The 563,627-nt window shown below is 45.1% G+C and overlaps 3 protein-coding genes and 1 non-coding gene across 12 annotated transcripts; 3 read left to right on the forward strand and 1 right to left on the reverse strand.

The window, feature by feature from the left end:
* The first annotated feature begins 17,330 nt into the window (after positions 1-17,330).
* Positions 17,331-17,413, forward strand: trnal-uaa (transfer RNA leucine (anticodon UAA)). The gene has a single exon. It is a non-coding gene; the product is annotated as a tRNA-Leu (tRNA).
* A 71,685-nt stretch (positions 17,414-89,098) lies between these two features.
* lhx8a (LIM homeobox 8a) lies at positions 89,099-139,211 on the forward strand. Of its 4 annotated transcripts, XM_087990249.1 has the most exons (9): positions 89,447-89,498; positions 90,993-91,074; positions 91,179-91,331; positions 94,081-94,202; positions 96,814-97,034; positions 105,786-105,889; positions 117,999-118,094; positions 124,546-124,726; positions 138,718-139,211. In XM_087990249.1, exons 2-9 carry the CDS (start codon positions 91,003-91,005, stop codon positions 138,792-138,794), a joined length of 1,026 nt encoding a protein of 341 aa, XP_087846375.1. In that variant the 5' UTR covers positions 89,447-89,498; positions 90,993-91,002; the 3' UTR covers positions 138,795-139,211. The 4 variants fall into 4 exon arrangements, with proteins under 4 accessions (XP_087846376.1, XP_087846377.1, XP_043554494.1 ...); XM_087990250.1 differs by lacking the exon at positions 90,993-91,074 and having other exon boundaries at positions 89,099-89,498; positions 124,558-124,726; XM_087990251.1 differs by lacking the exon at positions 90,993-91,074 and having other exon boundaries at positions 89,117-89,498; positions 96,814-96,884.
* Positions 139,212-152,812: 13,601 nt separating this feature from the next.
* Positions 152,813-442,812, reverse strand: slc44a5b (solute carrier family 44 member 5b). 5 transcript variants are annotated; one of them, XM_043698570.2, is made up of 24 exons: positions 309,367-310,314; positions 287,578-287,626; positions 272,571-272,644; positions 258,892-258,976; positions 252,266-252,350; positions 249,955-250,083; positions 247,366-247,426; positions 244,114-244,237; positions 241,356-241,388; positions 211,724-211,807; positions 210,091-210,203; positions 204,623-204,754; positions 198,626-198,725; positions 195,700-195,792; positions 194,831-194,918; positions 192,351-192,613; positions 183,933-184,027; positions 179,889-179,992; positions 179,675-179,748; positions 176,286-176,356; positions 175,456-175,544; positions 162,203-162,287; positions 159,429-159,529; positions 152,813-155,108 (listed from the first exon to the last, which is right to left on the reverse strand). In XM_043698570.2, exons 1-24 carry the CDS (start codon positions 309,401-309,403, stop codon positions 155,097-155,099), a joined length of 2,181 nt encoding a protein of 726 aa, XP_043554505.1. In that variant the 5' UTR covers positions 309,404-310,314; the 3' UTR covers positions 152,813-155,096. The 5 variants fall into 5 exon arrangements, with proteins under 5 accessions (XP_043554505.1, XP_043554504.1, XP_043554503.1 ...); XM_043698569.2 differs by lacking the exons at positions 159,429-159,529; positions 309,367-310,314 and adding an exon at positions 442,717-442,812; XM_043698568.2 differs by lacking the exon at positions 159,429-159,529 and having other exon boundaries at positions 309,367-310,313.
* Positions 442,813-495,089: 52,277 nt separating this feature from the next.
* On the forward strand, positions 495,090-550,021 carry acadm (acyl-CoA dehydrogenase medium chain). 2 transcript variants are annotated; one of them, XM_087990349.1, is made up of 12 exons: positions 495,090-495,124; positions 507,503-507,608; positions 511,199-511,296; positions 512,843-512,912; positions 515,869-515,969; positions 519,634-519,714; positions 519,814-519,944; positions 524,109-524,217; positions 526,455-526,595; positions 530,819-530,914; positions 532,070-532,318; positions 549,668-550,021. In XM_087990349.1, the coding sequence occupies exons 1-12, from the start codon at positions 495,107-495,109 to the stop codon at positions 549,737-549,739; spliced, it is 1,272 nt and encodes a 423-aa protein (XP_087846475.1). In that variant the 5' UTR covers positions 495,090-495,106; the 3' UTR covers positions 549,740-550,021. The 2 variants fall into 2 exon arrangements, with proteins under 2 accessions (XP_087846475.1, XP_087846474.1); XM_087990348.1 differs by lacking the exon at positions 495,090-495,124 and adding an exon at positions 504,072-504,119.
* The last annotated feature ends 13,606 nt before the right edge of the window (positions 550,022-563,627 follow it).

Genomic DNA, 563,627 nt, shown 5'->3' on the forward strand with positions numbered 1-563,627 from the left:
TAATGATAGGACCCTGGGGACTGTTGTCAATCAGAGATCCTAGGGGTTCAGGTACATAGTTCCTTGAAAGTGGCATCACAGGTAGATTGGGGGAGGGGGGGTGAAGAAGGCATTTGACAAGCTTTCCTTCATTGGTCAGAGCATTGAGTGCAGGAGTTGGAATGTCATGTTGCAACTTAATAGGACATTGGGTGAGGCCACTTTTGGAGTACTGCATATAGTTCTGGTCGCCTTTCTGTTGGAAGGATATTCTTAAATTGGAAAGTGTGCAGTAAAGATTTACAAGGATGTTGCCAGGACTGGAGGGTTTGAGGTATAAGGAGAGGCTGGACAGGATGGGACCTTTTTTCCCTGGAGCATAGGTTGAGAGGAGAAAGTGAGGTCTGCAGATGCTGGAGATCAGAGCTGAAAATGTGTTGCTGGAAAAGCGCAGCAGGTCAGGCAGCATCCAGGGAACAGGAGAATCGCCGTTTCGGGCATAAGCCCTTCGTCAGGAATCATAGGTTGAGAGGTGACTTTATAAAATCATGAGGGACATAGATTAGGTGAATAGCCAAAGTCTTTTCCTGAGGGTAGGGGAGTTCAGAACTAAAAAGCATAGGTTTAAGGTAAGAGGGGAAAGATTTAAAAGAGACCTAAGGGGCAACTTTTTCATGGTGAGGGTTGTGCACATATGGAACGAACTGCCAGAGAAAGTGTTAAACGAAGTTACACATTTAAAAGATGTTTGAACAAGTACATGGATAGCAAAGGTTTAGAGAGATATGGGCTAAACTCAGGAAAATGGGACTGGTTTAGTTTTGGGAACCCTGAACGAGCTGGATTGAAGTGTCTGATTCCATGGTCTGTGACTCTATTCCATTCCAAGATTCTTCAGAGTAATCACTGTTGTGATGGTGGAGGCGTAAATGACAAAATACACAATGTGAGCTCCCACAAACAGAAGAATTGATGGCCAGATCATCTGTGTCTGCGGTATGAGGCATGGAAAAATGGCTATAAGATCCTGTGTGGCTAGAATTCCAAATGCTCAAGATAATGATCTGAGGAAATATGCCACAACATTTCCCACAACAGCAGCCAGTGGAATTTCAGCTCAAAGAATCTGGAATTGAAAGCTAATCTCAATAATGATATAACCTCGATTGTCATAAAAACCCACATGGTTCACTAATGTCCATTTTGCGACAGATATCTGCCATCCCCACGTGGCTTGGCCAATGTGTGATTCCAGGCTCACAGCAATGCGGTCGACTCTTAACTGGTCCCTGAAATGGCTGAGCAAGCTACTCAGTTCAAGGAAAATTAGGGAGGGGCACTAACTGCTGACTTTGCCGGTAATGCTCACATCCCATGAAAAAAGCAAAAGAAAAAAAACCCATCGACGAGTCAGGTTTGAGGCCCATTCCAGATACTCCACAATGAAGGCTTGTCTAACACTGCAGTGCTGTAGAACTGAAGGGCTGCACTGTTGGAGGTGTGGTTTCCCAGGTGAGAGATTAGACTGAGGTCATGTGTGTTTGCTCAAGTGGATACAATAGAGTCCACTGCCATTGTACAGAAGAAACAGCTGGGGGATTCTACCTTGTGCCCTTAAACCAACATTTATTCTGTTCTTCAGCAAAGTAGACAACCTGGTCATTTACCAAGCGACTGTTTGTGACATCTTGCAAATTGACAGCTGCACATAATACATTATGAAAGTGACTACACTTCACTCTTTTAGAGCACTTTGTAAAGTCCTGAAATCATGTCAGAAAGGCATGGTCACGGTGATCATGGGGGACTTCAATATGCAGATGGACTGGGTAAATAATGTTGCCAGTGGATCCAAAGTAAGGGAATTCATGGAATGGCTTTTTGGAACAGCTTGTGATGGAGCCCACAACGGAGCAGACTATTCTGGACTTAGTGCTCTGTAATGAGTCAGATTTTATAAAAGATCTTATAGTAAGGGAACACTTAGGAGACAGCGATCATAATATGGTAGAGTTCAGTCTGCAGTTTGAAAGAGAGAAGGCAAAATTAGCTGTAGTGGTGTTACAGTTAAATAGAGGTAATTACAGGGGCATGAGAGAGGAAATGACGAAAATCGATTGGAAGTAGAGCCTAGCGGGGAAGACAGTAGAGCAACAATGGTAGGAGTTTCTGGGTGTAATTGAGGACACAATACAGAGGTTCATCCCAAAGAAAAGAGAGGCGGGGTGGGGGGGAATTAGACTGCCATGGCTGACAAAAGAAGTCAGGAAATGTATCAAAGAAAAAGAGAGAGCCTTAAAGTGGCCAAAATCACTGGGAATTCAAAAGGTTGGGAAGGCTACAAAAACAAACAGGATAACAAAGAGAGAGATAAGGAAGGACAGGATCAAATATGAAGGTAGGTGAGCCAGTAATATTAGAAATTATAGTATAAGGTTCTATCAATACATAAGAAACAAACAAGAGGCAAAAGTAGACATTGGGCCACTTCAAATTGATGCAGGAAGGCTAGTACTGGGTGATAAGGAAATAGCTGAATAACTTAATAAGTACTTTGAATCAGTCTTCACAGTGGAAGACATGAGTAATATCCCAATAATTAAGGAGAGTCAGGAAGCAGAGTTTAGTATGCTAGCCATTACAAAGGAGAAAGTACTAGAAAAGCTAAAAGGTCTAAAAATTGATAATATTTACCTCCTCACTCTCCACAGGAGTCATACCGGAGGATTGGAAGGAGGCAAACGTTGTTCCTCTTTTCAAAAAGGGTAATAGGGAAATCCCTGGCAATTACAGACCAGTCAGTCTTACGTCTGTGGTCAGCAAAATTTTGGAAAGAATTCTGAGGGATAGGATTTATGACTATTTGGCCCTTCCTGAAGAAGGGCTTATGCCCGAAACGTCGATTCTCCTGTTCCCTGGATGCTGCCTGACCTGCTGCACTTTTCCAGCAACACATTTTCAGCGACCATTTGGCAAAGCATAGTGTGATTAAAGGCAATCAGCATGGCTTTGTGAGGGACAGATCATGCCTCAAAAATCTTATTGAGTAATTTGAGGAGGTGTCAAGACAGGTTGATGATGGTCGAGCGGTGGATGTGGTGGATATGGACTTCAGCAAGGCATTTGATAGGGTTCCCCATGGTAGGCTCATTCATAAAGTCAGGAAGTATGGGATACAGGGAGATTTGGCTATCTGGATTCAGAATTGGTTCGCTGACAGAAGGCAGAGAGTGGTTGTAGATGGAAAGTATTCTGCCTGGAGGTCAGTGGTGAGTGGGGTCCCGCGGGGCTCTATTCTTGGGCCTCTGCTCTCTGTAGTTTTTATAAATGACTTGGATGAGGAGGTTGAGGGGTGGGTTAGTAAATTTGCAGATGACACTAAGGTTGGAGGTGTCGTTGATAGTATAGAGGGCTACTGCGGCTGCAGAGCGACAGGATTCAGAGCTGGGCTGATAAATGGCAGATGGAGTTCAACCTGGATAAATGCGAAGTGATGCATTTTGGAAGGTCGAACTTGAATGCTGAATATAGGATTAAAAACAGGATTCTTGATAGTGTGGAGGAACAGAGGGATCTGGGTGTGCAAGTACATAGACCCCTCAAAGTTGCCACTTGGGTGGCAACTTTGAGGGGTCTAAGTACTTGCACACCCAGATCCCTCTGTTCCTCCACACTATCAAGAATCCTGTCTTTAATCCTATATTCAGCATTCAAGTTCGACCTTCCAAAATGCATCACTTCGCATTTATCCAGGTTGTTTTGGCTTTCATTAACAGGGGGATCGAGTTTAAGAGCTGTGAGGTCTTACTGCAGTTCTACAAGTCCCTGGTGAGACCACACTTGGAATATTGTGTCCAGTTCTGGTCGCCCTATTATAAGAAAGATACAGAAGCTTTGGAGAGGGTGCAAAGAAGGTTTACCAGGATGCTGCCTGGACTGGAGGGCTTGTCTAATGAAGAAAGGTTGAAGAAGCTCGGACTTTTCTCTCTGGAGAGAAGGAGGAAGAGAGGAGACCTAATTGAGGTGTACAAAATAATGAGAGGAATAGATAGAATCAATAGCCAGAGACTTTTCCCCAGGACAGGATTGACTGGTACGAAAAGTCATAGGTTGAAGATATTAGGAGGAAGGTAAAGAGGAGACGTCAGAGGTAGGTTCTTTATGCAGAGAATTGTGAATGCATGGAATGCGTTGCCAGCTGTGGTGGTGGAAGCAGAGTCTTTGAGGACATTTAAGCGACTGCTGGACTTGCACATGGTTAGCAGTGAGTTGAGGGGTGCGTACGTTAAGTTACTATATTTGACATTAGGATTAAATCTCGGCACAACATCGTGGGCCCAAGGACCTGTTCTGTGCTGTACTTTTCTATGTTCTATGTTCTAAATTCAACATGAGCAAATGCGAGGTCTTGCACTTTGGAAAAAAGAATACAGACATGGACTATTTTCTAAACAGTGAGAAAATTCATACAGCCATAGTACCAAGGGATCTGGGAGTGCTAGTCCAGGATTCTCCAAAGGTTAACTTCTCTAAAGGTTGAGTCTGTGATTAAGAAAGCAAATGTAATGTTGTCATTTATTTCAAGAAGGTTGGAATATAAAAGCAGCGATGTGCTTCTGAGATTTTATAAAGCTCTAGTTAGACCCCATTTAGAATACCGTGTCCAATTTTGGGCCCCACACCTCAGGAAGGACATACTGGCACTGAAGCGTGTCCAGCAGAGATTCACACGGATGATCCCTAGAATGGTAGGCCTAACATACGATGAACGGCTGAGGATCCTGAGATTGTATTCATTAGAGTTTAGAAGGTTGAGGGGAGATCTCATTGAAATTTACAAGATAATGCATGGCTTAGAAAGGATGGATGCTGGGAAGTTGTTTCCATGAGGCGGAGAGACTAGGACCCATGGGCACAGCCTTAGAATTAGAGGGGGTTAATTTAGAATGGAAATGAGGAGCCATTTCTTCAGTCAGAGAGTGGTGGGCCTGTGGAATTCATTGCCACTGAGCGCAGTGAGACTGGGGCGTTAAATGTCTTTGATGCAGAGATTGATAAATTCTTGATCTCACAAGGAATTAAGGGATACGGGAAGAGTGCAGGTAAATGGCGCTGAAATGCCCATCAGCCATGATTGAATGGCGGAGTGGACTCAATGGGCCGAATGGCCTTACTTCCACTCTTATGTCTTGTGGTCTTATCATGTCTGGCTCTATATAAATGCAATTCAGAGCTGTAAAAGATGAAGTCAGGTTGGTAACCAAAGGTTTGTAAAAAAAGTAACTTTTTAGGTACAACTGCCTGACAGGAAAGGAGGGGTTTAAGGAGCAAGTTCAGAGTTTAGGGCCTAGGCAGCTGAAGATACAGTCATCAACAGTGAAGCAATAAAAATGAGGGATGTATAACAGCCTAGAACTTGAGATGTGCAGAAATTTCAGAGTGTTTCAATAAATCATGGAACATTTACAAAAGAGAAGCAGATTTGGATCATGATGCCTGTGCTGGGTGTGGGACTAGAATTGGTTACAGAGAACAGAGAGAGTGTGAAGGTGAGGATGACAGTATCAGAATCATCACCATTCACGTACTGTTTGACCTGGAGTACATGTTTCCAGAATGTAATTTCAGCTGAAACAGGAGAGCATTCCTTTAGCTGAGTGATGGCATCTCAAATATTCAGACCGCTCCTCCCACAATCCACCAAGCTAAACAAGAAACAGCAGTGAATAATAGATGGTCCTGTTAGCAACCAACCTTTGCAGTGTCCGTGATTCCAATCATCAACCATTCGAGATTGTCTTCCAGTCTCAACAAATTAAAGATTCAGTTCTTGGAGAAATGCAGTCAGCAAAAACAGAAACTGCTGACAAAACTCAGCAGGTCTGGCAGAATTTGTGGGGAGGAAGCAGAGTCAATTTCAAGTCCGGCGATTCAGTTCTGATGAAGAGTCACTGAACTTGAAATATTAACTCTACTTTCTCTCCAAAGATGCTGCCAGACCTGCTGAGTTTCAACAGCAGTTTCTGTTTTTATTTCAGATTTCCAGCATCCACAGTTTTCTATTTTAGCAAAATCAGGAAATTATGTTTGTGTTTTACTCACTTTTTTTTGCATCATTCTGTTTATTGGGTACAAATGAATTGTGGGTTCTAAAGGAGGAAGAGGGTAGGGGGAGCAGTCATTAAGCTGGCTGACCCAGAGGGGCAAATATTCAAGCAAGGTTAGCAACAAAAATCATTTGCCTCATTTTTGAAGGAAGAGTTTGTCTAGTTGCCTGTGCTGCATTGTTTCACATCAGCGTTGTTGTTTAGATATGATCTATTAGATGTTCCAGAGACACACTGAAACAATTAGAAACCTCGTGGATGCAGTAGCGCTGTTTCTCCAACAGTGAGAACAGCTTCACACTCCCTGGGGTAAATTTAATGCAGAGATTGATGTGGGTAAGCGGGCTATCATTTTCCCCGTCTGAAGAGTTTTCTTTTGCACACTCCCCAACATGCTACCTAATCCCCACCCCCTCCACCACCCCCTCCCCACTCCCCAATATGTTACATCCCTCCCTACCTCCTCACCAGCCTCAACATGTCACCTCTCCCCATCCCTTTGCCACTCCCCTATGCTATTTATTTTTGACGCCGCATTCTCAGTTTGATTTGACAGCCAGATTACACAAGCAGCCAAACCAATAGCCCCTAGATTGGGGCCCCAAATCACAGGAGGGACCTCTGAACTCCTCCAATTCTGACCACCTACACATTCTCTTTACTTACAAATGAGAACATTCAGGCAGTAGCATTGTTCTCCAGAACCTACCGTGCCCTAACCAAGTTATTCCATTACAGCTACAACTCTGGAATTAAACCAACACTTTGTAAAATTGCCCAGGTATGTCCTGTACTCAAAATGTAGGACAAATCCAAGCCTCCAATTATTGCTCTATCAGTCTACTCTCAGTCATCAGCAAAGTAATGGAAGGTGTCATTGACTGTACTATCAAGCAGCACCAACTAAGGATTATCCTACTCATTAGGGATCAGTTTGGATTTTGTCAGCTACTGGCCTCATTACAGCCTTGTCCAAAGAATCTAAACAACAGAGGTGAGGAGGTGAGAGTGACAGCCCTTGACATCAAGGCCACATAAACCAGGTGTGGCATCAAGGAGCCCGAGTGAAACTGATTCGATGGGAATCAGGGGACAAAATTTTCGCTGGTTGGAGTCATACCTCTCACATAGGAAGATGGTTGTGGCTGTTCGAAATCAGCCATTGCAGCTCCAGGACATCTCTGCAGGAGCTCCTCAGAGTAGTGTCCTAGGCCCAACCATCTTCAGCTGCTTCACCAATGATCTTTCTTCCATTGTAATATAAAGTTTTATTCATTCAAGGGATGTAACTTGGCTGGCTGGGCTAGCATTTATTGCTTGTCCCTAGCTGCTCAACACGACTTTCTCAAGGTCAACTTGTGATGGTCAATAAACTCTGACCCAGTCAGTAATGCCCACATCCCATGAGTGAATTTAGAAAGGGGCCAGAGATGAGAATGTTCAGCATCATTCATGACTCCTCTGATACTGAAGTTTACCATGTCAAAATGCAGCAAAGCCTGTGCGAGGGGTTGGATAGATGAGTTGTTTTGAAGTAGTTTAGAGACGTGTGCACTCCCTCCAACATCTTGACTTAAAATCTGCACATTCCCAACATTGTCTCTCAATGTTTTTGACACCTTGCCTGATGAATATTCTCCATTTTTTCCATTTTTAAGCCAACACCTCTGTGAGTTGATGCAGACATTTGATCTCTTCAGGAATGTTTTGAAAATGTGCTTAAAACAGTTCCACTATCTTTCTGTTAAGGTGACATACCTCCTTATATCTCTCTATCTCCAGCTCTCTGTCTATCCTTCCACCAATATCTACTTAGTATGTCCATCTGTCTCTATTTGTCTGACTAGTTACATACTTAATGTACCAAGTTTCTGGGGCCTTCAAGTGGATTTGTACTTGTCGTTGATTGCTTAGGTGGCTGTGCTATGGATGAAGTTTAATTGGCATGTTCCTATTATTTATTATTTGTGGAAAAATTAAAAACAATTTTACGTTTCACTTTAATAATCCCACCAGGTATTATGAACATTACCAGTTGTCTTTTCAGTGCTTTCATTAATGAGTGGCATTTCTCTACTGATTGAACAGAGACTCCTCAATACTTGACAGTGTTGTGAATTCATGCAGTGCAGCTTATTTTCCACATCATTGACTTTCCAGCAGAGTTTACTGACTCAAGCACCCAGGCTCCCATTTTCATAATAAGTCTTTTAAAAATGCTAATCTCTCTGTTTAATCCAAACCTCTCAACGTGAAAGATTTCCATCCCCCGGAGATTGCTGAAGTAATATATGATGGTTTCCCGCTGTGAGTCAAACACCTGGAACCAAGACGAGATTTCTTTTTGAATCCGTTGCAAGATTTCCATTTCCACCAACCTCCACAATCTACATCGCACATAGGAGCAAGGCTTTCACGGAAAGGACAGAGGGCAAGGTTGGGGAAGGGACATAGGTAACACGGGGGATATGGTAATAGTGACTTTTGGGTTTCTCATGTACCTGTTCTACTTGACAAATGGTTATGAAGGTCTCCTCCCCCTCCTTAAGCACATTATATATATATTCACAGATGATGACAGTTGGAAAATGGAAGATTTGGACAGTTTGTCAGCTGCCAACACACTATGGTGAGATTTATTGGATAAAGTAAGAGTCAAAGGGAACACTGGGTAGTTTGCTTTTTTTTAAACTGACAAAGTAAATAACTTTTGGAAAAAATGTGACAACTCAAAGCTTTTGAAAGTGAGATGAGAGATAATTTTTATAATGTGAATTGCTAAACAAACAGATTTTGAGTTTGGAAGGGGCGTGTCTCTAAAGGTGGCTTTGCAGTTCAGGTTTCATCTTTGTCATAGACTTGGCAGTTGGTCAGTTGTGGAGTCACTAGTAAGGAAACGGTTCTATTTCTCTCAGTCAGCAAACAAGAAGCATTAAAAGGAGATAGCACAATGAAGTACTGTCAGGGTACTTGAGAATGTTCCAGAATCAGAATTTTTAGTCTCCTCAAAAAGAAAAAAACAGGAGCTGGAGTAGGCCATTCAGCCCTTTGAGCCTATTCTGCCATTCATGATGATCATGGCTGATCATCCAACTCAATAGCTGTTTCCACTTTCCCCGATATCCTTTGACCTTTTTAGTCCCAAGTACTATATCCAACTTCTTGTTGAAATCAAATGTTTAGGCCTTGACCGCTTTCTGTGGTAGTGAATGCTAAAGGCTCCCCACTCTCTGGGTGAAAAATTTCTCCCAGCATCAGTCCTAAATACTTTACCCTGTATCCTTAATCGATGACTCCCTTACCAACTGGAATATCCTTCCGGTATATCCCTGTCCATTCCTGTTAGATTTTTAAATTCTGTGAGCTGAATTGTTAACTCAATCTGGAGACTTGGGCCTAACTGATCCTTCTCCTGAACTGAGTGTCTTTTATCACTCTGTGACGAACAGCCATCTGATCTCACATTCAGGAAATTAAAGGACCAATGGGAAATTAATACATTCTATCTTCGACATTTGAACCCTGGACCTTCAGAGGCATTGCTCCCTTTAGTTTTGTATATTTCTTCCCATCCCATAATACTCTGCAGAGCAGTGTCAGCTTGCCCTTTCTGTGCATAAATGTGTGTGTGTGTGTATATACATGTTTGTGTACATGCTTGTGTGTGTATGCATTTTGAAATGAGGGATATAGTTTGGCCTTGCATAATAGCATAGCAGGTAACTGTTAGGTCACCTGCTTAAACAATAAAATAAAACAAGCACTGCAGCTGCTGGAAATCTGAAGCAAACAGGAAGTGATTGAGCACCTCAGCAGAGCATAGAGGTGCAAATTGTTCTCATTGGTGGAAGGGCTGAGAACCAGAGCACATGGATTGAAGGTGATAAGCTCAAGAATCAGTGTGATGTGGGGTAAACCTGCTTTACATATTGAGTGGGTAAGGGCTGGAATACACTGCCTGAGAGTGTGATGGACGCAAGTTCCTTTGGGATTGGATCATTATCCATATGGATTTGCAGGGCAGTGGGGAAAAGGCAGTGGATTGGGATTCACTCATTTGATCTTCAGTAAAGGTAAAGTCATGACTCGTTAGAGGAAGAGAGACAACCATTGACAAGTTTAACTTGAGGGTCACCACATCTCAGACAAGGGTGAGGCTGACAACGATCCTGTGACTATAAGACAGTGAGGGAATTGAAACCACATTATCAATTTCATACTGCACTGCAAATGGCCCATTCAAAACATGTGGCGCTGGAAAAACACAGCCGGTCAGGCAACACATGAGGTGTTCTTCCTCTGGTCATCGGATGGTGTCGGACGACATGGTGTAAACCCATCTGCTAATTTAAACCGGACACACAGAGAAGCTCACCTCATGCCATAATCTGTTAAATTTCAAGAGGTAAAGAACTATCGCAGAGTCATAGAGTCACTGATGTACAGCATGGAAACAGACTCTTTGGTCCAACCCGTCCATGCCGGCCAGATATCCCAACCCGATCTAGTCCTACCTGCCAGCACCCGGCCCATAACCCTCCAAACCCTTCCTATTCATATACCCATCCAAATGCCTTTTAAATGTTGCAATTGTACCAGCCTCCACTACTTCCTCTGGCAGCTCATTCCAGAAGTGGACCCAGCACCAATCCTTGTGGCACTCTACTGTCACAGGCCTCCAGTCTGAAAAACAACCCTCCACCACCACCCTCGGTCTTCTCCTTTGAGCCAGTTCTGTATCCAAATGGCGAGTCCTCCCTGTCTTCCATGAGATCTAATCTTGATAACCAGTCTCCCATGGGGAACCTTGTTGAATGCCTTACTGAAGTCCATATAGATCATATCTACCGCTCTGCCCTCATCAATCCTCTTTGTTACTTCCTCAAAAAACTCAATCAAGTTTGTGAGACATGATTTCCCACGCACAACGCCATGTTGACTATCTCTCATCAGTCCCTGCCTTTCCAAATACATGTACATCCTGTCCCTTCGGATTCCCTCTAACAACTTGCCCAGCACCAACATCAGGCTCACTGGTGTACAGTTCCCTGGCTTGTCCTTACCATCTTTCTTAAACAGTGGCACCACGTTTGCCAACTTCCAGTCTCCCGGCACCTCACATGTGACTATCGATAACACAAATATCTCAGCAAGGGGCCCAGCAACCACTTCCCTAGTTTTCCACAGAGTTCTAGGGTACACCTGACCAGGTCCTGGGGATTTATCCACTTTTATGCGTTTCAAGACATCCAACACTTCCTCCTCTGTAATATGGACATTTTTCACTATTTAAAGTAAAAATTAACAATTTTAATTGTTAAGTCCAACGAAGAATGTTAAAACCAACAACTATTTACAACTTCTTTCTCTTAAACCTATCTTTTGAGTGTAGGTTTGCTCGCTGAGCTACCAGGTTCATTTCCAGACATTTCGTTACCTTACCAGGTAACATCTTCAGTGGGCCTCACGCAAAGCAATGCTGAAATTTTCTGCTTTCTATTTATATATTTGGGTTTCTTTGGGTTGGTGGTGTCATTTCCTGTGGTAATGTTATTTCCTGTGGTGAAGTCACTTCCTGTTCCTTTTCTCAGGGGATGGTAGATGGGCGGAGGGGTTTCCTAGCTATCTTCCCCCCAGCCACACCCACTCCCATTTAGCTCTCAAGCCCTTTGCCCCCCCCCCCCCCTCCACATTCCTGATGAAGAGCTTATGTTCAAAATGTCGACTCTCCTGCTCTTCAGATGTTGCCTGACTGGCTCTGCCTTTTCAGCACCACACGTTTTGACTCTGATCTCCAGCATGTGCAGTCCTTATTTTTTCCTAAATGGTCCATTCAGCCAACTGAGCTAACCAACTCCTGGTACCTGACCTTACAGAAAGCCTGTCATCATAACAAAGAGAACAAAAGAGAAGTACAGCACAGGAACAGGCCCTTCGGCCCTCCAAGCCTGTGCCATCACCATGCCCTAACTAAACTACAGAAAAAACCTTTTGCCCTCATTCGGTCCGTATCCCTCTATTCCTTCCCTATTCATGAAACCATCCAGATGCCTCTCAAATGTCACCAATGCACCTGCTTCCATCACCTCCTTTGTCAGTGTTCCAGGCTTCTACCACTCCCTGCATGAAAAACTTCCTTTGTACCTCTCCCTTAAACTTCCCTCCCTCACCTTGAACCTTCCTTTTTTTTCTGCCTCGTGTTTCTCCTTCTCCTCTCTCAACTGTGTTTATACCATTCCCCTCAACCAACCCCCATGGGAATCTGTTTCGCGTTTATCTCATTCTCTTGATAAAGACGTTTCTCCCAAACCCCTGGTTGGATTAACATTAGGTCTCCCTTGTAATTTTAAATTAGTATGGAGAGTGTGGTGTGGGTGTGGGTGGGGATGGGAGTGGGCTGGAAGAAATGTAAGTGGCTTTGGCTGAAAACTCTTCTCAATCCCCTGCAAGCATAGTCGAACATGTTGTGTTTGCATAGGAGTGAATCAGAGATTTGGAAACCCGCAGTTGACTAGTCAGTGCAATCAGGGGAATGTGCCCCTTCTGCGTTGTCCCACTGTCATAGAGAGCCATAGAGTCATAAAGTCCTACAGCACAGAGACTGGTCCTTCGGCCCAAACTGGTCCATGCCAACCAAAATGTTCATCCATGGTCAAACCCCAGAGTGTGAACATGCTGGCAGCATCTGAGGAGCAGGAGATTCGACATTTCAGACATAAGCCCTTCATCAGGAATAAGACCTCGTTCCTGATGACGGGCTCTAGTCTGAAACATCAATTTTCCTGCTCCTCGGATGATGCCTGACCTGCTGTGCTTTTCCAGCACCACACCCTGGACTCTGATCTCCGGCATCTGCAGTCCTCAATTTCTCCTAGTGTGAATATGCTCTCATCACTTTCATGCTCTCTCATTCTCTCCCTCTCTCTCCTGCTACCTCTCTTGTATCTGTTTCCCAGCTTGTATCAATACTTATTAGTCCCCTCTTGTCTTTCTCTCTGACGTTACCAGTATACTCCTGGAATGATATCTTACAGCACAATAGGATTGAACATAAAGGTAAGGATGCTATCAGAGTTGCTGAGTTTCTCCAGAACTTTGTGTTTTTATTTTAGATTTTCAGCATCTGCGGTACTTTTAGAAAAATATGGATGTCATGCTGGAGTTATTCAGGACATCAGTGAGACCACACCTCAAATAATGTAAAACATCTCAAGTACAATTTTGGTCTCCTTGTTTAAGGAAGGATGCAAATGCAGTGGAGATGGTTCAGACAAGGTTTACTGATTGATGACTAGAATAAGTGAGTTGGCTAAGGACAGACTGGGTGTGTTTCCATTGGGGTTTAGGAGAGTGAGGGGCGACTTGATTGAAGAGTATCAAATCCTGAATGGCCTTCACAAGATGGGGGTGATTCCAAAACAAGGAAGGATTGTCCTTTCAGGACAAAGATGAGGAGAATGAAGATGAAGATGAGGAGTTTTTGTTTTCTTTCAGGGGTTTGTGTTACTTTGGAACTTTCTGCATCAGAATATGGTGGAGATGGGTGTCTTTGAATATTTTTAAGTCAAAGGTCAATCGATTCTTGTTAGTCAAATAACTGAGTGTTATCGGGGGTGGGTGGATGTGTGTTGTCGATGGAACTGAGGAATTTGAGACACAAAGAGATCAACCATAATCTGATAGAATAATGCAGCAGGATTGGGGGGAGATGAACAATTTTCCTGTGCTCCTAGTTTGTACCCTTACATCTGACTTAGAAAATTGAGGAGAGTTTGACAATGTTCAAAGCTTATTTCTCTTTGAAATTTTGTGGTCAAATTTCATTGAATAAAATCTTACTCCTCATGTTGGTTGAATTTTCTCTCTGAAGGAGCACTTTGAGATTCAAGTTCCCCAATACTTTCTTTGTCTGGTGTTAGCTAAGCTCACCTGTGCTAGCAGCATGAATGGTTTCAAGTTTCACTCAATGGACTGTTCATATTCGGAACCCACCTCTACTTAGAGCCGTGAAGTTTTGCACATTGAATATATTCAAGGCTGAATTGGATAGATTCTTGATTGATTGACAAGAAAGTAAAAAGTGTGGAGGGAATAGACAAAAATGTGGAATGGAAGTCACAATCAGATTGTATTTGGGTTGGGATGGACTTGAGGGGCCCAGTGGCCAATCCCTGCTCATAATTTTCTTGTTCATTAGCTTACATGATACCTTTAGTGGCAGAGGCTAACGAGGGAAAGTTTGCAGGCTGGGTCACTGTGGGTGGACATGAGCCTCTGTAGATAAGCAATTTAAGATGCAAAAACATCCCTTGCAGTTGATTGGCTTGCGAATTCCCACCAACAAGCCTTTACTGTAGCAAGTTGCATCTATATAGCACCTTTAATGTAATAAATATCCTATCCCAAGGCCAAATTCAGCACTAACTTAATATACAAATTTGCTGGTAACACTACCGTAGTGGGTCAGATCTCAAACAATAATGAGACAGAGAACACGACGGAGATAGAGAGCTTAGCAGCATGGTGTAAAGATAATAATCTCTCCCTCAATGTCAGCAAAATGAAGGAGCTGGTTATCGACTTCAGGACGTGGAGTGGAGGACACACCCATGTCTGCATCAATGGTGCTGAGGTAGAGATGGTCGAGAGCTTCAGGTTCCTGGAAATAAATGTCACCAACAATCTCTCCTCGTCCATCCACATTGCTGCTACAATCAAGACATCACACCAACACCTCTACTTCCTCAGGAGGCTAAGGATATTCAGCAAACTACAATGACTCTTACCAGTTTTTATAGATGCACCATAGAAAGCATCCTATCCAAATACATCACAGCTTGGTTTGGCAACCACTCTGCCTAAGACAGAGAGTTGTGAATGCAGCCTAGTCCATCACACAAGCCAGCCTTCCTTACAATGATTCTGTCTGTACTTCCCACTGCCATGGGAAAGCAGCAAAATAATCAAAGACCCCTCCCACCCTGGTTATACTCTCTTCCAGCCTCTTCTATCAGGTAGAAGATACAAAATACAAGATACAGTATGCATGTAACAACAGATTCAAGAACAGCTTCTTCCCTGCTGTTTTCAGGCTTATGAATGAATCTCTCATGTATTAGAGTTGGTCTTTCTCTGCACCTTCTCTGTAGCTGTAACATTATATTCTGCATTCTGTTCCTTTACCCTGGTGTACTTATGTAAGGTATGATTTGCCTGGTTTGCACACAAAACAATATTTTTCACTGTATCTCAGTACATGTGACAAATATAAATCAAATCAAATCAAAGGCAATTTACAACAGTATTGTCAGGTAAAATCCGACACTAATCCACAGATGAGAGAATAGGACAGGTGAACAAACATTTGGTCGGCTTGAGGTTTTAAGGAGCATCTTAAAGGAGAAGAGAGAGTTGAATGGTGGATAGGTTTAGGGAGGGAATTCCAGAAGTGAGGGACCAGGTAGCCTGAAGCATATGACTACCAACGGTGAAATCAGGGAAGGGCCAGACATCAAACCTGGAGAGGCACAGAGATCACAGAGATAGGGAGCAGCAACTCCTTAGAAGGATTGAAAAAGTTTGAGAATTTTGAATTGGAGAAGTTGTCAGCCTACATGACAATGTATGTTATTGAGCAAAGTGGTAATGGGGGAATGGACTTGGTGTACATCACAGGACGCAGGCAACACAGTTTTAAATGTGCATTTATTGCCCATCTCTAATTGGCCAGCTAAGAACCAACCATGTTGCAGTGGGTTTAGAGTCATATGTAGGCCAGACCAGATCAGAAAGGCAGTTTCCTTCCCTAAAGATGACAACAACAATCAATAACAATTTCATGGTCATCAGTAGAATCTTAACTCCAAATTTCTATTGAATTCAAATTCCATTATAAGATTCAAATCTCAGTCCCCAGAACATTAAGGTTCAAACCTCAGTCCCCAGAACATTAAGGTTCTGTGGACCTACAATAACGATAATGCCATTAGGCCATCACTTTCCTGTGGTTAAAGAAAATCCACAAGCAGGAGTGGGGCTTGAACCTGTGCAGGCATATATCCATTTAACCTTAAAAAAAATCCAACAGCTTAACCACTCAGCCATCCTGGTCAGGGTGAATAATATTCACTTTTTCCAATACATGTCAAGTACTAAATGCCAATAGTCTGAACAAAGATTACAAATGGGACAAGCAGGGATCAGGAATCAAATAAAATATTTTTCAAACTATCAAGTGCTGTTCAGTTAAGCTAGATTTTTAAACATATCATTAGTGCAAATTATTCTTTGACAGCTCTGTAACAATAATTATTTTGAATTGTCTTACTTTATCATTGCATTTTACAATTATAATTTATTCCTCTTGTCTTTGAAAGACATAAATAAATTTCTACACTTTACAATTTTCAGGACTCAACATTGTGCTCAACAACCTCAGAGCATGAATTTTGCAGTCTATCTTTTTGCAATTTTCTCCCCTTCTCCCCAGTGTCTCATTCCTACTGGCCTGTTGTGAGCAGAGCTGCCCTATTTTCTAATATTCATATTTACCTTAACAATTATTCTGTATCTGCATCCTTCCTTTACGGCCATTCATATTCACTTATTGTGATGCACCAGACACCCTTACTATACAAAGCAAAACAGAAATTGCTGGAAAAGCTCAGCAGGTCTGGCAGCATCTGTGGAGAAAAATCAGAGTTAATGTTTCAGATCCAGTGACTCTTCATCAGAACTCTCACTATCCATCCCACTTGATCCTCCCTCCCTCTTTGTAAATGCATAAAAATTAAATTTTGTAGTTTCCTTCAGTTTGAAAGAAAATTAGACTGAAAATGTCAACTTTGTTTTTCTCTCCAGACTTGCTGAGTTTCTCCAGTAATTTCTGATGAGCACAATGTTGAGTGCTGAAGATTGTCAAGTGTAGAAATAAATATATGTCTTAGCAAGATAAGGGGAAGAAATTGGAAAAAATTGTGATTATAAATTGCGATTATAAAATGCGATTATAAAGTAAGACAACTTTAAATTATTATTGTTACAGAGCTGCTTAAATAATAACTTGCACTAATGATACGTTTAAAATCGGGCTTAAGAGAATAGCACTTGATATTTTGCAGAATTTTTTCTGTGACCCCTGATCTCTGCTTCCCCATTTCTAATCTTCATTCAGACTATGGGCTGACAGTGTTTGGGAATTAAGTGCTTAACATGTGTTGGAAAAAGTAGCAATTGTTTATTGTAACCAGGATGGCCGAGTGGTTAAGGCGTTGGACTTAAGATCCAATGGATGTATGTCTGCGTGGGTTCGAACCCCACTCCTGGTAGGAGAGCTGTTTTTTAAATGGTGATGATATGTGGTATTATCGCTAGATTGTTAATCCAGGGACTCAGATTTGAATCCTGCCGTGGCCAAACGTGGAATTTGAATTCAATAAAAATCTGGAATTAAGATTCTAATGATGACCATGAAACTGCTGTTAAGTTCCCTTTAGGGAAGGAATTTGCTGCTCTTACAGTCTGTCCTATATGTGCTTGATTCCTAATTGCTCTCTGGACAATAAATACTGGCCTAAACAGTGACAGCTAAATCCTGTAAATGAAGAGAAAATGTTCACTGGAGGAGGAGGGTCCACAAATATCCTCATCCTCAATGACAGAAGAGCCCAAACATCAGTGCAAAAGATAAGGCTGAAACATGCATGCCAATTTTCAGCTGTGCTGGCAAGTGGGACTAGATTAATATAGGCTATCTGGTTGGCATAGATAAGTTGGACCAAAGGATCTGCATTCATGCTGTACATCTCCGTGACTGTAAGTGCCAAGTGAATGTTCCATTTCAGCCTCCTCTACAGGTCTCCATCATCACAGATGCTGGGCTTCAGTTGTTTCGATTCACTTCATGCGATACCAAGGAAGGGTTAGAGATACTGGATACTGAAAAGGCTATTGGCCCTGACAACATTCCAGCAATAGGACTGAACATGTGCTCCAGAACTTGCCACTCCTCTATCCAAGCTCTTCCATGACAGTTAAAACACTGGTATCTACTTGACAATGTCCTTTATACAAATCCAACCCGGCCAGTTACTGCCCCATCAGTTCATTATTGGTCATTATTAAAGAAATGGAAAGTGTCACCAACAGAGCTATCAAGCAGCATCTGCTCAGCAATAACCTGCTCAGTGACACCCAGTTTGGGTTCTGCTAGGGCCACTCGGCTCCTGTCCTCATTACAGCCTTTGGTCAAACATAGACAAAAGAGCTGAATTCCAGAGGGGAGGGGAAAGGGACAGCCCTTAACATCAAGGCTACATTCGATCAAGTGTGGCATCAAGGAGCTCTGGCAAAACTGGAATCAATGCGTATCAGGAGACAAACTTTGCAGTGGTTGGAATCATACCTGACACATAGGAAGGTGATTGTGGTTGTCAGTGGTCAGTCATCTCAGCTCCAGGACATCTCTGCAGAAGTTCCTCATGGTCATGTCCTAGGCCAAATCATCTTAAGCAGCTTCACCAATGACATTCTCTCCATCTTAAGGTCAGAACTGGGGATGTTTATTGATGATCATTCAATGTTCAGCACCATTCGCTGCTCCTCAGATATCGAAGCAGTCCATGTTCAGGTGTGATAATATCCCCAGGCTTGGGCTAACAAGTGGCAAGTGACATTTGTGCTACACATATGCAAGTTAATGTCAATCTCCAGTAAGAGACAATCTAGTCACCGTCCCTTGACATTCAATGATGTTACCATCACAGAATCCACCACTATCAACATCCTGGGGGCTTCTCATTGACCAATAAGCTGAGCATAAGTTGAAGAAAACACAGAGGTGGGAGTGGGGTTAAAGTGTGGGGAGACTCATCAGTGTATACCTGGAAACTAGCACTGCATTATAGTGTCTTTACAGCATGGAAAGACATCCTTGGGCCCATCATTTTCATGCTGGTCATCAATATCCATCAATTCAAATCCCATTTTCCAGCACTTGACACACTGCTTGACGATGTCCCTGAGCAGGACAAATCCAACCCGGCCAATTACTGCCCCATCATTTCATTATTGGTCATTATTAAAGAGATGGAAGGTGTCATCAGCAATGCTATCAAGCAGCACCTGCTCAGCAATAACCCGCTCAGTGACGCCCAGTTTGGGTTCTGCTAAGTGTGGGATGATAAACTGGAATGGACGAGGATAGCTGCTTAAGTAAAACCAGGTTCAGAAACAAGAAAGGAAGGTGTCGTAATTGATCCTCTGGCTAAAAGTCTAGGACCAGAGGACATAGTCTCAGAATAAGAGGATACACATTTAAGACAGAGATAATGAGGAATTTCTCTTCTCAGGAGGCAGTGAATCCATGGAATTCTTTACTAGATTACTGGATTACTTACAGTGTGCAAACAGGCCCTTCGGCCCAACAAGTCCACACCAACCCGCCGAAGCACAACCCACCCAGACCCATTCCCCTACATTTACCCCTGCCCCTAATACTACGGGCAATTTAGCACGGCCAATTCACCTGACCTGCACATTTTTTTTGGACTGTGGGAAACCGGAGGGCTATCAAGGCTGAGTCATTAAGTATATTCAGGGTTGAGATGGACAGAGTTTCAACCAAGCATTATGGGGAAAAGCCAGGAAAGTGGAGTTGAGGATATCAGATCAGTCATGACCTCATTGAATTGCAGAGTACACTTGATGGGCTCAATGGACTATTTTTGCTTCTACATGTTATTGTCTTATGAATTAGCCAAACATAAGCATCTTCTTCAAATCTGTATATAATTCTTTCTGGAGTGCCAGTTAGCTCCAGAGACTCAAGGTGCTTGTTTCAAAATAATACCAACAATGAGGGTTGCTTTCTTGTTCCCTGAGAGAGATTTAGGACTTGCCTTTTCACCCAGCACCAGTGAAAAGCAACAGCAAACCAGCAGCGACACTTAGTAATGCTCAGGGTAAGCCTCTGCAGACGATGACCCAAAAACCTGCCTTTCACTAGCGCACTAATGAGTGACTAGTATTTTCTGTTTAATTATGAAATGAGTAAAAGTAACAAAATAGGGATAGGGAAAGGATTTAATCAGTTTTTAGGGGGGTGTGAGTGAAGGGGTAAATGCTGTTAAATCTGTTCATTTCTCACTGGCTTAGTCCACACTAGTCCCTCTCTAAATTTCCATAATCCACAGGTTTAAGGAAAGAGGCATTGGGAATCTGGAACTCCCTGCCTGTAAGGGTGGGAGAGGCAGAAACCCTCATCACGTTGAAGAAGGATTTACAAAGGAAAACAAGCCCATAGACCAAGAGCTGGAAAATGGGATTAGGATAGTCAGGTGGCTGATTTTCACCAGCACAGACTCAATGGGCTGAAGGGTCTTTTTCTCTGTGCTGCCGATCTCTATGATTACTTTCCAATCTCCCCACCCACCTCAAGATATCATCCTGGATTCATGCCCAAACAAGTTTTGTGAAAGAAAAATGATTGCCAGATGACACCAGGGACTAGAAGTAAAACATTTCCCCATTTTACTGAGATAATGCACAAAGGGGGGGTCATGGTACAAAGATTTCAATCACTCTCTAAAGGTGTTCAAATATAATCATCATCTCAGAATGTCATCTATTTAAAGAAACAGTAAACACGTTCACTCCTGAATCAGTAACTATGTATATTTGGATCTTCTGTCTCCACGCTATGGACCAGCAGTGGCAACGGAACAGGGGAAATGGGCATTCCTTACCAACACAGTGTAACATCCCAAACATGCTTGGGAACCATTCAAATGCATCAGTTACTTTATCTGCTTTTGTTTCCATCTCCTGGTCACCCTGGCAACAACATCCCATCCCCCCTCACCTCCACCCACCCCCCCCCCCACCCCCCCCCCCCCCCCACCAACACACACACAACAGCACCCATAAGGGACACTGAAGGGGAAAATGACGGGGTTTTTTTTACCCCATCTGCAAAATCCACTCTGGAATAAACTGTGCAACTTCAATAAAGAAATGCCTGTGTCTTTAGGAGCAACATCCATCTGAAGGCACTTTGAGACAATAAAGCACTTTGGACTCTAGTCACTGCTGTAATGTAGAAACCAGATAAGGTAAGCCCCCTCTAAACAGCAATCTGATTATAATATGGAACTGCAGATGTTGAAGATCTGAAACAAAACCAGAAACTGCTGTGGAAACTCATCAGGTCTGGCAGCATCTGTGGAGAGAAAGCAGAGTTAGCATTTGAGATCCAGTGACCCTTCTTCAGAACTGATAATGATGGTGACTTTTCGTGATGTTGATTGAGGTTAATCAATCGGGGTGGGAAGGCAATATTCCAGATGTTCTTTAAAATAGTGACAAGGGATCTCTACCGCATCCACTGAGACAAGGATGTGGATTGAGAATCTCATTCAAAATACCCTCCTTATGACAGTACTGCACTCCTCAATGTCCTCTGGAGTGTCAATCTTGATGATTGTGCTCAAGTTCTGGAGTCGCTCTAATCCCACAAGTTTCTGACTTAGAGGTTAACATGCCATTCACTGAGCCATGCCAGACTGCATTTGGTCAGTAAAGTGGGATTGCAGACAATAGGCTGAAAGATGGGGCAGTTTCACTTTAGTCATCTACAGGACACCCAGCTGACTTTTACAGAGGTCAGGCAGCCAAATAGGTACCGCCCAAGTATCCAGCCCTTTAAAGAATGATCAGCCCCCAAGACATTCTGCCTAAACAGTGCCCCTGGAGTATTGGCCACTGATGGTACTGCACCTGAATGAAGAAGCTAGCATGCACACTTCATCGCGAGAGGTGAGAGCTGGCATCTGGTGATTGGTGTTTGGTGGGGGCAATGGTCAGGGGGCATTCTGCTCCCTAAGGTCTCCACTTTGGGCCATAGAGTGCCCAATAAGGAGGGCCACGCCTCCCAAGATTTGGTGAAAGTGAGTCATGTTTTACTAATTTGGTGGAAGCAGGTTTCAGGGTCAACCAGGGATGGGAAATAAACCCTTCCGCAGGCAGTGACACCCAAAACTGTGAATGTATCTTTAAAAATAATTTCTTGAAGAAAGAACAAGCAAGATGAATAAAGGGGAAGCTATAGTGGAGTCATGTCAAAGCTCACTACAAAAGATAAATGCCGGTGGAGTAGGGAGTAACGTATTAGTCTGAACAACAGATTACTTCACTAATGGGAAGCAGACAGAAAGATCAATGTTTATTTCATGTTGGTAGCCCATAACTAGTGGAGAGACACAGCATTGTCCTCAATTTTTACAATTTATATTTTTGACTTGGTGAAGAAGCTGAATGTATAATTACTGAATTTGCTGATGAGGCAAAGATAGGTAGGAAATTAAGTTGTGAAGAGGCAATAAAGAGACCAAGTTCAGTGATTGGGCAAAACATTGGTAGATGCGTATGATGTGAGAAAAGGTGATCTTCTCTACTTTAGCAGGAAGAATAGAGAAGCAGCATAGTATTTATAAACTAAAAACATAAAGTGTTGGAGAAACTCAGCCAGTTTGGCAGTATTCATAGAGAGAGAAACAGACTTAACATTTGAGTCCGCAATGACTACACTTTACAAATTCAGATTCTGTCCAAATTTAATCAGTCCAAGTGCAATTCATTTCTTTTCTTTATAAAACATAAATAAAAATCTCTGAAATAGAAGCAGACACTTGACTTAAACTTTTAGACTGGAACTGCAGTCAACTTCTTCCTGAAGTTATTTTACACCTGAGTTTTAATGTACTTGAGCTTAACTGTTCGGGGTTTTATTGCAACACTTTTGTTCTGGAAATAACACCAACTCTTCAATCTCGAGTAACCTTATTCACAATATATCCTCTCCTTCTCAGGGGCACAGGTCTGCATAGCCATCCTATTCCAATGACTTCATAGGATTGTTCTCCTCAAAGTAAAAACTGACACTAGGAAACCTTCCTCTCTAAGCTCTGGCTGTTTCCCTTCAGCTTAAAAATAAAACAAGTTTTAAAAATCTCTAACAAACCTGGAGGTCCCATTATTGACCTTGTTGAGTCACAAAACAATCTGAAATCAACAGAAGTCCATTAGTGGTGCTCAAAACCCTTTCATTCTAAAGCTAGAGTGCATAAACTATATATTTTTTAAATCACCAAAAATACTTACGAATTAATAGTTGATTTTAGACACACAGAAAACCCAATGGTTACAAACTCAAATTCAGAAATCAAGATTATATAAATCCACAGTTGACATTATGTTTTGATTTCCTTAGATTCTAAACAGTTGTGGCTTTCAGTTTTGAATATACACAGTGACTGAACATCCATAGCCCTCAGGAACAGGAAATTCCATAGGTCTCCTCATCTCAGTCCTGAATGACTGACCTGTTATCCTGAGATTACATTGCCTTGTTTGAGATTTACCAGCCAGGAATACAGTTTCTCAGCATCTTTCTTGTCAAGCCTTAGAACAATTGATGTATTTCAGTAAGAGTATTTTTATCCTTCTAAACTTTATAGAATGTGGGCCAATTTTACTCAATCTCTCCTTCTAGGAGATCACTAACGAGCCTGCAGTCAATATAATGAACATTTGTTGCACATCCTTTTAGTTCAGCATACACATTCCTTTGAATGCAGACACAGAGCCTGAATAATATTGTATATTTAGTCTCATCCAAGTCCTGTAAAATTGTCGCAAGACCTCCTTACAATAAAAGCCACAATATCATTAATCCTCCTAATCGCTGTCTGTACTCATATCCACATCTTAACTATTGTATAAGTATACAGACATAAGTGTACAAGTACATCCAAATCCTCCCAAATGCCACCATTTAGTAATCTCTCAGAAATTAAAACGATATTCTAGCTTTCCTTTCTTCCTAGCAGAGAGTCTCACAGTTGTGAATTTGCCACCTTCCTGACCAACTCATTAATTAATTTCTATCCATTTGTATTAACTTTGCATCCTTCTCACCTCTTAACTTTCTCAATAAAGCTGGATGTATTCTTGCTATTTATCCCTCAGTTCATTCCAAAAATGATGCTTTTTAAAATATTTTTCCAAAGCAATTGCAACAAAAATTCCTAGTTCCTACAATTGCAAACTTCACTCATGCTTAAAGGATTTCAAGCTGAGACATCTCCAAAATCAAAATAGAGATTTTGAGGATTATTTGAAGAATATGAAGGGTTTTGAACCAATATGAGAAATTGCTTCCACTATAAGGCAATTGGCCAAAGAACCAGAGGGTGTATGAGGAAAAGGTTTTTTTAATGCAACGATTTAGGAAGGCAAATAAAAATGTTAGCATTGATTTCAAGAGGACTAGAATAAAAGAACAGAATATGCTGCTGAGGCTGTACAAGGCTCTGGTTAGATACATTTGGAATATTGTGAACAGTTTTGGGCCCAGTTTCTAAGGAAGGATGTGCTGCCTTGCAGGAGACCAGAGAAGGTTCACAAGAATGATCCCAATGAAGGGCTTGTCATATGCACAGTCAAAGAGTCAGTACTGAGGGAGTGCCGCACTGTCAGAGGGTCAGTACTGAGGGAGTGCCACATTGTCAGAGGGTCAGTACTGAGGGAATACTGTACTTCGGAGGGTCAGTACTGAGGGAATGCAGCACTCTTTGAGAATAATGGGTTGGTTGGATGAGCCTAGGTTATGGCTCCCTTTCTCTGAAGTAGAATTTGAGCCCATGTGACCATAAGACCATAATACATAGGAGCAGAAATTAGGCCATTCAGCCTATTGAGCCTGCTCCAGCATTCAATCATGGCTGATAAGTTTCTCAACCTCATTCTCCAACTTTCTTCCCATAACCTTTGATCCCCTTGATACTCAAGAACCTATCTATCTCAGTCTTAAAAATACTCAATGACCTGGCCTCCACAGCCTTTTGTGGCAATGAATTCCACAGATTCCCCACTCTCTGGCTGAAGAGGTTTCTCCTCATCTCCATTCTAAAGGCTCTTCCCTTTATTCTAAGGCTGTGCCCTCAGGTCCTAGTCTCTCCTCCAATAAAATCATCTTCCCAATGTCTACTCTGTCCAGGCAGTTCAGTATACTGTAGGTTCCAATTGGATCCCTCATCATCCTTCTAACTCCCATTGAGTATAGACCCAGAATCCTCAAATGTTCGTCATATGTTAAGCTTTTCATTCCTGGGACCATTCTCGTGAACCTCCTCTGAATCTATTCCAGTGCCAGTACATCCTTCCTGAGATATGGGGCCCAAAATTGCACACATTACTCCAAATGTGGTCTTACCAGAGCCTTCTAGAGCTTCAGAGGTACATCCCTGCTTTTATATTCTAGTCCTCTCAAGACGAATGACAACATTGTATTTGGAAGCACTAGCTTTCGGAGTATAAGATCTCCACAGCTACCTGATGAAGGAGCAGTGCTCCGAAAGCTAGTGCTTCCAAATAAACCTGTTGGACTATAACTGGTGTTGTGTGATTTTTAACTTTGCCCACCCCAGTCCAACATCTGCATCTCCAAATCATAATGTTGTATTTGCCTTCCTCACTACTGATTTAAACCACAAGTCTACTGTCACATAAACCTGGACTAGAATTCCTAAATCACTTTGCACTTAAGATTTCTGAATTTTCTCCCCATTTAGAAAATAGTCCATGCCTCTATTCTTCCTACCAAAATGATTAACCTCACACTTTCCCATGTTGTATTTCATCTGACACTTTTTTGCCCACTCTCCTAACCTGTCTAAATCTTTCTGCAGCTTCCCCACCTCCTCATCCTAGAGTTCTGAAGGAGATAGCTGAAGAGATAGTGGAGATCATTCAGGATACCAGAGGACTGCAAAATCCCTAATGTCACCCCCTGTTTAAAAAGCGAGGAAGGCAAATGATGGGAAATTACAGGCTAATTAGCCTGACCTTGGTCGTTGGTAAGATTATGGAATCCATTGTGAAGGATGAGATATCAAAATACTTGGAAGCGCGGATGGGATTCCACCGCACACCTGAGCATCCTCCAGGGACATTTTGCAAGATGTCACCATCTATTTCCCTACAGTCTATATCTTCCATATCCTTTTCCACAGTAAATACTGATGCAAAATACTCATTTAGTATCTCCCCCATTTTCTGCGGCTCCACACAAAGGCCAACTTGCTGATCTTTGAGGGGCCCTATTCTCTTCCTAGTTACCCTTTTGTCCTTAACGTATTTGTAAAAACTCTTTGGATTCTCCTTAGTTCTATTTGCCGAAGCTATCGCATGTCCCCTTTTTGCCCTCCTGATTTCCCTCTTAAGTATACTCCTACCTCCTTTATACTCTTCTAAGGATTCACTCAATCTACCCTGTCTATACCTTATATATGCTTCCTTCTTTTTCATAACCAAACCCTCAATTTCTTTAGTCATCCAGCATTCCCCATACCTACCAGCCTTTCCTTTCACCATAACAGGAATACACTTTCTCTGGATTCTCGTTATCTCATTTCTGAAGGCTTCCCAATATCCAGCTGTCTCTTTACCCATGAACATCTGCCCCCAATCAGCTTTCGAAAGTTCTTGCCTCATACCGTCAAAATTGGCCTTTCTCCAATTTAGAACTTCAAGTTGTAAATCTGGTGTATCCTTTTCCATCATTATTTTAAATTTAACAGAATTATGGTCGCTGGTTCCAAAGTGCTCCCCTACTGACATCTCAGTCACCTGCCCTGCCTTATTTCCCAAGATTAAGTCAAGTTTTGCACCTTCTCTAGTAGGTACATCCACATACTGAATCAAAAGATTGTCTTGTACACACTTAACAAATTCCTCTCCATCTAAACCCTTAACATTATGGCGTCCCAGTCTATGTTTGGAAAGTTAAAATCCCCTACCATAACCACCCTATTATTCTTACAGATAGCTGAGATCTCCTTACAAGTTTGTTTCTCAATTTCCCTCTGACTATTAGGGGGTCTATAATACAATCCCAATAAGGTTATCATCCCTTTCTTATTTCTCAGGTCCACCCAAATAACTTCCCTGGATGTATTTCTGGGAATAGCCTCCCTCAGCACAGCTATAATGCTGTCTCTTATCAAAAATGCCACTCCCCCTTCTCTCTTGCCTCCCTTTCTATCCTTCCTCTAGCATTTGTATCCTAGAACATTAAGCTGCCAGTCCTGCCCATCCCTGAGCCATGTTTCTGTAATTGCTATGATATCTCAGTCCCATGTTCCTAACCATGCCCTGAGTTCATCTGCCTTCCCTGTTAGGCCTCTTGCATTGAAATAAATGCAGTTTAATTTATTAGTCCTACCTTGTCCCTGCCTGCCCTGACTGTTTGACTCGCTTCTGTTCTCAATTGTACCAGTCTCAAATTGATCTCTTTCCTCACTACCTCCCTGGGTCCCACCCCCCCACCTTACTAGTTTAAATCCTCCCAAGCAGTTCTAGCAAATTTCCTGCCAGTATATTAGTCCCCTTCCAATTTAGGTGCAATCCGTCCTTCTTGTACAGGTCACTTCTACACCAAAAGAGATTCCAATGATCCAAAAATGTAAATCCTTCCCCTATACACCAGCTCCTCAGCCATGCATTCATCTGCTCTATCCTCCTATTCCTGCCCTCACTAGCTTGTAGCACCAGGAGTAATCTAAATATTACTACTCTCAAGGACCTCCTTTTTAAATTTCTGCCTAACTCTCTATAATCTCCCTTCAGAATCTCAACCTTTTTCCTTCCTATGTCGTTGGTTCCAATGTGGACAATGACCTTTTGCTGGCCCCTCTCCCCCATGAGAACATTCTGCACCCTCTCTGAGATATCCTTGATCCTGGCATCAGGGAAACAACACATCATTCTGCTTTTTCCTGCTGGCCACAGAAACGTCTGTCTGTACCTCAAACTAGAAAATCCCCTAACACAATTGATCTCCTGGAACCCGACGTACTCCTTGTTGCAGTAGAGCCAGTCTCAATACCAGAAACTTGCCTGTTCGTGCTACGTTCTCCTGAGAATCTATCACCTCCTACATTTTCCAAAAATGCCATCCATCACATACTGTTGCCCTTACAAATGCTTCTAACTGTCTCTCCAACCGATCCATTTGATCTGATAAGATTTGCAGCCAACAGCATTTATGGCAGATATAATCTGCAGTAACCCTTAAACTCTCTTTAAACTCCCACATCTGACAAGAAGTACATATCACTGCAAAGGCCATTTTTGCTCCTTCACAATCTACAGACCCAGAAAATAACAGTCTTATTCGTCCACAAACACTGCCCCAGGTTAAATTAATAGTTATGGCTTATATTTTAAGCTTAATCAAGATATATATCTCCAAAAACTTATAATCAAGAAAGAACCTACTCTACTCACTACTGCAGATTCTCTGTAGGTCTCTAAACAACAATTAGCTTATCTGTTTCTGTGCTGTGAACTTTGCCCAACAGTTCCTCCAAGATCAGTTGTGAATTTGACGGTTTGATAATTTTCCCAGACGCACTCCGATGTCCAGCGATACACAAATTCAAACATCAAAGGCAGTAACTGTGCAGGTTCTCTCTTTCTCTCGTTCTCCTGCAATGACCTCACCATGTGCTTCCTTTGTTTGTTCTTCTCCCTTTTAAAACTGCTGTTGTTTTGACTTTTTTTCCCAAGTTCCAAAACAATGCAACAGCATATAAAACAGTAATTGCTGCTCCTGGAATTCGAGGAAATCACCTCCAGCACCTAAAATACCTCAAAAAAGGAACGGCTATTACAGCCAGAAATTTTTCCCATCCTCCATCTTGGATTCTCTGCAGGTCTTTGATTAGATTAGATTCCCTACAATGTTGAATCAGGCCCTTTGGCTCAACAAGTCCACACTGACCCTCCAAAGAGCAACCCACCCAGGCCCATTCTCCTACATTTACCCCTGACTAATGCACCTAACACTACAGGCATTTAGCATGGCCATTCACCTAACCTACACATCTTTGGACTGTGGGAGGAAACCGGAGCAAACCCACGCAGACACAGGGAGAATGTGCAAACTCCACACAGACAGTTGCCCGAAGCGGGAATTGAACCCAGGTCCCTAGTACTGTGAGGCAGTAGTGCTAACCACTGAGCCCCTCCTCGTGGGTCTGCTCCTGGGCCTGGCCAAACTGGCCATAAACAGGTCCAGACAGCGGGCCGTGGAGAGAGTTATTAGGGTCAACTGCCTGCCCCTCTTCCACGGTTATGTCAGAGCCTGGGTGTCTCTGGAGAAGGAGCACGTGGTGTCCACCAACACCCTGGAGCTATTTAGGGAGAGGTGGGCGCCATAGGGAGTGGAGTGCATTATTTCCCCCTCCAACTCTATTTTGATTTAGTCCCTGCCCTCCCCTTCACTGTTTGATCACACAGCATTGCCCTTTGATGTGAAGGGCACTGCTTGTCACTGGTCACTTGGGTGCTTTCTTTTCTTCCTGGTGGTGGAAATTGAATAAAGATTTGTGCAGCTTGTGTCTTTCATTGTGTCTCACACCTGCACACAGACAAAATGGGTGTGTAAGCACGACTGCAGTTAGGCGAGAGAGAAAAAAAACAGGAGCATCAGAGGTTCTGGTCACAAAGAAGAAATTAAAAAACAAAATCACTATTTCAGTTTGGTTTCAACTACACTGGGTGTTCCTTCCTCTGCCTCTGGGTCCACACTCATTGGAGTTTAGAAGGATGAGATAGAGGATCTAATTGACAAGTAGTGAATACTGAGAGGCCTGGATGGAGTGATCATAGAGAAGATATTTCCACTCGTAGGAGAGACTAGGAACTGAGGGCATACCCTTGGAGTGAAGGGATGACCCTTTAGAACTGAGGTGAGGAGGAATGTCTTCAGCCGGAGGGTGGTGACTCTGTGGAACTCATTACCCCAGAGGGCTGTGGAAGCAAAGTACACTGAAGACAGAGATAGATAGGTTCTTGATTGGTAAGAGAATCAAGGGTTACAGGGAGAAGGCAAAGGTTGAGAAACATATCAGCCATGATAGAATGGTATAGCAGATTTGAAGGGACTAAGTCTTATTGTCTTATGGTGTGAGCAGGAACGCCCTGCCAGAGCAAATAATAGAAATAGAATCAATAGTACCATTCAAAACAGAATGTAACAAATATTTGAAGGGAAGGCATTTGCTTTGGTATGTAGTAAGTGCATTGCGGGCATAATTCTGTTGTTATTTTGGAGAACTGACACAAAGGCAATGGGCAGAATGTCCTTCTTATATGCCTCATGAGAGTGTCTCCTTTAAAAGGTATTACTGAACCAGATGGATTTTTGCAACATTCAGTCGGCTTGTGATCCTGGTTAGCATTTCATTCCAGATTTCTTAAATAATTGAATTGAAATTCCCCAGTTGCCATGGTGGGAATTGAACTAACATCTACCGGAGCATTAGTATGGCCTCTGGATTACTCTCCAGTAACATTACCACTATACTACCATCCGCATATTGCCCTTAATATATTAAACTATCCCAAGACGGTTCACAGACGTGTAAATAGAACAAAGATTGCTACCAAATGTTATGATCTCAGCTGATGTTATTATTGGATAAGTCAGATCTCAGGCTGAATTCTGGCTTGACAGGTTGTATTTTGTTTTGTTTTTAGTTCACAAGTTGGTCTTTCACTGAAGAAAACAAGCACAAATTGCTGCAAATTTGCTTTTACCAATGAAATAGAAGAAAATAAAACTATTTGCATATAACACAATCTGACAGATTTTAACACACATTGTAAAATACAATCCCAGGTATTTCCAATGCCATCACATTACAAAGACCAGACAGAATTCTCTTTTATATCACAACTAGGTATGACTTGACTGCTTCTTTCAGTGGAAGGCATGGTTACTGTGGGACAAAGGAAGTGAGGGATAGACACACGATCAGAGGAAGGAGTGCAGAGATCTCAGTAAATTGGGGAGAGGCATTACATCGGGAGGGGTCAGGCCATGAAGGGACTTGAACACAAGCTTGGAAATTTTGAAGTGAGATGCTGCTAAGTTGGAGGCTAAGATATCTTCTGTTCTTGCTCCACAACCTTTCAATGTCATCTTTTTCATATGTTCTGTTTGAAATGCAATTAAAGTTTCCACCTCAGTAGCTACTTTAGGTGAAAGAATTCCATGATCCAAAGCCCCTTGATTTGAAAATAGTTGTTTTTGCAGCACCACACCAATATTCATTGTGTGATAATCCATGAAGGTTTGGACTGCCTGATTCATGAGCCAGCAGTATATGTTTGTTCGTGTAGATTCAATTCCTGAAAAATGAGATCTGTTTCTTTTTGGACATTATCATTATATCTCAGCCTTAAATGACCCATGTACCCTCCTCCCAGTTCTTTTAATGTTGAAGAGAAAAGGATGAATCAACATTTAGTTAAAAAACAAAACAGGATCCATTAGCTTTCAGGAAATGAAAACCGAACAACATATGTTTTGAACATTATTTCCATGACAAACCAATGTTATGAATTCTGTTTCCCGTTTGATACTGACTATCATTAAGTTGGGTAATTGCATTCCTTCCACTGCTGTCATCAGCCCTCTTCAAGCTTCCTTGCGATTGCATGAGTTGTACCTGGACAAGCTACAAGGGAGACACGCAAAGTCAGTACTTGCTTTTCCGATTTCCATGTCACAGGATATACTTCCCTGTTCCGTTAAACGTGTTTATTGGTGTGTTTTGTAAACATAATGGGCAGCAAAGAAAGAGGCAGGATGCGTCTCATAAGCACGAAATATTCTCTGCAGCCTGAACTTGAGAACATAAGAACTAGGAGCAGGAGTAGGTCATCTGGTCCCATCCAGCCTGCTCCACCACTCAATAAGATCATGGCTGATATTTTTGTGGCCTCAGCTCCACTTACCCACCCTCTCACCGTAACCTGTACTTCCCCCACAATTCAAAACTCTACCTTTGCCTTAAAAACATTCAGTGAGGCAGCCTCAACTGCTTCCCTGGGCATGGAATTCCACAGATTCATAATTCTGGGTAAAAAAGTTCCTCCTCAACTTATTCCTGAATCTGCTCCTCCTTATTTTGATACTATATCTCCTAGTTTGAGTTTCACCAACCAGTGGAAACAACCTCCATGCTTCTATCTTATCTATTCTCTTCATAATCTTATATGTTTTCATAATAACCCCTCATTCTTCTAAATTCTAAGTTCTACTAAATCTATGATAATGAGTGTGTGCTTGTGTGTGTAGTGCTGTCAAATTAGGCTGTGTGCAAACAGAAACCCGTCACTTCACACACTGAGCATGAGAGCTTTAAAGTTCTGTTCGATTGATTGTGTTGTTTGTAACTCTCGGGTGGCAGTACTGTTTGCAACAAGACACGGTGGTCTTTTGTTACATATAATTGTTTTCTGACAGTTGAATATGAGGTAATGACAGAGCAGTTTGTCTCAGTACTGTTCATCGTCAGGTTTCTTTGTTTACATTCTATTTTTAGAGAAAAATGACCATAAGATATAGGAACAGGAGTAGGCCATTCAGCCACTAAAGCCTGCTCCACCATTCAATAAGATCATGATTGATCCGACTTTAATGTCTATTTTCTGCCATTCCTTGATTCCTGACTGATGAAGAATCTATCCATCTCAGCCTGAAATATAGACAAGCGCTCTGCCTCCACAGCTGTCTGTAGTAAGTAGTTCCAAATATTCACAATCCTCTGAGGGAAGAAATTCCTCCTCTTCTCAGTCTTAAATTGGCACCTCTTTATTCTGAAATTGCCCTCTGGTACTAGACTCTCCCATGACAGGAAATATCATCTCAGCAATTACTCTGTCAAGTTCTTTAAGAATCCTTTATGGTTCACTGAGATCACCTCCCATTCTTCTAAACTCTAATGAGTTTTGCCTCACTGGGTGAAATCCTCAACTTGAGATTGGAGGGTTGTGTTCACAGCCCTCTTAATGGGATCAGAGTACAATTCAGTGCACTGTCAGAGGGTCAGTGCTGAGGGAGTGCCACACAGTCAGAGGGTCAGTACTGAGGGAGTGCCACACTGTCAGAGGGTCAGTGCTAAGAGACTGCTACACTGTCAGAGGGTCAGTGCTGAGGGAGTGTCACACTGTCAGAGAGTCAGTGCTGAGGGAGTGCTGCACTGTCAGAGAGTCAGTGCTGAGGGAGTGCTGCACTGTCAAAGGGTCAGTACTGAGACAGTGCCACACTGTCAGAAGTTCAGTTCTGAGGGAGTGCCGCACTGTCGAAGTGTCAGTACTGAGGGAATGCCACACTGTCAGAGGGTCAGTGCTGAGGGAATGCCACACAGTCAGAGGGTCAGTACTGAGGGAGTGCCACACTGTCAGAGGGTCAATGCTAAGGGAGTGCTACACTGTCAGAGGGTCATTGCTGAAGGAGTGTCGTACTGTCAGAGAATCAGTGCTGAGGGAGTGCCGCACTGTCAGAAGTTCAGTTCTGAGGGAGTGCCGCACTGTCGCAGTGTCAGTACTGAGGGAATGCCACACTGTCAGAGGGTCAGTACTGAGGGAGTTCTATACCATCAAAAGGTCAGTACTGAGGCAATGTCACATTATCAGATGGTCAGTACTGAGGGAGTGCTGCACTGTCAGAGGGTCAGTACTGAGTGAGTGTCGCACTGTCAGAGGGTCAGTACTGAGGGAATGGCACACTGTCGGAGTGTGATTAGTGAGGGAGTGCTACACTGTCAGAGGGTCCGTACTGAGGGAGTGCTCTAATCTTAGAGAGTAATGTGCTGATTGGGTGAGCCTAGGTTATGGCTTCCTTTCTCTGAAGTAGAATTTGAACCCAAATTATTTGACTCAGGATAGGAATCTTCCACCTAAGTCTGGTTTATACCTTACAGATCTTTGACTGTGTAGAGACTGGTATGATACAGACTGAAATTGCATTGAGAGGATGACATGAAAATGTTGCTGTGACAGAGAGGCTTCACTGCTCCTCCTGAAAAGGTGAAGCGAGGCTGCAGACAAAGCAGCTGAGATTGAGGAGATTGTATGGATGTGGCATGCAGACTCTGCATTCCAGCATAGGTTGTTACTGACTACCTGGCTCCAACAGTATCTGGCAATGTGTTGACACTAGCACATTGCTCACTGCATTCAACATCACACCAACAAAGAACGGGCAACAATTAACTGTGTCTGACAAATTGTTTATGGCCCCCAGCAATGTTATCTTTGCCAAATATCAGGAGGAACTTACTCTGTCAAAAGATGTTTAGCTTGAGAATGGAATGAGGACTGGAGACACATTCTCTCAGAGAAACAGAGCAACAAAGTAAGGTACTGGAAACAGGTGCAGAAGTTAAAAACACTAAGAACAGCTCTCATTTTTAAAGGACGTTTTTAAACATAAATGTTCATCTTTTTAACCCAGTGCGTCACCATGACAGTTCACATTAATCTTGCTCCCAGGTGTTAACAATTTATATGTTGCTGCATGCAAATTCTCTATGCTCATTTGCCCTGCAATTTTATCAAACTTTGCTGTACATGAATTAATGGATAGTGTACTTCTACATTGATTTCAGATCAAACACATTTCACCAAAGTGACAGCATGAAAACAGACCATTCAGCCCTGCTAGTCCATGTCAGCTGTTTGTGCTCCTTTGGACGTTGCTGCTTCATAAGATTGTTGGGAAACAAAATATTTCAACTAAAGGAAATGAGATTTATTGTCCATCCTCAACTGTCCTGAGAAGTCGTGGTGGTGAGCTGCGTTCTGAAACCATTGCAGTGCTTGCTAAATTATCTAGGAGAAAGTGAGGACTGCAGATATTGGAGATCAGAGTCGAGAGTGTAGTGCTGGAAAAGCACAGCAGGTCAGGCAGCATCCGAGGAGCAGGAGAATCAATGTTTTGGGCATAAGCCCTTCATCAGGAATCCTGATGAAGGGCTTATGCCCAAAACACCGAATCTCCTGCTCCTTGGATGTTGCCTGACCTGCTGTGCTTTTCCAGCACTACACTCTTGACCCTTGCTAAATTATCAGACTGCTAATCCATGTTTCAGCAACGCATGAATTTCCACAAGTTAAATAGAGTGAAGACGGAAGCCATTGCTTTTCTTCCTGAGCTACGGGCTGCATCCCTCTCCCTGGCAACAATTGGAGATGAAGCCTGGATGTCACAATCTTAGTGTCAGGTACAATCCTAAGGTTGGTGAGGCCAGTTCCTAACAACATTGCCTGGCACCACTGTCTCAATTCATCTGCTGCTGAATCCCTCATTCATACTTTTGATACCTCTAGCTGCATTGAAAAACACTCGTTCACTGATCTTGTATATTCTAACCTTCTAAAACCTGAGGATTAAAACTCACCACCCATACCTGAATTTGTACAGATGTCCTGTCCCTATATCATCCTTGTACTCTCTGAAGCACATCACTTCCTGATCTTGCAATGCTTTGATTGTAAATTTCCCAACCTTGTTACCAAATCCTCCATAGCCTCCTCCTTTTCTATATCTGTTTCTATATCTATATCTCATTCCTGAAGAAGGGCCTGTGCCCGAAACGTCGAATCTCCTGTTCCCTGGATGCTGCCTGACCTGCTGTGCTGTTCCAGCAATAAAGTTTCAACTTTGATCTCCAGCATCTGCAGACCTCACTTTCTCCTCCTATATCTGTTTCACACCTACATTTCTCGCCTCCTGTAAATCCCTAACTGTTTTCAATCCAACATTGACAGCTATACCTACAATTACCTGGTCTCCAACTTCTGCAATTCGCCTCCTTGACCCCAGTTTCCTTCTTTATGACACTGCTTGAAAATGTACTTTTTAGGCCAAGCTTTTGATCACTTGACTTGATACTCGTTCAGTTTCAGTGCTATACTCTGTTTTCTAATGAAGTGCCCTGGGATGTTTCATAAGGTTATAGGTACTTTCCTAATCTAAATTGTTGTTCATGTTGATGCTTTTGACTAAGTGCTGCTGTGAGGTCTGAGCAAAGTGTATGAGGGATTCCATGCAGACATGATGGGCCAAATGGCCTCCTTCTACACCATAACAATTATGTGCTACCGCGACACAACAGCATCCTGACAAACACTGATGAAAAGCATTTCTGAAGATGTTTTATCAACCTACTTTAGCTCTTCCAGGGTTCATTATAGAGTTATACAACACAGAAACAGACTCTTTTATCTAACTTGTCCATGCTGATCAAATATCCTAAATCAATCTAGTCCCATTTGTCAGCATTTGGCCCATATCCCTCTAAATCCTTTCTATTCATATATCAATCCAGATGCCTTTTAAATGTTGCAATTGTACCAGCCTCCACCAATTCCTCTGGCAGCACATTCCATACACACACCACCTTCTTCATGAAAAAGTTGGCCCTTAGGTCCCTTTTAAATCTTTCCCCTCTCACCTTAAATCTATGCCAGCAAGTTTTGGACTCCCCTTAAAAGACCTTGGTTATTCACCATGCCCTCATGATTTTATAAACCTTTATAAGGTCAACTGTCAGGTTCTGGCACTCCCGGGAAAATGTCCCAGCCTATCCAGCCCCTCCCTATAACTCAAACCCTCCAGTAACAGTAATATCCTTGTTTATCTTTTCTGCACCCTTTCCAGTTTAATAACATCCTTCCAATAACACGTTGATCAAAATTGTACACAATACTCCAGAAGTGGCCTTACCAATCTACTGTAACATGACATGCCAACACTTGTACTCAATGCTCCGACCAATGTAAGGCAAGTCTGCCAAATGCTTCCTTCACCACCCTGTCTACCTGTGATGCCACTTTCAAGAAAGTGTGTACCTGCACCCCTGGGTCTCTCTGTTCAACAACATTACCCAGGGCCCTATCATTAACTGTGTAAATCCCACCCTGGTTTGTGTGACCAAAATGCAACACCTTGCATTTACCGCAATTAAATTCTATCTGCCATTCCTCAGCCCATTGGCCCAGCTAATCAAGATCTCGTTATGCTCTTAGATAACTTTGTTTCATTGTCCAATATACCACCAGTTTTGGTGTCATCTATACTAACCATGCTTCGTATATGCTCATTTAAATCTTTTATGTAAATGACAAACAACAGTGGACCCAAAACTGATCTTTGTGGCACACTGCTGGTCACAGGCCTCCAGTCTGAACAACAATCACCACTCTGAGTCTCCTAACATCAAGCCAATTTTGTATCCAGTTGGCTAGCTCTCCCTCCATCCCATGTATTCCAACCTTACTAATCAGTCTACCATGCATAACCTTGTTGAAGGTCTTCATGTAGACAACATCTACCATTTTGCCTTCATCTATCTTCTTGGTCACCTCTTCAAAAGACTCAATCAAGTTTGTGAGAATTGGTAATGTATTCCCCCCAGTCATTAATATCAATACTGTCACCCTTCAAGAAGAGTTTTTTGAAATTCATTTGTAGGATGTGGGCATTACATCATTGTCCTGGAGAAATTGGTGGTGAGCTGCCTTCTTGAACCAATGCAATCCACGTGCTGTGGGTTGACCCACAATCTCATTAGGAATAAACTTCCAGGATTTTGACCCAGTGACAGTGAAAGAATGGCAATGTATTTCCAAGTTATTATGGTGAGTGGCTTGGAGGGAAACTTGGAAGTGGTGGTGCCTTGCCCTTGTCCTTCTAGCCGTGAGTGGTCATGGGTTTGGAAGGTGTTCACTAAAGGCCTTTGATGAATTTCTGTAGTGCATCTTGTAGATAGCACACAACACTGCCAGAGTGTCAGTGGTGGAGGGAGTGGATATTTGTGGATATCAGAGTGTGTTATAATTGCTTTCTCAGTCCTCCCTTAGAGAGTTCATTGAACAAGACCTGGCAGAATAAATGGATTTCAGCCACACAGATGTTGTCCAGTTTACTGATTTTGCAGATTTCTCTGAATGATTATAGAACTGCATTCAAGAATGACAATCACACTTGTTTCACACTAACTATTCAGATTTCAACAAATGTTTAACAATTGAAAATAAATGTCTGATATTGTCCTATCACAGAATATTTACATTTAGTTTAATGGAGACTGGTCCTTAGCTTTTGCAGGTAAGAAAACAAGTTGAAAATGTTGTTTAAGAAACGTCTTCAGCTTCCTTAATAGAGGCATACAATATGAAAATAGGGAAATTGTCCAAAACCACAATAAATCACTCATTAAATACCAGCAGGAATATTGTGTCCAATTTTGGACCATACATTTTGGAAAGGATGTTGAGGGTTTGGAGAGGGTGCAGAGGAGATTTACTAGAATGGGCGCAGGGATGACGATCCTCAGTGAATGTGGAGAAACTGGAAACATTGGGATTGTTCTAAGCTTGGAGAACAAAGCTGTGAGCAGAACACATTTTTGACAAAACCCCAATTGTTCGATTAGGAACAAGGTGGAAGTTTATGAGCATCAAAAATGATAAGGAGAATGCAACGTTGTGCTCATGTGATTTTCCCTAACCTTGGGATTGTAAAAATGTCAGATCTTTTTGGGATACTGCTTTTATAGAATCATTGAGCTGGACTGTTTGAAGAGGGAAGAGGGCTTATGCCCGAAACATTGATTCTCCTGTTCCTTGGATGCTGCCTGACCTGCTGCGCTTTTCCAGCAACACATTTTTAGCTCTGATCTCCAGCATCTGCAGTCCTCACTTTCTCCCCGAGGGAAGAGGGCAGTACACTTGTAAGAATGCAGCCTCACTGCCTATCCACAAATCCCTGAGCTATTCCCCCATTTCACTGAGCACAGTGGAAACAACAGCTAGCCCTCGCTTGGGTTAACTGACGGCCCTAAGTGGCCAACTAATGGTCACCTAAGCTTCTCGTCTTGTCCTCACTATTATTTTATGAACAAGGGGGAGGCCAGCAACTTTAGTCAGGCCTGGGGAGATCATCCTCTGAAAGTCCCCGGTGGCCTTCAGAGGCAACCCCCCACATGCTCTTCCCCCTCCCCAGCACCATGTCCTAAATGCTCTTTTAACTCTCCAACCACAGCCCCTCAAACACAGCTCCCCACTCACACATACACAGGGAATTGCCTGTCAGACACTTCTAATACCCTCGGCTTATGCATCAAGTGTAGCTCGCCTACAAAGTGGTATTTAGCAACTTACAGAAATGGGCAAAATGGGGATGAATGCAATAGGCCCTGGTTTATGAAGTAATGTTTTTGAAAGGGTTAATGCTCATGTTACACTGGGCCTGTGTGTGGAAATATGAAGTTCACTCGAGCTTTTGAAGGGAGCAGATGGTTGTGGACCAGTTCCATGCAGTCCTGCTCATTCTACCTGAGCGGTGTCCCTTTAATTACTGCTGTCATGAAAAAGATCTTCTTGATATCTCAGAACAGGCCTCTTGTGTAGCTACTCCATGGTGATGGATCATCCACAGTATTCACTACATAGGTTCATGGCAAAGCGAAGACAGGGGATGATTTTTAAAATCCATTCACAAGGTGTAGGTGTCACTGGCTGAGCCAGCACTTATTGCCTTTCCCTAGTTACCCCTTGAGAAGGTGGTGGTGAGCTGCCCTGTTGAACCACTGCAGTCCATGTACTGTAGGAAAACCCATAATGACACTAGAGACAGAATTCCAGGATTTTGTCCCAGCGACACTGAAGGAATGGTGATATATTTTCAAGTCAGGTTGGTGAGTGGCTTGGAGGGGAACTTACAATTGGGATGCTTCCATGTATCTGTTGCCCTTGTCTTTCTCAATGGAAGTGGTCATGGTTTTCGAAATTCATCTTTGATGAATTTCTGTCGTGCATCTTGTAGATAGTGCATACTCCTGTTACTGAGCATCAGTGGTGGAGATAGTGGATGCTTGTGGATGTGGACAATCAAATGTGCTTCTTTGTCCTGGATGGTGTCAAGCTTCTTGAGTGTTGTTGGAGCTGAACCCATCCAGGCAACTGGGGGGTATTCCATCAAACTCCCGACTTGTGCCTTGTAGATGGTGGAAAAGCCTTGACATGGGTGGTGTCAAGATTCTTACCCAGTAACACAAACTGGTTAGAGGTGGTCAATACAAGGTACCAGGAATGGTCATCTGGGAAACTACGAAAGCTTGTATTGTTTCACCAAAGGAGTGGATTTCCTCATTAAAACAACAGTATATATTACACTTAGAGTAATTATCAGAGCCAGATGTTGGTGAAGTGAGTTGGCCAATGCCAGCAATAATAAACAGAGGATACATATTGAAATCTGTCTCAGTTGCCAGGAGGGAAAATAGTCTATTTTTAGAACCTTTTTAACTATAACAAATGTACTCACTCTGCACCTAACATTTACTGGTGGTTGCCAGATGTATTTTTCTCCTGGTCCTTTTTTTTTGTTTTGGCACAGGCAATATTTTCTTTTTGGGAAATCAAAACAAACTTGTTTCACACTCATCACAGTCTGAACATCTACCTGGACAGAAAGAACAAAAGTTTCATATTATCCATCAGAAACTCAAGAACAAACACAAGTTATAGGTCAATCTCCTTAAATCATGCTATTTTCCCGAATACCAATCATTGCCAGTAATACTCTGCATGTTTATTCACCAATGCAACATTTCTGATGGAGAGTATAAGGCGGGTCAACTCCATACAAGGCAACATTTTTTTAAGTGCAAACTAATAAAACTGGCCGTGTCACTTTTACCATTACAGTGAATCACTGTGTCTATGTTAGAGGATCAAGTCCCAGCACAGAATTTCAGTTTATAATCCAAACTCCTGCTGCAGTGCTGAGAGAACAGATCAGTGGTTAAAAAAAAATGGATTGTCAAAGAGTCGGTAAGGAATGAGTGCTACCCTGTTGCAGGGGCAAAACTGAGGGACACCTGCATTGTTATAGAATTGTATTGGTGGAACATTGTAGTCTCGAGGTGCTTTCTTTCAAATGAATGGAAAAACCCCATAGCACTATCATCAGAAAAAAAAACAGCTGGTTGGGTGAGATGGCGCTGGGGGAGTTCCTTCCATGGGTTTGAATAGTGTATATTAGAACATAGAACAAAGAGTATATAACAGTGCAGCACAGTATAGCACATGCCTTTCAGCCCTTGATATTGTGCTGACTTTTATCCTGCTCTAAGGTCAAACATACCCTTCATTTTACTATCATCCTTGTGCCTATCCAAGAGTCACTTAAATGTCCCTAATGTCTCTGCTCTACTACCGCTGCTGGCAATGCATTTCACGTCCACAACTCTCTGTGTAACTGCTATGTATTGCTTATCCAACACCTGAAGATGTGATCTCACATGTTAACTTCTGTTGGAGCTTGCTCGATCCTAACTGGCAGCCAGGAGCAAGGTGTCTTGCTGCAAGGTTTTGGTCAGCCACACCTAGAATATTATGTTCAGTTTTAGTCTCCTTATCTGAGGAAGGATGTTTCAGCTGTGGAGAGAGTGCACAGCAGATGTACCAGACCGATGGCTGAAACGACGTATGAAGAGAGACTGGATCATTTAGGAGTTTAGAAGAATAAGAGGAGGATCTCATAAAAACCTATAAACTTTACATAGAATCCCTACACTGTGGGAACAGGCCTTTCAGCCCAACAAATCCACCGAACAGTAACCCACCTAGACCCATTCCCCAGATTTACCCTGACTAATGCACCTAACCTGAACATTCTGGGCAATTTAGCTTGACCAATTCACCTAACTTACACATCTTTGGAATGGGGGAGGAAACCCACACAGACACAGAGAGAATGTGCAAACACCACACAGACAGTCGACTGAGGCTAAAATCAAACCCAGGTCCCTGGCGCTGTGAGGCAGCAGTGCTAACCATTGAGGCACAATGCTGCCCCAGGCCTAGATAGGGTAAATGCAGGAATGATGTTCCCAATGACCAGACAGTCCAGAATCAGGGTTCACTGTACAAGGATATGGGGTAGGCCATTTAGGACTGAGAAGAGGAGAGGTTTCTTCACTCAGAGAGCAGCGAGCTTGTGGAATTCTCTGCTAAAGAAACCAGAATGGTTTCAGGGAGTTAGATATAATTCTTAGGGTGAAAAGGACCAAAGGATAGGGAAGAAAGTGGAATCAGGGGACAGAGTTGGAAGATTAGCTATAATCATACTAAATGGCAGAGCAGGCTCAAAGGGCCGAATGGTCTATTCCTGTTCCTGTATTCTATACTAGGCTTCCTATTTAGCCTAATTAATACCAAAAATAAATACTTCATTTGTTTTAAAAGGTTTTGAGATATCCTTAGTCATGAGAAGTTCTATTGAAATGCATGTGATGTTGTTTGAGGTGCAAATATTGGCCAGAAAGTAGAGAGAGCTTACTTGTTCTTCTATTTATTAGACCTGGGATCTTGTGTCCTCCTGAGAGGACATCTCATCTGAAAGAGAGTATGAGGTGCACTGTGCAGGAGACTTTTAATTCAAAGGAAAAATACTCAAGAAGAACAGATTCCAGTTTGTAGAAACAATTACCACCTGAGATGGCAGTGGAAATGGGGGAGGATCATTGAATATCTTTGGAACAGAGTTGGATAGATTCTTGTTAAGGAAGGGGTTCAAAGGTGATTTTGGGTAGATGAGAATGTCGACTTTAAGACAGGACACATTATGAATGGGGAGTGGGCTTGAAGGGCTGTGTAGCCGACCTCTACTCCTATTTTGAATGTACGTTTGCATATTCAAAGTGTAAGTTTAGTACAAATTCAGCCGTCTACTTTTGAACAAGGAGAGCCACATTCAAAGTAGAGCAAGCTCACAGACAGGGCTAGAGTCCTGGAGTATCGATTCTCAGAGGTGAGCCCCCCTGTGGGTATGCTCTACATTCCACAACGTGACACAGAAACACTTCAAATGCTTATTTTTCTTGAAGTTACACCACACGTTCTTTTGTTTGTTCTATGAATACCCACAGCACATCCATTATTCAATGATGAGTTGAGGGATTTTTGCGGTTGGGGTAATCAGGAATAAATTTGGATGAATTTGATATTTGGCATGATGGAATGTTTTGCCTTTGTGCAATCGATACCAAAGTATCTTCAGATGCTTCTGAGCAAGATCAGAGAGCTGTGCAAAGTGTCCAACAAGCTGATCCTGAAAGGTACTACAGATGGGGAGCATATGGAAGTGCTACTTGTAAAGGAGATGTGCACAATTTATATTTAAAATCTGTGATATATGTACGGGTGCTGCATATGTGTGAGATGTGGCCTCTTTCTAATGTCAACAATGTGCTGTCATAGATTGGCTCCTTCATCATAAGCATCTTGCTTACTCAGCTTCATCATCTGTGTGTAACAGTTGGCACTGAAATGTGCACAAAGTGTACAGAGCCAGATGTGAACCAATTCTCAACTTGCATCCCATGTGTCCTACAGATATTCCATCCCTGCACCAACTCCTCACAATGATTGTGACTCTGAACTCCACAATTTCCATAGGCACCTCCATCTCACTCTATCTTCCTCCTGCCTCCTAGCTTCAAAGCATGCACAGAGGCTGAAGTAAAAAATGATATGGACGAAATGGGCAGCGTCGCGACAGGATACAAAATAAGCTGAGGGATAGAAAACAGAATTGTGGTGAATTGCTGCTTGTTGGATAAAAGTAGGTGTTTACCCTTGAGGTGTCCCTTGTCAATCAAAAACCTGTCTCATTCAAACTTGACTATGATCAATAACTCGGCCTCTACTGCCCTTGGGGAAGAGAATTCCAAAAACTAATAATACTCTGATGGAAGAACACCACTTCACCCCACTCACGTCATCTCAGTATTAAGTGGGAGAGCCAGAAAGTACTGGAGAAACTCAGCAAGTCTTTCAGCATGCATAGAGAGAGAAATTAGGCTCACATTCTCAGTCCAGTATGACTCTTATTCAGAATCAGTTCTGTTTCTGCTGAGTTCCTCAAACGCTGTTTGATTTTATTTCCAATATCAGCAGGGTTTTTTTTGCTTTTAGTTAAACAGGTGATCCGGGTTAGTTGATTGATCAATTGATTGGGCAGATATAATGGGACATTCCCGATGAAGGGCTTATGCATGAAATGTCGATTTCCCTGCTCCTCAGATGCTGCCTGACCTGCTGTGCTTTTGCAGCACCACACTCTCGACCCCAGATATAAAGGGGTGACAGGTGAGAATTATCAGACTGAGCAGTTAATAAACTCAACTCACAAAATGGTGCCATGGTTTCTGTCCAGCCAGCTGACTTATTTCTGTTACCCAGAGGCTGCTGTAAGGAAACCAAAGTGACATACTCAGATGGGGAGGCATCAAATTTGATGGCAGAAAGAATGCTGGCATGCCCACAAAATCAAACTCCTTTCAGTGTGTAATAACTAAAAAGACTCTTTTGCCCCCTCCAACAACGCAGTGCTTCCACAGAACCACATGTTATTTTCCACCTCACCACAGTGTCCCATTTCCTGTAAAGATTCCCATTGCATTGATGATTTGCCACTCATACGTCGTCAAGACAACCAAAAAAATATTATTTTGGAAAGACAGTTTGTAATGGAAGGGGCATGAAAGGAGAAAAGGACAAAAAGAAAGATAAACTATGCATCAGTCTGACGCACACATTTTGATTCATCTTGCAAGAGGCATATGTCCAGGATAATACTTTATCTCTGCATTGCAACATCTAAACTGACCAATCTTGTGTGTATGAATGCGTATGATTACTTTGCCAATCCTTCAATCACTCAAGAAGGCTCTTTTAAGAATGCTACTGCAAACAGATGTTGTTTATGCATCCAATTCATGCACATGGCAAAGGGCCAACGATGGATGACAATAAGGATGAGGTAATTTTAATCATACTTGTGTCCTTTGTAACTGGCCAAACCTTTTAACACAATGCTGACTAAAGATAGTTTTAGATGTGCTGTGATCCAATTCCTTGTGTGCTGAATCCAGATTTTGTGTTAAAACCAGAGCATAATTAACCATTCCAACTTTCGTAGATGAGCAGAGATAAAGTCAGTGTACAAAAATGATTAAAAGCTAACGGACACATAAGCAAATAAAAAAGCATAATTTTGTTTTTATTCTTTTGTGGGATGAGGGCATCATTGGCTGGGCCAGCATTTATTCCCATCCAGAGTTGTCCCTGAAAAGACGGTGGTGAGCTGCCTTCTTGAACTGATGTAGTCCATGTTCTGTGGGTTGACCCACAATGACCTAAGGGAGGGAATTCCAGAATTTTGACAAAGCAACAATGAAGGAATGGTGATCTATGTTTAAATCAGGATGGTGAGTGACTTGGATGGGAATTCGCAAGTGGTCGTGTTCTCATGAATCTACAGCACTCATGCTTCGGGATGAAAGTAGTCATGGGTTTGGAAGGTGATGTCTAAGGATCTTTGGTGAATTTCTGCAGTGCATCTTGTACACACTGCTGCTACTGAGCATTGGTGGTGAAGGGAGTGGATGCTTGTGGAGGTAGTGTCAATCAAGCGGGCTGCCGTGTCCACAAATGTATCAAGCTTCTTGAGTGTTGTTAGACCGGCACTAATCCAGACAAGTGGGGAGTATTCCATCACACTCCTGACTTGTAGAGGGTGGACAGGCCTTGGGGAGTCAGGAGGTGAGTTACTCACTGCAATAGTCTCTGACCTGCTCTTATAGTCACTGTATTTATATAGTGAGTCCAGTGAGTTTTTGATTAATGGTAACCCCACAGGATGTTAATAGTGGGGGTTTCTGTGATGCTAACACCATTGAATATTATGGAGTGGTGGTTAGATTCTCTCTTATTGACGGTGACCATCGCTTGGCATTTGTGTGGTGTGAATGATACTTGCCACTTGTTAGTCTAAACCTATTATTGTCCAGATTTTGTTGCACTTGAATCATGGACTGCGTCAATATCTGAAGAGTGGCAAGTGGCGCTGAACATTATGCAATAATTGGCAAGTATCTTCATTTCTGATCTTATGATGGAGGTAAGGTCGTTGATGAAGTGACTGAAGATGGTTCGGTTTAGGACGTTAGCCTGAGGAAATCCTGGTGAGATATTCTAGAGCTGAGATGGCTGACCTTGAACAACCACAACCATCTTCTTATTGCCAGATGTGGCTCCAACCATTGGAGACAATCTAAAACAATTGAATTTCTTTTCACAACCTCAGCATGTTCCAAAGCACACTATAGTTAATTTACTTTGATTTATTTTTGAAATGTAGTCACTGTTGTAACGGAACATCGAACATAGAACAGTACAGCAGAGGAACGGGCCCTTCGGCCCACAACATTGTGCCAAATGTGACACTAAATTAAACTAATCCCTCCTGCCTCCCTTTTGTCTGTATCTCTCATTTTCTTGCACAGTCATGTGCTAATCTAAAAGTCATTTAAACACACCTATCATCTCTATGTCCACTACCACCCCAGCACATTCCAGACTCTGAACACTCTCTATGTAAAAAACTTGGACCTCAGATTTACTTTGGACTTTTCTCCTCTCATCTTAACTGCTTGCCCCTAGTATTAGACATTAACACTGTATAGAAAACATAGCAACCAATTTAGAACATACAACATAGATCATGACAGCGCAGTATGAACCATTTGGCCCTTGATGTTGCACCGACCTATGGAACCAACCTGAAGCCCATCTAATCTAGACTATTCCACTTTCATCCAGATGTTTATCCAATGACCATTTAAATGCCCTTAAAGTTGGCGAGTCTACTACTGTTGCAGGCAGGGTGTTCCATGCCCCTACTATTCTCTGAGTAAAGAAACTACCTCTGACATTTGTCCTATATCTTTCACCCCTCAAATTAAAGCTACGACCCCTCATGCTAGCCATCACCATCTGAGGAAAAAGGCTCTCCCTATCCACTCTATCAAACCCCCTGATGATTTTATATGTCTCAATTAAGTCATCTCTCAACCTACATCCTTCTAACAAAAACAGCCTCAAGTCCCTCAGCCTTTCCTCGTAAGACCTTCCCTCCATACCAAGTAACATCCAAGTAAAGGATGGCTCGGTGGCTCAGTGGTTAGCACTGCTGCCTCACCAGGGTCCCAGGTTCAATTCCAGCCTCGGGCGACTGTCTGTGTGGAGTTTGCACATTCTCCCCGTGTCTGTGTGGGTTTCCTCCAGGTGCTCCGGTTTCCTCCCACATTCCAAAGATGTGCAGGCCAGGCGAATTGGCTATGCTAAATTGTCCATAGTTGTTAGGTGCATTAGTCGGTTACTCTTCGGGAGGGTCAGTGTGGACTTGTTGGGCTGAAAGGCCTGTTTCCACACTGTAGGGAATCTAGATCAAAATTGCCTCTGAACCCTTTCCAAAGCTTCCACATCTTTCCTATAATGCGGTGACCAGAACTGTACGCAATACTCCAAGTGCGGCCGCACCAGAGTTTTGTACAGCTGCAGCATGACCTCATGGTTCTGAAACTCAATCTCTCAACCAAGAAAAGTTAACATACCGTATGCCTTCTTAACAATCCTATCAACCTGGGTGGCAACTTTCAGGGATCTATGTACATGGAGTCTGAGATCTCTCTGTTCATCTATACTACCAAGAATCTTACCATTAGCTCAGTGCTCTTTATTCCTGTTGCTCCTTCCAAAGTGAATCACCTCACACTTTTCCACATTAAACTCCATTTGCCAGCTGTCAGCCCAGCTGTGCAGCTTATCTATGTCCCTCAGCAAACTGCAACATCCTTTGGCACTATCCACAACTCCACCGATCTTAGTGTCATCTGCAAATTTATTAACCCATTCTTCTATGCTCTCATCCAGGTCATTTATAAAAATGACAATCAGCAGTGGACCCAAAACAGATCCTTGCAGTACACCACTAGTAACTGAACTCCAGGATGAACATTTCCCATCAGTCACCATCTTCTGTCTTCTTTCAGCTAGCCAATTTCTGATCCAAACCGCTAAGTCACCCTCAATCCCATGCCTCTGTATTTTGTGCAATAGCCTATTGTGGGGAACCTTATCAAACACCTTACTGAAATCCATGTGCACCACATCAACCACTTTACCTTCATCCAGCTGTTTAGTCACCTTCTCAAAGAACTCAATAAGATTTGTAAGGCACAACCTACCCTTCACAAAACCGTGTTGACTATTCCTGATCAACGTATTCCTCTCTCGATGATTATAAATCCTATCACTTATAACCTTTTCTGACACTTTATCCACAACCGAAGTAAGGCTCACTGGTCTGTAATTACCAGGGTTGTCTCTACTCCCCTTCTTGAACAAGGGAACAACATTTGCTATCCTCCAGCCTTCTGGCACTGTTCCTGTAGACAATAATGACATAAAGATTAAAGTCAAAGGCTCTCCGATATCCTCCCTGGCTTCCCAGAGAATCCTAGGATAAATTCCATCCTGCCCAGGGAACTTATCTATTTTCATACTTTTCAGAATTGCTAACACCGCCTCCTTGTGAACTTCAATCCCGTCTAGTTTAGTAGCCTGTATCTCAGTAAACTCCTCAACAACGTTGTCTTTATCCATTGTGAATACTGACAAAAAGTATTCATTTAGCGCTTCTCCTATCTCATTGGACTCCACGCACAACCTCCCACTACTATCCTTGATTCACGTACAGCAAATTCTTGCAAATAAGAATAAATCAATGACAGACTATACAAACAAGAACGAAAGGCCATTCAGCCCTTCTAGTCTGCTCTGCCATTCAATACGATCATGGCTGATCTGATTTTAATTTCAACTCTACATTCCTGCATACTCCCGATAATCCTTCATCCCTGATGGAATCAGGAATCTATCTACCTCTGCCATTTAAAGGTTTTGCATCCACTGTCTTTGGAAATTCTAAAGATTCACAACCCACTGAATAGACTGGTGCTATTTTCCCTGGAGCATTGGAGGCTAAGGCGTGACCTTATAGAAGTTTATAAAATCATGTTGGGTATGGGTAGGGTGAATAGGCAAGGTCTTTTTCCCTGGGGTGAGTGAGTTTAAACCTAGAGGGCGTAGGTTTAGGGTGAGAGGGGAGAGATTTAAAAGGGATCCAAGGAGAAACTTTTTCACCCAAATGGTGGTGTGTGTATGGAATGGGCTGCCAGAGGAAGTGGTGGAGGCTGGTACAATTACAACATTTAAAAGGGGTCTGGATGGGTATATAAATAGGAAGGGTTTAGAGGCATATGGGCCAAATGTTGGCAAATGGGACTAGATTGATTTAGAATATCTGGTCAGCATGGATGAGTTGGACCAAAGGGTCTGTTTCTCTATGACTGTATATCTCTATGACTGTATCGGTTGTGATCAGGGACTGTCTAATCAGAGGCACAGAGAGACATTTCTGTGGCTGACAATGAGATATCAGAATGGTGTGGTCCCTCCCTGGTTCCAGGATTAAGGATATCTCCGAGAGGGTGCAGAATATTCTCAAAGAGGAGAGGGATCAGCAAGAGGTCATTGTACACATTGGAACTAACGACATAGGAAGAGAAAAGGACAAAGTTCTACGGAGGGAATATAGGACATTAGACAGGAATTTAAAAAGTAGGTCATTGAGGGTAGTAATATCTGGATTATTTCCAGTGCCACAATTTAGTGAGAATAAGAATTGGAGGATAGAGCAGATGAATGCATGCCTGGGGAGCTGGTGTTGGGGAGCAGGATTCACATTTTTGGATCTTTGGAATCTTTTCTGGGGTGGATTGCACCTGAATTGGAAGGGGACTGAAGTACTGGAGGGGAGTGAATGAGTAACTGAGTGAGTGAGTGAGTGAGTGTGAACACCCACGAAGATAGTGAGAAAAGAGATCAGTCTGAGACTAGTGCAGTTGGGAAAAGAGCAAGTCAAACAGTCAGGACAGGTGGGAACAAAGCAAATAACAAAGTAGGACTGATCATTAAACTGCATTTATTTCAATGCATGAGGCCTAACAGATAAGGCAGATGAACTCAGGGCATAGTTGGGAACATGGGACTGGGATATCATACCTAGGAGACAGTGAAGTCTGCAGATGGGAAATCATAGCAATTCCAGAGACATGGCTCAAGGATGATCAAGATTGGCAGCTTAATGGGTTCCAGGGTAGGGATGTTATAGGAAGGATAGAAAGGGGGATAAAAAAGGAAGGGCAATGACAGTTTTGATTAGGGGAAACATTATTGCAGTATTCATGGAGGATATTCCTGGAAGTACATCCAGTAAACCTATTTGGATAGTTCTGAGAAATAAGGAAGGGGTGATCACCTTATTGGAATTGTACTATAGACCTCTCCAATAGACAGCAGGAAATTGAGAAGCAAATTTGTAAAGAGATCTCAGTTATCTGTAAGAATAATAGGGTGGTAATGGTAGGGAATTTTAACTTTCCAAATGTAGACGGATTGCTATAGTGTTAAGAACAAAGAGCAAAGAAAATTTACAGCCCAAGAACAGGCCCTTCAGCCCTCCAAGCCTGAGCCGATCCAATTGTACTGTGTAAACCAGTCGCCCAATTCCTAGGCATCTGTATCCCTCTGCTCCCCACCTACTCATGCATCTATCCAGATGCATCTTAAATGAATCTACCGTGCCTGCCTCTACCACCTCTGCTGGCAATGCGCTCCAGGCGCCCACCACCCTCTGTGTGAAGTACTTGCCGCGTGTATCCCACTTAAACTTTCCACCTCTCACCTTGAAAGCATGACCTCTCATTATGGAATCACTGACCCTGGGAAAAAGCTTGTCTCTATCCACCTGTCTATACCCTTCATGGTTTTGTAAACCTCAATCAGGTCCCCCCTCAATCTCTTTTTTTCTAATGAAAATAAACCTAACCTGCTCAACCTCTCTTCATAGCTAGCACCTTCCATACCAGGCAACATCCTCGTAAACCTTCTCTGCACCCTCTCCAAAGCGTCCACATCCTTTTGGTAATGTGGCGACCAGAACTGTACACAGTATTCTAAATGCGGCTGAACCAACATCCTGTACAATTTTAACATGACTTGCCAGCTCTTATACTCAACACTTCGTCCAATAAAGGCAAGCATACTATATGCCTTCTTGACCACTCTATCCACCTGTGCAGCAATCTTCAGGGTGCAATGGACCTGCACTCCCAGATCTATCTGCCCATCAACTTTTCCCAAGGCTCTTCCGTTCATTGTATAATTCGCTCTAGAATTAGACTTGCCTAAATGCATCACTTCACATTTGTCTGGATTGAAATCCATCTGCCACTTTTCCGTCCAACTCACCAGTCTATCTATATCCTCCTGCATTCTTTGACAGTCCCTTATGCTTTCTGCTACTCCACCACTCTTTGTGGGGTTGAGGGCTCGATTGGAGAGGAATTCATTAAGTGTGTACAAGAAAACTTTCTGATTCAGAATATGGATGTATCAATTAAAGAAGGAGCAAAACCTGACCTTCTCTTGGGAAATGAGGCAACACCTGAGTTCTGAAAATTGTTTATCCTCTGTTACTAACGCATCCACAAGTCGAAGTCTATTTTATTACTGCAGAAGTTTTAAAAGTGCTTATTCAATGATCCCTGTCCCAATTATTAAAAATAACTGAAATAAGGGTGGCATGGTGGCTCAGTAGTTAGCACTGCTGCCTCATAGCACCACGGACCAAGGTTTCATTCCGCCCTCAGGCATGTGTCTGTGTAGAGTTTGCACATTCTTCCTGTGTCTGTGTGGGTTTTCTCCAGGTGCTCCAGTTTCCTCCCACAGTCCAAAAATGTGCAGGTTTAGTGGATTGGCCAGGCTAAATTGCCCATAGAGTGCAGGCTAAGTGGATTAGGGAATGCAGGGTTACAGAGATGGGATGGGGGTGTGTGGGTTGCTCTTTGGAGGGTCAGTGCAGATTGATGGTCTGAATAGCCAGTATCCACACTGTAGGGATTCTATGATTTCTCATCATTTGCATTTTACTTCAGAGTCTGTACAAGTATCAAGACTGTCCAAGCAGGCGCAGGAATTTGTTTTTTTATTTAAATCATGCAAATCTCTTCAGCAAATCAGGGCAGGTCAGTTGTAATGCAATGAGTCAGACTCCTACCTCGTTTGGTAGTATAGCAAGCAGAACAGGGCTGAATCAACTCTGTACAGAACTCAATGACAAATCAAAGAGATGCAAACAAAAAATACACAGCAATAATTGTGATGTTTCTAATAGAAAAGAAGATTGAATGTGACACAAGATCCTGACACAGGAAGTCAGTGGAAAATATGCAGGATGTGAAAATTGCATGCAACAGTTTCTTTTCATACACAAAATATATTTTTGCACAAACCCAAGTAGGGACATTACTGTGCAACAGATTGTATTATCATACTCTCCTTTCCAGAAGCACCTGACAAATTAGGTAAATGTAATTTATCATATTTACAGTTTAAATTCCATGCAGTGACTGTCTTGTGATATTGCATGTCCTGTGTTATTTCTACAACCATCAAAGCAAAGCATCAGATAACACTTGAAAACAGGAAATTACTGCCAAAATCTTTCTGAAAACTCACGAGGTTTGTACATTGATGTTAGTTCTTAGCCTGAGTGTTCAAAAAAGGCAATGGGCAGAAATCTTAACTTTTTGGTATCACACCAACAATAATCTGCATTTATGTCATGCTTTTAATCTAGTATATCATCCCAAGGTGTTTCACTGCAGTGTTATCTGAGCATAATTTGACATTGAACCACGTAAGACATTAAGACAGGTGTCCAAAAGTTTGATTAGGAGTTCAGTTACAAGGAGAGTAATAAAGGAGGAGAGAGGTGAAGAAGGTGAGAGTTTTACGGAGGGAATTCCACAGCTTAGAACCAAAGCAGCTGAAAGCGAGTAAAAGTATTCAAAGATTTATTTTTCTTTATTCATTCATGGGACATGGGCATCACTTGCTAGCCAGCGTTCATTGCTCATTCCTAGATGCCCTTGAGAAGATGGTGGTGAGCTGCCTTCTTGAACTGCTGCAGTCCATGTGCTGCAGGTGGACCCGCAATGACATTAAGAAGTAGTTTCCAGGATTTTGACTGAGTAACATGGACAGAACTGTGATATATTTCCAAGTCAGGATGTTGAGTGGCTTATAGAACCATAGAATCCATACAGCATGGAAGCAGGCTATTCAGCCCATCGATTTCAAGCTGAAAGTACTGGAAGGGGTGTCAATCAAGCAGGTTGTTTTTTTTCTTGGTTGGTGTCAGCATTTGAGTACTGTTAGAGCTGCATGCATCCAAACAAGTGGGGAGTATTCTGTCAGACTCCTGACTTGTGCCTTGTAAAACATTCTTTGGGGAGTTGGGGTGTGTTACTGGCTGCAGTGTTTCTAGCCTCTGACCTGCGCTGGTAGCTACAGTATTCATATGACTAGTCCAGTTCAATTTCTAGTCAAGGGTAACCCCAGATGTTGAATGTGGGAGATTAAGTGATGGTTATGCATTGACTGTCAAAGGGCAATAGTTAGATTGTATCTTATTGGAGATGGGAGATGCATCAGGGGTGGCACGGTGGCACAGTGGTTAGCACTGCTGCCTCACAGCGCCAGAGACCCGGGTTCAATTCCCGCCTCAGGCGACTGACTGTGTGGAGTTTGCACATTCTCCCTGTGTCTGCGTGGGTTTCCTCCGGATGCTCCGGTTTCCTCCCACAGTCCAAAGATGTGCAGGTCAGGTGAATTGGCCTTGCTAAATTGCCCGTAATGTTAGGTGAAGGGGTAAGTGTATGGGTGGGTTGCGCTTCGGCGGGTCGGTGTGGACTTGTTGGGCCGAAGGGCCTGTTTCCACACTGTAGGTAATCTAATCTAAATGGTCATTATCCAGCATTTTTGTGGTGTGAATGTTGCTTAATACTTTTCAGCTCAAGCCTCAATATTGCCCAGATCCGGCTGCATTTGAAAATGGTCTGCATTAATATCTGAGGAGTTGAGAATGATGTTGAATATTGTGCAATAATTCATGAAGAACCCCAATTCTGACTTTAATTTGGAAGGAATATCATTGATGAAGGATTTACAAGAGACCAGCATTGAAGGAGTGGAGTAATCTCAGAGTGTTGCAAGGCCATGGGGAGAAACAGATAGGGTGAACCCATCATGGATGCCCACATCCCATGAGTGAAATAAAACATAAAGAATTTACTTTAAAAATGAAGTAACTCAAAAATGACGGTCGTAATTTTGAAAGTTGAGAAGTTTGGGGTGACACGGTGGCTCAGTGGTTAGCACTGCTGCCTCACAGCAGCAAGGACCTGGGTTCAATTCCACCCCCTCAGGTGACAATCTGTGTGCACATTCTCCCCGTGTCTGCATGGGTTTCCTCCGGTTTCCTCCCGCAGTCCAAAGATGTACAGGTTAGGTGGATTGGTCATGTTAAGTTATTCATAGTGTCCGTAGATAATTAGCCTTGGGAAATGCAGGATGGGGGTGGGTCTGGGTGGGATGCTCTTCGGAGGGCCTGTGTGGACATGATGGGCCAAATGACTTGCTCACACACTGTCGGGGTTCTGTGAAGTTGCACCAGGATGAAGGGTATACCAAACTTTGTACAATACAACAAATGTAATAATCGTATTTTTAATTTAGTTTTGTGAATAAGTCGATCAATGTTAGCATTTGGAAGTTGAACCTCTTAAAGGCTTTTATCGAGCTCAAATGAGGCGGATTTGGTCTAGAACACCCCCCCTCTCCTCTGCACTGAATACCCTAATTATAATGTTAACAATACCCTCTACTACCCCGGTGTAACATTTTTCTCTTTCCCAAAACCAAGCACTCAGTGTCCTTCCTGAGTGAGGATGTGAAACTGTGCTGATCTAGAGTTATTCTGAGCTCTTTTTTTAAAGTCTCTGTTTCTTATTTATTCACAGGATGATTGTGTTGCTGGCTAGGCCAGCATTTATTGCCCATCCCTAATTGCCCAGGGGACAGTTAAGAGTCAACCACATTGCTATGGGTTTTGGGGTCACATGTAGGTCAGACCCACAGCAATGCGGCGGTTTCTTTCCCGAACGGATATTAGTGAACCAGATGTGTTTTTCCCAACAATCGACAATGGATTTGTGGTCATCATTAGACTCCTAATTCCAGATATTTATTGAATTCAAATTCCACCATCTTCCATGAGTGGATTTGAATTTGGGTCCCCAGATTGACAGTCTCTGGATTAACAGTCCAGTAATAATACCACTACACCCTTTGATACTATTTAAACATAGCACATTGGACCATTGTGAAAATAAAATAGAAAAATTTGCATTTCTACAATGCCTTTCAAAAACCCAAATGTCTCAATACTTCACATGCACTGAATTGCTTTTGAAATACTTCACATGCACTGAATTGCTTTTGAAATACAGTCACTTGAAGAGCAGCAATCATTCCCAATGATGGGAGGAGGAATTTCTTCTATCAGAGGGGAGTGAATTTGGAATTCTTTACCACGGAGAGCTATAGAGACTAGGCCATTTGGGATATTTAAGGCTGAGATAGACGGTTTTTTTTAAAAATCAGAAACTAAATCAAAGGTTTTGGAGAAAAGGCAGGAAAATGGAGTTAGTTGTTATCAGGTCATGATCTCACTGAATGGCAGAGCAGATTTAATGGGCTGAATGGGCTACTTATGCTCCCTTTTTGTGGATTGAGGAGCCCAGTATGTTGCTGGCAAAACTGAAGCATTTGCAACCATCACTGCCTCCTCCTGAGTTTCCCAGAATCAAAAATACCCATCTTAAACCAATTCCATTTACTCTTTATGATATAAAAAAATGGTGGAACGTATTAAATTCAACAAAGGTCTTGAGTCTGACAACAACAACAAACTGCATTTTAGCGAGTGTGGCAAGCTCCTGCAAAATGCTGTCAATAGGAATCAGGAATAAACACTTCACTGGTTATTGCAGGTCAGTCATCTCAGTCCAAGGATATCTCTACAGGACTTCCTCATCGTAGTGTCCTCAACCCAGCAAACCTCAGCTGCTTCATCAAGGATCATTCCTCTATAGTAAGGTCAGAGGTTAGAATTTTCACTGATGATTGTACAATATTCAGCACCATTTGCAACTCCTCAGATACTGAAGCAATCCATATCCAAATGCAATACAAACTGGACAACATTCAGATTTGCATCCACAAGTAACATTCATGACACACAAGTATCGGGCAATGATCAGTTCCAACCACAGAGAATCAACTATCTCCCTTTACCACCATTCAAACCCACAAATCAGGACCAACCACATGAACAGTACGCTTTAAAGAGCAAGTCAGAAACTTGGATTCTGCAGCTACCTCACCTCCTGACTCTACAAAACATATTCACTAAAGTCCATTTACAAGGCACCAGTTAAGAATGTGATGGAATTCTCTCCACCTACCTGATGGCGACCAGAACATTTTAAGCCTGTATAGAAAATAGACAATAGACAATAGGTGCAGGAGTAGGCCATTCAGCCCTTCGGGCCTGCACCGCCATTCAATATAATCATGGTTGATCATTCCTAATCAGTATCCTCTTCCTGCCTTATCTCCATAACCCTTGATTCCACTATCTTTGAGAGCTCTATCCAACTCTTTCTTAAATGAATCCAGAGACTGGGCCTCCACTGCCCTCTGGGGCAGAGCATTCCACACAGCCACCACTCTCTGGGTGAAGAAGTTCTCCTCATCTCCGTCCTAAATAGTCTACCCCGTATTTTTAAGCTGTGTCCTCTGGTTCGGCACTCACCCATCAGCGGAAACATGTTTCCTGCTGCCAGAGTGTCCAATCCTTTCATAATCTTATATGTCTCAATCAGATCCCCTCTCAGTTTACTAAACTCAAGGGTATACAAGCCCAGTCGCTTCAGTCTTTCAGTGTAAGGTAATCCTGCCATTCCAGGAATTGACCTCGTGAACCTACGCTGCACTCCCTCAATAACCAGAATGTCTTTCCTCAAATTTGGAGACCAGAACTGCACACAGAACTCCAGGTGTGGTCTCACCAGGGACCTGTACAGCTGCAGAAGCACCTCTTTGCTTAGAACATAGAACATAGAACATAGAAGAATACAGCGCAGTACAGGCCCTTCGGCCCTCGATGTTGCGCCGATCCAAACCCACCTAACCTACACTAGCCCACTATCCTCCATATGCCTATCCAATGCCTGCTTAAATGCCCATAAAGAGGGAGAGTCCACCACTGCTACTGGCAGGGCATTCCATGAACTCACGACTTGCTGAGTAAAGAACCTACCTCTAACATCTGTCCTATACCTACCACCCCTTAATTTAAAGCTATGCCCCCTTGTATTAGCTGACTCCATAGGTGGAAAAAGGTTCTCACTGTCAACCCTATCTAAACCCCTAATCATCTTGTACACCTCAATCAAGTCACCCCTAAACCTTCTTTTCTCCAATGAAAACAACCCCAAGTGCCTCAGCCTTTCCTCATACGATCTTCCTACCATACCAGGCAACATCCTGGTAAACCTCCTCTGCACCCGTTCCAGTGCCTCCACATCCTTCCTATAGTATGGCGATCAAAACTGCACACAATACTCCAGATGCGGCCGCACCAGAGTCTTATACAACTGCATCATGACCTCAGGACTCCGGAACTCAATTCCTCTACCAATAAAAGCCAGTACGCCATATGCCTTCTTCACCGCACTATTTACCGCACTTCTATACTCAATTCCTCTTGTTATGAAGGCCAGCATGCTATTAGCCTTCTTCACGACCTGCTGTACCTGCATGCTTGCCTTCATTGACTGGTGTACAAGAACACCCAAATCTCTCTGTACTGCCCCTTTACCTAAATTGATTCCATTGAGGTAGTAATCTGCCTTCCTGTTCTTGCCACCAAAGTGGATAACCATACATTTATCCACATTAAACTGAGAAAGATGGTCTACAAAAAAGTGTTTTGGATTGGGGTAAGGCAGATTTCATTAAAATAAGGGAGAACCTGATCAAAGTATACTTGGAACAGCTACCTGAGGGTAAATCTACAGCAGAACAATAGGAAGTGTTCAAAGAGTTACTGGAGAGAGTATAGGCCCAGTATGTTCCCCTTAGGGTGAAATGTAGAACCAGGAAGGCCAGAGAATCCCAGATACTGAGGAATATTCAGGATTGGTTAAAAAAAGAAGACAGAAACCTGTATAACAGGTTCACAGGGAGAATAATAACAGAAGCCCCAGAGCAGTATAGGAAGTGCAGGGGCGATTCAAGAAAGCAATTAGGAGAGCAAAGATAGGGCATGAGAAAATGTTAGTGGGCAAGATTAGGGAGAATCACAAGATACTATGAAATATATTAAGGAAAAGAGTAGGGCCAACTAAAGTCCAAGTGGGCAATCTATGCATAAAGCTAGGGGCGGCATGGTGGCACAGTGGTTAGCACTGCCAGAGACCCGGGTTCAATTCCCGCCTCATTCTCCCTGTGTCTGCGTGGGTTTTTCCAGGTGCTCCGGTTTCCTCCCACAGTCCAAAGATGTGCAGGTTAGGTGAATTGGCCATGCTAAATTGCCCATAGTGTTAGGTGAGGGGTAAATGTAGAGGAATGGGTCTGGATGGGTTGCTCTTCGGAGGGTTGGTGTGGACTTGTTGGGCCAAAGGGCCTGTTTCCACACTGTAAGTACTCTAATCTAGAGGACCTTGGTAGAATATTAAATGAGTATTTCACATCTGTCTTTACACGGAAGGAGGAAGATGCAAGAGATGATGGACTGTGAAGTTCTTGAGCAGATTGATATAAGAAACAAAGACATTTTGGAGGTTTTACTGGATTTAAAAGTGGATAAATCTCAGGTCTGGATAAGTTGCATCCCAGGCTGCTGTGGGAGATGAGGAAGGAAATTACAGGGGCCCTGACCCCAAATTTTTAAATCACCTCTGGCCACAGGGGAGGTACCACAGGACTGGAAGCCAGCTAATGTGGTTCCACGTTACAAGAAGGCTGGTAAAGATAAACCAGGGAACCATAGACTGGCAAGTCTAATATCGTGGTGGGAAACTATTGCAGAGTTTAGTGAAAGAAAAAATTAATCTCCATTTAAAGAGGCAAGGTTTGATGGGGGATAGACAGTATGGCTTTGTCACAGGGAGGTTATACCTCACAAATGTAATGGAAGTTTTCAAGGAGGTGACCAAGTGTTTGGATGAGGGTAGGGCAGTTGATATTTTAGTTTATCTGGATTTCAGCAAGGCCTTTGACAAGGTCCCACTTGAGAAACTGATAAAAAAAGGTAAAAGCTCATGGGATCCAGAGTAACTTGGCAGGATGCATCCAAAGCTGGCTTAGTGAGAGAAGACACAGGGTGGAGGTAGGAAGGTGTTTGTGTGACTGGAGCCTGGAGTACAGTGGTGTCCCACAGGTATCAGTGCTGGGACCCTTATTGTTTGTGAACAATGGAGATGAGAATATGAAGGGGGAATGATAACTAAGTTTTCAGATGAAACAGCATTTGGCCAAGTAGTTGAGTGAGGAGGGAGGTGTTAGGTTATAGAAAGTCATAGGTGGATTGATCAGAAGACAAATCAGTACCAGTGGAATTCAACCCTGCCACGTGTGAGGTGACGAATAAGACAAGGGAGTGCTCAATGAATGGCACAACACTAGGAAGCTTAGAGGAACAGACTGATCCTGAGGGTGGCAGGACAGGTTAATACGGGAATTAAGGCATGCAGGATACTTGACTTAATCAGTCCTGGCATAGATTACAAGAGCAGGGAGATTATGTTGGAGCTCTGCATACTTTGGCCACGGCTGCAGTACTTTGTGCAATTCTGATCTCCACATTAAAGGAAAGATGTGACTGCAGTTGAAGGGGTGCAGGGGAGATTCACCAGGATATGGTCTGAGGTAGAGCATTTCAGTGATGAAAAGAGGCTGGGTAAACTCGAGGTGTTTTCTTTGTGGGAGGGAGCTAATAAAAGTGTATAAGATTTTGAGGGGCATGGACAGTGTGAATAGAAAGCAACTGTTCCCCTTGGTTGAAAGGTCAATAAAAAGGGGCATATTTTAAAGTGAAAGGCAGGGGATTTGAGGAGCAATTTATTTCATCCAGAAGGTGGTCAGTTCTGGAATGCATTGACTTGGGAAGGTAGTTCAGGGAGGAAACCACACAACCTTTAAAAAGCTGGATGAGTACTTGATATGTCATAACATTCAAGGCTAGGGGCCTAGTGCGGGGAAGTGGATCATAGTATATGTTTGGTGGTATAAACATAATGGGCCGATGAGCTTTTTCTGTGCTGCATGATTCTGTGATTAGTGCAGTAAAAAACCGACGTTGTGCTTCAGCTGAAGAATCAAGACTTTTGCCTAAAACATTGAACCATCCAATGAATGGTTAAATTTGTCAGAATTAAACAACTCCCAAATGTCCAGTATGACTTCAGCGAGCCATACAGAAATTCAGGCCTGAAAATTTCCTTCAGAAAAACATTACAACAAAACATTCCAACAAAAACTACTCACCCAATAGGAATGAACATAATGACAAAAAAATTCTTGGAAAAATAAATAGAAATGATTTCACAAGATTATGTAGCTCTCATGACTCGGCTGTGTTATAAATAATTGTATAACCGAAGAATTAAAAGAGAGATGGATAACTAAAGGTCTGATCTCAGTTCTCTACACCTGCCAGAAGGTATGGCCTTTAGATTGTTATCTTTGTCCATATGCCTCACCTATCCTTAAACAGCTGCAATCAATAACTAGATCAGATACTAAACTCTTGCTCTGTATATCAGATGGAGGCAGATACATGAACTGAATAGGATACTTTGCCAAGATATGTTTGCACCACCTGATATAATCTGGGGTTGTCTAGTTATTTGGAGTGGGGGTGTAATTCTTCCTGTTAGGTAACATTCAGTGGAAAACTTTTAAAAATATAATTTTGTATAGTTATCAACATGGTTTTAATCCTTTAGGTTTTTCTAATGGGGATTAGGACCTAGAAAAGGAGTGTGTATACCACCACATAGACATCACTACTCTTGGACAAAGGAGAGGATATTGTCTGCTGATTGTTATCCACTAGTTCCTGTTCAAAAGTATCAACATGTGAAAGGAAGTACTGCATTTCAACAGAGCCTTCCACAACCTCAGGATTTACCAAGATGTCTTCAGAAGTAGTCACTGTTATAATATGGGACGCATAGCAACCAATTTGCACACAGTAAGATCCCATAACCAACAATGGTATAATAATCTGATAATCTATTTCAGTGACCATGGTCGAGGGATGTCTATGTGTTTGTGTGGGCCTACGTGTAGTCGTGTGTGTGTGAGCATGTTTTTTCTTTATTCACTCGTGGAACCCCAGTCCAATACCGGCATCTCCACATCCTGGCTTTGAGTCAGTAGGGCTAACCACTGTGCCTTCTTGAACCGCTGCAGCCCATATGCTCTAGATAGACCCACATTTGGGAAGAAATTTCAGGATTTTGACCCAGTGACACCGAAGAAATGTCCTGCTGTTTGTGTACAGGACATACCTGAGAATATTGTTTTGTTTGCCTTCTATAATACATAACATCACCTTTCTCCAGATTAAACTTCATTTGCTACTTTTTCACCCACACAACCCAACCATTGACATTGGTATTCCGTCAACATTCTTTTTGCTATCAACTAACCTACAAATCTTTGAGTCATCTGAAAATTTCTCAATCATGCCTCCCCCATTTAAGTCAAAATCATCAATACATATAACAAATAGCAAGAGATCCAACACTAAGCCCTCAGGAATATCACTGGAAACATCTTTCCATTCACTAAAACATCCATTGGCCATAACTCTTTGTTTGCTGTGACTGAGTCAATTTTGGTTTCAGCTTGGCACATTCCCTTGTACTGCATGGGTGTTAATGTCTCTGCTCAGACTGTGATAGGGACCTTGTCAAATGCCTTATAAAAATCCATATAGACATCTACTGCACTAACCTCATTAATCCTTGTTACTTTCTCAAAAAAATTTAATTAAGTTAGTTTGACATGACTTTCCATTAACAACACCATGCTGATTATCCCTGACTATTCAGTTCTAAAGAAGAACATAGAACATAGAATTGTACAACACAGTACAGGCCCTTCAGCCCTCAATGTTGTGCCAGCCTTTTAACCTACTCTAAGATCAGACTAACCTACATGCTCTTCATTTTACTATCATCCATGTGTCTATTCAAGAGTCGCTTAAATGTCCCTAATGTATCCGACTCTACTACCTCTGCTGGCAGTGCATTCCACACACCCACCACTCTCTGTGTAAAGGACCTACCTCTGACATCTTCTCTAAATGTTCCTCCAATCACCTTCAATTTATGCCCCCTGGTAATAGCAATTTATGCCTTGGGAAAAATTCTCTGGTTATCCTCTCTACCTATACATCTCATCAACTTGTACACATCTTTCCAGTCATTCTGGACTGGAAATGTTGACCCTGCCTCTCTCTCCACAGATGTTGCCAGATCTATATGGACTTCAGTAAGGCGTTCAACAAGGTTTTCCCCATTAGAGAATATTGAAGTTATATTTTTTTAAAAATTAGAACTGTAGTGTTAGCAAGGTTAGATTTCATGGAATACAGGGAGAACTAGCCACTTGGATACAGAGAACTGGCTCAAAGGTAGAAGACAGAGAGTGGTGGTGGAGAGTTCTTTTCCAGACTGGAGGCCTGTGACAAGTGGAGTGCCACAAGGATTGGTGATGGGTCCACGGCTTTTCAACATTTATACAAATGATTTGGATAAGAACAAAGGAGGTATGGTTAGTAAGTTTGCACATAACACCAAAATTGGAGGTGTAGTGGACAGCAAAGAAGGTTACCTCAGATTACAACGATCTTCTTCAGATGGGCCAATGGGTCGAGGAGTGGCAGATGGAGTTTAATTCAGATAAATGCAAGGTACTGCATTTTGGGAAAGCAAATCTTAGCAGGACTTATACACTTAATGGTAATGTCCTGGGGAGCATTGCTGAACAAAGAGACCTTGGAGTTGCTGAAATGAAGAAGGCATTTGATATGCTTTCCTTTATTGGTCAGAGTATTGAGTACAGGAGTTGGGAGGTCATGTTACGGCTGTGCAGGACCTTGGTTAGGCCACTGTTGGAATATTGCATGCAATTCTGGTCTTCCTCCTACTGGAAGGATGTTGTGAAACTTGAAAGGGTTTAGAAAAAATTTACAAGGATGTTGCCAAAGCTGGAGGGTTTGAGCTACTGGGAGAGGATGAATAGGCTGGGGCTGTTTTCCCTGGAGCGTCAGAGGCTGAGGGTGACCTTATAGAGGTTTATAAATTGATGATGGGCCTGGAAAGAGTAAATAAACAAGGTATTTTCCCTGGGGTGGGGGAGTCCAGAACTAGAGGGCATAGGTTTAGGATGACAGGGGAAAAATTTCAAAAGGACTAAAAGGGCAACTTTTTCACTCAGAGGGTGGTGCATGTATGGAATGAGCTGCCAGAGGAAGTGGTGGAGACTGGTACAATTACAACATTTAAAAGGCATCTGGGTTGGTATAAGAATAGGAAGGGTTTAGAGGGATATGGGTCAAGTACTGGCAAATGGGACTAGACTAGGTTAGGATTCTGGTTGGCATGGACAAGTTAGACCAAAGGGTCTGTTTCCATGCTGTACATCTCTATGACTCTGTGACCTGCTGAGTTTCTTCAAAGTTTTCTGTTTTTTTCTGATTAATTCACACTTCTCCAAGTAACAGTCAATTCTATTTCCCAATGTCTTTCTGTAATGTGTTTTGTGGTAGGAAATTTGTTATCATTACATGACCAGCCTTAAATTTCACTCTAGGCCCAGAGCAATATAGTTGATTGTTAATGCCTTCTAGACAATTACATTTGGGTACAGGCAGTGATATTCACTTTCCAAGAATGAAATTAAAAAAACATTTAGGTAAAAACAATGACTGCAGATGCTGGAAGCCAGATTCTGGATTAGTGGTGCTGGAAGAGCACAGCAATTCAGGCAGCATCCGAGGACAGGCAAAATCGACGTTTCGGGCAAAAGCCCTTCATCAGGAATAAAGGCAGAGAGCCTGAAGCATGGAGAGATAAGCTAGAGGAGGGTGGGGGTGGGGAGAAAGTAGCATAGAGTACAATAGGTAGGTGGGGAAGGAGATGAAGGTGATAGATCAGGGAAGAGAGGGTGGAGTGGATAGGTGGAAAAAGAGCTGGGCAGGTCGGACAAGTCCGGACAGGTCGAGTTACTGGAGGTTAGAAACTAGGATGAGGTGGGGGAAGGGGAAATGAGGAAACTGTTGAAATCCACATTGATGCCCTGGGGTTGAAGTGTTCCAAGGCGGAAGATGAGGCGTTCTTCCTCCAGGCATCTGGTGGTAAGGGAGCGGCGGTGGAGGAGGCCCAGCACCTCCATATCCTCGGCAGAGTGGGAGGGGGAGTTGAAATGTTGAGCCACTGGGCGATTTGGTTGATTGATGCGGGTGTCTCTGAGATGTTCCCTAAAGCGCTCTGCTAGGAGGCGTCCAGTCTCCCCAGTGTAGAGGAGACTGCATCGGGAGCAACGGATACAATAGATGATATTAGTGGATGTGCAGGTAAAACTTTGATGGATGTGGAAGGCTCCTTTAGGGCCTTGGATGGAGGTGAGGGAGGAGGTGTGGGCACAGGTTTTACAGTTCCTGCAGTGGCAGGGGAAAGTGCCAGGATGGGAGGGTGGGTTGTAGGGGGGCGTGGACCTGACCAGGTAGTCACGGAGGGAACGGTCTTTGCGGAAGGGCCCCAGCTATGCCTGTCTCTTTGTTGGCTACGTAGAGCAGTTGATCTTCCGTAATTACACCGGCACCACTCCCCACCTCTTCCTCCGCTACATTGATGACTGCATTGGCGCCACCTCGTGCTCCCGCGAGGAGGTTGAGCAATTCATCAACTTCACCAACACATTCCACCCTGACCTTAAATTTACCTGGACCATCTCTGACACCTCCCTCCCCTTCCTGGACCTCTCCATCTCCATCAGTGACGACCGACTTGACACTGACATTTTCTACAAACCCACCGATTCCCACAGCTACCTGGATTACACCTCTTCCCACCCTACCTCTTGCAAAAATGCCATCCCGTATTCCCAATTCCTCCGCCTCCGCCGTATCTGCTCCCAAGAGGAGCGGTTCCACCATAGAACACACCAGATGGCCTCCTTCTTTAGAGACCGCAATTTCCCTTCCCACGTGGTTAAAGATGCCCTCCAACGCATCTCATCCACAGCCCAGTGGCTCAACATTTCAACTCCCCCTCCCACTCTGCCGAGGATATGGAGGTGCTGGGCCTCCTCCACCGCCACTCCCTCACCACCAGACGCCTGGAGGAAGAACGCCTCATCTTCCGCCTCGGAACACTTCAACCCCAGGGCATCAATGTGGATTTCAACAGTTTCCTCATTTCCCCTTCCCCCACCTCATCCTAGTTTCTAACCTCCAGTAACTCGACCTGTCCGGACTTGTCCGACCTGCCCAGCTCCTTTTCCACCTATCCACTCCACCCTCTCTTCCCTGACCTATCACCTTCATCTCCTTCCCCACCTACCTATTGTACTCTATGCCACTCTCTCCCCACCCCCACCCTCCTCTAGCTTATCTCTCCATGCTTCAGGCTCTCTGCCTTTATTCCTGATGAAGGGCTTTTGCCCGAAACGTCGATTTTGCCTGTCCTCGGATGCTGCCTGAATTGCTGTGCTCTTCCAGCACCACTAATCCAGAATTAAAAAAACATTTGAAAGGCGTTCATTTTGAGATATTGTCTAATCAACCTGATTCAGGTATGATTTGGAGATGCCGGTGTTGCACTGGGGTGGACAAAGTTAAAAATCACACAGCACCAGGTTATAGTCCAACAAGTTTATTTGGAAGCACTGGCTTTCAGAGCACCGCTCCTTCATGGACAACAACGCCAAAAGACAAATAAGCCTGATTCAGATATGTTACTGCACTCCTCTGGAACAGGTGGAACATGAAGCCAGACTTCCTAGTTCAGAGGTAGGGGCACTACCCATGCATCATAGGCATTCCAAAGGGCATGTGATTGGCCAATATTTAAGCACACAGTGTTACTTTTGTATTTCTTCACAATTTTTCTACAAAACACTAAATGTTAGCCTGAGAAGGTACATGATGACTTGTACTCATCTGAAAGAAGGCGCTTTCAATAGTTCAATACTCTCTCAATATGCAACTGGGGTATTCGTCTTGATTTTGTGCTCCAGTCCAGGAATGGGACCTGAATGCAAAACTTTTTGAGTCAAAAGTGAGATTCTTACTAACTGAACTCTGTGAAATGTATTATATAATTGCAGGTTTTTCTTTTTTAACCATCCATTTCACTGTCACTACCTTTGGCTCTTTGTCAATATTTGTCTTACCATGCTCCTGTGAAGAGTTTTTGAACTTTTTTTATTATTTTAAAGAATTCAAGATGATGAAAATTGTTGTTGATGGATACAGTAAGAATGCAGATAAGTGGCTCAATCCTAACTGGATGGTGAAATGACTTTTCCATTTATTTTGTTCATCACATTTGCCAAAACAAATCATCTTTACCCAGCTCAAGGAATGCTCCCGAATAAGTGAAGGACCAAGGAAGGCCTTCAAAGACACCCTGAAGGCTTACCTCAAGAAATACAATTTAGACATCAACACCGAGGAGACCCTCAATCAGAATAAAACTAACTTCAAGGAACCTCCTGAACGAAGGCACAGAATTATTTGAGAATTATTTGACAAGAAGAAGTATGAAAAAGAAACCTGAGAAAGAAATGCCAGCAATCTTGAGGCCAAGGACCAATTCCATCTCCTGGAAATGCCAGCCAAGTGTGTGGTGGGAGATGGGGCTCTAGGATTGGGCTCATCAACCACATAATGACTCTGAGGACTCATGACCAGTGACAGAACCTCCTAAACAGACAATCCTATGCATTAGCGAGTGACTGCTAACAGCATCACTTTCGGGGATTTGATTTCTTCTTTATTGACAATTTAGAGTAGAATTTAATATTTTGACATTAAATTTGTACTATTTAACTGCAATGGATATGACATGCTTCAATAACTCTATTAAATAGTGCTGACGAATTTTACATAAAAGCAAATTTATCCCCACCGCTATCTTAATTTCAGTGGTTTTTAATTTTGAAAATCCACAAAGACAAAACAATTTCATGGCAAACCATCATATATATATTAACCATAGTGCTGACCTGGTCCATAGCTATCTGTCAAAGTAAGCTCATTGTTCACCTAATCATGCAGCCATAACTTTGTATTCCTTGCTCTTTTCAACCACCCTATGATCTTTATGGCTTTGTATGTTATGATCTGCTGTACTGCATGCAAAATAAAATTTTCACTGTACTTAAGTACGTGACAACAATAAATCAAATCAAATCAAGTTTCTGTTCATATTGTGTGGGAAACATTCTGGGATTCGGTTTGAACATAGAACATTACAGAGCAGTACAGGCCCTTCGGCCCTCAATGTTGCGCCAACCTGTCATACCAATCTGAAGCCCATCTAACCTACACTATTCCATGTCTGTCCAATGACGACTTAAATGTACTTAAAGTTGGCGAATCTACTACCGTTGCAGGCAAAGCATTCCATACCCTTACTACTCTCTGAGTAAAGAAACTACCTCTGACATCTGTCCTATATCTATCACCCCTCAATTTAAAGCTATGCCCCTTCATGCTCGCATTCACCATATTTGGAAAAAGGCTCTCCTATCCACCCTATCTAACCCTCTGATTATCTTATATATTTCTATTAAGTCACCTCTCAATCTTCTCTCTAACGAAAACAGCCTCAAGTCCCTCAGCCTTTCCTCATAAGACCTTTGGTCGGGAAAGGTATATAATTATTGGGTAGAATTTTCCAGGTCTGGCCATCACTGAGAAAAAGTAGCTCGGGACCTCAATTCGACAGAAGCAAAAAAACCCAGTTTCCCAATGGTGGTTCTAAACTATTGAGTTCTCAGGTGTGTCAGGCCATTTTGATTCATTAGAATGTCATGAATACTCATTAACACACCAACTTATTGAAACTATGTTTGTTTGTGCAATCTTTTCATCACAAAACAGAAAATATGTTTGTTCACAAATCTGGAAAATATGAGGCATGTATCTGATGTGGTAGGCTTCTTCCTCCAAGCTCCAAGATGGCAGCAGCAGAGTAGGTAGCATTCAGGCTCCTTAACCCGAGGCTCATTAATCCATCTGCTTTTTACTCCCCCTTTTCTTCCTGTCTTATTTTCATAAGATCTTAAAGTATTTTTTTCTGAGAAGACAACTTACCTTGGAGCAACTGAGAGCCAGAGCAAAGGAGGCTGGAAGCCTGGAGCAGAGGGGGAACAATTGTTGGACTGGGGTCTGGTATAGGCTGTCAGGCAGCTTGCAAAGCCAGTCAGACTGTATGTGGTAACCCCTGTGCTGAGCTACTGCAATGTAATATTTATCTGACTGTTATGTTTATCCTTTTAACTATATATTATTTCCAACACCAGAGGACGTGGTGGAGGTTGGTACAATTGCAACATTTAAGAGGCATTTGGATGGGTATATGAATAGGAAGGGTTTGGAGGGATATGGGCCAGGTGTTGGCAGGTGGGACTAGATTGGGTTGGGATATCTGGTCGGCATGGACGGGTTGGACCGAAGGGTCAGTTTCCATGATGTACATCTCTATGACTCTATAACATATACTATGAATCTCTGTAACATAATGCAACTTTTTTCTTTCTGTTCCGCTTTATGTATGTAAGATTTATACCCAGGTACTTTGTATCTAAGATAGTGCAATGAGAGGCGACATTGTAAACTTTTAATTGTACTTCTATACTTGAGTACATGTGACAATAAAGAATATTCTAACTGAAAATCTACAAACCTCCTCAATTACTTGGCACCTTCATAACCAAACTGTTTCTTTGTTCAAATGCAGACAGTGTTGAGGGTGAAGCCTAATCAGACAGTAGAGACCTAGTGAGGCAGCCTCGCACTGGTTAGTGACATCAACCCTGTTCAGGGAAGGTAAGTGGGGCTCAACTGAAAAGAGGGGCTCAAATTGTACGGTTGCATATCTATTCCATCCAGGTCTTTGGTGAAAAGCTATCAGATGTGAATGTTCTCCTAGTTCTGATGAAAGCCAGTAAACTGCTGAGTGGACAGATCCTTTTCTATTTTAACCCGGGTATATGTGGGACCCATCACCACTGTTATGCCAGTTATTCTACTTTGGCACCTGCAACAAAGTGACAGACATTGATTGCAAATGAGATACCCAACCTTCTGTTTGACTTGTGGATGTAGGTCTGCTCGTTGAGCTAGAATGTTCATTTTCAGACATTTTGTAACATCATCAGTGAGCCTCTGGATGAAGCACTGGTGGCATGGCCCACTTTCTATTTATGCGTTTAGGATTCCTTGGGTGGATGATGTCATTTCCTGTGGTGACATTATTTTCTGTGCTGACGTCATTTCTTGTTGTTTTTCTCAGGGGATGGTAAATGAGATCCAAGTCAATGTGTTTGTTGATAGAGTTCCATGTGACTTGTTACAACACAGAGACAAACAGCCAAACCAAAGCCAACTTTTCTAACTGTATTCACAACACAGTAAAATTAAAACATTCAAACAGGGAATACAAGAGTTTATTGAAGAAGGAAATCAGGAAGGAGAAATGGGGGCGTGAGGTAGCCTTGGCTGAGAAGATTAGAGTGAACCCAAAGACATTCTTTAAGTATATTAATGGACAAAGAATAACTAGAGAGAGAATAGGGCCTCTCAATGACCAAAGTTGACATGTATGTGTAGAACTGCAGGAGATGGGTAAGTTCTCTCTGTGTTTACCATGGAGAAAGACATGAAGATTTTGGAACTTGGGGAAGTTAGTGGTGATATATTGAGCACAGTACCAAATTATAGTAGAGTAGGTGTTGGATGTATTAGAATGTATGAAGGTAGAGTGATAGAGTCATAGTTTGGTAGAGATGCACAGCAAGGAAACAGACCCTTCGATCCAACTCGTCCATGCTGACCAGATATCCCCAATCCAACCTAGTCCCACCTGCCAGCATGCTGCCCATATCCCTCCAAACCTTTCCTATTCATAAACCCACCCAGATGCCTTTTAAATGTTGCAATTGTACTAGCCTCCACCATTTCCTCTGGCAGCCCCTTCCACACATGCATCACCCATTGCATGAAAAAGTTGCCCTTTAGGTCTCCTTTCCACCCTAAAAACCTTCGCATTAACGTCATCATCCGCCGACATTTCTACCACCTCCAAACGGACCCCACCACCAGGGATATATTTCCCTCTCCACCACTTTCTGCTTTCCGCAAAGACCGTTCCCTCTGTGACTACCTGGTCAGGTCCATGCCCCCCAACAACCCACCATCCTGTCCTGGCACCTTCCCCTGCCACCGCAGGAATTGCAAAACCTGCGCCCACACCTCCTCCCTTACTTCCATCCAAGGCCCCAAAGGATCCTTCCACATCTACCAAAGTTTCACCTGCGCATCCACCAATGTCATTTATTGTATCCGTTACTCGATAATGTGGGGAGACTGGATGCCTTCTTGCAGAGCGCTTCAGGGAACATCTCCATGACACCTGCACCAGTCAACTCCACCGACCCTGTGGCCCAACATTTCAACTCCCCCTCCCACTCTGCCGAGGACATGCAGGTCCTGGGCCACCTCCACCGCCGTTCCCTCACCACCTGACACCTGGAGGAAGAACACCTCATCTTCCGCCTCGGAACACTTCAACCCCAGGGCATCAATGTGCACTTCACCAGTTTCCTCATTTCCCCTCCACCCCACCTTAACCCAGTTCCAACCTTCCAGCTCAGCACTGTCCCCATGACCTGTCCTACCTGTACATCTGAAAATGTGTTGCTGGAAAAGCGCAGCAGGTCAGGCAGCATCCAAGGAACAGGAGAATCGACGTTTCGGGCATAAGCCCTTCTTCAGGAATGAGGAAAGTTTGTCCAGCAGGCTAAGATAAAAGGTAGGGAGGAGGAGGGACTTGGGGGAGGGGCGTCAGAAATGTGATAGGTGGAAAGAGGTCAAGGTGAGGGTGATAGGTCAGACTGGGGTGGGGGCGGAGAGGTCAGGAAGAAGATTGCAGGTTAGGAAGGCGGTGCTGAGTTCCATGGATTTGACTGAGACAAGGTGGGGGGAGGTGAAATGAGGAAATTGGTGAAATCCGAGTTCATCCCTTGTGGTTGGAGGGTTCCTAGGCGGAAGATGAGGCGCTCTTCCTCCAACCGTCGTGTTGTTGTGGTCTGGCGATGGAGGAGTCCAAAGACCTGCATATCCTTGGTGGAGTGGGAGGGGGATGGACTAGATCTCCCTCGTCCATCTTCAGAGTTACTCCCTCGTCCATCTTCAGAGTTACACCCTCAAAAAATTCCAGAAGATTAGTCAAGCATGATTTCCCCTTCATAAATCCATACTGACTCTGACCTATCCTGTTACTACTATCCAGATGTGTCATAATTCCATCCTTTATAATAGACTCCAGCATCTTTCCCACCACTGAGGTCAGACTAATTGGTCTATAATTTCCTATTTTCTCTCTCCCACCTTTCTTAAAAAGTGGTACAACATTAGCTACCCTCGAATCCGCAGGAACTGATCCCGAATCTATCGAACTTTGGAAAATAATCACCAACACATCCACGATTTCTCGAGCCACCTCCTTCAGTAACCTGGGATGTAGACCATCAGGCCCCAGGGACTTATCAACCTTCAGACCTAACAGTCTCTCCAACACCAAATCCTGGCAAATATAAATTCCTTTAAGTTCAGGTCCTTCAGCCACTGTTACCTCAGGGAGATTGCTTGTGGCTTCCCCAGTGAACACAGATCTGAAGTACCAATTCAATTCTTCTGCCATTTCTTGGTTCCCTGTAATATATTCCCCTGTTTCTGTCTTCAAGGGCCCAAGCTGGTAATTTGTGTTGCAGATGTTTCGTCCCCTGTCTAGGTGACATTCTCAGTGCTTGGAAGCCTCCTGTGAAGCGCTTCTGTGGTGTTTCCTCCGGCATTTATAGTGGTTTGTCTCTGTCGCTTCCGGTTGTCAGTTCCAGCTGTCCGCTGCAGTGGCCGATGTGTTTGTTGATAGAATCTGTGGATGAGTGCCATGCCTCTAGGAATTCCCTGGCTGTTCTGTGTTTGGCTTGTCCTATAATAGTAGTGTTGCCCCAGTCGAACTCATGTTGCTTGTCATCCGCATGTGTGGCTACTAAGGATAGCTGGTCGTGTCGTTTCGTGGCTAATTGGTGTTCATCGATACGGATCGTTAGCTGTCTTCCTGTTTGTCCTATGTAGTGTTTTGTGCAGTCCTTGCATGGGATTTTGTACACTACATTGGTTTTGCTCATGCTAGGTATCGGGTCCTTCGTTCTGGTGAGTTGTTGTCTGAGAGTGTCTGTTGGTTTGTGTGCTGTTATAAGTCCTAGTGGTCGTAGTAATCTGGCTGTCAGTTCAGAAATGTTCTTGATGTATGGTAACGTGGCTAGTCCTTTGGGTTGTGACATGTCCTCGTTCCGTTGTCTTTCCCTTCGGCATCTGTTGATGAAATTGCGCGGGTATCCGTTTTTGGCGAATACATTGTAGAGGAGTTCTTCTTCCTCTTTTTGCAGTTCTGATGTGCTGCAGTGTGTTGTGGCCCTTTTGAATAGTGTCTTGATGCAACTTCTTTTGTGTGTGTTGAGGTGGTTGCTTTCGTAGTTCAGGACTTGGTCTGTGTGTGTGGCTTTCCTGTATACTTTTGTGGTGAATTCTCCGTTCAGTGTTCTCTGTACCATCACATCTAGGAATGGGAGTTGGTTGTCCTTTTCTTCCCCTCGAGTGAATCGGATTCCTGTGAGTGTGGCGTTGATGATCCGGTGTGTGTTTTCTATTTTTGTATTTTTAATTATTACAAAGGTGTCATCTACATATCTGACCCAGAGTTTGGGTTGAATTTGCGGTAAGACTGTTCTAATCTTTGCATTCCCGCTTCTGCTGAGTCCAGAGATGGGTGAGCCCATGGTGTGCCGTTGATTTGTTCATATATTTCGTTGTTGAATGTGGAGTGTGTTGTGAGGCCCAGTAGCTCCCTGCCTCCATTCCTGATGAAGGGCTTTTGCCCGAAACATCGATTTCCTGCTCCTCGGATGCTGCCTGACCTGCTGTGCTTTTCCAGCACCACTCTGATCTAAACTCTGGTTTCCAGGATCTGCAGTCCTCACTTTTGCCTAGTTGAGTCTATTTGGATTTCAGTAAGGCTTTTGTTAAGGTTCCACATGGTGGGCTGCTCTGGAAGGTTAGATCATAGAGTCACAGAGATGTACAGCATGGAAACAGACCTCTTGGTCCAACCTGTCCATGCTGACCAGATATCCCAACCCAATCTAGTCCCACCTGCCAGCACCCGGCCCATATCCCTCCAAACCTTTCCTATTCATATACCCATCCAAATGCCTCTTAAATGTTGCAATTGTACCAGCCTCCACCACATCCTCTGGCAGCTCATTCCATACATGTACCACCCTCTGCGTGAAAACGTTGCTCCTTAGGTCTCTTTTATATCTTTCCCCTCTCACCCTAAACCTATGTCCTCTAGTTCTGGACTCCCCAACCCCAGAGAAAAGACTTTGTCTATTTATCCTAACCATACCCCTTATAATTTTGTAAACCTCTATAAGGTCACCCCTCAGCCTCCGACGCTCCAGAGAAAACAGCCCCAGCCTATTCAACCTCTCCCTATAGCTCAAATCCTCCAACCCTTGCAACATCCTTGTAAATCTTTTTTGAATCCTTTCAAGTTTCACAACATCTTTCCGATAGGAAGGAGACCAGAATTGCACGCAATATTCCAACAGTGGCCTAACCAATGTCCTGTACAGCCGCAACATGACCTCCCAACTCCTGCACTCATTAATCTGACTAGTAAAGGAAAGCATACCAAATGCCAATTTCACTATCCTATCAACCTGCGACTCCACTTTCAAGGAGCTATGAACCTGCACTCCAAGATCTCTTTGTCCAGCAACACTCCCTAGGACCTTACCATTAAGTGTATAAGTCCTGCTTTCCCAAAATGCAGCACCTCGCATTTATCTGAATTAAACTCCATCTGCCCAACCTCTCAGCCCATTGGCCCATCTGGTCCAGATCCTGTTGTAATCTGAGGTAACCCTCTTCACTGTCCACTACACCTCCAATTTCGGTGTCATCTGCAAACTTATTAACTGTACCTCTTATGCTCGCATCCAAATCATTTATGTAAATGACAAAAAGTAGAGAACCCAGCACCGATCCTTGTGGCACTCCACTAGTCACAGGCCTCCAGTCTGAAAAACAACCCTCCACCACCACCCCATGTCTTCTACCTTTGAACCAGTTCTGTATCCAGATGGCTAGTTCTCCCTGTATTCCATGAGATCTAACCTTGCTCATCAGTCTCCCATGGGGAACATTGTCGAACGCCTTACTGAAGTCCATATAGATCACATCTACTGCTCTGCCCTCATCAATCTCCTTTGTTACTTCTTCAAAAAACTCAATCAAGTTTGTGAGACATGATTTCCCACAATCACATGGAATCCAGGGGAAACTCGCAAATTGGATACACAATTGGCTTGATGGTAGGAGGCAAAAGGTAACAGTGGAAGGATTCTTGTTGGACTAGAGCCTAGTGACTAGTGGAATGCCTCAGGAGTCGGTGCTGGGCCCATTGCTGTTTGTTATTTATATCAATGATTTGTACGAGAATGTACAAGGCATGATTAGTAAGTTTGCAGATGACACTAAAATAGACAGTATTGTGGACAGTGAGGAAGGTTCTCAGAGACTGCAGCAGGACCTTGATCAGTTGGGGAAGTGGCCTGAGAAATGGCAAATGGAGTTTAATATAGATAAGTGTGAGGTCTTGCATTTTGGAAAGCCAAATCAAGGTAGGAGTTTCATGGTGAATAGTAGGGCCTTAAGGAGTGTAGTGGAACAGAGGGACCTTGGAGCTCACGTTCACAGTTCTCTGAAAGTGGAGTCACAGGTAGACAGGGTAGTGAAGAAGGCTTTTGGCACACTGATCTTCATCAGTCAGGGCACTGAATATAGAAGTTGGGAAATTATGTTGCAGTTGTTCAGGATATTGGCAAGGCCGCACTTGGAGTTTTGTGTTCAGTTTTGGTCACCTTGCTATAGGAAGAATGTTATTAAACTGGAAAGAGTGCAAAAGAAATTTACAAGGACGTTATCTGGACTTAATGGCCTGAGTTATAGGGAGAGGTTGGACAACAGAAGACTTTTTCCTTTCGAGCATACAAGAATGAGGGGGATCTTATAGAAGTGTATAAGATCATTGAGAGGCATGGATAGGGTGAGTTCATTCAGTCCTTTCCCCAGGTTTGAGGAATCGAGGACTACAGGGCATCAATTTAAGGTTAAAGGGGAAAGAATAAAAGGGAACCTGACAGGCATTTTTTTAACACAAGTGATGGTACGCACATAGAATGAGCTGCCAACAGAAGTGGTTAAGGTGGATACATTAGCAACATTGAAAAGGCATTTGGACAAATACATGGATAAGAAAAGTTTAGAAGGATATGGGCCAAATGCAGGGAAATGGGTTTAGCATTGATGGACATTTTGCTCGGCATGGACCAGTTTGGGGCAAAGGGCCTGTCTCTGTGCTGTATGACTATATGACTCTATGACACTCTCAAACTTGACCCGAATGGTTTCTAACCAGATCCAGACTTCATGAATAATCATTTCCAGGCAACGGTTTGTAGCTTAACCAAAAAGATTTAGCAGTTTGTTAACAATGTTTGAGGGGATACCCGTGGCAAGTATTTCACACAGAGGGTGGTGGGAGTCTGGAACGCGTTGTCAGCAGAGGTGGTAGAGGCAGGCACGGTAGATTCATTTAAGATGCGTCTGGACAGATGCATGAGTAGGTGGGGAGCAGAGGGATATAGATGCTTAGGAATTGGGCAGCAGGTTTAGACAATAGATTTGGATCAGCTCAGGCTTGGAGGGCCGAAGGGCCTGTTCCTGGGCTGTAAATTCTCTTTGCACTTTGTAACAATTCAGAGTTTTGTAGCATTGTCAAAAACTGTCCATTCAACTAGATTGCAAGACAGATCATCTTTTCAAACTTGCACAATGCCTTGAATTCATGATCAACTCCTGAAACATGATGACTGGACAGTTCCCCTTGACTCAGAGGGATAGAGATCCTTAGGAATTGACCGATAAGTTTAGACAGTACATTTGGATCAGCACAAGCTTGGAGGGCTAAAGGGCCTGTTCCTGGGCTCTAAATTTTCTTTGTTCTTTGCTCTTTGTATGTAGTAACTTTAGCAGAGCAAAATTTAACAAAGTAATTTATTTGGAATATATTATAAACCCAAAACATTTGTTTTCATCTCCATTCACACAATGGCAAACAGAGAGAAGGACAAACAAACAAACACAGTTAAGGGATAAACAAAAGAAAGTAACAAAACTGGTCAGATTCCTTAAGTTGTTTTCATAATGCATAGATGATGGTTTCTTGGTTGATTTTCTCAGAATCTCAGTCAGGATCACATTTATAGTTCACTCAGGTACAGGCAGTAATACTTATAATTTAGGTTTCTATTGTCCAACTATCCAAGAGCTGCTCATGGGAGGTTAGCCATGGAACTTTCAAATCTTCATGCTGGATCATCAATAGCTAGATTACCTTTCTCAAAAAAACACAGACCAAAACCCAATTCAAACACTGATCACTGCCTGACAGACTGACTATCTACTTCACAAGGTCCAAGTTACCATTCAATATCTGCCATCTGCTTTGAGCATAAGGAATATTCCAGATTTGCTGGAACCTATTCCCAGGTTATCATTATTTGCCAATTTCTGCTAATTGTTTAAACATAACATTCTTCCTCAGTGACAAATAGTCTGCAGAACCTATTAATCAGGAAACAACCTGCAATTAACTTCCACGTCCGTCCTCACAAATAAACAAAAGATTGTTTTGGTCTGTTTTCTTTTTAACAGAAGCTGTTAGGCACCATTCAAAAGTCTTCTTTAACTCTCAATTCCTATTTCACACCTCCAAACCAAAATAAAACTAATGAAAAATCAGCGAAGGCTCTAACACACTGGATCTACCTGCAGCACGCGGACCGCAGCAGTCTAAGAAGACAGCTCACCACCGAATAGGATGGGTAAGAAATGTTGGCCAGCCAATGATGCCCACGTCCCACCAGAGAATAAGCATTAAAGTATCCCCCTGTAATCTAACACCTTCTTCCCCACTGTTAACACCTGCGCCATAATGTTGTGGGAAAACTGTCCTGATCTGAGCACAAGTCCCTCTGCTTTTACCTTCCCTTCATACCTAATCTCAACAAAACTAAGTCTTCCCATTATAACTTATGGTTCAGACAGAGGCCATTTAACCCACCATAGCTGTGCTGTCTCTTTGCAAGAGCAATAACATCAGCCCCATATCCCACATTTCTGGTAAGATCTGCAAATTTACATGCATCACAGCGTTAGTGTTAAAGTGATGTGCAAATGAAACAAGGGTGATGTGTGGGAGAAACAACACTATCTCACCCATTGTGTAGTTAGTGTCTGGAATTGAATTGAATTTATTGTTACGTGTAACGAGGCACAGTGTTTGTCTTTGTCTTGCAGGCAATACAGGCAGATCACAGAATAAAGTAGCATTGATAAGTAAATAATAGGTAAACAGCGGCAAAAACAAAAACACAGATACAGGTGAATGTTAAGAGTTTGTGAGTCCATTCAGTAGTCTAACAACAGTAGAGTAGATTCTGGATCAGTGGTGCTGGAAGAGCACAGCAATTCAGGCAGCATCCGACGAGCAGCAAAATCGACGTTTCGGGCAAAAGCCCTTCATCAGGAATAAAGGCAGAGAGCCTGAAGCGTGGAGAGATAAGCTAGAGGAGGGTGGGGGTGGGGAGAAAGTAGCATAGTTTGCTACTTTCTCGACTTTTGTTTCACGACATGGTTGAAGAGCTTCAGGGCAGAGGAAATGACCTGGGAGTTGCAGTGGGAGAGGGACTCCCTGTGATTCTTGTAGAGAGAGGAGGAAAACTTCTTCAAGGCAGGCATCCTTGCAAGAGGATTCGCAGTAGGGTTAAAATCAACGAGGTAAAAACAATGACTGCAGATGCTGGAAACCAGATTCTGGATCAGTGGTGCTGGAAGAGCACAGCAGTTCAGGCAGCATCCGACGAGCAGCAAAATCGACGTTTCGGGCAAAAGCCCTTCATCAGGAATAAAGGCAGAGAGCCTGAAGCGTGGAGAGATAAGCTAGAGGAGGGTGGGGGTGGGGAGAAAGTAGCATAGAGTACCGAGTTTGTTTCACGACATGGTTGAAGAACAACAGTAGAGTAGAAACTGTTTCAAACCCAGCTGGTGCATGTATTCAGGCTTCTGTACCTTCTCTATATTGGGGAGACAGGCCGCCTACTTGCGGAACGGTTCAGAGAACATCTCTGGGACACCCGGACCAACCAACCCAACCACCCCATGGCTCAACACTTCAACTCCCCCTCCCACTCCACCAAGGACATGCAGGTCCTTGGACTCCTCCATTGCCAGACCATAGCAACACGACGGTTGGAGGAAGAGTGCCTCATCTTCCGCCTAGGAACCCTCCAACCACAAGGGATGAACTCAGATTTCTCCAGTTTCCTCATTTCCCCTCCCCCCACCTTGTCTCAGTCAAATCCATGGAACTCAACACCACCTTCCTAACCTGCAATCTTCTTCCTGACCTCTCCGCCCCCACCCCACTCCGGCCTATCACCCTCACCTTGACCTCTTGCCACCTATCGCATTTCCAACGCCCCTCCCCCAAGTCCCTCCTCCCTACCTTTTATCTTAGCCTGCTGGGCACACTTTCCTCATTCCTGAAGAAGGGCTTATGCCCGAAACGTTGATTCTCCTTTTCCTTGGATGCTGCCTGACCTGCTACGCTTTTCCAGCAACACATTTTCAGCTCTGATCTCCAGCATCTGCAGACCTCACTTTTTCCCTTCTGTACCTTCTCCCCAATGTAGAAAAACATTGCCAGGGTGGGATGGATCTTTGAGAATGCTGGCAGCCTTTCCTTGACAGTGGGCCTGATAGATGGATTCTATAGATGGGAGGTTGGCCTTTGTGATTGTCCGGGCCGAGTTCACCACTCTCTGTAAACTGTCTCTAATCTAGAATCGAGACAGGGAGTGGCACGGTGGTACAGTGGTTAGCACTGCTACCTCAAAGCACCAGGGACTCGGGTTCAATTTAAGACACTTCAGAGGTCAGTGTGGACTTGTTGGGCTGAAGGGCCTGTTTCTACACTGCAGGGATTCTAAGAATGCTCTGATGGTGCACCTATAAAAGTTGGCAAGAGTATTCGCCATCATGCCAAATTCCCTCAGCTACCTGAGGAAGAAGAAATGTTGTTGGGCCTTTGTAACCAGTGCATCCACATGAAGAGTCCAAGAAAGCTTGTTGTGGATGATCACTCCCAGGAGCTTGACACTCTCCAATGTAGTGTCTCAAAATATAGTCGAGGTTGTTTTTTTTAAATTCCTTCTCAGGATGGCTAAGCAGAATTTATTGGCCATTCCTAATTGCCCAGAGGGAGTCAGCACTGAGATTCAATGGAGACATTCCAGAGGGAATTGGATGATCAGGGACGATGGGCCGAATTGCCTTCTTCTGCACTTTGAAAATGCAGTGATTTTGTGAATTAGCTTTCCTGAATTATTACTTGGCAACATTTCAATCAATTAACAATTAACAGTAACTATACTATTCTCATCCTTCTCTGAAAAAATACACCCCAAAGTGGTAACATGGGAAACTGGATTACCCTCACCTGGACATCCATGTGGAAGGAGGCGGGAAGAGATCAGAAGAGCTCCCCAATCCTTTTACAGCCGATTGCCCCGGGGCTATCTGAGAGAGAGGGCAGAGGACAGGCTCACTGTGCCCGAGGTGGACAGTGAGGCTTCCCCTACCCTTACCTCAAACAAGGTCAACATCTCCCTCCACACTTCCACCCCCCCCCCCCCCTCACCTTACCCCCGCTCCCTGTCCGAGCTACAGCAGCTGGCTCGAGCACCGCGCGCTCCCTCCGGCCCCACTGACCCTCCCGCGCGCTCTCTCTGACCACACTGACCCTCCCGCGCGCTCTCTCCGGCCACACTGACCCTCCCACGCGCTCCCTCCGGCCACACTGACCCTCCCGCGCGCTCTCTCCGGCCACACTGACCCTCCCGCGCGCTCCCTCCGGCCACACTGACCCTCCCACGCGCTCCCTCCGGCCACACTGACCCTCCCGCGCGCTCTTTCCGGCCACACTGACCCTCCCGCGCGCTCCCTCCGGCCACACTGACCCTCCCACGCGCTCCCTCCGGCCACACTGACCCTCCCGCGCGCTCCCTCCGGCCACACTGGTCCCGCCCTTTCCCGCCCCACCCCCGCGCGCGCCTCCACTCCGGAGAAAGCCTCAAGGACAAGGGGCTAAAATGTCTCAGTGCCCACGGCCGGAGAGCCCGTTGGTGAATGGCCTGGGGTAGGTATTTCCCACCAGCCTGTGTCTCAGGGAGGTTCCCAGGGAGAATTCTGATTTCATCCACGGTTGACCATTCAGGGTTGGGACATTGCAGCGGCCGGCACATTATTCAGACAATAGCTTGGCACAACGCAGTCTGGAAACCACTGGTGATATTGGCAGACCCATGAGCAGGTGGCCAAAGCTTACCCTGCTTTAAGACGTGAACTACAGGCAAAAGCTCAGGTGAAATAACTTCAGTGACAACTGCTACAAATGCTGGTCAGAAACTACAATGCAGGAGTACAGACCTGTTTCACTGCCATTGGACTCTCTCTCCATGTTCTCACTTCCAACCCCAACCGCCTCCAGATTCAAGGAAATCAACTTCCACCACGTCTAGTGAACACACTAAAACTACATTGTAATTTTTGTTCTTTCTCAGAGTCTAGGTATCTCAACATTCTCAATTTACATTATATTCACTTTCATATTCTTTACAGTTAAATAGCGAAACGCACAGAAGTTTGAGAAGCAGAGACCGCAGTATTGGCTGAGGACCAAGCAGATGAAGTGATACACAGTGTCACCATTGATCAGTGAGTGAAATAATCTTGTGACATGTCTACATAGGAATTTATAATGTAAAACGTTGCCAAAGGAGTATAGATATAAGAATCATAGAATCAAGGATGTACAGCATGGAAACCGACTCTGTGGTCTAACTCGTCCTTGCCAACCAGATATCCTAAATTAATCTAGTTCCATTTGCCAGCACTTGGCCCATATCCCTCTAAACCTTCCTAATAACACACCCATCCAGATGTCTTTTAAACGTTGTAATTATACCAGCCTCCACCACTTCCTCTGGCAGCTCCTTCCAGACACGCACTACCTTCTGCGAGAAAGTATTGTCTCTCAGGTCCCGTTTAAATCTTTCCCCTCTCACTTTAAACCTATGCCTTCTCGTTTTGCACTGCCCCACCCTGGGAAATTTGAAGATGATTATAGCTGCTGGTAATAACAATTACAGTTTTAATCAAACCACAATTTTATTAACTATGACGCAAATATGCCTTAAAACAATAAGTCAAAGATGCAGATTAAATTGTTGTTGAAACAGATGTGAAGGTATAAAACAATGTTATTTTCATTTTTCATAAGATTGTCACACTTGTTTATTATTTACTTTGGAGGCCAGCACATCATTTTTTTTTCAGACAAGACCTTAATAATATCCTTCACAGACAAAAAAAAATCAACTCAAACCGACAAACAAGTGAAGAAAAACATTATATTTGACTGGGAAAGAAAAAAAAAACATTTTCTCCCCCTACAATTGATTCAGAAGGGTTGGCTGTGAAAACAGAACATTGCAATGATGAATGAAAAATGTGGGTGAGAAAATGAGGATAGAACAAATGTAGAGAAAAAAAGTAAGAAATGATACATTATATAAGTGAAGACTGTCATTACATCTCCCAGAGACATCGCAAAATGCTTTGCATACAATGAGATACTTTGAAGTCAGTGACTTGTTTTGTCAGCACAAATGGCAGAGATTTTGTGGACAAGGTGCTGCAACAGTGGAGATGAATGGCTGATTAACTGATGTAATTTGAGTTTTGAACTCTGTTACATTTATAAAAAACACACTTCTTGCTTTTGGTTGATAAGCCTTTGATATGAAACAATTGTCTAATGTAAGAAGCAGCTAGGACATGTTGGTGAGCAGGAATCCTTGCTATCATTGTACAAAAGCTCTGAATCAGTCAAAGGTTAGTCAGAAGTCCCTTAGCTTATTTGAACAGCCCAAAACTGGTTGGCACCATGGCTTTGTACATGATTACAATCTAACCCATCCAGCCATTTCAACATAATCATTGGTTTTCATATTCATGAGAAAAAAATTGGCATTTTTGCATCATCCTTTTCTGACATTTCAAACAATGATCCAGGAATGTGTTTGTATATCACAATCTCTTACTTCCATAAGAAAACAGTTATGAAAATGTGATCTTCAACAGCAACTTTAATCATCTCAGGACATCAAACTAGAGAAATGTCATCATTTTATAGTGTATCAGAAGCTGTAGCTATTTGTCCCTGGCAAGATCCCATAAACACTAACCTAATTTATGTTTATCATGATGATTCAATGGTGCATACTGCCAAGGATTTGGACAGTGTGGCACTCCCTCAGCACTGACCCTCCGACAGTGCAGCACTCCCTCAGTACTGACCCTCTGATAGTGCAGCACTCTCTCAGCACTGACCCTCCGACAGTGCAGCACTCCCTCAGTACTGACCCTCTGATAGTGAAGCACTCTCTCAGCACTGACCTTCTGACAGTGCAGCACTCCCTCAGCACTGACCCTCTGACAGTGCAGCACTCCCTCAGCACTGACCCTCCGACAGTGCAGCACTCCCTCAGCACTGACCCTCCGATAGTGCAGCACTCCCTCAGCACCGACCCTGCGACAGTGCAGCACTCCCTCAGCACTGACCCTCTGACAGTGCAGCACTCCCTCAGCACTGACCCTCTGACAGTGCAGCACTTCTTTAGCACTGACCCTCCGACAATGCAGCACTCCCTCAGCACTGACCCTCCGACAGTGCAGCACTCCCTCAGTACTGACCCTCTGATAGTGCAGCACTCTCTCAGCACTGACCTTCTGACAGTGCAGCACTCCCTCAGCACTGACCCTCCGACAGTGCAGCACTCCCTCAGCACTGACCCTCCGATAGTGCAGCACTCCCTCAGCACCGACCCTGCGACAGTGCAGCACTCCCTCAGCACTGACCCTCTGACAGTGCAGCACTCCCTCAGCACTGACCCTCTGACAGTGCAGCACTCCCTCAGCACTGACCCTCCGACAATGCAGCACTCCCTCAGCACTGACCCTCCGATAGTGCAGCACTCCCTCAGCACCGACCCTGCGACAGTGCAGCACTCCCTCAGCACTGACCCTCCGACAATGCAGCACTCCCTCAGCACTGACCCTCCGATAGTGCAGCACTCCCTCAGCACTGACCCTGCGACGGTGCAGCTTGGATTAAATACTCCTGTGAAGTGGGTCATCTGCCGAGAGCCGGCTGTTGGAGGGGGTATTGCCCTGTTCTGCCTCAGGACTGTCTGCTTGAACCACATGCGGGTATCTGCGCGGTCCTGAGGTTTAGTTCAGCTTTTCTCCTTTCTCATCCGCGCATATGATCCCCGGGATTTTATTCTTGAAGTAATTGGAACTTTAAACAAGAACAGAATAAAGCCATCCATTAACTCCTGGATGAATATTTGTTTGATTTCCTACTCAGATATATGCCTTTCGTCTGAATGACGCTCTATATAGGTTTCAGGAAAGACGTTAAACCCAAAGCCCATTATATTCATCTTTCTAACTGTGCGTTTGGACACACACACATCACAGTGTCTGGCCGGAGGCGTGCTGCACACAGCTCGGGCACATTTTCCCTACATCAGTTCAGACACTCGTGAGTAAGAGGACGGTGCAAACATTTTTGTTCCATCGTGCAGGCTTAATTTGGGACTTTCTTTTGTGGTGGGGAGTTCAATCTGTTTCTCTGCTTGTCATGTAGAAAATGCGAAGAATAAAGGACAAGGATTGAACCCTTTGGTTAATCCCAGCCTGTCCCCATCTTCCAACATGGACACTCTCCCTCCCAAGTCTCTTTTCCACCAATTCTTCATTTAAAAAATAACAAAATCGGTTCAGAAGTTGTTGCTCACATATTCCGGTTTTAGACCGATTCCTCATTTCTTTGTTTTTAGAAGGTTCGACCCCTGGTCTCCGTGTTTCATTCAGTTCCTACTGTATTCAGTATCCATCCTCCAAAAAAACCCAGAAAGAATCTGAAACAAATACAGAAATTGCTGGGGGAAAAAACCTCAACAGGTCTGGCAGCATCTGTGTAGAGTGAAACAGAGTTAATGTTTCAGGTTCAACCACTCTTCTTCACTAACCATCCTGCAACGTTTGTCAATATTAGTGTATTTTGATTTGAGTTATTGTAGTCACATGTACCTAAGTACAGTGAAAAGTTTTGTTTGCGAGCAGAACAGGCAGATCATGGCAAACAAGGACATATCAAACATAGGGTGCTTAGACAGAGCGATGATGAGGAGGCGTTGGACTGGGGTGGACAAAGTTAAAAATCACACACCAGGTTAGAGTCCAACAGGTCTATTTGGAAGTACAGATTAGACTAGCTACCTGAGGAAGGAGCAGCGATTCGAAAGCTTGTCATTCCAAATAAATCTGTTGGAATACAACCTGGTGTTGTGTGATTTTTAACCGAGACAGAGCGAGGTATACAGGTTACATTCCACAGGAGATGCACACAACAAGATCGACATTTTTTATAAAGTACTGCTACATCTCAACGAAAGGGAAAATAAAGAGAATACCTAATATCTATTTTTTTTATTATAAAATTCACAGAAAATGATGGAGACACTCAGGAGAGGCAAAAAGAGTTAGCGTTCCGATTCCGAAATGTTAACACTGTTTCAGTCTGTCTCTCCACTGATGCCGCCAGACCTGCCGAGTTTCACCAGCATTTGCTAGTTTTATCATGTTGCTGGCTACACGGAGCAGACTGGCTGTAGCGCTTCCCGACCCAGACACACTCACTTTCCACGTTTCAGTGACACGGTATCAAATTTAACATTGTACCGTGAGAAATTAGAGCATGAAATTTAACTAGCCACAGTTGCTATTACATTTTAGATGTGATTCTCCTCAGCATTTACAGTATCAGTCGATGATCTAGACGGGAAAGTTATCGAGTTAATCCAAGTTAGTTTAAGGGGGAGAAAGGAATAAATGGGAGAGGGTACAACAGCGAATTTAGTTTTCTGAGCTCTGAAAATAGAGCTTTATTTTAGAGGAGAAACAGAGTGATAAAACGTTTAATGCATGGATTTAAAGAGAAGAATTTTTCAAAGAAAAAGCAAACGGAGAAAATTGGTAAATAGTTCTATCATTGGTCCGTCTAATCCCTAACAAACTGTGGGAGAAATCTATTAGAGCAAATCGTCCAACTGGGAAGGGGGTGTATGTTGGAAATACTTAAAATAAATGATACTATCTTCAATTGTAAATATGCTGCAGACCGCAGTTGGCAGATGATGAGATCGTCTAACCTTATTAATTCACTGATTTTTTTTTTGTAAATTACTGCATTTAATCCAAAACTTGCTCTCACTAATTTGTTGTGAAGTAAAACTCACGGCATAGTATCCCACAATAAAACAGAGAAGTATCTTTATTTAAACAATAACAGCGCTTAAAGACTGATGATACACTCAGGTTGCCAGCAAAAATAAATCACTTGCATCATTTATAAATGGAGAATTTAAATTAGGATTTCCAATATTAACATAATAGATCTACTCGAGGCTAAAGCTTCATTAGATCCATGTTTTCAAGCTGCAATTCATAATCAGCTGAGTAACTGCTGCATTCCCTCCATTTTAGAATATTAAAAGTCGGACGAAATATTTACGGAATTCTGAACGACAAATGGCATTTTTAAGAGTTTCATTTCAGTTCCCCCGAACGCGTTTCTGGGTCAGTTCATCTCTTTTCTATCGAATGTAGCGGCAGGGTCTTTGTCCGTCTCAGGCATTTGGTCAGAAATAATATTTAGTTTCTTTTAAAATGAAGGAGCGTGCAGCCTTCACCCTCCAAATAAAATCTTCCAATGTCAACGACTTTTTCTTTAAAAATATACAAATGAGAAAAGGCTACAGTGTCGGATATCGTTCGATATAAATCAGACAGCAAAGAATACACTGAGATTATAATCAGACACGGCGCGAGCGAGAAAAATAACATAGCGAAACCATTTACATTAAAAATAATAAACTTCACAGCATTCCCTTAACTACAATCTGCAAAGATTAAATACTTGTATTCCTATCATCTCCAAAGGAGCTTCTTTTGCAAATCAGTTCTTAACAAATGACACCCTTTTAAAATGAACAGATATTTTAAAGTGTAAATCTGCCTTCTCCTCAAACTGCAGCATCCAGTAAGACAGAGCGTGTACTGGCGAGACAAGCGCCAAACGTTACTTGCCGTTTTATACATCAATCTATAGATTCAGAACAAACTGGACCGCGTACAATTATTCCAAGTTTGTTCAAATATCTGCCCCTCGGCCCATTTTGATTTATAGGAATGTGTTGTTGTCTCCTCTCCCAAATACACGGCATCAATCTCCCCCAAAATCGCCCCTAAAACTCACCTAGAGATACATTTACGGAATCTTTAATCGGGATAGCCCAGGAGTTGGTAAAGGATATCGCCAATTTGCAAAAACAAATGTTTGTTATCGGAGAATACTCGGTTAAAAGTTAGTTCAGAGGTTGCAATGAAAGTTACGGAACTCCGGTAATTTTACATTTAAATGAAAGGTTAAGTGAGAGCTATATTTCTGTGCAATAAGCGCGTTTGTAAGGCTGGATGAAGGCTCTTGAGTCCTGTTTCGATGCATCTCTGTGCAGTAAAGTATTAATTCCACCTTCACTCCGGTTCCTGGGTGTAATTCGTAATCATTGCCGTCGATAAAGCTCTTTCCTCTCTGTGAAATATTTCAATAAATTTAAACACCGATAATTCCCCTCCGAAAATAAAACAGATTACCAATGATGGGCCTTTGTGTGAGCGGAATGCCTCCTTTCCCCTCATCAGCCTCAGCCAGCTGGCTGCCTTATTCCGCTCTTCACTGACACTAATTACACCGAGGGACTAGTACAAATTAACACAATCATTGTTCCTTTATACTTTCTTCAACCTAAATTGTTTCTGAAACGTGGATTTTTTCTCTCTCTCTCCCCCAGTACAGTAACGTGAATAGTTAAAACTCAAATCCTGATTGATTTTCTCTCGTAGCGAAAATGTAAACTTGGTCCCTGACTGGGGTGGGTGTGTTATTAGAAAGATCGAGATTCAAACAGGTCTAGCTGTGCTCCCTCAGTCTGAAATGTCTGGAAAAGGAGGTTCAGCCTGAAATGTACAATTCCCTGAATATGTTGTCGCTCTTATCTAAAACCACAAAGAAATTCTGCCACCAACGGTGTAGCACCAGGGAGGACATTCGGCCAGTTTTCCCTGTGCTGAATCGCTTTCCGAACTCAATAGGGGCCAATTCCCTTCTGAAGGTTCACATCTCAATCTACGTCCATAGCCCCACATTCCAAAACAAAAACAATCCTCTTTTTATCTAAATGTGCTCTGGGTTGCAGACACCTGTCAATAGAAATAGTTTACGTCCGTCTCCTCTATCAGACAATTGACTATTATTCCCAACACATTTCGAAGAGAAAGTTGTGCTTATCATTGAACTATGACAATTTATTTCAACTGCCTTTAAAGTGATATATTAATAGAGTCCAGTTCAGACTGCAATGTAAGTCGCAAACCGATGGGATGAAGGTGTCAGTGTTGGTAATTATTGCCCACCCCTCATTGCCACTGAACTGAGTGATTTACTGGGCATTTAGAGGACAGACAAGAATCAACCACTTCGTCGTCAGCCTGGAGTCACATGTAGGCCAGACCGGGCATGGATAGCAGATTTCCTTCCCTGATAGACATTAGTGAACCGGCTAGGTATTTACTACAATCGATCACTGTTCATAGACACCAATTACCTCAACAATATTTTCTGTTCCAGTTTTGTGAATTGAATTTAAGATTAGAATTGGCAGCGGGGGAGGAGGTGTGGTGTGGGTTTGGGAGAAGGGTTTAGCCCACATCCTCTGAATTGAGTTCAATGTCATTGCCACCCCCTACCCTCTACAGAGCCCCTCTATCTTCAAACTGATCACTGCCTGGGGGCTGAACTCATCATTGAAGGATATAACACTTGTCAGACCAAGGTCACCTCTCATTTCGGGGACAATGAGACGCCCCACCTGTTCTAGGTTGACCCGGAACGGTTCACAGAACCACCGTTTGGCTCCAGACGGAACATTTATTTGTTTATGTTCGTTTTAAAACTGTTAAATTGTAGGGAAGGAGTAAATCTCTTGGTCCCAAAGTTTCTGATCCATCATTAAACCCATCCAGGTGTGAACGAAGAGAACTAAAAAAATAAACCAGATGTTTAAATAGTTGGACGAGGGTTGAGCAAATAATTGTCTTCATCAGGAATTGCCAACTTAAAGTGAAAGTCTCATAATTTGTCATAATTGGCATCCAGTTCCTCGTGGGCATAATTTGAAACAGCCAGAATTAAAATATTATTAATATGGTTCAGATGTTTCAGTTTCATTGATGGAAAGTTATTAACAATCAGTCAAGTCACACAAATGTATACCTTAGAGGAAACAACACTTTCTCTTCTTCCCCCGCCCCCTCCTCATTTTGGAAGAGAAACCTAGCGAAAAGGAGCGGTGATGATATGGCGTGCAAGGATTCTCAATGTTTGTATCTGGCCTCATTGCCTTGTAAAGGCTGCGGGGACGTAACCTGAATCCGTGTTTAGATTTCAATTCGACTCATGTAGCTGATGAGAGATAAGGCTTCATGAGATAATGCTGGCTGAGGGGGTTGGCCAAGACTACTTGTGTGTGTATAGTCTGAAGCCTTGCATGTTCGAAGGGCTGTACTAGGTTGGAGAGGTGTGGCTGGTGAAAAATAAACTTTTTTTTCCCCCTTTGAGTAAAGTTCAATCTGCCGAGGTAACCTCTTTGTTTGTCAGTTAAAAGACAGACTAGGGAAGAATTGAGCAGAAGGTTTCAGATCGGAGGCAATAGCCTCCCTCCTGAAATAAGGGAGGGTTGTTGTGAGTCTGTCTATGCTGTACGCTAGGAACACGGATTCTGAATGCCATGTACTGGAAGAGCTCGCAGCTGCTGGTGTGTCGCATGGAAAGCGAAGAGAAGTACACGGCTGGTGTGTGTCTCCTGAAGGTGAGTGTCTCCCTTTCTACCTTAGCCACTTATCGGGGCTTAACCCTCAGCACAACAACGAGGCGGGATGTATTCCCCCGCTGATAGACACTATTTTGTACAGTAACTTGGAATAAATTTCATCTGTTAATTTCCAGAAACTATCTGGGCGCTGTAATGGGACCATACTGATTTGAGGAGGAGCGGATTAAACCGAGACTAAGATTCGGGTCGAAGGGGTATAATGATTGGGAGTGGGTTACCGACTCACGATTCCGTCCTATAGTGACTAACGTAGAAATATGATAGGTCTTTAATGGCGCTAACTGTTCATATCCCTCTATCAAGTCTGTGTTCGGGGCCAGTCTGGCATAGTCAAAGTTATAAAGAGGCCCTTTGGCCCGTCGCGTCTGTACCGGTCAAAAACAATCCTCTAACAATTCCAATTTCCAGTCCTTGACTCCCACAGCTTTATCCCAGCAACGCTAATATATATGTGAATACTCCCGAAATGTTAGCAGTTCCGCCTCAATCACCCTCAAGGTGGCGGGTTCCAGACTCAACTCTTGGGGGGGGGGGGAAAGAACCGAAATCTTCACTATTTCTTCCTAGCCCAAGTCCCAATCCCCTATCCCTTATCCCTTGCAGCGGTGGGAGGGGGTAACTAACCCCGCAATGTTGTGTAAAATGAATTTGGGTGGGGAATGAGGTATTGACTCCCTTCCAGGGTTGTTATTTAGTCGTTGTTCATTGAGAATGACGCGGGGGGGGGGAAGAGAGGTGGTTGTGAAATCCTCCAACTCCCACCTACCCACAGAGTCCACCACCCCCTTAAACTCTCGACTGGTTGGGAGCGTTAATTCAACTCATGAGCAATCGCTCGTGTTTATTTTGTGGGGAGGAGAGACGAGTAGATTTGGTTTAAATCTGTAACCAGGCAGAGCTGACCTTCCCTCGGGATGGTTAACTGGAATCACCTGCACCAGGAATTGTTCTTTTCTCCTCTCCCACCCCCCCCCCCCCCCCCGTATAAATTGCCCAATTGAACAAATCTGGCGGGCTCCGTCATTATCGTTCAAGTGCCCTTATTAAACCTCTTCACCTCGAGATTGCCCTTTCAAAGGCATTTAGAAAGAACAAGGAGTGCTTTAATTGAAATTTTTAACAAAAATCAATTTTCCCTTTTTTTTCCCCCTCATTTGACCGGCGTTAGGAACTGATGGGTATAAATGAGGAGCTTTGTGTAACTTAAAGAGAAACGGAGTTGACACTTGAGCAGACCAGCCTCTGCTACTGGACTGAATACTAAAGATTCTTGTTTTGTCCAGAATCGGGGGTATTTGCTCTCCAAATCACGCACTTTTTAAATGATTCACGAGCGTTGTTAGGGTGAGGAGTGAGGGGTGGGGGCGGGAGAGTGGCTAATTTTGAAATGGGGCGCGATAAATGTTCTTAGAGTTCCTTACGTGCTACAATGTGCTAGAAGCTATCTCCAAATCTTTGCTCTTTTTCCAGTTTAAAAACCATGTCGGACGACCCTGAATCCACTTCCTCCAACTCTTTTGAAAGGATTTGGAAACGGAGTACTTGCAGTCTGGTACCTAACCACTAACCCCAATCTCCTCCCGTCATTCACATATTTGAGACTCACTTGCACTGGGAGGGGGCTAACTGTCCATTTTTGTCTTTTTTTTACTGTAGACTAACTCTGAGCGGGTGGTTAAGGACGAATCCAGTTCCCCAGCTCCCTCGGCCTCGCCATCCCTATCTCCACAATCGATGATCTCTTCCAGGTCGTGCAGAAATATCTGCAGCAGCTGCGGCTTGGAAATAGTGGACCGATACCTCCTGAAGGTGAGGAAACACCGCTGACGCGCCCCACCCCCTCCCTCTTTTTAAAAAAAAAACACATACCGGTCTAATTGATCACTGCCAATTGTTTTGGGAATAATTCTGAGGCAGAATGGTCTTTGCCACCAAGAGACTAGCTATAGAACGTGCAGGATTGTAAAGTTGGACCTAACCGTACTGAGAGGGAACACTTTCCGAAATTGCTGAAAATGCTCAGGTCTAGCAGCATCTAAGGGTCATCGGAGCCGAAACGTTTACTCTGGAGTTTTCTTCAGATGCTGTCAGACCTGAGCTCTTTCAGCGACTTCTGTTTTTGTTGCTGATTTACAATTTACTTCGGTTTTTATTGAGTTGGAATAGATAACCGTCTAGTCCAGGAAAGTGGGGCGAATGCAGGTGGGAAATTGTTGGCGGTATAGACTCCAAAGGACTCCTCTGTCCCGCGTGAACAGCAGCCGACTGGAAAGTTGTTTTCCCTCGATTTATCTGCTCGATTTATCCGGGTGTTATTTTTGAACCCTATTTAAATCTATTTGAGGGTCAGAGTGGCCCTGTCCCCCCCTCTGCGTACCAGGAGTGTGGGATTAATCTTCCGTTCAGGGTTCCCAATGTCCTCCAATCCTTACACCGAGAGACCAAATGTCGCGCTTTCTCAGATTAAACCTCATCCGCTTCCTAGCGGAGGCAGGATTCCGTGGCACCTTTGTGAGGAGTTCTGACCACGAGTTACCCAGCAACAGCCTCTGACCAGCTCCATGCCCTGGCTAGGAGTTTGGTTTGAGCAAATTTGGTTACCGCTTTTCCCCACCACGACAGGAGAAACCCCAGAACGTGAAAGACACGACTGTTTCGAATTCCCCTTTTTACCAGGTTTCCTGCCTGGCAAACTGCTCCCTAAGCAACAGTTCGAATACTTGAGGCTTCGTGTTTTAAAAGTGCTATTTAAATGCAAGCTGTTAAAGGTCAGTTCGTGTCTGCAATGTTTTGAACGACCGATCATTAAATCCGGTGTTTTCCTTTTTTAAACTACATCTGGTCACTGTTAAAACTTTCAACCTTCTCCCTCTATTGAACAGTCCTTAGTTTAGGATTGGACCCTGTGTATGTCCTTTCACCGACAAGAAATTAACTAAACGTCTTTTACAATCGACAAGTCTTCACAAGATTTATTTTTAAAGACTGCAGCTGTAGTTCTTCTACAACAGGCAGATTCCCTGAATTCAGAGCCCACCATCAGTGGGGAAATATGTGACCCTATTTTAGAAATCCAACTAACGCCAAGTACGGCAGGAAATGCCGATTGTTTGAACGTAAAAGGGAGTTGGTCCCCAAAGCACTGACCTAACTGCCCTTGTAGTTGTCACAAAGTGATAGAGCGGTTTGAGCTCTCTATGGGGCTAATTTGTAATGTGGTGGTAACCCACAGCCCTGGACCATTTTCCAATTTGGAAAGAATTTTTGTCCCATGTCTTTACCCCCTCCCCCCCACCTCCCCACCTCCCCAACACACACACACACACACCTTGTTTCATCCATTTTAATATTTGTTTTCCAAATCCCTTGGGATGTTATTGGCTTGACTGCCGTCTCAGGTAGGACTTTCCGGATCACTGCAACTCGCTTTTAGAGCTCACATATTCCAATCCTTTCCGGCAATGTTAAACCTACCTGTAGAAACCTTTTTTTAAACTAAAACGCTTCTGATCGCAAAGTGCGTCGGGATATCCTGGAGCCGGGAGCAGGCGCCATCCAAATGTTTTTCGCAATTGAAGTGACTCGAACGGGGGAAGGTAACAAAAACTGCCCCTCAGACAGAACATTCCAGGTTTGCTTATCGCCTCAATCTCGTTTGTACAAGTTTGAAATACTTGTCCCGCTCCCTAATTGCCCTTGGACCGAGTGGCTTGTTCGGGGCCACTTCAGGGGGGCAGCTGAGGCAAACCACGTTGCTGTGGGTCTGGAGTCTATGCAAGCCAGTCTGGGTAAGGATGGCAAATCCCCCGCTTGAAGGTGAGGTTTTACTAGTAACATTGCCATGGTTATCATCTACAGTCGACATTATTGCCTGAATTAACTTAATGTTAAAATTGCACCCATGCTTTCCCCCATCCAGTGAATTAGTCAGTGTCTCCAGTATTTAATTGTCCCATGGGATGGGCGAGGGAGGGGGCGTCTCTGGCTAGAACAGCATTTAGAGAGGGCTTAAGAGTCACATTTTGGCCAGACCAGGTAAGGATGGCAGATTTCATTCCCTAACGGGCATTATTAAAGCAGATGGGTTTTTACAAACAATAGGCAATAGTTTCGTGGTCTTCATGAGGCAATGAATTCAATAAAAATCTGGAATTGAATTTCTGCCATGGGGATTCAGACCCAAGTCTTGGGAATATTACCTGTGTCTCTGGATTAATACTGGTGATAACACCACGTGGTCATCTCTCTCTTCACCCCCCCCCCCCCCCCCCCCCCGAGTTCAGTAACACTTTCCTCCTCCCCTGTCAATCTGGGGCTGGCTGGTAGCTCACGTTCTGGATTAGTGGTTTTGGAAGAGCACAGCATGATGGGCTTTTGCCCGAAACGTCGATTTCTCTGCTCCTTGGATGCTGCCTGAACTGCTGTGCTCTTCCAGCACCACTAATCCCGAATCTGGTTTCCAGCATCTGCAGTCATTGTTTTTACCTGGTAGCTCACGTGTTGATGTTTCCCGGTTGTGTGAGGTTGCTAATGGAGGCTATGTTCTCTACCTGTGCAGGTGAATGAACTATGTTGGCATGTCCGATGTTTGGCCTGTAGTGTGTGCAAAACCTCCCTGGGCCGACACACCAGCTGCTACATCAAGGATCACGAAATATTTTGCAAACTGGATTATTTCAGGTACTGATCATAGATGACAGAATTTCTGAAGATTCCTATGGGTCAGCCTAGGGTTGGGTTTAGTGTTGAGGGGTGGAGGGGATTTACATTAACATTTTCCAACTGTCTCCCATTACTCGGTCTCTCTGCGCCACCACCCTCCCCCCAAAACATTATTTGGTCAGTCACGAATATCGGGGGGTGGGGTGGACTCAGCCAAATCTTTCAGATCTCAACTTGCAAAGCACCTCAATATGGTGGCAGTGGGACGTTCTTGATTAGAGTGGTGCTGGAAAAGCAAAGCAGTTCAGTCAGCATCCGAGGAGCAGTAAAATCGACATTTCGGGCAAAAACCCTTCATCAGGAATACAGGCAGAGAGCCTGAAGGGTGGAGAGATAAGTGAGAGGAGGGTGGGGGTGGGGAGAAAGTAGCAGAGGTTTCCAGCATCTGCAGTCATTGTTTTTACCTAGTGGGATGTTCTTGTCCACCCTAATTTTAAAACCGGGACATTAGCCAAATGTATCTGAATTATTGTTGGGTGAAGGCCATTCAGTCCACGTTTAGTCTTTTTTAAAGACTCTAGCTTAGCCCCAATCTCCTGTCTTTCCCCATATCCTTATACACTTTCCATTTTAATCATCCAGTTCCTCCATTGAACCAGTCCAACAGGTTTCCAGGTAGTGCATTCCAGAGCCAATGTAATGGTGTGCCAGCTTTCTTTTGTTTACTGCTTTTGCAGAACACTAAAAATGGTGTCCTCCCCTTGACCAGCAGGAGCAAGTTCACCCAATCCATTCTAACCTTAAGCGTTAGAAATCTCCTCTAACCTTCTCCCTAGTTATACTTCAAAACAGAAGTTTCTCACTCTGGGGCGATTTATAAACATCTTCTGTACACTCCAGATTTACATTCTTAGTGGAGAACACCAATGTATGCCATTGTCCTAGCTAAGTTTATCCAAACAACCTCCTATGTTCTACACTATTAAGAAGCCTGAATTATTGTTTATTGTCCTGACTCCTTTTAATGTCTTGTATGTATCCACCCCACACCCTGTCAGAATTATTTTGTATTGTCTCTCCAGTTATTTCTACCAGTGCATCACCTCACTTCCAACACGTGGAAATATCTGACCACTCCTTCGATGTATTACTATCCTTTTGAAAATTTGTACTGTTCTTAGTTTGCAATTTTTGTCTGTAGGCTTTGAAATTTATCCTCTACACACCAAGCTCTGCTCGCCAATACATCAAGAAAGCTTGGGGTGCTAACAAAGATCCTAACCAAACTTGCTACAAATCCACCAGCATGGAAAATATCCTTTTAACTGTTTCCTATCCCTTAGCCAATTTTGTATCCACTATGCTAGTGGCACTTCTACTCCATGACCTGTATTTTCCTTGCGTCTTGTAGTATTGTTTGAATGTTTTTTGAAAATCATATGCCACAAGTCTTGATCTTATCAATACATATTGCTTCAAAAAAGCTCAAAGCTGTTAGATTGTTTTCCTTAAATCCATGCTGACTTCTTTTAAAATCAATTCCTGTTTCTACATGCCTATTTTATCTTAATAATAGAAATGGGCAAAGACATTAATATATGGAATCAGCCTGGATCTCGATGGTAGAGCAGGCTGGAGGTTAAATGGTTCTTTATTTGATATCCCTCCAATTTAATTGCTTTTAAAGTTGTGCAAGTGTGATCAAATAGTGGGTACCTTGTGAATGGATTGTGCTTATCTCCTGTCAGCTGCTTGGCTGTGCACAAGTTCCATTGCCAACATTGTTCCAATGGGTCATGTGTAAATGAACAATTAGAATTAAAGCTGCTCATCTTGGTAACACCCTCCAGAAAGTCAGAATTTTACACTTTCTGTACCGGACACTATGGCATAGTGTTTTGCTGTTCAGGTGCCAGCTTTCACTGCATATTCAAACACCTTCTCTACCATCTTGAGACTGCTATAAATCCATAGAATCCCTACAGTGTGGGGACAGTCCATTCTGTCCACCAAGTCCACACTGACCCTTTCAAAAGGATCCCACCCCAACCAATTTCCTTACCCTTTCCCTGTAACACTACATTTCCCATGGTTAGCACATCTAACTTAAGCATCCCTGGATACTATGGGCCATTTACATACACAGTTCACCTAAAGTGCACATCTTTGGGCTGTGGGAGGAAACTGGAGCAGCTGGTGGGAAATCCACACTGGCATGGAGAGAATGTGTAAATTCCATGCATTTGCTTAAGTGGAATCCAATCCCAAGTCCTTGATACTGAGGCAGTAGTACTAACCACTGCTAAATGATCCATGTTAATATTTCAGAAGTGAGTGGCTCTCCCAGTGTCTTGTGCTAATGATTATTTTGGCATATCAGCAAAACAGTTTACCTGCTTTTGTTAGTGGGATCCTACTATGCGCAACTTATTTTCTGTATGTCTGTCATGACCATGCTTATGATCTGTCATAATACGTTGACACATCCTAAAGGTCATGAAAGGTGCTACACAAATGTTCTTTCTCTGTTTAATTTTATCCTGAAGCAATTGAATATTTTTGGGAGAAAACAGCAGTGAGATAAATTGCTGCTCTGTAACCTCCACCCAAAATGATTTTGTTTCACCAGGCGTTATGGGACCCGTTGCTCTCGCTGTGGCAGGCACATCCATTCGACAGACTGGGTCCGCAGGGCCAAGGGTAATGTCTATCACCTGGCATGCTTTGCCTGTTTCTCCTGCAAGAGGCAGCTGTCCACTGGGGAGGAGTTTGCTTTGGTGGAAGAGAAGGTCCTCTGTCGGATACACTATGACTGTATGTTGGACAACCTCAAAAGGGCAGCTGAAAATGGTAACTTTTTCTGACAGTGGAGTTGAGGATATATTGGGTGTTAATAAGTGATGCAGTTGCTGAATCTGGCTGGGAGGTGGCAAATGACCTTCAGTCTCTGCTCATCCTTCCCAAATGATAACTTTGGCTAAGGTTGGTCATTCTGATTAGTACACTGGCCAATCAGAGAGCAAAGTTCTCATCTATTTGGATGGTGGTTGATTCAGTCAAAATGAATTCTCTTGCCTCCTTTACGCTGTTTATTCAGCCTTCCTGCCTTTTTTCTTCCAAGTTGCTCACGATACTCCTGTCCATCTTAATTTCTAGAAACTCTAGGGCAATTCTGATTTGTGACCCAAATAGTTAAGAGGAATATTGAAAACAATGGTAGCATTTTATAAAATAAAAGGCAGATGTTGAAGATCTGAAATTGCTGGAGAAACATGGCAAGTCTGGCCATGTCTACAGAAAGAAAGCAGAGTTAATATTTTGTAGTGACTCTTCCAACTTCAGTTGGTGAGCACAGAAGTGATCTGCAAGAGTGGCTCCAGGGATGAGAAGCTTCAATTGATGATTGATCAGAGAAGTTGGGACTCTTCTCCTTGGTGAGAAGAAAGCTGAGAGGACATTTTAAGTTTTCAACATTATTAGCTAGCTGGAAAAGGGAATAGGGAGAAGCTGTTTCCATTTGCAAAAGGAATAAGAATGTGACTGAGTAGATTTTAAAGGGATGTGCAAATGAGGCAAGGGTGATTGGAGCAACTTTCATTGAGTTGTTTAGGAATGAAAGCAATATGCCTCCATTATGTTTGTAGGCAGTTTGATTTAAGACATTAGTTTTAAATGGTAATGCCCAGGGCCTAAGGGGTAGAAATAGGAAAGTAAGGGGGCTTGTCTGAGGAAGGGAAGATCTAGCATGGGATAATACAGCGAGGTTAGACAAAGCTAGTGACAATCATGATGGGGCCAAATGTTATAAGGATTGTTGTGACAAATAGTTATCCCTTTAATGCCAAAATACTGTGGACCTGATTGCATTAATGTACTGGAGGCTGGTGTATTTCCTTCTTGACAAAAGTGACTACACTTCAAAACACAGTCCTTGCCTGCAAATTACTTTTGGGTAGCTGAAGTTATGCAAATGCAATCCTCTTGTAAATTTGGGATGTCGGTGCTACTAGCAATGACAATCATTGTCCTTGAAAGTGAGTGAATACTCTCCTGAACTGCAGTCTATGGTGAGTGATTGTGGATAATCCAGAACTTGGATCCAATAGTTAACTTTGGAAAGTCAACTAGATTCTGGACATGTTCCATCAGATTGGAAGCTATTAAATACAACTAGTAGAATGGTTGAAGGAAAACCAGCAGGATTAGTTAGTGTGATCGTCTTCATGGAGAAGATCGTAGTATCTTTGAGGATTCAAGGAGAAACTGAAGGTAATTGGAAAGAGTCAGCATAATTGTGCAGGGGAGCTAATATTCCCCAGTTTATGGGGTTCTTTGAAGGAGTAATGTGATGGAGATAAAGGGAAGTCATGAATGTTGGATTTCCAGAAGCTATTTAATAAGGTGTCACAAGATTGTGCCAAGTAGGGAGCTGATATGTAGTGGATAGCATCTGGTTTGGTAGATCTCTCTGGCAGAGAACGCAGGTCTTTTGGCAACTTGGGGTGGATTACTACAGGGGCTTTAACCTTTCCCAAGGTGTATCAGTTACTTGGATGATGGGAGCTAAGGCATCATAGCTAAATTGGGTGGGGGCAAATGATTGCACACTGATTTGGGAAAATGTGAAATTATTCATTACGTAGAATAAATTTTAAAATTGTTTAACTGGAGAATAAGCAGATTTTAAAGTCGAGGCTTGCTGGTGTCACTCAATTGATTTTTAAAAATTCCCTCATTGGCACTGATGACTGTTCCTTGTCTGAGAAGGTGGGGGTGAGCTGCCTTCCTGAACTGCTGCAGTCCATGTACTGTAAGTTGACCGACCATGCCATGAGGGAAGGAATTCCAGGATTTTGACCCAGCAACAGTGAAGGAGCAGGGATATCAGATCTTTGAATTTCTGGAGTGCATCTTGTAGATAGCAGCAGGTACAGCTGAGTGGATGTTTATGGATGTGGTGTCAATCAAGTGGGTTGCTTTGGTCCAGGATAGTATCAAGCTGCTTATGGTGTTGGAGCTACACCCATCTAGGTAAGTGGAGTATTCATTACAACTTTATGCCAGTAAAGTAAATAATTAAGGCTAACTAAGTGACATTTTTTATTTTCAGAATTGAACATGATTGAAGTACAGCTTTGCTCTGTACAAAATGTTGGGATTGTATCTGGAATATTGTGTATGCTTTAGTCTCCTCCTTCCTATTGAAGGATGGATGTACATGTGGCTCGAGGTTTACTAGACTTTGATACCTTGAATGAGCAGCAATCCTAAGGAAAAGTTGGAAAAGCTGGACTTTTCCACTGGTATTTAGAATGAGGAATGACTTGATGTGAAATGAACCAAGTCTACTTGGTCAATTTCAGGATGTAGAAAGAGAGGATTGTTACTTTGAACACTGCCTCATGGTGGGATCCTGGGATATTCAGATTGAGGCAGATTGATTTCCTTATCCAACAAGGAAGCTAGGTTCTGGATATGGGGCTTTTGTGATGCAGTGGTAGTGTATGTACCTCAGGTAGGAGGCTAGGTTCAAGACCTAGCGGCTCCAGTGTCAACGCCCCCCCATTCAGATGATGCTAGGTTATAGTCCAACAGATTTATTTGAAATCTCAAGTTTTTAGTGTTACCCTTCAAGTAACTTAAACAGACAAAGGGGCAAGGTTTTGAAAGTTTGTGATTTCAAATAAACCTGTTTGGACTACAATCTGGTGTCATCTGACTTGTGACCTTGTCCACTCCTGTCCAACACTGGCATCTCCATGGTCAAAACATGTCTGAAGCTCTGGGTAGATGGGAATGCGGACTTCAAAATGCATAACTTAGCATCTGCGGTCTTGTTGAATGAGTGGCAGACAAGTTCAAGGGGTCTAATGGTTTACTGCTTAAATCACTTTCATATGGAAGGGGCATTGTGCCAACCTTATGTTGGAAACTTTGGAAATTAGTGACCATCCTTTGCCTTGATTGTTCAGGGTCATGATTTCAAGGTAGTATTAAAGCCTTGGGAAGTTGCAGTGTTCTTTCTAAATCCTGCAACCACCAGTGTTCCATTGCTGAATGGATGCAAATCAACTGGGTGACTTTGTCCTGGATAGTTTCTCAGCTGGTGGAACTGCAGGAAAATGTAGGCTATTCCTCAAATAGTGGACCGACTACAGAATCAAAGTTGAATGTTCACTGCAGAATACATTGCCTCTGATGTAAGCTTGTAACTGCAGCATGTCCGTGGCTGATCTAATAAAGTTGGCTAACATTAGAGAGAGAGAGAGAGAGAGAGAGAGAGAGAGAGTGTGTGTTGCCGAGGAAGCATCCAAGGAGCAAACGCATCAACATTTCGGGCATGAGCCTTACATCAGGAAAATTCCCGAAACGTTGATTCTCCTGCTCATCGAATGCTACCTGACCTGCTGTGCTTTCCCAGCAACACACTCTCTCAACCAACATTAAGCCCAAGAATGTTGATGTAATTAATTTCCTACTCACTGAGTCTTGTATGAAAAATAGCTTCTAAACACCAGCTGTTATAACAGTGATTTCTAAAACTCTTCAGGTACTAGTTGAGAAAATATGGACTGTTAATCTTGTATCATGTGTTCTAGCTATAATGTTTTCCAGTTGTCACCACGTTGGTCTAAATATTAATGGAACCTTTACAAGGTTCTTCACAATCCTTGATTAGTCTTCATATGGCTAGTGTTAATCTTCAGTTTGAAGGGTGAGAATTTTTCCCTTTCTCTCTTCCATACACGTGTTAATTGCAACCTGCTTTAAGATATGCCTCACTGGGAATATCTTGCTATTTCCGGAACCCTGCTATTTCTGGAGTCATAACACCAGTTGAAGATTTTGGGATGTACGCAGAATTCATAAATTTCTCTGTTGTTTAGTCCCAGGCTGACAAAGCATGAAATTTGTTTTCTGAAGTAAACAATTACTGCAAATAGATTCTAGATCTAGAAACATTCTGAACTACCAACTTTACAGATTAAAACTTTAACCTTCTCAAATTATCCCTGGGAAGTAAAAGCATGGGTGTTATGGATAAAGATAAAGACCAGGAAAGCAATTCATTGGTCTCATTCACAGGATTGGCTGAGGTGATTCTTGTGTTTTCTCAATTTTCCTCTGAATACTTCCACTGACTTTGTAGGCGGTGCAGGGTAGCTGGTTCATCCTTGTAAATGTCTCCAGCTCATTCACTAAAAGTCAGTTTGGAGCAACTGTTGAAAGGAAAAGTAAACTGATTTTCTTGCTTAAGTGGCTTTTGTGTAGAGAACAAGACAACTCCTGAGGCTATCAAGATCGAATGGCTTCTCTGCCACCGCTCCAAGCTGTTGAGCTACCTGGGAGCTAATCAGTTGTTGCTAGGTGGAAGGCCTTTGTCATTGACCACTGGTCATGAGCCAACAGACCAATCAGTTCTTTGTTGCTGACTGAATTTCCATTTATAATGCCCTTGGCTCAGACTTGCCTGCTAGCTTTCTCTGCTTGTTCTTGAGCCAGCTGTTGTGTCCCCACATTTGCAGTGGGGAGTATCTTGTTACTTGCTTTCAAAAGGCTGTGATCTCTTGATCTTTTTTTCCATTTGTCCAAAACCTAAATACTGAAAAATCAGTCATGAAGTGAATGTTGGGGCAGAGAGAGAATGTAGAGTAGCTCTCAGCCACTTAAGAATATTTGTAGAAAAGTAGTGCTTGTATAAATGGATCCAGTTGTGATGAAAGTTGAGGTTTATCGCTTTCGTATGAATTTTAAACTAGTGTCATGATCCCATGTGATATTAATGGGCACTTCAGTTGTCAGCCTTAAATCTCAATTGTAGATCACTTTATTAGTTTTAAAGAAGTCATCTTTCACTGAAGCATAAATATGCAGTGTTACTGACTTGGTTTGGCAATAAAAAATCTGTGCATTTTTTTTGCATAATCTTAAAGATTTGGAAGTGCCTAGTAAAATACAAGCCCTACAATCCTGTCCGTTCCAAAAGCTCTCCTTTACAACACTCCATGAATCTCTCTCTCCTACACTTGTAGGGCTTAATTAACCTGGTTTAAGTTCCCAATTTTTATTTAATAGTTCCTTCCTGGACCCTTTTACAATTAAAGTATAGACTTTCTCAGCAAATTATTCCACAATTGTAACACAAAATCTCTCATCCAGAACTTTTTAAACTGTTTACGCAATCACTATAAATACTAGCTCTTTGTCAGGAACAACTTTTATATATCCAGCTTCAACCAAGACATTTTGGTAAAACTGCCAAACTGACCCTCAAAAAAGCAGCTTCCTGAGCTATGGGATTTTCCCCTTTTTTTGAAAGTCAAACTAGCCTTCTAAACTGAGAACTTAATGCACTGCTTACTCTACTCACTCTTAAAATGTTCTGAAATCAAATCGTCACTATACACCAAGAATCAACCTTGCAAAAGTGCTTAACTTGGACTAAAAGCCACATACCACTTACTTAAACCAAAACTCTTGGATGTTAATGTCAAATGCTTTAAATTGCAAGTTGCAGATGTTGGTTGCTATTGATGAGCAGGCATATGGTGTTAGTTTTTAGCTTGATGGAGAGATTGAGTTTCAGAGACATGAGGTTATGTTGCAGCTGTACAAAACTCTGGTGTAGCCGCACTTGAAGTATTGCATACAGTTCTGGTTGCTGCATTATAGGAAGGATGTGGAAGCTTTGGAAAGGGTGTGGAGGAAATTTACTAGGATGTTGCCTGGTATGGTGTTGAGGAAAGGCTGAGGGACTTGAAGCTGTTTTTGTTAGGGGTGAAGGTTGAGATGACTTTAGAGACTTATAATCTAATCAGCGGGTTAGATAGGGTGGACAGTGAGCCTTTTTTCTTGAATGTTGATGACTAGCATGAGGGGTGACAGATATAGGACAGATGTCAGAGGTAGTTTCTTTACTGAGTAGTAGGGGGTGTGGAACGCCTTGCCTACTTCCAAATTTAAGGGCATTGAAATGGTCATTGGATAAACCTATAGATGAGAATAGAATAGTGTAGGTTAGATGGGCTTCAGATTGGTTTCACAGGTCAATGCAACATCAAGGGCCTGTACTACACTGTAATGCTCTGTTTTATTGTGCAGAACAATGGTTTAGAGGTCAAACATGTGACTAATCTTGTGATGAAAGATTTGATGCTGTGGCTTTTATGACTGGGACCGAACATTGAAAAGCATTAGATTGCCTTTGGTTTAGAGTAATGAAGGATTGGATTTTGTTTTAGCTCAAATTCAATGTAAAACTTAAGGCAACTTTGGAAGAGATCTGACCAGGGTCGGAAGCGAATATCTGTTCTCTCGTAGAGAAGTGTAGGACAGTTGAGGAAAGTTCATTTAAAAGTTTAGTTTGTGAAACTTCCATAAGTGTTACCTAATCTGTTTCTAAATATGTTAAGCTTTCAGTTTTGACTATTCATAAGACTTTATTGTTTACAGGACAATGGATAAGCAGTTAGATCAAATTTGAATAATTTCTCTGGATTTACTGAAGTGATTGCTTTGGGAAATGAGGTTTCATACTGTTCTAATATTTAGTTTGTTTTTCCTTTTTGTAGTAACTGGTTGTTAAAAGAAATTAAGCTTCACGTGCCTGTGAATAACCAAGTTAAATATTTTATGATCCATCAAATCATAATCCATTCTGACTCAAACAAGTCTGATGTAATTGGGTCATAATGAGACTGGGGAAAGCACAATGGGAAGATGTTTGTCTTGGATGTTTTCTAATAGTTCCATATTTTGTGAATCTTTAGTCAGAATGTATTGAGCTTCTGAAGCTGTAACTGAGGAGTTAATTGCTTATTTTCCCTCTTTTAAAAGAGTAGAATGTTTCCTCGATGAGAAGTTTGTTAAAGTTTGAATGAGATGAGGAAGCAGAAATCTGGTAAATAGAATGAGAAGGCATTCACTTTAGCTTCAAGATTCAAATGTTTTAGTTCGACTGACTGCAGAGTTCAAAGGGATTTAAGTGTTTTAGTGTGAGTAGTCAGTGCTGGTATAGCATGTAATCAGACCGTTGGGATGTTACCTTTTGTAAGAGGAATGAACATAATGTTAATGTCTTAGATATATAGGGCATCAGTAAGGCTAAATCTCTCTAGTTTGGTCATCTTTAAGGATGTGTGTATATATACACTGGTTGAAGTTTTAGTAGATATATGTAATGAGCAGGAGGTAAGGTGGTGAAGATGGGATTTTAGTGGGATGATTTGACAAAAGGGTATATGATTCTAAATCTCCTTGGGCAAGGTGGAAAGTTTTTATTGTGCTTGAGTCTGGATCTCTGTGCCACCCTTCCAGGATACAGGAGATTAGGGAATGAAGGGCTTTGGAATTCTCCGCATGCAGAGGTGGAGGCAGGTTCAGTGTTAAGTTTAGATGCTAGAATCAAAGCTGTTGGGCTAGGCCATCTTAGCAGGCAAAAGTGAGGACTGCAGATGCTAAGTTCTATTCCTGATGAAGGGCTTTTGCCCAAAACATAGATTTTCCTGCTCCTTGAATGCTGCCAGACCTGTGCTTTTCCAGCACCACTCTGATCTCGACCATCTTAGCAATCTAACCAGCTACAATCTTGTGGTGGAGCTGACTGAAGGGCCAAATAGTCTACCTCCGCTTCAAACTTGCATAGTTTTCATGTTTAAAGTGAAGGTTTAACAAGTATTTGATTCTGTTCAAAATTTTCATTTGCTGATATTTATCAGGATAATACAAAAGCAATTGTTCTTTCTTGGGTTCATGATGCTGCCAACAGAGTTTTTTTTCCTTTGGACTAAAGGTGAAGTAAAAGAAGTTGGTTCTCATTAGTTAGTGTGTGCAGAGGCAAATCGTGAATATTAAATTCCCATGGCGTATCTATGAAATCTGTCAACTTAAATGGAAATTCAATAACTTCTGGAGAGTTAACTTAGGTTTTCATAGCACAAAATTTATCTTATTGCGATTTAATAAACTTCATTCTCCTCCAGATAAATGAAGGTACACCATAGAGCTTTGTAATATGAATGCAAGCATGATTGAAAGTCTTTAACAGACCATTTTTAGTAATTAGTTTACGATCAAATTACAGTGAGACTTCCTTTCCTGCAGCAATGTGGATGCAATGTTATACCAACATTAAAGGATTTGGTGTAGCAGACACTGAGCAGAGGTAGAGGGAATTTTGGAGAATGAGCGGTTACATCATCACAGTATGGCCTTCTACAGGCTGAAACATAGCAATATATTTTTGATTTTGGGTTTGAAAGAGCTGGAGGCTTGCTCCCACAGAGTGGAGACTAAGCAGCGTGGGTCTTTGACAGTACAGGAGCCTGGAAGTTACCACACACGACTTTCTCCCTGTAGCTGGCAGAAATTTTGCTTGGGGCCACATACTGATAAAGCTGTCTGTGCTGAACTAAATCAAGAAGAAAGACGGGTAAACTGGGAGAGTGTGATGCCATTGTGTAATTGCTGTGAATAATTCACTTGAAGGAGACTTGTGGCTCAGATTATTTGATCTGGAATAGTTGTGTGTGGAGAGGGAGGTGGATCTCTTGTATTGACTATTTTTCACATGCACTCTTGATTGCAACTATATTCTTATAGGGAACGGAGTGACCATGGAAGGAGCACTACCAACCGAGCAGGATGTCATTCAACCCAAACCAACAAAACGAGCACGGACCAGCTTCACAGCTGATCAGCTCCAGGTAATGAACGTTCCACTTCAAGTATTGATCCTGGCCCTACCTCTGATTATTTTATTGAATGAATTTTTTTATTTGTTTCTTGCAACACAAGAGGCCTCAAGAGTAGACCAGTTACTTTAGTTTGAAGGTTTGAGTTATACTCTTTCAAATCCTGGATGCCAATTGTCAGCATCAGAATTTGTTTGGATCTGGTCACTAGTTTGGCAAGGGTTGTTAGAATTCTGGGTCAATGGTTTTGTTTGTTTACTGAGTCAAGGGAAACTGTCCAGTTGTCATGTTTCAGGAGTTGATCACTAGTTCAAGGCATTGTGCAAGTTTGAGAAGATGATCTGTCTTTCAGTCTAGTTGAATGGACAATTTCTGAGAATAGACAATAGGTGCAGGAGTATGCCATTCAGCCCTTTGAGCCTGACCGCCATTCTATATGATCATGGCTGATCATCCTTAATCAGTATCCTCTTCCTGCCTTCTCTCCATAACCCTTGATTCCACAATCCTTGAGAGCTCTATCCAACTCTTTCTTAAATGAATCCAGAGACTGGGCCTCCACTGCCCTCTGGGGTAGAGCATTCCACACAGCCACCACTCTCTGGGTGAAGAAGTTTCTCCTCATCTCTATCCTCAATGGTCTACCCCGTATTTTTAAGCTGTGTCCTCTGGTTCGGCACTCGCCCATCAGCGGAAATATGTTACAAGTGGAGTTCCGCAGGGATCAGTTCTGGGTCCTCTGCTGTTTGTAATTTTTATTAATGACTTGGAAGAGGGAGTCGAAGGCTGGGTCAGTAAATTTGCAGATGATACGAAGATTGGTGGAGTTGTGGATAGTGAGGAGGGCTGTTGTCGTATGCAAAGGGACTTAGATATGATGCAGAGCTGGGCTGATGAGTGGCAGATGGAGTTCAACCCTGCCAAGTGTGAGGTTGTCCATTTTGGAAAGACAAATAAGAATGCGGAATACAGGGTTAACGGTAGGGTTCTTAGTGAGGTGGAGGAACAGAGGGATCTTGGGGTCTATGTTCATAGATCTTTGAAAGTTGCCACTCAGGTGGATAGAGCTTGTAAGAAGGCCTATGGTGTATTAGCGTTCATTAGCAGAGGGATTGAATTCGAGAGTCATGAAGTGATGTTGCAACTGTACAGGACTTTGGTTAGGCCACATTTGGAGTACTGTGTGCAGTTCTGGTCGCCTCACTTTAGGAAAGATGTGGAAGCTTTGGAGAAGGTGCAGAGAAGATTTACCAGGATGTTGCCTGGAATGAAGAATAGGTCGTACGAGGATAGGTTGAGAGTGCTAGGCCTTTTCTCGTTGGAACGGCGAAGGATGAGGGGTGACTTGATAGAGGTTTATAAGATGATCAGAGGAATAGATAGAGTAGACATTCAAACTTTTTCCCCGGGTACAACAGTGTGTTACAAGGGGACATCAATTTAAGGTGAAGGGTGGAAGGTATAGGGGAGATGTCAGGGGTGGGCTCTTTATCCAGAGAGTGGTGGGGGCATGGAATGCGCTGCCTGAGGGAGTGGTAGAGTCAGAATCTTTGGCGACCTTTAAGCAGCAATTAGATAGGTACATGGATGGGTGCTTAAGCTAGGACAAATGTTCGGCACAACATCGTGGGCCGAAGGGCCTGTTCTGTGCTGTATTGTTCTATGTTTCCTGCTGCCAGAGTGTCCAATCCTTTCATAATCTTATGTCTCAATCAGATGCCCTCACAGCCTTCTAAAATCAAGGGTATACAAGCCCAGTTGCTTCAGTCTTTCAGTGTAAGGTAATCCTACCATTCCAGGAATTGACCTCGTGAACCTACGCTGCACTCCCTCAATAGCCAGAATGTCTTTCCTCAAATTTGGAGACCAGAACTGCACACAGTATTCCAGGTGTGGTCTCACCAGGGCCCTGTACAGCTGCAGAAGCACCTCTTTGCTTCTATACTCAATCCCTCTTGTTATGAAGACCAGCATGCTATTAGCCTTCTCCACTACCTCCTGTACCTGCATGCTTGCCTTCATTGACTGGTGTACAAGAACACCCAGATCTCTCTGTACTGCCCCTTTGCCTAAATTGATTCCATTGAGGTAGTAATCTGCCTTCCTGTTCTTGCCACCAAAGTGGATAACCATACATTTATCCACATTAAACTGCATCTGCCATGCATCTGCCCACTCACCTAACTTGTCCAGGTCACCCTGTAATCTCCTAACATCCTCATCACATTTCACCCTGCCACCCAGCTTTGTATCATCAGCAAATTTGCTAATGTTAGTGCTGATACCATCTTCTATATCATTAACATATAATGTAAAAAGCTGCAGTCCCAGCACGGATCCCTGCGGTACCCCACTGGTCACTGCCTGCCATTCTGAAATGGAGCCATTTATCGCTACCCTTTGTTTCCTATCAGCCAACCAATTTTCAGTCCAATCTAGTACTTTGCCCCCAATACCATGCGCCCTAATTTTACTCACTAACCTCCTGTGTGGGACGTTATCAAAAGCTTTCTGAAAGACCAGGTACACTACATCTACTGGATCTCCCTCCTCCATCTTCAGAGTTACATCCTCAAAAAATTCCAGAAGATTAGTCAAGCATGATTTCCCCTTCATAAATCCATGCTGACTCTGTCCTATCCTGTTACTACTGTCCAGATATGCCGTAATTTCATCCTTTATAATAGACTGCAGCATCTTTCCCACCACTGAGATCCAACTAATTGGTCTATAATTTCCTGCTTTCTCTCTCCCACCTTTCTTAAAAAGTGGTATAACATTAGCCACCCTCCAATCCTCAGGAACCGACCCCGAATCTATCGAACTCTGGAAAATAATCACCAACGCATCCACGATTTCTCGAGCCACCTCCTTCAGTACCCTGGGATGTAGACCATCAGGCCCCGGAGACTTATCCACCTTCAGACCTAACGGTCTCTCCAACACCAAATCCTGGCAAATATAAATTCCCTTAAGTTCAGGTCCTTCAGCCACTGTTACCTCAGGGAGATTGCTTGTGGCTTCCCCAGTGAGCACAGATCTGAAGTACTCATTTAATTCTTCTGCCATTTCTTTGTTCCGCGTAATATATTTCCCTGCTTCTGTCTTCAAGGGCCCAATTTTAGTCCTAACCATTTTTTTTGCCTTGCACATACTTAAAAAAGCTTTTACTATCCTCCTTTATATTATTGGCCAGTTTACCTTCGTACCTCATTTTTCCTCTGCGTATTTCCTTCTTTGTAATCCTCTGTTGCTCTTTAAAAGCTTCCCAGTCCTCTGTTTTCCCACTTATCTTTGCTATGTTATACTTTTTCTCTTTTAACTTTATGTTTCTTAACTTCCCTCGTCAGCCACGGCCGCCCATGCCTCCTCCTAGGATCTTCCTTTTTGGAATGAACTGATCCTGCAACTTGTGCATTATGCACAGAAATATCCGCCATTGTTCCTCCACGGTCATCCCTGCTAAGGTATTGCACCATTGAACTTTGGCCAGCTCCTCCCTCATAGCTCCATAGTTCCCTTTATTCAACAGTAGTACTGTCACTTCTGACTGTACCCTCTCCCTCTCAAATTGCAGATTGAAGCTTAATGTATTATGGTCACTACTTCCCAATGGCTCCTTCACTTCGAGGTCTCTGACCAATTCTGGTTCGTTGCACAATACCCGATCCAGAATTGCCTTCCCCCTGGTCGACTCTAGCACCAGCTGCTCTAAGAATCCATCTCTGAGGCACTCCACAAAGCCTCTTTCTTGAGGTCCAATACCATCCTGATTCTCCCAGTCTACCTGCATGTTAAAATCCCCCATAACTGTAGTAACATCTTTGCGACTGGCCAATTTCAGCTCCTGATTCAACTTGCATCTGACATCCAGACTACTGTTTGGGGGCCTGTAGATGATTCCCAAGAGGGTCTTTTTACCCTTAGTATTTCGCAGCTCTATCCACACTGACTCTACGTCCCCTGACTCTATGTCCCCCTGCACAAGGGACTGAATATCCTCCCTTGCCAACAAGGCCACCCCACCCCCTCTGTCCGTCAGTCTGTCCTTACGATAGCACGTGTAGCCTTCAATATTCATTTCCCAGGTCCTGTCTGCTTGAAGCCACGTCTCAGTTATCCCCACAATATCGTATCTGCCAATTTCCAAAAGGGGGGGAGGGGGACAAACTCCTCCATCTGATGCCTAATGCTTCGTGCATTCATGTATAGTATTTTTAATTTGTTATTGCTCTCGCCTTTCCCATCAACCCCTATTTCACTCAACCTTACAGCATGATGCCTTTCTGAATTTTCTGCCTCATTGGTACAGTTGTCTTTCTTGACTTCTCTTGTTCTAACTTTCCCTTCAATTTCCTTTTTAAACATCCAGTTTGTCCCCTACCCCCCGCTACTTAGTTTAAATGTAGCGGTGTTGCAGTAGAAACCCTGCCTGCCAGAATGCTGGTCCCTAACCTATTAAGGTGCAAGCCGTCTCTCTTGTAGAATTTATGTTTACCACAAAATATACCCCAGTGATCCAAGAACTTAAATCCTTGCTTCCTGCACCAGTTCCCCAACCACCCATTCAAGTCCATTATCTCCCTGTTTCTGGCCACACCAGCCCGAGAAACTGGGAGCAAACCGGAGATAACCACCTTGGACGTCCTGCTTTTCAGCCACCTTCCTAGTTCTCCGAAGTCCCGCTGTAGTATGTTCCTCCTCTTCTTCCCGACATCATTTGTGCCGACATGTACCACTTCACCCTCGTCCTTGAGGATTTCCTACACTCTGTCCACGATGTCTTTCACCCTGGCACCAGGAAGGCGCACACCATCCTTAAATCCCGTCTGCTGCCACTAAAACCACAGTCAGTTCCTCTCACGATGGAGTCCCCTAGCACCACGCCTCTGTGCGATGTCCGACTCTTCCGCTCTGCCTCTGCGCCAACGTTTGGTTGACAGACCTGGCCACCTTGTGAACTGGCAGTGTCATCAGTCTCTACTGTTTCCAAAAGCTTCAACTTGTTCCTGACAGATACTTCCCCCGGGATCTCTTGCACCTGTCTCCTCTCTGCCTTCCTCATCGTCTGCTCTCTTCTGCTCTCTTCTGGGCATGATTGGTGTAATAACCTCGCTGAAGGTCTTGTCCAGAAAGATCTCGTTCTCTCGGATGAGCCTAAGGTCCTCGACAATGCCACAAAACTCTAAATTGTTACTTTTTGGGTTCAGTCATCCCTTTCATGCAGTCTTTTTAATTGACACTTTAAAGCACTATATTTCAATTGCAAGCTAGGTGTCTATATCATTTGAAAACACCTTGTTTCCAAGCTACAGTATGTAATATGGGGTGTTCTTCTATACAGGAGAAAGTGAGGACTGCAGATGCTGGATACCAGCATTGAAAAGTGCAGCAGGCCTGGCAACATCCGAGGAGCAGGAGCCTTCCTGAAGAAGGCCTTATGCCCGAAACGTCGATTCTCCTGCTCCTCGGATGCTGCCTGTCCTTCCATACAGGTCACTATAAGCAAGTATACGGGTGAGGGGAAATAAGATGTCGGCCTTCATAGTGAGAGGGTTAGTAGGAGCAGGGATGTCTTGCTGTAACTATAGAGGATATTGGAAACACCACACCTGGAGTATTGTGGCCTTGGCAGCTTTATCTGAAGAAGAATGTACTGGTTAGAGGGTATACAGCAACGATCTTTTCCAGATTGATGGCAGAGATGTACAAGGAGAGACTGGATTACTTGGGACTATCTTCACAGAAGAGTGAGGGGGATCTTTTGGAATTGTACAGACATCTAATGGGACTTGATGAGGTAAATGCTGGAAGGATGTTCCTGATAACCAGAGTTCAGGATAAAGTTACATTCTAAGATATAGAGTAGGCCACTTAAGATGGAGGAGAAATGTCTTCACCCAGAGTGAGCCTGTGGAATTCTTACCCCGAAACAGTTGAGGCCAAAATCCTTTCAAGAGTTAGATATGGTTCTGAGAACTGAAGGGATCAAAAGGTATGAGGAGAAAGCAATACAATACTGAGTAGGATGATCAGCCTAATGCTCCTGTTTGCTATGTTTTGAATATCATAGCCTATGACACTGGAAATGGCTCTTTCATATTTGGCCTGTCATCGTTTGCTCTCACCCAAGAGGATTTGAGTTCACTGTTAATGTGTGAAAGATTTCCCCTCCAGTGTTCTATTGGAGTGGTCTTGTTGATTTTCACTGCTTCAGTGGCCTGGAAGTAGTATTTGAACCCACTACTTCCTGGCTCATTTGGGATACTACTAAAGTTACAGCTACCATTTTATGTAAAAGGGGAAAGCACATGTAAAGAAAAATATTAGCAAACTGACAGCTGCCTAGAGCAACAAAAGTCTAATAATAATAAAGCCGCTTTGTTTGTGTAATAGCAATGTTTAACCAGGTGGGGAGAGAAAGGGGAAGGCAGTATGTCATATCCAACTGAATTTTAATGGCTTGAGGATCAAAATGTAGTGGAATGACTAATACTTTGACTTTCAGGGATGTAGGGAAGATGAGTGAAGGATGGAAAGCAGTAAAAAGATTAATTTCAATAACTTTTGGAATATTGTGCAATTCTGGCCTCCCTCTATCTTGAAGGATGTTGTGAAACTTGAAAGGGTTCAGAAAAGATTTACAAGGATGTTGCCAGGGTTTGAGCTTTGGGGAGAGGCTGAATAGGCTGGGGCTGTTTTCCCTAGAGCATTGGAGGCTGAGGGGTGATGTCATAGAGGTTTACAAAAACATGTAAGGCACAGATAGGATAAATAAGATGGGAATCCCAAACTAGAGGGCATAGGTTTACGGTGAGGGGAAAGATATAAAAGAGACCGAAGGGGCAACTTTTATGCAGAGGGTGGCTCCTGTGTAGGATGAGCTGCCAGAGGAAGTGGTGGAGGCTAGTACAATTGCAACATTTTAAAAGGCATCTGGGTGGGTATATTAATAGGAAGTGTTTGGAGAGATATGGGCCAAATGTTGGCAAATGGGACTAGATTTGGTTAGGATATCTAGTCAGGATGGCTGTGTTGGACCAAAGGGTCGATTTGTGCTGTACGTCTGACTCAGTTTAATAGAGGATTGGACATCAGGTAGTATTTCTAGGCTGAAATAAGCTAGCAAGGAAATTGAGGGAGTTGGCTTCCTTTAGTTATGCTACTGAAGGTAATACTGCCATCTGGAATTACTCTTGGATCTAGCAACACTAATTGTCGATTAGATTAGATTACTTAGTGTGGAAACAGGCCCTTCGGCCCAACAAGTCCACACCGCCCCGCCGAAGCGCAACCCACCCATACCCCTACATTTACCCCTTACCTAACACTACGGGCAATTTTTAGCATGGCCAATTCACCTGACCTGCACATCTTTGGACTGTGGGAGGAAACCGGAGCACCCGGAGGAAACCCACAATGTGCAAACTCCACACAGTCAGTCGCCTGAGGCGGGAATTGAACCCGGGTGTCAGGCGCTGTGAGGCAGCAGTGCTAACCACTGTGCCACTGTGCCGCCCGCATCACTTATGGGATGTGTCACAGGCTGGCCCACTGTTTATTGCACTTGAGATGAATATGGTGAGCTTCAAAACATCTCCACATTCACTCTTAAACCTCTTTAGAATTCAAAGTTTCAGTGAGATCCTTTTTCTAAACTGTGTACAGGCCCAGAATCTTAACTGCTCACAGGACACATGGGATCATTCTTGTAAATCACCTGGATCACCTCCAACACCAGTATATCCCTTAAATATGGGATCAAATACTGTTCAGTAGCCCTCTTGAAATGAATGTTTACATTGTATTTGCTATCCTAATTACCAATTGAACCTTTATCTTAACTGAGAATCCTGAAAAACACTGAAAAGACCTTTTTATAATTCTGATTTCTAAAGCCTTCCCCTCCTTAGAAAATAGTCTATGCTTTGATTCTTCCTACTCAAGAGCGTAACTTCACAATTTCGACATTATATTCTATCTGCCTTTTTGCTCACTCTCCTAACTTGTCCAAGTCCTTCTGCAGCCTCCCTGCTTCCTCAACAGTATCTGTCCCTCCACCTAACTATCATTTGCAAACTTAGCAACAATGTCCTCTGTTACTCCATCCAGATTAATATGTGAATAGCTATGGTCCCAACACTCACTTGTGAATCTCCAATAGTGACTGGCTGCCATCCTGAAAAAGGCCCCTTTTATCCCCACTCCCTACCTTCTGCCAGTCCTCTCACCATAAATTGTCCCTAAAGCAATGGGCTTTTGTTTTTTAGCAGTCTATGTAGCAGTTTAACAAAGACCTTGAGGAAATTCAAATACATCAAACACTTGCTCGTTTTTTGTCTAACTTGCTCATTACGTCAGAAGTCTAACCGATTTCAAGCATGCCCCCTGAATCATGGATTTTGAAACCTTAGCAACAGCTATGGTCAGGCTAACTGATCTATAGTTTCCAGTCTTCTGACTCTTCCATTTTAAACAGGTGATATATTAAACATTTTTTGTCCTTTTTTAGGACCCTCCCTGAAAGATACCTCCATAATCTCGTCAGCTATCATCTTGAACTCTAGGTTGTGGTCCATCCAATCTGAGATTTATGCACCTTCAGACTTTTCTAGCTTCCCAAGCACACCCAGTGATGGCCATTACACTCTGTCCTGAATCTCTTGAAGCTCTAAGCCACAGTTGCCTCATCCACTTCTTAGTATGTTTCATCTTCCTTAACAAATTTCTGCTGTGTCTCCCGAATTATCCTAAAAAAACTCCTGCCATTGCTGTGCCACCTTCTTTCCAGCTAGGCTTCCCTTCCAATCAACTCTGGCTTGCTTCTCCCTCAGGTCTTTATTCTGTCAGTCATAGTCCTACAGCATGGATACAGGACCTTCTTTGGCCCAAACTAGTCCATGCCGACCAAAATGTCCATCCACTCTAACGCCAATTCCCTGCACTTGGCCCATGTCCTTCTGAACCTTTTCTATCCGTGTACTTTTCCAAATGCTTTTTAAATGTTAATGGACCCACCTCAACCATTTCTGCTGGTGGTTGATGCTGTATGCATACCACCCAGTGTTTTTCTCTTGTTTTTTTAAAGCCCCTCTGGTTCCCTTTTCTATCTAACCTTAAGCTGATGCCCTCTAGTTTTCTATTTCCCCAGTCCTGGGTAAAAGACGGAGTACATTCACCCTATCTATGCCTCTCATGATCTTATACACCTCTATAAGGTGCCCCCTCAATCTCCTATGCTCTAAAGGAAAATGTCCTAGCTTGTCCAGTCTCTCCCTATAGCTCAGAGCATCGAGTCCAGGCAACATCCTTGTAAATTTCTTCTGCACTTTTTTCCCAGTTTAGTAACCACCTTCCTCTAACAAGGTGACCAAATACTGTTACATCTGATTTCAGCTTCTTTATCTGAAACTGCAGGGTGAATTTATTCATTATGGTCACTGCTCTCAGGGTTTTCTTCACCTTAAGATCCCTAATCCCGTCTGTCTCTATACATCACAACTCAGAGCTGCCTGGTCCCTAATGGGTTCTAACACAACTGCTACAGAAAACCATCATAGAAATTCTGTGAATTTCTTTTTCTTGGGATCCACTGCTACCCTGATTGTTCCCAGTACATCTGCATATCGATGTCCCCCATGGTTATTGCAATGCGAAGCACTATCTCCTGATTTTCTTCCCCAGTACTGACTACAGAGAGGCCTATACACAACTCCCATCAGGTTTTTTTCTTCACAGTTCCTCAACTCTGCCCACAGATTTGTCTTCTGACCTTATAATCATTTGCTACTGACTTAATTTCTTACTAACTAGGCAACCCTGCCCCATCTGCCTGTCCTTTTTCCAATAGACATGTATATCCTTGGATATTTAGTACCCAGGCCTGATTCCCTTGCAGCCATGTTTGATACCCACATCATATCGGTGCTATAAGCTCTCAACCTTTTGATATACTGTATGCATTAGGGACAATTAGTCAGTCTTTTTTTGACTGCCTTCCCACCCCCTCTGCAACCCCCACACCCATCTCCATCAGTACACAGATAAGGGGACCATTAAAGTTAAATTCTTGACCCTTTTCCCAACTATTAATTGTTATGGAAATTTTAAGAGTCCCTCCTGAACCCTCTCCTGCCCCCTCCTTTTCCTATAACATTCCATGCAACTGAACCCACCCCTCTACCCTCCGATCTTTAAATGCCTCTCCGCAGCCCTGGTCTATCCTAGTTGGATTCTGGTCTCAGCAAAATACAGGTGGAGCCGATCCCATCTGAACAAATCCCTGCTAATGGTGACACTGCCAATTGTCTTGACTGCATGAAAAGCTTTTACAAGCTCTGTACTGCCACCACCAAGCAACTGCTTGGTATTTAATTTTGGATGTACCCAGTTGGACAAAAGTGGAAATGTATTATTTGACAGAAAGGATTAACAGTCAGGAACGGGGTAGGAAGCTGCTGGTGTCTTCCATCATGACTGATGCTAAATACCTATTCATTCCTCTACCATTTTACCATTTGCTCCCCGTTCCCACTTCTCCAGCCATCTTTTCCAGCAGTCCAATGTCCACCACTTCTTGAACATTTTGATATTAAAACTCTTGCAATTTCTTACTACTAGCTAACACCTTCATTTTAATCCTGCCCTTTTTTTTTAGTTATCCTCTGGCTTCCTACTAATCTTCACCAAACTCTATGCTTTTATACTGTCTCTGCCTGCCTTCCCTTGTTGGCCACAGTTGCCTCATCCACTCATCAGCTTAAGGTTAGATAGAAAAGGGAACTGGAGGGGCTTTTCAAAAGAAAAGAAAAACACTGGGTGGTATGCATACAGAATGAGCCACCAGCAGAAATGGTTGAGGTGGGTCCATTAGCATTTAAAAGGCATTTGGAGTAGGAAGAATCATTGAGCTAACTCTGACTGAAACTTCTTCAGACTGTGTAGCATAACCCCAACGCCAACACCTCAGCCCAGATATTTGAGTCACATTCACTAAGGTTAGAGCTGGCAATAAGTTTTGGAATTCTGCCACCTGAAATCTTTTATTTTTAAAAAACCTGCAAATATTGAATGAACACTGTCTTGTTTTCTTATGGATTCTTGCAGCCTTAATTTAAAAAAAAATCATTCACAAATATGGGCATCAGCTGCACTAATTTATTTCACTTGAGCAAATTGTGAACCAGCAATCAGTGAGTTGCTAGGCTATTTCAGAGGACAGTTAAGGATCTGTTGATGTGGGGCCATGGTTTATTACCTGTAGTTCAAACCAGGTAACTCTTGAAGATCTCAACCCCTTGAGATTGAATCAATGGATGTTTGGCAAATTGGTAGCTTCATGGTCAGTTATTGAACATCAATTTGTATTTTCCCCCTCATTGTTTGTCCCTTTTTAAACCTTCCCCCAACCTTTCAGTATGAACATGGCTGGTCTCATCTTGTAGAATCCTTACAGCTGTCCAAGCTTTTGACAAGAAGTCTCCTGTGACCTAGGGCAGATATTCTTCTTTTGAAAGCAAAATTGAACCTGATCATCTGGTCACATTCTTGACTACTTGTGGGAGGTTGTGCAGATTGGCTACATGTCCTGTAGTACATCTGACTGTATACTTGCAAAGTACGTCATTGACCGTGAAATACTCTGAAATAGTTTATGACCAGTGCTATATAAATGGTCTGGGTAAGGATGGAAATCTCTTAAAGTCCTGTGACTGAAGTTGAAAGAAAAATGTTACATTGGTACTATTCTAGAAGGCCAAGATTTTCTTGGATTGAAAGCTGTTTTTCCAAAATAACAACTGGAAAAGCTCAGTGGGTCTGGCAGCATGGATGGAGAAAGAAGCAGAGATGACAGCTTGATAGCTTTTTCATTTAGAATTGGGAAATGTTTGTAGGAACTAATGTAAATGTGCCATCCATCTCTGGCTTTTTCCAGTTCTGCTAACAATTAATCAACCAGGAACATCAATGTAACCCTCCACAAATGCTGCCAAACCTGCTGAGTTTTCAAAATTCTTGTTTCAGATTTCTAGCATCTTCTGCCTGCAACATTCCCAAATCTATTAAAAGTAGATGCTAGTTATTAAAATTGTTCAGCAATTTACAGTTCATTGTTTTGCAGATAATGCAAGCTCAGTTTTCACAAGACAACAATCCAGATGCACAAACGCTGCAGAAACTTGCAGACAGAACTGGTTTAAGCAGACGTGTGATACAGGTGAGACCTTTGTCAAAGCTTAATTTTCAGCTACGTTGACTGTTGTGCGATCACTTTATTCACTGGATACCACTGGCCAGATTGCTCTTTCACCCCATGGTGAACTGCTATAATCTACTTCAGGAATGTAACCCCCACAAATTCATTAGGGAGGGAATTCCAGTATTTTTGTCCAGTGACAGTTCTATTCCAAGTCAGGATGGTGAGTGGCTTGGGGAAACTTGCAAGGGCTGATGTTCCTTCCATCTGGAAGGACAAGGGTAGCAGATAGAAGTGGACATGGGTTTAGAAAGTGCTGTTTGAAGATCTTTGAATTTCTGTCGTGTATCTTATAGATAGCAGTATGAACTAAGTGTTGTTGAAGGGAGTGGATGCTTCTGGATGTGGTGTTAATCAAGTGGGCTGCTCTCCCCTGTATTCTAGGAGAAAGTAAGAACTGGAAATCAGAAGAATGTGGTGCTGGAAAAGCACAGCAGGTCAGGCAGCATCCGTGGAGCAGGAGAATCGATGTTTTGGGAATAAGCCCTTCATCAGGAATCCTGATGAAGGGCTTATGCCTGAAACTGGGATTCTCCTGCTCCATGGATGCTGCCTGACCACTTTTCCACTACCACATTCTTGACTGTCTTGGATGTTGTCAAGCTTGTGTTGACTGAATGCAGCTCCAACAAGCAGAATATTGTCTCACTCCTGATTGTATTGTGGACGGTAGAAAGGCCTTAAGTTGGGAGGGGAGTTATTTTCAGAATTCCTAACCATTTAATATGGCTGGTTCAGTTTCTGTTTCTTGTCAATTCTGTCTCCCCAGATGTTGTTGTGTTCAACAATGGAACAAATGTTGAGGTTAGATACTAACTTTAAAATTTAATCCACTTGAATTCCTGGCTTTCTCTAGAACCTCATTCTCGTGAATTCTTCAAAATTTATTCAAACACTTCTGTGCTAGCTCTGTTGACAGCATTGACCTGAGTTGATTAAGCTTTGGTATTCCATTTCTTTCTGGGATCTTCACAGCATCCAGCCTGTTTGCTGCAAAAGTTTAATTTTTCAGATGGTGTATTGGTTCAGCACTATGTGCACACGCACACGTGATGGAAGCATGGTGGTTAGCATTACCTCCGTGCCAGGGACCTGGGTTTGATTCCAGCCTCAGGTGACTGTGGCATTCACACTTCTTCCTGTCCGCGATGGCTTCCTCTGCTCCAGTTTCTTCCCACTGTCCTAAGATGTGCAGGTTAGGTTGATTGGCCATAGTAAATTACACCGTAGTGTGCAAGTTAACTATAGTCGATGTAGAGGTTAGGTTGGATACTCTTCAGAGGGAGTGTGCCAATTTGTTGAACTCTTGAATAGCCTCTCCCTGAACTTGGGGATTCTATTATCCAGCATGCTAACTTTGAAGTGCAGTGGAGTTCCCATTAATGTCTATGGATAGTAATTAATCCTCAACCAACTACTGATGGTCCTGTCTAATGAGTGAACACTAGCTAAGAAGCTCATGCTGATGGGTATAAAAGATATCTTATAGAGGAGCATTCTCTCTTCAGTAAGGTCATTTAATCAAAATTTAAAATGATCTGGTTGTCTTGCTTGTGGGAGCTTGCTTAATGCTTTCAGAAATTGAGGTTGTCAGGCAGTTAAAACCAATATTTTAAAAGTTGCCTGTCGCCAACTTATTTTAGTAATCTTTCCTAAACCTTTCATTGTATCTATAGCCTTGCAACCATACGTGGCCTCCTTTTCAACGTTTCACTCAGTTATATATTGTGCACATCAAGCCTAGCATCAGTTTGCGCCAACAAGGGTATTACCCACTCTGCAGATGTTGAATTTGTATTTTAACATTCTCAATCATTCAAGTACCAGATCCTGTCAATAAAAGGCTGATGGAAGCTGCTATTTTCTGTTTGTTACTATATTTATAGTTTGTACCTCCCCATGTTTGCATGTTGTGCTCTTTGACCTCCATTGACACTTGATCTGTCAACACCCTTTTAAAAAGTTCTGATTCTTCACTTTTCAAGTGCATTTATGGTATCCGTGTCACCCACACCCTGCCTGCCACCACCCTACATTCATACCCTTTTCTAATTTGCACTCCTGACTTTTGGTTTCTTGCAACCTTTTAAGGTAGTAGTACCTATGTCTGCCTGGATTTAACTTCTGGAATCCCCTCCATAAGCTACTCCACTTGTATGCTCTTTTATCTGTTTGACTAAGCATTTGTAACAAAGTCTTGTGACTCTCGTATTGAAACCCTTTTTTGTTTAATAATGGCTGCTCCGAAGCATCATGAAAGAAATGTTTTTCCCAAAGTCCATAAAACTTCACTTTTGCCAAAATCTTTTACTCATTAATAGAACATAGAACATAGAACATAGAACAATACAGCACAGAACAGGCCCTTCGGCCCACGATGTTGTGCCGAACTTCTAACCTAGATTAAGTACCCATCCATGTACCTATCCAAATGCCGCTTAAAGGTCGCCAATGACTCCGACTCTACCACTCCCACGGGCAGCGCATTCCATGCCCCCACCATTCTCTGGGTAAAGAACCCACCCCTGACATCTCCCCTATACCTTCCACCCTTCACCTTAAATTTATGTCCCCTTGTAACACTCTGTTGTACCCGGGGAAAAAGTTTCTGACTGTCTACTCTATCTATTCCTCTGATCATCTTATAAACCTCTATCAAGTCACCCCTCATCCTTCGCCGTTCCAACGAGAAAAGGCCGAGAACTCTCAACCTATCCTCGTACGACTTCCTCTCCATTCCAGGCAACATCCTGGTAAATCTTCTCTGCACCCTCTCCAAAGCTTCCACATCTTTCCTAAAGTGAGGCGACCAGAACTGCACACAGTACTCCAACTGTGGCCTAACCAAAGTCCTGTACAGCTGCAACATCACTTCACGACTCTTGAATTCAATCCCTCTGCTAATGAACGATAATACTCCATAGACCTTCTTACAAACTCTATCCACCTGAGTGGCAACCTTCAAAGATCTATGTACATAGACCCCAAGATCCCTCTGTTCCTCCACCTGACTAAGAACCCTACCATTAACCCTGTATTCCGCATTCTTATTTGTTCTTCCAAAATGGACAACCTCACACTTGGCAGGGTTGAACTCCATCTGCCACTCCTCAGCCCAGCTCTGCATCATATCTAAGTCCCTCTGCAGCTGACAACAGCCCTCCTCACTGTCCACAACTCCCCCTATCTTCGTATCATCTGCAAATTTACTGACCCACCCTTTGACTCCCTCATCTAAGTCATTAATAAAAATTACAAACAGCAGAGGACCCAGAACTGATCCCTGCGGAACTCCACTTGTAACTGGGCTCCAGGCTGAATATTTACCATCTACCACCACTCTCTGCCTTCGACCGGTTAGCCGGTTTTCTATCCAATTGGCCAAATTTCCCTCTATCCCATGCCTCCTGACTTTCCGCATAAGCCTACCATGGGGAACCTTATCAAATGCCTTACTAAAATCCATGTACACTACATCCACATGCTTGGTCACCTCCTCGAAGAATTCAATAAGACTTGTAAGGCAAGACCTACCCTTCACAAATCCGTGCTGGCTGTCCCTAATCAAGCAGTGTCTTTCCAGATACTCATAAATCCTATCCCTCAGTACCCTTTCCATTACTTTGCCTACCACAGAAGTAAGACTAACAGGCCTGTAATTCCCGGGGTTATCCCTATTCCCTTTTTTGAACAGGGGCACAACATTCGCTACTCTCCAGTCCCCTGGTACCACCCCCGTTGCCAGTGAAGACGAGAAGATCATTGCCAACGGTACTGCAATTTCCTCTCTTGCTTCCCACATAATCCTAGGATATATCCCGTCAGGCCCGGGGGACTTGTCTATCCTCAAGTTGTTCAAAATGTCCAACACATCTTCCTTCCTAACAGGTATCTCTTCTAGCTTACCAGTCCATTTCACATTCTCCTCTTCTACAATACGGTCCCTCTCGTTCGTAAATACTGAAGAGAAGTACTTGTTCAAGACCTCTCCTATCTCTTCCGACTCAATACACAGTCTCCCACTACTGTCCTTGATCGGCCCTACCCTCGTTCTCGTCATTCTCAGGTTTCTCACATACGCATAAAATGCCTTGGGGTTATCCTTGATCCTATCCGCCAACGATTTTTCATGCCCTCTCTTAGCTCTCCTAATCCCTTTCTTCAGGTCCCTTCTGGCTATCCTGTATCCCTCCACTGCTCTGTCTGAATCCTGTTTCCTCAACCTTATGTAAGCCTCCTTCTTCCTCTTTACCAGACATTCAACCTCTCTCGTCAACCAAGGCTCCCTCACACGACCATTTCTTTCCTGCCTGATAGGTACATACATATCATGGACACGTCGTATCTGCTCTTTGAAAAAGTTCCACATTTCCACCACATCCTTCCCTGACAGCCTATGCTCCCAACGTATGCTCCTCAAATCCTGCCTTACAGCATCGTAATTTCCCTTCCCCCAATTATAAAATCTACCTTGTTGTGCGCACCTATCTCTCTCCATAACCAAGGTGAAAGTCACAGAATTGTGGTCACCATCACCAAAATATTCACCCACTAACAAGCCCACCACTTGTCCCGGTTCATTACCGAGTACCAAATCCAATATGGCCTCCCCTCTAGTTGGACAATCTACATACTGCGTTAGAAAAGCTTCCTGGACACACTGCACAAACACCGCCCCATCCAATCTACTTGATCTAAAGAGCTTCCAATCAATATTTGGGAAGTTGAAGTCGCCCATGACTACGACCCTGTGGCTTCTGCACCTTTCCAAAATCTGTTTCCCAATCTGTTTCTCCACATCTCTGCTGCTATTGGGGGGCCTATAGTAAACACCCAACAAGGTGACTGCACCTTTCCTATTTCTGACTTCAGCCCATACTACCTCCAGAGGCAGATCCCCCTCAAACTTCCTTTCTGCAGCCGTTATACCATTTCTAATTAGCAATGCCACCCCCCCTCCTTTTTTCCCACCCTCCCTAATCTTACTGAAACACCTGTAACCAGGAACCTCCAACAGCCATTCCTGTCCCACATCTATCCACGTTTCCGTGATGGCCACAACATCGTAGTCCCAGGTACCGATCCACGCCTTAAGTTCACCCACCTTATTTCTGATACTCCTTGCGTTGAAGTATACGCACTTGAGCCCGTCTCTGTGTCCGCAAGTAGTCCCTGTCAGTGCTACCTTCTCCACAGCCTCCCTACAGTCTTGGGCATTAATGTAAAGTAACTACCTGTTTACCATCTGTAACTTGTTCCCACATTTAAGCAGGTAGTTTGAGAGGATAAGACTGAAGCAGCCACAGGTGGTGAATGGCTGGAGTGGTACAGGAGAGGAGGGAGGGTCTTTTGATTTCTTGGGCTGTTTCTTGAGATGGGAAGTATACAGGCCAGGCAAGTTGTAATCTAGCACCAGTGTCCTCAGTGGATGGATTCCTAATGCTGTGGGGGGAAATACATTTGTAGGGAGTGAGAATCTGAATGTGACATTAACAAAATGTGTGGGGAGAATTTGGAAGTCGCTTGTAACACTAAGGAAACTTTGCCCTGTCTGCTGTTATTCTGAATCACTCTAAGTTTGACACCTGTTTGAAATGGCCATGGTCTCCAATTGCAAAAGGGAAAGTTAAACGTTAAAACTGGATCACCTGAGGCAAACAATGTACTGCAATTGACACTAGGCAATGCCCAGTCAAATTTGCAAAGGCTCCTTTACTAACACCTGGAAACAAATTGCTCCCAGAAAAATTGAGCATTGTGCAACAAGCTGTCCCAGTCATCCATTTTACTGTTCTGCAGTATTCCATAAGTGCCAGAGGGAGAAGATAATGCCCTTGGGAGTCTTCAATATTGAATCCAGAGCGCATGAAGTTTCTAATGGTATCTGATCATAGGACCTGCCATTGGCCACCTATGCGGAAGTGAGGACTGCAGATGCTGGAGATCAGAGCCTAGATTAGTGGTGCTGGAAAAGCTCAGCAGGTCAGGCAGCATCCGAGGAGCAGGAAAATCATTTTGGATAAAAGCCCTCCATCTATAACAGTCAGTTGAAGAAATCCATTCTTTTCTTTCCTTTCCTCCTCTCCACCACTCCCCTGCATCTCTTTCTCCCCACCACCACAATGAACATGTAGAAGTATTGAGGGTGGCAAAAGCACAATGTGCTCTAGGAGCGGGGTTTGTTCATCAAGAAATCTGAATACAGCTAGGGAGAGAATCAATTGAAGGGAACAAATTCTGCACTGCTACCAATCTATGAAGACTTAGTGGTGGGAGTGACCAATGCACAATTCTCCAGCGGATCATCCCTTCTGAAAATTTGTGTATTTAGTTTTTCTTTGAATGCAAGCCAATCCTAAAAATGACACTGCTCCTCTTGTTTTGTGCTGTAATTGTAAATTGATATTTACAGGTTTGGTTTCAGAACTGTAGAGCACGTCACAAAAAGCATGTGAGTCCAAACCGCCTGTCATCTACCCCAGTGACCATGCAACAGGAGAGGCGCTCTCCCCAAATGCTGGATGAAATGACCTACTCTGCATATGTAGCACCAGATGGACAGATGTTGACTGCCTTACACACCTACATGGAATGTAAGTTGAATAGAAATTCTGTTCCAATACCTGAACCAATTTCAAATTTTGATTACAATTAAAGTTGTAATGTTCACTCTAGCTGAGTCATTACCTATCGATGGGTAACTTACCATTATTCTGGGGCGTGTTGTTGTGTTTTTCCATAAAGGCATGGACATATACTTTTGTTCTCTGTAAGTTGTGCCCTGTAGAAGGAAGACTGTCCTCCAGAAGACCATGTGACAGATGCAGAGCCATTCAGCCCATTTGAGTCTGCTCTCTCATTCAGTAAGATTATAGCTGATCTGAATCTTTGACGCCCTTTTCCCATAACCTTTGATTCTGAGGTTTTCAATCTCAGCCTTGAAAGACCTCTGCAGTAAAAATTCAACAGATCGTCAATCCTCAAATTCCTCATCTTTCAGAAATTACTTTGTCCTCCCACAAGGCAAAACCCTGTCAAATCCTCAAAGAATCTTGTATGCTTCAATGTCTGTTTGATATCCAGATGTTTCATTATCTGGCTAGGTAACATCATCACTGGCGACCTCCAATTGAAGCGAAGCTGTTATCTCCTGCTTTCTATTTGTTTGTCCTGGATGGGGTTCCTGAGGTTTATGGTGAGGTCATTTCCTGTTCATTTTCTGAGGGGTTTTTAGATTGTTTTTTACCTCTAGATACCATGACTGCAGATGCTGGAAACCATCTTCTGGATTAGTGGTGCTGGAAGAGCACAGCAGTTCAGGCAGCATCCAAGGAGCAGCGAAATCAATGTTTCACTGCTCCTTTGGATGCTGCCTGAACTGCTGTGCTCTTCCAGCACCACTAATCCAGAAGATGGTATCTAGATCTGTGTTTGTTTATGGTGTTTGTGGTTGGAGTGCCAGGCCTCTAGGAATTCTCTGGCATGTCTTTGAATAGCCTGTCCCAGTTGAAATAGTGGCTAAGCAAAGACATGCTAGAAAATTCCTAGAGACCTGGCACTCCAACCACATTGCCATAAACAAACACACAGATCTAGATGCCATCTATCAACCCCCTCAGAAAACTAACAGGAAATGACACCACAAACCCCAGGAACCCCATCCAGGACAAACATATAAATAGAAAGCAGGAGACAACAGCTTCGCTTCACTTGGAGGTCGCCACTGATGTTACCTAGCCAGGTAACAAAACGTCTGGATATCAAACCTACAGCTCAGCGAGCAAACCTACACCCCTAAACTTTATATATTCCAGCTATGGTCTGACTAGTGCTTGTAGAGTTTAGCAAAGCTATCTACTTTTAAAGACCAGTATTCCATTTGCTTTTGCCTTTCCAATTAGCTACTGAACTTGTTAGCTTTTTATGATACATGGAAAAGGACTCCTACATTCAGCTTTCAGCAGACTTGCACCATTTGAAATAATATTCAGTTCCTCTTCCAATCAAAGTACCTAACCTCACTACCACCTGCCCACCTGATTTTTCTATTCATCTTCCTGGTTTTTACCCACTCCCCTAACCCCTCCATATTCCTCTCCAGACTCTCATCCTCCCCACTTGTCTTGCCAACTGTTGTCATCCACAATCTCCACTTTGGTACATTCACTTATCCAAGTCAATACATTTTGTAAATAATTGTGACCCAGCACTGACCCTGTGTCACTCCATTAGTTACAGATTGCCAGTTTGAAAATGTCCCCCTTATTGCCAATTGTTAACTATTAGCTGGCTAATCGTTTATCCATGCTAATAGACTACCTCCTACACTGTGGGCTCTGTCGTAGTTATCAAAAATCTACTGAAAATTCAAATCTATTGCTTCCTCATCTACCTATCTTCAGTCTAGTTAACTTGTCAGACTTGATTTTCATCTTGATGCATGTTGATTTGACCAAATATTTTTAAATGCTCTACTATTTTTGTCCTTTTGACCCTAACATCTGTTATTAAGAAAATATTAATCTAATTGGCCTATGGTTTTTTTTGCTACTGCCTTTTTCAAAGTTTAAGATGTTGCATTGGCATTTTTCTAGTCCTGTAGAATTTTCTGAATTCTGAAGGTTCTTGGACAGTTATGAGCAGTGTTTACGTTATTTCTGTTGCTGCTTCCTTGTAAAATCCTAAGTCAAATCCCATCAGGTCCAGGAACCTGTCTGTCTTGAGTTCCATTAGTTTCTCTAGCACTTTTTTTCCCCCTCTGGTGATAGCTATTGTCTTTATTTCCCCTTGTACTCCTTGGTTATGAATACTTTTGGAAAGCTCTTAATGACTGCAAAACATTTATTCAATGACGTTTCCATTCCCTATTATTCAGCCAGCTTTGCACTCAAAAAGGCCTGTTCACTTTTCCCTCTCTCTCTTCTATTGTATTTAAAGAAGCTTTTATCCATTTTTATATTACTTGCTGGTTTGTCCTTTTTTTTTTCAATCAGTTGGTTTTTAAAATTTCTCAATCCTCTTATTTACTAATCTTTGTCATGTTATGTGTTTCTTTCAATTTAATATTACCCCTAACTTAACCAGGGTCAGTTTATCCCCTTCCTAGTCTCCTTCCTCAGCTATACCTTATGAGCTATTACTTAAGTGCCTGTCTTTGTTCCTCAACTGTCCTTTCTGCTAACTCCTTTCCCAGTCTCCTCCAGCCACTCAACTGACCAATTTATTATTCTTTTGCCCCTTGAATATTTTATTAATTGTGGTTGCTGTTTTCTATTGTGAAGTTTGGCTCTTGTACCTCTTCATGTTACAGGCTTAGTTGTAACAATTGTCAGAAAGGTAACCCTTCTATGTTTTCTCTCCTTTTTTATTCATCACCTCTCCTACATTGTTTACCTATAGCTTTGTAGTTGTAGTCAAAGAAAAATCAAAAACCCACAAATTTATCTTTTATGAACGGTTATGAATTCTAAGTCCAAAACCTTCCCTCTGCTTCCAGCCCTACACCAATTTTTTTAGAATAGTTACAATCCGTACAGTGTGGAAACAGGCCTTTTGTCCAACAAGTCCACTCCAACCCTTAGAGTAACTGACCCAGACCTAATCCCCTACCCCATACTCTACATTCCCCTGATTATTGCACTAATGTACACATTCCTGAACACTGGACAATTTTTAGCATGGCCAACTCACCTAACCCGCACATCTGTGGACTGTGGGAGGAAACCTACACAGATAAGGAGAGATGTGCAAACTCCACACAGTTGGGCAAGACTGGAATTGAACCCAGGTCCCTGGTGCCGAGGCAGCAGTGCTAACCACTGACCTACTATGCTGTCTAGTCTAAGATCTCTTTGCGTTTCCCAACTGTGATTTTTCTGTACTGGCTACATTCAGTACTTTCACTTTTCCACCTTCTAGAAGACCACAAGACAGGAGCAGAATCAGACCATTTGACCCATCCAGTCTGCTCTGCCATTCAATTTCTCAATTGTTCTCCTACCTTCTCCCCATAAGCCTTGAGGCCCTTACTAATCAAGTATTGATCGATCTATCCCTATCTAAAATATTGTATTGACATGGATAGAGAACTGGCAGACAGGAAGCAGGGAGTTGGAATAATGGGTCCTTTTTCAGAGTGGCAGGCAGTGATGAGTTGGTACCATAGGATGCAGTGCTGGGATCCTAGCTGTTCACAAAATATATTAACATTTTTGGGTGAAGGAATTGAATGTCTTATTTCCAAATTTGCAGATGATGGACTGCCATTCAGCTTTGTTGTGAGGAGGATGCTAAGAATCTGCAGGGTGACTTGGACAGACTAGCAATATAACATGGATAAATGTGAGGTTATCCAATTTGGTCACAAACTGGAAAACAGAAATTTATCTATCTGGCAGTTTAGGAAAAAGTAAGGTGCAACAAGACTTGGGTGTCATAGTGGAACAATCGCTGAAGGATGGCAGGCAGTGAGGAAAGCTAATGGCACGCTGGCCTTCAGTGAGAGGATGAGAGTATTGGAGTAAGGGGGCCTTGGTGAGACCACATCTTGAGTATTGTGTGTAGTTTTGGTCTCCTAGTCTGAGGAAGGACATCCTTTGTTATTAAGGGAATCCAGCAAAGGTTCAACACTGATTCCTGGGATGGCAGAACGGACATGAAAAACTGGAACAACGGGGTTTGTATTTGCTGGAATATAGAATACTGGGGATCTCTTAAAACCACAATCTTGATGTCACTGGACTGGCTGTGGGAAGAATGTGCTCAATATTGGGGAATTCCAGAACTGGGGTCAAGTCCAGGAATAAGGGGTAAGCCATTAAAGACTGAGATGAAGAATTTCTTCAGAGTTGTGAACCTGTGTAATTCTCTCCCACAGAAAGCTGTTGGAGCCAGTTAATTTGATAGATTCAAGAGGGAGCTGGACGTGGCCCTTGTGGTTAAAGGGATCAAGGGGAATAGGGAGAGGGTGGGAATGGGATACTGAGATTACATGCTCAGCCATGATTGTATTGAATGGTGGTGCAGACTAGAAGGGCTCAATGGCCTATTCCACTGTTTTGATTTTAGGACTCCACAGTCTTCCATGTCAGAGTTCCATAGAGACCCCACTCTCCGAGGAAACACTACCTCAGTTCTAAAAGTTTGACCCTTCAATACGTCTGCAGGTCTTCGTGTCTCCTACTAGAAATACCATCTCCATGTTCTATCCTGGCATCTCCATGTTCTATAAGTTTCAACCACATCATGCCCCTCACCCCACCTGTCTGGGTCTGTACTTGGAATTTAGAGTCCTCAAACCCTTCACTGCTGCCATCCTGAAAAATACCACTTTATTTTCCCCCCCTCTGCCTTGAGTCAGTCAGTCAACCCTTGATCTATGCCAGTCCCTTGCTCCTGACACCATTGGCTCTAGCTTATTTAGTAGCCTCCTTGTCAATGGCCTAGATCATGTCTAAGGCTCTTCTTTGTCTAACTTGCTCACTTACCTCAGAATTCTAACAGATTTGTCAGATGTAACCTCCCTTTGAAGTTGTGCAGACTCAGCCCTGTTTTACCATGCACATCCAGGTATTTTATAATCTTGTCCTTTTAATGGGTTGTCAAATCTTGCCAATGGCTGAGGTCAGGCTAACCAGCCTATAATTTCCTAACTTCTGCCTTCCTCCCTTTTAAATAGGGGTATTACACTATCCATTTTTCAGTCCCCTTGGACCCTCCAAGTCCAGGAATTCCTGAAGATCATGATTTCTATCTTCAGAACCCTGAGGTGTCCTCTCTCTAGTCCAGGTGATTTATCCACCTTGAGACCTGTCAGCTTCCCCAGCACCTTCTCTATAATGATCACCACACTCTCCTGATTCTTGACGTTCTAGTATCTTCCTCTGCAAAAATTGATGCAAAGTATCATTCTGTCATTTTTGTTCCCCATTACTATTCTCCAGCCTCATTTTTTTCAGTGGGCCAATGTCCACCTTTTTTTAGAGAACTCTCTTTTTTTGAAGAATGCAAGAGTAGTTTTTATTACTAGTTAATTTTTATTTCATTTTTTATCCTCTGGATTTTAAAGTCTTCCCCCTAATTTTCACCAGACTTCTCTTTGTCAGCTGCAGTTGCTCAGCCTCTGTAGTATGTTTCTTCCTTGGGATGAATTTCTGACCAGCTGCTTGTCTTTTGTTCCCTTTACTCAATTGTAATACCGTTACATGTGGTTCTAACTCCTTCCCCTCAAACTGCAGGGTGCATTCTATCATCATTATGGTCACTGCTCCCTGGGAGTTCCTTCACCTTAAGCTCCCTAATCAAGTTCAACTATATTTCAGAGGTACAGGAAAGTTTTTAATCATAATCAGCTGTTCCTACCGTTTGTCACTTCAGTAGCTGCTCTGAGTTCTGATTACTCAAGGTGAGTTCCTTGAATGATCAGAATTCAGCTTCATTCTTGGTATCTACTCCTAACTGTTGGATTGCAGGTTATTGAATTTATAAGCAAGTTGATTACAGGTTTGCCCAGGCTGCTGCTTCAAATTTCCAAACTCTTGCCTGCATCCTTCAGGAACAAACTTGTGCACCCCCAGAATATCCTTTTTTTGAACAGGGCATTAGTCTAAGCTACGTGACAGTGGTGGATAACTTTCACATGCTCTGCCTATTAACTTGCTCCACAGAGGCAGTGTCCAGTTTTTCTAAATTTTCAGGCTACCTTTCCTCAAATAATTTGAGATTTGGAATTTTGGTTGGGGCTATATAAATTAAACAGTTCCTTACTGGACTTTGGGAAATTCCTTGCTGTAATCTAATCACAATCATCCACCTTGAAGGCTTCCTTTTTAATCTGTGGACAAAGCTTAAAAAATCTCACAACACCAGGTTATAGTCCAGCAGCTTTATTTGGAAGTACAAGCTTTTGGAGCACTGCTCTTTCAGGTAGCTACCCACCTAAAAATACCAACACCTCCATATTATTTTTAAACTGTAGCCTTGTAAGCTGGCACTCTTCCTCCTTTTTTGCAATTCAAGTTCCAGCCATTTTCTTTTTGTCTCCCTCCACTTCTTATCTTTTAAGTACAGGCAATCAGAAATCATTTTTAACTTGAAAGGGAGTACTGATGCTGAAGGGGGTTCAGAGGAGTTTCACTAGGTTGGTTGCAGAGTTGAAGATCTGCTTAAGAGGAGAGATTGCATAGACTGGGACTATATTCTTACTTAAAGGAATGGGGGGTGGGGGTGGGAAATAGTCATAGAGATGTACAGCATGGAAACACCCTTCGGTCTGACCTGTCCATGCTGACCAGATGTCCCACCTGCCAGCACCTGGCCCATATCCCTCCAAACCCTTCCTATTCATATACCCATCCAAATGCCTCTTAAATGTTGCAATTGTACCAGCCTCCACCACATCCTCTGGCAGCTCATTCCATATACTTACCACCCTCCGTGAAAAAATTGCCCCTTAGGTCTCTTTTATATCTTTCCCTTCTCGCCCTAAACTTATGCCCTTCTAGTTCTGGACTCCCCAACCCCAGGGAAAAGACTTTGCCTATTTATCCTATCCATACCCCTCATAATTTTGTAAACCTCTAAGGTCACCCCTCAGCCTCCGACACTCCAGGGAAAACAGCCCCAGCCTGTTCAGCCTCTCCCTGTAGCTCAGATCTTCTAAGCCTGGCAACATCCTTGTAAATCTCTTCTGAACCCTTTTAAGTTTTGCAACATCTTTCCGATAGGAAGGAGACCAGAACTGCATGCAATATTCCAACAGTGGCCTAACCAATGTCCTGCACAGCCGCAACATGACCTCCCAACTCCTGTACTCGATACTCAGACCAATAAAGCAAAGCATACCAAACGCCGCCTTCACTATCCTATCAACCTGCGACTTCACTTTCAAGGAGCTATGAACCTGCACTCTAAGGTCTTTGTTCAGCAACACTCTCTAGGGCCTTACCATTAAGTGTATAAGTCCTGCTAAGATTTGCTTTCCCAAAATGTAGCACCTCTCATTTATCTGAATTAAACTCCATCTGCCACTTCTCAGCCTATTGGCCCATCTGATCAAGATCCTGTTGTAATCTGAGGTAACCCTCTTCGCTGTCCACTACACCTCCAATTTTGGTGTCATCTGCAAACTGTACCTCTTATGCTCGCATCCAAAGCATTTATGTAAATGACAAAAAGTAGAGGGCCCAACACCGATCCTCTGAGGTGGGGGTTGTGAGATAGCCTCAAAAGGGAGCAGGTTTAGGACTAAGTTGAGGAACATCTTCACCCAAAGGATTGTGAATCTGTAGAATTTCTTACCTAGTGAAGCATTGAGGCTACCGTGTTGAATGTTTTCATGCAAAGAGTTTTGAACAATAAAGAAGATTAGATTACATTACATTACAGTGTAGAAACAGGCCCTTCGGCCCAACAAGTCCACACCAACCCGCTGAAGCGAAACCCACCCATACCCCTACCTTTACCCCTTACCTAACACTACGGGCAATTTAGCATGGCCAATTCACCTGACCCTGCACATCTTTTGGACTGTGGGAGGAAACCGGAGCACCCGGAGGAAACCCACGCAGACACGGGGAGAACGTGCAAACTCCACACAGTCAGTCGCCTGAGGCGGGAATTGAACCCGGGTCTCAGGCGCTGTGAGGCAGCAGTGCTAACCACTGTGCCACCGTGCCGCCCACTTTAGGGAATGGGTGGGCAAATGGCATCGAGTCCATAGATCAACCACAACCTCATTGGTGGAGTAGGCTTAACAGGTCAGATGGTCTCCTATTTTTGTTCTTGTATTCCAATTTCAAGCTGCTTTAACTGTTTGCAATCATTGGCAAGCTGGAGAATTCGGTGTTCAGCACCATTCATGACTCATACTGAAGCAGTATGTGCTCAAATGAACAAGACCAGGACAATATGATACGAAAGTCGGAGGAGTTGTTGATAGTGAGGAAGGATGTGGCAGGTTACAGCAGGATATAGAGAAGCTGCAGAGCTGGGCAGAAAGGTGGCAAATGGAATTCAATGTAGCTAAGTGTGAGGTGATTCACTTTGGGAAGAATAACAAAAAGATGGGGTACTGGGCTAATGGTCGGATACTTGGTAGTGTGGATGAGCAGAGGGATCTTGGTGTCCATGTACACAGATCTCTGAAAGTTGCCACCCAGGTAAATAGTGCGGTGAGGAAGGCATATGGCGTACTGGCTTTTATTGGTAGAGGAATTGAGTTCCGGAGTCCTGAGGTCATGATGCAATTGTATAAGACTCTGGTGCGGCCGCATCTGGAATATTGTGTGCAGTTTTGGTCGCCATACTATAGGAAGGACGTGGAGGCACTGGAACGGGTGCAGAGGAGGTTTACCAGGATGTTGCCTGGTATGGAAGGAAGATCGTATGAGGAAAGACTGAGACACTTGGGGCTGTTTTCATTAGAGAAAAGAAGGTTTAGGGGTGACTTGATTGAGGTGTACAAGATGATTAGGGGGTTAGATAGGGTTGACAGTGTGAACCTTTTCCCGCGTATGGAGTCGGGTATTACAAGGGGGCATAGCTTTAAATTAAGGGGGGGTAGATATAGGACTGAAGTTAGGTGTAGGTTCTTCACTCAGCGAGTCGTAAGTTCATGGAATGCCCTGCCAGTAGCAGTGGTGGACTCTCCCTCTTTACGGGCATTTAAGCGGGCATTGGATAGGTATATGGAGGATAGTGGGTTAGTATAGGTTAGGTGGGCTTGGATCGGCGCAACATCGAGGGCCAAAGGGCCTGTACTGCGCTGTATTCTTCTATGTTCTATGTTCTAATATCCAGGCTTGGTCAACATGTGGCAATTAACATTCATGCCACACAAATGTCAGACAATGACCATTACAAATAAGAGTCACTCTAACTACCACCCCTTGACATTCAACAGTATAACCATCGCTCAATCCTCCACTGTCAACATCTTTGGGGTTCCTATTGACCAGAAATTCAAGTGGACTTGCCACATATACACAGTGGCTACAAGAGCAGGTCAGAGACTGGGAATGCTGCAGCAAGTAACTCACCACCTGACGCCCCAAAGTCTATCCACCATCTACCTGGCACATGTCAGGAGTGTGATGGAATACTCCCCACTTGCCTGGATGGGCGCAGCTCCAACAACACTAGAGAAGCTCAAACCATCCAGGGCAAAACATCCCACTTGATTGTCACCACATCTACAAATATTTGATCCCTTTGCCAGCACTCAGTAGTAGCAGCAGTGTGTACTATCTACAAGATGCTCTGCAGAAATACATTAAACATTCTCAGACACACCTTCCAAACATGGGAGCACCACCACCTGCAAGTTTCTCTCCCAAGTCACTCACCACCCTGACTTGGAAATGTACCACTGATGCTTCAGTCATTGGGTCAAAATCCTGGAATTCCCTCCCTACCGGCATTGTAGGTCAACCCACAGCAAGTGGACTGCAGCGATTCAAGGCGGCAGCTCACTCCCACCTCAAGGGCAAATAGAGATGAGCTATCAATGCTAGCCAACCAGCAATGCCCAAGTCCCACACTGGAATTTTTAAAAAAAAAAACTCCAGTGAGTCTTCCATAAGATATAGGAACAGAAATAGGCCATTCAGCCCATTGTCTGCTGCTCCATTCAGTGAGGTCGTGACTGATTTAGAGTCCTCAATTCCACATTTTCCCAATAACACTTTATTCCCTTACCAGTTGTTCGCCGAACTGGAAATTTGTGTTGCAGACATTTCATCCCCTGTCTAGGGGACATCCTTGGTGCTTGGGAGCCTCCTGTGAAGAATATTATTATATTATAATGTAAATGCCGGAGGAAACAACACAGAAGCGCTTCACAGGAGGCTCCCAAGCACTTATATAGGGGATGAGACATCTGCAACACACATTCCCAGCTCGGCGAACAGAACCACAACAACGAGCACCCGAGCTACAAATCCTCTCTCAAACTTTGAATTCCCTTACCAGTTAAGGTCTCTGCCTTCAGTATACTTGACCGGCCACTGCAGTAAAGAATTCCACAGTCTAATGGCCCTCCAATTCCCCTCGAATGATCTTAAATGGGTGACCCCATATTCTGGGATACTCCTTCTGGTCCTGGACACTCCTCCCAAGGGGAAAAACACTCAAGTCCCCTAGGAATCGTGGTTCCCGCATTGTATACCTCCCCCTACTAGTATTTCCACATATCCCCAAATGTGCTAATATTGATTTATCTCTGTCCTAACTTTCACAAGTTCAGCCTTGCTGCCTTGAACTAATCTTTACATATATAAAAGCAGTTGGGTCTGTTACTTTAGCTACTTCTAATATTTAACTATACAATAAATCTAGCATCTGTCCTCTGTGCTTCATGAATCAGTAGATGGCTCAATGTCCACATCTTGGGTTAGTGATCCAGAAACCCAGTCTTAAGGATGTTTGAATATCACTACAGCATATAGAGAATTTGAATTCAATAAAATTTGGTCTAAAACCTTCCTGGTTCACTGATTTCCTTTTTCAGGAAGATCTGTGTAACTCAAGACCCACAGCAATGGGGATGATGTGTCACTGCCCTCTGGGCAACTAAAGACCATGCATTATATGCTGGTCTAGCCAGTGACAGGAGTGAAATAATTTTTAAACTTGCGTCAGGTACAATCTCCGTATTACCTACTTTTCAAAGATCTTTTGACCATGAATCTGAAACTCTAATCCCTAGTGACAATGTGCTGGAAATTTGAGTCTATTACATGAGTTTTCACAAATGTGAAATATAACCAGTTCAGTTTCTGGGAATGTATCAGTGTGACCACTAAGAAATCGCTCACCAGGTATCATTTTAATTTGGCTTCTAATTATTAATACAAGCTTAAATTCAAACACTCCAACTAATTGTCAGCTGACTGCTTTTTAGGAAGATCATAGGTGGAAAATAGTCAAAAGGTACAATCTGTGGGTCAAAGTTCAAACCAATAGGGGTGAAATGAGGTGACTTCAGTTGCTGATTAATCACATTGGCTGCCAAATTGAAGATTGCCACCTAAAGTCAGTTGGACTTAGTTCTTGTCTTGAAACTGAACTCTTTTGTCTTGTTTCACCTTAAATGAATGTTTTTTTTTGCAAGTCTAATCTCCCTTCAGTTGAATGGCAAACTGGTACTAGCATCCAATCCAAATCTTGTTGCTGGGCAGTATCTTTGTACAAGCATCAGGCACCTTTGTAAAAGGTATCAAACCCAGTTCTAGTAAAAGGACACTGTCCATACTAATATAAATTTTGTTTCCCAGTAAAATGTCTGTATGCTTGTATTTGGCAGAACAGAGGAGTGATTTATTTTGTAATTAAAGGGAACCAGTTATTGTTCATTTACTGACACCACCCTCCTACATGTGGGCAACTACAGGGTGTTAGGTCTAGTATGGGGAGTCACCGCATGAAGTTCAAGCAGGAAGTTTTGGCTAAGATGTTGCTCACTAGTTCGTAACCAGTTACAGCTTGCAATAGTATAAGAATTTAAATTTTCAGAGGTTGGGTCACTAAATTAAGGCCAATGCACCATCCAATGCTTCTGGCTAAGGGTTCTTTTAAAATGCAGTGACTCCAAGTTTCAAGAGACTACAAAATTGGGTCACTCAGCAATTCATTCCACCAGTATTTCTCAATATTGAGATCAGAAGTATATCTTATCTGTTAAGGCGGCCAGGATACAGTTTCACTCTGGTGAGTGAGGCAGGTATTATCCTGGAATTGTTCCCTCTGCCCTGGGACCTCTTTTGAACATCTACCTGAGGGGACTGGTTTTAAAAAAAAAAAAATCTGCTTAAGTTTGGCCTCCCTGCCTCTGGGCCTGAAGTTTTGGGTTTGAGCCTAATTTTCCCTTGAGGTATTATGATAACTAAATATATCCTTTTTCTAGTTGTTTAAAGCAATTGAACATTTTTGCTAGCAACCCTGTTATTTACTGCCTTTCCTCAAACTTCTTGGGATTAGATTCACTTCAGCCCTAGAGACTTGCCCCTCCTAAGCATGCCAATCCACTGAATCCCTTCTCTGACTCTGCTAATTTTAAGTATCATCAGTCTTCCTGATTTCTATACCCATATTATCACCCTCTCTCTAGTGACTGCTCTAAGTATCTCTTTAGAACCCTACCTATCTCCTCTGGCTCCATGTGCAACTTGCCATTGTGGTCCTTCAGTGTCCCGACTGTTTCCCTCGTTATCCTTACTTTACCTGTCATTATTCTTACCACCGTTTTTGCTCAAATAACACTTTTCTTGTCCCCTTCACATTGTGCTTTCCAGGGTTTTTGTTGTTTTTAAGCTTTCACTATCTGCCATAAGCCTCCATCTTTTTTATCTAATGCTGTATACTCCGCAATCTGGGTTCAAATGTTTTGGTCCCACTTTCACCTTTTTATTGAAATGTGGCTCTTTACTGTCCTTTTCTTCCTTGTGTCCCACAGTTCTGACAAACTTCACTATTTTAAAAAAAAACTGGCCAAATTATACCAATCCTAGTAAATTTGGACTTCTCCGTTTAGAACTTTGATTTCAGGCTCATCTTTGTCATGTTCTATAACAATCTTTTAATGGAATTGTGATTGCTGTCAGCAAAAGTAATCTCCACTAATATGTCGACCACTTGTGCACCTTCATTATCTAAAATAATCTGGGACTGCCCCCTCCTTTTGGAGAGCTTTCTACATAATCAGCTTAAAGCTCTGCTGGATGCATCAAGAATTCTGCACTCTCTTAAACCCCTCATTCTGGCTACCCCAGTTGGAAGTTGAATTGCCCTGTTAATGCTACTCCTATTACTTTTCATTCTTCTGAAATTTGCCTACATAGCTTCTCTTTAGGGAGCCTGTAGTACACTCCCAGAAACTGAATTGCTCCTGCTTGGTTTTTAAGTTCTACCCATGTAGCTTCGTATGGGGAACCTTCTAAGATGTCATCCCTCCTCCTGTAGTCCATTCCTGACCAAAATTTGTGACACTTTGTTTTACCTCACTCTTTCACCTAAAGACCCTGTATTTTGGAATGCTGCCCTGCTAAACTCTGCCCTCACCTCCACCATATGCAATACCATGTAATTTATGCCCTCAACGCATCTGCTTTATTCACCTGACTCCTTGCATTAAAATAAATACCATTCAACTTTGCCAAGTGCACTCTTGCCTTAATTTGTCTATAATTTTTATGCCGATCTGGCTCACTTGTTGTCTTTGTTTATCTTGCCCTGTTAAGGATTCTGTCTAGATCCCACCCCCTACCAAGTTAACTTCATCCCTCCCTGACATTACCAGCTAACCACCCCACAAGGATGCTGGTCCCATTCCAGTTCGGGTGCAACCCATCCATCTTGTACAAGTCCCTCTGTTCCTAGAAATCTAAAGCCTTCCCTCCTCCGTCTCTAGTCACATTCATCTGGACTAACCACCTATTTCTATACACGCTTGCACATGGCACTGGAAGTGATCCAGAGGGTTGTATAATATGAGCACCACCTACAGAAACTGTTTGTTCCTTTTATTTTAGTTGAAGCTTGTAAATATTTTGTCTTCAAAGCTAAACTCCCTTCCCTCTTTCTCTCGTAGCTCATTCACCAACATCACTGGGACTTCAACCTCTTCCATCTCGATCAATGGCACAGCTTCCTCTTGGCCATGCTTGACTTCCCTTCAGTGATTTGATTTTTGCTGAATATTCAGGTTGGAAGACAAATGCAAAGTGCGTTAAATCTACGGCATTTCACTCTGCTTTTGGAGTGTTGCAGATGAAAAACTTTTTTTTTCCTGACCTTTTCCTATTTATTGGCATCTAGTGGAGCACTTTTTGTTTCTTTGATTCTGGTTGGATTGCTAATGTACCAAATGTTTACAAGTTTGTAGTGTAAATGTAATGTTAGTTTAATTGGTAAGTTATTGTTGAATATATTGAGTGTTTGCAAACAGTGTTTTATACAGTTTAACTTCCTTTATTCAAGGAAAGAAATTTGCGTAAGAAGTCCTGTTATCTCTCCATTCTAGTTTCTGATGCACCAATGTTGGATTCTGGACTATATTAAAAAATAAAAAATGTTTGTTACTGATGCCTCTGTTTCAATTACTGACTATATCATTAACCTGAAGTGTACTGATTATATTTGTGTGCATGCTATCCTGTGAGTAAAGTAATAGCTGTCAAGTTTCTAACTTAATCCAGGAGAAAAATGTCTTTGGCTGTTTAGAAGTTTTGAAGCCTAGGTCCTGCCAATTGTGTTGTAAATGCTTTATTTATTCCAATAGTGTTTCTGCTCTGTGAGAGCTGCTTTAAGAAAGTAAAACTAGACCCAATCTTATTGGAGAAGCATGAGCCAAATGGCCTATCCTACTTACCTTGACCCACCTACCCTAAACATGTTTCATTCAATTTTCCTGTTGAGTATTTGGCTGCTGTTACCTGAAAAGCCAACAGTAAATCCTCACTTTAGTAAAGCCAGTTTTCACTGGATCTTGTTGAGTAGAGAGTTGGTTTTCTGTAGATGTTTCTTGCCCAAGAAAAAAGTGTACAAGTTGGCATAATGTATCATGTGCCACTTTTGTAGCTGAAAGAACTTTCAGAATATACTGCTTGCAAACACAGCTCTTCACTATGTAGGTACTGTACATGTGACAATCAAATTGATTAATCAAATGCTGAATGATTTCAGGACTGTGGTTCCTTCAGAAGCCAATCTGTATCTTTCACTCCCACTCCCAGACTGAGCTGGGAGCCAAATGTTCAGTGGATTGTTGGGTTAGCATCATTCTGAAAGATCAGAATGACAGTGAGGAATGACTTTGCGTCTGAAGATAGATAGACTCATGGGTGGAAGTTAAAAGCAAAGGGAAGACATTCGTAGGAATGGTCTAAAGGCCCCCTAACAGTAGCTATACAGTGGGACAATAAATCAGGGGATGAAGGTATAACCAATGCAGGCCATTAATCATATGAGGACTTTGACTTGCTGTAGATTGACCGGAAGCCATGACTAAAAATTCACTTGTGTATTTGGAGCCATCTATACAGTCGTAGAGATGTACAGCATGGAAACAGACCCTTTGGTCCAACCTGTCCAGGCTGACCAGATATCCCAAACCCCTCTAATCCCACCTGCCAGCACCTGGCCCATATCCCTCCAAATCCTTCCTATTCATATACCCATCCAGATGCCTTTTAAATGTTGCAGTTGTACTAGCCTCCACCACTTCCTCTAGCAGCTCATTCCACATGCATACCACTCTCTGCATGAAAAAGTTGTCCCTTGGGTCTTTTTTTTTAATATATCTTTCCCTTAAACCTATGCCCTCTAGTCCCTCTAGTTCTAGGCTCCCACATCCCACTGAAAAGACTGTCTATTTATCCTATCCATGCCCCTCATAATTTTGTAAACATCTATAAGGCCACCCGTTAGCCTCTGGCGCTCCAAGGAAAACAGCCCGAGCCCATTTAGCCTTCCCTATAGCTCAAATCTTCCAACCCTGGCAACATCCATGTAAATCTTTCAAGTTTCACTATCTTTCCAATAGGAAGGAGACCAGAATTGCACACAATATTCCAACAGTGGTCGAATCCATGACCTCCCAACACCTGTACTCAATACTCTGACCAATAAAGGAGAACATAGCAAACGCTGCCTTCACAATCCTATATACTTACGATTCTACTTTCAAGGAGCTATGAGCCTGCACTCTAAGGTCTCTTTGTTCAGCAACACTCTCTAGGGCCTTATCATTAAGTGTATAAGTCCTGCTAAGATTTGCTTTCCCAAAATGCAGCACCTCGCATTTATCTAAATTAAACTCCATCTGCCACTTCAGGCCAGTGGCCTGTTTGGTCAAGATCCCCTTGTAAACTGAGGTAACCTCCTTTGCTGTCCTCTACACCTCCAATTTTGGTGTCATCTACAAACTTGCAAACTATATCTCTTATGCTCGCATCAAAATCATTTCTATAAATGACAAAAAGTGGACCCAGCACTGATCCTTGTGGCACTCCACTGGTCACAGGCCTCCAATCTGAAAACAACTCTCCACCACCACCCTCTGTCTTTTACCTTTTGAGCCAGTTCTGTATCCAAATGGCTAGTTCTCCCTGTATTCCATGAGATCTGACCTTGCTAATCAGTCTCCCATGGGGAACCTTGTCGAACACTACTGAAGTCCCGAAAGATCACGTCCACTGCTCTGCCCTCATCAATCCTCTTTGTTACTTTAGAAAACTCAATCAAGTTTGTGAGATATGATTTCCCATACACAAAGCCATGTTGACTATCCCTAATCAGTCCTTTCCTTTCCAAATACATGTACATCCGTCCCTCAGGATTCCCTCCAATAACTTGCCCACCATTGACGTCCGGCTCACTGGTCTATAGTTCCCTGGCTTGTCCTTACCACCTTTCTTAAACAGTGGCACCATGTTAGCCAACCTCCAGTCTTCTGGCATCTCACCTGTGATGATCGATGATACAAATGTCTCCGTAAGAGGCCCAGCAATCATTTCTCTAGCTTCCCACAGAGTTCTAGGGTACACCTGATCAGGTCCTGGGGATTTATTCACTTATTAGATTAGATTAGATTACAGTGTGGAAACAGGCCCTTTGGCCCAACAAGTCCACACCGACCCGCCGAAGCGCAACCCACCCAGACCCATTCCCCTACATTTACCCCTAACCTAACACTATGGGCAATTTAGCATAGCCAATTCACCTGACCTGCTCATTTTTGGACTGTGGGAGGAAACCGGAGCACCCGGAGGAAACCCACGCAGACACGGGGAGAATGTGCAAACTCCACACAGTCAGTCGCCTGAGGCGGGAATTGAACCCGGGTCTCTGGTGCTGTGAGGCAGCAGTGCTAACCACCGTGTTTCAAGACATCCGGCACTTCCTCCTCTGTAATATGTACGTTTTGCAAGATGTCACCAACTATTTCCCTACATTCTATATCTTCCATGTCCTTTTCCACAGTAAACACTGATGCAAAATACTCCTCCCCCATCTCCTGCACCTTCACACAAAGGCCGCCTTGCTTATCTTTGAGGGGCCCTATACTCTCCCTAGTTACCTTTTTGTCCTTGATGTATTTGTAAAAACCCTTTGAATTCTCCTTAACCCTATTTGCCAAAGCTATCTCATGTCCCCTTTTTGCCGTCCTGATTTCCCTCTTAAGTATACTCCTACTTCCTTTATACTCTTGTAAGGATTCACTCGATCTATCCTGTCTATACCTGACATATGCTTCCTTCTTTTTCTTAACCAAAACCACAATTTCTTTAGTCATCCAGCATTCCCTATACCTACCAGCCTTTCCTTTCACCCGAATGGGAATATACTTTCTCTGGATTCTTGTTATCTAATTTCTGAAGGCTTCCAATTTTCCAGCTGTCCCTTTTACCTGCAAACATCTGCGCCCAATCAGTTTTTGAAAGTTCTTGTCTTATACCGTCAAAATTGGTCTTCCTCCAATTTAGAACTTCAACTTTTAGATCTGGTCTATCCTTTTTCATCGCTATACTAAATCTAACAGGATTATGGTCGCTGGCCCCAAAGTGCTCCCCCACTGACACCTCAATCACCTGCCCTGCCTTATTTCCCAAGAGTAGGTCAAGTTTTGCACCTCCTCTAGTAGGTGCATCCACATACTGAATCAGAAAATTGTCTTGTACACGCTTAACAAATTCCTCTCCATCTAAACCCTTAACACTATGGCAGTCCCAGTCTATGTTTGGAAAGTTAAAATCCCCTACCATAACCACCCTATTATTCTTACAGATAACTGAGATCTCCTTACAAATTTGTTTCTCAATTTCCCTCTGACTATTAGGGGGTCTATAATACAATCCCAATAAGATGGTCATCCCTTTCTTATTTCTCAGTTCCACCCAAATAACTTCCCTGGATGTATTACTGGGAATATCCTCCCTCAGTACAGCTGTAATGCTATCCCTTATCAAAAATGCCACTCTCCCTCCTCTCTCGCCTCCCTTTCTATCCTGCCTGTAGCATTTGTAACCTGGAACATTAAGCTGCCAATCCTGCCCATCCCTGAGCCATGTTTCTGAAATTGCTATGATATCCCAATCCCACGTTCCTTACCATGCCCTGAGTTCATCTGCCTTTCCTGTTAGGCCCCTTGCATTGAAATAAATGCAGTTTAATTTATCAGTTCTACCTTGTTCTCTGCTTTGTCCTTGCCTGCCCTGTTTGATTTGCCTTTGTTCTCAAATGTATCAGTCTCCGATTGCTCTTTCCTCACTATCTCACTGGGTCCCACCGCTGCACCCCCCCCCCCCAGCCACGCATTCATCTGCTCTGTCCTCCTATTCCTGCCCTCACTAGCTCATAGCACTGGGTGTTATCCAGATATTACTACTCTCGAGGACCTTTTTAAATTCCTGCCTAACTCTCTAACCTCCCTTCAGAGTCTCAACCTTTTCCCTTCCTACGTCGTTGGTTCCAATGTGGACAATGACTTCCTGCTGGGCCCTCTTCCCCTTGAGAACATTCTGCACCCTCTCTGCGACATCCTTGATCCTGGCACCAGGGAAGCAACACACCATTCTGATTTTTCACTGCTGCCCACAGACGTGTCTGTCTGTACCTCAGACTAGAGAGTCCCCTAAGACAATCGATTGCTTGGAACCCAACGTACCTCTTTCCTGGAACTAAATGTTTATGAATCCACCAAAGGGTCTGAGTATTTTGGATCTGGTGATGTGCAATGATACAGATTTAATAAACGATGTCAGTAAAACATCCCATCAGGAAACAGTGACTGTAACATGGTAGAATTTGTTATTCAGTTTGAAACGGAGGAACATGGATCAGAAACAACTAAGGTTAAATAAAGCTAATTACAAAAAAAAACAAGAGGTGGCTAGAATGCAGGAGTTGTTTAGCAGCAATGATGGAACAGTCCATGCTCTCTGCGAAGGCTGACCTGTGAGTAGGATACTAGGGAAGAGGGTAAGCCAGCCATAGTGAACCAGAGAGATTAAGGATAGCATCAGATTGAAAAGGAAAGCATCCAATGTTGCTTAAACCAGATTGGGGGAAGTTTGAAAAACCACAAAGACTCCATAAAGTTGTCTGGCCTGATGGAGTGTTAAAGTAAGGATATCTTGTTTAAAAATATACAAAGCATTAGTTGGACCACATCTGGAATCCTGTCAGATTTAGGGCCTCAATGTTTAAATAATCAATGACATTGGAGGCAGTTCAGCGAAGGTTTTGCTAGACTGAAACGGGATATGGAAAAACAATCTAATGAAGAGAGATTGAATTAGTCAGTCCCGTGCTGTAAAAGAATCAATGGTGACCCTGCTAGACCCTGCATTGTGGTGTGGGGTGGGGTGGGGTGAGAGCAAAGGCAGCCTCCTGATGGTCAGAGGTGGTGGTAGCAGCAAGATGTCATCTCAGTGTTCAGGGCCAGTGGCAGCAAAGCTCCTCTGGCGGTAGGGTTTAAGTTGGTGCTGGGGAGGTGACATGACGATGGCTGGATGGGTCTCTTGGCGCAGTGACCTGGCAATGGAGACCATTGAGTGATAGGGATGTACAGCAGAGTGGCCTAACCAATATCCTGTACAGCTGTAACATGACCTCCCAACTCCTATACTCAATACTCTGACCAATAAAGGAATGCATACCAAATGCCTTCTTCACAATCCTATCTACCTGTGACTCTACTTTCAAGGAACTATGAACCTGCACTCCGAGGTCTTTGTGTTCAGCAACACTCCCTAGGACCTTACCATTAAGTATATGAGTCCTGATTTGATTTGGTTTCCCAAAATGCAGCATCTTGCATTTATCTAAATTAAACTCCATCTGCATCTTTTCAGCTCATTAGCCCATCTGATCAAGATCCTGTTGTAATCAGAGGTGACCTGGTTTTGGTGTCACCTGCAAACATACTAACTATACCTCTTATACTCACATCCTTTTGGATGCTGCAGGCCCTGAGTGGGGACTCCTGGTTGTAAGGCCTGTGTGCGTTTAGTACAGGACCCAGCATAGGCAGCAGTGTTGGCGAGGTAGACCCAGTATCAGAGATGGCACCTCAAGAATATTATTCTTGGTTAGTCCACTTTTGGAATATTGTGTGCAATTCTGGTCTCCTTCCTATTGGAAGGATATTGTGAAACTTGAAAGGGTTCAGAAAAAATTTACTAGGATGTTGCCAGGGTAGGAGTGACTGAATAGGCTGGGGTGGTTTTCCCTGGAGCTGAGGGGTGACCTTATAAAGGCTTATAAAATCATGAGGGGCATGGATAGGGTAAATAGACAAAGTCTTTTCCCTGGGGTGGGGGAGTCCAGAACTGGAGGGCATAGGTTTCGGGTGAGAGGGGAAAGATATAAAAGAGACCTAATGGGCAACTTTTTCACACAGAGGGTTGTGTGTATATGGAATGAGCTGCCAGAGGAAGTGGTGGATGCTGGTACATTTAAAAGACATCTTGATGGGTATATGAATAGGAAAGGTTTGGAGAGATATGTGCCAGGTGCTGGCAGGTGGGACTAGATTGGGTTGGGATATCTGGTCAGCATGGACGAGTTGGACTGAAGGGTCTGTTTTCATGCTGTACACCTCTATGTCTCTAATAGTCACGCATGTTGATGGGTCAGGCATGGGTTGAAGCACAGGTATGCAATGTACGCAGGCATGGGGCTCATGGTGGAACAAAGATGGACTGTTTCAGTTAATCTTTTTATTCTTAAGCTATTCAAAATGGTGCAAGATTGTGGTGACATTTGAAGATTCTGTTTGCATTTCAGAGCAAATAATACACTAAAATATAGTGACAATAAATCACTCAATTCATTCTATTCAAAAGTTGTTTCTCCTTTGTGGGAGACTGTAGGACCAGAGGACATAATATGAATAAGGTGTTGCCTAATAAAGACATGAGGAATGTCTTGAGGATAATAAATTTTGTGAATTCTTTATCACAGGGCTGTTAAGATTGTGTTATGGCATATATTCAAGACTGAAAGATTTTTCAATCATTAAAGGAAAGAAGGATTATGAATTGGGAGAATAAGTGGAGTTGATTTTTTGAGAATCCCGTGTGGATGAGGGAAGTTCAGTTATTATAGTTCATGGATTTAACAAAGCTTTTGACAAGGTTCCATATGGGAGACTGAGGGTTAAAGCATATAGAATTGAGTGAAGGTTGGTGAGATACATCAGAAACTAGCTTAGTAATAGGATGCCAAAGGTAGAGACTGGTGTCCAGTGGTGTACCACAAGGATCAGGACTGGGACCCTTATTGTTTGTTACATACAGAAATGGTAACAATGAAAATGTTGGGGAATGTTAAGTAAATTTGCAGTCATTGGTTAGGCCACTTTTGGAATATTGCGTGCAATTCTGGTCTTCCTATTGGAAGGATGTTGTGAAACTTGAAAGGGTTCAGAAAAGATTTACAAGGATGATGCCAGGGTTGGAGGATTTGAGCTATAGGCTGGGGTTGTTTTCCCTGGACTGTCAGAGGCTGAGGGGCATGGATAGGACATGTAGATAAAGTCTTTTCCCTGGGGTTGGGGAGTCCAGAACTAGAGGGCATAGGTTTAGGGTGAGAGGGGAAAGATATAAAAGGGACTTAAGGGGCCACCTTTTCTCACAGAGGGTGGTGCATGTATGGAATGAGGTGCCAGAGGAAGTGGTAGAGGCTGGTTCAATTGCAAAGTTTAAAAGGCATCTGGATGGGTGTATGAATAGGAAGGGTTTGGAGGGATGTGGGCCAAGTGTTGGCAAATAGGACTAGATTGGTGTGGGATATCTGGTTGGCATGGACGGGTTGGACTGAAAGGTTTGTTTACATGGTGTACATCTCTATGACTTTGTGACACCAAGGTTGTTAGAGTGATTAATAGTGACGATGCTATTTGTAGGTTACAGGAAGATATAGATTGTTGGCCAGAAGGGCAGATCAGTGGCAGATAGTATTTAACCCTGATAAATGTGAGGTGATGCATTTTGGAAGAAGAAACAAGATGAGAGTGTATTTAATGAATGGCAGGACACTGGGTAACTCAGAGGAACACTGGGATTATGGGTAATTAGTCACAGATCCCTGAAGTCAGCAGGGCACATGAATAGGATCGTTAAGGCATATGGAACATTCCTTATTCCCAAAGAATAATATCACACCAAGGGCGCTGTTTATGATGACCTGCACAAAAGTTGAGTGAGGATGACGATGAAATAGAGCATCAAGCAATGACTGAACACAGGGAAGCAGGGCCTGAAAATATCAAAATGCTGTACAGGGGAGCAACTTTCTGTGGTGCTGACTTTATATTCTGTTTCAACACACACCTTACTTATGCTTCATTTATTAGTTATTAATTTTCACATAATTTCTATGTGTGATTTAAAAGCTCTTTTATGTACACCCATGGCAAAGTTCTCCATTGTTCCAATGTATGCACATTGGTGTAGAGTGCTGTGCTATGCTGGTCCCAGGTAATATACCAGACAAGTCAGATGCCAAACTGAAACCTGGTTTGGTGGATTTAATTTTAGCGAGGTGATCTCTCACTAAAACAAGTGACAACAAAGACCGTTTATTAATCAAAAAGAATTACTTTAAATGAATGTATGATACACTTAAAGATTTTGAAAGTGAAATACCCAAAGAGATCTCAAAAAGTACCCCTTGTACAGTCCTGACACAGAGAATCCCCTCCTCACACCTCAATATGTTTAATTTCCATTCTGGAAAATCTGAGCTTCATTCTGGAGCTTAAACTTTCTCAGCTTCATATAACCCCTGCAGGGTTTAAGTCCAGTAGATCCAGTCTGGAAGTATCATACACTTTATTTTAATATAATCTAATGCTTTAAAAAAAAACTTTTTAAAAAGTAACACATATAGCTAAAAGATCATTTTGCAGTTTTATTTTGGATAGTTCTACATAGGTTTGTGTGTGAAGTTGCTCCTAAAGAAACCGGAAGTCCAGAAATTTCTAATACATCTTCGAGGACAACTGTTCACCGTGTCTTACCTTCATGCAGAGGGTAGTAGAGGGTGCTGCTGGGGAAATGCTAGAAGCAGATACCATAGCAACTTGTAAGAGTCATTTAGACAGACGTGAATAGATAGGGAATAAGGGATACGCAGGCACATGGGATTTGTTTGAAATGGCATCATGGTCAGCACAGACACAGTGGGCTGAGGGGCCTGTTCCTGTGCTATACTATGTTCTGCCTTCTATTCTGGACATGTTGAATGAGTTAAGCAGCGTGTAATGAAGAGAGAAAGAGATGGCATTTCAGATTGATGCAGTTTTGTCTGGTATGTCTGTTAAATAGGCATGGAGAAGCTCCTGAAGGGAAGATAGAATTAGTTCCTCCAGCCCAGGAGGAGCAAATTACATACTCATTTCAGGAATAGTATCGCCCAATAAGGTTGCAGCAATTCTGCCATTTCTTCCATCAGGTTCCAGATAAACAGTGACACTATGTGGTGAGGAGAGAGAACGTAAGTCTGCTGTGGAGATTGGGAAGCCTGTTTATTTTAAACATGCAAACACATGACCTTCTGACAGTGCGGTACTCCCTCAGCACTGACCCTCTGACAGTGCGGCACTCCCTCAGCACTGACCCTCTGACAGTGCGGCACTCCCTCAGTACTGACCTTCCCACGGTGTGGCACTCCCTCAGCACTGACTCTCTGACAGTGCGGCACTCCCTCAGCACTGACCCTCTGACAGTGCGGCACTCCCTCAGTACTGACCTTCCCACGGTGTGGCACTCCCTCAGCACTGACTCTCTGACAGTGCGGTACTCCCTCAGTACTGACCCTCTGACAGTGTGGCACTCCCTCAGTGCTGACCCTCTGACAGTGCAGTACCCCCTCAGCACCGACCCCCTCACGGTATGGCGCTCCCTCAGTACTGACCATCCTACCACAATAACACTGTGACTGCAGTACCTCCTGATGCTGATTCCCCAACAGTGTGCTTTGCTCCGATGACTCTTCAGTCAAACATTTTGAAATATAAATGGGCACAGGGTGTGTTTTCTGTAAAGCAGTTTCCAAAGAAAGAACAAAGAAAATTTACAGCCCAGGAACAGGCCCTTTGGCCCTCCAAGCCTGAGCCGATCCAAATCTACTGTCTAAACCTGTCACCCAATTCCTAAGCATCTGTATCCCTCTGCTCCCCATCTACTCATGCATCTGTCCAGATGTATCTTAAATTAATCTACCGTGCCTGCCTCTACCACCTCTGCTGGCAACACGTTCCAAATGCCCACCACTCTGTGTGAAGTACTTGCCATGTGTATCCCACTTAAACTTTCCCCCTCTCACCTTGAAAGCGTGACCTGTCATTATTGAATCCTTCACCCTGGGAAAAAGCTTGTCTCTATCCACCCTGTGTATACCCTTCATGATTTTGTAAACCTCAATCAGGTCCCCCCTCAATCTCCTTTTCTCTAATGAAAACAATCCTAACCTACTCAACCTCTCTTCATAGCTAGCACCTTCCATACCAGGCAACATCCTTGTAAACCTTCTATGCACCCTCTCCAAATTGTCCACATCCTTTTGGTAACGTGGCGACCAGAACTGTACACAGTATTCTAAATGCGGCCGAACCAATGTCGTGTACAATTTTAACATGACTTGCCAGCTCTTATACTCAATACCCCGTCCAATGAAGGCAAGCATTCCATACACCTTCTTGACCACTCTATCCACCTGTGCAGCAACCTTCAGGGTACAATGGACCTGCACTCCCAGATCTCTCTGCCCATCAACTTTTCCCAAGGCTCTTCCGTTCATTGTATAATTTGCTCTAGAATTAGACTTCCCAAAATGCATCACCTCACATTTGCCGGGATTGAACTCCATCTGCCACTTCTCCGTCCAACTCTCCAGTTTATCTATATTCTCCTGTATTCTCTGACAGTCCCCTACGCTTTCTGCTACTCCACCAATCTTCATGTCATCTGTAAATTTGCTAATCATATCAACAGTGCCCTCTTCCAGACCATTTATGTATATCACAAACAACAGTGGCCCCAGCACTGACCCCTGTGGAACACCACTGGTCACCTTTTTCCATTTCGAGAAACTCCCGTCAACTACTACTCTCTGTCTCCTGTTGCTCAACCAGTTCTTTATCCACCGAGCTAGAACACCCTGCACACCATGTGACTTCACTTTCTCCATTAGTCTACCATGGGGAACCTTATCCAAACACCTTACTAAAGTTCATGTATATGACATCAACAGCCCTTCCTTCATCATCAACTTGGTCACTTCCTCAAAGAACTCTATTAAGTTGGTAAGGCACGATTTCCCCCGCACAAAACCATGTTGCCTATCACTGATAAGCCCATTATTTTCCAAATATAAATAGATTTTATCCCTCAGTACCTTCTCCAGCAGCTTTCCCACCACCGACATCAGGCTCACTGGTCTGTAGTTACTCAGAATATCCCTACTACCCTTCTTGTACAGGGGGACAACATGGGCAACTTTCCAGTCCTCCGTCACATCACCTGTGTTTAAGGACACTACAAAGGCATCTGTCAGGGCCCCAGCTATTTCCTCTCTCGCCTCCCTCAGTAACCTGGGATAGATTCCATCCGGTCCTGGGGATTTGTCCACCTTAATAGCCTCTAGCATACCCAACACATCTTCCCTACTTATGCCAACGTGATTCAGAGTAATCAAAATTCTATCTCTAATCTCAACATTCATCATGTCCCTCTCCTCAGTAAACACTGATGCAAAGTAATCATTCAGAATCTCACCCATTTTCTCAGGTTCCTCACACAGCCTTCCTTCATTATCCTTGAGTGGACCAATCATTTTTCTAGTTACCCGCTTGCTTCTTATATAAGAATAAAAGGCTTTGGGATTGTCCTTAATTCTGCTCACTAAAGCTATTTCATGGCCATTTTTAGCCCGCTTGGTTCCTTGGTTAAGACTTGTCCTACTCTCCCGATATTCCTCTAGGGCCCGTTCTGTTCTTAGCTGCCTAGACCTTATGTACGCTTTCCTTTTCCTCTTGGCTAGTTGCATGATTTCTCCTGCCATCCACGGTTCACAAATCATGCCTTTCCTATCCTTTGCCTTCAATAGGACATGACTATCCTGCACTGCTGTTCACCTATCTTTGAAAGCCTCCCACATATCAAATGTGGGCTTCCCTTCAAATAGCTGTATCCAATCCACATTTCCCAGCTCCTGCCTAATTTTGATATAATTGGCCTTGGCCCAGTTTAGTACTCTTCCCTTAGGACCACTCTCATCTTCCACTCAGTCATGATCTGATACTGTCTATACAATAGTGGAAGGAGTGGGCATTTAATCTATTAATGAATTCCAAAGTTTAACAAATTGAAGAAGAGTAAGAATCAATTGATGTTGGGTCCAACTGCAATTTGCAGGGTGTAGGTGTTTGGATGTTCTCTATGTGTCTGTGTGGATTTCCTCTGGGTGCTCCAGTTTCCTCCCACAGTTCAAAGACCTGCAGGTTAGGTGCACTAGCCATGGGAAATTGTCCATAGTGTCCAGGGATATGCAGGCTAGGTGGAGTGACCATGGGAAATGTGGTGTTATCGGGTTAGCGTGGGGGTGGTAGGTCTGAGTGAAATGTTCCTTGGAGGATTGGTGTGGACTCGATGGACCGAATGGTCTGCTTCCCGTAGGGGTTCTAGGAAGCTTTGGGAATGTATGTTTCTGTCTGTAATCCTCCTGCACTGGCTTTGATCATCAGAAGGATGGTGAGGGAGAAATGATCCAGAATTTGATTCCTTTCTTGTTTTTCTCTCTCTGAAAAGGGTCTGTGGTGGGGGGAGCTGGGAGCAGGGGGTGATCGGGGGAAGAGAATGGCAGGGTGACCCTGATAAGGTCAGCACATCAGAGCTGTTTCTGCACATATTCCAAAACCCAACACATAACAAACAGACAAGGAGTTATTATCAAAAAAGTTTATTAAATGTAAATATTTCAATGCATCATAATCACTGCTGTTGAATAAAACTCAGCACGGTAAGGAAATTTTATTATTACAGAGCTCTGAGGGACAATACATTGCATCAAATACCAAACATTCAAAGTTAATCACGCAAAATATTTATGGCAAAAATCAGTCAGGTTTCTGCACAGCAGAAGCATCAATTAGATTTTAAAGCTTCAAATTTCCATGCAAATGATTGGTTCGGTATGTAATAACTGTACAAATAAACCGACCTGTTAATGATCTATGTATATATAAAACATTGGTAAGATTTGCAAGTTAGGAGAACTGAGGCATTAAGACCTGAATTTAATCCCTAGTAATGAAGACTGGCTCTATCAGTACATTAGTGCTTTGTGTAAAGATGGCTGTGGAATGAACAGTGAGACAGATCCCTTTCCAGACATAGTCCTGACCTGTTGAATGTATGGAATAGGTATTAATCAGGTGGCTCTTTGCTCTCTCCCTTCTCCACCGACTCGGGTGCACCCAAAGCAAACGCCTCCTTGATTCATGTGAACAGGTAATCGCCAGTGATCACAGTGCATTAAACTCTCTGAACCAATGGTGCCCAGCACTTGTGAGGAGGGACAACAAGAATGGACCAACATCAGAAACCCCACCTCTTCCCCCATGCACACTGAATACACCCATTCACCCAACCCACCACACACACCACCTCCCCCCCCCCCCCCCCCCCCCCGACTCACAACCTTTCTGCCCTGTCTCCCTAATCATTGAGTTTCACTCCCTCTTTCTTCCATTTAATAGGGGAGTGAGGGGTGGTGTTGGCAGAGGGGCCTGTTCCAATAACACACAGTCTTGCACTCATCCCCAGCTCTCACTCTCCCAGAGACACAACCCTAAGAGACTGTCTACCACGTGGACACCAACCGTTAATGGACCATCTCACCAGAAACCACAAAGGGCTGCAGGCCATTTTCCTGGGAATCTCATGGCTAGGGCCTTTAAGGAACAGAGTCGGGATCCACTGATATATTTTTGAAGAAAATAAAATTGCAAGAAAGAATATTTTCTTGTTTGAACTTCTGCCCTCTGGAAGATAACTGAGGCCAGTTATCATCTCAAAACTGAGCTGGATAGTTGTGTTTCGGGTAAAGGGAATGAAGGATTACGTCATCAGGCTGGGCCAATGGAGTTGCAATGTAGATCTACCCTGAGCTGGACCGAGTGGTGAAACAGGCTCCAGGACCTGGCCAATCTGATGTTTCACTCCACAGAAAGTTGGCTCCATTGTGCCAGTTTGGTTTGCTGTGACGTTTCTGTACAGATTGAGCAAGGTTAACTTTGAGAAGCAAGTGAGGACTGCAGATGCTGAGATGCATCAATCCAAAGTCTCCTGTTTCGCCTGAACTCGCTGTAAATCTCCAGTTTGTAAGATGCCCATGTAATATTTCTTGGGAAAATGTAAAATAATGGAAGGAATATATAAATGGACCTATAGATAACATTCTTTGAGTTTAACAGATTACAGATTGACGTTTTGCAGATTACAGGGGATTAAAGTTTTCACTATTAGAGTGGGAATGGACTGGATATTGTGATCATTCCCCAGGGAGTAGGGGACTCCTAGGATGTGGTTCTGTCTGGTGGCTACATCACCTTTGAGAGAGAGAGAGAGAGAGAGAGAGAGAGAGAGAGAGAGAGAGAGAGAGAGAGAGCTGGATTGGTTCCTGACTGGAGCAGGAGTCATTTCATTTGGTCTTTATATATAACCCCTGATCCCTGGGCTCTCTCCTCAGAAAGCTGAAGAAGAGATTTCCTCGTATTTTTATTCCTGGTCCCAGCACCTTCTCTGGTATTTCTGCCTCTGAAGTTTGATGATGAAGGAAGGGTCCTGTCAATGATGCTGTGACTGTACAGATAGTAATGCAATACCATCCTGAGGGTATTAGTCCATAATCTCAGAAAGATAGTGAGATAACACCTGCTGTTTTACAAGTCTGAGGAATGAGAAGTTCCCAGAACATTGGTAGATAGGAAGGACGGAGAAACATCATTACAGTGAGACCATATCATTATCATAGGATAAATGGGAAGAATTTAAAAGGGAAGGTTTGTCAGCAATTCAGGAAGTGCTGGTGGTATATGTCTTTGCTACTGAGAGGTGAGGTCAGATACCTACTTCATACTGAGTGTATATTTTGAAATTGAGTGGATCTTCCACAAGTGAGCAGTTTCCTTTCAACATTGTCACCAATTCCACAAACTTCAAAATCAAGGCTCCTCCACCAATGGGTACTTTCCCCCTTCGGCTGGCTGTGATGTGGGGATAAAGCTATTGAGAAGTTTAATCTCCCCTCTGCAATATATTCTGTTGGTGTTTTTATGTTCAAATCCTATCCGCAAGACTTTAAGGCAAATATTAGTTAACACACACACACTAACAAGGTCATGAGTAAAAATCATACAGGAAGCATTGAATTTTTAAGTGAATTAACTGACACCACGACGGTGTGTAGATATGATGAAACACTGATGCCACGTATGGAGGTTATGTCAGGGATAGGGGCGTAAGCTCGAGACTGGAGCCAGTCCCCTCAGGGAGTACTACCTTCTGTACTCAAACTGATCAACCCTTCTGATTCACACCCAGGATCACTGACTACAACCAGACTCCTCAGAAGAAGAGATTGAAGGTGCTTAGAGGTTTTTATTTTAACCTTCCTTTAAACCTTTCCAAACACAGGAACTTGGTTCTAAGTTACTTGGATATATCAAAGGTTGGACAATGCGCCAGTGAAGTTGCTTGAGGGGCTTACTATGTTAAAGGTTCTATATAAATGCTTGTTGTTGTTGGTGTAGCCTTATTTCTGACGGATGGGAAGTTGAGTCCCTGTGGCGAGTTCAATGTTTGCGCCGCTCATCCTCAGGCCTCACGTTCCTCACGTTCAGAATCTTCATCAATGTTTTACTCATGAAATACGGCCTGGCAGCTGATCCATCATTCCTCTCTAAATCTTCCACTACGGAGAGGAATTACAGGCAGTGATTACAGGCATCTCAGTACCATGTACACATCAATCCAGACGGTGCCAGGTACTATATGATCTCATCACGATCCATTGCAATCTCCATGGAAACTCATCTCCCTGTCATGCGATGGGCCAGTTTAACACAGGTTGGAAATACCATGGAGGGGTGGTGGGGGGCAGCAGAGTCCAGAACAAGGGGCAGAACCTTCACCTGGGAGCCAGGCCATTTGGAGGGGGGGAGGGGTGTGTATGTCAGGAAACACCTCCCCACACGGGGACGGCTATGGAGATATGACAACATTCCTCCCCCACCCTCTAACAATCTGTTGAGGCTGGGAATCCATAGGCTCTTTCCAGCGGAGATTGAGAGTGTTGCTAGTGTGGGGACTCTTGTGGCACAGTGGTATTGTCCCTTCCTCTGAACCAAGAGGCCCAGGCTCATGTCCCACCTGCTCCAGAGGAGAATGTATAATGACATCTCTGACCAGGTGTGTTGGGAAGTGTGGAGGGATGGGCTACTGCAAAGCAAGGCAACGCTGTACAGATGTAATTCAACCAAGAGCCAGCTGAATGGCCTCTTGCTGTTCTGAGATTCTTATCTTTGGCTAACTTCGATCCCGTGACATAAAGTTGGGAATGTATTCCTTTCTAGGTTCCTGTTCTACTGACCACCTCTGCCTTGCTTCATTTGTGCAGTCAGGACAGTGTTGTTTTGCCCTGTGTCAGATACAGTGGAAATTTCAAGAGTCGTCCCATTAGTCCTGCACCCACAACTAGGTAAACATTTTTCCTTTCCCTGTATCCCCCCGGGTCCCCATGTGAAAGTTCTGATGGAATCTGCTCCCACCGCCCTTTCAGGCAGCACCTTCCAGATCTCAACAACTCACTGTAAAACAATCCTCTTCACCTCCCCCTCTGGGGCTTTTCTCCGATTCCCTTCAATCTGTCTCCTTCTGTTCCCTCACCCTCCTGCCCCTGGAAACACAATTTCCTGATTTAATTGATCAAAGCCTCAGTCAAACCTTAGCCTCCTTGGCTCAAAAGTGAGCTTCCCAGGTTCGTTCATTTGAAAAATCAAGTATAACTCATTGTCTCGATAGGAATCATTCTCAGCAATGAACAACTGGACAGTGCAACATAGAGTTTAGATATAAATATAAGCAGCACCATAATCACTGCATTCATACCTCATGTACAAATGCTTTCAGGATTAGCAAATTAACATTTTTTTATGCTTTTTCTTTTCTAATATATTTATTAAAATTGTATCCATCCTAAATAGTAAAAAAAATTACACAAGAGTGTAGCCCTGCACTTTATGTATAAAGGCAAATATATTACAGGTTCATTATTACTGCCTGACCTCCTCCTCATCACACCCAGTGGATAAACTCACTTTCAGTGGTGGGTCTTACTGACTTTTCATCCCCTGCCCCTCAGCTGCAGTATCAACCACATGCCACTTTGCCAACTCCCTCCCAGCTCCTCCCTGTGCTACCTCTCTCCTTCATGGTCCAGATCGGGGGGGTGAATACAGACTGACATTACCCGTGGCTCCAAAGGACACAAATACAATACTCCTCTTGTCTCTTTACTTTCCCTCACTCAGACACTGTGGACCCTCTAAAGGTTAACTGTCTCCCCCTCCTCCCATTAGGAAAGTGCGACGGGGAGAGGAGTTTCAAACTGACACTGCAGCATCTGCTCCACATCCAATTAACCACCGTCTAAGGGAAAGGCAGGACAGACTCGAGGGCCTGAATGGCCTCCTCCTGTGTTCCCCTGATGGTCACATTGACATTTAATGGGGTAGATGTTTGAAGGGAGATGGTTGGCAGTGAGAATGGGCAGTTAATCCAGAGACCTGGATGAAGGGCAAGGGTTCAAATCCACCTCGGCTACCGGTGGAGCTTAACTTCAGCTGATTAAATCTCAAGGTAAATGATTAAATCTCAAGGTAAATGCTCCTCTTTATGACCATGAAATTATCATGGATTGTTGTCAAAACCCATCTGGGTTCACCTCCTGTCCTTTAGGGAAGGAGATCTGCCAACCTTACCTGGTCTGGCCGACACATGACTCCAGACCCACAGCGATGTGACTGACTCTGAACTGCCCTGTGAAACAGTGCCGAGTGAACCACTCAGTGTGAGGCCAGTGAGGGATGGGGAACAGATCCCTGGCATTGTAAGAGATGCCCACATCTCCTGTCAGAGAAATAAAGCCCACCCTCTCCCTCAGGGATGGGACAGGCCTGATGTACCCGGTCAATAAAAAGCTAAGGGTTTGTGTTAACATTCAGCAGAAATGTGCAGGATCATGTCAGGGTTGTAGAGGGAACACGGAGTGGGCAGTCACTGAGCTTTGCCGGTGTGTAACCTCCACAGCTCGGACCAAGAGCAGGAAAGTAGCACTAGCATGATGGATCAAATGGCCTGCACATTGTCAGAATGAGATTCCCTGGTTCCAACTCTTCCTTTTCTGGGTCGGATTGCCTGAGTTTCGATGTTGGGGACATCAATCTCACCAATCACAGGGTCTTTACAACATAAACCATATTTACCCCAGCCCCTGGGCCAACCCAGGCCAGGGATTTCAATGGGAAACCTTTAGTGAGATAGTCAGGACTTCCCAATCCTGGGGACTGACAGCAAACCGATGTGAACCATCCAGAAAGATGCAGTGAACCGGAATTCACACCACAAATTGCTGCTTACCTCGGCACAGTTAGGAAGACCCTGTGTTGGGGTCACTCACTGGGATCACCCTGGTAATTCATGGCCCACGTTCAGGCGAGTTAGCCACAACACAGGGGTCAGCGTCTGAGGGGTGTAACCAGGTTGTAGCTGGGCCATGTTCATAAGGAAACTCCCACATTCTCCTCTATGTGACCAGCAAGTTGAGGATTTAACTCAAGGTCGACCTCTTTTGAGAGTCATATGACCCCCTGGGCTGTAAGCAGCCCCGAGGTCTGGAACCATTGACTGTTCTGTAACAGGGTTATACGGCTTTATGGTCCTCACGAGGCAGTTTAACCCAGATTCAGTGAGGCAAGGCCTCACCCTGTGGACTGCCTGTGGAAGGCTCAAGACCCAGTGAAACAGCCTCCCTTCCCCTCCTCTACCTTCTCCACAGGGCCTGGAATAAACTCTTATTGCATATTAGTGTCTTTTGACTTCATGTACAGTTAGAATTTCCTGTTGTGTGACAGGAACATGGAAGGATCACTGGTTAAAGTCCAGGATTATGTGGGTCACAGCCCTGGATTATTTATAAGGCCAGATATACAATCACTCGCTTGATAGGACAGGGAATCTCACTGGAAACTGAGACATGTTGCTGCAGTTCAATGTCTTGTGTTCATCACAACAAATACAAGAATTTCAAATGAACAGCAGAGAAAGGGGTCCGATTGGTTGTCAAGCTGATCCTGATTGGCCAAGGTGTTGCCATAGATACTTGAACACATTCCGCATCATTTTCCGCTGGTGTGAAATGTGGCACCACGATGGGACAGCACTTACTGATCAATGTGAAGTGTGCTCACAGTTGCACCAATAACCACATTAGGGTTTAATCCTGCAACATGGCTCTTTGATGCTTGTGAAACTGACACACATTCATCCACACGGACCCCTCCTCCACAAAGGAAAAGAACATGTTCAGGATTTGCACTTCTGTTAAACTATCTGGAGGCTGGGGAAGGCTGGATATTCCCCATTTGCTCTCCACAGAAACACCTCAGCCAATGAGAATCAGTGCATCAACTGCTCAGTGATCTTTTCTGCAATATGACTTGCAATGCTTTGACCTTTGCCATTCTGGTATTTGTTCTGGAGAATGCAAGACAAAATGTTTCGACAACATGCTCCAGTTTTCAGTAATATTCAAGGCCAAATATATTCCCCACCAAAAAGTTACAACACTCCCATGTGGTAATTGACCGCGATTTGCACTGAAGTCTGTCAGAAAGCCAGTGGCTGCTGGTCAGCTCTCTGCCTGCCTTTCAGTAAAACATTCCAGGACACAGAATGCACGACACATACGTGTCATTGAGTGTGGTGGCAAAATGCTGTTATTGTCTTAAAATAAAAGTTATTTCTTTTTAAAAACTAGAACTCTACTCGGGGAGTTAAATAGTTACCAGCTCCCGAAACCCGTCTGCTGCGAACTGAAGAAAGGTTTTACATGAGTTGGCTCTTTCTGACAGAGGCTGGGCGCCTGATTACATCATCTATATATTAATCAAAAGACAGCGAGGCAGGGGGTTGAGTACAGCACAAAGCTGGCACTAGCAAACTATCCATTTGCCTTGCGCGGGCTCCACTCGTGACGTCCCAGGATCCTGTGCAGTTCAGGCGACATGAAGTAAGGTTTCTCAGCTGATCCATCATTACGCTCCAAATCTTCACCTGTGTGAGTTAGTGACACGCCAAAGCAGTGGGGGGGGGAGAGAGAGGGAGGGAGCATAAAATAGAGTGAGAGGGAGAGAAATAAAGAGAGAGAGTGAGAGAGAGGCAGAAAGAGAGAGAGAAAGAGAGAAAGAGGCAGAAGGAGATAGACAGAGGGAGGGAGAGACAAAGAGAGATAGAAAGGCAGAGGGAGAGATAGAGAGATAGAGAGATAGGAAGAAAGAGAGAGATAGGGAAAGAGAGTGGTAGAAAGAGACAGAGGGAGAGACAGAGAGAGAGAAATAGAGAAACACAGACAAAGAGAGAAAGATAGATAGACAAGTAGAGATAGAGAGAAAGGCAGACAGACAGATAGAGAGACAGAGAGAAGAAGAAGGCATAGAAAGAGAGAAAAACAGAGTGTAAAGCAAAATTGATCCAAAGACAGAGAGAGAAAGTGAGAAAATAACGACAATTGAAAGAGAGCAGGAGGAAGGAGGATCGGGAAGGGAGGAGGGAAGCAGGATTGGGAAGGGAGGAGGGGATGGAGGATTGGGAAGGGAGGAGGGAAGGAGGATCGGAATGGGAAGAGGGGATGGAGGATCGGGAAGGGAGGAGGGGAAGGAGGATCGGGAAGGGAAGAGGGGATGGAGGATCGGGAAAGGAGGAGGGGAAGGAGGATTGGAAAGGGAGGAGGGGAAGGAGGATCGGGAAGGGAGGAGGGGAAGGAGGATCGGGAAGGGAGGAGGGAATGGAGGATTGGAAAGGGAGGAGGAGAAGGAGGATCGGGAAGGGAGGAGGGGAAGGAGGATCGGGAAGGGAGGAGGGAAGGAGGATCGGGAAGGGAGGAGGGGGATGGAGGATCGGAATGGGAGGAGGGGAAGGAGGATCGGAATGGGAAGAGGGGATGGAGGATCGGGAAAGGAGGAGAGGAAGGAGGATCGGAATGGGAGGAGGGGAAGGAGGATCGGAATGGGAAGAGGGGATGGAGGATCGGGAAAGGAGGAGGGAAGGAGGATCGGAATGGTAACAAGTTAGAAGGCTTTTGGAGCTTTTAAATAAAATGATAAACAAACATGAAGCAAGCAGCTTGTGAAGCTCAGGAATTAATGTTTTAATTAGCTGCATGTTTAGAGAGCTCCGTCAGTAGCAACAGCAAATGCAGCTTCAGCCAAAATGAACGCCAGGGAACCGTGAGCAAACCTACAGCAGCCTCAGCTCAACCTGCCAGGAAACGCAGAGTAGCATCGGGAAGGTTTCTGAACCTCGATACTCAAACTGCATCGTTGGGTCAGTTCCCTCCAGCCATATCGGTTCCTAACGCCATCAGTCAGCCGGATGACGTCAGCTCTTCCTGCAACTTTAGCAACTTTGGAGCTTCCCTGAACACCCGCAAATCAGCTCAAACTGTACACAATGTCAACAGGAGCAAACTATCCACAACAACTAAACATTGAACAACAAGAGGCAAGGCCAATACGTTAAACGAAAAACCAATGGGCTCATTCCCATAGCAACACAATCCTTGGACATTGGGTAACTCAGGAGTAATCCATCACCTGAACCAGGTGATTGTGGTGAGTAAGGTTAATGTTGTTTCGCTCACTCTCTCAGGTGGAAACGGGGGTCAACGTGGAATTCTCTTCCCCAGAAGGTGTTGGAGGCTGAGCATTGACATTTATTCAAGACAAAGTTAGACAGGGGGTTTTTTTTCAAAGTCGAGGGTGTGGGAGGGTTATGGGGTCAGAAGGAAAGTGGAGCAGCCATGACCCTGTTGAAGGGGAGAGCAGGCTGGATAGGCCGAATCTCCTTCTCCTGCCCCTAAGACTCCTGTTCCTCTGCAGTTCCCATTGAGTAATCCTTCTGAGATAGACCCAGCTGATGAACCACTGCCAGTGCCAGCATGTCTCCCCCTTCTGGAGCTCAGAGACAACTGACAAATCAACGACTCAGTTCCTCAACTCATTTCAGACCCTGACTCTGCAGCTTACCTCTCGGTCTGTGCCTCAGTACTCCAGTAGCCCCTGGGAGACTGACCATGATGAAACAGTTCCCTGCTCCTGGCCAGCTCTTGCTCACTGTGGGGATTGGTGGGCACTTAGTGACATTGTGATTGGAGTACCCCAGCGAATGGGAATAATAAATGCCATGTGCTAACCTCCATGCGGTCTCACATTTGGGCCATAGTCCAATAAAACCCCCTCCAGGAGCCCATGCCTGGATTAGCAAAGGTCTATTCAACAAAGGGGGCATCACATTGGAGGTTAGTGCTATCCTTGTTCCACACATGGAGTATTTTGTGGGACTGCTGCTGCAGAATAATCAGGAGGCGTCCTGTTGCTGTCGACACCCTCTCAAACAACAGCACTGAGGCCAGATCTTCAGCACGGATTGTCGCTGAGTAGAGACATTGAACTCCTCACCTTGACCGTCTGTCAGTCACTGAACAAACCCCCTGTGTCTCAGAGGTCAGACCTAACCCTAAACCCTTCATCAGTGCTCAGAAAGCTTGTGATTTCAAATAAAACTGTTGGACTATGAGCTGGTGTTGTGTGACTTCTGACCTTGCCCACCCCAGTCTGACACTGGCCCCTCCACATTAGAGGAAACCAGCAATCCCCACGTAGCTCAGGCTGAACATCAACAACAACTTCACAGATTATCAAAAGCTTTGAGTTTGGGAAGTCTACTCACAGAAACAGAGGAACAATGTATCCACACACATTGCATAGACGCTGAAAAACCCATGTGCAATTAGATAGGATCCGAATATCACCGTCTGCAAATACAAGAACACGTTATACTCACACACTGACAGACCGATCACTGAAGATCACACACAGCTCAACAATCCCACAGAAATAGCAAATTCATTCCAAAAGTCAGAGAGACGGTTAAAACATCTCCAGAATCTCAGTGACACCAAACCCAGAGCACTGTTCACATGTGTAAAATAAAACGGAGGCAATGGACAACATGAAAAATGAACACACAGCTTCTCAGGCCAAAAAGGTTAGTGACCCTCTGACAGTGTGGCACTCCCTCAGCACTGACCCTCTGACAGTGCGGCACTCCCTCAGCACTAACCCTCTGACAGTGCGGCACTCCCTCAGCACTGACCCTCCGACAGTGCGGCACTCCCTCAGCACTGACCCTCCGACAGTGCGGCACTCCCTCAGCACTGACCCTCCGACAGTGCGGCACTCCCTCAGCACTGACCCTCCGACAGTGCGGCACTCCCTCAGCACTGACCCTCTGACAATGCGGCACTCTCTCAGTACTGACCCTCTGACAGTGTGGCACTCCCTCAGCACTGACCCTCCGACAGTGCGGCACTCACTCAGCACTGACCCTCCGACAGTGCGGCACTCCCTCAGCACTGACCCTCCGACAGTGCGGCACTCCCTCAGCACTGACCCTCCGACAGTGCGGCACTCACTCAGCACTGACCCTCCGACAGTGCGGCACTCCCTCAGCATTGACCCTCCGACAGCGCGGCACTCCCTCAGCATTGACCCTCCAACAGTGCGGCACTCACTCAACACTGACCCTCCGACAGTGCGGCACTCCCTCAGCATTGACCCTCCAACAGCGCAGCACTCCCTCAGCACTAACCCTCTGACAATGCGGCACTCTCTCAGTACTGACCCTCTGACAGTGCGGCACTCCCTCAGCACTAACCCTCTGACAGTGCGGCACTCCCTCAGCACTGACCCTCTGACAGTGCGGCACTCCCTCAGCACTGACCCTCTGACAGTGCGGCACTCCCTCAGCATTGACCCTCCGACAGTGCAGCCCTCCCTCAGCACTGACCTTTCGACAGTGCACCACTACCCCAGCCTGATGGTGCTCTGGTTGTAATGACAGCGGGCTGGCTCCCCAGAAGCCTGGAGTAATGTTTGTGGAAATGTATTTGAGTCCCGCCATGACAAAAGATGAAATTTGAATTCAATTAGAAAGGAAATGAAATTGAAGCCAAGTCTTGTTGTACCCCAGGAGAAAGTGAGGACTGCAGATGCTGGAGATCAGAGCTGAAAATGTGTTGCTGGAAAAGCGCAGCAGGTCAGGCAGCATCCAGGGAATAGGAGAATCGACGTTTCGGGCATAACTGAAGAAGGGCTTATGCCCGAAACGTCGATTCTCCTGTTCCCTGGATGCTGCCTGACCTGCTGCGCTGTTCCAGCAACACATTTTCAGTTGTTGTACCCCAGGCTGGGTCTTATAAAAACCCATCTGGTTCATTAATGTCCTTTAGGGAAGGACATTTGTAATCTCACATTATCTGGGCTACAGGTGACTCCTGACTATACGGTTGGGACTGAATGTTAACTGTCCTCTGAAATGGACCGAGTATGCCACTTAGGTGAAAGGATACTTCGGAACATGCAATATATTCTGTCGCTGTGTGACTCCCACAGCTTATGAACAAATAATAGATGTTGTTAAACATGGGAAAATGAGGTGATGCACTTTGAGAATAGAGGAACTGACTATGATGGAAATGGAGAAAGACTGCAGAAAGCTAAACAACAGAGAGATTTGCAAAAATCACAAAAAGGAACAAGCATCCAATTTCAGTGGGGGATAATAGGGAAGGCAAAAAGAATGTGAGTCTTTACTTCAAAGGGAAAGGCTCATCCCAGACTTGGAGGGACTGTCTTATGAGGAGACATTGAGTATGTTGGGCCTGTATTCACTGGAGTTCAGAAGATTCAGAGACAACCTTATTAAAACATGTAAAGTTTTCAGAGATCAAGCCAAGAGGGGATGGGGAAAGGTGTTTCCGCCTGTGGGAGAATCGAGGACCAGGCAGGATAGCCTCAGAATAAGGAATCAGCCATTTAAGACAGAGAGGAGGAATATATTGTCTCTTTGAAGGTAGTGAATCTGTGGAATTCTTGACCACAGGGAGAGGGGGGGGGCTGTCGAGGCTGGGCCATTACATAGCATCAAGGCTGAGCGAGAGAGAGATGTTTTATCAGGAAGGGAATCAAAAGTTATGGGGAAAAGGCAGGAAAGTGGAGTTGAGGATTGCTGTGTGCAGTTCTGGTCACCACATTACAGAAAGGATGTAATTGCTCTGAACAATGTACTGAAAAAAATCAGATCAGCCATGATGTCATGGACCTGATAGGCCTAATGGCCTAGCCTGCTCTGAGCACTAATGGTTTTACAGAGCCCCATGATGACCTTGACCTTGGGTTCATGCTGTTTGACATGTGGCCCCTCTACACTGTTCTGTACCTGTAACATCTTCCTTACTGTCCTGTTTTGGCACCATCACCTTGATCAATTGTTGTGATCTCTCTCCCTTAGTTTGTACAGGTCTGGATTACTTGTTACTTTGGTTAGATCTTTGGCATGTGACTCTTATACCTGTCATGTTATTCCAGCCATTTTTTTTCCACCTAATTTTTAATTTTTTGCAATTATCTCTCTGCCTCATTTAATCGGATTACAGATCATCCCTCTATTTGGTATTCAGTTGTTGACACTTTACTCACACTGTTTGACAGTTAGTTAAAAATCACCCAACACCAGGTTATAGTCCAACAGGTTTATTTGGAAGCACTAGCTTTCAGAGCGCTGCTCCTTCATCAGGGGGCTGTGGAGGATAAGGTCATGGTCACAGAATTTGTAGCCAAAGGAGTCCAGTGTCATTGAAATGTGATACTGTAAGCAATCGAAGATTAAAACCTGCATCTTTTAGAATTGGATATGCAGGTTTCTGTTCTTTGATATTCTTTGGAACTTCTTGTGTGACACAGAAGTTCTTTCAAATTACATTCTCAAGATAGCTCACATTTTTAGATAATATGTTTGAACTCTCTCTGTGGCCCAATGCTATGTCAGACTGACAAACCCTCTGTATAGTTTTACATATCCCATTATAAAAGATGAAAGTTTTAATCTAAGATTGTTTACTGTATCTCATCTCCCTGACACTGGAGTCCTTTGGCTATAAGTTCTGTGTCTTACAATCTTAAACTCTACAACCACTTGATGAAGGAGCAGCGCTCCGAAAGCTAGTGCTTCCAAATAAACCTGTTGGACTATAACCTGGTGTTGTGTGATTTTTAACTTTGTCCACCCCAGTCCAATACAGGGACCTCCACATCGTGTCTGACACTTGATCACCTGCATAGAGTTATTATTCGAAACTCCATTTGTATAATCTTCTGATCTCTCTGCCCTTGATCTTTCTGATTATAAATTCTATGTCTGTGTGCTTCTCTCTCACTTCACCTGACAAAGGCGCTATGCCCCGAAAGCTTTTGACTTCAAATAAACCTGTTGGATTGTAACTGGTGTCATGTGATTTCTGAATTTGAGCTCACAGCTCATGCCATGCTTGTCCAGAACAGCAGAGGGCAGTGTTCTCCACTGTTTGTAAGTGACTAACGGGTGTTTGCAAGTCAGAATTTCACTCACTAAGTGTGACACTGAGCTCTTCACTTAGTTCTTGTCTGTACATCACGCCTGTAGAACTGCACAAACATCTGCTTCTGTAACATAGAAACTAAGAAAATAGGAGCAGGAGTAGGCCACTCAGCCCTTCGAGCCTGCTGCACTATTCAATATGATCACGGTTGATCATCCAACTCAATCCCTTTCCTACTTTCTCCCTTCTACCCTTTGATCTGTTAAGCCCCAAGAACAATATCTAAATCCTTCATGAAAACATTCACTGTTTTGGTCTCAAAGACTATCTGTGGCAGAGAATTCCATATGGAGGACTTCAACAAAGCATTTGACAAATTTCCGCATGGTAGACTGGTTAGCAAAGTGAGATCACTGGGAATCCAGGGGAAGCTAGTCAGTCGGATACAAAATTGGCTCAAAGGTGGTTGGGATTTGGAGGGTGGTGGTGGAGGGTTGTTTTTCAGACTGAAGGCCTGTGACCAGTGGAGTGCCACAAGGATCGGTGTTGGGTCCACTACCTTTCATCATTTATATAAATGAATTGGATCTGAGCACAAGAGGTACAGTTAGTAAGTTTGCAGATGACACCCAAATTGATGATGTAGTGGACAGCGAAGAGGGTTACTTCAGTTTACATCGGGATCTTGATCAATGGGCTGAGGAGTGGCAGATGGAGGTTCATTTAGATAAATTTGGAGAGGCAAATCAGAACAGGATTTATACACTTAATGGTAACGTCCTGGGGAGTATCGTTGAACAGACAGACCGAGAGGTACAGGTTCATAGTTCCTTGAGTCACAGGTAGATGGGGGGGTGAAGAAGGCAGTTGGTATGCTTGCCTTGAGTATAGGAGTTGGGAGGATTATGTTATGGCTTTACAGGACATGGTGACGCCACATTTGGAATATTGCCTTCACTTCTGGTCGCCCTTCTATAGGAAGGATGTTGTTAAACTTCAGACAGTGCAAAAACGATTTACAAGGATATTGTCAGTTTGGGAGGGTTTGAGCTACAAGGAGAGACTGAATAGGCTGGGGCTGTTTTCCCTGGAGCGTCGGAGGCTGAGGGGTGAACATTAAGGGTGTGGATAGGGTGTGCAGCCAAGGTCTTTTTCCCAAGGTAGGGGAGTCCAAAACTAGAGGGCATAGAGTCAGAGAGTCAGAGAGAAGTACAACATAGAACATAGAACATAGAACAATACAGCACAGAACAGGCCCTTTGACCCACGATGTTGTGCCGAACATTTGTCCTAGCTTAAGCACCCATCCATGTACCTATCCAATTGCAGCTTAAAGGTCACCAATGATTCTGATTCTGCCACTCCCATAGGCAGCGCATTCCATGCCCCCACCACTCTCTGGGTAAAGAACCTACCCCTGACATCCCCCCTATACCTTCCACCCTTCAACTTAAATTTATGTCCCCTTGTAACACTCTGTTGTACCCGGGGAAAAAGTCTCTGACTGTCTACTCTATCTATTCCGCTGATCATCTTATAAACCTCTATCAAGTCACCCCTCATCCTTTGCCGTTCCAATGAGAAAAGGCCTAGCACTCTCAACCTATCCTCGTACGACCTATTCTCCATTCCAGGCAACATCCTGGTAAATCTCCTCTGCACCCTCTCCAAAGCTTCCACATCTTTCCTAAAAACAGAAACAGACCGTTCAGTCCAACTCATCCATGCTGACCAGATATCCCAACCCAATCTAGTCCCATTTGCCAGCACCCGGCCCAAATCCCTCAAAACCTTTCCCATTCATATACCCATCCAGATGCCTTTTAAATGTTGCAATTGTACCAGCCTCCACCACTTCCTCTGGAAGCTCATTCCACACCCCTCTGTGTGAAAAAGTTGTCCCATAGGTCACTTTTATATCTTTCCCCTCTCACCCTAAACCTATGCCCTCTAGTTCTGGACTCCCTGACCCCACAGAAAAGACCTTGTCTATTTACCTTATCCATGCTCCTCATGATTTTATAAACCTCTGTAAGGTCACCCCTTAGCTTCAGACGCTCCAGGGAAAACAGCCCCAGCCTGTTCAGCCTCTCCGGAAAGGTCAAACCTCCAACCCTGGCAACATCCTTGTAAATCTTTTCTGAACCCTTTCAAGTTTCACAACATCAGTATGATAGGAAGGAGACCAAAATTGCATACAATATTCCAACAGTGGCCTAACCAATGTCCTGTACAGCCTCAACATGACCTCCCAACTCCTGTACTCAATACTCTGACCAATTAAGGAAAGCATACCAAATGCCTTCTTCACTATCCTATTTACCTGCGACTCCACTTTCAAGGAGCTATGAACCTGCACTCCAAGGTCTCTTTGTTCAGCAACACTCCCTAGGACATTACCATCAAGTGTATAAGTCCTGCTAAGATTTGCTTTCCCAAAATGCAGCACCTTACATTTATCTGAATTAAACTCCATCTGCCACTCCTCAGCCCATTGGCCCATCTGGTCAAGATCCTGTTGTAATCTGAGGTAACCCTCTTCGCTGTCCACTACACCTCCAATTTTGGTGTCATCGGCAAACTTACTAACTGTACCTCTTATGCTCACATCCAAATCATTTATAAAAATGAAAAATAATGGACACAGCACTCAACTGGTCACAGACCTCCAGTCTGAAAAGCAATCTTCCACCACCAAGGAGCTGAGGGATATCTTTTTCACGCAGAGGGTGATGTGTGTATGGAATGAACTGCCAGAGGAAGTGGTGGTAGCTGGTACAATGGCAGCATTGCAAAAGCATCTGGATGGGTATATGAATAGGGTTTGGAGGGATATGGGCCAAAGGGTGGCAAAGGGCACTAAGTCAGTTGAGGATATCTGGTTGGCAAACATGATTTCGACCGAACGGTCTGTTTCTGTGCTGTATCGCTCTATGACTAGACAGTCAACATGGCTTTGAAAGGGTAGGTCAGGTCTGACAAATTTAATTAATTTCTTTGATGATATGACACAGGCAGTGGATGAGGGTAATGCTGTAGATGTTGTACATTTGGACTTTCAGCAAGCATTGGATATGGTACCACATGGTAGGTTGGTTATCAAATTAGAAATGTTTGAGATGATGGGTCCTTCGCTGCCTGGATTAGAAGTTGGCTATAGGATAGGAAACAGAGGGTATGGTTATCTCTCAGATTAGAGACGAGTTGAAAGTGGTGTTCTCCAAGAATCAGTGTTGGGACCGTGACTTTTTCTGATTTATATCAATGATTTGGAGAGGGGTGTTGTGGGCAACATCTCTAAATTTGTAGATGATACTTAAGTCAGGGAGAAGAGTGAACTGTGAGGATGATGCTGGGCAGCTTCAGAGGGACATTGACAAGTTAGCCAAATGGCAGACACCTGGCGGTTGAATTTCAATGCAGAGAAATGTGGGGTAATGCATTTTGGAAGAAGAAACACAGAGACATACAGGCTCAATGCTACAAACTTGAGGGGACCTAGCTTTTGGAACGCTGCTATAAATCCTGTGTCTTCCAATCTTACACTCCACAACCACCTGATGAAGGAGCAGTGCTCCGAAAGCTAGTGCTTCTAATTAAACCTGTTGGACTATAACCTGGTGTTGTATGATTTTTAACTTTGTACACTTTAGTCCAATACCGGCACCTCCAAAACATGAGGAGAGTACAGGAGCAGAGATACCTCAGGGTTCACGTGCATAATTGAAGGTGGCCAGGCAAGTTGAAACGGTTATTAAGAAGGCATATAGGATCCTTGGGTTTATAAATGGGGATATCGACTATAAAAGCAAGGTAGTGATGCTTGCACCTCTACAAATCATTGGTCAGACCACACTTGGAGTATTGTGTATAATTTTGGACATCTTATTGAAGGAAGGATGTTAAAGCCCTGGAGAAAGTTCAAAGGAGATTTACTAGAATGATCCCAGGAATGAGGGCTTTTAGATACAAGGAAAGATTAGAGAGATTGGGTTTATTGTCCTTGAAGCAGGGAAGGTTAAGAGGTGACCTTATTGAGGTGTTCAAAATTATGAACAATTGTGACAGGGTAAGGATATTCTGTTTCTTCTAGTCGGTATGTCAGTAACTAGGGGTCACAATTTCAACATTCTCAACAAGAGAGTTTGCAGGAAATAAGAGAAATTTCTTCATTCAGAGAGTTGTTGGGATTTGGGATGTGCTGCCTGGGAGAGTGGGGGAGTAAATTCCATTGGAGGGTTCAAAAGCGAGCTGGAGATATGTTTGAAAGTGAAGACATTACAGGGTGACGGAGATAGGACTGGAGAGTGGGATGAGCTGGGTAGCTCTTTCAGGAACCAGTGCAGACACGATGGGTCAAATGGCCTCCTTCTTCGCTGTAAAATGCGACAATTCTATAAAAAGAAACGGTGAAAGTTGTTTCGGTTCTGTTCGCCGAGCTGGGAATTTGTGTTGCAGACGTTTCGTCCCCTGTCTAGGTGACAGCCTCAGTGCTTGGGAGCCTCCTGTGAAGTGCTTCTGTGATGTTTCCTCCGGCATTTGTAGTGGTTTGAATCTGCCGCTTCCGGTTGTCAGTTCCAGCTGTCCGTTGCAGTGGTCGGTATGTTGAGTCCAGGTCGATGTGCTTATTGATTGAATCTGTGGATGAGTGCCATGCCTCTAGGAATTCCCTGGCTGTTCTCTGTTTGGCTTGTCCTATAATAGTAGTGTTGTCCCAGTCGAACTCATGTTGCTTGTCATCTGATTGTATGGCGACTAAGGATAGCTGGTCGTGTCGTTTCGTGGCTAGTTGGTGTTCATGGAAGCGGCAGATTCTAACCACTACAAATGCCGGAGGAAACACCACAGAAGCGCTTCACAGGAGGCTCCCAAGCACTGAGGATGTCACCTAGACAGGGGACGAAACGTCTGCAATACAAATTCCCAGCTCGGCGAACAGAACCACAACAATGAGCATCCGAGCTATAAATCTTCTCACAAACGTTGAACAGTGAAAGTGTTCAAAAGAATAAACAATGGGATCTGATCTCATCAGTGTGAGGGAGGCAAAACCATCGGGCTATCAATATCAAACAGTCACCAGGAAATTACATCAGGAATTCAGGAGACACTGCATTCCCCATGATACACACCCATTGCTGCAATGGGAAATAATGAGGATCATGGTAACAGATTGCAGGAGGATAGAGACGGCCTGGTCAGAGTTGGCTGATCAGAGGGAGTTAAGTGTGAGGTGATGCACTTGGACAGGACAAACAATGCAGGGGATTATAGGATAGACAGCAGACCCCCAGGAAACAGTGAAGATCGGGGGACTGTGATATGCATGTCACTGGCCCCTTAGGGTATCACTACAGGAAGATAAAACCCTCAGCACTAACGCTCTGACAGTGGAGTGCTCTCTCAGCACTGAACCTCCGACAGTGTAGCAATCCCTCAGCACTGACCCTCTAACAGTGCGGCACTCCCTCAGCACTGACCCTCTGACAGTGCAGCACTCCCTCAGTACTGACCCTCTGAAAGTGAGGCACTCCCTCAGTACTGACCCCCTGACCGTGCAGCACTCCCTCAGCACTGACCCCCTGACAGTGTGGCACTCCCTCAGCACTGATCCTCTGACAGCGTGGCACTCCTCCAGTACTGACCCTCTGAAAGTGCGGCACTCCCTCAGCACTGACCCTCCAACAGTGCTGCACTCCCTCAGTACTGACCCTCCGACAGTGCAGCACTCCCTCAGTACTGACCCTCTGAAAATGAGACACTCCCTCAGCACTGACCCTCTGACAGTGCAGCACTCCCTCAGCACTGACCCTCTGACAGTGCGGCACTCCCTCAGCACTGACCCCCTGACAGTGCGGCACTCCCTCAGCACTGATCCTCTGACAGCATGGCACTCCCGCAGTACTGACCCTCTGAAAGTGCGACCCTCCATCAGCACTGACCCCCTGACAGTGCGGCACTCCCTCAGCACTGATCCTCTGACAGCATGGCACTCCCGCAGTACTGACCCTCTGAAAGTGCGACCCTCCATCAGCACTGACCCTCTGACAGTGCGACACTCCCTCAGCACTGACCCTCTGACAGTGCGGCCCTCCCTCAGCACTGACCCTCTGACAGTGCGGCACTCCCTCAGCACTGACCCTCTGACAGTGCGGCCCTCCCTCAGCACTTGTCCCTCTGACCGTGAAGCACAGATCCTTATCTGCAAATTTTATTGAACAACTCTGTTCAAGTTATCGATTATCATTACCAGTAACAGAAAGAATTAACCTGTGTTCTTACTGCCCCTTTCACAGAGCACAGATCTGTACTTGGGGCTACGATGTTGTGGCCATTACGGAGACGTGGGTTTCACTAGGGCAGGAATGGTTGCTTGATGTTCCAGGGTTTAGAACGTTTAAAAAGAACAGGGAGGGTGGAAAAAGAGGAGGGGATGTAGTATTGCTAATCAGAGAGTGCATCACAGCTACAGAAACAAAGGTTATTGAGGAAGGTTTGTCTACTGAGTCAGTATGGGTGGGAGTTAGGAACAGCAAGGGAACAGCCACCACATTGGGGGTTTTCTACAGACCACCTAATAGCAGTAGAGAGATTCTGGAAAAATGCAGAAGTAGCAGGGTTGTTGTTATGGGTGACTTCAACTTTCCCAATATCGACTGGAATCTCCTCAGTGCAGATGGTTTGGATGGAGCCGTCTTTGTCAGGTGTGTTCAGGAGGGTTTCCTTACTCAGTATGTAGACAGGCCGACGAGGGGAGAGGCCATTTTGGATTTGGTGCTCGGCAATGAGCCAGGACAGGTGTCAGATCTCGCAGTGGGAGAGCACTTTGTGACAGTGACCATCACTGCCTCACATTTACCATAGCCATGGAGAGGGAAAGGAGCAGTTACCAAGGGAAGATATTTAATTGGGGAAAAGAAAATTATGACGCTATCAGACAGTAGTTGGGAAGTACAGACTGGGAGCAATTGTTCCACAGAAAGGGCACAGCAGACATGTGGAGAGTGTGTAAGGTGCAGTTCTTGTGAGTGATGCACAAATTTGTTCCTCTGAGACAGGTAAGAAGGGGTAAGATTAAGGAACCTTGGATGACGAGAACAGAGGAGCTTCTCAGCAAAAGGAAGAAGGCAGTTTATGTAAGGTGGAGGCAGCAAGGATCTAGCACAGCTTTAGAGGGTTACAGGCTTGCTAGAAAGGAGCTCAGAAATGGACTGAGGAGAGCCAGGAGGGGGCATGAAAAAGGCTTGGCAAGACGGATTAGGGAGAACCCAAAGGCATTTTACTCATACATGAGGAATAAGAGAATGATCAGGGAGAAGGTAGGGCCGGTCAGGGATAGCGGAGAGAACTTGTGTGTGGAGTCTGAGCAGATAGGGGAAGCCCTAAATGAGATTTTTGCTTTGGTTTTCACTGAGGAAAGAGACCTTGTTGTGAATGAGAACTTTGAGGAGCTGGGATACAGGCTTGACCAGATCAAGATTGATGAAGTTGATGTGCTGGAATTTTGGCAAACATTAAGATTGATAAGTCCCCAGGGCCAGACCAGATTTATCCCAGGCTGCTCGGGGAAGCAGGAAAGGAGGTTGCTAAGCCGCTGGCGAAGATCTTTGCTTCCTCACTCTCCACGGGAGTCGTACCTGAGGATTGGAGGGAGGCGAATGTTGTTCCTCTTTTCAAGGAGGGTAATAGGGAAATCCCTGGCAATTACAGACCAGTCAGTCTTACGTCTATGGTCAGCACGGTTTTGGAAAGAATTCTGAGGGATAGGATTTATGACTATTTGGCAAAGCATACCGTAATTAAAGGCAGTCAGCATGGCTTTGTGAGGGACAGGTCATGTCTCACAAATCTTACTGAGTTCTTTGAGAGGTGACGAGACAGGTCAACGAAGGTCGAGCAGTGGATGTGATGTATATGGGCTTCAGCAAGGCATTTGATAGGGTTCCCCATGGTAGGCTCAGGAAGTATGGGATACAGGGAGATTTAGCTATCTGGATTCAGAATTGGCTGGCTGACAGAAGGCAGAGAGTGGTTGTAGATGGAAAGTATTCTGCCTGGAGGACAGTGTTGAGTGGTGTCCCACAGTACTCTGTTCTTGGGCCTCTGCTCTTTGTAGTTTTTATAAATGATTTGGATGAGAAGGCTGAGGGGTGGGTTAGTAAATTTGCAGATGACACAAATGTTGGAGGTGCCGTCGATAGTATCGAGGGCTAGTGCAGGCTGCAGCGCGACGTAGACAGGATGCAGAGCTGGGCTGAAAAATGGCAGATGGAGTTCAACCTGGATAAATGCAAAGTGATGCATTTTGGAAGGTCAAACTCGAATGCTGAATATAGGACTAAAGATGGGATTCTTGGCAGTGTGGAGGAACGGAGGGATCTGGGTGTGCAAGTACATAGACCCCTCAAAGTTGCCACCCAAGTGCATAGGGTTGTTAAGAAAGCATATGGTGTTTTGGCTTTCATTAACAGGGGGGTCGAGTTTAAGAGCCGTGAGGTTTTTCTGCAGCTGTACAAGTCCCTGGTGAGACTACACTTGGAATATTGTGTCCAGTTCTGGTCGCCCTACTATAGGAAAGATAGAGACTTTGGAGAGGGTGCAAAGAAGATTTACCAGGATGCTGCCTGGACTGGAGGGCTTGCCTTACGAAGAAAGGTTGACTAAGCTTGGACTTTTCTCTCTGGAGAGAAGGAGGAAGAGAGGAGACCTGATCGAGGTATACAAGGTAATGAGAGGCATGGATAGAGTCAATAGCCAGAGACTTTTCCCCAGGGCAGGATTGACTGGTATGAGGGGTCATAGTTTGAAGATATTAGGAGGAAGGTATAGAGGAGACGTCAGAGGTAGGTTCTTTACGCAGAGAGTTGTGAACACATGGAATGTGTTGCCAGCAGTGGTGGTGGAAGCAGAGTCATTGGGGACATTTAAGTGACTGCTGGACATGCACATGGAGAGCAGTGAGTTGAGGGGTGCGTAGGTTAGGTTATTTTAGTTTAGATTAGGAATAATCCTTGGCACAACATCGTGGGCCAAATGGCCTGTTCTGTGCTGTACTTTTCTATGTTCTTCTGGCCCTGGATGTATTTGACGTGTCTAACCTGTTCTAATGCAAGAAGCAGGAGCAGCCAATCAGTGAGCAACATGGTCTCTCACACAGCGATGGGCTGATAATCTTTTTTGAGGAATTAATATTAGACTGAGCACACAGGGAGGAGCTGTGTCTGTCCTCTCACACTGAGCAACAAGTGTACTTGGCCATCAGTTGGAGGAAAAGCAGGAGACCTGCCCTTGGATTCTGGAGACCATTCTCTTCTTTATCCGTCAATCAATCTCCAATCCCCAAAAACAGAATATCTGGTCATTCTCATTCCCTGGTCAGTGGGAGCTTGCTGTGCCTCAACTGGCTGGGGGCTCTCCCTCATTATAACAGTGACAAATGCTTTAAACTACTCTGCCTTATTTGCTCTGAAGCAGATATCCTAAGGCACTATTGAAATGCGACTGTTTCTTGAAGTTGCAGTTTTCCAGTGAAGTCACAGGAGAATGAAGGGAGTGAATTACTTACCACCAGAGGGACCCAGTAATAGTTTAATGATGGTGCTTCACCAGCGATGATCGATATCCTTTGTGTAAAGAAGAAAAAAGCCAGCACTCCTGGACACAAAATAAGAATCAGACAAATTCACCGGCTTAAATCTGACAGAAAGGTAATGCAACAACAACCACTTGCGATTACATAGCCCCTCTCAAGATGATTCATGTGAGCGTTACCAGGCAGCATCTGACACTGAGGCACAGCAGGGATCGTGGGACAGGTCAACGGAAGTTCGATGTGAGGAGGAGGCTTTCAGCACCATCGTAAACAGCAAGAAAGAGGCAAAGAGATTCCGGGATGAGATTCGAGAGTTTAGGGCCCACGCAGTGAGGGCAGGGTCAGCAAGGCTGGAGTGATTACCATCAAAGGCTGGAATTGGATCAACACAGAAACATCTTGGAGGATTGTGGGGCTGAGAGACTTTGCATTGTTAATTAATTATGAAGGGACCGCAGAGAGTCAATCAGGAGACAGTGTTTGCAGGGGCAGGAAGGTGAGGGAGCAGAGGGAGAGAGATTGCAGGGAGTCGGGGAGAAACCCCAGACGAGGAGTTGAGGGGGATTATTTTACGCAGTGAGTTGTTGGGATCTGGAAGGTGCTGCCTGAAAGGGCGGTGGGAGCAGATTCAGTGATAACTTTCAAAAGGGAATGAGGAAACACTGGGAAATTAAATGTTTACACAGCCATGGATAAAGAGCGAGGGATGTGATTTTAAGCAAAGAAAGAGTTTCCCTTCACACAGGGGAAAGTTTTTGATGGAGGGAGTTTAGCCGCAGAGCAGATTGAGTCCAAATACTTACCGACACCCCCAACAATCAGCAACTTGCCGAGTAATAAAAGAAAATCCGTCACTTTATCCAACACAGCGACTCTGCCAATGGAAACATAACACCGGATTCATGAGTAAATAAGGAGGAAGACTGACTCACTCTCTGCCCACCCACCCACTCACAGCAGGAGTCTGGGAAACCTCATGTGGGACACCTGAGAGGTTTACAAGGTTATGATGCCCTGGGTTAAAAACCACACAACACCAGGTTATAGTCCACCAAGTTTATTTGGAAGCACTGATGAAGGAGCGTCGCTCCAAAAGCTAGTGTGTTTCCAAATAAACCTGTTGGACTATAACCTGGGGTTGTGTGATTTTTAATTTTGTACACCCCAGTCCAACACCAGCATCTCCAAATCATGACGTTCAGGGACTGTCTTTGCAAGTTTAAGGTTAAACAAATTAGAGTTGGATGGTCTGTGCTGAAATCAGTGTGACCGTAAACCTGATCCCTGATTGTTGAAGATTAAAGGAAGGCCAAGACAGTTTGACTGTGAAGAGGGTGGAAGGCATTTCAGACACATGACAGTGGCCGGGTGTTAACAGCAGAGACTGGGGATCTCCAGGGTTCCGAAAACTGCTGGGAATGTCAAGCAGTAAACTGCTGTGCTTTGAACTGTCCACTTACAAAGACAAACAGGGATTGGGCTGTGAAACAGACAAAACCAGCATTTCACAGGGGCCATGTGAGTCACACTGTCATGGGGAAGGGGACAGAGCAAGCCATCATAAAGATAAAGTTGCAGGCCTTCCTGCAATACCACAGAAAATCAAAGAGAGTGCTTTGGAGCTGCATGGATCTGAGAGACAGACAGAAACACTGAACAGAGGGGGAACAGAACAGAATAAATCTGTGCAGAGTTACAATGAGGCTGGAGGAGTCCACAAACTCCAGCGAGAGGTAGAACCATGGGGAAAGAAAATGCCCAGCGATTTCTGCTTCTGTTTGTCTCAAATCACTAGCTCTGTGCTTGGGAAGATGGATAGGCAATGAACCTTTGGAAGTTTACAGTCACTTTGGATTGATTTTGGACGAATAACATCAAAGAGAGTGTTAACCACACTGGGAATGTATACCTTGGGATGGTACAATATGATGGCATTATTTTCTTAATGTTTTCAGGTATTGGTTAAGATAAATGCCTTGCCTTTCTCTCTGCCTTTAAGGCACTTTCTGAAATCGATCTCTTTGTTCAACCTTTCAGTCCTGTTCAAATCTCTTTTCGTGGCTCAGTGTCAGATTATATTTAATACTCTTCCTGTGAGACAGCTTGACACATTGTGGGATATTAAAGATACCAAAGAAATACAGTACACACTCAACTCATTTCTGCCAATAAATACTCCTGGTGTGCAATGGGGGACAGTGTAAGGGGGAGCATTACTCTATATCTAACCCCGTGCTGTCCCTGTCCTGGGGGTGTTTGATGGGGGGACATTGTAGAGCAAGCTTTACACTCTGTATCTAACCCCATGCAGTCCCTGTCCTGGGAGTGTTTGATAGGGACAGTACTGAGGGAGCTTTACCATGTAACTAACCTCATGCTGACCCTGTCCTGGGAGTGTTTGATGGGGGACAGTGCAGAGGGAGTTTTACTCTGTATCTAACCCCCTGCTGTCCCTGTCCTGGGAGTGTCTGATGGGGACAGTGCAGAGGGAGCTTTACTCTGTATCTAACCCCCTGCTGTCCCTGTCCTGGGAGTGTTTGATGGGGGACAGTGCAGAGGGAGTTTTACTCTGTATCTAACCCCCTGCTGTCCCTGTCCTAGGAGTGTTTGATGGAGGACAGTGCAAAGGGAGCTTTACTCTGTATCTAACCCCATGCTGACCCTGTCCCTGGGAGTGTTTGATGGGGACAGTGCAGAGGCAGCTTTACTCTCAATCTAACCCGGTGCTATTCCTGCCAACGAGCCTCTTCCCCTTCACGTCTGACAATGGGAGTGGAATCTGACACAAGGCTGATGTTGGCCTGGTATACAGCAGGGACATACCCCCTACTCCAGGAAGGAGAGACTGGTCTTGAGGGGGGCAGAGTAGATTCCCCAGAATGATCCTGGAGAGAAAAGGGTTATAAGATGAGGACCGGTGAGATGGAATATTTTTTATTCTTTCCTGAGACATGGCATCACTGGCTGGATCCAGGATTAATTGCCCGTCCCTAGTTGCCCCTTGAGAAGGTGGAGATGAACTGCCTTCTTGAACCGTTGCAGTCCATGTGCTGTAGGTTAACCCACAATGCCCTTAGGGAGGGAATTCCAGGATTCTGACCCAGCAACACTGAAGGAACGGTGATATACTTCCAACTCAGGATGGTGAGTGGCTTGGAGGAACTTGCAGGGGTTGATGTCCCCATGTATCTGCTGTCCTTGTCCTTCCAGATGGATGTGGTTCTGGGTTTGGAAGGTGCTGTCTGAGGACATTTGATGAATTTCTGCAATGCGTCTTGTGGATGGTACACACTGCAGCTACTGAGTGTTGGTGCTGGAGGGAATGGATGCTTGTGGATGTGGTGCCAATCATATGGGGCTGCTTTGTCCTGGATGATGTCAAGCTTCTTGAGTGTTGTTGGAGCTGCCCCCATCCAGGCAAGTGGGGAGTATTCCATCACACTCCTGACTTGTAGATGGTGAAAGTGAGGAATGCAGATGCTGGAGATTAGAGTCAAGAGTGCGGTGCTGGTAACGCATAGCAGGTCAGGCAGCATCTGGGGAGCAGAGGAATTGATGTTTTGGGCATAAGTCCTCCATGTAGATGGTGGACAGGCTTTGCGTAGTCAGGAGGTGAGTTACTCACCATAGTATCCCTAGCCTCTGACCTGCTGTTGTAGCCACTCTGTTTATGTGGTGAGTCTAGGTGACTTTCTGGACAATGGTAACTCCCAAGATGTTGATAGCGCCGATTTTAGTAGTGGCAACATATCAAGGGATAGTGGTCAGATTCTCTCTTATTGTACATGGTCATCATGTGGCGCAAATGTTTCTTGCTATTTGACAGCCCAAACCTGAATATTGTTCAGTCCTTGTTTCATTTGGACACGGACTGCTTCAGTATCTGAGGTGCTGAACATTGTGCAATCATTGGCAAACATCCTGATTTTGATAAGGATTGGGCTTGTGTTTTCTTGAGTATAGAAGATTAAGAGGCGACTTGATCAACGTATTTTAAGGAAGGATTTAAGAGGGTTGATAGTGAGAATTTATTTTCTTTGATATTTATGGGGAAGGGATCCATAATCTCAAAATTGGAGCCAGGCCTTTCTGGGAGTGATGTTGGGAAGCACTTTTCCACGGACAGGGTGATGGAAATCCGGGATTCCAGGGCTTAGTCAGGAGAAAATAACCATTTCTTGACAAGTCTCACCTCACCACATTCCTCATCAGTAAATAGAAGGCATCCTTTGCAGATGTGCAGAAGTTTTTACCATAAATGGCGATCTGAAAGAAGGAAAGTTGTCATATTTCACATTTATATTGTGCCTTTCACAACTTTAGAGTGTGAGCATTCAACACATTGATCACTGACAGTATCAAGTGATACTGAAATTCCCAGGCAGTGAGAATAGGCAGAGACTCACCATTATATAGGCATTTCTGTTGAGAAATTTGATGAATTTTTCCAGACACCAAAAGCAACATTTCAGGCAGCAGAACAGGAACTTGGCAAATTTGTTCTGTGCACCTGAAGGTAAAGCAACAAGCTCCGAATTAATCCATAATCACACAGAAACGTGGGAACACAGGAACGCTGGAACGTGGGAAAGCAGGAATGCAGGAACACAGGAACATGGGAACATGGGAAAGCGGGAACACAAACACGGGAACGGGGGAACACGGGAACACAGGAACAAGAGAAAATGGGAATGCGGGAACGTGGAAATGTGGGAACACAGGAACATGGATACATAGGAACGCAGGAACATGGGAACGCAGGAACATGAGAACGTGGGAAAGCGGGAAAGCGGGAACACAAACACGGGAACAGAGGAACATGGGAATGCAGAAACAAAGGAACGCGGGATCATGGGAACACAGGAACATGAGAAAATGGGAACGCGGGAACGTGGAAATGTGGGAACACAGGAACATGGAAACACAGGAATGCAGGAACATGGATACGTAGGAACATGGGAACACAGGAACGCAGGAACACAGGAACACGGGAACATGGAACAGAAATGTAGGAACACGGGAACACAGGAATGCAGGAACACAGGAACATGGGAACGCAGGAACAGAGGAAAACAGGAACGCGAGAATTTAGGAACGCGAGAAAGCGGGAATGCAGGAACATGGGAACATGGGAATGCGGGAACACAGAAACACGGGAATGCGGGTACACAGGAATGCGGGAACACGGGAATGCAGGAACAAAGGAACACAGGAACATGGGAACACAGGAACATGGGAAAATGGGAACGTGGGAACATGGAAATGTGGGAACACAGGAACACCGAAACATGGGTACACAGGAACACGGGAACGTGGAACACAGAAACATGGGAACACAGGAACACAAACACAGGAATGCAGAAACACAGGAACATGGGAACACGTGAACACAGAACGTGGGAATGCAGAAACATGGGAACATGGGAGTGCAGGAACAAGGGAACACTGGCACGCAGGAACACAGGAATATAGGAACATGGGAACACAAGAATGCAGGAACACAGGAACGCAGAAACATGGGAATGCATGAATGCAGGAACACAGGAATGGAGAGTAGAGGGGAAGGCCATTCAGCCTCTCCTCCTTGTGTCAGCTTCTTGAAAGATCTCCAATCAGTCTCACATTGCTGCACTTTCCCTAAATCCTGCAGCTGTTTTCATGTTAAATATTTATCCAATTCTCTCGTGAAAGTAATCATTGAACAGGATATTTCAGGCAGCACCTTCCAGTTCCTAACAACTCACTGTGTAAAACAATCCCCCTCAACTCTCCCTCTGCGGCTTTTCCCCGATTCCATTCAATCTGTCTCCCTCTGCTCCCTCACCCTCCTGCCCCTGAAAATACTTTCTCCTGATGTACTCGATCAAAACTTCCTCCCAGTACCAATTTACAGGAACAATTTAAACTAATCGCAATATAATACAAGACTCCCACCCCCCCCAAACCAGACACATGACATCACCACCCACTGGACAAAGATTGTCATTACAATGTGACGTGCTTACATAGGAAGCTCCATTATAAATACTGGCAAAGGAACTTACGATGAAGGTACAAAACATAAGGACGAGGTGTAAAGATGTGACATCCAAAGTAAACCCCATCTGTTAACTCAAAACACTGAACCTGTGTAAAATTAACTTTCCTCTCCCTTTAACCCACTTCAAAAGCAGATGACACTGAGTCTGAGACTGAGTAAATTTACAGTTATGCCCACTGAAGATGTCTCAGCATACTGTGGGATCACAGGGGAGTTACACCATGAACATTTCACCTGAGTCAATGTTTCACATTCAACCCCATCTATATCTTACCACACCATCACATCAACTTCTCCCACATCGGACTTCTGCTGCTTCTGTCGTACAGACACCCACACTCTGTGATACACACATCCACACTCTCTGTGATCCACACACCCACACTCTCTGTGATCCACACACCCACACTCTCTGTGATCCACACACCCACACTCTCTGTGATACACACACCCACTCTCTCTGTGATATACACACCCACACTCTCTGTGATACACACACCCACTCTCTCTGTGATCCACATACCCACACTCTCTGTGATCCACACACCCACACTCTCTGTGATCCACACACCCACACTCTCTGTGACACACACACCCACTCTCTCTGTGATACACACACCCACTCCCTCTGTGATACACACACCCACACTCTCTGTGATCCACACACCCACTGTCTCTGTGATACACACACCCACACTCTCTGTGATACACACACCCACACTCTCTGTGATACACACACCCACTCTCTCTGTGATACACACACCCACTCTTCTCTGTGATACACACACCCACTCTCTCTGTGATACACACACCCACACTCTCTGTGATACACACACCCACTCTCTCTGTGATACACACACCCACTCTCTCTGTGATACACACACCCACTCTTCTCTGTGATACACACACCCACTCTCTCTGTGATACACACACCCACACTCTCTGTGATACACACACCCACACTCTCTGTGATACACACACCCACACTCTCTATGATACACACACCCACTCTCTCTGTGATACACACACCCACTCTATCTGTGATACACACACCCACTCTCTCTGTGATACACACACCCACACTCTCTGTGATACACACACCCACACTCTCTGTGATACACACACCCACACTCTCTATGATACACACACCCACTCTCTCTGTGATACACACACCCACTCTCTCTGTGATACACACACCCACTCTCTCTGTGATACACACACCCACTCTCTCTGTGATACACACACCCACACTCTCTGTGATACACACACCCACACTCTCTGTGATACACACACCCACTCTCTCTGTGATACACACACCCACTCTTCTCTGTGATACACACACCCACTCTCTCTGTGATACACACACCCACACTCTCTGTGATACACACACCCACTCTCTCTGTGATACACACACCCACTCTCTCTGTGATACACACACCCACTCTTCTCTGTGATACACACACCCACTCTCTCTGTGACACACACACCCACTCTCTTTGTGATACAGTCACCCACACTCTCTTTGTGATACAGTCACCCACACTCTCTGTGACACAGTCACCCACACTCTCTGTGACACACACACCCACTCTCTTTGTGATACAGGTACCCACACTCTCTGTGATACAGTCACCCACACTCTCTGTGACACAGTCACCCACACTCTCTGTGACACACACACCCACTCTCTCTGTGACACACACACCCACTCTCTTTGTGATACAGTCACCCACACTCTCTTTGTGATACAGTCACCCACACTCTCTGTGACACAGTCACCCACACTCTCTGTGACACACACACCCACTCTCTTTGTGATACAGGTACCCACACTCTCTGTGATACAGTCACCCACACTCTCTGTGACACAGTCACCCACACTCTCTGTGACACAGTCACCCACACTCTCTGTGATACACACACCCACACTCTCTGTGATACAGGTACCCACATTCCCTGTATTACAGACACCCCACTGTCTGCACTGGGTTCCTCTCCTGCCTACTTGGTGATGGTGAAGCTGTGCTAATGTTCCTAGCCTCGTATCCCAGAGACCCAGGTTAATGCTGTGTAAGCCGGTGGGTGGTGGAATTTCAATTCAATTAATAGATTTGGAAATGAAAACGATTCTCTACGTAGGCGACCATGTGACAATTGTGTACAAACCACTCTGGCTCGCTCATGTCCCTTTTGGAAGGAAATCTGCCGTGTGTCATCCTTACCCAGTCTGGCCTATACATGACTCCATACCCACACCAATGTGCCTGCCCCGTGAAACAGCCTGAGTGAGCCACTCAGTTCAAAGGTAATTAGAAATGGACAAAAAAAATTTCAGGGACATCCAGATTCCTTAAAAGAAGGATCAAACAATTCAGAAGTAGCTGCAATTGCGAACTGCTCAGGAACCCACCTTTCAGTTTATTATCCAGGTATTCCAGAATAATGCGGATGAGTTGGATGATGGCTAGTATCAAGGATCCGAATGCCAGTGAGCCTGTGTGGTACCTGTCACAAGGAAACAGGTTCAGAATTAAATTGTTGCACGTCAGACAGCCTGACAACAAACTCCAATATCCTCCTTCTCACTGCTTCCTCCCAGAGTCACAAGCTGCAGAACTCTGTTCCAGATCTTTCAATCCCAAAGTACGTGTCACTTGGTGCAGATGCAGACAATGCTGGAGAAACTCGGCAGGTTGGCTGTGTCTGTGGACAGAAACAGAGCTAACGTTTTGAGCCCAGTGACCCTGCCTCAGAACTGCTACAGAAGGTGTTACCTCATGTCACTCTTTACCGAATGTAACGCTTTCCTTTTTTACGCCTCGCAGCCTTGAAGCTGCTCTCCTTGGTTCAGAGACTCAGGCCTGGGCCTCCGGTCCAGCCCCTAATCCTTCACCCTGCCTCTATTGCCTGGCTTCAAACCTTCACTCTGCTTTCTCAGTCTAATGAATATCAAAGACATGGCCAAGTGTGCTGAGGTCAAGGGTCAGAGCCTGCATGGGGTACAAAACAAAGGGTAGAGGAAAGTTCAAGACCAGGAAAGAAGGTCCCTCTTCCTCCAAATTGACCCGATGAACTCACCTTTTGTCTAGGCCTCCATCATGTTGTGTGGGAGGGAAGCAAGGATGGGGTCAGGGGATTAAAACTACCCTTGACCCACCCTCAACATGCTTCCCTGAAATATCTGAGCACCCCATCCTGTGAAATCATGGTGATCTGTTTCTGATGTTTTGTCACCATGACTAGGTAACACCATCAGTGAGAAGCTCCAGTGAAGCACTGGTGGTATGCCCCGCCTCTCTCTTTATAGGTCTTGGTTTCTTAAGGTGGGTGATGTCATTTCCGGTTCTTTTTTTCAAGGGAAGGTAGATGGGATCTAAATCATGTTGATCTCTCCATTATCACTGGAGCTTTCCTGCCTTGGATCAGGAAGCTCACTGCTAATAGGCTGAGATTGCAAGAGGTTGACCCAACAGCATTGGGGGCATCCTGACAGCTCCCACCACCTTCTCCACGGCAACTGTTTCTCAGGGTAGTGTCCTAGGCCCAACCACCTTCAGCTGCTTCATCAATGACCTTCCCTCCACCACCAGGTTAGCAGTGAGGATGTTCACTGATGATTACACAATGTTCAGCACTCCTCAGATACTGAAGCAGTCCATATTCAACTGCAACAAGATCTGGACAATATCCAGGCTTGGGCTGACAAGTGGCAAATAACTTGTGTGGCAAATTCATGCCACACAAATGCCAGGTAATGACCAACACCAATAAGAGACAATCTAACCCCTTGACATTGAATGGTGTTACCATCACTGAATCCCACACTATCAGCATCCTTGGAGTTATCATTGACCAGAAACTCAGCTGGGTGCTCACCACATAAACACAGTGATGACAAGAGCAGATGAGAGGCTGGCAATTCTGCAGTGAGTAAGTCACCTCCAGATTCCCCAAAGCCTGTCCACCATCTACAAGGCACAAGTCAGGAGTGGGATGGAGTACTCCCCACTTGCCTGGATGGGTTCAGCTCCAACAACACTCAAGAAGCTTGACACCATCCAGGACAACGAGGTAAACCTCCCACTTCCTCCAGACCAAAGGGGTAGCCATGGGCACACATATGGGCCTCTGCTATGCCTGTCTCTTTGTTGGCTACGTAGAACAGTTGATCTTCCGTAATTACACCGGCACCACTCCCCACCTCTTCCTCCGTTACATTGATGACTGCATTGGTGCCACCTCGTGCTCCCGTGAGGAGGTTGAGCAATTCATCAACTTCACCAACACATTCCACCCTGACCTTAAATTTACCTGGACCATCTCTGACACCTCCCTCCCCTTCCTGGACCTCTCCATCTCCATTAGTGACGACCGACTTGACACTGACATTTTTTACAAACCCACCAACTCCCACAGCTACCTGGATTACACCTCTTCCCACCCCATCTCTTGCAAAAATGCCATCCCGTATTCCCAATTCCTCCGCCTCTGCTGTATCTGCTCCCAGGAGGACCAGTTCCACCACAGAACATACCAGATGGCCTCCTTCTTTAGAGACCGCAATTTCCCTTCCCACGTGGTTAAAGATGCCCTCCAACGCATCTCGTCCACATCCCGCACCTCCGCCCTCAGACCCCACCCCTCCAACCGTAACAAGGACAGAACGCCCCTGGTGCTCACGTTCCACCCTACCAATCTTCGCATAAACCAAATCATCCGCTGACATTTCCGTCACCTCCAAAAAGACCCCACCACCAGGGATATATTTCCCTCCCCACCCCTTTCCACCTTCCACAAAGACCGTTCCCTCCGTGACTACCTGGTCAGGTCCACACCCCCCAACGACCCACCCTCCCATCCTGGCACCTTCCCCTGCCACCGCAGGAACTGTAAAACCTGTGCCCACACCTCCTCCCTCACCTCTATCCGAGGCCCTAAAGGAGCCTTCCACATCCATCAAAGTTTTACCTGCACATCCACTCATATCATTTATTGTATCCGTTGCTCCCGATGCGGTCTCCTCTACATTGGGGAGACTGGGCGCCTCCTAGCAGAGTGCTTTAGGGAACATCTCCGAGACACCCGCACCAATCAACCACACCGCCCCGTGGCCCAACATTTCAACTCCCCCTCCCGCTCTGCCAAGGACATGGAGGTCCTGGGCCTCCTTCACCGCTGCTCCCTCACCACCAGACGCCGGGAGGAAGAACGCCTCATCTTCCGCCTCGGAACACTTCAACCCCAGGGCATCAATGTGGACTTCAACAGCTTCCTCATTTCCCCTTCCCCCACCTCATCCTAGTTCCAAACTTCCAGCTCAGCACTGTCCCCATGACTTGTCCGGACTTGTCCGACCTGCCTAGCTCCTTTTCCACCTATCCACTCCACCCTCTCCTCCCTGACCTATCACCCTCATCCCCTCCCCCACTCACCTATTGTATTCCATGCTATTTTCTCCCCACCCCCACCCTCCTCCAGCTTATCTCTCCACGCTTCAGGCTCACTGCCTTTATTCCTGATGAAGGGCTTTTGCCCGAAACGTCGATTTCGCTGCTCGTTGGATGCTGCCTGAACTGCTGTGCTCTTCCAGCACCACTGATCCAGAACCATCCAGGACAAAGCAGCCCACTTGATTGTCACCACATCCACAAGCATCCACTCCCTCCACCACCAAAACTCAGTAGCAGCAGTGTGTACCATTACAAGGTGCTCTTCATAAATTCAGACAACACCTTCCAAACCTACAAGGACAGCAGATACATGGAAAAACCACCACCTGCAAGTTCCCTTCCAAGCCATTCACCATCCTGACTTGGAAATATATCGCCGTTCTGCCACCGTCACTGCGTCAGAATCCTGAAATTCCCTCCCTAAGGGCATTGTGGAGCATATGGACTGCAGCGGTTCAAGAGGGCAGCTCACCCCCGCCTTCTCAAGGGGCAACTAGGGACAGGCAATAAATGCTGGGCTCAGCCAGTGACACCCACATCCTACAAATTAATGAAAAAAAGCTTGACTTTCCTGGGATGGGGAGCATCATCTGTTGGACTGAAGAGATTTGTACTACATTCAACAGCAATTGACACAGTCTCCATCTCAGAGACAAAGACTTTTAGGCTCTGGATCTTTATGAAGTGAGTCTAAATTCAATCAGCTGCTGGGATGGTTTTGGTGGGATTTGAACATATGGCTCATTGAGTTGGGTTAGGGACATTGTCACTCTGCTGCCATCTCCCTGTATCAGTGATGGGTAATAAACACTGGCCTAGCCAGCAATGTCCCACATCCTGTGAATAATTCTTTTAAAAGTCCTGGAAAATGTGTGGGAATTCAAGAGCCCCTGTCAGGCAGCACGGTGGTTAGCACTGCTGCCTCACAATGCAAGGGAACCGGGTTCGATTTCCACCTCGAGTGACTGTCTGTGTGCAGTTTGCACGTTATCCTGCTGTCTGTGTGGGTTCCCTCCCAGAGACGTGCAGGTTAGGTGGATTGGCCATATTAGTTTGCCCATAAGGTGTAGGCTCGGTGGATTAGTCATGGGAAATGCAAGGTACAGTGATGGGGTAGGAAGCTTTTCAGAGAGTCACTGCGACTCGATGGGCTGAATGGCCAATTCCACAATATAGAGATTTTATGATTCTGTCACTGCATCCAGGTACAACCTCCAGGAAGGAATATTTTCTATACTGTGTTTCTGTCAAGAATTTCCAGAAGGCCAATAAGATTTGTATTATTACAAATGCATTTATATAGCACTTTTAATGTAGTAAGGTATTTCACATGAGGGCAAATCTAACAGAAATTTGACACGGGCCTGAAGGAGGTTTCCAGATGGTGTCTAAAATCGAGGACAGACAGTGAGGTTATAAAGGAGCATGTGTAAGGAGGAGAGGGGAATGAGAGGGCATTCTAGGGCTTAGGGCCCAGACAACTAAAGGCCCAGCCTTCAGAGATAGAGGGATTCAAACTGTGGGAGGTCATGAGAGGGAAACGAGACTACAGCAGAGATGTCAGCAGGTGGTGGGGCTGGAGAAGATCATGGGAGGGGAGGGAGGAGGCATGCAGCCTTAAGAGTTTGAAGTTCAAGAATTCTTTACACGACCCCATCAATCTTGTTGGAAAGTATCAATTTTCCTTCATTCAAGGTGATTGACAAATTGAAACAGGAGTGAATGATTCTATTGCAGTTGGATGCCATCAACACCTCCCTGCTGGGGGTTACGGGAGGGTCGATAAATCTGATTAAAAACATTGCTGAAGGTTTTAACAGGAATTCCCAGGTGCGTGTACCCTGTCCATTCAAACAACCCATCACCAAAACCTTTATAAATAATAAACAGAAATAAAAATGAAAGCAATCTAAAGGTATTGATCATTTTCTCCCACTGTTTTTTGATTATTGCAGCATCTAGGGCAATTACAAATAGACGGTCTCCCAATGAAGAGTGAAATGAGGAGAATGTTTTTCTCTCAGATCGTCTGGAGAATTTGGAACTTGTTTCCCTGGTGATGGTGGAGGCAGAGGTAGACAGCTTCCACACTAACACATGAATCCGTGCTTGGTGACAACAGAGCGGATACTGAGGCTGACATCAGCCATGATTTTATGGAATGGTGCAACAGATCTGATGGGCAGAATGGCCTACGTCTGCCTCCTAATTAGTTTGCTTCTCATTAGCTTGTTTATGAGCCATCCTTGTCCCAGAGACTCCAAACAAATCAGGGAGAGGTTGACAATCCGTGAGCAATGAGCTTGCGTACAGGGTTTGATCTGATCGGGGCTGACGGGCTGAAGAATCTCCAAGATAAGAGCCAACTCAGAATGAAGGATCGCTCTGGAGCACTGAACAGTAGAGAAATTCCGTCACTCAAATTGTGGTCAATCTTTGGAATTCTGTACCCCAGGGGGCTGTGGAAGTTCAGCTCCTGAGAATGCTCAAACCAGAAATTAATAGAATCTTGGACACTACGTAATCAAAGGAGATGGGGATACAGGGGGAAAGTGAAATCGATGGTCAGCTGTGGTCTTGTTAAGCAGGGAAGGTGGATAAAGGGGCTGAAGGGCCTGTTTCTGCATCTAGTTCTTTGCTTTTAAGCGTAATTATAATTTACAGGAACTGACTTGGGCCAAGAAAATCACTTACAACAGGGTTAGGTGTTACCATTGACCAGACACTCATCATCTAAATACTGTAGCTACAATAGCAGGTCAGAGGTTAGGAATATTGCAATACAAAACTCTTCTCCTGACTCCCCAAAGCCTGTCCACCATCTACAAGATACAAGTCAGGGGTGTGATGGAGCATTCCCCACTTGCCCTGGTTGAGGGCAGCTCCAACAACAACACTGAAAAACTTGATACCATCCAGGATAAAGCAGCCCACTTGATAGTCACCACATCCACAAGCATCCATTCCCTCACCGCCAACATTCAGTAGCAGCCATGTGTACTGTCCACCAAAGATCCTTGGACAGTGCCCTCCAAACCCATGACCACTTCCATCTCAAAGGGCAAGGGCAGCAGATACATGGGCACAGGGGTAATCCATGGGGAACAGGGGTAATCCATGGGGCACAGGTTTCTGGCACAGAGTGTGCCCCTGTTGCTCAGGGGGGAAGGGGGGAGAGGATCAGAGCATTAGTCACTGGGGACTCCATTGTTAGGAGGACAGATTGAAGATTCTGTAAATCTCCTCTGCACCCTTTCCAAAGCTTTCACATGCTTCCTATAATGCGGTGACCAGAACTAAAAATCACACAACACCAGGTTATAGTCCAACAGGTTTAATTGGAAGCACACTAGCTTTCAGAGCGACGCTCCTTCATCAGGTGATAGTGACTATCAGTCGCTCCGAAAGCTAGTGCTTCCAATTAAACCTGTTAGACTATAACCTGGTGTTGTGTGCTTTTTAACTTTGTACACCCCAGTCCAACACCGGCATCTCCAAATCGTGACCAGAACTGTATGCAATACTCTAAGTGCAGCCGCACCTGAGTTTTGTACAGCTGCCAACATGACTTCATGGCTCCGAAAGTCAATCCCTCTACCAATAAAAGCTAACCCATCATGTGCCTTCTTAACAACCCTATCAACCTGGGTATCAACTTATACGGATCTATGTACCTGGACACCGAGATCACTCTGCGCATCCACACTACCAAGAATCTTACCATTAGCCCAGTATTCTGTATTCCTGTTACTCCTTGCAAAGTGAATCACCTCACAATTTTCCACATTAAACTCCACTTGCCACCTCTCAGCCCAGCTCTGCAGCTTATCTCTGCCCCTCTGTAACCTGCAACATCCTTCAATACTGTCCACAACTTCACCAATCTTAGTGTCATCCACAAATTTACTAACCTATCCTTTTATTTGATTAGATTAGATTAGATTAGATTACTTTACAGTGTGGAAACAGGCCCTTCGGCCCAACAAGTCCACACTGACCCGCCGAAGCGCAAACCACCCATACCCCTACATTTACCTCTTACCTAACACTACGGACAACTTAGCATGGCCAATTCACCTGACCTGCACATCTTTGGACTGTGGGAGGAAACCGGAGCACCCGGAGGAAACCCACGCAGACACGGGGAGAATGTGCAAACTCCACACAGTCGGTCGCCTGAGGCGGGAATTGAACCCGGGTCTCTGGCGCTGTGAGGCAGCAGTGCTAACCACTGTGCCACCGTGCCGCCCACAATTCAGGTCATTTATAAAAATGACAAACAGCAGTGACCCTAAAACAGACCCCTGCGGTACAGCACTAGTAACTGAACTTCAGGATGAACATTTCCCATCAACCACCACCATCTGTCTTCTTACAGCTAGCCAATTTCTGATCCAAACCACTAAATCACCCTCAATCCCATGCCTCTGTATTTTGTGCAATAGCCTATCATGGGGAACCTCATCAAATGCCTTACTGAAATATAGGACAGATATCAGAGGTAGGTTCTTTACTCAGAGCATAGTGGGGGCATGGAATGCCCTGCCTGCAACAGTAGTAGACTCAGCAATGTTAAGGGCATTTAAATGGTCATTGGATAAACATATGGATGAGAATGGAATAGTGTAGGTTAGATAAGCTTCAGATTGGTTTCACAGGTCGGCGCAACATCAAGGGCCCAAGGGCCTGTACTGAGCTGTAATGTTCTATGCTTTAACACCACCCCCTGCAAGTTCCCTTCCAAGCCACTTACCATTCTGTCTTGGAAATATATCACTGTTCGTTCACTGCCACTGGCCAAAATCCTGGAATTCCCTCCCTAAGGGCATTGTGGGTCAATCCACAGCAGATGGATTGCAGCAGTTCAAGAAGGCAGTTCACTGCCACCTTCTCAAGGGGCAACTAGGGACGGGTAATAAATGCTGGCCCAGCCAGTGACACCCATGTCCCATGAATGAACAAAAATAAGTAGATATTTAGGAGGGTGAGGCAATATGCAAAGCAAATCTCACCCTGTTAAGTTGCAAAGGGCTTTGATTTCTCTCTCATCTTTCACAATCTAAACACACCCACAAGTATTTTACAGCCATTGATGCATTTTAAAATGGAGTCCCTGTGTAATGTATACACGCATCGCAGTCATGTTCGCCTGATAAGCTGTGGGTTATGATGTTAGTGAAGGGATAAATACTACCCAGAACACTGGGATAATCCTCACTGCTTTGTTTGTAATAGTGGCTTGGGATCTTTGTGTGTGCACCTGAGATGACAAATAGGCGCTGGCTGTGTATCGCTGGGCTGGCGTGTTTGCTGGATTGTAATAGTTTGTATTTAATTTTAGAAGCTGGCTGTTGAACTGAGGACTTTGATGATCTTACCTCAGGGAACGACCGAACGCAGCAAGCAAAGGGAAGGCTGGTATGTCAGCTGGTTTCTTAAATGCCCAGTAATAGGAAGCGAAGGCACCTGCCAATGTGCACTGCCCCAGCGCAATGGCAAAGTTCACCAGCCACAAAAAGACAAAGAGGTTGCAGATCTGAAGGATGAAGATGTACTTGTGGTAAACACTCTCTCCACCATAGAAAGCGAAGGCACATTGAGCACCTGGGCACAACTTGGTGACATTGCTGGTGTTAAATACCTGTCAGGGAAAGAAAGGTCACAGGTCAGCAGTGTGGGTGGCTGGCTAGGTCAGGACAGTTTTACATAGCTCACTGCCACTGATCCTTCCCCTGACTTTGGCAAAAGCAACATCCTGCAGATGCTGGAAATCTGAAACAAACACAGAGAATGCTGAAGAAACTCAGTAAGCCTGGCAGCGTCTGTGAAGAGAGAAACAGAGTTATCATTTCAAGTGAAGATGACTCTTCTTTGGAAGAGGTGAAGAGGAAGAATTATATCAGGCTCCAAAAGTTAACTCTGTCTCTCTCTTTCTCTCTCCACGGATGGTGCCAGACCTGCACAGCTTCTCTAGCAATTTCTGCTTTTCTTTGCCTTCTGTCTTTGCTTTGCCCTGAACCTATGTAGTGATTACTGGATCCATCACCGTGGAATACCTACACGAGAGGTCTGTTCAGAGATACCAAGAGAGTCAATTCATGACAGTAGTAATTACAGGGACACTGCTCAGGGAGAATGAGCAGGACTGCATGGAGTTGGTCCATATCCATCTGCTCCCTCCAAAAGCTCCACACCCCCCCCACTCTGTGTGTGATGTCAGGAGAATGGATGGAGCCAATGTAATATGAACATTAGCCCTTTCAGAACCATGACCTTATACATCAATCAGGTTACACATCAGGCTTAGAAAATAAGTTTATTCATTTCATTGCCCAATCAGCAAAGCCGATCTGTCCCTAATTGCCCCTGGAGGGGGGGTGTTGCACAGCTCTCTTTCTCTTTAATCTAATGGTAGTGGGTTTGATACAAATGGGTGTCTCACTCAGTCCCCTCAGAGGGCAGTTCTTGGTTTGCCATATTGGCGTGCGACTGAAGTCAGGTACAGCACCTGACCAGCTAAAGGATAGCAGACTTCCCTCTTTAAAGGACATTATTGAACCAGTTGTGTTCCTAAGACAGCTGACTGCTTTCACAGTCATCCCAGACATTTTATGAAACGGAATTCTAATTCTCAAACTGACCTGGGAACTGGGCTCGAGATGATAACACTGCAGTGCCTGACGGAAATTGCTGTGTTTAATCTGGGGCGGGGTGGGGGGGGTTGGTATGAGGGGAATTGTGGACAGGGAATGAAGTTGGGTGCCTCGTTCTAGTGAACTGGCAGCACTTTGGGTATTGTCGTGGGTGCTACCCGGCAGAATGTGGACACGCTTTCTCTTCCTCTTACCCAGGCTAACATCCAACTGGACTAACTGTATGGTGGCCTGCCCATCAGTGTAACACCCAGTGTCACACAAACGTAGTCCACTAGAGAGAGAGAGAGAGAGAGAGAGAGAGGGAGAGAGAGAAGAGGAGGAGGAGGGGTGAGTTTCCTCGGTGATTTATTTATTCTTGTATGCGACATCAATAATGTTCGCAAAGATGCCGACACAAGGAAGACTGCAGAGGTTAAAAGTAAAGATGGTAAAAGAGAGAAACATCATCTGTTTTATGATGGCACAGCAAAACTGGAGGAAATGACTGATGGGCATCTGGGGACAGGTTTCCCTGGAGAGAGCATCAAACTGTGATTTTGTACAGATCTTTAGAATCATTAGGTGTTGGTATTGGTCCAGTATTGAGAGAGGAATAGTCTCCAGTGGCAGAAGTGGAGGAGCCAGATTTAAACTCATTGCCAACATCTCTAGGAGCGGGATGAAGGATTTCTTTTTCCAAGTGAGTTGTTATGATCTGGAAGGTGCTTCCTGAAAGGACGATGGGAGCAGATTCAAGAATAACCTTCAAAAGGGAACCAGAAATGAAGTTCCAAAACATTAAAAACAGGAGCAGGAGTAGGCCATTCGGCCCTTCGAGCCTCCTCCACCGTTCAATAGGATCATGGTCGATCATCCAAGTCAGTCTTGTTTGTGCTTTCTCCCCCTTACCCTTTGATCCCTTCAGTCTGAAGAATTTTAGCCATAAGAACTCCTGAATATGTAGGTAGGTGAAATTGAAAAGCTGGACTCAGTAGGTAGCGGAGACGAAGCTATCAACTTCTCACAAAAACCCACCTGGTTTATTCAGGCCCCATCAAGAGAAAAACCCTGTCACCCCTTACCCGGCCAAGGCAATATGTGACTCCAGTCCCACACTAACATGGTTGACTTTAAATTTGTCTGGAGAGACTCTCATGTTGTATGAACTGGAATCTCGGCCTCGCCCCATCCCGTTCCCAATATGGGACAAACCGATTAATTACCTCAGGATTGCACGTTCTATTTGCATATATACAATGACCCCGATTGGTCATGATTTTGTACACAGCTTCACCGGACGTTGACAGGAATCTGGACAGTTCATGTTAAAAAGTGTATCAATAGTTTTTAATTGTTCATGTCCCAAAATTCTAACAAAACTTTAAAGCATAATACAACTCTGACAGATAAATTCAGCAAAGGATAGAATCTTCCAGCACAGAAAAATGCCATTTAACCCATCATTCCTGTGCTGACCCTTTGACAGATCCAATTATTCTAACTTACCTACTCTTTCCCCACAGAACTGCAAATGTTCCATTTCCTGCATTTTTCCGATTCCCTGTGTGAAAGTTCTGATTGAATCTGCTCCCACCGCCCTTTCAGGCAGCACCTTCCAGATCCCAACAACTCACTGTGTAAAACAGTCCCCCTCATCTCCCCCGTCTGGGGCTTTTCCCCGATCCCCTTCAATCTGTCTCCATCTGCTCCCTCACCCTCCTGCCCCGGAAACACTGTCTCCTGATTTACTCAATCAAACTCTCTCCATGATTTTGAACATCTCGGTTAAACCCCCCAAAACCTCCTCTGCTCTAAGGAGAACAATCCCAGCTTCTCCAATCTCTCTATCGTTCAAGTCCCTGATCCCACCCTGGTATATCTCCTCGGCTTTTTCTCTCTCTGAAATACTCAGAGTTTGCTTGAGCTATTTTAAGAAAAGATGACATCTTTTGCTGCTTCACTTTCTTTGAAACCTGAAACTGTTACCAGACCATTTGAGCTGAGGTTTGACTGTAAGGATCTGAGATTTAGTCTTCAGTGTTTATTACATGATATGAGATCAGTTGCGACATAGTGTATTCTAAAAGGATACATTGCTGTGATAGCCCAATAGGAAATACAGACAGCAAGGAGCAGGAAGGTGATAATTGGGTAGAATAAAGTGGACATGATGTATCCTATGGCCCTGGTGACAAAAACAAACAGTTACAATGTAGAAACTACCACATGACTCAATAGAAATTAGATTGTAATTAAAGTGTTAACATATAAGATTACATTAGACCACATTTGGAGTATTGTGTGCAGTTTCGGTCACCATTCTATCAGAAGCACGTGGAAGCTTTGGGGAAAGTGCAGAGAAGGTTCACCAAGATGTTGCCTGGTCTCGAGGGCATTGACTCTGAGGAAAGGTTAAAAAGACTAGGATTGTTTTCACTGGCTGTGGCTGAAAGGAGACCTGATAAAGGTCCACAACATTATGAGATGTATAGATAGGGTGGATAGTCAGAGCTTTCTCCTCAGGGTTAAAGTTTCAATTACAAGGGGACACAGGTTCAAGGTGAGAGGGAGAATGTTTAAGGGAGATGTGCGAGGGAAGTTTATCACGCCTGGAACACATTGCCAGAGGAAGTGGTAGATGCAGATACATTGGCGACATGTAAGAGGTATCTGGATAATTACATGAGTAGGGAGGGAATAGAGGGATACTGACCGAATAAGGACAGAAGGTTTGTTTTTTAGTTTAGTTTGGGCATGGTGATCAGCACAGGCTTGGAGGGCCGAAGGGCCTGTTCCTGTGCTGGGATTCTCATTTATTCTCTTTGTTTTTGTACATCAATGATTTTAGAATAACATTACATTTACAGCACAGTAGCGGTCCAAGCAGCTTTTCTGGTATTCATTTTCATGAGGCCTCCTGTGTCCTGACCTCATCCTATCCCTAAATCTTTCGTTCATGTCTCCCTCATGTCTTCATGCAGGTAATCTTCCCATAATTCCACATTCTCTTTCATTCTCAACTGGAATTATTTAGTGAGTCTCTTATGTTGATGGATAAATTGACCTGGATTTTTAAATCGATATTCAGAAGTCAAGTCTACTTTTTAGCACAGGTTCAGGTTTGAAATGGCACATTAATTGTGAGGTTCTAATTGCTCGATGGGTTGACACAAGTTTGGAGCTAATTGAGGGACACATTAGGGTATGATGGACAGTGATGTTACAATACACAGCCAGAAGTCACATAACACCAGGTTATAGTCCAACAGGTTTATTTGAAATCACAAGCTTTCTGAGTGCTGCTCCTTTGTCAGTCATTAGCACTTCCCCTGATGAAGCAGCAGCACGCCGAAAGCTTGTGATTTCAAATGAATCTGTTGGACTATAACATGGTGTCATGTGACTTCTGACTTTGTCCACCCCAGTCCAATACCGGCACCTCCACATCACAATACACAGCAGTGTAACACTGGGGTATTGAGAGGGTTATACTAGGATTTAATAAACAGTTAGGATACAGCGGAGGTTCAGTTGGGAGGCTGTTGGTGAACATCAGCTGTCATGGTGGCAGGTACTGAAGGGTAAATGAGTTTAGAGTATGATAGAGTCATATGTTAGGATATCTTGCCTGGGATTGGGTTGTGGGGATTGTAATCAACTATATCTGGAATAAGATTATATTTTAACTCCAAAATTATGTAAATGAGGAATTGTTTCCTTTGGCAATAAGAATGAAAACAAAGCAGCTTATTTAATCAGTGAGAGGTTGCAGAGGGATCTGGGTGTCCTAGTGCATGAATCATAAAGAGTCAGTCCACAGGTACAGCAAGCAATTAGAAAAACTCATAGCATTTTGTCAATTATCACAAGGAAATGTGAATACAAGGTTAGGGTGTTTATGCCTCAGTTATACAGGGCACTGCTGAGTCCACATCTGAAGTACTGTGTACCATCCTGGTCATCGTATTTAATTACAGACAATTTTGGTTCCTTTACCTGAGGAGGCATGTAGTTGTATTGGAGGTAGTTCAGAGGAGGGTCACTGGATTGTTTACAGGGATAGAGGATTTGTCCCTATGAAGAGAGATTGAGCAATTTAGGCTGATACTCTCTAGAGTTTAGAAGAATGAGTGGAAATCTAATCAAGATAATAAAGGGGATTGACAGAGTAGACGTGGAGGAGAAGTTTCCCCATGTCAGGGAATCTAGAATGAGAGGCCATAGCTTTACTGCAAGGGGTCGCAGATTTAAAAGAGAGATGAGGAGGAATTACTTCTCTCAAAGGGCCATGAATCTGTGAAATTCATTCCTCCAGATCACAGTGGATTCTAGGATATTGATTAAATTTAAGGAGGAGACAGACAGATTTTTAATTCATAACAGGTTGAAGGGTTAAGGAGAGCATGCAGGAAAGTGAAGCTGAAGTTGAGGTGAGATTTTGAATGGTGGAGCAGGTCCAAAGGGCTGAATGGCTCCCTCCTGCTCCTAGTTCTTAATTCCTTGATGATGTTATGTAAGTGCCTTGGAAACAGCTCACTCTGAAGCAGTAGGTTGGCTTATGAGGAAAGGCTAGACTTGTGTCCTGCTGGAGATTAGGACAGAACGAGGGGACACTATTGAAACACAAGCTTTTGAGGGGGCCTTGGTGGGTGTATGTGGGGAGGATATTTCCTCTTGTAGGAGAATCTAGAACCAGCGTCACTGTTTAAAAAGAAGGGGTTGTCTAGCTAAGACAGCGAAGAAGAAATGTATATTAATCAGGTCAACCATGATGCTGCTGGATGACAGAATAGGCTCAAGGGGCTGATGTGTTGTCCAGCTCCTACTTTGTATTGAGTTCATTCAGATCGGGTTTGGAAAGAACCTTGTAACCGCACTTCACAAGATTTCAGATATCAGGGGTTGGGGGTGTTAAGCTAGCACACATTGTAACTGGCAATGTTTTTGAGATCATGAAAAACATTCCAGAATAAACCCACACCATCTCAGTTCCTCAAACAATATTAGAGGCCACTTACTTGCTCCCTTCCCTGAGCAGTGCAATTGCAATACAGATTCTTTTCCGTAGGAAAATCAACATCAGAATGATGATCACTTCAATAATGCAGAGAAAGATCACTAGAAAACATCAAAGGCCATGTGTTAAAAAAATACAAAGAACTATAAAAGTATGGATTTGAATAGAGCTGTCACTGAGACTGCAGTTATACTGCAATCCATCTCCCAGGTGAGTGTGCACAAGGATCACAGTGAACATTCATTCTTGGAGGCTAATATTTGGTGTTTGGAGAATTTAACTTTCATATTTACTCTCTGTTATGCTGAAAACACACTGGCAGTTGACTGAGCTCCTGTTACATTGTGGGGTTTGGAAAACTCAGCATCAAATGAGCCTGTTTGGTCAGGGGTCTCACAGCTGGAGATCTGTACACTGTGGAGTAAAGGACCTCAGATCCAGGATCTGACAGCCAGCTGTCTGCCCTATTGCAGTGGCCCCCTCAAGGTTAGCTGTCCCATATGTCTAGTGGAGATGATGGACATCCTCAGGAAATTGTTGACTCCTGTAAAACCTTGGTCATTGGAAGATAATGATCAATCTCCAGGACACTATTGTGCAGCACAGAAGGGAAGTCATGAAATTGATCTTCATTCTCCATGCACACGGGCAACAGCAAATCCCAGCTACAGCCAATACTGCATTTCATTGAAACTCTGATACGTTCTCCTGTAACCACTGCATCATAACGCAATCCTTACAATGCATCATAACTCAACACTCCTGAAACATTGTAGCTCAATTCTCCCAAACTCCCAAAGAACCCTAATGCAAACATGCCATTTTGGTTTCGGATAACCTCTCAGTACACCATAAACACCATAACCCACACAACACACCATAACCCAACACACTGTAACCCAACACCCACTACACACCGTAACCCAACACCCACAATACACCGTAATCCAACACCCACAACACACCGTAACCCAACATCCACAACACACGGTAACCCAACACCCACAATACACCGTAACCCAACACCCACAATACACTGTAACCCAACACCCATAATACACCGTAACCCAACACCCACAACACACCGTAATCCAACACCCACAACACACCGTAACCCAACATCCACAACACACGGTAACCCAACACCCAAAACACACCGTAACCCAACACCCACAATACACTGTAATCCAACACCCACAACACACTGTAACGCAACACACTGTAACCCAACACCCACAACACACCGTAACCCAACACCCACAATACACCGTAACCCAACACCCACAATACACTGTAACCCAACACCCACAATACACGTAACCCAACACCCACAACACACCGTAACCCAACACCCACAATACACCGTAACCCAACACCCACAATACACTGTAACCCAACACCCACAATACACTGTAACCCAACACCCACAACACACCGTAACCCAACTCACTGTAACCCAACACCCACAACACACTGTAACCCAACACCCAAAACACACCGTAACCCAACACCCACAACACACCGTAACCCAACACCCACAATACACCGTAACCCAACACCCACAATACACTGTAACCCAACACCCAAAACACACCGTAACCCAACACCCACAACACACCGTAACCCAACTCACTGTAACCCAACACCCACAACACACTGTAACCCAACACCCACAACACACTGTAACCCAACACCCACAATACACTGTAACCCAACACCCACAATACACCATAACCCAACACCCACAATACACTGTAACCCAACACCCACAACACACCATAACCCAACACCCACAACACACCATATCCCAACACCCACAACACACTGTAACTCAACACCCACAACACACCATAACCCAACTCCCACAATACACTGTAACCCAACATCCACAACACACTGTAACTCAACACCCACAATACACTGTAACCCAACACCCACAATACACCGTAACCCAACACCCACAACACACCGTAACCCAACACCCACAATACACTGTAACCCAACACCCACAACACACCGTAACCCAACACCCACAACACACTGTAACCCAACACCCACAATACACCATAACCCTACACCCACAATACACTGTAACCCAACACCCACAACACACCGTAACCCAACACCCACAACACACCGTATCCCAACACCCACAACACACTGTAACCCAACACCCACAACACACCATAACCCAACTCCCACAATACACTGTAACCCAACACCCACGACACACTGTAACTCAACACCCACAACACACTGTAACCCAACACCCACAACGCACCGTAACCCAACACCCACAACACACCGTAACCCAACACCCACAATACACGTAACCCAACACCCACAATACACCGTAACCCAACAACCACAACACACCGTAACCCAACACCCACAACACACTGTAACTCAACACCCACAACACACTGTAACCCAACACCCAAAACACACTGTAACCCAACACCCACAACACATTGTAGCCCAACACCCACAATACACCATAACCCAACACCCACAATACACTGTAACCCAACACCCACAACACACCGTAACCCAACACCCACAACACACCGTATCCCAACACCCACAACACACTGTAACCCAACACCCACAACGCACCGTAACCCAACACCCACAACACACCGTAACCCAACACCCACAATACACGTAACCCAACACCCACAATACACCATAACCCAACAACCACAACACACCGTAACCCAACACCCACAACACACTGTAACTCAACACCCACAACACACTGTAACCCAACACCCAAAACACACTGTAACCCAACACCCACAACACATTGTAGCCCAACACCCACAATACACCATAACCCAACACCCACAATACACTGTAACCCAACACCCACAACACACCGTAACCCAACACCCACAACACACCGTATCCCAACACCCACAACACACTGTAACCCAACACCCACAACACACCGTAACCCAACACCCACAACACACTGTAACTCAACACCCGCAACACACTGTAACCCAACACCCAAAACACACTGTAACCCAACACCCACAACACACTGTAACCCAACACCCACAATACACTGTAACCCAACACCCACAACACACTGTAACCCAACACCCACAACACACCGTAACCCAACACCCACATCACATTGAAACCCAACACCCACAACAAACCGTAACACAACACCCACATCACGCTGTAACTCACTGCTCCTCACTGTCTGAACTGCTGTGCTTCTCCAGCACCACTAACCCAACACCCACAACACACTGTAACCCAACACCCACAACACACTGTAACCCAACACCCACAACACACCGTAACCCAACACCCACAACACACTGTAACCCAACACCCACAATACACTGTAACCCAACACCCACAATACACTGTAACTCAATACCCACAACGCACCATAACCCAACACCCACAACACACTATAAGCCAACACCCACAACACACCGTAACCCAACACCCACAACACACCGTATCCCAACACCCACAACATACTGTAACCCAACACCCACAGCACACTGTAACCCAACATTCACAACACACCATAATCCAACACCCACAACACACTATAACCCCGCACTCATAGTACACTGTAACCCAACACCCACAGCACACCGTAACCCAACACCCACAACACACTGTAACTCAAAACCCACAACACACTGTAACTCAACACCCACAACACACCGTAACTCAACACCCACAACACACCGTAACCCAACACCCACAATACACTGTAACCCAACACCCACAACACACTGTAACTCAAAACCCACAACACACTGTAACTCAACACCCACAACACACCGTAACTCAACACCCACAACACACCGTAACCCAACACCCACAACACACTGTAACGCAACACCCACAAAAGCACTGTAACCCAATACCCACAACATATTGTAACCCAACAACCACAATATACCATAACCCAACACCCACAACACACTGTAATCCAACACTCACAGTACACTGTAACTCAACACCTACAACACACTGTAACCCAACACCCACAACACACCGTAACCCAACACCCACCTCACACCATACCTCAACATCCACAATACTGTAGCTCAATACCCACAATACACTGTAACCCAACACCCACAACACACTGTAACGAAATACCCATAACACAGTGTAACCAAACACCCACAATACACCCAAATGCAACACCATTCACAATTCAATGTAACTCAATCTTCCCAATCTATCTCCAGAAGCCTCCCAATGTTTTATAAAATAACCCTGGTCATACAATCCCTCAACACATCAAAACTCAATCCTCCCAATATATCACAATATCAGGTGTATCTTTGGATTGTTCATTCTAAATGAATATAGAACAAAGAACATAGAGCAGTACAACACAGTACAGGCCCTTCAACCCTCAATGTTGTGCTGGCCTTTTATCCTACTCTAAGATCAGACTAACCTACATACCCTTCATTTCACTATCATCCATGTGCCTATCCGAGAGTCGCTTAAATGTCCCTAATGTCTCTGACTCTACTATCACCGCTGGCAGTGCATTCCACACACCCACCACTCTCTGTGTAAAGAACTTAGCTCTGACATCTCCCCTAAATGTTTTTCCAATCATCTTAAAATTATACCCTTTCATGACAGCTATGTCCATCCAGGGAAAAAGACTCTGGCTATCCACTTTATCTATGGCTCTTATCATCTTGTACACCTCTATCAAGTCACCTCTCATTCTTCTTTGCTCCAATGAGAAAAGACCTAGCTCCCTCAAACTTTCTTCATAAGACATGCCCTCCAGTCCAGGCAGCATCCTGGTAAATCTCCTCCGTACCCTTTCCAAAGTTTCCACATTTTTTCTATAAAGAGGCAACCAGAACTGAACACAATATTCCAAGTGTGGTCTAACCAGGGTTCTATAGAGCTGCAGCATAACTTCGTGACTCTTAAACTCAATCCCCTGGCGAATAAAAACCAACACACCAAATGCATTCTTAACAATCCTATCAACTTGGGTGGTAACTTTGAGGGATCTATGAATGTGGATCCCAAAATCCCTCTGTTCCTCTTGTCAAACGTCTTGCCAAAATCCATATACACCACATCCACTGCTCTATCTTCATCAATGTGCTTTGTCACATCATCAAAGAACTCAATAAGGCTTGTGAGGCATGACCTGCTCCTCACAAAGACATGCTGACTATCTCTAATCAAACCATGGTTTTCCAAGTAAGACAAAGCCTGTATCTCAGAATCCTCTCCAATAATTTGCCCATCACTGATGTAAGACTGACTGTCTGTAATTCCCAGGATTATCCCTATTCCCTTTCTTGAACAAGGGAATAACATTAGCCACCCTCCAATCATCTGGCACTATTCCAGTGGAGATTGAGCACACAAAGATCATCACCAAAGGCACAGCAATCTCTTCCCTCCCTTCTTTGACCATAAAATATAGGAACATGAGTAGGCGATTCAGCCCCTTAAACCCGCTCTGCCATTCAATAGGATTGTGGTTGGTCTGACATTCTTCACGTCCACTTTCCTGCCCTTTCCCCTAATCCTTGATTCCCCATATGCTCAAGAAACACAATAAAACAGAACCTCGAAATGGACTGCAGCTTAACCCCAGCAATACATCATAACTCAACCTGATCCATATGTCTTAATGTAACTTCCAACACATTGTCATCTAACTCTTCCAATACATCTTAGCCTGTCCTCTAAAGACATTGTAACTCAACCTTCCAGCTGGTCCGAAAGTAACTGAACAATATTACCATAATAAAACACCCCGATATGTTATAACTCAATTTCCCAATACATACTGATGTTTTCTCCCAGCATAGCACAGCTCATCTCTCCAACATCCCACAGTTTAACACCCATTTTGTGTTTTTTACGTAGACCCGTTTCAACTTTCTAATTTTCTCCTAAATGGGAATGACATCACGCTGATGTTAAATCTCACGATGTAAAATCCTGAAAATGATGGAAGACTTACTAAAGGCGAGCCATGTCTGCCTGAGCTGCAGATACACCCTGAAGTCCATTTGGAAACCAATGTCGGAGATTGAGATGTCACTGCCAGGTTTACCCTTCAGACTGCTGTACTCCCAGTAACAGTGCCAGATCCCTAAATCAGGGGGAAAGAGAGGATTAAAACCAATTCATTTATTCAAATCCACGGAACTAAGTGATCTTCTCCTCATCTGCTGACTCTATGGTGATTGGTCGACCACTTATTTTGTGAAGAAGACACCGCTCAGTGACATTCAATGGAAGTACAGAGAGGGTTTGTCCAGAGGGCCCAGTGGTGAAGGTGGGCTGTGTAGAGGCCTGACCTGTCCTGAACCTCTTTAGCAATGACCACTTGATCCAAGCTTTAAATTAATGACAGGGAAAATCACTGAGGGACTCTGAAAGCTCACTATGTATTATAATGGGCAGTAGGTCGCATTCACCCTGCATTGTGCTCACTGAGTAATAGTGGTGCCTGGTCTGACAATGCCTTGATTGTAAAACTCACATACTTGCTTTTCAAATCCTTTTATGGTCTCATCATCACTGTTCCCTCCCCCAGTCTTTCTATGTTCCTCTTGTTTTAGCCTCCTAAGCGTCCTGGATTTGAATTGTACCTCCGCTGGCCAGGCCTCCAGCTGCCTGTGGGCCCTAAACTCTGGAATCCCCACCCGAGACCTCTCTGCCCCTCTCCATCCTCCCTCCCAAAAACTTTAACCAATTTTTAATCAGTTGCTCTAATGTCTTCTTCAACTCTTTCAGGTAAATTTTGTTCTGATCATCACCGTGATAAAGCAAGCTGAGATCCTTTAAATGCCCTTCAGACTGCTGCAGATAAAACATCATTGAGATGCTTCAAGATACAACATAAATGCAAGTTGTTTTAATGTAAGACTATTGTATTCTTAATTGTTGACCAATATTTAATGAACCCAAAATGATAAGATGAGCCGGGCCAATTGCAGCAACTGGACCCTCATCTCATGTACACACTGAAGTAGTGTCTGTGTTGATACATACCTTCTCAAATGGCAACTGGAGACAGGCAAAAAATCCATCAATTTATCCATTTCTTTCTGAAAATATTCATTGAATTTGTTTCCAGCGACCTCAGGCAGTGCATTCCAATCACAAGTCCCTGTGTATGACCTCACGGGAACAGGAGGGGGCTACTGAGCTCCTCGCGACTGTATCCCCCACTCAGTGAGACTGTAGCTGCTCCTGAACTCACCTGGCTCTGTTGCTCTTCATTACATTGTCTGACAAAAATTTAACTCCAAATGACCCGCAATTCCACCCAGTGTCATAACAGATTGTTAGGGTGAGGGTGTTCCACTTTTTAAAAAATTCATTCATGGGATGTGGGCATTGCCAGCTGGTCCAGTATTTATCACCCGTCTCTAGTTGCCCTTGAGAAGGTGGGGTGAGCTGCAGTCCACCTGCTGTGGGTTGACCCACAACGCCCTTGGGGAGGGAATTCCAGGATTTTGACCCAGTGACAGTAAAGAAACAGGGATATATTTCCAAGTCAGGATGGTGAGTGGCTTGGAGGGGAACTTGCAGGGGGTGGTGTTCCCATGTATCTGCTGCCCTTGTCCTTCTAGATGGAAGTGGGCGTGGGTTTGGAAGATGCTGTCTGAGGATGTTTGGTGAATTTCTGCAGTGCATCTTGTAGATAGTACACACTGCTGCTACTGAGCACCGGTGGTGGAGGGAGTGGGTGTTTGTGGATGTGGTGCCAATCAAGCGGCTGCTTTGTCCTGGATGGTATCAAGTTTCTTGAGTGTTATTGGAGCTGCACCCACCTGGTTATCCCATTGCCTTTTCATGCTTTCTGGTCTGGGGGTATTATTGATGGTGGCATGACAGGTCATCGAGTCACAGAGATGTACAACATGGAAACAGACCCATCAGCCCAATTCGTCCATGCTGACCAGATATCTTAATTTAATCTAGTCCCATTTGCCAGCATTTAGCCCATATCCCTCTAAACCCTTCCTATTCATATACCCATCCAAATGCCTTTTAAATGCTGTAATTGTACCAGCTTCCACCACTTCCTCTGGCAGCTCATTCCATACATGCACCACTCTCTGTATAGAAAAGTTACCCCTGAGGTCCCTTTTAAGTCTTTCCCCTCTCACCTTAAACCTATGCCCTCTAGTTCTGGACTTCCCTACCCCAGGAAAAGACCCTGTCTATTTACCCTATCCACACCCTTCATAATTTCATAAACCTCTATAAGGTCACCCCTCAGCCTCCGAAGCTCCAGAGAAAATAGTACCTGACGGCAACAGCTTCACACCGAGGGTGGTGCACGTATAGAACGAGCTGTCAGGGGAAGTGATAGAGGCCGGTACAATTACAACATTTAAAAGGCATTTTGACAGGCAATTGAATAGGAAGGGTTTAGAGGGATATGAGCCAAATGCTGTAAATGGGACTTGATCAGTTTGGGAAACCTGGCCATTATGGGCCGAAGAGCCTGTTTCCGAGTTGTATGATGCTATGATTCTATGGCGTCACTCTGCAAACCAACCAATTACCTCATTGAGCCAACAAAATGAAAATACTCAGGTAGATTTCAGTTAATGACAAGTTCCTAGTTATTGGAAAGTTAGAATGTGAATGTATTGAACTCCAATAAAATTTAACTCAGAAGATTTGATCTGGTGCTGAGAGACAAATAAATGAAGTTGTTAACTCATTCGATTTTCGGCACTTCCTGTGCAATTACATTTGTATAAAGTCGACCATGCCTCAGTGCTTCACAGGAGCGGTTACCAAAGTGTATCTGATAGTAAGTCCCATGAGGAGACGTTAAAGACAGGTGACCAGGAGGTTGGTCGGAAGTGGGTTTTAGGAGGCCCCCATTCAGAGGAGTGTGAGGTGGAGGGGGCGGAGAGATTTAGGGGAGGGAAGTTCAGAGCTAAGGCAGCTGGGGGCTGGGTCGTCGCTAGTGGAGTGATGACAATCAGACAAACACGAGAGAACAGAACTGCAGAGTTTCCAGAGGATACTGACAGGATTCGGGAGGCTGAGGTTTAATTAGGAGGTTGAGAGTTTTGAAGTTGAGACTTCGGTGCTTTGGGAGCTAATGTAGGTCAGGGAGCACAGGGGGTGATGGGTGAACAGGACTCAGTGTGAGCATGTTTAACAGCAATAGGAAGTGCATTGGAAATGCAATATCTTTCTGAGTCAGTGTGAAAATGCAAAGCTCAGTGTGTGTTTATGACTCATGGAATCTATGCTAACATGAACACTGTTCTCCAAGTGATTATTATCATGACTTAAGCTACTGTTGACCAGCTGAACACCAAGGGACACAAAATACGAAAAATGATTTTCCCTGATAGAATCTTTCAGTTCAAAAGGGGGCCATTCGGCCCATTATGTCACCTTGATAATACTTTGTGGAGGCAAATTTCTCCTCGTTTCCCTCGCCTCAGTTATTTGAAATCAGTGACCACTGCTCACTGAGCCACTTTCCTCAGGAAACAGTCTCTCACACTCACTCAAATGAAAGCTTTCATAACTGCAAACATCTCGATTAAACAAGACAGACTGGGGTTATACCCCTTACAGCAGAGGAGACTGAGCGGGGACATGACTGAGTTGGAGAAAATGATGAGGGAGTTAGGCAGGGCCGAGAGGAAGAAACCTTTGCCCACTGGTGGAGGAATCAATGACCAGGTTGAAGGTGAAGGGGCAGCAGAGTCCAAGCAGATGTTACTGCAAACACCAGCTTCACAACAGGCTTCACAATGAGCAGCAAATTCCTTCCTTTCAAAGCACACATCCTGCCTTATAACTCCCTTGGTTTCAAAACAGTTCTTTCTCATTTCAGTCCATGGTTTTAAACAGGACAAGAAGAAAACAAAAGATGCAGTCTTCACAAATTTGGTTCCTATACTGCAACTGTCCTTCAATTGACTGTGAAGCATTGTGAGAGATCTCAAGCCAGTGAAAGGTACAGGATAAAAGTCTATTTCCCATCACCCCATGGGCGTGCTGACTGACACTGGTACAGTGAAAGGTACAGGATAAAAGTCTATTTCCCATCACCCCATGGGCGTGCTGACTGACACTGGTACAGTGAAAGGTACAGGATAAAAGTCTATTTCCCATCACCCCATGGGCGTGCTGACTGACACTGGTACAGTGAAAGGTACAGGATAAAAGTCTATTTCCCATCACCCCATGGGCGTGCTGACTGACACTGGTACAGTGAAAGGTACAGGATAAAAGTCTATTTCCCATCACCCCATGGGCGTGCTGACTGACACTGGTACAGTGAAAAGTACAGGATAAAAGTCTATTTCCCATCACCCCATGGGCGTGCTGACTGACATTGACTTGTGGACCTAATGCAGACAGAGGCTGAACAAGGTGGAGTTGACACTTGGCTCCTGTGCGAGTTCTGACATTTGAGAAGATCAAGGTTGATCTGTTTGTTTTTCAAATTCCCATCGACCCCCAACAACCTTTGATCCCCAACCTGACAAGAATCTATCTGCCTCCATCTTAAAAATATTTAATCACTCACTTCCTGATGCAGAGAGGTCCAAAGGTGCACAATCTTCCAAGGGACAAGAATTGCATTTATCTGCCCTAAAAGGGCATTGCCCCCTGTTCTGGGCTCATCCACAAGAGGAAACAGCCTTCCCACATCCACCTGGTCCAGACCATTCAGGATCTGATACACTTCAGTCAGAGTCACCGCTCACTCTCCTAAACTCCAGTGGGAACCAGCCCAGTCTGTCCAATCATTCCCCATAACCCAACCCACCCATTCCCAGGATCAACTCTGTGAACCTCCATGGGCCAACTTTTCAATTCTCTTACGAGAACAAAAGAGCAGGAAAAGCACAGAGGACCAGGCAGCCTCTTAGAGTGAGGTATGGAGTGAACGTTCCAGATTAAATACTTTCCATCAGAACCCGAAGGGAAATCACAGCATTAGAGTTTTTAAGGCAGTGGAAAGGGTTGGGGGGGGCAGCAATAACAATTGGTTATCAAAGTGATCATGGGTTTGGAAGGTGCTGTCTGAGGATCTTTAGTGAATTTCAGCTCTGCATCTTATAGATAGTACACACTGCTGCTACTGAGCATCGGTGGTGGTGGGAGTGGATGTTTGTGGATGTGGTGCCAACCAAGCAGGGGCTACCATGTCCTGGATGGTGTTGAGCTTCTTGAGTGTTGTTGGAGCTGCCCCCATCCAGGCAAGTGGGGAGTATGCCATCACACTCCTGACTTTTGCCTTGTAGATGGTGGACAGGCTTTGGGGAGTCAGGAGGTGAGTTACTCACTGCAGGATTCCCAGCCTCTCACCTGCATGTAGTGATCTAATATATCAGTCTGAAAGGTGGACACAGTGCACTGTCATTGGCCAATAAACACACAGATATACCCACCGAAACAATGCTGTCACAAAGAGAGAATACTACGTACCATAACCAATCACCGCGATCACAGCGAAAATGACAAACCAGAATAAGACCCCAGCTGTGAAACGGAGCAAGAGGATGAAGATGAGGCTGACGACCATAGCAATGACCAGTCCACTGGAAACAAAAACACATTCAAAATGAGAGCAAGGAGTCCCTCAGTAAAATCCAAACTATTTTCATTGAGCAGAGGAGATTCAAACTTATGTTTATCTAGCATCACCTGACATCACAAAATGCAATACAGCCAATGTACTACTATGGCAACATCAAAGACCAAGTTAATCTGTGCACAGCAAGCTCCCAGTCAGATAGTGATCAGATAATGTATCATTCGTGATGCTGATCGGGGATAAGGATTAATCAAGACAATGGGGAGAAAGAAAGAAATTGCATTTCTGTCATAGCTTTTACAGTCTCAGGACATCCAGGAATACTTTCCAACCAATGTGGTACTTCATGTCGGGACTTTCATACAGCAAGCCCCCACAAACAGCAATGTGATCAGGGCCTGCTGGTGATACTGAACAGCAGTGAAATATAGACCAGTGATGTCCCATGCTCTTCTTCGAGTTGTCAACAGTTCTAGTCCATGTACCTCAGGAAAGAGAGAGAGATATTGGGGGGAGTCCACATAATGTTCACAAGGCTGATACCAAGTATAGAAGGACTGTCTTATGAGGAGAAGTCGAGTAGGTTGGGACAGTACCTGCTGAGGATGAGAAGAATAAGTGGAAACCTTATTGAAACACGCAAGATACTTAGGGGGGACCTGACGGGGTAAATACAAAAAAGGTTGTTGCCTCTTGTGGGAGGGTCTGGGACCAGAGGGCATTATCGCAGAGTAAGGGTCACCCATTTAGGACAGAGATGAGGAGGAATGTTTCTCTCCAAGGTCATGAATCTTGTCAGGGCTGGGTCATTAAGTATATTCAAGACTGCAATAGAGAGATTTTTAATTAGTAAGGGAATGAGGGATCATGAGGAGAAGGCAGGGATGTGGAGTTGAAGATGATTAGATCAGCCATGACCTCACTGAATAGCGGAGCAGACTCAAAGAGCTAGATGGCCTCGTTCTGCTCCAGTGTCTCGTGGTCTTACGGGTGTGTGACTTTAGAATGTTAAGAAGAAGGATATTACCTTCATCAAAAGTATAAATGGGGCCTTGGGTTAATATTTCAGCTGAAAGACAACGTGGTCTGCGCCAAGCTGGAATGATGTGTCCTGTCATTTTTAATACTCCCAATTCCCACACTGTCACTCGATCGTAGCAAAAGACATTAATTCAGATGTCCAATACTCCAGTGGCAAAGCCAAACAAGGACTGAATAATCTCTGACAGCTCTTAAAGTGTGTCAATCTCATAAATACAATGCTGTAAACCTCCCCGGTGTTTAATTGCAGGCAGCTCTCAGTCAGGTCATTCAAGTGTAAACACAGAATGGGCAGACAAATTGATGTCACTGATGAGTTGTATGTTATTCCCAGAGAGTGACATTAGGACAGGATAGAAGGTTGGTGTGAAATTGTCTTGAAAACTGAGAGACTGTAGATCAACTTAGATGAGACAGCACTGATTGTGTTATCAATTCTGAGCAATGTTATAACTATAGGGTGACTCTTTAATCAGCACTTACATTAAGATCCAGTACCAAGAGTTGGTGTAATCTTCAAATATCTTCATCCAAATCTCCCTGGCATCAAGGACATGACTTATTCCTCTGTAATAAATTTGAAACACGTTACATCTTGCACTCAGTCATTTGCAGTTGACCAGTCTGGGTCCTAGTTTAACAAGGCAATCATTGCAGCTTGATGGCAGAACTACAGGTTAATCTCTGTGTTAAAAGCAGGGCATTAGGTAAGGCTGGAGCAGTTACACTACATTACATCACATTCCAGTAAATGACAGTGTTAGCCTTCAGGAGCAGCTCACTTCATAATTCTATGAGGAGTAGATCCAATGGGATTGTCTTAATACAGTTTATGTCATTGAGCTGCAGTTTGCAATGGGATTATTTATGGTGGCTATGAAGTGGAGGTGCTGGTGTACTAAGTCAGAAATCACACAACACCAGGTTACAGTCTAAACAGTTTTATTTGAAATCACAAGCTTTCAGAGCATAGCCCAATCATCAGGGTGAAGGAGCTGACAAAGGAGCAGCACTCCGAAAACTGTGATTTCAAATAAACCTGCTGGACTATAACCTGGTGTCATGTGACATCTAACTTTATTTATGGTGCTCACTCCAACAAGTTAATAAATAACTTGCATTTATATAGCAGATTTGCACAACATCAGCACTCCCCCAAGTACTTTATGACGTTGAAATTTTATTGAGGGGTCATCCCTGTCCCAAAGTAGGAAATGTGGTGGCCGATGTCTGCACAGCAAGATCCCACAGAAGGCAGTGAGCAAATGAGCGCATGAACTGTTTTCTTTAGTGATGCCAGTTGAGGGGGAGGTATCAGAACGACTGGGAGAGCTGCCCTGCTCTCCTTCAGCGTATTGTGAAGGCATATTTTATTTTTCAGAACATGAGCAGCCAGGGCCTTGGTTTAACGGAGAGATGGCAAATAACAATTAGCTGTCAGCAGCCAAGAAGAAACCACAAGAGTTAACCTAGTTGGCGGACAGAGTGGATGTTGGAAAGATGTTTCCATTGGTTGGAGAGACTAGGACCCAAGGGCCCAGCCTTAGAGTAAAGGGAAGATCTTTTAGAATGGAGAGAAGGAAAAACTTCTTCAGCCAGAGAGTGGGGAATCGATGGAATTCACTGTCACAGAAGGCTGTGAAGGCCAGGTCATTGAGTATATTCAAGTCTGAGATAGATAGTTTTATATGCACCAAGGGGATCAAGGGTTAGGGGAAGAAAGCAGGATAATGGGGTTGAGAAACTTATCAGCCATGATTGAATGGCAGAGCAAACTAATTTCTGCTCCTGTGCCTTATGGTCTTATGCAAGTGGTCAGTTCAGATTTCTGAGGGGATCTGGGGAAGTTGTTTTTATCCAAAGGATGGTGGGTATCTAGAACTCACTGCACAATAGGATGTTGGAGACAGAAACCCTCAAGACATTGAAGGGTTTTGAGATGGATGTTTAATGACTGCATATACTTGATGGACCAAAAGGCCTGTTTCAATGTTGCAAAAGCTTTATGAGTCTATCCTTTGGAAAAGGGTTACTGAAGCAGGATGTTTGAGTGGTGCTGCCTGTGAATTAATTAAAACCATCCAGAGAGAAAAGAAGGTTGACAAACTAAAATCCAGCTGAGAAATTTCTATTTGTTGTTAGTCAAGGTGGAGTGTTGAAAGATAGTGTGTTTGCAGATGATTCGTCACGTGAATAAATTGTTGGTTTATAAATAGGAGGAAGGTTTCCCATGTTGGTCTCTGCAGTGATTATAACACAGTCAGCTCGGTGAAGTGCACAGAATCTGAATTCCCTGACTGGGGCAGTTACTCTGGTCCAATCAGGGAGCCCTTGCTGACAGAAACAGGAGTGTCAGAGGTCTGTTCACTCCGCGGGCTCTCTCAGAGGGAGCTGGATCAGTGTCAAGGACTCTCCACGTGTAAACAAATGGTGACTTGGTGACGGGATACCCTCCTGTGTGAAGTTATTTTAGTTTGGATTTGTTTGAAATGCAGTTTTGGTCTCCTTACTTGAGAACAGAGATACTGGCACTGGAGGGGGTGCAGAGGAGATTCACTGGATTGATTCCAGAGTTGAGGGGGTTGGCTTATTAGGAGAGACTGAGTAGACTGGGATTATATTCATTGGAATTCAGAAGATTGGAGGGAATCTTTTCGAAACATATCAGATTATGAAGGGAATAGATAGGATAGAAGTAGATAGGATGTTTCCACTGGTGGGTGAGACTAGGATAAGAGGGCATAGCCTCAAGATTAGCGGGAGCAGGTTTTGGACTAAATTGAGAAGGAATATCTTCACCCAGAGGGTTGTGAATCTCTGGAATTCCATGCCCAGTGAAGTAGTTGACGTTACTTCAGTAACCATTTTTAAAGTTAAGATAGATAATTTTTCAAACAGTAAAGGAATTAAGGGTTATGGTGAGAGGGCGAGTAAGTGGAGCTGAGGCCATGAAAAGATTGCCATGATCTTATTGAATGGCAGAGCAGGCTCGAGGGGCCAGATGGCCTACTCCTGCTCCTAGTTCTGATGTTCTTATGAAGTGCCTTAAGAACTTGGGTTGACAGCCAAAGTGGGATAGATTAAAATTCAATGTGTATGAAATCTTGGACTTTGTTATTGCAGAAGGTATAACAGCCTATAAATAACTAAGTGGTTCTGATGGTCACCAGACCTGAAACATTAACTCTGCTTCTCTTCACATATGAACATAGAACATAGAAGAATACAGCGCAGTACAGGCCCTTTGGCCCTCGATGTTGCGCCGATCCAAGCCCACCTAACCTCTCCTAACCCACTATCCTCCATATACCTATCCAATGCCCGCTTAAATGCCCATAAAGAGGGAGAGTCCACCACTGCTACTGGCAGGGCATTCCATGAACTTACGACTCGCTGAGTGAAGAACCTACCCCTAACTTCAGTCCTATATCTACCCCCCCTTAATTTAAAGCTATGCCCCCTTGTAATACCCGACTCCATACGCGGGAAAAGGTTCACACTGTCAACCCTATCTAACCCCCTAATCATCTTGTACACCTCAATCAAGTCACCCCTAAACCTTCTTTTCTCTAATGAAAACAGCCCCAAGTGTCTCAGTCTTTCCTCATACGATCTTCCTTCCATACCAGGCAACATCCTGGTAAACCTCCTCTGCACCCGTTCCAGTGCCTCCACGTCCTTCCTATAGTATCGCGACCAAAACTGCACACAATATTCCAGATGCGGCCGCACCAGAGTCTTATACAACTGCATCATGACCTCAGGACTCCGGAACTCAATTCCTCTACCAATAAAAGCCAGTACGCCATATGCCTTCCTCACCGCACTATTTACCTGGGTGGCAACTTTCAGAGATCTGTGTACATGGACACCAAGATCCCTCTGCTCATCCACACTACCAAGTATCCGACCATTAGCCCAGTACCCCATCTTTTTGTTATTCTTCCCAAAGTGAATCACCTCACACTTAGCAAAATTGAATTCCATTTGCCACCTTTCTGCCCAGCTCTGCAGCTTCTCTATATCCTGCTGTAACCTGCCACATCCTTCCTCACTGTCAACAACTCCTCCGACTTTCGTATCATCCGCAAACTTGCTCACCCAACCTTCTAACCCCTCTTCCAGGTCATTTATAAAAATGACAAACAGCAATGGTCCCAAAACAGATCCTTGCGGAACACCGCTAGTGACGGCACTCCATGAAGAAACTTTGCCATCAACTACTACCCTCTGTCTTCTTCCATCCAGCCAATTCCTAATCCAAACCTCCAACTCACCCTCAATGCCATATCTCCGTATTTTCTGCAGTAGCCTACCATGGGGAACCTTATCAAACGCCTTACTAAAATCCATATATACCACATCTACCGCTTTCCCCTCATCAACCTCCTTCGTCACCTTTTCAAAGAATTCAATCAGGTTTGTGAGGCACGACCTGCCCTTCACAAAACCACGCTGACTATCCTTGATCACATTATTCCTATCCAGATGTGCATAAATCCTATCCCTTACAATTCTCTCTAAGACTTTGCCCACAACAGAAGTGAGACTCACCGGCCTATAGTTACTAGGGTTATCCCTACTCCCCTTTTTGAACAAGGGAACCACATTTGCTATCCTCCAGTCTTCTGGCACTATTCCTGTAGACAAAGAGGACATAAAAATCAAGGCCAATGGCTCTGCAATCTCCTCCCTTGCTTCCCAGAGAATCCTAGGATAAATGCCATCAGGCCCAGGGGACTTATCTATTTTCACCTTTTCCAGGATTTCCAACACCTCTTCTCTACATACCTCAAAGCCATCCATTCTACTTATTTGTGACTCAGTATTCGCATCGACGACAATGCCCTGTTCCTGAGTAAATACTGAAGAAAAGTATTCATTCAGTGTCTCCCCAATCTCTTCCGCCTCCACACGCAACTTCCCACTACTATCCTTGACTGGACCTATTCCTACCCTAGTCATTCTTTTATTCCTAACATACCTATAGAAAGCCTTAGGGTTTTCCCTAATCCTACCGACTAAGGACCTTTCATGTCCCCTCCTTGCTGCTCTTAGCTCTTTCTTCAGGTCCTTCCTGGCTACCCTATAACTCTCAATCGCCCCAATTGAACCTTCACGTCTCATCTTGAGATAGGCCGCCCTCTTCCATTTAACAAGGGATTCCAATTCCTTATTAAACCACGGCTCCCTCGCACGACCCTTTCCTCCCTGCCTGACAGGTACATAATTATCAAGGACACTCAATAGTTGCTCCTTGAACAAGCTCCACATATCATTTACACTCTTGCCTTGGAGTCTACTTTTCCAAGCCACACATCCTAAGTCATGCCTCACCGCATCATAATTTCCCTGACCCCAGCTATAACTCTTGCCCTGTAGTACACACTTATCCTTCTCCATCACGAGAGTAAAAATCACCGAATTATGGTCACTATCCCCAAAGTGCTCACCTACCTCTAATTCTAACACCTGGCCTGGTTCGTTACCCTGTTCGTTATGCTGTCAGACTTGCTGGGTTTCTCCAGCAATTTCTGTTTTTATGCATATTCTTGTTTCTTATTTGGAAAATTTAAAAGACTGTATCATTTTAATTTGCTGTCTTTCTGGTTATGGACTGAAATGGGAAAGGAATTGTTTTAAAAGCAAGGAGTGTGGAAAGGTGCCCATTTCAAAAGCAAACTAATTGGCACTCATTATAAGTGCTGTTTACACAGCTATTTGTTCAAGCACTAAAAGGTCGGGGGGTGGTGGTGGTGGAGGTTAGTTGCAGATCACATGGAGCCAAGGCGAGTGCACAAAGGGAGATTTGGCTGGGAACAAGTAGCTGATTGGTCTATGGAGTGGGGAGTTATCGATGTCAAAGGCTTTTTCCCTGCCAACAGCTATGTGATTGACTCTCAGGAAGCTGAGTAGCTTCTGCACGTGAATATTTGGGCCCTAAAAGCCACTAGAATAGAAAGGGAAGGAGTTGTCTTTTATTCTGCAGGAAAGCTGATTTAATTCCCCTTCTCAGCTGCTGGAACCAATCAGTCAGAGACTTTTTCAGTTGTGACCCAGCTGCTCTGTACCTCCAGCAAAAATGAGATTACCTGGAGAAGGAAGATCAAAGAGCAGAGGTTCACAACTGAGAAAGTCTCTGACTAATTGGAGAAGGAAAATCAATGAGCCAAAAGGATCATTTCAGTGAAGCCTACGGACAGGGAACTGCTTTCCCAGTCTTTCCCCCTGCCTGTAACACCAGAGTGTTTTTGTGGAGAGGACAAGTATTATGAGGGGACTTGAGTTGTAACTCAGGATTCTGGGTAATCCAAGATGGAGGACAGGAAAGATTTCTGGCTATAACAGCTGCTCCTTTTTTGAAGTATTTTAGGTGTTGGAGGTGATGTCCTCGAATTCCAGGAGCAGCAATTACTGTTTTATATGGTGCTGCATTGTTTTGGAACTTTGGAAAGAAAATGTCAAAACAACAGCAGTTTTAAAAGGGAGAAGAACAGACAAAGGAAGCACATGGTGAGGTCATTGCAGGAGAGAGAGAGAGAGAGAGAGAACCTGCACAGTTGCTGCCTTTGCTGTTTGAATTTGTGTATCGCTGGACATTGGAGTGCATCTGGGAAAATTAACAAACAGTGAAATTCACAACTAATCTTGGAGGAACTGTTGGGTGAAGTTCACAGCACAGAAGGTTTACGAGGATGTTGCCTGATATGGAAGGTGCTAGCTATGAAGAGAGGTTGAGTAGGTTAGGTTTATTTTCATTAGAAAAAAGGAGATTGAGGGGGACCTGATTGAGGTTTACAAAATCATGAAGGGTATAGACAGGGTGGATAGAGATAAGCTTTTTCCCAGGGTGGAGGATTCAATAACGAGAGTCACGCTTTCAAGGTGAGGGGTGGAAAGTTTAAGAGGGATATACGCGACAAGTACTTCACACAGAGGGTGGTGGGTGTTTGGAATGTATTGCCAGCAGAGATAGTAGAGTCAGGCACGGTAGATTCATTTAAGATGCATCTGGACAGATGCATGAGTAGGTGGGGAGCAGAGGGATACAGATGCTTAGGAATTGACCGACAGGTTTAGACAGTACATTTGGATCGGCTCAAGCTTGGAGGGCCGAAGGGCCTGTTCCTGGGCTGTAAATTTTCTTTGTTCTTTCTTTGTAGAATCAGTTAAGTTAATCATTGTTTTAAATGTGGCCTACAGAGAATCTGCAGTAGTGAGTAGAGTGGGTTCTTTCTTAATTATATGTTTTTGGAGATATGTCTCTTGATTAAACTTAAAATATAAGCCATAACTATTCATTTAACCTGGGGCAGTGTTTGTAGAGGAATAAGATGGTGTTATTTTCTGGGTCTGTAGATTGTGAAGGAGCAAAAATGGCCTTCAATAGAGTGAAATGTACTTCTTTTCAGATGTGGGAGTTTAAAGAGAGTTTAAGGGTTACTGCGGATTATATCTGCCATAAATGCTGTTGGCTGCGAATCTTATCAGATCGAATGGATCGGTTGGAAAGACAGTTAGAAGCAATGAGGAATTTACAACAGCAACAGTCTGTGATGGATGGCAGTTATAGGAAGGGGGGGGGGGAAAGTCTCAGATACAGTCAGATAGATGGGTTAACAACAGGAAAGGTAAGAGAGGTAGGCAGCTAATGCAGGAGTCTTTTGTGAATATACCCATTTCAAACAGGTATGCTGTTTTGGAAAATGTAGGGGGTGATGGATTCTCAGGGGAATGTAGCACGAACAGCCAAGTTTCTGGTATTGAGACTGGCTCTAATGCAATGAGGGGTACGTCGGCTTCCAAGAGATCAACTGTGTTAGGGGATTCTCTAGTCTGAGGTACAGACAGACGTTTCTGTGGTCAGCAGCCAAAATGCAGAATGATGTGTTGCTTCCCTGATGCCAGGATCAAGGATGTCTCAGAGAGGGTGCAGAATGTTCTCAAGGGGGAGAGGGGCCAGCAAGAGGTCATTGTCCACATTGGAACCAACGACATAGGAAGGGAAAAGGTTGAGATTCTGAAGGGAGATTACAGAGACTTAGGCAGAAATTTTAAAATGAGGACCTCGAGAGTGGTAATATCTGGATTACTCCCGGTGCTATGAGCTAGTGAGGGCAGGAATGGGAGGATAGAGCATATGAATGCATGGTTGAGGAGCTGATGTATGGGAGAAGGATTCACATTTTTGGATCATTGGAATCTTGTTTGGGGTAGAAGTGACCTGTACAAGAAGGAGGGACGGATTGCACCTAAATTGGAAGGGGACTAATATACTGGCAGGGAAATTTGCTAGAACTGCTTGGGAGGATTTAGACTAGTAAGGTGGGGGGGTAGGACCCAGGGAGATAGTGAGGAAAGAGATCAATCTGAGACTGGCACTGTTGACAACAGAAGCGAGTCCCATTTGAGTGGGAGCAGCGGCCGAGTAAAGGCGAACCCGGGAGACTACAGCTAAGGTAAAACAGTTTGTTTCAAAATTACTTACCTGTAGCGGGCAGCGGTGTTTTTTTTTTCTCTCTTCACAAAAAGAGCGGGAGCAGCAGAGGAAGTGACGGCAAACAGAGGGGCAGCCGGGAAGGAGAACTGTGAGTATAAATACTCACCCTTTAATCACCAACGGTCATTTGAGTGGGAGCAGCAGAAGTGAGGTTGGAGCGCATAGCTGGGCGGGAAGGTAAGTGATTAGTATTTGAGTGGGTGTGTTCTAGACCCCAGGTCCTACTTCCGTAGGGCCTCCCTCCCACCCTCCTCCTCTAACCTAACTTTAAAGTCCACAGGTAAGTGACTCAGTGTTATTGACTCAGTGTTCTTGTTTTTGGAGAAAGTGTACAGTCATGGCAGCGCAGGCGGTGAAATGTTCCTCCTGCAGGATGTTTGAGGTAGGGGTGACCACCGATACTCCTGCCGACTTCGTCTGCAGGAAATGCAGTCAGATCCTGATCCTCACCGAACGAGTTAGGGAACTGGAACTGGAGTTGGATGAACTGAGGATTATTCGAGAGGCTGAGAGGGTGATAGATAGAAGCTACAGGGACATAGTTACGCCGGAGAACAGAGGTAGCTGGGTAACAGTTAGAGGTGGGAAGGGGAAGAAGCAGGCAGTGCAGGGTTCCCCTGTGGTCGTTCCCCTAAAAAATAAGTATACAGCTTTGGAAACTGTTGGGGGGGACAGCGTTGCAGGTGTAAGCTGCAGTGAAGGGGTCTGTGGCTCTGAGACTCAGAAGGGAAAGGGGGAGAGGAGGAGAGCGCTAGTTATAGGGGACTCTCTAGTTAGAGGGACGGACAGGCGGTTCTGTGGACATGGGCGAGACTCACGGATGGTTTGTTGCCTCCCGGGTGCTAGGGTCCGAGACGTCTCAGACCGTGTCTTCAGAATCCTTAAGGGGGAGGGTGTGCAGCCAGAAGTCGTGGTACACATTGGCACCAACGACATAGGTAGGAAGAGGGGTGGGGAGGTCATTCAAGAGCTCAAGGAGTTAGGCTGGAAGCTAAAAGCTAGGACAGAGAGTCGTCATCTCTGGGTTGTTGCCGGTGCCATGTGACAGTGAGGCAAAGAATAGGGAGAGAGTGCAGTTGAACACGTGGCTGCAAGGCTGGTGTAGGAGGGAGGGCTTCAGATATTTGGACAATTGGACTGCATTCTGGGGAAGGTGGGACCTGTACAAGCAGGACGGGTTGCACCTGAACCAGAAGGGCACCAATATCCTGGGGGGGGTAGGTTTGCTAGCATCCTTCGGGGGGGTTTAAACTAATTTGGCAGGGGGATGGGATCCGGACTTGTAGTCCAGCAAGTAAGCTAGCTGTGTGTCAGGATGCCCAAGACTGTAGGGAGGCTGTGGAGAAGGTAGCACTGACAGGGAATACTTGCGGACACAGAGATGGGCTCAAGTGCGTATACTTCAACGCAAGGAGTATCAGAAATAAGGTGGGTGAACTTAAGGCGTGGATCGGTACCTGGGACTACGATGTTGTGGCCATCACGGAAACGTGGATAGAAGAGGGACAGGAATGGCTGTTGGAGGTTCCTGGTTACAGATGTTTCGGTAAGATTAGGGAGGATGGGAAAAAAGGAGGGGGGGTGGCATTGCTAATTAGAAATGGTATAACGGCTGCAGAAAGGAAGTTTGAGGGGGATCTGCCTCTGGAGGTAGTATGGGCTGAAGTCAGAAATAGGAAAGGTGCAGTCACCTTGTTGGGTGTTTACTATAGGCCCCCCAATAGCAGCAGAGATGTGGAGAAACAGATTGGGAAACAGATTTTGGAAAGGTGCAGAAGCCACAGGGTCGTAGTCATGGGCGACTTCAACTTCCCAAATATTGATTGGAAGCTCTTTAGATCAAGTAGATTGGATGGGGCGGTGTTTGTGCAGTGTGTCCAGGAAGCTTTTCTAACGCAGTATGTAGATTGTCCAACCAGAGGGGAGGCCATATTGGATTTGGTACTCGGTAATGAACCGGGACAAGTGGTGGGCTTGTTAGTGGGTGAACATTTTGGTGATGGTGACCACAATTCTGTGACTTTCACCTTGGTTATGGAGAGAGATAGGTGCGCACAACAAGGTAGATTTTATAATTGGGGGAAGGGAAATTACGATGCTGTAAGGCAGGATTTGAGGAGCATACGTTGGGAGCATAGGCTGTCAGGGAAGGATGTGGTGGAAATGTGGAACTTTTTCAAAGAGCAGATACGACGTGTCCATGATATGTATGTACCTATCAGGCAGGAAAGAAATGGTCGTGTGAGGGAGCCTTGGTTGACGAGAGAGGTTGAATGTCTGGTAAAGAGGAAGAAGGAGGCTTACATAAGGTTGAGGAAACAGGATTCAGACAGAGCAGTGGAGGGATACAGGATAGCCAGAAGGGACCTGAAGAAAGGGATTAGGAGAGCTAAGAGAGGGCATGAAAAATCGTTGGCGGATAGGATCAAGGATAACCCCAAGGCCTTTTATGCGTATGTGAGAAACCTGAGAATGACGAGAACGAGGGTAGGTCCGATCAAGGACAGTAGTGGGAGACTGTGTATTGAGTCGGAAGAGATAGGAGAGGTTTGAACAAGTACTTCTCTTCAGTATTTACGAACGAGAGGGACCGTATTGTAGTAGAGGAGAGTGTGAAATGGACTGGTAAGCTAGAAGAGATACCTGTTAGGAAGGAAGATGTGTTGGACATTTTGAACAACTTGAGGATAGACAAGTCCCCCGGGCCTGACGGGATATATCCTAGGATTATGTGGGAAGCAAGAGAGGAAATTCCAGTACCGTTGGCAATGATCTTCTCGTCTTCACTGGCAACGGGGGTGGTACCAGGGGACTGGAGAGTAGCGAATGTTGTGCCCCTGTTCAAAAAAGGGAATAGGGATAACCCCGGGAATTACAGGCCTGTTAGTCTTACTTCTGTGGTAGGCAAAGTAATGGAAAGGGTACTGAGGGATAGGATTTATGAGTATCTGGAAAGTCACTGCTTGATTAGGGACAGCCAGCACGGATTTGTGAAGGGTAGGTCTTGCCTTACAAGTTTTATTGAATTCTTCGAGGAGGTGACCAAGCATGTGGATGAGGGTAGAGCAGTAGATGTAATGTACATGGACTTTAGTAAGGCATTTGATAAGGTTCCCCATGGTAGGCTTATGCGGAAAGTCAGGAGGCATGGGATAGAGGGAAATTTGGCCAATTGGATAGAAAACTGGCTAACCGGTCGAAGGCAGAGAGTGGTGGTAGATGGTAAATATTCAGCCTGGAGCCCAGTTACAAGTGGAGTTCCGCAGGGATCAGTTCTGGGTCCTCTGCTGTTTGTAATTTTTATTAATGACTTAGATGAGGGAGTCGAAGGGTGGGTCAGTAAATTTGCAGATGATACGAAGATAGGTGGAGTTGTGGACAGTGAGGAGGGCTGTTGTCAGCTGCAGAGGGACTTAGATATGATGCAGAGCTGGGCTGAGGAGTGGCAGATGGAGTTCAACCCTGCCAAGTGTGAGGTTGTCCATTTTGGAAGAACAAATAAGAATGCGGAATACAGGGTTAATGGTAGGGTTCTAAGTCAGGTGGAGGAACAGAGGGATCTTGGGGTCTATGTACATAGATCTTTGAAGGTTGCCACTCAGGTGGATAGAGTTTGTAAGAAGGCCTATGGAGTATTATCGTTATCGTTCATTAGCAGAGGGATTGAATTCAAGAGTCGTGAAGTGATGTTGCAGCTGTACAGGACTTTGGTTAGGCCACAGTTGGAGTACTGTGTGCAGTTCTGGTCGCCTCACTTTAGGAAAGATGTGGAAGCTTTGGAGAGGGTGCAGAGAAGATTTACCAGGATGTTGCCTGGAATGGAGAGGAAGTCGTACGAGGATAGGTTGAGAGTTCTCGGCCTTTTCTCGTTGGAACGGCGAAGGATGAGGGGTGACTTGATAGAGGTTTATAAGATGATCAGAGGAATAGATAGAGTAGACAGTCAGAAACTTTTTCCCCGGGTACAACAGAGTGTTACAAGGGGACATAAATTTAAGGTGAAGGGTGGAAGGTATAGGGGAGATGTCAGGGGTGGGTTCTTTACCCAGAGAGTGGTGGGGGCATGGAATGCGCTGCCCGTGGGAGTGGTAGAGTCGGAATCATTGGCGACCTTTAAGCGGCATTTGGATAGGTACATGGATGGGTACTTCATCTAGGTTAGAAGTTCGGCACAACATCGTGGGCCGAAGGGCCTGTTCTGTGCTGTATTGTTCTATGTTCTATGTTCTAAACAGTCAGGGCAGGCAGGGACAAGGTTGGACTAATAAGTTAAACTGCATTTATTTCAATGCAAGGGGCCGAACAGGGAAGGCATGGTTAGGAACATGGGACTGGGATGTCATAGCAATTACAGAAACATGGCTCAGGGATGGCCAGGACTAGCAACTTAATGTTCCAGGATACAAATGCTACAGGAAGAATAGAAAGGGAGGCAAGAGAGGAGGGGGAGTGGCATTTTTGATCAGGGATAGCAATACAGCTGTGCTGAGGGAGGATATTCCTGGGAATACATCCAGGGAAGTTATTTGGGTGGAACTGAGAAATAAGAAAGGGATGATCACCTTACTGGGATTGTATTATAGATCCCCTAATAGTCAGAGGGAAATTGAGAAACAAATTTGTAAGGAGATCTCAGTTATCTGTAAGAATAATAGGGTGGTTATGGTAGGGGATTTTAACTTTCCAAATATCAGCTGGGACTGCCATAGTGTTAAGGGTTTAGATGGGGATGAACTTGTTAAGTGTGTACAAGACAATTTTCTGATTAGATATGGATATGGATATACCTTCTAGAGAAGGTGCAAAACTTGACCTACCCCTGGGAAATTAGATTAGATTACAGTGTAGAAACAGGCCCTTCGGCCCAACAAGTCCACACCGACCTGCCGAAGCGAAACCCACCCATACCCCGACATTTACCCCTTACCTAACACTACGGGCAATTTAGCATGGCCAATTCACCTGACCCTGCACATCTTTGTGATGTGGGAGGAAACCGGAGCACCCGGAGGAGCACCCGGAGGAAACCCACGCAGACACGGGGAGAACGTGCAAACTCCACACAGTCAGTCGCCTGAGGCGGGAATTGAACCCGGGTCTCTGGCGCTGTGAGGCAGCAGTGCTAACCACTGTGCCACCGTGCCGCCCACAAAGGCAGGGCAGATGACTGAGGTATCAGTGGGGGACCACTTTGAGGCCAGCGACCATAATCCTGTTAGATTTAAAATAATGATCGAAAAGGATAGACCAGATCTAAAAGTTGAAGTTCTAAATTGGAGAAAGGCCAGTTTTGATGGTATGAGGCAAGAACTTTCGAAAGCTGATTGGGGGCAGCTGTTCGCAGGTAAACGGACGGCTGGAAAATGGGAAGCCTTCAGAAATGAGATAATAAGAATCCAGAGAAAGTATATCCCTGTTAGAGTGAAAAGAAAGGCTGGTAGATATAAGGAATGCTGGATGACTAAAAACATTGAGGGTTTGGTTAAGAAAAAGAAGGAAACATATGTCAGGTATAGACAGGGTAGATTGAGTGAATCTTTAGAGTATAAAGGAAGTAAGAGTATACTTAAGAGGGAAATCAGGAGGGCAAAAAGGATATATGAGATTGCTTTGGCAAATAGAATTAAGGAGAATCCAAAGAGTTTTTACAAATACATTAAGGACAAAAGGGTAACGAGGGAGAGTATAGGTCCCCTCAAAGATCAGCAAGGCGGCCTTTGTGCGGAGCCGCAGAAAATGGGGGAGATACTAAATGAGTATTTTACATCAGTATTTACTGTGGAAAAGGATATGGAAGATATAGACTGTAGGGAAATAGATGGTGACATCTTGCAAAATGTCCATATTACAGAGGAGGAAGTGCTGGATGTCTTGAAACACATAAAAGTGGATAAATCCCCAGGACCTGATCAGGTGTACCCTAGAACTCTGTGGGAAGCTAGAGAAGTGATTGCTGGGCCTCTTGCTGAGATATTTGTATCAACAATCGTCACAGGTGAGGTGCCAGGAGACTGGAGGTTGGCTAGCGTGATGCCACTGTTTAAGAAATGTGGTAAGGACAAGCCAGGGAACTATAGACCAGTGAGCCTGACCTCAGTGGTGGGCAAGTTTTTGGAGGGAACCCTGAGGGACAGGATGTACATGTATTTGGAAAGGCAAGGATTGATTAGGGATAGTCAACATGGCTTTGTGCGTGGGAAATCATGTCTCACAAACTTGATTGAGTTTTTTGAGGAAATAACAAAGAGGATTGATGAGGGCAGAGTGGTAGATGTGATCTATATGGACTTCAGTAAGGCGTTCAACAAGGTTCCCCATGGGAGACTGGTTAGCAAGGTTAGATCTCACGGAATACAGGGCGAACTATCCATTTGGATACAGAACTGGCTCAAAGGTAGAAGACAGAGGGTGGTGGTGGAGGGTTGTTTTTCAGACTGGAGGCCTGTGACCAGTGGAGTGCCACAAGGATTGGTGCTGGGTCCACTACTTTTTCTCATTTACCTAAATGATTTGGATGTGAGCATAAGAGGTACAGTTAGTAAGTTTGCAGATGACACCAAAATTGAAGGGTGTAGTGGACAGTGAAGAGGGTTACCTCAGATTACAACAGGATCTGGACCAGATGGGCCAATGGGTTGAGAAGTGGCAGTTGGAGTTTAATTCAGATAAATGCGAGGTGCTGCATTTTGGGAAAGCAAATCTTTGCAGGACTTATACACTTAATGGTAAGGTCCTAGGGAGTGCTGCTGAACAAAGAGACCTTGGAGTGCAGGTTCATAGCTCCTTGAAAGTGGAGTTGCAGATAGATAGGATAGTGAAGAAGGCATTTGGTATGCTTTCCTTTATTGGTCAGAGTATTGAGTACAGGAGTTGGGAGGTCATGTTGCGGCTGTGCAGGACACTGGTTAGGCCACTGTTGGAATTGTGCATGCAATTCTGGTCTCCTTCCTATTGGAAAGATGTTGTGAAACTTGAAAGGGTTCAGAAAAGATTTACCAGGATGTTGCCAGGGTTGGAGGATTGGAGCTATAGGGAGAGGCTGAACAGGCTGGAGCTGTTTTCCCTGGAGCGTCAGAGGCTGAGGGGTTTATAGAGGTTTACAAAATTATGAGGGGCATGGATAGGGTAAATTGGCAAGGTCTACTCCCCGGGGTCGGGGAGTCCAAAACTAGAGGGCATAGGTTCAGGGTGAAAGGGGAAAGATATAAAAGAGACCTAAGAGACAACTTTTTCATGCAGCGGGTGGTACATGTATGGAATGAGCTGCCAGAGGAAGTGGTGGAGGCTGGTACAATTGCAACATTTAAGGGGCATTTGGATGGGTATATAAATAGGAAGGGTTTGAAGGGCTGTGGGCTGGGTGCTGGCAGGTGGAACTAGATTGGGGTGGGATATCTGGTCAGCATGGACGAGTTGGACAGAAGGGTCTGTTTCCATGCTATACATCTCTATGACTTATAACTCTAGTAAACGTACATGAAACAGTTCATAATTGATCAGCTGTAGTTAGAATCTACTTATTTGTAATGAATATGATTCTTGTTAAGAAGCCAGGAAGGACCGTGTTTTCGGTCAATCTAGAGTAAATACAAGGAAATTGGGCAAGTTCAAATATTTTTAAAAATCTTTAACTGTTGTGACAGCAATAATGGTGCTAGATTTCTTGTGAATTACCCCAGTGAGTGGTGACAAACTTCAGTAGGAAGCTCCACATCACTTTTACAAATTCATCATCAAGTTTGAGAATCTACAGGAAGATTCTCTCTCAAGACATAAACACAAATTTCCTCAGAACTGCTAATATTTAGGAGTTCTCAACCGTCAAAAATTGGCCGAGAATCTCTAGAACTCTGATGCTATCAAGAATCGAGGTGAAGCTTTGGAAAAGTCTGCATTTTTGAAAATTTACACTTTATTTTACAGGTTTTAAGGTGAGGGGAAAATGAAACTGAGCACTAAGATTATTCCAATCAGAAACTCAACTGGACTCACCAAACAAATACAGCGCCTACAAGAGCAGGTCAAAGGCTGGGAATACTGTGGTGAGTAACTCACCTCCTGACTCCCCAAAGCCGATCCACCATCTACAAGGCACAAGTCAAGAGTGTGATGAAATACTCCCCACTTGCCTGGATGGGTGCAGCTCCAACAACACTCAAGCTTGACACCATCCAGGACAAAGCAGCCCCCACTTGATTGGCACCACATCCTTCCGCCACCGACACTCAGTAGCAGCAGTGTGTACTATCTACAAGATGCACTGCAGAAACTCACCAAAGATCCTCAGACAATGCCTTCCAAACCCACAACCACTTCCATCCAGAAGGACAAGGGCAGCAGATACATGGGAATACCACCCCCTGCACAGTCTCCTCTAAGCCAGTCACCATTCAAACGTGGAATATGTCACCGTTCTTCACTGTCACTGGGTCAGAATCCTGGAATTCCCTGCCTAAGGGCATTGTGGTCTACCTACAGCACATGGACTGTAATGGTTCAAGAAGGCAGCTCACCCCCACTTTCTCAAGGAGCAACTTGGACAGGGCAATACATAGTGGGCCCAGTCAGTGACACCCGCATCCCAGGAGTGAATGAAAAAGGGTAAGGAAACCATCTTTCACATTCCGATTGGCTGGGTGAAAATTATGGAGATGGAGGATGAGCCAATGGGAGGAGAAAAGGGACCAGAACATTCCAGAAGGGAGTTACATGTGACACCTCCAGTCGAGTTGGTAACTGCCCCTCAGTCAGACGAGAGAACTTGGCTGCAACATATCAATGTGAAGCTGAGTCAGTGTGTCTCAAATGATCACAGTGCTGTGATCACATTTCCAGATTAGCTCAGTCATTGACTAATAATCCAGAGAAGATGAGCTTGAATTACTCCAGTGCAGTTTGAGAACAGGACGTTCTCTCAGGAAACATGTTTTTGAAGCTGTCAGAGTCCTGTCCAAACTCTCTGCTCATTCCAGTTAGGGAAGGGACTCTGTCATTTTTGCCCAGTCAGGGTCGATTTATGAATCCAGCCCCTCACCAATGTGGCTGACCCTTTCAGTGAAATTGATCGAAGAAGGCAGTTTGTTGTACTGGACACCAACACACACAGTTCAAGAAAACTGGATTGCCCCCAGCTCCTCGAATTGGGCAAGAGACCTCAGCCTGTCCCAAGACACACACACTGCGAGAACAAACTGAGAAATCAAGTTCACAAAAAGAAAAATCAGCTCATCAGGTCTTCACTACATCTACACCATTCCTTTGGAAATGGTGAAAGATATCCCCCTCCCTATAACCCTGCAGATGATATCCTTCCTACCCTCAGCCCCATCTTGACTCCAGTCCCTCAGCAATGCACTCAGACCTTGTACCATCAATGCAATTTTCTGAATTAAAAGCAGAATTAAAAGAATAACATCTCTCACATTCTCAGTACGCTTTCAGAGCCAATGAGACCTCTGTTGTAGGTGCAGAGGTGTGGCAGCCAGTGTGCACAGCAAGATCCCACAATCAGCAATGTGAGAATCACACATCGTTCTGTCAGACAACAGAGCTACCAATGGAAGTGTGATTCCATTATGAATCATTCCAGCTCTTCATGTCTCTTTGTTGAAAACATTAACGCTTTCCTCCTGATTGTAACCATGACACTGACTCTGCTTTCCCTGTGATGGGTGATGTATTGTGTGAACAGGAATATTGAGACCAGAGGAAAAGCAGCCTGCCCAAGCAGTTTAGTGGTTAAGCACTGAATATTAATCTCCTTACTGGAGAACACTCAAACACTTAAATCAGTCAAATGTTAGTTCGAGCGGTCTGTCTATCACACAAAGCTGGTCACTGTTAGAATTGACAATGAAGTTCAATTCTAAAGCACGCACTATTTACAAAGAATTACACAGAATGTATGGCACTGATCCAAGTCCACCCTGGAGATATAGGACAGCCAAGCTCCCTCCCAGCCTTGTCAACTCACCCTATCTACACATCCCTCAGTGATCCCCTTCACACCCTCTCCCTCACCCCATGGGAACAAGTCCCTTAAATTCCCCCACTCCCTGTGGCCGTCAGTTCCAGATTCCACACCTGCCCCCCACCCCAGTAGTAATGAGTCCCACATTCTGCCCCTCCCTGTAGAAGTGTTTACCACATTCCCCCACCAACATCTGCCCCCCCCAACCCCATGGGAACAAATTCTACATTCCCCCCTCCCTGCGGGAGTCAGTCCCATATTCTGCTCCCCTTCCTGTGGAGGTCAGTCCCACATTCTGAGTACGATAAGGGCCCATGGTGTTAGAGGCAAGGTGCTAGCATGGACAGAAGTCTGGCTGTATGGCAGAAAGCAGAGAGTGGGGATAAAAGGGTCCTTCTCAGGATGGCAGCCGGTGACAAGTGGGAATACAACTTTTCACACTAATGATCTAGATGAAGGAACTGAGGGCATTCTGGCTAAGTTTGTAGATGATACAAAGATAGGTGGAGGGGCAGGTAGCATTGAGGGGGCGGGGAGGCTGCAGAAGGATTCAGACAGGTTAGGAGAGTGGACAAAGAAGTGGCAGATGGAGTACAGCATGGGAAAGTGTGAGGTCATACACTTTGGTAGGAAGGATAGAGGCATGGACTGTTTTCTAAATGGGGAGAAAATTCACAAGTCTGAAGTGCAAAGAGACTTGGGAATTCTAGTCCAGGATTCTGTCAAGGTAAACTTGCAGGTTGAGTCAGTAGTTAGGAAGGCAAATGCAATGATGGCATTTATTTTGAGAGGACTTGAATATAAAAACAGGGATGTACTTCTGAGGCTCTCTAAGGCTCTGGCCAGACCACATTTGGAGTATTGTGTGCAGTTTTGGGCCCCATATCTCAGGAAGGATGTACTGGCCCTGGCACAAGCTCAGAGGAGGTTCACAAGAATGGAACCAGGAATGAAAAGCTTAACATATGAGGAATGTTTGAGGACTCTGGTTCTATACATGATGGAGTTTAGAAGGATGAGGGAGGATCTAATTGAAATATATAGAATATTGAATGGCCTGAACAGAGTGGATGTTGGGAAGATGTTTCTATCGGTCGGAGAGACTAGAACTCGAGGGCACAGCCTTAGAGTAAAGGCTGTGAAGAATGAAGTTAAGGAGAAACCTCTTCAGCCAGAGAGTGGGGATCTATGGAATTCATTGCCACTGAAGGCTGCAGAGACCAGGTCATTGAACATATTTAAGACGGAGATAGATAGGCTCTTGAGTATCAAGGGTAACAGGGAGAAAGTGGGAGAATGGGGATAAAACACTTATCAGCCATGACTGAATCGTGGAACAGACTCGATGGGCTGAATGGCCTAATTTCTGCACTTATGTCTTATGGTCTTATTCACCCCACTCTCGGTGGGAGTGTGTCCTACATTCCCACCCACCCCATCCCTGTGGGAGGGAGTCCCACATTCCCCCCCCCCCCCCATCCCTGGGGGAGTGAATTCCACATCCCCCACCCCCATCCCTGTGGAAGTGACTCCCACATTGCCCCCCACCATGGGAGTGAGTCCTATCCCCTGGTTCCAAATGCCCTTTAGGGAGAGAAATCTCTCACCTTCACCTAGTCTGATCTACATGTGACTCCAGACCCACAGCAATGTGGTTGACTCCTAACTGCCCGAGACAATTAGGGATGGGCCCAGCCAGAGATACCCTCATTCCATAAATGAATAAAAAAGAAAATTCTACACCCACCCTTTCAGGGGGGAGAGGTATCTCCTGTATTCATTACTAGGGACCATTTGATATTGATGGCTCCTAAGTTCCAGTTTTACCTCAGAGCGAGTAACATCTTCTCGATGTTAAATCAGTCAAACCCCTCCATCATGTTAAAGCCGTCTAAAAGGCCAGCCCCTTAGCCTTTGGCTTTCTAGAGGACAGATCCTTAGGATCAAAATTCCTGAGTTATGGAATTGCATCTTCTCTTGCTGGGTTTGGGTGCAGAGGAATAAATAATCTTCTCCTTCCAGAAAAAAAAAACCCTGACCTTCTCCCTGGGGTCACTGCCTGACCTTCTGTCCGTCTACATGGGGATCACTGCCTGACCTTCTCCCTGGGGTCACTGCCTGACCGTCTCCCAGGGGTCACTGCCTGACCTTCTCCATGAGGTCACTGCCTGACCTTCTGTCCGTCTCCATGGGGATCACTGCCTGACCTTGTCCATGGGAATCACTGCCTGACCTTCTGTCCGTCTCCATGGGGATCACTGCCTGACCTTCTCCATGGGGATCACTGCCTGACCTTCTGTCCATCTCCATGGGGATCACTGCCTGACCTTGTCCATGGGGATCACTGCCTGACCTTCTCCATGGGGATCACTGCCTGACCTTCTCCATGGGGTCACTGCCTGACCTTCTGCTTGTGATCACTGGCACTTTGTGTGGTTTTGGCCTTGCCCACTCAGTGCCATTCCCTCCTGAACCTGCTCAGTCCAATCATGGGCAGAGGACAGTAATAAAACCCGGCACTGCAGCCTCTGATTCCACCAGGAGCTGGCCTGGGATCATCATAAATTAAAGATGAATCTGGCAGGTACTGCTGCCAGCAACACCTCACCTAACAACATCACAGGGACATTCACAACCATCTGCTGCTCGCTCTCGCAACATTTCCATTCATCAAGATGTTGCAAGGGTTGGAGGATCTGAGCTACAGGGAGAGGCTGAACAGGCTGGGGCTGTTTTCCCTGGAGCGTCAGAGGCTGAGGGGTGACATTATAGAAGTTTATAAAATCATGAGGGGCATGGTTAGGATAAATAGACAAAGTCTTTTCCCTGGGGTCAGGGAGTCCAAAATTAGAGGGCATAGGTTTAGGGTGAGAAGGGAAAGATATAAAAGAGACCTAAGGGGCAACGTTTTCACACAGAGGGTGGTACGTGTATGGAATGAGCTGCCAGAGGAAGTGGTGGAGGCTGGTACAATTGCAACATTTAAAAGGCATTTGGGTGGGTATATGAATAGGAAGGGTTTGGAGGGATATGGGCCGGGTGCTGGCAGGTGGGACTAGATTGGGTTGGGATATCTGGTCGGCATGGACGGGTTGGGCTGAAGGGTCTGTTTCTGTTCAGTACATCTCTGTGACTCTATAACTCTAATTAATGTACAAAAGTCTGGGATAGCAGAATGAGGTCTGTTTGATTGTCACTCAAAAATAAACACCCAGTCAGGTCACAGGGATCTTTCTAATTGGCTGTCTCGAGGTGGACATGTTGTACAACCAATGGCAAGAGTGTTTGGGGTTTGGGAGCAGGACAGGGGATCATGTGACAAAATCTCCAGGAATACTTCTAACTAAAGTTGGCAAATCACAAGTTTATTCAGATTCATTCACGGGACGTGGATGTCACTGGCTGGCACAGCATTTATTGTCCATCCCTAATTGCCCAGGGGGCAGTTAAGAGTCAACCACGTTGTTGTGGGTCTGGAGTCACACTTAGGCCAGACCGAGTAATTTAGGTAGAGTCCCTCCTCAAAGGACATTAGTGATCCAGATGAGTTTTGATGATAATTGTCAGGGTCACATCACAGAGACCCACTTTATATTACAGATATATTAACTGATCTAATCCTGAGGTGGAATTAGAACTCATGTGTCCCCAGAGCACTGACCTGCATTAACCTCTGTGTTACCAGCTGAGGGACAGTACCCTGTCTGTGCCTAATGGATCCCAACTAGGATCTGCCTCCAATTTGCCTGGGGCCTGAAATTATTCACTGCGATTATAAATGAGTGAAATCGGGGATGAGGAATGAGATACTCATGTTTTCAAATTGACTCTCAGGGACTTGACAAGTAATGTCTAGGAGGGGGCCATTCAGCCCCTTGAGCCTGTTCTGTCATTCAATAAGATCAAAGCTGCTCTGGTAGAAACGACAGATCCATGTTCCTGCCTGGCCCTGAGAATTACTGGTGTCGAAGTTACATATTAGCTGTGATCCTGTTAAATGGTGGAGCTGTCTTTAGGATTTGTACAGTCCACTCCTGCCTCTTTGCTTAATTTTTACTCTTTTATGGGACACAGGTATCTCTGTCAGGGGCAACACGAATTGCCCATCTCTAACTACCCTGGAGACGGTGATGGTGAGTTACCTCCTTGAACCACTGCAGTCCATGGGAGATCAGGACACCCACAGTGCTGTTCATACATTGCTCTGTAGATAGAAGCGTCATGTCACAAAGTGACATCAGCAAATCAAGTGTAAGGGCAGAACGAGCGAGGTCGCCCCTAGTTTCAGAGAGTGGACTGTCTCTGGTCTGCCCCCAGTGCCCCTACATCTTTCCTTAGATAAAGGGCCTGAAACTACAAATTAAAATAAAAACTGCATTAATTAAAATGTCATTAACAGGTACAGAAACAAAATCTAGCTTTTGCAACTCAAGGACCAGGATACACAGGAGAAAGTGAGGCCTGCAGATGCTAGAGATCAGATCCGAGAGTGTGGTGCTGGAAAAGCACAGCAGATCAGGCAGCATCCGAGGAGTAGGAAAATCGACGTCACATTCCTGATGAAGGTCTTATGCTCGAAACATCAATTTTCCTGCTCCTCGATAAGGACTAGGATATAGCAGAGTTCCAGTCACCTTTCTCTTGTAGTTAGGCCACACTGTGGCAGTCACTCCAGGTCCCAGAGGCAGTGCTCTTGGAGTCACTGTGAGTGCGCCCAGATACGACACCTTAGGAAGGATTACTTGTATTCAGTTGGAGGATGTGAATCTTGCTAGTTGTGTTGCTAGTTGCCCCCTTGAGAAGGTGGTGGTGAGCTGCCTTCTTGCAGTCCATGTGCTGTAGGTAGACCCACAATGCCCTTAGGGAGGGAATTCCAGGATTCTGACCCAGCGACAGTGAACGAATGGTGATATATTTCCAAGTCAGGATGGGGAGTGGCTTGGATGGGAACTTGAAGGGGGTGATGTTCCCATGTATCTGCTGCCCTTGACCTTCCTGGGGGTTGACGTCAAGGTCATGGGTTTGGAGGGTGCTGTCTAGTTCAGGGATCAAAGGTTATGTGGAGAAAGTGGAACAGAGACTGACTGGGATGACCAGCCATGATCGTAATGAATGACAGAACAGGCTCAAAGGGTTGAATGGCCTATTCCTGGTCCTGTTTTCTATGTTTCTAAGAGAGGATCTAACCAGCTTTCATTGAATTGAGAGGAGACTGGTGAGGCAGTAACTGGCCGGATTGGATCTGTCCTGTTTTTTATGTGCAGGGCATACCTGAGCAAGTTTCCACATTGTCAGGTAGATGCCAGTGTTGTAACTGCAATGGAACAGCTTTGCTCAGGGAGCAGCAAGTTCTAGAGCACATATCTTCTACACTATTGCTGGAATGTTATCAGGGCCCACAGCCTTTGCAGTATCCAGTGTCTCCAGCCGTTTCTTGACATCACGTGGAGTGAATCGAATTGGCTGAAGACTGGTAAATGTGACACTGGGGACTACTGGAGGAGCCCGAGATGGATCGTCCACTCTGACTGAAGATTGTTGCAAATGCTTCAGCCTTATCCTTTGCACTGATGTGCTGGGCTTTTCCATCATTGAGGATGGGGATGTTTGTGGAACTTCCTCCTCCAGTGAGCTGTTTAATTGTCCACCACCATTCACCACTGCATGTGGAAGGACTGCAGAGCTTAGATCTGATCCATTGGTCGTGGCATCGCTTAGCTCTGTCTATCACTGGCTGTTTATGCTGTTTGGAAGTAGTCCTGTTTGGTGGCTTCACCAAGTTTATACCTCATCTTCAGGTCTGCCTGGTCCTCTCCTGGCATGCCCTCCTACACTCTCCATTGAACCAGAATTGATCCCCTGGCTTGGAACAAAAAATGCTGGAGATCCCAGGAGGTCAGACAGCATCCATGGAGAGACAGCAAGCTAATGTTTACAGTCTCCATGACTCATCCGAGCTGAAGTGAAGTGTGAAGCCTCAGATGCTGATCTCTCTCTTCTATTTGACCAGGGAACCTGTTGTATTGGCATGGCCCATTCCTCAACAATTCATCACTGACCTCAATGAGTACAGAAAGCACTATTTATGCATAGTGGTTGGGGGTGGGGGGTGGGGTTGGGAGTGCTGGGAGAGAAAGAAAGTTGACAGTTCAGGTCAGACACTTAACCTGAACGTCCCCAGCACTGTAACTAAACTACTGCATAAATGCTGTCCTGTCCACACTTCACTTCAGCTTTGACAAGGAGTCATCTCGACTTGAAATGTTAGCTTGCTTTCTCCCTTCCCCCCCCCCCCGCCCCCGGGATCTCCAGCATTCATTGTTTTCAGTTCAGGTTCCAGCATCTGCAGTAATTTGCTCCTTCTCAATCCCCTGGCTTGATGGTAATGGTTGAGTTAGGGATATTCCAGTCCGGGAGGTTACAGATTGTGCTGGAGTACAGTTCTCTTGCTGTTGATGGCCCACAGCGCCTGATGGATGCCCAATCCTCAGTTATCAGATCTGTTCAAAGTCCGTCCCATTTAGCACGGTGATAGTGCCACACAACACAATGGAGGATATCCATGAAGACGGGTCTTTCTCTCTGTAATGACTGTGCGGTCGTCACATCTTTTGACACTATCAATGTCAGATGAATCAGTGACAGGTAGATTGATGAGGATGAGATCAGGTGGATTTCTCTTTGCCATTGGTTAGTCTAGCAGCAACATCTTTGTGGACTCTATCAGCTCGGTCCGTGATTTGGTGGCGGACAATCTCGATGCAGGTTTTGGAACTTGCTCCCACAAATAGCATCAGGTGCTTAACGACCGGTAAACTTTAAACCCGCGGTTGGGGCAGGGTGCGGTTTGGTGTCCACAGGGAGAAAGCAAGGAAGTGGAGATCAATGATGACCTCACTAAATGGAGAAATAGGATTCAGGGACAGGGTGGCTGCATCCTGTACTTCCTTGTTGACCAAGCTGTCAGTACCCTGTGCTAATATCTCCTTATTTTATCTTTCTGTCGATTATTTCTTGGTTTCTGGCTGCTGGGTGATGTTTTACCACTTTAAAGATGCTAAACAAAGGAAGATCCATTGTTGTTTTCAGATTCACAGCCCCAGATGCTGATCTCTCTCTTCTATTTGACCAGGGAACCTGTCGTATTGGCATGGCCCATTCCTCAACAATTCACCACTGACCTCAATGAGTACAGAAAGCAGGTTTCAGATTGTGAGATATTCATTCCTTCTTAACCACTGACACACAGACAGCAGCGATATTAATGATCCTCTTGTTAAACCACCTCAGAGGCTGAGTCCTGGTTACAGGGACTCCGGAAACCATTCTGCAAATTTGCATAAATCAATAATCTTCAATCCTGCCAAGAAGCACAGGATTCTGTCAATACTACCTTAGCTTCCTTGAGAAACTGATGTATTTTTGGAACTGCCATCTGTGAGAGATGGTGAGCCACCTGATCACGAAGCAGTTTGAAATTAGGTCGAGGAATAAATGCTCCTTAAAGCATTTGATTGGGTCAGATCTCAAGCTAACAACAATACCTTACACTCATATAGCACCCTTAACATATGCAGGATAAATAACATAAGCTGCCGTTACTCCAACGACCGCAGTTGGAGTACTGTGAGCAGCTCTGCGCACCTTACCTAAGGAAGGATATATCAGCCTTGGAGGGAATACAATGGAGGTTTACAGGAAAGATTCTGGCTTTCAGGGGATAGGTACGGAGCAAAGGTTACACAAATGAGGCCTGTCTTCTCTAGAACTTGGAAGGTTAGGGGGTGACCTAATTGAAGTCTTCAAGACATTAACAGGAAAAGACAGGGTAAATAAAGATAAACTATTTCCACTGGTTGGGGATTCTCGAACCAGGGGCATTGTCTGAGAATTAGAGCTGGAGCATTCAGGAGAGATGTTAGGAAGCACTTCCACACATGAAGGGTGGGAGAGGTTTATAACTTTCTCTTCCACATACAGCAGTGGATGCTTGAACAATGCTAATTTTCAATCAGAAATAGATATATTTTTGTTAAGCAAAGGTATTAAGCTCCAGCACAAAGACACCATGCGTGGTGCCAATGGACAGGGAGGAAGGATGAGCAAGGGCAGTGAAACCAGGTCTGTCAAAGCATATGGCTTCAGTCTCACCCAGACTGACTCTCTGGATTAATACCATTGGCCATTGCTTATCACTGAATCAATCTGTTCAGAGATGTTCTGACACAGCCTCTGGAGCAGGTGCGACTTGAACCTGGGCCTCCTGGCTCAGAGGCATGGCAACTCCTTTGATTGGGAGAAAGTGAGGATTGCAGATGCTGGAGATCAGAGCTGAAAATGTGTTGCTGGAAAAGCGCAGCAGGTCAGGCAGCATCCAAGGAGCAGGAGAATCGATGTTTTGGGCATGAGCCCTTCTTCAGGAATGAGCAGAATGAAGAAGGGCTCATGCCCGAAACGTCGATTCTCCTGCTCCTTGGATGCTGCCTGACCTGCTGCGCTTTTCCAGCAACACATTTTCAGCAACTCCTTTGAATAACAGGCATGACATTTCCTGCAGCAAGGTACTTTCTTTGTGTTCCGATGTTCCTGTTGACTCAAGTCATTTTGTCAACTTTCAGACTAACAACTATCCCGACCTTCCTGTCACCCATCACGACATCATTCACTCCCACTTTCCCATTGGCAGGGTCCAGCTCAGAAGAACAGACAAGAGGTAGGAGTAGAAACAAGCCGATTGTCCTCTTGAACCTGTTTTATTCTGTAAGATCATAATCCCTCACCTCTCTTACCCAATTTCTGAAGCACTTGGCTGATGTAAATTCAAAGAAACTATTGATAATAATGTGGATATACTTTTGATACACAACTGAAATACTCAATCACTGAAAACCCACAGCTCTCCAGAATTCCAAGGCCTCACCAACTTCAGAGTAAAAACACTTCTGCTCATCTCAGACCAAAGTAGTGGAGCAATTACTCTGAGACTATGACCCTCATTCTCGATGTGAACGCATTGGGACACATCTCTCAGCATTGACCTTGTCAAGCCTCAGGGTCTTAAGAGTGATCCTGACTTGGGAATATATCACCGTTCCTTCAGTTTTGATGGGTCAAAATCCTGGAATTCCCTCCCTAAGAGCATTGTGGGTCAACCAAAGCAAATGGACTGCAGCGGTTCAAGAAGGCAGCTCACCACACCTTCTCAAGGGGCAATTAATATTGGCTTAGCCAGTGATGCCCATGTTCCATGAAGGAAGGTTTTAATGTTAAGATCTATAGCCCAGAAGGAGGCCAATCAACCCATCAAATCCAAACTGGCCCACTGATGAGCAGTGGTCCCTTGAGGAATGGACAGCCAGTGGGTAGGCCTGGTTTAGACACAGTCACCAGCTCTATTCATTTTTACAAAGACAGGCTGCAGCTGGCCAGTCAGAATGAGTGCTTGCCATTAACCCATCGGTATTCCCTCCCACTCCCAGTGCATGACACACTCCATTTTGGATCCAAAGGCATTTCTTGATCATGAAGATGACAATGATCTCCAGGTGAAGGGCACCTTGGTCTCTAACCCAATGAACATAATCTTTGGCACCAAGTTCTCAGTAATAACACACTCTCTAAACGGCTCTTTCAGCCAAAGCAGTCCATGCTCTGCCTGTTCCCAACTTCATCACTCTCCTGCCTCTTCCCTCTTCCTCTCACCGTCTTCTTCAACTCCTTTCCGCCTCACATATTAAAGTTAATTCACCTTCAATATATTCACAATATTCCAACCCACAAACCATGAGAGTGAATCCCACATTCTCCCCACCACATCCGCTCCCTTTGGGGGTGTGTCCCACATTCCCACCCCCGTCCCTGTGGGAGTGAGTCCCACGTTCCCCCCCCCCCCCCCCCCCAACGTGGGAATTTTCCCACATTCCACCCCGACTCTGTGGAAGTGAGTCCCACATTCCCCCACCCCCTGTCTCTATGGGAGTGAGTCCCACATTCCCCCCCCCGGTCCCTGTGGCAGTAAGTCCCACATTCCCACATCCCCCCCCCCCCCCCCCAGTCTCTGTGGGAGTGAGTCCCGCATTCCCCCCCCCTTCTCTGTGAGAGTGAGTCCCACATTCCCCCTCCCAGTCCCTGTGGGAGTTAATCCCACAACCCCCCTCCCACATTCCCCCCGTCCCTGTGGGAGTGAGTCCCACATTCCCCCCCGTCTCTGTGGGAATGAGTCCCACATTCCGCCCCCCCCTCCATCTCTGTGAGAGTGAGTCCCACATTTCCCCCTGTCACTATGGGAATGAGTCGCACATTCCCACCCCCCCGTCCCTGTGGGAATGAGTCCCACATTCCCCCCGTCCCTGTGGCAATGAGTCCCACATTCCCCCCGTCCCTGTGGGAATGAGTCCCACATTCCCCCCCCCATCTCTGTGAGAGTGAGTCCCACATTCCTCCCGTCCCTGTGGGAGTGAGTCCCACATTCCACCCCGTCTCTGTGAGAGTGAGTCCCACATTCCCCCCCTCTTCTCTGTGAGAGTGAGTCCCACATTCCTCCCATCCCTGTGGGAATGAGTCCCACATTCCCCCCCCCCCCCCCATCTCTGTGAGAGTGAGTCCCACACTCCCCCCCGTCTCTGTGGGAATGAGTCCCACATTCCCCCCGTCCCTGTGGGATTGAGTCGCACATTCCTCCCCCCCCACCCCGTCTCTATGGGAGTGAATGCCACATTCCCCCCCGTCTCTGTGGGAATGAGTCCCACATTCCCCCCCATCTCTGTGGGAGTGAGTCCCACATTCCCACATTTCCCCCCCCCCCCCCCCCCGCCAGTCTCTGTGGGAGTGGGTCCCACATTTCCCCCCGTCTCTGTGGGAATGAGTCCCACATTCCCCCCCGTCTCTTTGGGGGTGAGTCCCACATTCCCCCCGTCCCTGTGGGAATGAGTCCCACATTCCACCCCTCCTCTCCCTTTGGGAGTGAGTCTCACATTCCCCCCCCTCGTCTCTGTGGGAATGAGTCCCATATTCTCTCTACTTTCTGGGAGACGGATTCCTGACTGCATTTATTAGGGATTATCTTATACAAAAGGCCCTGAGTTCTGGTCTCCTCCTCTGAAACATCCCTCTCCCTGATGATGACATGAAATCCTTGCAGGAATTGAACCAGCTCTGTCAAGTCACTCCTCAACCTCCTTTTATCTGGAGAACTCAGTCACAGCCCATTCACCCTCTGCTGAAAGGTAGAAACTTTTCAAACCTTTGTACTTAAATATTGTTCCACCTTCTCTGATGTCTCAATATCTTGTTTCGAATATGGTGGTCAGAAGTTTGCACAATATTCCAAGTGTAAACTAAACAAGATTTCGAACAAGTTTCACACAACTTGCTCTGCGGTGTAATTGTATTCCTGTTGGCCTGTTGAGCTTTACTCCCACTGATTTGTTGGCCTGTTGAGCTTTACTCCCATATCCCTCTGATCTTTCACCCCATTTCGACACTGAATTTCGCAAACATATCGGCACTGACCATCACGTCTCTGGTCCATACATTCCAACCAAACTCCAAGATTAACAAACTGAACAGCCAAACAGCTCATGCAGGTTTAACGCACACCAGCTCATTCCAAACTGTTAGGATTACACCAAAAATTATTGCAACACCTCTTGGATCCGTGGCGGATGGTGGTCACCTTGCTGTAAATTTAAAATAAAGACTATTTGTTATCACTGATGAAGAACATATTTATACTCACAGGAATAAATGCAAAACACCAAAGCCTAATGGAGGAGCCTTGGCTTGATTGAAGGAGATAAATCAAAATTACGCTGAGGTTGCAATCACTCCTGGCAACCCAATGTTTTTAATATATCTGTTGTTTCGAGCTGAACATCTGTAACTGTGTCAGGTTGTAATTACACACTCCTGCCATGAGGAGGGGTGGGAGAGTGAACCTAACCATGACATGTTTACATTGACACTTGCAATGAGAAATAGGGGCACAAGATCAGGGAGGGAATACACATTAAGGTTTTATTAATTCATCCTTTGTAGATATTGCACAGTACATAGAGATAGTCTTAATGATCGTGGGTAGTCCTATGTTTTGGTCATGATGTGGAGGTGCCAGTGTTGGACTGGGGTGGACAAAGTTAGAAGTCACACAGTTATAAGACACCAGGTTACAGTCCAACAGATTCATTTGAAATCACAAGCTTTTGGAGCATTGCCCTTTTGTCAGCTGAGTAGATACTATCTACAAACTGAACACCAAGATCAGATTATTACACAGTTCCTGATTTTACTGAAAATATTTATTTTTTAGGACAATTTTTTCAGTCCTGCTTCTCTTGACAGTTGGATATATCATCGCAGAAATCTGAGTCACAAAATTAATGATAGATCACACACTTCACAGAGGATTAATGACTGTGATATAATCTCATCAGTTCACAACTAGCAAATAACAGATGAACCTTTTTAAAATAATAACCAGACATGGCAGATGGTGACAGCTGAAAACCCTCACTCCTGAATGGCTCCGTAGCCCATCACTGCAATATTAACATGAAAGGTCATGGACACACACCTTTACACTGATTCCTGGGGAACAGGGCAATCAGGACAAGTAATGGAAACCAATAGATGCAGCAGAGTGCAATGCCTGATACTCCTTGGAGAATGCACAGTGCACAACAACATGTTTAAAAGGGATAAGCTGCGAAAGAGGTTTGGACATGCTGAAGGTGTAGAGTTTGGGGGAAGGGACTTACAGAGGGAGAGGATGATATAATATTCATTAGAATAGGGGATATAAAAGAATATTAGTGAACAGTGAGTCCAGAACAGATAGTAGACAAAATCCAGAAGAGGTAAAAGACTAATCATAGAACAGATACCAGAATAAATCTAGAGTATACAACATATCCATGCTAGAAAGGGCACCAGAACAATTCTAGAACAGTGTGAATCTTAAATATACAATAGATTCACTCGAGAGTAGTGAGTGAGTAAATCTAGAGCAGAAAGGAAGTGTAAATTTAGAACATACATCAGATTGATCTGAAGACAGGTAACAGAATAATCTCAGAGCATTTATCAGAATGAATCTAAAGCACAAAAGAGAATGGCTCTGGAGTAATGCTAGAGTAAATCTAGAATGGGAAATGAATGATTTAAAACAGGAATCAGAGTCAATCCAGAAGGGTCCTCAGTGGAAATTTAAAGCAGCTTTTAGAATAATTTGAGGATGGGACATCAGGATTTATTGAGAATAGCTAGAATTGAGTCAGAGTAAATTTAAAGGAGATGCCAGGGTAATCTAGTATAGGTGTCAGAGTAAGTATCAGAACATTGTAAAATTAGGTCTCAGCAACAAAGTGAATTCTCAAAGAATGACCCATGTTTCAACTGGCAAAATGGGAAGATTCGCTGAGGTTTCCCACTCTGACACTCTCCTGTTGGTGGAATAACTTTGGGAATACAGGATTGACGAGGCGGGGGGGCAGCATTAGGAGGGAGCATGGTGTTTGTATAGTTCATGCTGCTTCACTCTTGAGGAGCTGCTACCTCTGCCCATCCCAAGTTACTCTTAGAAAATGTATTTTCTTTCCGATTGGTAACAGATTGACTTGATAAGACAGTTAATTACCACCAACCACCTTTGCATTGGGTGATATTCACCCAGATGGGCACAGGAACCACAGTACACCCACTGACTTTTTATGACAATCCAACTTACACGGAGAATGAGTTTCTAATTCCCAGACTGTCTTTGGAACTGATTCTCAGCTCATTGCTTCTGAGCCACATGAACACCTTTGTCTGTCAGCAATTGAGACATTATCAAGCTGGCTATGGGAGACAAAATGGAAACAAAGGCCATTCAGGCAATTCATGGGAAAGCTCAATGGAACAATGAGACAGCTGGTTTATTAAAGGCACAGGTTCTATACAACCCCCTCACAATGGGTATTTTACAACAGGCTGAATGGGAGACTCCAACAAGGGAGATCATAATGTCATAGAACCTTACAACATAGGTTGAGGCCATTTGGACCATCTTCCTGTGACAGCTCTTCAAAATATCTGCCCAATTAATTTCACTCCCTATTCCTGTCCCGTTGGCTGGCAATGCTTTCCTGTTTAAATATTTCCCCGGTTCCCATGTGAAAGTTCTGATTGAATCTGCTCCCACCGCCCTTTCAGGCAGCACCTTCCAGACCCCAACAACTCACTGTGTACAACAATTCCCCTCCCCTCCCCCTGGGGCTTTTCCCCGATTCCCTTCAATCTGTCTCCCTCTGCTCCCTCACCCTCCTGCCCCAGGAAACACTGTCTCCTGATTTACTCCATCAAACTCCCTTGGCGATTTCTCTGCGGTAAGGAGCTGGAAGGTTGCAGTCAGAAGGAGTGACTTACTTTGCTGCGTCTCGCAGATCTGTCACGTTGCGGGTTCTACCCTGGCCGTCTTTGAACGTGGTCTTGTTGGCCACCGTCAGAATTCCATTTTTGGTGGTAAAGTCAGGAAAGCAACGTCGCAGAACTGGTGAGGAAAAGGCAGAAGAAAATCATGAAGGGCTGGCCAGAAATCCTGCCACCCACGCTTAGTGATAAACCCAACAACAGCAACGTCTTTCCAGCTCCCACTGGACCCAATGGCTGAACATTTTCATAGGCATTCGGCCTAAATGGATCATTCTGGGATACAGGGAACTCCCCTCTTCATCTAACTCCATATCACACCCTTTGATTCTTTCATTACGGTCTATCCAGTGTCCCCTTTAAATCTGTCCAAACTATTCACCTCAACTACTCCCCATGGAAGTGAGTTCCTCAATCTACCCGCTGCTTGTGGTAAAGACATTCTTCCTGAATTCCGGACCAGATTCATTACTGATTGTCTCATACCTGTGACCTCTCATTTTAAACTACTCCACACTTTTCTTCAGTCGGCCCTATCAAATCACGTCAAATCAAATCATGTCATTTATCACTCCTGTCCTCAGCCTCTCCCCATGGCAGACCTGTGTATGATCAGATGCCTTCGGTTTAAGGTTAGAGAAGATTGGAGAAAGGATTTTTGACCCAGAGAGTACTGAAAATACACAACGTGCTGCCTGAGAGGGCGGTGGAGGTACAAACCTGGACATTTAAGAAGCACCTGGAGGAGTACTCAAAATACTGGGGAGGAGACGGCTATGGACAAAGTACAGGTAAATAGGATGAGTGTGGTCTGGCGTTTGTTGGTCGGCACAGACATGGTGGGCTGAAGGGCCTGTTTCAATGCTCCATGACCTTTTTCTACTTCTGGAAAAGTGGCCAACAAAACAGCTCAGACAATTAGAGCCTCTCAGGACTGAAACCAGTTGGATAAATCTTTCCTGCCTTATATTTTTATTTTCATTGACCTGTTCAGTGATATGATGACACACGTCTGGAGGAGGTGAGACTGGAACCCTGGTCCATTCCCAATGTGCCATGGGAACCCCCTCTCTCTGGCCTCTCATTCTTTCAAGGGAGGTGGGTGCCGCTGGCAAGATCAGCATTTGTTGCAAATTCCGAATCGCCCTGAACTGAGAGACTTGCTCAGGTATTTCACAGAGCACTGAAGAGTCCACCCCATTTAAAAGACAGATGAGGAGAATTTATTTTCTTGACGTCTGATCGGGAATTGGTGGAATTCACTGCCTCAGCACGTGGTGGATGTCAGGACACCCAGTAAATGGAAGGAGGAGACAGACAGACATTTCATGAGTGACGGTGATGGAGACCGGGCAGGAAGGTGGAATTGAAGCTCAGATGAGATCAGCCATGATCGTATTAAATGGTGGACAGTCTCGAGGGGCTGAATGGCCTCCTCCTGTAGCTAGTTCTGTTAAGTCTTTGTCACTATTTATTCCCCAGTGAACAATTCATTGTTTGATCACTGTTTGTAGAATCTTGCTTTGTGCAGACTGGCTGATTACAATATTCCCAGAATGGGAACAGTCCTCTCAAATCAACTGTAAAGGGCTTTGGGACATGGTGATCTCATCAAAGCTGCTACATAAATTCAAATCTATGTTCTTTAAGATGATGCTGTCTCCTTAACAATCGGCTTGATATCTTTATTAGATTGCTATCCTCTAAACATTATACTTCATACCATCACAGAGTTCCCTACAGTGTGGAAGCAGGTCATTTTGGCCATCAAGTTGACCCTGACCCCAGGAAGAGCATCCCACCCAGACCCAACAACTCCTCCCCCTCCACTCTATCCTTTTAACTCTGCATTTCCCATGGTTAATCCATCTAGCCTACACATCCCTGGGCACTATGGGCAATTTAGCATGGCCAATCCACCTAACCTGCATATCTTTGGATGTGGCAGGAAACCAGAGCACCCAGAGGAAACACAGGAAGAATGTGCAAACGCCACACAGACAGACGCTCGAGGGTGGGATCGAACCCGGATCCCTGGTGCTGAGTGGGAAGTCAGGTTGAGGTTGAATAGGACATCGGTGAGGCTGCTTATAGAGCATAGAACATAGTACAGCATAGCACAGTACATGCCCTTCAACCCACAATGTTGTGCTGAGCATATCTCTTAATCTGAGATCAACCTAACCTACACACCCCTCAATTTAATGCGTCCATGTGCTTGTCCAGCAGTCACTTAAATGTCCCTAATGTCTCTGACTCTACTACCACCACTGGCAGTGCATTCCACACACCCACCACTCTCTGTGTAAATAACTTATCTCTGACATCTCCCCTTTACCTTCCTCCAATCACCTTAAAATTATGATCCTTCATGACAGCCATTTCTGCTCTGGGGAAAAGTCTCCAGCTATCTTCTGGAATTCTGCGCCCAGTTCTGGCCCGCTAGTTAAAGGAAGGATATGATTAAGCTGGAGAGGGTTCAGGAGAGATTTCCCAGAATGTTGCCAGGTATGGATGGTCTGAGTTCTAAAGAAAGGTTGAAGAGGCTGGGACTTTTCTCACTGGAGCGCAGGAGGTTGAGAGGCGACCTGATAAAAGTTTATAAAATATTGAGAGGTAAAGATAGATTCTATGAGAGGTTTTTTTTCCCTAGGATGGGAGATTTGAAGACTAGGGGGCACATTTGTAAGGTGAGAAGAGAGAGACTTAGACAAGACATGAGGGGAAAATTGTTTACACATGTGGAATGAACGTCCTGAGGAAGTGGTGGATGTGGGTACAGTTATAACATTTAAAAGACATTTGGATAAGTACATGAATAGGAAAGGTTTGGTGGGGAATGGGCCAGAGCAGGCAGTGGGATTAGATTAGTCTGGGATTATGTGCAGCACGGACTAGCTGGACCAACGGGTCTGTTTCCGTGCTGTATGACCCTATAACTCTAGTCTTTTTCCCACTGAAGAGCCTGCCAAAGGTAATCGACATATTTCTTCACTGTGTTACGGTCAATTTAGCTCCACAACTTTGCATGGGTTGATCATGCAATCTCCCACTCAGAAAATGGCAGGAATTGTGGGCAGGGGACTTTCATTCAACACATGATTTCTGAACTCATGCCCCATGCAATTGTGGCCTGGATGGTGAACTTGCTTCCTACCAACTCCCTCCCTTGTTCCCTCCCCCACCACTCAGGACAACTAAGTACCAAATCCAGGGCAGTGCTGCATCAAAGGAAGGTATGATACGTACAGGGTCGGCTGGGAACAATCATTGATGGGCAGTCTTCATCTCGAGTCACCTGGGCAGCAGACTATAATAGAAAGGACAACACAAGGAAGGGGTTAACAGGACGTCAAATAAGCACTCAGTCATATCGAGCTGGAGTGTTACTCAAAAAAAGACACATTTTGTTGAAGTTTCTCATCTTGCACTAATCAGGACACTTCACAAGAATACCAGCTCATGGTGATTTTAGACTGCATGAAAGAAGACTGCTGATTGGTTGGCAAGTGGATTCTGGTAGGGACATTGCCATTACAAATGCTTCAGCTTCAATAAACTGTGTCTCTTTTGGCAATAGTCAAGATGGATAATACTTCGTGAAATGGTCATCAGAATGCAGCAAGATCCTGGTACAGACAGAGACAAGAAAGGTCACCTCATTCATCAGTCCAAAAGAGCGCAACATATTACATGGCATTGTCAAGTCATCTAAAATCACAAAAAACACTCCACAAGAGGTACTGTCCTTCAAAGGATTTGCTTGGGTGAAGGGGTTTACACACAGTTCTGTTCTCCAAAGAGGTAAAAATATTTCAGGACAATGATGAAGACATCAGAAAAATGGTCAGAGTAAAGCAGCACTGAGAAGGTTATGACACTGAACAGCCCAGAGCTCTCTCCCGCTGAACAGCGGCAATTGTGAGGAAGCTGACACCAGTTTTGCAAATGTAAAAGTGGTTAAAAAGGGTAAAAATAGCCAAGATGTCTCCAGTTGTGGGGAAGACTACAATGAAGGCATATAAATGGAAGGTGGTCCTGAATAAATCCAACAGTGAGATCAAGAGAAACTGCTTTACCCAGAATGTGGGACACTCACCCCCAGGGAGGGGGCGAGGGGAAATGTGGGAGTCACTCCCACAGGGAGGGGGTGAGGGGGAATATTGTGGACACATTGAGGGGGAAGCTGGATAAACACACGAGGGGGAAAGGAATCAAAGGGTCTGCTGACAGGGGGAGGTGACGAGGGAAGAAACTTTCTCCATTCAACATAAAACACGTCACAGTAGCTGTGACAATGTGAAAGATTTAAGAGCAATCATTCTCTCCATAAAAAGACACAAAGCATTAATAGATCATTAATGTTGGCATTACTGTCGATAAATAATCTACTATTTACCCCTTTGCAGCTTATCAACCTCTTCCAGGTTACACAGACAGAAGGGTGTGATTTTCAACTTTATTCAACAGAGTGCCACACAAATTGGAAGAATTTATGAGGAGAATCACCTTTAAATCTCACCTTGGGACTACTCACTGGGTGGTACATTGATGTTAAAGCTGGCGTTGAACAAACTGCAACTGGGTTAAGGAACATCATTAACAAGCATCTCGTCAAAGAATTCAAATTTGAATTAGAATTAGGCTTTAGTGTTATGTGTACTCAAGTACAGGAGTACAGTGGAAAGTGTACAAAGCCACCATTTCTGGCACCATCTTAGGTACAAAAGTACCCAGGTACAAAACCTTAGGGACAAAAGTAGAACAATAATGAAATGAGCATGTGACTTTGGTGTAAACATTAAGGAGCATCAAACAGAACTTAGCTGCAGCGAGCTGAAGGCCGAGATATTTAAAATAAATAAAGCTATCAAGAGCAGACAAAGGGAGCATCAGTGGAAGGAGGTTGTGAAGTTGGAGTATTAGAAAGATTAATGTGAGGTGCTGTATTCTGAAAAGAAACTGAATCCCGCTGTGGGGTTGGCACTCGCTCCTGTTGGCTGAGAGAGCTGCTTTACCCAACAACTTACCAATCACTCAACCCACCAGGATCAAGTCGCCCCATCCCCAGTGCCTGCTGTTCACCACAAACCGTTAACAAGGGGATCACTGGTCCCGAAACGATAACTCTGATCTCACTCCAGGGTGGAGAGGTCGGTTACTAGGGGGCACAGAATCAACGTGCTTTTGGGGGGTGGGGGGGGGGGGGGTGGTATTTACAAGTGACATGCTGGGGTGGTGAGCGCCTGGAACACACTGCCAGAGGTGATGGTGGAAGCAGACACAATAGCAGCTTTCAAGAAACACCCAGCCAATTACAGGAATAGGAAGGGAATAGAGGGATACAGATCCTGTCAATGAAGACAATTTTAATATGGAAGGGCAAAATGTGTCAGCACAGGCTTGGAGGGCCGAAGGGCCTGTTCCAATGTTGTAATGTTCTTTGTTCTTGTTCTTAGTGCTTTGGGTTTTTTACCTTGAGGTGAAGGGAAAGCAGTGAATGCAATACATCTGAATTTCCAAAAGGTATCCAGTGCCACATGGCAGTTGGTTAGAAATGATTGAGGCTGATGGGATTTTGGCAGAATGGAGTATAAATAGCACACAGAGGATCAGTACAGATGAGAATTTCTCAGGGACTGGTCAAACTGGTTCAAGGTGATTTAATCGATAAGCTGAATGAGGATATGAGGGAGAAAGGAATGGAAGGATGGAATGTCAGGGTGACTCAAAGAGGGAGTGGCAGGATAAACACAAACCAGATGGGTCAAAGTCCTGTTCCAGTTCTGGAGATGCCAAATTAATTCTACCTCCTTTAGTCCACACGATGGGACCCACCTTTCGAGGGGTGTTGTAGCCAGGTTGACAAAACTGACGGTAATATTCCCAGGCGGTTTTGTTCCATCTATAATTATATTTCACATCGATATATCGGGAAAACTGACTCGGACACTTCTCAACGCAAAGCTGGATATAAAAAGACAAATGTATAAATTACAACTTTTAAAATGTTCAATTCCAAACCACTCACAGGAACAAATTACAGATGACCAAAGATGACGGGAAAGGAAATTACAGGAAACAGGCACGCTCCCAAACTTTGTTGCCAGCACTCAGAATGTTCACTTCCGAGCATCCTGGACACAAGGGTCAACTGTGTGCAACAGGGAATAAGGTCATAACTCTCCACTACAAATTCAGCACAGAATGTCCTCCAGGACTGAGGGAGCGCCATACAGTCCAAGGGTCCATACTGAGGGAGTGCCGCACTGTCAGAGGGTCAGTGCTGAGGGAGTGCTGCACTGTCAGAGGGTCAGTACTGAGGGAGTGCTGCACTGTCAGAGGGTCAGTGCTAAGGGAGCACTGCACTGTCAGAGGGTCAGTACTGAGGGAGTGCTGCACTGTCGGAGGGTCAATGCTGAGGGAGCGCTGCACTGTCAGAGGGTCATTGCTGAGGGAGTGCTGCACTGTCGAAGGTTCAATGCTGAGGGAGTGCTGCACTGTCGGAGGGTCAGTGCTGAGGGAGTGCCGCACTGGCAGAGGGTGAGTGCTGAGGGAGTGCTGCACTGTCAGAGGGTCAGTGCTGAGGGAGTGCTGCACTGTCGGAGGGTCAATGCTGAGGGAGTGTCGCACTGTCGGAGGGTCAGTGCTGAGGGAGTGCCTCACTGTTGGACGATCAATGCTGAGAGAGTGCCGCACTGTCGGAGGGTCAGTGCGGAGGGAGTGCCGCATTGTCGGAGGGTCAGTGCTGAGGGAGTGCCGCACTGCGGAGGGTCAGTGCTGAGGGAGGGCCTCACTGTTAGAGGGTCAGTGCTGAGGGAGTGCTGCACTGTCAGAGGGTCAGTGCTGAGGCAGTGCCGCACAGTCAGAGGATCAGTGCTGAGGGAGTGCTGCACTGTCAGAGGGTCAGTGCTGAGGGGGTGCTGCACTATCAGAGGGTCAGTGCTGAGGCAGTGCCGCACAGTCAGAGGGTCAGTGCTGAGGGAATGCCGCACTGTCAGAGGGTCAGTACTGAGGACGTGCCCCACTGTCAGAGGGTCATTGCTGAGGGAGTGCCACACAGAGGATCAGTGCTGAGGGAGTGCCGCACTGTCAGAGGATAAGTGCTGAGGCAGTGCCGCACTGTTGGAGGGTCAGTACTGAGGGTGTGCTGCACTGTCCAAGGGTCAGTGCTGAGGCAGTGCCGCACAGTCATAGGGTCAGTGCTGAGGGTGTACCGCACTGTCAGATGGTCAGTGCTGAGGGAGTGCCGCACTGTCAGAGGGTCAGTACTGAGGACGTGCCCTACTATCAGAGGGTCATTGCTGAGGGAGTGCCGCACAGAGGTCAGTACTGAGGGAGTGCCGCACTGTCAGAGGGTCAGTACTGAGGGAGTGCTGCAATGGGAGGGTCAGTGCTGAGGGAGTGTCGCACTGTCGGAGGGTCAGCGCTGAGGGAGTGCCACACTGTCAGAGGGTCAGTGCTGAAGGAGTGCCGCACTGTCAGAGGGTTAGTGCCGAGGGAGTGTCGCACTGTCAGAGGGTCAGTACTGAGGGAGTGCCACAATGTCAGAGGGTCAGTTCTGAGGGAGTGCCGCAATGGGAGGGTCAGTGCTGAGGGAGTGTCGCACTATCGGAGGGTCAGTGCTGAGGGAGTGGCACACTGTCAGAGGGTCAGTACTGAGGGAGTGCTGCACTATCGGAGGGTAGAACTGAGGGGGTGCTGCACTGTCAGAGGGTCAGTACTGAGGGAGTGCCGCACTGTCAGAGGGTCAGAACTCAGGGAGTGCTGCACTGCCAGAGGGTCAGTGCTAAGGGAGCACTGGACTGTCAGAGGATCAGTACTGAGGGAGTGCCACAGTGTCAGAGGGTCAGTGCTGAGAGAGTGCCGCAATGGGGGGGTCAGTGCTGAGGGAGTGTCGCACTGTCGGAGGGTCAGCGCTGAGGGAGTGCCGCACTGTCGGAGCGTCAGTGCTGAGGGAGTGCCACACTGTCAGAGGGTCAGTGCTGAAAGAGTGCCGCACTGTCAGAGGGTCAGTGCTGAGGGAGAGCCGCACTGTCGGAGGGTCAGTACTGAGGGTGTGCCACACAGTCAGAGGGTCCGTGCTGACAGAGTGCCACACTGTTGGAGGGTCATTACTGAGTTGCACTGCTAGACCCTTGAGTCCTACCTGTTTTGTTGGGCATTGCAGGTTGATGAGAACCGCAGGGCTTGCACACTTCAGGATGTTGAAGTAGAATAAAATGGTCTTGTTCCTGAAAGAGATTGGGGCAAATATCAGGGACACCTTTCCAATTGATGATTGTATAATGGAAGGAAAAGGGTCTGTCAGTGCATTACCAATACCATTAACACTTCAAACCTGGCACATGTAACAAAATCTCATTTGAGCCTGGTCACTAAAGAACCTTGATTTGAATTTCAAATGAGTCAGTTTGCCTCGGGACTAACCTATCTGCTGCCCACAGACTTAGAAAGCAATCTTAATATTTTATTGTTCGTGTTCAATTCCTTCCATCAATCCACCAGCATCCCGTCTACCGCCTCCACCTCTTCCACTCTTCCTCCATTCCCTCCAGCTCACCACTCCACCGCAGCAACACTTCCAGTTTCTGGAATCTCCTGACACCAGCATTCCTTCCTGATCACTTCATCAACCCTCTCCTCTCTGACATCTCCAGTTTTACTCACTGCACCATCAGTGGCCATGCATTCGGCTGTCTGAGCCCTCGGCTACTGCTGAAGGGCCCTCAGCCTCTTCAACTCCCACTGTATCTCTCTCTCTGTCATTCTCTTTCTCGTCTCTCTGACTATGGGTGGCACGGTGGCTCACAGTGCCAGGCCCCTGGGTTTGATTCCATCCTCAAGTGACTATCTGTGTGGAGTTTGCACATTCTCCCCATGTCTGCTTGGGCTTTCTCCTGGTGCTCCAGTTTACTCCCACAATGCAAAGATGTGCAGGTTAGGGTGAATTGGCCATATTAAATTGCCCATAATGTTCAGGGATGTGGAGGTAAAGGGTAGTGGTCAGGGGTAAATTTGGAGTAATAGGGTAGGGGAATGGGTTTGGGTGGGATACTCTTTGGAGGGTTGGTGTGGAATTGCTGGGCCGAAGGGTCTGTTTCCACATTGTAAGGATTCTAATTCTCTCAGTCCCCCTGTCTTTCCTCTTGTTCTCTCATTGCTTTCTTTTGTCTCGCTCTTTCTCTTTCAGTCTATCTCTCCCCCTCTTTCTTCACTCCATCTCTCTGCTCTCGCTGTCTCTGTTGTTCTCTTTTCTTCTCACTCTCTCCTTCCTCTTGCTCTAACTGTTTCCTCTTGATTTCCACCTGAAATCGCTCTTGAAAATGGAATTCTTTGGTTGAGCTTTTCAAAGCCAACCCAGGAAATCTTGGGAGTTTACAGGAATCTGATAATGAAAGACTGGGGAATGAAACAGTAGGAACATTGCAGGGGGCGGTTGGCTGGATTTATAATGGATGGATGATCCCGATGAAGGTGATTGAATTTCCCGAAGAGATGACTCCAGTGCTGGCGATAGTGATGGATGATCTGCAGATAAAAACTTTCTCAAGAGACAGTGTACAAAGCCTGGAGCTCAGGGAACGGAAGGTAAATTAGTGGCATGAATCAGGGCATGTTCCCAAAATGTCAGCATGTGAGTGATATCACAGGGATCCATGATTTGTAAATGATGTGGACGATAAAAAGCACAGATACATCACAAATTTGCCGATGACACAGGGACAGATGACACAGTGAGCACTGAGCACGCTCAGATACATTCCGTCATAGCTCCGGGGCAGACGGGAATAGAACCCGGCCCATAGAGAGGGAGAACCGCCCCCACATCATCAGACCCTGGAGCCAGGACAGGAGTCAGCATCAAATCACAGGACAGTACGGGAGCAAATAGGTTTCAAATGTGACCTCGACCACTGAGAACCGAATTCAGCTCTGTCAGTGGGGCTTTGTAAACGGTGACAAATGAGACACAGTCATGATGAAACAGACTTTGCTGAGAGTTCCAGGTGTACAGATCACAGAAATATCATCAATAGGCACAGGAAATGACCCAAGAGGATGAAGGGATCTGCGCTTGACACCTCGACAGGAAGGTGACACAGGCCACGCCTGCAGCAGAAGCTGACAGACCCCGTGGCAGGAAACCCAGGGACAGCAGATGCTGGACATCAGAGTTTAGATCAGAGTGGTGCTGGAAAAGCACAGCAGGTCAGGGCAAGAGCCCTTCATCGGTCATTCCTGATGAAGGGCTTTTGCCAGAAACGTCGATTTTCCTGCTCCTCGGATGCTGCCTGACCTGCTGTGCTTTTCCAGCACCACTCTAATCTAGGCAGGAACAGCAAAGTAACAGAATTCACCAGAGGCCCAGCCCTGATCCCCTCCTATTGACCTGGGTTGCGGGAGTAAATGCTGCCCCTGTCGGCTACACCCACATCCCATGGTAGAATAAGAACAATGTTATTCCAGCAGTACGGCACAGCACTCCACGTTATACACTGGACACCCGACAACAAGAGAAAAGGTTCGCAATGTCGCAGAAGTCAGCACTTTGTTGGATCATCCCATCACAGCACTGAACTTCCCACAGTGCAAACTTCCCTCAGCACTAACCCTCTCACAGTGCGGCACTCCCTCAGCACTGACCCTCTGACAATGAGGCACTACCTCAGTACTGACCCTCTGACAATGCGGCACTACCTCAGTACTGACCCTCTGACAATGCCGCACTCCCTCAGCACTGACCCTCTGACAATGAGGCACTACCTCAGTACTGACCCTCTGACAATGCCGCACTCCCTCAGCACTGACCCTCTGACAATGCCGCACTCCCTCAGCACTGACCCTCTGACAATGCGGCACTACCTCAGTACTGACCCTCTGACAGTACAGCACTCCCTCAGTACTGACCCTCTGACAGTGCGGCACTCCCTCAGCACTGACCCTCTGACAGTGCGGCACTCCCTCAGTACTGACCCTCTGACAGTACAGCACTCCCTCAGTACTGACCCTCCAGCAGTGCGGTGCTCCCTCAGCACTAACCCTCTGACAGTGCGGCACTCCCTCAGTACTGACCTTCCAGCAGTGTGGCACTCCCTCAGCACTGACTCTCTGACAGTGTGGCACTCCCTCAGCACTGACCCTCAGTGTGGCACTCCCTCAGTACTCACCCTCTGACATTGCAGCACTCCCTCAGTACTGACCCTCTGACAGTGCGGCACTCCCTCAGCACTGACCCTCTGACAGTGCGGTACTCCATCAATACTCACCCTCTGGCAGTGCGGCACTCCCTCAGCACTGACCATCCAACAGTGCGGTACTCCTTCAGTACTGACCCTCCGACAATGCGGCACTCCCTCAGCACTGACCCTCCAACAGTGTGGCACTCCCTTGGTAGTGACCCTCTGACAATGCGGCACTACCTCAGTACTGACCCTCTGACAGTGCGGCACTCCCTCAGCACTGACCCTCTGACAGTGCGGCACTCCCTCAGCACTGACCCTCTGACAGTGCGGCACTCCCTCAGTACTGACCTTCTGACAGTGCGGCACTACCTCAGTACTGACCCTCTGACAGTGCGGCACTACCTCAGTACTGACCCTCTGACATTGCAGCACTCCCTCAGTACTGACCCTCTGACAGTGCGGCACTCCCTCAGCACTGACCCTCTGACAGTGCGGCACTCCCTCAGCACTGACCATCCAACAGTGCGGTACTCCTTCAGTACTGACCCTCCGACAATGCGGCACTCCCTCAGCACTGACCCTCCAACAGTGCGGCACTCCCTTGGTAGTGACCCTCTGACAGTGCAGCACTTCCTCAGTCGTGACACCCTGACAATGTTACACTCTCTCACCTTCAGTGATCTGTGCAGATACGCTTGGAGGTCTCTCCCTGCTGCTAGCCCTCCTGGTATACTCTCAATAATTATCTAGTCCCTTGATTGCCTTGCCCTTGGTGAATGCATTGCCTCACTCTTCTCCAGATTGAATGCCATTGTCATGTTTCCACCCACACTGCGCTTGGGAGTCTCACTGGAAACACCTTTACATCCTCTGAAACTTGCATTGACTAGAATCCTTCATTTCTTGTCACTGAGCCAATTTTGGATCCGACATGTCACGTTCCCCTGTTTCCTTTGGACTTCAAGCTCTCGGACCAGATGTGTCAGGGACCTTGTCAAATTCCGTATTAAAATGTGTGGAGTCAACACCTACTGCACTACCTTCATCAATCCTTGTTCCTTTCTCAAAACATTTAATTAAGTTAGTAAGACATGACCTTCCTTTAACAGCAGCCTACTAACGACCCCTGACTAACCTGTCCATAGTTTATCCTCTCTCTTGTTATTGATTGCAGTCATTTACCCATCACCAAGGCCAGACTGATCAGCCCATCATTATTTGGTCTATCCCTTGCAGTCTTATTGCTTGTCATCCTCCAGTCATCCGGTCCTTCACCTGAATCAAGTAGGAACTGAAAAATGACCCTGACAATATCTGCGATTCACTTCCAGAATAGACTCTGATGTGACTGATCCAGCCGCGGTGATTTATCCACCTTCAAGGAGGTCAGGCCCTCCAGCAGTTCTCTTCACATTATGTTTATTTTATCAAATATTTCATTCTCCTCTTCTTTCATGAGAATGTCTCCAACATCCCTCTCCTAAATTCCTCATTTCACAACATGCCCACAACTTTTGCGTCTGACACACACGTTATTCTGTTCAAATCAGAGAGGCCCAACTCTTCCCTTAGTCACCCTCAAATGCACTGATGAAACATCTTACATTTTCCTTCATTTTACCAGCCTTCTGTTTTATTTGTCTGATTTCCTCATTTCCTTCCTGACGTCAGCCCTCCGTGTTCAATACTCCTCTGTCAGACTTTGTTTGAGATTGCCATCAGCTCTGTTTTCCTAACTGGTCATATACAGTTAGCTTCTGGATAGCAGAGGAGGGGCAGGGGGTGGGTGGGGTGTGGAGGAGGAGGAGGAGTGGTGGGGGTGAGTGGGGAGCTGGGGCGTTTGGAGGGGGGGGCGTGTTCTGGATTTGGCAGTGCCAACCTTTCTCTCTATAAAAAGAATAAACCGTGCTGCATTGTTCCACATCCCTCGAGTTCCTGCCTTACATTGGTCAATTTCCATTAATATTATTTTTAATTATTCATTCACAGGCCAGGCTCACATTTATTGCCCATCCCTAACAGCCCAAAGGACAGCTAAGAGTCAACCACATTGCTGTGGGTGTGGAGTCACATGTAGGCCAGACCAGGTAAGGACAGCAGATTCTTTCCCTAAAGGGCATTAGTAACCCAGACGGGATTTTCTAATAATCAATGGTAGCTTCATGGTTGATCATCAGACTCTTCATTCCAGATGTTTGTTTAACTGAATTCAAATTCCACCATCTGTCATGGTAGCATTCGAATCCAAGTCTCTGGAACATTACCTGGGTCTCTGGATTAACACTCGAGTGAAAATACCTCAAGGTTATCTCCAGTGACCCTTTATGGACCCTTGCTCAGCACAGACCTGAAACGTTCACTCTGATTTCTCTCCACAGATGCTGCCAGACCTGCTGAGCTTTTCCAGCAATTTCTGGTTTTGTTTCTGAATTCCAGCATCTGCAGCTTTTTTGGGGGTTTGTCGTCTTGTTTCCTGAGGGAATGATCCCAGATTTTCTCTGCTCCCCATGTCAGTGTTTCCTGCATCAGCCCCAAAATCATCCAACTTATTCTGGAAAGTTCTGTCCCTTGGACCCATAGAATTATTGAACCATAGATACAGTACAGAAGAGGTTCTTCAGTCGATCGAGTCTCTACCATCAAAATGACACCGCTACATGCACTAGTCCCACACACCCATGCTGGATCCATAGCCTTGGATTTTATGACATATCAAGTGCTGATCCAAGTACTTTTTAAAGTTTCAGGTTACCCACCTCAACTCCCCTCCCAGACAGTGCATTCCAGACCCCGACCATCCTCTGAGTGAAGAAACCTTTCCTCAAATCCCCTCTAAAGCCCCTGCCTTCTATTCATAAAAGGATATCCTGTCATAGCACTCTCTCCCACAAAGGGACATAGATGCCCTTTATTGACTGTATAAAATGACTTTTAACTACTAAGCATTTTGCAAGTAGTAGAAATCGTAGCAATATAGAAACTAGGGGCAGGAAGAGGCCATTTGGCCCATCAAACCTGCTCCCCCATTTCCATACAATCCTGGCTGATCCTCTGATTCCCCTATCTAGCCCTGTGAGCCCGCTCTGTCATTCAACATGATCACGGCTGATCATCCAAATTCTCCCCATACCCTATGATCTCATTAGCCCAAAGAAACATGTCTAATCCTTTCTTGAAAGCATTCAGTGTTTTCGCCTCAGCTGCCCTCTACAGCTGTGAATTCTACAGGCTCCCTACTGGTTCTGGACTCCCCAGGTCACTGGGAATATTTATGGGGAGGCAGGCCTAGTGTGTACTCTCTGTTCTCCAGGTTGGAATCTTGCAGTGCTGGATTCCTTGTGCTGTTCCCTGAAGACAGTACATCACAAACGGAGCTGGGAAGTGGGTCCAACAAACAGATGCAGATGGAATCTGACAGGAATTTTATATGACTGTCGCATCACGCCTGTCTGCCAATGTCCTTCTGACCTGGGTCGACATCCTTTCGTTACTTGGCCATCATATTATCGACTTGAATGAAATCTCTCTGCCCCTCCACCATTCCCACCAACAATTCCCAAATTGCCCAGTGATGGAATTAGTTACTCACTCATTGACAGTCCCCTTCTGTCCACAGAATTGGCCACGGCTATCTGTCGGATACACCACTTTCCTCGGATCTCCATGGACCCAAGCTGAAAACAAAAGAAGTGGAAATGCTTCATTGATATGTCTGCCATTCCCCTCCATCCCACATGAAGCTAACTGACGACAAAGCCTTCAGAGTGTGTCCCTTCTTCAGCCCAGTGACATTAATCACAACTAGCACAAGGCCACATAGTGACCATAGCATCCACCTTCACAACTAAGAAAGGAACAAGGAAGTCTTCAACTCCCTTCCAGCCAAAAAATGGCACTGCCCGAATCTGGTTTCCTCTCCTGCAGCACCGTAATTTCCAAGTGTTATAGTTTGCTCAGGGAGTCCATCTTGCTGCGGCAACATACACCTTTACAAGCACGTGACCACCCAGAGCTAGGGGCAGTGATGGTGGAGGCACCAATGCCCATTATATCTCATGGTTGACCAGAAATGGCTTTGTGCATAGGAACTAATGTCTCTCAAACTTGACTGAGTTTTTTGAAGAAGTAACAAAGAGGATTGATGAAGGCAGAGTGGTAGATGTAATCTATATGGACTTCAGTAAGGCGTTTGACAAGGTTCCCCATGGGAGACTGAATAGCAAGGTCAGATCTCATGGAATAAAGGGAGAACTAGCCATTTGGATACAGAACTGGCTCAAAGGTAGAAGATAGAGGGTGGTGGTGGAGGGTTGTTTTTCAGACTGGAGGCCTGTGACCAGTGGAGTGCCACAAGGATTGGTGCTGGGTCCTCTACTTTTTGTCATTTACGTAAATGATTTGGATGCGGGCATAAAAGGTACAGTTAGTAAGTTTGCTGATGACACCAAAATTGGAGTTGTAGTGGACAGCGAAGAGGGTGACCTCAGAATATAACAGGATCTTGACCAGATGGGCCAATGGGCTGAGAAGTGGCAGATGGAGTTTAATTCAGATAAATGCGAGGTGCTGCATTTTGGGAAAGCAAATCTTAGCAGGACTTATACACTTAATGGTAAGGTCCTAGGGAGTGTTGCTGAATAAAGAGACCTTGGAGTACAGGTTCTTAGCTCCTTGAAAATGAAGTCGCAGGTAGATAGGGTAGCGAAGGAGGCGTTTGGTATGTTTTCCTTTATTGGTCAGAGTATTGAGTACAGCAGTTGGGAGGTCATGTTGCAGCTGTACAGGACATTGGTTAGGCCACTGTTGGAATATTGCATGCAATTCTGGTCTCCTTCCTATTGGAAAGATATTGTGAAACTTGAAAGGGTTCAGAAAAGATTTACAAGGATATTGCCAGGGTTTGGGGATTTGAGCTATAGGGAGAGGCTAAACAGGCTGGGGCTGTTTTCCCTGGAGCGTCGGAGGCTGAGGGGTGACCTTATAGAGGTTTACAAAATTATGAGGGGCACGGATAGGGTAAATAGGCAAAGTCTTTTCCCTGGGGTCAGGGAGTCCAAAACTAGAGGGCATAGGTTTAGGGTGAGAGGGGAAAGATATAAAAGAGATCTAAGAGGCAACCTTTTCACACAAAGGGTGGTACGGGTATGGAATAACCTGCCAGTGGAAGTGGTAGAGGCTGGTACAATTGAAACATTTAAGACTCTCTGACTCTATGACTCTAAATCTCTCCCTCCGTTACCACCCACCGATCGGGAATGTTGGAATGATTTAAGATCAACTGTTTGTGGCCACTTTAGACCTTCTTTCATTATCAGGTCCTGGAGCGGGACTTGGATCTGGATTTTCTGACTCAGAGGCAGGGACGTGGCCCATGATGCCCTCTGCAAGACTCTGTACATTATCAGTGAAGACTGGCATTACCAAGGAAAGGCTAAAGAGCGACCTGATGGAGAACTTTCAGATTAGGAAGGGATTGCAACACAGTAAACGTAGAAAATACATGTTCACAGGGGAGACTAAAGATGTAAGAAAATCACTAATATCCAGTTGGGAATTCAGGAGAAATCTTGATTCAGGGAAATGGGAGAGTGTGGGATTCCCTCCCACAAGGAGAAAGGGGCACTTTTACAATGAGATCTTTTTATATAGCATTTTTTTCTTTGTTTGTGAAATAAAGTTTTGTTCTTTTGTTAGCAGAACATCAGCAGCCTCACCCGAGCGTGAGCAATGATGAACCATCATGTTAATCCAATTACAAAAATATAACACATGGTCTATCAAGCCAGATTTCACTGTGGAACCCAATTTGTCAGGTTTACCATTAGCTGGAATCATCACAACGTGGTCACAGACAGTAGATTTGTCTTGGTGCCTCAGTGATGAGCTTGCAGCTCTGACAGCACATTGGTTTCCCACAAAGGGGGGCGGTGAGCGCCTGGAACACACTGCCAGAGGTGATGGTGGAAGCAGACACAATAGCAGCTTTCAAGAAGCATCTGGACGGATACATGTTTAGGAAGAGCGTGGAGGAACACAGATCCTGTAAGTGAAGACATGGAAGGATAAAATGTGCCAGCACAGGCTTGGAGGGCCGAAGGGCCTGTTCCTGTGCTGTATTGTCACTTGTTCTTTGTTCTTAGCACCTCTCTCGGAGTTTCGCGGGAGCTCAGATATTTCTGCTCATTCGGCTTGAACTTCCAGCTCAAAACTAAAAATGTCCCCATTGTAATCATGTTCCCTGACAAACACTGTACTGTGCCAGTTTGTACTTTGACAACACAATCTCCATGTGATCCCAGTTGTGGTTCAGTGGGCAACACTCCCAGCTCAGATGGTGGTGGCTGCACCTCAGACACTTGTAGACAGATTGGATAAATGGAATTAACTTTATTATCACATGTACTCACATGAGTCAAGTGAAAAGTTTATAAATCGACAAATTACAGCACCATCTTAGATACAGATTGTTCTGGTATAGCATGTTTCATTAACGCAAACTCACTGTAACGGGGTTGTCGAACTGGGGACATTGTTTCTAAAACGTGAACTTCTAAAACGTGTGTTGGCTGTAACGCAATTACATTGCTAACAATTTAAGTGCTATTTCTAAATTGCAATTTTTCTATAATGCAGGGTTGCACAAGAATACAACCATCGCATTATATAAGAGCTGCCTGGACAAAAGTAGCTGAAGAAAAATTCCTTAGGGGAAAACAATAGAAAAGTAAAGAATAAAAAGTTCAGAATAACTGTCTTTCTAACCCAGTCCATCCTGGACCCCAGCTGCAGGTAACTGGAAGACAACCCTGCTCTGGCTCGCTAGCGCCTGCTGCAGGAGGGGTCTGTCCTTGGTGACATTTCTCAAGCAGTGACCCCAGCGAGCACTGCACTATCCCAGTTGCTGGCTTGTGGGTGGAATATTAAGCCTGATCATTCGGTTACTGGCCAAAGGATGAAGCATTGGGGAGTTCTCCCCAGTGTTTTTGGCTCCAATATTGAAATAACATCTAGGCAGATATTTCTGGTCAGTATCCCACTGCTCTGTGGGAAAGGTACTGTATGCAGATCAGTCACTGCCTTTCCGACATTACAGCAGTGACTAACATTGTTTAAGTAGCTCATCAGCTATAAAGGGCTTCAGAAAATGAAGATGTAAGCACCTCACTTTCACTGGTGTCTGTGAGAGTGTGTATGTGTGTGTGTGCCTGTGTGTGAGTGTATGTGTATGTGAGAGAGAGTGTGTGTGTGTGTGAGTGAATGTCTGTGTGTGAGTGTGTGTGTGAGAAAGTGTGTGTGTGTCCATCTGTCTCACTGCATTTCTCTCTATAGCTTTCGCTGCCTGGTTTTTGTTCTCTCTCTCCACACTGTGCATTCATTCTCTCCCTGCAGAAACACATTGGTCATTTGTTGATGAGTCTAATTCTCATTCTGAACTCCTGTTTTATTTTTCTGCTCCCAATAAACAGCTCAATGATTGTGCAGAAATGAGACTGTGATTAAAGTGCTTGTTTTAAAACTGATTTTGCAGCCTGTTCTCCCTTGTATGCTGGCCAATAGTTATCTAAAATAAAAACAGATCATCTGTTTATTATGACAGTGTGGTTCTCGGGAGCGTGCGGTATACAAAGTGACTGACATGATTCCTCTATGTCAAACAGGTTCTACATTTCCAAATTACTGCATGGGTTGCAAAGCACTTTGGGACATGTTAATATTATGAAAGGAGCATTGTCAATGAAAGTTTTTTATCTTTATCAAGATCCATCTATACCTCTCATGATTTTACAAACTATCAGGTCACCTCTCAACCTCCTACACTCCAGTGAAAAAGGTCCCAGCCTATCCAGCCTCTCCTTATAAGTCAAACCCTCCATTCCCAGCAACATCTTGGTAAATCTCCAGCTTAATAGTATTTTGCTTTTCCCATACCCTGTCACCTTCACCGAAAGAAGAAAGAGTGATCGGATGTGGTGATGAAGAGCAAAGCAGAAATTAACCTGAAGGGATGGACAGGAGAATTATTAGCTGGAGAGGTATAAAATGTTGATTGCTGTGCTGGGCAGGCAGTCACTAATGAATATACACTTCGAATATAGAAACCATTAAAGCATGTAGGAGATTATTAACAGGGCTTTTTATGAAATATTTCTGATGTGCATCCATTAGTGACAATGTTCTAAACACTGCTGGAATATTATCTCACTGATTATAAAAGACAGCAAGCATCATTATCCCACTTACTGCTGCACTCTGGACTGCCGGTCCTGTCATTCTCCATTAACACCGTCGGCAGCTCGAATTCTGTGAGACAATTGCTTTATCAGCCACCCGTGGGATTTCGCTTGCCTAGCAGTGACGGGTTGGTGCTGGGTCCAAGATTCACTTCAGAACAGGTTTGTGTCCATGTGACACTCTGGTGCGCAGGTTGAGGGACTGTTCCCAATGATGCTCTGACTGTCATAGAGTCAGATTAGATTACCCACAGTGTGGAACCAGTCCCTTCGGCCCAACATGTCCATGCCAAGCCTCCGAAGAGCAACCCACCCAGACCTATTCCCCTACATTTACCCCTGACTAATGCACCTAACACTATGGGCAATTTAGCATGGCCAATTCACCTAACCTGCACATCTTTGGACTGTGGGAGGAAACCGGAGCACCCGGAGGAAACCCATGCAGACACGGGGAGAATGTGCAAACTCCACACAGACAGTTACCCGAGGCTGGAATTGAACCCGGGTCCCTGGCGCTGTGAGGCAGCAGTGCTAAGCACTGAGCCACCGTGCCGTCAGAGTCACACAGCACGGAAACAGACCATTCGGTCCAACCAGTCCATGCCGACCATAATCTCAAAGTAAACTAGTTCCACCTACCCTGGACAATATCCCTCCAAACCTTTCCTATTCGTGTACCTATCTGAATGTCATTTAAATGCTGTAACCATAGCCACATCCACCATTTCCTCAGGAAGTTCATTCTGCACGTGAAGCACACTCTGTGTAAAAGGAGTTGCCCCTCATGTCCTTTTTAGATCTTTCTCTCTCACCATAAAATGTGCCCTCTAGACTCTAGGGAAAAGACACCTGCCATTCATCTTATCTGTATCCCTCGTGATTTTATAAACCTCTATAAGGTCACCTCTCAACCTCCTACGCTCCAGTGAAAAACATCCCAACCTATCCAGCCTTTCTTTATAACTCAAACCCTCCCATTCCCAGCAACATCCTGGGAAAGCTGTTCGGAACCCTCTCCAGCTTAATAATATTCTTCCTATAACAGGGCGACCGGAACAGGACACGGGGTACCCCAGGAGAAGCCTCGTCAATGTCTTGTACAACATAATGTCCCAACTCCTCTACTCAAAGGTCTGAGCTATGAAGGCTAAATGGCTCAGTGACAGTGCCCAGTGATACTCTGACTGTGAGCCATTATAGACTGAAACATCGGGGATGAGGATAGACTGCAGAAGTTGGGACTGTTCTCTTTGGAGGGAAGAATGCTGAGAGGAGATTTAATAGTGGTTTTCAAAACCATGAGTGGGTTGGATAGAACAGACAGAAAGATAGGAAGTAGAAGCAGAATGAGGCCATTCGACCCTTTGAGCCTGCTCCACCATTCAATACTGTTCCCACTTTCTCCCCATCTCAAACTATATCTAAGTCCTTTTCAAAAATATTCAATGTTTTGACTTCAACTGCTTTCTGTGGCAGAGGATCCCCCAGGAAGTAACTGACCCCACTGGTAAAAAGAAGAAGAACAAGGGGCTCTCGACTTAAAGTGACCTCCAAAAGAAGCAAAGGCCAAGTGAAGAAAGCCATTTTCACACAGTGAGGAAGTAGGGGGTGAATGCACTGCCTGGAAATATGCCGACTCCAACAGATAGAGTTTGCCCCCTGACTCCCACAGATGCCAGTTTCTGCTCAGGCTCCTTGATGCCACACTCGGTCATGTGCGACTTTGATGTCATTGGGCTGTCACTCTCCCCTCCCCTCTGGAATTCAGCTCTTTTGTCCATGTTTGACCCAAGGCTGTAATAGGGTCAGGAGCTGAGTGACCCTGGGGGAATCAAACTGGGCGTCACTGAGCAGGTTATTGCGGAGTAGGTGCTGCTTAATAGCACTGTTGATGAGCCCTTCCATTACTTTACTGATGATCGAGAGTAGACTGATGGAGTGGTAATTGACTGGGTTGGATTTATCCTGCTTTTTAAGTATAGGACATACTTAGGCAATTTTCCACATTGTCGGATAGCTGCCAGTGTTGTAACTGTACTGTTAAAGCTTGGCTGGGGGAGCGGCAAATTCTGGAGCACACGTCCTCAGTACTATTGCTGGAATGTTATCAGGGCCCATTGCCTTTGCAGTATCCAGTGTCTCCAACCATTTCTGGATATCATGTGGTGTGAATCAAATTGGCTGGAGACTGGTATTTGAGATGTTGGGAACCACTGGAGGAGCCCGAGATGGGCCATCCACTCGGAACTTCTGGCTGAAGATTGTTGCGAATGTTTCAGCCTTACCTTTTGCACTGGTGTGCTGGGCTCCTCCATCATTGAGGATGGGAATACTTGTGAAGCCTCCTCCTCCAGTGAGTTGTTTAATTATCCACCATCATTCATGACTGGATGTGGCAGGACTGTAGAGCTTAGGTCTGATCCATTGGTTGTGGGATTGCTTAGCTCTGTCTATCACTTGCTACTTATGCTGTTTGGCAAGTTGTCCTGTTTGGTAGCTTCACCACATCTTCAGATGTGCCTGGTGCTGCTCCTGGCATGCCCTCCTGCACTCTCCATTGAACCAGGGTTGATCCCCTGGCTTGATGGTAATGGGTGAGTGGGGGATATGCCAGGCCATGAGGTTACAGATTGTGCTGGAGTACAGTTCTGTTGCTGTTGTTGGCCCACGCACCTCATGAATGCCCAGTCTTGAGTTGCTAGATCAGTTCGAAGTCTGTCGCATGTAGGATGGTGATAATGCCACACAACACGGTGGAGGGTATTTTCAATAAGAGAGCAAGACTTTGTCTCCACAAGGAATGTACAGTGATCACTCTTACCGATACTGTCAAGGACTGATGCATCTGCAACTGGCAGACTGATAAAGATGAGGTCAAGTCTGTTTTTTCCCTCATGTTGGTTCCCTGGTCAGTAGCACTGCTGCCGAGCCACTCTTGGTGGTAAACATTGAGATCCCGCACCCAGAGTACATTTTACATCCTTGCCATCCTCAGTGCTTCCTTAAAGTGTTGTTCAACATGGAGGAGTCCTCTAGCTTATCTCTCCACGCTTCAGGCTCTCCGCCTTTAATCCTGATGAAGGGCTTTTGCCTGAAACGTCGATTTTACTGCTCCTCGGATGCTGCCTGAACTGTTGTGCTCTTCTAGTACCACTAATCCAGAATCTGGTTTCCAGCATCTACAGTCATTGTTTTTACCATGGAGGAATACCCATTCATCAGCCATGTGAGGGTAATCAACAGGAGGTTTCCTTGCCCATGTTTAACCTGGAGCCATGAGACTTCATGGGGTCTGGAGTCAATGTTGAGAACTCCCAGAGCAACTCCCTCCCGACTGTATCCCATTGTGCTGCCACCTCTGCTGGGTCTGACCTGCTGGTGGGACAGGACATATCCAGGGATGGCGATGGTGGTATCTGGGACATTGTAAGGTCTGACTCTGTGGGTATGACTGTGTCAGGCTGGTGTTTGACTGGTCTGTGAGACAGCTCTCCCAATGTTGGCACTAGCCCCCAGATGCTAGTGAGGAGGACTGTGCTAGGTCAACAGGGCTGTTTCTGCCATTGCCTTTTTCAGTTCCTAGGTCGATGCCAGGTGATCTGACCAGTTTCATTTCTTTGAGACTTTGCAGCAATTGGTACAGCTGAATGGCTTGCTAGGCCATTTCAGAAAGCAGTTGAAAATCAACTACATTATAGTTACATGTAGATCAGACCCAGGTAAGAATGGAGTAGTGGTGCTGGAAGAGCACAGCAGTTCAGGCAGCATCCAAGGAGCTTCGAAATCGACGTTTTGGGCAAAAGCCCTTCATCAGGAATAAAGGCAGTGAGCCTGAAGAGTGGAGAGATAAGCTAGAGGAGGGTGGGGTTGGGGAGGAAGTAGCACCCTGCTCTTCCAGCACCACTAATTCAGAATCTGGTTTCCAGCATCTGCAGTCATTGTTTTTACCAGGTAAGAATGGCAGATTCCCTTCCCTGAAGGAGATTAGTGACCCAGGTTGGTTTTCCCGATAACGAGCAATGATTTCATGGTCATCAGTAGATTCTTAATTCCTGATTTTAAAAAACTGAATTCAAATTCCACCATGGCGGGACTTGAAGCCGGATCCCAGGACATTACCTGAGTTTCTGGATTAATAATCCACTCAGCCATTGCTGCCCCACAGAACTCAGTTTTAATCAGAAAGGTTTCAATTAAAAAATCTTCACACCATCGACCTCTAGATCAGAGTGAGAACTTTCTTACATTTGAGACCAATAGTCAGAGGAACGGAAGTTGGGATGTGAAAGATTAGATTAGATTCCCTACAGTATGGAAACAGGCCCTTCAGCCCAACAAGTCCACACCGACCCTCCGAACAGTAACCCACCCAGTTTCCCCTTGACTAATGCACCTAACACTACGGGCAATTTAGCATGGCCAATCCACTTGACCTGCACATCGTTGGATTGTGGGAGGAAACTGGAGCACCCGGAAAAAACCCACGCAGACACGGGGAGAATGCGCAAACTCCACACAGACAGTCGCCCGAGGCTGGGATCAAACCTGGGACCCTGGTGTGTGAGGCTGCAGTGCTAACCACTGAGCTACAATGCCATCCCTGGAGAATGGATGAAGGAGAAGAGGAGAGGAGAGGAGAGGAAAGAAAGTGGGAGGCAAGAAGAGACCAGGAAAGGGGAGGGAACAGAAAAGGGGAGGGAAGGTCGGAGAGAGGACAGGGGAAGCGCCCAAAAATAGGGTAGGAAGGGAGTGAGGAGAACAGAAGGCATGGAGGAGTGTTTGGAGAGGAGACCAGAGGTGGGCAAAAGGGAGGAGAGAAGAGGTGAGGAAAGAAGAGTTTGGGGTAGATAAAATAGGAATGGAGGGGCACGGAGGAATGAGAAGAGAGCAAAGGAGAGCGATGTGGAGGAAGGGAATCTTGGAGAAGGCTGAACAAGAGTGCGGGGAGAGTATAGGAGGTTTTGTAGATGGTGTTCAGGGAGCCCGAGGGGAGTTGTGGAGGTGGTGTTCGGGATGGGGGGTGTTGGGGAGATGGTATTCGGGGTGGGGGGGGGTGGCAGGTGTGGAGATCGTGTTTGGGGACTGGGGGGTGGGGGGGTAGTTGTGGAGATGGTGTTTGGGGGCTGGGAGGTGGGGGGGAGTTGTGGAGATGGTGTTTGGGGGCTGGGGGGTGAGGTTCTGGAAGCAGTGGAAGAGATGAATTGTCAGAGAAATAGAGCGAAAAGATGAAGTAACTCCATTTTAACTTTGAGAAACCAAACAGCAATTGCTGAGAAAACTCAGCAGGACTGGCAGCATCTGTAAAGATTGGGCAGACAAAAGAATGGGTAATTCAGACCATCAGCCATCATTTCCGCCACCTTCAGCGAGATGCCACCACCACATTCCCCTCCCCTCCCTTCTCCTCAAGAACGCCCAGTGACCCTTTCAGAACTGATGATAGCTGGGAAAAGGGCGGTATCCATGCTGGGGGGGCGGGGGGGTTTGGAGGATCAAACAATTGGTGGAGATGGAGACCAGAGAGAGAGATAGAAACAACAGATGGACTGAGGAGCATGACCTAGGGGAATGAATAGCTGCTAATGGAGTCCACCAGTAACTGACAATGGGTTGTCCCTCTACACCTCCATCCGTCATGACCAGGGCCTCCAAGCCCTCCATTTTTTTCTCTCCCGACGTCCCCAACAGTACCCTTCCACCGACACTCTCATTCGTTTGGCCAAACTGGTCCTCACCCTTAACAATTTCTCCTTCGAATCCTCCCACTTCCTCCAGACCAAAGGGGTAGCCATGGGCACACGTATGGGCCCCAGTCTCTTTGTTGGCTACGTAGAACAGTCCATCTTCCATAATTACACCGGCACCACTCCCCACCTCTTCCTCCGCTACATTGATAACTGCATTGGCGCCACGTCATGCTCCCGCGAGGAGGTTGAGAAATTCATCAACTTCAACACATTCCACCCTGACCTTAAATTTACCTGGACCATCTCTGACACCTCCCTCCCCTTCCTGGACCTCTCCATCTCCATTAATGACCGACTCGACACTGACATTTTTTACAAACCCACCGACTCCCACAGCTACCTGGATTACGCCTCTTCCCACCCTACCTCTTGCAAAAATGCCATCCCGTATTCCCAATTCCTCCGCCTCCGCCGTATCTGCTCCCAGGAGGACCAGTTCCACCACAGAACACACCAGATGGCCTCCTTCTTTAGAGACCACAATTTCCCTTCCCATGTGGTTAAAGATGCCCTCCAACGCATCTCGTCCACATCCCGCACTTCTGCCCTCAGACCCCACTCCTCCAACCGTAACAAGGACAGAACCCTCCTGATGCTCACCTTCCACCCTACCAACCTTCGCATAAACCAAATCATCCGCCGACATTTCCGCCACCTCCAAAAAGACCCCACCACCAAGGATATATTTCCCTTCCCACCCCTTTCCGCCTTCCGCAAAGACCGTTCCCTCTGTGACTACCTGGTCAGGTCCATGCCCCCCCTACAACCCACCCTCCCATCCTGGCATCTTCCCCTGCCACCGCAGGAACTGTAAAACCTGTGCCCACACCTCCTCCCTCACCTCCATCCAAGGCCCTAAAGGAGCCTTCCACATCCATCAAAGTTTTACCTGCACATCCACCAATATCATTTATTGCATCCATTGCTCCCGATGCAGTCTCCTCTACATTGGGTAGACTGGACGCCTCCTAGCAGAGCGCTTTAGGGAACATCTCCGGGACACCCGCACCAATCAACCACACCACCCTGTGGCCCAACATTTCAACTCCCCCTCCCACTCTGCCGAGGACATGGAGGTCCTGGGCCTCCTTCACCGCCGCTCCCTCACCACCAGACGCCTGGAGGAAGAACGCCTCATCTTCCGCCTCAGAACATTTCAACCCCAGGGCATCAATGTGGACTTCAACAGCTTCCTCATTTCCCCTTCCCCCATCTCACCCTAGTTCCAAACTTCCAGCTCAGCACTGTCCCCATGACTTGTCCTACTTGCCTATCTTCTTTTCCACCTATCCACTCCATCCTCCTCCCTGACCTATCACCTTCATCTCCTTCCCCACCTACCTATTGTACTCTATGCTACTCTCTCCCCACCCCCACCCTCCTCTAGCTTAACTCTCCACGCTTCAGGCTCTCTGCCTTTATTCCTGATGAAGGGCTTTTGCCCGAAACGTCGATTTTGCTGCTCCTCGGATGCTGCCTGAACTGTTGTGCTCTTCCAGCACCACTAATCCAAAATCTGGTTTCCAGCATCTGCAGTCATTGTTTTTACCTGTTTGTGGTAGCAGTCCAGGTGATGACACAGCCTGGTGTGTGGGGCTTAGGGTAAGGAGATGGGAACTTGATATTGAGTCCGGAGGGCTGCAGGGTTCCCAAGCTGAAAATGAGATGCTGTTCTTCCAGCTTGTGCTGAGCTTCTCTGGAGCACTGTAGCAAGCCTGAGACAGAGATGTTGGCTAGGGAAGAGAGTGGGGTGTTTAAGTGGTAAGCAACTGGAAGCTCAGGGTTGTTTTCTGTGGGCAGAACATAGGTGTTCTGTGATGTGGTCAGATAATCTGTGCTTCATTTCCCGAGTGTAGAGGAGACCACATTGTGAGCAGCAAATGTATTAGACTAGATTGTGAGAAGCTGAGAATGTGTTGCTGGAAAAGCGCAGCAGGTCAGGCAGCATCCAAAGAACAGGAGAATCGACGTTTCAGGCATAAGCCCTTCTTCAGGAAGCCCTTCTTCCTGAAGAAGGGCTTATGCCCGAAACGTCGATTCTCCTGTTCCTTGGATGCTGCCTGACCTACTGTGCTTTTCCAGCAACACGTTTTCAGCTCTCATCTCCAGCATCTGCAGCCCTCACTTTCTCTCATAGATTGTGAGAAGTGCAGGTAAAGTGCTGCTTCACCTGGAAAGTATGTTTGGGCCCTTGGATACTGAGGAGGGAGGAGGTAGGTGGGCAGGGGAAGGTGCCGTGGGGCTGTGGAGCAGTGTTTGGATGAAGGAAGAGTGAACCAGGTTGTCCTGGAGGGAATGGTCCCTGTGGAAGGCGGAGAAGGGAGGTGAGGGGAATGTGGTGGTGGCATCTCGCTGGAGGTGGCGGAAATAATGGCTGATGATCCTAGTGGCCTATTCTTTTGTCTTCCCAACCTCTTCCTCACTACCATCAACTCTGGAGAAGGGTCACTCAACCCAAAACATCAACTCTGCTTTCTCTCTCTGCAGACACTGCCAGATCTGCTGAGTTTCTCCAGCAATTTCTGTTTTTGTTTCCGATTTTAACATTTGCAGTTCTTTGTTTTCGATTGATTTTAATGTTCACTTGGTTTCTGGTATCACGCAAGCAAACAATTTTATAAAAAATACTTTTTCAGTTAAGTTGATAATCTGTAGAAAGATTGAAATCCATCTCACTTCGACTGAACAATAATGAGCTGAAATGGCAGTGGTTGATTAACCTTTGACCTTTGTAGACAGCCATCAGCTTTAAATCATTGAGCCTTTTTAGACCAGAGTGTGACATTAATTTTCTCTCAACATTATTCATTAATAATTGGCCACAATCGCCCATTATTGATTAAAGCTGAAGAGATGGTGACACAACATGGTCAGCTGTGGATAAAGCCGCCTTTCATTAACTTTTGTCTGTGTCAGGATTTGTTCGTCAATATCCATTGGAGCAAGCTGACAACAAATGAAAAATCAAACCAGGCCAGTTAAGTGACTTTTAGTTACAAGGCTTGGCTTAACCAGGTCTTCTTTCATTGGGAGTCATTACAGGATCAATGGTAACAACAGAACCTGTCAGAATTGATCTCATTCCGATTCATCACTGTACAAAGCAGGCCTATTACTTAACAGGAATGCTCAGGAGCCACCAAGACCTTTCATCTTATTTCCTTTAGACTTTAGAGGTGCCACTACTGTACGCTTTGTCCATGCATTCCCACAACAATCGACATGCTTAAGGAACGAGGGTAAGCAGAAACCGAGCATTTGGGTTTGATGGATTGAAACATACTCACCGACAACTCCCAGAGCAATGTAACCGAGAATCACAGCAATAAACAGCACACAGCATAGGATGTCAGTACAATGCCTAAAGTATGGAGAGAGAGAGAGAAACAGAAGGTACAGTCAAAGCAGCAACAACACAGGATCAGACAATGCCATTATCCCCAGCAACCTCCTCTGCCATTCTATTAGATCACAGCTGATTACTCACCTAACCCTACTTACTCCCATCTTTGCTCTATATTTTTCAGTAATCGTAACCAATAAAAATCTGTTGATCTCACAGGGGCAAGAGTAATCTATTTGATAGCTTCAGCATGTTCCGTTGTCCAATGAGATCATTATTGATCCGTGACTGAACTCTATTTAACTCCAGGTAAACTCGAGTCTTCTTATCCATCCACCCTTTACTGGTCCCAGCATCTGTAATCCCCAATCACAACAAATATCTGGAAAATACAACAACAATGGGTGCTGGAAATCTGAAACTGAAATTGCTGGAAAAAACTCAGCAGTTCTGGCAGCATTTGTGAAGATAGAAACTGAGTTAACATTTCTGTTTCCAAACCTCTGATTCTCTCTACAGATGCTGCCAGACCTGCTGAATTTCTCCAGCAATTTCTGTTTTTGTTTGTTAAAATCCAATTTCAGGCTTGAAAGCCCAATTAACGCCCAATCAGAATACTGCGATGAGTAACTCACCTCTGACTACAGAGAGCTGTGAACACAGATTATTCCATCAGACACACCAACTTTCCATCCATTGGCTCCCTCTACACTTCCCCCAGCCTAAGGAAGGCAGCCAACATCTTCAAAGACCCCTCCCACCCCGGTTATCATCACATCACTGACAACTGAACTCCAGGCTCTGTACCAACCCACAGCACACGGTGGGATCGGAGATATACCGAGGGTGAAGTTCCAGAAGGTGAGTTTATAGGTTATGCTTATTTGGGAGTCACATGAAAAAACATTCATCAAAGTGCGACTATTTCCACCTTAATAACAGCAGCTGGTGCCTCTCCTGTCTCAGCATGCCCTTGTTTTAGTCAGGGTACAGATGGCACTGTGACCATGTCAATGGATGAGTAACCAGAACCCAATCATGTTCTAGGACATGAATCCTGCCATGGTAGCTGGTGACATACAAGTTCAATCACATCTGGAATTAACAGAAAAACGAGTCTAAAGGTAACCGTGAAATTATTATTGCCACACAAACCTATCACAATCACTCATGTCCTTTGTGGAAAGAAATCTGCTGACCTTACCTGGTCTGGCCTACATGTGACTCCAGACCCACAGCAACCTGGTTGACTCTGAACAGTCCCTGCAATAAATGCTGTCCTAGCCAGTGACACGCACAAAACAAAACTATTTCCAAGAGGGTGGTGTTCCCATGTATCTGCTATCTTTGTCCTTCTAGATGGAAGTGATTTTGGGTTTGAAGGTGTTATCTGAGCATCTTTGGTGAATTTCTGCAGTGCATCTTATAGTTAATACACTGCTGCTGCTGAGCATTAGTGGTGGAGGGAGTGGATGTTTGTTTTGTGATTAGAGCGGTGCTGGAAAAGCACAGCAGGTCAAGCAGCATCCGAGGAGCAGGAAAATCGATGTTTCAGGCAGGAGCACTTCATCTTTCACCTTGTAGATGGTGCACAGGTTTGGAGAGTCAGGAGGTAAGTTACTCATCGCAGTATTCCAAACCTCTGACATGCTTTTGTAGTCACAGAGTTTATGTGGTGAGTTCAGTTCAGCTTCTGGTCAATGATAACCCCCAGGATATCAATAGTGGAGGATTCAGTGATGGTAATGGCATTCAGTGATAAGGGCTGGTGATTAGGTTGTCTCTTGTTGGAGACAGACATTGCCTGGGTGTTCTGCGTTGCGAACATAAATTGCCACTTTTGAGCCGAAACATGGATTTGCTGCTGATGCCTGGTTCGGGAAACACCAGGACCTCAGTGTTCCACTTCCAGCCAGTCTCCCACCTTCAGCCTCCCAACTATTTCCCCCTCCCTACTCCCCCCATGACCTTGAGGGGGAATAGCTGCTGGTATCTGACCTTGCATCAGCTTGAATTGCCCTACTCTGACTGACCCGCACTGGCTTCCAGGCATGAGTGTGCCCTTTGCTCTGTAACTTCCCCTACATTGCTGGGAGACCCTGCACCTCTCTAATGTTGGACACTATACCCAATGCTGCTGAATGAGACTAATTGACGTTCCCCCACCAACAGTCCTGAACCATCAGCTCCCAGTTCACTCCCTAAACCTCTCCACCTCTGACCTCACTTCCTGTCTTTAAAATAAAAGACCTGCCTCTTTGATGAAGCACCTGGTCACCTGACCTAACATTCCCTCATATGACACTATGTCACACTTAGAATCACAGAATCCGTGATGAAGCAGGCCAATCAGCCCACTGAGTCTACACTGACCTCCCAAAGAGCATGCCACCCAGACCCACCCCATTACCCTGTATCTCCCACAGCCAATCCACCTAACCCACTCATCTTTGGATTGTCGAGGAAACTCACGCAGACACGGGGAGAATGTGCAAACTCTACTCAGACAGTCACCCGAGGCTGGAATTGAACCCAGGTTACTGGTACTGTGAGGCAGCAGTGCTAACCACTGAGCCACCGTACCACTTCATTGTGAAATGCCCCCAGGAGGTACTCTCGGACATTTATTTTTATACTCAGGGTGCAACATAAATGTAATTGTTGTAGCGCTTTCTTCTGACACATTTTCTTTCTTTGTTAAAAGATGAGCTGCATTTTTAACACTGATTTCTACAAATCATCAGAATTCCCAAATGATAAACAAGCTGAAAGGCTCTGTCAGGGAGAAATCAATAACAGCTTTGATAGGGTCATTACAGATGACACGCTTTTAGATCACAGTAAAACTCCTCTGATTAACCAGCACCAACTCAACAAATCTTAGCTCCTCAATTTCAAATAAACTGATCCTTTGTAAGGCACAGTTTAAGAAATGCCTGTTTTTCAATCTCCCGCCAACCCTGCAGGTTCCTATTTTGTGTAAATTCCAGGCTGACATTTGGTCAAGGCACACTCCCTCTCACAGACAGCAATATTTCAATGCTGTGTCCTTGTTAGATCAACAACAATTTGCATTTCTGTAGCACCTTTCATGTTGCACCTTTTTTAGACCAATAACAGCTTGCATTTCTGTAGCATCTTCAGCCCCAAGGTACATCCCAGGAGGACGATCCCATCTTATTTGCGCTGCAGAGAGACTGGGAGAAGTGGGGCTGGATTTAATACAGCCTCGCAGAATGGGAATGGAATAGGGCCGGTGTCAACTTATTGCTGGAGAGGTTCTGTGTCAGTTCCTGGGAGTGAGAAGCCCACTCTCTGAGTGAACCGGATGTTGGAGGGGGCTGCTGTCAGCAGAGTGTCAATCAGACTCATACACCAGTACATTGACACAGATTAGACCAACAGATGTTGGTTCTAACATCCTTCCTTCCCACACCCCTCACCCCTAGTGACCATCCCCTCTCCCGGGATCTCTGTTCCACCCTCAGTCACCTTTGACCTGGATCCCCTGGGCCTCAGGTGGGTATAGTGCCACTGGCAGAGGTGGCAATGATAAACTGATGACCTCTGCCTGGCAGCTTCCCTGGGCAGGTAGGACATGTATCACCGGAAGAGACACTAACCTCCCTCACAGAACCAATAGGAGTTAGCCATGGTTTCTCCAAAATGTAGATGAACCAATCAGGAGCCTAGCAATATCCTGACAAAAAAAGAATTACAATATAAAGGGAGGCCATTGGACTGGTCAAAAAAGGAGCAATCAATTTTAATCTCATTTCTGAACTCTTCATCTGTTTTCCTGCAAATCCCACAGTTTCCTGGGAAAGTCAAGCACTTTCACAAAGTGGTGAGGCTTTCTGCCTTTACCAGCCTCTCAGACAGTGATTGCAAATCCTTAGGTGTGTAAAGTTGCCAAAATGTGTGATAACCCAAAGGATTGGGAACTGTTTAGAATACAGCAAAGGGAGATTGAAAGGACTGTAGTGAGTTCAACACAAGGATAACAATCTTACAATCATGGAGTTAAAAGCAGAACATAGAATATTGAATAGTACAGGACAGGAATAGGCCCTTTGGCCCATCATGTGCTGACCAAGATGCAAATATAAACTAGTTCCATCTGCCTGCATGTGTTCCATGTCCCTCTATCCTCTGCCTGTTTATGTGTCTGTCTAAAAGCCTCTGAAACATTTCTATCATGTCTGCTTCTCCCACCTCTCCTCGCAGCACCTTCCAGGCACGTACGGCCTCTTGTGTCAAACACTTTCCTCGTACATCTCCTTTAAACTATTCCCCCAACGCCTCTACACTCTCTGGTAGTTGACATTTCCACCCTGGGAAAGAGACTCTAACTATCCACCCTATCCTTGCCTCTCATTATTTTCGACACTTCTATCAGCCCGCCCCTCAGCCTCTGACGCTCAAGTGAAAACAATCCAAGCTGTTCCAATCTCTCCGTCTAGCTAATACACTCCAATCCAGGTAGTGTCTTTGGTAAACCTCTTTTGCAGCCTCTCTGAAGCCTCCATATACTCCCTATAGTTTGGGGACCCGAACTGCACACAATCCTCCAGTTGTGGCCTAACCAATGTCTTAGACAGCTGCAATGTGACATGCCAACTTTTGTACTCAGTGCCCTGACCGATGAAGGCAAGCGTGGTTCAATAAGGTCACCTCTCACTCTTCTAAACTCCAATGAGTACAGGCTCAACCTACTCACTATCTCCTCACAAGAGAGTCACTCCATACCCAGGATCAGCCAAGTGAACCTTCACTGGACTGCCTCCAATGCTGGTATAACAAAGCTCTGAGACACATTGCTGTTAGTCTGGAGCCACGTGTAGACCAGGTAAGAACAGCAGATACCCTTCCTTAAAGGATATTCATGAACCAGCTGGGCTTTTATAACAACATTTGATAGTTTCAACACCATAACCGAGATTGGTTTTAGATTCCAAATTTAAAATTTTAATCCCACCAGCTGTCTTGGTCAGAACATTAACTTGGGGCCAAGGAAATACTGGACCAGTAATTGACCATAAAGTCACAATCAGCTGCTGAAATATACGAAAAAGCTGTAAACATTTATTATATTTCATATTTAAAGACTGACTGAGAAGATCATACAACAGTATTGCATGATAATATCAGACATTATTAAGCAGCTTAATAGTGAAAGCATATTATTAAAAACTAAATTATTCTGCTGGAATGTGTTGAAGATTATTGAAGTGAATCAGTTATATTTGTGTGTGTGAAAACATGGACTAATCCTTAATGGATTTTACGACAATCATTTACTTGTGCTATAGAATCCAGCAACTTTTAATTCGACTTGTGGTTCTGATGAAATCATATATTGATTAAATGAGAAATGGAGCTGGTCAATAACATGCCTACAGGACCGATACATTGGAACACATATTTCACACATCACTCCAATGCAAATTAACAACAAGGGACTGACTATATGGGAAGTCAGAGGTTGCTGAAGACTGACCAATGAACAGGTACAAACTGAAATAAGTGAAATAATAAACAAATAGTTTCCAGCTAGGGGAAGGGGTTTTGGAAGATTCATGGGGATCAGAATCACACAGGGGTCAGCAAAGCAGCAAAATAATACACATACACTCGAGCGCAACTGTACATCCTCAAGGCAAGAATTCTGTGTTGGGAAGTTTGAAAATGTCTGCACTGTCAGAGGGTCAGTACTGAGGGACTGCCACACTGTCAGAGGGTCAGTGCTGAGGGAGGGCCGCACTGTCAGAGGGTCATCACTGAGGGACTGCCACACTGTCAGAGGGTCAGTGCTGAGGGACTGCCACACTGTCAGAGGGTCAGCACTGAGGGAATGCCGCACTGTCAGAGAGTCAGTACTGAGGGACTGCCACACTGTCAGAGGGTCAGCACTGAGGGAAGGCCACACTGTCAGAGGGTCAGTACTGAGGGAGTGCTGCCCTGTTAGAGAGTCAGTACTGAGGGAGTGCCGCACTGTCAGAGGGTCAGTACTTAGGGAGGGTCGCACTGTCAGAGGGTCATCACTGAGGGAGTGTCGCACTGTCAGAGGGTCAGTACTGAGGGAGTGCCACACTGTCAGAGGGTCAGTACTTAGAGAGTGCCGCACTCTCAGAGGGTCAGTAATGAGGGAGTGCTACCCTGTCAGAGGGTCAATACTGAGGGAATGCCGCACTGTTAGAGAGTCAGTACTGAGGGAGTGCCGCACTGTCAGAGGGTCAGTGCTGAGGGAGGGCCGCACTGTCAGAGGGTCAGTACTGAGGGAGTGCCACACTGTCAGAGGGTCAGCACTGAGGGAGTGCCGCACTGTCAGAGAGTCAGTACTGAGGGACTGCCACACTGTCAGAGGGTCAGCACTGAGGGAATGCCGCACTGTCAGAGAGTCAGTACTGAGGGACTGCCACACTGTCAGTGGGTCAGTACTTAGGGAGTGCCGCACTGTCAGAAGGTCAGTATTGCAGGACTGCCGCACTGTCAGAGGGTCAGTGCTGAGGGAATGTCGCACTGTCGGAGTGTCAGTACCGAGGGAGTGTCGCACTGTCAGAGGGTCAGTACTGAGGTAGTGCCGCACTGTCAGAGAGTCAGTACTGAGGGAGTGCTGCATTGTCAGAGGGGCAGTGCTGAGGGAGTGCTGCACTGTCAGAGGATCAGTACTGAGGGAGTGCTGCACTGTCAGAGGGTCAGTACTAAGGGAGTGCTGCACTGTCAGAGGGTCAATACTGAGGGAGAGCAACACTGTTGGAGGGTCAGTATTGAGGGTGCTGGAGTGTCATCATTGTTAAATGGGGTTCTTGACCTGCTTGATGAGTTGGTAATTTTTTAAACTTTCCAGCTCAATGAGGAAGTCAACAGACTCATCCACAACCTGAGCTACAAGTCTTCTCAAAAACTTCGAACATCATTGAATCATAGAATCATACAATACAGCCAAGTCTGTACCACCAGAAGTATACTCCTACCTACACCTTCCTGCCATGTGTCACATCATGTTGCAGCTGTACAGGACATTGCTTAGGCCACTTTTAGAATACTGTGTTCAATTCTGGTCTCCCCACCATTGGAAAGACATTGTGAAACTTGAAAGGGTTTAGAAAAGATTTATAAGCATGTTGCCAGAACTGGAGGATTTGAGCTACAGGGAGAGAGAGGCTGAATAGGCTGGGGCTATTTTCCCTGGAGTGCTGGAGGCTGAGTGGTGACCTTTTTTCCCCGGGGTGGCATAGGTTTAAGGTGAGAGGGAAAAGATTTAGAAAGGACTGGAGTGGTAACTTTTTCACAAAGGGTGGTGCTTGTATGGAATGATCAGTCAGACGAAGTGGTGGAGGCTGGTACAATTTGCACATTTAAAAGACATCTGGATGGGTATATGAATAGCAAGGGTTTAGAGGGTTATGGGCCAAATGCTGGCAAATGGAACTAGATTAATTTAGGAAACTTGGTTGGTACAGATGAGTTGGAACAAATGTTTCCGTGCTGTACATCTCTATGATTCAATGACTCGAGACCTATAGCCTTGAATGTTATGACATCACAAGTGCCCATCTTGTGAGGTTTCCCACCTAAACTGCCCTCCCGGACAGTACCTTCCAGACCCCCACCACCCTTGGGGTGAAAGCATGTTTCCTCAAATCCCCTCTGAACCCCTCCCTTTCATTATCTCATCATGGTCCTTCATTACTGACCCTTCAACCAAGGGGAACTGCTGCTCCCTATCCACCCTGTCCATGCCCCTCATAATTTTACACACAGTTCCCCCTCCTCAGTCTTCTCTGCTCTAAGGTGAACAAGCCAAGCCTTTGTAGTCTCTTCATACCTGAACCATTCCAGTCCCAGTAATATCCGGGTGAGTCTTTTCTCCACCCTCTCAAATCTAACCACTTCCTTCCTTTAGTATCGGTGATTGGAACTGCACACAGTACTGTTGCTGTGGCCTAACTAACCACCATGACATACTGCTCTAATGTAACCTCCCTCCTCTTGTTTTAAACACCTTGTCCTCTAGACGCCTTGTCCATCTTACTGACGTGTCTACACATCTACATAAAGAATCACCTTGACTCAAAACATTAGCTTGCTCTCTCTCCATGGATGCTGTCTGACCTGCTGTGATCTCCAGCATTTGCTGTTTTCAGTACAGAGTCCAGCATCAGTAGTGATCTGTTCCTACTCCATTACCTTGTTGGTCCTCTTAAAATGCATCACCTCACCCTGGCCTGAAAAGGAATTCAAGGTATTTCAGGGAACCAGTCTGCTCAGCAGGAGGCTGTGGTTTAAGCTGCTTCCAAACCAGGACAGCTTGGTTTGAATACTGCAACATATTCGAACTGAGAGTGTTCATGGTTCTCAGAACTGTGGAAGTTCATGTTGGCAAACTTGTAAAGTCATTACATTGTCTGCACAGTCTACTGCAAAGAAACTGTTCAGAGTCAATCAAATAGAATGCTGAAGTGTTGAGCTGGGGGTGTAATTTCCCTGGATTGGAGTCTCTGCAGCAGATAATATTGGAGAACACAGACAGCAGAGAAGGCTGAGGGGAGAGTCTGATCAAGGAGTATAAAGTTCTGAAGGATGTAGACAAGGCAGATTGGGAGATTTTTTTCCCCATAGTTGTGGGATTAGTACAGTTTAAGGGAAGGAGCAGGAAGTTTATAGGGAATCTGAGGAAAAGGCTTTTCATCAAGATGGTGGTGGGAAGCTGGAACTCACTGCTGGAAAGGGTGGAAGAGATGGAAACCCACGCAACATTTGAAGAATTATTTAAATGATCATTTGAACTTCCGAAGCAATCAAGGCTACAGGCCGCTCTTGTGCTGCAGTGGTACTGTCTAGATTAGAGTGGTGCTGGAAAAGCACAGCAGGTCAGGCAGCATCCAAGGAGCAGGAAAATTGATGTTTTGGGCAAAAGCTCTTCATCAGGAATGAAGACAGGGAGTGTCCAGGGTGGAGAGATAAATGGGAGGGGGGTGGGGCTGGGAAGGACATAGCTGGGAGTACAATAGGTGGATGGGGGTGGGGATGAAAGTGATAGGTCGGAGAGGAGGGTGGAGCGGATAGGTGGGAAGGAAGTTTGGCAGGTGTGGCTGTGGTAGCGAGTCTGTTTCAGGACATGGTTGAAGAGCTTCAGGGCAGAGGAGATGACCTTGGGGTTGCAGTGAGAGAGAGACTCACTGAGATTCCTGCAGTGGTAGTGTCCCTACCTCTCAGATAGAGGGCCTAGGTTCAATACCCAGCTGCTCCTGAAATGAGTTATAACAATCTGAGTAGGATGTTCAGAATATCTTCATCAATAGCACGGATGCTAAGGGTGCCTATGGTACAGTGGTAATTTCTCTAACTCTGAACCAGAAGGCCCACGTTCAAGACCCACCTGAGAGGTGTACAGTAACATCTCTGAATGGGTTAATTTGAAAATATTGACAAGGCCATGAGGCACTTGCTGGAAAATGGACTGCAAACAGCGAGGCTCACCTCCCCTGAAAGAATAAAGTGGCTGGAAAGATCTCTGAAAATGTTTGGAGCAGTGTCACGGGATCATTCTCCAGGTGGAAGGCCCTTACTTACTAGCACTGCCCGAAAAGATGGGCAAGACAGAAACCCTCAGATACAACGTCTTGGATCATGACTAATGGACCATGGGTTGATAAGTGGGATAGACTGACTGACCCTTTCTTGGCCAGAATGAGCTGAATGGCTCCCTCTGTGCAACGCATTCCTTTGAATGTGAGATTGTAATTGCTAAATCCCAGAAACATTAGAGGAAATTCTTTCTCAGCCACTGCGGATCTCGCTACGAGAGGGAATGGTTAAAGGAGGTCGCTCAAATGGGACTGCTTGATGTGGAGAGATTGAGTATGTCGGGCCTATAGTCATTAGAGTTCAAAAGAATGAGAGGTGACCTTATTGAAACACATAAATTCATTGGAAACTTGACAGGGTCGATGTGGAGAGGTTGTTTCCCATTATGGGGCCAGAGGGAATTTCTTGATTCATTGAAGGGATGAGGGTGTCGCTGGCTGGATCAGCATTTATTGCCAGAGGGCAGGTAAATGTCAACCACATCGGTGTTGGTCTGGAGTCACATTGTAGGTCAGATCAGGTTTCCTTCCCTAAAGGACATTAGTGAACCAGATGGATTTTCCCCATGACACTTGACAATGGATTACTAGTCAACACTGGCCTCTTAATTCACGATTTTTTATTGAATTCAAAGTCCACTATCAGCCTTGGTGAGATTCAAATCTGGGCCACCAGCAACATTACCCGGGTCTCTGGATTAACAGTCCCGTGGTAATACCGTTAGAACCACTCCTCCTCAAATAATCTCACAATATGGAGTCACACATTTAAGACTGAGATGAGGAGGAATTTCTCTCAGAGGCTAGTCAATCTGTGGAATCCTTTATCTCAGAGGACAGACCAGGCTGGGTCACTAATTACATTCAAGGCTCAGACAGATTTTTAAACTGTCGGGAAACAAGGATTATGGGAAAAAGGCAGGAAAATGTAGGATTACCAAATCAGTCATGACCTCATTGAATGGATACAGTAGACTCAATGGGCTGAATGGCCTACTTCCTGTGTCTTAAGGTCTTGTTATAGTCAGAATTGCTTTGTCATTCAATGTATTTTTCTGCTCACCAGTATACACACTGGGTAAACAGGAATGACATTGAACAGTAATGTGTCTATTAGATCCTATCACTTTGTCCCTGAGAAGCAAATAAAACATTCCAGTTTAAACTGGGTCAGTCATTGAGAGTCGCGGAGTAGGTGCAGAGAGCATGAGGTAAGTGAGAGGTAATTTTTCACAATAAACCTCAATGAACAAACAGCTCTGTAATGCCAAATAATTGAGTCTTTCTGTTTATGATGACTGAGGAGACACTGATTGGAAAACTGAATAAATACATGAGGAAAGATTTATTTCAGCACAGTTTCCTATGATCTGGATAGCAGTGCCTTAAAGGGCAATGGAACCAGATTCAATTATAACTCAGAAGGGAACTGAGAAATCCTGGAAAGGCTAGGTGGGTGGGTAGGGGTGGGGGGGGGGGGGGGGGGGGGGGGTGATTTCACAAGAATATGGGAATTTGAAGTAAATTGGGATTAATTCCAAAGCGCTTTCAAAAAGCCAGCACAGAAATAACAGACTAAATGGCCTCATTGTGTGCTGTGAAAGAATTTAATTCTATGAATATAACAGAAACACAATGCATTTCCTTTCAATTTCATGAGTTGGGCGCTAAGTGCAAGTTTAGTACCTGTTTCTATAAGACCATAACAACGTCGAAGCAGAAATAGGCCATTCGGCCCATCGAGTCTACTCCTCTATTCAATGAGATTGTGGCTGATCAGATATTGCAGTCAATCACATCGCTGTGGGTCTGGAGTCACATGTAGGTCAGACCAGGTAAGGGTGGCAGATTTCCCTCCCAAAAGGACATTACCAGATTCAACAGCACAACTGCATATTCATTGAATTCAAATTTTAGCTGCAGTGCTGGGTTTTAAACTCTTGTCGCTGAGTCACTGAATTGTTATAGCACAGCACAGAAGGAGGCCATTTGGCCCATCATGCCTACACTGATCGATTGCCCAATGCCGATCTGCTGCCTTTTTCCCATATCCTGGACACCATTTCCATAGAAATAATCATCCAATGGGCTTTCAATTGAACCTTCCTTCATCACATTTCCAGGCAGTGTATTCCACAGCCTAATTCATACTGTGTCCTGTCTCCAGAACATTAACCTGAGCCTCCAAAATATCCATCTAATGACATCACCACAATGTGTGATCAGACTGGTTTACTCTTGGGGTTGTTGCCGGGGAGGTTGATGATGCTGATAACTTGCCAGCAGAATTTGAAGAGAGGGCTAAAACAATGGCTTCGGTTTTCCTGAGATTTAATCCGAGCAAAAGCCCTCTCCCTCAGGCAGCACGGAATGCTGCTTGTGACTAGATGGACAAGATGGGAGCAGCTGAGAGCTGGGAAACAGTGTCAGTGGTTACCGGAGGATGGTGTGTAGCCTGCACACCGGCCCAGAATGACAAGAATGCAAAGCTTATGTTTGTCACAGTCACATGGGGAAATGTAAAGTTATAAACTGAAATAACTCCACCGAGGTTGTTATCCTGTCACCAAGTCACCCTTTAGTTACATGTGAATAGCAGCTGACACTGATCCAGCTCCCTCATAGCGTGAACAGAAACACTCCTGTTTATATCTGTCAGCCAGGGCTCCCTGTTTGGACCATGTTAATAGCCCCAGTCAGGGGACTCAGTGTCTATGAAGGCCAGCGAGCTGACCTTGTTCTAATCACTACATCCCTCCCCCTCTCAGACCTGGGATGTAGACCAGTTCTTTATCCTATAGCTTCTCCTGGGTGTTTTCGAATAGGGTCCAATTACTCAGACTCTGCCTTGGATGGGGGAGGCGTGTACTAGACTGTAATCCGCCTATCTTTCCCGGAGTGTCTCGGCCAAAATTCATCTCCAGGCGGTGACGGCATCGAGGCTGCAACATCTGGCGTCTCCATCTTGGACCTGGAGGTTTCTTCGACATTAGGCCGAAGGGGAGAACCCATAGGTTCTGATGGCCTTGCTGGTGTTCAGAGGATCCAGGTATGTTTACACTGCCCCATTTGCAAGGTTTCAGCTTTCATCTGATCCACATGCTTTGTTCATCACCACCTTGCCTTCCTCACCTCGTATCGACCATGCCTTTTTCTGTCCAGGGTCATTTCTATGGTTTCAACATCAAACTTTATCCCCTGAAGTAAAGTGTCTCTCTCACTTACTGGAGTCTTGTATCCAGTATTGGTGTTCCTGATGCCATTTCACCCTCCCCCCAAGTTTAGCAAGATCAGGTTTGGGGTGGCATGGTGGCTCAGTGGTTAGCACTGCTGCCTCACAGCGCCAGGGACCCAGGTTCAATTCCCACCTCAGGCAACTGTCTGTGTGGAGTTTGCATATTCTCACTGTGTCTGTGTGGGTTTCCTCCCACAGTCCAAAGATATGCAGGTTGGGTGAATTGGCCATGCTAAATTGCATACAGTGTTAGGTGCATTAGTGAGGGGTGAATGTAGGGGAATGGGTCTGGGTGGGTTGCTCTTCGGCGGGTCGGTGTGGACTTATTAGGCCGAAGTGCCTGTTTCCACACTGTAGTGAATCTAATCTAATCTTAACCTGGTGTGGAGCCTTCTCCCCATTAGCAGCTCTGCTGGAGCTATACCCTTTAGTTACACGAGGGGTGATCCTACAATCAAACAGGAACAGGGACTGTTTGGCATTGCGTGAAGCTGTAGGCTGTTTCTTTAAGCCCTCGAAGTCTGGACTGCTCTTTCCACCAGACCATTGGACGATGGATGAAATGGAGCTGTCCAAATGTATTGAATGTCATTTGACTTTAGGAAATACTCAACTACCCTGCTGGTAAATGATAGGCCATTATCTGTGACCAACACTTCTGAAAGCTTGTATATTACAAAAGATGCTTCCAAACTTTCCAATCATCATCCTTGCGTTTGATGAAGGTACTCCGAACATGCCCAGCCACTTTGAGTGGGCGTCCACAATGACTAAAGCATTGAGCCTGTGAAATGACCAGCACAGTCGACATGTAACTGAGTCTAGGGTTTACCCACCCATTCCCAATACTGTGGGGGGGGGTTGTTGGCGTAATTTTTGTCCTTATTAGCACTCTGAGCACTGTTCCACCCACACGGCTACATCAGTATCTAATTCTAATCACCAGAAATAACATCATGAAGGCCAGTACCCTGTCACCAAGTGACCCTTCATTTACACTTGACACTGTCCCAGCTCCCTCAGAGTGAACAGAACCTCAGACACTCCTGTTTAAACACTGTCAGCCAGGACTCCCTGATAGGACCAGATTAACAGCCCCAATCAGGGAACTCATATTCTGAGAGCTCCAACTGGCTGACCTCATTCCAATCAGTCCAGTAACGTTAACAAGGACTATTCCTGTACTAACCAGGTGTTCTTTGGATTACAGCTAAAGGCAATGTCAAAGAGACAGGTTTTAAGGAGGACAGAGCAGGAGAGAAGTGAAGAGATTTAGGAATGGAATTCCAAAGCCCAGAGCCAGGATCTGAAGGGAATTCCAGAGCCTGGGACCAGGATCTGAAGGGAATTCCAAAGCCCAGAGCCAAGATCTGAAGGGAATTCCAGAGCCAGGATCTGAAAGGAATTCCAGGGCCCGGGACCAGGATCTGAAGGGAATTCCAGAGCTCAGGGCCAGGATCTGAAGGGAATGCCAAAGCTCAGAGCCAGGGAATTTCCCAGAGCCCAGGGCCAGGATCTGAAGGGAATTCCAAAGCCTAGAGCAAGGATCTGAAGGGAATTCCAAAGCTCAGAGCCAGGGAATTTCCCGGAGCCCAGGGCCAGGATCTGAAGGGAATTCCAAAGCCTAGAGCCAGGATCTGAAGGGAATTCCAGAACCCGGGGCCAGGATCTGAAGGGAATTCCCCGGAGCCCAGGACAGGATTTGAAGGAACGGTACCAAGAGTGGAGTGATTAAAATCAGGGCATGGTCAAGCAGCCTCTGGCCAATAAGAGGACAGCAGAGATCAAGGAGGAACATGGGCTCTCAGAGATTACAGCCCCTGATAGTGGAAGACCCTTTGGGTACATCTGCCACCTCCATCCTCTTTCCCAATGGACATCAACAGCCCAAAGAAAACCACCAGGTAACTGCATGAGAAGGATTTCAAACCAGTGACTGGATTGGCCACAGCCAGACGTGAGCTCGTGCACGTCAGTGAGAGAGAGGAGACAGGGGAACGGGACTTGGTGCTGGGTAGGAGCCCCTGACCAAACACCTACACCATTTCATTAACCTCCCGGACATTTCCGTAAATTCTCTCGTGCTATCGGAATGTTGTGCAGGACAGAAGCAGATCACCAACCTGCTGTGAATTGGTCCCTTGAACGTTGGATCAAATCTCCGAGGCTCTCCTGAAAGAGACAGAAATTAAAACTCACTCACAAAAATCATCTAGCAAAGTCAGAGAATCACACTACACTACTCAGCCCATATGTCTGTGCTGGCATTTTCAAAGATTTATCCAACTCCCACTTCCTTCTATTTTCACAATTCTCTGAAAATTATCCCGTATCAACAATACACCCAATTCCTGATAAGGAGCATCAGAGGATCATCACTAAACAAACAAAAATCCAACAAACTGCAGATGCTATAAATCAGAAACAAAAACAAAAACAGAATGTGCTGGAAAAGCTCAGCAGGTCTGGCAGCATCAGTGGAGAGAAAGCAGAGTAAATGTTTCAGGCCCGGAGACCCTTCTTCAGAGCTGGTCATTATTGCTTTGACCTGGGAACACCTCACCCCCAAGAACCATCCCAAGCTGCAGCAGACACAGGGACCGATTTCAAGGTCATGTGGAGGATAAATGTGACATGCAGAACACAACCTCTGCCAAAATACACAGACCAGATGCTTTGAAATGTCGAGCAAGAGATCAATATTCAGTTTCATTTGTTTTCCTCTGTTCTGATTGTAATTAAGTTATCTGGCATCAATCTGACCATTAAACAGGAGGGCACAGCAAGCGTGGGTCTGATATAAAAAACGTGTGAATTCAAGACAGAAAACCTGATCAGATCTCTCTCTCCCCAGTTGTGTTAATGTAGCACACCCACCAAGACAACCTGCATTTATATAGCACCTTTAATCACATCATGACATGCCAAAGCTTTGTAAAAGCAAAGGAAATGCTTCGTAAATGGACTCACTGTCATAATCTCGAATCCAATTCATGACAAGCAAGCTACCACAAACAGCAATGTGACTCCAAATGGATTCTCAGTTTGAATGATGCTGCCTGAAGGGACCAATACTGTGGAACACACAAGGGAGAACTTGCATGTACGTTTTCCCTCAATACTGACCCTCTGACAGTGCAGCACTCCCTCAGTACTGATCCTCTGACAATGTGGCACTCCCTCAGCACTGACCCTCTGACAGTGCGGCACTCTCTCAGCACTGACCCTCTGACAGTGCAGCACTCCCTCAGCATTGACCCTCTGACAGGGCAGCACTCCCTCAGCACTGACCCTCTGACAGTGCAGCACTCCCTCAGCACTGACCCTCTGACAGGGCAGTACTCCCTCAGCACTGACCCTCTGACAGGGCAGTACTCCCTCAGCACTGACCCTCTGACAGGGCAGTACTCCCTCAGCACTGCATGGAGTGTATGATCTTGACCATGTTCCAGTCATTTGGGGAATTGAACCCAAACTCTTCTGACTTCCCTGAGCTCCAGCCGGTGCTGTGGAATGCAGTTTCACATCTTGTGGTGCGATTGAAACTCTGACATCTCGGCTGGTGTCATCAGGGACAGAGTGATATTCCTGACTACATGCTGTCCCAGAGCGCGGTGTGAGAGAGACCTGCGACTTCTGGTTTTGTTCCTCACCAGGTCATGGTTACATTATGAGGACCTGCGCATAAATGAGACACGTGTTTCCTGGAGTATTGGATGGTGGAAGGATTTAAAAATTAAAAGCTTCAGTAAGATAGATTTGAAGAGACCCTTTCCTCTGGTGGGACATTGCTAGAACAATGGGAGCCAATCTGATATAAACACTAAGAAACTCAGCTGGTCTGGCAACATCTGTGAAGGGTGAAACAGAGTTAAGATTTCAGGTTGAATATGGCCCTTCTTCAGAGTTCAAATTCTGATGAAAGCTGCTTTCTGCAGTTTGACTTTCCTAATGCGAGGAGTGGCTGCATTTCGGGAGTTGAGGAGGGGCTAAGGGCTTAAAGAAACAGTCTATTCTCTTGATTAACCCACACCTCAAGACCTCCTTCTGTCTCCTTGCAATCACATCGAGCAACAAAGCAACAAGGTTTTACTCGAACACTGATAAACCCAAGAGTTGGATTTCATTAGCTATCTTGTTGGGACATGGTGCCGTCATGGTAACATCACTGTGTTATGGATCTTGAAACTCAGCTCTTTCTCTGGGGGCTCGTGTTCAATCTACAGTCCTAAGTATTTGGTGGTAATTAAGAGCCATTAATAAATCTGAAAATTACTGTGAGATGTAGAAGCAGCAGTCGGCTATTCTGCCCATCGAGTCCGCTCTGCCATTCAATGGGATCATGGCTGATCTGATAATCCTTAACTCCACTTCCCCGCCTTTTCCTCATATTAGAAGCTAATCTCTGCAAGGATGAGCATGAAACTTTCATCAATTGTTGCAGTAAATCAACTGGGTCACTCATGTTCTTCGGGGAAGGAAATCTGCCATCCTTACGTGGTCTGGCCTACATGTGACTCTAGACCCACATCAAGGTGGTTGACCCTTAACTGCCCTGTGAAACAGCTGAGCAATCCATTCAGTTTAAGGGAATCTGGGAAGGGGGGGGCAAAATGCTGGCGTTGTCAGCGGTACCTAAATCCCAATGAATATTTAAGAAGAAATTCATTGTGTTACACTGACACAGTGGGTACAGGGGAGGTTAACCGGGACACAACTAGTGATATGAACCTTCGGTAATGAAAGAGAAATTAGGTCTGTCCTCCTTGGAACTGGGATGATGAAGGGTAACTTAGCAGCAGTTTGTAGGAAGAGAAGGAGAGGTTTCAATGGAGGAATAAGTGAAAACGGGTGAGTGGGACACCACATTAAATCATCAATTTCAACCTCATGAACAACAGAAGGGAGAAGAGACAAAATGTTTTTCCTCAGAGTTGTCAGACTTTGGGATTCTCGACCAGAAGAGATACTGGCAGCTGCTTCCGGAAGTAACGGCCAAAGGGACAGTACATTGGTTAGCAATGCTGCCTCACAGTACTAGGGTCCTGGGTTCAATCCCACCCTCTAGATTAGAGTGGTGCTGGGAAAGCACAGCAGGTCAGGCAGCATCAAGGAGCAGGAAAATCGACATTTCAGGCAAAAGCTCTTCATCAGGAAAGACTTTTGCCCAAAATGCCAATTTTCCTGCTCCTCGGATGCTGCCTGACCAGTTGTGCTTTTTCTAGTATGACTCTAATCTAGACTCTGGTTTCCAGCATCTGCAGTCCTTGTTTTTACCTACTCAATCCCACCCTCGGGCAACTGTCTGTGTGGGTTACCTCCCACAGTCCAAAGATGTGCAGGTCAGGGTGAATTGGCCATGCATGCTAAATTGCCCATAGTGTCCGGGGTGTGCAGCCTAGGTGGATAAGCCATGGGAAATGTGGGGTTACGGGGATAGGGGGGATGCCCTTTGGAGGGTTGGTATGCTTCCACACTGTAGGGATTCTATCATTCTGTGAAGGTTGAACATGTTCTTGAACAAACGTACAGTGTTACAAAGGGGAAAAAAAAGGGTTTGGTCAAATGACAAATCTGCGTGCTCTTTCAAAGAACCAGTGTAAACATGAAGGCTGAATGACCTCTCCTGAATGATTGGACAATTTCTGTGAGGGCAGAGTTCTTAAACAAATATATTGAGTACAATTGCGTTAAACAAGTAGCACAGCATGACGGAACACTCCCAGTGATAAACACACCGGCTGCTTCACCTTTATCTGTCGACCCAGAAGCCCTGGCTTGGCTGTACTAACTGTGTTATCGCTTCATTAAAAGCTTCAAAAGAAAGCCCAGCAGTGACCGAGAACAGGGTGTTTACCCACACCATTTGAAAGCAAGGCAAGACTCAGACCTGCCTTCTTCAGAACAAAACATGGATCAGAGAGTTTGCAGATCAAAAAGAACTCCTCTTGTTCTGCTTGCTCACAGTGAAGGGCAAATGTGTCTCTTCCTCGATCTATCAGCACAAGAGGAACCTTCAGAACTCTACAGGCTGGCTTCCATTTTCTCAACCTGTGTTCAAAACACATTTTGAACGGGGGCGACTTGTACAACATAGCTATAGACTGCCTATGAGTCTTCAAGAAAAACATTCTTGGGATATTTCTGCCATAATAAAAGCACAAGAGGAAACTTATGCTCATAGAACATAGAAAGGAGGCCAATCATCCCCTTAAACCTGCTCCACCATTTCAATCATGGCCTTTGGCCAATATAAGGCCATAAGACATAAGAGCAGAAATTAGGGCATTCAGCCCATTGAGTAAACTCTGCCATTCAATCATGGCTAACAAGTTTCTCAACCCCATTTTCCTGCTTTCTCCCCATAACCCTTAGTCCCCTTGATACTCAGGAACCTCTCTCTATCTCAGTCTTAAATATACTCAATAACCTGGCCTCCACAGCCTTCAGTGGCAATGAATTCCATAGATTCACCACTCTCTGGCTGAAGAAGTTTCTCCTTATCTATGTTCTAAAGGGTCTTCCCTTTACTATAATATTGTGCCCTCGGCTCCTAGTCTCTCCTATCAATGGAAACATCTTCCCAACATCTACTCTGTCCAGGCCATTCAGCATGCTGTATATTTCAATCAGATTCCTACCCCCATCCTTCTAAACTCCATCGAATATTGACCCAGAGGCCTCAAACATACCTCACACGTGAAGCCTTTCATTCCTGGGATCACTCTCGTGAACCTGCTCCAGGGCCAGTACGTCCTTCCTGAGGTATGGGGCCTAGAATTGCCCACAATACTCCAAATGTGGTCTGACCACATTCCCTTAATACCTTTGCTTAACAAAGATTTAGCTATTTCAGATTAAAATTACCAACTGATGAAGCATCCATTTCGTTTGTGGAAGAGATTTCCAAACGTCTCCCTCTTTGTGTGTCTAACTGCTTCCTAACATTTCTCCTGGACAGTCTGGCCCTAATTCCCAGATTGTGCCTCTAGTTCTAGAATCTCTAATCAATGGGAATAGTTTATCATCCTTCCTGAGGTCTTTAAAAACGAGACAGTTCATTTTTTTTATTATTTTCTTTGAACATTTCAGTTGATTTATGAGAACAATATCAGGGGTGCAATAAACTTAGCTTGGAAATTTTTTGGAAGTCAGATGTCATGTGAGGTAACCTCTAGGAATGTGTTTAACCCCCATTGGCAACAATGAAGTTCCATGTTATTTCAAAGCACTAGGACAGCACAGTATTTTCAAATTGTTGTACCTCCTTCAGCGACCATTCTGTGTTCTGATTCTGGTTAAAAGTGTCACCTCCCCAAACCCCACCTTCTCGTCTGAATCATTCACAGCAATCCTCACCCTCAGGCTGGAATGGCTGATACCATTCAAATGGACAGAGACCATTCAGCAAATGGACTAAATCTTAGCAGATGGAATATAATGTGCGGGAAAGTGAGTTGATGCACTTTGGCAGGAAGAACAGAGGAGCAGAGTATTATTTAAATGGAGGAAGACTGCAGAAAGCTACAGAATAGAGAGATTTGGTAGCACAAAGAACAAAGAAAACTTACAGCCCAGGAACAGGCCCTTCAGTCCTCCAAACCTGAGCCGATCCAAATCCACTGTCTAAACCTATCACCCAATTCCTAAGCATCTGTATCCCTTTGCTCCCCACTGACTCATGCAGCTGTTCAGATGCACCTTAAATGAATCTACCGTGCCTGCCTCTACCACCTCTGCTGGCAATATGTTCCAGGCACTTGCCACCCTCTGTGTAATGTACTTGCCGCGTGTATTCCCCTTAAATTATTCTCTTCTCACCTTGAAAGTGTGACCTCTCGTTATTGAATCCCTCACCCTGGGAAAAAGCTTGTCTCCATCCACCCTGTCTATACCCTTCATGATTTTGTAAACCTCAATCAGGTCCCCCCTCAATCTCCTTTTTTCTAATGAAAACAAACCTAACCTACTCAACCTCTCTTCATAGCTAGCACCTTCCATACCAGGCAACATCCTCGTAAACCTTCTCTGCACCCTCTCCAAAGCGTCCACATCCTTTTGGTAACGTGGCAACCAGAACTGTACACAGTATTCTAAATGCTGCTGAACCAAAGTCTTGTACAATTTTAACATGGCCTGCCAGGTCTTATACTCAATACCCCATACGATGAAGGGAAGCCTACCATATGCCTTATTGACCACTCTACCCACCTGTGCAGCAACCTTCAGGGTATAATGGACCTGAGCTCCCAGATCTCTCTGCTCATCAACTTTTCCCAAGGCTCTTCCGTTTACTGTATAATTCGCTCTAGAATTAGACTTCCCAAAATGCACCACCTCACATTTGCCTGGATTGAACACTGTAAGTACTTGTCCAAAAATCACAAAAAACTAGCATCTAAATTTACTGGGAAATGGGGAAGGGAAATGAATTGTTGGACTTTATTTTAAAATTTTAAGAATTTTAAAAATTTAACATAAAAATTGAGCAGTTTTGCTAAAACTGTATCAGGCACTAAAGGAATTACAGGTTATGGAGAAAAGGCAGAAAAGTGGAGTTGAGGATGATCAGATCAGCCGTCATCTCACTGAATGGCAGAGCGGACTCGATGGACTGAAAGGTCCACTTCATCTCCTGGGTTTTATGCTGTTGTTCTTAATAACCACTGCAAGCTCTTTTCTCACCTCAAAGTACTAATCATCAAATTAACTATCAGGAAGATTGAAGCCACACTTTTCAGACCCCACTCCAAATTCGGTTCCCCAACAGAAGAAAAACCAAAAGAAATGTGGATGCTGTAAATCAGCAACAAAAATAGAAAACTCAGCAGGTCTGGCAGCATCTGTGGAGAGAAATCAAAGTTAACGTTTCAGGTTTGAGGAAGGGTCACTTAACCCGAAACATTAACTCTGATTTCTCTCTACAAATGCTGCTGATCTGCTGAGCTTTTCCAGCAATTTCTGTTTTCCTTTCTATTCTCCAATAATTGACCCCATCCCCCTTCCTGGCAATAGTCTCAGATTAAGCCAAAAACAAAAACAGACGTTGCTGGAAAAGCCAATCTGTTCACAACTTGGTGCTACATTTGATCCTGAGATAAGCTTCCAAGTTTACATTCACACCATCACCATCTATTTCCATCTCTGCCCCTTTCTCAGTGATTCTGCTGCTGAAACTCTCAATCATGCTTGAGACTAGATTATTCTGATGACCAATGGCTGGGCTCCCACATTCGACCTTCCATAAACTCGGAGTCATCCGAAACTCTGCTACCGATTCCCGTTCCAATAGCGACCCCCTGTGCTTGCTGACCCACACTAGCTCCCAGCCAAGCAACAATCTGATGTTAGAATTACCATCCTTGCTTTCTGATCCATCCATGGCCTTGCCTCTCTCTGTCTCTGGAATCTCCTTCAGCCTCACAGCTCTCAGATATTCTCCCTCCTCTAATTCTGGCCTCCTTTGCATCTTCAGTTGTAATCATTCCACTAGTGGTGGCTATTCCTTGAGTTGCCCAGGTCCAACCCTCTGAAACGAATTCCCTACTTCACCTCCTAGACAGTTCTCAAAACATATCTTTTTAAACACGCCATCTAATACCTCTGAAAAGTGTTATAACCAGGAGAGACAGAAGGAATTGGTTCCTCTGTTATTAACTCCCTCTTGGTCAATTGCAATAAATACTCAGTAGTGAAAGAAAGAGGAATTTTATTCCCTGTTAATCCTGGAAAATTAATAAAACACAACTTCATACACACACACACACACAAATACAGGTAATAAGCTTAAAAGGGAAACTGTCTGCTATAGACAGGGTTACACCATCAAACAGCCCATGGAGTCTCTGAGGTGTTAGATTTTAAACTCATGGCCACTGTCAATTCATTGCTGATTTGTATCTGTAGCAGTTGCAGAATAAATAGGAATTCCGAGTTCCTGATGAATGGTTGTGTTTTCAAGTTGCCTTTTCTCTGGGTATTGGTTTTCCACATGATGAAAGAAACAGACATTTTCAGAGACAGTTCCAGCCCTTGGTGTCACCAATTTATTTTTCCTTCTCTCTGCTTTGCTGTTCATAAAGCAGCTGTTGAAATACAGTCTACTGTGCATTCCAAAGTCTGGCTCCATAGTTTTTACAAGCTGGATAATTCCCAGTATGTGGAATTGTCATAGACATGCGAATGAATACAGTTAAGCAGATTTCTTGGCGCTGTCTCTGTTTCCTGGTTTCATCTTCTTTAAGTAAAAATGCTTATGTATATACAAATGAATTTGTTAATTTACATGGATCTTCCAAACCTTGCATCAGTCTGTGGTCAGGTGAGGACTGCAGCCATTGTAAACCCACTTTAGTCCATGAAAGATCTCAGAAAAATGAAAGCACACCAACATCTCTATTTTCTCAGGAGACTAAGGAAATTCAACATATCCATAGAGACTCTTTACCAACGTTTATAGATGCACTGTAGAAAGCATTCTATCCAGTTGCATCACAGTTACCTTTCATGCTTTTAGGGAGAGGAAGTAGCACAGTGGTAGTGTCACTGAACATATAATCCAGACCTTCAGGCTGATGTTTTGAGGACATGGGTTTGAATCCCACCCATGAGGATGGTGAAATTTGAATTCAATAAAAACTACAATAAAAGAAAGTTTAGCTAATGGCAAACCATGGACCATCTCCCTCCCTAATGTTCTTCAGGGAAGGAAATCTGCCATCCTTACCTGGTCTGGCCTACGTGTGACTCCAGACCCATTGCAATGTGGTTGACTCTGAACTGCCCTCTGGGCAATTAGGGATGGGCATTAAATGCTGAGCTAGCCAGTGATACCCACATCCCGTGAGTGAGTAAAAGAAATTCCATGAATGGCACTATGTAATCACAAGTTGTTGTTGAACAATTGCACACTTGGCTCTGTAGTCACACACTCTGTCCACTCCTGGTGTCCTTCTCCAACTCCTTCACATTGAGCAGGAGCTTGTAATGATCTGGAAGCATTTTACACCATCAAAATGTCCCGATTTGACATTAGCCAGTGAAGGAGACCTTACAGCAACTCACAGATTCTTTAGTTAAGGAGGTCAGATAGAGAGTGTTGTAGAGGAGGAGGAGAAGATTTTACAAAGTTTTTACATCATGAAATCCATAGAACAAAAAGAAAACCTAAAAACAACTCAAATGGGGCCAGAAATCAACCTTAATCAAACAACCTGCACAATCGCAGGGCATTCCAAAGTATTGCACAGCCAACAATGTACTTTGGGAACACATTCACTGCTGAGCTGTTTCTGATCAGTTTCCTTGCACACTGTAACTTCAGTAAATTCCACAATCTCCCCACTGTCTGGGGCAAGATGTTTCTCCTGAATTCATTTGAAAATTAGAATCCGTACAGTGTGGAATCAGGCCCTTCAGCCCAACCAGTCTACACCGACCCTCCAAAGAGTAACCCACCCAGACCTATTCCCCCCTACCCTATATTTACCCCTGACTAATGCACCTAACCTACACATCCATGATTATTGTTGTGGTTCTGTTCACCGAGCTGGCAATTTTTGTTGCAAATGTTTCGTCCCCTGTCTAAGTGACATCCTCAGTGCTTGAGAGCCTCCTCTGAAGCGCTTCTGTGGTGTTTTCTCCGGCATTTATAGTGGCCTGTCCCTGCCGCTTCCGGTTGTCTATAAATGCCGGAGGAAACACCACAGAAGCGCTTCACAGGAGGCTCCCAAGCACTGAGGATGTCACCTAGACAGGGGACGAAACGTCTGCAACACAAATTCCCAGCTCGGCGAACAGAACCACAACAACGAGCACCCGAGCTACAAATCTTCACCCAAACTTTGAACATCCATGATTAATTTAGCATGGCCAACTCACCCATCCTGCACATCTTTGGTCTGTGGGAGGAAACCCACACAGACACGGGGAGAATGTGCAAACTCCACACAGACAGTCGCCCAAGGCTGGAATTGAACCACGGTGCCTGGTGCTGTGAGGCAACATGCTAGCCACTGAGCTACCTTGCCACCCTCATTAGATCCATGGCCCCTGGTTCTGGTCTCCCAGCAAATAGAGATGTCTTCTCCAGCCAATCAAACCCTTTTCATGCCCTCGAGCAGGTCACCCTTGGTTTGAATCTGACTGTGAAGGCTGTGTGGCACTCTCACTGGCCGTTGGTCATTAACTAGATAACGCCTGCAGTTTCCAATCATTCAACACATCCCTCACCCACGCACTACACACCACAGGACTTCAATACATTCCACAGAATGGCAAAAACAAGAGACCCAATCATTGATTTGTGAATACTGCTGATGGCCCCCAAACCTCTCGCAGGAGGCACTGAGAACCATTGCAGTGTGGCCCCACTGCCACACCCTCGGGATTCATTCACTCTGATCTGTGGTGTCATTCCAAACTCCTAATCAAAATATCAGGAAAAGAACTTGCATTTCTGTAGTGCCTCCAACAATTGAGGAGAAACCAAAGCAGTTTATATACAAGGAAATACTTAGTCCCGGTTGTAGTGGAGCAAATCTGGCAGAACAGCAAGCTCCCACAAACAGCAATATAATAAGCACAAGCTCAGGTATTTGTGTAACATTGACTGAGATAAACATTGACCAGAACAGTGGGGAGACGTCTGCAGCATGTGACCTAAATAGTGGTCTAGAGCCTTTTCAATTCACTTCTGACATCAGACAGAGTCACGTTCAATGTCTCGTTTAAAAGATAAAGGAAGGAGTGAAATCAATGTAAGCTGCAGGTGCAATAAACCACTGAACACTGTCTGCCTTTCTCCCCCACACAATCCAGTATCTGCAGTAATTTGCTCCTGCGATAACCTCCAATTGATTGACAAAAACCCAGGAAGGGTATTATGTATTGCTGAATTATCCTGGAGAGCATGTTGCTACTCAAGGACATTGTTATCCCCACAGAATCAAGCACCCTCATTTAATTCTGACAAATATTCCTAATTTATCCTTTGATCATCACCACCTCAGACCTGTCCCCATCTGCACTGTATCTCAGCATTATACAGAAATAGACCTGTCCCCACCACTACTGTAACCCAGTGTTATACAGTGACAGACCGGTCCCCACCAGTACTGTACCCCAGTGTTATACAGTGACAGACCTGTCACCACCAGTACTGTAACCCAGTGTTATACAGTGATAGACCTGTCCCCACCAGTACTGTACCACAGTGTTATACAGTGACAGACCGGTCCCCACCAGTACTGTACCACAGTGTTATACAGTGACAGACCTGTCCCCACCAGTACTGTACCACAGTGTTATACATTGGCAGACCTCTCCCACCAGTACTGTAACCCAGTGTTATACAGTGACAGACCGGTCCCCACCAGTACTGTATCCCAGTGTTATACAGTGACAGACCTGTCCCCACCAGTACCGTACCCCAGTGTTATACAGTGACAGACCGGTCCCCACCAGTACTATACCACAGTGTTATACAGTGACAGACCTGTCCCCACCAGTACTGTATCACAGTGTTATACAGTGACAGACCGGTCCCCACCAGTACTGTATCCCAGTGTTATACAGTGACAGACCTGTCCCCACCACTACCGTACCCAGTGTTATACAGTGACAGACCGGTCCCCACCAGTATTATACCAGTGTTATACAGTGACAGATCTGTCCCCACCAGTACTGTAACCCAGTGTTATACAGTGACAGACCTGTCCCCACCAGTACTGTACCCCAGTGTTATACAGTGACAGACCTGTCCCCACCAGTACTGTACCCCAGTGTTATACAGTGACAGACCGGTCCCCACCAGTACTGTAACCCAGTGTTATACAGTGATAGACCTGTCCCCACCAGTACTGTACCCCAGTGTTATACAGTGACAGACCTGTCCCCACCAGTACTGTACCACAGTGTTATACAGTGACAGATCTGTCCCCACCAGTACTGTACCCCAGTGTTATACAGTGACAGACCTGTCCCCACCAGTACTGTACCCCAGTGTTATACAGTGACAGACCTGTCCCCACCAGTACTGTAACCCAGTGTTATACAGTGACAGACCTGTCCCCACCAGTACTGTACCCCAGTGTTATACAGTGATAGACCTGCCCCCACCAGTACTGTACCCCAGTGTTATACAGTGACAGACCTGCCCCCACCAGTACTGTACCCCAGTGTTATACAGTGACAGACCTGTCCCCACCAGTACTGTACCACAGTGTTATACAGTGACAGACCTGTCCCCACCAGTACTGTACCACAGTGTTATACAGTGACAGACCTGTCCCCACCAGTACTGTACCCAGTGTTATACAGTGACAGACCGGTCCCCACCAGTACTGTACCACAGTGTTATACAGTGATAGACCTGTCCCCACCAGTACTGTACCCCAGTGTTATACAGTGACAGACCTGTCACCACCAGTACTGTACCCCAGTGTTATACAGTGACAGACCTGTCCCCACCAGTACTGTACCCCAGTGTTATACAGTGACAGACCTGTCCCCACCAGTACTGTACCACAGTGTTATACAGTGATAGACCTGTCCCCATCAGTACTGTACCCCAGTGTTATACAGTGACAGACCTGTCCCCACCAGTACTGTACCCCAGTGTTATACAGTGATAGACCTGTCCCTACCAGTCAAAAGTGAGGACTGCAGATGCTGGAGATCAGAGTCGAGATTAGAGTGATGCTGGAAAAGCACAGCAGGTCAGGCAGCATCTGAGGAGCAGGAAAATTAATGTTTCAGGCAAAAGCACCTCATCAGGAAAGCGCTCGCTGATGAAGGGCTTTTGCCCGAAACATCGATTTTCCTGCTCCTCAGATGCTGCCTGACCTGCTCTGCTTTTCCAGCACCACTCTAATCCTATCCCCATCAGTACTGTACCAGAGAAATCATTCTAATGGATTACTCACCAGAGCCAAACTGATGGGCTGAATGTCTCTTGTATGTGCTGAATCTTTACAGCAGATTTTTAAATTTATTTCAGTACCAACTTTTGCTTCAAAGTCCTTTCTGTTAATCGACTCAGGAGGATGTAATACAGTAAGAGTGTTACACTGATATATGTTGTTTTTGGAGGAGGGATGTTATTCCTTACTGATTTGAATTATATTTTTCTGTATAGTGTTCAATGATTTATTTTCTGTTGTTGCTGTCGCTGAACAAAAAGGAACAGCACAGACTGAGAGACAATGGCCAGGAAGCTCAGAGGCTGCGTGTGAACATGCAGCAAGGTCCTGATCAGCTTGTTCTGATGAATGTCCGTATCAATCTCTGAATGGAGTTCATTGCTGTGTGTGTGTCATGGGGCTGAACCGAAACAATATCAACACTGAATATTCAAAACAGCAAATCTCTCCTGTACCTGCCTCGTGAGGTTCCAATCTAATTTAAGCCATGCTGAAAGACACAGAGAGAGAGAGAGAGAGAGTGCGTAAGGGGGTTATATCATGTGGTTATATTATTGAACTGCTAATCCAGTGACTGTTGCGTAGAATTACTCACACTCCACAGTTCACAAACAGGCCATTGGGCCCAACTACACCAGGTTAATGCAGAAACACAGGTCATGGTGTTGGAACATGGGTACGAATCCCATGAGCGCAGTTGGAGGAATTTGAATGTAATTTTTAAAACTCTGGAATTAAGAGTCTAATGGTAGCCAAAACCATTGCCAATTGTCAGAAAAGGCCATCTGGTTCATTAATGTCCTTTAGGGAAGGAAATCTGTCTGGCCTACATGTGACTCCAGACCCACAGAAATGTGTCTCAACTGCCCTCTGGGTAATAAGGAATGAGCAGCAAATGCTGGCCCCAATGTAATACCTGCATCTACGAATGAATGGACGAACAAAGACACACTGCCGTTTCTGGCCCACCATGCTCCCTCACAATCTCCCTCCATCTCCGTCCAGCTCTGCATCATTTGGTTCCTCTGTTTCTCTTGGTCATGTCTCAATCCAAATTCCCCCTTAAATATATTGAGATTGTCCATATTTTCCCCAATCCCTGGGGAGAGAGGTTTCTGCAGAATTGACAATTGGATTCATGTGAAAGGTAACAACAGATTCCCTTGTTCATAACAAGAGGAGTTTGAGTTGCATTGTGAAGCCTGACAATTTGTGTTCAGCTGTAATCAATCTGGGAGATATGTTGGGGGTGAAGCTAGAGCCCCACACGGGATTGTCTTTATAAACCCCTCCTTGGAGGAGGACAGCTGCTGCCCTTTCCCTTAGTCTGGCTCAACACTTGACTCCAGGCCTTTACAAAATGATTGACCCTTTTTGTTCCAAGATGTAATGACACCTTCCTGAAGCAGGTGGGACTTGAACCCAGGCCTTCTGGATCAGAGGTAGGGACACTCCCGCTACACCACAACAGCCCCCAAAAGCAGTTGACTCTTATCTGCCCTCTGAAGGGGAACCATTTCAAACTGACATCTCGCTGACACCTTCTCCACTGGGGCTAGGCAAAAATTGTGGTCCTTGTCAGTGATTGACACACCCTCCCCCCAACACAGATTCTGCATCAAGACCCAAACACAAAGAAGGACAGAAGTGGGCCATTTGGCCCCACAAGCCTGCACCATTTTAGTGACTGGTACAAGGGCCAGGTGGATCTAATTGACTGTAAGACCCCTGATTGGGGTGGTTAGCCAGGGCCAAACAGGGAGCCCTGGCTGACAGAGATGAACAGGAGGGTAATAAGCACTATCGCTGTTAGCCAGTACTGTGGGGAGAAAATAAGAAAAAAAAGAGAAAAAATTCAAAATACACAAGAGTGTCTACCACTGATAGGAGAGCTTTCCTTTTTTGTCTCTCCCCCTTGTTTCAGGTAGACTTTGTTTTGATTTTTTGTTTTATTTTATTGTTTGCTGTGATTGTTTTTTCTAGGTTTTGAGAAAAAAGAAAAATAAATAAACAGGAGTGTAATAAGGACTACTGCTGTGAGACGGTAGTGTGGGGGGAGGGGAGGAAAAATATTTTAAAAATAAAAGAAGGATAAATAGAAAAAGAATTTTAAAAAAATAAATAGGAGTGTTAGAGGCTCTGTTCTCTCTGAAAAAAAGAGAAAAAATAATAAACAGGAATGTCCTCTGCCTTTGGGAGTGGACCAAAACCCCTGTGAGTTAACTGCACCTTTACGACGTACTGTGTTCCTGAGAGTGGGCCTGGTTCTCTATGGATGAGCCAGGCCTCTATAGAGACTGAACACCCGTGTGTGTGCTGTAGGGTGGCATTTGTTGCCTTCAGGAGTGGACTCTACCATTTGGAGTGGACTCCATTTTGGACAATGCACCTCAAAAACTGGAGTAGACTCTGTTCGTGAGAATGGACTCTACATTTAGAAGACTCTATATCTGGTCTCTGTGCACCAGAAAGGACTCTGTGTTTTTTGGTAATTAACTGTGTATTGTGCTGTTGTTGGGTCTATCACCTGCACTGTCTTGCGTGTCCCTGGGTCTGGCAGGCCTTACTGTGAGTTGGGAGGCTCATGGGTCGTCCTAAAGGTTGTCACCCTGAGAGCCGGAGGGTGGGCAGGCCATCCTGTGAACCTGAAGGTTGGTTGGCTGTCCCAAAAGCCAGAGGGTGGGTAGGCCACCCTGATGCCAGTCGCCCTGAGAGCCAGATGGTGGGTTGGCCGTTCTGAGCGCTGTCGTCCTGAGAAGGGGTAATCGGGACGGGCTGTCCTAGAGGTGGTCAAAAGGTGTGCCAGAGCAGCCGAGAGGCAGAAGGCGCGTAGGGGCGTGCTGAGATCCGGACGGCTTGTGGGCTATCCTGCACGCTGTCGTCCCAGGGAAGGGGACGGGCTGTCCTAGAGGTGGCCGGAAGGTGTGCCAGGATATCCCACTTGCCAGACGGCGCATCGGGATGGGTGAGAGCCCAATGGTACGTAGGGGCAGACCGAGAGCCAGAAGGCGGGTAGCCATCCTCAGTGCTGTCACTCCAGGCAGGTACCGGGGCAGGCTGTCCTAGAGGTGGTCGAAAGGTGCTGAGGGTGGTTAGTGAACCCGGAAGGTGGGTAGGCTGTCCTGACCGCTGTCACCCCGGGCGAGTACCGGGGCGGGCTGTCCTAGAGGTGGTCGAAAGGTGCTGAGGGTGGTTAGTGAACCCGGAAGGTGGGTAGGCTGTCCTGACCGCTGTCACCCCGGGCGGGTACCGGGGCGGGCTGTCCTAGAGGTGGTCGAACGGTGTGCCAGGGCGGACCGAGAACTGGATCGAGAGCCGGAAGGTGTGTAGGGGCGAGCTGCCTTAGAGGTCGGAAGGTGGGAGGGACAGGGGCTTGCTGGGTCTGTATTGTATGCACTTTTTTATGTAACTGGATTGTCCTTTTATGTACAAATGTCATTGTCACTGTCTTTTATGTGAAACCAGGATTTGAGGTTTGTCCTCATCTCCCTGTAAACTGGTTGAACGGTAGGGTTTGGGGCCTGGCTTTGCTGCTCCTCTCCCTTGTAAAATTGCTGTTGTATACAGCTGTAAATGTTAACTGTTTTTTGTAATTTGTGTTTTGTAATTTGTTTAATAAGATACTATAAACAGGAGAAAAAAAAATGAACAGGAGGGTAATAAGCACTATCGCTGTTAGCCGGTACTGCGGGGAGAAAATAAGAAAAAGAAGAGAAAAAATTCAAAATAAACAGGAGTGTCTACCACTGATAGGAGGAGAGCTTTCCTTTTTTGTCTCTCCCCCTTGTTTCAGGTAGACTTTGTTTTGATTTTTTGTTTTACTTTATTGTTTGCTGTGATTGTTTTTTCTAGGTTTTGAGAAAAAGAAAAATAAATAAACAGGAGTGTAATAAGGACTACTGCCGTGAGACGGTAGTGTGGGCGGGGGGGGGGGAGGAAAAATATTTTAAAAATGAAAGAAGGATAAATAGAAAAAGAATTTTAAAAAATAAATAGGAGTGTCAGAGGCTCTGTTCTCTCTGAAAAAAGAGAAAAAATAATAAACAGGAACGTCCTCTGCCTTTGGGAGTGGACCAATCCCCCGTGAGTTAACTACACCTTTACGACTGTGTTCCTGTGAGTGGGCCTGGTTCTCTATGGATGGGCCAGGCCTCTATAGAGACTGAACACCTGTGAGTGTGCTGTGGGGTGGGCATTTGTTGCCTTCAGGAGTGGACTCTGCCCTCAGTGGCAGACTCTGTTTTTGGCAATGGTCTCTGCAGTTTGGCGTGGACTCTATTTCTGACAATGCACTTTGTATACTGGAGTGGGCTCTGTCCCTGGGAATGGACTCTACATTTTGAAGAGAACTGTTTATGATAATAGACTCTGTGTACCAGAAAGGACTCTGTTGGGGTCTTGTTGCTTGTTGGGGTTATCACCTGCACTGTCTAGAGTGTCCCTGGGTCTGGAATGCCTTACTGTGAGCTGGGAGGCTCATAGATCCTCCTGAAAGATGTCACCCTGAGAGTTGGAGGGTGGGTAGTCCGTTCAGAGCACTGTCGTCTCGAGAAGGCATAATTGGGACGGGCTGTCCTAGAGTTGGCCGGAAGGTGTGTCAGAGCGGCCGAGAGCCAGAAGGTGTTTTGGGGCAGGCTGAGATCCGGAAGGCTTGTGGGCTACCCTGCACGCTGTCGTCCCAGGGGAAGGGGACGGGCTGGCACAGAGGTGGCCAGGAGGCACAAAGGGCAGTTAGGGAAGCCGAAAGATGGGTAGGCCGTCCTAGCTGCAGTCATCCTGGTGGGGGGGGGGGGGGGGGGGGAAGCAGGATGGGCTATGCTAGAAGTGACCAGAAGGTGTGTCAGGGTGGACCGAGCTGGAAGGGACACAGAGCAGACTGTGAGCCGGAAGGGGCATGGGACAGGCTGCCTTAGAGTGGCCGGAAGGTGGGAGGGATGGGAGGCTTGCTAGGTTGCTGGGGGGGGTCTGTATTCTATGCACTGTTTCTTATCTATATGGACTGCTTTATATGTATTTGTTAATGCTACCGTTTAGTAATGACTGAAAGTGGGATTTGAGGTTTGTCCTCCTTTCCCTGAAAACTGGTTGAACAGTGGGGTTTGGGGCCTGGCTTTGCTACTCCTCTCCCTTGTCGATTGCTGTTTCTCTGAATGAGACCATCAATGTTAACCGTTTGTAAACTCTACTGTTTAATAAAATAATAAAAATTAACAAACAGGAGTATCAGAGAGTGTCCTCCCTCTCGGGACAGGCTCTGAGCTGGCTGGTCACAGTGCATACACTGTGTTGTTAATAAAGAGTGATAGGGTGATGGGATACCCGCCTGTGTGCAGGTATTTCATCCACCATTCAATGTGATCATAGCTGATCAACCAACTCAGTTCCCTGTGCCTATTTTCTCCCCCATTCCCTTTGATGCCTTTGGTCCTAAGAACTCCTTCTTCAAAACATTTAATGTTTTAGCCTTGACCACTTTCTGTGGCAGAGAATTCCCCAGGCTCCCCGATCTCTGAGTGAAGCCATTTCTCCTCATCCCAGACCGAAATGGCCTGACTTGTGTCCTTTGACTGTGAGCCCTGGTTCTGGACTCCCCAGTCATCAGGAACATCCCGGTTGGAGGAACCTTTGTCATTCCCGGGAGTGCCATGGCCAATAAGAGTAAATACCCACCACAAGAGGCACAACAACAACTGGGACACCGACTGCAACAACAACAGACACCCATCGATGGACGGCATCAAATATTCGCATGATCATGTGGCACCGCGCCAGAAAAGGAGATCTGGGGGATAGTTAGGTCAGAGAGAGAGGCTGGAGAAATATCGGGAGAAAGTTCCAGAGTTTAGGATGCAGCCAGCTCAGGGAACAGGTGCCAGTGGTGAAAGGCTCAAAAGAGGGCAGGAAAACCCAAAATGAGAAGAAAGCAGAGATTGAGGAGGATTATAATATTTCAGGCGATAACAAAGAGATCGAGGGCAGGGATGAGAATATTGAAACAGAGTCACGGGCAGATGCAGGAGGTTACTGTCATCGAGTCATACAGTACAGACACAGACCCTTCTGCCCAACTGATCCATGCCAACCTGGGTTCCGAAACTGAACTCGTCCCATCTGTCTGCATTTAGAGTTATAGAGTCATAGAGATGTACAGCATGGAAACAGACCCTTTGGTCCAACCCGTCCACGCTGATCAGATATCCCAACCCAATCTAGTCCACCTGCCAGCACCCGGCCCATATCCCTCCAAACCCTTCCTATTCATATACCCATCCAGATGCCTCTTAAATGTTGCAATTGTACCAGCCTCCACCACTTCCTTTGGCAGCTCATTCCACACACGTACCCCCAAAACATGTAGCGAGGACCTCAGTCTAACATTATATTGATGATCAGCCATAAACAAATCGGATGGCAAAGCAGGCTTGAAGGGCTGAATGGCCTACTCCTGCATGGATTTTCTATGTTTCAGATTGATTGCTTTAATAAAGCGAGCAGAGAAAGTTGGGTTTGTGTTCCCAGCGGGTAGAGGGAGTCGGGTTTGTGTTCCCGGTGGGCGGAGGGAGTCGGGTTTGTGTTCCCAGTGGGAAGAGGGAGTCGGGTTTGTGTTCCCTACAGGCAGAGGGAGTCGGGTTAGTGTTCCCAGTGGAGGGAGTTGGGTTTGTGTTCGCAGTGGAGGGAGTCGGGTTTGTGTTCCCGGTGGAGGGAGTCGGGTTTGTGTTCCCGGTGGAGGGAGTTGGGTTAGTGTTCCCAGTGGAGGGAGTTGGGTTTGTGTTCGCAGTGGAGGGAGTCGGGTTTGTGTTCCCGGTGGAGGGAGTCGGGTTTGTGTTCCCGGTGGAGGGAGTTGGGTTAGTGTTCCCAGTGGAGGGAGTCGGGTTTGTGTTCCCAGTGGAGGGAGTCGGGTTTGTGTTCCCGGTGGGCAGAAGGAGTCGGGTTTGTCTTCCCGGTGGGCGGAGGGAGTCGGGTTTGTGTTCCCTACAGGCAGAGGGAGTTGGGTTTGTGTTCCCGGTGGGCAGAGGGAGTCGGGTTTGTGTTTCCGGTGGGCGGAGGGAGTCGGGTTTGTGTTCCCTACAGGCAGAGGGAGTCGGGTTTTGTTCCCGGTGGGCAGAGGGAGTCAGGTTTGTGTTCCTTATGGGCAGAGGGAGTCGGGTTTTGTTCCCGGTGGGCAGAGGGAGTCGGGTTTGTGTTCCCGGTGAGCGGACAAACTACTTTCTACCGAAAGGTTTGGTACCTGTTTACCGAAAATGGCACAGCAGCATGGGGACGTTGTACACTCCTCACTGTCCTCCTGCACTTGACCAAACACGTGACAATAAAACTAAATTCCAATTCGAATTTGAAACCTTTCCTATCCCTGGACCTGTCCAAATGCCTATTAAATGTTGTAAGTGTACCAGCCTCCACCACTTCCTCTGGCAGCTCATTCCATACACACACCACACTCTGAGTGAGAAAGTTGCCCCTTAGGTCCCTTTTAAATCTTACCCCTCTCACCTTAAACCTATGCCCTCTAGTTCTGGAGAAAAGACCTTGGCTGTCCACCCTATCCATGCTCCTCATGATTATATAAACCTCTGAAAGGTCATCCTCAGCCTGTGCTCCAGGGAAAAATGTCCCAGTCTATCCAACCTTTCCTCTTAACTCCTGTAAATCTTTTTTGTTGCACACTTTCCAATATACTAACCCCCTTCCTATGGTAGGAAGAGCAGAATTGAACGCAGTATTACAAAAGTGGCCTAACCAATGTCCCATACAACTGCGATATGACCTCCCAACTCTCATACTCAATGCTTTAACCAGTAAAGGCAAGTGTTCCAAACACCTTCTTCACCCCCTGTCTCCCTACGGCTCCACTTTCAATTAACTAAGTCCCTGCACCTCTGGTTGTCTCTGTTCACAACATTCCCCAGGGCCCGACCATTAACTGTACAATGGGCAGATGGACATGGAGTGGGTTATGACACAGAACCAGAATTTTGGGTGAGTTCAAGGTTATGGAGGGTGGAAGATGCTCAGTTTGTTCTCTGTCTCGAGGTTGCAACTCTGACAAATATCAACCAGGATGACAGAGTTAAAATCCCCCTGACATGAAGTGGTGAGTGTGAGACCAGGGAAACTCTCAGTGCGACTCCTGTTAATTATTGACTGAACAAAATAACTCGGTTATCTCCCTCCCTCCCTCTCTCTGCGTCAGGGCAAACACACTGACTCACCGTGTTGAACTTAAAAAAAGTTTTTTTTCCATAAATTAGAACTATCAGAAAGGATTAAACAGTTGGGCCAGAACAGGCCAGAAACAGAGAGGTGACCGAACAGAATCCTGTAAGATTGTGAAGGAGTTAAAGTGCAGAGTCACAGCTTCCTACAGAGATCGAAACTTCCAAAACATCTCCCCCCAGAGACGGGGCGGGACAGGGAGATATTCTCGCTTCAATGAAGAGGGAGCTGCATAAATACGCGATGGGGGAAAGGAATCAGGGGGTCTGCTGACCGAGTCAGAACTTGAGGCGTGATGGAAGGTCCAGGACACAGCAAATGGGCCAAATGGCCTGTAAATTCACCAAATCGGGGAACATTAGAGCATGGGAGCATTAGTTTTGGTGCTGGATCTTCGAAAAGGCAGACATGATTACTACCACATCCTTCAGCCTCTGTCTATGCATGCTGTCGGATTAGAATACACGGACACTGGGAGAATGTGCAAACTCCACACAGACAAACACTAGAATCGAACCTGGGACCCTGGTGCTGGGAGACAGCAGTGCTGACCACTGAGCCACCGTGCCGCCCCGTGACCTGTCGGATTGACTCAGTGCAAGCTTCACTCTGCCTTGAATTATAATCCTTAAACTGTTGGGATGCAGCACATTGCTAGCTGTCAGTAAATAGCGCGGTAACAGCCTGAACAGGTGAACGAGCCAGAGAGCCAAAGGGAGCAGAGAGAGAGAGAGCAGGGGTGGGGGGAGAGTTGACGGTGCCTCCCACATCACTCACCGTGCCGGCCATAGTAATCGCCGTGTTCCCGCACCATGCTCACTGAGCGAGCTCAGAGGCAGCATCTCCCTGCCTGCACTCTGCACACAACAAGGTTAATCTTTAACCTTTAACCAGCCAGGCTGCGCTACTCTCGCGTCAGCTACAGTGTTTACTCTGGCAAACAGTGATAAACACAGCAACCCAGAATCCCACACAAACTTCACAGCCAGGAGGGAAGGGACTGTTTATTGGACAAATATGGCCTCTACACTTCACCCTTGGAAGCCGAGAAGCAATGAAGAAGTGTGATAAACTGACTGGGAGTATGTTAAAATCACCTCTCCTCATCTCTGTAACCTCCTCCAGCCCCTACACCCCTCCCTATCTCTGTAACCTCCTCCAGCCCCTAGACCCCCTCCCTATCTCTGTAACCTCCTCCAGCCCCTACACCCCCTCCAGGCCCCTATACCCCTCCCTATCTCTGTAACCTCCTACACCCCTCCCTATCTCTGTAACCCCCTCCAGCCCCTACACCCCTCCCCCTCTGTCCTTTTGCCCAATCAATATTGACTGCTGCTGAAAATCCCACCCTAACCCCCAGTGTCTCTGTCCCTGTGTGTTTCTGTCCCCCTGTGCGCCTCTGTTCCCCCTCTGGGTCTCTGTCCCTCTCTCTCCTCCGTTAAGACAGTCCTGAATGTTTCTCTCTTTGATCATGTTTGGTTTCTCTGTTTTAATCTTTGCTTGATGTTATTTTGTTTGACTGCTCTCTCACGTGGTGCTGTGTGACGGTCTACTCCTGTGAACGACCCAGAAGTTGTTGTGTTTTGATGGATGTTGTGAAGCCTGTTTTATAACAGAAACTGTAGCTCGAGGAGGTTTCACATTGTTAAACTCTGTGATGTTTCTTAAACACAACCACCTGATGAAGGAGCAGCGCTCCAAAAGCTAATGCTTCCAAATAAACCTGTTGAATTATAACTTGGTGTTGAATGATTTTGAACTTTGTTTCTTAAAGTTTTGAGATGTGCTCTGAACAAAAAATAAGTTCCTGGTGTATTTCCTCCCTTGTTTCTTCCTAACTTCCATCCTGATATTGTTTATTTTCCCTCAGTCCTTGCCTCTGCTCTCACAGTGGTAGTGTCCTGCAAACAGAGTGTGGCTGGGATCCACTAGCTCACCTGCAACTCCTTCAGCTGGGACTGGGGCCAGGCTGCTCAATGAAGCTGTAAATCATACACCTATTGGCTTTGGAGAGGGGGCAGATGAACTTGACCAGGATCGGAGTGGATTAGCTACGAGATAAACTTGTTTGTACAAGTGTCTGAGGCTGAGTGGCCTAATGGCAGTGGGGGAATTATGAGGGATGTGGATACTGTGGATCGTTGGAGTCTTTTACCCAGAGTGGAAATGTCAACTGCTGGGGCGAGGGGCATAGGTTCAATGTAATAAGGAGAAGTTCAAAGGAGATATGTGAGACAAGATTTTTACACAGAGGGTGATAGGTGACTGGAATGTGTTGACAGGGGAATTGGTAGAAGCAGATACGATAGCAATAGTTAAGAAGCATTTAGACAGACACATGAACAGGCAGGGAACAGACGGATATGGACCATGATCAAGCAGATGGGATTATTGGCATCATGGCTGGCACAGACATAATGTGCTGAAGGGCCTGTTCTTATGTTGTACTGCCCTACTTTCTATGGGCGTATCATTCTTCCGAAATCTCCTGGCATGCTGGAATATTTAGGGAGGTGGTGGGATGGCTGTGTGTTACCTGGGGACCAGCCTGTCTCCAATTAACTCACTTAAAGAGATTGGCCACCCCCAGGGGAAGGGAGATAGCTGCATTTCCAAATGGAATACTGGGAAGGGCAGTCAGACTGGGAAGGGTCAGCACTCAGCTCTCTGGGAGCCCAGGAGGTAGATTCAGGAACAGCAGAACACCCTCCAAGGGCTGAATGGCCTACTCCAAGCAGGTGTAAATATTTCCCTCACCAACCAAAGGCTAGAGCACCTCTCTGGGGCTGGTGGGATTTGATTCGGGGCTTCCAGACTCAGAGATATGGAGACTGCCAATGCTCCACAAAGCCCCTTTCCTAGCATGTGTCTGCTGCTTGTATCTTAGAATTGTCAATGTAATGATATCCCTTGTCTAATCCTCTGCCCACTCCACTCATCCAGCCCTGAACCTACCGCTGGGCCAATTAGCACCTTGGGGATGCAAAATGATCCAGGTGGGAATTGGAAATCCTGGAACTCTCGGGAACCCTGATTGTGTTCCGAGATGAAACCCCAGGAACCCCTGGGATTTATGAGCTATTTACTGAACTACACTGCACAGGACATGTCACTGCTGGAGAACGGACAATTGTTCAAAGTTTCTTTTTCCAGTTTAGTATTGCTGAAAGGATTTGCTTATTTCTTAAAATAAAGGGAACTGTAAATGTCAAAGTTCGAAAGCTCCCAGGCTCTCCCACACAGTGAATTCCCAGGCAGATCATATTCTCTGCACTGCATATTGTTAATGTCAGATTGCTTCCCACAGTTGTTACAGGGAATGTGCGCGGTATAACCTGGGGGTAGGGGCTGGTTACCAAATCCCATTCAGTTTCAGCGAATATTGCACTCAATTATCTTCATGACTTTGACCAAAGCTGCTCACCAACTTCTCTCTGAGAGACTCAAAGGCCAAAGGAACTTCACATCCAGTTCCATGGCTGACAACTCACTCAATGGCAAAATACTTTGGCACCTTGCCCATGCATTGATCAGTAGCCAGCACCCTCAGAACGAGGGCAGCAAAGTGGCTCAGTGGGACAAGGAGTAGCTGATTTGTACACAGCAAGATCCCACCATTCATGAATACCATCACAGCCACTTTTTGATTTTAACTATACCTCTTGTGCACTAAGGTACTCCTTCAGCCAATATCTCCCATGGATCTATAGCAACTTTTGTTTGTTAGTCACTCCTGCTTTAGAACATATTTGACCACATTCATGGCACAATATCATTCTAGGTTATTCTAAACAGTTTTTATGCTGGAAATTGAAAGATAAATACCATAAGGCAGCACGGTGGCACAGTGGTTAGCACTGCTGCCTCACAGTGCCAGAGACCTGGGTTCAATTCCCGCCTCAGGTGACTGACTGTGTGGAGTTTACACATTCTCCCTGTGTCTGCGTGGGTTTCCTCTGGGTGCTCTGGTTTCCTCCCACAGTCCAAAAATGTGCAGGTTAGGTGAATTGGCCATGCTAAATTGCCTGTAGTGTTAGGTGCAGGGGTAAATGTAGGGGAATGGGTCTGGGTGGCACATTGGCTCAGTGGTTAGCACTGCTGCCTCACAGTGCCAGGGACCCAGGTTCGATTCCAGCCTCGGGCAACTGTCTGCGTGGAGTTTGCACATTCTGCCTGAGTGTGTTTCCTCCAGGTACTTCAGTTTCTTCCCACAATCCAGAGATGTGCAGATTAGGGTGAATTGGCCATGCTAATTACCCATAGTGTTCAGGGATATGTAGGTTAGGTCCACTAGTCAGCGTTAATGTAGAGTAATAGGGTAGGGGAATGGGTCTGAGTGGGTTACTCTTCAGAGGGTCAGTGTGGACTTGTTGGGCCAAATGGCCTGTTTCTACACTGTAGGGATTCTATGAATACATGAGCTATGTTCTTGATGAAAGTGAATCTTGTACGGAAGCTGCCAAGTACCAATCTTGGTGGCAGAGCCAATACACTCCATGCTACCTCACTGGCTTACTCTACCCAATGGTAGAATACAGCTGCTTCACCTGGCATAGGGGTCACAGTCATCAACATGGTCAGTAGCACCTCCACCAGACCGTATGGGTCATTTCTGGGATGTTGAGACCAACACCAGCTCGAGTGATGTTTGCACATGTCCAAAGGGTAAATATTATCCTTGAAGAACACCACTTCCACTGTCACAAAGCCTCAACAAGATTCACAAACCCATCAGAAATCCTTCAGTCCTTTTTGGAACACACTCTACAACCTGATGACTAGTTCTCCATGCTACTGCATGGGTACCTTCCCACAAGAGAATTTACTTTTAAAGACTCCAAGTGCTGTGTGTATTGTAACGTCTGTTTCATAACTTGTAATGTGTTTCACTCTTTTAAGTGAAGTAACCCACAAAGTTAATCCATCCTTGAAGAGCAATTGATTATCAATCGTTAATCATTAAGGTCCCAGTGATGATTCAACTCCGACTTCACTGGAAACACGTCCAACTGTGAGCTGAGAACTGACCGGATACAGTGTTCCACAGAACATGGCATAAGGATGGCTTAGGGAAAGACAGGGGCCCACTTGCTGCAGCAGGGGGTGGAACACAAGCAGCAGCTTGCTGCCTGATCAGAGACACTGCTTTCTGGATGAACTCCGTGCAGGTGATGTCTGCATTTAATGGCTGGAGGTGACAGATCCCACAGACCATGGCAAGGGGAGTTCCCTGTGACCTCCTGGCCAGTATTTCTAGAGTAATGGTGAGTCAATAGAGCGCAGGAGGCGGCCGTTTGGCCCACTGAGTCTATGGCAGCTCATTAGCAACTTAATCACTCACATCCTCAGTTCTATCTCCACAGCCACACAAGTTTATTACCCATCATTGACCTCCCAATTCCCTTTTGAACAAATTCATTGTCTTACTTTCTCCGTTCCCATAAGCAGTGGAATCTACATCATGATCATGATGTTTTCCTCCTTTTACCCCCTGCATCCCTGACTAAGAGGTATAATCTGTGTACCCCTCAGTACTAGTGCAATCAGACAAATGGGAACATCTATATGCTCTCGACTTAAACCAAAGCTGTTGTAATCTTGTAGACCTTCAAAGAGAACATGTGCAGCATCTAAAATCTCCCATCCCTGGAATATTTCAGGTCCCCTTCCTCTGAGCACTCTCAGGTTACACATACCCCTGTTATTCCTCAATAATATCACTGAAATGGATTGTGTAGCTCATCAGAAAGTGTTTTATGTGGGATCTTGCTGTGCGTAAATCAGCTTTGCCCAGTTATCTCCATAACAAGAAAGATTGTAGTCCCAAGACCCTAGACTGGCTGTGAAATGCTGTGCTCTGTCCTCGGGTTCTGAAAGACTTTCTCCACATTTATTCTCCTCCCAAGTTCATAGGCTGCTCAAGATGTCCACTCTTTGCTGCCGCCCAGCGACAAAATTCAGAAGCACTGTGCGGGTCATGGTGGATAGAACTAAAACACACCTCAAAAAGCCACTTTCCACTGTAGTCACAGCTGCGAGATGTTGTGTTGGATTTGAAGCAGCTCCCCTGAGACTACATAGAATGTCAGCTCTGGGAGTAATGTCAGATTTAGCTATGACAGACAGATGGATGATTCTCCAAATTCATCCTCTGTAGGTTTGCATCACTGCTTGGTCCAGCATTTATTGCCCGTCCCTAGTTGCCCCTTCAGAAGGTAGGGGTGAGCTGCTTTCTTGAATCGCTGCAATCCAAGTGCTGTAAGTAGACCCACAATGCCCTTAGGGAAGGAATTCCAAGATATTAACCCAGCGAAGGGACAGCGATGTATCTCCAAGTCAGGATGGTGAGTGGCTTGAAAAGGAAATTTGTCAGTAGGACTCATGTATCCCCTGTCCCTGGAAAGGCAATCTAAGAAACTCTGGTGAATTTCTGCAGTGCATCTTAGAACATAGAACATAGAAGAATACAGCGCATTACAGGCCCTTTAGCCCTCGATGTTGCGCCGATCCAAGCCCACCTAACCTATACTAACCCACTATCCTCCATATACCTATCCAATGCCCGCTTAAATGCCCATAAAGAGGGAGAGTCCACCACTGCTACTATCTTGTAGATAGTACACACTGCTGCTACTGAGTGTCAGTGTATGAGGGAGTGAATGCTGTGGATGTGGTGCAATGGGGCTAACCCTACTGATTGACGACAGTTCCGCCTTCAGTACCATAATTCCAAACAAATTCATCCCTCAACTCTGAAACCTAGGTGTCAGCTCCCCCATCTCTAACTGGATCCTCGACTTCCTGACCCAAAGAGCGCAATTGTTAAGAATAATTGACAACATCTCCACCATAATCCTCAACATAAGCGTACTCAGCTCCCTGCTATACCTCTCACACACTTACTTCTGTGTGGCCAACTCCATTTACATGCTTGCTGATGACATCACTGTTGGAGGTCAGATCTTAAACAACTAGGAGAAAGTGAGGACTGATGAAGGGCTTATGCCTGAAACATCGACTCTCCTGCTCCTCGGATGCTGCCTGACCAGCTGTGCTTTTCCAACACCACGCTCTCGACTCAGATCTTAAACAACGATGAGATAAAATACAGGAAAGAGACTGAGTGCTTGGTGACATGCTGTAAAGGTAGCAATCAGGAAAGTGTCAGGAAAGTGAAGGAGCCGGTCATTGACTCCAGGAAGTGGAGTGGAGGGCACAGCCCTGTCTGTATCAATGGGGCTGAGGGGGAGATGGCTGAGAGTGTCACGTTCCTGGGAGTGACAATCCCCAACAATCTGTCCTGGTCCACCCATGTCAACACAACAATCAAGAAAGCACACCAACACCTCTACTTCCTCAGGAGACAAAGAAAATTCAGCATGTCCACAAAGACTCTCAGCAATTTTCATAGATGCACCATAGAAAGCATCCTATCGGTCTGGCAACTGCTCCTCCCCAGACCACAAGAAATTACAGAGAGTTGTGAACACAGCCCAGCCCATCATGCAAACCAGAATTCCATCCATTGACTCTATCTATACTTCCCGCTGCCTCAGGAAGGCAGCTAACATCATCACAGACTCTCACCAGGTTATACTCGCTTCCATCCCCTTCATTCGGTCAGAAGATATAAACGTTTGAATACGCGTATGAACGGATTTATGAGCAGCTTCTTCCCCACTGTTATCAGACATTTGATCAGGGACCTCTCAAATGTTAATTCTGATTTCTCTCTCTCTGCACCTTCCCTGAAGCTGTAACAGTGTATTCTGCACTTCGTTATGTTATCCTGATGCACTTTGGATGGTACAATCTGCTATATCTGCCAAGATACGTTGAAACAACACTTTTCACTGTATCTCGGAACATGTGACAACAATAAATCAAACTCAAACTCAAAAGCTCAGGAGATTGCTTTGTCCTGGATGGTGTCAGGCTCTGGTGTGTTACTGTGTGTGCAACCATGGAGAGCTCTAAGAGGACATCTTCTCGAGAGCAATTTAGGATGGGCAATGAATGCTGGCCCAGCCAGAAACACTCCAATTCCATAAATGATTAGGAAAAAACAAGCACCTGACTTGGATGTAAAACATTTTGGGATATACAGGTGATGTTCTGAAGCACAGACATACCAGACTTGAAACGTTAACTGTGTTTCACTGACGCTGCCAGACCTACTGAGTTTCTCCAGCATTCTTTGTACTTGTTTGGAATGTACAGAGTCACAATAAAAATCCAGGTTTCTCTGTTTTTCCTCTATGTTGTGGTGGAATGATTTTGGGAAGTAGGGAGTGAGATATATGGCCTCACCAGTCAGCACAGTATACGGGGGTCACCAGCTAAGAGTTTCTGGTCAATGGTGATCCTCAGGATGTTGATGGTAGGCATTCAATGATTTGTTGATTACAAACTAGTTTCATTGACTCAGAGATAACAGATTTGAAAAGCACCTCCAAGTGACAACAATTTAAACTCAAATAGAAAGCTGGTCTCAGTGATAGCCTATCGTTGAATTGTTGAAAAAACCCATCTGGGTCACAAATGGCCTTTAGTGAAAGAATCTGCTGTCCTTACCTGGTCTGGCCTACATGTGACTCTAACCCACAGCAATGTGGTTGTCTCTTAATTATTCTCTGAACCAACCCAGCATGCCACTGGTGTAAGGGGCAGTTAGGAATGGCCAGTAAGGGGTGGCTTTGCCAGTGACTCTCACATCCCATGAAAGAACAAAAAAAACCTGCCTGAATGATACATAATTAGACCATTTCACCCACAACTGCACCAGCCAATAGAATTCCATCGAGTTAAACCATAAAGGAGTTGGGTTTTGTCAGTTTGTAACAAACTAACTACTCTGGTGCATTTTTATACTTTTCAATTAAACTGAAATGACACCTCTCAGTTGAGACAACAATTTCCTCCTCTTTATTTGTGCTAATTACAACTGAAATACAGAAAGGGAAAATGCATCATTACACCGAACAGCACAATGTATCCTGTTAATCCGTTTGCATCATTTCAGTTACAGGCCCTTTCCTAAGGTGAGATTTTACTCGTTATATCGGTGAACATGTCAAATGCAGCCCAAAATGTAAATCCCAGACACGCTACATCTCCCTTAAACAAAAGAGAGTATTACAGTTTTATGGCCCCATTCATGACCCTGGCACATCCCAAAGCTCTTTAAAGTCAACAATGGGACAAGGAGTAGCTGATTTGTACACAGCAAGATCCCACCATTCATGAATGCCATCACAGCCACTTTTTGATTTTAACTATACCTCTTGTGCACTAAGGTACTCCTTCAGCCAATATCTCCCATGGATCTATAGCAACTTTTGTTTGTTAGTCACTCCTGCTTTAGAACATATTTGACCATATTCATGGCACAATATCATTCTAGGTTATTCTAAACAGTTTTTATGCTGGAGATTGAAAGATAAATACCATAAGGCCATAAAAATAGGAACAGGAGTCGGCTATTTGGCCCCTTGAGCCTGCTTCATCATTCAATAGGATTGTGGCTGATCTGACATTTCTCACGTCCACAGTTCTGCCCTTTCCCCGTAACCCTCGATTCCCCAACCGATATCCCAGTATTGGCCATCCCTTAACCTTCTCTTCATCAAAGGAAAACATTGCCATCTCCTACATTCACTTGAGAAGGCAGACAGGCCTTGGCTTCATAAAGATAACATCTCAGACAAGGCAGCACTCCCTCAGGACCCCACTCAGTGCAGTGGGTCCATCCGTGAAGACTCAGGGATCATTCCCTGGACAGGGATTTGAAGTCACCACCACAGCCACTGGGGGTGAGAGTGAACCCACTCTGACAGTGACAGCTAACTCTCCAAACGATATCACCATTCAGATGGAACAAAGAATCAATGGTTATGGCTGACAGGTTAGGGTTAGGAGGATAGGCACTGCAGGGTGTCACATTGGCTCAGTGGTCAGTACTGCTACCTCACAGTGCCAGGGACCCAGGTTCAATTCCAGCCTCAGGCGACTGTCTGTGGCAGATGAAGTTAAATTTAGATAAATGCAAGGTGCTGCATTTTGGAAAGGCAAATCAGGGCAGTACTTATACACTCATTGACAAAGTCCTGGGGAGCATTGCTGAACAAAGAGACCTAGGGGTACTGGTGCATGGTTCCTTGAAAATGGAGTTGCAGGGAGACAGAAAGGTGAAGAAGGCTTGTCTTTATTGGTCAGAGTATTGAGTACAGAGTTGGGAGGTCATGTTGCAGCTGTACAGGACATTGGTTAGGCCATTTTCGGAATATTGTGTTCAATTCTGGTCTCCATCCTATTGGAAGGATGTTGTGAAACTTGAAAGGGTTCAGAAAAGATTTACAAGAATGTTGCAAGGGTTGGAGGGTTTGAATTATAGGGAGAGGCTGAATAAGCTGGGGCTGTTTTCCCTGGAGCATCAGAGGCTGAGGGGTCACCTTATAGAGGTTTATAAAATCATGAGGGGCATGGATAGGATAAACAGGCAAGGTCTTTTCCCTGGGGTGGGGGAGTCCAAAGCTAGAGGCATAGGTTTAGAGTGAGAGGGGAAAGATATAAAAGAGATCTAAGGGGCAACGTTTTCATGCATAGGCTGGTGCGTGTATGGAATGAGCTGCCAGAGGATGTGGTGGAGGCTGGTACAATTACACCATTAAAAAGGCATCTGGATGGAGATATGAATAGGAAGGGTTTAGAGGGATGTGGGCCGGGTGCTGGCAAATGGGACGAGATTAGGTTTCTGGAAGGATGTTAAATCAATACAATTTATAGACTTCCCTTCATTTCCCTCTTTTAATTTACTCCAGGTATTCACATTGACAGCAGTTACTGTTGATGGCTGCTCTTTATCTGCGGTACACACACACACTGCGTAAAACAAGGAGTTAATGCTTGTTTGCTGCCTCATTCTATTGAGTTAAGAAAAGATTTACTCAGCTCATTTACTTCCAATGTGCAGTAAAACACAATCCACATTGAATTCCTGTCCCATGATCTCGGTTTTAATGGTCTCAGAGAAGTTATGGATTAGCAAAGACATTAAAACCATTAAGGTGCAACAATGGCACTTTCAGATCCAGATTCAACTATTCAAGGTTCAAGAGCCACTGGAGACAGCAGCAAACACCTTCAACGTAGAAAAGGGAGAGTACTGCACTGTCAGAGGGTCAGTGCTGAGGGAGTACTGCACTGTCAGAGGGTCAGTACTGAGGGAGTGCCGCACTGTCAAAGGGTCAGTGCTGAGGGAGTGCTACACTGTTAGAGGGTCAGTGCTGAGGGACTGCCGCACTGTCAGAGGATCAGTACTGAGGGAGTACTGCACTGTCAGAGGGTCAGTACTGAGGGAGTACTGTACTGTCAGAGGGTCAGTACTGAGGGAGTACTGCACTGTCAGAGGGTCAGTACTGAGGGAATGCTGCACTGTCAGAGGGTCAGTACCGAGGGAGTACTGCACTGTCAGAGGGTCAGTACTGAGGGAGTACTGCACTGTTAGAGGGTCAGTACTGAGGGAGTACTGCACTGTCAGAGGGTCAGTACTGAGGGAGTACTGCACTGTCACAGGGTCAGTACTGAGGGAATGCTGCACTGTCATAGGGTCAGTGCTGAGGGACTGCCGTACTGTCAGAGGGTCAGTACTGAGGGAGTGCTGCACTGTCAGAGGGCCAGTACTGAGAGTGTGCTGCACTGCCAGAGGGTCAGTGCTGAGGGAGTGCCGTACTGTTGGAGGGTCAGTGCTGAGGCAGTGCCGCACTGTCGACGGGTCAGTGCTGAGGGAGGGCCTCACTGTCAGACAGTCACTGCTGAGGAAGCGCCGCACTCTCAGAGGGTCAGTGCTGAGGGAGCGCCGCACTGTTAGAGGGTCAATGCTGAGGAAGTGCCGCACTGTCGGAGGGTCAGCACTGAGGGAGTGCTGTGATTTTCCTGGAGGGGTTAATGTGAAAATGCAGAGTCAGTTCCCAAAGTAAAAAACTTCTCTCCCATCCCCTCAGTCTCTGTGGTGACTATACGACCTTTTCCAGTATTTTCTGAGTTTATTATCAGGAGGTGAAGCTAATGACCAGCATCACACCATTCTTTGCAATGTTCCTGTTATATCATTATGTTCAAATCATGCTCTCAATGGTGAAATGCCAGATAAACATTGGAAAATTTGCCATAGTGGTTGTTAAAGAGACAAAGTATCCTACAGTTTATTAACGATTTGTTTCTTGCTGTTCCACATCTAACTGCCTTGAATCCCACAAACTCTTGCCAAGTTTAACCTGCATAAAATAATACAGTCTCTTTGACCCTACTCCTCTGGCTTTTCCCCACAGTTTTGCAAAGAATTACCTCCCAGTATTTCCCAGATTCCCCTCTGAAAGTTCTGACTGAATCTGCTCCCACAGCCCGTTCAGGTAGCACATTCCCTCTCACAACAACACACTGTGAAAAACAATCCCCTGATCTCCCCGACTGACTGTTCTGGCCCTTACCCTCATAGCTGTAATTCCAACACATCACAGATCTCAGCAAGTTAAACTGAAATGAGCTGCCAAGGGTCAATCGAAGAAGTCCCACTGCAATGGCTTTACTCACATCCTCGTCCTCTCAGTTAGTTACCTCAAGAAATTTGACCTTAGCAAAGGAATTTTGGCACGAATTTAAGTTTCTGACAATTTCTTCAGTTGTGTGAGAGAACAATGAGGAGAGAGGAACCTAAGTAGCAGTCTCTCAAGCCTGTTCTGATGGTCATTATGAACATGACCGAACATTCCCTTGAGATACTCTGGTTTCCTGTCTCCCTTGACTGTTCAGCTCAGTTGGCTGGGTCCAGGATATGAAATAGTGAGGAATGCAGATGCTGGAGAAATCAGAGTCAATAAAGCGTGGTGCTGGAAACAACACAGCAGGTCAGACAGCATCTGAGGAGGAGAGTCATTTTGGGCTTAACCCTTCATCAGCACTGGGGAGGGGGGTGGAGGCAGAGATATAAATGGGGGGTGGGGTTAAGGGAAAGTTGGTTGGGATGGCAAATGGTGGGAGGTGATGATGATAGGTCGATAGGAAGGGTGGCGCAGATAGATGGGAAGGAAGCTGGACAGGTAGGTCAGGTCAAGGGCAAGGCATGAGTCAGAGGGTGGGGGGAGGGAGGCCCAGAGCTGCGGCAGGGAGAGGGAGGCCCTGAACTGGAGTAGGGAGAGGAAGCTGGGGTAGAGAGAGGGAGGCCCTGAGCTGGGGTAAGGAGAGGGAGGCCTTGAGCTGGGGCAGGGAGAGGGTGGCCCTGAGCTGGGGTAGGGAGAGGTAGCTGGGGTAGGGAGAGGGAGGCCCTGAGCTGGGGTAAGGAGAGGGAGGCCCTGAGCTGGGGCAGGGAGAGGGTGGCCCTGAGCTGCAGTAGGGAGAGGGAGGGCCTGAGCTGGGGTAGGGAGAGGAAGACCCTGAGCTGGGGTAGGGAGAGGGAGGCCCTGAGCTGGGGCTGGGAGAGGGAGGCCCTGAGCTGGGGTAGGGAGAGGGAGGCCCTTAGCTGGGGTAGGGAGAGGGAGGCCCTTAGCTGGGGTTGGGAGAGGGAGGCCCTGAGCTGGGGCAAGTGGAGGGAGGCCCTTAGCTGGGGTAGGGAGAGAGAGGCCCTGAGCTGGGGCAAGTGGAGGGAGGCCCTGAGCTGGGGTAAGGAGAGGGAGGCCCCGAGCTAGGGCTGGAAGAGGGAGGCCACGAGCTGGGGTAGGGAGAGGGAGTCCCTGAGCTGGGGTAAGGAGAGGTAGGCCCTGAGCTGGGGTAGGGAGAGGGAGGCCCTGAGCTGGGGTAAGGAGAGGGAGGCCCTGAGCTGGGGTAGGGAGAGGGAGGCCCTGAGCTGGGGTAAGGAGAGGGAGGCCCTGAGCTGGGGCAGGGAGAGGGAGGCCCTGAGCTGGGGTAGGGAGAGGGAGACCCTGAGCTGGGGTAAGGAGACGGAGGCCCTGAGCTGGGGCAGTGAGAGGGTGGCCCTGAGCTGGGGCAGTGAGAGGGTGGCCCTGAGCTGGGGCTGGGAGAGGGAGGCCCTGAGCTGGGGCAGTGCTGCTGCAGGGAGAGTATGTGCTGGCACATGGCTGTGAGTGCGTAGAGGAGGATCCAGAGGGAGAACTGGTTCTGGAGGCTCTAGTTTTGCTGAAGTTAGTGGTTGTCCCAGTTTGATCCAGATTGAAACGGTCTGAATGTTGTCTGGTGTCCATGGGGGATAAGTCGGTCTTGTAGGTAGGTGCTGAGTAAGGAGACTTGGCTGTAGTAACGGGATGTAGTTGAAGTTTGACCAGCTCTATAACCTGTTGAAGATAATTCTAGGCTGGTGTGATTGGGGCCTGCCCCTTGCCCCACAGTGGTATTATTGAGCCAGGCTGAGTAACCCTTGGTCCTCAAATAAAAGACATCAAGAGACTCATTCAGATGAAAACGTCTTGCATTTATATAGTGCCTTTCATCACTCCCCATTTACCAAAAGGCAGAGTACCAACAATGTGGTCTGCTCTACACTGGGGAAATGAGGGGAAGACCACTTTGCTGAACACCCACATTCTGCCCACAAAAAAATACCCTGAGCTTCCAGTTGCCTGTCACTTCAGGGTGTGGTTGAAGGGAGAGATAGCAGCTGAACACATGGCTGCAAGGATGGTGCAGGAGGGAGGGTTTAAGCTTTATGGATAATTGGGGCTCATTCTGGGAAGGTGGGACCTGTACAAACAGGACAGTCTTCACTTGAACCAGAGGGGTACCAACATCCTGGGTGGGAAATTTGCTGGTGCTATTCGGGTGGGTTTAAACTAGCTCAGCAGGGGGATGGGAATCTGAGGTGTAGTTCCCAGTACACAGGAGGATGAGAGTAGGGAGGGCATGGACAGGATTTCATGGTCACAGGAATGTGTTGGCAGACAGAAAGCTGGTTTGAAATGTATCTATTTCTATGCCAGGAATATCCAGAATAAGGTCGGTGAGCTTGCAGCATGGATAGGTACCTGGGACTTCAATATTGTGGCCATTACTGCGACATGGATAGAGCAAGGTCAGGAATGGATGATGCAGGTTCCACGGTTCAGATCTTTCATTAAGATCAGGGAAGTTGGTAAAAGAGGGGGAGGTGTGGCTTTGTTAGTCAAGGCCAGTATAAAGGTGGCTGAAAGAACATTTGACAAAGATTCATCCACTGAGGTGGTATGGGCTGAGGTTAGAAACAGGAGAGGAGAGGTCACACTGATGGGAGTTTTTTATAGGTCTACACAGAGTTCTAGGGAGGTGGAAGAGAGGATTAGCAAAAGTATTCTGGGTAGGAGTGAAAGGAATACGGTGGTCATTATGGGGGACTTTAACTTCCCCAACATTGACTGGAAATGCTATAACTCTAGTACGTTGGATAGATCAGTTTTTGTCCAATGTGTGCAGGAGGGTTTCCTGACACAGTATGTTGAAGGGCCGACAAGAGGGGAGGGCACACACTGGATCTAATAATTACCATTCACTGGTAATGAACCAGGCCAGGTTGTTTGTTTGTAGGTCACTTTGGAGAGTGACCGTAATTCGGTTATGTTTAGTTTAGCAATGGAAAGGGATAAGGACATGCCACAGGGCAAGAGTTATAGATGGGGAAAGGGCAATTATAATGCAATTAGGCAAGACTTAGAAGGCATAGAATGGGGCAGCAAAATGTAGGGGATGGGGACAATCAAAATGCAGAGCTGGTTTAAGGTACAGATATTGCGTGTCCTTGATAGGTATGTCCCTATCAGGAAGTGATAAGGTAAGGAAACCGTGGTTTACTAAAGAAATTGTATCACTTGTTAAGCGAAAGAGGGAGGATTATGTGATGTTGAAGCGAGATAGTTCAGATGAGGCGATGGAGAGTTACAGAGTAGCAAGAAAGAATTTAAAGAGAGAGTTAAGAAGAGCAAGGAGGGGACATGAGGGTAGGAATAGGGCCAAAGACAGAAGTGGGAAGTTGTGTGTGGGCCCTGTGGAGATTGGAGAGGTGCTAAATGAATATTTCTCAAGTGTTTTCACTCAGGAAATGGAGAATATTGTAGAGGAGACGACTGAGATACAGGCTATTAGACTTGAATGGATTGAGGTTAGTGAGGAGGTGTTATCAACTCTAGAAGGTGTGAAATTAGATAAGTCCCCTGGGCCGGATAGGATTTATCCGAGGATTCTCTGGGAAGCTAGGGAGGAAATGGCCTTGATCTTTGAGTCGTCATTGTCTACAGGTTTAGTACCAGAGGACTGGAGGATTGCAAATGTTGTGCCCTTGTTCAAGAAGGGCAGTAGAGATGACCCAGGTAATTATAGACCAGTGAGCCTTATGTCTGTTGTAGGAAAAATTTTGGAAAGGATTATAAGAGATAGGATTTATAATCATCTAGAAAGCAACAATTTGACTGTAAATAGTCAACATGGATTCGTCAAGGGCAGGTCATGTCTCACGATACTCATTGAGTTTTTTGAGAAAGTGTTCAAGTATGTGGATGAGGGTAAGGCAGTAGAGGGATTGAGTTCCGGAGCCGTGATGTCATGCTGCAACTATACAAAACGCTAGTGCGGCCACACTTGGAGTATTGCGTACAGTTCTGGTCACCCATTACAGGAAGGATGTGGAAGCATTGGAAAAGGTGCAGAGGAGATTTACCAGGATGTTGTCTGGTCTGGAGGGAAGGTCTTATGAGGAAAGGGTGAGAGACTTGGGTCTGTTCTCAATGGAGAGAAAAAGGCTGAGAGGCAATTTAATAGAGACATACAAGATGATCAGAGGATTAGATAGGGTAGACAGTGAGTCTTTTTCCTAGGAATGATGACATCTGCTTGTATGAGGGGGCATAGCTGCAAATTGAGGGGTGATAGATTTAAGACAGATGTCAGAGGCAGGTTCTTTACTCAGAGAGTGGTAAGGGCGTTGAATGCCCTACCTGCCAATGTAGTTAACTCAGCCACATTAGGGAGATTTAAACAATCCTTGGATAATCACATGGATGATGATGGGATAGTGTGGGATGATGGGTTAGATTAGTTCACAGGTCGGCGTAACATCGAAGGCCGAAGGGCTTGTTCTGCGCTGAATTGTTCTATGTTCTACGTTAAACACCCCACCGTATTCCCCAGCCAGTGTCTCTGTCTCAGCCTTGCTACAGTGCTCCAGTGAAGCTCAGCACAAGCTGAAAGAACAGCATCTCATTTTCCGCTTGAGGACTCTGGAGCCTCTGGATTCAACATCGATTCAACAACTGTCAAACGTGAATGCCTCCTTTCATGTCCTTTACCCATCTCCACAGCCCAGGCCCTGTCATCACAGCACTGCTGATCCACTCTCACCCACTCATTGTCCCCATTATCACTTTTCTTCTGATGAGTTCTGAGGAAGGGTCACTGGCTCTGAAATGTTAACTCTGCTTCCCTCCACAGATGCTGCTGAATTTTCCAGCAATTCACAGTTCTTTGGACTTTTTTCTAGCTTATCCTCTTCCCTGGTTTATAAGAACAATCCCTTTGTCTGTCCAACTTCTTCCTTCTCTCTGTCTCTGAGCTCCTTCCTCCCCTATCTGCTCACTCCACTTCCCTCCCAACACCTCCCCTCGTCATCAGCATACTGACCAGCTTTTCCCAGCAGCAAACAATTCTGAAAAAGGGTCACTGAACTCAAACATGAACTGTCTCTCTCTCTCTCTCTCTCTCTCTCACCACAGATGCTGCCAGACTGGTCTGTGTTTCAGAGTACCCAGAGGGAAGGTTGGTTATATTTGGAAATGAACCTGTTGTTCCTCCATTGGGAAGTCCACAAGACAAGTCATGCCATTCGTACCATCTAATACTCTCTGGGTCTGTGATGAACGGGGAGCTTCACAGTTATTGAGCTCACTGTGACCACTACAGTCTGGGATATCAGAGATCTATTCAGTTCCCCTTATATCTTGTTTCGCGTTTCCCACGATAATGAATTTAACCACTCAGCCCCTGATGGAGCTGCTGCAGGTTATGCCCTCGGATTGATAACTGAGGCAATGGAATGGGAGCAGGTCATTTGGCCCATCGTGTCTCCTCCGTTGCTCCATATGATCTTCACTCACTCCACTTTACTGCCCTCTCCCCATATCCCACCATTCCCTCCAGATTATGCCAACCTGAAATATATTCAGTGATGGAAATGCCACAACCATCTCATTCAAAGAATTCCAAAAGGGCCACAGTCCTCAGAGGGAAGACATTTCTCTTCAGTTCGGAACTCTGAAGTTTCGAGGATGACACATCACCATAGAATCCGTGAGGAGAGACTAAGCTAGGAATGGACAATACTGAACTCCTGCAGGCAGATACATCAAAGCAGTGGTCAATGAGTCAAGTAAGTAACTGCTAGCACTTCAAGTGTGTCTTGTCTCTATGACAACTGCTTTCAGTAATAACGTAGTGAGACAGGACTGTTGCACAGGCCGTATCCATAGCAATTACCAGTAGAGGAGGCTGGTGTAAACTGCAGCAGGAATAATGGGGCCAATGCATCACTGGCACTGAATCTGAAACCTGAGAATGAAACAACTCCATGACAGCTCTGATTCTCGTGGTCACAGAGAATACAGTTACTATTAAAGTGTCTGTTAATCATTCCTGTCCCAGGCATTCCATCAACTCTTTATTACCAAGTACTCATTCATCTGCTCAATTATTCAGTCTGTTACTCCCAGTGCACAACTCAATTGTACTGAGGGATCGTTGCACTCTCAGAGGGTCAATGCTGAGGGTGTGCCACACTCTCCGAGGGTCAGTGCTGAGGGTGTGCCGCACTGTCGAAGGGTCAGTACTGAGGAAGTGCTGCACTGTCAGAGGGCCAGTGCTGAGGGAGTGCTGCACTGTCAGAGGGTCAGTGCTGAGGGAGTGCCGCACTGTCAGAGGGTCAGTACTGAGGGAGTGCCGTACTGTCAGATGTCAATGCTGAGGGAGTGCCGCACTGTCGGAGGGTCACTGCTGAGGGAGTGCCACACTGTCAGTTGGTAAGTCCTGAAGGAGTGCCACACTGTCAGGGGGTCAGTGCTGAGAGAGTGCCGGATTGTCATAAGGTCAGTACTGAGGGAGCACTGCACTGTCGGAGGGTCAGTACTGAGGAATTGCCATACTGTCACAGGGTAAGTACTGAGGGAGTGTCGTACTGTCAGAGGGTCAGTGTTGAAGGAGTGCTGCACTGTCAGAGGGCTAATGCTAAGGGAGTGCAGCACTGTCAGACGGTAAGTGCTGAGGGAGTGCTGCATTGATGGAGGGTCACTAATTCCTGACGGAGTTTAACACATCACAAACAGATTATTATTCTCCTGCAATACAACCAAAGAATTGTGGATGTTGGAAATCTGAAACAGTAACAGAATTAGTTGGAGAGACTCAGCAAGTCTGGCTGCGTTGTGGAGATAAACAGTGTTAAAGTTTCTCAGCTCCAGTGACCCTTCATCAGAACTATAGGAGGGTCACCAGGTGGACTCCAGGCATGAAAGTGCTTTTGTACAAGGAGCAGTTAAATAGTTTGGGCTTGTATTCCATGGAGTTCCGAAGAATGAGGGGGAATCAGATTGCGATTTATAAACTGCTGATGGGGATTGAGAAGGTGGATGTTGAATAGATGCTCCCCCCTGTGGGAAAAACTTGAACAAGAGCACACAGATATAGAGTGACAGGAGGCAGGTTCAAAACTGAGATGTAGAGAAACTATTGCTCTCAGGGGGTTGTGAATCTGTGGAACTCACTGCCCCAGAGTGTAGTGGAGGCAGAATTAATCACCAAAATAAAGAAAGAAATCAATATGTTTCTGTTGAAAAGCAGAATAAAATGCCAAGGGGAGCAAGCAAGAAAATGGGGTTGAGACCAGGATAAGATCAGTTATGATCATGTTAAATGGTAGGGTGGGCTCAAGGGGCTGGACTCAGCTTCTAATTCCTGTTTTCCTGAGAAGGGTCACTAGACTTGAAACGTTAACTCTGTTTCTCTCTCCACATAAGTTGCCAGACCTGGTTGAGTTTCTCCAGCACTGTCTTGGGTTTGTGGTCCCATGACTGTGTGTGGGATCTTGCTGTCCCACATGACAGGCATATTTCCTACATGACAGCTGTCTCAGCATTCCAAAGGTTCTCATGGCCCTGGTGTTGACAGGTGACTCTGTTGAAAGGCAGTGAGGGCTGAGCATCAAGCAGTGTCCATGCCAACAGCACCCAGATCCCAGTGAGACTCATCAGAAAAACGACTGGAGTGCAATGTTCCAAACATTATTGAGCACAATTTCTAACATTAGATTTCTAACATTCAGTGATTAGTAAGGGCAGGTGAATCTCCGTTTATATTTTCTGAGAAACCTGTACAGAGATGTTATGACACACCCTCTGGAGTAGATGGGACTTGAGACAGGAACTTTACAACCATACCCCTTGAACCTCAGGTTATTATATACTAGATACAAATTGGTTCTATTGATGGGAGGGTGAGTGAGCAGAGGGAGATAGATTGAAGGGAATTGGGAAAAGCCCCAGAGGGGGAGGTGAGGGGGATTGTTTTACACAGTGAGTTGTTGGGATCTGGAAGGTGCTGCCTGAAAGGGCAGTGGGAGCAGATTCAATCAGAACTTTCACACGGGAATTGGAGTAGAGGAATTGGGGTAACATCTTGAAGAGAAAAGGTTGCAGCGCTATGGGGAAAGAGGAGGAGGGCAAATCATTGATTAGCAAAGTCAGCATAGAGCCAAAGGGCTTCAGTCATAACAAGTTCTATTTGCGTGTTGGTATAAATGTACTCCAATATGGCAAAACACTTCATGAGCACAGTATAAAACACCCCAATAAGGACATATTAGAGAGGGTAACAAACCCTTGCTCAAAGGGCTAGAGTTTAAATAGTGAATTAAAGGGGAGAGATGAAGAATTGTGGGGAAGGAATTCCAAAGCTTGGTGTTGTGTGATCATTTCCCAACCCTGGAGCAACGTTTTAATGATGTCATAGAGCTGCATATCACTGGGTATAAATAGCACAGCGTGAGTGGAGCTAGAATACTCTCAAATGGGAAAGAGGTTGAAGAGCACATGGGCAGAAACTCATGAACTTTCCTCCAGATGGCAGAGATAGCGAGGGATTTGAAAACAAAGAAGAGGATTTTAATGTCAGGGTATTTCTTGACTGGGACTCAATGTCAGTCAGTGAGGACTGTGAGAGTGTGCAGAGGTGTTTGGTGTGGGTTAAGACAAGGACAGTAGCATTTAGTTTGACCTCAAGTTACTGTCCCTTGTGTGACTCTAATTGTCAAGGGTTGAGACAAACAGCTCGACGTAGATCTTTGGCAAATCATGTGGGTTTTATTATATTTCTTGTATGTTTGGCTAAATTAACAAATCAGAACAGCTTCACAGACGTGGTTTATGCTGCCACTGACAGATGGGACGTGGGACAAGTCAACAGAGACAGCTGTCAGCTTAGCTTCACACCCTCTGCAAAGTATGAACCAAAGACAGAACTGGTTAAGGGAAGCTAAGATGCTGGAAATGCTCAGATCTATTCATCAGCCGATGACACCACTTTAATTGCAACAGAGTACCTGCTGAGATTGTAATCTTCACTGACATTCAAGGGACCATAGGCTTTGTAAAATCTTGCCACATTATTTCAGCTCTCGAATTGCCATATTCCAAAATTTTATTGAAAGATCCTTGTTTGCCCAGTGGTTATTGCAATGTTTTCCAGGTCAACGCCCCACACGTGTTCATCCAAAACCTGCTTATAGTGAAATCACATTGAAACCCCTTCAACCATCACCCACCCACCGAGACTGCACTGAACTAGATGTAAGCTTGCTCGCTGAGCTGCAAGGTTCATTTTCAGATGTTTTGTCACCAGACTAGGTACCATCGTCAGTGAGCCTCCGGATGAAACACTGGCGGTGTAACCCACTTTCCATTTATGTGTTTGGGTTTCCTTGGGTTGGTGATCTCATTTCCCGTGGTGATGTCATTTCCTGTTCTTTTCTCAGGGGATGGTAAATGGGATCCAAGTCAATGTGTTTGTCGATAGAGTTCTGGTTGGAACGCCATGCTTTTAGGAATTCTCATGCGTGTCTCTGTTCAGCTTGTCCTAGGATGGATGTGTTGTCCCAGTCAAATTGGTGTCCTTCCTCATCCATATGTGAGGATACTAGTGAAAGAGGGACATGTCTTTTTGTGGCTAGTTGCTGTTCATGTATCCTGGTGGCTAGTTTTCTGCCTGTTCGTCCAATGTAGTGATTGTTACAGTCCTTGCATGGTATTTTGTAAATGACATTAGTTTTGCCTGTTGTCTGTATAGGGTCTTTCAAGTTCATTAGCTGCTGTTTTAGTGTGTTGGTGGGTTTGTGGGCTACCATGATGCCAAGGGGCCTGAGTAGTCTGGCAGTCATTTCCGAGGTGTCTTTGATGTAGGGGAGAGGGGCTAGGGTTTCTGGGCAAGTTTTGTCTGCTTGTTTGGGTTTGTTGCTGAGAAATCGGCGGACTGTGTTCATTGGGTACCCATTCTTTTTGAATACACGGTATATCCACAGTATCCAACACATCACGTTTCTACAGATTCCCCAAAATTCACAAACCAGGAGTGCCCCCTCAGACCCATAGTCTTGCTATTTGAAACACCAACCTACAGACTGGCCAAGGAGCTACACCAAAGACTAAAACACTGAGTAGAAGACTCACGCCACCCAAGAAATCCTGAAGACCATCAAAGACACTAAGATAGAAGATGATGGAATAATGTTCTGCTTTGATGTAACAGCCCTGTTCACATCCATCAACATCAGCCTGACTGCACTGACTACACTATTAGAAGACTCAAAGACACGTACACCAAACACCACCAACTTCATCAGAAAGGACAATATCGTCAATCTAGTAGGCCTATGCTTTACCACTCACTTTACCTTCAACAACAAAGCCTACAGACAAACCAACGGAATACCTGTGGAATCTCCGATATCAGGGTTCTTAGCAGTAATGCAGAGATTCAAACAAATAGCTCTGCCAACCATCCAACCCAAACTTTGGGTCCGTTACATGGATGACACCTTTGTCATCACTAAACAAAACAAATTAGAGGAAACCTTCAAGAACATCAATAATACCCTTGCTGGCATAAAATTCACGGAAGAGGAGGAAAACAACAACAAACTGCCATTCCTAGATGTTACAGTAGAGCGAACAGCCAATGGGGAACTTCAAACCAGCGTCTACAGGAAAACAACACATACAGAACAAATACTAAACTACAGAAGCAATCATCCCAACATCCACAAACGAAGCTGCATCAGAACATTATTCCAACGAGCCAACACACACTGCAGCACAGACGAACTACGCAGAGCAGAGGAAAATCACCAATACAGTATATTCAAAAAGAACGGTACCCAATGAACAAAACACATCCAGAAATCCTAGCCACTCTCCCCTACATCAAAGACATCTCGGAAATGACTGCCAGACTACTCAGACCTCTTGGCATCATGGTAGCCCACAAACTCACCAACACAGCAGCGAATGAACTTGAAAGACCCTATACAGACAACAAGCAAAACTAATGTCATTTACAAATTACCGTGCAAGAACTGTAACAAACACTACATTGGACAAACAGGCAGAAAACTAGCCACCAGGATACATGAGCAGCAACTAGCCCCAAAAGACATGACCCTCTCTCACTAGTATCCTCACATACGGAAGAGGAAGGACACCACTTCAACTGGGACAACGCATCCATCCCAGGACAAGCCAAACAGAGACACGCACAAGAATTCCTAGAAGCATGGCATTCCAACCAGAATTCTATCAACAAACACATTGACTTGGATCCCATTTACCAACCCCTGAGAAAAAGCACAGGAAATGACATCACCCTAAGAAATGACGTCATCACAGGAAATGAGATCACCGACCCAAGGCAACCCAAACACATAAATAGAAAGTGGGCTACACCACCACTGCTTCATCTGGAGGCTCATTGATAATATTACCTAGTATGGTGATGAAATGTCTGAAAACAAACCTTCCAGCTCAGCGAGCAGACCTACATCCAGGACCTCAACCTGAGCTGCAAATCTTCTCAAAACTCGCTTTACGGAACTGTGTCAACACCTTAACTTTTAACTTCTCATGCCTTCATTCACACTCCATCATGGCCCTGCCGCCAGCACCAACCTGACCTCCTGAAAACCCATTCCCTGTTTCTCTAACCTCTGCCAGCTCGACAACTTCCTGTGAACTCTTCCTTCTGAATCCCTTTCCCAATCCTCATCAGTTCTCTGATTTCTCTCTCTGTCCTACTTTATATCACTTTTTAGAATTTGATCCTTCAACCGTATTCACATGTAGAAACGTCTCCTTGTGTGGCTATATGCCAGAATTTTGCCTGATTTACACTCCTGAGAAGTAAAACTTTACAGTTTGAAAGGTGGTATAAAAATGCAGATTGTTGTTGTTGAAGGCAGGCATGTTGGCCTTACCTCGGTGAGTGGAACATCACCACTGGGCACACACCTCGCTTTTGTGCTCGGAATGAGACCACTCACTTAAATTTTGTAAAAGTAGGCATTTTCACAGAATACCGGGCTGGCTGGATGTGTCTAGACAGGGGCAAACAGGAATCCCAGCCTGCGACAGAACACTATCACCTGCAAGTTCCTCTCCGAGCCACTCACCATCCTAGTTGGGAAATATATTGTCGTTCCTTCAGTATCATAGAATCCTGACAGTGTGGAAGCAGGCCCATTGAGTCCACACCACTCTTCTTAAGAGCATCCCATTCAGACCCACCTACTACCCTGTCCCTGTAACCCTGCTAGCCCACATACTTACAGGGCAATTTAACCTTGCCAATCCACCTAATCTGCACATCTTTGGATTGTGGGAAAAAAACGGGAGCACCCGGAGGAAATCCACGCAGACACGGGTAGAATATGCAAACTCCACACAGAGGGTGACCCGAGGCTAGAATCGAATGCGGGTCATTGGCACCATGAGGCAGCAGTGCTAACCACTGAGCTGTGTATTTCTGGGTCACAATCTTGGAATTTCCTCCCTAAGAGCATTGTGGGTCTACCTAGAGCACATGGACTGCAGCGGTTCAAGAAGGCAGCTCACCCCCACCTTGTCAAGGGGCAACTAGGGATGGGGCAATAAATGCTGACCCAGCCAGCGACGCCCACATCCCAAGGATGTGTTGGTTGGGTCAGTATTGGCATTATATACTTGCTGCATTGCGATGCCAATGTTAACCCAACCAATGAGCAGCTTCTTATTATTCCATGTAGAATGGTCACTCCTTTTTCCAGCCCTGTTTCTCATCCCCTCATCATGGAGAATGCAAGGAGAAAAGTTTCAAGTTAAATTTCTACAGGAAGGGAGGTGAGCTTTCTGCCCTCTCAAGGATAGAAAAGATTCCACAGCTGCCCCTGAGTTCAGAGGAGAGGGTTCACCCTGGTGTCCCGGTCAAGACTTATTCCTCACAGTGAGGACTGCACTGGATACACTCTCCAGTCAAAACCTGCACTCACATTTCTGACATTATAACAGTGCTTCTGCTTTCTCAAAGTCTCACTGGCTATTCTGCACTCTGCCACAGCCTGAGGTTGTGACCAGTGCTTTAAAAATACAAGTACTGCCTTTGAAAGGCTAAGCCTGCAATTTCACAGGGTGCTCTGAATATTGCAACTGGGCATTGGTACAGCATCTGTCAACGCTTTCTGGAGGTGGATCTCACTGACAAAGAGCCACTCTGACATTCGCTGTCACTCCACTGCGTCTCTTGGTCAGTGAGCACGTTGTTTCAGCATCATTTCCACTTTGTTGGAATGAAAGGAAATGTATTGACCGATCCGGAGTGTGGAGGGTGTTTGTCAGTTTGTTGAGAATGTTGCAGTCACAAAGAGGCAGTTAACCTAGGTTTGCTAGCATTCTTCGGGGGGGTAAACTAATTTGGCAGGGGGATAGGATCCGGACTTGTAGTCCAGCAAGTAGGCTAGCTGTTTTTCAGCATGTCCAAGAATGTAGGGAGGCTGTGGAGAAGGTAGCACTGACAGGGAGTACTTGCGGACACAGAAATGGGCTCAAGTGTGTATCTGTCAACGCAAGGAGTATCAGAAATAAGGTGGGTGAACTTAAGGCGTGGATCGGTACCTGGGACTACGATGTTGTGGCCATCACGGAAACGTGGATAGAAAAGGGACAGGAATGGTTGTTGGAGGTTCCTGGTTACAGATGTTTCAGTAAGATTAGGGAGGGTGGTAAAAAAGGAGGGGGTGGCGTTGCTAATTAGAAATGGTATAACGGCTGCAGAAAGGCAGTTTGAGGGGGATCTGCCTTTGGAGGTAGTATGGGCTGAAGTCAGAAATAGGAAAGGAGTAGTCACCTTGTTGGGTGTTTACTATAGGCCCCCCAATAGCAGCAGAGATGTGGAGAAACAGATTGGGAACAGATTTTGGAAAGATGCAGAAGCCACAGAGTAGTAGTCATGGGCGATTTCAACTTCCCAAATATTGATTGGAAGCTCTTTAGATCAAGTAGATTGGACGGGCGGTGTTTGTGCAATGTGTGCAGGAAGCTTTTCTAACGCAGTATGTAGATTGTCCGACCAGAGGGGAGGCCATATTGGATTTGGTACTTGGTAACGAACCGGGACAAATGATGGGCTTGTTAGTGGGTGAGCATTTTGGTGATGGTGACCACAATTCGGTGACTTTGACCTTGGTTATGGAGAGAGATAGGGTGCATGCAACAGGGTAGGTTTTACAATTGGGGGAAGGGTAAATACGATGCTGTAAGACAGGATCTGAGGAGCATAAATTGGGAGCAAAGGCTGTCAGGGAAGGATGTCGTTGAAATGTGGAACTTTTTCAAGGAACAGATACGACGTGTCCTTGATATGTATGTACCTGTCAGGCAGGAAAGAGATGGTCATGTGAGGGAACCTTGGTTGACGAGGGAGGTTGAATGTCTTGTAAGGAGGAAGAAGGAGGCTTACATAAGGTTGAGGTAACAAGGTTCAGACAGAGCGTTGGAGGGATACAGGATAGCCAGGAGGGAGCTGAAGAAAGGGATTAGGAGAGCTAAGAGAGGGCATGAAAAATCTTTGGCGGGTAGGATCAAGGATAACCCCAAGGCATTTTATGCGTATGTGAGAAACATGAGAATGACGAGAACGAGGGTAGGTCCGATCAAGGACAGTAGTGGGAGACTGTGTATTGAGTCGGAAGAGATAGGAGAGGTCTTGAATGAGTACTTTTCTTCAGTATTTACAAATGAGAGGGACCGTATTGTTGAAGAGGAGAGTATGAAATGGACTGGTAAGCTAGAGGAGATACTTGTTAGGAAGGAAGATGTGTTGGGCATTTTGAAAAACTTGAGGATAGACAAGTCCCCCGGGCCTGACGGGATATATCCTAGGATTATGTGGGAAGTAAGAGAGGAAATTGCAGAGCCGTTGGCAATGATCTTTTGGTCTTCACTGTCAATGGGGATGGTGCCAGGGGGCTGGAGAGTGGCGAATGTTGTGCCCCTGTTCAAAAAAGGGAATAGGGATAACCCCAGGAATTACAGGCCAGTTAGTCTTACTTCAGTGCTAGGCAAAGTAATGGAAAGGGTACTGAGGGATAGGATTTATGAGTATCTGGAAAGACACTGCTTGATTAGGGACAGCCAGCACGGATTTGTGAGGGTAGGTCTTGCCTTACAAGTCTTATTGAATTCTTTGAGGAGGTGACCAAGCATGTGGATGAGGGTAAAGCAGTGGATGTAGTGTACATGGATTTTAGTAAGGCATTTGATAAGGTTCCCCATGGTAGGCTTATGCGGAAAGTCAGGAGGCATGGGATAGTGGGAAGTTAGGAGGCATGGGATAGTAGAGAACTGGTTAACCGGTCGAAGTCAGAGAGTGGTGGTAGATGGTAAATATTCAGCCTGGAGCCCAGTTACAAGTGGAGTACCACAGGGATCAGTTCTGGGTCCTCTGCTGTTTGTAATTTTTATTAATGACTTGGAGGAGGGAGTCGAAGGGTGGGTCAGTAAATTTGAAGACGATATGAAGATTGGTGGAGTTGTGGATAGTGAGGAGGGCTGTTGTCAGCTGCAAAGGGACTTAGATATGATGCAGAGCTGGGCTGAGGAGTGGCAGATGGAGTTCAACCCTGTCAAGTGTGAGGTTGTCCATTTTGGAAGGACAAATAAGAATGCGGAATACAGGGTTAACGGTAGGGTTCTTAGTGAGGTGGAGAGCAGAGGGATCTTGGGGTCTATGTTCATAGATCTTTGAAAGTTGCCACTCAGGTGGATAGAGCTTGTAAGAAGGCCTATGGTGTATTAGCGCTCATTAGCAGAGGCATTGAATTCAAGAATCGTGAGGTGATGTTGCAGCTGTATAGGACCTTGGTAAGGCCACATTTGGAGTACTGTGTGCAGTTTTGGTCGCCTCATTTTAGGAAAGATGTGGAAGCTTTGGAGAGGGTGTAGAGGAGATTTACCAGAATGTTGCCTGCAGAATAAGTCGTACGAGGATAGGTTGAGAGTGCTAGGCCTTTTCTCACTGGAACGGCGAAGGATGAGGGGTGACTTGATAGAGGTTTATAAGATGATCAGGGGAATAGATAGAGTAGACAGTCAGAGACTTTTTCCCTGGATACAACAGAGTGTTACAAGGGGACATAAATTTAAGGTGAAGGGTGAAAGGTATAGGGGGGATGTCAGGGGTAGGTTTTTTACCAGAGAGTGGTGGGGGCATGGAATGCGCTGCCTGTGGGAGTGGCAGAGTCAGAATCATTGGTGACCTTTAAGTGGCAATTGGATAGGTACATGGATGGGTGCTTAAGCTAGGACAAATGTTCGGCACAACATCGTGGGCCGAAGGGCTTGTTCTGTGCTGTATTGTTCTATGTTCTATGTTCTAAAGACAATGGCTCTGGGTACAAATACACACACTTGTCAACAACAACTTGCATCCACATAGCACCGTAAATATTATGAAAACATCCCAAGATGCTTCAGAGGAGTGTAGTTAGACAACATTTGACACTCAGCCACATACTGATAATTGGCAGAGATGATCAGAAACTGGGTCTAAAAGGTAGGTTTGACAGAGCATCTCAAAGGAGGAGACATGGAGAGATGGGAATGTTTAGTGATAGGTTTTCAGAACTTGGGGTCCAGGCAGCAATTATATTCAGGGAGGTGGGAGAGCGCAGAGGGTTCCAATTAATGGGCTAAAGGAGACTACAAGGCTAGGGAGGGTGGAGGGGATGGAAGGGATTTCAAAATGAGGATGCAAGTTTAATAAAGTAACGATCGAGGCTATGCAGGTCAGTAAATACGGGAGTCCCACATCTTGGAGTGAGTAAGGATTTGGGCAGAAGAACTTTCAGGGCCAACTATTTAAATTACTGCATCAGAAATGGAGATTCTGACATGATTAGTAAATCTACCAAGATATCGCACACAGGAAAGAGGAAATGCCAGTCTCTAAAAAAGTTAATCTGAGTTAGTGAAAATTGTATGGTCAGAACAACCCAGGTGCTGTTGGGGTGACCACATCCGGAGCACTGGGAGACACTTGCTCCCCTTATTTAAGGAGAGATACAATTTCATTGCACTCAGTTCAGAGAATGTTCTTTGGGATGATCCACGGGATAGAGTGATTGTCTTATGAGCAAAAGTTAAACAGGTTGGGACTCTACGCCCTGGAGTTTAGGAGAATGAGAGGTGATCTCATTGAAACATCTCAGGTTGTTAAGTGGCTTGACAGGGTCAATGCTGAGAGAGTGTTTCTCCTCATGGAAGAGTCTAGTACCAGAGGGCACAAGCTCAGAATAAAAGGGCACCAATTAAAGACTGAGATGAGGAAGGATTTCTTCTGTCAGAGGTTATGAGTCTCTGGAACTCCTCGCCACAGGGAGCTGTGGGGGCAGAGTCCTTGAGTAAATGAGATCGAGAGATTCTTGATTGGTGAGCAAAGCGAGGGTTCTGGGAAAAGGCAGTAAAGTGGACATGAGAAATGTCAAACCAGCCGTGATCTTATTAAATAATGGAGCAGGCTCAAGGCGCTGAATGGCCTCCTCCTATTCCTATTTCCTACGGTTTTACTTCAGGCACAGGTAGATTAACATTTCTGCATTTATTGTATCAGCTGGAGACAGAGGGAATTTGCTTTTTTACACTGTGAGTTGTTGTAATCTGGAACAGGCTGCCTGAAAGGGCAGTGGAAGCAGATTCAGCAATAACTTTCAAAGCAGCTACTGAATATATCTTCTTGAAAACTGGAGGAAATGTTTTACAGGATTCTGGGCAAACAGAGGGCATAGGGAATGGACCCAAACAGAGAGGTCTTTCAAAGGCCCAGAAGGCATTCAATGGGCTGAATGGTCTCCTGCAAGATCAGTCTTACTTCAAACTATGAAGAGTAACACAGTCAGGTGGGTAGCAGCTTGTAATCTGATTTGTTGTGAGCAGATTGTTCTCACAGCTGGAGCTTTCACTCCCTGTGGCTGAATTAATTCGCACCGTGTTATCCAATGGCAGCAGACCAAACTGAAATAAGGGAGGAGAAAGTGAGGACTGCAGATGCTGGAGATCAGAGCTGAAAATGTGTTGCTGGAAAAGCGCAGCAGGTCAGGCAGCATCCAGGGAACAGGAGAATCGACGTTTCGGGCATAAGCCTGAAGAAGGGCTTATGCCCGAAACGTCGATTCTCCTGTTCCCTGGATGCTGCCTGACCTGCTGCGCTTTTCCAGCAACACATTTTCAAACTGAAATAAGGCCCAATGGTTTGTCATGGAGCCTGATAGGAGTCAGACAGGCTTGGATGTCACAGCAACAGGAATGGTCAATTTCAAAACCTCCCTTAATTAGACCACACCATATAGCAGCAGAAGTAGGCCATTCGGCCTATCATACTGCTCCACCATCTAATGGCTGATCTGATCATTCTCAACTCCACTTTCCTGCCTATTCCCCAGAACTCTTGATTCCCTTCCTGGTTAAAAATCTGGCTGTCTCATCTGTGAATATGTTTAATGACAGCCTCGACAGCACGCTGTGGGAAAGAATTCTACAGACTCACCCCCCCTCAGAGGTGATGAAATGCCTCCTCCACCCTGTCTGAAGTGTGCCATTCCTTATTCTGAGATTAGGCCTCTCCTACAAGTACAAATAACATCTCTGCAGGATTCTGTGAGATGAATAAAGCTTGGGAGAGGCTTGTGTCCAGCCCAGCACCTAGCAGGAGGGCTGAATGGCCTGTTTCTGTGCTGCTATGTGCAATATTTTCTTGATAAAAACTATCTGTTCAGATTAATGAACACAACAGCATGGATCAACCATTCAGGTGAGTCAGCTATTTGGAAAGAGAATGCTGTATTATAATTCTGGCAAGAATCTATATCTTAACACCAGTTGTGAAGAAAAATCATTTCAGACTCAAACCACTGACTCTGTTTCTCCCTCTACAGATGGTGAATTTCTCCAGCATTCTCTGTTTCAGATTTTCAGCATCCTCAGTACCTTTATTAGTTGCTGTAAACTGGTGCTTTTAACCGATAGGTTAGAGATTTTGTAATTTATGAAGCAGTACTCTGTGCCACTTGCAGACAAGTGACAACTACCCAGTGAAAGAAGGGTGAAGAACGACAAGTCCTGGCAATCCAATAGGATCATCACAGTGAACCCTGTGCTTAGAGGCCAAAGAACTGCCTTTCCAGCACTTTCCCTTCCACTCAGAACACCAATGTTTTTGTATCTGTAGTTTGATGGAGTTTGTCTGCATATATAATATATATATATATATGGTTATGGGGAGTTTCTACAAGGGCATGAGAGTTCTAACTAATAGACTTATATGTTGACAAATCAATGTGATTTACCTATATAATCATCTAGAAAGGGGTTTGTTGACAAGGGATAGTCAACACGGCTTTGTGAAGGGTCAGTTGTGCTTCACAAACTTTATTGAGTTCTTTGAGAAGGTGATCAAACAGCTAGATGAGGGTAAAGCAGTTGATGTGGTGTTTATGGATTTCAGTAAGGTGTTTGATAAGGTTCCCCATGGTAGGCTATTGCACAAAATACAGAGGCATGGGATTGAGGGTGATGTAGCGGTTTGGATCAGAAATTAGCTAGCTGGTTGATGGGAAATATTCATCCTGGAGTTCAGTTACTAATGATGTACCTATTTTGGGGCTACTGCTGTGGTCATTTTTATAAATGACCTGGATGAGGGCGCAGAAGGATGGGTTAGTAAATTTGCGGATGACACTAATGTCGGTAGAGTTGTGGATAGTGCTGAAGGATGTTGCAGGTTGCTGAGGGGCATAGATAAACTGCTGAGCTGGGCTTTGAGGTGGCAAATAGAGTTCAATACAGAAAAATGTGAGGTGAATCACTTTGGAAGGAGCTACAGAAATGCGGAGTACTGGGCTAATGGTCAGATTCTTGGTAGTGTAGATGAGCAGAGAGATCTCAGTGTCCATGTACATAGATGCCTGAAAGTTGCCATCCAGGTTGATAGGGTTGTTAAGAAGGCATACGGTGTGTTACCTTTATTAGTAGAGGATTGAGTTTTGGAGCCATTAGGTCATGCTGTAGCTGTACAGAACTCTGGTGCGGCCACACTTGGAGTATTGTGTAAGTTCTGGTCAGTGCATTATTGGAAGGATGTGAAAGCTTTGGAAAGGGTTCAGAGGAAATTTACTGGGATGTTGCCTGGTATGGAGGGAAGGTCTTACGAGGAAAGTCTGAGGGACTTGAGGCTGTTTTCATTAGAGAGAAGGTTGAGAGGTGACTTAATTGAGACATATAAGATAATCAGAGGGTTAGATAGGGTGGACAGGGAGAGCCTTTTTCCTCAGATGGCGATGGCTAACACAAGGGGACATAGCTTTAAATTGAGGGGTAATAGATATAGGACAGATGTCAGAGGTAGTTTCTTTACTCAGAGAATAGTAGGGGCATGGATTGTACTGCATCCACATTAAACTCTATTTGTCATCTCTCAGCCCAGCTCTGCAGCTTATGTCTGTCCCTCTGTAAATTGGAACATCCTTCAGCACTATCCACAACTGCACTCGAACTTAGTATCATCCGCAAATTTACTAACCCATCCTTCTACACCCTCAACTCGGTCATTTATAAAAATGACAAACAGCAGTGGCCCCAAAACAGATCCTTGTGGTACCCCACTGGTAAATGAACTCCAGTATGAGCATTTCTCATCAACCATCACCCTATGTTTTCTTTCAGCTAGCCAATTTCTGATCCAAACCCAAAAGCACCCTCAATCCCACGCCTCTGTATTTTGTGCAATAGCCTACCATGGGGAACCTTATCAAATGCCTTACTAAAATCCATATACACCACATCAACCACTTTACCCCCATCCACCTGTTTGGTCACCTTCTCAAAGAACTCAATAAGGTTTGTGAGGCACGACTGACTATTCACAAAACTGTGTTGACTATCCCAAGTCAATATATTCCTCTTGAGATGATTATAAATCCTAACTCTTATAACTGTTTCCAACACTTTACCCACAACCGAAGTAAGGCTCACTGGTCTATAACTACCAGGGTTGACTCTACTTCCCTTCTTGAACAGGGGGACAACATTTGCTATCCTCTAGCCTTCTGGCACTATTCCTATGGACAATGACGACAATAAGCCAAAGGCTCTGAAATCTCCTCCCTGGCTTCCCAGAGAGTCCTCAATTAAATCTCACCTGGCCCAGGGGACTTACCTATTTTCATACTTTCCAGAATTGCTAACACTTCCTCCTTGTGAACCTCAATCCTGTCTAGTCTAGTAGCCTGGATCTCAGTATTCTCCTCGACAACATTGTCTTTTTCCAGTGTGAGTACTGTTGAAAAATATTCATTTAGCGCTTCACCCATCTCCAATGGCCTCCACGCACAACTTCCCACTACTATCCTTGATTGGCCCTAATCTTTCTCTAGTCATTCTTTTATTCCTGACATACCTGTAGAAAGCTTTAGTGTTTTCCTTGATGCTACCTGCCAACAACTTCTCATGCCCCTTCCTGGCTCTTCTTAGCTCCCTCTTTAGGTCTTTCCTGGCTAACTTGTAACTCTCAAGCTCTCTAACTGAGCCTTCACATCTCTTCCTAACATAATCCTTCTTCTTCCTCTTGACAAGAAACTCAACTTCTCTATTAAACCACAGCTCCCTCAGTCAATCACTTCCTCCCTGTCTGACTGGTACATACTTATCAAGGATAGGAACATTGTTCTTTAGTACTGGGAATAGATGGGTGGAAAGAACAGAATAAAGAAGAGGAACTTGCTTTTAAATGCAATTGGGTCAGTGACCAGAAGATATTTAGGAACAGGAGTAGGCCATTCAGCCCATTGTGTCAGCCCTGCCATTCTATAGAATCTTGGCTGATTGAATACTTCAGTGCCTTTTCCTCACCCCGTCACCGTTACCATAGTACACCTTTGGCAATGAGAAATCTATCAATTACTATGGTTTCAGATATTAAGCAGAAAGTAGAGGTGATAAGGAGAATATTAAACACAGTGAGTTGTCGTGATCTGCCTGATGTGCAATAATTTTCCAAAGGGAGTTGGGGAAATACTGGGAGGGAGTGTTTGGCATAAATGCAGTGCATGTATACTTAACTGCTTGCAAAGATTTAATCAGGTAGGGGAATCTTTGGTTTCTCAACTGTGTTAATCGTGATGTGAAGGAGCTGGTGTTGGACTGGGGTGGATAAAGTCAAAAATCACACAACGCCAGGTTATAGTCCAACAGGTTTATTTGTACTTTCACATAAGGTTGTTGGATGATAACCTGGTATTGGGTGATTTTTGACAATGTTAGTGTCACTCTCCAATGACATCATGGGGAAAGAGCAGCAGGAAAAGGACTGGCGGGGAGGTTTGCTAGAGCTGCTCGGGAGGATTTAAACGAGTAAGGTGTGGAGGTGGGGGGTGGGGGGACCCAGGGAGATAATGAGGAAAGAGATCAATCTGAGACTGGTACAGTTGAGAACAGAAGCGAGTCAAACAGTCAGGGCAGGCAGGGACAAAGCAGAGAACAAGGCAGGACTGATAAATTAAACTGCATTTATTTCAATGCAAGGGGCCTAACAGGGAAGGCAGATGAACTCAGGGCATGGTTAGGAACATGGGACTGGGATATCATAGCAATTACAGAAACATGGCTCAGGGATGGGCAGGATTGGCAGCTTAATGTTCCAGGATACAAATGCTACAGGAAGGATAGAAAGGGAGGCAAGAGCGGAGGGGGAGTGGCATTTTTGATCAGGGATAGCATTACAGCTGTGCTGAGGGAGGATATTCCCGAAAATACATCCAGGGAAGTTATTTGGGTGGAACTGAGAAATAAGAAAGGGATGATCATCTTATTGGGATTGTATTATAGACCCCCTAATAGTCAGTGGGAAATTGAGAAATAAACTTGTAAGGAGATCTCAGCTATCTGTAAGAATAATAGGGTGGTTATGGTAGAGGATTTTAACTTTCCAAACATAGACTGGGACTGCATAGTGTTAAGGGTTTCGACGGAGAGGAATTTGTTCAGTGTGTACCAGAACATTTTCTGATTCAGTATGTGGATGTACTATTCGAGAAGGTGCAAAACGTGACGTACTCTTGGGAAATAAGACAGGGCAGGTGATTGAGGTATCAATGGGGGAGCACTTTGGGGCCAGCGACCATAATTCTATTTGTTTTAAAATAGTGATGGAAAAGGATAGACCAGATCTAAAAGTTGAAGTTCTAAATTGAAGAAAAGCCAATTTTGACGGTATTAGGCAAGAACTTTCAAAAGCTGATTGGACGCAGATGTTCGCAGGTAAAGGAATGGCTGGAAAATGGGAAGCTGTCAGAAATGAGATAACGAGAATCCAGAGAAAGTATATTCCTGTCAGGGTGCAAGGGAAGGCTGATAGGTATAGGGAGTGCTGTATGACTAAAGAAATTGAGGGTTTGGTTAAGAAAAAGAAGGAAGCATATGTTAGGTATAGACAGGATATATCGAATGAATCCTTAGAGTATAAATGCAGTAGGAGTGTACTTAAGAGAGAAATCAGGAGAGCAAAAAGGGGACATGAACTCTATTTGGAAAATAGAGTTAAGGAGAATCCAAAGGGGTTTTTTGCAAATTCATGAAGGGCAAAAGGATAACTAGGGAGAGAATAGGGCCCCTCAAAGATCAGCAAGGCAGCCTTTGTTGGGAGGCGCACAAAATAGGGGAGATACTAAACAAGAATTTTGCATCAGTATTTACTGTGGAAAAGGACACAGAATATATAGAATGTAGGGAAATAAATGGTGACATCTTGAAAAATGCCCTTATTACAGAGGAGGAAGTGCTGGATGTCTTGAAACACATATAGGTGGACAAATCCCCAGGACATGATAAAGTGTACCCTAGAACTCTGTGTGAGGCTAGAGAGGTGATTGCTGGGCTTCTTGCTGAGATATTTGTATCAACGATAGTCACAGGTAAAGTGCCAGAACACAGGAGGTTGGCTAATGTGGTGCAACTATTTAAGAAGGGTGGTAAGGACAAGCCAGTGAGCCTGACGTCGGTGGTGGGCAAGTTGTTGGAGAGAATCCTGAGAGACAGGATGTACATGTATTTGGAAAGGCAAGGACTGATTAGGGATAGTCAACATGGCTTTGTGCGTGGGAAATCATGTCTCACAAACTAGATTGAGTTTTTTGAGGAAGTAACAAAGAGGATTGATGAGAGCAGAGCGGTAGATGTGAATTATATGGACTTCAGTAAGGCGTTCGACAAGATTCCCCATGGGAGACTGGTTATCAAGGTTAGATCTCACGGAATACAGGGAGAACTAGCCATTTGGATACAGAACTGGCTCAAAGGTAGAAGACAGAGGGTGGTGGTGGAGGGTTGTTTTTCAGACTGGAGGCCTGTGACCAGTGCAGTGCCACAAGGATCGATGTTGGGTCCACTTCTTTTTGTCATTTACATAAATGATTTAGATGCAAGCATAAGAGGTGCAGTTAGTAAGTTTGCAGATGACACCAAAATTGGAGGTGTAGTGGACAGCGAAGAGGGTGACCTCAGATTACAACAGAATCTGGACCAGATGGGCCAATGGGCTGAGAGGTTGGGCAAATGGAGTTTAATTCAGATAAATGCGAGGTGCTGCATTTTGGGAAAGCAAATCTTAGTAGGACTTATACACTTAATGGTAAGGTCATAGGGAGTGTTGCTGAACAAAGAGACCTTGGAGTGCAGGTTCATAGCTCCTTGAAAGTGGAGTTGCAGGTAGATAGGATAGTGAAGAAGGTGTTTGCAATGCTTTCCTTTATTGGTCAGAGTATCTAAGGGGCAACTTTTTCACGCAGAGGGTGGTATGTGTATAGAATGAGCTGCCAGAGGAAGTGATGGAGGCTGGGTGCAATTGCAACATTTGAAAGGCATTTGGATGGATGTATGAATAGGAAGGGTATGGAGGGATATGGGCCAGGTGCTAGTAGGTGAGACTAGATTGGGTTGGAATATCTGGTCGGCATGGACTAGTTGGACTGAAGGATCTGATTCCATGCTGTACATCTCTGTGACTCTATGACTCTAACTGGACCTCTTTTTCAAAGAGCAGACATGGGCAAGTACAGAGCAGAGTTAACAATTCCATTGCTCAAACACTTGCTGCTGAGCATGGGCATAATGATGTGTGTGACAGTGACATTAAACTTGGGAATGGGGACCCCAGCCTCTGGGTATCTGCACACATCCTATCATACAATCTGTAGATACAGTTAGGGTTAAGGAAGCCTGTTAACATTCACTGGATTTTACAAAAGCATGATGGGCCAAATGGCCTTCACCTCTGCTCTATGGGTTCAACTGTTGCTCAAATGATTCACATCAATCAAGGAAGCATGTGGAACTGTGACTCTTCAACTGTCTAGACCCCACAGGCTGTGCACAGTGCAGCGTCCCCAAAGCAATACCAAGACTAAAAGATGAAGTGGCCATTGTGAAGGAGATACGCCCGAAATGTTGACTCTCCTGCTTCTCAGCTGTTGCCTGACCTGCTGTGCGTTTCCAGCACCACACTTTATCAATTCTGACTCTCCAGTATCTGCAATCCTCACTTTCCATTGGACTAAAAGGAGTCAATGATGAGGACAAATTGCAGACAATAGGCTTGTACTCACACATCTATCAAAGATGAACTGGTGGTTTAACTGAGAAGTTCAAGTTGATTCAATAAATCTGACAGTGCGGCACTCCCTCAGCACTGACCGTCTGACAGTGCGGCACTCCCTCAATACTGACCGTCTGACAGTGCGGCACTCCCTCAGCACTGACTCTCTGACAGTGCGGCACTCCCTCAGCACTGACCGTCTGACAGTGCGGCACTCCCTCAATACTGACCGTCTGACAGTGCGGCACTCCCTCAGCACTGACTCTCTGACAGTGTGACACTCCCTCAGCACTGACCGTCTGACAGTGCGGTACTCCCTCAGCACTGACCCTCTGACAATGCGGCACTCCCTCAGCACTGACCGTCTGACAGTGCGGCACTCCCTCAATACTGACCGTCTGACAGTGCGGCACTCCCTCAATACTGACCCTCTGACAGTGCAGCACTCCCTCAGTACCATCCCTCCAACAGTGCAGCACTCCCTCAGTATTGACCCTCTGACACTGCGGCACTCCCTCAGTACTGATTCTCTGACAGTTTGTGTTATTTTTCACATTGATGAAAGAATGCAGTAATTTTGTGAAAAGTAAGGAAGATGCTGGGTGTTTTGAATGTGGATCAGGTTTCAAAGCTGCTGGTTATTTACAGGGAGGCGTAGTCCCAGTCTGGGCCTTCTGCCATCATCTTGAATAAAGTGGCTCCGGAACTTTCCTCGAGATGTGTTAATGTATTATATAAATGCAAATCTGCCTCTTGCGTTATGCATTAAACAGCCGAGCATGCTGAGGAAAACAATTATTATCCCTGTTAATCAACATTAGGAATGCAAATTTGATTCTTTAATTTCTCTGTGGAGTCATAATGAAATTATCTCAATGATCAGGAGGGTAGGGAGCCGATACGGCACTAATGTATTCAATTAACGACATTATTCATTCTCTTCAGAATATCATCTGTACTTTACTTGCCCAGCCTGGCCAGTATTTAATATTGGACAAACCCAGCAGTTTTCAAACAAGACAAAAACAGAAGTAGCTGGAAAAGCTCAGCAGGCCTGGCAGCATCCGTGAAGTGAAATCAGAGTGAACGCTTTGGATGCAGTGACCCTTCCTCAGGAAGTGTCACCAGACACAAAATGTTAACTCTGATTTCTCTCCACAGATGCTGTCAGACCTGCTAAGCTTTTCCAGCAACTTCTGTTTTTGTTTCTGATTTACAGCATCTGCAGTTCCTTCGGTTTTCACTTATAAAATGCAGTCTATCATTCTCTAGGTTAATAAGAATAAGCAAATTCGGGTTATAAATATCAGAACAAACAAAGAAACTGGGAGGGAGTTAAATTGGAGAAATCTCCAGGAGCTAATGGATGAGACACTCGGGTTCAAAGGAGAGAGCTGCAGAGATCGTGGGAGCTCTGCCTCTGACTGACCGACATTCCCCGTGGGGAATGGAATGTTCTCAGAAGATTAGAAATAGGCAAAGTCCCCTGGACCTGATGGGATTTATCCTGGGATTCTCTGGGAAGTGAAGGGGAGATCGCAGAGCCTTTGGCTTTGATCTTTATGTCGTCATTGTCTACAGGAATAGTGCCAGAAGACTGGAGGATAGCAAATGTTGTCCCCTTGTACAAGAAGGGGAGTAGAGACAACCCTGGTAATTATAGACCAATGAGCCTCACTTCAGTTGTGGGTAAAGTGTTGTAAAAGGCTATAAGAGATAGGATTCATAATCATTGGGAGAGGAATAAGTTGATTAAGGATAGTCAATATAGTTTTGTGAAGGGTAGGTCATGTCTCATAAACCTTATTGAGTTCTTTGAGAAGATGACCAAACAGATGGATGAGTGTAAAGCAGTTGATGTGGTGTATATGGATTTCAGTGAGGAGTTTGATAAAGTTCCCCATGATAGGCATTGCACAAAATACGGAGGCAAGGGATTGAGGGTGATTTAGCGGTTTGGATCAGAAATTGGTGAGCTGAAAGAAGACAGAGGGTGGTGGTTGATGGGAAATATTCATCCTGAAGTTCATTTACTAGTTGTGTACCACAAGGATCTATTTTGGGGCCACTGCTGTTTGTCATATTTATAAATGACTTGGATGAGGGCGTAGAAGGATGGGTTAGTAAATTTACAGATGACACTCAGGTCGGTTAAGTTGTGGGCATTGCCGAAGGATGTTGTAGGTTACAGAGGGACATCAATAAGCTGCAGAGCTGGGCTGAGAGGTGGCAAATGGAGTTTAATGCAGAAAGGTGTGAGGTGATTCACTTTGGAAGGAGTAACAGGAATACAGAGTATTATTTACAAATAAGAATGCGGAATACAGGGTTAACAGTAGGGTTCTTAGTGAGGTGGAGGAACAGAGGGATCTTGGGGTCTATGTTCATAGATCTTCGAAAGTTGCCACTCAGGTGGATAGAGCTTGTAAGAAGGCCTATGGTGTATTAGCGTTCATTAGCAGAGGGATTGAATTCAAGAGTCGTGAAGTGATGTTGCAACTGTACAGGACTTTGGTTAGGCCACATTTGGAGTACTGTGTGCAGTTCTGGTCGCCTCACTTTAGGAAAGATGTGGAAGCTTTGGAGAGGGTGCAGAGAAGATTTACCAGGATGTTGCCTGGAATGGAGAATAGGTCGTACGAGGATAGGTTGAGAGTGCTAGGCCTTTTCTCATTGGAACGGCGAAGGATGAGGGGTGACTTGATAGAGGTTTATAAGATGATCAGAGGAATAGATAGAGTAGACAGTCAGAAACTTTTTCCCCGGGTACAACAGAGTGTTACAAGGGGACATAAATTTAAGGTGAAGGGTGGAAGGTATAGGGGGGATGTCAGGGGTAGGTTCTTTACCAGAGAGTGGTGGGGGCATGGAATGCGCTGCCTGTGGGAGTGGTAGAGTCAGAATCTTTGGCGACCTTTAAGCGGCAATTGGATAGGTACATGGATGGGTGCTTAAGCTAGGACATATGTTCGGCACAACATCGTGGGCCGAAGGGCCTGTTCTGTGCTGTATTGTTCTATGTTCTATGTTCTAGTACTGGGCTAATGGTAAGATTCTTGGTAGTATAGGTGAGCAGAGTGATCTCAGTGTCCATGCATATAAATCCCTGCACATTGCCACCAAGGTTGATAGGGTTGTTAAGAAGGCATACGATGTGTTAGCTTTTATTGGTAGAGGGATTGAGTTTCAGATCCATGAGGTCATGCTGCAGCTGTACAAAACTCTGGTGTAGCAACAATTGGAGTATTGCGTCCAGTTCTGGTCACCGCATTATAGGAAGGATGTGAAAGCATTGGAAAGAGTTCAGATGAGGTTTACCAGGATGTTATGGAGGTATGAAAGGAAAGTCTTATGAGCAAAGCCTGAGGGACTTGAGGCTGTTTTCGTTGGAGAGAAGAAGATTAAGAGAAGACTTAATTGAGGCATATAAGATAATCAGAGGGTTCGATTGGGTGGACAGTGAGAGGCATTTTCCTTGGATGGTGATGGCTAGCGTGAGGAGACATAACTTTAATTTGAAGTGTGATAGATATAGGACAGATGTCAGAGGTAGATTCTTTATTCAGAGAGTAGTAGGGGCGTGGGGTGCACTGTCTGTAACAGTAGTAGACTTGCTAACATTCAGGGCATTTAAATGGTCATTGGATAGGCATATCATTGGATGAAATTGAAAGTGTCAGTCAGATGGGCTTCAGATTGGTTCCACAGGTCAATGCAACGTCGAGGGCCGAAGGGCCTGTACTGCACTGTAATGTTCTATGTTCTATCAGTGCTGGGATCTGGGCTGTGTGTAATTTACATCACTGACTTCGGCAAAGAGACATGAATGGCCCATCTACATTGATGATGTAAATCAAAGTGGGAAGGTAAGATGTGGGGAAGACACAGAGAGTTTGCAAAGAGGTAAACAAGTTAATTTCATGGGGAACAAGATAGCAGATGGCTGATAAAAGGGGAAAAGTATGAGGTAATTCACTTCTGGCCGTAAGAATAGAATTTTAAAATAAGGTTTGTAAATGTTGATGTTCAGAGAGATTTGGACATTCTCAAACAACAAACATGGAAAGTCAAAATATCCAGGTACAGCAAGCAGTCAGAAAGATAAAGGCATGTTGGCCCTTATGGCAAGGGGGTGGGGGACAGGAGGAAATAAATCTTGTTCCAATTGTTGTGAGACTGCATGTGGAATAGTGTGTCCAGGTTTTGATCTTTGCATTCAAGAACGACTGGACAGGCAGCACAGCGGCTGTTCACAAAATTGGTGAATGTCGAAAGGCTGACCACACTGGCTGTCTGGAGTTTATTAGGTTGAGAGGCAACCTCATTGAGACTGAAGAGATTCTGAAATACTTCTTTTTCTCTGTGTGTTCATTTCTGAGATGTGACCATCACTGAGAGGGCCAATATTTTTTGCCAATCCCCAACTGACCTTGAACCAAATGGTTTACTCAGAGGGTATGGAGTCACATGCAGGTCAGAAAATGTCCTTCCAAGAGAGCATTTGTGAACCAGATGGGTGTTTTACAACAATCAATGCTGATTACATACTGACCAACATGTTACATTCCAGATTCATGAGTGAATTTAAATCCCACCAGCTGCCTTGGTGAGACCTGAGCATTAGCCTGGGCCTCTGAATCACCGATCCAGTGACACAGTCAACGCTGAGAGCTGGCTTCTTTCAAACAGAGAATTGGAACACAGACATCGTAGTCTCTGATAAGGGCTTGATCATTTAGGTCTGAGATAAGGAGGCATTTTTTCATTCAAAGGACTGTAAATCATATCAATGCTCCACTCTTGAATCTATTTAAGGCTGGGAGAGGCATCTGTGAGAATTATGGGATGTGGGGAAGGGAACAGGAATGTGGAGTTAAGCCCAAGATCAGTTAAGTTCGGTCTGAACGGAAGAGCATCTCTGAATCACTGTGTGCTATGTACCAACACCGAAGCACCATCAAAATGTTTTGGTTGTTTGCTCCATCTGGGTTTTGAGGTTAACTACGTTATTGTTTTATTAAAAGAGACAAATTCTCTGAAATAAAACACAAGTCCTAAACAGTTGACAACTCTGGACAAATCTATTCCTGGAGGGTACATCACATGACACTCCATCAATCTCCAAGCATTCCTGCCATTGGTCACTTGAGGTGGTCATTGTCACGGTAACCCATCCTCCTGCAGCCACTGAGCCAACAGCAGATCCATAACCAATCAATTGGATATTCCCTGACTGTCCATCAACATATTTGTAACGCGTCAACAAAAGTGTTGAAACAAATGATCAAAAACATAAAGTTCCCTTTGCTGCCTCAAAAATGTTTTTCTCCCAGAGTTGGTTGCAGCCCAAGTTAGTCCCTAATTCCTGGGAGAAACTGGGGAATTTCTGAAGACAGTCCATAACCCTAGAGGATACAGGAACATGTTCGAACACAATGTGATATTCCCTCTTTGTAATACACAGCTAACAATGAAAGCAATGACACACTTGGATAAGCTGCTAAAATATTGAGGCTTAAGATCGTCAGAGAAATGCTGGTGCTTAAAATCTCTTTCAAGGAACATTGGCTTGCAATCTACTTGCACCAAACGGGGGAATGACTGGCTCTATGTCAGTCATACTGAAATGGCTGGATCCAATTTCATACAGGAATAGGAGATAATGTCGCTCAGATGACAGTGGTGATGAAGAACTGTGCATTTGGACAAAAATGTAGCTCATTCAGGAGCAGTGGGATTGACCCAATGGCTGTAGGTTTATATTGCACTGTATCTTACTAGCAGTAAGGAGTCTACTGTATTTCACAAGCCCAGAACACCCCAAGGCAATTTACTGTCAACAAAAATAGGATAGGACTGAGCTCCAATTGAATCCCTTCAATGATGTTAATGCCCTCTCTTAGATCCCCCTTAAGTCTTCTTTGTTTGAGAGAAAGAAGCCCTAGACTGTTCACGAATACCTCTCAGTTCTTAATTCAGCCTTGCACCTTCTCCAGTAGGTCTGAAAACATCTGTGCAGAGATTCAGGGTTATCATTCCACAGAAGCTGTCAGACCTGCTGAGCTTTTCCAGGTTAAAAATCACAGAACACCAGGTTATAGTCCAACGGGTTTAATTGGAAGCACTAGCTTTCAGAGCGTCGCTCCTTCGTCAGGTGTTCTGTGACTGGTGTTGTGTGATTTTTAACTTTGTACACCCCAGTCCAACACCGGCATCTCCAAATCAAGCTTTTCCAGCAATTAAGGAGGCGTTTGGTATGTTTTCTTTTATTGGTCAGAGCATTGAGTGTAGGAGTTGGGAGGTCATGTTGCAGCTGTACAGGACATTGGTTAGGCCACTTTTGGAATATTACGTGCAATTCTGGTCTCCTTCCTATTGGAAAGATGTTGTGAAACTTGACAGGGTTCAGAAAAGATTTACAACGATGTTGCAAGGGTTGGAGGATTTGAGCTACAGGGAGAGGCTGAACAGGCTGGGGCTGTTTTCCCTGGAGCGTCAGAGGCTGAGGGGTGACCTTATAGAGGTTTACAAAATTATGAAGGGCATGGATAGGATAAATAGACAAAGTCTTTTCCCTGGGGTCGGGGAGTCCAGAACTAGAGGGCATAGGTTTAGGGTGAGAGGGGAAAGATATAAAACAGACCTAAGGGGCAACTTTTTCACGCAGAGGATGGTATGTGTATGGATTGAGCTGCCAGTGGAAGTGGTGGAGCCTGGTACAATTGCAACATTTAAGAGGCTTTTGGGTGGGCATATGAATAGGAAGGGTTTGGAGGGATATGGGCCGTGTGCTGGCAGGTGGGACTAGATTGGGTTGGGATATCTGGTCAGCATGGACGGGTTGGACCGAAGGGTCTGTTTCCATGCTGTACATCTCTATGACTCTATTTACAGCATCCGCAGTTTTTTTTCAGTTTTTACATTCTCCAGTGTTTTGGTGTCCTTTCAGGAATATCTAGATTGGAACCATACCCACTGATTGGTTGGTAAGTGGACTGTCATTGGTAAAGGTATTGCCAGAGAGAATGGACCATCAAAGCCACTGGACAGGAACCAGGTGGGCTGTGCTTAAGTTGTAAACCTGGCAGGTTGATTCGGATTGGTCAGGGCTTTCCCCTGTGATGAAACAGCAAATAGCTATTAGTTATTTTGTTGATGTGAAACAAAGTACATGTAAATGTTCTTCAGGGCCCTGGACATTAATATACAGCAAGCATTTATTAGCCAGCACCTATAGGGACCAGGAGAACACCAGCTAATCAAATATCCCGGCTGATCAAGAAGTCCACATAATCAACACGAAAAGACACTGCATATCACTGATATACTTTATTTACAGCGTAAATCATTTAAATAATAATGCAATTTTGCCTTAAATGAAACTTACTCTCACTTGCACTCTCAACTAACTAATTAGACATCTCAGAGATCGCAATAATAGAGTAAACTTCCAGGCTTTGAGGTACATAACATTTGACAGTTTATGGGGAGCACTAGTTCATTTAAGGTACTGATTAAAACAGATTTTGCTGTGCATATAGCTTCCAGTACACACATGTACACCACACTGTCAGACTGACTGACAATCCTACATTGGTGGCAGAGTAGTTCCTTACACACTCAGGGTTATCCAGTAAAAGTTGTCCATTTATAAAAACACATCTACCGCTAGACACTCTGTTGAGGTTTTCACAAGTGCTGATGGGTTGGTCATGGTCAGAACCTTCCTTGTTGCAAGCAGCCATTCTGGCAGTCTTTGGGATTCCAAGCATCACACTGGCATCGAAACTTAAATAACACAGCGGTCATTGTGTGATCGATAAATATTGGTTTGCCCCTTGAATTATTATTCATATTAATGGTCCTAATGAAGATAAAACTGAAAGCTTCATCAAAATGTGCCCTTTTCTTGCAATGTTTTTAATATAATAAGTGGAGAGACTGTCATAGTTAACCAGAGGGAGACAGATGGTAGGGAGTTAGTAAAACACCCAGAGGGCAAGCAGAGAGAGTTGTTCTTTCAAAGCGAGTTGTTAAGATCTGGAACACACAGCCTAAAAGGGCAGTGGAAGCAGATTTAATAACTTTCAAAGAGAATCATATAAATAATTGAAGGGGAAAATGTGCAGGGTCATGGGGAAGGGTCATGGGGAGTGGGACGAGAGCTCCGAGGCAGGATGGGCTGAATGGGCTGCTTCTGCACTACAGGGTCATTATGTTCCTTCTGAATACTTCCAGAAGGCACATGATGATTCCAAACTGGGAGAGACACTGAAAATGCACAAGCCTGCGTTTCTTTCAAAATATGCATGGATGAGTTGGACCAAAGGGTCTGTTTCCGTGCTGTACATCTCTATGACTCTATGTCATCCCGAATATCTGTCTGATAAAATGAGTGAGGGACCTAACAAATGGAAGCTCGCTCTCTATATTTGCAGAATGTCAATATAGCTGTGTCAAAACAATTTCACTGGAGCTGGTAAGACCGACAGATAAAGAACCTTAATTTATATAGCACCTTGTATGACGACAGGATGTTGTGGAACCCTTTATAAAGTAGATTCTGAAGCATGGCTGCTCTGGCACTGCAAACATATGTCCACAGAGAACTCCCTCAGTCATCGAATCATTGTTCAGTTTTAATCTGTTCCTGATTGGTTGGAGGTGGCAAGGTGAGGGTGTTAATTGTTGCTCCATGCCTGACCCTTGCTGCAAGGTTTGGACTTGACCATTTGTTGGCAGCTTGTGGCTCTGGTCCTAGTTCTCATCAGTATGACCTCGATTTGAAAGTCTCTCTCAATCTGAGGTGGGGTTGTAGGTGAATGCTCCGGGCACACTGGGTTAGAGAGCTCCTCAGTGATTGGCACAGGTATCTGACCGAAGGGCAGGATGTCGCAGGGGTCTGTGACATGGACGATGGAGGGGAGACAAGCAAAACTCATCATGACATCAAGAAAATCTCGCTGCATCTTTGATGCTTTTCACGAGCAGTGTGGTGAGATTCTCGCCAGGCAGTGATGAGTTGCTAATTAAGGGGGATTATTATTTGTTAAACACCTTGCCAATGACCCAACTCACCACATTAATATTTAGCTTTCTCTCTCTGCAAACCTGCCAAATAAACCAGCTGTCAAGAAATCTCCACATGGGAGTCCAAGTGAGCACCTGGTGACTTCAGCTCATCGCCCGCTCAGAACAACCTCCATGTTGGGCACTCAACACCAACATCAGGGCACGCTCCATGGGCACTGACCACACGCATCCCACATCCATTGGCATTTGGCATGTACCAGCCTCTATGAACCCTGGCACATCTCCCATCCACTTACAGGAAACTCCTGCATTTCAAAGCTGGCCCTCAGGCTGCCATGGTAACTCTCACGGTAACGCTGCAGCAAGGAGAGAGTGTGACTCTAACACAGGAGTTCACCTTCACTCAGGAGGTCATGGGGGAAGGCAGGGGCAGAGCTCAGAGGCTTGGACACTATCAGTTAACCCCTCCAGGTGGTAAGAGTCAGGATCCTCTCCACATAACAGGTGAGGAGCTGAATGTCCAGCTTGCCTCATTCTGTCCCATTAGGAGACTTATTTTCTTCTGGAATGAGAGAGAAGCGGGTAATACTGGAGATGAAAGCAACTGGTACAGCTGCTACTGTCGGTGCAGCGGGGAGGTGCCCTGAGTGGGCAGCACAAAGGGCACGCAGGGTTAGTGGTTTCAGGAGGGGGGAGTGGTGTTGGGGTGGGTGAGGGTGAGGGAGGGAGGATGTTGTGGGTAATAGTGAGAGTGGGAGAGTCTGAGCCTTGATGGGAGATGGGTGCCATATCAGAGAGAAGGTGGGGGTCAGGTATTGGAGAGAAGATGGTGGCACTTACCCGGGCAGAGGGGAGTTTGATATTTAATCAAAACATTCAGCTAGGTAGTGCAAGTCATAGTGTAGTGGGACTTGAGTTCAGTGCATTCCTCCTATTAAAATCTTGACAGACCACTTTCTTACAACAGTATTTACAGAGTCAGTGTAGATTATGTGCTCACATCCTAAAGATTAAATTACCAAACAACAATTGCACACATGCAAATTAATGCCCACAAATCACTTTGCACAAAAAAAGGACAGTGCTACTTAGCACACTGTCAGTGGATAGGTCAGGCTGTTGGAAATTACAAACCTCGGTATTATTAGGGGATTAAGGCAACTAATAAAAGACAGACATAATCCCCAGGGAAGAATTGTCATGACTGTTGCAATCCTCATTTGCAAAGTCAGTTAACATGCGAGGATACAAGCAACATATCATTAACACCACAAACCCAGGGAATGGCTCCATCGGAAATAGCCTTGTATCATCTCTGGGCTTTAGTACTGGCCGAAAGAGTCATATGAAACTGGGTCAAAAGTCATGCGTCATAAACAAGGTACGTTTCATGCAGCAGAGCACAGACTGAACCATACAACATATATAATACCTATCACTGAGGTTTCATCAGAAACGAGCAAGACAGAATCTCACACTGGAGATTAGAACCAAAAATCCAAACTAACATTCCCAGAGCAGGACTGAAGGAGTGCCGCACTGTCGGAGGGTCAGTACTGAGGGAGTGCTGCACTGTCAGAGGGTCAGTACTGAGGGAGTGCTGCACTGTCAGAGGGTCAGTACTGAGGGAGTGCTGCACTGTCAGAGGGTAAGTACTGAGGGAGTGCCGCACTGTCAGAGGGTTAGTACGGAGGGAGTGCTGCACTGTCGGGGGGGTCAGTACTGAGGGAGTGCTGCACTGTCAGAGGGTCAGTGCTGAGGGAGTGCTGCACTGTCAGAGGTTCAGTGCTGAGGGAGTGCCACACTGTCGGAGGGTCAGTGCTGAGGGAGTGCCACACTGTCGGAGGGTCAGTACTGTGTTGAGATCTCACCGGGTGAAGATTCACAATCAAGGTTCACACGTCTTCAAATGTTTCTTCCTTGGCATTCTCAGAATTTATTTTATTTATTCATGGAATGTGGGCTGGGCCAATATTTATTGCCCATCCCTAACTGCCCCTTGAGAAGTTGGGGTTGAGCTGCCTTCTTGAACCTCTGCAGTTCATGTGACCCACAGTGTCCTTAGGAATGGAATTCCAGGAGACAGTGAAGGAACGGGTGATATATTTCCAAGTCAGGGTGGGGAGTGGCTTGGAGCGGAACCTGCAGGGGGTGGTGTTCCCATGTATCTGCTGCCCTTGACCTTCTAGATGGAAGTGGTTGTGGGTTTGGAAAGTGCTGTCTGAGAATCTTTTAGGAGAAAGTGAAGACTGTAGATGCTGGAGATCAGAGTTGAGAGTTTGGTGCTGGAAAAGCACAGCCAGTCAGGCAGCATCTGAGGAGCAGGAGAATTGACGTCTTGGGAATAAGCCCTTCATTCCTGATTCTCCTGCTCCTTGGACGCTGCCTGACTGCTGTGCTTTTCCAGCACCAAACTCTAGAGTCTGACGATCTTTGGTGAGTTTCTACAGTTTATCTTGTAGATAGTACACACTGCTACTACTGAGTGTCGGTGGTGGAGGGAGTGGATGTTTGTGGATGTGGTGCCAATCAAGCGGCTGCTTTATCCTGGATGGTGTCAAGCTTCTCGAATGTTGTTAGAGCTGCCCCTATCCAGGCAAGTGGGGAGTATTCCATCCCACTCCTGACTTGTGCCGCTGTAGATGGCAAACAGGCTTTGGGGAGTCAGTATAGGTGAGTTATTCACCACAGTATTCCCAGCCTCTGACCTGCTCTTGTAGCCACTGTGTTAATGTGGCGAGTCCAGTTCAATTTCTGGTCAATGGTAATTTGCAAGGTTTTGGTGGTGACAGATTCAGTGATGATAATAACATTAAATGTCAAGACCAGTGGTCTATTGTTGGTGATGGCGTGGAGCTGAGATCACTGATCTCCAATAACCACAACTATCTTCCTGTGTACCAGCTATAAATCCAACCAGCAGAGAGTTGGTTCCAATTCACAGATTTGGACATCGTTTACATAGGGCTTTCATTTTCAGTCCTGAGTCAGTGGCATACAGTTCAGATTATATCATGTCCAGCTGATGGCCTGTCCCAGCTCTACCTTCCATGTTCCTCCATTCATCAGTCAGTCATACAGCATTAATGCAGTCATGATATCCTGCACATTATATCAAGAGATGGGGTGAAATAGTAAGAATTGATTGATTTGAACATTCCGCACATGTGTTTGCAAATAAATAAAGGGCAGGACTATTAAATACCATGACAGCTTTCTGGGTGCCTTGTGCAGTTACATGTGGCAGCTTTGTTGATCGTTCCAATGAACCTGACAATTTCAAAGCACTGTTTACATTGTTACACACAGTCACAATTGTCTACCCTTGGCAATCCCAAAGGGCACCTCACCTTTCCCAAAAGGTGTCCCAGGAACAAATCCGAAAGGGCATCCAACTGTTCCAAACGATACTGTGAAGGATGGAGTTGCTCTGACCAGATCAATCCGCAAATATCACGTTTCTCACTGCTGCCTCGTGAAAATCAGACACAGTTTGGGAACAACAGCACTTTAATATGGGCAGCTACCTCTGTGAACACCGGATGTGCAACTTGGAACCCATTCCCATCAGACATCAGAGCAGACACAGGCCATTCAGCCCATCTAATCAGCTCCACCATTCTGGATAATCAGATATTCCTCAACTCCACCTTCCTGCCTTTTCATTATAATCCTCGATTCCCTTTCTGTCTACCTCAGACTTGAATTACGTAATGACCCAGCTTCAACAGCCCCCTGCAGTAAGGTATTTCCCTTGTTCACAACCCACCAAGAGAAGGAATTCCTCCTCATTTTCCCTCCTTACACTAATATTATTCCCTCTGATCCAAGGCTTTCCCACAAGGAGAAACAACCTCTCTGTATCTACACCCTTTACAGCCCTCTTTCCCTTGTTGAAATATTTTTGGGCAGAGCTTCTGCATTTGTGTCTGTGTGGCCATGTCTCCAATTGGAAAATATCCAGGACATCGAACCTGCAGCAGGTGGAAATGGCAGCGGTGTTTCTGTCATTCAGAGTTTTATGAGAACAAGGTTGTTCATTGTCACTTTCACCAACAACCAACACTTTTTGCCCAGTTTTGTTTTTAACAGAATTCAAATTCTGGAGTTGCCCACTGAGAGATTTAAATCAGATTACTTCACAATTGGAGCAGGAACAGAATCCCTGCCCTAACACACTCCTCCCCATCTCCAACAATGACCAGCTTACTGGGTACACAGCATGACAAATGAAACTAGTGACATAATGATTGGGACTAAACACAGGCTCACAAACCAGACAATTGTCCTGATCTCTCTAATGCAATGTGAATAATTTATTGTAATTTTGTACTCATTTGGAATACATTCATTTCTGCTGAACTAACTCGTCAATTTTAAGTCAGTTTCCTTGTTCTGACCTTCAATTAGCAAGTTCTTGGGCCTTTGTAACACACATTCAACAAATGTTGCTGCACACAAATTTTAAAATATCACTCCCATTTATTCCCAAGCTAAATTCAATAACTGCCACAGCTGAAGCTGTTAAAATAAACTTGTTCAAGAAAAACTACAGATATTATTCGTTGTTTTATAGATCAGGGCTTAGAGTACAACAAGGGAGTTGAGCAAAACCTGTGATACATCAGCTCAGCCTCAGCAGGGGAATGTACTTGAACTCTGGGCTCCACACTTCCCTCCCCAAAATGGCTGTGATGGTCCCAACACCGTGCAGATGACAGGAGTTCAAGAACACAATTCACCATCACCTTCTCCAGAGTAATTCAGGATGGGCAAAAAATGCACCCCCAACCAACAAGCCCCTCATTTCCTGAATAACTATATAAAAAAGACACATTGAGGACTTAGAGAGAGTGTGGATGAGATTTATTGGAATGGGATCAGGGCTGAGGGACTTCAGTGAATGTGGAGAGACTGGAGAAGCTGGGATTGTTTTCCTTAGAGCAGGGAAGGTTCCAGGGGATTGAACCAAAGTGTTTAATCAAAGAGAGTTTGACCTAGTAAAGCGGACAAGAGAGAAGTATCAGTGATCAGATAGACACAGATTTAGGATAAGTTTCAGAACAACAGAGAAGGAAATAAGGAGACTTTTTTGACACAGTGAGTTGTTGGGATCTGGAAGGTGCTGCCTGAAATGGTGTGGGAGAAGATTCAATCATGTGAAGACCATGGTGTTTGTGGTAATGTGGTAATCTGTAACGTCATGGTCCGGCATATCCCCCACTCAACCATTACCATCAAGCCAGGCAGCATCCGAGGAGCAGGAGAATCGACGTTTCAGGCATAAGCCCTTCTTCAGGAATGAGGTTTGTGTGCCAAGTGGGCTGAGATAAAAGATAGGGGGGAGGGAATTTGGGGGAGAGGCGCTGGGAATACGATAGGTGGAAGGAGGTGAGGGTGAGGGTGATAGGTCGGAGAGGGGGTGGGGCCGAAGAGGTTGGGAAGAAGATTGCAGGTCAAGAGGGCGTTGCTGAATCCGAGGGTTGGGACTGAGATAAGGTGGGGGGAGGGGAAATGAGGAAGCTGGAGAAATCTACATTCATCCCATGTGGTTGGAGGGTTCCTAGGCGGAAGATGAGGCGCTCTTCCTCCAGGCGTCGTGTGGCCAGGGTCTGGCGATGGAGAAGGCCAAGGACCTGCATGTCATTGGTGGAGTGGGAGGGGGAGTTAAAGTGATCAGCCACGGGGCGGTTGGGTTGGTTGATGCGGGTGTCCCAGAGGTGTTCCCTGAAACGTTCTGCAAGTAGGCGGCCTGTCTCCCCAATGTAGAGGTGACCACATCGGGTGCAGCGGATACAGTAAATGATGTGTGTGGAGGTGCAGGTGAATTTGCGATGGATGCTGTCTGGCCTGCTGTGTTTTTCCAGCACCACATTTTTCAACTCTGGTACTCCAGCATCTGCAGTCCTCACTTTCTCCTCCATTACTATCAAGCCAGGGGATCAACCCTGGTTCAATGGAGACAGCAAGAGGGCATGCCAGGAGCAGCACCAGGCACACCTGAAGATGAGGTGAAGCTATGAAACAGGACTACTTGCATGCCCAACAGGCAAAGCAGCAAGTGTTTGGGTTAAGCAACTCCAAAACCAATGGCAAAAACAAAAACAGAAATTGCTGGAAAAGCTCAGCGGGTCTGACAGCATCTGTTGAGAGAAAGCAGAGGTAACTTTTTGGGTCGAGTAACCCTTCCTCAGAACCCCACAAACAATGGATTATATCTAAACTCTGAAGTCTTGCCGCATCCAGTTGTGAATGGTGGAGGACAATTAAACATATTACAGGAGGAACAGAAAAATCACAAATGTCTCCATACGCCCAACATCACACATACCAGCCTTCAACCAATTCGATTCACTCTGTATGATATAAAGAAACAGCTGGAGGCCTTGCCTCTGACAAAGGCTATGGACCCTGTGTACATCCCAGCAGTAGTACTGATAACCTGTGCTCCAGAACTTGCCACTCCCCAAGGCAACCTGATTTGAACAAAAGGAACAAAGAAAATTTACAGCCCAGGTACAGGCCCTTCGACCCTCCAAGCCTGAGCTGATCCAAATGTACTGTGTAAACCTGTCGCCCAATTCCTAAGCATCTGTATCCCTCTGCTCCCCACCTACTCATGCATCTGTCTAGACGCATCTTAAATGAATCTACCATGCCTGCCTCTACCACCTCTGCTGGCAACGTGTTCCAAATGCCCACCACCCTCTGTGTGAAGTACGTGCCGCGTGTATCCCCCTTAAACTTTCCACCTCTCACCTTGAAAGCATGACCTCTCGCTATTGAATCCTTCATCCTGGAAAAAAGCTTGTCTGTATCCACCCTGTCTATACCCTTCATGATTTTGTAAACCTCAATCAGGTCCCCCCTCAATCTCCTTTTTTCTAGTGAAAATAAACCTAACCTACTCAACCTCTCTTCATAGCTCGCACCTTCCATACCAGGCAACATCCTCGTAAACCTTCTCTGCACCCTCTCCAAAGCGTCCACATCCTTCTGGTAATGTGGCGACCAGAACTGTACACAATATTGATTTGATTTGATTTGATTTATTATTCATCAGAACATTCCTGTACTTTTCCAGCTGTGCTTTTCCAGCACCACACGTTTTGATTTTTTTTATTTTCACATTTACCAAGATATAGTGAAAGGAATTGTTTTGCGTGCTATCCAGACAAATCACACCTTACATAAACATATCACATCTCGACAGACAATCGGCACAAGGGAAACTAGGGGTGGACAACAAGTGCCTGTCTTGCCCGTAACACCCACATCCTGTGAAAGAAGAAAGGAAAACATACTAACCTGGCCAATTCCCGCCCCATCAGTCTACTCCCAATCATCAGTAAAGTGATGGAAGGTGTCACCAACTGTGGTATCAAGCAGCACCCGCTCAGCAATAACCTGCTCAGTGACGCCCAGTTTGGGTTCTGCCAGGGCCACTCAGCTCTTGTCTTCATTCCAGCCTTGGTTCAAACATGGACAAAAGAGCTGAATTCCAGAGGGGAGGGGAGAGGGACAGCCCCTAACATCAAGGCTGCACTCAAGGAGTCTTGGCAAAACTGGAATCGATGAGTATCAGGGCGCAAACACTCTGTTCTCAGATATCTTGAAGGTTTTTTTCACAACAGTAGTAATTAAAGGGACACTGCTCAGGGAGAATGAGCAGGACCTTATGGAGCTGCTCCACGTTCATCTGCTCCTTCCAAAAGCTCAAAGAGGACTCCCCATCTCCACCCCAACAGACTGTGTGTGGTGTCAGGAGAATGGGTGCAGCCAAGGGAGATTTCATTTTGACGTCTGCTCCCTAAATCCCAACGTCATCCAGGTACCATATACCCCTCAAACTATTTCACTAACCAATCTCATGCAGGCAACATCTCAATTTTACAATCAACCCTGCTGTTCAAATGCTCCATGAACTCAACCCTCTCTATCTCTGTAATCTCCCCAGGCCCATCACACCTCCCTATATGTATAACCTCCTCCAGCCCCTAAACCCTGCCCTATCTCTGTCACCTTCTCCATTGCATCCGTTTCACAGTATAGACCCTCAAACAATGAAGTACTCCCTCTGTACTGTCTGTCCGACAGTGTGGCACTACCTTCATACAGACCCTACAACAGTGTGTCACACCCTCAGTGCTGATCTGCCAACAGTGCGGCACGACCTCTGTATAGATCCTCCGACAGTGCAGCACTCCCTCAATACTGAGCCTCTGACAGTGCGACAGTCCCTCAGTACTGACCTCTGACAGTGCGGCTGTCCCTCAGTACTGACCCTCTGACAGTGCAGCACTCCCTCAATACTGACCTTCTGACAGTGCAACACTCCCTGGGAATTGCTTGCTGAGTGTTGTGTATCGTGTGAGTTCATGTCTTTGGAATGAGATTCCATGCTGTGACTAGGAAGTGATTGCCTCGCACGGTGTCACAGCTGACAGGGTAACGTGGAGAGTGATTCTCAAAGTTTATTGCTGGTGCTTTAATGAAGGGAGCAAATAATGAAGTGGTTCTAAAAATGAAATCTTACATGATGTCATTGTCAGTGAGATCATTTGCTATACGTAGCATTAACCGGCTAGCTCATAAATCCTTCTCATAAATCACCAGCCAATTACTTTCACCTTCCCATGTGTGACAGGGAACCAATCAGGTTTCTGTTGAGCCACAGACCTTGTTCCAAGTCGTGACTATGGATAGAATTGATTGATAATACTCAATAACTTTCATCTTTTCCTCTCTCTCTCTCTCTCTCTCTCTCTCTCCATCCCTCATTCTCTCTCTTGTTCTACTAATGAGCCACATGCCTCTGCAGTTAAATATTAAAATTGCATTTAAATTACATGTTAAATGTTGTACAATTCACTGAGACGCTGTGCAGGAGTCAGACCCAAGCCAAATCTGAGCCACACAGGATTTTCAGACAAGTGGTTGAAACAAACAAGTTTTCTCCAAATGGCTGGTTTTAAGAACTTCAAAGAATAGAATAGAGTATCCTTCATTGTCATGAGTACTCCACTGCAGGAATGCAGTGTAAAGCTTTTACAATGTTTACCTCTTATCTTAAATACATGCTACGAGGTACAAATCTTGGATACAAAAGAGAAATAAAAAGTAGTTGCATTACTTTCTAGAGTTTAAAAAGTAAGTTAGAAATAAGACATGGTGGAGGCGGAGTGGATTAGAGAGCAAATTCCAGAAGCTGGGGCCCCAGGACATGAAGGCAAATGGTGGAAGGATTAAAATCAGGAATGCTCAGCAGGTCAGAATAGTGCAAGTGACGATATTGAGGATGTCTTACAGTTAGAGGAAGTGGGAGAACCATAGAGTGGATAAAACTATATACGGATTTGAAAACACATGTCAGAAATTCAAATTCGAGGTGTTCCTGGACCAGGAACAGGAGTAGGCCATTCAGCCCGTTCAGCTTTCCCTACCATTCAATGAGATCATGGCTGACCTGCGACCTAACTCCACATACCTGCCTTTAGCCCATAACCCAGAACAGCTTTACTCGACAAAACTTTATCTCTGTCAGATATAAAATTAACAACTGATCCAGCATCCACTGTCATTTTCGGAAGAGAATTCCAAACCTCTCCCACCCTTTGTGTGTGGAAGTGCTTCCTAACATCTCTCCTGAACAGTCTGGCCCTAATTCTCGGAAGATGCCCCTAGTTCTAGAATCCCCAACCAGTGGGAATAGTTTATTTTTATCCACCCTGTTTTTTTCCTGTTAATATCTTGAAGACTTCAATCAGATCATCCCTTAACTTTCTACATCTTACAGAAAACTGGCCTCATTTCTATGATCTCTCCTCATAACTCAACCCCTGAAGTCTAGGTATCATTCTCAGAAATGTGTGGTGTACGCCTTCCAAGCAGCAATGTTGTGAGTAACACATGGAACACAATGAACACTTCAAACAATTTGTACACAGCAAGCTCCCACAAACAGCAACCATATCATGGGAGTACATCTCTGTCTCCTTGCTCATCTGCAACTGTATCATTTGCAGCTACCCAAAGGGCAGACTCAATGCTGACAATTCCACCTGAGCCACACTCCCACAGAACTGTCCCTGCAGTTTCAGGATGGAATGTGTGTTTGAATCACTCAAGTCGAGCTTGAACCCACAACCCTATCACTCCGAGGTGAGGGTTAGACATACTCTTGCGTCTTCACCGATAATATTCACCCCTTAACTAACAGCCAAGAAAAAATACAAGTGATCTATGTGATCTCTCGCTGCTAAATTTGGGATCTTCCTGTGCACAAATTAGCTGCCCTCTATCCGGCATCGATTAAGCTTCCAAAGTACTTCAGCAGCTGGGAAGTGGCTGTGGGATGTCTGCATTCCTGGGAAAACACTTCATGTTTGAAAAGACATTCTTTAAAAACAATCGTTCATTTTAAGATCCACTTCTGAAGAAGGGTCATTGGACTCCAAACTCGGTTTTTGTCTCTCTCCACAGATGCTGCCAGATCTGCTAAGTTTCTCCAGCATTCTGGACATCTGTTTTCAGATCCATTCTGAACTGAATTTGGAATTAGGCTTTGTGTTTCTGCCTGGAGTTTGCTGTGCACACTCTGCGCAATGGCTGCATTGCCTTCAAGGAACAATCAAGTGCAGTGTCTTCAGGGGCTGGAGCATGATATCTGGAGTCATTAACCCGGAGTGTTGAAACTGTCCTGATCCTTTTGGTGAATTTAGCTGCGACATTGACAGCTCTGAGTCACTGCTCTCTGTGACAATCTCAATACTGAAGCTACAACCAAAATATAGCCAGAAGGAAGCCTCCAGAAAGAACTGGTTCATTGGGCAGGACAAGGTTTCCCTGTCTCCACTGCTGCTTCAGATCCCTGGCTTCTGCCATCACTACCTCTGTCATCACCCAGCTAAACCCGGGAATTTACAAACAAGAAGCAAGTGTAGGCCACACAGCTCTTCGAACGAGTTCCACCATTCAATAAGATCAGGACTAATCTGAATTTAACCCCAACTCCACATTCCCGTATCATCCCTGATAAGCTTTTACCCCCTTACTCATCAGAATCTATTTCCTTCTGTCTTAAAAATATTTAAAGATTCTGCATCGATGGCCTAGTGGTACTATTGCCATACTATTGATGCAGAGTGAAAGTGAGTATTGCAGATGCTGGAGATCAGAGTCAAGAGTGTGGTGCTGGGAAAGCACAGTAGGTCAGGCAGCATCTGAAGAGCAGGAGAATCGACGTTTCGAGCAAAAGCCCTTCATCAGGAATGTGATGAAACGTCGATTCTCTTGCTCCTTGGATGCTGCCTGACCAGCTGTGCTTTTCCAGCAACACACTTTTTGACTATTAATCCAGAGAGCCGGGCAGCACGGTGGCACAGTGGTTAGCACCGCTGCCTCACAGCGCCAGAGACCCGGGTTCAATTCCCGACTCAGGCGACTGACTGTGTGGAGTTTGCACGTTCTCCCCGTGTCTGTGTGGGTTTCCTCCGGGTGCTCCGGTTTCCTCCCACAGTCCAAAGTTGTGCAGGTCAGGTGAATTGGCCATGCTAAATTGCCCGTAGTGTTAGATTAAAGGGGTAAATGTAGGGGTATGGGTGGGTTGCGCTTCGGCGGGTCGGTGTGGACTTGTTGGGCCGAAGGGCCTGTTTCCACACTGTAAGTAATCTAATCTAATCTAAAAGAGCCAGGTTCGAATCCTGCCAAGGCAGGTGGAATTAAATTCAATAAAAAATGTGAAATTAAATCATGAATCTGTTGTTGATTGATTATGAAAAACCTGTCTGGTTCACCAATATCCTTTAGGGAAAGAAACTGCCATCCTTACCTGGACTGGTCTACACATGACTCCAGACCCACAGCAATGTGAGTGACTCTTAACTGTCCTCTGGGCAATTAGGGACGGGCAATAACTGCAGGCCTAGTCAGTGAGACCCACATCCCATGAATGAGAAAAAATCTCAACACTGATGTACTATGTCTCTTAAAGTAATACTGACATACTCTGTCTCTTTAAAGTACGCTGACCTACTGAATGAAAGACATGTGGAGGCTTTTATTCCCACCTTCCCTGAGATTACTCTGGATATCCATAACCCATGGATATACCCAATGTTCTTTATTAAAGCACGCACACTACAAAAATAATCCTGCATAAATATTACCCAGACACTGGTGACAATCACAATTTAACCCATTTCCATGGACATGTCGAAGAGTCATGCCATCAGACTGTTCCAGCCACTGACCGCATTACCATGGAGTGCAATCCTTTTACACGTCCATCCCCCATGAGGATAGTCACAAGGCTCTCTGCTTCTTCCTGAAGTGAAGGCCTGAAGTGGCCCCACCCACCATCAGCCTCCTCCGCCCGGCTGAGCTCATCCTCACCCTCAACAATGTCTCCAATAACTCCTCCCATTTTCTTCAGGTCAGTGGGGTGGCCATGGGTACTGGCATGGGCCCCAATGATGCCTGTCTCTTTGTGGGATATGTGGAACATTCCTTGCACCAGTCCTATCTGGCTCCCACTTAACTCTTTCTCTGACATATCGATGATATCATCAGTGCTGCTTCCTGCTCTTATCCAGAGTTGCAAAGTTTATTGACTTTGCTTCCAATTTCCACCTTAACCTCACCTTTACCTGGTCCATCTCCGACTTCTCCCTTTCCTTCCTCAACATCTCTGTTTCTACTTAACTGGCCAATAATACTCACTACAAACTGACCGAGTCCCACAGTTACCTGGACTATATATTCTCATACCCTGTTTCCCATAAAGACTCCAGTTCCATTCTCTAAGTTTCTCCATCTTTGTCACATTGTTCTGATGACATCAACTTTGACAAGGCAGTCTCCAAAATGTCCACTTTAGAACATAGTACACAGAAACGTAGGGCACAGAACAGGCCCTTCGGCCCACGATGTTGTGCCGACGATTATTCCCAATCTAAAATAAAATAATCTAACCTATGCACCCCTCAATTCACTGCAATTCATGTGCATGTCCAGCAGTCGCTTAAATGTCCCCAATGACTCTGCTTCCACCACCACCGCTGGTAACGCACTCCATGCATTCACAACTCTCTGCGTAAAGAACCTACCTCTGATGTTTCCTCTATACCTTCCTTCTAACACCTTAAAACTATGGCCTCTTGTGAGAGTCAAACCTGCCCTGGGGAAAAAGTCTCTGGCTATTGACTCTATCCATGCCTCTCATTACCTTGTATACCTCTATCAGGTCACCTCTCTTCCTCCTTCCCTCCAGAGAGAAAAGTCTGAGCTTAGTCAACCTCACTTCATAAGGCAAGCCCTCCAGTCCAGGCAGCATCCTGGTAAACCTTCTTTGCACTCTCTCCAAAGTCTCCTTATCTTTCCTATAGTAGGGTAACCAGAACTGGACATGATATTCCAAGTGTGGTCTCACCAGGGTCTTGTGGAGCTGTAGCAAAGCCTCGCGGCTCTTAAACTCACTCCCCCTATTAATGAAAGCCTAAACACCATATGCTTTCTTAACAACCCTATCCACTTGGGTGGTGACTTTGAGGAATCTATGTACTTGAACACCCAGATCCCTCTGTTCCTCCACACTGCCAAGAATCCTGTCTTTAATCTTAGATTCAGCATTTGAGGTCGACCTTCCAAAATGCATCACTTCACATTTATCCAGGTTGAACTCCATCTGCCATTTCTCAGCCCAGTTCTGCATCGTGTCTATGTCAGGCTACAGCCTGCAATAGCCTTCGATACTATTAACCTCCAACCTTAGTATCATCGGCAAATGTACAAATCCACGCCTCAACCTCCTCATCCAAACCATTTATAAAAGCTACAAAGAGCAGAGGCCCAAGAATAGAGTCCTGCGGGACACCACTCACCATTGACCTCCAGGCAGAATACTTTCCAACTACAACCACTCTCTGCCTTCTGTCAGCCAGCCAAATCTGAATCCAGAAAGCCAAATCTCCATGTATCCCATGCCTCCTGACTTTACCAATGAGCCTACCATGGGGAACCCTATGAAATGCCTTGCTGAAGTCCATATACACCACATCCACTGCCCGACCTTCATCGACCTGTCTTGTCACCTCCTCAAAGAACTCAATAAGATTTGTGAGGCATGACCTCCCCCTCACAAAGCAATACTGGCTGCCTTTAATCACGGTATGCTTTTCCAAATAGTCATAAATCCTATCCCTCAGAATTCTTTCCAAACCTTTGCTGACCACAGACGTAAGACTGACTGGTCTGTAATTGCCAAGGATTTCTCTATTCCCCTTCTTGAAGAGAGGAACAAGATTCGCCACCCTCCAAACCTCCAGTAAAACTCCCGTGGAGAGTGAGGAAGCAAAGATCTTCGCCAGCGGTTTAGCAACCTCCTTTCCTGCTTCTCAGAGCAGCCTGGGATAAATCAGGTCTGGCCCCGGGGACTTATCAATCTTAATGTTTGCCAAAATTTCCATCACATTAACTTCATCAATCCTGATCTGTTCAAGCCTGTATCCCAGCTCCTCAAAGTTCTCACTCACAACAAGATCCCTTTCCTTAGTGAAAACCAAAGCAAAAAACTCATTTAGGGCTTCCCCTATCTGCTCAGACTCCACGCACAAGTTCCCTCCACTATCCCTGATCAGCTCGACCTTGTCCCTGATCATTCTCTTATTCCTCACGTATGAGTAAACTGCCTTTGGTTTCTCCCTAATCCTTCCTGCCAAGCCTTTTTCATGCCCCCTCCTGGCTCTCCTCAGTCCATTTCTGAGCTCCTTTCTAGCTAGCCTGTAACCCTCTAAAGCTGTGCTAGATCCTTGCTTCCTCCACCTTGTGTAAGCTGCCTTCTTCCTTTTGATGAGAAGCTCCTCTGTTCTCGTCATCCAAGGTTCCTTAATCTTACCCCTTCTTACCTGTCTCAGAGGAACAAATTTGTACATCACTCGCAACAACTGCTCCTTAAACAGTCTCCACATGTCTGTTGTGCCCTTTCTGTGGAACAATTGCTCCCAGTCTGTACTTTCCAACTCCTGTCTGATAGCGTCATAATTTCCTTTTCCCCAATTAAATATCTTCCATCGGTAACTGCTCCTTTCCCTCTCCATGACTGTGGTAAATGTGAGGCACTGATGGTCATTGTCACCAAAGTGCTCTCCCACCACGAGATCTGACACCTGTCCTGGCTCATTGCCGAGCACCAAAACCAAAATGGCCTCTCCCCTCATCGGCCTGTCTACATACTCAGTAAGGAAACCCTCCTGAACACACCTGACAAACACGGCTCCATCCAAACCATCCGCACTAAGGAGGTTCCAGCCAATATTGGGAAAGTTGAAGTCACCCATAACAACAACCCTGCTACATCTGCATTTTTCCAAAATCTGCTCACCTATGAGTTCTTCCATCTCTCTACTGTTATTAGGGGGTCTGTAGAAAACCCCCAATGAGGTGACTGTTCCCTTGCTATTCCTAACTTCCACCCATACTGACTCAGTAGACAAACCTTCCTCAACAACCTTCGTTTCTGTAGCTGTGATGTACTCTCTGATTAGCAATGCTACACCCCCTCCTCTTTTTCCACCCTCCCTGTTCTTTTTAAACGTTCTAAACCCTGGAACATCAAGCAACCATTCCTGCCCAGTGAAACCCATGTCTCCGTTATGGCCACAACATCGTAGCCCCAAGTACTGATCCATGCTCTAAGGTTGTCACTCTTATTTGTGGGCGCCACAGTGGCACAGTGGTTAGCATTGCTGCCTCACAGCGCCAGACACCCGGGTTCAATTCCCGCCTCAGCGACTGACTGTGTGGAGTTTGCACGTTCTCCCCGTGTCTGCGTGGGTTTCCTCCGGGTGCTCCGGTTTCCTCCCACCATCCAAAGATGTGCAGGTCAGTTGAATTGGCTATACTAAATTGCCTGTAGTGTTAGGTAAGGGGTAAATGTAGGGGTATGGGTGGGTTTCGCTTCGGCGGGTCAGTGTGGACTTGTTGGGCCGAAGGGCCTGTTTCCACACTGTAACCTAATCTAAATCTAAATCTAATCTAAATCTTATTTCTAACACTCCTTGCGTTAAAGCAAACACACTTTAACCAATCCCTTTGTTCCATCACATGACTAACCTTCCTGATTGATTCACTACATCTTGTCACTGCCCCCATATCTAACTACCACCCTCTCAGACATGTGGCTCTGATTCCCACCCCCCGCCAAACTAGTTTAAACCCTCCCGAATCGCACGAGCAAATCTCCCACCCAGGACATTTGTGCCCCTCCAGTTCAGGTGCAACCCATCCTTCATGTACAGGTCACACCTTCCCCAGAAGGTATCCCAATGGTCTAGGTATCTGAAGCCCTCCCTCCTGCACCAGCCTCACAGCCACGTGTTAAGCTGCATTCACTGACTGTTCCTCATCTCACTCTCGTGGCACTGGTAGTAAACCTGAGATCACTACTCTACTCGTCCTGCTCTTCAGCTTCCAACCTAGCTCTCTGTAGTCACTTTTTAGATCCTCAATCCCTTTCCTGGCTATATCACTGGTGCCAATATGTACCACGATTACTGGCTGCTCACCCGGCCCCTTCAAAATATTGTAAACCCGATTGGCGACATCCCAGACCCTGGCACCAGGGAGGCAACATACCTTCCGGGAGTCCTGTTCCTGACCACAAAACCTCCTGTCAATCCGTCAAACTATTGAGTCCCCTACCACTAGCACTTTTCTATTTCCCCCCCTTCCCTTCTGAGCCAGAGACCTGACAACTATGGCTTTCCCCTGGTAGACCATCCCCACCAGCAGTATCCAAAACGGTATACTTATTGCTGAGGGGAACGGCCGCAGGGGATCTCTGCTCTGACCATCGATTCCCTTTCCCCTCCCTGACAGTAACCCAGCTGTCCTTATCCTGTGTCTGGGGAGTGACCACCTCCCTGTACATCCTCTCAATTTCCCCCTCAGCCTCCCGGATGATCCGTAGTTCATCCAGCTCCAGCTCCAGTTCCCTAACTCGGTTTTCGAGGAGCTGGAGTTGGGTGCACTTCCCACAGATGTAGTCAGCAGAGACATGTGAAGTGTCTCTCACCTGCCACATTCTGCAGGAGGAACATGCAAGTGCCCTAACATCCATATCCCGCTACTCTGAAAGCCCACACAGAGACTAAAGAAAGGAAGAGAAGAAAAGAAATGAGAAAACCTGAAAACTTACAGAGTTTACGCACTAATGGTAGGGGACTCAATAGTTAGACAGATTGACAGGAGGTTTTGTGGTCAGGAACGGGACTCCTGGAAGGTATGTTGCCTCCCCAGTGCCAGGGTCCAGGATGTCGCCGATCGGGTTTACAGGACTCTGAAGGGGGAGGGGGTGCATCCAGAAATCGTGGTACATATTGCCATCAATGATATAGCCAGGAAAAGGATTGAGGATCTGAAAAGTGACTACAGAGAGCTAGGTTGGAGGCTGAAGAGCAGGACGAGTAGTGTTCTCAGGTTAGCTACCGGTGCCACAAGATAATGAAGTTAGAGGAGATGGGTGGGAGGGAGGCACTATGGTGTAGGGTCTTGGGTTTAGGGTCTCACCTTCTTCATCAGCCAAGGATTCCCCAGCACCGTAGTTGACTGAGCCCTCAGCTGACTCCGACCCATCTCCCACACTTCTGCACTCAGCCCCTCTCTTCCCTCCCACAAAGTGATAAGATCCCCCTTGCCCTTACCTCCCAACCCACCAGCATCCACGGGTAGAAGATTATCGCCACCATTTCTGCCCCCTCAGTGAGATGCCACCACCATATTCCCCTCCCCTCCCTTCCCTTGTCCACCTTCCACAGGGATCGTTCCCTCTGGGACACCTTGACCCACTTTTCTCTCACTCCAAACACACCCCACACCCCCATAGCACCTTCCTCTGAAACCACAGAAGGTGTAACACCTGCCCATTTACCTCCTCCCTCCTGAGTATCCAGAGGCCTAAACATTCCTTCCAGGTGAAGCAGCACTTTATCTGCACTTCTCATAATCTGGTCTGCTGCATTCACTGATCACAATGTGGTCTCCTCTCCACTGGGGAAACAAAGTGCAGGCTTTAATGTACTGTCACCTCACACCAGCTAGTTCAGGCTGCTCCTATAAGCTTTTTACTTGCAGCTTTTGTTTGATCACTTAGCAGAACACCTACATTCTGTCGACAAAAATGAACATAAGAACTCGGAGCAGGAGTAGTCTGTCCGGCACTTCTAGCCTGCTCCGCCATTCAATAAAATCATGGCTGATTTGTTCACAGTCTCAGCTCCACTTACCTGCCCTCTCACTGTAACCCTTAATTCCTTTATTGCTCAAAAAATGTCTATCTTTAGCTTTAAAAGCGTTTACTGAAGTGACGTCAACTACTTCCCTGGGCAAGGAATTCCATAGATTTCCAACCCTCTGGGTGAAGAAATTCCTTCTCGATTCAGTCCTAAACCTGCTCCCGCTAATCTTGAGGCTATTCCCTCTTGTCCTAGTCTCACCTGCCAATGGAAACATCCTCTCTGCTTCTATCTTGTTGGTGGGCAGCACGGTGGCACAGTGGTTAGCACTGCTGCCTCACAGCGCCAGAGACCCGGGTTCAATTCCCGCCTCAGGCGACTGACTGTTTGGAGTTTGCACGTTCTCCCCGTGTCTGCGTGGGTTTCCTCCGGGTGCTCCGGTTTCCTCCCACAGTCCAAAGATGTGCAGGTCAGGTGAATTGGCCATGCTAAATTGCCCGTAGTGTTAGGTAAGCGGTAAATGTAAATGTAGGGTTTGGGGTATGGGTGGGTTGCGCTTCGGCGGGGCGGTGTGGACTTGTTTCCATACTGTAAGTAATCTAATCTAATCTAATCTAATCTTGTGTATTCCCTATAAAATCCCCGCAGCATCCTTCTAAATTCCAATGAATATAATCCCAGTCTACTCATTGTCTCCTCAAAAGGTAATCCCTACAACTCTGGAATCAACCTAGTGAACCTCCTCTGCACCTCCTCCAGTGCCAGCACACCCTTTCTCAAGTAAGGAGACCAAAACTGCACACAGTACTCCAGATATGGCCTCACCAGCACCCTGTACAGCTGTAACATAACCTCCCTGCTTTTAAACTCAATCCCTTTAGCAATGAAAGACAAAATTCCATTTGCCTTCCTAATGACCTGTTGTACCTGTAGACCAACCTTCTGCGATTCATGGACAAGGACACCCAGATCCCTCTGCATAGCAGCATGCTGCAACTTTTTACCGTTCAAGTAATAGTCTCTATTACAGTTCTTCCTATCAAAACGAATGACTTCACGTTTACTAACATTGCATTCCACTGGGGTGCCACAGTGGCTAGCAGTGCTGCCTTACAGCACCAGGGAACCAGGTTCGATTCCAGCCTCAGGCGACTGTCTGTGTGGAGTTTGTACCATTCTCCTGTGTCTGTGTGGTTTCCTCCCACAATTCAATGACATGCAGAATTGTGAACTGGCTGTGCTAAATTGTCCATAGTGTTAGGTGCATTAGTCAGAGAGAGGTGGGTTACTCTTCAGAGGGTCGGTGTGGATTTGTTGAGCCAAAGGGCCTGTTTCCACACTGTAGGGAATCCAATCTAATCTTAAATCCATCTGCCAGACCTTTGCCCATTCACTCAAAGTATCTATGGTGCTCTGCCACTTATCTTAGTGTCATCTGCAAACTTTGATACACTACATGTGGTCCCAACTCCAAATCACCGATATTAATTGTGAATAATTGCGGTCCCAATACTGATCCCTGAGGCACACCACTACTGGCTGATTGCCAGCCAGAATAGCACTCATTTATCCTCAATCTTTGTTTGCTGTCAGTCAACCAATCCTCTATCCATGCTAATACTCTACCCCTAACACCATACGTCCTTATCTTATGCAGGTCCTGGGCATCCTCCATCGCCACTCCCTAACCACCCGACGCCTGAAGGAAGAACACCCCATCTTCCACCTCGGGACCCTTCAACCCCAGGGCCTCAATGTGGACTTCACCAATTTCCTCATATCCCCTCTCCCACTTTACCTCAGTTCCAACCTTCCAGCTCAGCAGTGTCCCCATGACCTGTCCTACCTACCTATCTCCCTTCCCACCTATCCACTCCACCCTCCCCTCTGACCTATCACCTTCACCCTCATCCCCATTCACCTATTGTACTCTTTCCTACTTCTCCCCAGCTCCCCCCCCCCCACCCCCATTTATCTCTCCAACCTGGAGACTTTCCTGATGAAGAGCTTTTGCCCGAAACGTCAATTTTCCTGTTCCTCAGATGCTGCTTGACCTGCTATGCTTTTCCAGCACCACTCTAATCTAAACTCTGGTTTCCACCATCTGCAGTCCTCACTTCTGCCCTGCCCTTCATGAACCCATACTGCCTTGTTATTTCTTCCTTAATAACAGACCCTAGTACCTTCCCCACTACAGAGGTTAAACTAACCAGTCTATAACTCCCCATCTTTTGTCTGCCTCCCTTTTTAAACAGTGGCGTCACATTTGCTGTTTTCCAATCTGCTGAGACTGTCCCAGAGCCCAGCAAATTATGGAAAATTACCACCAGTGCACTTGTTATTTCTCCTGCCACCTCTGGGATGCATTCCATTAGGGCCAGGAGACTTGTCTATCCTTAGCTCCATTAGCTTACCCAACACTAGCTCTTCCATTATAATCATTGTTTCCAGGCCCTTACCAACCTTTGTCTCTCTCGTCAATTCCTGGCATGTTATTAGTGTCCTCCGCTGTGAAAACTGACACAAAATACCTGTTCAATGCCTCAACAATTTCATCATATCCCATTACTAAATGTCCCTTCTCATCCTCTTATTGTCCAACGTTTACTTGAGCCACTCTTTTTTTTATATTTATAGAAACATTTGCTAACTGCCTTTATATTCCATGTTAGTTTCTTCTCATGTTCTATCTTACTTTCCTTTGTAGCTTTTTGTGGTTTTCTGTTGGCCTTTAAAGTTTTCCCAAACTTCTAGTTTCAGGCTGTTTTTGATACTGAGTTTCTAGTTGCCTACCACTTTAACACACCAATCTGTTCCCTGGTCAACATCTCAGTCTCAGGCTTGCTTCAGGGCTCCAGTGAAGCTCAGTGCAAGCTGGAAGAACAGCACCTCATTTTCTGCTGGGGCACTCTAAAGCCTCTGGACTCAATACCGAGTTCAACAATTTTAGAGCCTGAGGCAATTTCTCCCATGTCCTTACCCCGACCCCCACACACCAGGCCTTGTCTTCATATGGACTGCTACCACAAACAACTCATCGTTAGCCACTAATAGTCCCCATTAAGCAGCTATTTATTGTCCTAGGTTGGTCTTTTCCCACTCCTTTGCCCAGCTGTTTTTCTCTCTCTTGGGCTCTATCTCCAACCATTGTTTACTCTTGCCCCCTAACCCCCACCCTATCTTCTGCTACCATCAGTCCTGAGGAAGGGTAACTGGACCCAAAACATTAACTCTGATTTCTCTCCGCAGATGCTGCCAGGTTGCTGAGATTTTCCAGCAATTTCTGTTTTTGTTTCAGAATTCCAACATCTGCAGTTCTTTCATTTTTTTGTTAAATTTGGTTTAACGCTCATGAAGATTTGCCAATGTCTCCCTGGAAAGAGAATTATGGCTGGGACTTAATGAACTGTGACCTCACACCAGCTTGTTCACGCTGCTCCTGTAAGTTATTTCCTTGCAGCTTTTGTGTTGTTTAATCAACTGTAAGCTAGTTACACATTGCAATTCAACAACAGTCACAAATTCAGCTGATAACAGTCTACATTATCACATCGGATTCACTGTTTTAAGCAGAACTTCAGTTTTTCCAGAAATACTAAGTCAGTTCAGTTGATTACTGCTCAGTTATAATGCTCTAGTCTGATCACATACATCCCTTCAGTTAAACAAAGGCACACATTCAAACCAGTGACCTTTCTAATCATTAGGTTATCACCAGGCTTCAGATGTTTTTGTTCCCTTATTTAATTTAATTTTATTGAACCCAGCACATTTAAGTTAATTTCTACATATGACACAGTCAGAAGTCACACGACACCAGGTTACAGTCCAACAGGTTTATTTGAAATCACAAGCTTTCGGAGCGCTGCTCCTTTGTCAGATGAAGTGCTAATGACTGATGAAGGGGCAGCGCTCTAAAAGCTTGTGATTTCAAATAAACCTGTTGGACTGTAACGTGTTGTCGTGTGACCTCTGAACTTGTCCATCTCAGTCCAACACCGGCACCTCTATATCATGGACACACATGACACAACAGTAACATAAAGTCTGGCCTGAGCTTATCAGAAGTCCCAAGGAAGCCCCGTTAGAATCTGATGTAACAGCAGTTCCTTGTTTTTGAAAAGTCCATTTTGAAACATTAAAATTTCAGCAGTTTAATAAAATATCCCTGAGACCACGACTATTCACTAAATAGCGAGAGGGCTGTCACGGCATCATGCTGATTAGTGCACTGTGGTCTGTACAATCACAGCGCACTGGCCTCGCAAGACTGTCCCACAAAAGCAGGCTTTGATTCAATTCTTCCATACTCGCCTGGTCTTTCTGCCAAAGTTAAATAGGGGTCCATTCAGTCATCGGACCCTCACAATGCATTAAATATATGTAAATTAACTTTGTACAACTTGGTTTGTTTGTTGGATAGAGTCAAACTCCAATGTTTATTTGAAACAAAAACAGAAATTGCTGAAAAATCTCAGCAGGTCTGGCAGCATCTGTGGAGAGAAATCAGAGTTAACGTTTCGAGTCGAGTGACCCTTCCTCAGCCTCAACCTGAAACGTTAACTCTGATTTCTCTCCACAGATGCTGCCAGACCTGCTGAGCTTTTTCAGCAATTTCTGTTCTTGTTTTTGGTTTACAGCATCTGCAGTTCTTTCGATTCCAATGTTTGTTTGTTCCTTCAGTGCTGCTGTACAGAACCGAACTCCTTCAGTGATTATGTTTGTATATAAAAGATTTTTTAGGAATAAAGTATATTTTTGAAATAAAAAAAAATCGCCACTGTCACATGATTTAAGTTTTAAATAACAATAACCAGATAAGGATTTTCGCAGTCTGTCTCAGAAAAATGCAGTTGTCACAAATTGCTCGATTACTGAACGGTGAAGGCGTGACTGAAATGGAGAGTTCAAAGATGTAATCAGATATCAGCTCACTGACAGCAACTGTGGTCAGACTGTGGCAGCTTCTTCGACTTACTCCCTCCTGACAGCTTGGCACTTTGCTGTGGTTTAGCAGCTATGTCTCACTGGATAGTGTTCTCAGCTCGAATCAGAAGATAAACATTCAGGGCACATGCACATAATTGGAGCTGACATCTGAATGCAGTACTGAGGGGCGGCAGCACTGCCACAGGCATCATCATTCAGGCCAGACATTAAACCAAATTTCCATTGCTCTGCAAAGTGGGATCTCGATTGGCACCAGGAAGTCCACAACATCTCCTGGCCAAGAGTAATTCATCAGTAAACGAACTGTAATCATTTCCATTTTCTGGACTCAAAACATTAAGAGGCCCAGCAATCACTTCCCGAGCTTCCCACAGAGTTCTAGGGTACACCTGATCAGGTCCTGGGGATTTATCCAATCTCTTTGTTTCCCATTTTAACTGCCTTGTTTCAGATTGTAGGACATATCTGATTGTAAAACATTTGTTTTCAGTATATTTTTCTCTTCCCATACCTAGAGAAACGTTTACAATCAGTTTGCAAGTTTTCCACAGACTTACTCTTGGAATCGATTATTCCCTCAGTCTTAAACAATCCTTTTGTTCTCCTTTGCTGAAATCTAAATTGCTTCCAGTCCTCAGGCTTCCTGCTCTTTTTAGCTAATTTGTATGTCTCTTCCTTGGATCTATTACAATGACTAATTTCCCGTGTGGGCCATCACTAGACCACCATGTGCCATTTATTTTTGTGCCAGTCAGGAATGAACAGTTATTACAGTTCCTCTATGCTGTGTTGAAATGTTTACCAATACCAATCCACTCTCATCGTTTTAATAACCCTCCCAAAATATTACAGCCAGCTCACACTTTATACCTTCATTGTTTCCTTTATTCAGATTCAGGACTGTGGTCACAGTACCTACAGCTTCACTCGGTATCAAAACCAACAATTCTAAGAGCACTTTATGGTTAATCTTCCCCAGCACTTTCTCTTGACAGGTATTTAATTCAGAGGCCAAACCCCAAATATTTCGGCCCAAAATCTAAGATGATATTCCAGTGACTGTACTGAGGGAATGCCACTATCAGAAGGCCAGTACTGAGGGAGTGCCACACTATCAGAGGGTCAGAACTGAGGGAGTGCTGCACTGTCAGAGGGTCAGTATTGAGGGAGTGCCACACTGTCAGAGGGTCAGTATTGAGGGAGTGCCACACTGCTGGAGGGTCAGTACTGAGAGAGTGCTGCACTGTCAGAGGATCAGAACTGAAGGAGTGCTGCACTGTTGGAGGGTCAGTGCTGAGGGAGTGCCGCACTGTCAGAAATGCCATCTTACAGATCAGACATCAAACCGTTTCCCCATCTACTTGGGCAGCCAGTTACAAAGAATCCGGCAAACACAATTTCAAAGGAGTTTTGAAGTGATTTCTCACTGTAGTGGGGCCCATAGAGATCCCTCAACTTGCCACTCAAAAACGGATGCTCTCTATCACATTGCTGTGTAGTAATTGGCCACCATGTTTCCTACACTGAAGCGCAGCAGGAAAAGGATTTCTGATTGGCAGTGACATGGTGAGGATGTGAAACATTTACCAAAATGCAAATGCTTTCATCACCTGCAATGGCCTGAAGGAAACTTGGCAGGAATTGGTAACGCTGCAGGTTGGTGCATGGATTGCAGATCCCTCACTCCAGCTCCTGGCCCTGCTCTGACACTGTGTGCTCTGCAAAATGTCAACCTGCTCGAACCATCTGCTTCGCTGGGAGCATAGCGACAGGAACAGTGCTGCCTGCCCAAACAGCTCCCCCTCAGCATGGCACAGAGAATGCTGGACAGTCAGCTCCCTATAAATAGTCCGACTCAGTCAGCACAACGAATGAGCCCTAATTTCACATACTCTGCTCAACTGCAGGGACGCATAGTGAGGAATGTTTCTGGACATATTGGAGTCTTTCTTTTTTGTTAACTGTCAGTTCTGGTGTTAAGGCATGACGTTTTGCCACAGTGTCTGTATGGGTTTCCTCAGGGTGCTCCGGTTTCCACCCACAATCCCAGTTTAGATGGATTGGCCAAGGGAAATTGCCCACAGTGTCTAGCGAGATGCAGGCTAGAGGGATTAGCCATGGGAAAAGCAGGGTTACAGTGATAGCGTGGGTCTGGGTGGGATACACTTCGGAGGGTCGGTGTGGACTTGATGGGCTAAATGGCCTGCTTCCACACTGGAGGGATTCGATGATAAGATAGCATTTATTTTCAAATGGCTGAACTGAATGAACTGTGTTTGATCAGAGGTGTTGCGTTTGCTAATCTCAACAGAAAGTTGACACTGACAGAACAGCACAGAAACAGACCACCCAGTCCTCTGCTCTGAGCTGGGGTTTTCTGCTGTACGTTAGCTTCTCCCACTCCTCCTCTTCCCCAATCCTGGAGGGATGTCATGGGAAGGTTTAGGACCAGAGGCATTCTCTCAGAATAAAGGATTGCACAGTTAAACAAAGCTGAGGAGGAATTTCTTCTCTCAGAGGGGAGTGAGCCTGTGGACAGAGGGCTGTTGGGCTGGTTCATTAAGTACATTCAAAGCTGAGAGAGAGAGATTTTAAATCAGGAAGAGACTCAGGGTTATGGGGAAAAGGCGGGAAAATGGACTTGAGGCCTACCAGATCAGCCATGATCTCATTGAAGGGCAGAGCAGGCTTGATGGGCTGAATGGTCTTTCTCCCTCTGGTCAGCTCCGTGTTGTTCTTACCCGGCTTCAGCTAGTCCACCCAGGCTCCCCTGTAATTGCCTCCTTACGGGGCAGCAACCTGATAAGACCATCAGAAATAGGAACAGGAGTAGGCCATTCGGCCCCTTGAACCTGCTCTGTCATTCAATGGGATCATGGCTGATCCAACATTCTTCACGTTTACTTTCCTGCCCTTTCCCCACAACTGATCAAGAATCCCTCTCTCTCAGCCTTCAATATCCACAAGGACTCTGCTCCCACAGCTCCCTGTGGCAAGGAGTCCCAAAGACTCAAAACCCTCTGAGAGAAGAACTTTCTCCTCATCTCTGTCCTAAACTGCGCCCCTTAATTCTGAGACTATGCTCTTGGGCCCTAGACTCTCCTGTGAGGGGAAACATCCTCTCAGCATTGACCCTGTCAAGCCCCTTTAAGAATCCAATATGTTCCAATGAGGTCACCTCACGTTCTTCTAAACTCCAGGGAGTAGAATCCCAACCTGTTCAGCCTTTGCTCATAACACAACTCCTCCATCCTGGGGATCATTCTAGTGAACCTTCTCTGAACTGCCTCCAATAAAATAATATCTTTCCTCAAAATAAAGGGATCAAAACTGCTCACAGTACTCCACATGTGGTCTCTCCAGGCCATGGTACAGTTGTAGTAAGACATCCCCTTATACATCCTAAGGCATCCTCTTATACGCCAATCCCCTTGAAATAAGGGCCAACATTCCATGACCCTTCCTGATTACTTGCTGTCCCTGTGTGCTAGCTCTCTGTGTTTCGTGCACAAGTTCCCCAAGTCCCTTGTGTTGCAGCTTTGATGAACACTCAACACAGCTCTCAGCAACCCCATCCCTACGCATCTCAATCCCAACATCTCATTCCAGCTAAGGCTCTATCACATGATCATGATGGTGACAAAACAAATATTATTGAGAGCGTCTCAAGACTTCACAATTACATGGCATCTTTAATACATAGGGTGTAGGTTTGCTCGCTGAGCTGTAGGTTTGATATCCAGATGTTTCATTACCTGGCTAGGTAACATCATCAGTGGCGACCTCCAAGTGAAGCGAAGCTGTTGTCTGCTGCTTTCTATTTATATCTTTCTCCTGGATGGGGTTCCTGGGGTTTGTGGTGATGTCATTTCCTGTTCGTTTTCTGAGGGGTTGATAGATGGTATCTAGATTTATGTGTTTATTAATGGCATTGTGGTTGGAGTGCCAGGCCTCTAGGAATTCTCTGGCATGTCTTTGTTTAGCCTGTCCCAGGATAGATGTGTTGTCCCAGTCGAAATTGTGGGTTTTTTCATCCGTGTATAGGGCTACGAGGGAGAGAGGGTCGTGTCTTTTTGTGGCTAGCTGGTGTTCGTGTATCCTGGTGGCTAACTTTCTTCCTGTTTGTCCTACGTAGTGTTTGTGGCAGTCCTTGCATGGAATTTTGTAGATGACGTTGGTTTTATATGGTAAGGTATCCAACGAGCCACCACACACTGCAGCACAGACGAACTTCAGAAAACAGAGGAGAACCACCTATACAACGTATTCAAGAAGAACGGATACTCAAATAATACAGTGCGCAGATTCCTCAAGAACAAACCACGACAAGCAGACCAAACACAGCCAGAAACCCTAACCACCTTACTCATACATCAAAGAAGTTTCAGAAATGACAGCCAGATTACTAAGACCCCTCGGAATCCTAGTAGCACACAAACCCACCAACACTCTCAAACAAAAACTAACAAACTTAAAAGACCCAGTACAACCCATGGACAAAACCAACGTCATCTACAAAATTCCATGCAAGGACTGTCACAAACACTACGTAGGACAAACAGGAAGAAAGTTAGCCACCAGGATACACGAACACCAGCTAGCCACAAAACGACACAATCCTCTCTCCCTTGTAGCCCTACACATGGATGAAAAAAAACACCATTTCGACTGGGACAGCACATCTATCCTGGGACAGGCTAAACAAAGACATGCCAGAGAATTCCTAGAGGCCTGGCACTCCAACCACAATGCCATTAATAAACACATAAATCTAGATACCATCTATCAACCCCTCAGAAAACGAACAGGAAATGACATCACCACAAACCCCAGGAACCCCATCCAGGAGAAAGATATAAATAGAAAGCAGCAGACAACAGCTTCGCTTCACTTGGAGGTCGCCACTGATGATGTTACCTAGCCAGGTAATGAAACGTCTGGATATCAAACCTACAGCTCAGCGAGCAAACCTACACCCTAAACCTCAACCTGAGCTACAAACCTTCACAAACCTTACAAAAATGTTTAATACAGTAAAAACATAGTCCACAGGTACTTCACAGGAGTAATTATTAACAAAATAGGACACAAGGGCAAGGCGAGATATTCAAATCAGTGACAAATTATTCCATAAAAATCAAAAGAACTGCAGATGCTGTAAATCAGAGACACAAACAGTAATTGCTGGAAAAGCTCAACAGGTCTGGCAGCATTTGTGGAGAGAAATCAGTGTTAACATTAAAGGTCGAGTGACCCTTCCTCAGAACCATTCAGAGCTGGGTTTTTTGTATGCACACATGGGATGTGGGTGGCGCTGCTGGGCCGGTACTATTGCCCTGTCCCTAGTTGCCTCTTGAGAAGGTGGGGGTGAGCTGCCTTCTTGAACCGCTGGAGTCCATGTGCTGGAGAGAGACCCTCAATGCCCTGTGGGAGGGAATTCCAGGATTTTGACCCAGTGACAGTGGCTGATGTGACAATGACACTGCCAGTTCTGACAGAAATCATCACCTTCCTGTTTGGAGATGCAGGATGGGCATAGAGTGAGATGACCACCACCACTCCCCTCCCCCAGTCAAACAGCTTGGTACAGCCACACAGTGAAGGATGGTCATGGCAAAACACCAGTATTTCTGTGGCATGACAGGACTACACGCAGGGACAGAGGAGGAGGAGGGAAGGGGATCATACTGACATCACAAAAATATAATTCAGGAAAAAAAAACAAATATTCTCCTGCTGCTTCACCAACATCCTAAAGTAACCATGGAAGTTGCCATGGTGATGGGGAAATTTTGCACTCTGCACAGATACAGTTAGCTCTTTCAAAACTATAAATAATTAAATCATTCACACTCAAACCCTGCCTGGCAGTGAAAGTGTTGCAGATGAACAGAAGAAATGTAAACAAGACAAGAAAATAAATCGAAGGGAATTGTGTGACAGTTCAGAGTTCAGCACAGCTCTCTTCCCAGAAAGCCCCGTACCAACGGAAGGCTAGACCATCTTCCAACATCATATCTCCCTCTCCCTAAACCATTAAAAAAACATACAAATACAAAACAGGAGTAGGCCATTCGGCCCTTTGAGCCTGCTCCATCATTCAATATGCTCATGGCTTATCATCCAAGTCAGTCCCCTGTTCCTGATTTCCCTCCTGATCCTTTGAGCCATACAGTCATAGAGATGTACAGCATGGAAACAGACCCTTCAATCTAACCCGTCCATGCCAACCAGATAGCCCAACCCATGTAGTCCCACCTGCCAGCACCCGGCCCATATCCCTTCCTATTCATATACCCATCCAAATGCCTTTTAAAAGAACTATATCCAAACCCTTCTGAGAGATGGCACAGTGGCTTAGTGGTTAGCACTGCTGCCTAACAATACCATGAACCCTGGTTCGATTCCATCCTTGGGTGACTGCCTATACAGATTCTCCCATGTCTGCCCGGGTTTTCTCCGGGTGCTCCAGTTTCCTCCCAAAGTTCAAAATGTGCAGGTTAGGGTGGATTGGCTATGCTAAATTGCCCTTGGTGTCCAGGGATGTGCAGGTTGGCTGGGGCAGCCATAGGGAATGCTGGGTTACTGGGGTAGGGTGGGCCAAATGGCCTCCTCCCACACTTTAGAGATTCTATGAAAATATTCAACATTCTGGCTTCAACTGTAACAAACACTACATTGGACAAACAGGCAGAAAACTAACCACCAGGATACATGAACAGCAACTAGCCACAAAATGATATGACCCTCTGACACTAGTATCCTTACATACGGATGAGGAAGGACACCACTTCGACTGGGACAATACTCCATCCTAGGACAAGCCAAACAAAAACAAGCACGAGAATTCCTAGAAGCACGGCATTCCAATCAGAACTCTATCAGCAAACACATTGAGTGAGGCTCCATCTACCACCCCCTGAGAAAAGGAACAGGAAGCTACTTCACCACAGGAAATGACGTCACCAACCCAAAGAAACCCAAACATATAAATAGAAAGCAGGAATGTTCAGCATTGCTTCGCCAGAGGCTCACTGAAGACGTTACCTAGTAGGGTAACAAAATGTCTGGAAATGAACCTTGTAGCTCTGTGAGCAAACCTACTAACAAAACCTCAACCTGAGCTACAAATCTTCTCAAAACTCGCTAGGGCTTCAACTGTTTTCTGTGGCAGAGAATTCCATAAGTTCTCAGCTCAGTGGGGGAAGAAATTTCTCCTCATCTCAGTCTTAAATAGTCTTGCACTGTAACCCCTGGTTATTAGCAATTCAGCTACAAATTAAATACTCCCATTCTTCTGAGGGACAGAAACATGACTCAGAGAGGTATGGTCACAGATGGGAACTATCAACTCTGATTCTCATTCTCGCTCTCCACACATACTACCAGATCTGCTGAGAACATGCCCAGCATTTCTTTGCTCTTGCAGATTTTAGATTTTGTTTCAGGCATCCTGCATGTGCAGTATTTTGCTCTTGGTATCTCAGAGTAGTGTGAAACCCAGACACAGCTCTCATCTCCAAATTACAAAGAAGATATAGAGATAGGTGCTACAATGAATGCAAGCAAGTAAACATTTCCTGAAGTTATGCAGAATTCAGAAATAAAACCTTTTGTTCAATTCGTTTATGGGATATGGGTATCACTGACTGACCAGCAATTATTACCTGTCCCTAGTTGCCCCTTGAGAAAGTGGGAGTGAGCTGCCTTCTTGATCCACTGTAGGTAGACTCAAAATGCCCTTAGGGAGGGAACTCCAGGACTTTGACCCAACGACAGTGAAGGCACAGAGATATATTTCCAAGTCAGGATGGTGACTGGCTTGGAGGGGAACTTGCAGGGGGTGGTGTTCCCATGTATCTGCTGCCTTCGTCCTTCTAGATGGAAGTGGTTTTAGGGTTGGAAGGTGTTGTTTATGGATCTTTGATGAATTTCTGCAGTCTATCTTGTAGATAGTACACACTGCTGCTTCTGAGCATTGTTGGTGGAGGGAGTGGCTGCTTCTGGATGTGGTGTCAATCAAGTGGGGGCTGTTTTGTCCTGGATGGTGTTGAGCTTTTTGAGTGTTGTTGGAGCTGCACCCATCCAGGCAAGTGGGGAGTATTCCATCACACTCCTGACTTGTGCCTTGTAGATGGTGGACAGGCTTTGGGGAGTCAGGAGGGGAGTTACTTGCTGCAGTATCCCTAGCTTCTGACCTGCTCTTGTAGCCACAGTGTTTATGTGGTGAGTCCGGTTTCTAGGCAATAATAAAACCTTATAGTGGGGGATTCCTGTGAGGAAATATTGACAAGATTGGGACTCTGTCCTCGAGGGGTGACCGTGGTCCTTATAAGTTTATCGGGGTGTGATAGGATCAACAGAGAGACGTTGCTTACAACTGCAGGCAAGATCAGAATACGGGGAAATACCTATCAAGTCTCAGAACAGCTACAACGTGAAAGGAGACTTTTTGGCCCATCATGCCTGCATCGGTTCTATTCCCTAGTTGGAGTTTGATTTATTGTTGGCACATGTACGGAGATACAGTGAAAAGTGTTGTTTTGCATGCTCTACATGCACAGCGTACCATACAAAGTGCATCAGGGTAGCAGAACAGAGAGTTACAGCTGCAGAGAAGGGGCAGAGAGAGAGATCAAAATTAACATTTTGAGAGGACTGTTCAAAAGTCTGATAACAACAGGGAAGAAGCTTATCTTGAATCTATTCAAATGTGTTTTCAAAATTTTATTTCCACTGCTGGTTTTTCCCCATCTGCTTGTTCAGGATTTCTATCCAAATAATCATCCAAGGTCCCTTCGAATAACAGCAAAAGGCAATTCAGGAGAGATGCATTTAGCTAGAGACTGATTTTTTTTTTTACAGATTACTTACAGTGTGGAAACAGGCCCTTCAGCCCAACAAGTCCACACCAACCCGCCACCCATCCAGACCCGTACCCCTAACCTAACACTATGGGCAATTTAGCATGGCCAATTCACCTAACCTGCACATCTTTGGATTGTGGGAGGAAACCGGAGCACCTGGAGAAAACCCACGCAGACACGGGGAGAACGTGCAAACTCCACAAAGTCAATCGCCTGAGGCGGGAATTGAACTCAGGTCTCTGGCACTGTGAGGCAGCAGTGCTAACCACTGTGCCACCGTGCTGTGGTGACAGTGAAATAAGTGGTTTAGGTGAATCATACAACGTGTTTAAGGGAAAAGCAGATATGCATTTCAGGATGAAAGCAACAGAAGGAAACGTTAGTTGAATAATAGCAAAATCCTGCAGATGCTGGAAATCTGAAACAAACACAGAGATTGCTGGAGAAACTCAGCAGGGTCTGGAACTCCAATGTTCTGAAGAAGGGTCAATGGATCTGAAACATTAACCTTGTTTCTCTCCCCACAGAGACTGCCAGACCTGCTGAGTTTCTCCAGCACTGTCCGTGTTTCCAGCAACAGCAGGGTTTTGTTTTTAGTCATGATTTGTGAGTGGTGCTGGAATGCAACCTCTGGACTCTTGCTATTTGTGTCAGTTTCTGAATGTTAAAAACCAATTCACTCTGCATCACTGTAAATGCTTTTAATTATTCATTTAGCCCATTACTATGGCAGCAAAACCTGCATTCAGGCTTAAATCAAATTCTTGTTAATTAATGACTACTTATCAAACAGGCTGGATAATTTCTATGTGGGATTATTCTCAGAAAATCTGTCGTAACATTTTCTACATTACTGTTGTAACTACATTCTATAAGAAATCATGGATTGGCTGGTACTATCTCCCAGGCATACTGAGCTCCTGAGAAGTTACCATACAAATGCAACTTTTTCTTATTAACATTCAGATCTAACATCACTCATAGAGTCATAGAGATGTACAGCATGGAAACAGGCCCTTCAGTCCTACCCATCCATGCCGACCAGATATCCCAACCCAAGCTAGTCCCACCTGCCAGTAACCGGCTCATATCCTTCCAAACCCTTCCTATTCATATACCCATCCAAATGCCTCTTAAATGTTGCAATTGTACCAGCCTCCACCATCATGTTTCTTGGCTTTTTGGAAATGGAGTATTTTACAGTCCTTAAGATAATTCCTCCTTATCCACCAGTTTGCAGTGATCAGTGTGTCTGTGTAATACCTTACGTGTCCCTGGTTTCTATCAGATTTTGCTGTGCTTGATCCACTGCAATGTAACAATGACAGTACATTTCAATGGGCAGTTCCCAGAGGGTGGGGAACTCCAGGAAAACTTAGGGTCATGGATGGTGCTGGGGAAATATGGGCCCTTTTTTTAACTAAGAGGCACAGTTTTTGGTCACAAGGGAACAGGTGAAGATATGTTGAATCAACAGACCCTGACAGAAAACAGAACAGGCCAAAATGACCTTAGAAACTGCAAAGGATCCAAGAGAGATTTTTAATCAGCAAGAGAATTGAGGATTTTGGGGAAAAGGCAGGAAAATAGAGTTGAAGATGATCCGATCAGCCATGACTGAAGGGCACAGCAGACTCAATGGGCTGGATGCCGTACTGCTGCTCGAATATCAACAGTGTTATGGGGCTCTTGCACATTTTGCCTGTTTCGCTTTCCAAATGGTGGCATGATGGCTCAGTGGTTAGCACTGCTGCCTCACAGCACCAGGATTCAGGTTCGATTCCAGCCTCGGGCGACTGAATGGAGTTTGCATATTCTCCCCGCGTCTGCGTGAGTTTCCTCCCACAATCCAAAGGCGTGGAGGTCAGGTTAATTGGCCATGCTAAATTGCCCAGAGTGTTTGGGGATGTGTGGGTTAGGTGCATTAGTCAGGGGTAAGTGCAGAGTAATGGGGAATGCGTCTGGGTGGGTTACTCTTCAGAGGGTCAGTGTGGACTTGTTGGGCTGAATGGCCTGTTTCCACATTGTAAGGATTTTATGAAATGTTTCTGATGGAAACAGGTCACATCCGAGACATTCTGACAGGGAACAGGAGAGCTTGGAGTTTATTTCCCACAGGCGATCCACCATTGGCCACGTTGTTTTTGGGATCTAATGCATGGCCGGAGCTGAATTATCTGACACCGGATTCAATGGTTAGCCACAGTTCGGCCTCCTGTCCCCACTGCCAGCCCAGGGAGCTGATCCTCTCATTGACCTTTGAAGATCTGGGAGGGCAGAATCCCTGTGCAATGTTCCACTCCCACCCATGTTGAAGCTGGAGGCTGGATGGGGGTGGACAGAGGGAGGGCTATCAAACATTACCCTCTCCCCTTCCCCCCTCCCAGCTTCCTGTCCCCCACCAGAATTCTGTGAGGATGAGAAGGGCCACTGACCGAGGCCCCCAAGTAACCAATGACTGACTGGTGAATGACCAGATAAAGCCATGCAGTTGGTCAGTATGTGCTCTCCCGCTCACGGGGATGGGAGGGCCCCTCAATCACTTGGGTCTCCGTCCCAGAAACTGGACAGTGAGGAGGGTGAGCCCCATGGCCAGCCACTTACCCTTGACCCTCTCACCCACCCAGGCACATACCACTAACCCACCCTCCCCCACTCCTCCTCTGGTGTGGTATGGGCCACTCTCCAGCAGCTAGCCAAGTGAACTCAGAGAATAAAACTGACAGTTTACTGTTTCAGAGTCCCTGCCTCCTCACCCAACCCCTTCCCTGATGGAGTGTTCACCCTCAAGCTGCACTTACCCAGTTGTTTTCTCACTCTCTCGAACACAGCGAGTTGCCTGTGGGTTTTAGTAAACTATGTCTCCATCCCCTCTCAGAGCACTGCAGCTCAGCTCTCCATCCTGGGGGGGATGCTGGGGATGGGACTGGGGTGTTTGGGGAAGATTGGGGGCGACTGGGGCGAGGGCTGGGGGCATCTGGAGGGGGGTGGGGCAGGGTGTGTGTGGGGGGAGGGCTGGGGGAGGACCGGGGGTCTGGGTGGGTGGGGTCGAGGGCTGGGGTGTGCTGGGAGAGAGCTGAGGGAGCAGGTAGGGGGCTCTAGAGTGATAGAGAAGGAGAGCACAATATTCCAGATGCTGGGGGAGGGGGTGACAACATAGGACCAAAGCACCCTAAGGTCTGACCTGCTTGGTAACTTTATGTTTTATCCGAAATTTCTGCTTAAAATTATTCATCTGAAGACAATCGAGTTTCTCTGCACTTTTAAGAGTAGGTGACATTGTCGGTGTGACATTTGAGCTGTGATTGGAATATTACAAAGTCAGAAGCTCATCACACAAAGAAATAAGGAGATGCCACTGGAATAAATGCAGTCCTGAAGAAGGGTTACACCTGAAACGTCAACTATTCCACTTCCTGATGCTGCCTGCCTTGCTGTGTTCCCCAAGCCTCCTGCCTGTCCCTCCTGATGCTGCCTGGCTTGCTGTGTTCTCCCAGCCTCCTGCCTGTCCGTCCTGATGCTGCCTGCCTTGCTGTGTTCCCCAAGCCTCCTGCCTGTCCCTCCTGATGCTGCCTGGCTTGCTGTGTTCTCCCAGCCTCCTGCCTGTCCCTCCTGATGCTGCCTGGCTTGCTGTGTTCTCCCAGCCTCCTGCCTGTCCCTCCTGACGCTGCCTGCCTTGCTGTGTCCTCCCAACCTCCTGCCTGTCCCTCCTGATGCTGCCTGCCTTGCTGTGTTCCCCCAGCCTCCTGCCTGTCCCTCCTGATGCTGCCTGCCTTGCTGTGTTCCCCCAGCCTCCTGCCTGTCCCTCCTGAAGCTGCCTGCCTTGCTGTGTTCCCCCAGCCTCCTGCCTGTCCCTCCTGATGCTGCCTGCCTTGCTGTGTCCTCCCAGCCTCCTGCCTGTCCCTCCTGATGCTGCCTGCCTTGCTGTGTTCCCCCAGCCTCCTGCCTGTCCCTCCTGATGCTGCCTGCCTTGCTGTGTCCTCCCAGCCTCCTGCCTGTCCCTCCTGATGCTGCCTGCCTTGCTGTGTTCCCCCAGCCTCTTGCCTGTCCCTCCTGATGCTGCCTGCCTTGCTGTGTTCCCCCAGCCTCCTGCCTGTCCCTCCTGGTGCTGCCTGCCTTGCTGTGTCCTCCCAGCCTCCTGCCTGTCCCTCCTGATGCTGCCTGCCTTGCTGTGTTCCCCCAGCCTCCTGCCTGTCCCTCCTGATGCTGCCTGCCTTGCTGTGTTCCCCCAGCCTCCTGCCTGTCCCTCCTGATGCTGCCTGCCATGCTGTGTTCCCCCAGCCTCCTGCTTGTCTCCTTTAGATTCCAACATCTGCAGGTTTTTTTTGTCTCTAACTGGAATAAGTGAGCAGGGTGAGAGCATTGGAGAGGAGGAGGGAGCAGCATTTAAATCCACAAGTGCCAGTCCAAAACACAGTGAACTGTCACAATACCCTGGCTGCTAGCTCCACTCCAGTTCCCAAATATCCATCAACTCTTCGAAACTGGCCAGCAGATTCCACCCGGGACAGGTCACTGCACACTTGGCTTGCCTCAATGTGAGGAAGCTGCATCCAAACTGTCAATCAATGCCGTCTTGCAAAGATCGAGTCGGTGATGCTTGACTGGAGACTGTCAGTGATCAGCATCAATCACACTGCAATTTCACTTCAGCAGCATTTACAGCACCTTCAGCTTCAGCTGCTTGCTGAGTACTTCTCAGAGACTTCCATTCAAGTACCACCCACAGTCCAGAGCTTTCTCACAGACAGAACATCTTCAAATCAAGATCCCCTGCTCAGCACACAACCTGAACCCATATTAATAGAGTGCTGCACTGTCGGAGGGTCAGTGCTGAGGGAGTGCTGCACTGTTAAAGGTTAGTGGTGAGGGAGTGCCCGCACTGTCAGAGGGTCAGTACTGAGGGAGTAGGGCATTGTTGGAGGGTCAGTGCTAAGGGAGTGCAGCACAGTCAGAGAGTCAGTACTGAGGGAGTAGGGCGCTGTCGGAGGGTCAGTGCTGAGAGAGTGCAGCACTGTCAGAGAGTCAGTACTGAGGAAGTAGGGCACTGTCGGAGGGTCAGTGCTGAGGGATTGCAAGTATTCATCTGACAACTTACATCTCTCTGCTTTTCCTCTGGTGGACATGAAATTTTTCATTACCGTAAAGATTAGGCAATGTCTCCTTGATGTCCTGTGAGCCAGCGTGTGACCCTCAAATGAATAAGGATGTTTGATGTTTGTGCGATCTTGCTCGGCAAAAAATGGTAGCTGAGTTACCTGCATTACAACAGTTCTGGGGCACGCGGTGCTTTGGGACTTTGTGAAAGGTGTTCCAGAATTGTAAGCGTTTTGTTCTTTTACAAACACAGAAAACCAAAGACAAATTAATTTTCAAAGGTTGTCATGGTTTGGGAAAAAGCTGCCCAAATGAGATTAAATTGTTGCTTTGTTTCTGCCACAAACTCTTTGCCTGAACTCAATAAGGAGATTCACTCCATCTCAGGCAAGGAGCCCCTTGAGACTTTAAAAGCAATTCAAGGTCACAGAGGCCACAGTCCTGGTGTCAAATATCAGAATGCAGTTCTTTAACTGTTCAGATGCAATGCTATTTAGAGATGCAGGAAACAACAGCAAGTGATTGTAATGTCCCTTTGCAACGAACGTGCGGGCCTCACACTCAACTCAGCACGAGCTTTCATCCAGTTGGGCCTTGATTCAATCCCGGCTAACAAAAACATATGACCCATAGCAGTGTCAGTGCTGAAGGAGTGCCGCACTGTCAGAGGGTCAGTACTTAGGGAGTGCTGCACTGTCAGAGGGTCAGTGCTGAGGGAGTGCCGCACTGTCAGAGAGTCAGTGCTGAAGAAGTGCTGCACAGTCAGAGGGTCAGTGCTGAGGGAGTGCTGCACTGTCCGAGGTTAATACTGTTGGGAATCTCCACCACGAGACTTTTATTACAGCCCCACACTGTCCTAATTTTGAACTGTATTAATGTTCCCTGTTGCTGGATCAAAATCCTGGAACTCCCTTCTTAACTGCACTATGGTGGTATTTACACCTCATGGACTGTAGCGATTCAAGGTTTGTCCTTGTCTTGCCAGTGATGCCCACATCATATGAAGAAGTAACGACTAAAAGGATAGATATAGGAAAGCTCTGGGAGCCCGGAACTAACGACCAAAAAGATCAGCCACCAATTAATCCGATTGGGAAATCGAACGTAACATTTTTATTGAGAAATCATGGAAAATGTGTGACTTCCTCCCACGGATAGTGGTCCAGGTAAATAGTGGAGATTCACTGAGGGGAACGAATCAAAGGAGATAAAAGAGTGAAATGAAGATGATCAGCGTTTACAGCAGCATGAACCAGTTGGGCTGAATGGCCTGTTTGCGTTCTGGAAATTCTGTGCAGCTAAAACCACAATATTTCACACCCTTTAAGATAAATAAATCCTCCTTGTACATCAGTTTGCTGCCAGCAATATATAATCACAGGCTGTAATGTTTCACTGAGGGTTATAGAGAAATTTATGAAGAGGTTTATCAGTCACTGCATTCCGGAGCGCAATGATTGAAGACTCCTTTACCCAGACCCAGCCAGTATGGGCTGTATTCAGTAACAACTCACAGAAGAGATTGTGCTGTTTAACCCTGTTCTCACTGCTGCACCTCTCACTGGCCTTTCGTCCTTTTTAACATGACCACCAATTCTCAGAAAACAAAGAATTGGAACATAGCAAGAGTCCATTCAGCCCCTCGAAGTTGTTCTGCTATTCAATGAGATCATGGGTGGTCTGTGGCCTAACTCCACATAACTGCCATTGGCCCATGTCCCTTCATACCTTTAACAAAAATTTATCCATCTCAGATTTAAAATTAACAACAGATCCAGCATCCACTGCTGGATTCCAAACCTCTTCCACCCTTTGTGTAGAAGTTGGGTCCCAGTGCTGTGCTCTCAGATTTCTCCAGAACTTCACCCCGCCTCTTATTCAACTGAGTCATCCACTCGATTCCTTCCCATTACACCCGCAGTGATAGACCCACATGAGGTGATCCAGTCTGTTTCTGAACTGGGCCTCCACAAGAGCAGGTGGCCAGGGCCACTCCCTACATCTACCCTGCAAACACCTTCTCTGCTGAGAATCATCCAATTGCCTTTCAAAAGGACCGTTTGAATCTGTCGCTACTGCCCTGTTAGCCAGACCCGAACACCCGCTGCATCGATGAGCTGGTCCTCACTCCCCCACTTCCTCATCGATTGTCTGGTCCTCACTCTCCCACTTCCTCCCAATGGGCTAGTCCTCACTCCCTCACTTCCTCTCGATGGGCTGGTTCTCACCCCCCCACTTCCTCTCGATGGGCTGGTCCTCACTCCCCCACTTCCTCATCGATGGGCTGGTCCTCCCTCCCCCACTTCCTCATCAATGGGCTGGTCCTCACTCCCCCACTTCCTCATCGATGGGCTGGTCCTCACTCCCCCACTTCCTTATCGATGGGCTGGCCCTCACTCCCCCACTTCCTCATCAATGGGCTGATCCTCACTCCCCCACTTCCTCATCAATGGGCTGGTCCTCACTCCCCCACTTCCTCATCAATGGGCTGATCCTCACTCCCCCACTTCGTCATCAATGGGCTGGTCCTCACTCCCCCACTTCCTCATTGATGGGCTGGTCCTCACTCCCCCACTTCGTCATCGATGGGCTGGTCCTCACTCTCCCACTTCCCCATCGCTGCCAGCAGCAGCAGTTTCTCTGTTTGATCAGCCCAGATCTCTCAGCATTTGAAACACCTTTATCAAGGCCCCTCGCATGCCCCTGACTCTTCCTTAACTAATTCCGATTAACAGGCAAAACATTCTGTCACAGTTTTGCCCTTTGGTCTTTGTTTGCAGTTTACCACAGCAGATCAATTCTGACCCCACTGAGGTTTGCTCATCCCAAGTCATGACATATCCCAGTGGATTGATCACTGTCCTTTTCCAAAGACAATGACAAACTTACTGTACAATGACCACGGCTCGGCTCAGCTCATTCACAGGATTCAGGTCTGAGCTGACCCTCTCCTTACATTGCCTGAAAAAATATTGCTGTCAAACATTTTCCTAACTACACACTGACTCCACTCTGCCCTTTACACTGCTACTATCCCAGTCTATATTCAGATAATTAATTCCCCCATGATAACTATTCCATAATTTATACATTTCCCTGCAATTTCAGCAGATTTCCCCTTCTATACCCAGCCAGGCCTCCAGGGAGTTATCGATGCCCAAAACTCACCAGAAACATTAGGTACAGTCAGTACACTGCCACACACCTCAGGGACTCTGACCTCAACATCATTCTACAGCAACTTTGTGAGGGGTAGGTCTTGCCTTACAAGTCTTATTGAATTCTTTGAGGGGGTGACCAAGCATGTGGATGAGGGTAGAGCAGTGGATGTAGTGTACATGGATTTTAGTAAGGCATTTGATAAGGTTCCCCATGGTAGGCTTATGCGGAAGGTCAGGAGGCATGGGATAGAGGGAAGTTTGGCCAGTTGGATAGAAAACTGGCTAACCGGTCGAAGTCAGAGAGTCGTGGTAGATGGTAAATATTCAGCCTGGAGCCCAGTTACAAGTGGAGTTCCGCAGGGATCAGTTCTGGGTCCTCTGCTGTTTGTAATTTTTATTAATGACCTGGAGGAGGAAGTTGAAGGGTGGGTCAGTAAATTTGCAGATGATACGAAGATTGGTGGAGTTGTGGATAGTGAGGAGGGCTGTTGTCGGCTGCAAAGGGACTTAGATATGATGCAGAGCTGGGCTGAGGAGTGGCAGATGGAGTTCAACCCTGTCAAGTGTGAGGTTGTCCACTTTGGAAGGACAAATAAGAATGCGGAATACAGGGTTAACGGTAGGGTTCTTAGTAAGGTGGAGGAGCAGAGGGATCTTGGGGTCTATGTTCATAGGTCTTTGAAAGTTGCCACTCAGGTGGATAGAGCTTGTAAGAAGGCCTATGGTGTATTAGCGTTCATTAGCAGAGGGATTGAATTCAAGAGTTGTGAAGTGATGTTGCAGCTGTACAGGATCTTGGTAAGGCCACATTTGGAGTACTGTGTGCAGTTCTGGTCGCCTCATTTTAGGAAAGATGTGGAAGCTTTGGAGAGGGTGCAGAGAAGATTTACCAGGATGTTGCCTGGAATGGAGAATAGATCATACGAGGATAGGTTGAGAGTGCTAGGCCTTTTCTCATTGGAACGGCGAAGGATGAGGGGTGACTTGATAGAGGTTTATAAGATGATCAGAGGAATAGATAGAGTAGACAGTCAGAAACTTTTTCCCCGGGTACAACAGAGTGTTACAAGGGGACATAAATTTAAGGTGAAGGGTGGAAGGTATAGGGGAGATGTCAGGGGTAGGTTCTTTACCCAGAGAGTGGTGGGGGCATAGAATGCGCTGTCTGTGGGAGTGGCAGAGTCAGAATCATTGGTGACCTTTAAGCGGCAATTGGATAGGTACATGGATGGGTGCTTAAGCTAGGACAAATGTTCGGCACAACATCGTGGGCCGAAGGGCCTGTTCTGTGCTGTATTGTTCTATGTTCTATGTTCTATTTATCATCTTTGTTCATTTCCTCTGGGGGTCAGTACTGAGGAAGTGCCACGCAGTCAGAGGGTCAGTACTGAGGGAGTGCCCACTGTCAGAGGTTCAGTGCTGAGGGAGTGCCGCACTGTCAGAGGGTCAGTACTGAGGGAGTGGCGCACTGTCAGAGGGTCAGTGCTGAGGGAGTGTTACATTGTCAGAGGGTCAGTGCTGAGGGAGTGCTGCACTGTCAGAGGGTCAGTGCTGAGGGAGAGCCGCACTGTCAGAGAGTCAGTACTGAAGGAGTGCTGCACTGTCAGAGGGTCCGTACTGAAGGAGCGCCGCACTGTCGGAGTAACTGAACTGAACCTCTGACTTTGCTGGGCTGCCCCTGTACTGGTGCTGGGGATTTCCAGCCTCAGTATTGTCTCTAATCAGTCGTCTGGAGCTTGAAATGACAGTATTTGATGGTGAAGGAGAGAAAGTGCTGGCCTGAGGCACATCAGAGCCATAGGAAGCACATCCATCAAGTCACTGTCAGGCAAGATGGACGAGGAGATTTAGAGAAAGCAGCGAAACATCAGGTGCATTCTGCATATCATGTCCAGGTAATAGCCCATCACTGTCAGACTTTGAATGATTTACTGACCCATTACTCAAAACCTGAGAGTCACAGGCAACATCCAAACACAAATGGAAAACATGAGGCATTCAAATAATATTCATCAGGACTGGTATGAGCTGGTCCTTCTTGCCTTTATACAAGTTTTATTCAAGCTCTGCATCTATGTGATTATTACCAATGCCATTCTTTTGATTTAAAAAAAACAGATCGAGAGGAGAAACAAGGAATGGTTTCGAGCACAGATAATGTCTGTCTGACCCTCAGGTGGACACAGAGGGTCGTGTTCCACACTCCAAGCCATTGCCAGGTCCCCAGCCCACAATTAACTCACCCAAATACAAGTAAAGCACTGAGGACATAGGACTGGGGTGAGGAGAAATGTCTTCACTCAGAGAGTGGGGATCCTGTGAAATTCACTCCGACAGAAAGTGATGGAGATCAAAACATGGAATGTCTTCAAGAAGGAGTTAGATATCGTTCTTGGTGCTAAAGGGATCAAAGGGGATGGGGTGAAAAGTGGGAACAGGGGACTGAGTTGGATGGTCAGCCATGATTATATTGAAAGGCATTCTCTTGCTCCTGTTTTCTATGTTTCTAAGTCTGGAGATCTCAAGGACCTCTTTTATTTCTGACCCTTTCTGCCTTCCTGATTTTAATCACTCCTCCCTCGGTGGCCAGATTCTCAGCTGACCAGACCCCGAGCTCTAGAATTCCCTCCCTAAACATTTCAGTCACTCCATCTCTCTCTGTCTGTCTTTCTCTCTCTCTCTCTCTCTCTCTATCGCCCGCTCTGCCTGTCTCTCTCTCTCTGTCTCTCTCAGTCTCTCGCTGTTTTTTTTCTCTCTGGCTTTCTCTCTCTCTTTGTCTGTCGCTCCCTCAGTCTCAGTTTCTCTCTCTCTGACTTGCCCTCTCTCTCGGCCTTTCTCCCTCTGTCTCTCTCGTTCTATTTCTGTCTCTTGGCCTTTCTCTCTCTGTCTCTCTGTCTCTGACTTTCTCTATCCCTGTCTCCCTCTTAGTCTCTAGGAGTTCCTCAAATCCTGAATCCTTATCAGAGCTTTCAGTCACTCGTCATCTAAAGTCCTTGTGTGGCTCAGTGTCAAATTTTGTTTGATCATTGTTCCAGTGAATATCTTTACCAAGTTTAGTAACATGATTACTAAGTCAGAGTTACTGCTATGTAGAAACAAGAGAGAGAAATGCTGACAAACTCCACTTTACTGAGGAAACAAACATTGATGACAGTGAATGTGTGGAGGGATGGAAGGAAAGGTGTTATAAAAAGGTGTAAAAATAAATCATTGTACAGAATGTCTCTGGAACACAATACTTTCCTCTTCCCCTGAGCAGAGAAAGATGCCAAAAGCATTGCTACACAGAGCTAACTCTAAGGCAAAGTAAGAGCAAAGCAGATGGAGGAGGTGGGAGGCAGTTACCATGGAACAGAGTGGGCCAAGAATCTCTGGTAGACTCAAGGAAGGGAGGGTGGTCCCATCGCAGAGTCAAACTGAAGGGGCTCACTCAGCCACTACAGAGGGCAGTTACGAGTCAACCACATTGCTGAGGGTCTGGAGTCAGTGTGTAGCCAGACCAGGTGAGGGAGGCAGATTCCTTCCCGAAAGGACATTGGTAAATGAGGGGGATTTTTCTGACTTCATGGTCGCTGTTAGATTAGTTTTGGGGGAGGGACTGGGGGAGGTCGGGATGGGGCTGGGAGAGGTGGGGGTGGGGTTGGGGGTGATGGGAGAGGGGCTGTGCTGGCTGTCTTCTTGAATACGTGGCCCAGTGTTCTGCAGTGACCTCTGCTGGAAAGAGCTGGCACAGGAGCCCAGCTCCAGCCAATCAACCCTCCCAAAACAAAGAGACTCAGCTTAATATCTCCCGAGGAATCAAGATTACAGGATGATCCAACCAAGGTCTTTAAAATGATTAAAGGATTCAAAGGATCAATTGGGAAAATCTATTTCCTCTAGAGAGAGAGAGAGAGTCCAGAACCCAGGGGCAGAATCCGAGTCAGACCATTTGGGGGAGCTCAGGGGTGGGACACGCTAATATGGTGCTCACTCATTCAATTTTAAATTCCACAGCTGAGATTGAGAGATTCTGACTTGGTAAAATAACACAGGGTTATATAACCAAAATGTGGTAAAAATATGGACCTACCTTAATACCACTGAAGGATGGAACAGGCTTGAGGGCTGAATAGCCTCCTTCCACTCCTATATTTATAAAGTACCTTCATAAACGTATTTGAGAATTGCATCCAATCCTGGGCCCTACTCTTTCAGGGTGAGGAGAGGGAGTGGAGGAGATTTATTGGAATGGGATCAGGGATGAGGGACTTCAGTGAATGTTGAGAGACTGGAGAAGCTGGGATTATTCTCCTGAGGGTAGAGAAGGTTCCAGGAGTTTAACTGAGGTGTTCAATATCACCAAGAGAGATGGATGGAGTAAATCAGGAGGAAGCGCGTTAGGGAGCAGAGGAAGACAGATTGAAGGGAATCGGGAGAAGTCCCAGAGGAATTTAAAAAAAAATAGTGAATTATTGGGATCTGGAAAATGCCACTGAAAGGGAGCAGGTTCAATGGCACCTTAAAATAGAACAGGGGAAATACTGCAGCTCCAATAGGCTGACTGGCCTCCTTCAGAATTGCAAAGTTCAACACAGAGCTGGATGGGGGAGTGAGCTGTGAGGAAGATACAGAGATGTTTCAGTGTGATTTAGACAGGCTCAGTGATTAATTCTTAAGTTTTAAAAAAAAATTCACAGAATGAGGGCATCACTGGCTACATCAGCATTTATTACCCATCCCTAATTGCCCCGAGGGAATTTAAGAGTCAACCACATTGCTGTGGGTCTGGAGTCACATGTAGACCAGACCAGGTAAGGATGGCAGTTTCCTTCCCTGAAGGATACTAGTGAATCAGATGGGTTTTTCCTGACAATCAATAATGGATTCATGGTCATCATTACACTCTTTATTCCAGATTTTTTTTGAGAGGGCAAATGAGCGATAGCTGCAATATAATGTGAATAATGTGAGATCATCCACTTTGGTAGAACTAACAGGAAGGCAGATTATTATGTGAATGGCAATAGATTGGGAAAAAGGGATGAACAAAGCAACGAGACCGGGGTGTTCTTGTTCACCACTCTCCGAAGGTAAACATTACAGGTGCAGCAGTTCGTGAACTAGGCAAATGGGAGCAGGGATGTCTTTGGCTTTATAAGAGCAGGGATGTCTTGCTGCAACTATATAGGGCCTTGGTGAGACCACACCTGGAGTATTGTGTCAGTTTTGGTCTCCCTATCTGAGGACAGATCCTGGCTGGTACACTGAAGGAGGTAAAAACAATGACTGCAGATGCTGGAAACCAGATTCTGGATCAGAGTGGTGCTGGAAAAGCACAGCAGTTCAGGCAACATCCGAGGAGCAGTAAAATCGACGTATCAGGCAAAAGCCCTTCATCAGGAATACAGGCAGAGAGCCTGAAGGGTGGAGAGATAAATGAGAGGAGGGTGGGGGTGGGGAGAAAGTAGCATAGAGTACAATAGGTGAGTGAGAGAGGGGATGAAGGTGATAGGTCATGGGGGGGGAGGGGGGAGTGGATAGGTGGAAAAGAAGATAGGCAGGTAGATCAAGTCATGGGGACAGTGCTGAACTGGAAGTTTGGAACTGGGGTGAGGTGGGGGGGAGGGGAAATGAGGAAACTGGTGAAATCCACATTGATGCCCTGGGGTTGAAGTGTTCCGAGGCAGAAGATGACGCGTTCGTCCTCCAGGCGTCGGGTGGCGAGGGAGCGGCACTGAAGGAGGCCCAGGACCTCCATGTCCTCGGCAGAGTGGGAAGGGGAGTTGAAATGTTGAGCAACAGGGCAGTATGGTTGATTGGTGCGGGTGTCCTGGAGATGTTCCCTAAAGCGCTCTGCTAGGAGGCGTCCAGTCTCCCCAATGTAGAGGAGACCGCATCGGGAGCAACGGATACAATAAATGATATTGGTGGATGTGCAGGTAAAACTTTGATGGATGTGGAAGGCTCCTTTAGGGTCTTGGATGGAGGTGAGGGAGAAGGTGTGGGCACAGGTTTTGCAATTCCTGCGGAGTCAGGGGAAGGTGCCAGGATGGGAGGGTGGGTTGTGGAGGGGCGTGGACCTGACCAGGTAGTCACGGAGGGAACGGTCTTTGCAGAAGGTGGAAATGTCGGCAGATGATTTGGTTTATGCAAATGTTGGTAGGGTGGAAGGTGAGCACCAGGGGCGTTCTGTCCTGTTACAGTTGGGGTCTGAGGGCGGAGGTGCAGGATGTGGACGAGATGCATTGGAGGGCATCTTTAACCACGTGGGAAGGGAAATTGCGGTCTCTAAAGAAGGAGGCCATCTGGTGTGTTCTGTGGTGGAACTGGTCCTCCTGGGAGCAGATACGGCGGAGGCGGAGGAATTGGGAATACGCATTTTTGCAGGAGGTAGGTTGGGAAGAGGTGTAATCCAGGTAGATGTGGGAGTCAGTGGGTTTGTAAAAAATGTCAGTGTCCAGTCGGTCGTCATTAATGGAGATGGAGAGATCCAGGAAGGGGAGGGAGGTGTCAGAGATGGTCCAGATAAATTAAAGGTCAGGGTGGAATGTGTTGGTGAAGTTGATGAATTGCTCAACCTCCTCACGGGAGCATGACGTGGCGCCAATGCAGTCATCAATGTAGCGGTGGAAGAGGTGGGGAGTGGTGCCGGTGTAATTACAGAAGATCGACTGTTCTATGTAGCCAACAAAGAGACAGGCATAGCTGAGGCCCATACGTGTGCCCATGGCTACCCCTTTGGTCTGTAGGAAGTGGGAGGATTCGAAGGAGAAATTGTTAAGGATGAGGACCAGTTCGGCCAAACGAATGAGAGTGTCGGTGGAAGGGTACTGTTGGGGACGTTGGGAGATGAAGAAACAGAGGGCTTGGAGGCCCGGGTCATGACGGATGGAGGTGTAGAGGGATTGGATATCCATGGTGAAGATGAGGCGTTGGGGGCCGGGGAAACGGAAGTCTTGGAGGAGGTGGAGGGCGTAGGTGGTGTCTCGAACGTATGTGGGGAGTTCCTGGACTCGGGGGGGATAGGACAGTGTCAAGGTAGGTAGAGATGAGTTCAGTGGGGCAGGAGCATGCTGAGACAATGGGTCGGCCAGGGTGGTCAGGTTTGTGGATCTTGGGAAGGAGGTAGAACCGGGCAGTGCGGGGTTCCCGGACTATGAGGTTGGAAGCTGTGGGTGGGAGATCTCCTGAGGTGATGAGGTTCTGTATGGTCTGGGAGATGATGGTTTGGTGATGGGGGTAGGGTCATGGTCGAGGGGACAGTAGGAAGGAGTGTCCTCGAGTTGGCGTTTGGCTTCAGCGGTGTAGAGCTCAGTGCGCCCCCTTTATCCGCTGGCTTGATGGTGAGGTTGGGATTGGAGCAGAGGGATTGGAGGGCTGTGTGCTGTGGGGGTGAGAGGTTGGAGTGGGGGAGGGGTGTAGACAGGTTGAGGCAGTTAATGTCCCGGCGGCAGTTGGAAATGAAGAGGTCGAGGGTGGGTAATAGGCCAACGCGGGGTGTCCAGGTGGATGGAGTGTGTTGGAGGTGGGTGAAGGGGTCGTCGGTGGGCAGGAGTCCTGATTGTGAAAGTAAGCTCGGAGGCGGAGGCGGCGGAAGAAGTGTTCGACGTCACAGCGTGTATTAAATTCATTGATGCGTGGGCAGAGGGGGATGAAGGTGAGTCCTTTGCTGAGGACTGATCGTTCGTCCTCAGTGAGGGGGAGGTCTGGAGGAAAGGTGAAAACTCGGCAGGGCTGGGAGCTGGGATCTGGTGTGGGTGTGGAGCTAGGTGTGGGGGGGAGCCAGTAACTGGAGTGGGTGTGGTGGTAGGGCAAATGTGGGTGGAGTCATGAGCAAGGGTGGTGTTCCCCTCAGGATTCTGGGGGGCGGGGATGGTGACAGTGGGATCTGTGGGGGGCGTGTCAGCAGAATGCAGGTGAGTGGTGTTGGTGGGGGTTGAAGTGGTGGCAAACACGGCAGTGGGGGGGTGGAAGTCACTGAGCGTGTGACATCAGTGATGATGTGAGGGACGGAAGTGATGTCACGTGTGGTGCATGAGGAATTGTGAGGGGCGGAAGTGGCTATGGGTGTGGCCATGATGGGGGCGGAAGATGGTAGACTGAAGGAGTGCAGCAAAGGTTTCCCAGACTGATGTGGGCGGAGAGAGTGAGGGTTTGTCTTTATATTCATTCACAGGATGTGACATCACTGGCCCAGCCAATATTTATTGCTCATCCCTAATTGCCTCAAGGGCAGTTACAGTCAACCACATTGGTGTAGGAAGACCAGACTAGACCAGACATCTTCCCCAAACAACATGAGTGAATCGATGGGTTTCCCCCTGACAATCAGCAACGTGGTCATCATTAGACTTTTGATCCCAAATTAAGTTTTAAAATCACCAACTATGGCAGGATTTGAACCCAGGCCCCACTGGACATCACCTAGATCAATAATCCAGTGATAATACCACTAGGCCATTATCTCCCCATGAATGCAGGTTAAATGCAGGAAATATGTTCCTGATGGGGGAGCCTAGAACACAGAGTCACAGTCTAAGGCTACGGATAGACTATTTTATACTGAGATGAGGCGAAATGTCTTTACTCAGAGAGTAGGGAGCCTGTGAAATTAACACCCACAGAAAGCAGCTGAAGTCAAAACACTGAATATTTTCAAGGAGGAGTCGGACAGAACTCTTAGGCTAAACGGATCAAAGGATATAGGGAGAAAGCAGGAACAAGCTATTGAGATGGATAATAGTGAATGACAGTGCAAGCTCAATGGGCCAAATGGCCTTCCCCAGCTCCTGGTTTCTACATTCCTGTGTTTCTTAATACAAAAGCCCAAGGGGGAAGGATGGGCACACAAACCAAGAGGAGAGAACGAGGCACTGATGGTGGAACTGGGGCTGAGTGAGTGCTGCCAGTCCCTTGCTGTTGGAAGGACATTAGGAAAAGGTCCCTGAGGCACATTTGTTGAAGAAAAGACCAGCCCAAGACAGACCTGGCAAGAAGCCAGCATTAGAACAAAACGGAATCAGAGTCTCCCTTCCAATCCTTCCCAAAGTTTCTTTAAAAATAAACAAATTACAATGTTTACAGATCAATGTAATAGCAGAATGGAGGGAGGGAAGGTGCCCCCAGCCTTGGCAGAGACGCCTGGATTGAAGTGAACACACACTGCCTGAAGAAATCTCAATAAAATATCGTTCAGAGGAATTGGGACTTCCTGTTATTTCACAGTCTCCCTCCAGATCCTGTATTGGTTAATCTCTGAAAACAGATCTCCAGACTCCGCACACATCAATGCCTGAAACCATTGCCTGTGGGGGTGGCGAGGGGCTAGCACGGAACAGAAGGTGACCCGATGGGCAAATTCAGCTCAGAGTCCTTTGGTGGGGAAAGGGGGAGCTCAGCTAGTTACACCTCAGGATGGGTCTCTGATGCTGCCCCACACTCTGGGTGCCTTTCCTGGGATCTGGGACCAAACTGCTCCATGCAGCTAGACAAACCAATTAAGGCGGGACTTAGGGATCATTTTCCACAGCTACCCCTCACCCTCGCACATCCCAACCCCAGAATCCAGAGTCGGAGAGCGCTACCTGAAGGCAGCCTTCTGATGGTGGATGAGGGAAGCGGGGTGGAGGGGGGAGTGGGGGGTGATTAGGAATGCCCCTGAATCCCCAGTAAGAGAACCCCAGAGAGGCCCCAGTGAAAGCCAGCAGCAGTCACTGGGCCCCCACACTGACCGAGTTCACAGCTTGGAACCTGCTTTGTGTCTCATTCCTTTGCAGGATCCCCCTCATTTCGAAGTATGTGCCCTCACTTTTTCCCATCCATCCCTGTGTTGTTGCCAGTGACCCAGTGCTGCCAGCTCCCTGATTGGGCCTTCATCGCTGCTCTTCAACTTGACTGGACAGCATTCTGGATCAGTGGTGCTGGAAGAGCACAGCAGTTCAGGGAGCATCCGAGGAGCAGTAAAATCGACATTTCGGGCAAAAGCCCTTGACTGGACAGCAGGCAGTGTGTTAATTGATTGGGCCAGGCTGAGGGCTATGGAAGGGTCTGGAGGTTAGCTATCAAAGGGAATAGGAGCAACAACATTCCCAATGTTGGCATCCATCACCTGAGGAACAGGTCCGCCTGTTAACTCTGTCGTGAACATAATATTACACAACAGCCTCACTATAACCTCCACTGTGACCAAGTGTAAGTTGGAACTCAGAAGCACTCTCTGCTTTGCATTCCCTCTCTTACTCACTTTAACAAGCCTCATAGTGCAGCAGAGGTAACCCAGTTCCACCCCGCACTGCTGAAAAGATTCAGCCTCAGTTTACTGTCAATCATGAGACACTATGTTGTGCAACATGACTGAGTACTCGTTGATAATCTTGTCCTCCTGCAGGGAACAAGTTAAGCTTCAAAATTCAAAAGCACTTCCACAAGGTGCCAATGCTTCTTGTCCCAATACAGAGGGACCTTCAAACAGGGATTTCAACAATTAAACCTGGCCCTGGTTCCAAGACAAACAAAATCTTCTTCCTTCCTGTAGATTCTTTCAGTAACAGCCCAAACCAGATGGAGCACTGACACCGAGTCACAGAGGGTGAGCTCAGCAAAAGGTGAATATTGGACTGAAAGGACAAGCTAGGAGGGAAAGGGAATTCCAAAGCTCCGGCCTGTTAATGACACAGTTACCGGGTGGTGCACCAACTACAGTTGGGAATGTGCAGGACGCCAGAACAATAAAAGAATAAATACGTCTCATAGATGTGAGAATCGGAGGGGGTGACAGAGATAGGGAGGGGGTGTAGGGGCTGGAGGGGGTTCCAGAGATAGGGAGGGGTGGAGGGGGGTCCAGAGGTGGGGAGGGCTGTAGCAGCTGACAGAGAGCGGTGCAACAACTGAGGGATTTGAGAACAAGGATATGAATTGTTAAGGCTCACGCCGCTGTTTATCCAAATTGTGCAGATGCAGAGAATTCCGAGGGAGCCAGTGAGTTCTATGCCGAGGAAAGGAGCTCAGGCTCAGATCCTGGAATGCTCTTTCGATTGGACGCTGCTGTCTCACACTGGGTGATGGACAGAACTGCATAGCAATTACTTAAAAGGAATTGCTCCAAGTGCCTCCAGAGGTGTCAGGTTTGAATCTGCTCTAATTATAAACAATGTAGGTCACACAATTTAATCAAACGGAGCTCTTATTGACAGCCTCAGCTTAACCACTGCCGCCATGAGGTGGGACATTTGGAATATTAACATCCTGATCCAATTCTCTCTCTGTAATTTTAAGTGCAGTTTAAATCAAGGCTCCACCTGATTAAAATTGTACCGTCTCTTTCAATGTTCAATTACATCTTGCTCTTTAAATTACTTCATTCAAATTATTGAGAAATATTCTTTGTTGCACAAAATGACCTGAATTATCACAAGACTCATATTTCAAAAAGAAATACTTCCATTTCTGTCACACCTTGCATCACCACCAACCACCCTCCACCTGTTTCACAACCAAACACTTTCTGTTGTAACACCAGAACCATTGCTTCCAAATCCGCAAATGGCAAAACCCCAGAAACAGTGACGAGGTCACAAGACATAGGAGTGGAAGCAAGGCCATTCGGCCATTTAACCATAGCTGATGGGCGTTTCAATTCCACTTACCCGTAGCCCCTTAATTCCTGACCAGAAAATCCAGGCTTTAAGTTTAGTTTTTATCCCATACTTGGGATATGGGTGTCACTGGTTCGGCCAGTATTCACTGTCCATTCCTAATTGCCCAGAAGGCATTTTGGGTCAACCAGATGTGTTGTGGGGCTGGGGTCACAGATAGACCAGGCCAGGTCAGAGGGCAGATTTTCTTCCCGAAAGAGGATTGCTGAACCAAATGGATTTTTAATGACAAATCAGCATGAGACTAGCTTTTAATTCCAAATTTTTTATTGAATACAATGTCATCATCTCGCATGGTGGGATTTGAGAGCATGTCCCCAGAATGTTAGCCTGGGGCTCTGGGTTACTAGTCTGGTGATATTACCATAATTTTTACCATAAGATAGAATTTTAAAAGATATAAAGATTTACCTCGTGTAGGCAGACCGCACACTGAGCAGGAGCAGACACGGCACTCTGGGTAAGTGAGGCTTTATATTTGGGTGGTTGCTTTACCCAAAACACTACTCAGGGAGTGTCTCCCACCCATCCTCTTCCTCCTCTAACCAAAAACAACGTTCAAGTGCCAATTGGTAAGGTGACTGGTTTCTTTTTTTTTCGTTTTTCAGTACTCTCGGGAATTTAGAACAGTGGGAATGGAGGATGTGGGAGGTAAGGGTCACCACTCGTATCCCTGCTGACTGCATCTGCAGGAAGTGCACCCAACTCCAGCTCCTCGAGAACCCCGTTAGGGAACTGGAGCTGGAGCTGGATGAACTTCGGATCATTCGGGAGGCAGAGGGGGCTATTGAGAGGATGTACAGGGAGGTAGCCACACCTCAGATACAGGAAAAAGGTAAATGGGTTACCGTCAGGGGATGGAAAGGGAACCGGCAGACAGTGCAGGGATCCCCTGTGGCCATTCCAAGTATACCATTTTGGGAACAGTTGGGAGGATGATTTATCAGGGGTAAGCCATGGGGCACAGAGTATGTCCCTTTTGCTCAGAACCGAAGGGGGAAAGAGGAGCAGAGCTTTAGTCATTGGGGATTCCACAGTCAGGGAAACAGAAAGGAGGTTCTGTGGGAATGAGAGACACTCATAGTTGGTGTGTTGCCTCCCAGATACCAGGGCTTGTGACGTCTCGGATTGTGTTTTCGGGATCCTTGAGGGGGAGGGGGAGCGGCACCAACGACATAAGTAGGAAGAGAGATGGGGATGTAAGGCAGAAATTCAGGGAGCTAGTCTGGAAGCTTAGAGCTAGGACAAACAGAGTTGTTATCTCTGGTTTATAGCCTGTGCCACGTGCTAGCGAGGTGAGGAATAGGGAGAGAGAGGGGTTGAACACGTGGCTACGGGGATGGTGCAGGAGGGAGGGTTTTGGATTCCTGGATAATTGGGGCTCTTTCTGGGGTAGGTGGGACCTCCATAAACAGGATGGCCTTAACCTGACCCAGTGGGAAATTTGCTAATGCTCTTCAGTGGGGTGTTTAAACTAATTCAGCAGGGGGGGATGGGAACCAGAATTGTATCTCTACTGTCCAGAAGGTTTAGAGTAGTGAGGTCAGAACTAAGATTTCAAGGTCGCAAGAAGGCACCAGCAGGCAATAAGTTGGTTTGAAGCGTGTCTACTTCAATGCCAGGAGCATCCAGAATAAGTTGGGTGAACTTGCAGCGTAGGTTGGTACCTGAGACTTTGATGTGACCATTTCGGATTCATGGCTAGAGCAGGGACAGGAATGGTTGTTGCAGGTTCCGGGGTTTAGGTGTTTCAGTAAGAACAGAGAAAATAATAAAAGGGTGGGGGGGGGGGGCGGGCGGAAGGAGACGTTACCCTGTTGGGAGTTTTCTATCGGCCTCCAAATAGTCCCAGGGATGTAGAGGAAAGGATAGCAAAGATAACTCTGGATGGGAGCAGGAGTGACAGGGTGGTTGTTATGGGGGTCTTTAATTTTCCAAATATCGACAGGGAATACTCTTGTTCAAGTACTTTACATGGGTCAGTTTTTGTCCAATGTGTGCAGGAGGGTTTCCTGACACAGTATGTAGACAGGCCAACATTGGATTTGGTACTGGGTAATGAACCAGGTCAGGTGTTAGATTTGGAGGTAGGTGAGCACTTTGGTGATAGTGACCACAATTCGTTAATTTTTCCTTTAGCGATGGAAAGGAATAGGCTTATACTGCAGGGCAAGAATTATAGCTGGGGGAAAGGCAATTATGATGCAATTAGGCAAGATTTAGGACGCACAGGATGGGGAAGGAGACTGCAGGGGATGGGCACAATTGAAACGTGGAGCTTATTCAAGGACCAGCTACTGCAGGTCCATGATAAGTATGAAAATGTGTTGCTGGAAAAGCGCAGCAGGTCAGGCAGCATCCAGGGAACAGGAGAATCGACGTTTCGGGCATAAACCCTTATGCCCGAAACGTTGATTCTCCTGTTCCCTGGATGCTGCCTGACCTGCTGCGCTTTTCCAGCAACACATTTTCAGCTCTGATCTCCAGCATCTGCAGTCCTCACTTTCTCCTTGATAAGTATGTACCTGTCAGGCAGGGAGGGAAGTTGTTGAGAGCAGGAGCTGTGATTTACTAAAGAAGTTGAATCTCTTATCAAGAGGAAGAAGGAGGCTTATGTTAGGATGAGGTGTGAAGGCTCAGTTAGGGCACTTGAGAGTTACAGGTTAGCCAGGAAAGACCTAAAGAGAGAGCTAAGAAGAGCCAGGAGGGGACATGAGAAATTGTTGTGGATAGGATAAAGGAAAACCCTGAGGCTTTTAATAGCTATACCAGGAATAAAAGAATGACTAGAGTAAGATTAGGGCCAATCAAGCATAGTAGTGGGAAGTTATGCATGGAGTCCAAAGAGGTAGAAGAAGTGCTTAATGAATACTTTATGTCAGTTTTCACACTGGAAAAAGACAATGTTGTCGAGGAGAATACGGAGAGACAGCTACTCGACTATACGGGATTGACGTGCATAAGGACGAGGTGTTAGCAATTCTCGAAAGCATGAAAATAGATATGTCCCCTGTGCCAGATGGGATTTATCCTAGGATTCTCAGGAAGCCAGGGAGGAAATTGCAGAACTTTTGGCTTTGATTTTTATGTCATCATTGTCTGCACAAATAGTGCCAGAAGACTGGAGGATATGTTGTTCCCTTGTTCAAGAAAGGGAGTAGAGACAACCCTGGTAATTATAGACCAGTGAGCCTTACTTCGGTTGTGGGTAAAATGTTGGAAAAGGTTATAAGAGAAAGGATTGATAATCATCTAGAAAGGAATAAGTTGATTAGGGATAGTCAGCACAGTTTTGTGAAGGATAGGTCGTGCCTCACAAACCTTACTGAGTTCTTTGAGAAGGTGAGAAACAGGTGGATGAGGGTAAAGCGGTTGATGTGGTGTATATGTAAGGCATTTGATAAGGTTCCCCACGGTAGGCTATTGCACAAAATACAGAGGCATGGGATTGAGGGTGATTTAGCGGTTTGGATCAGAAATTACCTAGCTGAAAGCACAGAAGGGTGATGGTTGATGGGAAATATACATCCTGGAGTTCAGTTACTAGTGGGGTACTGCAAGGATCTGTTTGGGTCCACTGTTATTTGTCATTTATATAAATGCCCTGGATGAGGGCATAGAAGGATGGGTTAGTAAATTTGCGGATGACACTAAGGTTGGTAGACTTGTGAATTGTGATGAAGAATGTTATAGGTTATAGAGAGACATAGACAAGCTGCAGAGCTGCGCTGAGAGGTGGCAAATGGTGTTTAATGTGGAAAAGCGTGAGGTGATTCACTTTGGAAGGAGTAACAGGAATAAAGAGTACTGGTCTAATGGTAAGATTCTTGGTAGTGTAGATGAGCAGAGGGATCTCGATGTCCAGGTACATAGATCCCTGAAAGTTGCCACCCAAGTCGATAGGGTTGTTAAGAAGGCATACGGGGTGTTAGTTTTTATTGGTAGAGCGATTGAGTTTCGGAGTCATGAGATCATGCTGCAGCTGTACAAAACTGTGGTGCAGCCACACTTGGAGTATTGCGTACAGTTCTGTTCACTACATTTAGGAAGTATGTGGAAGCTTTGTAAATAGTTCAGAGGAGGTTTACTAGGCTGTTACCTGGTATGGAGGGAAGGTCATACGAGGAAAGGCTGAGGGACTTGAGGCTGTTTTCGTTAGAGTGAAGGTTGAGAGGCGACTTAACTGAGACATATAAGATAATCAGAGGGTTAAATAGGATGGACAATGACAGCCTTTTTCCTTGGATGGTGACGGCTAGCATGAGGGGTGTTAATTGAGGGGTGTTAGATTATGAACAGTTTCTTTACTCAGAGAGTAGTAGGGGCATGGAACGCACTGCCTGCAACAGTAGTAGACTCGCCAACTTTAATGGCATTTAAATGGTGATTGGATAGGCATATGGACAAGAATGAAATAGTGTAGGTTCACTTGGCTTCAGATTGGATCTACAAGTCGGCGCAACATCGAGGGCTGAAGGGCCTGTACTACGCTGTAATGTTCTATGTTCTACCATGACACCACCATCGCCACATGTTGAACATTGCTCGACTTTGGACCATTAACTATGTTCCACCCCCACATTCTCCACAAATTGTAATGATTAATTTGGTGTATTTGTGTGAGATGATATACTCAGGCAGTATAAACAAGGCCAGGGAATACAGGAGGATATGAGGAAGCACCAAGGATCAAAGGGAGCTTGGTATGCATGTCGACCGGTTCCTGAAGGGAGCAGAACAGGTAGATAAAGTGGTGAAGGCATATGTTATACTTGTCCTTATTAGTTGAGGTATAGAGTTTAAGAGCAGGGTGGTGATGCTGGAACTGTACAAAACGTTAGTTAGACCACAGTTGGAGTATTGTGTGCAGTTCTGGAATTGACATTATAGGAAGGATGTGACAGTACTAGAGGCGGTGCAGAGGAGATTTACCAGGATGTTGCCTGGGCTGGAGAGCTTCTGTTATGAAGAGAGTTTGGACAGACTGAAGCTGTTTTCCTCGGAGACTGAGGGAGGAGATGACTGAGATGTATAAAATTCTGAAGGGTATACACAGGGTAGACAGGAAGAAACATTTCCCCCTTGTTGGAGGGTTAATGACCAGGGGCAAAGATTTAAAGTAAAGGGCAGAAGGTTTCGAGGAGACCTGAGGAAACGTTTTTTCAGAGTGATAGGAATCTGGAACTCGTTGTCTCTAAGAGGCAGAAACCCTCATCATGTCAAGAAGTATTTCGATGTGCACTTGTGATGCCAAGGTATAAAAGGTTATGGGTCAGTGCTGGCAAATGGGATTAGAATAATTATTAGAATAATAACTGGAAGCTCTGAGAAAGGGTCACTGGACCCGAAACATTCACTCTGCTTTCTCTTCACAGATGCTGCCAGACCTACTGGGCTTTTCCAACAACTTCCGTTTTTGTTTCTGATTTACAGAATCCGCAATTCTTTTGATTTCCATTCAAGGGCAGATAGGGAAGGGCAATGAGTGTTGGCCTGGCCAGTGATATCTACGTTCTGGATCAGTGGTGCTGGAACAGCACAGCAATTCAGGCAGCATCCGAGGACAGGCAAAATCGACGTTTCGGGCAAAAGCCCTTCATCAGGAATAAAGGCAGAGAGCCTGAAGCGTGGAGAGATAAGCTAGAGGAGGGTGGGGGTGGGGATAGAGTAGCATAGAGTACAATAGGTCAGTGGGGAAGGATATGAAGGTGATAGGTCAGGGAGGAGAGGGTGGAGTGGATAGGTGGAAAAGGAGCTGGGCAGGTCAGACAAGTCCAGACAAGTCAAGGGGACAGTGTTGCTGGAGGTTAGAAACTAGGATGAGATGGGGGAAGAGGAAATGAGGAAGCTGTTGAAATCCACATTGATGCCCTGGGGTTGAAGTGTTCCGAGGCGGAAGATGAGGCGTTCTTCTTCCATGCGTCTGGTGGTGAGGGAGCGGCGGTGGAGGAGGCCCAGGACCTCATCTCTACCTACCTCGACACTGTCCTATCCCCCCTAGTCCAGGAACTCCCCACATACGTTCGAGACACCACCCACGCCCTCCACCTCCTCCAAGACTTCCATTTCCCCGGCCCCCATCGCCTCATCTTCACCATGGATATCAAATCCCTCTGCACCTCCATCCACCATGACCAGGGCTTCCAAGCCCTCCTTTTTTCCTCTCCAGACGTTCCCAACAGTACCCCTCCACCGACACTCTCATTCGTTTGGCCGAACTGGTCCTCACCCTTAACAATTTCTCCTTTGAATCCTCCCACTTCCTCCAGACCAAAGGGGTAGCCTTGGGCACACGTATGGGCCCCAGCTATGCCTGTCTCTTTGTTGGCTACGTAGAGCAGTTGATCTTCCATAATTACACCGGCACCACTCCCCACCTCTTCCTCCGCTACATTGATGACTGCATTGGCGCCACCTCGTGCTCCCGCGAGGAGGTTGAGCAATTCGTCAACTTCACCAACACATTCCACCCTGACCTTAAATTTACCTGGACCATCTCTGACACCTCCCTCCCCTTCCTGGACCTCTGCATCTCCATCAGTGACGACCGACTTGACACTGACATTTTCTACAAACCCACCGACTCCCACAGCTACCTGGATTATACCTCTTCCCACCCTACCTCTTGCAAAAATGCTATCCCATATTCCCAATTCCTCCGCCTCCGCCGTATCTGCTCCCAGGAGGAGCAGTTCCACCATAGAACACACCAGATGGCCTCCTTCTTTAGAGACCGCAATTTCCCTTCCCACGTGGTTAAAGATGCCCTCCAACGCATCTCGTCCACATCCCGCACCTCCGCCCTCAGACCCAACCCCTCCAACCGCAACAAGGACAGAACGCCCCTGGTGCTCACCTTCCACCCTACCAACCTTCGCATAAACCAAATCATCCGCCGACATTTCCGCCACCTCCAAACAGACCCCACCACCCCTCTCCGCCTTCCGCAAAGACCGTTCCCTCCGTGACTACCTGGTCAGGTCCACGCCCCCCTACGATCCACCCTCCCATCCTGGCACTTTCCCCTGCCACCGCAGGAACTGTAAAACCTGCACCCACACCTCCTCCCTCACCTCCATCCAAGGCCCTAAAGGAGCCTTCCACATCCATCAAAGTTTTACCTGCACATCCACCAATATCATTTATTGTATCCGTTGCTCCCGATGCAGTCACCTCTACACTGGGGAGACTGGGCACCTCCTAGCAGAGCGCTTTAAGGAACATCTCCGAGACACCCGCACCAATCAACCAAATCGCCCCGTGGCTCAACATTTCAACTCCCCCTCCCACTCTGCCGAGGACATGGAGGTCCTGGGCCTCCTCCACCGCCGCTCCCTCACCACCAGACGCCTGGAGGAAGAACGCCTCATCTTCCGCCTCGGAACACTTCAACCCCAGGGCATCAATGTGGATTTCAACAGCTTCCTCATTTCCCCTTCCCCCACCTCATCCTAGTTTCTAACCTCCAGCAACACGATCCCCTGACGTGTCCGGACTTGTCTGACCTGCCCAGCTCCTTTTCCACCTATCCACTCCACCCTCTCCTCCCTGACCTATCACCTTCATCTCCTTCCCCACTGACCTATTGTACTCTATGCTACTCTATCCCCACCCCCACCCTCCTCTAGCTTATCTCTCCACGCTTCAGGCTCTCTGCCTTTATTCCTGATGAAGGGCTTTTGCCCGAAACGTCGATTTTGCCTGTCCTCGGATGCTGCCTGAATTGCTGTGCTCTTCCAGCACCACTGATCCAGAATCTGGTTTCCAGCATCTGTAGTCATTGTTTTTACCTCTGTGATATCTACGACCCATCAAAGAATGGTGGAATAATGGTACAACTCCAGATAGGTCACGTGCAATTTCACACTATTTCAACAACAACTTTCATTTTTAAAGCACCTTCCACATCATGGACATTCATCCTAAAGTGCTTCACATGACCCCTATTCGACAAAAAAAGCTGACACTGATCCAAGGAAGGGGTTTTTAGAATAGGTGTTTGAACACAGCCACAACGGTAGATTTTAAGGGGCATGTTGAAGGAGAAAGGAGAAAGTCAGTGAGAGGTTATGGGAAGAAATTCCAGAGTTTGGGAGCCAAGCTGCTGAGGATTCAGCTGTCAGTACTGATTCTGATGCTTCACAGTGTTAATGTACAAGCAGCTATCATTCACCAACATGGTCACAGGAACATTTAAGAAGCCAGTAACTGATGAGAAGTATAGGTCACTAGAAAATTACACAAGGTTACCAGTATAACAAACACTTGTGTCAACATAAACCAATCCTTCATTCATCCATGTTATGTACCACACAGGTTTTGTCTCAGTGCTAATATTGCACAGCCCTAGTAAGACGCAGACTGACCCTCATTGTGGGAAAGTGATCATTAAATAATCTAATTTTCGTCACTACACAATGGTGTAAAATTGAGCCTATTTGCGTGCTCAGCTTACGAACATCTGAGGAGTTGATTTTAATGTTTTTAAAAAATGCATATTTGGAGTACTTATTTCAATAGGCTGAACGCGTTCAACCCAGAAAATCTTATGATACTCAGCATTGCCTGCAGTACACTGTGCAGCTAAACCAGTCATGTGTTTTCATGTTCAGATTATTCCATGGCTTTATTCTTCCCCACATTTATAAGCTGTTCCAACACTGCAACTCTCTGCACTGTTCCAGTTCTGGTCTCATCTGTTCCCAATTTCCATCAGTGCTTATGCCTTCAGCTGCCTGACCCGAAGCTCTGGAGTTCTCTCCCTAATCCTCTTTATCTCTCTTTCTTTAAAGATGCCTCATAAAAACAACCAAACTCCTAATGCCTCCTGTTGTGGCTCATTAACAATCTTTCTCCAACAACCATTCCAGCCAAGTGCTTTGGGAGGTTTTACTGCAGTAAAGGCATTCACTAAATGCAACTTGTTGTTTGAACTGTGTTTTTTTTTTAAAATGTGATGATTAATCTATTGTGTATCTTGAACACTTCCTGTTCGAAATCTTCAGTAATTGGAACCGGTTTCTTTACATAACCTGACACTGTGATTTATTTGAATCAAGTCCATCTTGTAAAAAATTCCTCAGATTGTGGGGACTGCAATTGCTGTGAACTGAGGCTGTGACGGAGCAAATACACATTGAGCTCAAACAGAGAGCACTGAGATAATAAACAGCTAAACTGTTTTTGTGACATTGATTGAGTTGTAAATATTGGCCAAGAACACCCCTCCACTGCTCGTTTGCTGTTTATTCATTGACGGCTGTTGGAGATCCCTAATTGCCCAGGGGGCAGTTGAGTCATACAGCACAGAAACAGACCCTTCAGGTCAACTTGTCCATGCCAAACAGGTTTCCTAAACGGAATTAGTCCCACTTGCCTGCATTTGATTAGAAACGGGCCCTTCGGCCCAACAAGTCCACACCGACACTAATGCACCTAATGCTATGGCCAATTCGCCTAACCTGCATATCTTTGGACTGTGGGAGGAAACTGGAGCACCCAGAGGAAACCCACACAGACACGGGGAGAATGTGCAAACTCCTGAGGTGGGAATTGAACCCGGGTCCCTGGTGCTGTGAGATGGTAGTGCTAGCCACTGAGCCACCATGCCGCCCCATAATTTGGCCCAAATCCCTCTAACCTATTCCCATCTATGTACCTGTCCAAATGTCTTTTAAATGTTGTAACTGTATCCACCTCTACCACCTCCTGTGGCAGCTCATTTCATACACACACCACCCTCTGCGTGAAAATTTTGCCCCTTAGGTCCCTTTTACCTTCAACCTATGCACTCTAGTTTTGGACTCCCTTACCCTGGGAAAAGAACTTGGCTATTTACCCTATCCATGCCCCTCGTGATTTTTATGAACCTCTATGAGGTCACCCCTCAGCCTCCAACGTTCCAAGGAAAAAGGTTCCAGCCTATTCAACCACATCTTATAACTCAATCCCTCCAATCCTGGCAACATCCTGGTAAATGAAGGAGGGGCTAGAAGGTTGGGTGAGCAAGTTTGCGGATGATACGAAAGTCGGTGGAGTTGTTGACAGTGAGGAAGGATGTGTCAGGTTACAGCGGGATATAGATAAGCTGCAGAGCTGGGCAGAAAGGTGGCAAATGGAGTTCAATGTAGGTAAGTGTGAGATGATTCACTTTGGTAGGAGTAACAAAAAGATGGGGTACTGGGCTAATGGACGGATACTTGGTAGTGTGGATGAGCAGAGGGATCTTGGTGTCCATGTACACAGATCTCTGAAAGTTGCCACCCAGGTAAATAGTGCGGTGAAGAAGGCATATGGCGTACTGGCTTTTATTGGTAGTGGAATTGAGTTCCGGAGTCCTGAGGTCATGTTGCAGTTGTATAAGACTCTGGTGCGGCCGCATCTGGAGTATTGTGTGCAGTTTTGGTCGCCATACTATAGGAAGGATGTGGAGGCACTGGAACGGGTGCAGAGGAGGTTTACCAGGATGTTGCCTGGTATGGTAGGAAGATCGTATGAGGAAAGGCTGAGGCACTTGGGACTGTTTTCATTGGAGAAATGAAGGCTTAGGGGTGACTTGATAGAGGTGTACAAGATGATTAGGGGTTTAGATAGGGTTGACCATGAGAACCTTTTTCCATGTATGGAGTCAGCTATTACGAGGGGGCATAGCTTTAAATTAAGGGGTGGTAGGTATAGGACAGATGTTAGAGGTAGATTCTTTACTCAGCGAATCGTGAGTTCATGGAATGCCCTGCCAGTAGCAGTGGTGGACTCTCCCTCTTTATGGGCATTTAAGCGGGCATTGGATAGGCATATGGAGGATAGTGGGCTAGTGTAGGTTATGATTCGGAGATGCCGGTGTTGGACTGGGGTGTACAAAGTTAAAAATCACACAACACCAGGTTATAGTCCAACAGGTTTAATTGGAAGCACACTAGCTTTCGGAGCGACGCTCCCTCATCAATCACCTGCATGAAGGAGCAGTGCTCCGAAAGCTAGTGTGCTTCCAATTAAACCTGTTGGACTATAACCTGGTGTTGTGTGATTTTTAACTTAGTGTAGGTTAGGTGGGCTTGGATTGGCGCAACATCGAGGGCCAAAGGGCCTGTACTGCACTGTATTTTTCTATGTTCTATGTTCAATGTTCTAAATCTTTTTTGAAGACTTTCCAGTTTAATAACATCTTTCCGATAGCAGGGCAACCAGGATTGTACACCGTACACCTAATGTGCCTTTACCAGTGCCTTGTATAGGTGTAACATGACATCCCAACTCCTGTACACAATCCACATTCTTGTAGGTCTAGAGCCACATGTAGACCAGACCAAGTAAGGATGGCAATTCCCTTCCCAAAAGGAAATTAGTGAACCAGATGGGATTTCAGTGAGAACTGACACTTATTTTTAAGGCCAGATTTTTAGGGAATTAAAATTTCATTATCAACTCTGGTGGGATTCAAACCCGTGTCCCCCAAACATTAGCTTGGGGTTCTGGATTCCTCATTCAGTGTCATTACTACTGCACCACTGCCCAATTTGAAAGCTGCTCTGAAAGTCCATCTTCACAATAACACTTCTAATTTCACTGAAGACGATTAGAGTCATACAGCACGGAAACAGACCCTTTGGTCCATCTCGTGCTTGCCGACCAGATATCCTAAATTGAACTAGTCCCATTTGCCAGCACTTGGCCTATATCCCTCTAAACCCTTCCTATTTATGTACCCATCCAGATGTCTTTTAAATGTTGTAATTGTACCAATTCTTTGATGTAGTTCCATCGTGCAAACAGCAGAATGGGGGGTTGTGGTTTAATATTTCACCCCCAGGGCAGCCCCTCTGATAGAGCAGCATACCCTCGGTGCTATGCTGGTGTGTCAACCTGTCAGGGGGGTAGTAAGGACGAGGCGAGAGATCACAGACACAGTGCAGCTGCTGGCCCAGGACCCCAGCCCCAACCTGAGCATGGTGAGCCTCCTAAGGAACCCTGCTACTGTGTCCTCATCTACCTCCCAGCCCCAGTCCCTGGAACCCAGAGCCGATTAACTCTGAGGTAAAGGTATAGCCAACTGAGTCACATCCCAGACCAGCCCTGACTGGTATTCCTTTCCAGAAGGACATTACAGAATTAGATGCAGTTTTTATGACAATCTGACAGCTTTACGGTTACTGTTATTGAGAGCAGCTTTTTGCTTCCAAAATTAAAAAAAAAACAACTCCAGTATTTCCTTGTCAGCAAAGTGAAATTATGGGCTTAGTATTCACATCCTCTGACCCAGTAGCAGAACCATCACATGACTGCACATTTGTTCCCATCACCAGACGGAGTAAAAACCCCATCTTGCTGGGAAAGAACAGATAATCGTTACCGCTACTGTAAATTATTGAAATTTAATTTCCATCCTCTGATTGTCACAACAGACAATCATCATGGCCAAAAAATTATAAATTAAAAAGGACAAATACTGATCCAAAATGGCTGCTGTGATCACCTCACTGCAAACTGAGCAAAGTTCAGGCAAACACATCTGAAATAAACAATATCAGCTGCATTGTGGGTACTGTAGTGATTGTAACGAGGTCATACGAGTTCCCTGATTGGGTGGTTCATCTTATCCAATCAGGGAGCCCAGGCTGACAGATAGAAATAGGAGTGTCAGAGGTTCTGTTCACTCTGAGAGCTGGCTCTGAGGGAGGTGGATCAGTGTTAAGTGTAAATGAAGGGTGATTTGGTAACAGAATACTGGTCACCAGGCTCTAAAGCCTGAAAGTGGCCAACTACTCAGCATCTAGCAAATCCAAAATTGACCGTACAAATGACTGATAGAATCACCAATAGGGAGACGGAAGGCTGCGTGCAGGGTATTCACTCTGGAAGGACAATGGAGCAGACTCAGGAATACACGAATGAACCAATATCAGCAGCTGCTTTGAGTAAAGCAGAGACGGAAAGTATCAGGGACTGCGAACAACAAAGTTACTGTTAACCTCTCCCTGTCTCCCTGACCATCTGAGTCAGTGTCTCATGAAAAAGCAACTTGGCAACTATTCATTGAGAACTGAAGATTTAAATGTCATGCTACTCAAAACTGTGCGTTTGATGTTGCATTTTTATTTTTTTCACGGTTAGCAATAGAATTCTGCCTTCTATCACTCATGAAAACCTTGGAATTTGGCTCCATCATTTTGATTTCATTGCTTACATCATCACATTTTATTCACTTCAAAGGATGTGGACATCACGGGCCAAGCCAGTATTTATTGTCCATCCCTAACTGTCCAAAGGGTCTGGAGTCATATGTAGGCCAGGCCAATTAAGGATGGCAGATTTCCTTCCCTGAATTAGTGAACCAGATAAATTTTACCTGACAATCAGTAATGGCTTTGTGGTCATCATGAGGCTCTTAATTCCAGATTATTATCAAATTCAAATTCCACCATCTGCCATGGCAGGACGCAAACTCAGGTTCCAGAACATTTCCTGGGTTTCTGGATTAATAGTTTAGTCTACCCCATCTCGGTTTCTGACAACTGTTTGCTAAAGGAACATTTGTTGTAACCAGCTGAGATAGGGTTAAGAATGGAGCTGACTCCCACTCCTCACCTGGATCAGAACACTCCATACCACATTGTATTGATGCAGCACATATTCATCTTGTAGAGGAAGGAGGAGGAGCTGGGCTTCACAGGTTTACTCATCCACTTCACCCACGTGCGGATGACAGTTCTCTCCAATTGTTTGGACCTCTTTTTCAGGTGGAAACTGCTTTTCTAAAAAATAATCCTGTGTACTATAATAGAGAACTGGAATGATTTTGAAGATTAGGCAATTTATCCGCAGTGTTCACCCAATTTTTATCCTTCAGCCAACACAGATATATACTAATCAACCTGTTCAGAAATGTTACTGTATATCTCTGGTGCAGGTGGAGCTTGATCCTTGGCCTTGTAGTTCAGAGATAGGGAAACTACCACTGTCCCAATTAACACCAGCTGCTCTGAACAGTACCCTCTCCACACATGTATACATCAGTATTTACAGTCGCACCAGATAGCTAAACAAAGGTAGCAAACTAGTTCTGTGCATTATCCACTTTAGAATGTAGGTCCCATCATTTAACAAAAATAATTTGTTACTCTCTACTATTTAATCTTCACCCCTATACAAGGGGAATGGAATGATTCAGAATGGAAATTAAATTACAATCACTACAAGGAAGAGTTAGAACAGAGAACAATACAGCGCAGAACAGGCCCTTCGGCCCTCGATTTTGCGCCGACTGTGAATTATTCTCAGCTCGTCCCCCTACACTATCCCAAAATGTGCTTATCTAAGGATTGTTTAAATCTCCCTAATGTAGCTGAGTTGAATACATTAGCAGATAGGGCATTCCATGCCCTTACCACTCTCTGCATAAAGAAGTTAATGTGGTACTGATGTTACTGGTCTAATAATTCAGAGATTAGTGTTCTAGGCACCAGACAACTGGTGGAACTTCAAATCAATTCACAAATCTGAGAGTAAAAAGGCAAAACTGTTGTCCAGTTTAATGTTCTCTCAGAAAAGAAATCTGCTGTCCTTTCCTGGCTGAGCCTACATGTAACTGTTAACTGCCCTCTGAAGTAGCTCAGTTCAAGGGCAATTAAGGATGGGGTAATAAGCATTGCCAACAATGCCCAAGTCCAAGGAAAGAATACACAGAATCCATAAAGTGTGGAAACAGGCCATTCGGCCCATTGAGTCCACACCAACCTTCCAAAGAGCATCCCACCCAGACGCACCACATACCCTATCCCTGTCACCCTGAATTTTCCAATTGCTAACCCACCTAGCCTGCTTGTTCCTGGGCACTACGGGCAATCCACCCTAACTTGCACATCTTGGGACAGAGGGAGGAAACCGGAGCACCCGAAGAAAACCCACGCCACACAGAGAGTTGGCCAAGAGTGGAATCGAACTGCCGTGAGGCAGCAGTGCTAACCACTGAGCTACTGTGCCACCCTTAACCCATTTCAATAACAATTGTGATGAAATTTATTGCAAACATCACAGTGTAATATTTCACAAGCACGAAAGCTGCAGTGTACAATCTGCTCAAACTGCTCTCATTTTGAGAAGGGTCTCTTTCTCCTTCATATTCTTACCCAAACAAACCTGAGTATTGCCGAACAGTAGAACTGGCACAAACCAGCCCCAGGAGGTAGAGGTTTAAAATGTGTGTTTTTCCCAAGTTCCTCGATGTAGCCAAGAGTGATATGTTAATGCAGTTTGGTGAATGGGACTGAAAGTTGCTTTATCACAGAGATCAAGATATATTTATAACGCATGACAATATTTGTGAGCAGACCCATCTAAATCAGAGAAAATGAAATGATTCAGAACTATTAGCTAGTTATACTGTCATCCAGTGATCAGTTTCTTCGTCAGTTAAAACAACACACTTAGACTAAGTGCCCTTGCAGCCAAAAGGTCTGTTTAATTTATGGAGTCATTCTGCATGTTTCCAAATAAGCATAGTTAATTTTAAAGGTTTACTCGACTCATTGCTGGGATGAAGGCCTTTTCTGATCAGGAAAGGTTGGATATATCAGACCGAAAACCAAACAGAGTTTAGGAGAGTCTAGGACCAGAGGGGCATAGTCTTGGAATTAAAGGGTGTCAACTTAAGACTGTGATGAGGAGAAATGTCTTCTCTCAGAGGGCTCAGAGTCTTTGGAACTCCTTTCCACAGAGAGCTGTGGGGGCAGACCCCTTGTGTGTATTTAAGGTTGAGAGAGACGGAGAATCTGGATCAGTCGGGGAATCGAGGGTTCTCTGGAAAGGTTGGGAAAGTGGCGGTGAGAATGGGGGAGCAGGCTCAAGCAGGCTCAGTGGTCTACTCCTGTCCCTGTTTCATACGGTCTTATGGTTGTAAGCATGAAATGCAATCTTATTGAAACATAATAAATCCAAAGGCAACTGGATAGAGTCAATACCAGGAGAAGGTTTCCTCTTGTGTGGAACTAGGGGACATTGTTTAATAAGAGGTTAGAATCTTCTATCTCAGAGTTTTTGGGGTGGGGGGGGGGGTTTAATCATTCCCTTAGAAAGAGATTCCAGGATTTTGACACAGTGACACTGAAGGAACAATGATAGATTCTGAAGTCAGGAGATGTGTAGCTCAGAGGAGAACTTGCAGGTAATGGTCAGAAAAACAGAAATTGCTGGAAAAGCTCAGTAGGTCTGGCACCATCTGTGGAGAGAAATCAGAGTCAGCATTTCAGGTCAAGTGACCCTTCCCCAGAACATATGCATGGTGGTTGGAGGTTGTAGTGTTCCCATGTATCTGCTGCCCTTTCCCTTCGGGATGGAAGTGGATATGGATTTAGAAGGTGCTGTTTCAGGATCTTTGGTGAATTTCTGCAGTGCATCTTGTAGATGGTACCCACTGCTGCTACTGAGTGTCGGGGTGGAGGGAGTGGATGTGGTGCCAGTCAAGTGGACTGCTTTGTCCTAGATGGTGTCAAACTTCTTGAGTGTTGTTGGAGTGCACCCATCCAGACAAGTGGGGAGTATTCCATCACACTCCTGACTTGTGCCTTGTAGATGGTGGACAGGCTTTGGGGAGTCAGGAGGTGAGTTACTCGCTGTGCGACTCCTAGCTCCTGACCTGCTTTTCATGCCATTATGTTTGTGCAGTGAGTCCAGTGAGTTTCTAGTGGGGGACTTATCTTCTCCAGAAAGTATTGAAGGCTGATCCATTAAGCTTATTGAAGGCTTAGATGGAAAACGTTTGATGGACAGTGGGGGGTAGGGAAGGGTCAAGGATATGGAATAAAGGCAGGAAAGTGGAGCTAAGACCACAACCAGATTGGCTATGACCTTATTGAACAGCAGAGCAGGCTCGATGGGCTGAAGGATTTACTCCTTCTCCGAAGATCCTTGTTCTAATGGTGATTCATTCATCCCGTGATCATGGCTGTTTAAGTTAGGGGAATTGATCACGGAAATTCAATTTATTCCAAACACAAATTGTTTTACAAATTCTGGAATCCCTTCTACCAGTTATGTCAATTTTCGGCAAGTTGTTTTCCACAAAAAGCCCAATGGCATTGGAAGCTGTATACTATGATGTGTTTGTACAGTGTGTGCAATGTGCAGTCCTGCTGGATGTCACAAGAAATTGATCAAACCTTGCATTTCTCTTGCAGTTTCACAACTTCAGGAGGTCTCAAAATACTTTATAGCCAATGATGTAAGTGTTGTTACTGCTGTTGGAAATGTAGCAACACCAGAAGGTCACACAAACAGCATTGAGATAATGACCAGATTCTCTGTTACTTTTTTAGGAATGTTAAGTGAACAATAAATGCTAGCTGCAGAAAATGCCTGTGTTTATCTTCAGAATCACACTCCAGGGCCTTTTATATCCACCAGAGAGGACACAGGGGCCATTAATGACCTGGACTAGACAATTCTAGCCAGTCCTGAGACAAAGTAGAGGGAGACTCCTGGGAAAAGCTGGGAGATCCAGCTGTGTTCCCGAATGACTTCAGCCTTTCATTGCAATATGGTTTTGAAATGCATTGGTCTCAAGGCTGCAGAGTCACAAGGCAGTGTGGGTGTAAAATCATTCACCAATCCCCATGTCATTAAAGCAGAAATAAATAACCAGGAAGCAGAGTAGAGGGCACAGCCCTGTCTGTATCAGTGGGGCTGAGGGGGAGATGGCCAAGAGTGTCATGTTCGTGGGAGTGACGATACCCAACAATCTGTCCTGGTTCACTCATGTTGACATGACTAGTAAGAAAGTACAACATGCCTCTGCATCCTCAAGAGGCTAAGGAAATTTGGCATGCCCACAAAGACTCGCACCAATTTTTATAGATACAACATAGAAAGCATCCTATCTGGATGCATCACAGCTTAGCATGGCAACTGCCCCTCCTAGGACCGCAAGAAATTGCAGAGAGTCATGACCATAGCCCAGTTCACCACACAATCCAGTCTCCCATCTATTGACTCCATCAATACATCTCGCTGCCTCGGGAAAGCAACCAACAAAATTAAAGACTTCTCTCACCCCGGTCATACTCTCTGCCACCCTCTTTCGTCAGGCAGAAGATATAAACGTTTGAATACACGTATGAACAGATTCAAGAACAGCTTCTTCCCCGCTGTTATCAGACTTTTGAACAGGGACATCTCAAATATTAATATTGATCTCTCTCTCTGTCCCTTCTCTGTGGCTGTAACACTATATTCTGCACTCTGTTCTGCTACCCTGATGCACTTTGTATGGTACAATCTGCCTGTATAGCACACAAAACAACACTTTTCACTGTATTTCGGTACACATGATAACAAGCAATCAAAAACGATAAATAGCAGATAGACTCATTCAGAGTAATGTTAGCTAATATTAAACAAAATGAAATTTGCCTGCTTTGTAAAACGCAAGGAATGTAATTTGACAAGTTTGATGAAATAGAAAGTCTAATCACAAACCATACCTAGCAAGTACAGAGCACAGTACTTGACAATTGCAATTACTTCCTTTTCGTAAATGTGATCACGGGCAGAACTTGATTATTTTGATGCTGGATAATTGTATTGTAACTGACTGGATCAGAAAATAAAATTCACATTTCACCTATTTATTTATAAAAAGATTCCCCATATTGGAAAAGTCTCATATTTTCTGCAGTTGCTGTCTGTTCTGCTCTAGAGCAGGAAGTGGATAGTCCTTCAAACTGACTTTAAGTATTTCCAGGGAAATTAACAAGGTTGCCAAAGGGAGACCTTTACTGATAAACACACAGTTATAATATCATGTTCTCTGAGCAGTTGAGATCAACACATCTGCACAAGCTGTGATTTCCCTGTGGGAGGATCCTTGGGACACTGTAACTATCTCCAGTTGAAGGTCAAGATTGATAGTTATGACTAGTGAAGAGTTTCAGGGGAATTCAGGCTAAAACAGGAGCTTAACTAACTCAAGGGAGAACATTTGGAAAGAATCAGATTTCCAATGATGGCTGGAGTGAAATAATAATCCTGGAAAATGATTCTAAACTTGTGATTTTCTACCTTTCAGCAAAGTTTGATCAGTACTGGAATCAGAACTGATGGCTAAACACATGACATAGTTTCTGCTCAGGAAGATGGTGGTGCAGTTATACTCTTATTCGGTTAATAATCCAGAACAACAGGCTAATGTCCTGGGGGTACGTGTTCAAATCCCACCACAACAGATGGTGAAATTTGAATTTAATAAAAAAGGTTTAATGGTAAACAATGTAACCATTGCTGATTGTGGAAAAGACCATCTGGTTCACTAATATCCTTCAGGGAAGGAATCTGTCATCCTTACCCAGTCTGGCCAATGTGCAATTCCAGACGCACAGCAATCTAGTTCATTCTTCACTGACTGGGTAAGGATGTCAGATTTCCCTCCTTAAATGGCATTAGTGAAATTAATGAGTTTTTCTAAGAACAAAAATGGTGGTTTAATTGATTAGGTAGTTGCAATTTCCAGAATAATTAATTGATAATAACTAACATACAGCCCAGATGGTCCCAAAATACCATAGGGTGATTTGAACCCATCACTCCACAACATTTGCCTGACTCTCTAGATTATTTACTCTGGATTACTGAATAGTGTTACGATCATGGATTTCCCCACGATAGACATCCTGGGAATTATCATTGACTAGAAATTCAATTGGACTCTCATATAAACACAGTGGCTACAATAGCAGGTCAGATGCTGAGAAAACTGCAGCGATTGACTCACCTCCTGACTCCCCAGAGCTTGTCCATCATGTAAACGAGTCAGGAGTGTGATGGAATACTCCCCACTTGCCTGGATGGGTGCAGCTCCAACAACACTCAAGAAGCTCAACACCATCCAGATCAAAGCAGTCTGCCTGATTGGTACCACATCCACAAACATCCACTCCCTACACCAGATATACTGCAGAAATTCATCAAAGATCCTCAAACAGCACCTTCCAAACCCATGACCACTTCCAGCTAGAAGGACAAAGACAGCAGGTAAATGAGAACATTACCACCTGCAAGTTCCCCTTCAAGCCACTCACTATCCTGACTTTAGTTTTCTTCAGTTACAGAATCTGGTCACTGGCTGGACTCGCATTTATTGCCCTCCCTACATGCTCAGATGACAGTTAAGAGTCAACCCCATTGCTGTGGGTCCGGAGTCAAATGTAGGCCAGACCAGGTAAGGATGGCAGTTTCCTTCCCTAAAGAGCATTAGTGACTCAGATGGGTTTTTCTGACAATCAACAATGGTTCCATGGTCATCATTAGACCCTCAATTCCAGATTTTTATTGAATTTCAATCATGTACCAAGCAGGATTCAAGCCCAGGTCCCCAAAACATTACCTAGGTCTTTGGATAAATAGTCTTGTGATCATACCATTAGGCCATCACCTCTCTGACTTGGAAATATATCGCTGTTCCTTCAATGTCGCTGTGTCAAAATCCTGGAATTCCCTCCTGGAGGGAATTGAGAGTCAACCTACAGCGCATGGACTGCAGTGGTTCAAGAAGGCAGTTCCCCCCTGACCTTCTCAAGGGGGAAATAGGGACGGGCAGTAAATGCTCAGCCAGCAAGGCCCACAACCTGTGAATGAACTTTAAAAATGGCTAGTCCAGTGGCAGTATCACTACACCAGCACCTCAGAGCAATACTTCACAGGACGGCTGACAAAAGCACACCAGATTCAATGGGTAACTCTCTATATGACCTTGAGTAACCCTACCATCAGCGCATAATTAAACATTATTGATTGACAATTAACACAATCTAGTTGGGCTGAATGGCCTATTTGCACCTGTAGATACGACATATCATCTCATTTCTCAAAGATGATAATGGCACCAATTGTAACAGGCAGGAAGCTGGTTAAGAAAAGAAGTGGAAAACTGCATGATGTTCCCTTTGACACTTTGTGTGGCTTGGTCCTCAAATTACGGGCTGCTTTTCATGCACAAACTCTCCTCGAATTCTTCAAAGGATGCTGAGTATCCAATTTGATGGATAAAGGGGATGATTGTCAAAGGGTGATTCTGAAGTGAAAGTAACATCTGATCCTGGGATGTTTTGCTAGGGGTGTGAGATTATTAGGGATACGCAGGAATGGGGTTAAAATCAGATCAGCCACGGTCTTACTGAAGAGCAGAGCAGCCTCCTCTTTCTCCTTGTTAGTATTTTCAAGCCAACGTGACAAATGAGATGGGTAACTAACTTGATGGGTTTTAAAATGCTTTCCTTGTGGTCAAGGTATTTTGGTACAATTTATTTATTTGTTCAATAAACTTGCACCACATTCATTTCCAAATGGTGATACCCACACCAGCGATTAAAGTGTTGTACTTGGCGCACAAATCAATCTTAAAGGTTGACTTATATACCACATCGACAGAGCTATTCCTCAGGAAATTCATACTCAGCTGCCATCCTCAACAAAATTGAATGAAAAAACATATTGCTGCAGACAGAAGTACATTCATATTTCTCTTCAACGTTTAAAATTATCAAAGTGTTTTCATTAGAGTACATGGGGAAAAATAAAGTCCATTGGCAAAAGTGTGGATATGCAGAAGACAAAGATTTAAGTTAACTGGAAAATGAACTGATGAGAGCTAGGGATTTTTTTTATCAACACAGTGAGTTGTTGGGATCTGGAAGGTGTTGTCAGAAAGGCTGGTGGAAGCAGATGCAATTAGAACTTTCCAAAAGGAATAAGAAAAATATTGGGGAAAGAACATTGCAAGAGACTGTGGGAGAAAGTGAAGAGGGAGAGTATTACTGAATTTGATGGGATTTTCAAAACTCCAGGCCCAGCCAAACACACCTCTTTGGTGTATCATCGGCATTTCATCTCAAAGAAACACGTGTTGTAACAGTGAACTTGTCAGTTATCCAAAACACAATACACTTTGCCATCCAATTGCAAAGCGTAGAAAGTCAGTCATTCTCCCTGCCAGCGGGCAGACAGAGTAAGGTCTGACGCCAACTGACAAGATGTACTTGCAACAGCCTCAAATATATTTCTATTCTTAGCTTGTTGTTTTTCACAAATCAATATGTGGACAGGTAATCAGCTGTTTTTTTTCTTTAAACAGACTGTTTTTTTTCTCTTTCTGTCAGTAAGTCAGTCACCTGAAGATGGAAGTCTCAGTCTGTTTGGAACAAACTGTCAAAGAGATGGAACTGTATCATCCAGAATCCTCACCCACCCTGGGGCATCAGTTGACAAACAATCACTCAGAGAAACACACAAACCTCAAGTCATCCTGAAGTAAGTGCTTTTGGGCAAAAATTGAGCCTGCAGAGAATGCAATAGCTTAACAAAATATGTATTCAATCCATTTTCACAGCAACTTGCACCTTCTAGTGCTTCTAATGGAGAGCCTCTTGATAGGAAAAGCTGATGAAGAACTGCCGAGTTTGGATTCAATCACCTCCTGAGGAACTGAGTAAGGAAATAAGGTTTCTTCGACAACCAATCTTATTGGGCCCGATTGATCTGTTGTGATCCATGCTCTGAGGCTTGATCTGGGTGACAAATTCCAAAACCGGGGATCACAGTCAAAGGATACAGGGTAGGCCATTTAGGATGGAGATGAGGAAAAATCTCTTCACCCAGAGAGTGGGCAGCCTATAGAATTCACTGCCTCAGAAAGCAGTTGAGGCCAAAGTATTGAATGTTTTCAAGAAGTATGGTGTACTGTTTAAAGCTAAATGGATCAAAGGGTATAGGGAGAAAGTGGGAACAGGGTATTGTTGATGATTGTGAATTGGATAATCAGGCTCGGTCATATTAATTGGTGGGGTCAGCTCAAAGCGTCTACTCCTGCTCCTGACTCTATGAAACAAATGGAACTGAAGACCAATAAATCCCCTGGACCTAATCGGATACATCCAAGGATATTAAAGAAAGTAGCTGGAGAGATAGTGGATGCACTGGGAGTAATTTTCCAGGAATTCTAAGATTCTGGAAGAGTTCCAGAGGATTGGAAAACTGCCAACGTAACACTTTTATTTCAAAGGAATGGAGACAAAAGCAGGGAACTAGGCCAGCTTAGTTTGTTCCAGCTTAGTTTGATGCCTGTTGTTGGGAAAATGTTAGAAGCTTTTTTAAAGGATGGTTGCTCAGTTATTGGAAGGATACTATCAAGCTGAAGTGGGTTTGGGGAGATTTATCAGGATGTTTCCAGGTATGGAAGGTTTGAATTTATAAAGTTAAAAATCACGCAACACCAGATTATAGTCCAACAGGTTTAATTGGAAGCACTAGCTCTCGGAGCGATGCTCCTTCATCAGATGCTCCTTCATCAGATGCTCCTTCATCAACCACCTGATGAAGGAGCAGCGCTCCGAAAGCTAGTGCTTCCAATTAAACCTGTTGGACTATAACCTGGTGTTGTGTGATTTTTAACTTTGTACACCCCAGTCCAACACTGGCAACTCCGAATCATGAATTTATAAAGAAAGGCTGGATAGGCTGAGACGTTTTTCACTGGAGCATAGGAGGTTAAGAGGTGACCTTATAGAAGTTTATCAAACCATGAGGGGTATGGTAGGGTTAATGGCAAGTGTCTTTTCCCTTGGATGGGGGATTTTAAGACAAGGGGGCACATTTTTAAGGTGAGAGGAGAGAGATTTAAAAAAAGACATGGAGGCAATTTTTTACACAGAGTGTGGATTTCCTGTGGAATGAACTGCTTGAGGAAGTGGTGGATGTGGGTACAATTACAACATTTAAAGATATTTGGATAAGTACATGGATAAGAATGATTTGGAGAGATACTAGCCAGGAGCAGACAGGTGGGGCTAGTTTAGTTTGGGATTATAAGTGGAATAGACTGGTTAGAGTGAAGGTTATGCTGTGTGATTCTATGACTCTCTGTAATAGCAGAGCATTTAGAAATAGATAATATGATCAAGCAGAGTCAGCAGGGCTTCATGAAGGAGAAATGGTGCCTGAAATATTTACTAATCTTCTTTGAAGAGGAAACAAAGGTGAATAATGAGAGGATGTTTACCCTCATGGGAGAATCTAGCACCACAGGGCAAATAATTTCAGACTGAGATGAGGAGGAATGTCTTCTGTCAGAGGGTTCAGAGTCTTTGGAAAGGCTGAGGCACTTGGGGTTGTTTTCATTGGAGAAAAGAAGGTTTAGGGGTGACTTGATAGAGGTGTACAAGATGATTAGGGGTTTAGATAGGGTCGACAGTGAGAATCTTTTTCCACGTATGGAGTCAGCTATTACAAGGGGGCATAGCTTTAAATTAAGGGGGGGTAGGTATAGGACAGATGTTAGGGGTAGGTTCTTTACTCAGCGAGTCGTGAATTCATGGAATGCCCTGCCAGTAGCAGTGGTGGACTCTCCCTCATTGGATAGGCATATGGAGGATAGTGGGCTAGTGTAGGTTAGGTGGGCTTGGATCGGCGCAACATCGAGGGCCGAAGGGCCTGTACTGCGCTGTATTCTTCTATGTTCTATGTTCTATGTTTTGCACAGAGAGCTGGACCACTATGTATATTTAAGCTGAGCTTTGTAGTTTCTCGACTGGTCAGGAATCAATGATTACAGGAGAAAGAGCAAGGAAGTGGATGTGAGAAATGTCAGATCAGCCATGATCGTATTGAATAGTGGGGCAGGCTTGAAGGGCCGAATAACCTACTCCTGTTCCTATTTCTTATAGTCAAACATTGACCTGAGGTTCTGGATTGGCCAATGACATTACCACTGCCTCCCCTGTAACTTTGCCTCTATTCACATCACCTACTACTTCCTCAAAGAATACTAGTTGGTTCGATTTTCCTTTTACAAGGACATGTTGACTTTGCCTGCTCCTTGAGTTGGAACATAGAACATAGAGCATTACAGCGCAGAACAGGGTCTTCGGCCCTCGATGTTGCGCCGACAGGTTATAACAATCTGAAGTCCATCTAACCTACACTATTCCATTCTCATCCAGATGCCTATCCAATGACCATTTAAATGCCCTTAAAGTTGGCGCGTTTACTACTGTTGCAGGTAGTGCATTCCATGCCCCTACTACTCTGAGTAAAGAAACTACCTCTGACATCTGTCCTAAATCTATCACCCCTCAATTTGAAGCTATGCCTCCTTGTGCTCGCCATCACCATCTGAGGAAAAAGGCTCTCACTGTCCACCCTATCTAACCCTCTGATTATCTTATATAATGACACCCCTTTGTAAGTAATTAGCTGCTGTTTTGCAGAATGGAAGACAGGATTTTAAAGGTTGTCACACTGGGCTTTTCAGAGCTCTGTGCATGGAGACATCAGATATTCCCTCTCTCATGGAACATGACAGCAGCTCAGCAAGTCACAGGTGAGACATTGTGCACCAACGCATGGAGGCACATGGTGGGGCTGGAGTTATGTGGCCTTGACACAGGCCTCTGACTGGTATTTAGCTGCATGGACACTACCCTGGCATAGCAACTATAGGACCACAATGGCGAACAGTATTCTGTAATGAAGTAGACCAGGGTCACTTTGCATTGTTAAATATTCAGACACTGCTCCCCAAGACTCGGGTAACTGTCTGTGTGGTGTTTGCACATTCTCCCCGTGTCTGCGTGGGTTTCCCCTGGGTGCTCCAGTTTCCTCCCACAGTCCAAGGATGTACCTGTTAAGTGAATTGGCCATGCTAAATTGTCAATAGTGTTCAGAGATGTGTCAGTTAGGTGCATTAGTTAAGAGTAAATGTACAGTAATAGTATAGGGGAATGGGTCTGGGTGGGTTACTCTTTGGAGGGCCAAATGCCTGTTTCTACACTGTAGGGTTTCTAGGATTCTATGACACTGGTTCGATCTCAGCTGGAGTATTGTATGCAGTTCTGGGAGGCATGATACAGGAAGGATGGGGAGAGAGTGCAGAAGTGATTTACAAGAATAGTGCCAGGAAGGGAACACTTCAGCCATGATGATAGATTGAAGATGTTGTTCTCCTTGGAGAGAAGACAACTGAGAGGTTTTCATCATGAGCAGGCTACTCAGAGTGGACAGAGAGGGAGAGAGAGAGTGTGTTCTTGTCAATGTTCAGAAAAGGATTAAGAGGCAGTCTCAATGTTGATGTAGGAAGCAGATCAGAGCTACCTCTTCCTTCACTTATACCTACCTCCTTCCTGGGGTTCTAAAAGCAGTGTTTTAACCATTTAGAGATATACTGTTTGACCGCATTGTAGATCATAGACAGAAGGTCAGTGGGATGTTAAGCATAAGAACATAAGAATATTAGTGAATCTTGAGTGACATTAAACTCTGTCATAATCTCTCATTACTCTGGGATCACTGGTGTGGCAATTACTCCTTTGTGTGGTCAGATGTGGCTTTTATCATGTTACTCATTCACATAACATAGGTATCGTTGGCTGGACCAACTTTTACTGCCCGTCCCTAACTGCCCGTGAGAAGATGGTGGAGAGCTGTCTTCTTGAACTGCTGCTGTAGGTTCACCCACAATGTTCTCAGGGAGGGAATTCCAGGTTTTTGACCCAAGGAACGTGAGGGAACAGCGATATATTTCCAAGTCAGGATGGTGTGTGGCTCAGTGGGGAACCTACAGGGGATAATCCTGACGGTCCCCTAGTCACCATAGTTGTCTGGGAGGATGATATTCCCTGACTTGTTTTGTTGACAGTGTAGCGACTGATAAAATTTATATCTTGGTTTCAAGACAGACATGGCCATCAGCAACTTCATCCTCCACACCGATGCTGCGTCAGTGTTGTGAGTGGCAAAAGTTGTTCAAAATTTTCTGTGAAGCAGAGGTGGGTATTCCTTATGACTGTAGAGGGGAACATGTTTGTTTGACTTTGGAAGTGAGATGGGGTCAGAAATAAGTGATAAGTCTCTTAATCACTTGACGATGTTTTGGTATCTCCACAGGGGAGACAATGGCCTGGTGGTACTGTCATTAGATTGTTAATCCAGAAACTCAGTTAATGTTCTGGGGACCCAGATTCAAATTTCTGCCATGGTGGAATTTGAATTTTTAAAAAATATATGGAATTAAGAATCTACTGATGACAATGAAACCATTATCGATTGTCATAAAAACCCACTTGGGTCACTAATGTCCTTTAGGGAAGGAAATCTGCTACCTTGTCTGACCTACATATGACTCCACACCCACAGCAATGTGGTTGACTCTCAACTGTCCTCTGGGCAACTAGGGATGGGCAATAAATGCTGGCCTGACCAGTGATGCCCTCATCCTGGGTACCAATAAAGGAAAACAAAGTCAGGGATGCTGCAGAAAATTCTGTGGGTGGTCACTGAATGGTCACCTGATGGTCAGCAGTTTGTAGGTATTCCTCGTGATTGCCCTGTCCATCTGACGATCAGAAACAGTCAGCTCTCTGGCCAAACTGGAACATCAAACTCTATTAGATTACGTTACCTACAGTACGGACACAGGCCCTTCGGTCCAACAAGTCCCCACCGACCCTCCAAGAGTAACCCACCCAGACCCATTCCCCTACACTACATTCACGTCAATTTTCCTGCTCTCGGATGCTGCCTGAACTGCTGTGCTTTTCCAGCACTTCTCTAATCTACACACAGGCAGTTGCCCAAGGCTGGAATTGAACCAGGGTGCCTGGCGCTGTGAGGCAGCAGTGCTAACCACTGAGCCACCGTGCATTAGTCAGGGGTAAATGTGGGGAATGGGTCTGGGTGGGTTACTCTTTGGAGGGTCAGTGTGGACTTGTTGGGCCGAAGGGCCTGTTTCCATACTGTAGGGAATCTAATCATCTAACCTAATCATTTAGATGTATCAGGGCAACTGACCAAAGGCTTGACCTTTGAAGAGTATGGGGAGTGGGTGTCGTTTGGGAGGGAATTCCAGAGATTACGGTCCTAGGGACCTGAAGGCACAGCTGTCACAGCGGTGAAATAGCAAACAGTAAAAGGTCTAGACCACCAATGCTAATGTCTGACATAGAGAACACAGACTTACAAATAAAAGTTGGCCATTCAGCCCCTCAAGCTTGCTCTTCTATTCAATTGGATCTTCACTGGTCTAATTGTGTTCCAAATTCCACATTCCCATCTGTATCCAATGATCCTGGGGATTCACCTGCCTAACAAGAATCTCCCCATCAATGTCTTAAAAATACTCAAATGACTCCACCTCCATCATCCTCTGTGACAGAAAGATCCAAAGTTGGCCAACCCTCAGAGATTTCCCCTCTAGATTAGATTAGATTACATTACAGTGTGGAAACAGGCCCTTCGGCCCAACAGACCACACCGACCCGCAACCCACCCATACCCCTACATTTACCCCTTACCTAACACTACGGGCAATTTAGCATGGCCAATTCACCTGACCTGCACATCTTTGGACTATGGGAGGAAACTGGAGCACCCGGAGGAAACCCACACAGACACGGGGAGAACGTGCAAACTCCACACAGACAGTCACCTGAGGCGGGAATTGAACCCGGGTCTCCGGTGCTAACCACTGTGCCACCCTCATCAGAGGACAACCCTAATTTTAAACCTGTGATCTCCAGTTCTGGGTGCTGGGTTGTCAAAATTAAAGTACGACCATGCAATTTTCAACTTTGACACTTCCAGTCACGTTGTCGAGTTGCATTGGCATAGCACCTTTTATGTGACTAAACATCCCAAGATATTTTACTGGAGCGGCAATTTGTCAGAACCAGTCACCAAGTCAAATATGAAGCAATTCAGATAGGAGACCAAATATCAGATTTTAGGAGCTTTTGAAAGGGAAAGAGGAAGAAGGATTTTTTTAAAAGTGAATGCTTGGAGTGAGTGGCATTCCATACCACCCTCTTTTGGATAAATCAAGAGCATATGTGACAGCAGAACACCTCATTAATATTGAGAAAAGTCTTTTACATAATGATATAAGTACCCGGTTTAGGTTCGTCTGAAACTGCAGAAACCATCTGCTTCATAATTTAATCATTTCAGCGCAGTCGTTCATTCAACTTGCCACAGCCAGTGGAACATGGGACAGATTAACTTACAGCAGTCAAGCGCAACGGGATAAAGAATATCAAAAAGATTTAAACATAGCCAACGAATCGATATTTTTCCATTTGTGTCCAAACTGAGAAACCCTGGCAGACTCACACACACCAAAACATCTGTCTGTGAATTGACAAAGAGTCTCTGTGTTAAGACTCTGTGGAGATGATTGGTTTGGCCATTGAAATTCAAGACCTACCCTTGACTGATATTTACAGCTTCAACTGTACAGTGACACGGTTCAGACTCGATCTTTGGAGAAATATCTGTTTGTCAGTCATTGCTCATGACTCCTAATGAACACTTTTAATTCTATTCCACTTCAAGCCCATGTTCCTGCCAACTCCAAGCTTACAACAGCTGATACCCATCTCACTCACTCATCACCTACTCACTCTTTGGGAAATTCTGTCAAAGTGGCTTGCTTTCTTCAAACTGCCTCAAAACTCCTGTTACCATCAGAACAACAGGGTACTCCAGTTTCCTCCCACAGTCCAAAGATTCGCAGGGTAGGGTGAATTGGCCATGCTAAATTGTCCATAGTGTTAGGTGCATTAGTCAGAGGGAAATGGGTCTGGGTGGGTTACTCTTCAGAGGGTCGGTGTGGACTAGTTGGGCCACACTAGGGAATCTAATCTAATCTAAGAACAACAGCATTGTGAAGGGCTCAAATGGTATAGGGTGTATGGAGATGAGATAGAGAATCAGCCATGATTCATCTCAACTAGTGGAGCAGGCTTAATGGGCAGAATGGTCTATTTCTGCTCCGACTTTCTATGCTTCTAGTTGCATTCAGATAGGACCTTTAACATTGCAGAATGCCAGAACACTTCATAACAGCAACAGTCAAAGAAAATTGACACATGGAGGGATTGGGATAGGTGACCAAAGGCTTGCTCAAAAGAGTTTGCTTTTAAGAAGCATTTTTAAGGAGGACAGAGAGAGAGGGTGTCGGAGAGACTTAAGGAGGGAATTTGAGAGCTGAGGACCTGGGCAGCTCACCACCACCTTCTCAAGGGCAACTAGGGGTGGGCAATAATTGTTGCCCCAGTCAGTAACGCCCAGGATCTGTAAGTGAACAAAATAAAACAATTGAGATATGGTCACCAACGATGGAGAAATACAATGGGTCAGTTTTGGAGGAGGCAGAGATTTTGGAGGGTCATGCGGCTGGAAAGAGGATTTTAGAGGCAATGCTACACAGAAAATGGAGGCTGAGAGCTCAGTGGGGCTTTTTGTGAGGTCAGAAACATTGGGGCAGTGTTATATTTAATACCTCTTACCAAATGTCTACCCAACCCCTCAATCTTTCCTACTGCTCACTCTATCATCCCATCAGTGCGTCCCCAACCAGGACCCCCTCCCTGTTTGCACAAAAGAGCCGGAGAGAGAAGAGTAAGGGTCACCGGACCCGAAATGTTCACTCTGATTTCTCTTCACAGATGCTGCCAGACCAGCTGAGCTTTTCCAGCAATTTCTGTTTTTGTTTCTGATTTACAGTGTCTCCAGCTCTCTTGGTTTTTACTGGAAAGAGAGAATGTCTTTGTGTGTGTGCTTCCCCTAGGCAATTACTACAGTTGTCAAATCATAAATCATTCTCACATAAACATTTCCAGTTCTTCAAAGTCCTTTCTTGAAACAGGGAAAAAACAATTGGCCCAAACAAGTGCAGCCCAGTTTCTGAGGGCTGACCCTATCCTTCTCACTGGATTTAGTTAATCACTTCCTTCTCCATACAACCCCTCCAATTGCTGTCTATTTCAGGACCCTCCCGTATTTCACTAAATTTATCCCATTTGGATTCTCAACTTCCTGATTTTTAAACAGGTGAGATCGGAACTCATTACTCCAGTGACGCAGCAATCAACTTTCACAAGTTGCCTTCACCTAAACTCAAAATCTTCAGTTCATTCATAGAGTCCCTACAGTGGGGAAACAGGCCATTCGGCCCATCAAGTCCCCACCGCACCTCTGAACCCTGCATTTCCCGTGGTTAACCCAACTAGCTTACACAACCCTGGGCAATGGGCAATTTCCCGTGGCCAATTGACCTGACCTGCACATCTTCGGATTGTGGGAGGAAACTGAAGCACCCGGAGGAAACTCACACAGACTCAGGGGAAATGTGCAAACCACTCACAGACAAAGTTCAGTTCACCGAGGCTGGAATTGAACCCGGGTACCTGGCACAGTGAGGCAGCAATGCCAGCCACTGAGCTACCCTGCTACTCCCTCTGTTCCCACCTTCCCTCCCTCCCACAAGGTCCCTGAACCTGTGGCCCATTCACCTACCTTGGTTCCAGAAGCCTAATGCCCCTCATCAAAGCTTTTAATGGCTAATGCCAGTTTGAAATTTCCAGTTGACTGTATGCTCAGTAATGTTCTCGGGGAGAGAGCTCCTGATTTCCCCAGGCCTTCGCTGTGTGAGGAAGTGGTTCCTGATGTCTTCATTGAGAGTTGAAGATTCTGCCTCTTGTCCTGGACTCCCACCACCCTTGCCCATCCCATGGAAGAAATGGATTCTCTCTATTGATCCAAACAACTCCTTTCCTTGACTAGTGTGAAAACTAATCAGAATCACATCTTCAGGTAGAGGAGCAATTTGGAAGGCAAATGGAATACTAGCATTTACTGCCAAAGGAATAGAGCATAAAAGTAGGGAGTGTTGCTGCAACTGTTAGAGTGAAGGATAAGAGTAGGGTACAATGAATGAATAAACATGTTGAGGTTCTAGTCAAGAATAAGGAAGAATCATATATTGGATATAGACAACTTGGATCAAGTAAATCTCCTGAAGAGAATAAAGAGTGTAGGGGCGTTCTTAGGAAGTAAGTCAGGAGAGCAAAGAGGGAATACAAGATAGGCTTGGCAGAAAAGGACAAGGATAATCCAAAGAATTCTACTAGTACATAAAGAGCAAAAGATCAACTAAAGAGAGAATAGGGCCCTTTAAAGATCAACGAGATTGTCCGTGTATTGAACTTCTGGAGATGGGTTTTATGTAATATGTCCCTGAAAGTTACCACCCAGATTGATAGGGTTGTTAAGAAGGCGTACAGTGTGTTAGCTTTTATTGGTAGAGGGATTGAGTTTTGGAACCATGAGATCATGCTGCAGCTGCACAAAACTCTGGTGTGGCCGCACTTGGAGTATTGCGTACAGTTCTGGTCACCGCATTATAGGAAGGATGTGGAAGCTTTGGAAAGGGTTCAGAGGAGATTTACCAGGATGTTGCCTGGTATGGAAGGAAGGTCTTATGAGGAAAGGCTGAGTGACTTAAGGCTGTTTTCATTAGAGCGAAGAAGGTTAAGAGGTGACTTAATTGAGACTTTACAATAATTTCAGGGTTAGATATGGTGGACAGTGAGAGCCTTTTTCCTCAGACAGTGATAGCTAGCATGAGGGGACATTGCTTTAAATTGAGGAGTGATAGATATAGGACAGATGTCTTTACTCAGAGCAGTAGAGATGTGAAACACACTGCCTGCAACATTCATAGACTCGCCAACTTTAAGGGCATTTAAATGGTCATTGGATAAACATAAGAATGAGAATGGAATAGTGTAGGATAGATGGGCTTCAGATTGGTTCCATAGGTCAATGCAATATTGAGGGCTGAAGGGCCTGTACTGTGCTATAATGTTCTATGTTTTATGTGTGAGTCGAACTGCCAGAAAATGTGGTGGATGTTAGTGCAGTGGCATTTGATAGTTCAGTTTAGGAACATTATTGGTGTGGACCTGTTGGACCAAAGGGTCTGTTTCCATGACGTATGACTTTATGATTCTATGACTTTCTAACTGTACAACACATCAGTGAGACTGCATCCGGAGTACCGCAGACAATGTGATTCCCTAACTTGAGGAAGATTTTCATTTTTTGGAGGTTCACTGGATTGATCCCAGAGATGAGGGATTTGTCCTTCTGAAGACAAATTGAGCAGTTTAGGCTGATCCTCTCCGGAGTTTAGAAGAATGAGAGGAGATTTAATTGAGGTGTACAGGATGCTAAAGGGAATTGACAAAATAGATGTGGCGATGTTTCCCCATGTGGGACAATCTAGAATGAGAGGTCATAGTTTTCAGATAAGGGGTAGTAAATTTAAAACAGAGACAAGGAGAAATAACTTTTCTCAATGGGTCATCTGTGGAATTCACTCCCTCAGAGCGCAGTGGACGTTGGGACATGGAGTTGATTCAAGGAGGAGATACGCAGGTTTTTAATTCATAAGGGGTTGAAAGGGCAGGCGAATGGAGTTGAATCCAAGATGAGCTCAGTCATGATCGTATCAAATGGCAGAGCAGGCTTGAAGGGCTGAATGGCCTCCTCCTGCTCCTAGTTCTTATGTTATCTGAAATATCTTAATTAGCTCAACTCAGGGGAATATAGTCTAGCCCAAATAGTTTTCCCTCTCAGTTCAGCCCTGGTGATAAACTTCCTTTAGATGTTCCCTAAGGCCAAAATGTCCTACCAATGTGCCTCACATTGATGACTGGACTGGACTCAAAATACTAAGGTTTAGTTAGAGTTTTATAGCGAGAGCGTGTGAGTGAGAAAGTGAGTGAGAGGCAGAATGAGTGTAAGGGACAGAGTGAGACAGAGTGTGTGAGAGAAAGTGATTATGAGAGAGTGTGATGGGATTAGAGAATATGTGAGAGACTGTGAAAGAGAGTGAGAGAAAGCAACAGAGATAGAGAATACAAGTGAGTGAGCTGGATAATGTGTGTGAAAGTTGTGTTGGAAAGTGAGAAGGTGTAAGAGAAAGAGAGAGGGTTTTAGCCAGAATTTCATTATATTCTATCCAGCAATTGATAAAGGTGAACATCCTACAGATCTTTCTAATAATTTTTATATCTATCCTCTCGTGTTTAAAGATTTCTATGTGTGGATCTGATAATGTATGATGACTGTCACTGTTATGAAAATCCTAGGGTGCCTGGTCTTTAATTTGACAATGGGTGGTCTCAAATTTCCTTAAATTCAACTCTGCCCCTCAGTTCATTAAATCAAGAATATCTTCTGTCAAAAAATATTTGGTAAAATTGAAATTAATGCAATTGGCTTAACTAGGAGCTCAGATTAAAAAGGGAACAGTGAGCCACTCTCCTTGATTTTTTTTAAAAAATCTCTCCTATAAATCTGGTTTCTTTAAACCCAAAGGAAAATAAACTGACAGAAAAGTTTCTTTTTAAAAATGGCGTCTGTTGGTGTCCCTGTGGGAGCTGGGGCTGAATAACTGATGAGGGGTGAGTTTAAAAATCTGCTTTACTGACCACTGCAGCTCCTGGCCAGCAGCTTCAGAGAACCACAAGTTCCACATCTGGAAGCAAACACCAGCCTCTCTAAAGGGTCACCTCTACTGTTGGGACCGAGGAAAAGTTCTGGGGCTTTCTTTCTGAGTCCCTTTGACACGCTGTCAGAACTGCCCCCCCCCCCCCCCCATTACCCCGTCGGCTGCAAACAGCTGCTGCTGATTAAACCCCCCCCCCTCCCCTACTCCAACCCCACAGGAAATCTGAAGGGTGGGGGGAGGCTGGAAGCTTTCTTCAGGAGCACATCAAGCCCCCAGTGTCCTCCACATTTAACGCGACCCATCAATAGCTACATTCCATTCAGTGGTTGCACCAGACTATACACACACACACAGAGACAATAACACAGGGATTCGGAGCAGCATGGTAAATCCTCACCCCCTTCTCTCTGCTGCAGAGACACTAAGGGAGGGGGGGGGGGGTGTAAAGGGAAAGGATTGGGGCTGGTGGATTGTAACAGAAAGTCTGTATTGTTACAGGGAGCCGACAGCTGATTGCAACAATCCGCCTTTCAGTGAAAGAATGCTAGCTCTCCCCGTGAAGCTGCTTTGCATCTCCCCCCTCCACACCAGCCTGAAACACACACATAAACATAGAAAACCATCTGCTTTAAAGGGTTAATTTCCTACCGAACACTGAATCGTGCAGTTCTGCTTTCCGTCCCATTGCTATCCGCTGCTGATTGTATTCACTCTCAGTCTGTCTGCCTGTGTGTCTCTCCTCCGCCAGGATTAACAGCGCTCAGTGTTTATGTCTCAGACCCTGCTCTCCCCCTCCCCTCGCCACTCTCCCTCAGCCAGCTAATCCCCAACGTCAGAGCATCACTTCTTCTGAAGTGCAAAGCGTCATCTAGTGTATGGGTGAGAGAGGGGCTGGAAGCTCACAGTGTGAGTCTGAATAAAGCAGAGAGACAGATAGACAAAAGGAGATTTGGGGTTGCAGGCGAGAACCGGATTTTGCAATCGGTAATAGGGGGAAATTGTTGTCAGGAATTCACGACGGGCCCGTTTGGAAAACTGGGAAAGGATTTTGTTGAGTAATGCGCATCCAAGCAATTTGCATTTCTCTAGCGCCTATCAGAATGTCCTGAAGCAGTTGGCGTTTTTCAAGAATCATAGAGATGTACAGCACGGAAACAGACTCTTTGGTCCAACTCGTCCAGATATCCTAAACTAGTCTAGTTCCATTTGCCAGCAGTTGGACATTATTCCTCTAAACCCTTCCTATTCACATACCCATCCAGATGTCTGTTAAATGTTGCAATTGTACCAGCCTCCACCACTTCCTCTGGCAACGCATTCCATACACGCACCACCCCATCTGTGTGAAAATGTTGCCCCTTAGGCCCCTTTAAAATCTTTCCCCTCTCATCTCAAACCAATGCCCTCTAGTTCTGGACTCCCCCACCCCAGAGAAAAGACCTTCACTGTTCACCCTATCCATGCCCCTCATGATTTCTTGAAGTGTAAGCCGCTGCTGCAATAGATGCACCTTAGTCAGCATCCAGGGAACAGGAGAATTCTTCAGGAAGGGCTTATGCCCGAAACATCGATTCTCCTGTTCCCTGGATGCTGCCTGACCTGCTGCGCTGTTCCAGCAACCCATTTTCAGCTCTGATCTCCAGCATCTGCAGACCTCACTTGCACCTTAGTCAGCGCAGAGCAAGATCCCACAGAGTGTTAGGCTAAATGAACTCATGCCTCAACACTACTTTCAGTGACGATGATACAGGAACCAGGATTGACCCAGGACAGGGTGGACAATACCCTTGCTCTGCCTCCAAATAGTCCCATTAGATTATTTCCATCCATTTAAGGGAGCAGCACCCCACCTGCATGGGGCCATGGATAGAGATACCCTCTCCACCATTCCTTCAGATGGAAATCGAAGAGCTCTCAGTCATTATTTGAAAAAGGAGCAGGAGGGTTCACCCTAGTGTTCTGGCCAATACCTTTCCATTAGATTAGATTCCCTACAGTGTGGAAACAGGCCCTTCAGCCCAACCAGTCCACACTGACCCTCCGAAGAGTATCCCAGCCAGACCCATTTCCCCTCTGACTAATGCACCTAACACTAGAGACAATTTAACATGGCCAATTCACCTGACCTGCACATCTTTGGACTGTGGGAGGAAACCGGAGCACCCAGAGGAAACCCACACAGACACGGAGTGAATGCGCAAACTCCACACAGACAGTCACCCAAGGCTAGAATCGAACCTGGGACCCTGGTGCTGTGAGGCAGCAGTGCTAACCACTGAGCCACCATGCTACCCTAAATAGCTGGGAAAGGAGTGACATTTAGATTAGATTCCCAATAGTATGGAAACAGGCCCTTCAGCCCAACCAGTCCACACCAACCCTCCGAAGAGTAACCCATCCAGACCCATTTCCCTCTGACTGATGCACCTACCACTATGGGCAATTTAACATGGCCTATTCACCTGACCTGCACATCTTTGGACTGTGGGAGGAAACCCACGCAGACATGGGGAGAATGTGCAAACTCCACACAGACAGTCACCCAAGGCTGGAATCAAACCTGGGTCCCTAGCGCTGTGAGGCAGCAGTGCTAACCAATGAGCCAACATGCTGCCCAATAGCATTGCTAAAATGATAAAGTGCTCAGTATCACTCTGCTGTTTGTGGGAGCTTGCTGTGCACAAATTAGTTGCTGTGCTTTCTCCATTACAGAAGGGAAACCACTTTAAATTCTAATTTTTTGTGGTATGCGTTTGGGTTTCTGAGGTTTATACATACAAGTGCTTCCTTGCCAGCAGGAGGGTCAGTAATGGGAAGGACACAGTGTGAAGACCATTGGGGAAAGCCCCAGAGAGGGAGATGAGGGAGATGGTTTTCCACACGGAGTTGTTGCTGCCTGAAAAGGCAATGGGAGCAGTTTCAGTATTAACTTTCAAAAGGGAATTGGGGAAATATTGTAACAGAAGCAAAAAATGAAGAGCCAAAGGAAAGGAGCTAGAGACTGGGACTAATTGGTTAGTTCTTTCAAAGGAGGAGGTGAGGACTGCACATGCTGGAGATCAGAGTCGAAAAGTGTGGTGCTGAAAAAGCACAGCAGGTCAGGCAGCATCCGAGGAGCAGGAGAGTCGGTGTTTCGGGCAAAAGCCCTTCATCAGGAATCAGGGTGGCCCAAGGAGGCTGAGAGATAAATGGGAGGGGTGGGGGGGTGTGGCTGTGGGGAAGCCAGCTGGGAATGCGATAGGTCAATGAAGGTGGGGTTGATGGTGATAGGTCGGAGAGGAGGGTGGAGCAAATAGGTGGGAAGGAAGATGGACAGGTAGGATAGTTCCAGAGGGCAATGCCAAGTTGGAAGGTTGGATCTGGGATAAGGTGGGAGGAGGGGAAATGAGGAAACTAGTGAAATCGACATTGATGCCGTGTGTTTGGAGGGTCCCAAGGTGGATGATGAGGTGTTCTTCCTCCGGGTGTCAGGTGGTTAGGGTTTAGAGATGGGGGAGACCCAGGACCTGCATGTTCCTGGCGGAGTGGGAGGGAGAGTTAAAGTTTTCAGCCACGGGGCGGTGGGGTTGTTTAATGCATGTGTCCCGGAGATGTTCTCTGAAACATTCCACAAGTAGGCATCCTGTCTCCCCAATGTAGGGGAGACCACATCGAGAGCAACGGACAGAGTAGACGATTTATGCTTTTCCAGCACCACACTCTCGACTCTGATCTCCAGCATCTGCAGTCCTCACTTTCTCCTCAGTAATTATAACCTTACTGTGAAGCCTCTTCCAAGGATGCCCACCTTGAAGAAGTTCTTCTCCTTGTCGTAAAAGGATCTCAGTGAGTCTTACTCTCTCACTGCACCCAGGTTATCTCCTCTGCCCTGAAGCTCTTCAGCCACATCCTGAAGCAGATGCCCTACCACAGCCAAATCTCCTTCCTCAGCGCCTGTCTATGCAACCGACTGATCCCGCAGGGACTCTGGTATACATTCAGACCATCACAATTTGGACCACCTTCCTAATGAAGAGCTTATGCTCAAAATGTCGACTCTCCTGCTCCTAGGATGCTGCCTGCTCTGCTGTGTTTTTCCAGCACCACACTTTCCACTCTGATCTCCAGCATTTGCAGTCCTCACTTTCTCCCTCAATGATGGGCAGTATGGCTTCCTTCTGTGCTGTATCAATCTAACAGCATGGCATTACCATCGCTCTTATTTTCTGCTTAGTCATGTGACCAAAACCTTGGTCAAACAACTAGGTTTTGCAGAGTGCTCTAAATTATGAAGCATGATGTAGGGAAATGGAGAGCAGTGGGCTCATTATTGCCAAGCCTAACGCATCATCAACTGAAGACATAACGCCAACAGTGGAGTTAGTAAAACTGGAGAGCCGATGTTTTGGGCATTCCTGATGAAGGGCTTATGCCCGAAATGTCAACTCTCCTGCTCCTCAGATGCTGCGCCTGACCCACTGAGTTTTTCAAGCACCACCCTTTTTGACTCTGATCGCCAGCATCTGCAGTCCTCCCTTTCTCTAAGTCACTAAAACTGAGGATATGCACATGGCCGGACTTAGAGAGTGCTGATGTCTCAGAGATCGTGGGGCTACAGGAGATGGCAGAGATAGAGAGGGATTTGAGGAGAAATTTAATATCAGAATATTTCTTGACTGGAACCCACAGTGAGGACCGTGAGGATGTGCAGGAGAGTTTGAGGAAAGGGACTTGGTGTGGGTTAAGACAACGGCAGCAGAATTTATGTTGATCTCAAGTTACTGTCCCGCGTGTAACTCTAATTGTCAAGGGTTGAGATCTTTCTTCTTTCCTGAAGAAGGGTTATACCTGAAACATCGACTTTTTAGAATCATAGAACGCCTACAGTGTGGAAACAGGCCCTTCAGCCCAGCAAGTCCACACCGACCCTCTGAAGAATAATCCACCCATACCTATTACTCTACATTGATCCCTGACTAATTCACCTAACCTTTGGATTGTTGGAGGAAACCGGAGCACCCGGAGGAAACCACATACAGACACGGGGAGAATGTGCAAACTCCACACAGACAGTCTCCTGAGGCTGGAATTGAACTCTTATTTCTTATTATTTTATGTTTATTTTAACCATTTTCCTGCCGTATCCTTCAAGTTTGTGTTGTTTCAGGAGAGGGGGAATGCAGCCCATTGCCGGGGAATGACAGAAGATCATGCTTTTATTGGGTTCTGGATCAGGAATGCTGCCTGAACTGCTGTGCTTTTCCAGCACCACTCTAATCCAGAATCTGGTCTCCAGCATCTGCAGTCATTGTTTTTACTATGCTTTTATTGGGGCCCAAAGTATCGAAGGTTGGAGGTGGGAGTGTTATTGAGAAACTCGGGCTGTGGCTGAACCGGAGTGACTGCATGTGTAGTGGCTCCCACCCCTCCTCCTCCTCAAATCAAAAATAAAACCCTGTGTTAGGGTTGGTAAGGTAAGTCTCAATCTCTTTTGGCAATTTCGAACAGAGGAGATTGGAGGCTAGGGAAGTTTTATGTTTCTCTTGCAGGATGTGGGAGATAAGGGTCACCACTAAAGTCCCTGTTGACTTCGTCTGCGAGAAGTGCGCCCAACTCCAGCTCCTCACAGATCACGTTAGGGAACTGGAGCTGGAGTTGGATGAACTTCAGCTCATTTGGGAAGCTGAGGGGGTGATAGAGGGGAATTATAGAGAGGCAGTCACACCTAAGTTACAGGATAAAGGTAACTGGGTGACCATCAGGAGAGGGAAAGGGAACAGGCAGACAGTGCTGGGATCCCCTGTGGCTGTTCCCCTCAATAAAAAGTACACCATTTTGGATACTGTTGTGGGGAGGACCTACCAGGGGAAAGCAACAGTGGTCAGGTCTCTCGTACTGAGCCTGGCTCTGTGGCTCAGAAGGGAAGGGGGGAGAATAGGAGAATGATAATGATAGGAGAGTCAATGGTGAGAGGAACAGACAGGAGATTCTATGGTTGAGAGCAAGACTCCTGGATGGTATGTTGCTTCCCAGATGCCAGGATCAGGGATGTCTTGGATTGAGCCCACAGGATTCTTAAAAGGGAGGGAGAGCAGCCAGAGGTCGTGGTACATATTGGTACCAATTACAGAGGTAGGGAAAGGGAGGGCGACCTGAAAAGGGAATATAGGGAGTTAGGTTGGAACCTAAAAGGCAGGACGAGCAGAGTAGTAATCTCAAGATTGCTACTGGTGCCACGGGCAAATGAGACTAGGAATAGAAAGTGAGTGCAGATGAACACATGGCTGCAGAGCTGGGGTAGGAGGGAGGGCTTCAGATATGTGGATCATTGGGGTACCTACTGGAGAAGGTGGGACCTGTATAAGCACAATGGGTTGCACCTGAACTGGAGGGGCACCAATATCCTGGGTAGGAGCGGGAGAGTTTACACTAGATTGGCAGGGGATTGGGAACCAAAACTCCGGAACAGATGATGGAGTAGGTAGTGAATGGACAGAGTGCAGACAGTCTGTGAGGAGGGATAGGCAATTGATAGGACCAAAGTGCAGTCAGCGTGATGGGTTGAAGTGTGTCAATTTTAATGAAAGAAGTATCAGGAATAAGAGTGACTTAGATACTTTTATTGAACTTAGAGCATGGATCAGTACTAGGAACTACGATGTTGTATCCATTACAAAGACATGGCTATCACAGGTGCAGGAATGGTTGTTGGATGTTCCAGGGTTTAGATGTTTCAAAAGGAGTAGGGGGGAGGTAAAAGAGGTGGAGGAGTGACATTGCTAATCAGGAACAGTATAATAGCTGCAGAAAGGGAGATCATCAAGGATGGTCTGTCCACAGAGTCAGTACAGGTGGAAGTCAGAAACAGGAAAGTAGCAGTCACATTATTGAGAGTTTTCTATAAACTCTCCAATAGCAACAGACACACAGAGGAGCAGATTGGGAGGCAGGTTTTGGAAAGGTGCAGAAGTAACAGGGTTGTTGTCATAGGTGGCTTCACCTTCCCTAATATTGATTGGAACCTCCTTAGTTCAAATAGTTTGGATGGAGCAGTTTCTGTCAAGTGTGACCAGGAAGGAGTCCTGACTCAATATGCAGATAGGCTGACTAAAGGGGAGGGAGGACATATTGGATTTGGTGCTTGGCAATGAACTAGGTCAGGTGTCAGATCTCTTGGTGGAAGAGCATTTCGGTGACAGTGATCACAACTCCCTGACCTTTACTAAACTCATGGAGAGGGATAGGAGTAGACGGTATGGGAAAGTATTTAATTGGGGGAGAGTGAATGACAATGCTATTAGGCAGGAACTGGGGCACCTAAATTGGAAACAGATTTTCTCAGGGAAATGCATGACAGAAATGTGGAGGCTGTTTAGGAAGCCCTTGCTGATAGTGCTGGACAGGTTTGTCCCATTGAGGCAAGGAAGGGATGGTAGGGTGAAGGAACCTTGGGTGACAAGGGATGTGCAACATCAAGTCAGGAGGAAGAAGGAAGCTTACTTAAGGTTGAGGAAGCAAGGATCAGACAGGGCTATACATGGTTACAAGGAAGAATGGACTTAGGATAGCTAGGAGGGGTCATGAAAAAGCTTTAGTGGATAGAATTAAGGAAAACCCTAAAGTGTTCCAACATTTAACTGAGGAACAAGAGGATGTCCAGAGTGAGGGTAAGGCCGATCAGAGATAGTGGAGGGAACTTACACCTGGAGTCAGAGGAGGTAGGGGAGGTCCTTAATGAATACTTTGCTTCAGTATTCACTACTGAGAGGGACCTTGAAACAGGTTGATATGCTCAAACGGGTTGATGTTAAGACCGAGGATATGCTGAAAAATTTGAAAAACATAAGAATAGCTAAGTCCCCTGGCCAGATGGGATATACCCTAAGTTACTACAGGAAGTGAGGAAGAGATTGCTGCACCTATGGCTATGATCTTTGCATCTTCACTGTCCACTGGAATAGTGCCAGATGATTGGAAGGTGGCAAATGTTATTGCCTTGTTCATGAAAGTGAATAGGGATAATCCTGGGAATAACAGACCTGTCAGTCTTATGTCAGTGATGGGCAAAGTATTGAAGAGGATTCTGAGAGACAGGATTTATGTTGCTTTGAAAAGCATAGTTTGATTAAAGATAGTCAGCATGGCTTTGTGAAGGTTAGGTCATGCCTCACAAACCTTACTGAATTATTTGAGGATGTGACAAAACACATTGATGAAGGGAGAGCAGTGGCTGTGGTGTACATGGACTTTAGCAAGGCTTTTGAGAAGGTTCTCCATGGTAGGCTCATTCAGAAAGTAAGGAGGCATGGGATACAGGGAAACCTGTCCATCTGGATACAAAATTGGCTGGCCCATAGAAGGCAGAGGGTGATGGCAGAGGCAAAGTATTCAGCCCGGAGCTTGGTGACCAGTGGTGTTCTGCAAGGATTGGTTCTGGGACCTCTGCTCTTTGTGATTTTTATAAAGGACTTGGATGAGGCAGTGGAAGGCTGGGTTAATAAGTTTGCCAGTGACACAAAGGTTGGTGGAGTTGTGGATGGTGTGGAGGGCTGTTGTAGGTTGCAACAGGATATTGATAGGATGCAGAGCCAGGCTGAGAAGTGGCAGATGGATTTCAACCTCGAAAATTGTGAAGTGATTCACTTTGGAAGGTTGAATTTGAATGCGGAATACAGGGTTAAAGGCAGGCTTCTTGGCAGTGTGGAGGAATAGAGGGATCTTGGAATCCATGTCCATAGATCCCTCAAAGTTGCCACCCAAGTTGATAGGGTTGTTAACAAGGCGTATGACGTGTTGGCTTCATTAGCAGGGGATTGAGTTGTAAGAGCTGCGAGGTTATGCTGCAGCTCAGTAAAGCCCTGGTTAGACCACACGTGGAATATTGTGTTCACTTCTGGTCCCCTCGTTATAGGAAGAATGTGGAAGTTTTAGAGACGGTGCAGAGGAGATTTACCAGGGTGCTGTCTGGACTGGAGGGCATGTCTTATGAAGAAGGGTTGAGGGAGCTAGGGCTTTTCCAATTGGAGCAAAAAAGGATGAGGGGTGACTTGATAGAGGTGTACAAGATGATGAGAGGCATAGATAGAGTGGATAGCCAGAGATCTTTTTTTCCCAGGGTAGAAATGGCTATAATGAGGAGGCATAATTTTAAGATGATTGGAGGAAGGTTTAGGGGAGATGTCAGAAGTAGGTTCATTACACAGAGAGTGGTGGGCGCGTGGAATGAACTGCCAGCAGTGGTAGTAGAATCAGAGACATTAGGGACATTTAAGCGACTCTTTAGGCACATGGATGGTAGTAAAATGAAGGGTGTATAGGTTAGTCTGATCTCAGAGTGGAATAGAAGGACTGCACAATATTAAGGGCCGAAAGTCCTGTACTGTGCTGTACTGCTCTATGTTCCAGTAGCTGTGGAGATCTTGAAAGGACTTGTAGCAAAGGTTGAGGTTCTGGATGTGAGTTTGCTCACTGAACTGGAAGGTTTGGTTTTAGATGTTTCATTACCATACTAGGTAACATCATTAGTGAGCCTCCGGTGAAGCGCTGGTGTTAAGTCCCACTTTCTATTTATGTGTTTAGGTTTCCAGTTCCTAGTATGGTGATGAAACATCTGAAACGGATCCTTCCAGCTCAGTGAGCAAGCTCACATCCAGTTGTGGAGATGTTGTAGCAAACAAAGGCCCTGAGGATAGATAATTGAGATTTTCAAAGTGCCCTTGCAGATTAAGGTTTTGTTCTCAGGGCAGGTACAGGCCGAGAGATAGAGTGGGGACAGGGCTATTGGTGGAGAGCACCATAAGGAAGGATCAGAGATGGCCTTCCCTGTAATTAATATTGTGATTGATGGTCAATGTGAATGGCAAGGTGAAGTGGGGAGGTGGTGCAGAGGGATTTGAAAAGAAATAAGAGGACAGTGAATTCAGAAATACACATGAAAAAAAAGGGAAAACTTACATGTCACAATCTCAGAGTATCACAAAGTGCAATAACCTCTGGTTAGCACTGCTGCCTCACAGCGCCAGGAACCTGGGTTCAATTCCAGCCTTGGCAACTATATGTGTGGAGTTTGCATATTCTCCCTGTGTCTGCGTGAGTTTCCTCCAGGTGCTCCGGTTTCCTCCCACAGTCCAAAGATGTGCAGGTCAGGTGGGTTGGTCATGCTAAATTGTCCAGTGTTCAGGGATATTTGGGTTAGCCATGAGAAATGCAGGGATAGGGTACGGGAATGAATATGGGTGGGATGCTCATTGGTAACTCGGTGTGGACCTGTTGGGCTGAAATGCTTGTGTCCATGCTGTAGGGGTTCTATTCTCAACTGAGAAAGTGCTGTCCGTATCGTGTTGTCGGAATCTTCACACAGAGTTACATTATTATAATGCCTTTCTATGATTTAAGAACATCCCAGTGAGAATTACAATAATCCATCCTTCTCTCAAAGTGTAGTCACTGTGTACTGCAGGCAAAAACAGAAGTTAATTCATGAACAGCAAGATCCCACAAATAGCGATGAGATAATGATCAGACTATATGTTTTAGATCTTGATGCTGAGATAGATATTGGCTCAGCCACCCAGAAGACCCCTTTTCTTTTTTGTCAAACCCTCTCATGGGAGATTTTCATTTTCAGTTTAATATCTCAGCCTAAAGACAGCACTTCAAGGAGTTCGGTTCTCCCTCCCTCAGTACTGCATTGGGCACGTCAGACTGGTGTTTGTGTTTTACTATATAAAGAGAACCTGCTGGAAATTCACAGCTGATCTGGAAGTATCTGTGATGGGAGAAACCAAGTTAACATCTGACAAAAAATCATCAACCCCAGATACTACTTACTCTTATGTTACTCGCATTTAAAGCTTTTTGGTTTTAGTGCCAAAGTCCCTGGCATGGGATTTGAACTGGCAACAATCTGTCTCAATTCCCCACTAAGCCAAGTTAAAATCTGAGAGTGTACCCTTTCGGCAGTCTCAAGTCCTGGAATGGGACTTGAACCCATGGCTCTGGCTCACGTCTGGAATTTGCCCAACTGGTTCTCCTCTCCTTTCAACTTCACAAGAGAAAAAACATTCAAAAACTTCTCCTGTCTGTTTCCCAGGCAAAATAACACAAAACCCCCAGACATTAATCTAAACTTAAATGCTCTGCTTACAAGTTCAGTCATAGAAATATAGCAACATAGAAAATAGAAGCAGGAGTAGTCGATATATTCCTTCGAGTCTGCTCCACCATTCAATATCATCATGACTGATCATCCAATCACTTTCTCTCTGTACCCTTTGATCCATTTAGCCCGAAGTACTAGATTTAACTAAGTATGTAAGTTAGCTCACTGAGCTGGAAGGTTTGTTTTCAGACATTTCATCACCATGACTAGGTAACATCATCAGTGAGAGTCAGTGAAGTGCTGGTGGTAATACCGTGCAAGAACTGTAAAAAACACTACACCACAAAAACAAGCAGGAAACTTGCCACCAGAACACATGAACACCAACTTGCCACCAAAAGACACGACCCACTCTGACTAGTTTCCATATATACAGAGAAAGAAGGACACCACTTTGACTGGTACAACAAACACATCCTAGGACAGGCGAAACAAAGCCATGCATGAGAATTCTTAGAGGCATGGCCTTCTAACCAGAACTCCATCAATAAACACATTGACTTCGACCCCATCTACATTCCCTTGTAAAAAGGACAGGAAATAACATCATCCGCCTTAAGAAACCAAGACCTATAAGTAGAGAGGTGGGACATACCACCAGTGCTTCACCAGAGACCCTCACTGATGACCATTACCTAGTCATGGTGATGAAACATCTGAAAACAAACCTTTCAGCTCAGCGAGCTAACTCACATACTTATCATCAAACTGAGCTACAAATCTTCTCAAAAATCACTAACTATATGTAAACATGCAATATTTTGGCCTCAACTGATTTCTGTGGTAGAGAATTCCATAGGCTGACCACTCTCTGGGTGAAGACATTTCTTCTCATTCCATTTATAAAGGGCTGACCCTTTCAACTTAAATAGTGACTCCCTGGTTGTGCACTCCCTGATCATTGGGACCATCCTTCCTGCGAGGGAGCAGTAGAGTCTGTTCTGAATTCATTCATGACTAAGTGAAATATCTTTGATCAACAAGCGATCTGGGAAACCTGGAGGAAAGTGGAGTTAAGGCCATAATCAGATGAATCATGATCTTATTGATCGACAGAATGGACTAGAGGGGTTAAAGGACCTTCTTTTGCTCCCATTTCTTATTATACAAAGATCAGAGAGAATCTGACCTGGATTTGACCTGGGATTATATTCCACATCGTCAGATGCCTAGATCCTAAACTTTGGAATTACTTCCAGAAATCTCTCTACTCATCTCCTTTTACTTGAGTCACTGCTTTAAATCTACCTCTTTGATAAAACTTTTAGTCATCTGTCCCCAGGTCTCTTGTATGATTCATTGGCAAATTTTGTTTGATGATGTTCCTGTGAAATATCTTTGGGCGTTTTTTAAAAACAAGATAGAAGGTGATGCATAAATGCAAAGTGTTGGTATTTCTGTTTGCTGTTTTCCCCTATCTGCATATTTATCAGCCTTGGCTACTATTTGGATTTCAACGTATTTCCTTCAGAGACTCATATCTCTATAAATAGAGCCAATTTCATTAATTACTCCTGCTTCCACATTTTGGCAAAGAATTATTTTTACATCAGCTTATTCTTAGGATGACTCCAAAGTGTACATTTATGATAAGTATTTGCAAATGACAGGATATACAACTAAATAGACACCATCTATGTTTTATCACCCAATTAACATGTTATCTACTTTCTGCAGCTTTCAAATCATGAACTTTTCAAACACATTATGAAGGGAAATTTTGAATATGTGAAAATTCTTTGGTAAAACCTTTAGCTGTTACAGTTTTTTCCATTCACTCACAAGATATGGGCGTCGCCGGCTGGCCCAGCATTTATTACCTGCCCCCAGATGCCCAGGAGAAGGCGGGGGTGAGCTGCCTTCTTGAACTGCTGCTGTAGAGAGACCCACAATGCTGTTAATGAAGGAATGCCAGGATTTTGACCCAGTGACACTGAAGGAACGGCGATATATTTCCAAGTCAGGATGGTGAGAGGCTTGGAGAGGAACTTGCAGGGGATGGTGTTCCCATGTATCTGCTGCCTTTGTCTTTCTGGATGGAGGTGGTCGTGGGTTTGGAAGGTGCTATCTTTGGTGAATCTCTGCAGTGCATCTTGTAGATAATACACACTGTTGCTGTATGACTCTAATTCCAAAGGGCCAACATTTAGCTATTCTTTTTAACTCTACAGGTATTTTAATTCAGCCCATTCAGACGTGTCCAGTACAAGTGGGTCCTGAACTGAGACTTAAGGTCCTGAGGCAGGAACATATCACTGTATCACCAGAAGCCCTCTTTAATTTTACGTACTTGTGAAAGAGTAAGTAGATTGCTTTGTGGGCAGTTAGCTCAGTTACCTGTTCGTCAATGTCTAGTTCAGGAGAACATGGACAAGACAGGCTAGAATCCCATTCTGGATGTTGAAACCTGAGAGTGGGATGTAATGGTTAAGCACTCACTGAAAAAGCTCAGAGTTAAGCATTAATGAACAAGAAGCCAAATGCCTGATGTCAGGCAGATCAGACATTTCATCCCCTGTCTAGGTGACATCCTCAGTGCTTGGGAGCCTCCTGTGAAGCGCTTCTGTGATGTTTCCTCCGGCATTTATAGTGGTTTGAATCTGCCGCTTCCGGTTGTCAGTTCCAGCTGTTCCCTGCAGTGGCCGGTATATTGGGGCCAGGTCGATGTGCTTGTTGATTGAATCTGTGGATGAGTGCCATGCCTCCAGGAATTCCCTGGCTGTTCTCTGTTTGGCTTGCCCTATAATAGTAGGAGTACACCAGAACTGCAAAAAGAGGAAGAAGAACACCTATACAATGTATTCGCCAAAAACGGATACCCCCGCAATTTCATCAACAGATGCCTAAGGGAAAGACAACGGAATGAGGACATGCCACAACCCAAAGGGCTAGCCACACTACCATACATCAAGAGCATTTCCGAACTGACAGCCAGACTACTGCGACCACTAGGACTCATAACAGCTCACAAACCAACAGCCACTCTCAGACAACAACTCACCAGGACGAAGGACCTGATACCCAGCATGAGCAAAACCAATGTAGTGTACAAAATCCCATGCAAGGATTGCACAAAACACTACATAGGACAAACAGGAAGACAGCTAACGATCCGCATCCATGAACACCAACTAGCCACGAAACGACACGACCAGCTATCCTTAGTAGCCACACACGCAGATGACAAGCATCGACTGGGACAACACTACTATTATAGGACAAGCCAAACAGAGAACAGCCAGGGAATTCCTGGAGGCATGACACTCATCCACAGATTCAATTAATAAGCACATCGACCTGGACCCAATATACCGACCACTGCAGTGGACAGCTGGACCTGACAACCGGGAGCGGCAGATTCAAACCACTACAAATGCCGGAGGAAAGGCCACAGAAGCGCTTCACAGGAGGCTCCCAAGCTCTGAGGATGTCACCTAGACAGGGGATGAAACATCTGCAACACAAATTCCCAGCTCGGCGAACAGAACCACAACAACGAGCACCCGAGCTACAAATCTTCTCCCCAACTTTGATCAGGCAGATCAGCAATGTTTTAATTAATTTCTAGCTACCCGATGTTCTAGACCAGGCCAGACCCCCTCAAAATATTTCAGATGGTAGCCAAGACTCTGTTTCTTATTTTCTTTTTCTTTATTTTAAAGATGTGAAGTGGGTGTCCCAGGTGTGCTGCAACTGGTCAAACACTCGGCTTTAAGAAAAACAGTTTATTTAAACATTACAGTTGAAACATGAACAAAAGAAAGTAAAACTTAGAGTAACTTAATGATAGGAAACCTTAACCAACCCAATACATCAACTACAACTAAGGAGCTGTTCCAATCCAGGAACGTCCCATAAACACACTCCTTACCAAAAAGGTAAGTTGAAACACAGTCAGGAGGTAACAACATCCAAAGATGTTTCAGACAGAAAGTCAGTCAAGAATCATCTGCTGAAGCTTACAACCTTCCTGGACTCCAGCATCTTGTGACCACCACAGCTAAACCAAAGTAGAATAAACCTCTGAGAAACTGGCCACTCCCCTGCCATTATTAAACAGGATTGTCCTAGACCCCGCAGCACCTCTGCCTTTACAACTTCTTTAAAAACACACAAAGACAAAAAACCTTGTTAAAGTGACAGGATTGTCATACTCAACTAGTTTTCACTCATGTTCTATATTTTCTCCTTTTTATCCATTTTTGATGTTTCCGCACAGATTATATTTATACAGTCATAATGTCACAGAGATGTATAGCACAGAAACAGTCCATTTGGTCAAACTCGTCCATGCTAACTAGATATCTGAAATTAATCTAGCCCCACTTGCCAGCACTTGGCCCAAATCCCTCTAAACCCTTCGTATTCATATACCCATCCAAATGTCATTTAAATGTTGTAATTGTACCAGCCTCCACCACCTCCTCTGGCAGCTCAATCCATATACGCACCACCCTTTGCATGAAAACGTTGCCCCTCAGGTCCTTTTTAAATCTTTCCCCTCTCACCTATGCCCTCTTGTTCTGGACTTCCACACCCCAGGGAAATGTGGAATTTGTTTGTAAGTGCCCATTGGTAACTGCACCTGAGAAGATAATAATGGATTTAGATTAAAGTGGTGCTGGAAAAGCACAGCAGGTCAGGCAGCATCCGAGGAGCAGGAAAATCGACATTTTGGGCAAAAGCCCTTCATCAGGAATTGAGACAGGAAGCCTCCAGGGTGGAGAGTTAAATGGGAGGGTGGGGCTGGAGAGAAGATAGCAAAGAGTACAATAGGTGAGTGGGGGTGGGGATGGAGGTGACTGTCCACTGTCCCACTGTCACCATCCCCGCCCCCCAGAACCCTGAGGGGAACACCACCCCTGCTCATGACTCCACCTCCATTTCCCCCACCACCACATGTTACAGGCTCTGCCCCCACTCCCAGCTCCACACCCACACCAGGCCCCAGCTCCCAGCCCTGCCGAGTTTTCACCTTTCCTCCAGACCTCCCCCTCAATGAGGATGAACGATCAGTCCTCAGCAAAGGACTCATCTTCATCCCCCTCTGCCCACGCATCAATGAATTTAATACACGCCGTGATGTCGAACAATTCTTCCGCCGCCTCCACCTCTGAGCTTACTTTCACAATCAGGACTCCTACCCACCTTCTGAGGACCCCTTCGCCCACCTCCAACACACTGCATCCACCTGGACACCCCGTGCTGGCCTATTACCTGCCCTCGACCTCTTCATTTTCAACTGCCGCCGGGACATTAACCGCCTCAACCTGTCGACCCCCCTCCCCCACTCCAACCTCTCACCCCCACAACACGCAGCCCTCCAATCCCTCTGCCCCATCCTGACCTCACCATCAAGCCAGCAGATAAAGGGGGCGCAGTGGCAGTCTGGCGCACTGACCTCTACATCGCTGAAGCCAAACGCCAACTCAAGGACACCTCCTCCTACCGTCCCTGCGACCATGACCCCACCCCCCCCTCCCATCACCAAACCATCATCTCCCAGATCATACAGAACCTCATCACCTCAGGAGATCTCCCACCCACAGCTTCCAACCTCATAGTTCGGGAACCTTGCACTGCCCGTTCTACCTCCTTCCCAAGATCCACAAGCCTGACCATCCTGGCCGACCCATTGTCTCAGCATGCTCCTGCCTCACTGAACTCATTTCTATCTACCTCGACACTGTCCTATCTCCCCTAGTCCAGGAACACCCCACATATGTTCGAGACACCACCCACGCCCTCCACCTCCTCCATGACTTCCGTTTCCCTGGCCCCCAATGCCTCATCTTCACCATGGATATCCAATCTCACTACACCTCCATCCGCCATGACCAGGGCCTCCAAGCCCTCCATGCTTTCCTCTCCCGGTGTCCCCAACAGTACCCTTCCACAGACACTCTCATTTGTTTGGCTGAACTGGTCCTTACCCTTAACAATTTCTCCTTCGACTCCTCCCACTTCCTACTCCCCAAAGGGGTAGCCATGGGCACTTTTATGGGCCCCAGCTATGCCTGTCTCTTTGTCGGCTACATAGAACAGTCAATCTTCCGTAGTTACACCGGCACCACTCCCCACCTCTTCCTCCTCTACATTGATGACTGCATCGGCGCCACGTCATGATCCCGTGAGGAGGTTGAGCGGTTCATCAGCTTCACCAACACATTCCACCCTGACCTTAAATTCACCTGGACCATCTCTGACACCTCCCTCCCCTTCCTGGACCTCTCCATCTCCATTAATGGCGACCGACTTGACACTGACATTTTTTACAAACCCACCGACTCCCACAGCTACCTGGATTACACCTCTTCCCACCCCACCTCCTGCAAAAATGCCATCCCGTATTCCCAATTCCTCCGCCTCTGCTGTATTTGCTCCCAGGAGGACCAGTTCCACCACAGAATACACCAGATGGCCTCCTTCTTTAGAAATCTCAATTTCCCTTCCCTTGTGGTTGAAGATGCCCTCCAACGCATCTCGTCCACACCCTGCCCCTCCGCCCTCAAACCCCACCCCTCCAACCGTAACGAGGACAGAACGCACCTGGTCCTCACTTTCCACCCTAACAACCTTTGCATTAACCATATCATCCAAACCGCCCCCATCACCAGGGATATATTTCCCTCCCCACCCCTTTCCGCTTTCCGCAAAGACCGTTCCCTCTGTGACTACCTGGTCAGGTCCACGCCCCCCTACAACCTACCCTCCCATCCTGGCACCTTCCCCTGCCACCGCAGGAATTGCAAATCCTGCGCCCACACCTCCTCCCTCACCTCTATCCAAGGCCCCAAAGGAGCCTTCCACATCCATCAAAGTTTCACCTGCACATCCACTAATATCATTTATTGTATCCGTTGCTCCCGATGCGGTCTCCTCTACATTGGGGAGACTGGACACCTCCTCACAGAGCACTTCAGGGAACATCTCCAGGACACCTGCATCAATCAACCACACCGCCCTGTGGCCCAACATTTCAACTCCCCCTCCCACTCTGCCAAGGACCTGCAGGTGCTGGGCCTCTCCACCGCCGCTCCCTCACCACCCGACACCAGGAGGAAGAACGCCTCATCTTCTGTCTCAGAACACTTCAACCCCAGAGCATCAATGTGGACTTCACCAGTTTCCTCATTTCCCCTCCCCCCCACTTTACCCCAGTTCCAACCTTCCAGCTCAGCACTGTCCCCATGACCTGTCCGACCTGTCTTACCTGCCAATCTCCCTTCCCACCTATCCACTCCATCCTCCCCTCTGACCTATCACCTTCATCCCCACTCCCATTCACCTATTGTCTATGCTACCTTCTCCCCAGCCCTACCCCTCCCATTTATCTCTCAATGCTTCAGGCTCACTGCCTTTATTCCTGATGAAGGGCTTTTGCCTGAAATGTTGATTTTCCTGCTCCTCGAGTGCTGCCTGACTTGCTGTGCTTTTCCAGCACCACTCTGATCTAAACTCTGGTTTCCAGCATCTGCAGTCCTCACTTTTCCCTAAGATGATAATGGTCCCTGTTGAACTGCTGCTGACCATTTAGGAACAAAAGCCGAGTTAATATAATGAGAGCCGTGGTATTGGAGATAATGTATGAGCAAGGGTGGAGTATTGGCTAATTACTAGAAGACAGAGAGTTAGGATGAAGGGGCATTTACAGGATGGCACCCTGTAAGTAGTGGAGAGTAGCAGGGATCAGCACTGGGGCCAAAATTATTTGCAATATATAATAACTTGGATGTGGAAAATGAATGCACTATAGCCCAGTTTGCAGAAGACTCGAAAGTAGGTAGGAAGGCAAGTGGAGACACAAAGAGTCTGAAAAGAGATATAGACAAATTTAAAACGAATGGTGCGTGTATAGAATGAGCTGCTAGAGGAAGTGGTGGAAGCTGGTACAACAACACATTTAAAAGGCAACTGGGTGGGTATATGAATAGGAAGGGTTTGTTTGAAGGGAAATGGGCCAGCTGCTGGCAGGTGCAACTAGATTAATTTAGGATATCTGGTCAGCATGGATGATTTGGATTGAATGGTATGTTTCCATGCTGTACAGCTCTATGACTCTATGACTGTATAATTGGGCAAAAACTTGGCAAATGGAATATAAAGTGGGGAAATGTGAGGTTATGTACTTTGGTGGGAAGAATAGAGGCTGAACATTATTTAAATGAAGAAAGACTGCAGAAGGCTGCAGAACAGAGGAATTTGAGGTTCTTTGCCTCGAATTCACAGAAAGATCGCATCCAAATTCAGTGGATAATAGTGAAGGCAAATGGAATGTTGGCCTTGATTTCAAAGGGAATGGAATATATACGTAGGGAGGGTTTGCTAAAACTATATAAGGTATTTGTGAGAGCACAGCTGGAATAGTGTGAATTGTTCTGATGCTCTAATGTAAGGAAAGATCTGCATTGGAGGCACTTGGCTGGTCCCACGTCTGGAGGGAAACTCTGATGAGGAAAAGTTGAGCCAGTTGTGTCTCTCATGATTGGTGTTTAGGAAAACGAGAAGAGACCTTACTGAAACATACCAAATTCAGAAGGGAACTTGACAGGGTCGACGTCGAAAGGTTGTTTTTCCTTGTGGGAGAGTTTAGGACCAGAGGGCATCATCTCAAAAGAAGGGATCACACATTTGAAGCAAATGAGGAGGAATTTCTTCTCTCAGAGAATCCATGGAATGTTTTTACAACAGACGGCTATTGAAACTGGGTCAGGAAGTAAATTAAAGGCTGAGAGAGACAGAATTTTATTCAGTCAGAGAATCAGGGATTTGGGTAAAAGTTGAGGATTATCAGATCAGCCATGTTTTCATTTCAAGACACAGCAGACTTGATGGGCTGAACAGCCAACTTCCACTCCTACATCTTATGGTCGTACAAGGATAACCCCAGGATAGGAATATCAGGACATCAACCCAGCAATGCCAGCAGTGACAGATGTTCCATCAGGACAATATGGAAACCTGTGAAGGCCACAATCCTCTTGAAGTTTCCCTCTTGTTCCCCAGCAGTAAAATTGGCTATTGAGGCAAACAGCATTAAAAACCTACATTTCTATAGCGCTGATCAGAACCACAATGCGATTCACAGTATTTCACCAGCTCTGCCTGCCCTTCTGGATAGAAAAGATCGAAGAACACTATATTGACTAACAGCTTGGTGAGCTCACCCTGGGTTCCTCGCGAATATTTATCCCTCCACTAACATCATGAATGGACAGGTTGTTAGGTGACTTATCACAGTCTATTTTGAGAAACACTTTATGTTAAAATTGGCTGTAGATTTTAAACATTACAGCAGTGATTACAACATAATTCACTGACAGTGACATTTTGAAAGGTTCTGAGGCCATGAAAGAAGCCATTGCAGAACATAAACCGTGGGAAGAGAGGGAAGCCATTACACCCAGTCAGAATAAGTGCAAGCTTTTTCATTGGACACCAAATAAAAGGGAGACATTATGTTGTTATTGGCTGTCAGTTACAAATATCAAAAACATTAGCACCATCTCATGCTTTACCCTTCATTCAACATTTTGTTCTGCTTTCTGAACTGACACTCAAACAATTTCTGCATCTGGAATCGCCCTTTACCACACATCCCAGCTACTTTGAGCTAGAACAAGAACAAGGAAAATTCCAGCACAGGAACAGGCCCTTCGGCCCGCCAAGTCTGCGCCGATCCAGATCCTCGATCTAAACCTGCCGTCTATTTTCCAAGGATCTGTATCCCTCTGCTCCCTGCCCATTCATGTATCTGTCTGAGATACATCTTAAATGATGCCATCGTGCCCACCTCTACCACCTCTGCTGGCAATGCATTCCAGGCACCCACCACCCTCTGTGTAAAGAACTTTCCACGCATATCTCCCCGAAACTTTTCTCCCCTCACCTTGAACTCGTGACCCCTAGTAATTGAGTCCCCCACTCTGGGAAAAAGCTTGTTGCTCTCCACCCTATCGACACCTCTCATGATTTTGTAAACCTCAATCAGGTCCGCCCTCAACCTCCATCTTTCTAATGAAAATAATCCTAATCTACTCAACCTTGCTTCATAGCTAGCGCCCTCCATACCAGGCAACATCCTGGTGAACCTCCTCTGCAGCCTCTCCAAAGCATCCACATCCTTTTGGTAATGTTGCTGAACCAAAGAGGGTGACCTTATAGAGGTTTACAAAATTATGAGGGGCATGGATAGGATAAATAGACAAAGTCTTTTCCCTGGGGTGGGGGAGTCCAGAACTAGAGGGCATAGGTTTAGAGTGAGAGGGGAAAGATATAAAAGAGACCTAAGGGGCAACTTTTTCACGCAGAGGGTGGTATGTGTATGGAATGAGCTGTCAGAGGATGTGGTGGAGGCTGGTACAATTGCAACATTTAAAAGGCATTTGGATGTGTATATGAATAGGAAGGGTTTGGAGGGATATGGGCCGGGTGCTGGCAGGTGGGACTAGATTGGGTTGGGATATCTGGTCGGCATGGACAGGTTGGACCGAAGAGTCTGTTTCCATGCTGTATATCTCTATGATTCTATATGAACTGTATCATGTTTTGCCAACTCTTGTACCCCATACCCCATCTGATGAAGGAAAGCATGCCATATGCCTTCTTGACCACTCTATCGGCCTGTGTTGCCACCTTCAGGGAGCAATGGATCTGAACACCCAGATCTCTCTGTACATCAATTTTCCCCAGGACTTTTCCATTTACCGTATGGTTCGCTCTTGAATTGGATCTTCCAAAATGTATCACCTCGCATTTGCTTGGATTGAACTCCATCTGCCATTTCTCTGCCAACTCTCCAATCTATCCATATTCTGCTGCATTCTCTGACAGTCCGCTTCACTATCTGCTACTTGATCAATCTTAGTTTCATCTGCAAACTTGCTAATCAGACCACCAATACCTTCCTCCAAATCATTTATGTATATCATAAACAACAGTGGTCCCAACATGGATCCCTGTGGAACACCACTGGTCACAGGTCTCCATTTTGAGAAACTCCCTTCCACTACTACTCTCTGTCTCCTGTTGCCCAGCCAGTTCTCTGTCCATCTAGCGAGTACACCCTGGACCCCATGTGACTTCACTTTCTCCATTGGCCTAACATGGGGAACCTTGAGCTCAACAACCTCAGTTCCCTCGAGGTCTGCAGCATGTCAACTTCTCCCTATCTCTGTCACCTCCTCCAGCACCTACAATCCCCTATCTCTTTAACCTTCTTCAGCCCCTACACCCCTTCCTAACTCTGTCACTTCCTGCAGCCCCTAGACCCCTCCCTATCTTTGTCACCTGCTCCAGCCCCCTTCACCCCATCTTACCTCTGTAACCTCCACCAGTTCCTACACCCCTTCCTAACTCTGTCACCTCCTCCAGCCCCTACATCCCTCCCTATCTCTATCACCTCTTCCAGTCCCTACACCCTCCCCATCTCTCTAACCTCCTCCAGCCTCGACATGCCTCAAATCGTGTTAGCAACTTCAGTTCCTGCCGTGCATTAAATTGCCTGGGCCTAATGCTCTCCTGTTCCCTCCGTAAACTGTTACACCGTTGTCTCTTTGTCAAGACACTGTTTAAATTCCCCCTCTCTTCCCAAGCTTAGGAGCAACTATTCCAATATCTCAAGTTGCCACTTGGTGCCACTGCATCTGTGAAGTCTTTGGGACATTTTATAATCCTGGAAAAACATTGTGTATTAAAGCATTCATGAACCTTTGAAAATAAATTTTCTCAACAGCTCCCTGCGTGAAATCTCTCCACAAGTTGATTGAGTAAAACTCCCAGAAGGTAGCGAACAGGTTATGGAAGTTAGAGATATAAGGAGTAGTGTAGCAGGAGGAAGTTCAAAGGGGATCTGAGGCAAAATGTTTTCACTCAGAGAGTGGCAACATCAGGGTGGGAGAGGCAGAAACCCTCATGACATTGAAGAAGCTGAGATGTGCACCTGAGATGCAAGTGTGACTTTCAGTTGCCAGCAGCAGGAAAAATGGGAGCTTGGACCAGGGGCCTGTCGGGAAAGGTGAGTCACCGATTTAAAACTTTAAAAGCTTACCTCGAGCATTGGCAGCAGCAGCACCTCGGGGAGCAGAGGTCTCTGGAAAAGGAGGGACTTTTCTTCCCCCTCAGCTATAAGTGAGTGTTTTCTAAACCTGAGTCCCTACCCTTGTAGGGCCTCCCACCCAACCACCTCCTCTAACCTTAAACACCAGGGACATCAGGCAAGCTTCTGTTTTTTTCACTTTCTGATAAGGAGACAAGTAGGAATGGATGTGCAGGGAGACGAATGTTCCTCCAGCATGATGCTTGAGGTGAGGGACACCATTAATGTCCCATCCAAGTACATCTGCAGGAAGTGCACCCAACTCTCACTCCTCCAAGACCGTGTTAGCAAATTGGAGCGGGAACTGAATGACCTTCAGATCATTCGGGAGGGAGAGGCTGTGATAGATAAGAGTTACAGGGAAATAGTTACTCCGAGACACGAAGAAAGCTGGGTGACTGTTTGAAGAGGGGAAAACAGACAGTGCAGGGATCCCCTGTGGTCATTCCCCTGAAAAACAAGTAATGCATTTTGGATACTGTTTGGAGGGTGGATGACTTACCAGGGGCATGCACTGGGATGCTGGTCTCTGGTACAGAGCCTGTCCCTGTTGCACAGAAGAGAAGGAGGGAAAGGAGGAGAGTGTTAGTCATTGGGGACTCAATAGTTAGAGGCTCAGATAGAAGGTTTGTTGGGAACAAAAGAGACTCACGGTCAGTGATGCCTCCCAGGTGCCAGGGTCCGTGATGTCTCGGATTATGTATTTCGTGTCCTGAAGGGAGAGGTGACCAGCCTCAAGTCGTTGTCCATGTAGGTACCAATGACACAGGTAGAAAGAGGGATAGGGATGTAAGGCAGGATTTCAGGGAGCTAGGGTCGAAGCTGAGAGCTAGAACAATCAGAGTTGTTATCTCTGGTTTGTTACCCGTGCTACGTGATAGCGAGGCAAGGAATAGGGAGAGATGTCAGCTGAACATGTGGTTGCAGGGATGGTTTCAGGTACTTGGATAATTGGGGCTCATTCTGGGAAGGTGGGACCTGCATAAACAGGGCGGTCTTCACTTGAACCGGAGGGGTACTAATATCCTGGATGGGAAATTTGCTGGTGCTATTCGGGTGGGTTTAAACTAGCTCAGCAGGGGGATGGGAACCTGAGGTGTTTTTCCAGTACACAGGAGGATGAGAGTAGGGAGGGAACGAACAGGATTTCACGGTCACAGGAATGTGCTGGCAGACAGAAAGCTGGTTTGAAGTGTGTCTACTTCAATGCCAGTAGTATCTGAAATAAGGTAGGTGAGCTTGCAGCATGGATAGATACCTGGGACTTCGATGTTGTGGCCATTTTTTAGACTGGAAAGAGCAAGGTCAGGAATGGATGTTGCAGGTTCCAGGGTTTAGATCTTTAATTAAGAATAAGGAAGTTGGTAAAAGAGGGGGAGGTGTGGCCTTGTTAGTCAAAGATAGTATAAGGGTAGCTGAAAGAACATTTGACGAGGACCCGTCTACTGAGGTAGTGTGGGCTGAGGTTAGAATCAGGAGAGGAGAGGTCACACTGCTGGGAGTTTTTTATAGGCCTCTGCAGAGTTCCAGGGAGGTGGAAGAGAGGATTGGCAAATCGATTCTGGGCAGGAGTGAAAGGAATAGGGTGGTCAATTTGGGGGACTTTAACTTGCCCAACATTGACTGGAAATGCTATAACTCTAGTACATTGCATAGATCAGTTTTTGTCCAATGTGTACAGGAGGGTTTTCTGACACAGTATGTCGAAGGGCCGACAAGAGGGGAGGCCACACTGGATCTGGTACTTGCTGTTTGATTTAGTGATAGGTGAGCACTTTGGAGAAAGTGATAATAATTGGGTAACGTTTAGTTTAGTGATAGAAAAGGATAGGTACATGCCACAGGGCAAGAGTTACAGATGGGGCAAGGGCAATTATAAAGTGATTAGGCAAGACTTAGGAGGCATAGAATGGGGCAGAAAAATGCAGGAGATGGGGACAATTGAAATGTGGAGCTGGTTTAAGGTACAGATATTGTGTGTCTTTGATAGGTATGTCCCTGTCAGGCAGGGAGGAAGTGATAAGATAAGGGAACCGTGGTTTACTAAAGAAATTGTATCACTTGTTAAGCGAAAGAGGGAGGCTTATGTGACGTTGAGGCGTGATGGAGAGGTACAGAGTAGCTAGGAAGGATTTAAAGAGAGAGTTAAGAAGAGCAAGGAGGGGACATGAGCAGTCTTTAGCCGGTCGAATAAAGGAGAACCCTAAAGCTTTCTATAGGTATGTGAGGAATAAAAGGATAATGAGGGTAGGAATAAGGCCAGGCAAAGACAGAAGTGGGAAGTTGTGTGTGGACCCTGTGGAGATCGGGGAGGTGCTAACTGAATATTTCTCAAGTGTTTTCACTCAGGAAATGGAGAATATTGTAGAGGAGAAAACTGAGAAAAGGGCTATTAGACTTGAAAGGATTGAAGTTAGTAAGGAAGAGGTGTTATTAATTCGAGAAGGTGTGAAGGTAGATAACGTCCCCTGGGCCGGATGGGATTTTTACGCGAATTCTCTGGGAAGCTAGGGAGGACTTAGCCGAGCCTTTGACCTTGATCTTTGAGTAGTCATTGTCTCTAGGTTTAGTACCAGAGGACTGGAGGATTGCAAATGTGCCCTTGTTCAAGAAGGGCAGGAGAGATAATTCAGGTAATTATAGACCAGTGAGCCTTATGTCTGTTGTTGGAAAAATTTTGGAATGGATTATAAGAGATAGAACTTATAATCATCCAGCAAGAGCAATTTGATTTGAAATAGTCAACGTGGTTTCGTCAAGGGCAGATCATGTCTCCCAAACCTCATTGAGTTTTTTGAGAAGGTGACCAAGCATGTAGATAAGGTTGGGCAGTTGATGTGGTATACATGGATTTTAGTAAAGCCTTTGATAAGGTTCCACATGGTAGGCTGTTGGAGAAAATGAGGAGAAAGTGAGGTCTGCAGATGCTGGAGATCAGAGATGGAAATGTGATGCTGGAAAAGCGCAGCAGGTCAGGCAGCATCTAGGGAACAGGAGAATCGACGTTTCGGGCATTAGCCCGAAAATGCAGAGAAAATGCAGAGGCATGGGATTGAAGGTGATTTAGCAGTTTGGATTAAAAACTGGCTTTCTGAAAGAAGACAACGAGTGGTGGTTGATGGAAAATATTCAGCCTGGAGTCTGGTTACTAGTGGTGTGCCACAAGGATCTGTTTTGGGACGATTGCTGTTTGTCATTTTTATAAATGACTTGGATGCAGGCATAAGTGGATGGGTTAGTGAGTTTGCAGATGACACTAACATCGGTGGAGGAGTGGACAGTGTGGAAGAATGTTGCAGGTTGCAGGGAGACTTGGATAAACTGCAGAACTGGGCTGAGAGGTGGCAAATGGAGTTCAATGCAGATAAATGTGAGGTGATTCACTTTAGGAAGAATAACAGGAAGGCAGAGTACTGGGTCAATGGAAAGATTGTTGGCAGTGTGGATGTGCAGAGGGATCTTGAAGTCCATGTACATAGATCCCTGAAAGTTGCCACCTCAGTTAATAGTTCTGTTAAGAAGGCATATGGTGTGTAAAGTTAAAAATCACACAACAGCTTGCTACAAGCCGGGCAGCTTGCTACAAACAACGATCTGTTTGAGGTTTGGCGGTTGTTTAAAGACAAGTAGTGGAGGTGTGGGGAAGGTCTTAGTGAGGTGCGCATCCTCATTTTGTGGGGTGAATTTGTACTTGCAGGGTTACATTGTACTTTGTTCAAAAACTGCATGCATTCATGTAAAACTCCGTTATCTCACTTTTTAGATTAGAATCAATCTAAACATCATGGCATAGACAGAGAACACAGGGGGCCAATACCTTCAACATATTGTCTAGCTATCACCCATTGTTACAGCTAACCTGAGAATGCAACTTTTTTAAAAAAAGATTTTGTGATTTACACATGAAAGAAGTGAAACTATCACTGTATTCTAACAGATGAAAGGCTTAACAGACAATCAATTTTTCACTGTATAATTTCAGTTACATCACACTGTAAATTTTTGCTATAAATTCTGTGTGTTAGGATTGAGCCCTCCACTACTACCTGATGAAGGAGCGTCGCTCCGAAAGCTAGTGTGCTTCCAATTAACCCTATTGGACTCTAACCTGGCGTTGTGTGATTTTTTAACTTTGTACACCCCAGTCCAACACTGGCATCTCCAAATTATGGTGTGTTAGGTTTTATTAATAGGGGGATTGAGTTCTGGAGCTGTGATGTCATGCTGAAATTGTACAAAATGCTAGTGCGGCCTCACTTGGAATATTGTGTACAGTTCTGGTCGCTCCATTACAGGAAGAATGTGGAAGCATTGGAAAAGGTGCAGAGGAGATTTACCAGGATTTTGCCTGGTCTGAAGCAAAGGTTTTATGAGAAAAGGCTGAGGGACTTGGATCTGTTCTCATTGGAGAGAAGAAAGCGAAGAGGCAATTTAATAGAGACCTACAGATCAGAGGAGTAGATAGGGTAATCAGAGGAGTAGGTAGGGTGGACAGTGAGTCTTTTTCCTAGGATGATGACATCTATTTGCACAAGGGGGCAGAGCTGCAAATTGAGATAGATTTAAGACAGATGTCAGAGGCAGGTTCTTCACTCAGAGAGTGGTAAGGGTGTGGAATGCCCTACCTGCCAATGTAGTTAACTCAGCCACATTAGGGGCATTTAAACAATCCTTGGATAATCACATGGATGATGATGGGATAGTGTGGGATGATGGGATTAGATTACTTCACAGGTTGGCGCAACATCAAGGGCCGAAGGGCCTGTTCTGCACTATACTGTTCTAGTTTCTATGTTCTATGATCTAAGGCAGCAAGGCAATAGGCTCTGCTGGAAAACAGGATCTTTCATTCTGAAAAAGAGTCATACCAGACACATTGGAACATTGGAGTTGGCCATTCTGCCCCTCAAACCTATTCTACCATTCAATCGGATCGTTAGTCAACCTGTGGCCTTACTCTACATATTTGCATTTGGCTGAAAGCCCTAAATATCCCTTAACAAAAGTGTATAGACTTTAGATTTAAAACACAGTACATTAAAACTGTTTCTGTCTTCACAGATACTGTCAGACCTGCTGAGGCCCATTAACATTCTCTGTGTTTATTTCAGGTTTCCAACTGCTGCAGTATTTTGCCTTGATTAGAATAGTTTTTGCCCAGCACAGACTCGATGGGTTGAAGAGTCTTTTTCTGTGCTGTAGACCTCTTTGACTCTAATCTGAACATCTTCCCACAGAAATTTCTATGCCTTGTTTGTATTTTTGACAATTTATGAATCCACTCCACAGAAAATGCAAAGCAAGTTAAAATTAAATTAGAATATTAGATTTTCATTTCTGTCAACATAGTGGATTCAGATTTGGTACATGATGTTTAAATCTGCTCAGTTATTATTACATGGATAAGTATTTTCCAGTGTAGGGAAAGTGAACAAAGCTTATATAATCCTTTTATAATTATACAGCAGAGTGACTTTCAGATTAAGTAGACTGTGGGGTTTGTGGATCAGAATTTGTGTGCAAAAGTTCTCTGAATGTGTGACCTTCACCATTTATTGTAACAGTGTGGGGTATTGTACCATGTTCCTCATGGACAGATTCCATGGGAACTAAGCCATTCTCTGGCCTTTCAGAAGGCTTTTTGCCAAAGTCCCACATAGAAGATTAATCAGTAAATTAAAGTGCATGGGTTGGGAGCAGTGTACTGAGATAGGTAGAAAATTAATTAGCAGACAGGAACCAAAGAGTAGGAATAAATGAGTATTTTTCTTAATGGTAGGCAGTGACTAGCGGGGTACCGCAGAGCTCTGAACCACATTCCCCAGCTATTCACAGTGTATGTTAATGATTTCGATGAGGAAACTAAATGTAAACTCTTAAGATTTGCGGGTGGCACAGAACTGGGTGGGACAGTGAGCTGTGAGAAGGATGCAGAGGTGTTGCAGTGTGATTTGGACAGACTGAGAGAGTGGGTAAATGCATGGCACATGCAGTATAATGTAGATACGTGTGAGGTTACCTACTTTAGTAGCAAAAATAGGAAAGCAGATTATTGTCTGGTTGTGAATTAAGAGAGGGGAATGTTCAATGAGATCTGGGAGTCATCGTGCACCAGTTAGAGAGTCATAGAGTCAGAGAGTCATAGAGTACGACAGGCTGTTCAGCCCAAACTGGTCCATGCTGACCAAAAAGTGCCATTTGTTGGTCTATTTCCCTGCAAATGGTCTAAATCCTTCTAATCTGCTTCTATCCATGTATTTGTCCAAATGCCTTTTAAATGTCGTTAATGTACCCACCTCAACCACTTTCACTGGCAACTCATTCCATATGTGTTACCCCTCAGGTTCCCTTTTATTCTTTCCCCTCTAACCTTAAACTGATGCCCTCCAGTCCTCAATTCCCTAACCCTGGGAAAAAGGCTGAGTGCATTCATCCTATCCAGGCCTCTCATGATCTTATACACCTCTATAAGGTCCCCCCTCAGTCTCCTACAGGTCTAAAGAAAAAAGTCCTAGCCTGTCCAACCTCTCCCTGTATCTCAGACCCTTGAGTCCTGGCAACATCCTTGTAAATTTCTTCTGCACTCTTTCAAGTTTAATGACATCCTTCCTATAGCAAGGTGACCAAAACCGAACACAATACTCCAAGTGCGGCCTCACCAACTTCAATACTCAATGCCCTGACTGATGAAGGCCAGTGTGCCAAAAGCCTTCCTCACTGCCCTGTCTCCCTGGGACTCCACTTTTAGAGAACGATGCACCTGAACTCCAAGATCCCTCTGTTCCACTACACTCCTTAAGGCCCTACCATTCACCATGAAACACCTACTTTGATTTGACTTTCCAAAATGAAAGACCTCACACTTAGAGTCATAGAGTCGTAGAGATGTACAGCATGGCAACAGACCCTTCGGTCCATGCCGACCAGATATCCCAACCCAATCTAGTCCCACCTGCCAGCACCCGGCCCATATCCCTCCAAACCCTTCCTATTCATATACCCATCCAAATGCCTCTTAAATGTTGCAATTGTACCAGCCTCCACCACATTCTCTGGCAGCTCATTCCATACACGTACCACCATCTGCGTGAAAAAGTTGCCCCTGAGGTCTCTTTTATATCTTTCCCCTCTCATCCTAAACCCATGCCCTCTGGTTCTGGACTCCCCGATCCCAGGGAAAAGACTTTGTCTATTTACTCCATTTGCCATTTCTCTTCCCCAGCTGACCAAGGTCTTGCTGCAGTCTCTGAAAACCTTCATCACTGTCTACAATACCGCCTCTTTTAGTGTCGTCTGCAAACTTACTAATCATGCCTTGTACATTCTAATCCAAATCATTGATAACAAACAGCAATGGGCCCACCACCATCCCCTGAGGCACCACCATAGTCACAGGCTCCAGTCCAACAAACATCCTTCCACTCTTACCCTCTGCTTCCTACCATCAAGCTAATTGTGTATCCAATTTGCCAGCTTGCCATTAACCTTCGAGAGCAGCCTACTGTGTGGAACCTTAACAAAGGCCTTACTGAAATCCATATAGAATACACCTACTGCCCTATCCTCATCAGCCTTCCTGGTCACTTCACCAAAGAACTCTAACAAATTTGTAAGGCATGATCTCCCACTCACAAAGCCATGCTGACTGCTCCAAATCAAACCCTGTCTTTTCAAAAATGCATATATATCTTATCCTTCAGAATCTTCTCAAGTAACTTACCAACCACGGATGTAAGGCTTACTGGTTTATAGTTCCCAGGTTTTTCTTTGCAGCCCTTCTTCAATAAGGGCACAACATTCGCTACCCTCCAGTCTTCCAGGACCATCCGTGGCTAATGATGACACAAATAATGATGATGTTAATCAAGTACATAATTCACTTCATACTCCATCTGCCACCATCTTACTCATGTCACAGTCTCCACCCTCAGCAGGAAGCCTCATTTCCCACCTAATTTTGTCATATCCACAAATAGTCATTCAAACTAACACATCGGATATAGTTATGATATGAAGTTCTAAGGAACTGAAAACAAACGAAGTTTGAGAATCAGTAAAAATTTTACATCAAAATTTATGTTACAAATTTGAATACACAATCAATCTGACACCACATTTCAGCCAAAAACTAACTTGCAGAGACCATGATTTTCAAACCTGATCAAAGTTTTTAAACAGGACATGGCCATTACTGGCTGGGCCAGCATTTATTGCCCATTCCTAGTTGCCAGAGGACAGTTAAGAATCAACCACATTACTGGATTCACATACAGGCCAGACTAAGTAAGGACAGCAGTTTCTCTCCCTAAAGGGCATTAGTGAACTCATTGAATTGTTCCAACAAGTGGCAATGGTTTCATTGTTAGATTCTTAATTCCAGATTATTATTGAGTTTGAATTCCACCACCTACCATGGCAGGATTTGAACCACATCCCCAAACCATTACTTGGGAGTGTGGATTAATCATCTAGCAAAGATACTAATGGACCATTGCCTCCCCCGGTTTGAGATTTAATTCTGGATCTAGTCTGGGACTGGACTCATATGTGAGTCTATCCAAGGCCCTAAAGGAGCCTTCCACATCCATCAAAGTTTTACTTGCACATCCACTAATATCATTTATTGTATCCGTTGCTCCCGATGCGGTCTCCTCTACATTGGGGAGACTGGGCGCCTCCTAGCAGAGCGCTTTAGGGAACATGTCCGAGACACCCGCACCAATCAACCACACCGTCCCGTGGCCCAACATTTCAACTCCCCCTCCCACTCTGCCGAAGACATGGAGGTGCTGAGCCTCCTTCACCGCCGCTCCCTCACCACCAGACGCCTGGAGGAAGAACGCCTCATCTTCCGCCTCGGAACACTTCAACCCCAGGGCATCAATGTGGACTTCAACAGTTTCCTCATTTCCCCTTCCCCCACCTCACCTTAGTTCCAAACTTCCAGCTCAGCACTATCCCCATGACTTGTCCTACCTGCCTATCTCCTTTTCCACCTATCCACTCCACCCTCTCCTCCCTGACCTATCACCTTCATCCCCTCCCCTTCTCACCCATTGTACTCTATGCTACTTTCTCCCCACCCCCACCCTCCTCTAGCTTATCTCTCCATGCTCCAGGCTCACTGCCTTTATCCCTGATGAAGGGCTTTTGCCCAAAACGTCGATTTCAAAGCTCCTTGGATGCTGCCTGAACTGCTGTGCTCTTCCAGCACCACTGATCCAGAATCTGGTTTCCAGCATCTGCAGTCATTGTTTTTACCTCATATGTGAGTCAGACTGGTAAAAGACAAGAGGTCACCTTTCAAAAAGAGTAAACATGAACAAGCCAGTTGGGATTTTTTTTTTGTTTTTAGAATGCTTCATGATCACTGTTACTGACGTCAGCTTTTCATATAGGTGTATTTCAAACTTAGAATGATCAAACCTGGGGTCTGAATACACACCCATCAGGACAACTAGCCCTGGTTTAACTGGAGTAACCGAGTACCATAACCGTAATGCCAATGTATCCAGTGCAAAGTGAATTCCTCTGCAATTCAATGGGCAATATACACACTGCCTGGATTTGAATATTCAGGTGCAAGTTGCAATACATATAATAGTCCCATAGAAAAGATCCAGTTCTCACAAGCCCACCAAGCTGTTTGGATGGAGGGATTTCAGACATGACAGCACCTTATTGTGTTTCCCACTGAACGTTACTAAGTGACCCCAATTTAGTTCACCAGCTGAGCTGAAGATGAGTTGTCAATTGATCAGGAGTTTACTGACGAGATTGTTTTACAAATTGATTCTGAGTGCCTAAGTTACAAATTCACAATGGCTTCTGTGTTTGTGTTTATAACAATAGTTCCTGCACCTCAAAGCAATTGTGCAATTGACCGATCTACTGTTGTTTCGGAGGTGTGTAATCAGATATTATATAAATGTGAACTTCCTTCCAAACATATTCTTCTCATAAATGATAATGCAACAAGTCTTGATTTCTCAAAGTGAATTTCATCTTGAAGTGAGCACTGGGACACCACAAAGCAGATCGAAACGAAGAGTGTTGTGTAAGTGGAGGAGTGACTACAGAATACTGAGGTGCTAAGGGATCTCAGTTTGCTTGTACATGAATTGCAAAACGTTAGTATGCAATTAAGAAGTTTAATGAAATCCCATCATTTATTATTAATGAACAAGGAACAAGAATAATTCCTCAGGCTTTGAGCTTGCATGAAGAGGAACAACTTTCTGTTATGCAGGCCATTGGTGACATCACATCAAAAAGCTATGTGCAGTAATTCCTTATTTAGGGAAGGATTTATAGAAAACTTTGTTTCAACCACCACCTAAATAATCATTTTGCTCAATAAATTGGCAAGAATTATATCCCTGAAATACCAGACATTTATTGTGTTATTGTGATCTCTGAGTGGTCAGTTGAGGGTGTGGATGAGAAGGCTCTCTGCTGGTATGTTTATTGCAGTTAATATTTAAGTGATTTGTGCTGTAAATAAATTATAACAGTGATGTGTATACCCTCATCATTATGTTTCTATTACTCAGTGTGTTTTTACATTGAATTTTTGTGGACCTCTTGATCAACCAGAATTTTTGATCAACCAATGCACTCCTGTTCCCTTAGGTGTTGGTTAATAAAAGATTTGCTGGAAATGTATTGAGTGATGTATTTATTTATTGATAAATGTATCTGGGGAGAGGCAGTGAAAAGTGTCCTGTCACCACAAGCCAGCGCCATTTTGATGTACAAGAAAAATAAAAGAAAGTTCTGAAGAAGAGTTCAACTTTATCGTCTGGGGTTCCAAACATAGCTCCAGGACTTCTGCAAGGCCCCTGCTCCAGGTCTACCACAGCCAGGGATCTCTGTGCTCCACCCTCGCTGCAGCCAATGTCACACCACCATATGTAGTCTGCTGTAAAAGAACCTTCCAACCTTTTAGTTGCGTTATTTGTATTAATTCCTCACCCGAAAATCTTGCCCAGCCAGACATACCTCACAGAAACCAAATGAACCCCAGCAGGGACACTGGCTGTTACAAGAAACAAAGCCTATTCACTCTGAGCCAACAAGACAACTGCACCCCTCTACATGCCCACTGTGTACTGTGCATATGAAAGTAAAGGGTGACTTGGTGATGGAATACTGGCCTCTACACAGGTATTTCAGTTTCCCTACCTCGAAGCCAGAAATCCTGGGTTTCAGTCCCACATGATCGAGAGAGTTGAGCTGATACTCTCAGTAAGGGAGTTATTTAGAAATGAAAGGGGAGTTATTCAGTGATCTCAGGATTGCTACCAGTGCCATGTGCTAACCAGGGTAGAAATGAAAGAATAGGCAGGGTGAACACGTGGCTTGAGGGATGACGTAGGAGGGAGTTCAGATTTGTTGGACATTGGGACCAGTTCTGGGGAAGTTGGGACTATTACAAATTGGATGGTCTACACCTGAACCAGACTGGAACGAATGTCCTCTAATCTGGGGAGCAGAGGGATACAGATGCTTAAGAATTGGGTGATTGGTTTAGACAGTGGGTTTGTACGGCTGAAGGGCCTGTTCCTGGGCTGTAAATTTTTTTTGTAGCCTTTGTTCTAAATGGGGGAGAGAGAGCAGACTGGAGTTTGTACTGGACTAGAATATAGAACAGTACAGCACATACAGGCCCTTCAGCCCTCAATGTTATGCCCACCTTTTACCCTATTCTAAGATCAGACTAACCCATATAGCCTTCCATATGCCTATCTAAGAGTCGCTTAAATGTCCCTAATGTATCTGACTCTATGACCACCGCTGGCAGTGCATTCCACACACCCATCACTCTCTGTGTAATGAACCAACCTCTGACATCTCTTCTAAACCTTTCTGCAATCACCTTAAATTTATACCCGCTCATGATAGCCATTTCCGCCCTCAGAAAACTTCTCTGACTCTTCAGTCTATCTATGCCTCTCATCATCTTGTACACCTCTATCAAGTCAACTCTCAGCCTTCTTCGCTCCAATGAGAAAAGCCCTAGCTTCCTCAACCTCACTTCATAAGACATGCCCTCCAGTGCAGGCAGCATCCTGATAAATCTCTCTACACCTTCTCTAAAGCTTCCATATCCTTTCTATAAGGAGGTGACCAGAACTGAACACAACTTTCCAAATGTGGTCTAACAAGGGCTTTATGGAGCTATAGCATAAATCCAATCCCCCTGCTAATGAAAGCCAACAAACCATACAGCTTCTTAACAACCTTATCAACTTGGGTGGCAACTTTGAGGGATCTGTGGACATGGACCCCAAGATCGCTCTGTTCCTCCACACTGCCAAGAATCCTATCTTTAACCCTGCATTCTATACTCAAATTTGACCTACTGTCACAAAGCTCATCCCTATTTTTCATAAAAGCTGTTCCTTGGCTCAAGGATACTCTGTTCTTGATTTTTTTCAGTTGGGCAATAATCCAACCCTGGCTCTGATCGGTTTGGTTTGGTACAGAGATGAAAAGGATTTGGAGAGGCCTTTTGTTTAGGTGTAAACAGATGAGACTTCAGGCCAATGTGGACATGTCTTAGAAGTGACCTGAATATTAAAAGTGGAGTGGTCAGCTCTCTAGCTAGCTGAGCTGAGCAGTTTATAGTTCAGTCTGACCTAGTCATAGAGTCATAGAGATGTACAGCATGGAAACAGACCCTCCCAACTCCTGTACTCAATACTCTGACCAATAAAGGAAAGCATACTAAATACCTTCTTCACTATCCTATCTACTTATGACTCCACTTTCAAGGACCTATGAACCTGCACTCCAAGGTCTCTTTGTTCAGCAACACTCCCCAGGACCCTACCTGGTGAGGAGTCCAACAGTGAGCTGTGTGGAAACTCTCTCTCTCTTTCTGCCCTTCAACTTCAACCTGTAAGCATATATTCCATTTATACTGGTTTTTTAAAGGGAGTTAACTTCGTGGGACTGTTGTGCATATTCAGAATAGCATAATTAAGTCTAATTGGATAGGCTGAGCTGAAAATGTGTTGCTGGAAAAGCGCAGCAGGTCAGGCAGCATCCAGGGAACAGGAGAATCGACGTTTCGGGCATAAGCCCTTCTTCCTTGGATAGGCTGAGTTCTGTAAGGGTTCTTTATTCTGTTCTTTGTGTTTCATTGTATAATTTTGTGAATAATTTTTTTTGTCAGTTTTAAAATCTAGTAGTCAACCTCGCTAAGTTAATCTGGGTAATTTTCACTGTACACTTACCAAAACAAATTGCAAAGTTATGGTCTGGGGCTGCCTGCTTAAGAATGTTTTGAGTGGTCTGGCCTAGTCCATAACACTACCAAAATGAATCACTTCACACTTTTCCAGGTTGAACTCCTTCTGCAACTTTTCAGCCCAATTCTGTATTTTGTCAATGTCCCGTTGCAACTTACAACAGCCCTGTACACTATCCACAACTCCACCAACCTTCATGTCATCGGCAAACTTACTGACCCACCCTTCCACTCCTTCATGCAAGTGATTTATAAAAATCACAAAGAGCAGAGGTCCCAAAACAAATCCCTGCAGAATACCACCAGACACCGAGCTCCGGGCTGAATACTTTCCATCAACCACAACGCTCTGTCTTCTATGGGCCAGCCAATTCAGTATCTAAACAGCCAAATTTCCCTGTATCCCATGCATCCTTACTTTCTGAATGAGCGCATCATGGGGAACCTTAGCAAGTGCCTTGTTAAAATCCATGTACACCACATCCACTTCTGTACCTTCACCAACATCCTCAAAACATTCAATAAGGTTTGTGAGACATGACCTGCCCCTCACACAGCCATGCTGACTATCTCTAATCAAACTATGGTTTTTCAAGTAATCAACAATCCTGTCTCTTAGAATCATCTCCAATAATTTTCCCACCACTGATGTAACACTGACTGGTTGTAATTCCCTCGGTTATCCCTATTCCTTTGTTGAACAAGAGAATAACATTTGCCATCCTCCAATCATCTGGCACTACTCCGTGGACAGTGAGGTTGCAAAGATCATTGGCAAAGGCACAGCAATCTCTTCCTTGCTTCCTGTAGTAACCTTGGGTATATCCCACCAGGGGATTTATCTATCCTTATGTTTTTGAAAATTTTCATCACATCCTCCTTCTTAACATTAATCTGTTTCGGCATCTCAGCCTGTTTCACCCTTTCCTCACAAACGTCAAAGTCCCTCTCAGTAGTGAATACTGAAGCAAAATATTCATTAAGGACCTCCCCTCCTCCTCTGACTCCAGGCACATGTTCCCTCCACTATCTCTGATCAGCCCTACTCTCATTCCTGATGATGGGCTTTTGCCCAAAATGTTGACTCTCCTGCTCCTTGGATGCTGCCTGACTGGCTGTGCTTTTCTAGCACCACACTCTCAAATTTAATCTCCAGCTTCTGCAGTCCTCACTCTGCCCATCCTCTTGTTCCTCATATAAGTGTAGAATGCCTTCAGGTTTTCCTTAATCCACTAACCCTTTCTTGTGCCCTTGCTAGTTCTCCAAAGTCTATTCTTCAGTTACTTCCTGGTTACCTCGTAACCCTCTAAACCCCCACTGATCCTTGCCTCCTCAACCCTAAATAAGATTCCTTCTTCCTCTTGACTAGATGTTCCACATCCCTTGTCACCCAAAGCTTCTTCACTCGACTATCCCTACCTTACCTCAGTAGGACAAACATAGTTGTTTATATTTCAGCTCTCCAGCATCTGCAAGATTTTGCTTTCACATCTCAGACTGCTGGTTTCTGGAAGGATAACTTCAACCTGTTCAATCCTTTTCTTGCCTTTCCTGATGTCATTGCTGAGTTCTGAGTTCATTCCAAGAATTTCCTTCTTTCTTCCTTTTACGAATCAATGGGAATGATCCTTAGAAGATGCTTGCATTCTGCAAACCCTGAACACTGACAATACTGTGGATGTATTGTGGACAGAGCAGTATTTTTGAAATCTGATTATTATCACCGTTCAATTTCCTGTCTGCCTAAAATGGATTCCAATCCCACAGCACAGCAGTATGTGCAGGGCATAATAATTGTGTTCTTTCCTGTAGAAATTTGGTGCAATTAAACTAAAGGAAGAGAACTTGCAGTGTCAGATCAACTGTAGCTCTACTGTTTAACCTCCAAAAGCAATAATGTAAAATTGACTGTTGGATTGAGGATACCATCAATATAACTTGTTAGATCACAGAGGCCAGACACAGAGGAACTTAATCTCAATCACAATAACTTCCCCACTGAGGGCTTCACCTTGACAGGGATACAGACTGAGCTATGCCTCGCATTTGAGAATATATTGGTCATGGAGGGAGTTCTGCATAGGTTTACAAGAATGATGAATGATGATTGATTTCTAATGAAGGGCTTATGCCCGAAACGTTGATTCTCCTGCTCCTCAGATGCTGCGCGATCTGCTGTGCTTTTCCAGCACCACATTCTCGACTCTTACAAGAATGATTAGATTAGATTAGATTACTTACAGCGTGGAAACAGGCCTTTCGGCCCAACAAGTCCACACCAACCCTTTGAAGAGCAACCCACCCAGACCCATTCCCCTACACTTACCCCTTCACCTAACACTATGGGCAATTTAGCATGGCCAATTCACCTGACCTGCACATTTTTGGACTGTGGGAGGAAACCGGAGCACCCGGAGGAAACCCACGCAGACACGGGGAGAATGTGCAAACTCTACACAGACAGTTGCCTGAGGCGGGATTGAACCCGGTCTCTGGCGCCATGAGGCAGCAAGTGCTAACCATTGTGCCACCCATGATACCTGGACTTAAGGTGTTTTGTTATGAGGAGAGATTACACAAATGAGGCCTGTTTTTCTCTAGAATTTAGGAGGTTAAGGGGTGATCTGATCAAATGTATCTGACTCTCCTACCACTGCCAGCATTGCATTTCATGCACCCACTGCTCTCTGTGTAAAGAACCTACCTCTGAGATCTCCCCTAAACCTTCCTCCGACATCTCCCCTAAACCTTCCTCCAATCACCTTAAAGTTATGCCCCCTCATGATAGCTATTTCTACCCTGGGAAAAAGTCTCTAGCTATTCACTCTATCTATGCCTCTCAACATCTTGTACATCACTATCAAGTCACCTCTCACCCTTCTTCGCTCCAATGAGAAAACCCTAGCTCCCTCAACCTTTCTTCATAAGACAAGCCCTTCTGCTACACTGAATGGTGGCTGTGTGGAATGCTCTGCCCCAGAGGGCAGTGGAGGCCCAGTCTCTGGATTAATTTAAGAAAGAGTTGGATAGAGTGCTCAAGGATAGTGGAATTAAGGGTTATGGAGATAAGGTAGGAACAGGATACTGATTAAGGATGATCAGCCATGATCATATTGAATGGTTGTGCAGGCTCGAAGGGCAGAATGGCCTACTCCTGCACTGATTGTCTATTGTCTATTGATTCTGCCTCAGAATAAGTGGATGGAATTTTCTTTTTGGAGACAGTTTAAAAGCAAGATGGACCTCTGTTGGAGGAGCCTGTACTGTGCAGTACAGTTCTATGTTCTATATTAACAAGAAACAATAGGGTAGATAAAGATAAACTTTTTCCACTGGTTAGGGATTCTAGAATGAAAGGGACAATCTGAGAATTCACACCAGACCATTCAGGAGAGATGTAGGAAGCATTTAGACATACAAAGGTTGGAAAGGTTTGGAACTCTCTTCTGCAAACAGCTCTGGATGCTGGATCAGTTGTTAAGTTAAATCTGAGATGGATGAATATTTGTTAGAGAGTGCTATGAAAGGATATGGACCAAAGGCAGGTATATGGAGCTAGGCCACAAATCAGCCATGAACTCATTGAATAGTGGAACAGCCTAAGTGGCTGAATAGCCTACTCCCGTTCCTATGTAGGTGTTAGAAAGTCTTGGGTTTAAGTCCCATTCCAGACTCTTGACCACAAAGTCTAGCTCTGAGAGGGTGCTATCTTTTTAAGTGAGACATCAGTTCAGGGTCTTCACAGTCTCAGGAAGATGTGTAAGATCCTCTGCTAGTCTTTTGGAGCAGATAAGCTACTGCTCCCTGTTGTCTTCAGCTAATATTTATGGTCATTAAAAAGCAGATTGTGTGGCCATTGTCACATTACTCACTGTGGGACAAATTGAGTTCTATTACAACAGGCACAGACTTCATCAGGGAGAAAACACTTGATGCCAAGTCTGTGAAAAGCATCACAGAAACTGGGGTCGATGTCACAGAATCACAGGATTGTTACAACACAGAGGAGGCCAGGGTGCCTAGAATGGTTCTTTCAATCAGTGAGAATCCTTTTCCCCATATCCTTGTACACTATATCGAGCTAAATAATCATCCAATTTGCACTCGAATGACTCAATTGAACCTTCCTCCACCATATTTCCAGGCAGTGCATTCCACATGCTAACTACTCACTGTGTGTAAGTGAGGGCTCACCATTTAAAAATAAGGGGCATCGAGAGATTATTGTTCAGAGGGTAGTGAGACTTTGGAACTCACTTCCTCAAAAGGCAGTGACAGCCCAGTATTTGAATATTTTTAAGGCAGAGGTGGAGGGATTCATGGTGAGTGGGGGGGTGAAAGGTTATCAGAAGGAGGCAAGAATGTGAAGTAATCAGGTCTGCCAAGATCATTTTAAACCAGGGAGCAGACTCAATGGACATTCCTGCCCCTAACTCATACATTACATTCAATTAATGATTAATCCCCAACACAATGCAGAGAATTAGGTCAAAATGATGCATAGAATTGGGCCAAAGCTGGTGATTATGTTCCACAGAGTTCTTTTCACCTTGCCTGGGTAGCACGGTAGCTCAGTGGTTAGCCCTGCTGCCTCACAATGCCTGGGTCTTGGGTTCAATCCCACCCTTGGGTGACTGTGTGGAGTTTGCACATTCTCTGCATGGGTTTCCTCCCACAATCCAAAGATGTGCAGGTTAGGTTGATTGGCTATGCAAAATTGCCCATGATTCCAGAGATATTCCAGAGGCGAGGTGGATTAGCCATAGGAAAGGCAAGGCTATATGAATATGGTGGATCTGGGTCGGTCTGGGTGGGATGCCCTTCAGAGAGTCAGTGTGGACTTGATGGGCTGAATGGTCTTCTTCCACACGGTATGTGTTCAATGTTTAGCCTTACTTTTCTTCGCCCTATCTGTATATCTATCCAACTATCACTGTCCCTCAAGTGTTTTCTCTAGTTTCCTCTTGACTGTCAAACATTTCTAAGCTGAAGTGAGCACTGTTCTCTTATTCATTTAGGCCATTCTCCACCTTCAATATTTACAAGCATTTCATTGTTGTGTGTTAGCTTTAGACCATAAGACATAAGACATAGGAGCGGAAGTAAGGCCATTCGGCCCATCAAGTCCACTCTGCAAACTGAGCATTCCCCAAGAATCGGTGTTGGAACCCTTGCTTTTTCTGATTGATGTCAATGAATTGGAGAGGGGTTTTGAGGGCAAAATCTCTCAAGTTGAAAATGATACTAAGTCAGGAAGAAGAGCGAACTGTGAGGATGATGCTGGGCAACTTCAAACGGACATTGACAAATTGGCCAAATGAGCAGACACCTGGCGGTTGAATTTCAATGCAGAGAAATGTGGGGTAATGCACTTTGGAAGAAGAAACACAGAGACATACAGGCTCAATGCTACAAACTTGAGGGGAATACAGGAGCAGAGATATCTCAGGGTTCACGTGCATAATTGAAGGTGGCCAGGCAAGTTGAAACAGTTGTTAAGAAGGTAGATATGATCATTAGGTTTATAAATGGAGGCAGAGACTTAAAAGCAAGGAAGTGATGTTACACCTCTACAAGTCATCAATCAGGCCACATCAGGAGTTTTGTGTTCAGTTCTGGACATCTTACTTAAGGAAGAATGTTAAAGCCCTAGAGGGTGAGCAAAGGAGATTTACCAGAATGATTCCAGGAATGAGGGACTGTAGATACAATGAAAGGTTAGAGAGATTGGGCTTATTCTCATTGGAACAGAGAAGATTAAATGGGGACCTTATTGAGATGTTCAAAATTATGAACAATGTTGACATGAAAGAAGGATATTCTGTTTCCACCAGTTGGAATGTCAGGAAGTAGGGGTCACAATTTTAAGATTGTCAACGGGAGAGCTAGGAGGGAGATGAGGAGAAATGTCTTTATTCAGAGAGTTGTTAGGATTTGGAATGTACTGTCTGGGAGATTGGTGGAGGCAGATTCCACAGGAGGTTTCAAAAGAGAGCTGGGTAGGTATTTGAAAGGGTTGAATTTAGGAGATAAGGTGACAGAATGGGACTAGCTGGGTAGTTCTTTCAGGAACTGGTACACACACGATGGGCTAAATGGCCTCCTTCTGCATTACAAATTCAATGATTCTAAAATAGGAGCAGGATCAGACCACTTGGTCTTCAAACCTGCTCCACCATTCAATACGATCATTGCTGATCATTCCATTCAGTACCTTCTTTCCACGTCTACCCCATATCTTTTGATATCCTTAGACCTAAGCCTATGTCTAACACGTTGAAGACATTCAATGTTTTGGTGTCAACCATTTCTGTGGAAGAGAACTCCACAGCCTCCCCATTCTCTGGTTAAGGAAATTTCTCCTCATCTCAGTTGAAAATGGTCGACCTGATTTCCTTTAACTGTGACCCCTGGGTCTGGAATTTGGAAGCATTGCTATGGATAATGTACCAGTGCATGATGACTGTCAGTTAACTGACAAGCTTTGTTTAAATCTTAACCAGGCAGACAGACTCTGATTGGGCAAGGCATTAACTTGAGGAATGAAGAAAAGAGGGTTGTCACCTATTTTGTTCACTTCACCTAAGTGTAATAGAATTCCGGCAGTATGGAAACAGGCTATTTGAGTCCACACCAACCCTCTGAAGAGCATCCCACCCTAATATTTTAAGCCTGCTACCTAGCCTGCATGTCCTAGGACACTATGGGCAATTTAGCATGGCCAATCCACCTAACCTGCACATTTTGGACTTTGGGAGGAAACCCACGCAGACACAGGGAGAATGTGCAAACTCCACACAGACAGTTGCCTGAGGCTGGAATTGAATCCAGGTCCCTGGCGCTGTGAGGCAGCAGTGCTAAGCACTGAGCCACCGTGCTGCCCCCCCCCCCCCCGCCAATGCATAGAACATAGAACATTACAGTGCAATTACAATGCAGTACAGGCCCTTCGGTCCTCAATGTTGTGCTGACCTGTGAAATCAATCTAAAGTCTATCTAACCTACACTATTCTATTATCATCCATATATTTATACAATGACCATTTAAATGCCCTCAAATTTGGCAAAAGTGAGGACTGCAGCCACTGGAAACCAGAGTAGAGATCAGAGTGGTGCTGGAAAAGCACAGCAGGTCAGGCAGCATCCGAAGAGCAGGAAAATCGACATTTCAGGCAAAAGCCCTTCATCAGGAATGGAGGTTGGGAGCCTCCAGGGTGACCCCAGGTCATCTCCTCTGTCTGAAGCTCTTCAACCATGTACTGAAACAGACTTGCTACCATAGCCATATTTGCTTCCTCAGTGCCTGCCTCTGTAACCACATGGACTCCAGGCTACATTCAAACCAGCACAGTTTGGAACCGAATAGGACAACCAGTACAGACTACAGATTCAAAACCATCAGCAACGGTTCTCCTTCAGGATCCTCCGCTCCATGCTCACAGCCATGCGCCAGCACCTAACCTCTCTACAGTCAGCCCTGCCTCAGCTGAGGGCCACACTCTCTCAGAACTGCAAAGGACCCACTCTGTACTATATTCTAAGAAGAATTCATACTCTCAACAAACAGTATTTCAACACCATCTCAAACATCAAAAACTGTACACCCTGGAGGCTCCCAGCCTCCATTCCTGATGAAGGGCTTTTGCCCGAAACATCGATTTTCCTGCTCCTTGAATGCTGCCTGATCTGCTGTGCTTTTCCAGCACCACTCTGATCTCTACTCAAATTTGGCAAGTCCAGTACTGTTGCAGGCAGGGCATTCCACGCCCTTGTGACTCTCTGAGTAAAGAAACTACCTCTGACATCTGTCCTCTATCTGTCACCCCTCAATTTAAAGCTATGTCCCCTCATGCTAGTCACCACCATCCAAGGAAAAAGGCCCTCACTGTTCACCCTATCTAATCTCTGATCACCTCGTATGTCTCTATTAAGTCACCTCTCAACCTTCTTCTCTCTAACAAAAACAACCTCAAGTTCCTCAGCCTTTCCTCATAAGACCTTCCCTCCATACCAGGCAACATCCTAGTAAATCTCCTCTGCACCTTTTCCAAAGCTTCCACATCCTTCCTATAATGTGGTGACCAGAACTGTACGTAATATTCCAAGTGCGGCCACACCAAGGTTTTGTACAGTTGTAATGACCTCATGGCTCAGAAACTCAATCCCTCTACCAATAAAAGCTAACATATCGTACACTTTCTTAACAACTCCACCAAACTGGGTGGCAACTTTCAGGGATCTATGCACATGGATTGCAAGATCTCTCTGCTCATCTAAACTACCAAGAATCTTACCATTAGCCTAGTACTCTGCATTCCTGTTACTCCTCACACTTTTCCACATTAAACTCCATTTGCCGCTGCTCAGCCCAGCTCTGCAGCTTATCTATGTCCTTCTGTAACCTGCAAAATCCTTCAGCACGATCCACAACTCCACTGACTTTAGTGTCATCGCAAATTTACAAACCCATCCTTCTACACCCTCATCCAGGTCATTTATAAAAATGACAAAGAGCAGTGGCCCCAAAACAGATCCTTGTGGTACCCCACTAGTAACTGAACTCCAAGATGAACATTTCCCATCAACCACCATCCTCTGTCTTCTTTCACCTAGCCAATTTCTGATCCAAACCACTAAATCACCCTCAATCCCATGCCTCCATAGTTTCTGCAATAGCCTACCATTGGGAATCTTATCAAATTCCTTACTGAAATCCATGTACACCACATCAACCGCTTTACCCTCATCCACCTGTTTGGTCACCTTCTCAAAGAACTCACTAATGTTTGTAAGGCACGACCTACTCTTCACAAAACTGTGTTGACTATCCCTAACCAACTTATTCCTTTTGAGATGATAATAAATCCCATCTCTTATAATCCTTTCCATCATTTTACCCACAACCAAAGTAAGGCTCACTGTCTATAATTACCAGGGTTGCCTCTACTCCCCTTCTTGAACAAGGGAACCACATTTGCTATCCTCCAGTTTTCTGGCACTATTCCTGTAGACAAAGACAACATAAAGATCAAAGCCAAAGGCTTGGCAATCTCCTCCCTAGCTTCTCAGAGAATCCAAAGATAAATCCCATCCAGCCCAGAGGGCTTACCTACTTTCACACTTTCCAGAATCGCTAACACTTGCTCCTTGTGAATCTCAATCCTGTCTGGTCTAGTAGCCTGTATCTCAGTATTCTCCTCAACAACATTATCTTTTTCCTGTATGAATAGTGGTGAAAAATATTCATTTAGCGCTTCTCCTATCTCTTCGGACTCCACACTCAACTTCCCACTACTGTCCATGTCTGGCCCTAATTTTGCTCTAGTCATTCTTTTATTGCTGATATACCTATAGAAAGCTTTAGGGTTTTCCTTGATCCTACCTGCCAAAGACTTCTCATTTCCCCTCCTGGATCTTCTCAGCTCTCTTTGGCTAACTTGTAACTGAGCCTTCACATCTCATCTTTGCATAAGCCTCCTCTTGACAAGAGACTCAACTTCCTTAGTAAACCACAGCTCCCTCACTCAACCACTTCCTCCCTGCCTGACAGGTACATACTTATCAAGGACACGCAGTAGCTGTTCCTTGAATAAGCTCCACATTTCAGTTGTACCCCCACTCCTGCAGTTTCCTTCCCCTTCCTAAACATCCTAAATCTTGCCTAATCGCCTCATAACTGCCTTTCCCCCGGCTATAACTCTTGCCCTGTGGGATATACCTATCCCTTTCCTTCGCTAAAGTAAGCCTACCCGAATTGTAGTCACTGTCATCAAAGTGCTCACCTACCTCCAAATCTAACACCTGGCCAGGTTCATTTCCCAGTACCAAATCAAATATGGCTTCACTTCTTGTTGGCCTATCTGCATACTGTGTCAGAAAACCTTTCTGCACAAATTGGATAAAAACTGACCCAACTAAAGTTATCGAGCTATACTGTTTCCAGTCAATATTTGGAAAGCTAAAGTCCCCCATAACAACTACTAACGAGAATCATCTTTGCAATCCTTTCCTCTCCATCTCTGGAACTATTCAGAGGCATATAGAAAACCCCCAACAAGGTGACCTCTCCTTTCTTGTTTCTAACCTCAACCCATACTACCTCAGTAGACGAATCCTCAAACGTCCTTTCTGCCACTGTAATACTGTCCTTGACTAACAATGCCACACCTCCCCCTCTTTTACCTGATCTTACTGAAATATCTGAACCCCGGAACCTGCGAAACCATTCCTGTCCCTGCTCTATCCATGTCTCTGAAATGGCCACAACATTGAAGTCCCAAGTACAAACCCATGCTGCAAGTTCACTCACCTAATTCCGGGTGCTCCTGACATTGAAGTAGACACACTTCAAACCACACTCCTGCTTGCCGGTACACTCCTACGACCTTAAAACCTTATTCACGACCTCACTACTTCCAACCTCCTGTACAGGCTCCCATCCTGATATAACATGTAAGGAACAGGACCCTTACTTTTTCCAGCTTCCAATAAATACAATTAAAAACAGAAATTGCTGGAGAAACTCAGCAGTATCTGTGGAGAGAAAGCAGATTCAACATTTCAGGTCCAGTGAACGTTCTTCAGAACACTTTTTTCAAGTACATGCTGAAGAAGGGCACTGGACCAGAATCAGGGACTCTGCTTTCTCTCCAAGGATTCTGCCAGACCCATTGAATTTCTCCAACATGCTTTGTGAATGTTTCAGATTTCCAGCATCTGCAATTCTTTATTTTTTGTCTAATATGTACACCTGTGTCACACAGCAAGCCGTTTGACAATATTAATAGAATCCCTGCAGTGTGGAAACAGGTCTTTCAGCCCAAAATGTCCACACTGACCCTTCAAAGAGTAACCCCAGACCCATTCCCCTACACGATTACTCTACATTTACCCCTGACTAATGACTAATGCACCTAACCTACACGTCCCTGATCGCTATGGACAACTTAGCATCGCCTATTCATCTAACCTGCATATCTTTGGACTGTGGGAGGAAACCTACGCAGACAGTCGCTTGAGGCTGGAATCAAACCCGGGCTCCTGGCGCTATGAGGCAGCAGTGCTAACCACTGAGCCACCGTGCCACCCTAAATTGTGGGTCAACATAATTAGCACACTCAGGATTATTCGACAAATGCTATTGATTAACAAGATCACATTGAATAATATGACTTATATATTCAAGGGTCAGTCATGTTTAAATTAGATTTTATGTTTGGATCAATCTTGTTGTAAGACCACACTTCAAGAACATGCGAAGTCTTCAAGTCTCCACATGACACAAGTAATACGATACTGGAGAAGTTGCAGAAATAGATTTATGAGACAGACTGAGAGGTTCTGACCATTAGAAAAGACTAAAGAGACTAGGGTTGCATTCTCCAGAAAAGAGAATGCTGAGGATGACCGGGAAAGCAGGGGTTCCAACAGGATAGACAGATAAATGTTGTCACTTGTAGATGAGACAGGAAATAGGGATCAGAATTGCAAAATATTCTGCATCAATCCAATGTGGAACTTAGGTTGGGGGGGTGGGGGTGCGGTGGTCACGGTCTGAGGATTCAGGTGTACCATTTAGAACAGAGATGAGGTGATGTTTCTTCATCTAAAGAGTGGTGAGTGGAATTCATTACCACAGGAAGTGGTTGATGCTAAAACATTGAATGCATTTAAGAGGTGGCTAGATATAGCAAGTGGGGCAAATAGGATCAAAGGTTATGGGAGAAAGCAGGATTAGGTGATTGAGTTGGACAATCAACTATGATAAGGATAAATATTAGTGCAGGGTCGAAGGGCTGAATGGCCTCCTCCTGCTCCTATCATCTACATTTCTATGAACTGAGGGAAAAACCTTTTTATTTGGTGGAGGAGGAGATTGCTGTGTCGCATGAAGCTTAGCGCAGAGGACTGGGACTGAAAAGACTGATTTCATTTGTTTTATAGATCAATAAATATGATTAAGTCATCAATTGGGAACATTTAAACTCTTAAACTACAAATGACCCCATCTTTTAAACAAATAGAAACTGTATATTCTAAGCTATGATAAAACTGATGTAAAAACTAGACAACAATAATTTTGTTTCCAGCAGATTATATTCCACCTTACCCCCAGCCCCCCCCACTCTGAGGGCAGACCAATAATGGAAAAGTAGCACTGTCAGTTCTGCACATTCAATGTAATTCTGATTAAGACTGACAAACAAATGCAAAAGAGAATTTAAAAAAAACCTCATTACCCAATATGGGGGAGAATGTGAAACTTACTCCCACAGGGAGTGATTGATGTAAATAGTGTGGATACATTTAAGGAGAGGCTAGATAATCACGATAGGAATAGAAGGATCTGGTGATCGAGTGAGATGACAAGAATGTGGGAGGTGGCTATTGATGAAGAGCAACACAAAGACAGAGCAGATGGAGCAAATGACATGTCTCTGTCCCGTGTTCCATGTAAAATGTGAATTGTGCCAGTGCCAAAAAGTAAAATACAGCAGTTGTTGGAGATCTGAAATAAAAACAGAAAGTGCTGGAGAAATTCACCGGGTGTGGCAGAATCTGTGGAGAGAGAGAAACACAGTTAACTTCTCAAATCCTACCTGACTCTTCCTGGAAACTTGGAAACCTGCTCAAGAGAGCGGGCACATCCAGGGTCACCATTACAGGTCAATTCCAAAAGGCACGCAGAGGGGATTGACAGCTGCACAGTTAGGGAATGTCAAGACTCAGTTCAGGGCTTGTCTTACACAGTGCACAACAGCTGCTTCTTCAGGAACTGTGTGCCTTTGACAGTTCTCTGAGGAGAGCAAAGCTGTCCAGAAAAGTTCCTTTGACAATCCAACAGCGGTGATAAATAGATGCAACTGAAATCTTGTCACTTAACAATTTGTGCTGCAAGATGCTCCAGACTGAGTTAACTTCAGAGGGTGTTTCTGAATTCATATAGAAGGATGCGGGGAAATTATTTTCCTGATGGAATTTTATCAGAAAATTCTAAGAACTTGGGATCATAATTCACACAGTTTTCCTTCTGAGCACAGTTAAGTGGCTGTCACAGCTCTGTCAGCAGATTGCAACATGCATCCAACTTTCTTGGAGATCTAACATGACTCACAATGCACTGCAATCTGTTAGCGGGTCGGTACTGAGGGAGTGTCGCACTGTTGGATGGTCAGTGCTTGGAGAGTGCTGCACTGCCAGAGGGTCGGTGCTGAGGGATTGCTGCACTGTCAGAGGGTCAGCACAGATGGAATGCCACATTGTCAAAGGGTCAGTACTGGGGGAGTGCTGCACTGTCAGAGGGTCAGTGCTGAGGGAGTGCTGCACTGTCAGAGGGTCAAGGCTCAGGGAGTGCCGCACTCTCAGAGGGTCAGTGCTGAGAGGGTGCGACTCTGTCAGAGGATCAGTACTGAGGGAGTGATGCACTGTCAGAGGATTAGTATTGAGGGAGTGCTGCACTGTCAGATGGTCAGTACTAAGTGAGTGCAGCACTGTCAGAGGATCAGTACTGAGGGAGTGCCACATTGTCAGAAGGTCACTGCTGAGAGGGTGCTGCACTGTCCAAGGATCAGTACTGAGGGAGTTCTGCACTGTCAGTAGGTTAGTATTGAGGGAATACCGCGCTGTTGGAGGGTCAGGGCTGAGGGAGTGTTGCACTGTCACATTCAATGCAGTGGAGGGCAGGCTTTGTTTCCCTGGTGTTTGGAGGGTAGAGCCACTGGGCAGATGCAAGTATCCAGCAGGCTTTCTATTCATTTGTGGGATGTGGGTTTCACTGGTTGGGCCAACATGATTGTCTGCTTCACGTTGCCCTTGAGAAGGTGATGGTGAGCTGCCACAATCATCTTCATCTGTGCCAGGTATAACTGTAACTAGTGACAGATTTGCCCTTTCATTTCAGTTTTGGCTGAATTTTGGCATCTGTGATGATGTGAACTTTGGAGGAGTCCAGGTGGATCATCCACTCTGTACTCCTGGTTAAAGATTACTGTGAATGGGTTATCTTTTGCGCTTATTTGTTGGGCTCTTCCATTCTTGAGGATGGGGATATATATGGAGCCTTCTCCACCAGTGAGTTGTTTAATTTTCCATGACCATTCATGACTGGATATGGCAGGACTGCCGAACGTAAATCTGACTCATTGGTTGTGGGCTCATTCAGCTCTGTCTATTATTTGCTGCTCATGCTGTTTGGCATGTAAGAACTCGTTTGGTGGCTTCACCAGGTTAACACATTGTGCTCAGTGCTGATACTGGCATGCCCTCCTGCAGTCTTCATTGAACCATGGTTGATTCCCTAGCTGCGTTTTAATGGTAGAATGGGGAAATGTGCTAGACCATTGAGGTTGAAGATTGAAACGGAGTACAATTCTGTTGCTGTTGATGACCCACAGTCTCTCACGGATACCTAGACTAAGTTGGTAGATGTGTTCAAATTCTGATCCATTTAGCACAGTGAAAGTGCCAAACAGCATGACGAAGGATATTGTCAATGTGAAGGTGAGGCTTTGTCTCCACTGGGACAGTGCAGTGATCACTCTTACAGGTGTATCTACAGCTGACAGATTGGTGAGGATGAGGTCAAGTATGTTTTTCCTTCTTGTTTGTTCCCTCACCACCTGCTGCAAGCCCAGTCTACAGCTATGTCCTTTGGGACCAGACCAGCTCAAAAAGTAGTGCTGCTGCCGAGCCACTCTTGGTGGTGGAGATTGAAATCCAGAGTATGTATTGTGCTCTTGTCGCCCTCAGTGCTTCCTCGAAGTGTTGAACAACATGGAGATGTACTGATTCATCAGCCAAGGGAGGACGGTGTGTAGTAATCAGCAGGAGGTTTCCTTGCCCATGTTTAACCTGGAGCCACGAGACTTCATGGGGTCTGGTGTCAATGTTGAGAGCTCCAGGGCAACTCCCTCCCGACTGTATCCCATTGCACGGCCACCTCTGCTGGGTCTGTCCTGCCAGTGCAACAGGACATATCCAGGAATGGTAATGGTGGTGTCTGAGACATTGTTAAGGTCTGACTCTGTAGGTATGACTATGTCAGGCTGGTGTTTGACTAGGAGCAAATTACTGCAGGTACTAGAATCTATATAGAAAGCAATAAATGCTGGAAATCCAAGCGGCTCAAACAGACAGCTCTCCCAATTTGGGACCAGACCCCAACTTTTTATTTTATTTCAAAAATATACTTTATTCATAAAATACTTTAATGGTCTGTACAGTTGGACATGCCATACTTATGTAAACATTCCTTTTGTTTGCATACCGAAAACAGAGTAATCATTCCTATTTACAGGTCGGTACGATTACATTTTTAGCTGAGGTTCAACAGAGCCCAAATGACTGCACGGGCCCCCTGTTCTTCTTTAGGCAGGCAGATGTTACACAGTGGTCTTTCCCCACCGCGCCTTGGCGGCAGCTGCCCCAAGCTTCAGCGCATCCCTCAATACGTAGTCCTGTACCTTGGAATGTGCCAGTCTGCAACACTCAGTCGGAGTCAACTCCTTCAGCTGGAAGATCAACAGGTTTCAGACCGTCCAGAGAGCGTCCTTCACCGAGTTGATGAGCCTCCAGGCACAGTTGATGTTCGTCTCGGTGTGTGTCCTGGGGAACAGGTCGTAGAGCACGGAGTCCCGCATCACGGCGCTGCTCGGGACGAACCTCGACAAACACCACTGCCTTCCTCTCCAGACTTCTTCTGCGTAGGCATGTTCCAGAAGAAGGTGTGTGACAGTCTCGCTCCCCCCCCACCCCCGCAGCCGCTTTGAGGGCCAGACCCCAGCTGATGAAGTTAAAAATCTCACAACACCAGGTTATAGTCCAACAGGTTTAACTGGAAGCACTAGCTTTCGGAGCGATGCTCCTTCATCAGGTGATAGTGACTATCAGTCGCTCCGAAAGCTAGTGTGCTTCCAACTAAACCTGTTGGACTATAACCTGGTGTTGTGTGCTTTTTAACTTTGTACACCCCAGTCCAACACCAGCATCTCCAAATCATGCCAACTGATGAAGACACTGATAGTGGGGGCGGGACACTGGTGCTGGGGGCGGGGCAGAAGGAGCACGGGGCGGGACACTGGTGCTGGGGGCGGGGCAGAAGGAGCACGGGGCGGGACACTGGTACTGGGGGCGGGGCAGAAGGAGCACGGGGCGGAACACTGGTACTGGGGGCGGGGCAGAAGGAGTACGGGGCGGGACACTGGTGCTGGGGGCGAGGCAGAAGGAGCACGGGGCGGGACACTGGTGCTGGGGGCGGGGCAGAAGGAGCACGGGGCGGGACACTGGTACTGGGGGCGGGGCAGAAGGAGCACGGGGCGGGACACTGGTACTGGGGGCGGGGCAGAAGGAGTACTGGGCGGGACACTGGTACTGGGGGCGGGGCAGAAGGACAAGGGCCGCCGATGGGGCACAGGGGACATGGGCGGGTCTCATGGGGAGGAAGGATTAAAGGTCTAAGGGGCGGAGCACACGGTCTCGGGGGCGGCGATTGGGCGGATTGTGGGGCGTGGGCGGGGTCAGGGTGACCGTTGTAAAGGCAATCGGCGAGATGTGGCGACGGCTGGAGGTGAGGAGTTGAGGGTCCAGGGGCGAGGGTCGGTGGAGAGGCCGGGACTGGGTCAGAGCGGTGCCTAGGCGGGGTGGCAGACTGGCCCAGGCTGAAACATCTGGGGCTCCAAAGCCGTTATTTATCGCTCGGTACCAGGTCCAGATGCTAGGCCCGGGAGAGCTCAGTAATACCAGGCTGGCACTGCCAGGGTACACCCGCAAGGATTATAATTATCCCGATATAGTTTGAGATAGTAACAGGGTGAAGGGCAGAGGGTGGTGCGGAGTTTCTACAGTGTGTCGGAGGCTGAGGGGTGACCTTGTAGAGGTTTACAAAATAATGAGGGGCATGGATAGGATAAATAGACAAAGTCTTTTCCCTGGGGTCAGGGAGTCCAGAACTAGAGGGCATAGGGTTAGGGTGAGAGGGGAAAGATATAAAAGAGACCTAAGGGGCAACGTTTTCACACAGAGGGTGGTACGTGTATGGAATGAGCTGCCAGGGATGTGGTGGAGCTGGTACAATTACAACATTTAAGAGGCATTTGGATGGATATATGAATAGGAAGGGTTTGGAGCGATATGGGCCGGGTGCTGACAGGTGGGACTACATTGGGTTGGGATATCTGGTCGGCATGGACGGGTTGGACCGAAGGGTTTGTTTCCGTGTTGTACATCTTAATGACTCTATGTTCCACTTTCCTCATTCCTGAAGAAGGGCTTATGCCCGAAACGTCGATTCTCCTGCTCCTTGGATGCTGCCTGACCTGCTGTGCTTTTCCAGCAACACATTTTCAGCTCTGATCTCCAGCATCTGCAGTCCTCACTTTCTCCTCTATGTTCCACTATAGTATGTCACCAGTCATAGAGCCTTGTAAACCTCAATAAGGTCGCCCCTCACCCTTCAGTGCTCCAGGGAAAATAATTCTTGAACATTTTGCCCGATCTAGTTCTTGGGAATGTGGTGTAACAAGTAAATCAACTTAACAATTGTGTCACAAACCTTATGCTCACATTGGTAAGACCAGGAACAAACCAAAATAAAATCTTTAACTGAAGGAAAGCCAACTTTAAACACAGATCTGAACCAAATAGATTGATGTCAGAAGCCTCATAGGAAAAGCAATAGGTGGTCCATGGGTTTCTTTTAATGAGGGAAAAGTGTGTGAAGTCAATGTACATTTCCTTGAAAGGGAAAGGTGTGGGAAACAAACCTAGTGCTTATTTGGATAATCAAATAAGATGAAGTATGAGTATGCGCTTGAGAATTTGGTAGATTCAAAAGGAGAGTACTCCCTAACTCCCAAAGGCAATATTTATTATCGTTGCTATCGTGTTGGATTTGACACAGTAACTCTGGTGTTTCTCACCACAGATGTTGTCACAATCTGCTTTAAATGCATTTCAGATCTCCAGAATCCACAATATTTGATTTTCCAGTAGTACCATAATTTGTCCTTAACCTTAGCTGGTCACATTCTTTGTGAGCTTGCTCTGCTCAAATTTGCTGCAGTGCTTTGTTAAAGGAGTTAAACCACAAAAATCAGAAATTACTGGAAAAAATCAGTTCTGGCAGCATCTGTGGATGGAAAACACAACCTGTTCTGAAGAAGGGTCACTGGACTCAAAATGTTAACCTAGAACATAGAACAGTACAGCAAGGGACAGGCCCTTCAGCCCACGATGTTGTGCCAACCATTGATCCTCATGTATGCACCCTCAAATTTCTGTGACCATATGCATGTCCAGCAGTCTCTTAAATGTCCCCAATGATCTTGCTTCCACAACTGCTGCTGGCAACGCATTCTATGCTCTATCAGCTCTCTGTGTAAAGAACCCGCCTCTAACATCCCCTCTATACTGTCCTCCAACCAGCTTAAAACTATGACCCCTCGTGTTAGTCATTTCTGCCCTGGGAAATAGTCTCTGGCTATCGACTCTATCTATGCCTCTCATTATCTTGTATACTTCAATTAGGTCGCCTCTCTTCCTCCTTTTCTCCAATGAAAAAAGTCCGAGCTCAGTCAACCTCTCTTCATAAGATAAGCCCTCCAGCCCAGGTAGCATCCTGGTAAACCTTCTCTGAATCCTCTCCAAAGCATCCACATCTTTCCTATAATAGGGCGACCAGAACTGGACGCAGTATTCCAAGTGCGGTCGAACCAAAGTTTTATAGAGCTGCAACAAGATCTCACGACTCTTAAACTGAATCCCCCCTGTTAATGAAAGCCAAAACACCATATGCTTTCTTAACAACCCTGTCCACTTGGGTGGCCATTTTAAGGGATCTATGTACCTGCACACCAAGATCCTTCTGTTCCTCCACACTGCCAAGAATCCTATCCTTAATCCTGTACTCAGCTTTCAAATTCAACCTTCCAAAATGCATCACCTCGCATTTATCCAGGTTGAACTCCATCTGCCACCTCTCAGCCCATCTCTGCATCCTGTCAATGTCCCGCTGCAGCCTACAACAGCCCTCTATACTATCAACAACACCTCCAACCCTTGTGTCGTCTGCAAACTTGCTGGCCCATCCTTCAATCCCCTCATCCAAGTCATTAATAAAAATTACAAATAGTAGAGGCCCAAGGACAGAGCCCTGTGGAACACCACGAACCACTGACTTCCAGGCAGAATATTTTCCTTCTACTACCACTCGCTGTCTTCTGTTGGCCAGCCAATTCTGTATCCAGACAGCTAAGTTCCCCTGTATCCCATTCCTCCTGACCTTCTGAATGAGCCTACCATGGGGAACCTTATCAAATGCCTTGCTAAACTCTGCTTTGTCTCCACAGATGCTAGCAGACTTGGGTTTCTCAAGCTATTTCTTTTTGTTTCAGATCTCCTGCATTTCTTTGTTTTATTTTCGGAAATTATGTTGGTTTATTTTTTAACTTGGCTTTCACTCATCAAAATATTTGCTGACGAGCCTTAAAGAACTTGTTTACAGTTCTCTTACATAAACAATTCATATGGCAGTGTGATGAATCATGTATGTCCAAAGTTCAGTATGAGTTGGGATACCACACATCAGTCAAGTTGGAGGTTGCCTGTGTGACTGCTCTCCAAATTCTTGCACAACAGAACTGGTTATGATATCAGTTTACTATTTCCAAACATTAAGATTTTACATGTTAGCAGTAAGGTTAATTGCTATTTTGAATTTTTAATTATTGGAGAGACGTGGATGATGGGAGCATGGCCAGCATTTACAGGGTGAGCCTGCGGTCTGTATTGTATAACGACACCAGTATTTCTGTAGGGACGAGTCCAGGATCTTGTTCCACGGATAGTGAGGGGATGGTGTGTGGCATGGATTGATATGGCTTGTAGGAGGTGCTGTTCCCATGGTGTTTAGTTTCTCAAGCTCATCCAGGAAAGTGGAAAGAATTCCAGATTTTTGATCTGTTGGAGTTGGAAAGGTCTCAAGCGGTTGGGATATGTTAATCACTTACCCCAGAATACCAAGTAACTGGCCTGTTCTTGAAGGCACATTGTTTATGTGACCAATTAAAGTTTTGATTAATCATGATTCCTTGCCGGATTTTCTTTTAGTTCATGGAATGGGAATGTCACTACCTTGACCAGCATTTATTGCCCTTTTGGAAGTAATGGTGGACCACTTCATTGATCAGGTGCAGTTGATGATGATGTACATTGAGCAATGTTAATCTCAATACCAAATGGAGATGGTTTGACTGTCCCACACAAGAAAACTTTCTGATTCTGATTCAATATGCGGAAGTACCTACTCTTGGGAAATAAGGCAGGCAGGTGACTAAGGTGTCAATAGAAGGAGCATTTTTGGACCAGCGACCATTATTGCATTAGTTTTAAAGTAGTGATAGAAAACGATGGACCAAATTTAAAAGTTGAAGTTCTATGTTGGAGGAAGACCAATTTTGATGGTATTAGGCAAGAACTTTCAAAAGTTGATTTGGGACAGGTGTTTGCAGATAAAGGGAAAATACGAAGCCTTCAAAAATGAGATAATGAGAGTCCAGAGACAGTATATTCCTTCTCAGATGGAAGGCAAGGTTGGTAGGTGTAGGGAATGCTGGATGACTAGATAAATTCAGGTTTTGGTTAGGAAAAAGAAGGAAGCATATATCAGGTATAGATAGCAGAGACTCAGTGATTCCGAGACTATAAAAGGCTGTAGAAGTATACAGAGGGAAATCAGGATGGCAGAAAGGGTTGAGGAGAATTCAAAAGAATTCTAGAAGTATGTTAAGGACAAAAGAATAGCTGGGAGAAAATTGGACCCCTCAAAGATCAGCAAGGCAGCCTATTTGTGGAACTGCAGGAGATGGGGGAGATACTAAACAAATACTTTGCATCAGTGTTTACACTGGAAAAGGATACGGAAGATATAGAATGTGAGGAAATAGATGGTAACATCTTGAAAAATGCAAATATTATAGAGGAAGAGGTGCTGGATGTCTTGAAACACATAAAGGTGGATAATCCCCAGGAACTGATCAGGTGTACCCTAGACATCTGTGGGAAACTAGGGAAGTGGTTACTGGGGCCCTTGGTGAGATGTTTGTATCATCAATAGTCACAGGTGAGGTGCCGGAAGACTGGAGGCTTCCAGTCATGGTGCCACTATTTAAGAAAGGTGGTGATGAAAAGCCAGGGAACTATAAACCGATGAACCTGACATCAGTGGTGGACAAGTTGTTGGAGGAAATCCTGAGGGACAGGATTTGCATGTATTTGGAAAGGCAAGGACTGATTAGGGGTAGTCAATATGGTTTATGTGTGGGAAATCATGTCTCACAAACTTGATTGAGATTTTTGAAGTAGTAGCGAAGAAAATTGATAAGGCAGAGTGCTTGATGTGATCTATATGGACTTCAGTAATGTGTTCGACAAGGTTCCCCATGGTAGATTGGTTAGCAAGGTTAGATCTCACGGAATACAGAGAGAACTAGCCATTTGAACTGGCTCAAAGGTAGAAGACAGAGGGTGGTGGTGGAGGGTTGCATTTCGGACTGGAGGCCTGTGACCAGTGGTGTGCCACAAGGATCGGTGTTGGCTCCACTGCTTTTCACCATTTCTATAAAAATGATTTGGATGTGAACAAAAGAGGTATAGTTTAAGTTTGCAGATGACACCAAATTGGAGGTGTAGTGGACAGCGAAGAAAGTTACCAGCTTACCTCAGAATACAACAGAATCTTGATCGGATGTGCCAATGAGCCAAGGAACGGCAGATGGAGTTTAATTTCGAAAAGCAAATTAGAGCAGGACTTATACAAATTAGATAGATTAGATTAGATTAGATTCCCTATAGTGTAGAAACAGATCCTTCGGCCCAACAAGTCCACACCGACCCTCCGAAGGGTAACCCACCCACCTACTCCATACTAATGCACCTATTGTTATGGGCAATTTAGCATGGCCAATTCACCTGACCCACACATCTTTGGACTGTGGGAGGAAACCCACGCAGACACGGGGAGAACGTGCAAACTCCACGCAGACGTTGCAGCTGTACAAGACTTTGGGTAGGCCACGTTTGGAATATTGCGTGCAATTCTGGTCCCCCTCATATCGGAAAGATGTTGTGAAACTTGAAAGGGTTCAGAAACTATTTGCAAGGATGTCATTAGGGTTGAAAGTTTTGAGCTGTACGGGGATGCTGAATAGGTTGGGGCTGTTTTCCCTGGACCGTCGGAAGCCAAGGGGTGACCTTATGGAAGTTTATAAAATCATGAGGGGCATGAATATAATAGAAAGTTTTTTCTGGATGGGGAAATCCAAATCTAGAGGGCACAGGTTCAGAGTAAGAGGGAAAAAATTTAAAAGAGACCTGAGGGGCAACATTTTCAGGCAGAGGGTGGTGTGTGTATGGAATAAGCTGCCAGAGGAAGTGATGGAGGCTGGTACAATTGCAACATTTAAAATGCATCTGGATGGGTATATGAATATAAAGGGCTTAGAGGGATTTGGGCCAAGTGCAGGTGGGACTAGATCAGGTTAGGATATCTGGTCAGCATGGACAAATTGGACCGAAGGGTCTGTTTCCATGCTGTACATCTCTATGACTAGACCTGGGCATTGACATTTATTGGCTTGAATATTACTTGTTTTTTGTCAGCCCTAGCCTGAATATTGTCCAGTTTTGTCTGCAGATAGCTTCAGTGAGAAGATACTAAACATTGTGCATATTCTCACTTCTGACTTTATGATGGAAGCAAAGCCGTTGATGAGGCAGCAGAAGATGATTGCACTTTGAACACCATCCTGAGAATCACCTGCTGAAGTCATGGGACTGAATGATTGACTTCTGACAAGATGAATCAAGATGTTTCTTCACCAGGAGCTTGTGTAGAGTCGTAGAGATGTACAGCACTGAAACAGACCCTTTGATCCAAATCGTCCATGCCGACCAGATATCCCAACCCAATCTAGTCCCACCTGCCAGCACCCGGCCCATATCCCTCCAAACCCTTCCTTTTCATATACCCATCCAAATGCCTGTTAAATGTTGCAATTGTATCAGCCTCCACCACTTCCTCTGGCAGCTCATTCCATACACGTACCACCCTCTGCGTGTCAAAGTTGCCCCTTAGGTCTCTTTTATATCTTTCTCCTCTCATCCTAAACCTATGCCCTCTGGTTCTGGACTCCCCACCACAGGGAAAAGATTTTGTCCATTTATCCTATCCATGCCCCTCATGAATTTATATACCTCTATAAGGTCACTCCTCATCTTCCGCACTCCAGGGAAAACTGCCCTAGCCTATTCAACCTCTCCCTATAGTTCAAATCCTCCAACCCTGGCAACATCCTTGAAAGAGTTCAGAAAAGATTTACAAGTTTCACAACGTTTTTCCAATAGGAAGGAGACCAGAATTGCACGCAATATTCCAACAATGGCCTAACCAATGTCCTGTACAGCTGCAACATGACCTCCCAACTCCTGTACTCAATACTCTGACCAATAAAGGAAAGCATACCAAACGCCTTCTTCACTATCCTATCTCCTGCAACTCCATTTTCAAGGAGCTATAAACCTGCACTCCAAGGTCTCTTTGTTCAGCAACACTCTCCAAGACCTTCCATTAAGTGTATAAGTCCTACTAAGATTTGCTTTCCCAAACTACAGCACCTCACATTTATGTGAATTAAATTCCACTTCTCAGCCCTTTGGCCTATCTGGTCAAGATCCTATTGTATTCTGAGGTAACCTTCTTTGCTGTCCACTACACCTCCAATTTTGCTGTCATCAGCAAACTTACTAACTATACCTCTTATGCTCACATCCAAATCATTTATATAATTGAAGAAAAGTAGTGAACCCAGCACAGATCTTTGTGGCACTCCACTAGTCACAGGCCTCCAGTCTGAAAAACAACCGTCCACCACCACCACCCTCTGTCTTCTACCTTTGAGCCAGTTCTGTATCCAAGTGGTGGGTTCTCACTGTATTCCATGAGAACTAACCTTGCTCACCAGTTTCCCATGGGGAACCTTGTTGAATGCCTTACTGAAGTCCATATAGATCACATCTACCGCTCTGCCCTCATCAATCCTCTTTGTTACTTCTTCAAAAAACTCAATTGAGTTTGTGAGACGTGATTTCCCACGCACAAAACCATGTTGACTATCTCTAATCAGTCCTTGCCTTTCCGAATATATGTACATCCTGTCCCTCAGGATTCCCTCCAACAACTTCACCACCACCGACGTCAGGCTCACTCGTCTGTAGTTCCCTGGCTTGGCCTTACCAGCCTTCTTAAACAGTGGCACCACGTTAGCCAACCTCTAGTCTTGAGGCATCTCATCTTGGTGAAAGGCACAGCAATGACTTCCGTACCTTCCCACAGAGTTCTAGGGTTCACCTGATCAGGTCCTGGGGATTTATCCACTTTTTTGCATTTCAAAACATCCAGCACTTCCTCCTCTGTAATTTGGACATTTTTCAAGATGTCACCGTCTATCTCCCTACATTCAATATCTTCAATGTCCTTTTTCACAGTAAATACTGATGCAAAATACTTGTTTTATATCTGCCCTATCTCCTGCAGCTCCACACAAAGACTGCCTTGCTGATTTCTAACAGGCCCTATTCTCTCCCTTTTGTCCTTAATGTATTTGTAAAAACTCTTTGGATTCTCCTTAACTATTTGCCAAAGCTATTTCATGTCCCCTTTTTGCCCTCCTGATTTCTCTCTTAAATATACTCCTAGTGCCTTTATACTCTAAGGATTCACTCGATCTATCCTGTCTATACCTGACATATGTTTCCTTCTTTTTCTTAACCAAACCTTCAATTTCTTTAGTCATACAGCATTCCCTATAGCTACCAGCCTTTCCTTTCACCCTGACAGGAATATACATTCTCTGGACTCTCGTTATCTCATTTTTGAAGGCTGTCCATTTTCCAGCTGTCCCTTTACTTGTGAACTGATTAATATGAATATCCCAGAATATCTTTCAAGTCACAGTCCCGAGATAACTTAAGGTTTTCTCAGTATTAAAAAAGTGACATCTCAGCTCAGACAATATATTAAAGGTGTGAGGTTAGAGTCTGTTTGTATCCGAACCTTGAGTCAGACTGGTTTTGTTTCTAAAGTAGGAATTTACGTCACATTGAATGACTACCTACAGATTCATCGATTGCCAGTTCTGATATGCCACAGCGAGAAACCATAATGTCGTCCTCAGGAGACAGACACTGGATACGATCGCTAGAGTACCCTTCATCGTCTTGTACTTCCCGGGAATGGAGAAACCTACGCTATGTTCTTCACAGCCTGCAACACATTATGGATGAGGAATAGCACCTCGCCAAGATCTTCTTTTACCTCCTCTTTTCCCCTTTAACAAACCGCCAAACCTTAAACAGATGATTGTTCGCAGCAAACTGCCCAGCCTTCAGAGCAACATCGACCACAACACCATTCAACGCTGTCCTGGCAACAACTGCAAGATATGTCAGAGTGTCGACACTGATACCACCATTACATGTGGGGACACCACCCACCATGTACATGGCAGGTACGCATGTGACTTGGCCACCGTTGTCTCTGTCATAAGCTGCAGGCAAGGATGCCCCGAGGCATGGTACATTGGCGAGACCGACTATGACAACTTTCTCTCTCTGTCTCTCTCTCTCTCTGTCTCTTTCGAACCAGTCTCACTCAAGGTGGGGCTACAGACAGACTGTAACCTCACACCTTTAATGCATTGAGTGAGCTGAAGTGTCACTTTTTCTTATGCTGATAAAACCTTAAGTTATCTTGGGACTGTGACTTGAAAAGAAATTCTGGGATATTCATATTAGCCAATCGAAACCTGGAAACCCATTCTAAGTGCTTAAAGACTTAACAGCAATCTCGGTTTGTTCAATACATCACATCAGTTGTATGACACTTTGTTCTTTTACTGTAAATTCTGTGTCCTAGGATGATGCCCCACTAGCTGCCTGACGAAGGAACAGCACTCTGAAAGCTTGTACTTTCACGTGAACCTGTTGGACTATAACCTTGGTGTTGTGCTGTGTGATTTTTAGCTTTGTGCTATTTCCAGCACATGATCCCACACTTTCTCTTTGGCTGGTGCACTATGTCAGACTTCGACCTTTTATCATTAATCTCTGGATCGAAAGTTTAACCCAATCAGTGAGGCAAAGGATTCTCTGTGTGCTGGCTTTAAGGTTAATTCCTTGTCTTCAGATGCCCTTAACTCGCGAATTCTCTTCTTAAACCTCTTTGCTCCTTTACCTGACCTTTAAGATGATCCTTTAAATACACATCTTTGACCAAACTTTTTATAATCTAACCTAGTGTCTGTTCATGTGGTTCAGTGTCGGACTTTGAGATAGTCGCCCCTGTAGTGCCTTGGAGCGTTTCACAATGTTGAAAGTGCTGTAAAATGGAAATAATTGTTAATTTGGACATACTGAGGTTTTACAAGCAATCATAAATTGAATTGAGTGTAATTAGATACACTCTGAATTGAGGGAAACACTCCTCAGTCCTGCCCTGAAGTGCCAGTTCAGATTATAAAGGCCAAATGTTTGGATTCAGATTATTTTGTGTTGCATTAGTTTTAAAGGTAGAAAGGTTAGTTGTTCCGGAGGGCCTTTCAAATCGTCAGGAAGCCCCAAAGTGCTTTAGTGCTTGTGAAGGATATTTTGATTTGTTGCCCCTGTTGTAACATTGGGAATGAGACAGCCAATGTGTGCACACTACATAAATGTGACAAAGACTAATTAAGAAGATACATGGGGTACTTTATTTATTTGCTTTTAGGCATTTACTCTGTCTTTTATGGCTGATGTAAAGCATTAGCTACAATTTTACATTCAGCTGGTTAAGCCAGATAATTATGTCAGCAGTAGCGAAGTGTTTCAGAGTGATGCCTCCATTGTATTTGTGAATCAAGCCTTGAGCTGTTATATTGCCCCATGGTCCATCTAGATGGCCATGTATCTCACTATAGAAAATATTTTAATATATCTAGTTTGGTAGCAATGATGCCCATTAACTAAACAAAAGGTCAAAGGTACTGTGAGGTCTTCTGTGTTGAGTCTTTCACAAGGCAAGGTGTTTGCCATGTCTTGTGAACTTCATGACTTTTTGAGCTTCTTCAGGGTCAAAGTTGTATTAAAGGATTCATACAGTCATCTACGGCACAGAAAGAGATGGTTCATTCCATGGGTCCATGCAGGTTCCCCACAGAGCTTGCCTGTCCCATTCCTTCACTGTTCCCCATTACCCTGCACTTCTTTCCCTTTGAGTGCCCATTTCATTTCCATCGATTGTCACTGCTTCCATCAATCTCCTGGTCAGAGAGTTCCAGGTATTATCAGTCAGTGAGTAAAAATAAATTCTTCCTGACAAATCTCTTGCACCTCTTGTCCAAAAGCTTGTCTCTTTGTCCTTGTACAAACAGTTAATGCAAACAATTTTTTCTAGTCAAATTTATGCAAAGTTTCACACCCTTGGACACCTTAACCAAATCTCCCTTCAACTTCCTTAGCTTCAAAGCGAACAACTGATGCTATGTGCTTGGATAAAAGGGCCTGCACAGCTCTAGGTTGTGCTAAGGTCCTGGTGGATATGTAGGATTGGATCAGATGCCAGAGAGAGATTTCAATCCTCTTTCAAATATTGATCTGGGGTCTTGTGCATCCAGCAGCAGTGGAAGTAAAAGCTGAAATAAATCTGGGATAGATTCTGCATACAGTTGTCAAAGGTGTTGAAATTACAGTTTTGTGGTGTTTGTTCAATTTATCCCCAAGGTAATATTGTGTGACATTCCTGTAGTTTTGTTTTAATTTAATTTTGATTTTAATTTGGAGTATTTTGGAGTACTTAGTGAATGGCAGGACACTAGAAGCAGTGGGATCTTGGTGTGCCTGTCCACAGATTCCTGAAGAGGGTTGGACAGGTTAACAAAATCGGTAAGATATACAAATTGGTTTTGAAGTATACCACTTCCTTGACATTAAGCACATGTGGTACTGAATTTACATATGGCTAATCCCTGCAAATAAAATGAAGTGAATGATGGTGATGGTTTTTGGGAGGAAATTTTGCCTGAACCATGTTTTCGGATGTACACGCAGAATGGAAGATAGAATTCTGGAATCTGCTGGTACAGGAGAAAGTAATTGTCCTGTTATTTACAACAGCTGTCCAATCAGTCCCAATTCTATTGCAAATTCTTCTCCTTGTCAAATGGGAGCAGGAGTAGGCCATTAGGCTCCTTGAGTCTGCCTTGCCTTTCAATAAATATATTTCTGATTCCCTTTTGGGTGTAATTGTGTCAGTACCCTTTCTGAGGTGTTCAGCTATTGCCTACTAAAGTCTGAATGATGGGCCTTGAACCCACAATCTCTGCTTCTAGTTGAGCAGTATTAAAGATCATTTTCTACTCTGCCAAGAAGAGGGTTCACTCTGTAGGTATATCAATAGCAGCAGCACTTTGCATTTATTTGAGATTCATATCAATGTTTATATTGGCCCTTTAACATTGAAAGAAATATAATTTCTCAAGGTACTTCACAGCTCAACTATCAAACCAAAATTTGAGACTGAACCACATAAAGAACTACTGGGGAAGATGTCTATATGTTTGGTCGTACAGATTGGTTTAAGAGGGTCCTTAAAACCTTTCTGGAGTCGTTTTGTTTCAGGAGCGGATTCCAGAGATTCTGGTCCATGCAGCTGAAGGCGTAGCCTGTGTGTTGATATTGGTTGCAGTGTTTCCTATACTATAACAGTTCCTATGCTGCAAAAATACTTCATTGGCTGTCAAGCTCTCCAGGATATTCCAAGGCTATGAAAATCTCCATCTGAAATGCAAGCTTTTTCTTTCTTTTCCCATATTTATTCGCTGTGATTGAAATTTATTTTTGTGTTTTCTATCTGAAGTGTGCTCTGAGGGCCAGTGTCCGAGTTGGTTTGCGATTTCAGTCAAGCAGCCAGCCCTCTGCAGCTGTACTGAAGGCAAGCCAAACAGCATCTGGATTCAGTTTTGGTAAGCTGGCTTCCAAACAATTTGACAACCAACTGACTTTGTTTGCATTTTATATTTAGTCATTCCACTGAGTTATAGTAGGAGCAGTGTAAGGACCGTGACTTTCTGTATTCTGTTTTTAAAACCTGTGAAAGGTTGGTTGCAGTTTTGAAAACGAGGAACCTGTCACTGATGGCAGGTATTAGAAACAACTGTTTGAATAATAGTAATTGAAGTTTGAGTTGTAGATGCTTTGGTTCTGAGGGGGTATACAGATGCAGCTTTTGCTAGCAACAATAAACTGAATGGTCTATGGACTAGTGACTAGCTATCAATGACCGAGATCTTTTTGCCTAACAATAACTGTGTGATTAGTTCTAAGGTAAGTGAACAGCTTGGAGCTGGGAGAAAGTTAGAGAGAGAAAAGTACACTTCTTTCCCAGCTCAGAAGCAGAGTTTTGAGCCTTTCAAAAAGTTGGTAATCTGCTGAGTACTCCCAAACACATACAACTGGTTCAGGTGGCAAAACCGATCAAACATCTGTCACTGTTTGAATAAAGCCATCTTGCAGATACAACACAGAGAATACCAGTAACATTTTTAAAAAATCATCTTCCAGTCGTTGGTTTAAAGCATTAGTTTAAAAGATATCCCATTTTTAAGTTCACAGTCCAAAAAAGTAACATTGTTCTTTTCACTTTGGATACTTGATGGTCAACTGGAACTTTCACGTCTGAGATTGCTTGTTTTTTATGGGTAAGGGTATCACGAGATTAAAGCATTAATTGAGTGTAGACAGGAAATGTGGTACAGATTAGACATTAACTAACTGAAGGATGAAGCAGGCTTGAGCTGAATGGCTTACTTTTGTTCCTAAGTATTTGCTAAATCACTTTGCAAGTTCTAACAATACAATCAGTCATTTAGTTTGAAATACAGGCCTGCAAGAATCCATCCATACATTGTAGAGTAACTGTTGTACATTTGAAAATCAATTTTTCCATCTTAAAAAAAGTTGTATTTGTTCAGAAACCCCTCCATTTTGAAATATTCCATTGGCCTGTGCCCTCTCAGCTATTTCAGGTGGAGAGAGAGCCAGATTTACACCTGTCTGCATCAATACTTCAAACAAGAATGATGTCAGCCAGCCTTTGTGGTTTCTGCCCCCTCAGATAACTCAGCCAGTCTTTCCCAAGTCAGCTCTTTGGGTAGAGAGGACTCCTGTGGTCTCCATTCAATCCAAAGAACTTTTTCTATAGTACCATCAAGCAAGATTCACATGATAGTATACATTTTACTGGACCTCCGTGTCTCTGTAAGACTTTGCAAAGGGCTTCACAGTTTATGGTATCAGAGGCTTTTGACCAGTTAGTTACAGCCGCATGGAGTTCTTTGTGTTGTTCCAGGCTCTCTTCTTGGATTGTCCAGTGACAAAGCAAATACGCGGTTCCCCTCGAATACCAGAAACCATATTGAGTATCCTGAATGATGTATTCACTGAGTAGGAGGATTTGTGTGAGATACTTCCTCACACTGGGCTAAAAGGATATAGCCCTATTGTTCCCAGAGATTTTTATACTGTTCATGATAGTGAATAGTCAGTGATGGCATTGCAAAAATTGTTTGTGAATCTCAAAAGATTTTTATGAAAAAAAGTCTACAAATTTGAGTAAGAGTTGACAACCTACCAGATTTACAGGTCTCTACTGGAGTGTTGTCCACACTTTTTGTTATTCTTCATCTAGTTTATAGTCTCCTGTTTCTCAGCAAATATTGGGCTTTTCAGCCGTTGTGGGATTTTGTTTGATACTTTTGTCTCCGCATTATGATGGTTCTGGTAATGCTCTCTCTGACAGTCTCCAATTACAGCATCGTTTTTGAGAAGAGTATTGCTGTCTTTACCTTGGAGTCAGGAGGGACTGTTTTGCTTTTGGTCCATCGATGGTCTGGAAGAAGTTGTGCAGTGTTAAATTTCATTAGCCTTCCTACCCATTGCATGTATTTGATGTGACACTTATCGTTTGCTGAGTTTTGGATTGGACTACGGTTGAGACCATCATTATTTTTCTTTTATTTTCTTATATTTCCCATTTGGAAGTGAAAGTTGAGGTTAAGAATTGAACTTTGAATAGTTGCTTGTATTAAAGGAGAAGAGAACCTAAGCAGATGTTATCTGTTGGGAGCGAGCCCAAAAGATAATGCGAGTTAATTGCAGTTCAAAGGAACACCGTTAACGAATCAGAACCAAGCTGTTGCTATGCTGCAGGCTGACAGCTGGCTGGATGTTGATTTGGTCAGTCAAGGTTGACCGATATTAACCAGCCAATCACAGAATGATCAGAAAGAGAATGAAAACCAGTTGTGATTGGGTTTGAGCGGGAGTCAGAGTGATTTTGGGAAGCTTCTGGACTGGTGGCTTTATTTTGCTCTGTGTAGTTTTCTGTCGACTTGTCAAATTATTGAGTGATGTGTGAAAAGAATCCTGTCTGTAAGAAATAAATAAATATTTCTGAAAGTCTGCTGAAGCGTTTATGTTGGAGACTTTCAAATTTGAGTAAGATTGACGTGCCTGTGAACAACTCAATGTCCAAGGATTTCATTGAATGTCTGATCATCTGAAGCTGTTTAATTGAACTTGCAAAATTCAATTGTTTTCTTTTTAATTTACCCCTTAACTGTTGTTCAATCTGTTTGAGAGAGATTGGGGATTATGATCATAAAGATTGGGTTTAGATTCTAGATATTAATTAGATTACTACTTTTTAATCATTGTTCTAAAGTGTCATTGATAATAAAGTGTTAATTTTTGTTTGAGTTATGGACTTAGAATCTAAATCTATTATTTGTAAAATCTGGTTAGGAGCAATTGAATGTTTTAGTGTTGTGTCTCCAGTGATAGTGAGGATGATTTGTTTTGGCTTGTTATTTTTGTGTCATAACAACATTGAGTCAAATTCTTGTTTTTGCTGTGATATGGACAATTTTGACATGAAATGCAGGCTTCACGTGTTTTGAGAATTTAGCATTTTTCTCTATCAATTTCAACAAACCATTCTGATGCCTGTAAGATGTAATCCCAGTGATCTGGCTACATGTTTCTTGGATTGCAAATTTAACCTTGTTACAGAGCCTTTCTAGATTGACATCACTGCAGCCTGTGAAAGCAAGGTGGGATGAAAGTTGCTTTTGCAGGTTTTAAGAGTGCTGAGGTTGTGACAACCCAATATAAATGTAGGTTCTTGTTTAAATATCCAGAATGTCTACAGTCTTTTAATGGATCCTCCGTTATGTTTTTGTGAATATACGTGCTTCATTGTTGAAATAACAATCTGCAAAATTGCCTGCTTATATTTGAGAAACCACTTTGTTAAAAACAAAACAAATATGATTGGCCAAGCTATATTTCAGGCTGGGGTTGCACTTGTCTAATAATAACATCAACTGGAGCATAACACAGTAAACTCTGAACGTAACCTTCTGTGAAACAACATGGGGTTTTTATTATGTTAATGACACTATTAAATACAAGTTGAGGATGAAAGAAACTTAAATTTTCTTAAGTACTAAAGGGAAAATGACACGTCACTATCTTTCTTTCTCGAATGTTACAGACTTCTCAGACGAACAGAAAGAGTTCCAGGCAACAGCACGAAAATTTGCTCGGGAGGAAATTGTTCCGGCAGCTGCTGATTATGACAAGAGTGGAGAGGTCAGTGAACTATGTGACTACAGTCCATCATCCACGTCATTCACTCTCCGAGGATGATGACTCCACACCCTCACCTCCACGCCATTCCTCCAGCACTCCATTCTAACACACTGCTTGCTCTCCTCTCAAACGCTATATGAGTATTCCCCCTCCCCCATACCCATCCCACTTTCTGTCCCGTTCCCTTATTCTCTTATTGTTAACACAATGGATAGAAAAAGAGATGACTATTTGGCAAGTTACCTGATGTTCAAAATAAATGTATAGAATTGAAAGTGCAGTAATAGATGAATCAATACAGCTTGTACAAGATGGAGTTTGTGCTCCACACGGACCTTCTCTGTCCCTCTCCATCTCAACTTATCAATTTCCTGAATTAAAACATTTACGCTATTCACCTGAGCCACTCCCTGCGGAATCTGGTTCCTCACTCTCACCACCCTCTGTGTGAAGATGTTTCTCCTTAATTCTCAATACCCTAACATATCCAGTCTAGTATTGAGACGCCTAATTCAGGCTTCCTCCATGAATGGAAATATTTTCTCTAAACCTACTCAATCAAATCCTTTCATCGTTTTAAAGCTCTCTATCGGGAAAACCACAGTCTACGTTGTAGATAAAAGAGCTTCACCTTTTGGAAAGGAGATTAATCAACCCAGTGTGATTTTGCTGAGAGAGATCATTACTGTTTAATGTGAAAATTTGGTCTAATATTTGGAATGGAGGCAATCCTGCTGAAAGTTGTAAATTATCATATTGAAGGCTAACAGTGGAAGTTAATGGCTTATGTTAATGGTAGAACATTTCCACTGCAAGGTGCTAGAAAGCATTGGTAATTGAAAGCTCACTGGGTTGATACCAGGGATGGCAGGACTGTCCTGCGAGGAGAGATTGGTTTGACTGGGTCTGTTTTCACTTGAGTTCAGAAGGATGAGAGTTATCTGATTGTGACATATGAAATTCTGACAGGGTTGGCAAAGACTAGAGGCAGTGAGGTTTTTCCCCTGGTTGTGGAATCTACCAGCAGGGACAGTCTCAAGGTACAGATATATAGACCATTTAGAACAGTGATGAGTAAACACTTCTTTATTTATAGGGTAGTGAATATGTGAAATTCTCTACCACACGGAAGCTGGATCACTGAATATGTTCAAATAAGAGAGAGTTCAGTTTTTAGTAGGCATTTGGATGGGTATATGAATAGGAAGGGTTTGGAGGGAAAAGGGCCAGGTTCTGGCAGGTGGCACTAGATTGGGTTGGGATATCTGGTTGGTGTGGACAGGTCGGACCGAAGGGTCTGTTTCCATGCTGTACATCTCTATGACTCAAGTAATTAAAATATCAAGGGGTATGTGGAGAAAGTGAGAATATGCCATTGTGATAGTGGATCAGGCACGATCATATTGACTGGTTCAGCAAGCTTGCAGAGCCCAACATATAGTTTATTTAGGTAAAGGAGAAATGAATTGTTGCAATCTTGATAGTGGTGGTGGGGAGTTTGCAGTGAGGCATCTGTGTCTTCATGATATCTTTCTTTTCTTTTCAGTATCCTGTTCCCCTTATTAAGAGAGCATGGGAACTGGGCCTGATGAACACCCACATTCCTGTGAGTTGCGGTAAGCAGAGAACAGATAAGTATTTGAAGTGGAAACTGAAGGGAATGCACATCAGTAGCTTCACTTTGCTAAGCTGTTTTATAAACTGGGAGATGAGTGAAACAAAGGGGGCGGAGAGAAATGAACAGCCATAGTCAAGAGACCCAGAGGTGGTGCAGCATCAGCATAGCAATGACAATACCAGAACTGTAAAGTAATAAGGAGAAAGTGAGGACTGCAGATACTGGAGGTCAGAGTTGAGAGTGTGATGCTGGAAAAACACAGCAGGTCAGGCAGCATCCGAGGAGTAGGAGAATCGACGTTTCGGGCATAAGTGCTTCATCAGGAATGAAGGAATAAGGAAATATGGTTAGGCTGGAGCTCATTTCCCTTGAAAAGAGAATGTTGTGGGATGATCTGATCAAAGCTTTTAAAATTATGAATGAATTTGATACAGTAGGTGCAGCAAGTTTCCATTTGTCTGAAGGACCAAATATAGGAGTTATAATTATAACTATAAGATACTGTATACTCAGAATCCAGTAGGGAAATCACTGTTTCACCAAAGAATGGTCTGAATTGTGGAACTTAAAAGCCCTGAGGTTTGAGAGAGAAATAATATTGATGTATTTAAGGACAAACTAATCACACTTTGGAGAAAGGAATTGAGGATATGTCGGAGGAGGCTCACGTGAGCCAGAAAAACCACCTGGATTGGTTGATCTGAATGGATTGTTTGGGTTGATCTGAATGGACTGTCAGGGTTAGGTTCTGAGGACAAAGAACAAAGAAAATTTACAGCCCAGGAACAGGCCCTTCGGCCGTCCAAGCCTGAGCCGATCCAAATTTACTGTCTAAACCTGTCGGCCAATTCCTAAGCATCTGTATCCCTCTGCTCCCCACCTACTCATGCATCTGTCCAGACGCATCTTAAATGAATCTACCGTGCCTGCCTCTACCACCTCTGCTGGCAACGCGTTCCAAACGCCCACCACCCTCTGTGTGAAGTACTTGCTGCGTGTATCCCCCTTAAACTTTCCACCTCACATTTTGAAAGCATGACACCTCATTATTGAATCCTTCACCCTGGGAAAAAGCTTGTCTGTATCCACCCTGTCTATACCCTTCATGATTTTGTAAACCTCAATCAGGTCCCCCCTCAATCTCCTTTTTTCTAGTGAAAATAAACCTTACCTACTCAACCTCTCTTAATAGCTAGCACCTTCCATGCCAGGCAACATCCTCGTAAACCTTCTCTGCACTCTCTTCAAAGCGTCCACATCCTTTTGGTAATGTGATGACCAGAACTTTACACCGTATTCTAAATGCCGTCGAACCAATGTCTTATATAATTTTAACATAACTTGCCAGCTCTTATACTCAATACCCCGTCCAATGAAGGCAAGCATACAATATGCCTTCTTGACCACTCTATCCACCTGTGCAGCAACCTTCAGGGTACAATGGACCTGCACTCCCAGATCTCTCTGCCCATCAACTTTTCCCAAGGCTCTTCCATTCATTGTATAATTTGCTCTAAAATTAGATTTCCCAAAATGCATCGCCTCACATTTGTTGCACTCACTAGGTTGGTATCCTCTTAAGTGTACAAGATCAAGGGGTAATGTGATTGAGGATTTTGATGAAGGAACGATTTGATTTAATTTAATTCCAGAGTGAGTGGTGTTCAAGTCTTCAAAATTAAAACTAGGCTTTTCAGGTACGATGTCAGGAAATACCATTTCACACAAAGGGAAGTGAACATCTGGAACTGTCCCCCACACGACAAAATTCAAGGCTGGGTGTTGATTGTACATGTTTCAAACTGAGATTAATAGATTATTGTTAGGTAAGAATACTAAATGTTACAGGGCTAGTGTGAGTCGGTGTAGATAAGGTGCAAATCAGTTCCAATCTATTTGAATGTTGGCACAGGCTTGATGGACCGAATTGCTGCCTCCTGTACCTACATTTCAATACGCCTATAACTGAAGCCCAGTGTCAGTCAGCGGATTCAGGGAGAGTAACTATTCCAGTGCCTATATTCTATAGATAAGGCAGCGAGTAGGAATCTTGATAAAATATTTGGAGTGCTATGTCACTTGGATGAATGCAGAATCATGCTCAAAATTTAAATACAGAAATGTAGCGAAACCAGAAATGACAAATAGAAAAATGTTGAAAAAAGTATACCTGGGATACTGGAAGGAAGTTGCTGCAGATGTGAAACACAGTTTGGAAGAGTTAGGAACCAGCGTTATGAACCGCATTTGTAGAGTTAACTTAATAAATCAATGAACTTCAGCTGGCTGCTAATTGCTTTTGCCTTTTCTTGTATTACAGAACAATAGAATGGTTTGGTGCAGGAGGTAGTCTTTGGGTCCTTTGTGCTTGTGCTCACACTTCACAAGAGCTTCCAACTCATCTCACCTGCAGCCCTGCAATTTTTTCTATTTCAAGTATTTATCGAATTCCCTTTTTAGCAGAATGGTTCCATGGTTGAAGGATTGTAGCAGCTAGCTTAACTTGGAGAAGATGGCATTGCTCTCTATGGAACAAAAGAGATTGAGGGGTGATTTAATAGAGGTGTGCAAGATTGTGACAGGTTTAGATAAGGCATTTAAACTTAATAACTTTGCAAGGGTTAAAGGACCCAAATTTAAGTTTTTGAGCAATAGAGATGCACAAAGGAAAGGATGTTTTTGGTATTAACCTTATCGTGATGGTGGAAATGACAACAAATAGTTTCAAAAAGAAATTGTTTGAACACCTGAGGGAAATAAAGTTGAAGGGCTCTGGGTATAGAGTGGGAGGAGAGAGCTGACTGGATTGGTCTAAGAGGGCTGACATGGATTTGATGGGCCAAATTACCTTCTCCTGCATTGTATTGGTACTAAATCTAAAAGTTACCAGTCCCACTTTTATTTCAGATTGCCTCAATAATTTCTGCTTTCTCTACTTTTTGCTTAAACATTAGGTGGAATGGGACTAGGCATCTTTGATTCTTGTCTCATCACGGAAGAACTGGCATATGGTTGTACTGGCATTCAGACTGCAATTGAGGCCAACTCATTGGGGGTAGGTTTGCACTGTTAACTGATGATTCATAAAATGATTAATTCTTGGGGCAGGAATTAGAGTCTTAACTTACGGAAGCACCACCTCAAGCAAGACTACAGCAACCCGTTTTACAAGTGCAACAGGTTTATCTCTTCACTAAAGTGCATTGAGTTGAGATTATTTACATAATACAAAAAATTAAAACAATATGTTAAATGAATTCCAGTCACTTATGGCAATCTGCAGTATACTTCTGGTAGAAATGACCCAATCAATTCCATTCTGACTGGGACTGGTTCCAGCATTGTCTGTCATGTGTTTATTTTATAGGGTCATAGAGATGTATAGCACAGAAACAGACCCTTAGGTCCAACTCGTCCATACCCACCAGATATGCCAACCCAATCTCGTCCCATCTGCCAGTATCTGGCCCATGTCCCTCCAAACTCTTCCTATTCATCTACCCAACCAGATGCCTGTTAAATGTTGCATTGTGCTCGTCTCCATCACTTCCTCTCTCCAGTTCATTCCATACACACACCACCCTCTGTGTGAACAAGTTGCCCCTTAGCTCTCTCTTATATCTTTCCCCTCTCACCCTAAACCTATGCTCTCTAGTTCTGGACTCCCCCATCCCAGAGAAAGGACCTTGCCTATTTACCCTATCCATGCCCCTCATGATTTTATAAACCTCTATAAGATCATCCCTCAGCCTCCGACACTCCATGGAAAACAGCCCAAGCCTATTCAACCTCTCCCTGTAGCTCAAATCCTCCAACCCTTGCAACATCCTTGTAAATCTTTTCTGAACCCTTTCAAGTTTCACAACATCCTTCCGATAGGAAGGAGACCAGAATTGCATGCAATATTCCAACTGTGGCCTAACCAATGTCCTGTACAGCCGCAACATGACCTCCCAACTCCTGTACTCAATATTCTGACCAATAAAGGAAAGCCTTCTTCACTATCCTATCTACCTGTGACTCTACTTTCAAGGAGCTGTGAACCTGCACTCCAAGGTTTCTTTGTTCGACAGCACTCCCTAGGACCTTACAATTAAGTGCATAAGTCCTAATTTTGCTTTCCCAAAATGCAGTACCTTGCATTTATCTGAATTAAACTCCATTTGCCACTTCTTAGCCGATTGGCCCATCCAGTCAAGACACTGTTGTAATCTGAGGGAACCTTCTTCGCACTTCACTACACCTCCAATTTTGGTGTCATCTGTAAACTTACTAACTGTACCTCTTAAGTTCACATACAAATAATTTATATAAATGAAGAAAAGTAGTGGACCCAGCACCGATCCTTATGACACTCCACTGGTCACAGGCCTCCAATCTGAAAACCAATCCTCCCCCACCACCCTCTGTCTTTTACCTTTGAGCCAGTTCTGTATCCAAATGGCTAGTTCTCCCTGCATTCCATGAGATCTAACCTTGCTAACCAGTCTCCCATGGGGAACCTTGTCAAATGCCTTACTGAAGTCCATATAGATCATGTCCACTGCTCTGCCCTCATTAATCCTCTTTGTTACTTCTTCAAAAACTCAATCAAGTTTGTGAGACATGATTTCCCACGCACAAAGCCATGCTGACTATCCCTAATCAGTCCTTGCCTTTCTAAATACATGTGCATCCTGTCCCTCAGGATTCCCTCCAACGACTTGTCCACCACTGAAGTCAGGCTATAGTTCTATAGTTCCCTGGTTTGTCCTTACCACCTTTCTTAAATAGTGGCACCACATTAGCCAACCTCCAGTCTTCCGGCACCTTACCTGTGACTATCGATGATACAAATATCTCAGCAAGAGGCCTAGCAATCACTTGCCTAGTTTCCCACAGAGTTCTCGGGTACACCTGATCAGGTCCTACAGATTTATCCACTTTTATGCGTTTCCAGACATCCACCACTTCCTCCTCTATAATTTGGACATTTTTCAAGATGTCACCATCTATTTCCTTACATTCTATATCTTCCATGTCCTTTTCCACAGTAAATACTGATGCAAAATACTCATTTTGTACCTCCCCCATCTCCTGTGGTTCCACACAAAGGTCATCTTCCTGATCTTTGGGGGTTGAGTGTGTGATGCTGGAAAAGCACAACAGGTGCAGAGGAGGAGAATCGACATTTCAGGCATAATCCCTTCATCATTATGCCCAAAAGATCAATTCTCCTGCTCCTTGGATGCTGTCTGACCTGCTGTGCTTTTCCAGCACCACACTCTCGACTCTAATCTCCAGCATCTGCAATCCTCACTTTCTCCTAGTTTGATCTTTGAGCGGCCCTATTCTCTCCCTAGTTACCATTTTGTCCTAAATGTATTTGTAAAAACCCTTTGGATTCTCCTTAATTCTATTTGCCAAAGCTATCTCATGTCCCCTTTTTGCCCTGCTGATTTCTCTCTTAAGTATACTCCTACTGCCTTTATACTCTTCTAAGGATTCACTTGATCTATTCTGTCTGTACCTGACATATGCTTCCTTCTTTTTCTTAACCGAACTCTTCCTTCTTCTTCCAGATTTCTCTCCTCTTCTCAATGAAGTATCACAAATGCAGAAAGGCCAAGTACCTTGCCAAGTGGCTGTTCTTGGTGTGTTTTTAAAAGTCCATTTCCTAGATGTGGATAGCCATACCCATTTTTGCCTGTTTCTGTCTGCCATGAGAGAAGATGGTGGATGTCCTCATTGATTTCCTGCAGGGCATATGTTGTACTTATTCCAACAGTGCTGTTTAGAAAGGAATTTCAAGGCCTTGACCCAGAATGGAGAAATAATTCCAAGTCAGAATAGACATAACCTACCAAGCAGGAGAAAACCATATGGCCCAGTGAGCTTGCTTCACCATTCACTTTGATCCTTCATTTCAATGTACAACATTTAAAAGGCATTTGGATGGATATATGAATAGGAAGAGTTTGGAGAGATATGGGCCGGGTGCTGGCAAGTGGGATGAGATTAGGTTAAGATATCAGGCAGGATGGACAAGTTGGACCGAAAGGTCTGCTTCTGTGCTGTACATCTCTATGACTCTCTGTTTTTTAAAAAAATACCCTCAAATCTCCCCTCAGCCTTGGACCCAATCTTTGCTAGTTATTTTTCCCCTAGTCCCACCACCTCTGCACAGCAGAAACACCACCACCTGATTGTTCCCCTCCAAACCTCTCACTTGGAAATAGATTGTCATTCCTTTAGAGTCAAAATCCTGGACCTCAGTCTGAGCATTGTGTATGCACTTATACTCCATGGACTACAGTGATTCAAGAAGCTGACTCACCACCTCTCTCTGAAGGGCTGAGAGATAAACATTGACATTGTCAGCAACACTCATCGCCATTGAAGGAAAAGACAATCTCTCTCCTCTGGGTATATGTAGAGTCATAGAGATGCATATCATGGAAAATAGATGGGTGAAAATGAGGACTGCAGATGCTGGAGATCAGAGTCAAAACGTGTGGTGCTGGAAAAGCACAGCAGATCAGGCAGTATCCGTGGAGCAGGAGAGTTGATGTTTCAACCATCATGAAAATAGATCCTAATGTGACTAAGATTGAAATGGTGCTCTGGAATAGTGAGACTTTTAAAAATTGTTTATTTTCTTTTAGAAATTTTATGGTTAGTTTAGCAGAATTTCTTTGACATTGCACAACACTTCTAACTTGTGCCTTTCACTTTTCAAGCAAATGCCAGTAATCCTCGCAGGCAATGAGGCACAGCAGAAGAAGTACTTGGGACGAATGTCTGAGGCTCCGTTGATGTGTGTGAGTGTAGCTAAATATAATGGTTCACAAAATCATTCACTGCCAAAACAAAATCCGCTGTAAACACCTGTAGCTAATGGAGCTCTTCTCGCTGCTCAGGCATACTGTGTGACAGAACCTGGTGCTGGTTCCGATGTTGCTGGCATCAAGACCAGAGCAGAGAAAAAGGGCGATGAATATATCATTAATGGGCAGAAGATGTGGATCACAAATGGTGGCCAAGCTAACTGGTACGTTTCCAACACTATTGAGTTCTCCAAATGATGATAACTTTAATTATTATTAACAGGAGGTTCACTGGGTTGATTCCAGAGTTGAGGGTTGGTTTATGAGGAGGGACTGAGCAGACTGGGATTATATTCATTGGAATTTAGAAGAATGAGGGGGTATCATATAGAAACATATAAAATTATGAAGGGAATAGATAAGATAGAAGTTGAGAGGTTGTTTCCACTGGCAGGTGAGACTAGAACAAGAGGGCATAGCCTCAAACTTAGGGGGAGCAGAGTTAGGACTGAATTGAGGAGGATTTTCTTCACCCAGAATACGTTGTATACGTGTTTTTCCTCGGCTTCTTGTAGTTCCTGGGTGCTGCAGTGTGTTGTACCTCATTTAAATAATGTTCTGATGCAGCATGGTTTGTGGGTGTTGGGATGATTGCTCCTGTAGTTGAGTATCTGGTCAGTGTGTGTGGCTCTCCTGTAGACGCTAGTCTGTAGCTCTCCATTGGCTATTCGTTCTACCGTGAAGCCTAGGAAGGGGAGTCTGTAGTTGTTCTCTTCCTCTTTGGTGAACTTCACACCAGTAAGGATGTTGTTTATGTGTTTGTGGATTTCTTCTAATTTGTTGTGTTTTGTGATGACAAAGGTATCATCCATATAGTGGACCCAAAGCTTGGGCTGGATCGTGGGAAGGGCTGTTCATTCTAACCTCAACGTAACTGCTTCTGCTAAGAGTCCTAATATTGGTGATCCCATAGGCGTCCTGTTGGTTTGTTTGTAGATCTTGTCATTGAAGGTGAACTGGGTTGTGAAGTACAGGTCTAACAAGGATGCTGTCCTTGCTGATGGAGTTGGTGCTGTCAGGTGTTTGTGTCCTTGGTTCATCTAGCAGTGAGGCCAGTGTTTCTTTGGTTAGGGTGATGTTTATTGATGTGAATAGGTCCGTCACATCGAAAGAAACCATGACCTCGTCGTTCTCTACCTTGGTGTCTTTATGATGTTAAGGAATTCTTGGGTGGAGTGGATAGAGTCTTTTCATTGTCTTGGTCCGCTGTGTAGTGTTGATGACTTATTCTAGTATACTTGTCCACTTATGGTCAGTCGGGTTAGTGTACAGAGTTTTTTGGCGCGACATTTCTTGTTCGTATTTGTGGAGTCGGTTGTGGGCATCATTTATCATTTCTCGTAGCACCCTGCAGCCTTTCTGTCCTGCTGTTCTTCTGGTTTGTGGGGTGTTGAGAGGTTGTTTGTATTTGACACATCGTGGTAATACCTGTTTCCTGAGGCATTTGTATAGATTCGTGTAGGATGTACAGTTGTTGGCAGGTGCACTCAGTCAGATGACATCGGTTTCCTATGTTTGGGCTAATTTGAACGTATTATGCCCATAAATGTTTGCAACTTTACAGAAGATTTGTAGCTCAGGTTGTGGATCAGGTTGTAAGTTTGCTTGCTGAGCTGGTAGATTTTTCTCAAACGTTTTGTTGCCATGCTCGGTTGCATCAACAGAGCCTCCGATGAAGCACTAGTGGAAACTAGCCACCAGGATATTTGAGCACCAAAAGACATGACCCTCTTTCACTAGTATCCGTACACACAGATGAAGAGGGACACCAGTCCGACTGGGACAATGCATCCATCCTGGGACAGGCTAAACAAAGACACGCACAGGAATTCCTAGAAGCCTGGCATTCAGACTGGGACTCCATTAACAAACATATTGATTTGGACCCCGTTTACCAACCTCTAAGAAAAAGAACCAGAAGTGATATCACCCACCACAATAGACCAAGTTATACAAATAGAAAGCGGGACAGAACACCAGCACTTCATTGGAGGCTCACTAATGATGTCACCTAGTGTGGTGGCGAAACATGTGAGAAAACCCTACCAGCTCAACGAGCAAATCTATAGCCTGATCCACAACCTGAGCTACAAATCATCTCTAAATTTGCAAATACTACTCATGTTGCTAATGCTTTTTAAAAATTCATTCACGGATGAAGATATCGCTGGCTGGGCCAGCGTTTATTGCCCATCCCTAATTACCCAGAGGGCTGCTGAGAGTCAACCACATCGCTTTGGGTCTGGAGTCATGTAGGCCAGACCAGGTAAGGATGGCAGTTGCCTTCCCCAAAGGACATTCGTGAACCAGATGGGTTTTTCCGACAATTGACAATGGATTCATAGACTCTTAATCCCCGGTATGGTATTGAATTGAAGTTCCACCGTCTGCCATGCCACGATTCAAACTTGGGCCCCCAGAACATTACCTGGGACTGTGGATTAATAGTCCCAGAGCTCAGCCGTTATCTCCCCTTGCATAGTAGTGTAAAAGAGCTTCATGCATTGCTCAAACTTTGAAATAATTTGCTCTTCCAGGGTAGTCTGAGATAGACCGAGAACTCTTCTGAACTAGACATCACAACTTTAGGCTCCTGTATGAGTTTGCACAATATACAGTGAGCAGTAATGTGACTGGGGAGCCAATACCCTGCAAGATAGCTTTGAATCTCCCAATGTAGGCATCAAACTTGTAGAGTGAGCAAATAGCTCAGGCCATATTTATACAATTGCTGATCTTATAGTGTGTGGAACTGCAGGAATCCGTGTATGCATCTTGACCGCAGAAGGTGGGCTTGCAGTCAACAGTAGTGGAAAACTCATTAATGGATTTCTGAACAAGTGGGTTGACAATAGGGAGCATTTTGAATGTTAATTTGAGCACAGGATGCAGACCATTGAAACGTGAGGAAATTGTTCCATACACCTGCAGATTCAAGTATAGCAAACTTGCCTGTGTATTGAAAATATGAAGGAGGTAGGAGGTGAGAGGTCAGTTCATCAATGATGCGGTTCTCATGGAAGCTGAAGATGTTAGTGCAAACTGGGCTCCAAGGGGTCCCTGTGACAACAGCACCCATTTAGGTGTAAATGGTTCATGAAACAGATAGTTTCCTCTTCAAACATTGTTTCCCTTTCAACTTTTATTTTGGGATTTACTTCCCCCACTCTTTTAGTCTTGAATCTTTGGAATTCTCTATGCCAGTCATTCTGTTAATTCTAGACCGAGATCAATAGATTCTTGCTTGAGGTATCTGAGGATAGAGCATAGAATAGGATTGAGATATAAGATCAGCCATAATCTTACTTAAGAGCTGAACAAATTCAAGAGGCTCTTCCTCTTATTGGTTACATTTTTCTTTTGCTGGGTAATATCTGTCAAAGTGAAGATGTTCTCTGGAAGATTTCTTCACTGTTTAATTATCACAATGATTTGATCAACAACTCCCTGCCATCTCCGGAGGTGGACTAAGACATTTCAAGTGCGAGTATGCAAAGCAAGGAGGTTCTCACCGATATAGAGACTTCTAGAAACAGAAACAGAAGTTGCTGGAAAAGCTCAGCAGGTCTGGCAGCATCAGTGAAGAGAAATTAGAGTTAACATTTCGGGTCTGATTACTCTTCCTCAAAACTGATAATATCTGTTTTTCTTTCCCCCATAACCCTCCAAGTTGTTTCTATTTAAATAATGCCTTTTTGATGCCTTCCAGGTAGTGCATTCCAGCTCCTGAATACTCACTAGATGGAAAAGGTTTTTTTTCTCATCTCTCATTTCCTTCTTTTGCAAATCAGTTTAAAGCTGTGCCCTCTTGTTTTTGGTCCCGTTTCAGTAAATCTCCTCCACGCTGTCTCCAAGGCATGGCATTCTTCTTCGTGTGGAGTCCAGAACTGGACATGGTCATCTAGCTGGGCCCAAACCAGTGATTTATGAAGATTTGTATTTCTGTGATAGCTTTTTAAAAAAGAAGTTTTGAGGCTCTAAATTAAACTGCAGGCCTCACCTACAGTCATAATGTGAACTAACATTTTGGGGAGTTTGTGAATTGGAATCTCAGTCAGAGATGGGGCGTGGTAGCAAGGGATCTGGGGCAAGTAAACAATCTGAAGCTGAGCAATCTCTAGGATGTTTGCAGCTTCTCTTTAATGACTTACTCAGGAAAGTGGCTTCATCGGGGCCTGGAGCTGTTACAGGATGCCCTCCAGCATTTCAGAGACTAAAAGAGGAAACCAAAACCTCCTAACTGTAGAAAATAAGTTTCTTTAAAAAATAAAATTGGAGTGGATCATTTGCAAATGGTCAATCATTTTTAAATGTTTGTTTTGCTCCAGGTATTTTCTCCTCGCTCGCTCTGATCCAGATCCGAAAGCCTCTGCAGGCAAGGCTTTCACTGGCTTCATTGTAGATGCTGACTCACCTGGAATCCAGATTGGAAGGAAGGTATTTAGCATGTGTTTTTATGCAGAAATGTTTCAATGATTCAAAAGTTGACTGGAATAAACTGTTCACAGGTAAAGGGGCAACTGACAAGTGGGAGGATTTCAAAAGTGTGATAATTAGAGTTCAGAGGCATTATGTTCCTGTTAGAGTAAAAAGTACAGCTGGTAAGGTTAGAGAACAGTGAATGAATGAAGATGTTGAGGTTCTAGTCAAGAATAAACATTCCGAGGTCGACATCTGGGATCAAATAAATCTCTTGAAGGGTATAAAGAGTATAGGGGCATTCTTGAGAGGGGAATGAGATAGCCTTGGCAGATAATCCAAAAAGATTCTACAAGTACATTAAGAGCAAAATAGCAACTAGAGAGAGAGTAGGACCTCTTAAAAATCAACAAGGTTATCTGTATGTTGAACCTGTATGGGAGAGATACTAAATGAATATTTCTAGTCTGTTTTTACTGTGGAGAAAGAAATAGAGACTAGAGAACCCAGGGAAACAAATATTGATGTTTTGAAAATTTCACATTACTCGAGAGGAAGTACTGGAGGTCTCCGAAAAAGGAAGTGTATAAATCTCCGGGACCTGATCATTGTGTCCCAGGATGTTGTGAGAAGTTAGGGAAGAAATTGCACGGCCCCTAGCAGAGATATTTGTATCATTTCTAATCATGGGTGAGGTATCGGTGGATTGGAGGGTGGCTAATGTTGTACCTTGTTTAAGAAAGGCTGTAAGAGAAGCCTGGGATCTAAGACCTGTAGGTCTGACATCGCTGGTGGGTAAGTTATTGGAGGTGGCTCTGAAAGATAGGATTTACATGCATTTGGAGAGGGAAGGACTGATTAAGGATTGTAAGCATTGTTTTGTGTGAGGGAAATAGTGTCTCAGAAACTTGATGAGTTTTTTTGAGGAAATAACCAAAACGATTGAGGGAAGAGCAGTAAACTTCAGTTGATAAGGTTCCGCATGATAGACTAATTAGTAATGTTAGATCATGTGGGATTGGGTGAGCTTGCCAATTGCATATGAAATTGGCTTGACAGTAGGAGACAGAGGGTGGTGGTGGAGGTTTGTTTATCGGACTGGAGGCCTGTGACTAGCAGTGTTCCACAGGGATCAGTACTGTGTCCACTTTTGTTTGCCATTTTTATAAATGATTTGGATGAGAATATAGGAGGCATGGCTAATAAGTTTGTGGATGATGACAAAATTGGCGGTATAGTTGACAGTAAAGAAGGTTATCTAAGATTACAAAGAGATCTTGATCAAATGGCTCAATGGGCTGAGGAATGGCAGATGGAGTTTAATTTGGATAAATGTGAGATATTACATTTTGGTAAAACAAATAGGGGCAAGACTTATACAATTAATGGTAGGACCCTAAGGTAGTATTGTGGGACAATGAGACCTTGGGGTTCAGGTACATAATTCTTTGAAATTTACGCAGGTAGACAGGGTGGTTAAGAAGGTGTTTAGCCCACTTACCTTCTTTGCTCAGAGCTTTGCTAATGGGGGTTAGGATGTCATGAGGTTGTATAGGGTATTGTTGAGATCTCCTCTGGTGTACTGTGCGGTTTTGGTTGCCCTATTATAGGAAGGATGTTATTAAATTGGAGAGGGTTCAGAAAGGACTTACTGGGGGGGGGTGGGGGGGTGGAGTTGAGTTATAAGAGGAGGTTGAAGGGTGACGCTGTAGTGCTTTATAAAATTATGAGGTGCACAGATAAAGTGAATAGAAAGGGTCTTTTCCCTAAGGTGGGAAAGTTCAAAATGCAGCATATTTTTGAGGTGGGAGGAGAAAGATTTAAAAAGAACAGGAAAGCAAAGTAATGGACGCAGGTACACTTACAGCGTTTAAAAGACATTTGGATAATGAATAGGAAAGATTTGGTGGGATATGGGCCAAACGGAGGCAGATGGGACTAATTTAGTTTGGGATCATGTTGAGCATGGACTGGTTGAACTGAAGGCTCTGTTTCCATGCTCTATGACTATAATTTTGATGCACAATTTAAGTTGTGTAATCGATGAGCAGATGTACAAAGCAGTCACAAGCTCAGATTGAATGGTGAAGCTTTTCAATACCTTTGAATACGTTCCTTCACAATACCAACATCTATCCTCCGCCCAGTGATTGTCTAATTAACCATTTTAAATATTGACAGAGAAACATGGCCATGCATTAGCTCAACATGATGTCTGAATCTTTTTAATATTGACGTCAGTGTTGTTGGGCTAGGAGATGAACATGGGTCAGCGCTGTTCCGATACTAGAGGCATTGTCTTTGAAGATGTGCGAGTGCCCAAGGAGAATGTCCTCATTGGCGAGGGAGCTGGCTTCAAAATTGCAATGGGAGCGTTTGACAAAACCAGACCACCGGTGAGTAGGGTTTACAGCTGACTTAAATGTCTGGAATGTTGGGGTGAGGCATTGGAGGATGTATGAAGTATTCTCAGACAATTAGAAGTGACGTTTTAAATGTTGAGTTGAATCTTTATTTGGAACAAAGCCACCACTTACACCGTGTGAGCGTCAGAAACAAACTCTGAAACAAAGCTTGTTTTATACAGTATGGAAATCTCAATGCTCAGTGTACACACTAAAAGCTGCAGAATGCTTTTGATGATTTTACCCACCCCACCCTTAGGCCAAATTCCATAAGATTACAAGATGCAAGAGCAGAGAGAATTCAACCATTTGATCCATCATGGATTCCTTACAGTGTGGAAACAGGCCCTTTGACCCAACAAGTTCACACCGATCCTCCGTCTAGACCCATTCCCCTACCCTATTATCCTATATTTGCCCTAACAAATGCACATAACCTACACATCCCTGAACACTCTGGGCAATTTAGCCTGGCCAATTCACTTAACCTGCACATCTTTGGATTGGGGGAGGAAACCCACGCAGACATGGAGAGAATGTGCAAACTCAACACAGTCGCCCAAGACTGGAATTGAACCTGAGTCTCTGGTGCTGTGAGGCAGTGCTAACCACTGAGGCACCATGCTCTGCTCTGCCATTCTGTCATGGCTAATAGTGTTTCTCAACCCCTTTCCCCGGCCTTCTCCCCATAACCATCAATCCTCTTACCAATCAAAACTTGTCTATCTCTGAATTTTAATAAACTCAATTAATTGGCCTCCACAGCCTTCTCCAGCAATGAGTTCCACAGATTTCCTCACCCTCTAGCTGAAGAAATTCCTCCTTGTGTCAGTTAGAAATGTTGGTCCCTGCACTATGAAGATGTGCCTACGATTGCTAGTCTCTCCTACCGGCGGAAACATCATCTTCACATTCACTCTATCAGGCCTCTCAGTATTCTGTAAATTTCAATCAGTTTCTCCCTCATCTTTCTAATCTCCAGGAATACAGACCCAAAGTCCTCAACAGCTCCTCACATGACAAGCCCTTCACCCCCAGGATCATTCTTGTGAACCTCCTCTAGATCCACCCAAAGCCAGCACATCCTTCCTTAGATATAGGGTCCAACACCGCTCACAATATTCCGGATACGGTCTAACCAGATTCTTATACAGCCTCAGTAGTCCTTCTCTGCTCTTGTATTCTAGCCCCCTTGAAATGAATATTAACATTACATTTGCCATCCAAATTGCCAACTGAACCTGCATGTTAACCTAAGAGAAAGCTGAACTAGGACTCCCAAGTCCCATTGTGCTACTGACTTCTGAAGCCTTTCTCTGTTTAAAATATCCTCTGTGCCTCTATCCTTTCTACCAAAGTGCATAACTGCACAAGTTTCTACATTGTATTCCATCTGCCACTTCTTTGCCCACTCTATTAGCCTGTCCGAGTCCTTCTGCTGCCTCCCTGCTTCCTCAATACTGTCTACCCCTGCACCTACCTTTGCATCTTTTGCAAATATAGCAACAATGCCCTCAGTTCCTTCATGCAGATCATTACTGTATAATGTGAATACTTGTGGTCCCAACACTGACCCCTGCAGAACTCGACCATTCATTGCCTGCCATCTGGAAATGACCCCTTTATGCCTACTCTCTACCTTCTGCCAATCAGCCAATCTTCTGTCCATGTCTCCACACCATGGGCTCTTGAATGATTTAGCAATCTCCTGTGTGGCGTTCTGGAAATCCAAATAGATCATGTTCACTGGCTCTCCTTTGTCTAACTTGCACATTACCTCCTCAAATAATTCTAACAGATTTGTCAGGTATAACCTCTCCTTGGTGAAACCATAAGACATTGGAGCAGAAATTAGGCCATTTTGATCCATTGCGTTTGCTCAGCCATTCAATCATCAACCCCATTTCTGCTGCTTTCTCCCCTTAACCCTGGATCCCCTTAATACTCAAGAACCTATCTATCTCTGTTTTAAATATACTCAATGATCTGGTCTACACAGCCTTCTGTGGTAATGAATTCCATAGATTCCCCACTCTCTGGCTGAAGACGTTTCTCCTTATTTTCATTCTAAAAGGTCTTCTCTTTGTTTTAAGACTGTGCCCTTGGGTCCTAGTCTCTCCTACCAATGGAAACATATTCCCTCCATCTACTCTGTCCAGCCCATTCAGTATTCTGTATGTTTCAATTAGCTTCCCTGACTCAGCCCGGTTTTACCATTCACTTCCAAGTACTCCGCAATCTCATTCTTAATAATAGACTCTAAAATCCTACCAACGACCAAGGTCAGGCTAACAGGCCTGTAGTTTCCAGTCTTCTGCCTTCCTCCCTTCTCAAGCAGAGCATAAATCATTTCCTAGTCCTCTCGGACCCTCCTTGACTCCAGTGATTCCTGAAAGATCACCACCAATGCTTCCACAACCTCCTCAGCTATCTCCATCAGACCCCTCAGATATAATTATCTTGTCCAGGTGATTTATCCAACTTTAGACCTTTCAGCTTGCTGAACTCCTTTTCCCTAATGATGGCCACTGCACCCATCGCTGCCTCTTGACTCTCTCGGAATTCTGATAAGCTGTTGGTGTCTTCCACTGTGAAAACTGGTGCAAAGTACTTATTCAGTTCTTCAGCCTTTTCTTTGATCCCCATTACTAATTTTCCAGCCTCATTTTCCAGTGTTAGAACATAGAACATAGAACATAGAAGAATACAGCGCAGTACAGGCCCTTTGGCCCTCGATGTTGCGCCGATCCAAGCCCACCTAACCTATACTAACCCACTATCCTCCATATACCTATCCAATGCCCGCTTAAATGCCCATAAAGAGGGAGAGTCCACCACTACTACTGGCAGGGCATTCCATGAACTCACGACCCGCTGAGTGAAGAACCTACCCCTAACTTCAGTCCTATATCTACCCCCCCTTAATTTGAAGCTATGCCCCCTTGTAATACCCGACTCCATACGCGGGAAAAGGTTCACGCTGTCAACCCTATCTAACCCCCTAATCATCTTGTACACCTCAATCAAGTCACCCCTAAACCTTCTTTTCTCTAATGAAAACAGCCCCAAGTGCCTCAGTCTTTCCTCATACGATCTTCCTTCCATACCAGGCAACATCCTGGTAAACCTCCTCTGCACCCGTTCCAGTGCCTCCACATCCTTCCTATAGTATGGCGACCAAAACTGCACACAATATTCCAGATGCGGCCGCACCAGAGTCTTATACAACTGCATCATGACCTCAGGACTCCGGAACTCAATTCCTCTACCAATAAAAGCCAGTACGCCATATGCCTTCCTCACCGCACTATTTACCTGGGTGGCAACTTTCAGAGATGTCATGTTTCAATGTCCATTCTTGTCTCTCTCTTACCTTTTTAGATATCTAAAATAATTCTTGCAATCCTTTTTTTTAATATTACTAGCTAGCTTCCTCTCCTATTTCATCTTCCCCGCCACCTCCCTATTGTTTTTTTATTTGCCTTCTGCTGGTTTTTAAAGCATTTCCAATCCTCTGGCTTCCTGTTAATCCTCACCACATTGTATGCTGCTCCTTTTGCTTTGAAGCTGTTCTAACTTCCATTGTCAGCTATGGTTGCCTTGTATGTTGCCCTTAATATGTTTTTTTCTTCCTTGAGATGAATTTCTGCTGTGCCTCTTGAATTACCCCAGAAACCTCTGCATTTCCTGCTGCACTGTCTTTCCTGCTCGTCTTCCTGAAGCAAACAATTCTGGCCAGCTCCTCCCTCATGTCTTTGTGGTTGCCTTTACTCCATTATTTTATTGTAACATCCGATTCCAGCTTCTCCCTCTCAAACTGCAGGGTGAATTCGATCATAGTCTGGTCACTGCCCCCTAGTGGTTTCTTTGCCTTCAGCTCGTCATCACCTCTACCACATTGCACATTACTCTGTTTCTTTGAGGTAGAAGAGACCGCAGATTCAGGCTCATTTAAAAGCATCTTTCCTTGTGCTCTTCTCCCTCAGATCTCCCACTTCCCGATTGCACAGAACTACCTTAAGGGACCCTAGTTTTATGGTCCAGTCATTAGACTTAATCGGAAAATTTCTTGTACTCAGTGATGGAAAGGTCAAGTCGAATTAAAGTACAGACTGGTTCACAATGTGCAAAAAATAGTACAGTGTCGATCATCCTTGGGATGTTTGGGATCTATAACTGAACTCTGCCTCCTGTACGGACGAATATGTTCACAGGTTGCTGCTGGAGCAGTTGGTTTAGCCCAGAGAGCCTTGGATGAAGCTACCAAGTATGCTTTGGAAAGGAAAACCTTTGGAAGATTGCTCGCACAGGTAAGGTTAAGCATTGTAACAATTCCTCAAATATAAAATGTTCATTCTCGTGTTCAGGTCTACTAATATCCTCTCTATCTCTCTAAGCCCCTCTGGATATGTACCCTCTGCTTAAGGATCTCCAGTTTCAATTGCTGCCTTGGTACTAAGCTCTGGGATTCCATCTCTGAACCTCTGCATCTCTGCCCCCTTGCTTCCCAGTTTCCTCATTTCTCTCTCCCCACCTTCCAACTTGGCACCGCCCTCTTGACCTGTCCTATCTGTCCATCTTCCTTCCCACCTATCCACTCCACCCTCCTCTCCGACCTATCACCATCAATCCCACCTCCATCTGCCTATTGCACTCTCAGCGTACCCCCCCTTTATCTCTCTACCCCCTCGGCTCACAAGCCTCATTCCAGACGAAGGACTCTTGCCCAAAACGTCGACTCTCCTGCTCCTCGGATGCTGCCTGACTTGCTGTGCTTTTTCAGCACCACACTCTCGACTCTGATCTCCAGCATCTGCAGTCCTCACTTTCTCCTGATAACAGCAGCAGATGCCCAGGAATGCCACTATGTTCAAGTTCCCTTCCAAGTCACATACCATCCTGACTTGGAACTGGGTCTGCTGAATCAAACTAGTGAAGGTCTCTCCTTGTTCTGGATAACTGTAATAGATAGAAACACATTGACTGTTTTAGTGATTAAATAAAACTTTTGTACTTTTGGTGCAGCTCATGGAATACTGGGCCTGATTACCAGCCACCACTCCTGTTGGAGTCATAGCATCAGGCATAACTGATGTAACTTCTGTAAATGTGATGAAATAAACTGGTCTCTGGTAAGGATCACTGTAGTGGGGATACCACGACTGAGGAACTTCGATAATATGAGAGACTAAAGAGATTGGGGTTATTTGTCTTGGAGGAGACAAGGTGAAGAGGAGATTTAATTGAGATGTTCAAAACAATGAAGTCTTGACAGATTAAATCAGGTGAAAGTGTTTTGGGGGGTGTGGATTAATTGGATAGCTGTTTCAGCAAATCAGCACAGGCACGATGGACAGAATGACCTCCTGTAATGCAGGATTCTGAGGGGGCATAGTTGGGTTGGGGAAATGTAACAGTGATACCCATGCCTCAGCTGAATGTTGTTCCTCCCTCTGTGTGTACAGCATCAGGCAGTTTCCTTCATGCTGGCAGACATGGCCCTGAAGGTGGAATTGGCACGGTTAGGTTACCAGAGAGCGGCCTGGGAAGTAGACCAGGGACGGAGGAACACGTACTACGCCTCCATCGCAAAAGCCTTTGCGGGAGACATCGCCAATCAGGTTGCCAGTGATGCTGTCCAGATCTTTGGGGGCAATGGTTTCAACAGTGAATATCCTGTCGAGAAACTGATGAGAGATGCTAAAATCTACCAGGCAAGTAGCACAATGTCTACTTTTTTTACATTGATTTAAATTGTACTGGTCCTTCAAACAAGAAAGAGAGATGCATTTCTGCCGTGGTTTTCACAAACTCAGTGCAAACCAAACATTTTATAGATAAGAGAGATTTTTCTTGTGTACTTGCTGTAACATAGGGAACACAGCAATCCAGTTTAGTGCAGCAAGCTATCCATAAGCAATAATGAGATGATGACATGATAATGAGTTTTTTAATGCCCTCATTTGGTATGTGGATTGATAATTGGCCACTGAAAGGTGATCGATCTGAAACATTAACTGCTTCTCTATCATCAGAAGTTGCCAGAATGATTTACAGCAGTTTTTGTCACAGTTTCAAATTTCCAGCATCCAGTATTTTACATTAATGTTGCTAATTACCTGTTGTTTGCCCACCACTTTGTTGCGAAATTAAAGAATATAACAGTCTGTTGCCAAATCTCAGGGTAACCAAATGGTGTAGCACACAGGAGCTCACTTGGCCCATCATATCTGTCAGCTTCTTGAAAGAGCTATCCAATTTGCCCCATTTTCACCCACTCTTGCTCCATAGCCCTACAAGTTTTCGAGTTCTAACTTCCTTTTGCAAGTTATGATTGAATTATTTTTTCTCACCAGCCTTTCAGTGCATTCTGATCTCAAAACCTCACTGTGTAAGCAATCATTTCCGTCACCTCACCTCCAGTTCTGTGGCCATTTCCATCAGATTTGTATCCTCTGCTCACTGACTCTGTTGCTGTTGGGAGTAGTTTGTTCTTGTTTCCCTATCTGAAGTGCTCTGATTTTGAGCACCTGTCCCTTCATTGCTAGTTGAGGGAGAAACACCTGTCTTGATAAGAACAGAAGCAATAGGAGCAGCAGTCAGCTAGCTGGACCTCGAGCCTGGACTGCCCATCTCCTCTTGACTATCGCGTACGATCACCATGTCTCTTAATTGCTTTAGTATATCAATCCCATTGGTATTTGTCTTAAATATGTTCCAGTTGTAGTTTTCTGGGGATCACATCTTGCAAAGATTCAGAATAAAGTGTTTCTCCTCAATGACTCGCCCAGTCTGAGACTGCGGCCCAGTTTTCTAGATTAGAAACAGGCCCTTCGGCCCCAACAAGTCCACACCGATCTGCTAAAGCGCAACCCACCCAGACCCATTCCCCTACATTTACCCATCACCTAACACTACGGGCAATTTAGCTTGGCCAATTCACCTAACCTGTACATTTTTGGACTGTGGGAGGAAACCAGAGCACCCAGAGGAAACCCACGCAGACACGGGGAGAGTGTGTAAACTCCACACAGTCAGTCGCCTGAAGCGGGAATTGAACCTGGGTCTCTGGCGCTGTGAGGCAGCAGTGCTAACCACTGTGCCACCGTGCTGCCCAATCAGGAAGCATCTTGCCAGCATCCACCCTGTCAAGTCCCTTCGCCATTTCAATCAGATTACCTCCCATTCTTCATGATTTCAGGATTACAGATGTTGCCTGTCCAGTCTCTGCACAGACGATCCATACGCCCCAAGAAGCAGTCCAATAAAACCTTAGCTCACTCCTCCTTAAGGCAAGATATCCTTTGTTGAGTAAGAAAACCCAAAGCCCAAACACTGTACTGCATTTGTTCAGTCACTAAAGCCCTTAAAAGTATTTATAAGACATATTTACTCTTGTATTCCAATCCCAATGTGATAAAGGTTCGCATACCATTTGCCTTTCTAATTTCTAGTACTTTCATGTTAACTTTGAGTCTACATTTCAAGAACACCTAGTCCCCTCTGTATGCCAACATATACTAATCTCTGTGCTGAAAATAAAATTCTGTTTCTCCATCGTTTTTTTTTTTACTGCGATATTTTCCCACATCATGTTCTGTTCTAGCTATGGTTCAGTTTGTTGCACCCTCATTGCTGAGCCATAAGGTTCTAAGTTGAAGGCCCATGAAAGAACTTGAGGGCAAAAAAATCAAGACTGTCGGTCTAATACACTACTGAGGGAGTGCTCCATTGTCAAAGGTGCTGTCTTTCAGATCAGGTGTTAACTGAGAGCCAGTCTGCTCCATCTGATTCCTTGGCACAACTTCAGAGAGCTGGCTCTTTATCCCAGCCTACCTGGCCAATATTTACCCCTCAATCAGCATCACGCATGTTATTTGATTACTGTAACTTGACTGTTTGTCAGAGCTTGCTGTATGTGTGTGTTGGTGATTGCAGATCCAACATTCTAACAGTGTGCCATTGGCTGGGAAGTGTTTTGAGATTTCAGAAAACATTACAATGCCACAGTAGTAACATACTCCTGTTCACTGCCCACACTTGAATGCTGCCCATAGCACCTTGCAGACAGCGCCATCACTCTCACAGGCAGCCCACATCGTGTACCTATTGGATGAGGCTTCTGCACCATTGCACAGGGGATTCCTTAAGCTGGCTGACTCACAGTCAGATCTTCATGTCCCTAATTTCTAAGCAGGCTTGTGCTGCTACGAAAGATTAGATTAGATTAGATTAGATTACTTACAGTGTGGAAACAGGCCCTTCGGCCCAACAAGCCCACACCGACCCGCTGAAGCGCAACCCACCCAGACCCATTCCCCTACATTTACCTCTTTACCTAACACTACGGGCAATATAGCTTGGCCAATTCACCTAACCTGTACCTGGATTGTGGGAGGAAACCGGAGCACCCGGAGGAAACCCACGCAGACACGGGGAGAATGTGCAAACTCCACACAGAGTCGCCAGAGGCAGGAATTGAACCCGGGTCTCTGGCACTGCAAGGCAACAGTACTAACCACTGTGCCACCGTGCCGCCTCTAACCTTCAGGTGAAAGGGTTCAGGTGACACAGCCTTCGCTGTGATATCTGCTTCTCAAGATCCCAGCTCAACAACACAAAGCTGAACTTACAAACTGAAGAATTTGGAGCAGGAGTAGGCCATTTGGCCCCTTCAGCCTTCTCCATTCAGTAACACGATGGCTGATTGAATTGTGGCCTCAACAACACTTTGCTGCCTTTCCCGGATACTCCTTTGTTAGTCAAGAATCTATCCACCTCTGCCTCAAAACTCTTCAACTACTCCATTTCCTTTGGGGCAAGCAAGTTCCACAAACCAGTGACATTCTTTGAGAAATAAGTAACCTCTTCATGTCTGCCTAAAATAGATGACAGCAGACCTTTAAACTGATTCCTCTATTTCTAATCTTTCCCACAAACTAACCTAGTCCTGTTTGCCCACATTTAACCCATACCCCTTTAAACCTTTCCTATTCATGTATCTGTCCAAATGTCTTTTAAATGTTGTTACCGTATTTGCATCTACCACTTCCTCCAGCAGTTTATTCCATACATGACCACCCTCTGTATGAAAGTGTTGCCCCTCAGGTCTCTTGCAAATTTTAGAACATTAGAACATTACAGCGTAGTACAGGCCCTTCGGCCCTCGATGTTGCGCCAACCTGTCATACCAATCTGAAGCCCATATAACCTACACTATTCCATGTATGTCCTTATGCCTGTCCATTGACGACTTAAATGTACTTAAAGTTGGCGAATCTACTACTGTTGCAGGCAAAGCATTCCATACCCTTACTACTCTCTGAGTAAAGAAACTACCTCTGACATCTGTCTTATACCTATCTCCCCTCATTTTAAAGTTGTGTCCCCTCGTGTTTGCCGTCACCATACTTGGAAAAGGCTCTCCCTATCCACCCTATCTAACCCTCTGATTATCTTATTTGTCTCTATTAAGTCACCTCTCAACCTTCTTCTCTCTAACGAAAACAGCCTCAAGTCCCTCAGCCTTTCCTTGTAAGACCTTCCCTCCATACCAGGCAACATCCTAGTAAATCTCTTCTGCACTCTTTCCAAAACTTCCACATCCTCCTCATAATGCGGTGACCAGAACTGTACACAATATTCCAAGTGCGGCCGCACCAGAGTTTTGTACAGCTGCAACATATCCTCATGGTTCCGGAACTCGATCCCTCTATTAATAAAAGCTAAAACACTATGTCTTCTTAACAACCCTGTCAACCTGAGTGGCACCTTTTAAGGATCTGTGTACATGGACACCGAGATCTCTCTGCTCATATACACTACCAAGAATCTTACCACTAGGCCAGTACTTTGCATTCCGATTACTCCGACCAAAATGAATCACCTCACACTTGTCCACATTAAACTCCATTTGCCACCTCTCAGCGCAGCTCTGCAGCTTATCTATGTCTCTTTGTCACTATCCACAACTCCACCGACCTTAGTGTCGTCTGCAAATTTACTGACCCACCCTTCTATGCCCTCATCCAAGTCGTTTATAAAAATGACAAACAGCAGTGGTCCCAAAACCGACCCTTGCGGTACACCACTAGCAACTGGACTCCAGGATGAACATTTCCCATCAACTACAACCCTCTAGACAATAGGTGCAGGAGTAGGCCATTCAGCCCTTCAAGCCTGCACCGCCATTCAATATAATCATGGCTGATCATTCCTAATCAGTATCCTGTTCCTGCCTTATCTCCATAACCCTTGATTCCACTATCTTTGAGAGCTCTATCCAACTCTTTCTTAAATGAATCCAGAGTGTGGGCCTCCACTGCCCTCTGGGGCAGAGCATTCCACACAGCCACCACTCTCTGGTGAAGAAGTTCCTCCTGAGCTCTGTCCTAAATGGTCTACCCCGTATTTTTAAGCTGTGTCCTCTGGTTCGGCACTCACCCATCAGTGGAAATATGTTTCCTACTGCCAGACTGTCCAATCCTTTCATAATCTTATACGTCTCAATCAGATCCCCTCTCAGTCTTCTGTTTTCTTTCAGCAAGCCAATTACTGATCCAAACTGCTATATCTCCCACAATCCCATTCCTCCGCATTTTGTACAATAGCCTACTGTGGGGAACCTTATCGAATGCCTTGCTGAAATCCATATACACCACATCAACCGGTTTACTCTCATCTACATGTTTGGTCACTTCTCAAAGAACTCAATAAGGTTTGTGAGGCACGATCTACCCTTCACAAAACCATGCTGACTATCCCTAATCAAATTATTTTCTAGATGATTATAAATCCTATCTCTTATAACCTTTTCCAACATTTTACCTACAACTGAAGTAAGGCTCATTGGTCTATAATTACCAGGGTTGTCTTTACTCCCCTTCTTGAACAGGGGAACCACATTTGCTATCCTCCAGTCTTCTGGCACTATTCCTGTAGACAATGATGATTTAAAGATCAATGCCAAAGGCTCTGCAATCTCCTCCCTGGCTTCCCAGAGGATCCTAGGATAAATCCCATCCGGCCCAGGGGACTTATCTATTTTCACACTCTGCAGGATTTCTAATACCTCTTCCTTGTGAATCTCAATCCCACCCCAGTCTAGTAGCCTGTATCTCAGTATTCTCCTCGAGAACATTGTCGTTTTCTAGAGTGAATACTGTTGAAAAATATTCATTCAGTGCTTCCCCTATCTCCTCTGACTCCACATGCAACTTCCCACTACTATCCTTGATTGGCCCTAATCTTACTCTCATCATTCTTTTATTCCTTAAATACCTATAGAAAGCCTTAGGGTTTACCCGATCCTAGAACATAGAACAGTACAGCACAGAACAGGCCCTTCAGCCCACGATGTTGTGCTGACCATTGATCCTCATGTAAGGTAAACTAATGTATGAACCCTCAAATTTCTGTGACCATATGCATGTCCAGCAGTCTCTTAAATGTCCCCAATAACCTCGCTTCCACAACTGCTGCTGGCAATGCATTCCATGCTCCCATAACCCTCTGCGTAAAGAACCCACCTCTGACATCCCCTCTATACTTTCCGCCAAACAGCTTAAAACTATGACCCCTCATGTTAACAATTTCTGCCCTGGGAGAAAGTCCCTGGCTATCAACTCTATCTATGCCTCTCATTATCTTGTACACTTCAAATAGGTCCCCTCTCTTCCTTCTTTTTTCCAATGAAAAAAGTCCAAGCTCAGTCAACCTCTCTTTGTAAGATAAGCCCTCCCGTCCAGGCAGCATCCTGGTAAACCTCCACTGAACCCTCTCCAAAGCATCCACATCTTTCCTATAATAGGGCGACCAGAACTGGACACAGTATTCCAAGTGCGGTCTAACCAAAGTTTTATAGAGCTGCAACAAGATCTCACAACTCTTAAACTCAATACCCCTGTTAATGAAAGCCAAAACACCATATGCTTTCTTAACAACCCTGTCTACGTACCTGCACACCAAGATCCCTCTGTTCCTCCACACTGCCAAGAATCCTGTCTTTAATCCTGTACTCAACTTTCAAGTTCGACCTTCCAAAATGCATCACCTCGCATTTATCCAGGTTGAACTCCATCTGCCACCTCTCAGCCCATCTCTGCATCCTGTCAATGTCACACTGCAGCCTAAAACAGCCCTCTATACTGTCAATGACACCTCCAACCTTTGTGTCATCTGCAAACTTGCTGACCCATCCTTCAATCTCCTCATCCAAGTCATTAACAAAAATTACAAAGAGTAGAGGCCCAAGAACAGAGCCGTGTGGAACACCACTCGCCACTGCTTCCAGGGAGAATACTTTCCTTCCATTACCACTCGCTATCTTCTGTCAACCAGCCAATTCTGTATCCAGACAGCTAAATTTCCCTGTATCCCATTCCTCCTGACCTTCTGAACGAGCCTACCATGGGGAACATTATCAAATGCCTTGCTGAAGTCCATAAACACCACATTCATCGCTTGACCCTCATCAACTTGTCTAGTAACCTCCTCAAAGAACTCAGTAAGATTTGTGAGGCATGACCTGCCCCTCACAAAGCCGTGTTGACTGCATTTAATTAAGCTATGCTCTTCCAGATGGTCATAAATCCTATCCCTCAGAATCCTTTCTAACACCTTGCAGACGACAGACGTGAGACTGACTGATCTGTAATTGCCGGGGATTTCCCTATTTCTTTTCTTGAAGAGAGGAATTACATTTGCCTCCCTCCAGTCCTCAGGTATGACACTAGTGGAGAGCGAGGATGCAAAGATCTTCGCAAGCGGCGAAGCAAGCACATTTCTCGCTTCCCAAAGCAGCCGAGGACAAATCTGGTCTGGCCCTGGCGACTTGTCAATCTTAATGTTTGTCGAAATTTTCAGCACATCAGCTTCCTCTATCTCTATCCGTTCCAGCTTGCGTACCTGCTCTTCAAAGGTTTCATTCACTACAAGGTCTTTTTCTTTAGTAAAGACAGAAGCAAAAAACTCATTTAGGGCTTCCCCTACTTCCTCAGACTCTATATACAAGTTCCCTATGCTATCCCTGATCGGCCTTACTCTTTCTTTGATCATTCTCTTATTCTTCACATAGGTGTAAAATGCCTTTGGATTCTCCCTAATCCTTCCTTCCAAGTCTTTCTCGTGCCCCCTCCTGGCTCTCTTCAGACCATTTTTGAGCTCCTTCCTCACCTGACTGTAATCCTCTAGAACTGAGCAAGACCCTTGCTTTCTCCACCTGACATAAGCTGCCTTCTTTCTTTTGACGAGAAGCACCTCCGCTCTCGTCATCCCAGGTTCCTTTATCTTATCCCTTCTTGCCTGTATCAGAGGAACACACTTATGCATCACTCGCAACAACTGTTCCTCAAACAGTCTCCACATGTCTATAGTGCCCTTTCCATGGAACAATTGCTCCTAGTCCATGCTTTCCAACTCACGTCTGATAGTATCATAGTTTCCTTTTCCCCAATTAAATATCCTCCCATTGTGCTATCCGCCAACAACTTCTCATGTCTCCTCCTGGCTCTTCTGAGCTCTCTCTTTAGGTCTTTCCTGGCTACCTTGTAACCCTCAAGCGTCCTAAGTGAGCCTTCACATCTCATCCTAACATAAGTCTTCTTCTTCCTCTTGACCAGAGATTCCATTTCCTTCGTAAACCACGGCTCCCGCGCTCTATAGTTTCCTCCCTGCCTGACAGGTACATATTTATCTAGGACACACAGGAGCTTTTCCTTGAATATGCTCCACATTTCTAATGTGCCTATCCCCTGTAGTTTCCTTCCCCATCCTATGCTTCCTAAATCTTGCCTAATCGTATTGTAATTGCCTTTCCTCCAGCTGTAACTCTTGCCCAGTGGTATACACCTATCCCTTTCTATCACTAAAGTAAACATAACAGAATTGTAATCGCTATCACCAAAGTGCTCATCTACTTCCAAGTCTAACACCTGACCGGGCTCATTACCCAGTACCAAATCTAATGTGGCTTCGCCCCTTGTTGGCCTGTCTACATACTGTGTCAGGAAGCCCTCCTGCACACACTGGACAAAAACTGACCCATCTATAGTACTCTTACTACAGTGTTCCCAGTCAATATTTGGAAAGTTGAAGTCCCCCATGACAACTACCTTGTCTCTCTCACTCCTGTCGAGAATCATCTTTGCTATCCTTTCCTCGACATCTCTGGAACTATTCAGAGGCCTACAGAAAACTCCCAACAGGGTGACCTCTCCTGTCCTGTTTCTAACCTCAGCCCATACTACCTCAGTTGACGAGTCCCCAAACATCCTTTCTGCAACTATAATACTTTCCTTGACCAACAATGCCACACCTCTCCTCTCTTTTTACCATCTTCTCTGTTCTTACTGAAACATCTAAATCCTGGAACCTGCAACAACCATTCCTGTCCCTGCTCTATCCATGCCTCCGAAATGGCCACAACATCGAAGTCCCAGGTACCAACCCATGCTGCAAGTTCACCCAACTCGGTCCTGATGCTCCTGGCGTTGAAGTAGACACACTTCAAACCAACTTCTTGCTTGCTGGTGCCATCTTGCGTCCCTGAAACTTGATTTAGGACCTGCAAATATTTCTCCTCTCACATTAAAATTATGCTGTTTAGTTTTGAGCTCCCCACCCTGGGGAAAATTGCTTTTCACTCTATCTATGCCCATCATGATTTTATAAACTTCTCTAACATTACCCTCCAACCTCCGATGCTGCAGGGAAAAAGGTCCCAGCCTATCCAGCCAGTTGTTATAACTCAAAGCCTCCAGTCCTGGTAACATCTTTGTAAATCAATTCTGCATCCGTTCCAATTTAATAATATCCTTTAATATATTAAGCAAGGCAACCAGAAATGTATAGAATACTCTAAAAGTGGGCTCACCAATGTCCTTTAAAGCCACAACATGACATAACCAATTTTTATGCACAATGCTCTGACCAATGAAAGCAAGCCAAAGCCGCCTTCAATTGAACAATGTAGTCCAAATATTGACTTTAACATTCAGGAGAGGTCAGACAAATCATTGGTTTAACATCTCATCCATTGCATCACCTGATGTCAGATTTGTCATTCAATTTTTTAAAATACTTAACAGCTTTCTCCTCATTTAAAAGCTGTTTCGAAAGGCAATGCTGAGGCCTCACTGTGTTTTACAGCGTTTTAACATAATGTCCTTGCTATTGTACTCCAATAACGTGAATAACCCCAAGGAACCCATTTACTTTTTAAACAGCCTTATCCTATTTACCATTCAAGTAATTTGATTGCATGTATCAGACATCAAAGGCTGCAATGAATGATTCTTTAAACTGGGACCCTATCTGATCTCTCCCTGGTGACCTAGCCAACAGAACATAGAGCACGACAGCGCAGTACAGGCTCTTCGGCCCTCGATGTTGCGCCTCCCTGTGAAACAAATCTGAAGCCTATCTAAACCTGTACTATTCCATTCTCATCTATAAGTATCCAATGTCCACTTAAATGCCCTTAAAGTTGGCGAGTCTACTACTGTTGCAGGCAGTGCGTTTCACGCCCCTACTACTCTCTGAGTAAAGAAGCTACCTCTGTACTATATCTATCACCCCTCAATTTAAAGCTATGTCTCCCTGTGCTAGCCATCACCATCCGAGGAAAAAGGCTCTCACTGTCCACCCTATCTAACCCTCTGAATGTCTTATATGTCTCAATTAAATCACCTCTCAACCTTCTCTCTAATGAAAACAGCCTCACATCCCTCAGCCTTTCCTCATAAGACCTTCCCTCCATACCAGGCAACATTCGAGTAAATCTCCTCTTAACCCTTTCCAAAGCTTCCACATCCTTCCTATAATGCAGTGACCAGAACTGCATGCAATACATCTAGTGCGGCCGCATCAGAGTTTTGTACAGCTGCAACATGACTTCATGGTTCCGAAAATCAATCCCTCTACCAATAAAAGCTAACACACCGTATGCCTTCTTTTTTTTTATATAGATATTTTTATTAGAGATTTAACATTTTTACAAGTTTACAAAAATAAACAAAACTCTCAAATACAAACATTGAGAAAAATTAAATCAAATATACGATAGCCAAAATTTAACAAAAGAAAAAAATACCGAAAAAGAAAAAAAAACAAAACTCAACTGTCTACTAGTCTAACCTACAACTAACCAGAGTGTATATTTAAGTCTCTTACATGCTCGGAATGTGTTAACATCAAATGTAATAAAACCCGTATTCATGTGGGATTCCTCTCCCAAGGGCCCCGGACCAGCCAGGTTTGTAATCTCAATTAAATAAAAGCCCTTGTTAGGATAGCCGAGATATCTGTATTTATGTAATTCAAGAAGGGCTGCCATATTTTATAAAATAATTCGGTCTTTCAGTGCACCATATTTGTAAAGAAGTCAAGGGGAATACATTCCATAATTAATCTGTGCCAATTTGAAAGTCCAGGGGGGCCCTCAGCCACCCAGTTCACCAAAATATTTTTCCTTGCACAGAAAGAGAGAATAGAAAATAGTCTCTTCCCGTACATGTCCAGGGAGGGAAAGTTCGAAAATCCCAAAAGGAGAGATACAGGGTCCACTTTAATTTCCGTTCCTAAAATTTCTGTCAGGGTACTTGCTACTTTGGTCCAATATCTATGGATCTTATGACAGGTCCATAGGCAATGTACAAGAGTGCCCACCTCTATTTTACATTTGGACACATTGGAGGTGCTCCTGCCTTAAATTTTGCCAATCGAACCGGTGCTATATGGGCCCTATGAAGTATCTTCAGCTGGATAGCCTGGGTTCTGTTACAGATAGTAATTCTTCTAGCGTTTTCCCAAATATCATTCCATGTTTCTATAGAGATTTCTAGTCCCAAATCCTGATCCCATGTTTTAAGCAGATTATCCATATCTCCCGATACTTCATCATGTAGTAAATGATAAATAGTACTGACAGAAGATACCCCCACTAGTCGTAGGACACTACATTCTCTATCTGATTTATAAAGACTATCTAATAACGTAGTCTTCTTCTGTATATAGTCTCGAATTTGGAAATATCGAAAGAGGTCTCCATTAGGTAATCCGAATTTCTGACACAGCTGTTCAAAAGACATCAGGACCCCATCTTTAAATAGGTCCCCTAGACATGAGATACCCCTGGATCTCCCCTGGATCTCCAGAGTTTAAAAGTGGCATCTGTAAACCCCGGTTGGAATCCCCAGGCTCCCACTATCGGTGCATAAGGGGATGTTTTATGTGAATTACCCTCATTTTGCCGCATTATATTCCAAGCCTTAATTGTGGTTAGTATTATAGGGTTTTTACAGTGATCTGTAATGATTTTCCTCTTGTCTGAAAATAAAAGGTTAATAAGTGGGTATTTTACTTGAGAGGCCTCGATGTCCAACCAGATTGATTGTGGATCAGACAAGACCCAATCAGCTATGTAACTTAATAGGGAACTTAACTAATATTTCCTAAAATCTGGGAAGTCCAATCATCCCCTTGCCTGTGGAAGCTGTAGCTTCTTCAGCTTAATGAGGGGCCGTCTATGATTCCAGATAAAGGAACCCAGCCAGCCGTATAATTTACGTAGAGCCATCCTCGGCAGCATCACCGGAAGCATTCTCATATGAGGACATTCATTTTAATTAGTGCTATTCTACCCAACCAGGAAATTGGAAGGTCTCCCAATCGCTGGAGGTCCTGCCTTATCCTTTCCAGTAAATGCACAAAATTAGCCTTATACAACTGACCAAATACTGGAGTAATAAAAATGTCTAAATATAAGAAGCCCCCCAGGGACCAACGAAAGGGAAAAAGGGATCCGTCCACTAAGTGGGGTGTCATAGCAAGGCCACCCATTGGCATAGCCTCCGATTTTGAAAAATTAATTTTATAGCCTGAGAATGCGCTAAATGTATTAATAACTTGAATTAGGCGAGGTACAGACATCAGAGGATTACTGAGGAATAGAACATCATCTGCATAAAGGGTAATTTTATGTTTACCTGTACCAATCCTCGGGGCTGTTATATTAGGATCAGCTCATATAGCTTCTGCTAGTGGTTCAATTATTAGCGTAAATAACAATGGCGAGAGAGGACATCCCTGCGGCAGCCCCTACCCACACTGAAGCTATCCGAACCTAATCCATTGGTAACCACAACTGCTTTGGGATCACTATACAATGTTGAGACCCATTTGGTAAACACCTGTCCAATGCCAAACCTTTCCAATGTGTAAAACAAATATGACCATTCAACCCAATCAAATGCCTTTTCCGCGTCTAATGACACTACTACTCCTGGTATCTTTCCCTGATGACAGGCTTGAATCATATTCAAAACCCTTCTAATATTATTGGATGATCTACGGCCCTTAATAAACCCCGTCTGATCCTCCTTTATGATATGTGACAGTACCCTTTCTAGTCTCAATGCTAACCTTTTAGAAAGAATTTTAAAATCTACATTTAGCAAGGATATTGGTCTGTATGACGAACAATCTTCTGGATCCCTTCCTTTTTTAAGGATAAGAGAGATATTTGCCTCTTTCAGCGAAGGCGGGAGACAGCCTTGACTATATGCATAGTTATACATGTCCATAAGTGGACCAGCCATTATTTCTGTAAATTCTTTATGGAATTCAGTTTGAAAACCATCTGGGCCCGGTGCCTTACCGCTCTGAAGTTGCCTAATTGCATCAAGTATTTCTTGGACTGTTAGAGGAGCATTTAGGACCGATACCTGTTCCGGAGTTAGGCCCGGAAAGGTCAAATTTTTAAAAAATGACTGCATCCTCCTCGTCCTGTCTTCACAATCCTGCGATTTATATAACTCAGAATAAAATTCTCTAAAGATCACATTAATCTTTTTATGATCATGAGTCAAAATACCCGTACTTTCCTTGATAGACGTAATAGTCTGAGGGGCCTTTTTTTTCTTTGCAAGAAATGCTAAGTACCTACCCGGTTTGTTGCCATATTCATATAACCTTTGTTTTGCAAATAATATTTCCCTCTTAGCCGCTTGAGTAAGCGTAGTGTTTAGAGCTGTTCTAAGAGCCGTAGTCCTTTGCAATTTAATAATAGAAGGTCTATCAGTATATGCTGTTTCAGCCGCTTTTAAGCGAGCTTCAAGCAGACGCTGTTGTTCTCCCTTCAATTTTTTCTGGGTCGCTGAGTAGGAGATGATCAAACCTCGCGTGTAAGCTTTGATGGTCTCCCACATCATTGATGGGTAGCCTGCCGTACCTGAATTAATTTCTAAAAAAGTTTTAAATTCTTGAGAGAAGTACTTTACAAATTTACTATCTTTCATTAGGAAGGGATCCATACGCCAATGCCGAGGGGATGTCCCATTGTTCCTCGCCTTAGTTTCCATATATACAGCAGCGTGGTCGGAAATTGCTATACTACCTATTTTACAGGATGATATGGAATTTTTAAAAATCGAGGGGGCAAAAAACATACCAATTCTGGTATGACATTTATGTGGATTGGAGTAGAAAGAAAAATCTCTGCCCTGTGGATGAAGACATCTCCATACATCTACTAATCCTAATTCTTTGTTCACATCCACCAATTGTCTAGATCTGGGAGATACTCCTGCAGTACTCTTGGGAATCCTATCTATTTCCGGATCCATAATACAATTAAAGTCTCCCCCTATAATTGTATGACGGGCACCAAAAGCCATCAATTTTGAAAAGGCTTCCGTTATAAATTTAAAAGGGTGTGCCGGGGGGCAGTACAAATTTAAAATCCCATATTCCTCTCCATTTATAAGGGCTTTAATCAAAATATATCGTCCAGGTTCGTCTTTTATCTGATTTAGGATTTTGAAAGGGAAATTCTTCCGAACAAGAATAACAACTCCCCTGCTTTTTGAGCTAAAAGAAGAAAAAAAGGCCTGATCAAATCCACCCTGTCGTAATTTCAAGTGTTCTTTATCCGAAGGTGTGTCTCCTGTAGGAGAGCTATATCAACTCTTTCTTTCTTACGATTTGATAATATTTTCTTCCTTTTGACTGGCGAATTACTCCCCTTGACATTCCAGGTGCACCACTTAACCAACTGATCAACCATAATCATCCGGGCAAATCCGAGACCCCTCGGGAGGGGAAACCCTATCCAGAACATCCCGAGCATAGAGTATATAAAATTTACAAAAATAAAGGCTCTCTAATACACTCACAACAGTATAGTAAAAAACTATTTCTAAATAATAAAAAAAATATAAAACGTATTTAAGTGGAGATTTTCCCCCTTGTTCCCAGGGGGGTCATTTCCTTTCCAAAAGTCCATCATATCCTCTCCCAACCAATGCCCCACCCTTGACTCAGGCGCTCCTCAATAAAATGAGGAGAATTCAGATATAATACAAAGCTAGAGTTAACAGTGAGCACCCTACCCTCACCCATACCAACACCTGGATATATTTGGTGATGTTAATACCATATATAAACATATAACTATAAATTACAACCTCAACAAATAATAATTAAATATAATAATACAAATAACAAGGGAGAAACACCCCCCTCCTAAAGACAGAGGTAAAATAGAATAAGGTAACCACCTTCCCCCACCAACACTAACCAAAGGCTTATATATACATACATACACATACATACATAATATATATATATACACACACACACACACACACACACACACACACACACACACACACATATACATAAAATAATAAAAGAAAACAACCCCAAGGGGGGGGAGAAAATCAAATCCCTCTCCCCACCCCCCATGATAATATTAAACAGTCAGGTAAGAAAAAAGAAAAAAAAGGGGGGGATATAAACCAAAGCGAGCGGAAAGGCAAACCAACATCCATTATCTCTTATAGTTTATCTAAGAGAGTCCAAGAATTCCTTAGCCTTTTCTGGCGATCCTTCATGGTTAAAGCGTAGCGTCGCTGGGTAGCATAAGGAGTACTGAATATTTAAGTCCCTTAAACGCTTCTTTGCTTCATCAAATGCCTTCCTCTTTCGGACCAGAACTGGGGAAAAGTCCTGGAATAACATGATCTTGGATCCTTTATAGATCATAGCTTGGGGGTCTTTTCCAAGATTTCTAGAAGCTTCTAGGAGTATCTGCCTCTCCCTATAGCTCTGCAGCCGGAACAGGACCGGGCGTGGGCGCTGGTTCGATCCGGGCCTGCGTATTGTGACCCGGTAGGCCCATTCTACCCTGACCTGGCCTGATCCCGCTTCCAGATTTAAAAGCTGTGGCAGCCACTTCTCGAGGAATGCTGTAAGCTGGCCTTCCTCTTCCCGTTCGGGAAGGCCCAGCAAATGAATATTTTTTCGACGACCTCGATTATCGAGGTCGTCAATGTGATTCTCTAAGTTCCGGACTCGCTGTTCGAGAGTCCGGACCCGATCCACGGCCAATTGCACGGTAGTTTCGGAGGTCGCGGCTTTAGCTCCGCCCCTCCGACTCAGCGCTCGATTTCCTGGATGTCTCGGTCGTGCTTTTGCCGTGCGGCCAAGAGTGAGTCCCATCGATTTCGGGATTCTTCGATAAAAGCATCAATCTTCGCATCCAGTTTGGAGATCATTTCCACAAGGCTTGTCACTGTAGGTAAGTCCCCCGGGGCGGCTGTGGACGCCTCAGCTGCAGCTGGAGAGGGTGGGGGAGGGGTTCCTGCTTGCTGAGAGCTGCGGGCTCCCTTCCCTTTGGTCATTTTTACTAAATATTAGATTGTTTAAATTTAGTACTAAGCAACTAATTAAATTAAACAGCTATTATAAATGATTTGGTGAGTGTGGTGGGGGTGGGTGACGCACTTTACCCAAGTCTTGGGAGGAGCACTATAGACTCAGACTTGCTGGGTCGCCGCCATCTTGGATCCCCACCGTATGCCTTCTTAACAACCCTATCAGCCTGGGTGGTAACTTTCAGGGATCTGTGCACCTGGACACCAAGATCTCTCAGCTCATTTACACTACCAAGAATCTTACCATTAGCCCAGTACTCTGCGTGCCTGTTACTCCTTCCAATATTTAACCCTCAAGCAGTGTCATTTTAAAGCCATTTTCTGCTCATTTATCTCACTACACATTTATGGCTGCAGGTTTTCTGATATTAAAATGATATCAAACTCTTACAGCCACATTTCTGAAGGTTGTGCAATCTCCTTTCTCTTTAATGCCACAGTTTGAGCTGTGAGCTGTAGTCAGATGTTTTCTTACGCGCTGTTTAACGCAAAGAGTCCTTTTGACATTTGCCTGACCTCTGTCAGGTTTTGTTTCTGACTTGAATGCTTCAGTGGCTGAACATTGAGTGCCTCTCTCTTGGTGAAGTCTCAGTTACTGGGGTTTAAATGAGCACGTGTGACTCAGTGAGCATGAGCATTGCGTTGTTATGTCAGAGTGAATCAGACAAGCTCGTAGTGATGGAGTCTGCAATACATCACCGACATCAGGCTCTACCCCTGCTAGTTTCTGTTTTATTTCTATTTTTCATACAAGTCTTTCAAACTCTGCTGGCCTTGTTCATCTCTCATCCTGTCACTGACACTTAGTTTGACAATGCATTGATTTTTTTTTAAAAAAGATTCCTTCCCAACTTTAGTCTGCTCACCAACTTCTGTAACCTATGTCCCTCTCTGATCTCTCTGCTCCTCTAATTGGAATCTCCTACTCATCCCTGATTTTAATGCATGAACCATTCGTGGCCATGGTTTCAGCTATATGATCCCTAAGCTCTGGAATCCACCCCTATCCCCACTCCACCCTGCACCCAATCCCTGTGTGTGTCTCATTCTTGAAAGCTTTGCTTAAAACTCTCTACTTTGATCAAATTTTAGTCACCTGCCCAACTACCACGTCGTGGAGCTTGGTATGAGATTTTGAGTGGACTGTTTGGGGATCTTTATTATATTAAAGGTGCTGTGTAAATGCAAGTTATATATAATGGTTTATTGCTATTTATACATGAAGTCATAATGGCAGCAGCTATTTCTTATGTGGCAAATTAATTTAGTTTTGATTGTTTCTGTTACATGTACAAACTAAATCATGCTGCAATTTCTGATTACATTTTTTAAATCCAACAACTTTTCCAGATCTATGAAGGCACTGCTCAGATCCAGAGAATGATCATTGCACGGCAACACATTGAGAAATACGAGCAGTGAAGGATCTGTCTGTGCACATCATCTAAATGCTTCACAATGCAATTCTGATTCCTAGACTTCCACCACCTGAACTCCTGTTTCTTTCTATGCACTTGGGAGAAGGATTAGAGTTTACTTTTCTTGAGAACAGAACCTCTTTTTGTATCTATAACAGTTTCTGAAAGTGTCGCAAAAGTTTACAGTGATGGGGCACTCGAGTGATTTTGGAATTAAGTGAACTGTAATCGAACAAAACAAGATGAACAAGTAAAGAGCTAATAATAAAGAAACACTTCAGCTAAATGAGTTGTTGAAGTTTAATTTGTTTGTTTTTTGTGTCTCAGTCTCCTGTACCTGGTACCCTGCTCACTTGAAAAGTTCTCACCAAAGGTTCCTGTTACCTTGTCAATGTTCTTCACATGGTAGACTTGACTTTACATACAGCACAGAAACAGACTGTTCAACTGAAATAATCTATGCTGGAGCTTATGTTCAACATGAGTTCTACCTGATTTTCATCTCACTTGATCATCACATCCTTGTAATCATTTCTCTCTTAGATGTTTATCCCAGCTTTCCATCAATCATAGAGGAGAAAGTGAGGTCTGCAGATGCTGGAGATCAGAGCTGGAAATGTGTTGCTGGAAAGGCGCAGCAGGTCAGGCAGCATCCAGGGAACAGGAGAATCGACGTCTCGGGCATAAGCCCTTCTTCAGGAAGGGCTTATGCCCGAAACGTCGATTCTCCTGTTCCCTGGATGCTGCCTGACCTGCTGCACCTTTCCAGCAACACATTTCCAGCTTCCATCAATCATATTCATGCTACTCACCTCAATCACTCCAGGAGAATGTGAAGACTGCAGATCCTGGAGATCAGAGGCAAAAAATGTGGCGTTGGGAAAGCACAGGAGGTCGGGCAGCATCCAAGGAGCAGAAGAATCGACATTTCGAGCATAAGCCCTTCATCAGGAATTTGGGGGGGTGGGGGGCCCCAAGAGGGCCAAGAGATACATGAGAGGGGGGTGGGGCTGGGGGGAAGGTAACTGGGAATGCATTAGGTAGATGTAGGTGGGGGGGATGATGGTGATTGGTTGGAGAGGAGGGTGGAGCGGATAGGTGGGAAGGAAGATGGACAGGTACGACTGTTCAGGAGGGCGGTGCTGAGTTGGAGGGTTGGATCTGGGATAAGGTGGGGGGGGGGATGAGAAGAGATGAGGAAACTGGGGAAATTGATGTTGATCCCATGTGGTTGGAGCGTCCCAAGGTGGAAGATGAGGTGTTCCTCCTCCAAGCATCAGGTGTTTAGGGATTGGCGGTGGAAGAGGCCCAGGACCTGCATGTCCTTGATGGAGTGGGAGGGGGGAGTTGAAGTGGTCGACAGTGGGATTGTTTGGTGTGTGTGTCCCAGAGATGTTCTCTGAAACGTTCCACAAGTTGGCATCCTGTCTCCCCAATGAAGAGGACACCAAACCGAGAGCAACGGACATGACTTGTGTGGAAGTGCAGGTAAATCTCTGCCAAATGTGGAACGGTCCTTTGGGGCCTTGGATGGAGGTGAGGGGAGAGGTGTGGACGCAGGTTTTGAACATCTTGCGGTAGCAGGAGAAGGTGCCGGGAGGGACGGGTGGATTGGTGGGGGGCATGGACCTAACAAGGGAGACACGGAGGAATTGGTCTCTGAGGAACACAGGGGTGGGGAGGGAAATATATCCCTGGTGGAGGGGTTTGTTTGTAGGTGGCGGAATTGGTGGAGGATGACGCGATGTATCCGGACGTTGGTGGGGAGGAAGGTGAGGACCAGGGAGCTTCTGTCCTTGTTGCAGTTGAAGGGGTGGGGTTCAAGGGCAGAAGTGTGGGAAGTGGAGGAGATGTGCTGGAAGTCATCATTGACCACATGGGAGGGTAAATAGCAGTCCTTGAAGAAGGAGGCCATCTGGGATGTCTATGATGGAATCGGTCCTCCTGGGATCAGATGTGGCAGAGTCATAGAACATAGAAGAATACAGCGCAGTACAGGCCCTTCGGCCCTCGATGTTGCGCCGATCCAAGCCCACCTAACCTACACTAGCCCACTATCCTCCATATGCCTATCCAATGCCCGCTTAAATGCCCATGAGGGAGAGTCCACCACTGCTATTGGCAGGGCATTCCATGAACTCACGACTCGCTGAGTAAAGAGTTGGAGGAATTGGGAGTAAAGGATAGCATTTTGACAGGAGGCAAGGTGGGAGGAGATGTAATCCAGGTAGCTGTGGGAGTCTGTGGGTTTGTGGTAAATGTCTGTGTTGAGTCGGTCACCAGAAATTGAGATGGAGAGGTCCAGGAAGGGGAAGAAGGTGTCCAAGATGGTCCAGGTGAACTTGAGGTCAAGGTGGAAGGTGTTCGTGAAGTTGATGAACTGTTCAACCTCCTCATGGGAGCACGAGGTGGTGCCGATACAGTCATAAATGTAGCGGAGGAAGAGATGGGGAATGGTACCGGTGTAGCTAGGAGGATGGACTATTCCACATACCCGACAAAGAGATAGGCATAGCTGGGTCCCATGTAGATGCCCATGGCTATCCTTTTGGCCTGGAGGAAGTGGGATGATTCAAAAGGAGAAATTGTTGTGGGTGAGGACCAATTCAGCCAATTGAATGAGTGTCTCGATGGAAAGGTACTGTTTGGGTTGGTGGAAGAAATGGAAGGCTTGAAGGCCTTTGTCATAATGGATGGATGTGTGTAGGGATTGGACGTCCATGGTGAAGGTGAGGCATTGGGGACCAGGAAACCGAAAGCCATGGAGGAGATGGAGAGCGTGGATGGTGTCTCAAATGTATATGAGGAGATCCTGGAGCAAAGGGAGCTAGACGGTGTCAAGGTATGTGGCGATAGAGTCGGGGGGGTCAGGAGTAGGCTGAGAGGATTGGTTGGCCGGGGCAGTCAGGTTTGTGAATTTTGGGGAAGAGGTAGAACCGAGTGGTGTGGGGTTCCTGGACTATGAGGTTGGAGGCTGTGGGTGGGAGATCCTCTGAGGTAATGAGGTTTTGAATGGTCTGGGAGATGATAGTTTGGAGTTGGGAGGTGAGGTCGTGGTCAAGGGGACAGTAGGAAGAGATTTTCCCATGTGGGTGCCTACCTGTCCATCTTCCTTCCCACCTATCTGCTCCATCCTCCACTCACCATCACTTCCCACCTTCATCTACCTATCACATTCCCAGCTACCTTCCCCCCCACTTAGCCCCACATCCTTCCCATTTATCTCTCAGCCCCCTTGGGCCCCCCACATTCCTGATGAAGAGCTTATGCTCGAAATGTCGATTCTCCTGCTCCTCGGATGCTGCCTGACTGGTTGTGCTTTTCCAGCACCACACTTTTTGATCTCAACCACTCTGTGTACTATCCACATTCTAACCATTCTGGATGTAGAAATTTAAATTTCATTGTCTTAAAATGTGGAAGCACTGCTCAATGTCTACCCTGTCAGACCTCGATCTCCATCAAATCATCCCTCAGCTTTTTGTTTTCCAGATGAGTGAGCCCTAGTCTGTTTAATGTATTTTCCTGATTCTGTTGCGATTATAGGGTTTTTTTGTCTTTGACCTTTCTTTAGTTCCCCCCCTATTATTTACTAAAACGGAGAACAGCTCCCTGCACTGACAGGTGCCTTGTGAGAACTGATGAAGTGGAATTGGACTATACTCTGGAGTTTGAAGGTTGGAAGGTGATCTTCCAACATGCCCTATAATGGTAGTGGGACAACACTACCATTATAGGGTAAGCCAAACAAAGAACAGCCAGGGAATTCCTAGAAGCATGGCACTCATCCACAAACTCCATCAACAAACACATCGACCTGGACCCAATATACCTGCCACTACAGCGGACAGCTGAAACTGACAACCGGAAGCGGCAGGGACAGGCCACTATAAATGCCGGAGGAAACACCACGGAAGCGCTTCACAGGAGGCTCCCAGGCACTGAGGATGTCACCTAGACAGGGGACGAAATGTTTGCAACAAAAATTTCCAGCTCGGCGAACAGAACCACAACAACGAGCACCCGAGCTACAAATCTTCTCACAAACTTTGAACACCTACAGGTGATCTTGTTGACACATATAATGCTGTGAAGAAGTTTGACTCAGTGGATGTAGAGAGGTTACGTCCGCCTGGCTGGAGAGTCTATATAACATAGAAGAGGCTCTTTGGCCCACTTGAGTCTGTACCATTAAAGCTACAATAAATATACAGTAGTCCCAATTTTCCACACAAGGTCATAACATTCAAGCTTCGAATGTTATGACAGTTCAATTGCTCATGCAGGTACTTTTTGGGTACCTTTTAAAGGTTATGAGATTTCTCGCATCAAGTACCCTCCCAGGCAGTGCATTCCAGACATTCACCACCTGGTGAAAACGGTTTCCTCAAATAACCTCTCAACCTTCTGCCTTTCACCTTACAATCACACTCTCTTGTTATTGCCCCTTTGACTGGGGAACTGCTGCTTTCATTTCACCCTGTCCATTGCCCTTGTAATCTAGCATGCTTTTGTTGATAGCAGGTCATGTCTGACAAATTTAATTCAGTTTTGGACAAGGTCATGGGGCAGCATGTTGGTTTAGTGGTTAGCACGGCTGCCTCACAGCTCCAGGGACCCAGGTCCGATTCCACCTTTGGGTGACTGTCGGTGTGGAGGTTGCACATTCTCCCCGTGTCTGTGTGGGTTTCCTCCAGGTACTCTGGTTTCCTCCCACAGTCCAAAAATGTAATGTTGGGTGAACTGGCCATACTAAATTGCTCATAGTGTTCAGGGATGTGCAGGTTAGGTGAATTGACCATGCTAAATTGCCCAGTGTCCAGGGCTATGTAGGTTAGGTGGATTAGCCATGGGATATGTTAGGTTACAGGGATAGGGTGTGGTGTGGGTTTGAATGGGATGCTCATCGGAGGGTTGATGTGGACCCGAGGGGCCAAATGGCCTGTTTCACACAAGGGATTCTATGATTGTGACACAGGCAGTGGATGACATAGTGTTCTAGATGTTGTATTTTTGGACTTTCAGCAAGCATTTGATATGGTACCACATAGCAGGTTGGTTATCACATTAAAAATGTTGGGGATGATGGGTCCCTGGCTATATGGATTCAGGCAGCATGGTGGCTCAATGGTTAGCACTGCTGCCTCACAGCGCCAAGGACCTGGGTTCAATTCCAGCCTTGGGTGACTGTCTGTGTGGAGTTTGTACATTCTCCCCGTGTCTGTGTGGGTTTCCTCTGGCTGCTCCAGTTTCTTCCCACTGTCCAAAAATGTGCATGTTAGGTTAACTGGCCATGCTAAATTGCTCGTGGTGTTCAGGGATGTGCAGGTTAGGTGCATTAGACTGGGTGTGTTACTCTTTGGAAGGTCAATGTGGTCTTATTGGGTTGAAGGGCCTGTTTCCACACTGTAGGGATCCTAAGAAAGTGAGGACTGCAGATGCTGGAGATTGAAGTCAAAAAGTGTGATGCAGGGAAAGCACAGCAGGTCAGGCAGCATCCGAGGAGCAGGAGAGTTGACGTTTCAGACATAAGTCCTTCATTAACCATTCCTGATGGAGGACTTATGCCTGATACTCTGACTCTCCTGCTGATGCTGTCTAACCTGCTGTGCTTTTCCAGTGCCACACTTTTTGACCCCGCATGGATTAGATGTTGGCTAAAAGATAGGAAACAGTGATGAGCATTTCTCAGATTGGAAACGTGTTGAAAGTGGTGTTCTCCAGTGTTCGGTGTTGGGACCCTTGCATTTTCTGATTTATTTAAAGGATTTGGAGATGGGTGTTGGGAGAAACATCTCTAAATTACAGATGATACTAAGCTAGGGAGAACAGTAGATTGTGAAGATGTTGCTGAGCAATTTCAGAGGGACATTGGCAAGTTGGTCAATGGGAAGACGCTTAGCAGATGAATTTTAATGAAGAGAAATGTGAGGTAATGTATTTTGGTAGAAGAAACACAGAGTCAATACAGGCCTCAATGGGACAAACTGAGGGGAGTATCGGGGCAGAGGGACCTCGGGGTTCATGTGCACGATTCTCGGAAGGTGACCAGACAAGTTGAAACAGTTGTTAAGAAGGCTTGTAGGATTCTTGGGTTTATACATAGAGGCATAAGTATAAAAGCAAGGAAGAAAAGGTATCCTTTTCCCGATGGTGGGGGTTTCAAGACAAGGGGGCATATTTTTAAAGTGCGAAGAGAAATATTTAAGAGAGATATGGGTCAATTTTTATTTAGAGTGGTTCCTGTGTGGAATGAACTTCTAGAGGAAGTGGTGGATGTGGGTACAGTTACAATGTCGAAAAGACATTTGGATAAGTGCGTGAATAAGAAATGTTTGGAGAGATATGGGCCAAACACAGGCAGGTGGGATGAGTTTGGTTTGGGATTATGGTCAGCATGGACTGATTAGACTGAAGGATCTGTTTTCATGCTGTATGACTCTGACACTAAGTGATGCTTCACCTCTACAAATCATTGGTCAGACTACATTTGGAATATTGTGTTCAGTTCTGGGCACCTCATCTATGAAGGATCTTAAAGCTTTGGAGAGAGTTCATGGTGATTTACTTGAATGATACCGGGAGTGAGGGATTTCAGACACAAGGAAATATTCAAGATATTGGATGAGAATTGGGGGGAGGGAGGGGGGGGTGGTGGTGAGTTATGAGCAAACTGACTGTAGCACCGTGGTACAGGGAGCCATGCAAAATGGGAGGAAGGAAGAGAAATGTAGTTGTAATTGAGGGCAGTATAGTCAGGGGAATAGACACTGTCCAGTGTGGCCAGTTTGAGAGTCCCGAAAGCTATGTTGCCTTCCTGGTGCACAGGTTCAGGATATCTCATCTGGGCTGCAGAGGAACTTGGAGTCAGAGGGGAAAGATCCAGTTGTCATGGTCCATGTAGGTACCAACAATATAGATTCTACTGAGGGAATATGAGTAGCGAGAGGCTAATTTAAACAGCAGAACCAAAACAGTAATAATCGCTGGATTACTAGAAGAGAATTAGGTTTGTTATAGAGTCATAAAGATGTACAGCATGGAAACAGACCCTTCGGTCCAACCCGTCCATGCCGACCAGATATCCCAACCCAATCTAGTCCCACCTGCCAGGACCTGGCCCATATTCCTCCAAACCCTTCCTATTCATATACCCATCCAAATGCCTTTTAAATGTTGCAATTGTACCAACCTCCACCACTTCCTCTGGCAGCTCATTCCATACATGTATCACCCTCTGCATGGAAAAAGTTGCCCTTTAGGTCTCTTTTATATCTTTCCCCTCTTGCCCTAAACCTATGCCCTCTACTTCTGGACTCCCCGACCCCAGGGAAAAGACTTTGCCTATTTACCCTATCCATGCCCCTCATAATTTTGATATAAGGTCACCCCTCAGCCTCCGACGCTCCAGGGAAAACAGCCCCAGCCTGTTCAGCCTCTCCCTGTAGCTCAGATCCTCCAACCCTGGCAAAATCCTTGTAAATCTTTTCTGAACCCTTTCAAGTTTCATAACATCTTTCCGATAGGAAGGAGACACGAATTGCACGCAATATTCCAACAGTGGCCTAACCAATGTCCTGTACAGCCGCAACATGACCTCCCAACTCCTGTACTCAATACTCTGACCAATAAAAGAAAGCATACCAAACGCCTTCTTCACTATCCTATCTACCTGCAACTCCACTTTCAAGGAGCTATGAACCTGCACTCCAAGGCCTCTTTGTTCAGCAACACTCCCTAGGACCTGACCATTAAGTGTATAAGTCCTGCTAAGATTTGCTTTCCCAAAATGCAGCACCTCGCATTTATTTGAATTAAACTCCATCTGCCACTTTTCAGCCCATTGGCCCATCTGGTCCAGATCTTATTGTAATCTGAGGTAACCCTCTTCGCTGTCCACTACACCTCCAATTTTGGTGTCATCTGCGAACTTACTAACTGTACCTCTTATGCTCGCACCCAAATCATTTATGTAAATGACAAAAAGTAGAGGGCCCAACACCGATCCTTGTGGCACTCCACTGGTCACAGGCCTCCAGTCTGAAAAACAACCCTCCACCACCACCCTCTGTCTTCTACCTTTGAGCCAGTTCTGTATCCAAATAGCTAGTTCTCCCTGTATTCCATGAGATCTAACCTTGCTCATCAGTCTCCCATGGGGAACCTTGTCGAACGCCTTACCGAAGTCCATATAGATCACATCTACTGCTCTGCCCTCATCAATCTCCTTTGTTACTTCTTCAAAAAACTCAATCAAGTTTTTGAGACATGATTTCCCACGCACAAAGCAATGTTGACTATCCTGAATCAGTCCTTGCCTTTTCAAATACATGTACATCCTGTACCTCAGGATTCCCTCCAACAACTTGCCCACCACCGACATCAGGCTCACCGGTCTATAGTTCCCTGTCTTGTCTTTACCGCCCTTCTTAAACAGTGGCACCACGTTTGCCAACCTCCAGTCTTCCGGCACCTCATCTGTGACTATTGATGATACAAATATCTCAGCAAGAAGCCCAGCAATCACTTCTGTAGCTTCCCTCAGAGTTGTTAGGTACACCTGATCAGATCCTGGAGATTTATCCACTTTTAACTATTTCAAGACATTCAGCACTTCCTCCTCTGTAATCTGGACATTTTTCAAGATGTCACCATCTATTTCCCTGCAGTCTATATCCATTTCCACAGTAAATACTGATGCAAAATATTCATTTAGTATCTCCCCCATTTTCTGTGGCTCCACACAAAGGCCGCCTTGCTGATATTTGAGGAGCCCTATTCTCTCCCTAGTTACCCTTTTGTCCTTAATATATTTTTAAAAACCCTTTGGATTCTCCTTAATTCTTTTTGCCAAAGCTATCTCATGTCCCCTTTTTGCCCTCCTGATTTCCCTCTTAAGTATACTCCGACTTCCTTTATACTCTTCTAAGGATTCACTCGATCTATCCTGTCTATACCTGACATATGCTTCCTTCTTTTTTTAACCAAACCCTCAATTTCTTTAGTCATCCAGTAAACCCTATACCTACCAGCCTTCCCTTTCACCCTGACAGGAATATACTTTCTCAGGATTCTCGTTATCTCATTTCTGAAGGCTTCCCATTTTCCAGCTGTCCCTTTACCTGTAAACATTTGCCCCCAATCAGCTTTCGAAAGTTCTTGCCAAATACCGTCAAAATTGGCCTTTCTCCAATTTAGAACTTCAACTTTTAGATCTGGTCTATCCTTTTCCATCACTATTTTAAAACAAATAGAATTATGGTCGCTGGCCCCAAAGTGCTCCCCTACTGACACCTCAGTCACCTGCCCTGCCTTTTTCCCAAGAGTAGGTCAAGTTTTGCACCTTCTCTCATAGGTACATCCACATACTGAATCAGAAAATCGTCTTGTACAAACTTAAGAAATTCCTCTCCATCTAAACCTTTAACATTATGGCAGTCCCAGTGTATGTTTGGAAAGTTAAAATCCCCTACCATAACTACCCTATTATTCTTACAGATAGCTGAGATCTCCTTACAAGTTTGTTTCTCAATTTCCCTCTGAGTATTGGGGGGTCTATAATACAATCCCAATAAGGTGATCATCCCTTTCTTATTTTTCAGTTCCACCCAAATAACTTCCCTGGATGTATTTCCGGGAATATCCTCTCTCAGCACAGCTGTAATGCTATCCCTTATCAAAAATGCCACTCCCCCTCCTCTCTTGCCTCCCTTTCTATCCTTCCTGTAGCATTTGTATCCTGGAACATTAAGCTGCCAGTCCTGCCCAACCCTGAGCCATGTTTCTGTGATTGCTATGATAACCCAGTCCCATGTTCTTAACCATGCCCTGAGTTCATCTGCCTTCCCCGTTAGGCCCCTTGCATTGAAATAAATGCAGTTTAATTTATTAGTCCTACCTTGTCCCTGCCTGCCCTGACTGTTTGACTCATTTCTGTTCTCAGCTGTACCCATCTCAGATCGATCTCTTTCCTCACTATCTCCCTGGGTCCCACCCCCACCACCTTACTAGTTTAAACCCTCCCAAGCAGCTCTAGCAAATTTCCCTGCCAGTATATTAGTCCCCTTCCAATTTAGGTGCAATCCGTCCTTCTTGTACAGGTCACTTCTACCCCAAAAGAGATTCCAATGATCCAAAAATGTGAATCCTTCTCCCATACATCAGCTCCTCAGCCATGCATTCATCTGCTCTGTCCTCCTATTCCTGCCCTCACTAGCTCATAGCACTGGGAGTAATCCAGATATTACTACCCTTGAGGACCTCCTTTTTAAATTTCTGCCTAACTCTCTGTAATCTCCCTACAGAATCTCAACCTTTTCCCTTCCAATGTCGTTGGTTCCAATGTGGACAAACACGGTGGCACAGCAGTTAGCACTGCTGCCTCACAGCCCCAGAGACCCGGGTTCAATTCCCGACTCAGGCGACTGACTGTGTGGAGTTTGCACATTCTCCCCGTGTCTGCGTGGGTTTCCTCCGGGTGCTCCGGTTTCCTCCCACAGTCACAAAGATGTGCGGGTCAGGTGAATTGGCCATCCTAAATTGCCCGTAGTGTTAGGTTAAAGGGGTAAATGTAGGGGTATGGGTGGGTTGCGCTTCGGCGGGTCGGTGTGGACTTGTTGGGCCGAAGGGCCTGTTTCCACACTGTAAGTAATCTAATCTAAACAAAAAACCTCCTGCTGGCCCCTCTACCCCGTGAGAACATTCTGCACCCTCTCTGAGACATCTTTGATCCTGGCACCAGGGAAACAACACACCATTCTGCTTTTTCTCTGCTGGCCACAGAAACGTCTGTCTGTACTTCTGACTACAGAATCCCCTAACACAATTGATCTCTTGGAAGCCGACGTACCCCTTGTTGCATTAGAGCCAGTCTCAATACCAGAAACTTGCCTGTTCGTGCTACGTTCCCCTGAGAATCTGTCACCCCCTACATTTTCCAAAACAGCATACCTGTTTGAAATGGGTATATCCACAAAAGACTCCTGCCCTAGGTGCCGACCTCTCTCACCCTTCCTGGAGACAATCTATCTATGTGACTGTATCTGAGACTTTCCCCCCTTCCTATAACTGCCATCCATCACATACTGTTGCTGTTGCAAATTCCTCATCGCTTCTATCTGTCTCTCCAACCGATCCACTCGATCTGATAAGATTCGCATTCAACAGCATTTATAGCAGATATAATCCGCAGTGACTCTTAAAATCTCTTTAAGCTCCCACATCTGACAACATCGTAGCAGCAGGAGTAATCCAGATATTTCTACTCTCGAGAACCTCCTTTTTAAATTCCTGCCTAACTCTCTAATATTCTCCCTTCAGAATCTCATCCTTTCCCCTTCCTATATCATTGGTTCCTATACAACTATACAGTATATTCAAAAAGAATGGGTACCCAATGAACACAGTCCGCCGATTTCTCAGCAACAAACCCAAACAAGCAGACAAAACACATCCAGAAATCCTAGCCACTCTTCCCTACATCAAAGATATCTCGGAAATGACTGCCAGACTACTCAGACCCCTTGGCATCATGATAGTCCACAAACCCACCAAGACACTAAAACAGTAGCTAATGAACTTGAAAGACCCTATACAGACAATGAGCAAAACTAACATCATTTACAAAATACCGTGCAAGGACTGTAACAAATACTACATTGGATACACAGGCAGAAAACTAGCCACCAGGATACATGAACAGCAACTAGCCACAAAAAGACATGACCCTCTCTCACTAGTATCCTTACAGGTGGATGAGGAAGGTCACCACTTCGACTGGAACAACACATCCATCCTAGGACAAGCCAGACAAAGATACGCACGAGAATTCCGACTGGAACTCTATCAACAAACACATCCAGTTGGACCCCATCTACCACCCCCTGAGAAAAAGAACAGGAAGTGACTTCACCACAGGAAATAACGTCACCAACCCAAAGAAACTCAAACATAGAAAGCAGGAATTATCAGCAGTGCTTCGTCTGAGGCCCACTAAAGATGTTACCTAGTATGGTGATGAAACGTATGGAAATGAACTTTCCAGCTCAGTGAGCAAACCTACATCAAGTGGCACAGTGGCTCAGTGGTTAGCACTAATACCTCACACTGCCAGAGTCCCAGGTTCGATTCCAGACTTGGGCAACTGTGTATGGAGTTTGTACATTCTCCCTGTGTCTGCGTGGGTTTCCTCCGGGTGCTCCGGTTTCTTCCCACAGTCGAAAGATGTGCAGGTCAGATGAATTGGCCATGCTAAATTGCCCACAGTGTTAGGTACATCATTCAGAGGGAAATGAATCTGGGTGGGTTACTCTTCCGAGGGTCGGTGTGGACTTGTTGGGCCAAAGGGCCTGTTTCCACACTATGGGAAATCTAATCTAATCCAATATCTTATAGGTCTCAATTAAGTCACCTCTCAACCTTCTTCTCTCGAATAAAAACAGCCACAAATCCCTCAGCCTTTCCTCAGAAGACCTTCCTCCCATACCAGGCACCATCCTAGTAAATCTCCTCTGAACCCTTTCAAAAGGTTCCACATCCTTCCTACAATACGGTGACCAGAACCTTACACAATAGTCTGAGTACGGCTGCACCAGAGTTTGTACAGCTGCAGCATGGCCTCGTGGCTCTGCAACTCAATCCCTCTACTAATACAAGCTAACACACTGTATGCCTTCTTAACAATCCTATCAACCTGGGTGGCAACTTTCAGAGATCTATGTACATGGACACTGAGATCTCTCTGTTCATCTACACTACCAAGCATCTTACCATTCGCTCAGTACTCTATATTCCTGTTTCTCTGCTCATCTTCAGTGCTAAGAATCTTGACATAAATACAGTACTTTTTATTCCTGTTACTCCTTCTGAAGTGAATCATCTCACACTTTTCTGCATTAAACTCCATTTGCCACTTCTCAGCCCACCTCTGCAGCTTATCTATGTCCCTCTGTAACCTGCAACATCCTTCAGCACTATCCACAACTCCACCAACTTTAGTGTCATCCGCAAATTTACTAACCCATCCTTCTATGCCCTCATCCAGATCATTTATAAAATGACAAACAGCAGTGGCCCCAAAACAGATCCTTGCGGTACACCACTAGTAACTGAACTTCATGATGAACATTTCCCATCACCCAGCATTCTCTGTCTTCTTTCAGCTAGCTAACTTCTGATCCAAACCGCTAAATCACTCTCAATCCCATGCCTCTGTATTTTGTGCAATAGCCTACCATGGGGAACCTTCTCAAATGCCTTACTAAAATTAATATGCACCACATCAACCAGTTTACCCTCATCCACCTGTTTGGTCACCTTCTCAAAGAACTCAATAATGTTTGTGAGGCATAATCTACCCTTCACAAAACCGTGTTGACTATCCCTCTTCAACTTATTCCTCTCTAGATGATTATAAATTCTATCTCTTATAGCTTTTTCCAAAACTTTCCCCACAACCGAAGGATCACTGGTTTATAATTTCCAAGCTTATCTCTAATCCCCTTCTTGAACAAGGGGACAATATTTGCTATCCTCCAGTCTTCTGCCACCACTCCTGTCGACAATGACGACATAAAGATCAAAACCAAAGGCTCAGCAATCTCCTCCCTGGCTTGCCAGAGAATCCTAGGATAAATCCCATCAGGCCCAGGGGATTTATCTATTTTCACACTTTCCAGAATTGCAAACACTCCTCCTTGTGAATCTCAATCCCGTCGAATAGGATGTATCTCAGTATTCTCCTTAGCAACATTGTGTTTTTCCATTGTGAATACAGACGAAAAATATTCCCCTTAACTCTCCCTCCTTCCTACGCCCTAGTGTTGATGTGAAGGTAGCGGCCTTCGACTGGGGCAGCCAAAGTTAAAAATCACACAGCACTAGTTTATAGTCCA

The sequence above is a fragment of the Chiloscyllium plagiosum genome, unplaced genomic scaffold (genome assembly GCF_037043375.1).
Source record: "Chiloscyllium plagiosum isolate Xiang-an unplaced genomic scaffold, Cpla_swu_hap1 HiC_scaffold_9, whole genome shotgun sequence".
Lineage (NCBI taxonomy): Eukaryota > Metazoa > Chordata > Chondrichthyes > Orectolobiformes > Hemiscylliidae > Chiloscyllium > Chiloscyllium plagiosum.

Bases quoted from the DNA above. Each gene is read 5' to 3' on its own strand.
- lhx8a (XM_043698559.2), top strand. From the start codon at position 89,418: ATGTACTGGAAGAGCTCGCAGCTGCTGGTGTGTCGCATGGAAAGCGAA. The intron at 91,332-94,080 runs GTGAGGAAACAC...CTACCTGTGCAG, and splicing joins TGGACCGATACCTCCTGAAG to GTGAATGAACTATGTTGGCA. The intron at 105,890-117,998 runs GTAATGAACGTT...ATTGTTTTGCAG, and splicing joins TCACAGCTGATCAGCTCCAG to ATAATGCAAGCTCAGTTTTC.
- slc44a5b (XM_043698569.2), bottom strand. From the start codon at position 442,753: ATGGGACGGAAAGCAGAACTGCACGATTCAGTGTTCG. The intron at 250,084-252,265 runs GTAGGACTCAAG...TTTTATATCCAG, and splicing joins TGCAATGCCCAACAAAACAG to CTTTGCGTTGAGAAGTGTCC. The intron at 192,614-194,830 runs GTAATTAATCGG...TTTCCCTGACAG, and splicing joins ATAGAACGTGCAATCCTGAG to GTATTTAACACCAGCAATGT.
- acadm (XM_087990348.1), top strand. From the start codon at position 504,087: ATGTGGGGACACCACCCACCATGTACATGGCAG. The intron at 504,120-507,502 runs GTACGCATGTGA...TTCTATCTGAAG, and splicing joins ACCCACCATGTACATGGCAG to TGTGCTCTGAGGGCCAGTGT. The intron at 530,915-532,069 runs GTAAGGTTAAGC...CTGTGTGTACAG, and splicing joins TTGGAAGATTGCTCGCACAG to CATCAGGCAGTTTCCTTCAT.